The 485,269-nt window shown below is 43.1% G+C and overlaps 1 protein-coding gene across 4 annotated transcripts; it reads right to left on the reverse strand.

Moving 5' to 3' along the window:
* Window positions 1-41,959: 41,959 nt before the first annotated feature.
* LOC141147039 (sodium channel protein type 2 subunit alpha-like) lies at window positions 41,960-307,900 on the reverse strand. 4 transcript variants are annotated; one of them, XM_073634017.1, is made up of 27 exons: window positions 307,521-307,900; window positions 242,167-242,473; window positions 226,207-226,325; window positions 221,626-221,715; window positions 210,781-210,909; window positions 198,552-198,643; window positions 194,295-194,492; window positions 177,992-178,055; window positions 174,655-174,796; window positions 173,523-173,729; window positions 167,191-167,493; window positions 164,275-164,604; window positions 150,837-150,969; window positions 142,353-142,594; window positions 139,110-139,283; window positions 134,224-134,580; window positions 123,807-124,286; window positions 110,319-110,448; window positions 106,591-106,745; window positions 98,775-98,948; window positions 96,722-96,844; window positions 85,285-85,566; window positions 77,635-77,688; window positions 75,782-75,919; window positions 62,320-62,424; window positions 50,755-51,025; window positions 41,960-45,277 (listed from the first exon to the last, which is right to left on the reverse strand). In XM_073634017.1, the coding sequence occupies exons 2-27, from the start codon at window positions 242,419-242,421 to the stop codon at window positions 44,082-44,084; spliced, it is 5,943 nt and encodes a 1,980-aa protein (XP_073490118.1). In that variant the 5' UTR covers window positions 242,422-242,473; window positions 307,521-307,900; the 3' UTR covers window positions 41,960-44,081. The 4 variants fall into 4 exon arrangements, with proteins under 4 accessions (XP_073490118.1, XP_073490115.1, XP_073490116.1 ...); XM_073634014.1 differs by lacking the exons at window positions 221,626-221,715; window positions 226,207-226,325 and having other exon boundaries at window positions 307,521-307,899; XM_073634015.1 differs by lacking the exons at window positions 226,207-226,325; window positions 242,167-242,473; window positions 307,521-307,900 and having other exon boundaries at window positions 221,626-221,710.
* Window positions 307,901-485,269: the final 177,369 nt, after the last annotated feature.

Raw genomic sequence — 485,269 nt, forward strand, 5'->3', positions numbered from 1 at the left:
TCGTGATATGCAGTGTTGTTTTTGCGCCAAGCATATCTTTTGGAATTATGGCCAAAAAGTTAAATCTTGGTTTCAAACCAAACTTTATTTTGGGTTAATCAGAGGCACTTTAACCACTTCCCGCCCAAGGACGTCATATGACGTCCTGCATTTCAGTGGGAATAGCTGAATGATATTATTATAGACAGTAGGTCCGCGCTTACAGGTTATATTTGCAACTGCAACCCCCCTGTGTAAGTAGAGGGCACCAAAGTGTACCCTCAAAGAGTAAGTCTAAAAGAATATATATATACAGGGAGTGGCGCTGTGCATGAGGGGATAATTGCCGTATATAATTATCTATTGATAAATCATATTATGAGAACCAACACAAAGATGTGAAGAAGTATACATAAATATCCCGCATAGGGATCGGTAGATGCTAAAAAGAGAGTATAGATGCAGATGGTTGTTCAATATAGCCTGGATACCATAACCCAATGACCCTAATTATCTCTAATGGTGCTATATAATGTGCAAATAAGTGCCAAAGTGTCAAGTGCAGTCCAATAAAACATTCCAGCCCTTGCTGAAATAACCTACAAGTGATATGAAAAGGGGGTATCCACAACCCTCTAAGGTGCAGTGCTAAAAAATTAAGTGGCAAACAGTTTTGTAATGAGTAGATCTATATCTATAAGGGGTATCCACAACCCTCTAAAGTGCAGTGCTAAAAAATTAATTAATTAAATTAAATTAAATTGCAAACAAATTTATAAACAATTTTTAGATCTATATATATATATATATATATATATATGTAGGAAGTGATATTATAGGATTAGTAGTGATTAACAAATAAATTAATAATAGCACAATTAAATAGCAGCATGAGATCACATGTGAAAATGCAGAAAAAGGTAAAAATCCAGCAAATCGTTAGAAAGTTCATGTAAAGTCTTCCACCCGACAGCTTCCAGATTCTATAAAGATACAATCCCCCTGTTGTGATTCCACTCACCGGAACGCTATACCCCTGCAGGGGTATAAGCATAAAGATGTTTCCACTCCAGCCGGTCAGATCCGGATGTCGATCGAATCTTTGTGGTCACTCGTCTCTGATTGCCTAGTCCAGATCAGCCTCTCCAACAAAGCAGGGGGACGGGGGGGATGGATAATCCCCTAGTATGATCCTATCTCCAGCCGGACATCCGCTCCAATGGAATTATATGTAATAAAAAAGTTGTGTCCACATAGCGTAACTCTTTTTTTCAAAAAAAGTTTATTATGTAAAAAATACAATCCAATAAAGAGGAGTTACTCCAAGAAAAATAATAAGTTTAAAAAGAAAAAGAATGGAGGAGCATACAAGCTCGCTAGCTCCCTTTGCTGTCCCGGGACGCAGCGTAGTTCGCAACTACCGCTTGCGTTCCACCGGTCAGTTAGCAAGAACCACAGCGGCAGGAAGTGACGTTGTGCGTACCAAGATAGTCCTGCCTTACGCGTTTCGTCACACGGACGTCATCGGAGCGCCTCCGATGACGTCCGTGTGATGAAACGCGTAAGGCGGGACTATCTTGGTACGCACAACGTCACTTCCTGCCGCTGTGGTTCTTGCTAACTGACCGGTGGAACGCAAGCGGTAGTTGCGAACTACGCTGCGTCCCGGGACAGCAAAGGGAGCTAGCGAGCTTGTATGCTCCTCCATTCTTTTTCTTTTTAAACTTATTATTTTTCTTGGAGTAACTCCTCTTTATTGGATTGTATTTTTTACATAATAAACTTTTTTTGAAAAAAAGAGTTACGCTATGTGGACACAACTTTTTTATTACATATAATTCCATTGGAGCGGATGTCCGGCTGGAGATAGGATCGTACTAGGGGATTATCCATCCCCCCCGTCCCCCTGCTTTGTTGGAGAGGCTGATCTGGACTAGGCAATCAGAGACGAGTGACCACAAAGATTCGATCGACATCCGGATCTGACCGGCTGGAGTGGAAACATCTTTATGCTTATACCCCTGCAGGGGTATAGCGTTCCGGTGAGTGGAATCACAACAGGGGGATTGTATCTTTATAGAATCTGGAAGCTGTCGGGTAGAAGACTTTACATGAACTTTCTAACGATTTGCTGGATTTTTACCTTTTTCTGCATTTTCACATGTGATCTCATGCTGCTATTTAATTGTGCTATTATTAATTTATTTGTTAATCACTACTAATCCTATAATATCACTTCCTACATATATATATATATAGATCTAAAAATTGTTTATAAATTTGTTTGCAATTTAATTTAATTTAATTAATTAATTTTTTAGCACTGCACTTTAGAGGGTTGTGGATACCCCTTATAGATATAGATCTACTCATTACAAAACTGTTTGCCACTTAATTTTTTAGCACTGCACCTTAGAGGGTTGTGGATACCCCCTTTTCATACCACTTGTAGGTTATTTCAGCAAGGGCTGGAATGTTTTATTGGACTGCACTTGACACTTTGGCACTTATTTGCACATTATATAGCACCATTAGAGATAATTAGGGTCATTGGGTTATGGTATCCAGGCTATATTGAACAACCATCTGCATCTATACTCTCTTTTTAGCATCTACCGATCCCTATGCGGGATATTTATGTATACTTCTTCACATCTTTGTGTTGGTTCTCATAATATGATTTATCAATAGATAATTATATACGGCAATTATCCCCTCATGCACAGCGCCACTCCCTGTATATATAATATCTGAATGATGCCTGCAGCTACAGGCATCATTCAGATACCCTTGTTTTCAGCCGGCGATTCTGTGCACTACAAGAATGATCATAGCAGCAGTTCCGCCTCTTGATCGTCTTACAGGTGACGGGAGGGGACATCCCCCCCTCCGGCCGCCATCCGGTGCTTCTCTGGGTTCTCCCGTGCCATCGGGCACCCGGAAAAAGAATCGGCCACCGCCGGATGACGAGCATAGAGATTTCCGGTGACCAGATGATCATCTCTATGACCGTCGGAGGCCCGGGCACGATGTTATGATGTCACATCCGGGCCACAGTCGTAAACAAAGCCGCGATGGCGGCTGGTAAGCATGAGATCGTGGATTGTTTTCCCGATCTCATGCTTTCCAGCCTGGAGGAGAGATGTGGGGTCTTATTGACCCCGCAGCTCTCCATAAAGAGGACCTGTCACGGATGATTCCTATTACAAGGGATGTTTACATTCCTTGTAATAGAAATAAAAGTGATAAAAAAAAATGTTGTAAAAGAAAGTAAAAATAAAAAAATAAAGTAAAATAAAAAATAAAATAAAAAAAAGAATTATTTAAAACGCCCCTGTCCCCGGTAGCTCACGTTACAGCACGAGCAACAATTCTAGCACTAGACCTCCTCTGTAACTCTAAACATGTAACCTGTAAAAAATGTTAAAGCGTTGCCTATGGAGATTTTTAAGTACTGAAGTTTGGCGTCATTCCATGAGTGTGCGGCACTGCTAAAAAGGAAACTGCGCACAGCTTAATCTACCCATTGGGTCTCTTCATCCAGAATTTTCTCTTCTAAGTGAGCTGGTATGTAGGGGTACAAGTATCCATATTCCTCAGCCACTTTCTTTATGATAATTCGCTGCACCTTGGACAGCCTAGGCAGGGTCTTGGGATCCCCATATCCAAATAGAACCTGCGCGTCTGGGGCACGCCGAACCGGGTATCCCGCAACAGTATCAGGTTTGCAATCAGACTTGTTGCTTCTATCTGTTAAGTGGGAATCACTTTAGGGACCCACTGCTTCCAGTGACCCTCCTCAAAGGATTGAATAACACACACAGTTAGAGCAGTGTTAGCAGATAGTTCAATCTTAACACTTGTGTTAGGCCCTGGAGGAACCTCACCCTCTCCCAAATCGCACAACTGCTCCTCTTCACTTTCCCTCCCCTTTCCAGTCCACGACAAAGTGTCTGAGAACAGTTCAGATATCCCATCAGAGGGGTTATCTGAATCTGAAATGGTGCATTCTTCGGCTGGGAGATAGTGGCACTGGCTTTAACCGGCACAACCGTGTTGTCTCCCTTAATGGCCATAGATATCACCTCCCCTACAGGCACACTGATTTCACCCCTCGCAGGCTTACCCAACTCCGGCATTCTTTTCCTCTGTGACTCTGACATCAAAGTGAGCAGCTGGCCCTACCGCGGACTCGAGGAGTGACCAATGCGCTGGGTCCTGGGGCAGGAGGAGCAGCTTCCCACATGACTCGGGTGATGGCAGGTCATGATAGCGTTCAGAACGGATGGCCATAGCTCTCAGCACATGCAGCTCTGTTTGGTGGAGGGGAAGTGACCCCTGGAGTCTTCCCTGGATGTGGAGACACCACTATTTACATACACTGGTACACGGTACAATAGCCCTTCGGCGTCTACCTGCATTCAATATAGAGGAACTGGGAGTGAATTCTGGATGATCTAATGAAGACGGCAGAGGTGGTGAGATGTCAGTGATTTCCCATATGCCTTATGTAGGAAGTCCTTAGAAGCTATCATGCTGAAAAATCATAACGGTCCTGTTTCCTCTCACCTGCATGCATCTAAACCTCCAACTTCCCAACACCCTCTCTGTTGATAAACTTTCCTCTAAGAACTGCATTGTACCAGGGGGCACATCCCACGCATGGTTGCCATTAGCCTGATTGGACAGGCATTACCTATAGTCATAGCTCAAACGCCTTCAAGAGCATAGTTCTGTAGGACTGTAGGACATTTTTGGATGAACTATTTATCTAATTATCATCATTCCTGGGCAGTCCTGAAACATATGAGCCACTTTGGAGTGTTTGCACCCACACCTGTGGAAATTTACATTTACTATGGTTTATTAAGTTTCTTCTGAACTGTAGAGTGCCTAAATTCAATTGCATTTAGTCTATTTAGTATTTAAGACCATGTATAAGTGTGGCTGGTGGGCTGAATGAATGCAAGCGCAGCTGCGATCCTCCCCCAGACAACGTTGTCTTTTTAATCAATTTGTTTTGGAAGAATTTTTTACTGGAATTAATTGTTAATTTGTGGTTAATTTATTATGGTGCTTTTTCTACAATAAACATAATTTTATACAACCGTGGTGTTCCGCATATGTGACCTTCTTGGCTGGATCTTCCTTCCTCTTTGCACAGTTAATTTTGAACACAGCTACATCCCCAGTTATAAGAGGGTGTGCACACTTATGCAACCACATTATTTTATTTTTTTATTTTTACTTCCCCCCTAAAAGATTTCAGTTTGTTTTTCAATTGAGTTGTACAGTTTATACGGTCAGGTCCATAAATATTGGGACATCGACACAATTCTAATCTTTTTGGCTCTATACACCACCACAATGGATTTGAAATAAAACAAACAAGATGTGCTTTAACTGCAGACTTTCAGCTTTAATTTGAGGGTATTTACATCCAAATCAGGTGAACGGTGTAGGAATTAAAACAGTTTGTATATGTGCTTCCCACTTTTTAAGGGACCAAAAGTAATGGGACAGATTAACAATCATCCATCAAACTTTCGCTTTTTAATACTTGGTTGCAAATCCTTTGCAGTCAATTACAGCCTGAAGTCTGGAACGCATAGACATCACCAGGCGCTGGGTTTCATCCCTGGTGATGCTCTGCCAGGCCTGTACTGCAACTGTCTTCAGTTCCTGCTTGTTCTTGGGGCATTTTCCCTTCAGTTTTGTCTTCAGCAAGTGAAATGCATGCTCAATCGGATTCAGGTCGGGTGATTGACTTGACCATTGCATAACATTCCACTTCTTTCCCTTAAAAAACTCTTTGGTTGCTTTCGCAGTATACATCGGGTCATTGTCCATCTGCACTGTGAAGCGCCGTCCAATGAGTTCTGAAGCATTTTGCTGAATATGAGCAGATAATATTGCCCGAAACACTTCAGAATTCATCCTGCTGCTTTTGTCAGCAGTCACATCATCAATAACTACAAGAGAACCAGTTCCATTGGCAGCCATACATGCCCACGCCATGACACTACCACCACCATGCTTCACTGATGAGGTGGTATGCTTTGGATCATGAGCAGTTCCTTTCCTTCTCCATACTCTTCTCTATCTGTCCATAGGATGTTGTTCCAGAACTGTGAAGGCTTTTTAAGATGTTGTTTGGCAAACTCTAACCTGGCCTTCCTGTTTTTGAAGCTCACCAATGGTTTCATCTTGTGGTGAACCCTCTGTATTCACTCTGGTGAAGTCTTCCCTTGATTGTTGACTTTGACACACATACACCTACCTCCTGGAGAGTGTTCTTGATCTGGCCAACTGTTGTGAAGGGTGTTTTCTTCACCAGGGAAAGAATTCTTCGATCATCCACCACAGTTGTTTTCCGTGGTCTTCCAGGTCATTTGGTGCTGCTGAGCTCACCGGTGCATTCTTTCTTTTTAAGGATGTTCCAAACAGTTGATTTGGCCACACCTAATGTTTTTGCTATCTCTCTGATGAGTTTGTTTTGTTTTTTTTCAGCCTAATGATGGCTTGCTTCACTGATAGTGACAGCTCTTTGGATCTCATATTGAGTGTTGACAGCAACAGATTCCAAATGCAAATAGCACACTTGAAATGAACTCTGGACCATTTATCTGCTCCTTGTAAATGGGATAATGAGGGAATAACACACACCTAGCCATGGAACAGCTGAGCAGCCAATTGTCCCATTACTTTTGGTCCCTTAAAAAGTGGGTGGCACATATACAAACTGTTGTATTTCCTACTCCGTTGACCTGATTTGGATGTAAATACCCTCAAATTAAAGCTGAAAGTCTGCAGTTAAAGCAAATCTTGTTCGTTTCATTTCAAATCCATTGTGGTGGTGTATAGATCCAAAAAGATTAGAATTGTGTCCATGTCCCAATATTTATGGACCTGACTGTAGTAAATTATCCTGCTGGATTATGTGCTGGATTATTCCCTGGATTTTTGATAGAAGAGTGGTATCAGATTCCATTATCCGCCATCCAAGACTTTTATATGTGCCAATTCCCAAGAGAATTCAGGCCGTCTTGGATTCCAAAGGTGGTCCAGCACCATATTAGGTAACAATTTTGTTCTTTTACCATACTTGTTTCCAGAATTTTGTCCAAACCCTATACAGGTCCTTTCTCTTCTGCTTTCGTGGTGGTGGTGGGGGGGGGGGGCAGTTCCTACTCATGCACTGACACACACCCCAGGTGACAGGTCCATGACCGCCTGGGGTGAGAGAGAGTGAGCTGAATGATGCTGGCTGTCATTCAACCCAGAACACTGGTGACATTCAGTTTTTTCTAAAGCTCGAGTTCTGCTTTAAATATAGTAAAAAAATGTAATGACTAAACATATATCACAAACAACAACAAAAAAAAAATAGGTGAATTTGGGAAATAATGAGAAAATTCGACTTTTTATTGGCTGTTTTAGTATCTGGGTTATTCTTGTATCTGTGCAGTTTTGGTGGATGTACATGGTGTCTTGTTGCCTGAATGAGCGGACTAACTTAGCAGCTATTAGGAAGTACATGAAAGGAGAGTTCTGTATTCTGCATGGCAATATAAAAACAGTGCGTTTCCACGGAAACCTTCATTACGGCTTAAGTAAAAGGGGCATTTCTTTCAGTCTTTGAAACGTGTCTGAGGCACCATTAGATCACTTTGATACTTTGGAAATGTCACATCATGTCTCACAATTATTCTGTTATCCCACTGAAGCACAGACAGCCATCCTATTCCATGGCAGACAGACCAGACCAGCTCTTTCAGATGTAAAGAAGAACTCCAGATAAATGTCTACTTAACAAAACCCAAACTATAGGTGTACAGAAAAACATCCCTTCCTTTGTGAAAACAGATTCTGCTTTTCTGGTCTTAAGCCTAGTAAACACAATGAGTAAGTCTGATGAAAAATATCGATTTCGGAGCAATCATCCGATAATCTGATCGTTAGTACACAGCTTTCCAGAGCCGATCACGACAGTTAATGTGAAATTATTCGAAGGGACAAGCACACAAATATTTCTCATAAGATAACAGAAGAAATGATTTTCATTTATTCAGTACAGTATCCATCTGTAAAAAATCAAGCGACCAATACTGCGTATGCTCAGAAACAAAAGAATATATTACAATACAAAACATTACATCAGGGGGGAAGTTGTATTATGTCTTACAAGAATTTTCATAACTCTAGTAACTTATTTGTTTTCTATATGAGCCTAGCATGCAAAAAAAAAAAAGCAGACAATTACCTCCCACCCAACTCTGATGAGTCCCTTTTACTTCCATGAATAGCACCCCCTTCCCGAATTTCTTATTGATGTGATAATCTCGATCCATCCTAGAGGCACCTGGAGTTTCTCTCTCTTTGTTCCCCCCTCCCTTCCCTCTCTTACTTCTTCTGACATTTCTTCTTTCTCTCTCTCTTCCTGCTCTACTCTCCATTTGGTCTTTTTTTTTTTGGTAGCCATCTACCTGGACATCACCACCGCCTATCAGAATGTCCGCACGCCATCTCCCCCTCATCACTACACAGCGCAATTCTAACTCATCCAGTTCACTATTTTCATGTAACCTATGCACTCTTCGTTAGAGCAAGCTTACCAGTTTTCTGGTGTTGTGTTTCAACATTCGCCACATATTCTGTTTAATTATCTGTAGTATTTTGCATGGTGTATGCTCTTTGTTACCATTGTACTACCCATAGCCCTTGCATGGACCACAGTTTGACTGTATCATTTCTTTTCTTGATTAATAAAATATTTGAACAAGTAAAAAAAACGGGCGATCATTCGTCCAATATTTTTATCGCATTTACCAGGTTTCTGAAAGCCCTATAGAATACATCTACCATATCTGTGTGACCCCCCCCCTGCATGTTTCTCTATAAATGTGAATTTTCTTTCGTGTGCCACTTAATTATGCTGGGCGTAAAGGATGAATATGGTTTGCAGCATTGATAGCATAAAGAAATAAATCCTAGAGATACAAGAATATGTGACCAAGCCAGTGCACCCAAGAACTGCCAACTCACATGGGTACTTAAACACTGTTTATATTGTAGAAATTGAATAATCACAGAAATTAAGCAAGTTGACAGCAATGGCACTATATATTCTGCAGGTTAGATGCTTCTTCAGGCAGAAGAGAGTCATATTAATCAACAAGGCACTTTTCAAAAGTAATATACCAGTGCTTAGAGACCACAGAGTGCTGGAGGAAAGCTTCCCTTGGGGTATGATATTACTGGGTCACACTGTAATCCCAAAAGGTCCTTGCATATATCTGGGTACCACTGGGAGACTGTTTAGGAAAGACCACAGAAGAGACAACCTGTAAAGGAGAACCTACTCTTTCCCTCGTCAAGTACCTCTCCTTATCACTGCTCCTACTCTCTTCCTAACCAACAGAGCTCTGTCCGCAACCTTCTGCCACACTGCAGGCACACTGAATAATGCATTTATTATGAGATGGTGGCCCAAATCTTGTGGGATTTTAGCATCCAATAAAACATGCCTTCCTCCCCAAGATGGCCACTTGGAGCCCATAGCCGGGGGAAAAATTTGTCTTTAACTGTCTCCTACCAGCCTGAAGAAATGGCACGATGCCCCTTCATTTCAGCAGATATAATGTAGTCCAAAACCTTCCTACATGCTAGAATTTTGGTGGCTTTCCTCCCTAATGTGCCCAGAGAGAAACTTTCCATTTGCTGATAACTAATTAGTTGGGTTTTTGAGTTTGCCAATGGAACTCATTTGCACAGTTAATTATGCAAAACTATGCTGCTTTTCTTGGTCAATCTGGAGTTTTTCTTCAAAGTCTGACATCTTTTTTATTATTAGTTTTGGACTTGGAAGAGTTAACATTTCTCTTAATAGTACTGTATACGTTTGTCTATGACTCCATTAAAATGGAACCCAACTGTATCTGAACACCACAAACTGAAAATACCATTTAACCCCCCCCCCCCCAAGATTTATAGCCGTGGCTATCTTGCAGATGAATTATGTAGCACTTACTTCCTGGAATCCATCTGCTCTTAACTCAGGCATGCAAACAAGAGGCTGAGCTTAACTGGGAAAGCTCCTCCTCCAGATGAAATGAAAGAAAATAAAAAAATGACTAAAGACTCCTGGGATGTATTTTTATCTGTGTTCTTGTTAAAGAGATTTCCTATTACTATTGGTCCTGAAAGGAATTGAGGGGAAATTTCTCTTAACCCCTTGAGTACTAGCCTGTAAATATCTCACTCTTTCTTTTAGTGGTATTTATTAACCACTGGGGTATTTTTATTTTTTACTATATAAAGAAAAAAAAAAGAATTTTGAAAAACATAATGTTTTCCCTTACTTTCTGTTATAGAACAGTTATAGTCAAATAAAAATGCCAGGACAGTACAAACACCCCTAAAGTCACCCCTTTTTGAAAAGTAGATGCTTCAAGGGGAGTTTTTGACACAATTATTTGGAAATGACACATGCTGGTATTGAAGTGATAAAAACATGGAGCTTGGTAATGGTGCTCTAAATTCAGCACACCATTAATGTACAAGTCATACACAAAGGTGAAGGGGGGGGGGGGGGTGAAAGGGATAAGCCTAGTACACACAGGCCAAATATCAGGAGGCATCGGGCGGTTCAATAGAAACCGTCCGACATTCAGTCCATGTTTACAGCAGCCTGTCCAACTTCTGTCGAAGGGTCATGACTGAAAAATGGTCTGCCGATCGGCACTTCCAATGGCTGAAAGCGCTGACTGGAGTGTTCTGACAGGGGGGCCATCAGTAGCCACAGTAGCTCAGCGGGGGAGGTCACTGTACTAGTATCAGATTGTTAGTACAGCGGCTCCTGAGCTCTTCAGTTTTTTTTTCGTTGAGCCCTCTGGATTGAACAAAAACCCCCCAAAACACTAGTGTGTATTAAAAACCCCTTAGCGCCGACCGTATACACATATGCGGCCTCGGCTTGAAGGGGTTAAACCAAGGGGGGGATGCCTGCAGAGCGGGTGGTTGGCTTTTTAGTGATAACAACCGATGCGGCTAAAAGCCACTCTGCTGTTATCCTAAAGGAGCGAGAGGGGATATCCCCCCCTCCCTCCGCCTTCCGCCGCTCCTCCCGTCCCACCGGGAGACTCGATCCACGATCCGGTACTTCCGCCGGCTAGGCTGAGACTAGAACAAAGCCAGAAACGGCTTCATTCCAGTCTCCTATGTAAAAACATGGAAGCCAATTTTGGCAATCTGAATACTTTTAAGTGCAAAGGAGGGATTTGGGGTCCCCGTGTGCAAAGAAAATGCATACGTAAGTGGCGCCCGCATATGTAAACGGTGTTCAAATCACACATGTGAGGTATCGCTGTGATCGTCAGAGTGAGAGCAATAATTCTAGCAAAAGACCTCCTCTGTAACTCTAACTTGGTAACCGTTAAATTTTTTTTAAAGCGTCGCCTATGGAGTTATTTAGGTTCCATAGTTTGTCGCCATTCCCCGAGTGTGCGCAATTTGAAAGCATGGTATGTTACGTATCTATTTACTCAGCATAACATCATCTTTCACATTATACAAAAAGAATTAGGCTAAATTTACTGTTTAGTTTTTTTTTTAATTTGTGAAAGTGTCTTTCTTCCCCAAAAATTGCGTTTGAAAGATCGCTGCGCAAAAACCGTGTGCCATAAAATATTGCAATCATCGCCATTTTATTCTCCAGGGTCTCTGCTAAAACATATATATATATATATATATATATATATATATATATATACATATATATATATATACATATATATACATATATATATATATATATATATATATATATATATATATATATATATATATATATATATATATATATATATATATATATATATAATGTTTGGAAGTTCTTAGTAATTCTCTAGTAAAAAAATATGGATTTTAACTTGTAACCACTTAAAATTAAGTTATATCAGCTTGGTATATGTTTGTTTTCAAAGTGAACTCCAGAATGATAAGAGCGTTTAAAGGGTACCTGAAAGGACAGAAGTACAGAAGCTGGAAAACAACATGCTTATTCTACATCAATAACCCAATCAATGACAGCAGCTCCCAGACTTCCTCTTTACAGATTTTCTTTAAACTAGAGCTTCTGTACTGCTGGGAGGAAATGAGTTCCTTCCAGGTGGACAATATACAATGCAAGGATATTAGCACACTTAGCAAAGTTTGTTGCAGATCATATATCCCTGTTCTTAAAGAGGAACTGCAGTCTGCTCACATAATTTGTAATTAAAACATCTTTGTCATGCTGATCTTCCCTCCAACCACTTTGCATATTATTTTATATATACTGTGATTCTGTACTTGCCAAATATGCTGCAGAAATCTCCATCCGCGGAGTCTGGCTGCATCCATTTTAACTGTGGGCAGCTGAAGCTGCTGCCTGTTCACTTCCTGGATTTACACAGACACACAGAAGCACGCCTCCAGCTCTGCAGCTCTCATTGGCCCATTTATGAATCACCCCTCCCTCCCTTCCTGGCAAACCCTCACAAGAGTGAGAGAGAGAGCTGTGCATGATGTCATAAGCCTAGGCTTTTCACCAGACAAGAAACAGGAAGTGGTCTGTATAAGGTATTTACTGGCAGAAAAAAATGTTTTACTATCCAAAGTTAAAACCACAAGGGCAGAAGATTTAATAGATGGAAAGATGAAAAAATGACTGAAGGTCCACTTTAAGAAATTCTTGTTTTTCTCAATATTTCCTTTCTTATATTAACTGGAGGAGTGTATACGGTCCTGCCTTCACTGTTATCCATGTAACCTTATAAAATAGAACCATCTATAACCCTTTAGTAGTAACCATCTTTGTAGAGAATTTAAGCAAAATTGAAAATTCAGGTGCAGAGGATGTTTTTAATTGGACTTCCAGCTCTCTGCAGAATTATGGAAAAAGCAGTAAGCAAATCAGGTGGGCAGGGAAATAATATCTGGTTGTCTTCTATAAATTCTCCCAGTTTGATATACACATATTACACAATACAGAGGATTAACCCCTTAGGTTCCACAGTGAGTATAACAAGCATGATTTACTGAATATACAGAATGATTTTACAGTTGTGGGTTTAGTAACACTTGAATATATTTTAGTATGATTGTAGAGTCACCTTTAGAGTAATCAAAATGATATAGATTAAGAGCCTCCCTGGAAGGATACAAATTCAAAAAATTGTTTAGGTATGTGCTCATAATACATGGGTTGGAAAATGTAAATTGGCTACAGATTGTACAATCAAAATGTAACACGTATAGCCAGCTTTATTTATAACTGTTTCACCAAGTCAGGCCATATATTAAGCAATTTTCTTCCATTATAGGTAAAGAGAAAGAAAGTTGCTTGATTCCCCCATTAACACAGTCAGTGTTGATGGGGGAATCCCTCCCGTAGCTCAGTTGTGTTCTGCTGGCCGGGGAGCTGGTGGGAAGTATATAGCATATTTAAATAACACAGGCATTTCATGCTTTGCCTAAAAGCATTCTATAGATTGCCTAAGCTTTCTATAGAAGGTCTAATTTCACATATTGCCTGTAACATACACTAGTATTGGGACACCTGCCTTTACACGCACATGAACTTTAATGACATTCCAGTCTTAGTCTGTAGGGTTCAATATTGAGTTGGTCCACCCTTTGTAGCTATAACAGCTTCAAATCTTCTGGGAAGGTTGTCCACAAGGTTTAGGAGTGTGTCTATGGGAATGTTTGACCATTCTTCCAGAATTCTTCAAGAAGCACATTTGTGAGGTCAGGCACTGATGTTGGATGCAGTCTCCGCTCTAATTCATCCCAAAGGTGTTCTATCAAGCTGAGGTCAGGACTCTGTGCAGACCAGTCAAGTTCCTCCAAAACTCGCTCATCCAAGTCTTTATGGACCTTGCTTTGTGCACTGGATGTTGGAACTGGAAGGGATCATCCCCAAACTGTTTTCACAAAGTTGGGAGCATGAAATTGTCCAAAATGTCTTGTTATGCTGATGCCTTAAGAGTTCCCTTCACTGGAACTAAGGGGCCAAGCCCAACCCCTGAAAAACAACCCCACACCATAATCCCCCCCTCCACCAAATGATTTGGAGCAGTGCACAAAGCAAGGTCCATAAAGACATGGATAAGTGAGTTTGGGAAGGAGGAACTTGACAGGCCTGCACAGAATCCTGACCTCAACCCAATAGAACACCTGGATGAATTAGAGCAGAGACTGTGATCCAGGCCTTCTCGTCCAACATCAGTGCCTGACCTCACAAATGCACTTCTGGAAGAATGGTCAAACATTCCAATAGACACACTCCTAAAACTTGTGGACAGCCTTCCCAGAAGAGTTGAAGCTGTTATAGCTGCAAAGGGTGGGCCAACTCATTATTAAACCCTACGGACTAAGACTGGGATGCCAGTTTATGTGCGTATAAAGGCAGGCGTCCCAATACTTTTGGTAATATAGTATATCAACTGCAATTGTATTTATAGGAGTTTTTTGAGTTATACTTATTTAAAGTTGATCTCCTGCCAAAACTTTTTTTTTAAGTTGGATATGGTGAAGAGGGGGCATGTGAGCACAGTCAGTAACAAAAACCCTGTAAATGATTGCAGCACCATGGACAACATGGACCCCTTACTTGTGTTTCTTGAGTGCACTGTCCAAGGTGCTGGAATACATTTTGCTGTGGAAGAACTGCAATCAGGATAAAGTCAACACTACCTCATTTCGGGCAATTGGCACTTTATTTTAGTTAGTGAGTTGAAGCAGGCCCCTTTTACACTGGGGCGGTAGGGGGCGTCGGCGGTAAAACAGCGCTATATTTAGCGCTGTTTTACCGCGGTATTCGGCCGCTTGCGGTGCGGTTTTCACCCCCCGTTGGCGGCCGAAAAAGGGTTAAAACCCCTCGTATAGCGCGGCTATAGCCACAGTATTACCGCGGTATAGCCGCGCTGTCCCATTGATTTCAATGGCCAGGAGCGGTTTAGGAGCGGTGAATACACCGCTCCTTCATCGCTCCAAAGAAGCGGCTGACAGGAGATTTTTTCTTCTCCTGCCAGCGCACCGCTTCAGTGTGAAAGCCCTCGGGCTTTCACACTGAACAAACAGCGGAGGCTGTTTAGGGGCGGTTTGCAGGCGCTATTTTTAGCGCAATAACGCCTGCAAACCGCCCCAGTGTGAAAGGGGTCTAAGAGACTACAGTGTACATTCATTCATTTCCTATGCATATCACCAAAACAAACCCAAGTGTTCCACTAGGGGCAGAGTGTAGTGTATGTATAGGCATATTGTTGCAGCTGTGTCAGACAAGAAATGTTGCAGCTAACAACATTTAAATTAAATATAAAGATCTGTTATCTCAACAAAATGCATGTGTGGAAGAATGCCATTTAACAAACATTTTATTTTAATTATATGTTGGAAAAACAAGTAAATAAAATTGTGAAAATCACATCATAGACTGTTTTTTTTTTCCTTATAACAACATTGAGTCCCAGAGCGTTTTGTTTATTCTGGTAATGTCTTGGTTTCACACCCTATACTGGAACTTGGAGAGTGCAAAAACTGCAATGCAAAATCCGGTGCAGCTGTGCATGGTAGCCAATCGGCTTCTAACTTCAACTTGTTCAGTTATGCTTTAAAAAAAAAAAGCTGACTAGCTTCTATGCAGAGCTGCCCCAGATTTTGGACTTTCCAGTTTTAGTAAACCAACCATATAGGGTTTAATTTTAAGCAGATTTATTTTTTATTGTATGTGTATCAATGAGAATGAAATCTGAAAAAAATATATTTTCCTGTAATTCTTCCTGATACCATTTTATTTAATTTATACAGCCTAGAATTGGAAAACCAAAATATAACAGTCAAAGCCTGCTAATTAAAAGGTTATCACATAAGTTTGATTTTTATGTAACGTGACAAAATGGTAAAACGCAAAATGGGTTTGCACTTTAGAACAGTTTTGTTGCCTTTTGAATACAGTGTGACACATATGGTAAAAAAAAAAATAATTGGCTTGCGTAAACTGTTAACATGACATTCCCATAAGATCATGTCAGTTTGGTGAGGACACAAATTAGCATGATGGCAACTTATTACCAGATTTGCAATCACGGAAATTCCAAATTACATTGCAGTAACTTACAATAACCCACAACATTGGTGTCAGTGGGCAGAAAAATAACCCCCAGCATTGGTATCAGTGGATGGAATAATACCCTCCAGTATTGGAATCAGTGGACCTAATAAAAACCCCCAACGTCTGTGTTAGTGGATGCAAAAATATTAATCCCCAACCTTGGTGTCAGTGGATGCAATAATAACCAACAACATTGGTGTCAGTAGATGCAATACTAATCCCCAACATTGGTGCCAGTGGACCCACTAATAACCATCAGCAATGGTGCCAGTGGGGGGCAATAATAGCCCCCAGCACTGCTGTCAGTACTGTTTACACCCCCCCCCCCAACATTGGAGGTCCAGGGCAGTAAAATGTAATCCCTTCATGGGGGGGGGGGGGGGGCGAGGTGTTAACTTTCACCGCCATGACTACAAATGCAGGAGGGGGGATGTGGGGTTATAATTTCACTGCCATGACCACCAATGAAACGAGAAATAAAATTGAAGTGCCACACCTCCAGTTCCAGAGGTCCAGTTACAACTTTATTCCATTAAACGTCAGGGGTACACTCCAAAAAGTAGGCAACACATTGTGGGGGTGCAAGGGTGCAACCTTTATCAGGGCTTGACTGACTACAATGTGAACAAACTAGAAGTGAACTGGACCTACAATGGTATTTTTACAGTGTGAATTATAAGCACAGATAAGCACAGGCCTTTTCAGCTGCTAGTTAGGGATTGGGGAACTCCTTACTGTCTCCTTAGTTCCACTACTACCTCCATCTCTCACTGGTTCTGTTTCCACATATGTGGTAAATAGTACACATTGAGAGCATGGGTGTCCATAAAATTATGCCCCCCCCTGAAAAAAGTTCTGCGGACGCCCATGGGACCGAGCATAAGTTCGGGCCGAACTTTGGTTGTTTGGGTGTTCTGCAGAACACCGAACAATATGCGGTGTTCGGGGCAAATTCGAAAGCCACCGGAACACCATTAAAGTCTATGGGACATCAACATGAAAAATCAAAAATGTTCATTTTAACCGCATCAGATCCGGGCCATTGCCAAATGACGGCAACAGCGCGGATCTAAATTGCCGGGACTACGTCTATTGACGCGGCGCGCTCGGTGATCAGCGAGTCTATGAGACTCGCCTGATCACAGATCAGAGTAAGGGGTTGGTCCCGACCCCTTACCACATGATCAGCTGTCAGCCAATGACAGCTGATCATGTGATGTAAACAGAGCCGGTAATCGGCTATTTTTCCTCCTCGCGCTGACAGCGTGAGGAGGAAAAAAAAAACCCGATCACCGGCGGCCGTGATCGGGACATCAGTCCCGATCACGGCGCTCTTACAACACAAAGCAATAGGCAGCAGTGCTGCCTACAAGTGCCCACCAGAGTCACCCATCAGTGCCCACAGTGCCATCAATCAGCGCCACCCATCAGTGCCCACAGTGCCACCCATCAGTGCCCACAGTGCCACCCATCAGTGCCCACAGTGCCACCCATCAGTGCCACCCATCAGCACCCACATCAGTGCCACCCATCAGCACCCACATCAGTGCAACCTATCAGTGCCCATCAGTGTCACCTACCAGTGCCCATAAGTGCCAATCAGTGCCACCCATCAGTGCCCCCATCAGTGCCACCCATCAGTGCCCCCATCAGTGCCACCCATCAGTGCCCCCCATCAGTGGTACCTATTAGTGCCCATCCGTGCCACCTATCCGTGCCACCCATCCGTGCCACCCATCCGTGCCACCCATCCGTGCCGCCCATCCGTGGCCATCAGTGCCGCCTTATCTGTGCCCATCAGTACCGCCTTATCTGTCCCCATCAGTACCCGCCTTATCTGTCCCAATCAGTGCCGCCTTAACTGTGCCTATCAGTGCCGCCTTAACTGTGCCTATCAGTGCCGCCTTATCTGTGCCTATCCGTGCCCATCAGTGCCCACCAGTGCCGCCTCATCAGCGCATATCAATGAAGGAGAAAAATTACCTGTTTGCAAAATTTTATAACAAACTATTAAACATGATTTTTTTTTTTTTCAAAAATTTTTATCTTTTTTTGTTTGTTTAGCAAAAAATAAAAATCCCAGCTGTGATTAAATACCACCAAAAGAAAGCTCTATTTGTGGGAAAAAAATTATAAAAATTTCATTTGGGTACAGTGTTGTATGACCGCGCAATTGTCATTCAAAGTGCGACAGCGCTGAAAGCTCAAAATTGGTCTGGGCAGGGGGGGGGTTTAAGTGCCCAGTAAGCAAGTGGTTAAAGACTTATATACAAGTTATTGTCATAAAAAGTGTTTGGGGACCTGGGTCCTGCCCCAGGGGACATGTATCAATGCAAAAAAAGTTTTCAAAATGGCCATTTTTTCGGGAGCAGTGATTTTAATAATGTTTAAAGTGAAACAATAAAAGTGAAATATTCCTTTAAATTTCGTACCTGGGGGGTGTCTATAGTATACCTGTAAAGTGGCACATTTTTCCCATGTTTAGAACAGTCCCTGCACAAAATGGCATTTCTAAAGGAAAAAAAGTCATTTAAAACTACTCGCGGCTATAATGAATTGTCGGCCCCAGCAATAGAGATAGTCATTGAAAAAAATGGCATGGGATTTCCCCAGTCCATTATCAAGCCCTTTGGGTCTGGTATGAATATTAAGGTGAACCCCGAACCAAGATTTAAAAAAAAAAATTGGCTGTGGGTCCCCCCAAATTCCATACCAGGCCCTTCAGGTATATGGATTTTATGGGGAACCCCGCGCCAAAATTTTTAAAAAAAGGCGTGGGGGTCCCCCAAAAATTTATGCCAGACCCTTATCCGAGCATGCAACCTGGCAGGCCGCAGGAAAAGGTGGGGGACGAGAGAGCGCCCCCCCCTCCTGAACCATACCAGGCCACATGCCCTCAACATGGGGAGGGTGCTTTGGGGTAGCCCCCAAAGCACCTTGTCCTCATGTTGATGGGGACAAGGGCCTCATCCCCACAGCCCTTGCCCATTGGTTGTGGGGGTCTGCGGGTGGGGGGCTTATTGGAATCTGGAAGCCCCCTTTAACAAGGGGACCCCCAGATCCCGGCCTCCCCCCTGTGTGAAATGGTAACGGGGTACAAATGTACCCCTACCATTTCAGAAAAAAAGTGTCAAAATGGTACAAATGACAAGACATGGCTTGGGGCAAGTCCTTTATTAAAAAATAAAAAAATAAAAATGTCCTACGAAGTCCATTCATCTTCTCTCGCTCCACCGACGGACTGGAAAAAAAACAAAAAAAGACAAAGCCGCGACCAATCTGCCTCCATGGGAGGCACCCGCCATATGACGCTTCAGCGCTGATGACAGTTCTTTTATAACTTAGGGCGGGGCACGCAGTGACGTTCCCGGGTGACCCCACCCCCCTCTGGCTTTCCCGGGGCGTCAGAGGGGGGCAGGGCCCCCCCGGGCCACCCAGTTTACCTCTGGTCTTTCCCTAATCTCAATCAGGTTGTGCATCTCTCACTGTTGCCAGTAGGTATCACTGGTACCACAGGCCAGTATGAGCTAGTACAACTAGGTTAAGTTATATATATTTATTCTTCTTCCAGCCAGCCCAGTAGGAGGTTCTTGGCCACTGGTGCATTCTGGGAGATATATATTTGGGTGGGGCCATGTGCTCGCTCTCTTGCCTCAGGCTTTCCTGGCCTAGGGATGTGCTGCTAAAGTGAGCTCTGCATGTAGGCCCCTGAAGCCTGTCTGGGGCCTACTAATCCTGAGGTGGTCCTTAGGCTGTCTTACCGGTGTGGAAGAAATCAAGCCAAATTGAGAAGATCAAGGGGAGGACCCTTGATGGATAGAGCCAGGATGAAGGCTGGTCTCTCAGGAAGGCCTGGTGACTCATATGGAGGAAGTACCTACATCTAAATGTGCTTACAGTGGTAGGCTTAAAGGTTCTGACACTGATCTTGCTCTACAATCTGAAAACATGTTTGCAGGTTCTAGTACTATGAAGCTGTATTTTTTTATGGATCCAAGGAGTCTGTAAGTGACCTGCTGGTACCTGAGACCCCTAACCCTCTCTCCTACTACCTTCTTCCAAGTTCTACATTAAAGCTTTGAAAAGATCAAAAGTAACTGGCAATTAATTTCTGTTCAAAACCCCACATTATAGGCCATGGACTCGCTCCCTGCCTCTGGAGGTATTATCTTGCCCCTAGAAGACCCAGGGGGGCACTACAATACTTTCATCATCATGTTTACAGTGATCCTGTATTCCTGTGGAGTGTAGCAGTATCAGAAGTCTGAGAGCTGATCAATTCTACTGAACTTAGTGGAGCTTACCAGATGTCACTGTCAGCCATTATTAAATTACATAATTTTACCCAGTTCCCGATCGGCTCACGCCGATATATGGCGGCAGAATGGCCCCACTGCGCAAATCGCCGTACCCGTACGGCGCCTGTGCCTCCCGGATGGGGGTGCCCCGCGTGCCTGCGACAATCGGATTCATTACAGAACCGATTAATCTTCAGTTCCAGGCCAATGATTTCTGGCCTGGACCTGCTGATCGGCTCTGATGAATGAAATGCCTCCCCTGCCTGTGTAAGTGTAAACACAAGCAGGGGAAGTGATGTCATCTCCCCTCGTGGAACTCTTTTCAACTCCAGAGAGAGGAGAGAGGACATCTAACAGTGAGTTGCACAACACTACACTAACACCAGTACACATAGGCACACCCCGATCTCCCCCCCAGTTAACCCTTTCACTTCCTGTCACAGTGTCACCAAGTGCAGTGTTTAGATTTTTCACTGATCAGAGTACTGGCGTCATTTGTGACACTAATCAGTATTAGGGCAGTTAGTAGTAGGCCCAGGTAGCTTTAGGATACCCCCCCAAACCCCCACTAATAAAGGTTTAACCCCTTGATCACCCCCTTTCACCAATGATCACCGTATTAGTGTCACGGGTGACGCTGGTTAGTTTGTTTTTTATAGCGTCAGGGTACCCGCCGTATATTACCTAATAAAGGTTTAATCCCCTGATCACCCGGCTAGTGACATCAGTAAGGTTTTAGCGTCAGTTAGGGTCCGCCTCAGCCCCAGGCAGCGTCATTCGCCTCCCTTAGTAGTATAGTGTCTGAATTGATCAATATCTTTGATCTGATCAGATCATACTAGTTTCCCCAGTAGTTTAGGGTTCCCAAAAATGCAGCTTTGCGGGATCAGGCGAGATACCTGCTAGCACCTGCGTTTAGCCCCACTGCCCAGCCCACCCCACCCAAGTGCAGTATCAATCGATCACTGTCACTTTCAAAACACAACATACATAACTGCAGCGTTCGCAGAGTCAGGCCTGATCCCTGTGAATGCTAACAGTTTTTTTGGTAGCGATTGAAGCTGGCTCTGACAATCGGGTGCATTTTTTGCCTGTGAGTCGCACTAGTTGTACCAGTAAATTTAGAGGCCACAATCGAAGGTACACTAAAGAGGCCTACACATTTCTGAGCATGACAGATGAGAGTGAAGAGGAAGTTACCCTTCTGTCAGATTAAGGCTCAGAATACGATCCAGTAGATAGCAGCAACACCCTCACAGATAGCTCTGATGACGTCTATTGTGGACCAAAGCTATTTGTATGCTGGTCAATTCATCGCCGCTAATCCCCATATAACCCTTGCCAGAGAATAGAAACCTATTACGGTTTCCGATTTTAAGACCTTTCTGGGCCTATCCCTCCTCATGGGCATAGTTAAAAAAAGTGAGTTGCGGTCATATTGGTCCACTGACCCAATTCACCATATGTCCGTGTTCTCTGCTTGCATGACCAGGACATGATACGAGCAGTTCTTGCAGTTCACGCATTTTAATGACAACGAGCTCTGTCACCCTCGGGTTGACCCTGAATACGATCGGCTCCACAAAATTTGGCCCCTCGTAAACCACTTCAACCAACAGTTTGCAGCCTTGTTTACTCCTGATCAAGTTGTCTGCGTCGATGAGTCCCTGATTAAGTTTTCTGGCCACTTGTCAGTCAAACAGTATCTTCCCAGCAAGCGTGCCAGATATGGGGTCAAGATAAGCTCTGTGACAGGGCAACAGGCTATACATATATTTGTATGGTTTACAAGGGAAATGTTAGTCATGTGGAGACTAAGAGAACTGCCCAGACTACATAAGGAGCGCTGATAAGATTGTGTGGGACTTGTTGTCACCCTTATTTGAAAAGGGGTACCATTTTTATGTGGACAATTATTACACAAGCGTGACACTTTTTAGTCACTTGTTTGATCGTGGAGTTGGCGCAGTGCAGTCTAATTGGATGTATTGTTAGTACGGGATCCAGGGGCTCTCGGTGAGACAAAAGGAGGAAAATTTGGGACTTTAAATGAAGTGGTTGACTCGTGTAGGTGAATATGGTCAAGTTTTATTATTGAAGTATATAAATACATAGCAGTAGTATAATTCATATAAAAGAGTCAATGGATTAATGTTACCATATTTATACTTATGCATAACAGTAGTACCATCATGTTCATAAATGTATACAAGGTTAGCACATAGCAATGGTATGTAGCATGGTAAATTCACATATCAGCTGGCAGCATAGTTGGTAATTCAGTAGTATAAAGCACATAGCTACAGCCTCCGAGTCCAACGCATTTCTGTGTAAAAACACTTCTTCAGGGGCGGATGTTGTACGGTATCTATAAAAACATATAACGTAGAGTATAATAAAAATGGATCCTAATATTAAGGTAAGTACAACAGGATAAGACAATGTCATCAACCCTGAGTACTTACGTGCCATAGGTGGTGACAGTGTGTGGTGTAAGCAGAACCAGGGCCATAGAAGTGGTCCGTCCCAGGAGCTGAGGTGGTCACGTACCCCATGTACCCCATAACCAAGAGGGCGCACACGCAGAACCCCCCAAAAATGCAGACCTCTCATCTCCAAGGTATGTCCAGAATGGTGAAAAGGAGTGGAGGTTTTGATGTGACCTATAGGGGATGAGTAAAGTGACCATTAGTTGGTGAAAATGATGTGGGGATAGAGACCCATATAGAAGGGAGAGATATAGTGTACGAGAAAGGTGGTGGTATGAACTACCTCAAGTGTACTGTAATACACGAATATGCAGCCCCATAGAAAAAAGCCCAGAATTGCATGGTACAGTAGTACCATGCGATTCAGTTGCTGTGCATTTTATAAAGTAGTGCATGCACTACTCTTGGTGCAGTCCATCACGATTTCAACCCATTCAAAAGAATGGGCTGAAATCGCACTGCACCCGGATCGCATTTGAATCACAGAGGAATGCACAGCACGTTCGTGTGTGATTCATGGTGTAAACTGGCCCTAAAGGTAAATCTTTTCTGTTTTATATATTTATAAGGTGCCAGCACCTGAAGATTGCAGCTAGGATGGCTTGTGTTAGATTTTGCTTGTTTATTTAGCCCTTTCACACCTAATTTTATGTATCATTATTTCTATTTCTTTTATGTATTTTTGTTCATAACAAAGAAGAACATATCGTTCCTTCCTTCCGTATTACCGTGTAGAATCCTGCTGTAATAAGGGAGGAAGTTGATAAGAAGGAATAATATTGTGGGTAATAAAACAAAATAATAACAGCTTGCTTGATACAGAAATGTATTATCAAGAAATATCAGTATTCTGTCTAGTAACGCAATACAATACCTTGTGGCATTTGGATTACTGACAGCTAGCTGAGGCCTGTTTGAAACACTTGCTTTCCCTGAAGAAATAAAGCACTGTAAGATTAGAAATGCATAGCACACAATTATTGCTTCTTTCTTATTTAAAAAAAAAAACTGAATCTGCTGCAAACCTGGACAATCCAAACATCATTTGGAAGCAAAAATGCATTTTTAAAAATTTTTCTTGCACATTTGGGTATTCTTTGCAAGGTGAAACTTCGCCATGTTCACAAAGCCCTGGGGCAAATTACCTTGTAAAGTGAGCGGCCTATGTGCCTTTAGTAAACCAACCCCAATGGGTAAGGCAAACTTACTGTGCCTTTAAGATGGAAATAATAACCACACATAACCTGCCAATCATGCAAAGACACAGACAGTGGGGTTTATTTCAAACCAGATGATTTAGAGGTAATCCGCCCACCCCTATAATACCAACACTGTGCTCTTGGAAGGATCAGAACTGAATACCTAAAGCAGCCACTTGACATAAACAATGTGTGGACAGTATTTGATTCTCTGTTGGATCGACAGCCCCAAAACAGTGAAAAACAGTGAAAAAAAACAGTGAAAAAAATAGTGGAGCTAAAACTAATGAACTCCTGCACACAAAGAAAAAACCAAGTGTGTATAATATTAAGGAATATGGTAATATCAAGGTTAATGACACCTAATATTACGTGAACCACCAATAGTGAAAAACCCGACGGGTATATAAACAGTGATTGGTGCTCTGGTAAACTGTTGTGACAAGTGAACCAAAAAGAAATATTTAAAAATTCCTTAAAGTGAACAGCCAAAATATATGAATATATAACAAAAGTCTATAAGAAATCTCAAAAAGAATGTGTAAAATAGTCCGTGACGTGAAAAAAAGAGGTTCTGCTTTGTTATTCTTCCACCACACCTCCGTGTCCGTGACTCCACTCCCCTTTAAGAAATGCACTCACCAGCTCTCGTGTTCGGCTAAAATCGCCTTGAGCCACACAAAAGAGGGTGAATAATAACCTCCAAACTCCCACCGTTAGCATCCAGGGAAAAATTCCACAGCAAGAACAATCCAAGCAGTGTACACTTGGCACACCCCCTTCGCACGCCTATCACAACAGGGAATTAAATACTGTCCACACAGTGGGGTTTATTTACTGAAGGCAAATCCACTGAGAGGAAGCTCTGATGATTTTATCATCCAATCATGTGCAAGCAAAAATGTTCTTTTTTTGTTTTCCTTGAATTTCCCCCTCAGATCTACAGTGATTGCACTTCCAAGTGCACTTGCAGTGCACAGTTGATTTGCCTTTAGTAAATAAACCCCAACGTGAGGAATCTCATTTTGGTTTTAAAACATGAAATAAAATGTAAAAAAACAAACAAAAAAAAAAATCTTTTGTTCTTTCCACATGTCTTTTATGATTTTTGTTTTGTGTATTTTTAAAATTTTAGAGACCGTCTACAAGTCTTTTGTTCCCCTCGTTACTGTTGCATGGTAATATTATTTGGTTTTTAAGATTAACAAAATTATAATAAAATAAATAAATGATTCACAATCTACATAAAAGTTGCGCTGTGTTAACCAAAAAAATGAAAATCAATAAAGTGTTAACATTAACCAAATAGTGCCTATATTGTTCCATAAAGCTTAAATAAATGGCAACATGCTTCTTTAGGTATACATGTGATATAAAAGTATATATATTATAATATATGATGAACAATTGAGCACTTTTATATCACGTGTACCTAAGGCATCATTCTCACGAGGCGGATCCGATGCCTCGGAGTCCGCCTCTGTCCGCCAGCTCAGCAGATCTCTTCGTTGATCTCCGCTGAGCCGGTGGATGAAAGGTCCCTCTCTGCTGACTGAGTGGGGAGGGGCCTGTCGAGCACCGCTGCTTTCTATAGAGAGATCGGAAGAAAACGGACAGGATGTCCGTTTTCATCCGATCTCACCCGATCCGATCCACCAGGGACGGATGCGAACGTAGGGGCATCTGTCTGATTTTAGTGGATCGGACTGGGCCGGATGTCAGCGGACATGTCATCGCTGACATCCGTCGCTCCATAGACTAGCATGGAGCGCCCGTTCAGGTCCGCCGACAAAACTGACAGGTGGACCACAGTGTGAAAGGGGCCTAAAGGAGAATGTTGTCATTTATTTAGGCTTTATGGAACAATATATAACAATAATATATTTGGTTAATGTTAACACTTTATTGATTTTCATTATTCTGGTTTACACAGTGCTTCCTTTATCTAGATTGTGAATCAATTTGGATATGGTTAAGGATTTTTGCCATTGTTCGTTCCCGGTGGCAGCAGTGATTGTTATATTTTAAAATGACCACTAAGGTGCGTATATACACTCACACTCACTATATATTACCCAAAGGTGTTCTATCGGGTTGAGGTTAGGGTTGTGCAGGCCAGTCAAGTTCCTCTACTCCAAACTCGCTCATCCATGTCTTTATGGACCTTGCTTTGTGCACTGGTGTGCAGTCATGTTGAAACAGAAAGGAGTCATCCCCAAACTGTTCCCACAAAGTTGGGAGCATGAAATTGTCCAAAATGTCTTGGTGTGGTGACCCCTTAAGAGTTCCCGTCACTGGAACTAAGGGGCCAAGCCCAACCCCTGAAAAACAACCCCACACCATAATCCCCCCATCCACCAAATGATTTGGACCAGTGCACAAAGGAAGGTCCATAAAGACATGGATAAGTGAGTTTGGGGTGGAGGAGCTTGACTGGCCTGCACTGTCCTGACCTCAACTCGATAGAACACCTTTGGGATGCATTTGAGCACAGACTGTGAGCCAGGCCTTCTCATCCAACATCAGTGCTTGACCTCACAAATGCGCTTCTGGAAAAATGGTCAAAATGGTCAAAAACTCAGACACACTCCTAAACCTTGTGGACAGCCTTCCCAGAAGAGCTGAAGCTGTTATAGCTGCATAGGGTGGGCCAACTCAATATTGAACCCTACGGACAAGACTGGGATGTCATTAAAGTTCATGTGCATGTAAAGGCAGGTGTCCCAATACTAGTGTATGTTACAGGCAATATGTGAAATTAGACATTCTATAGAAAGCTTAGGCAATCTATAAAATGCTTTTAGACAAAGCATGAAATGCCTGTGTTATTTAAATATGCTATATACTTCCCACCAGCTCCCCGGCCAGCAGAACACAATTGAGCTACGGGAGGGATTCCCCCATCAACACTGACTGTGTTAATGGGGGAATCAAGCAACTTTCTTTCTCTTTACCTATAATGGAAGAAAATTGCTTAATATATGGCCTGACTTGGTGAAACAGTTATAAATAAAGCTGGCTATACATGTTACATTTTGATTGTACAATCTGTAGCCAATTTACATTTTCCAACCCATGTATTATGAGCACATACCTAAACAATTTTTTGAATTTGTATCCTTCCAGGGAGGCTCTCAATCTATATCATTTTGATTACTCTAAGCCTTGGTTCACACCAGAGGCGGCACGACTTGCAGGTCGCCTCACCGAGGCGACCTGCACACGACTGCCCGGGTGACTTGCAAAACGACTTCTGTATAGAAGTCTATGCAAGTCGCCCCAAGTCGCCCCCAAAGTCGTACAGGAACCTTTTTCTAAGTCGGAGCGACTTGCGTCGCTCCCCTTAGAACGGTTCCATTGTACTGAATGGGACGCTACTTGTCAGGCGACCTAGGTCGCCTGACAAGTCGTCCCAGTGTAAACCGAGGCTAAAGGTGACTCTACAATCATACTATAATATATTCAAGTGTTACTAAACCCACAACAGTAAAATCATTCTGTATATTCAGTAAAGCATGCTTGTTATACTCACTGTGGAACCTAAGGGGTTAATCCTCTGTATTGTGTAAAAAGGCTGTTTGATCCTGTATATATATATATTTTTTTAATTGCTCATTTGTGCTGTGTATGTGCTCTTCATTTTAGAACAAAATATGATAGTAAAATGGAAAAGGAAATAAATATACTGGATGTTTTCTAAACTCTCCTAGAAGCCTTCCTCATGGCAGCAGCGCTTTGGCAAAAAAAAACAAAAAAAAACCCTGACGCTTGTAAAAGTGCTTAACGCGTTTAGCTGTGCTTACCCACGTTTAGCGCTTGAGTTTTAATTCAATTCAGTAGCCAGAATAATTTATTTATTCTGCCCAATGAAAAAATAAATTAGCACTCAAATGTTTGGGCTAGAAAAAATGATTGTAAATGCGTTTATTTAGATGCATTTACAAGCATTTTTTCTATCTCAAACTTTGCTGCTCCTGGATGCACTATCAGTGGGGTTTTTTGTCCTTTAAACTCTCCTGCCACTAAACGCTACTAAAAGCCTATGTGTGCATGGACACATAGGATAACAAGGCGTTTAATGGCAAGGAAAAGAACGCTAGACAACCCTAGGAGCAGCTATAGAAATGTCAAATGTGCACGAGGCTTTAGATTCCAATTGCCTAAAAAAAAAAAAAAAAAAAAACTCGGGCGCATGCGCGGCAGCGTCCAATATGGCCGCTTAGACCGGGAGCTCCGCGCCACTCCAGCCTAACATCCCACACCGCGGCCGTCTGAGCCCTCGTTCCAGCTCGGCAACAACACCAGCCGACCGGGGACACCCCCTACTACCGCCCGATGTCCTCAGCCACTGCCAGAAGAAATTTAGCCCGCGAATTAGAATCAGCAGCGGCGCGCCCCGGCCAATCCAAGATGGCGGCCGCTACCTCACGAGGCACAGCACACACAGAGGAATCCATTGCGGACCAGGATCATGCCGATCCCCCTGCCTCACATCCACTGACAGACACAGTGAGTACTCCACCACAAGCGGCCCCCTCACCTGCATCCACTGAATCCCTATTGAGGAGAACACTGGGAGGATTAACCCACACACCACTGCAGCAGATGCCGCTCAGCCCAGACCCCTGGGATCAGGAAACATGGGACCCCTCTCTCACACCCACAGACTTCCCCTCCATGATGACAGCATTCTCTAAAATGCTGACCAGAGGCCTATCCCATAATGCAGCACAGATCACAGCCTCCAGCCATGCTGATCTGCAGCAAATAGGCTCAAGAATAGAGGTGATTGAACAGAAATCTGACCAAGCAGCCCTAAGAATCAATCAGAATACTGCCAGAATCCAGGAGCTCCAAGACCAACTAGAGGTGGCGACTTCTAAAATTGATGACCTCGAGAACAGGTCGAGACGCTACAATTTCAGAATACGAGGACTCCCAGAATCCGTTAAAGAAGTTCGTTCAGCGGTTCAGGAATTCATCAAAACTCTAATACCTGATATACCGGCGCACCGCCTGGAGCTTGACAGAGCCCACAGAGCGCTCCAACCTCCCCGTCCTGACGGCCTACCAAGGGACGTTATAGTGAAACCGCACTTCTATGCGGTCAAAGAGGAAGTGATGAAGCTATCCCGCTCGGCGGAGAAACTGGAGATGATGGGTCACCAGATCCAAATTTTGACGGATCTCTCCCCATACACGGTACAAAAGCGACGATCGCTGAAACCACTGCTTCAAGTCCTAGCTAGCAGAGATATCACTTACAGATGGGCTTTCCCGCTTCGCCTGAACTTTACATACCGCAACAAACCTTATAACTTCTCCTCCTTTTCTGAAGGTGAACGACTCTTCCTACATCTAGGCCTGATTACCCAGGAACTGCCGCCTCCCCAGATCCATAAAGGAGCGCAATCCTCTAAACGACCGCCGCCTGCTAGCCCGCTGTCCCAAGTGTGGCTGAAACAGCAACCTAAACGTTCACGAGAGTCCTTTCCACCATGAGCTGGCTTGACTACTATCAACATTTCTTCAATTTCCCGCTTCCCTTTGGAACTGTGTTCGTGGTCAACCTTCCGCTATTGGAATGACGCTATGATGCCATTGAGTTTACTTCGGGAATGGCCCCAAGTTCCACAAGGGAAGATTGTTCCATTCAACTGGCTTGTCCTACAACCCCCTGGATACCCGTGTTTCCTGGTTTCCTTTACATACAAGTTTTCTTGTTCTTTAATAAGGACTTTCTTCCTGGTGTTTTAAAAAAACTTTAAATGTATTAAATTTCCCCCCCCCCCTTTTTTTTTTTTTTGCCCCAGATGATCGGCTATACGGTCAATTGTGGGTGTCTCGTCCTCTCCCATAATTGGTAATGGTAGTCACCACAACACTATTGCTATCCATACCCACTGTGCTAAGGGGTGACGCGTATTGCTGAGTGGGAGGTGGGGGATAGACCATTCATACCTGAATACGCACCATTTTTACACTCACAGGGCTCAGACTTTCAGTCCCTTACACTGTTCTCGTTACCTATTAAGGTGGGGGTGACTGGAGTGGTCACCGTGCACCTCTGTCTGACGCCGATAGGTGAACTTCATTTGATTCCCCTGTCGGAGTCAGATCTCCACGTCCACTCTAGGACGTTTTGGATTTCCTCTGGGAAAAGGATGGGGCAGGGATGGGTCCCTCCCCAGGCCTAGTGGGACTGGGTTCGTATTGTACAATGTTTTTTCTAATACATCTTCTCTCTCTTCTTCTTTTTCTTATTCCATTTCTTGCTACGCTCTTCCCTCCCCATTCTTCCTTCCCCACCCCCCCTATCCTTCCTCGGTTACAGGATCTTGCTGGACTTCCTACCTTGAGATCGGATCGCAGTGGTAATCGGGGGGGCTCTCATCTGCCAGAGAGGACGTCAACAACGGGTAAGTTTATCTTCCACACAGCTTCAAACTTACAACTACACCATGACTGACGCCCAACCACTGAACCCGATCATCAGGATCTTCTCCCATAATGTGCAGGGACTCAACTCCCCAATAAAAAGACGCAAAATTATGCAACAGCTCCATACACTGCACGCGGATGTAGCGTTGCTTCAAGAGACACACTTCCCAGCTACCTACAATCCCTCATTCCTCCACAAAAACTTCACTCAATTCTACCTAGCAAACGCTGCCAACAAGACAAGAGGGGTTGCAGTATGTCTCTCGAACAAGGTTCAATTCTCTCTTACCAAAATAGTTAAAGATCCGGATGGCCGGTACATCCTAATTACTGGTACAATCAATGGGGAGACGTACACATTTGTGTCCTATTATGCCCCTAACACACACCAAGACAAATTTTTTGAAACTGTTCTTCAGACCCTGCAACCTCACTTTCTTGGCACAGTAGTTCTGGGTGGGGACTCTAACACACCTTTTGATCTCTCCTCAGACAAGTCCAACCCCCAGACTCCGAAAGCCAAGAGACCTCCTAAACGTAGACTACGGGTAGCGCAGACCATTCAATCTCATGGCTTGGTTGATATATGGAGGGAAATGAACCCCCGAACCAGGGACTACACACACTATTCCATCCCACACCGCACACACTCCAGGATAGACCACATCTTTGTTCTCTCACATACAATCCCAAGGGTGGAGGCCTCCAAAATACACGATACTTCGTTATCTGATCATTCCATGATGACCCTTACCCTCAGGGGTGGAGTCGGAGAGAGGGGGCCCTTCAAATGGCGCATCAATGAAGCTCTGTTGAGCAATCCGGCACATTGCTCACAACTAGACACAACACTAGCAGAATACTTTCAGGACAACGACACTGATTCGATCTCACCAGGCACTTTGTGGGAGGCGCATAAGGCAGTGATGAGAGGTAGACTCATCCAGCTTTCATCCCAAATTAGACGGGAAAGGAGAGCAGAAATACAACAGTTGACGGAAGACTTTCGTGCGCTCAGTAAACGCCATAAAAGCAACCCCACCCCGGACAGTTTGGCTAAACTTGACTCAGCTCGAATCAGACTAAATCTCTCCCTCACTACCTCAGCTGAGAAACATCTAAGATGGACAGGGGCTCGCTTTTATTACCAAAAAGACAGGATAGGCTCTAAACTAGCAGCTAAACTGAGCCCAAAAACGCGCGTCCTTGCCTACCCAAAAATTCGCACCAAGACAGGAAATTTAACCCAAAATCCAATGGGTGTCATGAACTCCTTCCACGACTTCTACTCGCACCTTTATAAGGCCCTACCTCAATCACACCCCAAGACAAGAACGGCATTTCTCCAAAATCTCAATTTGCCCCACCTAAAACGTACCCACCAAGAACTACTAGATAAACCTTTCTCCTCAGACGAAATAGTAGACGTGATAAAATCGTTAAAATTAGCCTCGGCTCCGGGACCTGATGGCTTCTCGGTCTGTTACTATAAAAAATTCGGAGTACGCCTGGCTCCCTACATGGCTCGCTTCTTCAACTCTCTCCGGGATGGAGCCCCCCTACCTAGTGATTCAAACACTGCTTTTATATCAGTTATACCCAAACCAGGGAAAGACACGAGCGAGGTGGGCAATTATCGCCCCATCTCGTTGATAAATAACGACCTTAAGATTATGACGAAAATCTTAGCAACGAGACTGTCCAGCTTCATGGCCGGGTACATACACAGGGATCAGGTGGGCTTCATCCCGGGGAGACAGGGACCGGACCAAATTCATAGGGCAGTGGACCTGATCTCCCTCCTACAATCCCAATGGGATGGGGGGCCACATCAGGAAGGCTTCCTGTTATCGTTAGATCTACAGAAGGCCTTCGACTCTGTGTCCTGGCCGTACCTATTTGATATTCTGGAACGATGGGGGTTTGGTGCTAAATTCCTTAGACTAATACACACCCTTTACTCTAACCCGACGGCACAAGTGCGTCTAATGGGGCACTACTCTGCGCCCTTTGAAATTAACAGAGGAACGAGGCAGGGATGTCCTCTATCTCCCTTGATCTTCGCGATATCGATAGAATCACTGGCCATAGCCATCAGAACAAACACGGATATAAAAGGAGTTAAATGCGGCCAAGAGGAACATAAGTGCGCCCTCTTTGCCGACGACATGCTATTGTTCCTAACGTCACCACTAATCTCCACCCCCAATGTGTTCCGACTACTTAGGGAGTTTGGGAATATTTCTGGTCTCCAGGTAAATGTAACCAAATCGATAGCCCTAAACATATCTGTACGACCACAATTAACAGACCAACTCAAACAACACTTTTCCTTCGCTTGGGCAGGAGACGCGATTCCCTATCTAGGAATCAAACTAACTAAAAGTATAGGCAGTCTCTATAATGCCAACTATCCCCATATGTTCAGCTCTCTTGAAGCAGACCTTAAAAGGTGGTCGAAGAGGGGACTATCCTGGCTCGGCAGACTAAATGCTGTGAAAATGACATTACTGCCCCGCTTACTATACCTCTTCCGCTCCCTCCCTATCCCTATTAAAAAATCCGCTCTGACCAAACTGCAATCCAAGATTGTCGGCTTCGTCTGGGGGGATCGAGGTCACCGGTTTGCAAAAGAGACTCTTCTCCGACTTAAAACCCAAGGCGGATTAGGACTCCCTAACCTATGGCTTTACTATCAAGCAGCCCAACTAGCTCAGTTTTCCATCATATATTCTAGGGGCCACAAACCTGACTGGGTCTCCATAGAAAGCAGGCAGTCCCACGTTACACGCTCGACTATTTAATCTGGAGACCGGCAAAACACAGACCAGTTATCCTAGCACCAACATTATCTCACTCCCTGACACTCTGTGATAAGATACATACACACACAAAACTGATATCTCCCCTGAGACCACTTGCTCATCTCTTCCACAATCCAGACTTTCCCCCAGGTATGAATATATACGCTGGTGGTTGAACAAGGGACTTTTCAGGATAGGACATTTCCTAACATCAAACGGTCCCATAACATTAGGGCATTGTCAGAGCAGGATGGACATGCCAACATCTGAACAGTTCAGACTTTCACAGATCAGGCACTTCCTGCATAGCCTTTGGTCTGACAAGTTGAGCCCTCCCAAAGCAACTGTATATGAACAATGGTGTTCCAACATTGGAGCTCAAAGAGGCGGAATCTCCATCATATACGCTTCTCTGGCAGATAGGGAGGACTCCCCGACATACGCTCGATCCTGGGAAGAAGATCTCGACATCCAGCTGGACCCCGCCCAATGGTTCCAGGCCTTCCGCAGATCAAGTAAGGGTATTTTAAACATCTCACTGATTGAAGCTAACATTAAAGTACTCACTAAATGGTACTATGTGCCAGCTCGGCTCTCCAAGATTTACCCAGATGCCTCCCCCCTCTGTTTTAGAGGATGCGGGCATGTTGGCACGATGCTCCATATATGGTGGACCTGTCCCCGTATAAGAAGTTTCTGGAACAAATTCCTCCATGTATTACGACAAGTTACAAAAACCCAAGTTCCTCAAGACCCCGCGTACATTCTCTTGAACTGCAGGGTGCACAATGCCTCTAAGAGCACTCAACAACTTATATTCTTTATGTGCTTGGGAGCTAAGATTACCTTAGCTAAAGCCTGGAAAAAAACAGCGGTTTCGCTGCTAGCTGCCAAACGAAAAATATCCTGGATCATGACACAGGAACAGATAGTAGCGAAGCTGATGGACACGGTCCAACGCTTTGAAAGGGTCTGGGAACCATGGGCATGCCATATCAAGATCCCGCTTTACCCGGGTCACCTACATACATGAAGGAATTTCCAGTAAGACCACTTCCCTCTCCCACTTCCCTCCTTCTTTTCTTTCCTACTACTCTCCCCCACTTTCTCTCTCACATATCTCTCATGGTGTATTACATCAGATTTGTTATCGGCATATCGTGGGCTTTACACCTCAATCTTCATAGAGCAATTTGTCACTCATAGTTTGTCCTGATAACTGGACTCTCGACTGTGATTGAACTACCCCAACTCGCATAGTCCTCTTCACCCCATTCGGGGGATTGCTGCGACTCGGAAGTCAGCCGGGACGGGCATCCCCTGGATGGGAGGGGGGGTCGCGGGTGGGATACATCATCGGGCTGGGGCCACGGGCTCTGTCACCCCACAGTGTGAACCCATAGGGGTGGGGTGATGGTCCCAGAGGCCCTGACGCGGTGAAATCCTAACTGAGCCTTTTACACAGGGACTATTCCACACAACGGATCTGATCGATCGACCCATATTCATATGCAATGGTTATAAAGGCCTAAATGAATACATAACACCTAGATTTTAAAAATCCCTAGAAACAGGGGATGCGCATTTATTCTCTAAACCAACTGCATGCCAACATGATTGTTGGGTCTAATGACTGCCTATAAGCCCATCTAGTTATATGACACAGTGTTGTTAATGTTAATTGTCTTATCTGTTTACAAGGGAAAGTATTGAAAATGAGAAGATTAACGTTATATTCTCGACTTATATTGGGTAATGAATCACATATTCAGATATACACACAAATGTATACCAAATACTATATACTCAATATTTAACCCCTTTATGTTCAATACTCTGAGTAGGCTATGTTGGCCTACAGGAGGATACTGTATCTGTATTGCTTTTGTTATTTATGTACTGAAAATCTCAATAAAAATATTGAAAAGAAAAAAAAAAAAAAACTCAAGTAACATCACAACATAATTAGTTTTCAGTAAGCAGTTTTACACATGCAAGTTAACAAAAATTGCAGTATTAAGGTGAAATGAATGGACAATTTTGGCATTATTGCCACAATATGTATGCACAAAATAATTGCATATTATGGCAAACTTACCTGTAAATTTTCAGTGTTCCAGCAATAACAGCTCCATGCTTGCTATTGCCTTTCTATTGATGCTTCACAATGATGTGCAGTGGAGCTGTAGAAATGTAGATTCTGATCCTAGTAAGAAGGCAATTTTTTTTTTTCTAGCACATACAATTTTTTTTTAACAAAAAGCTGTGCCTACTAGCATTTTTTATGAGTTTTTTTTTTTTTTTTTAATGAGTTTAGTTTCAGTTTATAAGTCTTTCAAAATAAATACTAAAATAATTAAAGGACTGTCTATCTTACAAATCTATAGGAGGTGAGCAGTTTCCCAGCAACCTCTGGATCAGGCCTTCACTAAGAGAGGTGGCACAGTGGTGTAGTGGGTAGCACTTTCACCTAGCAGTAAGAAGGGTTGCTGGTTCGAATCCCAACCAAGACACTACCTGCCTGGAGTTTGCATGTTCTCCCTGTGCCTGTGTGGGTTTCCTCCGGGTACTCCGGTTTCCTCCCACACTCCAAAGACATGCTGGTAGGTTAATTGGCTTCTGTCTAAATTGGCCCTAGTATGTATGAATCTGAGTTAGGGACCTTAGATTGTAAGCTCCTTGAGGGTAGGAACTGATGTGAATGTACAATGTATATGTAAAGTGCTGCGTAAATTGACAGCGCTATATAAGTACCTTAAATAAATAAATAAGAGAACCCCCACCCTGTGTACAATATAGATTCATGTACTGCCAGCAGAAAGTCTTTTTAAGACTATGAAAACAGCTTTTTTTTTTTTTTTTTTTAGAATTATATATTTTTTGCATTTACCGCAGTTGAGTCCTCCAACATGTGCACAACCTTCACTCGTTTTCTTTGTTACATTTAAGGTTACTGTATGGTATAGATCAGAAGAGGAGTCTTACATTTTTTCCAACAGATCCCTGTATATAATGCACCAAGATTCCGCACAGCTGGAAAGTAAGTCACACAAGCTCCATCTAGAGGCCATTTCTGCTAACAACAGCTTTACCTCTCTTGAAATAATATTACATTCAGATCTCTTCTAGATTACTAATAATTTTACATACCGGTTAGCACAAACAAAAATATTTTATAGCAGAGAGAACAATTCTGAGTTTTAAAGTGAAGAAGCCAATGAGATTTTGCCCTTCCAATATTTAGCATGTTTAGACCAGCAAAAGATGACTCTGTAATAGGTTCTAATGATTACTGCCCTTCAAATACTGCCTTACTGTAAAGAAAAGAGCTCTCTTGCATCCTGAAATAGACAAGCTCACATATAAAAGCTTTTCCTTTTGAGTAACTCCAAACAGATTTTTTGTTTCAGAAGCTAGCAATCTGTGTAAGGGATGTGTGCATGTTTAACCACTTACCTACTGGGCACTTAAACCCCCCTCCTGCCCAGACCAGATTTTCAGCTTTCAGCGCTGTCGCATTTTGAATGACAATTGCGCGGTCATCCACCACTGTACCCAAATTAATTTTTTATCACACAAATAGAGCTTTCTTTTGGTGATATTTAATCACAGCTGGGTTTTTATTTTTTGCTAAACAAACAAAAAAAGATGGAACATTTTGAAAAAAAAATAATAGTTTGTTATAAAATTTTGCAAACAGGTAATTTTTCTTCATTGATATGCGCTGATGAGGCGGCACTGGTGGGCACTAATAGGCTGCACTGATGGGCACTGATAGGCACAGATAAGGCGGTACCGATAAGGTGGCACTGATGGGCACAGATAAGGTGGCACTGATGGGCCTAGATAGGTGGCACTGATGGGCACTGATAAGATGGCACTGATGGGCCTAGATAGGTGGCACTGATGGGCACTGATAGGTATTACTGGTAGGTACCACTGATAGATGGCACTGATGGACACCGGTAGGTGACACTGATGGGCAGCACTGTTGATGAGGCACTGATTGGTGACACTGATAGGTGGCACTGTGGGCACTGATAGGTGGCGCTGGTTTGCACTGGTAGGCAGCGCCTGTGGGCACTGGTAGTTGGCACTGGCAGGTGGCACAGGTGGGCACAGATGAGCTGGCGGCAGCTCTCCTTGATCGGGACTGATGTCCCTCTGAGAGCCGCCAGTGATCTTTTTTTTTTCTCCTCGCTATCAGCGCGAGGAGAAAAAATAGCCGATTACCGGCTCTGTTTACATCACATGATCAGCTGTCATTGGCTGGCAGCTGATCACGTCGTAAGGGGTTGGGATCGACCCCTTACTCCGATCTGTGATCAGCCGAGTCTCATGGACTCGCTGATCACAGAGCGCGTCGTGCAGGGGCGCACAGGCCGCTCGGGCACAGGAGGACGTCTATTGACGTCCTCCCGGCAAAGTAAGTCCGCGCTGTAGCCATCATTCGGCTATAGCGTGGATCTGAAGGAGTTAAATAAAACCATCATAGAAAACTCCCTCCCTTATCTTCTTTGTCCTTACAGAGCTCAGATTATATGATCCCCACCTTAACCCCTTCACGCCTAAGGGTAAAACAAATCGAAATGCCTGAGCTCAATTTTGCAACTTTGACAAGTGTTAGTAAAACTGTACATATCATTACAACTACTTTGTGCATCCAGGTGGATTATGCCACATGCCTTTCAGGACAAATTAAAGTGGAGTTCCACCCAAAAGTGAAACTTCCGCTTTAAGGCCTCCTGACCCCCTGACATGCCACATTTAGCATGTCATTTTTTTTGGGGGGGGGGGTACCTAGTTTTGACAGGTACTCAGCTCTCACTTTCGCTTATAGTGCCACAGCGCTGAGCGGAAGTTCTCCTCTCCCCCTCCCTCCCTGAAATCTTCTGGGATATGGCATAGGTCCCAGAAGATTGCCCAGCCATTCAGAACTTGCAGCACGACTTGCGCATGCGCAGTGGGCACCTGGCTGTGAAGCCGCAAGTTCTCACAGCCGGGTGCCCACACTTGCAATGCTGGCACCGCGGAGAGGAGAAGGAGAGAAGCGAGGATTCGTGCTTCCACATCGCTGGACTGTGGGACGCGTGAGTGTCAGTTTATTAAGAGTCAGCAGCTACACTTTTTGTAGCTGTTGACTTTTAATAAACACAGAAATGGGTGGAACTCCGCTTTAAGCTTTATTTTGGTGGTAAATGGTAATAAATATCTTCTGATTTTTATTTATTTTGTATTATTATCAAAGGAAAACTGGCCCAAAATAATAATAAACTTTATTTTTTTTTAATTTAGCTGTATACTATAATTAATACTATAATTAATAATAATGAATTCATAATAATAATATATCAATTAGTAATAATTAATAATAATTAATTGATAATTAATTAATACTTAATAATACTATATTAATAATTTTACTACTACCATAACCTTCCACCAAAGAACAACCCAATTGAAATCCTCCTGATCCCGAAGGTCGCAGCGATACCACATATGTGGTACTTGATTTAGGTATTTTTTTTGTATTTTTTTATTTTATTATTCTTTTTTACACACTTTTGTTTTCTCTACAATTCTCCATTCATAGAGAAAGAAAACATGGGAGTGGGCTTCACAGTGACTGATCATTTTGATAGCTAATCAGAAGGTGCCTGGTAATAGTTCACCTTTAATTTTTTTTTGTGTAAAGGTCAACTATTATTTACTAATTATTTTTTACAGGCACCATCAATTTACGCAGTGCTTCATATTTACAGTATGTTGTTCATTCAAATCAGTCCCTACCTTCAAAGAGCTTACAATCTAAGGTCCATAACTCACATTTATACATACACATAATCCTTAGTTATGCACACACACATACAGTATCTCACAAAAGTGAGTACACCCCTCACATTTTTGTAAATATAGGTTGTTGCCAGCGGTTTAGACATTAACCACTTACAGACCGCCCTCTGTCATTATACGGCGGCACTTTGAAGTGGAATATCGTTGTTATGGCAGCAGCTAGCTGCCATAACCTCGGTATCCACTTCTTCAGCAGGCGATACATTTTCAGCTAAAAGTGGTCTCGGCAGCAGATTCGCCGCAAGATCACTTTTAACGGTGGCGGGAGAGGTCCCCCCCTCCCACCGCACTCCGGTGCCCTTCCGCAGCTTACCGGAGCCGCCGGCAGCAGTGGAGGCGATTGGATCCTTCTCCTCCCTGGGTATGGAGCTGAGTGAGGGGAAGATGGCACCCACCCAGCTCCATACCATTGCAGGGCGGAAGCGATGTCAAAACGTCACTTCCGTCCATAGCTCCTAAAGGGACTTTTTTTTTTTCAAACGATATTTTTAAAAATTTTTTATTGCATTTTAGTGTAAATATGAGGTCTTTTTGACCCCAGATCTCATATTAAAGAGGTGCTGTCATGTTTTTTCTTCTATTACAAGGGATGTTTACATTCCTTGTAATAGGAATAAAAGTGACAGTGTGAAAATAAAAAATAAAAAGTAAAATAAATAAGAAAAAAAAAATTTTAACGTGCCCTGTCCCGCCGAACTCGCGTGCAGAAGCGAACGCATACATGAGTAGCGCCCGCATATGAAAACGATGTTCAAACCACACATGTGAAGTATCACCACGATCGTTAGCCCTAGACCCCGTCTGTAACTCAAAACATGCAACCTGTAGAATTTTTTAACCATCGCCTATCGAGATTTTTAAGGCTATAAGTTTGTCGCTATTCCACGAGCGGGCGCAATTTTGAAGGGTGACATGTTGGGTATCAATTTACTTAGCAATACATCATCTTTCACAATTTAAAAAAAAAATTACCTAACTTTACTGTTGTCTTTTTTAATTTCTTCTTTTTGCTTTTTAATTTCCAAAAAAAGTGCGCTTTTAGGACCGCTGCGTAAATACGGTGTGACAGAAAGTATTGCAATGACCGCCATTTTATTCTCTAGGGTGTTAGAAAAAATTATATATAATGTTCGGGGGTTCTAAGTAATTTTCTAGCCAAAAAAAATGTAACTTGTAAACAACAAGTTTGAAAAATAGGCCCGGTCCTTAAGTTGTTAATGGCTGTGTGTTGCGTTATTTTGAGGGGACAGCAAATTTACACTGTTATGCCCCGTACACACGGTCGGATTTTCCGACGGAAAATGTGTGATAGGACCTTGTTGTCGGAAATTTCGACCGTGTGTAGGCTCCATCACACATTTTCCATCGGATTTTCCGACACACAAAGTTTGAGAGCTTGCTATAAAATTTTCCGACAACAAAATCCGCTTTCGGAATTTCCGTTCCTGTGTACACAAATCCGCCGCACAAAGTGCCACGCATGCTCAGAATAAATAAAGAGATGAAAGCTATTGGCTACTGCCCCGTTTATAGTCCCGACGTACGTGTTTTACGTCACCGCGTTCATAACAATCGGATTTTCCGACAACTTTGTGTGACCGTGTGTATGCAAGACAAGTTTGAGCCAACATCCGTCGGAAAAAATCCTAGGATTTTGTTGTCGGAATGTCCGATCAATGTCCGACCGTGTGTACGGGGCAGTATACAAGCTGTACACTCACTACTTTACATTGTAGCAAAGTGTCATTTCTTCAGTGTTGTCACATGAAAATATATAATAAAATATTTACAAAAATGTGAGGGGTGTACTCACTTTTGTGAGATACTGTATATATACATTATATTGTCAAAAGTATTGGGTCTTTACACGCACTTGAACATTATTGGCATCCCGGTCTTAGTCTGCAGGGTTCAATATTGAGTTGGGCCACCTATAACAGCTTCAACTCTTCTGGGAAGGTTGTCCACAAGGTTTAGGAGTGTGTCTATGGGAATGTTTGACCATTCGTCCAGAAGTGCATTTGTGAGCTCAGGCACAAGAAGTCTGCGCTCAAATTCATCAAAAAGGTGTTCTATCGGGTTGAGGTCAGGACCACCACCCCAAACTCACTGATCCACGTCTTTGTGCACTGGTCCAAATCATTTGGTGGAGGGGGGATTATGGTATGGTGTTGTTTTTCAGGGTTTGGGCCTGGCCCATTAGTTCCACTGAAGGGAACTCTTAAGGCATCAGCATACCAAGACATTTTGGACAATTTCATGCTTGGACAACTTTGTGGGAACAGTTTGGGGATGGCCCCTTTCTGTTCCAACATGACTGCGCACCAGTGCACAAAGCAAGGTCCATAAAGACATGGATGAGCGAGTTTGGGGTGAGGGAACTTGACTGGCCTGATCTCAGCCCAATAGAACACCTTTGCAAAGAATTAGAGCGGAGACTGCGAGCCAGGCCTTCTCGTCCAACATCCTGACCTCACAAATGCGCTTTCTGGAAGAATGTTCAAACATTCCCATAGACACACTCCTAAAACTTTTGGACAGCCTTCTCAGAAGAGTTGAAGCTGTTATAGCTGCAAAGGGTGGACCAACTCAATGTTGAACTCTACTGACTAAGACTGGAATGCTATTAAAGTTCCTGTGCGTGTAAAGGCAGGCGTCCCAATACTTTGACAATATAGCGTGTAAATATATATATTTATGAATAATATGTTGAACTTGAAGAAACCAGACCACATATATGTACCATGCCTTTATTTTCAACTTGTGATAATAACCAGATTGAATAGTGAAATAGCTGTGGTTATCAATACACAAACCCATTTTTTTTTTTTTTTTTTTTTACTTTTATAAACAAAAGGCAAAGAAATATATTTATACAGTATATATACTGTTTTATAAAGAGTATGTTGGAATATATTTCCTTATATTTGGCTATGCATCAGTTAGGATTCAGGCAAGTGTTACAAATGTATACTATCTTCAAGTGTACACCCTGATGTAATATAATGTCCTTATGACTCTTTTAAATTATGGCTTTCTACTATATGAAGATTCCCTGGACATTATACACAGTAGCATCAAGGCAAATATATACACACAACTGTAACAAGTTAAACTTCGAGAACAGCCCACTAGAGCTGGGTTGACTCAAAGTGAGTAAACATACATAGGTAAATTAACTGAAAATAAATTAATGAATAAAAATGCCAAAAAAATATAACCTTCAGAATAACATGTGATGCATTAGTTGGCTTAAAAATAAAGCTGGAGCAAACCTGGCTCCAGAAAATTTAAATATATATAAAAAAAGAAAGGTTCATGAGTTTAAGCTGTATTAAACAGCATATTTGCATTTGCAATAAGTCCCCCATGTTTTTGAAGGGAAAGGCGCTGCTATCTTGGCCTATTACATCATGCCCCACGGGCGGGCACATTCTGTCCATTACCTAGCACTGCTTTCAGTACAAGCCTCTACGTCAGCTGCATGGGGAGTCACACTGCTAAGCATCTTGGGAGGTAACGGGACAAGGAAGCCATGACACAACAAAGGAGTGTGGAGAGGGAGCACTTTAGGATGGAGTAGCCTATTGACTTTTCGGAAAGTCGAGATTTGCTTAAATCACATGTAGCTGTATCTCAGCTTAAAAGCAGCACTTTTCCATAGCAATTGGATTAAAGTTGTTTGCTTTATATATTCTTCGTAGATATGAAATTTTAAAACTATGGTTTAGTGACAGACGTACTTAAAAAAAATAGTTATTAAAATAAATAAATTAAGTATACATATTACATTAACATATTATCCAAAAGTGTAACCTTGACAATATGTTGGTGAATTATAAAACATGAATAAATATAAAAAAATAATTTTTTAAATATTCAATGAAAATTTTGTGATAGTAAAGTTGAAACAAAATAAATACATAAACCAAAAAAAAAATATTGTAAATAAATAAAAAGAAACAGTTCGGTTTTTTTTTTTTTTTTTTTTTTTTTATATACCGTCCTGGAAAAGCCTCTTTTGTGATATGCATCACATGATTTATGATATGTGTGCATTACATAGAATTTTCAAGAACTTAACAAAGACTTTAATTTAAAAAAAAAAAAAAAAATAAATAAAGAAAAAAATAAATAATAATAAAGTAAAAATTGAAAATAATATTATAGAAGCTGTAACCATCTCGTAGAATCTAGAAGCATCTCAAACACTTTGTGACATATTCAGTTTTTTTTTTCTATTTTTCCCTTTTCTTTATATAGAAGAGCACTTTACAGACGCATATCACTCGCTGAAGCTGAAAACCAGAACCATTTGTGACGTCAGAGGCACATAAACATTATTGAACAAATTATTAAAACTTCAGGATGTCTCCTGATCTCCTACAGTCATCAGAAGATTGCTAAAAAAAAAGTGTTCTGATGATGTTGAGTTGCTCGCAATCTGAATTCTTTCTTAAGTTCATTCCGTCACCATGTTTTTAAAGTCACTACAGAATTTCTCTATCCCACAGAATGCATCCATTGGTGATTATATGAATAAGTCACTGATAGAATGACTTAAAAAAAGCAGCAGTCATTGTGATTGTCCAGCAGATTATAGAGACACCTAATGTCAAGTGACCAGCTGTTTAACATACGGATCTTGCATCAGTTCATGAGTAGGTTAATCCAAGTAAAGAAGAACCCTAATAAAAAGCTCACTAACTTACTGAATTCATACAAAAGTTCATTTCTACATGGTTTTATAGGCACTAAACTTACATCATACATATAATAGACATTTTGGCATAGAACTCCAAGCAGAAACCCGTGGATCATATCAGCTGTCTAGATTTCATAAATGCTGCGTCTTGTGATCCCTAATATTTTTTGCATCCCTTTTTATCCCTACAAATGTCTTCTTTTTGTGACCGTTTTTTTTCATATTTTTCAGGTGTCTTTTCTATACTGTCATAGGAAGGCGGTGAGGTTGTTGAGGTGGACATGTCAGATTCGACTGTAGATGAGTTTTCATTATATTTATTTAAAGCACTTCTGTTGTTCTTAGCCCGAACACTAGCACGTTTATTTTTCTCTCTTTGGCCTTCTAGAGATGTCTGTGCTAGTTGTTTTTTTGAGTGGTAACGTCTGTAGCAACGTTGGATGGCAACGGCCGATATTTCTTCTTGTTTGCGCAGTAAGGTAGTTGTAATGGGCTCATAAGGAACCTTAGATGGATTTGATGCCATAAACCGTTCTTCCATTGGTAAACGCAGATTGTCCATGTCTTCTCCTTCGCCCAAGACTCGTTTGGTGAAAGCAAAGAGGATGTCAAGGCAATGAATTCTGTCCCCACTTACCATGGGGAGATCCATTGCAATCAGCTGGATGCGATTTGGTTTTGGTACTCTTAAAGGTGGTTCCAGGGCATCTGCAAAATCAAAGAGTTTACTGTATTCAATGAACTGTGATGCAGTTGAGTCAAACTTTTCCCAGACTTCATAGAACATCTCAAAGTCATCTTCTCCTAGTGGTTCTGCGCTCTCTTCAGTGGCAACACTAAAATTTTCCAGAATGACAGCAATGTACATGTTGACCACAATGAGAAAGGAAATTATGATGTAGCTAACAAAGAAGAAAATTCCTACTGATGGATTGCCACAATCACCTTTCACAGAACTTCCAGGATGCTCAAAGTTTGGGTTACAATCTGGTACTGCACTATTCAGAATTGGTGCTAACAGAAGATCCCATCCTGCTGAGGTCGTAATCATAAACAAGCAAATCATACTGTTACCAAAAGTTTCAAAATTAAACATGTCATCAATTCCACCTTCTTTCTTGACATAGGCGAAGTTGGACATTCCAAATATAGCATAAATGAACATCACTAAGAAGAGTAGAAGACCAATATTAAATAAGGCAGGAAGTGACATCATCAAAGCAAATAGCAGTGTACGAATTCCCTTAGCTCCTTTTATAAGTCGCAGGATTCTCCCAATCCTGGCAAGTCTTATAACTCTGAATAAGGTTGGAGATACAAAATATTTTTCTATGAGGTCTGCCAGAAACATACCTGTTAGGATGAAATGAAAAATAGATTAACTTATTGGGTTATAATCAAAAATAAATTTAAAGTTTATTCACTTTTTCACTACAGGGTGAGTTTGACAGTAAGGCTCTATGGTGGAGTCCACTTGGTAGTCCTACTAATGTAACTAATACCGTAACATGGGCTTTTTAGGCGAGATTGCTCATGTCTTAAAGGGCCCTTTTTCCTGGGTTGGACTGCATCAGTTTTTTCCAGTGATCTGGTAGCCCTAACTACCTCCCTATTCATTATTCAAATCGCTTAAACTGGTGATTGTTAGATAACTTGGATGTACTTTGGCACTTTGATATACTGTAGGTGTACTTTATCTGTCTGAAATAAGGTGATTTTTGGGGTGTTGGGAGACGAGTTGGGGGAGGGGGAGAGGGATAGACTAAGGGTATGTTATTGTTTTTTAGCAGAGATAGTTGATCTTTGTTATTTTAGACAGTGGTGCAGATACTATTGTTAGTGTATCAACATGAAATGTTAATGTCGACCCTGCGTGGCCTGTTGTATGGTGGCATTGTTTGTGTGGCCACTGATATTTTGTATAAGCACCTTGAAAATTTTCAACAAAAAGAATCTTCAAACAAACAAAAAAAAAGCTTTATTCACTTTCTTAATGTAAACATTTACAAATGGATGAAATCAGGCATGGTGTTTGATGAACAAAAAAAACTAATTGTTGGAGGGATGAGCGATATTTAGATATTTACAACACTCCACAAAGCTAATTAACTTCCAGTATAGAGCTGACGAAGTCACAAAAATGCAGTAATGGTGAAAAGAGCTGTAATGCCGCGTACACACGGTCGGACTTTTCGTCTACAAAAGTCCAACGGACGCTGACGGACTAAAGCTGGCTGGTAATCCGATCGTGTGTGGGCTTCTCCGGACTTTCAACGGACTTTTTCAGCCTCAAATCCGACGGACTTTAGATTTGAAACATGCTTCAAATCTTTCCGACGGACTCGAGTCCGGTCGAAAAATCCGCTCGTCTGTATGCTAGTCTGACGGACAAAAACCCACGCTAGGGCAGCTATTGGCTACTGGCTATCAACTTCCTTATTTTAGTCCGGTGTACGTCATCACGTAAGAATTCGACGGACTTTTGTGTGATCGTGTGTAGGCAAGTCTGTTCGTTAGAAAGTCCGCCGCAAGTCCGTCGAAAGTCCGTCGAAAGTCTGTCGGACAGGCTGTCGGACTTTTGTAGCTGAAAAGTCCGACCGTGTGTACGCCCCATTAGGTTTGTTAGGGGAAGTGCAGCTATAGCTACATAGTTTGTACCTATTACAGCATCTGTCCCTGTGGGGTTGTTTTACTAAGAGTTGAGAGTGCAAAATCTGATGCAGCTGTGCATAGCAACCAATCAGCTTCCAGGTTTAGTGTCAAAGCTTTATTGAACAAGCTGACGTTAGAAGCTGATTGGCTACCGTGCACAGCTGCACCAGATTTTGCACTCTAGTTTAACTGCTTGCCGACCAGCTGCCACAGTTATACTGCGGCAGAATGGCATGGGCAGGCGAATTGCTGTCATGATACGTCGCTCCTTTAGGCAGCCACTAGGGGCGCACCCGCAGCTCACCCCGGGAGCCGATTTGCAGTGCCCGGCGGTCTCAATGACTGCCGGGCTCCCGCGATCGCTCGTAACATGGCGAGAACCTGGGATCTCTGTGTGTGTAAACACAGAGATCCCGGTTCTCTGAGGGGAGAAGTGACAGATCATCTGTTCATACAAAGTATGGACAGCGATCTATCATCTCCCCTAGTCAGTCCCCCCTTCAGTTAGAACATATACTAGGGAATACAATTAACCCCTTGATCGCCCCCTAGTGTTAACCCCTTCACTGCCAGTGACATTTTTACAGTAATCAATGCATTTTTATAGCACTGATCACTGTATTAATGCCAATGGTCCCAAAAATGTGTCAAAATTGTCCGACGTGTCCGCCATAATGTCGCAGTCACGATAAAAATCGCAGATCGCCGCCATTACTAGTAAAAAAAATAATAACAATAAAAATGCTATAAATCTATCCCCTATTTTGTAGACACTATAACTTTTGTGCAAACCAATCAATATACACTTATTGCGACACAATATATATCAGCCTAAACTGATATTTCCTTTTATAAAAAAAATGGGGATATTTATTATAGCAAAAAGTACAAAATATTGTGTTTTTTTCAAAATTGTCGCTCTCTTTTTGTTTATAGCGCAAAAAATAAGAACCACAGAGATGATCAAATATCACCAAAAGAAAGCTCTATTTGTGGGAAAAAAAGGAACATCAATTTTGTTTGGGTACAGCGTCATGCGACCGCGCAATTGTCAGTTAAAGCGACGCAGTGCCGAATTGCAAAAAGTGCTCTGGTCAGGAAGGGGGTAAAATCTTCCGGGGCTGAAGCAGTTAAATAATCAACGCCTGTGTATCACAGCACAGCTGATTTCAGACAATACACAGATAAGATGTAGATCTTGTCTTTCCATTGGAAGTTAATGAGTTGGGGACTGTAAGGTCCATGGTACGTTGGCATACCAGGAATGCTGAGAAGTGCAGAGAAATGCTCACCTATTTCAATGTGTCCCTCCCTCACTGGCCAGATGAATGACATGTTACTTCCTTACCTGACAAACTCTGCAGAATTTCATGCCCAGAGACAGAGTGATGCCTCGCTCATTTGGCCAGCAAGAGATCAACATATTGAACAGAAGAGTTTCTCTCTGCCTTGTATAGCGATCCTGTCACTGGCGAGTTGTCGCTAGTGTGCCATGGCCCTGAAGCACTCCACAGCCCCATTCTGTCAGTAACTAGAAAAAGTTTAAAGTCAAAGCCTATCCTGGAACGTATGTCTAAAACTTCAGCATAAATGTAAAGGACACAGAATACCTTTGTTCCCCAGTACTGTCTTGGGAACATTATAGTTGTTGTGCATTGATGCTATCATAATAGCATGAAGCTAAAACATCTTCTATTATTGAGCCCTGGGGTAAATATAATCTTTACATTTTTTTCCAGTGTGCATGGGTATTTAGCAATTATGTTCAGCTAGTCTTGCCATTCAAGCATTTCTGCCAAATAGCAGAACCATGTCTTTTCTGTAGCCTCTCTGTAAATTAAATCAGCAATACAGACTACAGACTAATCAAGGACCCATCCCAGCTTCTGAATGGACTATGAAAAAGCAGAAGGTGATTCTTGTGTTTCTTCTCCTTGATTATAGTCTTATTCTGACAGCACTGTTCAAAGCAGTAAAGCCTAAGATGGATTAGCATGAGGCTGCTGTCAATATATATGCAGGCATCTATTTTGGTTCTATAAAATACATTTGAAGTATAGCTAAAGCCAAACTCAGACATGAAGCAACATACCTGGGGGAATCGTAGTGGAGAAGGATCTGGGGGTTTTGGTAAATCATAAGCTCAATAATAACATGCAATGCCAAGCTGCAGTTTCCAAAGCAAGCAAAGTCCTTTCTTGTAATAAGAGAGGTATGGACTCCAGAGAGAGAGACATATCATTTTGCCCCTGTACAAATCATTAGTAAGACCTCAACTGGAATATGCAGTTCAGTATTGGGCACTAGTTCTCAAAAAGGATATTGGGGGAACTGGAGAAAGTGCAGAGAAGGGAAACCAAACTGATAAGAGGCATGGAGGAGCTCAGCTATGAGGAAAGATTAGAGGAACCGAATGTATTCTCTCTTGAGAAGAGGAAATTAAGGGGGATATGATCAACATGTACAAATATATAAGGGGTCCATATAGTGATCTTGGTGTTGAGTTATTAATTTTACGGTCAGCACAGAGCATAAGGGAACACTCTTTACGCCTAGAGGAAAAGAGATTTCATCTCCAAATATGGAAAGGTTTCTTCATAGTGAGAGCTGTGAAAATGTGGAATAGATTCCCTTCAGAGGTGGTTCTGGCCAGCTCAGTAGATTGTTTTAAGAAAGGCCTGGATTCTTTCCCAAGTGTACATACTATAACTGGGTACAGGAAGGAATTTTTTTCCCTTAGCAAATTGGATAATGCTTTGCTGGGGTTTTTCGCCTTCCTCTGGATCAACTGTGGGTGTAGGATTGTGTATATGGGATTTTATGATATTATTTTTTATTTATTTTTATGGTTGAACTAGATGAACTTGTGTCTTTTTTTCAACCTCACTAACTATGTAACCTTACAGCACCATCTGCTGTTCTTTCTGCACAGACTGTCCTCCTTCCAATACACCAGCAATTTTTACTATTTTATTTATTTGAGGTACTTGTATAGCGCTGACAATTTACACAGTGCTCTACATATATATTGTACACTAACATCAGTCCCTGCCCTCCATCTAAGTTCCCTAACTCACATTCATACATACACATACTAGAGCCGATTAGGACAGGAGGCAGTTAAAGTGGTAGCGAAGGCGTTCTTTTTAAATTTATATCTACAGGTAAGCCTGTAGGTGCAGTGAATATCTTCAAAACCTGCGCCGTTTAGGAGATATTTGATTTAGCAGCGTCGGTGATGTTCCCGGCGCAAGCGCACTACTCTCTCAATGGAGGTTGAAGCCCTGTCATTGTTGATAGCGTGCCCCTGGAGGACTTAATTTTCAGGTAAGTCTTTCATACAGTGCTAGTATGTGATGCATACTAGCACATTATGACATACTAGCACATTATGACATTTTGCAGGGAAAAGTTTTTGCAGTTTACTACCGCTTTAACCTACCAGCATGTCTTTGGAGTGTAGGAAGAAACCCATGCACGCACAGGGAGAACATGACAACTATAGGTTTGATTCACAAAGCTTTACCCAAGGATAAGAAAATGTATTTACAGCCATTTGGCTTCAATTAATAAATCTCAATAGGCTTAATTCACAAAGCTTTACACAAGCCTAAGGCATAGCACCCAACTGTCCCTGATTTTGAGGGACTCTCCCTGATTTGGAACAAAGTTTCTCTGTCCCTCTTTCCTCCTCATTTTGGTCTGATATAGTTGTATATAAAATTCACTTTTAGTCTTTCAAAAAGTGTTTCACAGTGAAAAAACCTTTAATCCAATTTCTAAATTGCTGCATTTGTAAATTTCAAAAGCCAATATAAAAGGAATCATAGTGGAAAAAATAATCAATTGGGGGTATAATTGTCCTTTAAGGGGACGTGACAGGGTGTGTGTCCTATGCCAACATACTCTTGCTAATAGGTGTCCCTCATTACCATCTCAAAAAATTGGAAGGTATGCTAGGGCACTCCGTTTTCAGACATGTGACTATAATTTTCAAATCTCAATGGACTTAACTGGAAATAACGGTCGCATTTTTTTGAAAATAAATATCCTAATCTAGGTGTTTCTAGTCTTTTATTTTTCAGAGGCCTGCCTAACTTCATATCTAAGAAATGCAGCTAATGTATCCAAAATGTGTAAAGTAAACTCTGGTTATGATAAGAAGGTCAGTATCTTACCTACAATAGAAAGTATAACAACAACCAAATCAAATATATTCCATCCAATGGTGAAGTAGTATTGTCTCAGGGATATGAACTTTAGAAGGAATTCGCAAGTGAAGAGTATAATAAACACCACATTGATCCAATACAGTCTGTTCTCCATCTCTTTGCTTTGGTCGTCAGTTTCAATCATCATTGTGACCATATTAAGGAAAATGAGACACATAATGAAAATGTCAAAGGATTGTTTTGTGACAAAGTCAAATATCATTCCTTGGAAAAAATTCTGCGGAGACAAAAAATATTAATACTAGTTATATATAATCATTAAACTGTTTCCTAAATGCATATAATGTTTATGAGTATGGAAGGGTCTGTTTTTATTGCTATCTGAGGCCTTGTTGGGTAGATTACCTTCAACTTCGTGCTCTGGTGACCATTACATCACCATACAGAAAGGACAGGTAAACCTTCAAAGGGAGCACAGACAGCAATGTCACGCTGAGATATTTTTGTGCTATCTGTGAAATTTCTAGGCATCTGAATGTTAGCTTAATAATGTATCAACGTGAAATTATGGAATACGTGTAAAAAAGACTGGGATTTGATATCCAGTCCCTCACCTGGAGGTTCTTTCTTAGGAAATCATAGATTTAAAACAGCTTTTTCCTCCCCACAGGTTTTCCAGTGGTGGATAGACAATAAAATAACTTGGATAGTACATTTTTATAAACATTTTTACTATACATTTTTACTATAGTTCCCTTTCCACAAATTATTGCTAGGATTGATGAAATTATGATTATGGAAAAAAAAGTTATACACTAAACAACATAAAGAAATTATTCGATCTAAAATGGAATCCTTGGTTTCTTTATAGACTTTTAAATGGTAATTTGATTACAAATCCTGATTCTGAAGCATTGTGACTTATCTTTTTTTCCACTCAATTTGCACCTTATATGGTCATATTTCCTTTTCTTTTTTTCTTTTCTTTATTCTGTACCGTATTTTGTATAGTTAATGTTTTGATTCTTGAACTGAGAAGTAACAGGTAGACATATATTTTTGACATTTTACTTAAATTAATATATACAGTGTCTCACAAAAGTGAGTACACCCCTCACATTTTTGTAAATATTTTATTATATTTTTTCATGTGTTAACACTGAAGAAATGACACTTTGGGGGTTATTTACTAAAGGCAAATCCACTTTGCACTACAAGTGCAAACTGCAAGTGCAAAGTGCCTTGAAATTGCACTGAAAGTGCACTTGGAAGTGCAGTCACTGTAGATCTGAGGGGGACATGCAAGGAAAGTAAAAAACATGCTCAACTGCCACAACACATTCCACATGGAATGCAGGAAGGATTGCAAATATGGTGTTCTGAAAAAAATATATGTAAAAAAATGTGAAAAACATGTGAGAAAAATATAGAAGGTGGAGAAATGTGAAAAGTGAACCATTTGGGAGTCCCATCTTCCTCGCTGCCAGCCAGTGTTATAGCCAATTTGTGAGTATAGATTTCTTTCTCCCCATGAGGTCTTTCCTCCCCTTAAAGGGGTATGACATACTAATTAATATTACATATCTATTTGTATTTACAGCTTACTTCTGTACCCAACTCCTGATGAATGGCAGATAGCCATGAAACATGTCGAGTTTCCATGGGTTGCTCAGTCAAGCCTGGCTTACTACCTATTCACTGGCCCATATATATCTTTTATACGTTTAAAATTCATTGAGTAGTATGTAACCACTCATGTGTATGTGCATCTATCTTACAGCAGCTCTGTTGCATATGGGTCACCAATACCTGTTAAAAGGAAACACCTTGTATTATACTCTATTATTACTTACTATCTCTTATGTGCTGCCAAGTTGACATATATGTATCTATTACGTTTATGCCATGTGTATGTGCAGATATATGAAAATACTTTTTTTTTTATCTGTTTTATATTATTGTTACAAATAAATAATGTTTACCAACCACTCTACCTCCACAAGTCAATTGCCTCATTTAAAGTCCCACATCCCCCCTTTTTTGATTAGGTACCAATAACAAAATATGTCCATCAGTGTGCACCTTAACACATTCTCACCATCGGTGTGCACCTTAACAGATTGTGCCCCATATACCTTGAGGGCAGGAGAGAGCACACTTGGCTAGCTGCAGGGGGGCAGAAACTGCGAGATATACCTCGCATAAGAGCCAGGAGCTGGGAGCAGGGAGCTAAGAGCCCTGAGGAGCAGGGGGGCGGGGCACATGTGACATCACGCCCGGGCCTGGAGAGAGCGAGAGCCACGGTGAGGAGTAAGAGGCGGGGCGCACATACGCGGCATCATTGGTTGCTGGGAAACCTGTGGCCCCAGCAAACCAATGACTGGTACTACACTGGCGGCCTGGCGGTCTGGGCAGAAGCGCCCCTTGGGCTGTGCCTGGACAGCATGCCACCATTTAATGACGGCTGGCCTAGGCCATCTTTATGTAGAGCAACAATTCTTTTTTTCAGATCCTCAGAGAGTTCTTTGCCATGAGGTGCCATGTTGAACTTCCAGTGACCAATATGAGAGCGTGAGGGCGATAAAACCAAATTTAACACACCTGCTCCCCATTCACACCTGAGACCTTGTAACACTAACGAGTCACATGACACCAGGGAGGGAAAATGGCTAATTGGGCCCAATTTGGACATTTTCACTTAGGGGTGTACTCACTTTTGTTGCCAGCGGTTTAGACATTAATGGCTGTGTGTTGAGTTATTTTGAGGGGACAGCAAATTTACACTGTTATACAAGCTGTACACTCACTACTTTACATTGTAGCAAAGTGTAATTTCTTCAGTGTTGTCACATGAAAGGATATAATAAAATATTTACTAAAATGTGAGGGGTGTACTCACTTTTGTGAGATACTGTATATTGTAGTACTACAAATTGTATGTATATCTGTTGTTATATTTATGTATTACAACTGTTATCTCTCATGTTATTATGTAAAACGTTTTACAATAAAAAAATGTGTACACAAACAAAAAATGTATTAACGAGTTTCCTTCTATCTATGTTAAGGCAGATGAGTGAAGGTACAGAACAATATGCTCAAAGAGATGTTGGGAACTTTCAGAGAACTTGCATGTGTAGACAGATGAAGAAAAACTTCAAACAAGCTCAATAGCTCTGGCGAGACATCAAGGCTTCTCTTGATGGGCACCCAGCTGTAGATCAAATCATAGAAATACAAAAAGGCGTGCCAGACCAAAACTGTATGAAGGAGTCCAAGATAATTCTAATTGTCATATAAAAACAGAAAACCTGAAAAAATGTGCACTACTTGGATATGCTGGCGAGTATATAGTGATTCTGCTGATTTTCAAACTCTCCTCAATTAACTTCCAACCCTTATTTTCTTGTATGTATGGGCGCTTTAATTCTCAAATCCCCTAATTTCGAGGAGCAACCCCCAGAACCCTCTCAGTCTGGCCTTAACCATGTGAGTTTCCCTAGGTTATATGAGGGTCATTCTCACGACTCCCTCCCCCCCACCCCCCCTTTTTTTTCTTTTTCTTTTTGCTATAATAGTTGTTGTAAAGTTCTTTTGTATTATGTTAATATTTTATTTTCCAAGGCCTCTATGAGTCCTAAAAACACCACTAACCAGTTTAGCTGTTCAGTTTTTGTATCTGGCTTTCTATTCTCTTCTGGAGAATCCTCTATATGACCAAAGTTTGTGCTATCTACCTGTTTTACTGTATACCTTGATATCACATACTCAACATTTGTTACCCATCCTCTAAAATGATAAATAAAAATGTATTTGGCCATTAAAACAGCCAATGCGTTTTGGGGGCAACACCACACCCCTTAATCAGGGCTCAACACAGGATAAAACTTGGACAGACTCCAAGCTGAGCAACAACTCAGATATGTCGAGAGTTTACGACTGGCTCTAATATGGATCTGTGAGGTCCGTTTTCTGTGAGCAAGTTTTATCCTGTGTTGAGCCCTGATAAAGAGGGAGTGGTGTTGCCCTGAAACATGTTGGCTGTTTTTATATGACTTTTTTTTTTAACGAGAAAAAAATATATATTTTTATCTTTGACTCTTTTATCCGGGTTTTTCTCTATTTATATTATATGATAACAGATATGTGGGAGGTCTGCTACCCTGATTAACAAGCTAAGCTTCATGTTGAAAGAACTAGGATTAAACTAATAGAAGGCTGGGCAAATTTCTACTCAATCATAGTACATTAAGTTATATTGGGCATATATATATATATATATATATATATATATATATATATATATATATATATATATATATACACACATACACACACACACAGTGCCTTGAAAAAGTATTCATAACCCTTGAAATTTACCACATTTTTACTGTTACAACTAAAAACGTAAATGTATTTTATTGAGGTTTTTTTTTGATAGACCAACACAAAGTGGCACATAATTGTAAAGTGTAAGGAAGATTATAAATGGTCTTCAGAATTTTTTACAAATAAATATCTGAAAAGTGTGGCGTGCATTTGTATTCAGCCCCCTTTGCTCTGATACCCCTAACTAAAATCTAGTGGAATCAGTTGCCTTCAGAAGTCACCTAATTAGTAAATAGAGTCCACTTGTGTGTAATTGAATCTCAATAGAAATACAGCTTTTCTGTGAAGCCCTCAGAGGTTTTTTAGAGAACCTTAGTTAACAAACAGCAACATGAAAGCCAAGGAACACACCAGACAGGTCAGGGATAAAGTTGTGGAAACGTTTAAAGCAGGGTTAGATTATAAAAACATATCCCAAGTTTTGAACATCTCATGGAGCACTGTTCAATCCATCATCCAAAAATAAAAAGAGTATGGCACAACTGCAAACCTACCAAGACATGGCCCTCCACCTAAACTGACAGGCTGGGCATGGAGAGCATTAATCAGAGAAGCAGCCAAGAGGCTCATGGTAACTCTGGAGAAGCTGCAGAGATCTACAGCTCAGGTGGGAGAATCTGTTCACATGACAACTATTAGTCATGCACTCCACAAATCTGGCCTTTATGGGAGAGTGGTAAGAAGAAAGCCATTGTTGAAAGAAAGCCATTCGAAGTCCTGTTTGTGCTCTCGTCAGATGAGACCAAAATTGAACTTTTTGGCCTAAAAGCAAAACGCAATGTGTGACGTAAATCTAACATTGCACATAACCCTGAACACACCATCCCCACCGTGAAACATGGTGGTGGCAGCATGATGTTGGGGGACAGGGAAGTTGGTCAGTTGATGGAAAGATGGATGGAGCCAAATACAGGGCAATCTTAGAAGAAAACCTTTTAGAGTCTGCAAAAGACTTGAGAATAGGTTCACCTTCCAGCAGGACAAGGACCCTAAACATACAGCCAGAGCTACAATGGAATGGTTTAGATCAAAGTATATTCATGTGTTAGAATGGCCCAATCAAAGTCCAGACCTAAATCTAATTGAGAATCTGTTACTTGAAAATTGCTGTTTACAGACGCTCTCCATCCAATCTGACAGAGCTTGAGCTATTTTGCAAAGAAGAATGGGCAACAATGTCACTCTCTAGATGTGCAAAGCTGGTAGAGACATCCCCAAAAATACTTCTAGCTGTGATTGCAGCGAATGGTGGTTCTACAAAGTATTGACTCAGGGGGGCTGAATACAAATGCACGCCACACTTTTCACATATTTATTTGTAAAAAATTTTGAAAAACATTTATCATTTTCCTTCCACTTCACAATTATGTGTCACTTTATACTGGTCTATCACATAAAATCCCAATAAAATGCATATACATTTTTGGTTGTAACATGACAAAATGTGGAAAATTTCAAGGTGTATGAATACTTTTCAAACACTGTAAGCTATGAGATATAATATATAAGTTATAAGATGTAATTGTAAAAAAGATTACACGGTTCCAAATAAATACACAGCATTTTCATTCAACCTAACCATTTGAGAATACTGAGGGACAATGGAATGTATTTCCTCTTTTCAATTTCATAGATTTTGGCAAATCAAGAAAAGGATTTTGTATTTTCTCCAGAGCAGAAGCCAGTGTGAATTATTGCAATGCATGCAGCAGATTTCTTACAATACATTTTTATTAAAAATGTTCAGGTTTACATGGCTTTTTATGGTACAGTCACAGAATACATGGTAATAGAAATGCATTTCCTATATGGGAAGTGATCATGCCTTTGACTGCTATAGAACAAAGTAATAAAATTCGAGAAGCAGCCACTAATTGTGGCCCTTAGGGTGCAGATAGAAAATTATCAATTGCATAAACATAAAGCGCACAGATTTCTTTCTAAATAAACAAAGCTGTAATTTAAACAAACATGCAGATAATATTTCTAGTCACGGCCATGTCAAGAAAACAATGCAACAATGGAATTCTACCAATAAACTGTTGATTCAGCCCACAATAAAATGTGAATCCCAACCAAAGATTTACAGAGGCTGCTATTTCCCATATCTTACCAACTGGGGTTCCCAGAACTTAAAAATACAGAGTTTATAGGAAACATGGTGATTGTAACCAGTGGGATGAACTGGTGCACTACTGGACAATTCTAAGCAGATACTGTAGCTGTCAGATTTCAGTAATCTCTGACCCTGACACTCAAGATGACTTTTCAGAAAAAGTAAGTAAAGCCTCATAAGTTACGAATATGACCCAAGTAGCTATCAAGATTTAGTTTTCTGGGTTAGGTCTTTAAAGCTGAACTCTAAGCAGATATAAAAAACATATAATTCAGCTCTGTAATCATTAATACATCCTTAAATGTTTTTTTTAAACAAAGAAATTTAAGTATCTAACTTTGGTAAATTCCTCTTGCAGTCCCTGTATAACAAAGTTCAGACTAAGGGAGGCAGAAGTAGCAGAAGGAACCAATCAGTTGTGCTGCAGTGCAAGGAGCATGCTGGTAAGAGGAAAGAGCAGAGCTATGGCAGCCACGCTTGCTTTGATATATTTTTTTTATCTGCTTGACATGCAATTCGTTTAAAATGATTGAATTTGCAAGCAATTGAATAGCCATAACTCTCTTTCTGATCATATTAGACTAAATTTCTGTTTCAATAATTTTTCATTGTAGGTATATCAAAAATGTATACCAACACAAACGCACCTTGTCTGCCCACGCAGAGGCTGTGACTGGCAAAATAGAGAACATAAATGTACAGCATAAGCAAAGGAGGAAGGACCTCCTTCTCAAACAGGTATATCCAACTTAAACAAAACATATATGCATTTTGGGGGAAAACCACATTATTGACAAGGTGGTCAGGACCTTTATGTCAACAGCTCCTGGGCAGTCCTGATATTGATAGGCAGCTAAAGTAGGCTGGAAAATCCATCAAAAGGAGAAAACCAGAGCAGAGAGCACGACAGGGGAGAGAGGGAAGAGTAAAGAAGAAAGTAAAGTAGAAAAGAAAGTAGAAAAGAAATGAGAAGGGTAGAGACCCGGGGTCGCCTGAGACATCAGTTAGAGCCGACCCAAGCTTGTCAGGGGGAGATCAGGGAAGGCATACGCCAACCATGGTTCCCTGACCTTGAGAAACTTGGCGTGTGTATCGTGGAGAATACTAGACATTTGTTCATTTAGCATCATGACCATAAAACGATCCCTCACTCCCTGGGTTTTTTCCAGGCCTGGGCAATCATCCTTTTGGCTACTATGAACAAGTAAGATGCCAATTTTTGACGATGAGTGAATAGGCCCTATATGGGGCATTGCAACAAAGCAAATTTAGCCTCCTTCCGAGTATTTAAATGGAACAAGCAATACAGCAGACACTTGGGATCAAAAGCCCACCAGTCGAGGGCAGGCCCACCAGATATGTAGAGCATCCCCAGGATGGCCACACTCCCGGAAGTAGCGATCACTATAAGTCGGATTAGCATGGGCAATAGGGGCTGGAACCAAATACCACCGCAATAACACTTTATACGCTGCCTCTAAAGTGGCAGTATTAAACAAATTAGCAATCGAAGACCAGGCCTTGCTCCAATCCACCGAGTCGATCTCTGTATCCAGATCTCGCTCCCACTGAGCCACATAGGAAAGTGAGGTTAAAGATGATCGACCATTCAAAGACACATAAAGAGTAGAGATAAGACCCAAAGAACCTGGAGAGTGCTAGCAGATATGCTCAAAGGTGGTTTCCTGAAACGGATAAGAGAAAGCATGTCGGAGAGAAGCTTTCCAATGTTGAAGCTGAAAAGAATGGAAAAAAACATTCCCTGGGGAACATCGTAGGATTCACGAAAAGCACTCCAGGTCGGAGGGGACTGGGTAGTCAAAAAATAGCGTACATGGGTAAAACCATGCCAGATCCACAAAGCGAACGCCTGGGGCTGTTCCTGCCCAGGAGGAAATAGAGGGTTGTTGGTAATGGGTAACAAGGGCAGAAAGGGGGACATACGGGAGCTTGAGTAGCTCACTGAGTCCCATAGCTTCAGACTATGCTGCATTAATGGGCTCAAGGCCCCAGGACATATTTCCTGCGGAAGCCATACAAAAGCCTGTATAGAAAGTGGGGCACAATTAGGAAGCTCCAAGAACACCCACAATGGAACATTGGAGGAGGCATGGAGCAGAGTCAGTTGGGAGATTTGGAGATATCAGGAACCCCCAGGCCCCCCTGTAATCTATGTATAAAGAAAGTGGCCCTAGAAATTCTAGGGCATTTATTAGCCCAGATAAAGCGTAGATTCTGTTCTGGAGCAGGTGGGGGAACTCGCTTAGGTAGGGTATGGAAATAGTATAGAAGCTTAGGTAAGATCGTCAATTTTACCAAATTAATACGACCTACCCAAGGCAGGTGTGGGAACTGCCAAGACTGCATGAGAGCGGTCAGTGATCGAAGTAAGGGATAATAATTGGCAGCAAACAGAGAGGAATAAGTAGGGGTCAATTGGACTCCAAGATAGTTATTAGGCGAGGACACCCAGCTAAAAGAAAAGTGGGGTTGCAAGCACACGACCAGGTCGGGATCCAGAGAGACGTTTAAAGCTACAGATTTTTCCAGAATGATACGAAGGCCCGATATAGTGGAGAAGCGCGCCAGAAGGCGTAGCAGATTGGGAAGAGGCGTTAGGGGGTTGGTCAAGGTCAGGAGGGCATAGTCCACGAAGAGTCTCAATTTAAAGTTATGGCCTGCATAAGGAACTCCGGTCACATTTGGGTCTGCCCAAAGTGCAAGCGCCAGGGGTTCTAGTGCCAAGAGAAATAAGGCTGGGGATAAAGGACAGCCTTGTCTCATACCCTGTACAGAGAAAGGCACAGAAAACTACCCGGCATATTTGACCGAAGCTGTAGGAGTAGAATATAAGGCTTTGATCCAGGTCAGCATGGCTTCATCAAAGCCCCAACTGGAGAGTACAAATTGTAGGTATTCCCGGGACAAGGTGTCAAAAGCCTTGTAGATGTCCAAGGAAAGAAGGAAGCCAGGTATTTTCTGATGATGTAGAAGATCGATGAGGTGGACAACTTTACGGACATTGTCACTGGCCTGCCTTCCTGGGACAAAACCCACCTGATCCCTGTGTCTCAGTTGGCACATGTATTCATTGATGCACATGCTCAAAATCTTTCCTAAGATATTCAGATCCTTGTTCAGAAGGGAGATAGGCTGGAAGGCCTGAGGTTCACTCGCATCCTGTGACAACTTGGTGATCATCGAAACATGGGCCCTAAGGGCATCAGGTGAGGGCATCGATCCATGTTACAGAGCATTAAAGTAGTTGGCTAGGTAGGGAGTCAACAGCGTAGAGAGCGTCTTGTAATACAGGCCTGAAAACCCGTCTGAGCCTGGAACTTTAGAGGGTTTTAAGGATTTAATTGCTCGGAGAACTCCTCTGAGATATTAGCGTTAATGGCATCATAAGACCCTTCTGGAAGCTTAGAAAGGTTCAGTTCATGAAAGAACTGCTTGGCTTGATGTAGGGGAAATGGTCCTGGCTTAGCATAGAGTGTGGAAAGAAACTCAGAGAAGACAGATAAGATCTGTAGAGAAATGGAGGTAAGACCCCCCCCGTCTGCGCCCGAAGCCGAACTGGTCTATGCGGTTTTTCCACAGAGTTCAGTTTTTTGGCCAACATGGGACCAGGTTTATCAGCGCATGTATAGTACTTGTGTTTGGTCCACCGCAAAGCCTTTTCAGCTCGAGAGGCACAAAGGAGATCAAACTTAGTCACCAGGGTATCGCAAGCCCTCTTATGTGCTGCGGTGGGGTGTGCCTTCCAAAAGTACATCCAATGCCGCCAAGAGAGAATGAAGTTCAGTGATACGACATTCCCTGTCCCATTTACGTGAGGAAGCGAGCTGCATAATGTGGCCGCAAACTGTAGCCTTATGGGCCTCCCATAGGAACACAGCTGAAGTAACCGAGCCTACGTTGTCGGCAAAGTATGTTTGTATAGAAGACTGGATATGCTGACAGGTGGCTTGAGTAGTCAAAAGTGATTCATTAATCCACCAATGGAAGGGGCGTTTGGTGAGGCCCGAAAGGGAAAGAAGAGAGACCAAGGGGTCCTGGTCAGACCATGGTGAGGAAGGGATAGAGATCTTGCGAACCAGTGGAAGATTATGTATTTCCATAAAAACATGATCAATCCTACAAAAGCTGTCATGTGGGTTGGAATAGTACATAAAGTCACGGTCATTAGGATGGAGTTTCCTCCAGATGTCTATCAAACTGAAGGTTTGGAGAACTGTGCACACTTGAGCCTCATGCGCTAATGTTAGACTCAATTTCAATCAAATTTGATCAAAATGAGTTCAATATTGAGTTGACCCACCCTTTGCAGCTATAACAGCTTTAACTCTTCTGGGAAGACTGCCCATAAGGTTTAGGAGTGTGTCTGTGGGAATGTTTGACCATTCTTCCCGTAGCGTATTTGTGAGGTCAGGCATTGATATGGATGAGAAGGCCTGGCTTGCAGTCTCCGCACTAATTCATCCCAAAGGTGTTCTATCAGGTTCTGGTCAGGACTCTGTGCAGGCCAGTCAAGTTACTCCACCCCAAACTCGCTCATCCATGTCTTTATAGACTTTTTTTGCACTGGTGCGCAGTCATGTTGGAACAGGAAGGGGCCATCCCCAAACTGTTCCCACAAAGTTGGGAGCATGAAATTGTCCAAAATGTCTTGGTATGCTGATGCCTTAGACTGGGATGCCATTAAAGTTCATGTGCATGTAAAGGCAGGCGTCCCAATACTTTTGACAATATAGTGTACAGGTGCCATATTAGTGTATATCTTTTCATAAACCCATATCTGATTGATGAAAAGCCAAAATACTAATATCATTATATGAAATGAGGCATCTCTGTTGTCCCTCCAGACACAAATGTTACTGCTCCGTTTGCAGAAAGAAAATCAAAATTAATCGTCCTCATAAGTACACTGTATTTCCCTTGAAAGCTCACGGCTCTTACAGATTCAAAACCAGAACAGAAACTTAGCAGGATATTAAACCTGTATCAAGGCTGAGCATCGTTGAGAGATTTGGGGATTGTAACACTGATGAAGTTATTAAGCCTACCTTAGGTCGCGGGATTGGTTTTTGAGGCTTTTTGGACCCAAGTTTCTTCATTGCATTGTAATACTTTTTCTGTTCCTCTGTCATAAAGATATCTTGTCCTCCTAAGTGCAATATGGAACAGAAATAAATCATAATGCAGAAAAGCGCACAGACAAAATAGTTTAACTACTTAAGGACCGGAAGGATTTGCCCCCCTAATGACCAGGTCATTTTGTGCGATACGGCACTGCGACGCTTTAACTGACAATTGCGTGGCTGTGCGACGTTGTACCAAAACAAAATTTATCTCCTTTTTTTCCCCACAAATAGAGCTATCTTTTGGTGGAATTTTTTATCACCTCTGTGGTTTTTATTTTTTGCGCTAAAAAAAAAAAGAGCGACAATTTTGAAAAAAATATATATTTTTTTACTTTTTGCTATAATAAAGATCCCCCCAAAAAATGTCTTCATCAGTTTAGGTCAATTTGTATTCTACATATTTTTGGTAAAAAAAAAAAATTATTGATTGGTTAAAAAGTTATGGTGTCTACAAAATAGGGGATAGATTTATGGTATTTTTATTATTTATTTATTTTTTACTAGTAATGGCTGTAATCTGCAATTTTTAGCGGGCCTGTGACATTGCGGCAGACAGATCGGACACCTTTGACACTTTTTTGGGACCAGTGACATTTATACAGCGATCAGAGCTAAAAATAGCCACTGACTACTGTATAAATGTCACTGGCAGGGAAGGGGTTAACACTATGGGGCGATCAAGGGGTTAAGTGTTCCCTAGGGAGGTGTTCCTAACTGTGGGGGGGAGTGTACTGACTGGAGGAGGAGAAAGCTGTTCCTGATCACTAGGAATAGCAGATCTCTGTCTACTCCCCTGTCAGAACAGGGATCTGTTTGTTTCTGGCTGTCTGTGGAGCGGTCGCACCCTCCATCGTTCTTAAAGCGGCCGACGTGCACCTACGGCGATTCGCACAGCCGTGCCAACCTGCCGCAGTATAATGACGGCGGCTGGTCGGCAAGCAGTTAAAAACATTGTGCCTTTACATGCACATGAACGTTAATGGCACCCCAGTCTTAGTCAGTAGGGTTCAATATTGAGTTGGCCCACCCTTTGCAGCTATAAAAGCTTCAACTCTTCTGGGAAGGCTGTCCACAAGGTATAGGAGTGTGTCTATGGGAATGTTTGACCATTCTTCCAGAAGCGCATTTGTGAGTCCAGCCCCTGATGTGGACAAGAAGGCCTGGCTTGCACTCTAATCCATCCCAAAGGTGTCAGGAGATCACGACAGGCCAGTCACGTTCCTCCGCCCCAAACTCACTCGTCCATGTCTTTATGGACCTTACTTTGGGCACTATTCCAAATCATTTGGTGGAGGGGGGATTATGATGTGGGGTTGTTTTTCAGGGGTTGGACTTAGCCCCTGAGTTCCCATGAAGGGAACTTTTAAGGGGTCAGCATGCCAAGACATTTTGGACAATTTCCTGCTCCCAACTTTGTCTGAACAGTTTTTCGAATGGCCCCTTCCTGTTCCAACATAACTGCGCACCAGTGCACAAAGCAAGGTCCATAAAAACATGGATAAGCGAGTTTGGGGTGGAGGAACTTGACTGGCCCGCAGAGAGTCCTGACCTCAACCTGATAGAACACCTTTGGGATGAATTAGAAGGGAGACTGCAAGCCAGGCCTTTTTGTCCAATATCAGTGCCTGACCTCACAAATGCGCTTCTGGAAGAATGGGCAAACATTCCCATAGACACACTCCTAAACCTCGTGGACAGCCTTCCGAGAAGAGTTGAAGCTGTTATATTTGGGAATCTCTTAAAGATTATAAAAGACTATAGGTGGGCATGTTACCCTGAAGACGTCCACGCCACCTAGTGGACAAAACGCATCAGTGCGCTTGACACAGCATGCACCTGCTTCCATCTGCACCCGATGTTCACTCACCACGGATCCTCCCATTGGCTAGCCATGGCCGCATCAGCTATCTCACCCAGTGAAGGAGTCTGAGGGACCTGCAGTGGGGTTCATCACTGCCGTGACCTCCATTGGTCACCCATCCCCCCATTCCTCGGTGTCTGTTCGAGCCTTTGCCACCTTCCACACACTGCTCAACAGAGCAGGAGAAATTCATCCTGTATGAACCGAGGCTCACACCAAATCGCTTGAGGCTCTCAATTTCCGCCACCTTCAGCTCAGCGTCTCACAAGAACACTAAGCCAAGAGGAACACCTGAAGCAGGAAAAACTCAGCACATAGGACAGACGGTCTCTAGGTTCTCGCAGATATACCCTCAGTCAGCCAGGAGGTGAGTTCAGGACCTCATTGGTTTACATCCAGAGTTTCTCGCTGAACTAGCTCCGCCATTCGTGGGGAGTGGAAACCCTCTACCTGCCTAACTGTGAGTAGCACCGCTCCTACCTCCACAACTGAGACATATTCTGTCAAGGGCTCCAAGCGACCCAAACTCATGTAGAACTAGCGGGGGGGGGGGGCTGGGGGGGGGCAGGGGACAGCACAGTGGCATACACCGCTCACTTGCTTGTTCCCACAATCTACTTGCCATGCAATACCACCATTACCCATGAAGGAACAGTATCCTTAGACTATCGGCCCGCAAACCCCCAGTGAAGGAATATCCTGTATACATGCCATGTATTGCCATCATTCTTTCTAGATCCTAGGTAAATTGTGTGAACAGAAGTCTACAGTGTCTGTGTATAGCCATATCTGGGCTGACACCACTGAAGTTCCCTGTTACTCACTCTCACCAGATCCCAAGAAAACGTGATCACTTTATAATACTGTCATAACACCGGTTGATTCATACATGCTGTGTGCTGATGGACCCGGGTGTGTGTGTGTTTTAAGTGGCAATGTTGTCCTATTTTATTATTTTATATGTGTAGTCCTCTTTCTGTTTTTGTCTCTATTTTTGATACCAATAAAGCATAGTCTAATAACATAGGTTGAGACCGCTGTTTGCCCTGTTCCCCTCCCCCCTAAAAACTCCCATGAGTTCTTTCCCATTTTTGTCTTAGACATCTGATGTGGCCCGCGACCTCAAACCCATGGCAACCCACACAGTCTCTTTTGGGTGAATGCTGCTCTACCAAATGATTACCAGGCCGCCATAATCTCGACGGCTGTCATACACAAGCCACTATTGCAGCTGGCTCCCTGCTCTTCTCTTACTTTCATAACACAGAAAAAATTGAGTATTGTCTGTGATACTTTTTCTATTTGCACTAACATACAATTTTTCAGGACAAGCTTTCGGGGTATGTCCCCTTCTTTAAGGTCCAAGCAGTGTTGATTCATACATTTTTTAGCATAATGTTAAATAAAAAGGAAAAAAAGAAAAAACAATCTCTGAGGGAAAGGAGAAAAAAAAAGAAAAACAAACACATACAAATCATTGGTAATAAAGATAGCAGCAGAGTTAGTGAGATAATACAGAGGGAGAGCTATAGACTGGAGGGGGGGGGGGGGAATGCTAGTCACAGAAGGGGTCGTAAAACTTTATTATAATGGGTAAGGAAACCAATATCTAAATTCAGGCCATTAATGGCCATTCTATAGCTCTCCCTCTGTCTTATCTCACTAACTCTGCTGCTATCTTTATTACCATTGATTTGTATGTGTTTGTTTTTCTTTTTTTTTTTCTCCTTTCCCTCAGAGATTGTTAAAAAAAAAACATAAAAACATTCTGCTAAAAAATTTGTGAATCAGTACTGCTTGGACCTTGAAGAAGGGGACACACCCCGAAAGCTCTTCCATGAAAAATTGTATGTTAGTGCAAATTAAAAAGTATCATGGACAGTACTCAATTTCTCTGTCACAATTGCACTAATACAGCTGCAATCACATTTCATAGCACACAGACACGGGAAGAGGAGCCTTTAGCCAAGTGGATTACATCTAGTGGCATCGTTTTATCTTTGCATAACCATTTCCCGACCACGCACTGTAGCATTATTGCTACCGTGTGGGCCGGCTACGCAGAATTAGTCCCAGCACAAGCCAATCGGCATGTGCCGGGCCAATGATCGACTGCTGGTTCCCGCTGATCGGCAAGGAGATGGACAAGACAGAGCTCTGTCTATGTAAACAACACAGAGCTCTGTCCTGTCAGCTGGGAAGTGGTGTTTTTTGTTTTGAATAAAAAAACAGCACATCCCAAAGTAAAAGCAATTCCCAGTACACAAAGTAAACACTGGTTAGTCACACATTTAACCCTTTGATTGCCCTAGATGTTTAACCCCTTCCCAGCCAGTGTCATCAGTACAGTGACAGTGCATATCTTTAATACGAATCACTGTATTAGTGTCACTGGTTCCCACAAAGTGTCAGTGTCAGATTGCCCACCATACTATCACAGTCCCACCATAAGTGGCTGATCACCGCCATTACTAATATAAAATAAAATGCCAGTATATATACACCATAGTTTGCAGATGTTATAACTTTTGCTCAAACCAATCAATATACACTTATTGGGATTTTTTTTATTACCAGAAATATGTAGCAGAATACTTATTTGCCTAAATTTATGAAAACATTTGATTTTTTATAGTTTGTATTGCATATGTTTTATAGCAGAAAGAAAAATGTGGTCTTTTTTTATTTATAGCACAAATAATAAAAAAATAATAAAAAAATACAGAGGTGATCAAATACCACCAAAAGAAAGCTTTATTTGTGGGGAAAAAAAGCACATAAATGTAATTTATGTACAGTGTTGCATGACCGCGCAATTGTCAGTTAAAGTAGCGCAGTGCACTATAGCAAAAAATGGCCCGGTCATGAAGGGGGCAAATCTTCCTTGCTCTGTTTTTGGTTTAGATTGTCCACAGTCCTTGTTTTGGCAATTCAAAGGATGGTTGCAAAGGCGAATAGTGAAGGCTGCAACACTGGTTTGGAGCTTTTTTGTCTGGTCACACCTGAGCTCAAGAGTGGTATTAATGGTAATCTATTTAATAAAAAAAATATGATTAACCACTTGAACTCTGGAAGGTTTTACCCCCTTCATGACCAGGGTATTTTTTTTCTATTCAGCACTGTACTTAACTGAAAATTGTACACTCATGCAACACTGTACCCAAATTAAATATATATCATTTACATCATTTTTTCACACAAATAGAGCTTTCTTTTAGTGCAGTGTGGTCACCACTGGGTTTTTATTTTTTATTATATAATTAAAAAATACAGAACATTTTGAAAAAAAACCCTAATATTTTCAACTTTCCGTTACAAAACATATCGTATAAAAAAAAAAAACAAATTTCTTCTAAAATTTAGGACAAATTGTATTCTGCTACATGTATTTGGGAAAAAATCCAAATAAGTGTATATTAATTGGTTTGTGTAAAAGTTATAGCGTTGACAAACTATGGTATATAAATTTGAAAATTTATCAAACCTGATGTGCTGATGGCCTTTCTCATTTCCTGAGGCCCTAAATTGCCAGGACAGTACAAATGCCCCCCAAATGACCCCTTTTTGGAAAGTAGACACTCTGGGGTATTTATTAAGAGGCATGGCGAGTTTTGTGAAGTTGTATTTTTTTTGTCACAATTTTTTGGAAAATTAAGAAAATAAATAATTTTGTTTTTACATACTGTCACCAGTGCAGTACAGCATCATCATATATCTGACATGGCTGACAGTATGTAAAAAAAAAGATTTCTCAATTTTTACATTTTTTTTTTTACTTTTATAAAAAAAATAAAAATTCTTGTTTTACTATTTTTTTGACATTGTACTACTCTGAGGAGGTGATCATGGATTTTGTTTTTTACATTGTTATTGCTTATACAGTGAAGGTCACTGTACTAAAGCAATCGTTTTAGCTGTCATGAGTGTGTTAACCAGTTAACAGCTTGCTTTTGATTGTGATCTGTGATTGACTACAGCTAATCACATGGTACAAGTAGCCAGGTACTATGTGATTGTTATGGGCCAATCACAGGTCACAACAGTAAGCCAGCTGTTCATGAATGGAAAGTTGTTCATGCCAGGTTATTTACATTGTTATCATGTGATCGCTATGACCAATCATAAGTTACTGATTACCAGTAAATAATCACTGGACACAGCAGTCACAACCCGGATCAAGTAGAATGACATGCATGTGTGTGATTGTGTCTGCACATGCTGAGTTGGCAAGTGTTTAAACAGCAGGTAAACATTTAACTGGGATTGATCCCATGGAAAATGATGATTCTGATTGTTGTGTCTTGCCGAGAAAGTTCCCCTGGCGGATAAGGACCCCCCTGTACTGCGCAGGCACTGCGCTTGCGCAGTATGAATGACTTGAAGCCGCCGAAAATAGCCGAAGCTGAAAAACTTCAATCAGCTGTACACGGCGCCTGCGCCCTGGGTCCGGGTTCAAGCCCCACCATCCAAGTGGACCTAGAGGGAGAATAAAAAAGTGCCGAGCGCAGCGAGGCCGTGGACAGCTGATTTCTATTCTATTTGGCTTCGGCTATTTCCGCCGCCTCCTACTGCGCAAGCGCTGCGCCTGCGCAGTAGAGGGGGGTCCTTATCCGCCGAGAGGAACTTTCTCGGCAGAACAGTTGTTTGTGACCTTCATTATGCTATTCAAAATAAAAATGTAAAATTCTGAACCATTTCACTTCATTGTGGCCCACAACCAGTTACCAAATCACTTAAGTGACCCTCGCTCTTCAAACAGTTGAGCACCCCGGATCTAATTCAAATAATAAATAGACTTAATAAATAGAAAACCTCCATATACAGTATACTCATAGACTTTAACGATGTTCCGTGGCTTTCGAATTTGCTGCAAACACCGCATAACACCCACTTATGTTCGACTCGAACTTTGGGCTTGTCATTAATGAAAAGATATAATACAATATTTACAAAAATCTGAGGGGTGTACTCACTTTTGTGAGATACTGTATATGAATTTCTGTTAGCACCTGAGCGATGTAAATATTTTATTCTATCTTTTCATGTGACAACACTGAATAAATTACACTTTGCTACAATGTAAAGTAGTGAGTGTACAGCTTGTATAACAGTGTAAATTTGCTGTCCCCTCAAAATAACTCAACACACAGCCATTAATGTCTAAACTGCTGGCAACAAAAGTGAGTTCGCCCCTAAGTGAAAATGTCCAAATTGGGCCCAATTAGCCATTTTCCCTCCCCGGTGTCATGTGACTTGTTAGTGAAACAAGGTCTCAGGTGTGAATGGACAGCAGGTGTGTTAAATTTGGTGTTATTGCTCTCACTTTCTCATACTGGTCACTGGAAGTTCAACATGGCACCTCATGGCAAAGAACTCTCTGAGGATCTGAAAAAAAGAATTGTTGCACTACATATAGATGGCCTAGGCTATAAGAAGATTTCCAAGACCCTGAAACTGAGCTGCAGCACGGTTGAAGGGGTGGGGGGTCAGCCTGTCAGTGTTCAGACCATACGCCACACACTGCATCAGATTGGTCTGCATGGCTGTCGTCCCAGAAGGAAGCCTCTTCTAAAGATGATGCACAAGAAAGCCTGCAAACGGTTTACTGAAGACAAGCAGACTAAGGACCTGGATTACTGGAACCATGTCCTGTGGTCTGATGAGACCAAGATAAAATGATTTGGTTCAGATGGTGTCAAGCGTGTGTGGTGGCAACAAAGTGAGGAGTACAAAGACAAGTATGTCTTGCCTACAGTCAAGCATGGTGGTGGGAGTGTCATGGTCTGGGGCTGCATGCGTACTGCCAACACTGGATAGCTACATTTCGTTGAGGGAACCATGAATGCCAACATGTACTGTGACATACTGAAGCAGAGCATGATCCCTCTCTTCGGAGACAGGACCACAGGGCAGTATTCAAACATGATAATGACCCCAAACACACCTCCAAGACGACCACTGCCTTGCTAAAGAAGCTGAGGATAAAGGTGATGGACTGGCCAAGCAGGTCTCCAGACTTAAACCCTATTGAGCATCTGTGGGGCATCCTCAAATGGAAGGTGGAGAAGCTCAAGGTCTCTAACATCCACCATCTCCGTGATGTCATCATGGAGGAGTGGAAGAGGACTCCAGTGGCAACCTGTGAAGCTCTGGTGAAGTCCATGTCCAAGAGGGTTAAGGCAGTGCTGGAAAATAATGGTGGCCACACAAAATATTGACACTTTGGGCCCAATTTGGACATTTTCACTTCGGGTGTACTCACTTTTGTTGCCAGTGGTTTAGACATTAATGGCTGTGTGTTAAAGGGGTTGTAAAGGTAAAAATGTTTTCACCTTAATGCATTCTATGCATTAAGGTGAAAAAACTTTTGACAGTACCGCCGCCCCCAGCCCCCACGTTTTACTTACCTGACGCCTCGAATCTTCGCTGCTCGTGCTCGTCATCTTCATTGCAGCTCAGCCTGGTCGCTGATTGGCTGCAGTGGATGGATTGAAAGCAGCGCAGCCATTGGCAGCCATTGGCTCGCGCTGCTGTCAATCACATCCGATGACGCGGCGCGCCGGGGGGCGGGGCCGAGTGATACAGCGAGCCGGCTGTATCACGGGAGCGCGCCCGCAAGCACTCACCACCGTGCGAGGGAGCTCGCATGAAGGTGGTAAATGCTTGCGGGGAGGAGCTGAAACAGCCGCCGAGGGACCCCAGAAGACCAGGTTCGGGGCCACTCTGTGCAGAACGAGCTGCACAGTGAAGGTAAGTATAACATGTTTGTTATTTTAAAAAAAAAAAATAAATAACTTTACAACCCCTTTAAGTTATTTTGAGGGGACAGCAGATTTACACTGTTATACAAGCTGTACACTCACTACTTTACATTGTAGCAAAGTGTAATTTCTTCAGTGTTGTCACATGAAAAGATAGAATAAAATATTTACAAAAATGTGAGAGGTGTACTCACTTCTGTGAGATACTGTATATACATGTTGTATCATTTTTTTCCCACATCCATATTGGTATATTTGTTCACTTATGAATTGCTATATTTATACACAGTCACTTTATTGATTGTATATATATATATATACAGGTTCATATGATCACTATGGGCATATTTATTTGCACATATTAGCACTAGTATCACGTGTCGTTTGTCTAGAACCATTTTTGCAACATAATTTTTAATTTTAGTGCTGCACATATTTTTGTTTTTTATACTGTTATACTCTGCCAGGGTATTGTGCTAGCAGCTCATTTTACACATTTTGGAGGCCTTATACACATGAGCGGAATGTCCGACAGAAAAAGTCCAACGGGAGCTTTTCATCGTATATTCTGATCGTGTGTATGCCTCATCGGACTTTTTACGTCAAAAATTCTGATGGACCTAGAAATAGAACATGTTCTAAATATTTCCAACGGAACCAATTCCTATTGGGAAAACCGATCGTCTGTATGCTGTTCCGACATACAAAAAACGGCGCATGCTTTGAAGCAAGTACGAGACGGAAGCTGTTGGCTACTGGCTGTTGAACTTCCGTTTTCTGGTCCCGTCATACGTGTTGTACATCACCGCGTTCTGGACGGTCGGAATTTGATGTGACCATGTGTAGGCAAGACAGCTTGAGCGGAATTCCGTTGGAACTCCGTCGGAAAAACCTTCAGAGTTTATTTCGATGGAAAAAAACGGTTGTGTGTACAGGGCATTAGCTCATGAGTTTTTTCTAGTTATGGGTTTTTTTGAAGAAAAATATCTGCAGCTAAAAATAACATAAACCCAATGTAGCTGGGAGTAAACACCAAGGAGTCTATTTATAAAACATTTATGGTGCAAATGTCTCAGGCATTCACACAGCCATCATAAATAACCCTCTTATTGTATCTAATATGTGTATTTTCTATGATCTTACGCTCCATCTAGTGGCCATAATGCCATAATGTGGTATTTTCCTAAAATACTGCAATCAGAAAAATACTGCATTATGGCCACTAGATGGAGCTGATCATAGGAAATACACATATTAGACACATATTAGACACAATGCAGGGATTATTTGTGACAGCTTGACACATTATATAGTACATTTTGTAGCTGCAGATTTTATTTTTATGAACTTCAATGAGATCTGGCTGCTTGAAATAGGTTCAGTAGAAAATGTGATGAAATTCTTGCATAGCTGGTGTTTTACAATACACTAATACACTAATAATTCCCTCAAGTAAAGCTTATATCTTCAGCTCTCCTGTAGCACAGTGTACAGACTGCACCTGATGGCTGGATTTTTTAAATAATTTGCTTATCTTTGCTGACAGTAATGAATAATAAACCAGAGAGTTGCATTGCACAAAAGCTCAAGAGACACAGCTGTAAGGAAAATGACAGACTACTCTGCAGATGACTGGTGAAAACTCCCCACTACATGTCTTCACTGTGCACAGCTTCAATCAAATGGTACTGGAGGATATAATGGCTTAGCAACTTCAATACTGGGCACTTTAACCCTCTTTCTGCTCAGGCCAATTTTCAGCTTTCAGCGCTATCTCACTTTGAATGACAATTACACGGTCATGCAACACTGTACCCAAATTGTGTTTTTTAACATTTTTTTCACACAAATAGAGCTTTCTTTTAGTGGTATTTAATGACCACTGTTTTTTTTTTTTTATTCTTGCTAAATAAACAAAAAAAGACTGAAAAACTTGAAAAAAAAATGTTGTTTTCTTCATTTCTGTTACAAAATTTTGCAAATAAATAATCTTTCTTCATAAATTTAGGCCAAACTGTATTCTGCTCCATTTCTTTGGTGAAAAACAAAAAACAAATCAGTGTATATTTTTTAGCCTGTAGGAAAGTTATAGAGTCCACAAACTATGGTATATACAGTTGTGCTCAAAAGTTTGCATACCCTGGCAGAAATTGTGAAATTTTGGCATTTATATTGAAAATATGACTAATCATGCCAAAAAAACTTTTATTCAAGGACAGTGATCACATGAAGCCATTTATTTTCTCCTTTTAAAATCATAATGATAACAGAAATCACCCAAATGGCCCTGATCAAAAGTGTACATACCCTGGAATGTTTGGCCTTGGTACAGACACAGAAGGTGGCACACACAGGTTAAAATGGCTATTAAAGGTTAATTTCCCACATTTGTGGCTTTTTAAATCGCAATTAGTGTCTGTGTATAAATAGTCAATGAGTTTGTTAGCTCTCACATGGATGCACTAAGCAGGCTAGATACTAAGCTGTGGGAAGCAGAAAAGAACAGTCAAAAGACCTGCTTAACAAGGTAATGAAACTTTATAAAGATGGAAAAGGATATAAAAATATATCCAAAGCCTTGAATATGCCAGTCAGTACTGTTCAATCATTTAATAAGAAGTGGAAAATTTGGGGATCTCTTTATACCAAGCCAAGGTCAGGTAGATCAAGAAAGATTTCAGCCACAACTGCCACAGGAATTGTTTGGGATACAAAGAAAAACCCACAGTTAACCTCAGGAGAAATACAGGCAACTCTGGAAAAAGATGGTGTGGTTGTTTTTAAGGAGCACAATATGATGATAATTGAACAAAAAAGAGCTTCATGGTCAAGTTGCCAGAAAGAAGCCTTTACTGCACAAGTTCCACAAAAAAAGCCTGGTTACAATATACCCAACAACACCTTGACATGCCTCATTGGGCTTTTTGTGGCATTGGCGCAGTAAAAGCTTCCTTCTGGCAGCTCAACCATGCAGCTCTTTTTTTGTTCAAGTATCGTTGAATTGTGCTCCTTAAAAACAACCACACCGTCTTTTTGGAGAGCAGCCTGTATTTCTCCTGAGCTTACCTGTGGGTTTTTTTTTGTATCTTGGGCAATTCTTCTGCCAGTTGTGGCTGCAATCTTACTTGGTCTACCTGACCTTTGCTTGGTATCAAAAGAGACCCACATTTTCCACTTCTTAATAAGGAATTAAACAGTACTGATGGGCATATTCAAGGCTTTGGGTATCTTTTTATACATTTTCCATCTTTATAAAGTTCCATTACTTTGTTACGCAGGTCTTTTGACTGTTCTTTTCTACCTCCTCATGGCTCAGTGTCTAGCCTGCTTAGGGCATCCAAGTGAGAGCTAACAAACCGGCTCATCTCATTTCTTGAGGCCCGAAAAAAAACAAAACACCACAACAGTACAAATATCCCCCAAATTACCCCTTTTTAGAAAGTAGGCAGTCCAATGTAATTATTAAGAGGCACGGGGAGTTTTTTGAAATTGTAATTTTTTGTCACAATTTGGGAGAATTAAGAAATTTAAATTTGAAGAAATTTTTCTTTTTGTTTTTTACATACTGTCACCAGTGCAATACAGTGTCATCATATAACTGGTGTGGCAGTAATCAGGGACACTGACTAGTGATGGTATGGAAAAAATAAAAAAAATGTAATAATTTCTTTTGAAATTCTTAAAAATGTTTCCCTTTTTATTATTATTATTTTTTTTTTTTTTTTTACGATTTTGTTTTTAACATACTGTGACCAGAGCAATACAGTGTTACCACAGTAACACTGTACTACTCTGAGGAACTGGTCAGGTTTTGTTTTTCTTTTTACAGGTTATGATTGCTTATACCAGTGAATTTCACTTTTATAAGCAACCATTTTTACTGAATGAAATCGATGAATTCAGTGTTTACTAATGTGGATAGTTGTGATTGGCTATAGCTAATTACATGGTACAGATAGGCTGTGATTGACCCTATCTGTACCATGTGATCACTATGACCAATCACAGAGATCAACACATTAGTACACAATGGAGGGCATGAATGAAAGCCATCCATTGTGTACAATTGTCATGTGATCTGCTGTGATTGGCCACAGGAATCACATTTTACAGGCAGCGGCCATTACACTGATCAGTCATTCGCTGTGTCCACCAGGTGACGGATCGCGCCATGGCGCGACCCATGGCGCGCGCATGAGGCCCTTTCTGGGGCTATGTCATACGAGGTCCACCCCGAACAGCGAATGTCCCGCCTGGCCATCATATGTCTATTGGCCAGGAACTGGTTAAAGACCAACTCTACATTTTCTAGGTGTCTTCAGGCAGGTCACGTAATGCTGCAGGGTCCTTTGCTTTTTTGCCTCTTTTCTGGGCATGGAAATCCTCATCAATAGAGAGAGCAATGCTGATAAGATGACATTAGCACTGCTCTCTGTATTAGTACGCTCTAAATGAAGGGTACATGGTGATGTTCCTCAGGGGTGAGCCCTTGACACCCTATGCTCACAGTATGCCCTCATTATCATGGGTTGTGTGATACTAGGCATCATTTAACCCAGAAAACTGAGGGCAGTACTGTGGGAGACAGCCCCGAATTAAAAAGGAATATAGCAGTCTGAGCCGCTTCTTTAAAACTGCCTGTCGAACCATAAAAAAATTGGGCTTTACCTTACAAATTTGTCTCAAAGTATATGCACACATATAGTATAGACAGTATATCTTTCCTACCAGTCAACAATAGAAATTGACATGTGATACTTATCTTCTTTTTCTGCTGATTGAAGTTATCTATGATAACACCAATGAAGAGGTTCAAGGTGAAAAAGGACCCAAATATAATAAAGATAACAAAGTATATATACATGTAAAGATTGTCTTCATAATTGGGTTGTTGATCTGTCTATGTAAAAAGAAAAACAACAGATTAGTATAAAATAGTGGTTCCCTGTTTTCAACCTGTTCCTGTTCTCAAATCACACCAGGAGTGCATGTTTTACAACTAATCACAATTGAATTCAGATGGTAGCCATGCTACCTCTACAGATATCTACAAAGCAATTATATGAGGGTTCTTAAAAAAGTTTCCACACTGTTTTCAACTCTATTATATTTAAAAAGTGCAAAAACTTTTTGAAGACCCCTTGTATATGATTTAAAAGAACAAGCTCGTTGTGTGGCATACTACTGTAGTTTTGTTTTTCTGGTTGCACCTTTTGGAGGCTAAGTGCATAAAGTGGAGAAACACACACCACAAGGAGGAATTAAAGACATTTGGAGTTGTCCATTGAACCTTATATGACCCGTTTATGTGTTAGGATATTTTTCCCAGGAAGGATGAATATAGTATTACAATGCAGCACTTTATGTTTTGATTATATATAAAAATATATATCATATCTATCTATCTATCTATCTATCTATCTATCTATCTATCTATCTATCTATCTATCTATCTATCTATCTATCTATCTATCTATCTATCTATCTATCTATCTATCTATCTATCTATCTATCTATCTATCTTTAAATTTTTTCTGTGTGTTTTTTGGGTATATATATATAACACCTTACCGCCGAGCGTATGCAGATGTGCGTACTCAGCTTTCCGGGGTTATACCGGGATGATGCCCGCAGCTGCAGGCATTATCCCGGTACTGTTTTTAAGAGCTGGCGATCGGCTATCCAGTTATAGCAACTGATGCGGCTAAAAGCCGCTCGGCTGTTATACCGGAGGAGCGGGAGGGGACGCCCCCCCTCCCGCTGCTCTTACCGGGCCTCCCGTTCCATCGGGAGGCCCGATGACCGTCTGGGACGGACGGGAATGAAGCCGTGAGCAGCATACATTTTTAAAGCGTCCCGTCCCCGCGAGCTCGCGCAGCAAAGAAAACGAATACGGAAGTCGCGCCCGCATTTGTAAACGGTGTTCAAATCACACATGTGAGGTATCGCCACGATCGTCAGAGCGAGAGCAATAATTCTAGAACTAGACCTCCTCTGTATCTCTAACTTGGTAACCATAAAAAAAAAATTTAAAGCGGCGCCTATGGATATTTTTAGGTACCGTAGTTTGTTGCCATTCCATGAGTGCGTGCAATTATAAAGCGTGACATGTTTGGTATCTATTTACTCGGTGTAACATCATCTTTCACATTATACAAAAAAATTGGGGTAACTTTACTGTTTGTTTTTTTTTAAATTCATGAAAGTGTCCCTTTTCCCAAACAGTTGCGTTTAAAACACCGCTGCACAAATACCGTGTGACATAAAATATTGCAACAATCGCCATTTTATTCTCTAGATTCTCTGCTAAAAATATATATATAATATTTGGGGGCTCCAAGTAATTTTCTAGCAAAAAATATGGATTTTAACTTACTTAACGGACTTTAAAAATAGGCTTAGTCATGAAAGGGATAAAGGAGGAGATCAACTAGAAAAATGTGCCAGTGGAGGGTGTCATCCCTATAGTAAATATATTGCAACAAAAGGTACTTTTGTTGCAATATATGTTTTGATTATGAAGAACTTTTTATGGACGCTGATACATAAGCGCTGGAATTTACTGTATATACTCTTTGAAAATTAAAAGGTGAACAACTGTGAATTGATACTCACGCCTCTTGAATCAACAGCTGCATACATGATTGGTGTCCATCCCTTAAATGTAGCCTTTAAGAAAACAGATGCATATGTTACTTGTTAAAAGGTATTATGAATTCAATTCAAATCAGCAAATATTACAGAATCCAGACAGACAATAGGGGCAATTTGCAAGGCTAACTCAATAGAATAAGGATCCTTAGTTTCCAAAAAATGTCAGTTGTTTTTAGCTGTGTTCAATGAGATTTAAAAACTATAGCCACATGGCTCAAATGACGATCCCTACCCTTGTGTTAAAGCTATTGTTTAGAACCTATTGTTATTAAAGTTGGAAAATGTATTTAATGCGACGATGTATCACTTTTACTTGTATGTATGTAAAAGGGAAAAACCAAGCAAAGTTTTATCTGTCACTGTGTAGTATGCTATTGCTTAAAATGCTAGTTGCCTGGCTGTCTTTGGCTTCAATTTTTTGAAACACTAGCCTGGTTCAAGCACACAGTTTTTATGAAAATCAGAGTGAATTTAGAGCTCTTGATCTGTATGTTTTTTCTTGTTAGACACTCAAGAAGTATTTAAAAGATAAGTTTGGGATTTAGAAGAAAAAATGATACTCACCTACGTGAATGCAGCATCGATCTGATGCTACAGCTGTCCTCACCTGCTTTAAGACTGAAAACTGAGTGATCAAGGACCGCTGATTGCTCAGTTCTCAGCATTCAGTCATTCACCCACTTTCTGCTCTGGCCCCCCCCCCCCCCCCCACTCACTGGAGTGCTGAGCTGTAGAGGGGTGGCGGGACTGGCTCAGGCTTTCAGCAGCTCACTGGGAGGCTGAGCCTGCTACTAGTCCAGGCTTCTGGGCAGATACTGATCATATGGTTAGGAATTTTTCAGAGCCTGGATCGGCCCTGTGACATCAGCTGGCAGCAGTCTTCAGCTCGCTGTAGGCTGAAAACAGGTCATAAGAGTGCAAAACAAACTGCACTTCTGTAATCCATAGGAGAAGTATAGCCAAAATAGCTTTGGCTACACTTCCCCTTTAAGCTATGCAAGAGCTAAGCAACTAGCTATTTTAGAAGAAAACTAGCTATTTGCAAAGAAAGTCACCATATTCTCTCAGTACAGGTTTAGTTTAACCTAGCACATTTGTTTTAATTTCTATAACTGCCTTTAGATTAAACACCAGTTGTGTAGTGTGGGGGGCTAGCTTGCTGAATATAAAATCAATGTATTATTTAGGCAGATTCAACTTCATCATCTTTGGTAGATATAAATAAGATTGTATAATCAGATTAAAGTTGAATTCCAAGGAACTGCAACGCTCTCCATTGCAGTGGGGCTACCCTCATGCAGGAGTTAAAGGCTTGAACTGGTCTAAGGGATGTCAAAAAGCAATTTTACTTACCTGACTCTCTGCTCCCACAGGCTCCTCCAGGCTGTAATGCCCTGTACACACGACCGGTTTTAACGTCGGAATAAACTCCGAAGGTTTCTCCAACGGAACTCAGACGGAATTCCATTCAAGTGGTCTTGCCTACACACGGTCAAACCAAAGTCCGACCAAAGTCCGACCGTCCAGAACGAGGTGACGTACAGCACGTATGACGGAACTAGAAAAAGGAAGTTCAATAGCCAGTAGCCAATAGCTTCCGTCTCGTACTTGCTTTAGAGCATGCGTCGTTTTTGGTCCGTCGGAACAGCATACAGAGCAGTTTTCCCGATAGGAATTGGTTCCGACAGAAATATTTAGAACATGTTCCATTTCTAGGTCCATCAGAATTTTCGAAAAAAAAAAGTCTGATGAGGCATACACACGATCAGAATAGACAATGAAAAGTCGTACTTTTTCTGTCGGACATTCCGCTCGTGTGTACGCAGCTTAAGACTGTCTCCACAGACTCTTCTTCCCTATGCTCTCTTGGATGGATACTGTCCGACATTATCAAGCTCAGCGCAGAGCCCATAGTCCGGCACTGGACTTGAGCATGTCAAGGGACAGTCCACTGCCACAGCATAGAGAAGTAGAGGAGGGGCTGCCGGGGGAGTGGAGGTCTGGGTATGTAAAACCACCTTTGTGGCTCCCTGCCCTAAGCAAGCATTTAATCCTTGCAGTGTGGGGGTAGCCTCACTGCAAGGGAGGATTGTTCCTTTCCCTGGAGATGGGCTTTAAAATATGTGTGTCTGGCTTAGGCTACATTAAACCAGGCTGATTCAGGTTCTTCAGTTCACAGGACCCACAGATTACAATGCTCATGGCATCTGCCAAAGTTTATTTTATTTATATAGCACTGACAATTTACACAGCACTTTACCTACATACATATATACATTCAACAGTTTCTGCCTTCAAGGAGTTCCCAAACTCACATTTATACATAGTAGGGACAATTTAGACAGGAGCCATTTAACCTATTAGCATGTTTTTTGGAGTGTGGAAGGAAACTGGAGTACCTGAAGGAAACCAACAGAAGCACAAGGAGAACATGCAAACTCCTGGCAAGTAGTGTTGTGAATGGGATTTGAACTGATGACCTTAGTGCTACCAGGCAGAAGTGCTAATCACTACATCACTTTGCTGTGTTGCCAAATGTTGAAGTTTATGGCATGCAGGTAGGCACAATCCCCATATGAGCAAGATCAAGTATACACCACTTTACTGCAATATACCCGCAGTCTTGGATTCACTGCTACAATGAAATTATATTCTCTCTCTTCAGATTCCATGTAGTTGCAAGTCGATTATATACAGCTGCATTACTTTAATTAGTATTTGATTCATTAATGTGGATTTTAATTTATATGTTTCCTATGTTCATATAATAAAAGTATATTTTTGTACATTTTGTTTGGTCGTGCCTAAATAGTCCAAGCTCTTTTCTCTCCAATTTTCCATAATCTGAACGGGACACGGCACTGTGTATTTGAATAGTATCCACAGTACCACTTTGTGTTGATACAGTTATTATTTACAATCCCCAATGGTTCAACGGATCAGACAAGCTGTTCTGGGTAAGCTTTGTGTGTTCTTAGTCATGTAGGGCCAAGCATAAGTGCCTGTCTATCCAAGCCTTAGCTGTGCTGCAGAGGCTCAGGGTCAAAAAAGACACTGGACCTACAAAACCATCCTCTCGTGTGTCTTTACAAAATATAGAATACAATATAAAAATACTGTTTTATTGCCTTCTAATACCTTAGCTGAATAGTGAATGTATTATATAGATGCATATATATTCATTGTAAATAGATTTCATTTTCTATACTCTATATGATTGTTTAAGGTAAGCCCTTGCAACCCGATTTACTAGTAATTATTGCAAAGCCCAGTGATGGTGAACCTTGGCACCCCAGATGATTTGGAACTACATTTCCCATGATGCTGAACTACACTGCAGAGTACATGAGCATGATGGGAAATGTAGTTCCAAAACATCTGGGGTGCCAAGGTTCGCCATCACTGGCATAGCCCAACCCAAGGCATGCAGGTATGCTGAACTCTCTTCACCTGATACCTGTGAATTAGATTGATTCAAGCAACAACTAGGTGGTCTGTGGGTTTTAGCTTTCTTTAATGGTCTCTAGTGCATCCTTGCCACAATATGTAATAATAAAGAATTTTGGGTACATTTAACTAAATGGTATAGGTGGTATACCCTTATCATGTTTTATACTCTATGGAAATAAATAGACAAAAATATTTTGTAATTAAGGATATAACAACTGAGGTAAACATAACATCTACTAGGTATGCCAAGAAATTACAATGGAGACTCCTCATACCTAATGCTGAAACTTTTAAAGGGTATTTTTTATTCACCGTAAAATCCTTTTCTTAAATAGTTCTTTGGGGTTCAGAGTACATCTATAGGCATAAGCATGTCCCCTTAAAGGATGTTCACCAGTCAGAGATGGCTCTTCCCCTTGGAAGGCTTTGGTAGACAGAATCATATTTATTTATATGATATATTTATCATATTGTTCTAATGCTTTTGGCCTTTGCCAGTTTTGTTTGCATTGGGTTACAGATCATTCAGGTCATTAGATTATTCAGTACAGAACTCCTGATTTTTGTTATGTCCTCAATGAACATTTTAAGAAGACGGAATGTACAAAGTAATTTGTCCTTTCACCTTATGCATAATGGACCGGATGGTAATTTTGCATATCTGGGAAAGGGAAGCCCGATGACAAAAAAACAAAACAAGATGTACTCACTGCACTTGCGGAATGAACAGCGGAAGGGTCTTCATGAAGTGCCCTGCAGGGGGTATTTCTCACAGTAAACCTCTGGCTTTGGTGACCCAATGTGATTCTCTTGCAAGGCTAGAAGATTCAAAGGCTCCAAATAGAAGCAACAAATCTGACTAAGCTAAAACTATGCAGGGAGGTATAGTTTGTAAGGTGGAGTGCCCCTTGCTTATGTTTCTTTCCTCGTTGGGGCAGCACTTATACCCCAAGGCCTGCGGTGTCTCCGAATGAAGGTTTGGAGCAAATATTTTATTATTGTTATATGGTGTTTAAAAGTGGCGTCTGGGGGTATATTTTTTTTTGCGTGAAACCCCCCCCCCCCGGGTCAGTCGGTCGTCACCCCTGGATTCCCCTGTGTCTCCTCCTCGGCACCACGGCGGCCATGCGTCTCCTCCCTCCTCCTCGGCCAATGGGATCGCTTCTCGTTTCGGCCAATCGGGAACCGGGTCTCGTGACCCACTTCCAGATTGGCTGGGAGGAGAATCAGCATGACAATAGCGGATAGTGCTCTGCGCCCCGAGCTAACCCTTTTCTAAAGCCTATTAGAGCCTCAGGCTCCAATCACCTGCTTCGAAAAAATTAAAAATAAAAACCCCATTGGAATCCATGCATCCGGTGCCTCACATGTAGATTAGGGGGCTGGACGCATGGATAGGGGGGCAGTGCCCCTGCGCCCTGCATTATGGGCCGCCAATGGTGTTTAATATTTTTAACTCTGTTTTATAAATCAATGTTGTTTTATATACACAAGAATGTTATATACCATCTGCTTATGTATTTCTTTACATTATTGAGTTAGTTAATTCACAATGAACCATAAGCGGAGAATTAGCCCAAGGGTCCCAAAGCTATTTAGACTTCTACAAAGCTTTGAACAGGAGAATCTGGATGCCGCACACCGGATGAAGTTGAAAAAATGTCTTTATTATAAAAATTGGATCATCAAAAATACAAGACAATCTGGCAGAATGTACAGACTCAGCTGACGCGTTTCGCACTCCTGGTTGAGTGCTTACTCATAGCTATGAGTAAGCACTCAACCAGGAGTGTGAAACGTGTCAGCTAAGTCTGTACATTCTGCCAGATTGTCTTGTATTTTTGATGATCCAATTTTTATAATAAAGACATTTTTTCAACTTCATCCGGTGTGCGGCATCCAGATTCTCCCGTTCAAAGCTTTGCTCCTCCTTGCATTTAGCCAGCACCTGGGACTCTTCACCTCTGAACGATTCACATTAATTATACACCTGGGTTTGGATCTACCTGAGCGGTGAAACACTTTCTTTGTTTCGATAGACTTCTACAAAGCTTTGTACAAAGGTGATATAAAGGGAGACTTTGATTAACTGTAGCCAGGCTGGTATAATGGGCAAATTTTCTTTTAAGAGCAATTAGCTTAAGGCTCCATGCACACTGAAGCTCATAAACAGCTGTTTTTGGGAGTTTGGGTGTTTTTTTTAACAGCCCATAAACTCTCCTCTATGTTATCCTATGTGTCCATGCACACATGGAAGTTTTTGGATGTTTATCAGCAGTGGAGTTTATGGTCTGTTGTCTGAAAGCCCTAAAATCACTCAGAAATGTGTCTCCCCAGCGTTTAATGTTTTTGATCCATTGAAATAATAATAAAAATTTTTTTTTTTCCTTAAAAAAAAAAAAAACGCTAAAAAAGCCTAACGCGGAAAAACGCTAAGAAAACATTACTAAATGCTATTGAAAAAACATTAAAAAAACGTTGAAAGACTCACTGCAAAGCTACTGGCGTTTTTATAATGTTATTTTAACGTCCAGTGTGTATGGAGCCTTAAGGTGTAAAAATAAAATAGATGAACAAGCAGTCTGAAGCATTTATGGGGATATTCAGTCAAAGTGCTCATTTTTTAAGTAACTGGATACATTTTTCCTTTTTTTAGCTTTGTCCCTGGCCACCTCTCATATCAAGAAACCCTATAGTTGTGATTTACGTTTAAGGCCTCATGCACGCAGGGTGTTTGGCTCCTGTGGATAAGATTCTGTTGTTTTTTTTTGTGCTAATGGAAGGCACAGGCGCACTGTCCGTCCCTACTGTCAACAGCCTGTAAAACTCTATGACAGCCTGAAAGCTGCTGGGGCTGGAAAGGTGTGGATGATGCACTGAGCGGTACTAACATTAAGGGCTGATTTTGTTTTCTTTCTTTTTCCCTATATTTTTACCAGGTGATCCTGACAGTAACCCACTTCCTGTTGTAGGGTGACAACACTCACTCACCTAATATTTGGAGGATCAGCACTGTCATAACCACTTCAGCCTCTGTAACAAAGCGGTACATTGCGGGGGGGGGTTAAAGTGGTTTTCCCGGGATGATGCCTGCAGCAACAGGCATCATACTATTTGTTTGTTTGTTTTCTGAAAAAATGAGTATTTAGTCACTTTCTGTTTAGCCAGGATGTAAACAAGCCATTACTGGCTTGGGAAAGAATCGGATCAAACCGATCTTGGTTTCATCTAATGCCTTTAAGGGTAGAGGCGAGATCTGGGGTCTAATAGACCCCAGTTCTCCCAGTAAAGAGTACCTGTCACTGCCCATAATATCACAAGGGATGTTGTTCATCCCTTTTTAAAGAGACAGTGCAAAAAAATATATAAATAAATAAATGAAAAAAAATGTAAAGTTCCCCCGTGTTAGCGCACAAAGGTGAACGCACGCTTCGGTCCCGCATGCGCAAACAGCAATCGCACCACACATGTGAGGTATCACCACGGACATCAGAGCAAGAGCAATAATTCTAGCACCATATCGCCTGTGTAAATCTAAAGTGGTAACCTGTAAAGACTTTACAGCATCGCCTATGGATAATTTAATGTACCGTAGTTTGTCACCGATCCACAGATGTGTGCAATTTTAAAGCATGACCTGTTTGATGTCTGTTTATTTGGTGTAACACCATCTTTTATATATTAAACGCTGCACAAATACCACGTGACATGAAAAATTACAACGCCCACCATTTCATTCTCTAGGGCCTCTGCTTAAAAAATGATAGTGTTTGGGGGTTCTAAGTATTTTTCCAAAAAAAATGATAATTTTTACATACTGTAAGAAGTGTCAGAATAGGCCTAGAGCTAAAGTGGTTAATCCACAAAACACCTCCACTTCTACTCGTCCCCATAACACGGGGGGATGTTCTGTAGATGACAGAAAATAACGCTTTTTTAAGATTTCAGTGCAGCTAAGGCAGTTCACTCAGGAAGATACAAGCTCACTGGATTTCTGGAAGGATCAACAGGTTTTTTGGTGTTTTTTTGCTCCTATCGACCAGCCAGACAGTACAAAAATATTTTCAATGGTATATTTATCTGACCAAACGCAAAAATACGAAAAATACTTGTTAAGATTTACATACATTTTAACAACAAAACAAAAAGGATCAGACCTACCACTTGAAGTAAAGCAAGATATCCTGCTCCAACATTGTCAAAGTTCACTTTGACATTCCTCCAGCGGGCATCTTTAGTGGTGTTACTGATATGAAAGCAGTCACTGCGGTTGTCAACTTCAGTTATAGGGAACATGACACCGGATGTAGTATTATCACAGTAATAAAATTTACCCGCAAACAGATTCACTCCCATTATGCTAAATATCAGCCAGAATATAAGGCAGACCAGGAGCACATTCATGATGGAAGGTATGGCACCAATTAAAGCATTCACAACCACCTGAAAGATCAAGGAATGGTTAAAAAACATTATTGTATAAAACATAATATTAACAATGCAAAGAAAAAAGACTTTTCAATGTAAACTTTTCAAAGCTGCTCCTTATCCCAACCTCATACTAGATTTTGCACACACCAAAAAGATGCAAAGCCTTGCACAATCCTATCTCAGGTATTATTTGTGGACAAATATTTTCCTATGCAACGTTTAATGATTCCAATGAAAACACAACTGTATTTATTGATGTTTTTAGATTTGTCTGCCATTCTGATTGAAAGTGAGAGGACTGACAAACTTTAATAAACGATCTAAAATTTTCCAGTATTATCTAAAGCAGTAACCCTCTGCCTGCCTCTATGCAGCCCACAGGGCACTTATTCCTTTCAATGGCACCAAATATGAGGCAGAGGCACTATTCCTTTTACTAAAGCTAACAATTGGGCACTGTTCCTTTCAATGGTACCAATCATGGTGCACTTTTCCTTTTACTGGCTCAAACGGTGGAGTATTATTCCTCCTTCCACAGACCGTGTTATGCCCCGTACACACGGTCGTACTTTGTTCGGACATTCCGACAACAAAATCCTAGGATTTTTTCCGACGGATGTTGGCTCAAACTTGTTTTGCCTACACACGGTCGCACAAAGTTGTCGTAATTTCCGATCGCCAACAACCCGGTGACGTACACCACGTACGACGAGACTAGAAAAGGCCGGTTCAGAACCAAGCGCGGCACCCTTTGGGCTCCTTTTGCTAATCTCGTGTTAGTAAAAGTTTGGTGAGAGACGATTTGCGCTTTTTCAGACTCGTGGCTTTCAGATCGTTTTCTGCCGTTCAGTTTGTGCTTGTGGGTTTGTATCTGCTCTTCAGTGCGTGCAAACAAGTTCCGCGTGACTTTAAGTAGTCATTGTATTCTTGTTCGTTCGTTACTGGTTTTCAGGTCGCTCTTCACAGGCCTTGCTGTTCTTCAGTGCGTTCTGTTACGTTGTTCTGAGCAGCCGACCGTTTTCTAGCCATGTTTCGTATGCGTACTCCTCGTAGAGTTCGTGCTGTGCGGGTGCTTGGTGTTGGGGTCCTAACCTTGACACAAGTCCAGTCCGTGAACAGGGTGGGGAGGAGTTCATGGACCAAGAATTGGTTGCTTCAGCTTGACCAGTTCTCTCATATGCCTTTGCTCCGTGAGATCCGTGAGAATAATCCTGATGATTTCAGGAACTTTCTCAGGATGACGGACCCCGTGTTTCACCGTTTGTTGGCTTCGCTGACCCCCTATATCAGCAGGCAGGATACCTGCATGAGGCAAGCCATCACTCCGGAGCAGAGGTTGGTCGCTACCTTGCGGTATTTGGCCACAGGGAGAAGCCTACAGGACCTCAAGTTCTCAACAGGCATCTCCCCCCAGGCTCTGGGGATCATTATCCCAGAGACCTGTTCTGCCATCATACAGGTCCTGCAGAAGGAGTATATGAAGGTAAGATTTTTATCCTTTTATATCATATTTTATTGTCTTTAATGTTTGATAATATATTGTATTTCTTCCCTCATTCCCTAATTACCATGATTGTAATATGCTGTGAATGTCCCCTTTGTCCTCATGCATGCTGGATTGTTATGTAATTATTATGTTAGGTCCTTCATACATATTTGCCCTTCAATAACCTCTCCAGCATGGTGTCTCCTGCCCTATATTCACCTCATGTAGTCACTTAACAATGTATTTTATCAGACTCTATAGTAGTGCTTTACCCCAAACACCCCCTAAAATGTTTGGAAATGTTTTTTTGATTTAAATTCAGGCAGAGTGCCAGAGGCTTTTTTTTGTGGTGTCCCCCAATTTTTTTTAACCCTCCCTCCCCCAACTGCTAAGTCAGCTGATCCCAATTCTCTATCCTCAATCATCTATCTGCTGACTTTGCCAAACCCATACACACTATAACCATCTCTTTACTGGTCAGATGTATGGATGAATTCCCCAAAGCATGTAGTGCAAGGGCCTGCCTGTATACTTTCCAATGGTACTGTTTAAAGTTTTGTTATTCTATTATTCTCTTGATAGGTAATAGCAGAATGTCCAAATGTCCTCAAATGTGTACAGTGTGTATTTATATCTTTGTATTCTGACACTTCTTACCTGTCCAGTGGGCTGCCAATAGTGTAACTAAGGAGGGTCTGTTACAAGTAATACCCTGTATTTAGGCATTCATCTCTCAATGAAGTGAAGAGGGTTACCTGTCCAAGAGTCCCCCCCCCTATAATGTTAGAAAAGGCCCATGAGAGGGGGGGAGGGGGAATATGATAGGTGTACCTTATACTTTGGCCTTGTTAAATTCCCCTTAGTAAATGCTATCTGGAGGTTGCCCCATAATGTTTGTGTCTAATCTGCTTGCCATGTATCTTTGAAAAAATAGTAATGTTTATTGTTTTTTCCTCAACAGTTTCCTTCAACGCCACAGGAATGGCAGACTGTGGCCTCCCACTTTGCCCAGCGGTGGGACTTTCCTAACTGCGGAGGGGCAATTGATGGGAAACACGTCCACATCGTCCCACCACCCAACTCGGGGTCGTACTATTATAATTACAAAGGGTTTAATAGTATAGTGATGTTGGCGGTGGTGTCGGCTAATTACGAGTTCTTGTATGTGGACGTGGGGAAGAATGGCCGGATGTCCGATGGTGGAGTGATCGCCCAGACGGAGTTCTACAGGCGTCTCCAGAATGGCAGCTTGGACTTGCCACCTCCAGAGGACGATGTTGAAGGTCTCCCATTTGTGTTCGTTGCTGATGAAGCATTTGCGCTGGGGGACCACCTGATGCGGCCATTCCCGATGAGGACCCTCACCCCGGAACAGAGGGTTTTTAATTACCGGCTGGCCAGAGCCCGAAGAGTGGTGGAGAACACATTTGGAATCCTGGCCAGCCGGTTCCGATTATTTCTGACACCCATCCATATGGCAGAGTATAAACTGAACCATATAATACTTGCCTGCTGTGTTCTCCATAATTTTTTAAGAAAACATTCAGCCAACTATGCTGGCTCAGTTGGGCCTGAGGCCGGAATCCCTAATCCATCAACACTGACGGCGCTTGAAAGTGGCCGTCCTGGCTTGCCCTCCCTGAATGCCCGTGATGTCCGGTTACGCTACCTGGAGTTCTTTGCGGGTAGGGGGGCTATCAATATGCCAGACAATCTGTGACACCTTTTTCAAATAAAAAACAACCAAAAGAAATTCTTTGTGGACATTTACTGCTTGTGTTTGTTTTAGCTGACCCTTACAGAAATGTGTTGAGTGCAGAAAATGTCGTGATTGGGTAACCTTATAAAAAACAGTGTTGGCTGGTACTTCCTAAATGCCAAAACACATTTCACTACAAGTGCACTTGCAACTGCACTGAACCTGCACTTGTAGTGCAAAGTGTATTTGCCCTTAGGAAATAACCCCCATTTTTGCATAAAACAGCAATTACATCATCCCAAAAGTGTTGTAGTGTTGAGACAATAATCCACACATTCTTGAGTAAGGCACTTTTTTATACCTGCACAATCACATGTGCATTTCACAAAGGTTTTTAAAACAAACCAACATGTTTGTTGTATAACAATGTTTGCAGTAGCATTCTCAAAAATCGAAATATCCTTACAAAGTTCACATATGGTAAAACCTGAAGGCTATATCAGACATGAGTATTTAGGAACTGTGTTTGATATAGCGTTCAGATGGGGGGAAATCACCCCTGGAAAAGCCAAATTTGGAAGATGCACACCAATTTACGAATGTCAACATGTGCTATCTGCCATCAGGGGGAATCAAGGGACGTGTTTTGGGGGAGCAAGCCCTTCCTCAATGCGACTTTATAATTGAGGAAGGGGTTGCACCCCCAAAACGCGTCCATTGATCTCCCGTGATGGCAGATAGCACATGTTGGCACACTGTGTGCATCCTCCAAATTTGGCTTTTCTAAACATTGTAAAAATTTTCGTAAGATAAAACAGGTAATTTTGTGGGGTTTAATTTCGCCCCAAAACATCAATGATGTTATTATTTTTTTTAATAACATCAGTGATTTGTTGCTGGATGTTTTGCAATTGGAGATTACACCCCATGATCTCCCCGATGAGTATCTGGGCACTTTCAGATGTAAAGCGTTCTGGATCACGATCACCTAAAAAGAGATAAAGAACAAAAAAAAGGTCTCAAAAATCTGCCACCATCCATCTCTTTTACCTGAGCCTGTGGTCTCAGACACTCACCTGTTGTGGTGCCAATCTCCACCACGTCTTCTTCTTCCTCCTGCTCAGCTTCTTGGGTTGGTATTTCCCCTTCTTCCAGAGGTGGGGGGCTCTGGTCTCCTCAGATGAGGGGTGTCCGAGTCTTTTCTCCCCTATGTAGAACAAAAATGGTATAATTAGCACACAGATATTTGATGGCAGAACTAGAAATAGGAAACATTGCTTGGAAGTGGGGTACAATTGTCTATTTTAGCAGAGTTCCAAGATGTATCTTTTTTAGTGTCCTTTGTCAAGCTGCAATACTTTACCTGTTTGGTACAAGCTTCACAGATGGAGACCCCCCTATAGTATACACTGGAGCACCTGTGTGCCCCCCTAATAAAAATGGTGTTCATGTGTCCCACACTAGTGCTCCAGTGTCCAGATGTGAAAACAGCTGCTCACTGTCCTCTCCTTACACACAATCTAGTTGGCATTTCATTCTAGTAACAAACCCATCTACACAAACAAATATTTGGCATCCAAGTAGGCCCCCAAAAATGTGTGAAAATGCATATGGCCTAAACAATGGTGTTCTAGAGGCCGAAAGAAAAATGTTTGATACGAACGAATAATGGGCACATGAACATTAAAGTTGCCCTTTTTAAACGTTACAATTAATAAAAGCATATGGAGCAGAACGAACGTAATAAAGACAGAAAGAATATGAACACAGCACAACTACTTACTTTTTTGCAGCACTCTCCGGATCTTTCGGTACTGCTCTGGCTCTCTCAACTTCAGGTCCGACCACCGCTTCCTGAGCTGATCTTTAGATCTTCGTACCCCGAAATTCCTCTCAAGACTCCTGACCACTTTTGCCATGATCTTGGCCTTTCGGATGTTGGGGTTGGGGTAAGGCCCATATTTTCCATCATAGTCGGACTTCCCCATGATGTCGACCATCTCCAACATCTCCCCAAACGACATATTTGTGGCCTTAAAACGTCTCCTTCTGGATCGGGACGTGCCTGGATCCGGGCTTTCCTCCTCCTCCTCCTCGTTGCTAGAATTAGCATGCACCTGCTGTAACTCCGCCATCATGCTCTTCACCCACTGCGCCGAACGAAAAGGGGCGGGGAATAGACTAGAAAGAACCTCAGGGGCGGGCGGAGTTACACGCATGCGCAGTGTGTATAAAGCGTAACACGCGTGCGTATTACGTACGATCTGTGAGCGGAGGAAGGAGCATTGGACACGCCGATCGTAAGAACGAAGGTAAGAGACAAACTTGTGCCTATACTGCTTCTAGATTGAGGCCTATATTGTTACAAGATTAGGAGAGTTTTGTCTGACATTAGGCTTTGCCTTGTGTTGTGTCTTGCAGTGAACATGGATATCTTAATGAGAGATACTGACTTCATGTCAGTATTCATAGATATGCTAAGTGAGCTGCCCTGTCTGTGGGAGATTACCCACCCCCATTTCAAGAACCAAGCAAAGAGGAAGGCAGCACTGGAGCAATTGTGTGAAATTGTGAAGCAGGTGATCCCCACGGCAGACATCACTTATTTAAAGATTTTCATTGGTGGCCTGAGGAGCACATATCTGAGGGAGCGCAAGAAAGTCCTGGATTCACAGAGATCCGGAGCAGCAGATGACATCTATGTCCCCAGGATGTTGTACTATGACAGGCTGCACTTTCTGGCAGGCCAGACTGAACCCAGGCCATCCCTCTCCAGTCTATCTTCCACGCTTCCTTCCCCCCCGGCTGAGGCTTCTGACGCCCAACCTGGACCTTCCAGGCCATATGTGGAGGAGCCCAGATTGAGCCAGGTATAGCATTCCTCTAAATATTTCTGCTTGTCCAATCAATGATGTTAACTAGATGTTAGTTGGGAGTACTAATTTAGGATTGTGATTGATGATGCAAAAACTAAAACCATGTCCCTTTTTCATACACAGGGAAGTCTCAGCCAGGAGGTGGCCGGGCCAAGCCGGCTGGCTGATATCAAGGTCCCTCCACCCCCCCTGAAAACAGAAAGTGGCAGTAGGACGAGTACCCTAGAGGAGGCGGCTATAGCATTCTTTTGGAGGGCTACAGAGGTCCTGGGAGCACCCCACACCATGCAGGAGAACATTGCTGCATTCATAGCATATAAAATGCAGAGGATGGAGGAGGGCCAAAAAGCCATGTGTGAGGCCCTCATATCAGAGGCTCTGGAGAAAGGTATGAGGGGCCAAATTACACCTCACACACATCTTTGGGATGGTCCTCCTCCTCCTCCTGCAGGTCCTCCTCCTCCTCCTCCCTCTCCTCCAGGTCCTCCCAGTCCTCCTCCAGGTCCTCCCAGTCCTCCTCCTCCTCCTCCTCCAGGTCCTACTCCTCCTCCTGCCACATCTCCAACTGCACAGCCACAGCCCGGAAGGAAGCGTGGAAGGAAGACTAGACAGTGCTTGCCCTGGGTTCAGTCTGGTCGGCCAAAAAATGCAGCCTCTTGTGGTAAAACAGCCTGGGGACACAGATGTCATCTGCTGCTATCCGGATCTCTGCGAATTCTGGACCAGACTGCCCTCCCTTACATATGGACTCCTCAGGCCACCAATTTTGATGTTTAAGAATTGATGTCTGCCGTGGGGGTCCCAGGCTTCGCTAATTTCTCATGTTGAGCCAGTGTTGCCTTCCTCTTTGTTTGGTTCTGATCCCTTAATAAAGGATTTTTGTTTTGAATTATACTCTCCTATGTGTTTTACTTCAAAAATGACAGTTGGTTTGTGAGGATTCAGGTACATTTCAAATATACAATGTGAAATGAACAAGGGACACCAACAACAAACAATCTCCTGGAGATTAAATAATACAAGATATCAATGGTGTTGGGGTAACCTGACACACAAAACACACACAAAAATATTCTGGAGTAAAAATAAAAATAACATTGAACAAAGATCAGCCTTGGAAAAAATCCAAACATTAAAGAAAAAAAAGGCTGAAAAAAAAAAAAAAAATATAAAACTGTCAGATGTGACAACTAATAACAATATATTGAGGGAATCCCACTTAAAAAACACAAATAAAAGTTTGTGAGAAGTGTGTGTGAATATGAGCAGCAAAACTACTTAATTCTTGTCACATTATAAAGAAGAAGAGAGTGCGCTGTATTAAACCATTTTTAACATTGCAGCGTGACGAAAGTGCTGTATCCATTGCGAACGCTAAGTTTACCAGAACGAGCTGTCCCGTGTCGGAATTTCTTCTGAGCATGCGTGCCACTTTGTGCGTCGGAACAGGCCACACTCGGTCGGAATTGACGCGATCGGATTTTGTTGTCGGAAAATTTTATCTCCTGCTCTCCAACTTTGTGTGTCGGAAAATCCGATGGAAAATGTCGGATGGCGCCCACACACGGTCGGAATTTCCGACAACACGCTCCGATCGGACATTGTCCATCGGAAAATCCGACCGTGTGTACGGGGCATTAGGTCATTCTTCTACTCTCAAAAAGTACCAACTCTGGGGCATTCTTTACTACCACTTACACCAGAGCCTAAACCATTGTTTACTCCCATGGGTGCCAGGACATTTTCCACTCTCACTGGCTAAAGTTAGTCCCCCCTAAAGTCTGAAGAACATTAAAATGGCATTTTGTTTAAAGAGTTTGGGGTCCTCTAGTGGGAGGTCTGTGTTCTTTTTAACAGTGCCTTGAACAAGTATTCATACCCCTTTCCACATTTTGTCATGTTACAACCAAACACGTAAATGTATTTTATTGGGATGCTATGTGATAGACCAACACAAAGTGGCACATAATTGTGTCCTCTTGGATATGTCTCTACCAGCTTTGCACATCTAGAGAATGACATTTTTGCCCATTCTTCTTTGCAAAATAGCTCAAGCTCGGTCATATTGGATAGAGAGCGTCTGTGAACAGCAATTTTCAAGTCTTGCCACAGATTATCAATTGGATTTAGGTCTGGACTTTGACTGGGCCATTCTAACACATGAATATGCTTTGATCTAAACCATTCAATTGTAGCTCTGGCTGTATGTCTAGGGTCCTTGTCCTGCTGGAAGGTAAACCTCTGCCCCAGTCTTTTGCAGACTCTAACAGGTTTTCTTCTAAGATTGCCCTGTATTTGGCTCCATCCATCTTCCCATCAACTCTGACCAGCTTCCATGTCCCTCCTGAAGAAAAGTATCCCCACAACATGACGTGTTCAGGATGATGTGTAGTGTTAGTTTTCCGCCACACAAAGCGTTTGCTTTTAGGACATGAAGCGTAAGCCCACATGGCTTCTCACAAACTGCAAATGGAACATCTTATGGCTTTCTTTCAACAATGGCTTTCTTCTTGCCACTCTTCCATAACGGCCAGATTTGTTGAGTGCACGACTAATATCAGAGTAAAGGGGGCTGAATACAAATGCACGCTACATGCCAGCTGTGGTTTCCAAAGCGAGCAAAGTCCTTTCTTGTATTAAGAGTGGTATGGACTCCAGAGAGCGAGATATCATTTTGTCCCTGTTCAAATCATTAGTAAGACCTCATCTGGAATATGCAATTCAGTTTTGGGCATCAGTTCTCAAAAAGGGTATCGGGGAACAAGAGGAAGTGCAGACAAGGGCAACCAAACTGATAAAAGGCATGGAGGAGCTCAGCTATGAGGAAAAATTAGAGGAACTGAATGTATTCTCTCTTGGGAAGAGGAGATTAAAGGGGGATATGATCAACATGTACAAATACATAAGTGGTCCATATAGTGAACTTGGTGTTGAGTTATTCGCTTTAAGGTCATCACAGAGGACAAGGGGGCACTCTTTACAACTAGAGGAAAAATGATTTAATCTCCAAATACGGAGAGGTTTCTTCACAGTAAGAGCTGTGAAAATGTGGAATAGACTCCCTCCAGAGGTGGCTCTGTCCAGCTCAGTAGATTGCTTTAAAAAAGGCCTGGATTATTTCCCAAATGTACATAATATAACTGGGTACTGATATTTATAGGTAAAGTTGATCCAAAGAAAATCCGATTGCCTCTAGGGGGATCAGAAGGAATTTTTTCCCCCTGCTGTAGCAAATTGGAGCATGCTTTGCTGAGGTTTTTCACCTTTTTATGGATCAACTGTGAGTGAAGAATTGTCTATATGGGATTGTATTTTTTTTTTTTTGGTTGAACTAGATGGACTTGTGTCTTTTTTCAACCTAACTATGACTATGAATGACTTTTCAGATATTTATTTGTAAAAAAATGTGAAAACCATTTCCTTCCACTTCACAATTATGTGCCACTTTGTGTTGGTCTATCACATAAAATCCCAATAAAGTACATTTATGCTTTTGGCTGTAATATGACAAGGTGGAAAATTTCAAGGGGTATGAATACTTTTTTAAGCCACTGTATATTATTGATTGCTAATTTTTAAAGGGCAATTGCTATGATGGAAAAATGTGACCAGCCATTTCTGATCTCCGTTTGCGAATGATAGTTTCTTGACTGTCTCTAGTAACAGTACTTTTAGGCCTCATTCACATGGGTGTACCTAAAACGAGATACACAGGTGTTCCTTACATCCACATGGAGGCAGTCACATCTATGTCTATTGGGACAAAACAGCTGCATGGACACAGCCATTGGTCCCAATTTGACAGCTGTTTGGATGCGAATACATGTCCAGGACATGCACTTAGATTGTAAGCTCTAACGAGCAGGGCCCACTGATTAGATTGTAAGCTCTAACGAGCAGGGCCCTCTGATTAGATTGTAAGCTCTAATGAGCAGGGCCCTCTGATTCCTCTTGTATCAAATTGTATTGTAACTCTAATGCCTGCCTTTATTTTGTAAAGTGCTGCACACACTGTTGGCACTATATTAATTCTGTATAATAATAAAACAATATATATTAATGTACTTGCAAGGCTGTCAAATTGGAATCAGCGGCTGTGTCTGTGCAACTGCTGTGTTCTAATAGACATGAATGGGACTGCCTGCAAATGGATGCATGGTACACCTGAGCATCCCATGCGGGCATAGACAGCCCTTCACATGGGTGTACAGATAGGTATACCCATGTGAATGAGGCCTAGGTAACCAACACAGAACTAGCATGCGCCTGTGAAGTTAGGATACAGCTATAATTCATGGTCAGGGGTTCAGAAAACACTGAAGCCAATGGTTTGCAATAACGTTTAGGAGACAAGGAACTTCAGAAGGTCAGGTCGGGAATGTCAGCATATGCTTGTTTCTTTTAAAATGCATGTAAAGCATATAAAGGTCTCATTCACACAGGCATGAGATTATATGTATTTATATGTATTTAAAGGACATTTCTAAACTCATATAATTGAATGGTATAAATCACACTGAGTGTTTTCTTGGGTTCAGGTGCGTTCAGTTTGGTTGCATTAGGAAAAAACAGAAACCTGTGCATCTAGGGGCAGATTAGATACTCTGATCATGTCTAAATACATGAAAACACACATAAGCGCATGTAGACACATGTACTTTTTAGCTCCTTCCCGGGATGGGATGGATCGGCAATCATGTGACCATTGTGATTGACAGTGGTCAAATGACAGGGAGCCGGTCCCACCAGCTACTAATAGTTAGTCCGAGCCAAGAGCTGTCTTTGACAACTCGGCCTCTGTGCTGGGAGCATGCAGTGAGCATGGGTTATAACCCCTGTCAGTTTTTCTTTGCCCTCTGGTGATTTCATTTCCTGTCCCCTAACTTCCTGCAACTCTTGTGACAGAGACGCTTTAGTGACACAGACTAGTGGGGGGCATCGACAGCAAAAAAAAAACTGACAGGTGTCCTTATCCCTCGCCACTCTATTCGAAACTAAAAAACTGTTTTGCCTTTAGTTATACTTTTCGCTTTAATGCATTATTTAGAATCACATTAAAAAGGCATTGCAAATAATTCATTATGCAGTTTTTAAATGTAAACTCACCCTCATGCCTTCAAACCGTGACAGGGCCCTCAGGGGCCTCAGTGCTCGCAGTGTTCTAAGTGACTTTATAGCTCCTAATTCTGAGTACCCCAAGGCATTGGCTACTAGGCTCACCAAAGATATCTTAAAAAGAAAAAAAACAACAGTTATGTATTTTTCTAAATAAGGCCTCTTGCACACTGCAACTTGAAAATGCTCAACGCAGCTTATTTTTTTACTGAGCTAAAATACAGCCCATTAATTGTAATCTGCCTATGCATACAGGTGTGTAAACAAGCGCCATGTATTCTTTAGTAAAAAAAAAATAAAATAGAAAAATCTGCATTTTTGGTCAGTAATTTACGCCTCATGCGCGCAAATGAGGCGTAAATCACTTACCAAAAATGCAGATTTTTCTATTTTCTGCACGCACACAGATTTGTCCATTGACATTGTCAATCTAAGAACAAGCTTCAGCGCTTGCGCAAAAATGTGCGCACATTTGCGCAAAAAAATTGCGCAAGCGCATATGTGCGAAAAATGCGTTAAAAAAAAGTCTGAAAAAGTAGATGCTCAAACAGGAGTATCGTGTGCAAGAGGCCTTAGTGCAAACCTAATACATTGTGGTATATACATGAATGTATTATTTATTAATAAATAATAAGTAAATAGAGCACTTGTTCCACTTCTGGCTATATAAAATAATGCTATTGTATATTCTGCAATATATACTGCAAAATCAAGTTACTAACCATCCCGAAATTGCCTATCTGACCTCAGCCAAATATAACTTGGATAATAGAGTCCTAAATGCTGATTTAATTGAAAAAGACCTCATACAAAATTAAATTCAGATAAAAAATGCAGGCACCTAGAGATGTCATATCTCACATCTCAAGCAGCTGCCACTCCAACATGACCATCATGGCTGATTCTGGCTGGTTTTTATTTTGTTTTTTTGGTTGAATAATGATTTGATTTGTTATATTTTCTATATTTTTGAATGCATAGAATGCATTTTTTGGTTAAGTTCTATTGGCAGATAGCATGTCTAATTTTGTTTTCTTTTTTTAATGCACAATAAAAAAATAGTGGAGAATAATATTTGGCTATGTGTTTTACTTCAAATGACAGTTTGGGAATAGGCAGTTACATTTAAAAAAAATACAATGTAAAATTAACAAGGGACACCAACATAGTTGTATCTTTGATCTTAAAAACTACGGGATAACGATGTTGTGATAACTTGCCAAAAAAAACAAGCATAATAAAATTATTCTTGATATCACTAGAAAATAAAAGCCTTTGAAAATACGTTTGGCAGAACTCCAAATCAGTATCACCAGCAAAGCAGCTTCATTATTATCCCATTAAAGAAGAAGAGAATTGTGCTCTGCATTTTGAGATTTCATAATTTGCCACGTCACGAATGTTAATTCTCCATTACAAGCGCTACTTTACAAGACCGGCCGCTGCCGGCTCGTCCTTGATTCCGAGCATGCGTGTTTGTACTTTGGACTTTTGTGTGACAGACTTGTGTACACACGATAGGGAAAAACTGACAACAGACCACTGTCCGCCGAAAATTTACTAGCCTGCTATCCAACATTTGTCGGCGGAAAGTTGGACAACAATTGTCTCATTGAGTGTACTAACGGTCAGATTTTAGGCAAACAGTTTGTCATCACACAATTCCCGGCCGAAAATCCGATCGTGTGTACGAGGCTTAAATGTAGTAAAAATAAATCAGCACAAGGGACATTACTTACTATCAGTGTGATGTGTCCCTTGTGCAGCTGGCTTCAGCTTTAGTTGAAATCATCCTCCTCCAATCCCCCCTACCCTAGCAGCCATAATCCTCCGGTGCAGTGGGGGCTCAAAAGAGCTGAGAGACCTGTTATATGTGCTCATCAATAGTGCTGATTATGCTCACCCTTTCCACCCCACCTCCTCCACTCATAGAAGCTGTGTAGCTTCTGTGAATGAGAAGCCGGTCTGGCAAAGGCTGACCATTTCATTACAGCATTGTATTATTTTCTTAGCACAGTATTGTGGATCAGACAGGGATACGTACATCCACAATCAGGAAATCCAGCCAGCACCAGGCATTTGTGAAATATGTGACAAATCCATAGGCGACCCATTTCAAAAGCATTTCTGCTATAAAGATGTAGGTAAAAACTTTGTCAGCGTACTCCAACACGGTCTTCATAGTTTTATGCTTTTCAATATGAATATCCTCAAAAGCCTATAAAAATTGCAGTAAAAAAAAAAACAAAAAAAACACAACAAAAAGTTAGTTTTGCATATACAATATACAACTACACATTTTAAATTTGAACATAAATATTCAAAGGGGATTGCAAGAATATATACAAGTTCACCATTCGGTCCATAGACTAGATATTTGTTTAATTAAAACCACTGAATTAATTTAAACACTATTAATTACACCACATGAAAACAATCTTTACATTCAACTCCTTTAATCTGCTACAGGTGTTCTAATAGGGTGTTCCATCGGGTTGAGGTCAGGACTCTGCAGGCCAGTCAAGTTCCTCCACCACCCCAAAATTGCTCATCCATGTCTTTATTGACCTTGTTTTGTGCACTGATCCAAATCATTTGGTGGATGGGGGGATTATGGTGTAGGGTTATTTTTCAGGGGTTGGGATTGGCCCCTTAGTTCCAGGAAAAGGGAACTCTTAAGATATCAGCATACCAAGACATTTTGGACAATTTCATACTCCCAACTTTGTGGGAACAGTTTGAGGATGGCCCCTTCCTGTTCCAACATAGTGCACAAAGCAAAGTCCATAAAGACATGGATGAGCGCGTTTGGGGTGGATGAACTTGACTGACCTGCACCCGATAAAACACCTTTGGGATGACTTAGAGCAGAGACTGAGCCAAGCCTTCTTGTCCACATCAGTGCCTGACCTCACAAATGCGCTTCTGGAAGAATGGTCAAACATTCCCATAGACACACTCCTAAACCTTGTGGACAGTCTTCCTAGAAGAGTTGAAGCTGTTATAGCTGCAAAGGGTGGGCCAACTCAATATTGAACCCTACGGACTAAGACTGGGATGCCATTAAAGTTCATGTGCGTGTAAAGGCAGGCGTCACAATACTTTTGGTAATATAGTGTATGTGACCTATGATGCAATATCATGGATACATGATACTATACCGCAGGAATAGTGTTTATTATAACAAGGGATATGAAAACAATATAGCGGCAGTCTGAACTCTGATTCTTTCACTGAGCAGAGGTCATATAACAAAATGCCTTGGTGTTTAATTACACATGCACCGCTCTTGAGGAATTTAGTGTGATGAAATACATCAGAAGAGTTACTGCATAGTGATGTCACTATGTATGGAAATACACATAAATACGGTACCACTGTGGCAGTTCTGGATTTTGACCTTGGGGGGCCCGGGGCACTTTAAGTTGGGGGGCCCTCAACATTAACTTATTTGCAAAAAAAGTGATCCTAAATGAATGATAAACTGAATTTGTTCTAAAAAAATAAAGTTCCTGAAGTAGACAATTGTCAAGGTCAAGCAGAGAAGTGAGCTTTTCTCTCATGCTTCTCACTGTGATAAATTGATGCTAGTCATTAAATTCACTCCCACATGATGGGGTAGGGGCTGTAGTCTGGTCTTTTCCAACATTTTTCAAACTTTCCCTTGTCCCACCAACTTGTCTCTCAGAAACAAGGCAATAAATTCTGCAACACAGTCAAACAAACATCTTGAATAGTAGAATAATATGATAAGTTAAACTGTAAAATATCTGCCAGAAGCCCTTATCCCTTTCTTTGCCTCTGAAATCAGGCTTAACTGTTCCGTAATAATAAGGCCTCTTTCTCACGGGGCGGATCAGTGATGATCCGCCCCGTGAACATCCGCTGGCTCAGCGGGGATCTCTCCGCCGATCCCCGCTGAGCAGGAAGATGACAGGTCCATCGCTGCACGCTGTGCAGCGGCGGACCTGTCAGAGCGCCGCTCTCCCCTATGGGGGGATCGGATGACGACGGACCATAGTGTCCGTCGTCACCCGATCCGATCTGTCACCACTGACATTCGACGCTCCATAGGGATGAATGTATGTCCGTTTTTCATCCGAAAACGGAAGGATGAAAAACGGACATACGGATCGCCCGTGTGAAAGAGGCCTAAAACTAATTTTATAATTATTACATTTTTTTATAAAGGGGACACAGGGGTTTGCCCACTTGTCACCTCTTGCCATTCATAGAATTCCTTGGGGAACATTCAGAATCTGGTGCAGCTGTGTGGGGTAGAAGGAGAAGCACAGGCGCCTTCTAAGTGTAGCTTTGTTGCAAAGACTTATTACAAGTTAAAAATGAAACTACTCACGAGTGTAGTTAAAATCAGGCATGTACAGTGACTAAGCACTGTGTGGGGTAGGCTCCTTATCAGCGCTGTCCCTGAGGAACGTGGTCATTTGTTCAGTGGTGCAGGCAGTCGGCACCGATGGGTTTCGGCGCTTCCTGGTCCATGGAACGCACTGGTGAGCAGGAGACGACGTTCAAATAACAAATGGCCTGAAGAAGGAGCACATGCTCCGCAAACGCGTCGCCAATGCTGAGACATCCCAGCGTTCTATCCGGTAAGCGATGTCATCTCCTGCTCACCAGTGTCACGGACAATGAAGCACCAGATCCCACAAGCGCCAACTGCCTGCACCACTGAACAGATGACCATGTTCCTCAGGGACCCCCCAGACAGCGCTGATAAAGATACAAGACAGACAAGCAGCGCCAATCTAAGTGCAGCAATATTACTAACACATTTAATTGAATAGTATTGCACTCACTGAAAATAGGTGTCAGAAACCATGAAATCAGACCGAGACAGAAGTACAGTTAAATCACACTTGTTTAATAATAAAAGTAAAAAGGACAAACATGATCAAAACATAGCCAAAGTTCAGTAACCGGAATGGATAGTCAACCAAGCCAAAGTAGTGGAACAGCAAGCAGGATCTGGAGCCAGAAGAGATGTCAGCAAAGCCAGTCTTTAAACAGGAACGCAGGAGATAGTTTCTTGTGATGTGAAGGCAGAGCTCCTCTGGACCGGACGGCTTAAGTAGGCAGGACTGACGGGCAAGATCATCAACAGCTGAGTAACTGTGGAGACAGATGGGAGCTGGCAATTAGCCAACAGCTGAGCGGCCAGCTCAGATAAGGAAGGGCTGAACCCAGCCCTGACAACAGGATAAAAGCAGGCACATCTTTATGAGTAAAGATGGACATCAGGAATTCAGAGTAGTATCCAGGCACCTCTGTGGGGTCTTGCTCGGCGACGCCAGTGGTTTTCAGGAGCCGTGCTGCCTTCCCTGTGTCAGCTATACTCCCTGTGGTTATTATCCAGGCTATGGACTTCCTTTTTAAACCCATCATCCCCACCATGAGTCATCCCTAATTATATATCATTGTATTTATATACATATACTATCTTGACACCATAATTTTTTCATCATCCCAGATGACACAGCTCTGCCTGCTGGAACACCTTAGCGCAGGGTTTCTCAACCATGGAACCCTTGAGTTCCTCTAGAGGTTGCTAGGGGTCCCTGAGCAATAGCCAATTTCTGCCTCTCAGGTAAGTTCTCAAGGACACCATTGATCTTTTTAGTTATCTGTAAGGGGGTAATTCTTCCCAATAACCACAAGTGTAAGAAGCATTGTTCTCATTGACCATCACACTAATGTATGATGAGTTGTAGATTTTCCATTTTTAGCAGGGGTTCCCCAAGACCGGAGAATTATTTCCAGGGTTCCTCTGTGTTGAAAAGTTTGAGAAAGGCTGCCCTAGCGCAACAATTATTCAGTTTTTTCCCTTGTACTGATAAGGATCCTACCCCATGCAGTGCTTAGTTATTGTACATGCCTGATTTTAACTACACTTGTGAGTAATTTCATTTTTAACTTGCAATAAATATTTGCAACAAAGCTACACTTAGAAGGCACCTGTGCTTCTCCTTCTGTCTCTTCTAGAGCTACTTCTTGCTTCTACATGGAGCTGCCTCAGTGAGCTGCCCCTGGACCCTTATGGACTTCATCCACTAATGGACTTTGGTTCATGAGCCATTCTATTTATAGTTTGCCACATATGTATTGATTATGAACTGGTACCTTTTTATTTTAGACATTGTTTTGCAGAGCCAAGTGCCCATCTTGGGCCAATAATCATCCCTTTTCCTTGTGTATGGTAGCCAATCAGTTTATAACTTCAGCTTGTTGCTTTGACAATAAAACTTGGAAGCTGATTGGTTTATTTGAAGAGCTGCACCAGATTTTGCACTCTCCAGTTTTAGTAAATCAACTGCCTTGGTTTTTTTTTAATGAATGCAAAATGTAGTCTGATGACTTGAGGTGGAGAGTAGGGGCAGTGATATAACAGTGATTAACAGCATCTTCAGTGCTCCTTCAGATATCAGATATAGATAATTACATCTACTAAAGCTGGTCCAATGTAATGCATGCAAAAAATATAGTTCCTAAAGTTCAGCGTTAAATGTGTTTTTTTAAAGCAGCTAGTCTATATACTGCAATTATAATTCCCTGTGGAGTAGAAACTGAGAGTGGGAGGGTCAACAGTAAAAATGAGGTGTGATGCAGTGCACATGTGTCAGCAAGGAACATGCTGACAGGCTGAAAGAGCAGTGTGACCAGAGGGATGATCTCATCAGTCTGCTGCTGCTTCTTAACTGTCCAACTTTTCGAACAGTTTGGGGGGAAAGTGAGCTAGCTGTACTGCTCCAACTGTAGCACAGGAATTTAGGTCACTTACCTGCCTGCGTAGTCTGGAAGGACTGTGCATATACAGCGGGTAAAATAGGTATTGAAGACATCACCATTTTTCTTGGTAAATATATTTCTAAAGGTGCTATTGAGATGAAATATTCACCACATGTCGAGCCATGCAATTCATACATACAAAGAAACCAAAACAAATAAGTTCAGAAATCAAGTTATGTGTAATATAATGGAATGACACTGGGAAAAAGTATAGAAAACATGAAGAAAGGAATGTGCAAAAAGGCATGGAAAGTTAAGAGACCAGCTGAAATCTATCAGTAATTAGAAAGCAATCCTGCACCTCGTCAGTGCAAATTAATATCAGCTGGTTCAGTCTCAATTGATGGCATATAAAAAGGTGTTTCATTACCAAGGTGTCACAAAAGAAACATCTCATGATGGGTAAAAGCAAAGAGCTATCTTGTGACCTTTGCAAACCTTATTGTTGAAAAGCAAAATAAGTGTAGCGCTAAGGGAGGGGATAAAAAATGTGGCCTAAGAACTGACAGTTCAAAGTTCATATATTGACAAAAACATCCTTGGAGAAGAGATGGAAATATGGAGTCCTCTGGAGCAAATCTCTACTCCGGTATAAATCCTCTGTAGAGGGAGCCCGCATACCACCAATGATAATAAAGAGGCTTACCAGACTTGGTGGACCCAACAAGGCATACGCCAGGTGAGGTCAATCAGGCTTAAGTGGTGCTGGGCTGGAACAAGTGCAGAAGAGCAGGGATGGTGGAATGACTTCCACGTGACTGTATTCCTCCAACGTGGTCCGGCTCAAAGATCTTGTCACTCGAATCCGTGTTGGGATGGATGAAGGAAGAAAGGATGGGCCAAATAGTGTGAATCCGTATAAATGAAAATTTATTAAAATATAAAGCATACACTCACTTGGAAAGTGTCTAAAAAACAGCGCTGTGAAGAAGTGGCGACAGTGGGGTTTGGGTAGGACGGATTCGAGTGACAAGATCCTTGAGCCGGACCACGTTGGAGGAATACAGTCACGTGGAAGTCATTCCACCATCCCTGCTCTTCTGCACTTGTTCCAACCCAGCACCACTTAAGCCTGATTGACCTCACCTGGCGTATGCCTTGTTGGGTCCACCAAGTCTGGTAAGCCTCTTTATTATCACTGGTGGTATGCGAGCTCCCTCTACAGAGGATTTATACCGGAGATGAGATTTGCTCCAGAGGACTCCATATTTCCATCTCTTCTCCAAGGATGTTTTTGTCAACATATGAACTTTGAACTGTCAGTTCTTAGGCCACATTTTTTATCCCCTCCCTTAGCGCTACACTTATTTTGCTTTTTGTCTGTTTTCCACATTTGTTGGTTGTGTTAGCTGCTTTCCATTCCCCCCTTCAGGTAGCGCAGAATTATTGTATATAAACCTTATTGTTGCAAAACATACTTATGGCATTGGTTACAGAAGGATTTCTAAGCTTCTGAATGTTCCAGTGAGCACTGTTGGGGCCATAATCCAGAAGTGCAAAGAACATAATTTCACCATAAACAGGCCACAACCAGGTGCTCCTCGCAAGATTTCTGACAGAGGAGTGAAAATAATTAGTAGAAGAGTTGTCCAAGAGCCAAGGACCACTTGTGGAGAGCTTCAGAAAGATCTGGAGCAGGTACAATTGTTTCAAAGTAAACAAAACAATGCACTCAACTGCCATGGCCTGTATGTACGCTCACAACGCAAGACTCCATTGCTGAAGAAATGTTGAAGTTCATTTAAAGTTTGCTGCACAACATTTAGACAAGCCTGTGAAATACTGGGAGAATATAATCTGCTCAGATGAGACCAAAATTTAACTCCTTGGATGCTATAATACACACCATGTTTGGAGGTCAAATGACACTGCACATCACCCCAAAAACATCATACCAGCAGTGAAGTTTAGAGGTGGGAACATTATGGGGTGGGGCTGTTTTTGAGCACACGGTACTGGCAAATTCATATCATTAAAAGAAGGATGAATGGAAAAATGTACCAAGAAATTCCTGATAAAAATCTGCTGCCATCTACCAGGATGATGAAGATGAAATGAGGATGGACATTTCAGCCAGACAATGATCCCAAACACAAAGCCAAGGAAACTCTCAATTGGTTTCAAATAAAGAAAATAAAGCTGCTAGAATGGCCCAGCCAATCATCTGACTTGAATCCTATAGAAAATCTATGGCAAGAACTAAAGATCAGAGTTCATAGAGGAGGCCCACAGAGCCTTCAAGATTTGAAGACTGTTTGTGTGGAAAAATGGGACAAAATGAAACCTGAGCAATGCATATTCCTCCATACAAGAGGCATCTTGAAGCTGTCATTACCAACAAAGGATTTGATATCAAGCATTAAATACATTTCAGTTAGCGTGTTCAATACTTTTTCCCTGTGTCATTAAATTTTATTGCACATAACTTAATTTCTGAACGTATTTGTTTTTGTTTCTTTGTATGTATAGATTGCATGGGTTGTTACCGACATGTGGTGAAAATGTCATGTCAATAGCACCTTTAAAAATATATTTACCTAGAAAAATGTTGACGTGTTCAATACTTATTTTACCCACTATACCAAGACTGGATGGAAAGACATACAAACCCTTTGGCAAGTAAAACAGTTTCCATGTATGTATTCCAACTACGTATTAAGCTGTTTGCCTGGAGTTCGATTTTAGACACAATTTCAGCATACTATAATTTCTCTCCAATCTGTCTGATTGAATAAATCTTTCTATGTAGTGTATATATTAATCATTGAGCGTTTTATCTATCAACTATATACATTACTGATAGTGGCCCTGTCACACTCTCAGTGCTAGTTGTCAGTTGCGTAAACCAGAGTGACCAGTTCTAATGCCCCTTTCCCTCTAGCTAGACCTTTTCTGTATTGAATTGGTCTGCTAACTGTGCCCAGATGCTGGTAAAGGCTTACTGATGTGTAATTCCCTAACTATTCACCTCCATTTAAAAAAAACAACAGAACAAGAGAGAATTAAATAAGTCTGAATAGGTTGGCGTAGTGAAACACTGAGTGCGTTGTTCTCACCAAGGCCCCGCTGCTAAGAAGAATCATGAGGATTATAAATGATTCAAACCAGCTGTGTTCCACAATAAGGTAGCAGGTTTTCCTGAGGTTCCACCAGGTTTTTCCTCTCCCCTCTTCAATGTTGATCCGGCAGCATGCACATTTCTTCATGCAGCCTGGGGACAAAAGAAAAGGAGCTGGCAAGTAATCAATTAACACTGCTAACAAGGGTTTTTCCTGCCCCTATGAAGTCCACAACCTGAATAGAGCAGTTGCTGTAGTTTTTACAGGTCTTACATCTGTGCTCTGAAAGTATGTTAACAATGTCTCTAAAAATATTTCCAGCAGCTGTCTTTGAAGTTACATAAAGCAACTTTTCAATAAAAAAAAATCAGCATATAAATCAAAGCAATAAACGTATATCAAATCTCAGTCCAAACTATGAGCCCACCACTAGGATTATGAGAAATAGACACACCAGATAACATGGACCTTCTAGCTATGGCAAACACATTAAGGGTGTGAGAAAAAAAAGTTAGCTGGTTAGGCAAGTAGTAGAAAATCACATACTACTGCACATGTTCTGTAATGTTGAAGGCATTTCACCAAAAATCCAAGTGGCTACCTTCAGTTCAAATGAATGTCTTGTGCCAAGGCAAATGTTAATTGTCCAAGATAATGTTAGGTTTGAAGCCATTTGTATGATACCAATCCTACTTGAAAACCCTAATTATCCACATTATTTTGTGAAGAAAGGTTTCCAGTACTAGAAGGATACGTCTAGTTGAATGTGAATTATTTCTACTAGCTACACCATTAACTGGTCAGTACTGCCTGGTGAGCGTATTCCTTGCACGGAAATAGGTAGACCAATTATTCTCTATGACCAGCAGCTGCATACATAGTCATTCGGAGTCCTATTGCTCCCAGTATGATCAAAATGACAGACTACATAAAATCTGCATTGGAGGCTTGAGATGGCTCAAGTGAGCAAGGGTGTACAGGATTTTGTTATATAAAACAGTGCTATTATCTTTTAAAGGGCTGGTACCAGGACAGATAAGGAGACATTTGTGTTTGTTTTCACCTATAAGTCTCTTCAGGATCTTTAAAAGAGAAGTTCTTTATCTATCCAATGCTGCATCTGTCCCCGCCAGATCTACACTGAGAACTGTGCGATCAAACACCGCTAAACACTCAGTTCTCCCCTCTCTACTCTGAGCAGACAATTGGTGACTGTAAGTCACTCGCTGTCAGCTTTGCCCCTCCAACACTCACAGGAGCGCTGGACTGTGGAGGGGGCGGCTCGCTGAGAGGCTGCCGGTCATGGCATCTGGGTGGATCCCGACTGTAAAGTCACATCAGCCGACAGTGGTCTTCAGCCATTGTCGGCTGAAAACAGATCACAGGAGTGCAGATGCATAGGAAAAGTAGGGCCAAAAAAACTTTGGCCCCACTTTACCTTTAAATTATTTTGTATTAGGATTACTAGAACAGATGAAGCTGAAATACAAAGGAATAATGCAGGACAGTGACAGGTCCTACAGCAGGAAGATCTTTTCAATAGAGTCTCATGAAACATAAAATGTCAGCAGGCAACCCAGCAAAATCCCAACCGTTTAACTGACCTTTTGCAATATAGCTTTTGACCAAAGTGGAAAATGCAATAATAAAAGTTTTTTTTATTTATTTATTTTTATTGGGATTTTTTTTTTTTAATTTAAAGTCAATTTGAGGTCAGTGGTCTCTTTTTTTTATATTTATATTTTATTAATATTCAAAATACAAAATTATTATGTATGCAAAAAGATTATTACATCTCTTGATCAATAAAAAATAGAAATCAATGTTCCCTTTACCCTATCCCTCCACTCCCCCCCCCCCCCCTGCAAAGGCCGCCCCCTCCCATTCCTCCTCTCCTCCCAGATTTTAACACTTCCACATCCTTCTCCACATTCTCCACATATTTACTTGTATTTTTTTTTTTTTTAATTTCTATCCATTTTTTCTAGATTCCAACAAACGTTTCTGTCTGATCTTCCTCTTTACTACTCAAGTACTCATTATTATATATATATATATATATATATATATATATATATATATATATATATATATATATATATATATATATATATATATATATATATATATATATTCAATTCTTTTAAACCATTCCCTTATTGTAGGTCTTTCTGGGTCAAGCCTTTTTTTGATATTACTCCTTTAGCTGCGTTTAACAAAAAAGGAACTATTGCATTCTTATACTGTTTTATTGTTTTATTTGTACTGTGGAATAGACAACTCCACGGATTATCTGGTACCTCTGTTTCAGTAATCTCAACTATCTTTTGCCGCACCTCCTGCCAATATTTGTGTATCTTTGGGCATTACCACCATATGTGGGTCATAGTGCCCTTTGAATTACATAATCTCCAACACAATGGAGAATTCTCTGGTTAATATTTATGTGCTTTAGCCAGAGTGATGTACCATTTAGCCAGACATTTGTAGTTCATTTCTATGCTGAAAATACAGCTCTTAGTATTTTATTTAATTATTGCTCTGTTAACAATAATTCTTTCCTCATATTTTCCCCTTCCCCTAGTCCATTTATATACTTACATAGTTTTGATAATAATTGCTCTTTATACTTTTTATAATACCCTATCGTGAAGCCGTCTGGCCCTGGGCTCTTCCCTGTTGGTGTATTTTTTTAATGCTGAGTTTATTTCTTGTAATGTTACTGGTTCCCCTAATGCCGCGTACACACGATTGGACATTCTGACAACAAAATCCTGGAATTATTTCCGATGGATGTTGGCTCAAACTTGTCTTGCATACACACGGTCACACAAATGTTGTTGGAAATTCCGAACGTCAAGAACGCGGTGACGTACAACACGTACGACGAGCCGAGAAAAATTAAGTTCAATAGCCAGTGCGGCTCTTCTGCTTGATTCCGAGCATGCGTGGAATTTTGTGCGTCGGAATTGTGTACACACAATCGGAATTTCCGACAATGGATTTTGTTGTCGGAAAATTTGAGAACCAGCTCTCAAATTTTTGTTGTCGGAAATTCCGACAACAAATGTCCGATGGAGCCTACACACGGTCGGAATTTCCGACAACAAGCTCACATCGAAAATTTGTTGTCTGAAATTGCGAACGTGTGTACACGGCATAAGAGTTGTAATCTTTCCACGGATATTTTAGGTAAATTTGCTTCCTTTAAATAATCTTGTATTATTTGTATTTTTGTTTATTTTTAAACATTATTAAATCTTTCTTAATAAAAGGTTATGAATGCATCTTAACTAACATGTCTCTTTTGTGTCTGCTTCTCCCTACTACTCTTTTGTAATATTTACCTTTTCAGGTTCTGGTGAAGGTGACTGGATTGGAAGTTAAATATGTTTTTGTAGCATAATAATGTTAATATACATGGAAATTAAATTGGAATATTTGCTATATTGTTTTCATAAATAGATTTGAAAACGTAAACATACAATGAAACTACTTATAAAAAAAAAATCAAAGTATGTTTAACTGGGAGGGTCCACATGATGTCACATTGACACCTGAAACTTCAGTTTAAACATATTTTGTATTGTGCAAACTCCCAGTAAATGCACTGGTGAATAACACACTAGGCCTGGCTTGTCAGTAGCAGAACATGTTGGAAATTTTAGTATAAAGTATAAGTATAAAGCAGTAGCAGAAACATTGGTAATGGGAAGGGAACAAACCATCTGTGAAGCATGGCTCTGGTTCAAGTGTCTCCTCATAGACATAACCTAAGTAATGATCTTCTCCTTCCAATCCTGGTGGTCTGATGTCTATCGTGCTACCCTCTGAGGAACTGGAAAGTTTTACCTTCTGCAAAGAAGTCAAACAATGAAGTACAATTACTTATAAGGAGTTTGAATTACTAAAGCACCCATGTAACAACATGGTGCCAAGAACAATTAAGTGAATCAAAATCAACCAATCACATATCGAAGTTTCAGATAAATGACTAAACTGCTAAAACTGACATTTGATTGATCATTGCGGGTTAAAGTGCATCACTTTTCAGACTGATCATATGTTTAATCAGGAAGGTGGTTTCTGGTGTTAATTTGCAAGTGTGTCTAATGTGGGAAAAATAAAAATTGAAAGCCTCCAATATTAAAGTACAGAAGATTCAGAAGTATTAAACCAAAGCTGAATATGGACAACTGTTGATTTAAAAAAAATCTTTGTTAACTTAAAGTTGATGGCAATTTAGCAGTTCTGCCATTTGCCAGAAGCTGATGGCAGAACTGTCCGCAGTCCAGGCACATTCTAGTTGTAAATTCATTATGCAATAAGCAAAAAGCAATATTATCAAATAATTTTGTTAGCTACACATATGAAATGCTGTGTATTTCATGACAAGCTAACCTTTTTTGGCACTAAGTCAATGTAGTTTAATGACTTTTGCATTCTTTGCTTCAGATTAACAAATACATGCCAAATGTGTCATGTGATTTTCAAGACCGTATACCACCATAATGCAGGTGTACATTAACCCACCAATACCAATGCAGCTTTACTTTTACGCTCACTGAATCTTTTTGTACCCCATTCTGGATCTTTCCTTTTCCTTTTTATATTCTCCACATTAATGCAGGAACCACCAATGCTATGTTTTCCCAATAGGACTAGATCAGACTTTCCTACGCAATTAAGAAACTGGTTGAACATTTCAGCTGCTTTAATCTACCTAAAATGAAATAAAGTGCAATTATGTATACTGTGGAAAGATTGTGCTCATTGTAGTGGAACTGGCTGAATCACCTTGCTCCAAGTTTCTTCCTTTGGGGAGCATCATTGCGCATAGCTCCCAGATATTGGGGGAAAATCAATGGTTTTTATATTCTGAAATGTGCTAGGCATGAATGTGACCAAAAATGGTCATATGTGAACAAGTTTCTCTTAGATTAGGCCAGAAATTAAAGAAATGTATCTGTGCCACCCCCTGCAGCTGCTTATACTTACCTTTCTTTATCTCCCTCAATGATCTGATCAACCACAGGAGTAAATAGAGAAGAAGCCGTCCTATGACCTAATTGGAGCTTACATAGCTCCAATTCAGTCACATGCAAAAATGCTGGGTGCCTATGCAGTACCAATGTCGTGTCAAGGGTCACAAGATGAGTTATGATTCCCTATATCCGGGAGTATTGGATATCTCATGTCACTTAACGGGAGTGGCGGTGAGGTAACTATAAGCACCTTCAGAGGCTGGGATTATAAGTGGGCCCATGTCCCTGCACTGCAAGGGCATAGCACAGGTCTACTTTACTTATAGTCTGCCTAAAATAAAAGTGATCTAATTGAATATGGTTTATCACAAGCTTTTTAGACCTCTTTTCAAGTATAAGACAGAGTTGATTTTACCTTATACCCCCTGAAACAATGAGCCTATAATATCTACACAAAAGTTTTTTATGTATTTACAAAAAGTCACAGTTGTATATTTTAATTGACCTGGGGTGTGATACAGCTCTGCTGTTCTCCTTATATTAAATACAAATCTTAACTAGGAAACAGGTCTGTATCATACACTGTGGCAGCAAAAATTCTCTAGCAATTAATGACATGCCTGCAAAGCACAGAAGATAGTTAGAACATCATAGCCATTAATTTCATAAAAAATTACAAGGACAGGTGCAAAATGATAACATATTATGGAGGTGGAATCCCCCACTAAATGCTTAGATTTTAATCAGTGCAGATTATTGAAAAAAACCTATGAGCTTGAATTGGGTTTTCATCTTCAGATGACTTTAATATTCCTAGTTTGCCCTGGTTCTTTAGCAAAATTTTTCAAATGATGATTTTTTCTAATTTGCAAAAGTGTTTTTATGCTATAGAGTATGACACAAATTGTTCTGTAGAAACAGAAAAACTGTATAAAGTGTACATAACAGTGCATAACAGAGCTGTACCAGTTACGGGGTAACAGATCTACAAATTACGTACACCTACATTTGCGTTATCGCAAACACAAAGTATTTGTACAAGCTGAAGGTGAAAAACCCTTTAAGCACTGTCAGATATGGTCAACTTACCAGGCCAAAATGAACTCTTGACTATAACCAGTCAGGAGCTTCAGGCAACAAGGGTGGTCTAGTGATGTGACCTGTATCTCCTTTGACATAGCTTCCTCACTGGCCTCTGTTGCCTGAGCCTCCCTGCAGTACTTCAAGTCTTGATAATGATTGCAGTTCACCAAGGTTTTTTGTTTAGTTAGCAGATTATGGATGAGATGGGGAAAGCGTTATATTAGCAATACTGATATACCATAAGGTATGAACAATGAGAAAGCTTTTTTTTCATATTAGTCAATAATAAAGGTAGAATAACAGGCACAATATACCGTCATGGCCAAAAACATTGTTGCAATTGCAAATGTTTAGGCATTCTCATGTTTTTTTTCTTTTATTTGTATTGGTATGACACAAAAAGTGGAGAAACAAAAAGCCAAATCTGACACATTCAACGCAAAACTCCAAAAAATTACTAGATACAATTATTGGCATCTTCTCAAAATTGCAAAAATAATTGCATTCCAAGTTTGTGATGCTCCCGTAATTTGCAATTAAACTCACCTGTATCAATTAACAGGTGCTAACAATATAGCAATCACACCAGCAACCAGTTAAAGAGGTGAAAAATTGACTCAACCTTTCTGTTGGAGAAAAGAAAGAGCAACAAAGAATTGTCTGAGGATTTGAGAACAAAAATTGTGGAAAAGAATTGACAATCTCAAGGTTACAAGGCCATCTCCAGAGATTTTAATGTTCCTGTGTCCACTGTGCACAACATTGTCAAGAAGTTTAAAGCCCATGGCACTGTAACTAATCTCCCTGAATGTGGACAAATGAGAAAAACTGATCAAAGAGTTTGCCAAAACGTACCTGAGGAAGCCAAAATCCTTTTGGGAGAATGTACTGTGGACAGACAAAACAAAATTACAGCTTTTGATAAAGCCCACCATTTTACTGTTTTCAGAAAAAGAAATGAGGCCTTTAAAGAAAAGAATACAGTCACTAACGTCAGACATGGTGGAGGTTCACTGATATTTGGGGTTGCTTTGCTGCTTCAGACACTGGATGTCTTGACTATGTGCATGTCGTTATGAAATCTGAAGACTACCAAAGAATTCTGGGATGCAATGTAAGGCCAAGCGTCAGAAAGTTGGGTCTCCATCAGAGGTCATGGGTCTTACAGTTGGACAATGACCCAAAGCACACGACAAAAAGCACCCAGACATGGTTTAAGACAAAGCACTGGAGAGTACTGAACTGGCCAGCAATTAATCCAGATCTAAATCCCATAGAGCACCTGCGGAGAGCAGCAGTTGGGAAAAGGAACCCTTCCAATCTGAGAGACCTGGAGCAGTTGATGAAAGAAGAGCGGTCCACAATTCCAGTAGAGAGGTGTAAGAAACTCATTGATGGTTACAGGAAGCAATTGATTGTAGTTATTTTTTCCAAGGGTGTGCTACCAAATATTAAATTGATGGTGCCAATAATTTTGTTCAGTCCATTTTTGGAGTTTTGCGTGGAATGTGTAAGATTTGATTTTTTGTTTCTCCACTTTGTGTCATACCAATGCAAACAAAAAAAAAATAAACATGAGAATGCCTAAACATTCATAATTGCAACAGTTCTCGGGGCGAAGTGGTACATTATCTGACAGAAATGCATGGGTGCCAATATTTTTGGTCATGACTGTATATGTCTATATATATATATGTATATATATATACACATAAATATACAGTATGCCTGTATATCCTTTCTGTATCTATCTATTGATTCATACAGAAATTAATATTCACTAGAGAGCTGCTTCAGACAGAAAAACAGGTTCTGAAAACCCTCTTACTACTACTCTCACCGTTTTAACTGTATGCCCATAATTCTATGGCTTTGCCATCTTCCTCACTGTATCAGAAGCAAGTCCTGAAGACACCTACAAACCTTCTATAGTGCACATATTTCGCAGACACTTTCAGGAATTAAATTAATTGCACGTTTTAAGAAATACAATTTTAATTTTTTCAAAAATTCAGTACAGCCATATCATGCATCACAGTACCTTTGTTTGGAACTACAGAGTTCTGGCACTGATTCTGACTTGCTCTCCCTCTTGCCTATGTGCCTTTCTCTGTAGACTTGTACTAGGTGTGCATTGGTGGAATAGCTAAGTTAAATTCTGAATTCTAATGGGTGCGCAAAATTATTTTGTGTCAGGTGTGTACATAATGAAAATTCAGAAAAACTGTACTGGGCAGAGTTGGGAATCCCAGAGATGCTAATTGCAGGCCTCTGATTAGGTGTTCCCAGAAATGCAAGCTCTGTAGAATGGTAGGAACTAACAATTTGAAGTCAAACCGAAGTATTCAGATCTTCCAATAAGTACAAGCAAACCAAGTAAATACCTGATGACATCATGATTAAATGCAAGTAGGATACATGCATAATGTTTCAAATGACATAACTACTTAAACACAATTATTTTTGTTTAATTCAGCTGTAAATTAACTATTTGTAATTCCTGTATAATAGGGAAAATTTTAATTGATACATATTTTTGAAAAATGATGCATGAACTCTTTTGCATTTTCGCCTTCTGTTAAAATTGTAAACTCTGTTAAGTTAGTCTTCCTGCAGAGCACAGCATGCACATCATTTAAGTAAAGTGGCATCAGTGACCACCGAGTACATGCAGCCTGTATATAGCAGCATCAACTTGACAGTTGATGGAACGTATGATTGGTTAAAGCAACATGCTGCTCTTGTACATTTCAGCACCATGGAGAGTGGCAACTGCCCACCCTGTGTTGTGAACTTCTGAGACATTGCTGAATTCACAGAACAGGGCAGGTTTGCCAGTCTTGCATGATCATGCTATGGTCAAGTTAAACAGTTCAGCACTTGGGACAGCTGTGCAAAATTCTCATTGTGTAGCAATGGATGAGAAGGTTCATAACTGCGCTGCATGCAGACTGATATTCATTGGTAGCATAACCATATAGATTACGTGAGGGGACACCTTGCTGTGTCTTGTTAAAAATAAACACCAGAGCTGTATTCTTGACTCCTCCAACTTGTTTTTACCCCTGTGAGAAGTGAGAAGGGGAAGCAATAAAGGTCAAAATAGGCCATCTTTCTGCAGACTTGCATGCGCCTAGATTCAAAGGCAAAGGACAAATGAATGCAGTCATAATTTATATTTTTCAGTGAAGGCACAGAGCTACACAGGCTGCTTTTAGCTGTTCAATTCTTAAACCAAAATCTGTCCACAAATTTTAAATTGGAATTCCACAATCACTTATTAAAAGTTGCACTTCTTTGTTACAACTACATTGTTGAGTATTCTTGCAATACCTTAAAGTGTCACTAAACCCACATCATAAAAAATTATCAATAAATGGTGTATTACATGCTGTATATATTCACTCGGTCACTATGAGATTTGTTTTCTGCATTCTGCAAAAAACCTGGTAGATCTTGCTGCTCTCTATCTCCACCTTCTGTTCATGTCCCCAATTCAGCTAGGGATTTTGCAGATGGCATGGCAACTCTGCACATGCTCAGTTTTCAGTGAATTTCAATGTCGGGCATTTCCTCCCTATCACATCTAAGCAGCCCATGTGACTATAGAGTCACACATGTGGGCACATACACAGTGGTAAATGACAGACCACTCCCTCCCTCCTCCTTCATGTCCACTAACCATTTAAACACACGGGGGGGGGGATATTACATATAGATTGATGGAGGCTTCACCTCCCTCTTGATCTAAGACACAGGCTGGAGGGGAATGACACCGTCTGTGACTGGCAGAAATCCACCCACATCATGTTCTTTCCACTAAATAATAAAGATTTGATTTCAAGCATATATTTGTATGACAATTTAAAACTGTTTATGGATATTATTTATTTTGAATCTGTATTCCAAAGGCTGTTTTATTTATTTTGAACATGTGACCAGCACCAGAGGACTAGAAGCTCCTCCTGCTTATGTTTCCCTGCAGACAGGCTAGGGAAGATTTGGGTCATGTGACAGCTGTATATCGTTTAGGAAAAGGGTGCTTAGATTTTTTATTTTTATGAAAATAATTACAGTGCGATCATCCATATACAGAAATAGAAGGGACAATGTAAATTAAACAGTGTGTGTTTAGTATCACTTTAACTGTGCATAGTTAATGGCTAAACACAGGAAAACATGACTTTGTAGAGTAGACCAGCCATTCTCCAGATGTTCCTAGGGGTTTCTTGAGTAGTGGCATTGTTCCAGCACCAACCTCACAAAGCAGGGGCAGTAGTATGGGACCAGTGAAGACTCTCTGCTCATCTCTCGGGTAATAAACAATTTATATCAATTAGGTTTTAGCTGTTAGTAAGGAAATCCTTTCCCTACTGACCACCAATATAAAGGCGCACCACAGTTTGCACTTTGTCTATGTCTGTTCTGGCCACTACTTTTTTCAGCACCAAAAATAACTTACCGATATAAGCCAGGAAGGGGTGGTTACATTTTCTCTTGAACAGTTAAGAAAAACAAAATATGGCTTAGATAAGTAGATTCACAAGATACCCTGGAAATTAATTGAGTTCTATGAAGCAAATGTGGACACTTGTAAGGCAGTAGAATTTGAGGCAGAGGGGAGAAGGTACTTGCCTTTACTGCCTGTCTTGCAGTTTATTAGGTACACTAGACTGGGGAATTGTACTGCGAGGGTCCTACCACCTTCTCCCCATTTCAGAAATCAGATGGGCTACACGGTTTGATTTTTGTTGTTAAGTTTATTTGTATTTTGTACATATAAGGATACCATAGGTCTTTGAATGATACAGAACTTTCATATGTACTTCGACTGAAAAACTTAAACCAAACTTCACTCTCTCAATCAACATTGACTATTTGTAATTCTTATGCTGCTAGCATTAGTAAATACAGTGCATCCGGATAGTATTCACAGTGTTTCACTTTTTCCACATTTTGTTATGTTACAGCCTTATTTCAAATTGCATTAAATTCATTATTTTCCTCAAAATTCTACAAGCAATACCCCATAATGACAACATGAAAGAAGTTTGTTTGAAATCTTTGCAAATTTATTAAAAATAAAAAAGGAAAAAATCCCATGTACATAAGTACTCACAGCCTTAGCTCAAAACTTTGTTGAAGCACCTTTGGCATCATTTGCAGCCTCAAGTCTTTTTGAGTATGATGCTACAAACTTGGTACACCTATTTCTGAGCAGTTTCTCCCATTCTTCTTTGCAGGACCTCTTAAGCTCCATCAGGTTGGATGGGGAGCGTCAGTCCACAGCCATTTTCAGATTTCTCCAGAGATGTTCAATCGGGTTCAGGTCTGGGCTTTGGCTGGGCCACTGGGCGACTTAGGGTCATTGTCCTGTTGGAAGATTACCTTCGCCCCGTCTGAGGTCCAGAGCGCTCTGGAGCAGGTTTTTATCAAGGATGTCTCTGTACTGTGCTGCATTCATTTTTCCCTCACTCCTGACCAGTCTCCCAGTTCCTGCCGCTGAAAAACATTCCCACAGCATGATGCTGCCACCACCATGCTTCACTGTAGGGATGGTATTGACCAGGTGATGAGCGGTGCTTGGTTTCCTCCAAACATAACACTTGCCATTCAAGCCAAAGAGTTCAATCTTGTTTCATGAGACCAGAGAATTTTGTTTTTCATGCTCTGAGAGTCCTTCAGGTGCCTTTTGGCAAACTCAATATGCCTTTTACCGAGGAGTAGCTTTCATCTGGTCACTCTACCATACAGGTCTGATTGGTGGAATGCTGCAGAGATGGTTGTTCTTCTGGAAAGTTCTCCTCTCTCTAAAGAGAAACGCTGGAGCTCTGTCAGAGTGACCATCGTGTTCTTGGTCACCTCCCTGACTAAGGTCCTTTTCCCCCGATCGCTCAGTTTGGCCAGGCGACCTGCACTAGGAAGAGTCCTGGTGGTTCCAAACTTCTTCCATTTATGAATGATGGAGGCCACTGTGCTCATTGGGACCTTTAATGCTGCAGACATTTTTCTGTACCCCTCCCCAGATCTGTGCCTCCATACAATCCTGTCTCGGAGGTCTACAGACAATTCCTTGGTCTACATGGCTTGGTTTGTGCTCTGGCATGTGCTGTTGACTGTGGGACCTTATATAGACAGGTGTGTGCCTTTCCAAATCATGTCCAATCAACTGAATTTACCACAGGTGAACCCCAATCAAGTTGTAGAAGCATCTCAAGGATGATCAGTGGAAACAGGATGTACCTGAGCTCAATTTTGAGTGTCATGGAAAAGGCTGTGAATACTTATGTACAAGGGATTTTTTTGTTTTTTAATTTTAATACATTTGCAAAGATTTCAAAGAAACTTCTTTCATGTTGTCATTATGGGGTATCGTTTGTAGATCTTTGAGGAAAATAATGAATTTAATTCATTTTGGAATAAGGCTGTAACATAAAACGTGGAAAAAATGAATCGCTGTGAATACTTTCCAGATGCACTCTACCTATTCTTCTATGGCTAGGAATGTTGTGTATATGTGTATGGCAAATAAAAACCTATTAAAAGAGGCTTAGAAAGCCCTGCTGAAGAGATTGATTTGTGCAGCTGTTAAACAGTGTTTGAGGGTTTCCAAAGCTTTTTTATTAGTGTGCAGCATTTTATAAAAAAAATAAATAAAAAATAATGCTTGTGTAGGTTTGGCCATGCCGTGATAAATATTCATGAATTTACATTTCAAAGGTTACAGTCTTTTCCTATGATTCTGGCTGTGGCCACAACAGTTTGTACAACATCCATAAATAAAACCATGTTACTGAAAACCTTCTAATGTTACACTTTTGTAATTTCATGGTAATTTTGGAAGGTTTCTTTTTTTTTTTTTTTCTTTTAAACAAGAGTACCAGGAATTGAATTTGCTACTCCAACCAATCCAACCATTTTTTGAATTTGATCAAACAGACAATTACAATTGTAAATCAATCTAAACCACTACAATACAGATCACTACATACAGTATTTTTCTGCCATAATTAATCATTTCAGGGTCATAATCAGGAAACAGACATGATATTGCTTCAAGCTGTCCTTGCAATCAGAAGCTTCCAAAATTGTCATAAAACGAAAGTATATAGGAATTACAATTCCAGGTAGGCGCACAAATGTATTATTAGTAAGGAAATTCTGATTATTATTTCAATAGATTCAAAAGAACTGGAAAGAAAACTGTTAGTAATACATGAATCAAAGTTAAAGAATAAACTGCTACATGATAAAGTGTTATTATTATGCTTGTAACTATTGTTATTATTATTATTTTAGCTGCCTGTGGTCTGCAGATTTTAGAAACACATTGTGGCCTTTATATTATATCAAAGTGGAAAAAGCTGCTGGTTGGTGGAAAAAATGAAGGGTAATTTTTGATCAGTTGCCATGGAGTATTGTTCTTTGTTACTATTAAAAAGCTCAAAAAAAGATAGGGGCAGTGCCGATGAAGTAAAATTTTCAGAAACAGAAGTCAATTAAGGCTCAATTCACATCTATGCATGTTGCTTTTGAGCATTTCTGCAGTGCTTTTTGTGGTGCTTGCTGCGTTTTTGGACGCGCATTTTTACCGTGATTTTGCCGCGATTTGCATTTTGCACTTTTTTTTTTACACTGTATATAGCTAGTTGCTAAGGATGAAGCTGGCCGCCATGTCCCGCCATGTCCCGCCATGTCCTTAATAACCGATGCATCATCAGCTGTCAGTGGGCTTCCCCGCTGAATGTAAAAAAAAAGAATTGCCGGCTAAAAAAATCATGAAAAAAGATAGCATGGAGTCTCCACCCAGGTCCATACCATGCCCTTGGGTCTAGAATGGATTCCCCCCCACACCAAAATTAAAAAAAAAAAAATGGTGTGGGGGTCCCCCCCAAAATCCATACCAGACCCTTATCTGAGCATGCAGCCCAGCAGGCCAGGAAAGGGAGGGAACGAGCAAGCCCCCCCCTGAATCATACCAGGCCGCATGCCCTCAACATGGGGGGATAGGTGCTTTGGGGCAGGGGGAGCTCTGCACCCCCCCACCCAAAAGCACTATGCCCCCATGGGGACAAGGGCCTCTTCCCGACAACCCTTGCCCGGTGGTTGTTGGGGTCTGCAGGCGGGGAGCTTATCGGAAACTGGAAGCCCCTTTTAACAAGGGGGCTCCCAGATCCCAGCCTCCACCCTATGTGAATGAGTATGGGGTACATTGTACCCCTACCCATTCACCAAAAAAAAGTAGTGTAGTGTTAAAAAATACAGTAGACAGTTTTTGACAAGTGTTTTGTTAAAAATATCTTGATGGTCTGTGACGTCACAAGGGGTGGGGCCTCTGGATGATGTAATCCAATTTTCACGCCCCTATCGTTATCTAAGAAATGCTTGACATTGGAGCGGACAGATCAGCGGGACTCAGCATCGGAGGAGGGTCGTCAGCGGGAGCAGCGGCAGAGGAAGAAGAACACCAGACAAAGAAGACAGGAGAAAGAAGAAGAGCGGAAGAAGAAGCAGCGGGAGAAGGAGAAGACCAGAGGAGGAAGATCTGGGAGAAGACTGAGGAAGACCGGAGGAAGAAGCGGGGAAGAAGAAGATATTTTTAATAAAAGACTTGTCAAAAACGGTCTACTGCATTTTTTAACACTACACTACTTTTTTTTGGTGAACGGGTACTCATTCACATAGGGGGGAGGCTGGGATCTGGGGGCCCCCTTGTTAAAAGGGGCTTTCAGATTCCAATAAGCCCCCCGCCAGCAGACCCCAACAACCACCTGGCAGGGGTTGTTGGGAAGGAGCCCTTGTCCCCATTAACATGGGGCAAGGTGCTTTGGGGTGGGGGAGGCACAGAGCCCCCCTTCCCCAAAGCACCCATCCCCCCAGGGTCTGGTATGGATTTTGGAGGGACCCCCACCCCATTTTTAAAAAAAATTTTGGCATGGGGGGTCCCCTCCAAATCCATACTAGACCCAAGGGCCTGGTATGGACCTGGGGGGGACCCCACACTGTTTTTCTTCACAATTTTTTTTTTAGCCGCCAATACTTTTTTTTACATTCAGCGGGGAAGTCCACTGACAGCTGATGACTCATCGGTTGTTAAGGACATGGCAGCTGGCTTCCCGACCCCCTCCTTAGCAACCAGCTGTATACAGTGTAAAAAAAAAAAAAAAAAAGGTAAAATGCAAATCGCGGCAAAGTCACGTCAAAATGTCGGTAAAAATGAGGTACTTGCATCTTGGATGCAGGTCCATTGAAGTCTATTACATGCAAAAAGCTGCATTTTGCGGGAGATAAAATCCCCGACCCTTTCCAAAAACGCAGAGGAACCCATGTTAAAAAATTTCCCTGCATTAATGCAAAATGCTTAAAAAAACGCATTAGTGTGAATAGAGCCTTAGGCATCATTCACACTGGCAATGGTATATATGTGTTTATATGCATTTATAGAGCATATACACTATATTATGAAACGTATTGGGATGCCTGCCTTTACACACAGGTGAACTTTAACGGCAACCCAGTCTTAGGTCCATAGGGTTCAATATTGAGTTGGCCCACCCTTTGCAGCTTTAACAGCTTCAACCCTTTTGGGAAGGCTGTCCACAAGGTTTAGGAGTGTGTCTATGGGAATGTTTGATCATTCTTCCAGAAGCGCATTTTTGAGGTCAGGCACTGATGTGGACGAGAAGGCCTGGCTTGCAGTCTCCACTCTAATTCATCCCAAAGGTATTCTATCAGGTTGAGGTCAGGACTCTATGCAGACCAGTCAAGTGCCTCCACCCCAAACTCGCTCATCCATGACTTTATTGGACCTTGGTTTGTGTACTGGTCCAAATCGTTTGGTGGAGGGGGATTATGGTGTGGGGTTGTTTTTCAGGGGTTGGGGTTGGCCTCTTAATTCCAGTGAAGGGAACTCTTAAAGTGATTGTAAAGTTTCATTTTTTTTTTTTTAAATAACAAACAAATCATACTTACCTCCACTGCGCAGTTCGTTTTGCACAGAGTGGCTCCGATCCTCAACCTCTGGGGTCCCCCGGCAGTACTGGTAGCTCCTCCCTGCATTTTATAACCCCCTAGGAGAAGTCTAATCCCAGGGGGCTACCTTGTGGGCGCACTCCCGAGTCCAGCATTTGCATCCATAGACACCCCTGGCGCTCACGTCATTGGATTTGATTGACAGCAGCTGGAGCCAATGGCTGAGCTGCTATCAATCTATTCAATCAAAAGCCAAGACAACAAGCAGAGGGGAAGAGCGCTTCTTCAGTGTGGGTATTACAGGGCTCAGGTGAGTAAAATGGGGGGCTGGGGGCCGATCAGTGACAGTGAGCATAGGATGCATTAAGGTGAAAAAACACGAATGTTTACAACCCCTTTAAGGTGTCAGCATACCAAGACATTTTGGACAATTTCATGCTCCCATAGACACACGCCTAAACCTTGTGGGCAGAAGAGTATAATAATTTTAAATAGTATAATAATTTTAAATAGTATAATTAACACTTAGCACCTAAAGTAAAAAGGCGGAACTTAAGCAGATGGAAAGGTTTCTTTACAGTAAGAGCTGTTAACATGTGGAATAGACCACCACATGAGCTAGTTCTCTGTAGTTTGTTATTAGAAAGGCTGGATGTGTTTCTAAATGCACAGAATATAACTGGCTATTAATCCATCCGTAATAACACCACAAATTAATAAAATAAGGAATCAAGGAGTATCTAATTGCCTTAGAAGACCGGGAAAGAATTTTCTGCATTGCAGCATTGTTGGCTTTGATTTGTAACAATTTAATTGTTGTTCATTAATTCTATTTTGCTTCTTTTTAACAAACTGATAAACTTTAAATAGTACCCTTTAAATCTCAATGATGAGTACACCACACACTGGCAAAAGTATATGACACATTCTTATTTAATTTACTGTATAAAAACTGTAAAACATGCATTACCTATGGCAACCAGAGAAATTTCAGGCATTATTATTTAGATTCTTGCTAAAAATGAAAGTAATTAATAAATAGTTTTCGGTGACAAATCTACTTTTCTGTTCCTCAGTCTCCATGCTTTGTTAATTGTATTTTATTGATGAACTGGAAATAGATTATTAGGGAAGATGTAATGCATTTTTTGCATTAATTGTATTAATTCTTACCTCTTTACTCTCTTCAGGGTCAGATTCACTACTGAAATCTTCAGTGTTTGGGTTATCAAAGTCTGACTCTCCGGCTGCAATAGGCACTGCTACGGTGAGGCACTGTTGGTTACTAACAGCCATACAGTCCTTCTCATCACCTCCATACTTCTCCACACTGCTGCCTATCCCACTTGTTGTCCCACTTGCTTCTCGATGGTAATCGTGTACTTTGATATTCTGCACAACAATATTGCTGTAAACACCATTATCGCGTTTAATTCTCAGCTCTTCCAGCTGTTTTGTGTCATCCGCATCTTTTTTAGCTCTTAAAAACAATTTTTGGAAAAAATCTTGTAGGCATTTCCTAATGTAGGACATCCCCCTCTGGATCCTGCCCACTGCGATCTGGAGATTATTCATTTCACCATCATCATCCGTAGCTGAAAGATTGTCAGAGCTGAAAGAGCTTAGGAGTAAGGCCAAGAACAAATTCAGCACCTACAGTTCAAATAAAAACAGAGTTGAATGTAATATATAGAACAATTCGGAAGTAGGAATCTTAATCTCCACTTTTTTAGACCAAACTTTTTTTTCTGTTTTGGATAGAGAAGGGAAGAGTTAAAATTCCAGTCATTTTATTTTTTGCTGTCTATGTCCTTTGGCAAAGGTTTTCCAATGCCTCCTGTCCTGGAGAGTCAACAGGAAGGGAGATAACATTTCTATCATTTCTATAAACAGAGGCAATATTCACCCTTAGGCGAGGTTCTCACCTATGTGTTTTTTTTAGTGTGTATTGCATAAATGCAAAACAGTCTATTTAACATGGTTTCCTATGGGACACGTTCACATATATGCGTTTTTCAGTTGCTGCATTTTTGGAAAGGGTTACTGACTTTTTTCCCCGCAGCAGATTGCATTTTGCGTTTCATAGACTTTTATGGACCACACGAAAAACGCAAGTGTTGTGTTTTTTGATGTGTGTTTGCATGCGTTTTTTTGTTTTCCCTAATAGGAAAGGCTCTTTAACAAACAGTGGATAGCCAGTTGTTAAGGAGCGAGCGGCCCCAGTGTCCTTAACAACCGATGACTCATCAGCTGACAGTGGGACTCTCCACAGTGTCCTTAACAACCAATGACTCATCAGCTGACAGCGGGACTCTCCACAGTGTCCTTAACAACCGATGACTAATCAGCTGACAGCGGGACTCTCCACAGTGTCCTTAACAACCGATGACTCATCAGCTGACAGCGGGACTCTCCACCGACAGCTGAATGTAAACCAAAGAATGGCAACATTAAAACCCTTCAGGTCTGGTATGGAACCCCATGTCAAATCCATACCTATTCAAGCATGCAGCCTTGCAGTCTAGGAAAGAGGGGGGTGGGATGAGCGAGTGCCCCCCCCCCTACTGAATCATACCAGTCCACATGCCCTCACCATGGGGGGTGCTTTGGGGCAGGGGGCTCCGCCCTCCCCCCAAAGGACCTTGTCTCCATGTTGATGAGTACAAGGGCCTTTTCCACACAACCTTGGCCGGTAGTTGTGGGCTTGAGGGGGCTGATTTGTTAGAATCTGGGAGCCCTCTTTAACAAGGGGGTCCCCAGATCCCAGCCCCCCTCTATGTGAATGAGTATGAGTCAAAGGGGAATCCTGCTGACAGCTGATGAGTCATCAGTTGTTAAGGATGAGATTTGCGTCCGCTCCTTAACAACTGGCTATTCACAGTTTGTTAAGGAGCCTTTCCTATTAGAAAAGAAAACCCCAGCAAAAAGCATGAAAAACGCATGCAAAAAATGCATCAAAAATGTGTGTTAAAAAATGCAAAACGCTCCGTAAAAGTTGAATCAACCGCATGTGAACTTAGACTTTGACAGTAGTCACCAGAATAAGTGTCTTTCACCTCTTGTTGCAGTGACATCTGTACAATTTTGGATTCTCTAACACTTCCTGTCTCAGTAACAAGGTCACCAGGATAAAGGGAGAGTGTGAATCAATTCAGCAGAGACACAAAAATATATATATATATAAATTTACAGGGGTTCTAATCCTTCTCTATTCTATCCGAAACTAAAAAGAAAAGATTGGGCTATGCATACACTTTAAGTTGTAATAATAGTGCAGCCCTACCTCTCCTGTACAGCTGTGTTTGCTGTAATTTACTTATATTTTCATCCTGTTAGAACAGCAATGTTGGTCAGTAAGGCTCTACTGTAAAAGACATATCTCTTGCTTGAGCATATGTATAGCCATTTGTATAGCCATTTTTTCAGTTTTGAATAGAGCAGGGAAGGGTTAAAACCCCTGTCTGGTTATTTTTTGCTGCCTGTTTACTATTTCCTTTCACTTCTTGTCCCAGAAACACAAGCTCTTTTTTTTCTTTCTTTATGTTTTTTTTTACTAAATTTTCCAGCTCTAGGAGAAGGAGGTGGGCCTAGTGACGCGTCATCGGGAGGCACACTAGGTGAACCTAGAACAGCAGGCAGCCTCTTAAAGACGTCACACCAAAACATGGCAGTGAAGGAACGTAATGTATTGCATTTGGGTGCTGAAAATACGAATGCAAGTTACTCGCTAGGGGGAGAACCTCTGGGGGAATCTAGGATGGAAAAGGACCTGGGGGTCCTAGTAGATGGCATGCAATGCCAAGCTGTTGCAAGCAAAGCAAACAGAATATTGGCATGCATTAAAAAGGGAATTCACTCCAGAGATAAAACGATAATTCTCCCGCTCTACAAGACTCTGGTCCGGCCGCACCTGAAGTATGCCATCCAGTTCTGGGCACCAGTCCTCAAGAAGGATGTGTTGGAACCGGAGAAAGTCCAGAAAAGGGCAACAAAGCTAATAAAGAGACTGGAGGACCTCAGCTATGGGGAAAGACTACAAGCAAGCACTGAACTTATTCTCTCTGGAGAGGAGACGCTTGAGAGGGGAGATCATAGCGAATTACAAATACCATACTGGTAACCCTAGCATAGGGAAAAAACTTTTCAGTGAAAGGGAATTTAAAAGGACATGCGGCCATTCAATGAAATTGGAAGAGAAGTGGTTTAACCTCAAACTGCGTAGAAAGTTCTTTACCGCCAGAGCGGTAAGGTTGTGGAATTCTCTTCCACAAGCAGTAGTATCAGTTGGGAGCATTGATAGTTTAAAAAACTATTAGATGGGCACCTTCACGATCACAACATACAGGGATATACAATGTACTATTGACATAAACACAAGTACACTCACACACCACAGGTTGAACTGGATGGATTGGTGTTTTTTTTCAACCTTATTGACTATGTAAAAATGTGCAGAACTCTCCACCAGGGTTTAAAAAAAAAACATTTAGGAGAGGGTGAAAATCCACTTTAATATATGCTCACTTTCATGACTTCTCTAGAGCCTCTCCCATCCTCTGGAACTCCCTACCTCAATCCCTCTGGTTATTTCCTACTCTGTCCGCTTTTACCTTTTCTATCACTTGCCCTTGCCTTTTATAGTGTAAGCTTTCACGTGTAGGGTCCTTCTAACCCTTTTGTCTTGAATTGTTTTGTAAATGTGCTGCCTCTTTATTTTGTAAAATCATGAACAAGCTGTTGGAAATATAAAATCCTGTATAATAATAATAATTATCACAACCTTTAGCCTCATTAGAAGCAATTCTGCTTTTAACATTTTTTTATTTTTTTTATATGGCAGCTTTGAGATTATTTTGTTATTGGCACTAAGCCTGGGCAGGAGACAGAACGGCCTTACAGCCTGACACTAGTGCTCTGACATTTCTGAAAAGGCAGGAAGAAAATACAAGTAAACAAAATAATCAAGTAATCTCTGAAAGGTAAACTGCAATGTTACAACAATTTAGAAATTAAGATTTACGTTGTTTCAGAGGCCCATCAGTAATTATCTTTAAACCAACATCACTTCTATTCTCCATGAACAGAATAATTCTCTAAAGAAGACAGCATCAAACATCAACTCAAATATGGTAATCACAAATGCAACATCCTAGCATAAACAACATCAACGTCTGACCAAAGCTATAACAGAACAATAATCCAGGTTTTTGTTTAATTTCCACAGGTAATATGAATTTTACTGCATAAACCAGGGGTTGGCAACCTTTTGAGCACACCGGGTGCCACTCCTGTCAGCTTAAGAGCACGAAACCGAGGCTACAATTCACACAGACTCACCAAAATTGGACATTAGAAGATTGGAAAAAGGTTGCCTGGTCTGATGAGTCTCGATTTCAGCTGCAACATTCAGATTGTAGGGTCAGAATTTGATGTAAACAATATGAAAGCATGGATCCATCCACAGTTCAGGCTAATGGTGGTGTAATGGTGTGGGGGATATTTTCTTGGCACACTTTGGGCCCCTTAGTACCAAATGAGCATCCTTTAAACGCTATGGCCTACCTGAGTATTGTTGATGACCATGTCTATCCCTTTATGACTACAGTGTACCCATCTTCTGATGGCTACTTCCAGCAGGATAATGCACCATGTCACAAAGCTCAAATTATCTCACCACTGGTTTCTTGAACATGACAATTAGTTCACTGTACTCCAATGGCCTCCACATTAACCAGATCTCAATCCAAAAGAGCACCTTTGGGATATGGTGGAATGGGAGATTCGCATCTTAGATGTGCAGCCGACAAATCTGCAGCAACTGCGTGATGCTATCATGTCAATATGAACCAAAATCTCTGAGGAATGTTTCCAACACCTTGTTTAATGTATGTCACAAAGAATTGGGCAGTTCTGAAGGCAAAAGGGGGACCAACTCGGTGTTAGCAAGGTGTGCCTTGCTAACACCGTAAAGTAGCCGGTGAGTGTATATGTCAAAGCCTTAAAGAGGTTGTAAAAACAAAAAAAAAAACAAATCTGCAAGACAAAGGCATAATGAGCTAGTATGCATTGCTCCCACAGCCAACATATTTCACAGAGTTACTTCCGGGTTCGCTGTGATTGGCCGGAGCCGTGATGACGTCACTCCCGCAGGCCGTTCCTTCAGTGCGCATGCGCTGATGACGTCGGTGGCAGCGTATATAGTAAATATCTCCTAGACGGTGCAAGTTTAGGAGATATTTACAGTACCTACAGGTAAGCCTTACTATAGGCTTACCTGTAGGTGTAATTAAAGAGGAAGATTTTACTTCCTCTTTAATTACAAGTAGTAGTACAACAGGACATGGACAAAATGTGAATGGGCCCTTTTTATGATTCAAACAGCATATAACACAAAAGGAATTAGGGGGTGACAGAAGGAGGAATGCTTTCCTATCCCTTCCAGATTGTGTTGTGTGCACACTGATGGTAGCTAAAAAAATTGATTTTACTCTCCATAATTTAAAGCAGAACTAAACCCCCCATTATACTCACCTCCACCTTCCATCGATGTGACAGTTCTATCCCTTGTCAGCAACTATCAGGCACATGGGAGTCAGTCATTTTGGAACAGCCAAACTGCATATTCGCAGCTCAGTGTACATTGGGTAGAGAACTGTGAGCGCGTAGGTACATTTGTATTATTGCAGAAGACATAATGGGGTTTGATTTACTAAAACTGGAGAGTGCAAAATCTGGGGCAGCGCTACATAGAAACCAATCAGCTTTCAAGTTTTTTTTTTTTAAAGCTTAATTGAATAAGCTGAATTCAGAAGTTGATTGGCTACCATGCACAGCTGCTTCAGATTTTGCACTCTCCCGTTTTAGTAAATTAAGCCCATAGTGTGTCTCTTCTGCAATAGAAAGCTGCCTGCTCGCAGTTCTACAAAACTTAGGCTTAGTTCTGTTGGAAAAGCAGCAGCAATCTGCTTGCATACTGTGACTGTGTATATGCATAATAACTTTCTATCCAGCAGGTGGCAATGCAGTATGATAGTGTGTTATTCTATGGTAAAGTAATAACAGGATGTTCTGTCTATGTTAAGTGCATGTACTTGTATTGTCCTGTTTCCTGTATGACCTGCATAAAGATATCCTCCATGAAAGTAAAGCTATCCTGTGCATACAACAAGCTTCTCGTGCATGGTTTCAATACTCAGCTAATAGGTTATGGGCCCAGGCACCCAGGCACCTGAGAGGATACTCAGTGACTACAGAGATGTCTGTGAGTACTGTATGCAAGCTACTGAAAGATGGCAAGCAGTTCAGATGTGAAGTTTGCAATTGCAAAGCTGAACTATGCCAATTACCAGCTTTGGAAGTTTAAACTACAAATGTTTATAAGCAAGAATGACTTGTGGAAAGTGCTGAAGACAGACCCACAAACGGAGAGACGGAGGAATGGGATAGGAAGGATAAACAAGCAAAAGCGATTATAAGCTTACTAGTGGAAGATGACCAGCTTATCCACATAAGAACAGAGAAAATGGCCAAAGGTATGTGGACTTCATTACAAAAGCTGTGTTCAAGTCTAAACAGCAAACTGTTTTTGCTACAAAAGTTGTACAAGATGAGACTAGAAGAAGGCCAGCAAATGTGTGACCACATGAATGCTATGCTAGAGATCATAGAGCAGCTGCGTGCCATCTGAGAGGACATCAAAGATAATCATATTGTCGCCCTGCTCCTCTGCAGCCTTCCAGGGACATATACTGCTCTCATTAACGCTTTAGAGACCAGACTTGAGCAGGAGCTGACACTGATATATGTCAAAGGCAAATTAATCGGTGAATATGACAGTAGGGAAGAAAATACGCACCATGATGACAAAGTTCTTAAGATGTACAAAGCACAACAAAAAAAGTAGAGCCTGTTTTCACTGTAAAAAAGACCGGTCACTTAAAAAAGGACAGTTCTATCTGGAAAGCCGAGCAGCGAAAGCTAAAGCTATCCACAAAAGAAAGAGTCAAAGCAGCCACAAAGGAAACTGAAGACACATCATGGAGTGGCACCTTTAAAGTAGCACAGAGCAGCAAGCCACGCGGCAAGCCACGTGACAACCCACATGACTAGCAATGAGACCTTCTTCACAAACATTGTTTACAGTGTAAAAGACAAAGTTTCCTAGCAATTGGGAAAAGCATGACATCAGAAAGTAAAGGCCAGAGCTTCCTGAACTGCATTACACCACAAGGAGTATCCTTGAAAGAAAGTGCTGTATGTTCCAGAACTAGAAGGCAGTCTTCTGTCAGTGAAAAGTCTTGCAAACAACAGTCTCACAGTTAAGTTCCAGGGTGATGAATGCACAATTCACAAAAATAAGCAATTCCTCGCAAAAGGAAAACTGGATGATCATCTATACAGGCTCATCACCACAGACCAGCAAGCCAATATAGTCTTGAATGCCTACACAGCAAATGCATTCACTTATGGCACATGCGGCTGGGACACAGAAGCTATACAGGACATTATAAAGAGAGGCTTATCAGAAGATTTGTCAAAAATGCCTTACAAAGTGCTCATGAAATGCAAATGCTGTGTAGAAGCAAAAGCCACACGTGCTCCCCTTCCACAGGCATTTTAAAGAAAAACTACCCACCCCCTGCAGCTCGAACACAGTGATGTATGCGGTCAAATGAAAACTCCCACGTCAGGCAGGAACAGATATCTACTGACTTTCATTGATGATTATTCCAGTTACACAACCACTTATCTGATGAAACACACGAATGACGCAATAGAGAAACTTCAAGAGTTCGTTGCCATGTTTAGCAACAAATTTCAACGGAAACCAGGAATAATACACACTGACAATGGAGGAGAATACATAAGCAAAGAAGTGTATATATATACCGGTATATTATATATATATATATATATATATATATATATATATATATATATATATATATATACCTGTTTTGAACAAGAACGGGATTACAATCAGACCAAAGAACTTGGGAACATTAGCTACTATCTGGGAATCCAAATAGAGAGAGAAGAAGATGGAAGTTACCTTCACAACCAATCTCAGAAAATCTCCGAAATCTTGGAACAATTCCATATGCAAGATGCAAAGGAAGTGCAAACTCCTATGGGGCCAGGCTATCAAAAGAGCAACGAAACAGAAAACTTGCTACCCAACAATGACATGTATCGCAGAGCATTCGGTAAGCTGCTATATGTTGCCACTGTGACAAGACCAGACATAGCCGCATCGTGGGCATACTATGCAGGAAAGTCTCAGCTCCTTGTCAGCGTGACTGGAACGCAGTGAAGAGAGCAATGCAGTACCTCTAAGGAACAATTCACATGAAATTACGGTTACCAGCAACATCCAGTCCAAAACTGGTCGGATATGTGGATGCTGACTGGGCTGGGGACTGCACAGACCGCAAATCTACAAGTAGATTCAACTTCCAGTATAGGGTAGGAACCATAAGTTGGTCTAGTGGAAAGCAAACAACTGTTGCTCTATCTTCAACTGAAGCAGTGTACATTGCAGCAGCATACGCATGTCAAGAAGCGATATGGATTCATCAACTTTTTGTGGACATTGGGATAGACATGTCAAAACCAATTCCCATTTTTGAAGACAACCAGGGATGTATAAAGCTTACTCAATCAGAGAGGGTCAATCCTAGGACCAAACACCTTGACGTCAAGTATCACCTACTGAGGGACAATCAAGAGCAAGGTCTTTATTGAAGGAACGTCATCATTATTTCCAGAAGGGGCTGAATATAATTTGACAAAGCACATGCTGTTGCGAAGGGGTGTTGGAAAAGCAACAGCGATCTGCTTACAAAATGTGACTGTGTATATGCATTATACCTTTCTATCCAGCAGGTGGGACTGCAGTATGATAGTGTGTTATTCTATGGTAAAGTAATAACAGGATGTTCTGTCTATGTTTAGTGCATGTACTTGTATTGTCCTGTTTCCTGTAAGACATGCATAAAGAAATCCTCAATGAAAGTAAAGCTATTCTCTGCATACAATAAGCTTCTTGCGCATGATTTCAATACTCAGCTAATAAGTTCCACTTTAACCCCTTCGTGTCGACCGTATGCAAGTTTGTGTTCATGGCTTGAAGGGGTTAAACAGCTGCAAGTATCACCCTGGTACCGTTTTTTAGAGTCAGCGGTTGGCTTTTTAGTTATAACAGCCGATGCTAAAGGAGTGGGAGGGGACATCCCCCCTCCAGCCACCCCTTGCCACTCTTCCCGGGCCTCCTGTCCCACCGGGAGACCCGAGCCACCAGCTGCCAATGGTGTCAATTTTTTAAAAATTACAGTATTCAGAATCACCAATTTTGGTGATTTAAATACTTTTAAGTGCAAAATAAATAAGGAAAAAAATAATAATTTTAAAGCACCCCCGTCCCTGCATGCTCGCTCAGCAAAGAAAATGCATATACGTAAGTAGCGCCTGCAAACGTAAACGGTGTTCAAATCACAGATGTGAGGTATCGACGCAATCGTCATCATGAGAACAAAACTTCTAGCAAAAGTCCTCCCCTGTAACTCTAACCTGGTAAGCTTTAAATGTTTTTAAAGCATCGCTTATGGAAATTTTTAGGTACCGTAGTTTGTCATCATTCCACGACATGACATGTTAGGTATCTATTTACTCAGCGTAACATCATTTTTCATATTCTACAAAAAAATTGGGCTAAATTTACTGTTTTGTTTTTTTTTAAATTCATGAAAGTGTCTTTTTTCACAAAAAAATGTGAAAGACCGCTGCGCAAATACCGTGTGATATAAAATATTGCAACGATTGCCATTTTATTCTCTAGGATCTCTGCTAAAATATATATATATATATATATATATATATATATATATATATATATATATATATATATATATATATATATATATATATATATATATATATATATATATATAATGTTTGAGGGTTCTAAGTAATTTTCTAGCAAAACATATGGATTTTAACTTGAAAGCAACAAACGAAAGGGTTAATTGGCCTCTGGATAGCTATAATACCATAGGTTATAATTCTGATTAAATTGCATATTGTGAGAGTCTGTGTACAGACATGAGGGTAATTGCATTCTAATCAGGATTGGAGTCTGTGCAAGGGGTGAACATTGCCCTAGGCTTATGAAGCATGAGGGCTCATTAACACTGGTGCGGTAATGCTCATTGGTGCAATCATTCTTAATGGTACCTCCATGCTAAGTGCATTGCAATGCATTTTTTTTTTTGGGTTGTGATGTGCTGCTTCGCATTTGCTGCAAGCCTTTTTTTCTGTGTGTGTGTATTTTCAGCACATTCAAATGAATTTGCTGCCCTAAAGCAATGTTCAGTAATAGACAGCAAAATGCATGTTAACTTTTGCATGTTAACGTAATGCACCAATGTGCATAGCCCTAAGTGCTGGAAAGGCATTGAAAATGTTTTAATTAGTGACAAAAGATATAATGATTTAGCCAGAGAGACTGAAGAGACTGAAGAAATTAAGAGAGAAAGAAGATTAAAAGACCAATTAGAGAGAGAATCTAATATTTATAACGAAAATAACTTACCACTAGATTTCCAATTACCATCACTAACATGAACACCAATATGCACAAAGACTGCCCAGCCACCTCCATACAGTCCCACATAGTTTCGATCCACTCTCCACACAGTACTCGGAACACAATCAGGAAGGAATGGAAAAAGTCGTTCATGTGCCAGCGTGGAAGCTCACAGTCCTCTGAGATCTTACAGACACACTCCTTGTAGTTTTTGCCAAAAAGCTGCATGCCGACCACAGCAAAAATAAACACAATGATGGCCAACACCAAGGTCAGGTTTCCCAGAGCTCCCACAGAGTTACCAATGATCTTGATTAACTTGTTGAGTGTAGGCCATGATTTTGCCAACTTGAATACTCGGAGCTAGAATGATAAAAGATACAGTTTACTTTCTATTGGTTTAAATCAGGGGTGTCCAACCTTTTGACCTTCCTGGGCCACATTGGAAGAAGAGGAATTGTCTTGGGCCACACATAAAATACACTAACAATGGATAGCTGATGAGCAGGAAAAGTCGGGCAGATCTCAAGTTAACAATTACTGATATAGATAGTGCATCTGAGTAATAAAACGATTTTTTTGGTAATATTTTTTGTTAAAAAAAAAAGTAAAAGAGGGCAACATAAAACCAGTGCGATATTTGACACTGTTTTTGATAAACTAACACATCAATATCTGGTTGGATGGATGTAGTAGCAATTCTCAATGAATTCTCAAGGTGCTCCTCGGATATTTTGGTTCTAATTTTGCCCTTCGTGCTCTTCATCCTTGAAAACAGTTGGTCACAAATATAGGTGCTGCTCAAAACTGATGACACGAATAAGGCCTAATTGTGAAGAGTGGAAGATCTTTCTTTGGGAAGATAAAACTTTTAAAAGTCCAGTAAAGAAACACGGTCAAATTATTCTTCAGTCACGTTTTCGGTCAGTATAATCACATTTTTACAAAAAAATAAAAATAAAATAAATTAACATTTTTAACCACATCAGCTCTGGAAGGTTTAACCCCCTTCATGACCTGGCCATATTTTGCGATACGGCACTGCATGGTCATGCGACACTGTACCCAAATAAAATAAAATGTTCTTTTACCCACAAAAAGCTTTCTTTTGGTGGTGTTTTATCACCTTTGTGATTTTTATTTTTTGCACTATAAACATAAAAACACTGACAATTTTGAACAAAAAAAAAAAACTATATTTTTTACTTTCTAGTATAAAACACATCCAATAAAAAAAATGTACAAAATCAAATTTCTTCATCAATTTAGGCCAATATGTATTCTGCTACATATATTTGGTAAAAAACAAAACTAATGAGCGTATATTGATTGGTTTGTGCAAAAGTTATAGCCTCTACAAACTATGGGATACTTTTATGGTATTCGTATTTATTTATTTATTTTTTACTAGTAATGACAGCGATCAGTGACTTATAGCAAGACCGCGAGATTGCGGTGGACAAATCGGACACTAAGTGACACTTTTGTCACTTTTTTGGGAACCAGTGACACCAATACAGTGATCAGTGCTAAAATATATGCACTGTCACTGTACTAATGACACTGGCAGGGAAGGGGTTAACATGAGGGGCACTCAAAGAGTTAACTGTGTTCCTAAAATGTGCTTGGTTACTGTGTGGAGGGTGCTTGTACTATGGGAAGGCAGAGATTTGTGTTCCTGCTTTGCAAAAACATGGGATCACTACCTTCCCTACTAACAGAACAGCGATCTGCCTTGTTTACATAGGCAGACCGCCGTTCTGCTTGTTTCCTGAATGATCCACGGGCCCCAACGGACATCGAGTCCAATCACAGCGGGAATGGTTCGCCAGGCAGCGTGCGTGATTAACCAGTGCAGGAGAGCCGCCTTGCCACTGTATATATACAGTATACAGTCGGCAAGTGGTTAAAGTAAGTTTCTTATTTTATGTTGGACCGCATTCATAGCCATCTTGGGCAACAGGGTTGACACCCCTGGTTTAGGTACTTAAAAGAGCAATCTTATTCTATATAAACATTTCTGTAAAAATGGGAGGCTGTCACCAAAACAGATGAATAATCACTTTCCTGTAGGGAAATTCAGGGAAGCTGTCTTTGAAAACTGCATGTACATAGTGAGACACAATGAGAAGTGGGAATTAAAAAAGGACTAGACTAAGTTAAATTCAGCACCCAGTCAGTTCTATTGCAGATCCATTTTGAATTTTAATGAGCTAGGGGACAAGTGATTGTATTGACGACAGAAAAAGATAACCAGGTTTAGATGTATTTTCTTTTAGGCACATCGACTACCTGGCTCCTTTGATTTGTCCAGTAATTCAAAATGATGTCCTTGTCAATGCAACAACATGACCAAAATGTCATTTGGTCTGTTACCATCAAATTTACCCAAGCCACACAATATTGTTGAGCTTCGGGGGCCTGCTGTAGATAATTCTCAGCAGGTTAACATACGGAACAAAAATATTTAAACATATCAATGATTCCCTGTGTGTCCTAAACATCTCACCTATTTTGAATAATATACAGACCATAGTACTTAACCTACCTAAACCTTGAGACTTAGGGCTAATTCACACTGACAAACGGCAAATTGCAGAGCTGCCAGAGTCATTTGCTGCGTTGCCGACTGGTTAGGGGGCAGTGTGTTTTTTTGTTTTTTTTAAACAAACTTTATGTGAAGTGTACAAAAGTACACTTCATACACTGCAGTGTCGGGCAGCGCAATGCAGGCTGATTCGGGCCTCATTTTTTTGCAGCATGCTGCTGCGCAGCGCTAGGCTGCATTGCAGTGTGAATGGAACACATAGGAAACAATTGTTTCCTGTGTGTCCCTGTGGTGACAGATGTTTTATACTGTGGTGAAATGTCTGTCACCGCACATATTCTGAATTGGCCCTTAAAGAGCAGTTTCAGCCTGCATTAGAAAAATACTGTAGCTGCTGACTTTTAATACAAGGACACTTACCTGTCCAGGCATCCTGCAATGTCAAGACCCCTAGCCGATCCGCCCATCGGCTTCAGGTGCAGGCGCCCGCATCCTTACTAAGGGAAATAGGAAGTGAAGTCTTGTGGCTTCACAGCCTGTTTCTTACTGCACACTGTGCAAGTTGTGCTGCTCTTTCTGAATGGTCCCACTGTCTTCTGGGACCTGTGTGTCTCCCAGAAGGCACGGAGGGGGTGGGAGGAGGAGGGGCCAGAAATTTTGTAGATCAACGCATTGTTGTGCGGTGATCTTACCTGGAAGTGGTAGAGGGTACCTGGTTTTGACAGATATCCGCTCCTCCCTTCCCCCCCAAAAAGTGGCAAATGTGGCCGTGGAAGGGGGGAGCGTGTGAACAAGTGGAGCTTCCACTTTTGGGTGGAGCTCCTTTTTAACCTAACATTTAAAACTTAACCATAAAGCGGAACCAAACCCATCGATTTAACAGTTTAAAAAAACAGTTACATTCCTGATGTGCCAGGAATGTAACTAATACATTGGATGTGCTCTGAACCAAACTGTCAAACCATCAAATGGATGATGGCATAACTAATCAAATGTGCAGCATCATGGTAAAAAGAGGCCAAGATGCAACTTCCTTGGCTGAAAACGTAAGAAGGGTTTAGTTCAGCTTTAGGCCTAAATGAGTGCTCAATACTTAAACGAACCCATCATTAATTGTAACCCTTAATCTAACTCTCATGCTTAAAGTGGAGTTCCACCCACTTTTACAACTCTTCAGCATCCCTCACTAAACGGTGCACTGTAAACGAATTGGATATTTTTAAATTTTTTTTCTCAGCACCTACTGTTTATCTGCTGTATTCATTTTTCACTTCCTCCTCCCTGGCCGTGGCCCATCGCATCATTTCCTGTTTGCAATGCCTTCTGGGAAGGGGGGGCAACTTCCTCTGACACTGCCGTTGCTATGGAAACCTGACCTGAAACCTATTACACTGCTTGTGCTGCACTGAGCATGTGCGAGATCTGCAAGGATGAGATCCAGGAAGAAATACAGTCTGGCTTCAGATGCCCACACTTAAGATGGCCACAGCCTGCTGTAAGTTTATAAAATAACAAACTACTGCTATAAACTAACAAAACAGACCTTAGTTTACAGACTAACTTTACTAGAATACATTAAGCTTGTGTATAATAAGGGTATTTTTATTTAAAAAGTATAATTTTGGCCGGAACACCACTTTAAAGACTAACTTTTATGTATAGTTCCTCCCTGTTGGTATAACAAATACTCACCCTCCTCATGCCTCATCACTACTCTCTGCGCCCTCCTCTGCAGTCCTGTGCCAATCTTCCTCCAGGGTGAATGATGCCCGGCATCACTTCCTGTTAGCCCAGGGCACCAAAGACCTGACTCCTTGAGGTGAGCCATCAAGCTCCCCTAGGCTTGCAGAATGGTGCATAGAACAGCACCACATCATTATGTGAGGGACATTCTCTGCAGTATTCACAAGTCATAACCTGCCCACTGCAGATAATCATTTGCATCACTTGACCAGACTAAAGTCATCAGCTAAAAATATATATGTATAAAGAAGACAATAAAAAATACTAGAGGGGACTCCATGGAGGAGTGAAGACATTGGAGGGGGGCCAGAGAGCTGGAATTGGGCTTTATTTGGGTTTTACTGCAACAGAAAGCATTGCATTGTCAGTTAAAACAGGATGTAATGAGCTGAATGGATTTTTGGCTGATCATCAGGTATCTTTCTGTACTGGAAGCATTTTTAAGGGATAAAACAGCAGAATTTGCATGTATTGCAAAGATGTACTGCATATATTATCATTTGTTTTTTTTGCTCATGCATACACATTAAACCCTGTAGCTTCACTTACAAACTCACATATTATAGTATGCATACTTTCACATTTTGATAGTTTGATTTACCAGTCTAAAGGATCGTAGAACAGTGAATCCTCCTGTTGTTGAAAGCCCAAGTTCCATTAAACTAAGACTAACAATAATCCCATCAAAGATATTCCAGCCTTCCTGGAAATAATAGTACGGATGCAGTGCAATGAGCTTAAAAACCATTTCAGCTGTAAAAATTCCTGTAAAAACCTAGAAATACAAGAAAAACAGTCATGTTTATTGCTAAGTAAATCTAATATAGTTAGATAGATTCCTATATACATATTTTTCTTTATAGTACATTTCTACTTTTACTATACGTACAGAACACCCTGAGAGCCAAAAATACCCAGACACTATTGTGAAAAGTTCGACCAGAGCAATAACTCTCCAGTATGGACATTAATGTTTATTCTGATAATGCATGGTGTTCTTTAAAATAAAAAGGAAATGTCTTTTTACGGTCACTTTGCATTTTTGCCTACTAAAGTATTGATTAACCAAAGGCATCTATAGGCTGTTCACTTTGCAAAGGAATTTTCCCTTAGCTTTAAAAATTAGGTAAACATTTACTTTGCAAAGAATACCCAATCACATGCAAAGAAAAAAAAACAGTATTTTTTTGCTTACATGTAATTGGATGATGGAGATCAGCTTCACTAAGACCCCTTTCACACTGGAGCGGTTTTCAGGCGGTATTGCGCTAAAAATACCGCCTGAAAACCGCCCCTAAACAGCCTCCGCTGTTTGTTCAGTGTGAAAGCCCGAGTGCTTTCACACTGAAGCGGTGCGCAGGCAGGGCGGTGAAAAAAGTCCTGCAAACCGCTTTTTTGGAGCGGGGAAGGAGCGGTGTATTCACCGCTCCTTCCCCGCTCCTGCCCATTGAAATCAATGGGACAGCGCGGCTATACCGCGGCAATACCGCGGCTATAGCCGCGCTGTACGAGGGATTTTAACCCTTTTTCGGCCGCCAGCGGGGGTAAAACCGCACCGCTAGCGGCCGAATACCGCTGCAAGAACGACGGTACAGCAGCGCTAAAAATAGCGCTGTTGTACCGCCGACGCCCCCACCGCCCCAGTGTGAAAGGGGCCTAAGCATTCACTTAGTAAAATTCACTAAGTAAAATGAACTTAATTTTGCAAAGTGAACAAGTCTATTTGCCTTTAAAAAAAAACTGTCCCTTAGTAAGCAAAAATCTAAAGTGACCCCCAAATAGACATTTCATTCAATTTAAAGAGTACCATGGAATATCAGATTAAAAATTAATGCCTGTACTGATTACTGTGAAGTTGATTGAGGTATATGCCTTCATTGTACCACAACAAACTTAAGAATTAATCACTAAACATGAATATATAAATGTACTGTACCAACCACCGTTCTGTAATAAATTGCAAAACTGCAAAGCGCTAAATCATGTGGGGACATCCAGCTGCTATGTAGCCTTATGACAAGATACAATCAATACACAAATCTTGCTGGAACATGTAAACCTTTGACTAATTATACTGTAACACGAGAACTATTAGTACCAGTATTGCTCCAAAGGTGCTCTATAGGTAATCATCTAATTAAGGCAAAAAGTTCCAATCTACATTGGATCTGAGATGAATCAAACCCCCTACAATCAATGATGTCCCAATATTTATGGACCTGACTATATATATATATATATATATATATATATATCTATAGACACACATACACACACACACAGTATATACAAAATATTGTTTCCTGGAAATTTTATAGATACTTTTATAGGAACTCCTATCCTCATATTGATTATGATTAGTGGTTCCAAAGTGAGTTGTAAAAGTAGTGGTGGGGTGGTAAACTAGCATTCGTAATGGAGATATCACATGACTGTTGAACCTCCTTTTTATCGGCTCGCCGTACGTCTTGTACGTCACTACATTCGTAATTGTTGGCCAACATTTGTGTGACCGTGTGTATGCAAGACAAGTTGGAGCCAACAACCTTCAAACAAAATTCCACGGTTTTGTTGTCCGATCATGTGTACGGGGCATTATAGTCATTGTACAACAGTGCACAGACTTGGAAAATGGAGCAGCCCAAGGAGCCAATCAGCTGACCTGCAGTGCAAAGAACATGTTGACAGGAGGAAGGAACAGATTGACAGAGAGATGATCTCATCAGTCTGCTTGTTTTCCTTTCACTGTCTAGTAACAGACTGGTAAAAGGACCTTTAGGTCTTTCTGAACTGCAGCTGGGATAACTCAGGTCTCCTTCCCTGCCAGACAAGGCTTAGCTGTGCAATTCTCAGAACTGGATCAACAGAAATAAAAATGCTTTAGCAGGTAAAACAGTGCACATATACAGTATGTACCTCTATTTATCTGTGTATTTAGCTTGATGCCTGAAGATCAGCTTTTTGAGATCTTTTGGTACAATAAATGCATATTTTATACATATCTATTGGTAGCAGATTCCTCCTTTACTTGTTGCATATATTGGGGTAGTTTTAAAATATGACACTTTTAAAGGGCAGCTACACCTAGGGCTCATTCACACCATATGTGCATGAAAACTGATGGGAACTGATGGGAAACAACACAGATTTCACTTGCAGAGACATCAGTTTTACATCAGGTGTCATGCGCATTTCGGTGAGTTTTTTTATGCATGCTGACATCAGTTTTCATATGTGCCCTGTTCACATCAATGTTGATGTCATGTCAGCTTTTGTCCAATGCAAAAAACTGCATACACGTTGCAGATTTCCACGCAGAAAAAATCTGTACACGATACCAGTGTTTTGGCGTGAACAGGACACATAGAATTGTTTGTTTTTGTGCCCTTGCAGAACGCATGCAGAAAAACTGATGTCTCTGCACCATGGTGTGAATGAGGCCTAAATGTGTACTGTATTTTTAGTTATTTGTAGGCATTGCATAATTGAATTTCCCACCAACATCTTATATCTCCTAAGACTGCAATGAAGAGATTTACCTAGAGTTATTTATGCAGCCGATTTTCCACCTATTTAAGCCATTGAGGAACCTTTAGGGAACATAAGAGCATCATCTGCTTTTGTAAGGCCTGTGGCAGTTAGAAAGAATGGAATGGGAAATCATGGCAGAAGACAACCAGACTGCTACTCAACCTACTAGTGGCCATGCAAAGCTGAAATGTGACTCTTGAGTGATGCCTGCTTTTAAAATGCTGAGATAAGTATAAAGGTATCGCATTAAAGTATTCTGTAGTGAAATAATATCCTGTATCTTAAGAAATATTTAACAAGATTTTGAACCCACCAGATTTCCAACGAAAAGCACATTAATGAAGTCCTTGGTCATGTTGGCATGCTCCATAGCCATAAATATGGTGTTCAGCACAATGCAGATGGTAATAGCGAGGTCTACAAATGGATCCATCACAATCAACGTTACTATGTCTTTAATTTTCAGCCACAGGCCGCAGCAGTCCCAAATTAAAAAGCACCTAGCAAATTTGTACCAGCAAGGATTACATTTCTGTTGTCTCGATTCTTCCAGTTCTGGAAGAGAAGTAAAAAAACAAAAAAAACAAAAAACTAATTATATGTTTGCTGAATTTTTTTTTCTTATACTGCAATAACAACTTACCCTATATTACCAAAATAATGGGACACCTGCCTTTACACGCACATGAACTTTAATGGCATCCCTGTCTTAGTCCGTAGGGTTCAATATTGAATTGGCCCACCCTTTGCAGCTATAACAGCTTCAACTCTTCTGGGAAGGCTGTCCACAAGGTTTAGGATTGTGTCTATGGGAATGTTTAACCATTTTGGCACGCAGTCTCTGCTCTAAATCATCCCAAAGGTTCTGTTGGGTTGAGATCAGGACTCTGTGCAGGCTAGTCAAGTTCCTCCACCCCAAACTTGCTCATGTCTTTATGGACCTTGCTTTGTGCACTGGTCCAAATCATTTGGTGGAGGGGGGGTTATGGTGTGGGGTTGTTTTTCAGGGGTTGGGCTTGGCCCCTTAGTTTCAGTGCAGAGAACTCTTAAGGCATCAGGATACCAAGACATTTTGGACAGTTTCATGCTCCCAACTTTGTGGAAACAGTTTGAGGATGGCCCCTTCCTGTTCCAACATGACTGCGCACCAGTGCACAAAGCAAGATCCATAAAGACATGGATGAGTGAGTTTGGGGTGGAGGACTTTGATTGGGCCATTCTAACACATCAATATGCTTTGATCTAAAGTTCTAAACCATACCATTGTAGCTCTGGTTGTATGTTTAGGGTTGTTGTCCTGCTGGAAGGTGAACCATTTTTGAACAATTTGAAAACCATTTATCATTTTCCTTCTACTTCACAATTATGTGCCACTTTGTGTTGGTTTATAACATAAAATCCCAATAAAATACATTAACATTTTTGGTTGTAACATGACAAAATGTGGAAAATTTCAAGGGGTATGAATACTTTTCAAGGTACTGTAAGGGCTCATTTACACTTGCTTTGGCTTTAACGCACACTAAAGCTCCCACTGATGTGTTTTTGATGCTTTGGTGGTGCTTCAATGAAGCTTTGGTGGTGCTTCAGTGATGCTCTTTTGAAGCTTTGTTGAAGCGTGGCAGATGCTCCGTGTGTTGATATCTCACACCTGCAATTTCTCAAAAACAAAGCCTCTCAAAAGCTGCAGGTGCTTCAACCGAGCTTTGTCATAGACTTCTACTGAGGCTTTGAAGACATTTTGAAGCACCACTAAAGCTACATGGGGTATAGTTTTTTAAGCGAAGCTGAAGCAAAGCAAAGCAAACGATAGGTGTAAACAGGACTGTAAGCTGTCTGTAGCCGTTTTGATGCAAGTGTAAACTAGCACTAATAGTTATGTAATTTTACATACTGATTTTTACATTATGCCTGTAGTCGCACTTTTTTTTTCCTTAAGTGTGTTTTACTGCATTTTATGAACTTAGTAAACATAACAAGTTAGTCACAGGACATTGACATTTCCAAGAAAATACATGCAGAATTTATTCAGCTGAAGCACATACCGATCTATAACCTTGTTAGTGTAGTTGTAAAGAGGAGATTTGTAAGCTGTTGAATCTCTAGGTATTGTTGGCACAGAATGAGATTTGTGTTAGCTGGTGCAGACTATTAGACAATTCAACAAGTATGACATTGTACTGAAAAAGGTCTCTAAAGTAGGGAAACAAGCCCTGTAACCGTGAACCGTCTTTCTGCACTGTTGAAATGGAAATTGTATTTGTGGTTTTGATAATAAAAGCCATCTATTCTGTTTGAGGGCTGTTGTCAATAATTTTGAAATCTGCAAGGATGGTCAAGATGGTTGCTTACAACCTGGATGAGAAGAGCTAGGAATGATATAGTTTGATAACCTGCCATGTGTTCATCTGTGGTAGACAGATTCACCCAATCCCCCCAGAGTTTCTCAGACTTGGTCAGCCACTCTATAAGGCTCTATTCAGACGAATGCATTTTTTGATGCATTTTGCAGAAATGCAGGGAATTTTTTTAACATGGGTTCCTATGGAACATGTTCACATGAATGCATTTTTGTGCCTCTGCATTTTTGGGAAGGGTCGGGGACTTTTTTCCCGCAAAATGCAGCGTTTTGCATGCAATGGACTTCAATGGACCCGCATCCAAAACGCAAGTACCGTGTATTTTACCGCGATTTTGAGGCGATTTTGCCACGATTTGCGTTTTATTTTATTCTTTTTTTTACACTGTATAAAGCTGGTTGCTAAGGAGGGAGCCGTGAAGCTGGCCGCCACGTCCTTAACAACCGAAGAGTCATCAGCTGTCAGTGGGCTTCCCTGCTGAATGTAAGAAAAAAGAATTGCCGGCTAACAAAAAAATTGTAAAAAAAAAAAAAACAGCGTGGCCCCCCCCCCCCATGTCCATACCAGGCCCTTGGGTCTAGTATGGATTCGGAGGGAACCCCCCACCTCAAAATTTTTAAACAAAATGACGTGGGGGTCCCCTCCAAAATCCATACCAGACCCTTATCCCAGCATGCAGCCCAGCAGGCCAGGAAAGGGAGGGGACAAGCGAGCGCCCCTCCCTGAACCATACCAAGCCGCATGCCCTCAGCATGGGGGGATGGATGCTTTGGGGCAGGGGGGGCTCAGTGCCCCCCCACCCCAAAGCACCTTGCCCCCTTGTTGATGGGGACAAGGGCCTCTTTCCAACAACCCTTGCCCTGTGGTTGTCGGGGTCTGCGGGTGGGGGGCTTATCGGAATCTGGAATGAGTATGGAGTACATCTGTGAATGAGTATGGAGTACATGAAGAAGAACACCGGACAAAGAAGCGGGGAAGAAGATAGTTTTTGACAAGTCTTTTATTAAAAATGTCTACTGTATTTTTTACACTACTTTTTTTTTTTCGGTGAATGGGTAGGGGTACAATGTACCCCATACTCATTCACATGGGGGGGATTCCAGATTATGATATGCCCCCTGCCCGCAGACCCCGACAACCACCGGGCAAGGGTTGTCAGGAAGACCCCTGCCCCAAAGCACCCATCCCCCCATGTTGAGGGCATGCAGCCTGGTATGGTTCAAGAGGGGGGGGCGCTCGCTCGTCCCCTCCCTTTCCTGGCCTGCTGGGCTGCATGCTCGGATAATGGTCTGGTATGGATTTTGGGGGGACCCCCACGCCATTTTTTTAAAATATTGGCGTTGGGTGATCCCCTCCGAATCCATACTAGACCCAAGGGCCTGGTATGGACCTGGGGGGGAGCCCACGCTGCTTTTTTCACAATTTTTTTTTTAGCCGGCAATTGCTTTTTTTTACATTCAGCAGGGAAGCCCACTGACAGCTGATGACTCATCAGTTGTTAAGGACGCGGCGGCCGGCTTCCTGGCCCCCTCCTTAGCAACCAGCTATATACAGTGTAAAAAAAAAAAAAAAAAAACGCAAATCGCGGTAAAAATGCTTGTCCAAAAACAAGCACCACAAAAAGCACTGCAGAAATGCTCAAAAGCAACATGCATAGATGTGAATCGAGCCTAACTTCATAAGTTAACTTGTGAAATAGCAATGTTCTTTAGTTGCATTTTAAAGCTGCATTCACACCTGAGCGCCGTGTTTTTTAGCTTTTTTTAGGACATTTTTTCAAGCGTTTGTATGCACATTTTTGAGTGTTTGTGTACAGCAGTTTTAAAGTGTTTTTTGAGCTTTGCCATTTTTTTATTTAGCCAATAGAGAAAAATATCATCTGTTTCATCATTTGTTGCTATGTTTTTCAGCTTTTTCATCTGCTTTCATTAATTATTAATTTATTATTACTACTTTATTAATTGTTTTACTTTTTTTGTAGGGGCTTAAAGATTAGGGGTAAATGTATTTATTATTATTTATTTATTTATTTATTTTCATTGACAATAATCAATGAAATTGTGATTTCTTCCCAAACTGGTTGAAAAGCAAATAATCCCTGGTGTTGGGTAAATATCAAACAACTCTTAAAAGTGTATCTCATACGATAGCAACTGAAAATCAAATCAAATGGTCCCTAGTGCTACCTTACTGATAGTTTCAGATTTTTGTTTATATTGTGGTTTTTGCGCATTAGTCCCCATACATTCAACTATTTTTACCCACTTTTATACACTGAAATTCTATTTTCTTATATTTGCGACAATTTCTACAGAATTCTAGTGATAAATGAATCTGAATGCCAGAGACTTTTATTTATTTTGCACCTGGATATCACATCCAACATTAACCACTTCAGCCCGAGAAGATTTTACCCCCTTCCTGACCAGAGCACTTTTTGCGATTCGGCACTGCGTCGCTTTAACTGACAATTGCGCGGTCGTGTGACGTTGCACCCAAACAAAATTGACGTACTTTTTTTCCCACAAATAGAGCCTTCTTTTGGTGGTATTTGATCACCTCTGCGGTTTTTATTTTTTGCACTATAAACAAAAAAAGAGCGTCAATTTTGAAAAAAACGCATTATTTTTTACTATAATAAATATCCCCCAAAAATATATAAAAAAACGATTTTTTTCCTCAGTTTAGGCCAATATGTATTCTTCTACATATTTTTGGTAAAAAAAAAAAAAAAAATCGCAATAAGCTTATATATATTGGTTTGCGCAAAAGTTATAGCGTCTACAAAATAGGGGATAGTTTTATGGCATTTTTTTAAATTTTTTTATTTCATTAGTAATGGTGGCGATCTGCGATTTTTATTGGGACTGCGACATTATGGCGGACACATCGGACACTTTTGACACCATTGTTATTTATACAGCAATCAGTGCTATAAAAATGCACTGATTACTGTGTAAATGACACTGGCGGGGAAGGGCTTAACCACTGGGGGGCGATGAAGGGGTTAAGTGTGTCCTAGGGTATGAACTTAATACCACGTACACACGACCGGTTTTGCCGTCGGAATAAACCCTGAAGGTTTTTCCGATGGAGTTCCAACAGAATTCCGCTCAAGCTGTCTTGCCTACACACAGTCACACCAAAGTCCGACCGTCCAAAACGTGGTGACGTACAACACGTACGACGAGACTAGAAAACGGAAGTTCAATAGCCAGTAGCCAACAGCTTCCGTCTCGTACTTGCTTCAAAGCATGCGTCGATGAAAAGCTCCCATCGGACTCTTTCTGTTGGAAATTCCGCTTGTGTGTATGCGGCATGACTCGGGGGGGATGGGCTTCAAGTTACATGACAGCGATCACCGCTACCAATCACAGGGAGCGGTGATCTCTGTCATGACACAAGCCAGCACGGGGAAATGCCTTGTTTACATGCATTGTTGACAGGCACTTCCCCGTTCTGAGGCTCCGTGACATGATCGCCGGGAGACATCGAGTCCGCCGGTCCCAAGGGCACGGTCACGCTGTACGCAGCGGCGCGCGCGTGCCTGCTATGCCCGGCTCTTTAAGGGGACGTACAGGTACGCCCATTTGCCCACCGCTGCCATTGTGCCGACGTATATCGGCGTGCAGCAGTCGGCAAGTGGTTAATAAACGCAGACAGATTAATAAAGCTGAACTCCAGGCAGATGTAAAAAAAAAAAAGAATGCAGCTATCTGGGGAGAGTCTGTGAATTTGAGGTGGTATTATATTGCAATACTCTTTACAGCAGAGCTCAAACAGGAAAGAAAGGAGGAGCAAAAATGGGATCTAATTATGAATAGTGCATGTAAATGTGCTGACAAGGGACATACTTATTGGAGAGAGCAAAATGAGTAAAGGGTTGACCTCATCAGTTTGTGCCTGGACTGCCTATCAGCAGGTTGAGCAGAAGACATCACTGTATCCCTGAAATGTAAATAACAGGCTGTCAGACCAGCTGCTGGCAAGGCCTGTGCTTGTAATCGCTCTGGAAGAAATAACGTTATCAAGCCCTGCTGAAGGAGGCATCTTTGGACCCCCAAAATGTTTTGGCTACTCTTTGCATTCTCCCCCTAAAGTTTTTTGGAATAAAGTTGTATCCGGAACTCTTAGCAGCGGCGCAGAGCTTCAATTTCAATTTTTGTTACATTACTCTACAAGTCAATGGGATTGTTGTGATGCTCCTGGGTATAGAATCTGCCCAGGAACCAGATTATTTGCATCATCATCAGTACTTTGAAGTGGCAGTAAAGTCATTTTTTTGATCTTGTACCTATTAGGTAAGTCTTGAATAAGGCTTACCTGTAGGTACAGTGAATATCTCCTACACTTGCGGTGATTGGGAGATATTCACATTGGATGCAGCCGGTGATGTCAATGGTGCATGCGCTCTGAAGGTCCGTCATACCGTACCGAGCTCCGTGCTGTAGCTGAGGGCTCCCGCTGACACTGAAATCATTGTGCTCTCGGTAGGGTGCCCACGTGTCCCGGATTGCCCGGGACAATCCCGCAATTAGCAGGTCTGTCCTGGGTCCCGGGCACCTTCATTCCACATTTCACACTGTATTGTCCCGGAATGAGATTGACAGAGCGAGCAAACCCCGCCATAGCGCCGGCACTCGCTCCGCCTCCAGCTCCACCTGACACTCTGGCCATTGGTTGCTATAGCCGCCTGGTGGCTAGTAACCAGTGACCTCACAGCCGCGACTCACTCTGCCCATCATGCAAAGCGGAGGAGAAGTTAACTTTTTCCTCCTCCGCGCCGAACGCTCTCAACGTGACCTAGCCTCAGGTTGACGCACAGCTGTCACGGCCGACCACAGTTAACCCCACAGTAAGCAAACATTAATCCAGGCAGTACAGAACTGTAAGCCCTGCCTACATGCTGAAAGGAAGAGAGTGATCAGAGCCAATTGCTTATCAGTGCATGTCTGTTCCTTTATTGTCCAATCGGCAGTCTGTGAGCAGAGAGATGACTCCACTGTATTCCTTAACTGGAACAGAGAAGGCGGTGTCACCCACATGGCTGTATTATTTTACAGAGGTGTATGAAGGTAAGGGGACAGAATTTCAAATCCTTTCATAGGTAAGGCAGTAACTGTATGTGTATTTCAGCTGTGTGTGTAGCTGTTTGCTGGAGTTTAGTTTAAAGGCATTGTCCACCTTTGTCCACCCTGAGACTCTCTAGCACAAGTGGGAGAGGGGGTCAGTAGTTGGGGGGGTCTGCACTGAGGGAGGGGGGTCAGTACTGTGGGGGGTCTGTACATAGTAGGGGGGTCCATACTGAGGGAGGGGGGTCTGTACTTAGTGGGGGGGGTCCATACTGAGGGAGGGGGGTCTGTACTTAGTGGGGGGGGCTGTACTGAGGGAGGGGGGTCTGTACTTAGTGGGGGGGCTGTACTGAGGGAGGGGGGTCTATTCTTATTCGGGGGGGTCTAAAATGATGGAGGAGGGGGTCTGTATTTAGTGGGGGGGTCTATACTGAGGGAGGGGTCTATACTTCGTGAAGGGGGGTCCGTACTGAGGGAGGAGGATCTATACTTAGTGGAGAGGGGGGTCTGTACTAAGGGAGGGGGGGGTCTATTATTACAATTACAATGTAATAATAGAAATACATTTTAAGCATGGTGTTGGGATGATATAAGTGATGATATAAGCAGGAAGTTGGTGTTGGGATGATATAAGTGCTAAAACCAGCCATTCACCCGACAAATCACTCGCCGCCGAAATCCTGTCAACCCCTAGACTACATTAAACACAACAAATTGTCCCTGAATGGCAGTTTGGAAACGTGGTCACCCTAGCTCCCGGCCACTCATACAGCAGGAGCCCCCGAACCCAGGAGGAAGAAGGGGGGAAGATGGAAGCCCTGTCAGCGATGACAGCGCACCTCTAGAGGGCTTCGGTCTTAGGTAAGTGTTTCATAGGTGCTAGTTTGCAATGCATACTGGCATATTGTACTATTGCCTTGCAAGGGATTTTTTTTTTTCTTTTAGAAAGCCGCAGTTTACTACCGCTTTAGGACAGCAATATCAATAGGATATCTTAGTGTCCAGTGCTGGACAGAGTTGTGCAAAGTATGAGGTATCAACAGAACACCATTTTTTAACAAACCAAATCACAGGACATTTATTCATCATCAAAGTTTTGGAGCCACTTGGGGACCCTTCTTTAGGCTGCAATGTCCATATGATGCCAAAATGGTGAGAGAATGGGGGGAGAAATATCCTGCTGTTAGTTTTGCTAAAAATAAAAAAATAAAAATGATATGCTGGTAATACTTCGTTCCTTGGACTAGGCTTTTGACGGCACCGTCAGTCATTTCAAGCACCCTGGATCTTTTTAGGTCTAAAAGGCTGGAAGGAACGTTCAGCTTTAATCTGTGTATATGTAAATAGTTAATTTCAATGTCTTACCTTCCATTGTATTTGTTAAAATTGTAGCAATACTGAGAGCCCTTTGTCTGGCAGATGGGTCTTCCAGCAAGTCCATGGAAATTTTGTATGAACTTGGTCTTCTTCTGTTTACATCAGTCTCTGTGGTGGTGCCCTGGAAGTCAGAATGTAGCCTGTTATTCTACTGTCAATATATACACTATATTACCAAATGTATTGGGATGCCTGCCTTTACACGCACATGAACTTTGATGGCATCCCATCCCAGTCTTATTCTGTGGGGTTCAATATTGAATTGGATGACCCTTTGCAGCTATAACAGCTTCAACTCTTCTGGGGAGGCTGTCCACAATGTTTAGGAGTGTCTATGGGAATGTTTGACCATTCTTCCAGAAGTGCATTTTGTGAGGTCAGGCACTGATGTTGGATGACAGTCATCCTGATGTTGGATGACTGGCTCACAGTCTGTGCTCTAATTCATCACAAAGGTGTTCTATTGGGTTGAGGTCAGGACTCTGTGCAGGCCAGTCAAGTTCCTCCACACCAAACTCACTCATCCATGTCTTTATGGACCTTGCTTTGTGCACTAGTGGGCAGTCATGTTGGTACAGGAAGGGGCCATCCCCAAACTGTTCCCACAAAGTTGGGAGCATTTAATTGTCCAAAATGTCTTGGTATGCTGACACCTTCACTGGAACTAAGGGGCCAAGCCCAACCCCTAAAAAACAACCCCACACCATAATCCCCCCTCCACCAAATGATTTGGACCAGTGCACAAAGCAAGGTGTCCTGACCTCAACCCGATAGAACACCTTAGAGCGGAGACTGTGAGCCAGGCCTTCTCATCCACATTAGTGCCTGACCTCACAAATGCACTTCTGGAAGAATGGTCAAACATTCCCATAGACACACTCCTAAACCTTGTGGACAGCCTTCCCAGAAGAGTTGAAGCTGTTATAGCTGCAAAGGTTGGGCCAACTCCATATTGAGACCTACGGATGAAGACTGGGATGCCATTAAAGTTCACGTGTGTGTAAAGGCAGGCGTCCCAATACTTTGCTGTCCCCTCAAAATAACTCAACACACAGCCATTAGTGTCTAAACTGCTGGCAACAAAAGTGAGTTCACCTCTAAGTGAAAATGTCCAAGTTGGGCCCAATTAGCCATTTTCCCTCCCCAGTGTCATGTGACTCATTAGTGTTACAAGGTCTCAGGTGTGAATGGGGAGCAGGTGTGTTAAATGTTGTGTTATTGCTCTCACTCTCTCATACTGGTCACTGCAAGTTTAACATGGCGCCTCATGGCAAAGAACTCTCTAAGAGCCCTTTCACACCGGGCCGCCCATAGCGTCGGCGGTAAAACGCCGCTATTTTTAGCGGCGTTTTACCGTCGGATTAGCGGCACATATCGCTTTTACCCCCCACTAGCGGCCAAGAAAGGGTTAAAACCGCCCGCAATGCGCCGCAATAGCGGCGTTTTGCCGGCGGTATCCCAGCGCTGCCCCATTGATTTCAAGGATTTGAAGGAGTGGTAAACACACCGCTCCTCCACCGCTCCAAAGAAGCTGCTGGCAGGACTTTTCCTGATGTCCTGCCAGCACAGCGCTCCGGTGTGAAAGCCCTCAGGCTTTCACACTGCAGACAATGCTGCAGCTGTTTGAGGGCGGATTGCAGGCGCTATTTTTAACGCTATAGCACCTGCAAAACGCCCTCGGTGTGAAAGGGGTCTAAGGATCTGAAAAAAAAGAATTGTTGCTCTACATAAAGATGGCCTAGGCTATAAAGGAGACTGCCAGCACCCGGAAACTGAGCTGCAGTACGGTGGCCAAGACCATACATCAGTTTAACAGGACAGGTTCCACTCAGAACAGGCCTCGCAATGGTTGACCAAAGAAGTTGAGTGCACGTGCTCAGCGTCATATCCAGAGGTTGTCTTTGGGAAATAGGCATATGAGTGCTGCCAGCATTGCTGTAGAGGTTGAAGGGGTGGGGGGTCAGCCTGTCAGTGCTCAGACCATACGCCGCACACTGCATCAAATTGGTCTGCATGGCTGTCATCCCAGAAGGAAGCCTCTTCTAAAGAACAGTTTGCTGAAGACAAGCAGACTAAGGACATGGATTACTGGAACCAAGTCCTGTGGTCTGAAGAGACCAAGATAAACTTATTTGGTTCATAATATAGCGCCATTCCAGAACCGCCGCTTTCACGCGCCCGCAGGGGTGTGCAGCGCAGCAATCGTGGCCGCCCTGTGTTCCTAGTACATGGCGCGATTCCAATCTCGGTAAAGAGCCAATGACGCGGCTCTTTACCCATGTTGTCGGCTGTGTCCAATCACAGCCGGTCACATGTAAACAAGGAAGTGCCCTTTATCAGCCCTCCTCGGCTGACAGAGTGTGTGGCGAAGAGAGCCAATCAGCAGAATATCCTCGCAGGGGAGACCTGTACAGGTAATCAGGGCATTGATCATCAGTTCCCAAATTACAGTACAGCCCCAGCAGTGCCCATCAGTGACACCAATCAGTGCCCATCAATGACACCAATCAGTGCCCATCAGTGACACCAATAAGTGCCCATTAGTGATGCCAGTCAGTGCTGCCTTTCAGTGCCTGCTCATAAGTGCCACCCAGTTCTGCCCATCAGTGCCGCATATCCATGCTGCCTAACATTGACCACCAGTGCTGCCCATCGTGTCACCTATGAGTGCCACCTATCAGTGCCGCCTATGAGTGGCACCTATCAGTGCCTCCTCATCAGTGCCACCTAATCAGTGCCCTTTAGTGTCACCTCATTAGTGCTGCCTCATCAGTGCACATAAAATGAAGGGGAAAAATTACTTATTTACAAAATTTACTGACAGAAACTAAGAAAAAATTTTTTTTTTTCAAAATTTTCGGTCTTTTTTTTTTAAGCAAAAACTAAAAAACCCAGCAGTGATTAAATACCACCAAAAGAAATCTCTATTTGTGTGAAAAATTTCTATTGGGTGCCGTGTTGCATGACTGCGCAATTGTCATTCAAATTGTGACAGCGCTGAAAGCTGAAAATTGGCCTAGGAAGGAAGGGGGTAAAAGTACCCAGTAGGCAAGTGGTTAAGGATTGGTAAGCTGCAATATACTGTATACATTTTTTGTTTTCAGAGTTAAACCATTTAAAAAAAGATCTTAGACTAAAGTATCAGTCCATAAACCTTCCAATTAGTTGCAAAAAGCAGACTGAGCAATCCAGAGAAGTGCAGCTTCAGGTCATACAACATGGACCTAGAGAACCAATGGGTCCTGCTTGTGACAAATGATAGATGTGTTTATGCTGCCTTTATTGCGCCAGCCCCAGCCTTGCCTGCCTAATGCCCAAGTCTATAATAAATAAGGAAATGTACATCAACATTATGGTCAGGCCTTTTGTTCTCTGCAATAGTGATACTGTACTCCTTGTCCTCTATGCACCCCTGGCAGCTGCCCCCGCTGCCCTCCCCTTGTTAGACCCAATTCTATGGGATATTATTGCAGCTCTTATTCAAATATTCACATCAGTCATGCTTTACTGCGGTGATCTCCCACACAATATCGCCTTAGTACATCCACCGGAACTCCAATCTTGAAAGATCTTCACTATTGTAAACCTGCCACAATTACCGGTACATCACTCATAATTGCACTACGATTAAGTGGGCGGGTAATTTGGCGAAGGGGATTGTAAAAGCACCTCTGAATGTCACTTCACTCCCTGAACTGTACATTCCCCAGTGGTTCTGCTGAAATGACAACATGCCCACGCACACAACCTTAAAATAAGTCACTTATGGGTAGTTTGACGTCCGTGTCACCTGTAAATTCATAACGTGCGCTGTATGATTATTCCAAAACATTAGAAAAATCGAGTGACTTGCAAAACAGAGTGATACAATATGTGGCTATTATATGAAGAAACCTTAGACTGGGAACAACACATACATTCCATTCCATTGTCAGTTCATGCTGTGTATACATTATATATGTCAAAACATTGTGTTTGATAGCTGTAAATAACTGTAAGCATTTCCTCGGGGAACAGATTTCGTGTGAGTTGGTATCTTTCTACACTAATTAGTTAACTTGATTTAGAAATATAGACTTTATATAAAATCTATATTGTTTTAAGGTATATCTAAGGCCCCTTTCACACTGGGGCGGGAGGTGCATCTGCGGTAAAGCGCCGCTATTTTTAGCAGCGCTTTACCGTCGTTTTAGCGGCAGTATTCGGCCGCTAGCGGGGCGATTTCACCCCCTGCTAGCAGCCGAGAAAGGGACAAAAACCACCACAAAGCGCCTCTGTAGAGGCGCTTTGCCGGCGGTATAGCCGTGCTGCCCATTGATTTCAATTGCCAGGAGCGGTGAAGGAGTGGTATATACACCGCTCCTTCACCGCTCCAAAGATGCTGCTAGAAGGAGTTTTTTTCACGTCCTGCTAGCGCACCGTTCCAGTGTGAAAGCCCTCGGGGCTTTCACATTGAAGACAAAGCAGCGGCTCTTTCAGGGCGCTTTGCAGGCGCTATTTTTAGCGCTGTAGCGCCTGCAAAGCGCTCCAGTGTGAAAGGGGTCTAAACCCCAAAACAAAGATGTTATCATTTGCAGCTTGCCAGCCTTTGGATGTGATGGCAACATTTGTTATCTTAAAGCGGAGTTCCACCCAAAAGTGGAAAAGCTCCCCCCCCCCCCTCCGGTGCCACAGTTGGCACCTTTCAGGAGAGAGGATGGAACGGGTACCTGTTTTTGACACTTCCGGGAGACTGCGTCCCTCAGAAGTTTGGCCCCCCTCCTCCTTGCTCCAACGCCAGGCCAGTTAAAAAGCGCAGCGTGCTTCGCGCATGCGCAGTAGGGAACCAGCTGCGTAGCTGAAAGGCTTCACTGTCGGTTTCTCTTACCACGAATGGTGGCGGAGGCACCCGAGAACCGATCCGAAAATCGACTGGGTGCTGACATCGCGGGAACCCTGGACAGGTAAGTGTCCTAATATCAAAAGTCAGCAGCTACAATATTTGTAGAAAAACAAGAAGAGGGGAGCCTCTGAGTGTATAAGTAAAACACTTTAATGCCCCATACACACGAGCGGATTTTGCGTCGGAAAAAACTTGGATGGTTTTTCCAACGGAATTCCGCTCAAGCTTGGCTTGCATACATACGGTCACACAAAAGTTCTCTGAACTTTCGACCGTCAAGAACGCGGTGACGTACAACACTACAATGCACAGAGAAAATGAAGTTCAATGCTTCTGAGCATGCGTCGAATTGTTTCTGAGCATGTGTAGGAACTTTGCGCGTCGGAATTTGTACAGACGATCGGAATTTCCGATCGGAACTTTTTCCAACCGAAAGATAGAGAACCTGCTCTCAATCTTTTGCTGCCGGGAATTCCGCCAGCAAAAGTCCGATGGAGCATACACACGGTCGGAATTTCCGACCAAAAGCTCACATCTGACTTTTGCTGGGGGAATTTCCGATCGTGTGTACGGGGCATAATAGTGAATACAATATCAACTCTCATGGGAGAAGGTAAAGTTGAGCACATCTGTGGGCTGAATAACGTCCAGGAGCAGGATGAGTGACCAGGCCATGGTAATTCCGCATCTCGCTGGTAGTATGGAAGATATGGCAAACCACATCCGATTTCCTGAAAGGATGGGGGCAGTGAACTGTCAGAGCCTTATTTCTCAACACTGCTTCTACTGAAGTTCTCGCTTGTAACCGCTTGAGGTGGAAGGCGGCCATGCGGTGTGTAATCCAAAAGGAGGCTTGGAGTGCACGGGGCAGTGTGGCACAGGGCAATGACGTCACAAAAATGTGACACGTTTCTAAGCCTGCGCGCTGCATGTGTTGTGGCAGCCGCACTCGTTTTTCAAACTTAAGGGATGGGATGAGTGGACAGTCTGATATAGTGGAGCAGGGGGAGGGGTCAAATTAAATGCATTTGGCGATCGCTAAAAAGTGAATGTGCATCAATTTAAACCATAAGCATCGTAATGATAACGTACACAGGAAAGGGAGAAAGAATCATACATAATAAAAAGTGTCTGAAATAAATAGATGAAACGAGCAGACGATGGGAGTATAAGAAACGATAGCAGTAGGCAGTTGCACAATGCAAACTACATCTATAATTATGCATGTGCAATAAAAATATATACATGCAATGAAAATATATATAGGTTCGCAACATGGATAATGGGATTATTTGATAGTCTCAAAAAAGTATGTCCGATCGTGTGTACAGGGCATAACTGTGGGGGGAGGGGCTATGTGTGACATGACACTGATCACTGCTCCTGATTATAGGGAGCTGTGATCAGTGTCCTGTCACTATGCAGAATGGGGAGATGCTTGTTTACATCAGCATTTCCCCGTTCTTCCTCTCCGTGAGATGATCGCTGGTATCCCCACGAACATCGAATCCGCGGGACCTGCAGTTGGACTCACCGAACTTGCAGTGGGCGTGCGCACCCGCTATCTGGACCTCCCGAGATCACGTGCAGCTACGTGATTTCGCACAGCAGAGCCAACCTGCTGCAGTATAACTGCGGCGGCCCCCTTTTACATGGGCGCCTCCGATGACAGGTCCATCTCCACTCACTGTGCAGAGCAGACATGCTTATAGTCCCGCTCTCCTCTGTGGGGCAATCAGATGAAAAGGACCGTCTGTCCATTTCCCTCCGATGCCATCCGATCCGAACTGCCAGACGGATGGAAAATAGGACCACATTTCATCTGGATTTACGAGCAGGATTGGATTGGATAGCAGCGGATGTCAGCGATCAGACTTCAAGGTCCGATCAGGTCTGCCTGAAAAACTGACAGGACAGTCCGTGAGAAAGGGGCCTTAGGCTTTTGTTTCCTTAACCACTGGACCCTCAGAAGATTTACCCCTCTTCATGACCAAACCATTTTTAGCGATACGCCACTGCAATACTTTAACTGACAATTGTGCAGTCATGCAACACTGTACCCCAAAAGAAAAAAAAATTCCCCACAAATAGAGCTTTCTTTTGGTGGCATTTGATTACCTCTGCATTTTTTTATTTTTTGCATAATATAAGCAAAAAAAGACCATCAATTTAAAAAAAACACACAAAAAAAACCCAATAGTTTTTACTTTCTGCTATAAAACATAACCAATAAAAAAATGTAAAATAATCAAATTTCTTCATAAATTTAGGTCAATATGTATTCTGCGAAATATTTTTGGTAACAAAAATCCCAATAAGTGTATATTGATTGGTTTGCACAAAGGTTATAGCATCTACAAGCTATGGGATATACAGTATACTGGAATTTTTATTTTATTTAAATTTTTTTATAGTAATGGTGGCGATCAGCGGGACTGAGATATTGCGGTGGATATTCTGACACTAGGGGTTTTTTTTACTAAAGCTAGAGAGGGAAAATTTTGTCACAATTCTGCAGAGAAACCAATCAGCTTCCAGGTTTTATTGCTAAAGCTTAAAATGATTGTAAAGTCTCGTTAAAACAACAAACATGTTATACTTTCCTCCTATGTGCAGTTGGTTTTCCACAGGGCAGCCTGGATCATCCTCTTCTCGGGTCCTGCTGCTCCTAGCCCCTCCCTTCTATAGAGTGCCCCCACAGCAAGCAGCTTGCTATGGGGGCACCCGAGCCGAGCTGCAGCTCCGTGTGTCCATTCAAACACAGAGCTGTCATTAGCCCCCACCCCCTCTCTCTCCTGATTGGCTAACTGACTTTGATTGACAACCATGGGAGCCAATGGCACTGCTGCTGTGTCTCAGCCAATCAAGAGGGAGAGTCAGGGACGGCCGAGGGACCCTGCATCCACGCTAAGGAGATTCATCCTCTATATTGTTTCTGGTGATCACTGTTAAAATCCAAAATACTTTAGTTGTCACTAGAAGAGTAATGAGGATCTGTTCTGGTGGGAACTGTCTCATATGGGATTCAGGCTGGGTTCACACTATCTTCGCATGCGGCTCACAGCAGGGGTCCAGTGCATCCCCGTTCGCTGTTTCAGGTCTGATTTCAGCCTGAATTTTTGGCTGAATTTGGACCTGAAACGGACCAAAAGACGCACAGGGCTCCTTTGCAAATTCGCACCGGAGCCGCAGCGGAGATATGTGCTCCATAGAGAACCGGTCAAAATTTCCTGCTAATGTGTGTCCATTCAGACAAAGAGCCGTGGTTCGGCCCCACCACTCTCTCTCCTGATTGGCTAACTGACTTTGATTGACAACCGCGGGAGCCAATAGCACTGCTGCTGTGTCTCAGCCAATCAAGAGGGAGAGTCAGGGACGGCCGAGGGACTCGTGGACATCGCTGGACAGATGGGGCTCAGGTAAGTATTAGGGGGCTGAGGGGGCTGCTGCACACAGAAGGCGATTTATCTTATTGCATAGAATGCATTAAGATAAAGAACATTCTGACTTTACAACTTAATAAAATAAGCTGAGGTTAGATGCTGATTAGTTTCTCTGCAGATTTGTGACTAATTTTGCCCTATCTAGCTTCAGTAAATAAACCCCATACTGACACTTTTTGGGAGCCAGTGACACTAATATAGTGATCAGTGCTAAAAATATGCACTGTCACTGTCCTAATGATGGATGGATGACTGGATGGGAAATGGTTAAACAGCTAGGGCGATCAAAAGGTTAAATGTGTGCCTAGCCAGTGTTTATGTGTAGTGCTTTTACTAAGGGAAGCAATGGGAAAGAAAAGCCATCGTTTTCCCACTGATAGGCAGAGTTCTGACCTGTGAGTCTTCTAGAGCATTGGCGGGTGCCGGCGGTCATCTATTGGCCTGCACCCTCTGATCGGCATCTGCTGTGTATAATCACACAGCAGGGTCGCTGGTGGGGCCTACAAATGCCCCCTACACGGAAGTGCTGGATCACGTACCTACTACGTGATCCAGCCCAGAAGAGTCACCTTGCTGACGTACATCTATGTTATAAGGTTAGCAAGCGGTTAAAGCCCGTAAAATGAAAAATGTTCCCTTGTGGCGGGGCTGCCCTGGCACTGCTAGGGTTAAATGCTTGTTTAGGTCTAGAGTACGGGAAAAAAGCCTTTTTTTTTTTTTTTTTACCCGATCCTCCACAAACTCCTGCAGCCAGTATTATCCTCTACTGCCTTATGCTCTGGCAGTAGATTGTCCCTATGGACCCTGCATTTTACTTGATGGCGTCAGGAGACCTATGACTGCCAGCATAGACAAGCAGAGGCTGCGGGGACCAATCTAGCAGAGTAAAGTGAGCCTGCGGGAGTGGATTATCTGGCAAGTAAAGCCGTGTACACACGGGTGGACTTTTCAGCATCAAACGTCCGACGGTCTTTCCGACGGACTTTCGACAGAGTTATGACGGACTTTTGGACAACCAGACTTGCCCACACACGAACGGATTAAAGTCAGTTCGAAAGTCCATTGGTTTGAACGTGATGACGTACGAAGGGACTAGAATAAGGAAGTTGACAGCCAGTAGCCAATAGCTGCCCTTGCGTCCTTTTTTGTCTGTCGGACTAGCATACAGACGAACGGATTTTTCGACCGGACTCGAGTCCGTCGGAAAGATTTGAAACATGTTCCAAATCTAAAGTCCGTCTGATTTTCGACAGAAAAAGTCAGCTGAAGGTCCGATGAAGCCCACACACAGTCGGATAGTCCGACGGATTCGTTCCATTGGACCAGTGCGGTTGAAAAGTCCGCCCGTGTGTACACGGCATAAGATTGCATTTTCCAGTGCACTATACCTAAAAGAGCAATTAACCTTGCAGTGTATGGGGAAGATTTGTGTTTTCCCTGCGGTTCAGCTTTATTTTCATCTGGTGATCCTGCCAGTAACACACTTCCTTAGGTGACAATGTTTACTCACTGCACTGAAAAATAAAACTGGCTATTAACCTCTTGCCGACTGCATAATGCAAATATGCAGTGGCAAGGAAAGTGGAAAGTGGACTTTAAAAGTGCAGCCAAAAACACAGATAGAAAAATCAGTATAAGGGACATACCTTACAGTTAGTATGACGTGTCCCTTGTGCTGATTCTTCTTTTTTTCAGAGAAATTTTCCTCCGTCCTATCACAATGGTTACATAGAGAAGCCACGCCACCTCCCGGGTATTAAAGCCCACTCGAAGGGCTGTTGGGAGATGGCATTTCTGAACACTTTGTGGTTATTGTTTTTAGCATTCTTATTTGTGTTATTATTGTTGATCTAGGGAATATCTGATTGTCCCAGGCCCCTATCACACTGACGGACGACTCGGGTCCGCCTCTCAGTTTTTCAGGCAAACCTGATCGGATTATACATTGTTCTCTATGGAGCAGCAGAAGTCAGCGGACACCCGCCTGCATCCGATCCAATCCGGTCCTCTAAAAACAGATGGATGGGGATCGTTCCCCATTCGTCCGGCAGATCGGATCGGGTGACAGTGGAATAGAAACGGACTGGCGGCCTGTTTCTATAAGACCGCTGCATAGAAAACAGCGGTGCTGTGTCTGTGTCTGCTCTGCATGGTGGAGCGGACACGGACCTGTTATCCGATTGCTCAGCGGGGATCAGCGGACAGATCCTTCACTAAGCAGGCAGATCCGTCTAATGAAGTCCGCCGTGTCTGCAAGGGACCTTAGATTACATTTGCTCGGGTGTTTTGCTACATTGCGAATGCCAGTGACAGGAATCTATTGATTCCTGCTGCTGTGTTTGACAGCTGTGAGTGGCTAGCTGTGACCACAGAGCTTGTACACTTCAATGACAGGTTGTCGGCGGCCCCAGGTATTCGCATCAGTGGTCATAGGGTTTTATTTTTTTTATCTATTGATTTTTTTCTATTGGCTGAACTAGATAGACTTGTGTCTTTTTCAATCTGACAAACTACTGTATGTATCTATGAAGGATCAGCAATGTCACTCTAGGGCAGTAATGCCCCGTACACACGGTCGGACTTTGTTCGGACATTCCGACAACAAAATCCTAGGATTTTTTCCGACAGATGTTGGCTCAAACTTGTCTTGCATACACACGGTCACACAAAGTTGTCGGAAAATCCGATCGTTCTGAACGCGGTGACGTAAAACACGTACGTCGGGACTATAAACGGGGCAGTGGCCAATAGCTTTCATCTCTTTATTTATTCTGAGCATGCGTGGCACTTTGTCCGTCAGATTTGTGTACACACGATCGGAATTTCCGACAACGGATTTTGTTATCGGAAAATTTTATATCCTGCTCTCAAACTTTGTGTGTCGGAAAATCCGATGGAAAATGTCCGATGGAGCCCACACACGGTCGGAATTTCCGACAACACGCTCCGATCGGACATTTTCCATCGGAAAATCCGACCGTGTGTACGGGGCATAAGTGTGTCAAGACTGCAGCACATCTTCCTCCTATCTCATCCTTATAATATGTGGGCTTCTTTAGTTCATTAGAGGTGAACTAGACAGGGTTGACAACATTGTTTGAGATAACACTGCAGAGTGTATAGAACAGCTCTGGATTTCTGGCAGAATCAACAGGTATAACAAAACACTTTGTGGTCTATTTATAAATGTTTTCACACAAGAGTCACACATCTTTTCACTCAGAATTCACACATTTTTCAAATTGAATCCAATTAGAAAACCTTCTGACTTGGGTGAAAGTTGTGTAAATAATGTGTAAACACATTTATAAATAAACCCCTCTGAATATTTAACAGGCCAAAAGGGTGTGTAGTGGGGTTGCCACCAGTCTGGGATTCACCCAGACAGTCCGGGTTTTAAATCACGTGTCCAGTTTTCAGTCCGCTTGAAAACCGGACACATTATTCAGACCGGACTGTGGCTTCCTAAGATAGCTGGAGAGTGGATTGGGTGTTCTCCGTCCTCCAGCTTGCAGGGGGCGACAGAGAAGGCCGGCACAGCTCAGTCTCAGCGTGGCACTGCAGGGGAGTGAAGACAGTCTGTCTGGAGACTGGAGAGAAGAAAGAAGGGACTGCCTTGTTTGCAGTTTATGATTTGTGAGTAGAGGGGGAAGGCAAGGGGGTGACCACTCTGATGCGTGGAGGGACACCTGATGTAACAGGGGACTGTGATTTGTAGAGGGACACTTATAGGGGCACCTGATGTAAGAGGGACTTTGATGGGGCACCTGATGTAAGGGGGGGACTCTGATGGGGGCACCTAATGTAAGGGGGGACTCTGATGGGGGCACCTAATGTAAGGGGGGACTCTAATTGGGCACCTGATGTAAGGGGGACTCTAATGGGGCACCTGATGTAAGGGGGGGACTCTGATGGGGGCACCTAATGTAAGGGGGGACTCTGATGGGGGCACCTAATGTAAGGGGGGACTCTGATGGGGGCACCTAATGTAAGGGGGGACTCTGATGGGGGCACCTAATGTAAGGGGGGACTCTGATGGGGGCACCTAATGTAAGGGGGGACTCTGATGGGGGCACCTAATGTAAGGGGGGGGAATCTGATGGGGGCACCTGATGTAAGGGGGGGACTCTGATGGGGGCACCTGATGTAAGGGGGACTCTGAAAGGGTCCACCTGATGTAAAGGGGACTCTGACTCTTTACTTGAAACATGGATGTGATTAGCCTACGTTTATGTTATATTAGAGAGCAATTCGGACCTCCTTGAATTTGTATTAATTACTGCTGCCCTTGGTGGAGATTTTTGCATTGCAGGAATGTGAGCAGAATTGTGTGCATGCACAAAAACACACACAGCCCTTTTGCAGGTGTACAGTGGTGTCATTAAGTCTTAGACCCCTTTCACACTGGGGCGTTTTTCAGGCGTTTTTCAGGCACTTTAGCGTTAAAAAAAGCGCCTGTAAAGCGCCTGAAAGAAGCCTCATCTGCAATCCCAATGTGAAAGCCCGAGTGCTTTCACACTGGGGCGCTGCGCTGACAGGGCGTCAAAAAAAGTCCTGCAAGCAGCTACTTTGCTGCGCTTTCGTGTTTTTGCCACCGGGCTGGGTGCGCCAATGGCCCAGGCCCTTTCACACTGCCAGTGCCTGAAAAACGCCCCAGTGTGAAAGGGGTCATTAGCGGCGGTTTACCAGCGTTTTTCGGGCACTGGCAGTGTGAAAGGGCTCGGGCTTTCACATTGGGATTGCAGATGAGGATTCTTGCAGGCGCTTTACAGGAGTTTTTTTTAACGCTAAAGCGCCTGAAAAACACCTGAAAAACGCCCCATTGTGAAAGGGGTCTTAATGGCACAACCACACACCACACACCTTGCTTATGCGCTCATTCACCTGCAGCAAAATGTATGGTAAAAAAAAACTTGCGTTTTGGTGCAGCACAATTTTTAAAAAGGTTCTACAGGTTTTCTATTTATTTGTATTACAATTTGTTTTTCATTTGTTTTGTATACTACAAAATAAATTGCAATGCCACTAAAGTGTGTAGAGGTCCTCTAACCATCCATTTACCCAAAAGATGCCCATCCTCTTTAGGAAAAAAAAACATTACCTCAGGATAAATTCCAGCAGGAACACCGGACCCGCTGACCAAGGAGACCACTCCATTGCAGTCCACTGTACTGTGCATTTTACCATTCATAGGAAGTAAAGGCAGAATCCTAGATGATCGACTCGTCAAGCTGGCGTTGCTGTTACGCCGGTCTCCTTGTCTACCCGGCAGAGATACAGAATCCTTTTCATTATCTTCAAAAGTGCTATGTTCATCGTCAGCAAAATCATTCTCTGACCCCACATCCCTAGCGGGATCTCTGAAACTGAAAATGCTGACTCTGCTATTACGTCTAGGGGTTAACAGGGGGCCACGGACACTCAACTGTGACTGCAAAACCAAAAACAACGGAATTCGATTTAGAAGTGACAGGAAAGAAATGCATGACTAATATAATCTCAAATACAATGCTACACAGTACCTTACAACAAAGCAACACCTAAACAGGGGACCATTTATAAGCAGTGAATGTGACTTTCACCAAACACCCCTTTAAGTTTCTATAGGGACAAAACTTGATCTTCTTGTTTTGAATATCACAATGAAGGGTTAGAACTCCTGTCAGGTTTTATTTATAACTGTCTGCATCCCTGCTGAGGAGATTCATCATCTATATTGTTTCTGGTGATCACTGTTAAAATCCAAAATACTTTATTTGTCACTAGAAGAGTAATGAGGGGTACATTTTCCAAAGGGGATCTGTTCTGGTGGCAACAGTCTCATATGGGATTCAGGCTGGGTTCACACTATCTTCACATGCGGCTCACAGCAGGGGTCCGGTGCATCCCCTTTCACCGTTTCAGGTCCATTTTCAGCCCAAATTTTTGGCTGAATTTGGACCTGAAACGGACCAAAAGATGCACAGGGCTCCTTTGCAAATTCACACCGGAGCCGCAGCTGAGATATGTGCTCCATAGGGAACCTATGGAGCACATATAAGGCCTGATTCACACCAATGCATTTTTGTGCATTTTGCATTTTGCACTACAGAACGTGTTCTATAGGAAACCATGTTAAATGGACAGTGCAAATCTGCAAAATGCAAAAAGCACTAAAAATGTATAGGTGTGAATCAGGTCTAACTCATGTTCAAAGTGAAGGGAAATCTCCCCAACCTGTTATTTTTTACTTTCAGTCTCCCATTGAAGAGATTTCTTTTAATTCCCTGTCTTGTAGTGAAAGGAAGGGAGAGGAAACCTCTACAAAGTGAGATTTTCCTTCCCTTCCAGACCAATGAAGGTGGTTACCAAGACAAGGATGGTGATTCTCTCCAATTCTCTACACAGACAGCAGGAAAAACCTGAAAGGGTTCTAATTCCGAGGTCAGTGCCCTTTTTCACATTAATGTAAAACTGAAGGCAAAACTTGTTTTTGAACAGAGTGGAGAGGGATTAGAACTCCTGTCAGTTTTTATTGCTGTCGGTACCCCCGTTAAGGAGATTACCCTCTCTATTTGTACTGTTTACCATTATCATTGAAAGTGAAAGTAAAAGAAAATCACAAATTTTGGGTTTTCCCCAGAAACGTAATGGGGGGGGATATCTTCCAATGGGGACACTAGTTCTGGTGAACTGGGGGTCCCCAAGGAATTCCCTTAATTTGCAGGGACTTCCTCTCACTTCCTGTTTGGCCTTGGGACAGGAAGTGAAGGGAAATCTCCGCCATGGGACACAGATAGGTAAAAATAACAGGTTGGGGAGAGTTCCCTTCACTTTGAACATGAGTTAAATCCTCTATGAGACAGTTGCAACCAGAACAGGTCACCTTTGGAATATTTACTCCTATTCCTCTTCTAGTGACAACTAAAGCATTTATAACCCCTCACAGGAGTTATAACTCTCCCTTACTCTATCCAAAATGAAATAAACAGTTTTGCCTTTAGTTCGACTTTAAGTATCAATTTCATTACATTATAAAACTGGTGTGCCAGTGCCATAGACCTTAGATCTGCTCCAGTTCCTGCATCATGAGAAACGTTTTTTTTTTCCCGTGTCCACCGGGTCGGCGTGTGTGACTGAAGACATGAATGCATTGAAAATACAGCCACCTCACCTTATAGGGTTGCCATCTCATCCCTTTAAACCCGAACACATATTAATTACGCAGGTTCTGTGGCTGATTAAGGTGATAATTAAACTCACTTGGTGCCTTATCTGCATTAAATTAGCCTCAGAACCTGTGTAATTCATATGTGTTTGGGTTTAACGGGATGAGGTGGCAAGCCTATCGCCTTACCTACTCTATTGTCCCATCAGCCTATTCTACAGTCACACACGCCGATCCGGTAGCCATGGGACACGCATTGAGGCACACATACCACTTGGGCAGCATGTGTTGGTGTTTCTCAGACACCCAGTAAATGTGAGTAGTATTTTACTTCAATTGTTTGATAGAGAATTGTTTCTGGACATTTTCATTGCATGCACCATGACCCAAAATCGCATCCACTTATTGTGAGGAACCAAGAAGGAGAGAAAAGGAGTGGAGTACATTCCAAAGGAATTGATCTAAACTGCATTTTGGCTGCTTTATCAGCCGCATCGTTTTTTTTTTAAGAGTTCACTGCATCTGGGGTGTGGAGCGGACACCCACCACTGATTAATCAAGGCAGAACTAGCCTATTTATGCATGAATATATGTATATAGATCTGAGTATCCACCATACAATTGTATAAGGCTAGATTCTTATAGCCCATAGCTCGAGGTTTCTCACACCCCTATATTAGAACACACGCACTTTATATCGAGCGCCCTTTTTTACTGATATTTTTTGAGCAACAAACGGTGCATCACACCTTAATGGGGCAGCTGATATTTTCAATTGATGGTATTTACAAGGATTAATATCCTTTTAGATAGGAGGTAAAGAGCAGTGCCATCCACCGATTGAACTATTGCTGTAAAATAATATCTTACCTCTCTCGGGGATGACGCCTTCCTATAATACTCCAACTGATGGGCTTCCCTGTTAAAGTGATAGCCTTTCCTCTTTGCACTGTCTTCAGATGCAGATATACAATATTTCTCCTCATCCCTTTTCTCCTCTTCCTTAGCACACTGTTCTACATTTTCTCTTTGGGTCTTCCAGTTCTTCCTGTCTTTGGCACTCTTAGAACTTAGCTTTGATAATATAGAAGAGGTCTCTGAAGGGTCATCCATTTCACCTTCTTCACTTAGGACCTGGGACTCTCCCATTGTCTCAGCTCCTGCCGCTACAGCCTGCAGTGGTGTACAAAGTGTATTGATATGTTATAGTATTAGTATTAGTGGTAGCATTGAAGTAATTGTACAAGATATTTGAATCCCAAAATATTTAACAGTAGTTAAAGGGGTTGTAAAGGTAAAAATTTTTTCACCTTAATGCATTCTATGCATTAAGGTGAAAAAACTTCTGACAGAACCGCCGCCCCCAGGCCCCCCGTTTTACTTACCTGACGCCTCGAAAGTCAGCTTCGCGTTCCCGACATCTGTTCCTCCGCTCACCCTGGCCGCTGATTGGCTGCAGTGGATGGATTGAAAGCAGCGCAGCCATTGGCTCGCGCTGCTGTCAATCACATCCGATGACGCGACGCGCCGGGGGGCGGGGCCGAGTGATACAGCGAGCGGCTATAGCCGCCGGCTGTATCACGGGAGCGCGCCCGCAAGCACTCACCACCGTGCGAGGGAGCTCGCATTAAGGTGGTAAATGCTTGCGGGGAGGAGCTGAAACAGCCGCCGAGGGACCCCAGAAGACGAGGTTCGGGGCCACTCTGTGCAGAACGAGCTGCACAGTGAAGGTAAGTATAACATGTTTGTTATTTTAAAAAAAAAAAAAAAACACCTTTACAACCGCTTTAAGTTCTTAGATGGTAGGAAATGAAAGAGATCCTGTCAGCTTAAAAAACTGCAAATAAAATAAAAGAAAGGATATTTTACATGCCCAATTGCAGTGTTTCTATTTCCATAACTAGTTTTTTATTAATTTGCCTTTGAAATTTGCTAGAAAATTGCTAGTCAATTCCCTAGCACAACCCCCTCTTTCATTGTATGCCATAATCCCCTCCTCTTTGGAGAGTGTCTAATTACTGTAAACGATAAGGAACAGAGGGTGCACCAGCCTAGCGCATTACCTTTGCTACCATTTCTTGTAAAAAAGATTATGCATATATACTCACAATACTCACAAACAATGGTATCATTTGGGCATAACAAAGTCCAGAAAGTGCTCCGACTACCCTGGTTTGCTAGGCAAGTACCAAAGCTCAGAGGAAGAGTGGACACCCCTCAAAACACGTCAGTTTTTTTGGAAATTCATCACAATTTTAGAACTTGCCTATCAGACCAGAGTAGTCGGAGCACTTTCTGGACTTAGTTATGCCCAATTGATATCATTGTTTGTGAGTATATACAGGTGCATCTCATAAAATTAGAATATCACCAAAAAGTTAATTTATTTCAGTAATTCAATTCAAAAAGTGAAACTCATATATTTTATATAGATGGGTTACATACAGAGTGATGTATTTCAAGCATTTATTTCTTTTCATTTTGATGATTATGGCTTACAGCTAGTGAAAATCCAAAATTCGGTATCTCAGAAAATTAGAATCTTACATAAAACCAATAAAAAGTATTTTTAAGATAAAAAATGTTGGCTTACTAAAAATGATGTCCATGTACAGTAAAGTATGCACTCAATACTTGGTCAGAGCTCCTTTTGCATGAATTACTGTGGCGTGGCATGAAGGTGATCCGCCTGAGGCACTGCTGAGGTGTTCTTAAAGCCCGGGTTGCTTTGATAGTGGCCTCCAGCTCGTCTGCATTGTTGGGTCTGGTGTCTCTCATCTTCCTCTTGAGAATACCCAACAGATTCTCAATGGGGTTTAGGTCAGGCAAGTTTGCTGCCCAATCAAGCAAAGTGATACCATGATCATTAAACCAGATATTGGTACTTTTGGCAGTGTGGAAAGGTGCCAAGTCCTGCTGAAAAATGAAATCAGCATCTCCATAAAGCTGGTGAGCAGAGGGAAGTATGAAGTGCTCTAGAATTTCCAGGTAGGGGGCTGTGCTGACTTTGGACTTGATAAAACACAATGGACCTACACCAGCAAATTACATGGCTCCCCAAATCATCATGGACTGTGGAGAATTTTGCATTTCATTTGGAAATCAAGGTCCTGGTGTCTGGAAGAGTGGAGAGGCAAAGAATTCAAGTTGCATGAGGTCCAGTGTGAAGTTTCCACAGTCAGTGATGATTTGGGGTCTCTCAGACTGTCTTTGGCCGCATTTCTCAAGCGCAGGGGATTGGTTTTCTTTTAATGTCTAATTACTCTCTGTGTCCTCCACCCCTTCCTTCACCTCCTTATATAGCCTTTTATGTAGATGCTCAGCTGAGGGAGGAATGTAGGGAAAAATTACAGAGCGTCAACTGATTGACAGCTCTGAGTCTGCTTGGGCTGCTAATGTCACATCCAAAATATAGAAACAGCAAGTGCCAAACCAAAAGGTAAGAGTCCAAGATACCTTTATGTATTCATAATTTGATAAAACCAAAACAGCCAACATGTTTCGGGAGCAACAAAACTCCCTCTTTCTCAGGTCTTCGAATGTAATAAGTACACCAATGAATCAAGAAGACACGATAATCCAATGGATCTATATATGGTTTGGTATACATTCTCTTTTAGGGCTGGGTTTGTAATTATGTGCTCGGTGGCAGAGGAAAAGATCCATTTGGTTATAGTTTCTTCATTCAAATTCTTATTCCATTTTAAGCCCTGATGGAGGGGGAGTTTATGTTGCATGTTTTGCTTGATTGAATTATTAATAATTAAAGGCATCTTGGACTCTATCACTTTTTGGTTTGGCGCTCATTACTTCTATAGTTTGAGTTCAGGTACCAATCACCTATTTGTTTGAGAACTGCATTACTAGAGTCAGTAATATTTTTGGCTTTTCTTTTATTTAAATTGTTTGAACACGTAATGAAATCCCAGTGCCTCTTAAATTTATATCTCTGAAGTCACATCCAAGATGGCAGCACCCAGCAGCCGTCCCAGGGCTTTTGAATGTCTACATATTTTTTACTGGTAAATAACATACATAAATAATGTGGCCATATAATCCTATGGAAAGTTTTTTTTTAACGGTTTTAGAACATAACTAAAAAATATGCTTACAGTTACAAACTATGCTATTAATTTATGCTTTTATCCTATAAATATGTAATCTGCTAGTGTAGATAAATATAGTTTGGCTCCCCTGCAGGCATGGGAGCATGGGTAATTTTGTTTAGGGAGGCTGTGCAGTGCTTCAAAGGCTGTGGCTCTGTTACCTCCCCCTGGCTTCTGGAACTCTCTGGACAGTTCTGGAACTTATAGGGTGAAGTAACAGAGGCTGCAGCCTGAATATTTATGGAGTTTCCAACAATCCCTGGGGAGGCAAGGTCCAAAAGGTCTCCTCCCTTCTCCTCCTAGGCGTCCAATAGGAGGACCTGTCCTTTCGGCCAATCAGGAAGCAGGTCCTGAGGAGGATCAGTGTGACAATAGTGAATATTCTATTGTCACACAACTGGGTGGGCTCACCCTTTTTTGAAGCCTATTAGAGCCTCTGGCTCTAATCACCTGCTTCAAAAAAGGCACCCCCCCCTCATTGGAATCCATGCGTCCGGAACACTGCATATAGATTAGGGGGCTGGACACATGGATGGGGGAGGGGCGGCGCCCGTGCCCCCCGCCCGCCACTGCTTGTAGGGTATATCTACCTGGAGCTCAGCAGTTACCAAAACATGAAAAATTATTTTCTATGGAAAATGTTCTATCTGCAAAAACCTTGTGTGCAGAACCTTGTTCAGTTTTAAATACTTTTGGCACGGTATTTATACAGGTGTATTTTAATAATCCTTGATATAAAACAACAGATAAGTTCTGTATGCAGTGGCATTTTCTGTTCTGCTCTATAATTAATTATTCATTTGTAATGTACTTTGTGTTTCATAGTCGTATTTTGCTCTACCTGTAATGATTTTGTTGCCTGAGGATACAGTTACATGCCACTATTTCATGCTAATAGATTTATCCTTAGAGTATGTTTTTTCCAGCTGTGTGTATTTATCTTGTGATTTAATAAATCTTACCCTTTTAATATTTTGTGTTGATAAATTATACATGACATTGTTCTGAAAGACTGCCTATAAATTTCTAGAGGATCATCCTAACTAAAAATGGTTTTCTATTTGAAGCTTCAGTGCATCCGGGAATTATTCACAGCGCTTCACTTTTTCCACATTTTGTTACAGCCTTATTCCAAAATGGATTAAATTCATTATTTTCCTCAAAATTCTACAAACAACACCCCAAAATGACAACCTGAAAGAAGTTTATTGGAAATCTTTGCAAAATCACAGCCTTTGCTGTGTGTTTTCACTGATCATCCTGATGATCATCCTGATGATATTCTGAGCATGCGTGGCACTTTGTCCGTCGGATTTGTGTACACACGATCGGAATTTCCGACAACGGATTTTGTTGTCGGAAAATTTTATATCCTGCTCTCAAACTTTGTGTGTCGGAAAATCCGATGGAAAATGTGTGATGGAGCCTACACACGGTTGGAATTTCCGACAACAAGGTCCTATCACACATTTTCCGTTGGAAAATCGACCGTGTGTACGGGGCATAAGACTAGTCAGGATCGAGGGAAAGCTAAAAAAAGGTTTTGCCTATAGTGTTGCTTTAATAAATAAGATAAATGAAAATTCTTGTGAAATCTTCCAACTGCCCCTGCCCCTGAAATGTTTCTCCAACTTGATTGGAGTCCACCTGAGGTAAATTCAGTGGATTGGACATGATTTGGAAAGGCACACACCTGTCTATATAAGGTCAGCGCATGTTAGAGCACAAAGAAGGCCATGAAGTTCAAGGAATTGTCTGTAGACCTCCGCGACAGGATTGTATCGAGGCACAGATCTGGGGAAGGGTACAGAAACATTTCTCCCAATGAGCACAGTGGCCTCCATCATCCGTAAATGGAAGAAGGTTGGAACCACCAGGACTCTTCCTGGAGCGGTCCGCCTGGCCAAACTGAGCGATCAGGAGAGAAGGACCTTAGTCAGGGAGGTGACCATAAACCCTATGGTCACTCTGACAGAGATCCAGCGTTTCTCTGTGGAGAGAGGAGAACCTTCAAGAAGAACAACCATCTCTGCAGCACTTCACCAATCAGGCCTGTAGGTAGAGTGGCCAGACGGAAGCCACTCCTCAGTAAAAGGCACATGACAGCCTGCCTGGAGTTTGCCAAAAGGTACCTGAAGGACTCTCAGACCATCAGAAACAATATTCTCTGGTTTGATGAAACAAAGATTGAACTCTTTGGCCTAAATGGCAAGCTTCGTGTCTGGAGGAAACCAGGCACCACTCATCATCTGGCCAATACCATCTCTACAGTGAAGCATGGTGATGACAGCATCATGCTTTGGGGATGTTTTTCAGCGGCAGGAACTAAGACTAATGCCCCGTACACACGGTCGGACTTTGTTTGGACATTCCGACAACAAAATCCTAGGATTTTTTCCGACGGATGTTGGCTCAAACTTGTCTTGCATACACAAGGTCACACAAAGTTGTCAGAAAATCTGATCGTTCTAAACGCGGTGACGTAAAACACGTACGTCGGGACTATAAACGGGGCAGTGGCCAATAGCTTTCATCTCTTTATTTATTCTGAGCATGCGTGGCACTTTGTCCGTCGGATTTGTGTACACACGTTCGGAATTTCCGACAACGGATTTTGTTGTCGGAAAATTTTATATCCTGCTCTCAAACTTTGTGTGTCGGAAAATCCGATGGAAAATGTGTGATGGAGCCTACACACGGTTGGAATTTCCGACAACAAGGTCCTATCACACATTTTCCGTTGGAAAATCGACCGTGTGTACGGGGCAAAAGACTAGTCAGGATCGAGGGAAAGCTAAAAAAAGGTTTTGCCTATAGTGTTGCTTTAATAAATAAGATAAATGAAAATTCTTGTGAAATCTTCCAACTGCCCCTGCACCCCCTTAGGCCAGCCACATGTATTTAGATACAGACAGTCAGGCAAGGGAAATGAAAAGAAAGTTAAACGTTGTTCTTTGGTGATGCCCCCATTTGGTGCTGCAGGAAAAGAGTAAGAAAGACAATCCTGATTGAAACAGACCAAAATCGAAGGTATATGAAAATTAGACAATGAGATATACAGACAAGAAGAGACAAGGAGAGAAAGACTGATGTTACCTGAGCTTCTTCTTGTTGCTTTTTCAGCTGTTCCATCATCTTCTGAAACTCTGCAGCTTTCTGCTCTGCTTCTTCCAATGTTGCCTGATTCTGTTCTTCATAAGCCATAGCTACCACAGCCAGGATTAGATTGACCAGATAAAAGGAGCCCAAGAAGATCACCAGCACAAAGAAGATCATGTAGGTCTTACCATCAGCTCGAAGGGTCTAAGGGAAAAGCAAGATGAAGAAATGGGAGAGGGAGAAGAGGAGGAGAGGGAGAGGAGACTGCTCTTGTTAATTGAAAAATCTCTGAGCATTGATCACGTGTATGATCTATATGTAGATTATAATAACAAGCACTTCAGAAACTACATTATATGCAAACTTATTTTCTGTGTCTGACAGTGCGCCTATAACATCTACCCAGTATGCCAACATAATCTAATGCAGATTCCATCTTGTTTAAGGATATATTCTGTATGGTCACAGAATGGATAATTTAATGTTCTTTTTAACCTAAACATGAAGGGGTCACTGAAATGCATTGGCTCCTTATGTGCTTTAATATTCAGTGAGTAAATATTCAGAAATAATTGTGACTCCTGCTTCTGTAAACCTGCTGATTTCCCTTATCAATCGGTTGGAGTGCTCTCTACCCTCCCACAATTCTTAGCTCTATCCAAAAAAAAAACAAAAATAAAAAACGGCTTTAGCTCTTCCCTTTAAACATGGATGTAAACAATTGCCATTTATGAAGTCACTTTGAAAAACAGCCTGCTAGAATTTCTGGCTGTGGCCATCTTGAGTAAGGGCAGATGATTTATGTAGTATTTACTTCCTGGAATCCATCTGCCCTTAGCTCAGGCATGCAGGCAGGAGAGTGTGCTTGGCTGAAAAAAAAAAAAAAACTTCCCTCCTGAAGGCTCTTGGGATGTATGGCATAATTTGCCTAAGCCTGGAAATCAGGATGCAACTGAAAAAAATTAAAACAATTAAATATGGCATGCTTTCCTATCTATTTACTAATGCTAGCAGCATAAGGATTAAAAATAGTCTGATTGCGAGAGTGAAGTCCTGCTTTAATATTGGGGGAAAATGCAAGTGTTATTTACTTGCTGGCTATAGTCAGAGGGATACAACATTTACTTACTTTCATATACAGGTTTTCCCAGCAGTCCTGAGTCATCAGTCTAAACAGCGATAAAAATGCCCAACCAAAAGTGTCAAAGCTTGTGTATCCATAATCAGGATTTCTTCCCACCTTCACACAAGTGTACCCTTCTGGGCACTGACTGAGTAAAAGGAAAGCATAGATGAATTACTAATGCAATAATTGTTCTTTGAAAAAATAATTTTTCTTTTCCAAAGCTGTCCTCTCCTTTTGAAAAGGCTAGTTGCCTGGCTGTCATGCTGACCCTTTGGCTTTAATGGCTCCTGACATACCACAAGGCAATGTGTTTGTCTCTCTGCTGTCTTCTAGGTTGACCACATTGCATTGTGGAACTGTGAAGTTGAAGCCAGGATCACAGGCAGAGTGTACAAGGTGCACAGAAAACTGCTAAGATTTAATGAAATACTGCACTCTACTAAAAAAAAAGAAAAAAAAAGATGTAATTTTATATAAATGCTACACAAGCCATTTTGTACTTACATTATTAAAAATTATCTTTCCATTTCACTCTGCAGTCAGCTATAATTTTCTTAAATAGCTAAATGTCAAATGTGGCTTCCTTGTAATATGGTAAATTGAAGGCATTCTGTCCACCCTTTCTGTGCAGAAAATGTATTTCTTGCCTGTCTAAGATTTATCACAACTAAAGAGATGCACATAATTCTCTATTTCCTATTACAGCACTGGGATTTCTCAGGTAATGATAATTAGACAGACCCTCCCATTGCAGAAGCCAGTTTAAGAACAGTTATGATAAAGTAAAAATCAATATATTTAGAACACAGTAAGGTAAGATTCTGAAATTACATTTGATTTTAAACCTATGTTTATTAAATAAACACAAAAAAATAAAAATTAGCACAAGGGACAGCACTTACATTCAGGGTTGCCATCTATAAAAAAAAAAAAAAAAAAAAAAAAAAAGGCCTTCGACTGACTTTGCAACTGCACATGTGGTGTTCTGAAGCCAGGTCAAGATCAGGCAAGCTTGGCTGGGCTCAGGCATGGGGGCCGGCATGTGGTGATATCTTTGCGCCGTTTGGTGCCTTTTATAAATTAACACAGCAACAGCCTGAACTGGACGAAGAGGCGGGAGAGCTGCCACCCAGGGGCTGGCAGTCTCAGGGCAGGGGACTGTCTGACGGCTTATAGCACAGTCTGGAACTGAAGGAAGGAACTACATACTGCAGAGGAAAGGGCATGGCAGGCAGTGGTGACTGGCGAGATTTTAACCATCTCCTGTATCATCTTCTGTATCATGTCCACAGCCTCTAACCATCTCCTGTATCATCTTCTGTATCATGTCAACAGCCTTTAACCATCTCCTGTATCATCTTCCATATCATGTCCACAGCCTCTAACCACCTCCTGTATCCTGCCTGCAGCTGTTAACCATTTACTGTATTCTGACCGCACCCTTTAAACATCTCCTGTATCCTGCCCGTAGCCTCTAATTACCTCCTGTATCTTGCCCGCACCCTCTAACCATCTGCTGTAGCCTGCCTGCAGCCTCTAACCATCTCCTGTATCTTGCCCACACCCTCTAACCATCTGCTGTAGCCTGCCTGCAGCCTCTGACCATCTCCTGTATCCTGCCTGCAGGCACTAACCATTTGCTGTATCCTGCCCGCACCTTTTAATCATCTCCTGTATCCTGCCCGTAGCCTCTAACCATCTCCTGTATCTTGCACACACCCTCTAACCATCTCCTTTATCCTGCCTGCATCCTCCAACCATCTTCTGCATCCTCTCCGCAGCCTCTAACCATCTCCTGTATCATGTCCTTTTTTCAAGTTTCAGTAAAATATATGGCTTTGTCAGTACATTTCATGATTTTTGCCAGTAAAAAATTGGTACTGTTTGTAAATTTTGTTTGTCCTGTCAGTAAGTTTCACTTCGGGGGGGTTGGCAACACTGCTTACATTCAGTGTAAAGTGTCCCTTGTGCTGCTGCCTGCTGTTTTAAGCCAGACGTAGACGATTCGTATCTCAACCGGTTTAGCAGGACCTGGGTGAATTCGAACCATGTATGGGTAGGCTGAACGTACCCAAGTTGATCAATCAACCAATTTTGGTACAACCAGCCTGCTGGTTTTTACATGCTTTTATTACTTACCACCAAGGACAGCTTCTCTCACCCCCTACCGGGAGAACACAATAGCTCAGCGGGAGGGATTCCCCTGTCAACACTGTCTGTTGATGGGATAATTGAGTCTATGGCTAGCCTTTGTTAAAATCCAAAGTCTTCTAAACCCCCCCCCCCCCCCCCCCCAAACACACACCTCTGATAGCTGTAATCTATTGGTGCTGCAGGGGTTAATGCAAGTCAAAGAACCTGTCATAGGCAATCGTCAAAATTGCTATGTCGGTCATTTTTGCCTCTTCCTTCATTCATGTACTATAGCCTTCATCAATGAAGCGTGACTTACAAATACAGGAGGCAGACCTTTTATTCATCCGCTTGTCCTCCTTTAACAGACTGCTTCTTATTAATGGAAGTTAAAGTACAATTTCTATGAATGGAGGAGGTGGGTGGAAATGGCTGTACAATAGTAGGAGACTTATTATTTGTCTGTTCAGCACTGCACAACAAGATCTTCCAGAGACATATAACAACATATTTCAAGGACTATTAATAATAAAATTTCCTGCAAAGTAAAAGAAATTCCAGCAAGCAAATCTGCTAATATACAGTATAAAGCGCTTAACAATAGCATATTAGCACTTAATATTTTTATTTAACCATTAGTAAAACATATACAGTAGTATGAATTATTTTTCTTTATCCATTTGCTGCAACAAATAATCTGATCTCTATTTTTGCACCAGAGCACCATACAGACACATGAACAGTTATTTAGGATTATGAATATTTAAATTTCCTGCTGCCTGCACCACCAGGATTCTGCTCCAGTGACAAGAAATTTTCAAGTCTGCAGAGAAACTGACACATCCCAGAGTTTCAATTTCCTGTGTCCTCCAAAGAGCTCAGGGTTTTCACCTGTTGACCTCCATGCACAAAACACAGCAGAAAAAGAGATCACCAGGAGCAGGCATTGAGCGCTGCAGGGGATCCAGTAGACACTGCCTGAAGCATTGGTGTGTCTGTAGACCTCCCATGAAGACCTCTCATGGAAGGAGCGATGTTCTTTAGGTGTGAGCAGCAGGAAAGATGTGTGTTCTTTTAGAGGTTTTTTTATGATGCAATGACAAGTTTAAAGATAAAGGTCTGTGTGCAAAAAAATATTTTGATACATTTTCAATTCAACAAGCTCAATGATAATTCAATGATAAACTTGACTAATCATTCCTCTTACCCAGCATCTGAGCTGTTGCCACAAAGTACAGGATCCTTTTGACCTTCCATTTTATAAAACAAACCTGTTGGTGGAAAAGAAAAAGTTAAAGCAAAATACACAATGAACCTAAATATCAATGAAACAAAAAACAGATACATGTCAGACCTTAAATGTAATTGACTGAGACAAGATACCGGCACTTGCCTACAAAATTTCTATTTCATCTCATGCCCAAGAACACAATTACCGAATATTGTCTACTCTAGATGGTACCTCTGCACCACAATCCTACATACAATAAATCCTTCTATCCCTAACACATGTTGGAGATGTTTACAGGCCCCCAGCACTATGACCCACGTTTGGGGCACTTGTCTGCAGATCATCCCTTTTTGGGATAATATACTGCAACTGTATGACAAGCTTGTGGGCGATCGATTGCCCAATGAACCCTAAATTACTATGCCGTCTATGTTGCTAGGTTCCTATAAACTAGTGGACTCCAAACAGCTGCCTATGGGCCAAATGTGGCCCTTTGCTTGCCTTTATCTGGCTCTCGGGGCACTTTTCTTCCCACTAACACCAACAAGGGGGCACCATTCCTTCCACTGACACCAACAGTGGGGAACAACTCCTCCCACGGACACCAACAATGGGGCATTTTTCCTCCCATGACATCAGTGATGGGGCACTATTCCTCATTCTACTGACTACACTATGTAATTTTTTTTACTTCCAATGACGCAGGTACATTTTCTACTTCCACTGGCCACTCCGACCCCTTAAAGTCTAAGGCTCCACTCACACTTGTGCGACTTGTCATGGACATCAAAGTTGCATGACAAGTCATTCCCCATGTTTTCCAATGATACCCATTCGTATATGCGCAACATAAAGTTGCAGCAACTTCAAAGAAGTTCATGCACTACTTTGGTCCGACTTTTATGCAACTAAAAGGGCCATAGACTTCAATGTCAACCCTCAGAAGTTGCATGAAAGTCATACCTGAATGTTATACAATGCAACTTGTGTGCAACAGTCCATTATCACTGATCAAGGCCAAAGTCATATTCAAGTTGCACCCATCCCCTGCATCCTTGCCTTCCGTATGTATTCTCTACCTTTTCTCTTTACAATACCAAATATGCCCTCCTAGTTACTAAGGATGGCCTCTCCTATGAATAAATATAGATGTTTTCTGTTTTTGCTCATACTGTTAGGGAGTAATTTTCATAATCTTGTTACTCCTCTTTTACAATTGTACTTGCTATGCTGTTGGGTAACTGAAGGTAAGACAATATCCTGAGTTATTAGATACGGGCTGTATTACTGTACTTCCAAACCTCTGTGTTTGTTCTGATGTATTGAATACTCAAATGCATTGTACACAAAGTCTGCTTTTGTCCTGTATTGTTTGAAAATTCAATTAAAAAAAAGATCAAACATAAATGCCAGTCCCTTCTGTTCAGGGCTTCTCTTCACCTCCCTAAATTTCTCTTTTTTTCGTTATAACCCAACTACAGTTATAGCCCAACTCAAAACCTTTTTTTTTTACATTAATATATAGTAGAGAAGGGTTCGAACAGTACAAGAAATAGGAAATCTCTCCGCTTCCTGTCTATGTGATGAGTTTCATAACAGGAAATCCAGTGATTGAGGACACATTATATATAGTGGAGAAGGGTTAGAACCTCTGTCAGAATTTTGTGTGTTTTGTACAGGGTGGTGTGTGGTTAAGAAACAGCCAGACCAGAAATCCAAAAATGGCCTAAATCAGCATCTGAAAAAGATCCTTCTGACTACATATCGTCAAACTGTCCTTGGTGATGATCATTCAGCTTTTACAAAGTCCAGATTCTTTACTGATTTGTTTTTTTTAAGCTCTGAAAAATGTGGACCCTTTTAACCTCTGGCTTTATAGACTTTATACATGTGTAGCGCTACCCCCCAAGGGGCCACTGGAAATTTGCCCAGGTTCTTTCCCATTGGATTGCCTTACACCCAGGCACACAATCACAGTCACTCTTCTCCTCAAAAACCAGTCTAGGGGTGTTCTTTTTTTCTTGTTGCTTTTATTTTTGGAGTAACTGGGATGGTAACCCCCTTTCTGAAAAGCTAAAGCCGAAGTCCTTGTTTATAGCAAACTGTGGACTTGGTTTTGTAGTGGAATGATTTAAATTCAGACTTCCTTCTTTAACACAAGAGCAGAGTTCCTTCACATAGAATCATTTTGACTGAGCTCTTCAGAACACCAGCCAATGTCCCCTTTAGACAAACACCCAGCTGACTCTTTAGCAAAAGAGGGGTAGCAGCAGCCCAAAAGTCTCTCACAGCAGTCTGTACGTCCAAAATGTCCAGGGACAGTTGGTTACCTCCTTACAACTTCGAGCGAACACCTTTTCTCCAGTGATACCCGACTAGATCTTCAGCAGCCCCTTGGAAGTGTAGCAATATGGACTACAAGCATAAAGCACCCTACCTTCTATTGTTTTGGAGTTTTGACTGTCCCTCTAGTGATCCAGTGACATCATATCTGTGTGCCAAATAAAAGGATTGTGGAATGGATAGTCGTCCTGTCAGATAATTGCTTTGCACGATTATGTGCCAGGACTACATATCCCAGAAATCTTTGCTGCCAGCTGAAGATTGCTGGGAGTTGCTATAAAAGCAGCAGAAGCACGCAGGGAACTCTCTTCCTCCTGGGCCTGACGCAAGATGGACCTCTCTGTGCAACAGAGAGAGAGGTCGCGGCCTAGCACGCGGAGTATGACTTTCCAACCCGTGGCCTGAAGGGCCTAGCTCTGCCAGTCGTTGTCAGACATCCCTTCCATCACCACCCCGGTCGCCTGCCAGCCAGTGTGTGTGTCAAGCGCCACGTCTGGGAGATCGAGACGGCAGGTCCGCTGCACGAGTGTCGCTACACAAGTTCCTGTCCGGAAGACATTGGAGTGATCTGGTCATTGGTGAGAGGGCAAATAGCTCAACCTTTATCCATTCTTTGTCACAATCACATTGAGACACTTTGCACAGATATCTTTACCCTGAGGATACTTTACTGCATTATTTGAACACTGTGCTTAGACATCTTTAGCTTTCTCTACTATAAGGAATTTATTGTCCCATTACACCCAATCGGATTACAATTAATGAACTCCAACTAGCCGGTGAAGAACATCAGATCTGCAACATAGACTTTATTGCCATTATTTGTAGCAAGGCCCTTATAATATTCTTCCATAGACCCGCTCTCCCCGTTAGATGAGCGTTATAGGCTGGCCAGGTTCCATCTTTAATCGAGTGACAGTATAAGCAGTTAGCTGTACTATCTGTCATGGGGCAACTTTATTCCTAAAAGAAGTGTACATATGCTGTATGCAAAGTATTGTCACTGTAAAATATTGTTTGTGCATTTCAGAGGAATTCTTTTGCTGAGTTGGCGCTGTCGCCTAGAACTCAGCAGATTTATTACCTCCAATTTGTGATAACTTCCTCTTTCTTTGGTTCAAGTAAACTAATCATAGAACCTAAATACCTTGAGTTGTCTGATTATTGCTTTACAGTGACAGAAAGATGTCTGAACCCAGAGTGTCAGGTGGGATGGAAAGTTCACCTGGTCATGGCCGTGCAGATGAGCAGGTAATACTAAGCAATTCTCTAGGGGACCGTGCTACAGTAGCTTCAGCATTCAGGCTCTTAGATCACCTACCTGGCCTCACAAGCAGCAAGCACATGGCAGCATTGCCCTGGAAGGTAGCAGCCCTCAGGGATGGACTGATCCTCTGCAGGAAAATACCCAAAAGCTCAGTCTCTCAGAGTATTTCAGCAGACTCTCAGAAGCCTTAAGGGCCCTGCTCCAGGGGATTGGCCAGGGCTGCATAAATCTTCATACTACCATCTGCATAGCTCCACAGCTATGTTCCAGAGAATTCTACAGCTCTCTGGGAGCAATCATAACATAACAAATGTAGCCAAACTGGTTACAGTGAGGCAAACTAAATTAAATTTCCCTAACAAAAACACAGCTCCACTGAACACAGTAAGCCAGCACTAAATCTAACTATTCAAGCTTTTTATCTTTTGAATAATATTTTGCAATATATTTAGGATGTTGGCACACTCATACCTATCTGTATCCACAACGCCATCCTGTGGTGATGCATTTAAATTTAAACTAAATCTAACTAATCCTAGCACCTATCTAGGAGGGTGTCAGGAAAACGGCAATAGTTTACCGCTCATCTGAAAGAAACCTTAGGGGGATATAACCTCAATTCATGTCCAAGTGACAGGTGTCAGACAGAACAGGAAGTGAGGGGAAATTGTCAGGGCTGGGCTCAGGCCTTCCTTCTCAAAGCTGGCGGCTAATTGCCATCTCCTTTCTCTCCACAGTGACTCATTTGTTGATGATAACCTGCTCGTCAGTCCTGCCTACTTAAGCTGTCTAGCCCAGATGATCTCTGCCTTCACCTTGGTCACATCTCTAGAGACGCTCACCTGTGTTCCTGTTAAAGACTTGCTTGGCTGACATTCCTTCTGGCTCAAGATCCTGCTTGCTGTTTTACTATGCTCATCTCTGGCTCCCTGGAGTTTTGGCTTGTCTGACTATCCGTTCTGGTTCCTGAACTCTGGCTATGTTTTGACTACGTTTACTCCGTTTACCTTTATTATTATTATTATTATTATTATTATTATTATTATTAAACAAGTGTGATTTAACTGTACTTCTGTCTCTGTCTGATTCATGGTTTCTGAAACAAACAGCACATAAATCCTAAAAATGTAAAAAATTTAAATGGACAATCTACATGGAGTTTGCCGGTTATCCCAGTGTTTTTGTGGGACCAGACCTGTGGTAGGATAATTAGCTCCTGCCTAAATTGACCCTAGTATGTATGTATGATAGGAACCTTAAATTGTGAGCTCCTTAAAGTGTTACTAAACCCAGGAGCCTGCATTCACGATATCTGGTCTCCCACAATACACAGAATATGAAAATGCAATTATTTTTAGTAAATATAAACTGCTAAATACCTTTTCTCATCAGCAGAATATGGCAGACTTCTATCAGTGTCTGGTTAAAGCTTGTAGGAGGAGTTTTCATTCTCCTCTAACTGTACTCCTGAGGCTACAGGACCCCTGACCCTCTGTCTGGACAGTGCTGATTGGCCCTGTACTGATCACATGCACCCTCCCAAGAAAAAACAAACTAGCAATACACAGGAAAACTGAGCATGTGCAGAGTGACTCCAAAGGCTGTGTCTTATAAGGAGATGGATGGGGGACAGAGGAAGAGGGGAGGATCAGAGAAGACAGTGTCAAACAGCCTTTTTACACAATGAAGAGGATTAACCCCTTAGGTTCCACAGTGAGTATAACAAGCATGCTTTACTGCATATACAGACTGATTTTACTGTTGTGGGTTTAGCAACACTTTAAGGGCAGGGAGTGATATGAATGTGCAATATATAAAGCACTGCGTAAATGCTGGTAATAAATAACAATAATGCTACTCTAAGGCTACTTTAACGCTGAAAGCATTGGGCGTCGGTGGTAAAGCGTCACTACTTTTAGCGGCGCTTTTCAGATGCTAGCGCTCTGCTTTTAACCCCCACTAGTGGATGAAGAAAGGGTTAAAAGCGCCCATGTTGGGGTGCTGCAGGCACACCGCACCAGTGTGAAAAGTCACACTGAAATGAATGGGGAGGCAGTTTTTAGGTGTTAGAGGCTATTTCTAGTCCTAAAGCGCCTGAAAACTGCCTCGGTGTGAAAGCAGCCTGCAGGCAGAAATTAATAATAAAATGCGTGCAATAGACATATTTTTATTATATAAGTTGTTTAGAGAAGATTTGTAGTTATAAGGACCTATACATAAGGTGACCCGGAGAATCATCCGAGAAATGTGGCCTAAGCATAAAATTATCTAAATAGCTTTTAGATTTTTCAAATGCGTTGTGACATTTTTGAGCATGCATTTTAAAGTCCAGGTAATAAAAAGAAAAAAAAGCCAGGGCAAAAGCTTCCTGTTGTGTGAAGCAGAGATATTCCAAAATGGGTGGTGGCTCAGGGCTGGTTAAATCATGAGCTGGCTTTTCCTGGAAAATCCGATCAAGAGAATTCCTCCTCGTAGTTTTTAATCACCCCAGAAGGCCATCACAAAAATGTCATTGTCTCACAGCTGGATTCCCAAATTCCACAATTTGGCTTTGAATAGCCATAGGGTGTTTATTTAATCTAATATGACTATGATCTAATAATCTTGTATGGTAATTGAAATCATGGGCTTGCTGAGTTTAGCGCTTTAACGTCTGAAATCCTTTGTGTTTTCGATCACGGTTTTGTCTGTCTCACTCTCTCACACTGCGTCTCATCTGTTCTGTGTTTAAGGCTATTCAGGGGCTCTGCCCTCATCAGCCAGGGCTGGTGCATCTGTCGGAGTTAGTTTGTGCTGATTCGTAGCTGTGTCTGTTCCTGGGTTTGGGTAGTCCTTTGTGGGGTCAACTCACTATTATTTATCTCATGCGATACTAGTGTCACCAGACCTATTTGCATAAATTATCACATGCAATAATTTAAGAGGCAATTCATTAATAAAGAAAAAATATTAAATGTGGGATAAATAGCGACAAAGTTTCATTAACCAGTTGAAGACCAGGCATTTTCTGGCACTTTTTGACATGTGAAAATCCATTTGTTTTTTGTTTTTTACTAGAAAATTAGTTTGAACCCCCAAACAGTATATATATATTTTTTAAAAGCAGAGGTCCTAGAGAATAAATTGGTGGGTTTTTAAATTTTTTATGTCACACGGTATTTTCACAGCTGTTTTAGGGGAAAAAATACACTTTTTTTTCATTTTAATGCCAAAACACACAATAATTAACCCATTTTTTTGTAAAATATAAAAGATGATGTCACACTGAGTAAATAGATGCCAAACATGTTACGCTTTAAAATTGTGCATACGCCCGCACAACGGCGACAAACGTAAATTTTACTATCCAACGCTTTAAAAGCCTTTACAGGTTACCACGTTGGATGCACAGAGGAGTCCTAGGGCTAGAATTACTGCCTATGATCTGACATTCGTGGTGATACTTCAGGGACCGACGCACGCATTCTCCTTTGGGGCACTTTAATTTTTTTTATTATTCATTTATATATTATATATTATATATAATATATATATCCATATATATATATATATATATATATATATATATATATATATATATATATATATAGATATAGATATAGATATATATCTAGATATACAGTAGATATATAATTTTTTTTATATAATTTTTTTTTTTACACTGTTGCTTTAATTTTTATTTTATTTTTTCCTTTTAATCACTTTTAATGCTGTCCCAAGAAAGGTAAACATCCATTGGGACAGCAATAGGCACATGACAGGTACTCTTTACGAAGGGATCTGGGGTCTATAAGACCCCAGATCCCTCCTTTGCACTTGAAAGCATTCAAAGTGCCAAGATCAGCGTTTTTGAATACCTGAAATTTTCTGGCGCCTTTAAGTTTCCAGTAAACCGGGAGTAATGTCATGACGACGTTTCCGGGTTACCATATCCGAGACCCGATCGAAGCCGATTCCAGCTTTGTTCAGGACTCTGGCCAGCCACCGGACATGCCGGCTGGTCGCTCGGGTCTCCAGATGGAACGGTAGAGCCAGAGCGAGCGGCGGAAGGCAGTGGGAGGGGGGGTTTTAGCTATGGGCGCTTCCAGGTGTGGGACAGCGTGTGATTTACACGCTGTCCTGCACCCACAACAGCATGAACCTAGCCTTAGTATGTCTTCATGGATTTGGGTGCAGTGTTGCAGCCTGTGAAAAAAACGGAAATAACAAATAAAGAAAAATAAATTAGGTGCCAAATACTAGAAAATTTTAGGGGCTTGTTTATACTTGTGTTGAGCCACATTTTTACTGCCCCCCCCCAACCCATCTGCCTGTAAGTGCTTTTAAAGGGTCATTGTTTTTTACCCTCATACACCTTCAGTGCCTGCAGCTTCCCCAATACTTACCCGAGCCCGATCCAGTGATGGGCACGAGAGCAGAGCCTCTCCCGGGTCTCTCTCTCCTCTTGACTGAGACACAGCCAGTGAGGAGGGAGTGAGGGTGGGACTAAGCCATGCTCTGTGTGTCCCATAGACACAAAAAGGCGGCTTGCGAGCGGGCACGCAAACGTGCCCCTAGAGCAAGCAGCTTGCTATGGGGGCACTTGGCAGGGGGGGAGGGGCCAAAAGTGCCGTGGGGGACCCAAGAAGAGGAGAATTGGGGCTGCTCTGTGCAAAACCAGAGCATGTAAGTATGATGTGGTTTTTTTTACAGAATTTTAAAGTATAACTAAAGGCAGAGCTTTTTTTTTTAGTTTTGGATAAAATGGAGAGGGATTGGAACACCTGTCAGTTTTTATAGCTGTCTGTGTCCCCATTAGGGAGATCCACCCTCTCTATTTGTCCTGTTTACTATTATCATTGATAGTGAAAATAAAAGAAATTCCCAAATTTTGGGTTGTCCCCAGAAAAGTAATAAAGGGAAAATCTTCCAATGGTGACACTAGTTCTGGTGACCCGAGTGTCCCCAAGGGATTCCCTTAATTTGCAGTGATTTCCTCTCACTTCCTGTTTGGCTATGGGACAGGAAGTGAAGGAAAACCTCGATAATGGGGCACAGATGGTGAAAAAAAAAATCTGACAGAGGTTATAGCCCTCCCTTACTCTATCCAAATTGAAAAAAAAAAAGTTTTGTCTATAGTTCTACTTTAAGGGGAAAAAAAATCAAACAATTATAACCACATTAAGCTGCAAAAGGCAGTGGATAGGGGTGTTCACATGCCACAGCAAAAGTGATCCCCCCTGAGTATTGTCTGCTGAACATGACCCATTCAAGCGCATAGGGTTGCCCTGAAACCTCGCGCAATGCACATGGTTGGGGCCTGGTGGTGAGGCATTTACTGGGTTAAACCAGGCAGTGAGAAGGTGACTTATCGCCTCCTCGCTTCCTTGTCAAATGCCTCTGAAAAACAATCACTTTTTAGAGGAGCATCACCTTCTGCTGCTAGTGTAAACATAGTCTGAGTCATACATTAAATAAGGTATATTTTTTGGTACATCGATAATACATGGCATATTTAACTCTTAATGAGTTAAGCAGTCTGTCTTGTCCTGATCCCACCTGTGTAGGTAGCACTCTGTTCCTGTCTATATGTCTGCATTTGCCCAGCTAGGCAATCAGGAGTTCCATACTTGGAGTTTTCCTGTAGTAAAAGTACATCTAATTCTTCAACGGCTCTGGCTAAGACCCAATGTACCGGTCTCTGCCACTTTATATCAGTTGGACATACACTCCTGCATGTCTACCCTGACCCTGTACCTGCTTTTCTGTGTCTGCACTGTGCTCAGATCTCTGTTCCTGCTGTGCCCAGGATTTTCTCTTATCTGATCCTTTGACCCCAGGAGATTCTGAACCCCCTAGACATGACCAGCAGTTCTCTGTAACAAATTGGTCATTTCCATGTACGAAAAAAATCCCACACAGCTAGTTTCTGACAAATAAAGAACATATTTTCTAACCTGACAGGCAGTTATTGATGAGAGATGTCATCAGTGTGAGCAATTGTACAAGGATGGCCCGTTTAAAATGAGTGCATACTTATTCTACAACACTACAGCCCATGAGAGACCTTGGCCTACAGAAGCATGTTTGTCCATTTATCTAGCTACTTTCTTTAGCCTTGCATCAATTATGTTTTTTTTTTTTTAACAGGACAAGATCGATAGCCCCATTTTCAACCTGCAACCGTGAGGACAAAGGCATCTCTTTTCTTCCCGAGTAATCACCAGTGAACCTCCAAAATTCCATGGACATCTAGACATTGCAGTTACTATACAGCTTAAAGAATGTTGACACCCCTACACATTACCCTTAATACTACAGCATACAAAGACATTTTAGATAATTGTGTACTTCCAACATTGTAGCAACACTTTATGGAAAGCCCTTTTTTTTGTTCATTAGGACTATGCCCCCATGAGTAGAGCCATGTCCAGAAGAACATGGTTTAATGAGCTTGGTGTGCAGGAACTCAAGAAGCACATATACAGCCCTGACCTCAAAACTACTGAACACTTTTGGAGTGAACCCAAATGCTGTTGTCTAGTTAACATCAGTGCCTGGGCTCAAAAATTCCCTTTTTAGATTAATGGTCACAAATTTTCACAAACACACTTCAATATCTTATGGAAAGCATTTTCAGAAGAATGGAAGTGAGAAGAAAGGGGGTGGGGTGAGCATCAAGTTCATATAGGTACTGTATGATGATCAGGCGTTCACAAACTATTGACATATATTGTAGCTATGATACTGTCATCATTGTTCTCATGGTCATTTGACTATGCAAATCCATTCACTTTAAAGAGGAGGGGAGAGAATTTTTTTTACCCGTGATGAATAATTTTCAAGTAACTCATTAAATTCCTGAATAGTGAGTTTTTTGCATTTTGAGTGCTGATAAATTTTTTATGATATACACTCTCAATCAAAAATGCAGTGGATCATAACATACTGTATGAACAAACTTCATAAATGTGATTGTATTAATAATGCAAATCTACAGTGCCTCCTTGTGTGCTTTATCACATCAACGTGTTTAAATGGCATTTCATCATGTCCACTGTGCATCTTGATTTTTTTTAATACAGTATGCTACTGAAAGAGACTTTACAGGTCAGATAAGAAAAAACGCATATGAAATTAAAGTCAAACACAAAATGTGTTTCTGTAGATATTCTGTATTCACATTTACTGTATTGATGTGTCAAATGCAAAAAATAGAGCATGCTAAATTTAGCAAAAGGGGCAGTTCAATCTGAATAAAGTGCTCAAAATCTGAAGGTAGAGCCTCATAGAAACTGAAAGTACTGTCAATTTTAGTATGCCTAATTTAGTTCCTAATGTGTTTTGAGCAGCATATGTAAATATAGCCATAGCTCCCAACTGTCCCCGATTTTGAGGGACTGTCCCTTATGTAAAAGAAAGTACCTTTGTCCGTTCTTACCCATAATGTGTGCCTCATTCTGGTCTGATCTGTATAGTTGTATATAAAATGCACTATTTGTCTATTAAAAAGTGTTTTACAGTACTAAACCTTTCATCCAATTTCTAAATTGCTGCCTTTGTAAACGTAAAAGCCAATATAATGGAATAGTAGTGGTTAAAAAAAAAAAGAAGCAATTGTGGGTTTAACCAATATTTTTTTGTATAATTCTCCTTTTAAGGGGGTGTGGCAGGGTGTGTCCTATGCCTACATACTTTTGCTAATACGTGTCCCTCATTCTCATCTCAGAAAGTTGAGGGGGTATGCATAAGCCAAAGTAAGACTCTTCCTCTACATGTAGCATGAAATGAAATTCTGACCTCTCTTAATGGCTCTCAAATTGTTTTAATTGTGACTGAATAGGTCTTTAAAAATGTATCCAATTCCTTGAATTCCTCCTAAAAAAATAAAAATAAAACAGCACATCTTGGTATGTGAGTGAGCGTAAGCACTCATGTGCCTACAACCTCAAAAATGTACAGTATATCTGCTGTGTAAAATCTAAGGCTCTGCCGTCTGTGACTGTCAGTCTTGCCTTTCATCAGGTTTGGAGAGGTCACTACTGTGGTGCTCACAGTTAAGGAAGCAAAACTCTACTCGTCTACCAAGCAGGAACTCCCACACTGAGACCATGCAGAACAAGGCATATAAATCAATAGTGGTGAAAAGATCAACTGCAGGGAGACCACAGGCAATATTGGTGACTAGTCCTTTGCCCTATTCCCGACTTAGTTTGAACACAGCTTCCAGAGTTACAACCTCTTTAACAGACCACTGATGCCTCTATAAATGCGACCATTCATTGCCGACATATATTGTATATATCAGCCCCTGCAAAAGTATTTAGGTGAACCCAGCCTTTGTTCGTACAGATGAAAGCAACAGGATCACGTAACACTTTGCTGAAATTACCCAGTTCAAGAACAGGTGCATATTCATTAGTCACTTTAAAAATCTCAAAGTGTATGGGTGTTCTTAGGCAATGGGCAAATATGAACGATATGCTCTCAAATCACTTTTTTTGGTGCATCCCGTTGATCAAATTCTTGGTGGCCTACTTATTTTGCTGTGCTTAGTCTCATTTACAAAACAGCTTGAAAGATACAAAGCAGTCAATGTCTGGCCAAGGACTAGCAAATGACATGCCCTTAACAAATATGTCTGCTTAGGGCTGTGATTGTGCTGTAATCAGCTGGGAGCATGCAGTTTTTGTTTGTGTGTATGCTCTTGTTTTTTATGTGTGTATGTTTATTAGAATGCACACCATGGCTCAGTTGCAGAATGTCTGGTGGTCCTGGCATAGAGTGCACCGCTACAACGCGGGCTGATCGATGGCCTGTCTCGGGAGGAGACAAGCATGAACTAATGTACGTCATTTAGCTCAGTCTACAGATGAACAGCAATGAAACAATTTGTTTCCGAGCAGCATGGAGAGCACAGCATTGTACAGTGTAATCTAATAATGGCTACCAGTACAGCTTCGGGCTTGAAAGACATCGTAGATTAACATCACTCATCTATCTGGAACCAAAGTGCAATTTATTTGTTATAGGCTTATCTGCAAGGGAATTACTGGATATACAAATTGGCTATTTTTATTTTTTAACTCGATGGTCTCCATTCGCTAAAAAGCGAGACTGACCCACTTATATAGCAACAAAAGTGTGACATAAAATGTGTCAAGATCAGTAATACGTCCTCTTATAGGAGCTACTCTAGGGGCTTTGCAACGGTGCAAGGCTGCCAGCAGTTCAGACTTTGCCCTCTCTCGATTCTATCCAGTAATTGTTAACCCTTCTTTTATACCAGGGTTAACAGACGTGATATTTAAACAAGTTAAGCTTATCTAGGCATTTTTCGACTTCACAATTTCATGTCTGGTCGGAAGATAAAAGGTATATCAACCATACAAGCGCTGTTTTCACCACCCTTAGAGGACTGGCAGCAACAACAGCTTATCTTTTTTTACTACCCTGTCCCATCAAGGGATTAACATTTGCTCTAATACTTCCTTTGAGGATCTCTGTCTGGTCCCAGACCCCACATCCCATGTGGTCTCAGCTACTTACAAATTACTAAGCCGACCAGATTAATCTTTTGTACCTCCGTATCTACTTAAATGGGAAGGGAGTTCTCGGCGGAACAACGGGACCATATTAATTAACTTTGCTCACAATTCCTCCATTGCAAGCAAATACCAAGAGTTGGGCTATAAAATGCTCACCCTCACCCATTGGTATAGAGTCCCGGCCCAGTCGGGGAAGCTCTACCCAGAAGCAATGCACATTTTCTGGTGCTGCAAAGAGGAGGAAGGTACTGTCCTCTATGTCTTCTGGTCTTGTAGAAAGCTAGCCAACTATCGGTCTCAAGTCAGGGAGACTATCAAACATCTGATGGATTTCGACTTAGGGGAAGACCCAGCCAAGTACTTACTGCACCACTCTGACCTCTCAAGGAAATGCTAAAAAAATTGTTGAATGCTGCTCGGGAAATTCACTCAATGGAAAGCATCTTAGCATTGATAGCCTCGCTTTGAGGCAAAGAGGAGAAGTCGTAAATGGTTCTATTGGACCCTCTTCCCCTGGTCAAAGGAATATGCATTGATCGTGCACTCAGGGTATTGAGATTTCCCTTTACCCTCTCCCTTCTCAATCCCCCTCTCCCACCCCCCTTTTTTTCTTCCCCCCCACAATTCTCCTCGCTTGTTTCCTTTTGTCTATCTTTTTTTATGTGTTATTTTGTTAAAAAAATACAGATGGGATGAATACAGATGTATGCTCTGACCCTGAAGGTCAACTTTACACTCTATGGACAGGAAGGATCTCTGTTTTGTCTATTATGTTTTATTGCCTTTGAAATGGCTTATGTTGACCTCTATAATTGTTTTTGAGGCATTAATATCTGAATGTACATTTGTTAAATAAAGAGTGATAAATAAAAGATCAGTAATACTAAGGCAGAATATTACAGGAGCTTATGAGCCTGTCAACACTAGTTTTAAGCTAAAATGGGCCGGTGCCCATTTTTCCTGTCCGTTTTTTAACATTGTTGAAAGTGTACAAAGTTAAACTCCATTCAAGTCTCTGCACTGTAATGCATTGTGCTGTACGGTGACTTGCAGTGCCATTCGAAGTTCTTGGGGAGTGTTCATTGTAGGGTGAACAAGGCAAATAAAAAAACAAGTTTTCTATGTGCCCTTGCCGTTACTGGCATTGATCGCAAGCAGAAAAACGCCAGTTACTATACATATTCTGAATGGACCCTAATACTTAAAATGTAAAGCCAAAAAGTGTTGTGTTTTTTTTCCATTTTGAAAGGTTCTAGCCTTCCTGTACTCTACTAACTTAATTTCCTGTCTGGTAAAACATGGTCAGCAGGATAGGAAGTGAGGGGAAATCTGTGTCAGCGGGCTTTGAGCTTGTGAGATGGTATCAGTTTGAGATGCTTCTGAGTTCATTGACTGGTAGGTAATCTCCTTCTGATCTGCATTTGACCTGCATCTAGGTAAAAAAAGCCTGTTTACACAGGTCCTAACAGATTCTTGAATAGCAAACTGGAACCTGAACACGTTCTACCCTTCCCCACTCTATACAAAATTGTTTTGGCTGGACATACTTTTTAATTGTCTTTTTTTTCCTTGAAAAAATTGAGTTTTCTGTGGTTTCCTCACTTCCTGGCAAAATGTTGTCAGCGGGTAGTGAGGGTAACTTTCGCCAACTGGGATTTCACCCTTCTCCACTGGACATTCCCTTTAATGGTCTTTGTGTTCAATGGACTCATTGCATTTAAGATTTATAGCTCTTGGCAACTCCAGCAACAAACAAGGCTACCAGTTCCAACCAACTGCCATGGTTATTTTAAAGCCAAATGATGAGGTCAACCCCCCCCCCCCTTCCCATATACACACACTTCTTCATAAAGAAGGCTTCATAATGCAGGATATGACCTTGTAGCAACATTCACATACAAAACTATTGCATAAACAGGGGTCTCTCAAAATTAGTAACCTATAGGAACCATGACATGGCTTCTATAAAGTAGTACTTATGACCTATAAGACTAATACAGTGTATGTAAGGGCAACTTTTTTGGTTTTGGTAGAATGAGGAAGGGTTAGACCTTGTGTCGAGATGTTATTGCTTTCAATGCGCCAATAGGGAGACAGACCCCTCTATTTGTTCTGGTGACCACTGTTACAGAAAAAAATCTAACATCTTTTCCGGTGACAGCTTTATACAGGTAAGAAGAGAACTCGTTCTCGAGGGAACTTCTCTAACTTCCAGATGTACCTCCGGAACAGGAAATCTCTCCAATGGAACAGAGACAGCAGAAAAAAAAACTTGACAGGGTTTTAAGCCCTTCCCCACTCAAAGAGGAACTGTAGTCTGCTCACATAATTTGTAATAAAAACATCTTTGCCATTCAGAAGCTTCCCTCCAACCACTTTGCATATTATTTTATATATACTGTGATTCTATACTTGCCAAATATGCTGCAGAAAACTTCCTCCACTAAGTCTGGCTGCAGCCATTTTAACTGTGGGCAGCTGAAGCTGCTGCCTGTTCACTTCCTTGATTTACACAGAGGCACACCTCCAGCTCTACAGCTCTCATTGGCCCTCTTATGACTCACCCCCCCCCCCCCCCCCTTCCTTCCTGTCAACCTCTCACAAGAGTGAGAGAGCTGTGCATGATGTCATAAGCCTAGGCTAAGGACCAGACAAGAAAGAGGAAGTGGGCTGTATAAGGTATTTACTGGCAGAAAAAAAAATGTTTTACTGTCCAATGTTAAAACAACAAGAGCAGAAGATTTAATAGATGGAAAGTTGAAAAAATGACTGAAGAGCCGCTTTAACCCAAAACTAAAAAAAGGTTTTGACTTTACATACATTTTAAGGAGTTTCAACGGCTTCTCATTTTAAAACAACATTCTGCATCACTGTTAAAGGCCAGTAATCATAAAATACAACTTTTGTTCTTTAACATAAAATAGTACATGCACATGCAATAGAGCATAACACTCCTAAATCATTTCTTAGCCAGCCAGAGCTAGGCAGAAAAAAATGGGTGCACTTTATGGCACTTTTACCCTAACAACTTAAAGAGTCTGGAAGATTGTAAACTTTTAGTTGCTAATAGGGGGCTCCTCTTTCTCAGACTACCTAATGAATATTTTATGTATTGTGTTAAAACTTCAAGTTTCAAACTTACTTTCATCTTTTGCATATTCTTCAAGGCTTATATTAGGAGGTAACTCTGATGGCAGGTGCATGCATTTATTCCGTAGGTGTCCCATGAATAGCTGCAGTCCAATCAGCGCAAACACACTCAGACAAAACACTGTGAGAATCATCACATCTGAAAGCTTCTTAACCGACTGAATCAGGGCACCCACAATGGTCTTCAGGCCTAGAAAGGAAGCTCAAATAAGTCACGATCCTATGGAACACCCAGAAGTGATAGTTCAGTTTTTAGAAGATCCCGTGGTGCTAAATTACCCATTGGCATCTTTTATCTCTAAAGCTGAATGCACAATTACAATCTGATTGTATAATTAATGTAGAGAAGGTCCTCTCTGGTTGATTCACCCTACGTTCACACCTATGCATTTTTAGTGCGTTTTGCAGTTTGCAGAAACGCACTACAGTCCATTTAACATGGTTTCCTATGGTACTAGTTCACATCTATGCGTTTTGCCTTTTTGGAAAAGGTCAGGGTCTTTTTTCCTACGATTTGCGGCTAATAGACTTCAATGGAGCTGCAGCAGAAATGCAAGTGGTGCATCTTTGATGTGTTTTGTGTTTTTTATTTTACTACTGTATATAGCTGGTTGCTAAGCAAGGGGCCGGGAAGCTGACCTCCGTGTCCTTAGTAAACCAAAGAGTTATCAGCTTCAGTTATCAGGATCTGGGAGGTCTGATAAGCCCCCCACCCGCAGACCCTGACATCCACCGGGCAAGGGTTGTCAGGAAGAGGCCCTTGTCCTCATCCAAATTGGGGCAAGGTGCTTTGGGGTGGGGGGGCGCAGAGCCCCCCTGCCCCAAAGCACCCCCCCATGTTGAGGGCATGCGGCCTGGTATGGTTCAGGAGGGGGGGTGCTCGCTCGTCCCCTCCCTTTCCTGACCTGCCAGGCGGCATGCTCTGATAAGGATCTGGTATGGATTTTGGGTGGACACGACGCCATTTTTTATTTTGGTGTAGGGGTTCCCTCCGAGTCCATACTAGACACGAAGGGCCTGGTATGTACCTGGGAGGGGGGGGGGGGAACTCCCACGCCATTTTTTCCGCAAATTTTTTTGCCAGCAATTTTTTTTTTTAAATGAAGCTTTCAGCGCTGACAGCTGATGACTCATCAGTTAGGGACGCGGTGGCCCCCTCCTTAGAAACCAGCTTTATACAGTGTGTTTTACAGTGTGTTTAAAGAGAAAAAAAATGTAAAATGCAAAATGCATGAAAACTGCATGCAAAAATGCATGAAAAACGCTGGTTTAAAAACAAAAAATGCACTAAAAAACATGCCTGAAAAACGCATCAAATGCAGCCGCATAGGTGTGAACCTAGACTTACAGTATATTAAAAATATTGTTTAGGTAGGCTTTCAAGCTACGTAAATGAGATTGTACACAGGCAAACACAGCAGTTGCAGGAATACAACAAGGTGGACAGACAAAACCCACAAATTACCTTTAGGAAATATTGCCACCAGAAAACCAGGGGTTTTAACTATTTCCTACTTTACCAATACCAACAAAAATGGCTATATGTATATTTTAATATAAAGCAGACCTTTAGCTTACAACATCACATTTTGCAAAAATAATTGCAAGATATGATGTGAGGAGCTTTTACAAAAGGGTGTGCCTAGGGCAGTACAGCCCTGCTGTCATCCATGGGGGTTTAAAGAACAATACAGAATGTCATAATTATTAGATTCATTCAGGTGGCAGTCTGTTTGCGCTGAGTAGGTTTATGTGCAAATTTGTATTGTTTGAATGCAGAGTACCTTCAACCTTCAAGGCCTTATGCATACTGGGTGTTAAGCCCCAATGCATGCGAGCCGGGTGCCTTTGAGCAGGTATACAGTCCAGCCCCACTGCCGGCAACCTGTAGAGTTTCATGAGAAGCTGAAAGTTGCTGCCAATAAACAGTGCACCCAGTGGTACTAACAGTACATGCCCAAGGATGAATAGCTGGAACGCATGAAGTCTGCGCTGTCACTTCCCAAACGTTGGTACCACTTGGTGGATCATCCAGCCACAGCAGCTTTCAGACCCTCAGTGTTTTACAGGCTGCTGGCAGCAGGGCTGGACAGTGCACCTGTGCCTTCTATCTGCACAAAAATGTCAGGACCTCATGCACCAGGGAGAAATGCGTGGTGTGTTTAAGGCCCAAGTTGCTAGCCATAAGAAGTTGTAAGGTGGCCAAAAACGGGTCAAAATTGGGCCAGTACAGCAGGGACAAGCTAAAATTTGACCAGCATGTGGCCGTCCCTGTTTGACAAAAGTCAGAAAACAAGTTTATTTTTGTCAATAAGTGGCTGCAGCCACTGATCAGTGTATTCTGACAGCTGCATCCCACTGTCAGAATACAATGTCTTTGTTTGATGGCTGTAGGAATCTGAATAAAGGAAAACTACCAATCTATGGCCGGTTTAGGGCTTGTTCACACTAGCCTGTGCACACTGGTGTACGTTGTGTAGGGGCGGTGCAGTGCAGCATTACAATGTATCACACTGTTATCTTTTTTCTCTTTTTTTTTTTTGTACTTTATTGAAACATCACAAAATGACACTTCATTGAAAATGAACATGGTGTAAGTGAGCCCTTATTTCATTGTACTGCACTGCTTAAAAACCAACACACGACCTGCGCCTGTTGCTTCTATCTCTGCTGACTCACATATTTTGGTGATATCATAGTCCTCCTCAAGTCTTGTCACATTTCTTTAATTTATCAGAAGACAGTCAGGATGCTGGTTGTCTTTTAAAAAACGGTTTCACATAGGAGCTGTTCCTGACTCACCGGGTCATTTAACAAAAGACCTTCTAAATTATAGTTTAGAGTGAACTCGTTATTAGAGAAGTATGATGGTGGCCACTGTTCTCCCCCTCCCAAAAAATGCTAGTTTACTGGTTGTATCTGGCATCCATACTTTAGTCACAGACCCTAACCAAAATGAAATGTATTAGGAAACACTAATGCATCAGTATGACAGCCAGGTAACTAGAATTTTCAGAAGGCATGGTTAAGCAATGGCAGCCTTCACAAATCTCTCTCTAACGATGTTTTTTTTTTTTTTTATGTGCTCTAAACAAAAGTCAGTTCTTATTTCTAGAAAACAACAACGTCTACTATGAGAAGTAATGCTAACTATGAATAATTACATTACCCACATACAAAGAAAAATGTTTATTCACAAATAGCTACAGTATTTTACAGTATTTTACAAGCCGAGATCTATTAAGCCCACCAAAAAGCTACAGAATATGACAGAGTTTGGGATGACCATCAGGTAGTTGCTTAAAAAATGTCTAATATTAGATATTAATGCCATATAAGTGCCAGCAACTGATTAATACAGTACTAATCAGTGGTATTTCAGTTACAGGTCTGCCAGGCCTGAGAGTTACCTATCAAAGTCCTACTTCTTGGGGGCTCCAGTAGCGAAATCACCCCACTCCCCCCCCCCCCCCCCCCATTTTCAACAAATATGCCAACTATTGGATGGTCCCATTACAATGGTCCCATTACAATATAATTTAAAGCTGAACACCAGCATAAACAAATCTTGCCTAAATATAAATCTTGATGTGCTATGTGTGTTTCTTTCAGATCTGTGTAGTAATCCAGTGTGAACTTTGTCTCTGTGCAAGAGCTCCCTGCAATAGAGACCGGTCACTGCTGCTCTCTCTCCTTGTGCAGGTCTGGTCTTGTCTCCACCCCCTCCTGTAGTTTTAGCAGGCTGATGTTTCAAAAAAGGTAATTTATTTATGTATTTATTAAAAAAAAAAAAAATTAACTGAATTTTACTTGAATTTAGCTTCGGCATAATCCCCTACACTTAGGCAGGCCATACACAGAGCAAATTTCTATCCTGCAACCCTTGGCATTAAGCAAAACCTTAAGTAAGAGAAGGCTGATGGAAACCGTCATCCCCATCTGATGGAATCCATACTAGTTCCAAAGCAGTAACTGCAATTACAATGGATCAAAATAGGTTTAGGTTGATTGTCCTGGTACCAGTGTGTGGTCTGTTGGTCAGAGTAATGCAGCTGTCATCGCAGCCTTCTCATCCTGACCTCAACTTAGGGTTTTCTTTAGGAGAAATCAATTCTCTGAGAAATTCAGAAAAACTGCCTGGGTCCACAAACTCTGTCACATATTTGCAGAAAGGGAGTTCACACACAAGCACAAAGACGGACACAATGTGCACAAGGGGGTCCGACACCTAACACCAATGACTCCTTACCTGGAATTACAGAAATAGTTTTCAGAGCTCTTAATACTCTGAAAGTTCGCAGAGCTGAAACATTGCCTAGGTTTACAAATTCTGTTACATACCTGTAATATTAAAAATGATTTACAGTAAAATTATTTATTTTTCGGATTATCCCCTCTACAAGTAATTACATTCATCTTCTTTAGATAATAGAAAGGGAGGACCCCCACTATGCCAACATCCAATAGGTATACAGAAGGAATGAAAGAGTAAAACTCTCTAAAAAAAGGCAGACTTTGTGGGCATATCATGAGGCGATAATTATAAAAAATGTATCTTTATTACAAAAATGTTAAAATGACATATAACAATTAACAACACCCTATTGCTTGACAAGGTCAACAGATACCCAAAGAACAGACATGGAGGTATATATCCTTTCACTATGTAGATTATTATTATTATTATTATTATTATACAGGATTTATATAGCGCCATAAGTTTACATAGCGCTTTACAACTTGAGGGTAGACAGTACAAATACAATACACTTTAATACAGTAGTAATCAGAGGGCCCTGCTCCTTAGAGCTTAAAATCTAAGAGAGAAGGTCAAGAGATACAAGAGGTAATAACTGTGGGTGATGTGCTGATTGAGAAGATAAATGTACAGTTGTTAGGTGGGGGCCAGATAGGCTTCTCTGAAGAGATGAGTTTTCAGGGATCGTCTGAAAGTGGATAAAGTAGGAGAAAATCGGACGGATTGGGGTAGAGCATTCCAGAGGATGGGGGAGGCTCTGGAGAAGTCCTGAAGGCGAGCATGGGATGAGGTGACAAGGGAGTTTGAGAGCAGGAGGTCTTGGGAGGAGCGAAGAGAACGATTAGGTTGGTATTTTGTGACTAGGTTAGAGATGTAGCTGGGGGACAGGTTGTGGATGGCTTTGTAAGTTATAGTTAGTATCTTGAATTTAATTCGGTGACTGAGTGGCAGCCAATGGAGGGATTGGCAGAGGGGTGTAGCAGATGCTGAGCGGTTTGTGAGGTGGATGAGCCTGGCAGCAGCGTTCATGGTGGACTGAAGTGGGGATAGCCTATTTAGAGGTAAACCAATGAGGAGGGAGTTGCAGTAGTCGAGGCGGGAGATGACCAGGGAGTGGATTAGAAGCTTTGTGGTGACATTGGTTAGGAAGGGGCGTATCTTGGAGGTGTTGCGGAGATTGAGGCGGCAAGTTTTGGATAGTGATAGAATGTGGGGTCGAAAGGTTAGTTCAGAGTCGAGGATTACACCTAGGACCTTGGCGTGGGGAGATGGGTTGATAGTTGAGCCGTTGATATTGACAGAGAAATCAGGGGAAGTGGCACCTGAGGGAGGAAATATCATGAGCTCGGTTTTGGATAGGTTGAGTTTGAGGAAGTGATGTGACATCCAGGCTGATATGTCTGCTAGTAAGTTGGTAATGCGTGAGGAGACAGATGGAGAGAGCTGGGGGGTGGAGAGATAGATTTGGGTGTCATCAGCGTAGAGATGATATTTAAAGCCGTGGGAGGCAATCAACTGACCCAAGGAGGTGGTGTAGATTGAGAAAAGGAGAGGTCCAAGAACAGAACCTTGGGGGACCCAAACAGAGAAAGGAAGAGGAGAGGAGGAAGTAGAGTTGTAAGTGACACTGAAGGAGCGGTGGGATAGGTAGGATGAGAACCAGCGAAGAGTACAGTCACGGAGACCAAAGGAGTGGAGTTTTTTGAGGAGGAGGGGGTGGTCCACTGTGTCAAAGGCAGCAGAGAGATCCAGGAGAAGTAGTACGGAATAGTGTCCACTGGTTTTAGCCATTAGTAGGTCATTTGAGAGTTTAAGGAGAGCAGTTTCCGTGGAGTGTTGAGGGCGAAAACCGGACTGAAGGGGATTAAGAAGTTTATTTATGGTCAGATGGTCGCTTAGTCGGTTGTAAACCAGTCTTTCAAGAAGTTTGGAGGAGAAGGAGAGTAAGGAGATGGGACGTAAGTTGTTGAGAAAAGTCCAGGTAGATGAAAAGTCCATGACAGATGCAATAAACAGTATGTATATGTATATGTTCCACAATTCAATTTCGCATACTGGGTAGGTGCAGATATAAAATTATACAAAAAAGAGAAAATATAAGTATCTACAGTGTTAGACATTTGTATATGCACAAAAGTATTAAGCAATTATATATATATATATATATATATATATATATATATATATATATATATATATATATATATATATATATATATATGTATATGCATCTTAAAAGATGATGTACGTGAACAAATAAAACAAGAAAAACACCACATAAATGCTTGCCTGAATGGGGTGTCATCCTTTACCTGGTTTCAAGGCCTACCAGGCAAGCATATATTTCGTGTTTTGTTTGTTTTATTTGTTCACGTACATAATTTTTCAAGGTGCATATACATATATATATTTATCGGCGTATAACACGCACTTTTTTCCCCTTAAAATCAGGGGAAAGTCGCGGGTGCGTGTTATACGCCGATATCCTGCGATCCCGAGCTGTCAAAATTTCAAAATCGCCGACCGCGATTTGAAAATGGCGCCGCCGGCGCCGAAATACACAGAGCCGGTCCTCGGCTCTTTCCGGCGGCTCTCGTTTACTTTCGGTTTCACTCGTAGTCCCGAGCGGAGCTATCCGAACCTACTCGGATAGCTCCGCTCGGGACTACGAGTGGAGCCGAAAGTAAACGAGAGCCGCCGGAAAGAGCCGAGGACCGGCTCTGTGTATTTCGGCGCCGGCGGCGCCATTTTCAAATCGCGGTCGGCGATTTTGAAGCCCAGGAAGCAGGGACCGTTGATCGAAGGCTGCACTGGGGAAAGGCTGCACTGGGGAAGGCTGCACTGGGGAAGGCTGCACTGGGGAAGGCTGCACTGACAAGGCTGCACTGGGGAAGGCTGCACTGGGGAAGGCTGCACTGACATGGCTGCACTGACATGGCTGCACTGACAAGGCTGCACTGGGGAAGGCTGCACTGACAAGGCTGCACTGACATGGCTGCACTGACAAGGCTGCACTGGGGAAGGCTGCACTGACATGGCTGCACTGACAAGGCTGCACTGGGGAAGGCTGCACTGACATGGCTGCACTGGGGAAGGCTGCACTGACATGGCTGCACTGGGGAAGGCTGCACTGACATGGCTGCACTGGGGCAAGGCTGCACTGAGAAGGCTGCAATGATGGGCATTTAAATGTAAGTTTTTTTCCCTTCAACTTCCCTCCTAAAAGTTTTTTTTTCCTTAAAATTCCCTCCTAAATTGGGGTGCGTGTTATACGCCGATAAATACGGTAATTGCTTAATACTTTTGTGCATATATAAATGTCTAACACTGTAGATACTTATATTTTCTCTTTTTTGTATAATTTTTAGTTTTATATCAGCACCTACCCAGGACGTCCTGAGGAAGCCATTGAAATGTGAAACGCGTTGACAAGCAAGCATGGAGGAGCTTATGGACCTAACACCCTGAGATATATATACATATTGCTTGTTGCATCTATCATAGACTTTTCATCTACCTAGTGAAAGGATACATACCTCCATGTCTGTTCTATTGGGTATCTATTGACCTTGTCAGGTAATAGGGTGTTGTTGTTTCTTATATGTCATTTTAACATTTTTGTAATAAAGATACATTTGTTACAATTATCGTCTCATGATATGCCCACAAATTCTGCCATTTTTTTTTAGAGAGAGTTTTACTCTTTCAATCCTTCTATATTCTTTAGATAATAAGCTGCTTTATACTGAAGACTTATCAGCCAAGCAATTTTGTGTTGGAGCACCTGCTGAATTTTGCACTTCCTGTGGAGTAAATTTATCAAAACACAGGGTCATGTGCCTCTCCGGAACATATGCTCATTAAACATGTATAGAGTGCCTTCTGTTTAGTGGCAGAGCACAATGCTTGTAATATAAGTTCCTTATAGAAATAAGATGTGGACAGGCAAGATCTGAGCACCAAAATATGTTATTTAGGAAGGTTCTTTTCATAAATGTTTTAAACAGACCAATGTGTATGTTCATGGCTATGGATGGCTGAAGGGGAGCAGACAACTGACACAATTGGGGCAGCCTCTCATAGGAAACAATAGCAATCATGTCAAAAATTTGGTATTGGCCCTGGGCTTATGCAAGCACCATCAAATGCAAGGTCAACCAGCCACAGCTCAAGGAACCCTTAGCATCTTTGGAGAAAGCCTGATTAAGAATAGCTGCTCTAGATCAGTGTTACTCAACCTTTTTTTTAGTCAAGGCACCCTTCAAAATTTATGGATAATCCTGAGGCACCCTTTAAAAATTATGGACAGTCTCAGGGCACCCTTCTCTCCCTCACTCTACTAATGTGACCCCAGTGCTGATGGAGATGAACAGGGAAGAGTCAAACAAGGATGCTATGCAAGCGGCTGACATCCTCCTTATCAACTGATGATGCCATTGGTCGTTAAGATGTTGGCTGCTAGAAGGCTGTAATGGTGCACAATGAAAACCTGTGGCTTAGTGTAACTAAAAGGCATCCTTCATTCACACGCCCGCTTGTATACAATTTTTGGGCAATTTATAGGCATTTTGCCAAGGCACCCCTGAAGAAACCTCAGGGCACCCTGGTTGAAAAAGGCAGCTTTAGATAGCTTTAAGTCCTTCTGTCTCAGAGAACATCTGTAGCCAACTCTGGCAAAATGGTTTCATTGAAAAGTGATATCCTCAGCTAGGTTGGGGGGGGGGCTTTGCTTTTTTGTTATCTTTCCTTATCCTCACTGACCTATAGGTGACCACAGGCAAGTGTTTATATCTCCCAATCAACTGTTCTTCTTGGTTTCCGAAGCCTTAGGAATAATGTGTGTCTGTTAATTTTCACTACCTGATGGGTTAACATCACCTGTTTCAACAGTCCTTGCTAACTCCACCGGCAAGTGGAGCATGTTAGATTTTAGCACTTATGTTACTTTGTACAATGGTCGTCTACATTTGTATTTTGTACAAACATTCAACATATACCGGTTGTATGTTTATTACAGTATGTTACTTTTTCAATAACAACTAAGTGAACAAAAGTGATATCCTGCTAAAATCAACCTTTACAGCTGAAACTAAGGGGCAATCCAAATTTTATATCGCCCATATGTCCTTTTAGTGGCCAGACCACTGAGGTTTTCTGAAATCTTCACCCTGACTTGGCGACAGCACACTTTGCCACGCAGTTAAGGGGTCATTCCCTATTTCACCAGAAAAGGGGAAAAGGCTGGTGCTAGGTTACATGTAGAATCTCTAGTATCTTATCCTCGACCTGGTTGGCACAAAAGATGATTCATCAAAATAACAGGTTACACTTACAATCAATTCTTTAGTAGCCTGCTCTTTATGATTTTGGATTTGCAACTATTCAGCAAGGGTGCTGCTCACACAGTGCATGGTTTTTGACATGACAGTGGGTGCGAGGCGAAGAACTCCTGGTCACTGTTACGGGGGGAGCAAGCAGGTGCTGTATAGTAACATTTTACATGTTCCTCCCCAAATACTGGTGTAGCATGCAACTAAAAGTGAACTTAGCCTTTAAAGTGTGCAACCCTAATGAAATAGCTTGTGGTTTCTGACTGTCCCTCTAGGGGGCACACTTCCAACAAATTGTTAGCAGATTGGTCTCTGCTGTGTGGCAGAGCTTTGTTGATCTTACGATTGGATTGACAATAATAATTCTTTTGTAGGTAAACAACTCTCATGTATGTACAGTGGGGACGGAAAGTATTCAGACCCCCTTACATTTTTTTTTCACTCTTTGTTATATTGCAGCCATTTTCTAAAATCATTAAAGGTACATTTTCCTCATTAATGTACACACAGCACCCCATATTGACAGAAAAACAAAGAATTGTTGACATTTTTGCAGATTTATTAAAAAAGGAAAAAACTGAAATATCACATGGTTCTAAGTATTCAGACCCTTTGCTGTGACACTCATATATTTAACTCAGGTGCTGTCCATTTCTTCTGATCATCCTTGAGATGGTTCTACACCTTCATTTGAGTCCGGCTGTGTTTGATTATACTGATTGGACTTGATTAGGAAAGCCACAAACCTGTCTATATAAGACCTTACAGCTCACAGTGCATGTCAGAGCAAATGAGAATCATGAGGTCAAAGGAACTGCCTGAAGAGCTCAGAGACAAAATTGTGGCAAGGCACAGATCTGGCCAAGGTTACAAAAAAATTTCTGCTGCACTTAAGGTTCCTAAGAGCACAGTGACCTTCATAATCCTTAAATGGAAAACGTTTGGGACAACCAGAACTCTTCGTAGAGCTGGCCGTCCGGCCAAACTGAGCTACTGGGGGAGAAGAGCCTTGGTGAGAGAGGTAAAGAAGAACCCAAAGATCACTGTGGCTGAGCTCCAGAGATGCAGTCGGGAGATGGGAGAAAGTTGTAGAAAGTAAACCATCACTGCAGCCCTCCACCAGTCGGGGCTTTATGGCAGAGTGGCCCGACGGAAGCCTCTCCTCAGTGCAAGACACATGAAAGCCTGCATGGAGTTTGCTAAAAACACCTGAAGGACTCCAAGATGGTGAGAAATAAGATTCTCTGGTCTGATGAGACCAAGATAGAACTTTTTGGCCTTAATTCTAAGCGGTATGTGTGGAGAAAACCAGGCACTGCTCATCACTTGTTCAATACAGTCCCAACAGTGAAGCATGGTGGTGGCAGCATCATGCTGTGGGGGTGTTTTCAGCTGCAGGGACAAGACGACTGGTTGCAATCGAGGGAAAGATGTGATATTTCAGTTTTTCTTTTTTAATAAATCTGCAAACATGTGAACAATTCTGTGTTTTTCTGTCAATATGGGGTGCTGTGTGTACATTAATGAGGAAAAAAAATGAACTTAAATGATTTTAGCAAATGGCTGCAATATAACAACGAGTGAAAAATTTAAGGGGGTCTGAATACTTTCTGTCCCCACTGTATATGTAAATATGAAGCCTACACGGTATCTCAGACTTCTTAAATTTTTTTATACACACAATTTTTTATAAAGTTTTTTATAATGGATATAATTGTATATACATATTTCTTTTACATACATTTTTTTTCATTTTTAAATAAATATTTTTTCCAAATAATATATTTTTTCTATTTTTCCTGTTTATATTGATATTGTTTATTTTTCCTTCTAATTGTTTACAATCTCTGTTAACATTCCTCATATTGCCCGAGTGCACACTAATATTTTCTGCTCGGTCTTCTTTTAAATGACACCGATATTTTTCTCTCCACTTTCATGTTCTTAATGACATGCTGCTCAATCATATAGAATACATTGGTCTACAAAAACATGGCGTTGAAACCGGAAGTGACACATCGGACCATAGGGAGATGGCGTCCGGACCGAACGTGACGTCACGCACTCCAAAAACCGGCGCCGGGGCCGGAAATGACGCTGCATCTTTCATTTGCCCCCGAAAATGGGATTTCTGATATCCTGTGGAGGGCTACATATACAGGTTTGTTACATGCTGGTAATTAATTTCTCCTGATGATGCACGTGGCATGAAACAGACGTTGAGCTACACCTTACATGCCTGAGGTCCAGCCAACAATCTAGCTTAGTTTGCACTAAATGTAAGTTTTATTTACCCGCACGTATATTCTGTGAAACTGCACATGTGGACTATACAAGTTATATTGATACGCCTGAGGTCCAGCCGCCATTACCAAGTGGTTTGGCGGCATTAGATGTTGTGGATTCATACGTTGCATGTGTACGCACTTTATGTATGTGGATTGGATTGATTTTAGAGTGTTTTTTATCATTATACCAATATATACTGCACTATGAGTTTCCTTTCTCTGGTATGGGTGGCTCATTTTTTGGTGGATGAGAGCGATCTGTTCCCTTGATGTCCAAGTGGAGTACTTTTGTGGATCTCGTCCATTAAGAAGAGGATCAATCAATAATGAATGTGATTTGCTATTCTATATTTTAGACAGCAACGTGGTCTGGTGAGTTTGCACTCTTTACGTTTGGTGGAGGCAAAGACACTACGGTGGAGGATTCAATATAGTGGATCACTTTTGTTTATGTTTGAACTTTATTATGTGATGGACACTACAGCACATGTGGTTTAATTATTTTATTAGCGCTGTATTTTTCTTTATACCTGTATCAACATTGCTTGTGTGGATGAATGGATCTGAGAGTTCTTTTTTCATTCACCCTACTAGTTGAATGAAAAAACTCAGCTTGTATACCCATCTTATGATGAACTGCATCCTATCATATGCAGTCACTGTTTTGCAGCTCCATCCTATTGAGGCGACCACGGGTGTCACACTTGCTGAGCACAATAGCCGACGGTGGAGACTCATCCATCCATGCTGTTCAAGGATGAGGGAAGCAATTGATTTCTTCACACTCTCATTATTATCTCATCTGATATCACAACTTGGCAAACAAAAAGTTATTCTTGACAGCTGCCGCCTCTCTAGCGAGTGTAATCCCTTCCTCCCACCTGTTCCCGGAGTTTACAGTAATCACCTCTCCAGTGCTGATTGCAGCTACAGCGGAACTCAGGAAGACAGTCTGTTCAGTAAATAGGGAGTCACGTTACCATGGCTTCCCATTTTCTGTCATCCGACATCATGTACACATACGACTTATGCTGCATGGATTAAGTAATGTTTGTATCTGTGAGTGCCAGTTCATCAGTGCAAATGAAACCATTAAATGTAAAATAAATAAATAAATAATCGAAACCACTTTAGCCCCGGAAGGATTTACCCCCTTAATGACCAGGCCATTTTTTTGCGATACGGCACTGCATTACTGACAATTGCGCAATCGTGCGACGATGTACCCAAATAAAATTGATGTCCTTTTTTTGCCACAAATAGAGCTTTCTTTTGGTGGTATTTGATCACCTCTGCATTTTTTTATTTTTTGCGCTATAAACAAAAAAAGACAATTTGGCAAAAAAAAAAAAAAAAATTGTATTTACTGCTATAATACATATCCAAAATAACGTATCATTTCTCCATCAATTTAGGCCAATATGTATTCTTCTACATATTTTTGGTAAAAAAAAATCCCAATAAGCGTACAGTATATTGATTGGTTTGCGCAAAAGTTACAGCGAGGAAAGGGTTAACTGTGTTCCCTGCAAGTGTTTTCTACCTGTGTGGGGGAGGGGGGGGGGGGTGGACTGACTGGAAGAACACAGAGATTGCTGTTCCTGATTACTAGGAACAGAAGATCTCAGTGTACTTCTCTGTCAGAACGGGGACATACCTCCCAACATTTTGAGATGGGAATGAGGGACACCTACTAACAAACGTATGTATGCATAGGACACGCCCCCTGCCACACCCCCTTAAAGGAGAATTAACCAAAAAAAGGTATAATAAATAAATCCACAAAGACTTTCTTTTACCACTACAATTCCTTTATATTGGCTTTTAAAATGTACAAATGCAGCAATTTAGAAATTGGATCAAAGGTTTAGCACTGGGAAACATTTTTTGAAAGATAAAAAGTGCATTTTATATACAACTATATGGATCAGAGCAAAATGAGGGACAAATGAGGAGGAAAGAGGGACAGAGGGACATTGCTCCAAATCAGGGACAGTTGAGAGCTATGCGGGGATCTGCCTTGTTTACAAAGGCAGATCCCCGTTCTGCCTCTCTGTGGAACGATCGCGGGTGGCCGGCAGACATCGGGACCGCAGGACCCGCAGATTGGCTCCCCCACCGTGCAGCGGGCACGTGTGCCCACAGTATCTAGTGCACAAAACAACATACAGGTACATTGTTTTGCGCAATAGAGCCGCTCTGCCACCGTATATATGCAGTGGGCGGTCTTTAAGTAGTTAAAGTAGACCATTTCTGGGAGAAAATGTCGTACTGCTATTGCTGACCTCTCTTTCTGAATCTGCAACCTGGCCTTGGAACAAAACTACAGACCAGCAGTCAGGTGAGGTTGGAAGTCTTGATCTGCATACGTGTTCTAAGGCAGCCCGTAGAGATGTTTCTTTTTCTTTTTTTTTTTTTGTTTAACCAACGGGTTGTACAAATAAAAAAGACTCAAATGTGTGGATGGGGGAATCCTCCCCACTGAGCCTTTGTATTCTGACAGTGAGGAGACTTCCCCGCCCCCTGTCAGAATACACTGATCAGCTATTCAGGTTATATCCGGCAACACTGACCGAGTTCTAAGTTAAAAAAAAAACAAAAACTGACGGGTGTTATAATCTCTCTCCTCTTTATCCAAAACTGAAAAAAAAGTTTTGCCTTTAGTTATACACTATATTACCAAAAGTATTGGGACGCCTGCCTTTACACGCAGATGGCATCCCAGTCTTTTTTTTTGTTTATAGCGTAAAAGAAAAAAAAACGCAGAGGTGATCAAATACCACCAAAAGAAAGCTCTGTTTGTGGGGAAAAAAAAGGACGTCAATTTTGTTTGGGTACAGTGTCGCAAGACCACGCAATTGTCACTTAAAGCGACGCAGTGCCGTATCGCAAAAAATGGCCTGGTCATTAAGGGGGCAAATGCTTCCGGTCCTTAAGTGGTTAAACACAGTTTAGTATGCTTCAGTTGTGAATGAACACAGTGAGTGAGTGTGTTGACTGTGTTTATTTAGAAAAGGAAGGGGCCGGTAAATTATATATTTACTAGCCCCTTCCACTGCTCTCCATCCTGAAACATCCCCCGCAGTAGCCAGGGGAAGAGGAGGGAAGTCAGCAGCACTGTGGGGGCAGGGGCCCAATACGGGAGGAAGTCCGGGCAGTAGGGAGAATCGGCACCGCATATAGTGATTAGGGTATGCCCAGGCACACCTGGCAACCTTCCTGCGCACGCCTATGTATCTGTGCAGTCAGTACTGCATTTTATGGCTTTTCTATTCTTTTCAAAAAGTTCAGTTTACAACAGTGCATTTTACATGCACTTTTTACATATTTATCTGCAGTTAAAATCACACATTACTGTGTCTGAACACATGTGTGTGTCCATATGTGCATTTATTAAAAATTCTATGTGATTTGAGTATGGTAAAAATTAAAAAAAACTGAATTGAAATGCATGCTAAAGCAGAACTATTGTTAAATACACACATACACCCACCCTTTTTATTCTGCTACCCAAACAATCTACAAAACTAACAGTGGGCATAACTTGGCAGAAGAAGATGCTGCTTTTGGATTACAGTCATGCTGACCGCATGATACAACGCCTTGGTTGCAAGGAAAGAATCAGTCAGTCTGATCCTATCCTTGACCCGAGATCGTATAACTAAATTCTTGAGTATTAGGTCAAATGACTGGTTACCCAGCAATTGAAGAAAATGGTAAGGTAAGTATTTTAATCTTTTGGATACATGTTTATCATTAAAGCGGAACTACACTGCATCTAAGCACCGCAAACTAAAAATGATATTTAATTCTTATTTAGTATTCAACGCCATTTAACCCATCTGCCCGTGTCTCCATGCTTTATTTTGGTGAGAAATCACTTTGAAAAACACCCCCTAGCATTTCTGTCCGTGGCCATCTTGGGTAAGGGCAGATGACTTATGCAGCATTTATTCTCTGGAATCCATCTGCCCTTAACTCAGGCATGCAGGTAGGAGGGTATACTTAGCTGGGAAAACCCCTCATCCCCGCCTAAAGACTTCTGGGATGTATGACATCATTACCCTAGGCCTGGAAACCAGGACGTAACTGAAGGAATGTAAAAAAATAAAAATAATCAAGTAAATACGATATACTTTCCTGTCTATTTTCTAATGCTAGCAGCAAAAGAACTCCAAATAGTTAATGTTGATTAAGTTCCACTTACAGAGACTGCCAATGGTAGGTTACTATATTTTATTTTTTACATACAATGCTATGCGCTTGAATGGAGCTGGAGCAGCTATGAATAATATCCTGGTTGTGAACTTTCGACCAAGGTATCCTTGGAAACAACAAAAACCCAACCATCTTAAGCACATTAAAATACAGTTATAAAGAAAATAAATAAATAAATCCATTTTTATTATGTGTAGAAAAATCACCCTCTATCCTTTTGGCATGGAACCCAAGAATCTACGGGAATATTATTTTGTATGCATCTTCTGCGGGAGAGAAAACTGGTTCCAATGTAAATGATCCACTCAAACTTATGATGTGGTTATGACTAAGACTAAGTTATTAAATAAATGTTCAATTATGGACCACAAGAAGAAAACTTACGCAAGCAGGATGACACTGAAATCCAGCCAATTCCAAGGATCACGCAGGAAAGTAAACTTTTCTAAACAGAAGCCCCTTGCAAGAATTTTAATCAGCGATTCTAAAGTATAAATCCCAGTGAAGGTATATCTGAAAGACACAATTAAAGAGACCTTGTGGTGTATGAATTATTCATGGACAACAGACACAAAACAACAAGATTATTACACACTTTACTATATAAGACTAAGAAAAAAAAAAAACAGCAACAAATACATTTGAACTGAATTACAACAGTCTAGCCTGCTTTAAAATATTTGGGCTCCTTCTATAACAGGTAAAGTGCAATGATGATGTGCAGACTATGGTAATCCATACTATTCAACCACATCATACTGCAATAGTCTTATAGGTGAGAAGATGGTTTTTAATTGGTTATTTATCACTGCTTGAAACTTAATAAAGCTTGTTTAAAGCTAAACTCAAGGTAAACCGCTAAATGGTTGAACTATATAGTTGAAGCTAAATTCTGTGCAGTCAGCTTCTTAATCTAGTAATCATTAATCTAGTAAGCATCATTAATCCTAATGGCACATTGCATGCTCCTGCGCCAGGAATCGCATTGTACTTGCAGTTCCCGTGCAGGCTATGATTAAAAAAATGGAGCACGGACCTTCAAATGAATCGGCTGCCCTGCCCGCAACAAAATGCAGCTTGCAGAACTGCATCAGTGTGAATCAGGCCTTAAATTGTCTTCTAAGTTGTGGTTGTGGGTCAAGTCTGTCCAGTCTGTCCTTACCACTTGATCAGTTTTAGTGTTGTAACACAAAATTTGCAGCTTCAGGACAGCCTTAAGGCGGCCATAGATGGATCGAATTTCGGCTGGTTCAGCAGGGACAAATCCATTTATGGGCAGGCTGGTTGTACTAAAGTCAATCCATGGACTGACTTCGGTAAAACCAGTCTGTCAGGTTTCTGGCGTGTAATTACTGCCAGCAGCTATAATCATTGTGCTCTGTCAGCCAGGAAGGCTCCCCAAGCAACCCCCCCCCCCCATTTCCTCCCGCTGACAGAATACAATAATCCTGCGGGAGGCATTCCCCTTCAAAACTGATGGTGCTGATGGGGGAATCGAGTGATTTTCTTCCTGCAACTCGTGGTAGGAGGAAAGAAAATGTTAAGAATGTATGGCTTGCCTTACACATACTGTAGCTATCTCGTTCACACCATGTTTGTTGAGCTCAATGCAAGGTTGAAATGCTGTTATATTACACACTGCACTGCACTACAATCAGTGTTGCCAACCGCCCGTTAATTTACGGGCAGCCCGTAAAAAGCACCCCATTTTCGGGGCGCCCGTGAATGCCCGTTACGGGCAGCCGGTGCCCGTAAAAAATATGGCTGCGGGCCGGCCATGCAACTGCGCATGCGCCGTTCCGAAGCCTGCAGGACTCGGGAAATATCGTACGAGCTCGGCAGGCCGGCGCATGCGCAGTAATGTAATGATGCCGCCTGGCGCCATTTTTGAACAGAAGCCGCCGGCCGCCGCTCGTTCTTCAGTTCTCGGCGGTTCAGCGGGGGGGGGGAGCAGGAGGAGTCATGTTACCGGGCCCGGCCACGGCAGGACGTCAGTGAGTGAGTGACAGAAGTGAAAGCCTCTGACCATCTCCTGTGCTCGCAGCCTCTGCTCTGACCATCTCCTGTGCCCACAGCCTCTGCTCTGACCATCTCCTGTGCCCACAGCCTCTGCTCTGACCATCTCCTGTGCCCACAGCCTCTGCTCTGACCATCTCCTGTGCCCACAGCCTCTGCTCTGACCATCTCCTGTGCCCACAGCCTCTGCTCTGACCATCTCCTGTGCCCACAGCCTCTGCTCTGACCATCTCCTGTGCCCACAGCCTCTGCTCTGACCATCTCCTGTGCCCACAGCCTCTGACCATCTCCTGTGCTCGCAGCCTCTGACCATCTCCTGTGCCCGCAGCCTCTGACCATCTCCTGTGCCCGCAGCCTCTGACCATCTCCTGTGCCCGCAGCCTCTGACCATCTCCTGTGCCCACAGCCTTTGCTCTGACCATCTCCTGTGCCCACAGCCTTTGCTCTGACCATCTCCTGTGCCCGCAGCCTCTGACCATCTCCTGTGCCCGCAGCCTCTGACCATCTCCTGTGCCCGCAGCCTCTGACCATCTCCTGTGCCCGCAGCCTCTGACCATCTCCTGTGCCCGCAGCCTCTGACCATCTCCTGTGCCCACAGCCTTTGCTCTGACCATCTCCTGTGCCCACAGCCTTTGCTCTGACCATCTCCTGTGCCCGCAGCCTCTGACCATCTCCTGTGCCCGCAGCCTCTGACCATCTCCTGTGCCCGCAGCCTCTGACCATCTCCTGTGCCCGCAGTCTCTGACCATCTCCTGTGCCCACAGCCTCTGACCATCTCCTGTGCCCGCAGCCTCTGACCATCTCCTGTGCCCGCAGCCTCTGACCATCTCCTGTGCCCGCAGTCTCTGACCATCTCCTGTGCCCACAGCCTCTGACCATCTCCTGTGCCCGCAGTCTCTGACCATCTCCTGTGCCCACAGTCTCTGACCATCTCCTGTGCCCGCAGTCTCTGACCATCTCCTGTGCCCACAGCCTCTGACCATCTCCTGTGCCCGCAGTCTCTGACCATCTCCTGTGCCCGCAGTCTCTGACCATCTCCTGTGCCCGCAGTCTCTGACCATCTCCTGTGCCCGCAGTCTCTGACCATCTCCTGTGCCCGCAGTCTCTGACCATCTCCTGTGCCCGAAGTCTCTGACCATCTCCTGTGCCCGCAGTCTCTGACCATCTCCTGTGCCCGCAGTCTCTGACCATCTCCTGTGCCCGCAGTCTCTGACCATCTCCTGTGCCCGCAGCCTCTGACCATCTCCTGTGCCCGCAGCCTCTGACCATCTCCTGTGCCCACAGTCTCTGACCATCTCCTGTGCCCGCAGTCTCTGACCATCTCCTGTGCCCGCAGTCTCTGACCATCTCCTGTGCCCACAGCCTCTGACCATCTCCTGTGCCCGCAGTCTCTGACCATCTCCTGTGCCCACAGCCTCTGACCATCTCCTGCCCGCAGCCTCTGACCATCTCCTGTCCGCAGCCTCTGACTTATTCCTACATCATGTCTGCAGTCTCTGAGGGGGAGTCGGGAAAGGAGTCAAGAGTGGGAGCGCCGCCGGGATCATGGGGTCACGGGAGAAGTCAGACGTGTGTGGACTGTGGAGAGGAGACCATAGGAAAACCAGAACCACCAAGCTGGAGCCATCTGACTGAGCCCTGCACGGTGCACCTGAGAGGAGGTCAGTGACAGCACCGCCAGGCCAGTCTAGGGGGGTTGCTGATGTAAGGGGGAGTGAATACAATAATGTAAGGGGCACTGATATAAAGGTTTCCCCCTAAATTAGTAACTCCCCTTACCTTAGTGTATTCACTCTGCGGAAGGTGGTCTCTGGTCACCAGAGTGCCCACCACAGCAGAGTTCCTGGCATTCCCCTTTACATCAAAGTCTGCAGGATTGCCCCTTACAGTGCAAAGGGGAACTCAATCTGCAGACCCTGATGTAATTGGGAACTCTGATGTAAAGGGAACACAGTGGAATCTGATATAAGGTGGTCTCTGGTCACCAGAGCCTCCCCTTACATCAGAGTTCCCCCTTAGATCATGATCTGCAGCGTTCCCCTTTACATAAGAGTTCCCTTTCACTGTAAGGGGGATCCCTGCAGACTCTGATGTAAGGAGGGAACCTAGTGCTAGCTGGGTTATAGTAACCTGACCTTCATGTCAATGGAGAAATATGTTTTTTAACTTTTGTTTAGCTTAAACACATTGCTAATAGCACTAGCTATATGTTTATAGTTCAAATATGTATCCTTGTACTGTTTAGCACTGAAAATAGTAACTTTAGGTACTTTTTTGCAGCGCCAGTAAAAAATGCAGATCTGCCAGTAATTTTCATGATTTTTGCCAGTAAAAAAGTGGTGCCGTTTGTAAATTTTGTCATCCTGCCAGTAAATTTCACTTCAGGGGGTTGGCAACACTGACTACAATGTGGTGTGTTCCACAGAGTTAGATAAATCATCAATTTTGACACTCTAATAGTGCATTTCCTGAGACAAGCAACAGCAAGGGGAATGCAGAGGCTAACATTTCCCCCTCTCTCTGCATTCCTCTTGCTGTTGCTTGTCATGGGACATGCTGCTGCTATGAATCAACTGTCTCCTTCAAAGCAGTTGTTGGATCAGCCACAGCAGGAGGGGAGGGGGCAGATCAGATCTTATTACTATAGTTAGAAAGCACTGGAAACATTGGGCAAATTACCACATGTACTTTGTCCCATAGATAACACATCTTCTTTAAAGCAGTATTAAACCCAAAAGCAAGCATTTATTATACTGCATCTTACCAGTTCCTATATGTGGTGGCTGCATTAGTTTTCTTTTTTTAGGCTTACTTTCTTTTATTTTCACTTAATGATCCAGGCAGTAAGTTTGAACATACTGTCCTGCAGATGTAGCAAGTACAGGGTTGAGACAAACCAACTACTGCTGGCTCCTTTACTTAAAGGTTAAGTTCACCTTTTTTCCCCCAAATCCTAGCTCCCCTATATAAGAATATAACATTAATGTATTTCTTTTGCAAAAATAAAACAGCTTTTCATTTATTCTACACACGCTTACGTCACTCTCTTCAAGGCTGTTTAAAAACACATGTCCATTACTTCTGCCTTACTTCCTGGGCAGACTTTAGGTCATGACACAGGAAGCTGAAGGTAGATGATGCAGGGTGTGTGCTAATGAGATCAGCTGGTCAACTCCTTCCTGTGTCATGACCTAAAGTCTGACCAGGAAGTAAGGCAGAAGTAATGAAAAATTGTTTTTAAACAGCCATGAAGAGAGTGAGGTAAGCGTGTGTTCAATAAATGGAAAGCTGTTTTATTTATGCAAAATAAGTACAATAATGCTATATTGGTACACAGGAGAGCTGGGATTTAAATAAAATAAATACAATTAAAGTGAACAAGCCTTTAAAACTGTAAAACCTTTATCACACAAGGAAAAAACTGTTTGCTATAACTGCTTATAAAGTGTTAGCTGGAGCTCAGCTTCAATTTATTAGTGTATCTTAGGCTCCTTTCACACTTGTGCAACTTAGGATCTGACTTGTGAGACCCAAAGTCGCAGGACATGTAAAATTCAACGTATTTCAATGAGAGCCGTTCCAATTGACACTACTGAAGTCACTGCAATTTCAGAAAAGGTTCCTGCACTACTTTGATCCGACTTTAGCATGGCTTCAATACCAGAGAGTTTAAAAGTCTTATCAAAGTCACTTCAAAGTTGTATCGGACTCCAAAGTTGCACTGAAAATCATACAACTTTGGAGTTGGATAGTGTGATCCGAGCCTAAAGCCATGTACGCACTATTTTCAGCTCCGGTCGGATCCACAGTACTAACCATGCAAGGTTAGTCCAGCAATCTCCCCCGCTGAGCTGTTTGTGTTCTGAGAGGGGGACGGCCCCCTCCGCCAGAACACTCTGATCAGCGCTCTCTGCCATTGGCTGAGAGCGCTGATAGAGAGTTGGTCGGCTGCTGGTTTTCCAGAATGCACGTCCAACAGAAACCGAACAGCTGGCTTCTGTTGGAAAGAGCGACATACACACAGACCGAATGTTGGCCATTTTTCCCAATATTCGGCCCATGGCTTTAATCTGCTAGTAGTTTTAACACTCCCCTCCCCCCAGAATGCTGCTGTCCAAAAGTGCCCCCTTTGCTGCTTCATCCAAAGTGGTGGCACTTTATTGGAGAATGTGTGTTACTGGCCAGATCACCAGGTAAAAACTAAGGCTGCTTTTACCAAGCTGAAAATGCAACAAAAATGCAATCCCTTTAAAACCTATGGGAGTCTTCACACGACTGTGCTGCAGGTGCAGTACGCCTTGAAAAGTCCTGCATGCTGACGCCAGTCCTCATTGAAATAAATAGAAAATCCAACAAAAATGCTTCAAAAATACGCCTGCATTGCGTTTTTGAGTCACATGTTCAACTTTTAAAGGTGTATGCTGGCAATGGGCACCCATGCAGCCACCTCATCCAATAATTGGTAAGCTGCTATATATTATATTTTTGGGTTTTGGTTTAATACTGTTTTAAGGAATACAGTGGCGTTACCTCCCCACCTGCAGCTTGCTGACTGGACAGTGAAGGAGCAGCAACACAATGAAAAGATGACTCTGTTCTCTCCTCCCATCAGCAGGTTCTCTGTCAATTCATGTGCATGCAGCAGAACCTCCTAATGCTGCTCCTCCTCCCTTTCAGGTTGAATGATGCTTTGCAGGGAAGGACAAAGAATGATATGTAGAGAGATATGGGTACTGAATGCTAGTAGCATGTAAAAAAAAAAAGAAAAAAAAAGAAAAAAAAAATGGTTATCTTTTAAGGAATAAACAACTGCTCTAAATATTTTGTTTTTTTGTGTGTCTGGAGTTCAGCTTTAATCTTTAACATCTCTGGCCGACCAGTCGGAGTGACCCATATTTATGAAAGGCTTGGGGAGTCCCTCCATAGCCCTCACTCTGCAGTCTGCCTGATTTCTATATATATCACAGTCACAATTCTTTGGCATTCGGCCCACAGTTGTCATCTTCAGCTGTTGTAATTGCGAGTATAATTTCAATTTTGCTTCCTTTCTATAAGAGATGACTTATAAAGTACTCAAATAATGTATTGCTTTGGACAAAGATAATAATAATTCAGCCTGGACTAGAATTTCCAATGAGTTATTCCATAGTAAAGTTGCCCATCCAGTAAAGTTATAGCCACCAACAAAACTGTAATATATTTGAACAACCATCAAAAGATACAAGCAAATACACTATATTACCAAAAGTATTGGGACGCCCACCTTTACACGCGCATGAACTTTAATGGCATCCCGGTCTAATGCCCCGTACACATGAAAATGTTCGATGGGAGCTTGTTGTCGGAAATTCTGACCATGTGTATGCTCCATCAGACATTGTCCATCGGAATTTCCGTCACACAAAATTTGAGATCTGGATCTCAAATTTTCCGACAACAAAATCCGTTGTCGTAAATTCCAATCGTGTGTACACAATTCCGATGCACAAAGTTCCACGCATGCTCGGAATCAAGCAGAAGAGCCATACTGGCTATTGAACTTAATTTTTCTCGGCTCGTCGTACGTGTTGTACATCACCGCGTTCTTGGCGATCGGAAAGTCCGACAAGATTTGTGTGACCGTGTATATGCAAGACAAGTTTGAGCCAACATCCGTTGGAATAAATCCATGGATTTTGTTGTCGGAATGTCTGATCGTGTGTACGGGTGTTAGGGTGTAATATTGAGTTGGCCCACCCTTTGCAGCTATAACAGCTTCAACTCTTCTGGGAAGGCTGTCCACAAGGTTGAGGAGTGTGTCTATGGGAATGTTTGACCATTCTTCCAGAAGCACATTTGTGAGGTCAGGCACTAATGTTGAAAGAGAAAGACTGGCCTGCACAGAGTCCTCCTGACCTCAACCCGATAGAACACCTTTGGGATGAATTAGTGTCCCTATCAGTGCCTGACCTCACAAATGTGCTTCTGGAAGAATGGCCAAACATTCCCATAGACACACTCCTAAACCTTGTGAACAGCCTTCCCAGAAGAGTTGAAGCTGTTATAGCTGCAAAGGGTGGGCCAACTCAATATTGAACCTTACGCACTACGATTGGGATGCCATTAAAGTTTATGTGTGTGTAAAGGCAGGCATCCCAATACTTTTGGTAATATAGTGTATATTGTAGTCATTTTTTTAACTTACTAAGATCTGCCCAAGTCCTCAGTAGGCAAGAGACTCCGTTTGAAAATAGACAGACAATCAGAATAATTTGTTTTTGGCACATGAGTCATGACTGGGTAGATGAAGGGAGGGGACTAAGGCAAACCATAAATTAATCACTGGATCCCCCCATCAACACATTAGGTGTTGATGGGAGAACCCCTCCCGCAGAGCTGTTGTGTTCTGCCGGCAGGTAGCCTTCCCTGCTGGCAGAACACAATGGTAACTGATGGATTGACTTGGGTACAATCAGCCTGCCTATAGATGGTTTTCTTCTCGGCCGATCCCTGCTGAACTGGACGAGATTCAATCCATCTATGGCCAGCTTAAGTGAAGCCTGGAAACCCAGGTATTTTCAGGACCTTATCAGGGGGCTCAGATTGAATATACCGCCACTCTTTTGGTGTAGTTCCCTTAAGAACTACCTTTGCCTAATTCAGGCAAGCATTTGCACCAGTGTTGGTACCTTTGCCGATACGTGTGGCAAATTCAGGTAGTTCTTACTACTGCCACGTTAAGAATATGTCACTATGGGATCGACAGATTCCTAAAGAATTACCTCCAGTTCTCTGCTTAGGAAACTGGCAGTAATTAAGACCAACTCTGATCTGGTATAAATAAATACACCAGTATTCAGAGTGGGCTGTACCAGTGCTGGGAAGCCGTCATGTCTATGAGATCTGTATATCCGGCCTCATTTATATGGGAAAAAACTTATCATTGGGTGGGTGACCAATGGGTCTGCTCCACTTTTGAGTGACATTACACAGCAGTGGGTGGATTCAAAAGCTTTTATTGGACTAAATAGTGGCTATGGATCTGCCCACTGCAAGGCACTGCCAACCAAAAGTGGAGCAGACCTGATAGGAACTAGTCTCTTAGTTCCACCATCAGGCTCCGCCCACCCCTAGTATAAAACCAGGCGCAGTTGATGGGGAGATTCTTCTACCTGTCAAAATTCTTCTACCTTTCAAAAACGGAATGTTTTTGCAAAGAAAAATGGATTTTGTTAGACAGTTAAAATATAAACAACCCCTCCTAGAATTCTTCTTTAAGGGAATTATAAACGTTCCTACCAGCACCTTTTGTTTCTCACCTGCGTAAGATGTGCATTGATCATGTAGTTTCACGGTGTCATTTGTTGACCTGTATGCACAGCAGGGCATAGTAGAGTAAATCTTCACATTCCTGTGTCGGAAGATTCTGTTTGTGTTCAAACATGAGGCATGCCCCATGGCAATGCACAAGTTAATGCATGAACTCTGTCTGTAGTCTGAGAACTGACACTTCCTGTGAAGAAACTATATATCCCACAATCCCTGCGTCTCTTAGTCTAGTGCTGTGCAGGTGAGAACTTCACGGTTATTAGATCTGACATAGACACAAACAGGCAGAGCAATTAACAGAGCTCACCATGCAGTCTCATCACATGAGCACTCCAACATTTGTGATGCAACACAGAGGAAATGGCGAGGCATGGATTGGATTCTGTGTGACCCCGAATAAGAAGTTGCCTGCTCCTTTTCGAATAAGGACAAGCTAGGTGAATGAATACATTGACATAGGGGAATCGATCAGCCATGACACTACAAACTGCAGCCCACAACATGTGAGTCTATCATTACAGGGTAAGGCAAACAAATGACACAGAGAATATAACTACAATGATACCTAGTTAAACTACCAAAACATCTGAAAGTGTACCATGCCTTTAAACATACCCAACGAACATTATATTGCCAAAAATATCAGAATGCCTGCCTTTACACGCACATGAACTTTAATGGCATCCCAGTCTTAGTCCGTAGGGTTTAATATTGAGTTGGCTCACACTTTGCAGCTAAAACAGCTTCAACTCTTCTGGGAAGGCTGTCCACAAGGTTTAGGAGTGTGTTTATGGGAAGGTTTGACCATTCTTCCAGAAGTGCATTTGTGAGCTCAGGCATTAATGTTGGATGAGAAGGCCTGGCTAGCAGTCCCCGCTCTAAATCATTCCAAAGGTGTTCTATCGGGTTGAGGTCAGAACTCTGTGCAGGCCAGTCAATATATTGCCAAAAGTATTGGGCCACCCCTCCAAATTTTTTGGTGGAGGTGGGATTATGGTGTGGAGTCGTTTCTCAGGGGTTGGGCTTGGCCCCTTAGTTCCAGTGATCGATGATAGAAAAGAAAGAAAGGGCGCACCAGCTATGTGCATTATCGTTTGGATGTAAATTTATTAAAAGCGATGAAAAGAAACTACTCACAAACAGGATAGAAGATTTTGCAATGTAAAAAGTCATCGACTAACAGCATACAGTCTATGATGAACGGCGCTCTCCAGAGGTCACAAAGGGACTCACAGGGATCACTGCCAGCTGACGCGTTTCGAAGGGAACATCCCCTCTTCCTCAGAGCTCAGCAGTCCCTTTGTATACTGATGCCTTAAGAGTTCCCTTTACTGTCCCCTTAGTTCCAGTGAAGGGAACCCTTAAGGCATCAGCATACAAAGACATTTTGGACAATTTTATGCTCCCAACTTTGTGGGAACAGTTTGGGGATGGCCCCTTCCTGTTCCAACATGAATGCGCACCAGTGCACAAAGCAAGGCCTATAAAGACACGGATGAGCGAGTTTGGGGTGGAGGAACCTGACTGGCCTGAACAGAGTTCTGACCTCAACCCAATAGAACACCTTTGGGATGAATTAGAGTGGAGACTGCGAGCTAGGCCTTCTCATCCAAAATCAGTGCCTGACCTCACAAATGTGCTTCTGGAAAACATTCCCAAAGACAACCTCCTAAACCTTGTGGACAGCCTTCCCAGAAGAGTTGAAGCTGTTATAGGAAATGCAAAGGGTGGGCCAACTTAAATACTGAACTCTATGGACTAAGACCGGGATGCCAATAAAGTTCATGTGCGTGTAAAGGCGGGTGTCCCAATACTGTTGGAAATATAGTGTATATGAGATCTTCATGTAAGATCCTGCAAGACATTAGATTTCATAAAATATATCAAACTCATATGGATACTTACTCTACATTCTTTGCCCATTCCGGGGGATTACTCATGGTCATGAACACACAGTTGGTGAGGATAGTGAACATTATGAGCATGCTGAATAATGTATACCATTGTCAAGGAAGCTAAGCATTAATATAGTTTGTTATAAGAGTCACTAAGGTAAAATAAATATGACAAATGAATTGCTCTGGCACCGTTGTTATAATGTAATGTCATTTATTCATTACAGCACAAAAGGTTGCTACCCTACAGAGTTAAATATAAGCTTTGCTTATGCTTTTTTCCCTTCCGTATCCAGAATACATACAGGTGAAACAAAATCGCCTATTGAAAGAGAGAGAACAGCTTTTGTGGCAGACATTAAATCAAATAGTGACTCACAAAACAGTGAATAGGAGTAGCAATTGAGAGGAAGAAAGAAAACAAAATTTATGGAACCCCAGCAGACTAAATTGCATGACTCTCACAATGTGATTGCTGCTGTAAAAGGAAAAATATGGTGACTTTAAAATGACAGCTGCATATGTACCTTATATAGACATGCAAGTAAAAGGTGCAAAGTATGCATTGTAAAAACTTTCAATAAGGATTAAATTCTTACTTTTAAACTTTCAATAAGGTTTCTATAATAGTACTAACCTTTAAAAACTAACCAGCATAGCTCCAACCCATATCTTCTGAGCCGCATGTTGATGCTAATCTATCTTTGATATTGCTCTCTGCAGCATCCCGTTTTTGTTGTGAACTGTCGAATTATCATTTGTTGTAGGTATCGGTTTATGGGGCATCATTGCACTAGTTAATTATTATGCACCAGCAGTCTCCAAACTTTCCAAAGGAAAGGCCAGTTTACTGTCCTTTAGACTTTGGGTGGGAGGGGGTCTGATTGTGGCCAGTGGAAGTAGGAAATGCTCAAGCTCTCAGACTTGGTGGTTAGTGGAAGTAAAACAATTCCAATGCCTGTGGTCAGTAAGAGGAGGAATAATGCCCCATCATTGGTAATAATGGCAGGAATAGTGCCCCGTCATTGGTGTCAGTGGAAGAGTGGAAGGAATGATCCCTCATCATTGGCATCAGTGAAAGGAGTAGTGCCCCACTGTTGTGGTCAGTGGGAGTAATTATACCCCACTGTTGGTGTTGTTGGAAGGAATGGTGCCTCATTGGTGTCAGGGGGAGGAACAGTGCTTCATATTAATGTGAAGAATACTCCCCCAAGGGCTGGATAAAGTTAAGCCAAGGGCTGCATTTGGCCTATGGGCCACAGTTTGGAGACCACTGTTTTACACCATTGGCAATATGTTGTAAATGCTTCTATTTATACCTTTTATTTATAACACTGCCCAGACTATGCATCTCCAGATCCTGACAGAGGAGATAGAGGAGATGGTGCATTTCCCTTTCCCCACAATGTAAAGTCAAAAGGTGCCTATCAGCAGCACTGATCACTGCCATGTGGGGAAGCGTGCTTATAAATATGCAAATAGTGACTTTGAGAAGGTTACTCTTTGATGGCAGAAAATCATTAAAGTGGAATTCTGCCCGTTTTTTAGTTTATTAAAAGTCAGCAGCTACAAAAAGTGTAGCTGCTGACTTTTAATAAACAGACACTTACCTGTCCCACGGTCCAGCGATGTGGGCGCCCAGAGCCTCGCTCCTCTCCCCCTCCTCTCCATGGCATTGTCATAGCAACTGGGGGCACCCGGCCGTGACAGCTTATGGCTTCACAGCTGGGCGCACACTGCGCATACACGAGTTGCGTTGCCCTCTGCTATTGGCCAGGCAATCTTCTGGGACCTGTGACGTGTCCCATAAGATTGCTGGCAGGAAGGGGCCACCTAGGGCGAGAGGAGGAGAAAGGAAGAGGCCGGGAAGAGGAAGGAGAAAGTGGGACAGAAAGTCCCACTAAAAAGAAGGTACTAACTCCCTCCCCAAAAAAATGACATATCAAATGTGGCATGTAAGGGGGCGAGGAGTGCTTAAAGCGGAAGTTCCACTTTTGGATGGAACTCCGCTTTAATAAGGTATAAACTGACAGCTGCAGTGTCTTTATTTTTTTAGGATGTGGTCACAGGCTTTCTTTAAAGTCTAAAAGGAGGTGGATTAGAAAACCTGTTAGTTTTTATTGCTGTCTGTGCCCCCCCTTAAAAGGATTTACCTTATATATGTCCTGTTTGCCATTATCATTGAAAATGAAAGTCAAAGAAAATCCCAAATTTTGGGTTGTCCCCAAAAAGTAATAGAAGGGAAATCTTCCAATGGGGAAACTAGTTCTGGTGAGCTGGGGGTGCCCAAGAGATGCCCTTAATTAGCAGGGATTTCCTCTCACTTCCTGTTTGGCTATAGGACAGGAAGTGAAGGGAAATCTCCCCAATGGGATGGCAAAAATAAACCTTACAGGGGTTATAACCCTCCCTTACTCAATCCAAAATGTAAAAAAAAGCTTTGCCTATAGTTCTACTTTATGATTATCGCTAAGAGTTCAAATAAATTGGTGGAACAATTAGGGCATCTGTCAGATTATAATTGCTGCCTATGTTCCTGATCTATTATGCTGTGTAAACACTTGTCCGACGGAACGAATCCGTCGGACAATTTGACCGTGTGTGGGCTTCATCGGACCTGCAGCGGACTTTTTCGATTGAAAATCAGATGGACTTTAGATTTGGAACGTTTCAAATCTTTTCGACAGACTCGAGTCCGGTCCAAAAATCCGCTCGTCTGTATGCTAGTCCGACAGATGAAAACCTACGCTAGGGCAGCTATTGGCTACTGGCTATCAACTTCCTTATTTTAGTCCGGTCGTACGTCATCACGTACGAATCCGTCGCACTTTGGTGTGATCGTGTGTAGGCAAGTCCGTAGGTTCGAAAGTCCGTCAAAAGTCAGTTGGAAAGACCGTTGGACCTTTGATGCCGAAAAGTCCGCCCGTGTGTACACGGCATTAGTCCTGGATACTGTTAGCACTGAAAGTAAAAGTGAAAGAAAATCACAAATGTTGGGTTGTCACCAGAAAAGTAAAAGAGGAAAAATCTTCCAATGGTGACACTGATTCTGGAGATCCTGGTGGCAATCAGGGATTCCCACTCTTTGGAGGGATTTCCTATTGCTTCCTGTTTTGGCTATGGGGGAGGAAGTCAAGGGAAATCTCCAAAATGGGATAGAGATGGCAAAAAAACAAAAAGCAAAAAAGAGTTATAACCCACCGTTACTCTATCCAAAAAGGTTTTGCCTTTTTTTTCCAATTACAGGTAAACCTTCTGTAAATATGTAAAATATGGTGGGTGCCATAGCAGACATTCTTCTGAAAATGCTAGCTTCTGTTTGGTCACGCTGATCCAGTGCCTTTAATCCTTTCTGAGTCATAGATCCTAAAGATATGCAGATTTGGAGTTCTGACTTCACCTCCATATCAGTGGCACCCCTAATCCAAAATTTAAGCCAAATTCAAGCTCACACTTCATAATCGGTTACAGCAAACATTTTTTTCCTTTTGGCATAAAGGTTGTACATGATTAAAAGAAAGCTGATAATTTTAATCACCCCTGCTAATGTTACATGGTTTGTCTTCTAAACTGATACATTCTATTCGAGAGCTTGTGCTTTTGAAAAACAACAGACATGCTGGCTGGATCATTAGATATAAACAGAAGAAAGAAAGCCTAAAAAAGGAAATAAATACAGTACAAGCATCACATCTAAGAATAGGTAAGGTTCAATATAATAAATGTTTGCTTTTGGTACTAATACAGCCTTAATCATTGCAGTGCGGGTGCAGCCCCAGAGTTGGGCTTTAAGACCTGTCGGTGGACTTGACCACTTATTGGTTATAACTTGCATTTTGTGCGTTTATTTGGAAAATAAAGTAATCACTACAAGTTAAACTCTATGTGATACAATAGGTGAAACATGTACAAATGTTTTCTTCTATTCTTTCTATATGCTTCCACCGCCCCCCTTATTTTGCTCAAGGCCCTCCACCACCACCACCAAAGTTGCACCCAAGGCTACTACCATCCCCCTGGATTGTTCCAGTGCCCCCAGGGGGCAGTATTGCCCACTTTGGGGAGCACCGGTCTACATCATCCAATGGCCAGCTTCCTCCGTGGAACATGAGCATACAAATGAAACCATTCTTAAGGGAAAACAAGTAAAAAATGTCCCCTCCCTTGAACATGCATGTCTAAAGGGGAAATGTGTTCTTTCAATCTGGCTCACCTTGAACAGCCATACAGTGACTCAAAGGCACTGCAAAAGACCATGGGAGATTTCGTTTTGCGATCAGCAGGAATATGAAGTATCACCCCCTTACTTCCTGTTAAGAAGAGCTGAAACAGCAGTTGTAGTGACAGGGCTGGACTGGGTATATGGACACATTTTCAAAATAATGATAATAAACAATATTAACACAGATATTTAAGTCAGTGATTTATGCTCTTTAATACTGTAATTCTGAATGTTATAAATGTTACCTTACTACTCCTTTTAAGGCACAAGAGAACAATAAAAATAGGTGGTTCCAGTTACAATGACAAATCACTTCCCCAAAGTTCACCTTAAAGTAACTATTATACAAATGCATGTTATAAAGGATATGAGTGTACCAGTATTTTTATAGCTGCTTGACGCACAGGGTTGAAGGGGGTTAAAATGTACAAGGCAGATGTGGCACTGAAACGGAAGATTGCCTTCCCTCTATTCAATACTATAAAGGTCTGAAACAGAAAAAAGTAAAACACAAGCATTTCATTACAAATGCTGGTGGGTTGCATTTTTTTCATTGAACATGATTGTATAACATCCGGTTTTTAAATGGACTGTGTCTGGCACAAGTATAACTTAAGACTGTATCTGTATATTAAAGGCTAGTACAGGCAGTGATTTCGCTATATCACATTATTACTGTATTTGATCAATTTAAGTAAAAAAAAATATATATAGGTATCTAGTAGAAGGTTGTATTGATTTGCATTATCTCTTTGTACAACATCATAGTAGATGATAGCATTCTTTATCTTACTGATAAACATAATCAAAGCAATGATAACAAATTTCATTAAGGGTAAGGCAGAATGGGAGGATGCAGAAGCCGTGACAAAATCAGTATTTTGATTTTTTCAAGCATTTATAGGTAGCATTGTAATGATATTAAAATGGATGTATAGTCTTTTCACTACTTTTAATAAATAAACATGAAACGTGTCATTTAAATTGAAATACATCTTAAATCTTGTTTTTATGCAAATTTTTAAGGGTTCATTCACACTGGTGCATAGACCTCACCCTTACATCTGTGAAGAGGTGTACTGCTCTAATGCAAGTCTGTGAGTCATCTAACTCATTGAAAACGTGGTTTCCCTGAGTGATATCTAATCTCAACAGTTAAGAGACAAAGTAATTGCAATAAGCCACTCACAGCTTCCTCTTGTGGCTAATAAACACATCGATCTATTTAATGCAATAATAAAAACACAGAAACTTGAAATAATATGCTCATATCAAAATGACTTGAAAGTGAACCTGTGACAGGTTCTCTTGATAGCCACCTTTCTCTCCTGCTAATACTTACCTTCCCCATGCTACCATCATCCTATTTACCTGCCAGAGCCCTAAGTAAAAAGCTCTGTGTAAACTCTGTGTTTTCTTCCATCTTTGCACCCCCTCCAACCTCACCAACACCCCCTTTCCTCTCTTTGACTACAACCTCATAACTTTCACAAAGTCCTTGTCTCCAACCACCTGTCCCTCTAAGCAGAAAACAAAATCTCACTCCTCCTGTCTTGCCCTAACCTGGCCATGTCTGTCTACAACAGTTCACTTTCATCCACACTGGATTCTCTTGATCTTTTCACTACACGAAGTATCAGGCCCCAACCATATCAGGTCCCAACCTTTACAACCTTGGCAGACTAACGACACCAGAAATCTTAAGAGACATAGCCGCACACTGGAGCGATTGTGGCGTAAAACCAAATCTCAGCAAGCATTCACCATGTATAAATCTGCCTTCTTAAAATACAATTCCTCCCTCCATGCTGCCAAACAAGGCTATTTTGTCACACTCATTAATACTCTGTCCTCTAGTCCTCGTCGTCTCTTCTCTACTTTTAACTCTCTACTTTCTCCACCACCATCTCTACCCAGTAGCTCACTCACTGCTCACGAGATTGGCAATCACTTCAAAATCAAGATTGTTGCAATTTGTGGGTGCATCTCCACTGCACAGACATCTATCCCACTTAGCATACCCTGTACAAAACACTTTCTTCTTTTGACCTTGCTACTACCGAAGAGATCACTAAAGTTTTCTCAGAAGCCCGCCTTACCACCTGTCTGCTGGACCCTGTTACCTCACATCTACTACGGTCACCCTCTTCTTCTATCCTATGATCCCTCACTCACATCTTTAATCTCTCCCTCTCTACTGGCACCTTCCCCTCTCCTCTAAAATATGCACTGATTACCCCCATACTTTAAATGCCCTCACTGGACCCCACCAGCCTGAACAACTTAAGACCCATCTCCTTGCTGCCATTTGCATAAAAACTTTTAGAATGCTTAGTCTATAACCTTCTGTGCTCCTACCTCACTGACAACTTTCTTAACACCTTACAGTCCGGCTTTCGCTTACTACACACCATTGAAACTACCCTACTGAAACTCACTAATGCTCTACTAACTGCTAAAACCAATGGCCGCTACTCCATATTCATACTACTAGACCTCTATGCAGCCTTAGATACTGTTGACCATTCCCTCCTTCTCAAAAAACTTGACTCTCTTGGTCTTCAAGACTCTGCTTTCTCCTGGTTCTCCTCCTACCTATCACAGCGCTCCTTCAATGTTACCTATAACTCTGTTTCCTCTTCTCCACTTCCTCTTTCTGTAGGGATACCCCAAGGTTCTATCCTTGGACCCCTCCTCTTCTCCATTTACACCTCCCTTGATCAATTGATACTTCCAGTACCATCTCTATGCTGACAACACACAAATCTATCTCTCTGCTCCTCACTCCTTCAGTCTCCTCCCGCATTACTAACTTATTAACTGACATATCAGCATGGGTCTCTCACCATTTCCTCAAACTCAATCTTTCTAAAACTGAGCTCATAATTTTTCATCCGGTCGGTGCCCCCTCCCCTAACTTTTCCATTAAGATCAATAATACAACCATCAGCCCCCCCCCATGCCAGGGTGCTAAGTGTAATCCTGGACTCTGACTTGTCCTTTCAGCCTCAAATCCAATACTGTCCAAATCTTGCAGACTTCACCTTTTTAAACGTTAAACCACTAAACAACTTACTCACTCCCTTGTTATCTCTCGCCTTGACTATTCTAAATCCCTCCTCATTGGCCTACCTCTCCACAACCTGCTTTTCAGTCTATCATGAATATGGCTGCCAGACTCATCCACCTTACCAACAGTTCAGTGTTCGCCACCCCTATCTGCCAATCCCTTCACTGGCTTCCCATTGCCAAACAAATAAAATTCAAAACACTAATAATAACATACAAAGCCATTTACAACTCGGCCCCCAAGCTACATCACCAATCTTCTCTCCAAATATTACCCAAACCATCCTCTCCGCTCTTCCCAAGACCCCCTGCTCTCTAGCGCCCTTGTCTCCTTCTCCCATGCTAGTCTCCAGGACCTCTCTAGAGCCTCTCCCATTCTGTGTAACTCACTACCCCAATCTGTCCGGTTATCTCCTACTCTGTCCACTTTTAGGGGATCCTGAAAACTCATCTCTTTAGGGTAGCCTATCCTGCCTTCAGCTAATAACTGAATCTTCTACTTCCCTTAGTTTTATTTCACCAGCCCCTCCCTATTAGATCGTAAGCTAAGAGGAGCAGGGCCCCCTTTACCCTCTTGTATTGAATAATAATACAATGACCCACCATGCCATCATGTGACATTTCTCAGGGCTGTCCATTGGCCGTTCAGGCGCTGTGCACTGCACTGTGGTTGGAACTGGAAAAGATCAGGTGCTCCCTCATATCAGGAAGTAATGAGTATTTTACAGGCTCCAGCAGATAAATGGTGATGTAGGAACACTATAAAAGTAGGTATCAGTGGAAGGGCTATTAAGGGTACTTGTCACTATGATATGAATGAGCAATCTGCAATCATAATTTAAAATATGTGCTCACTGAAAATACAATATACTTTCCCATTAACTGTAGGACAAAGCAGAGCTATAATGACAATGGTCAAGAACACTGCACCTGCCACACTATTAGCTGGTCTCTGTTCTGTAGTACAAAGACTGAAATGCCTGTCTATAGCCTCTCCTTCAACAATCAGCAAAAATATATAACCATTCGAAAGTTTACACTTATGGCTTAGGGGGAGGCAGAAAAAAATTGGCAAAAAGGGGCGGTTTAGCTGCATTTTTACCCAATGGCTTCCCCAAAAGGGGAAGTTCCACTCTTCCTCCTCCCCACTTATCTGCCATATTTCAAACATATTTTTTTTTTGGGGGGGGGAGCATGTACCTAATTTGGACAGGTATCTGCACCCTCTTCTGTTCGGATTGCCTAGGAGATCCGAGCAGGAGTTCTCCTCCCACCTCCCTGCCCGTAGCCTTCTGGGACACATCACAGGTCCTAGAAGGCTACGGGACCATTCACAAAGTGCAGTGGGCAGCCGGCTGTACAGATCTAACTAGCGGGCATCGGGGACCCAAAGTCCGATGAAGAACCAGACCGGTTGGGGATGGTGCTGGATCCTTGGACAAGTGAGTACTTGCTTATCAAAAGTCAGCAGCTACAATTTTTGTAGAATGGACTAAAGACCCAACAGGGGTCACACTGCTTTGCTTCATGACCTGCTGTTAGGTATACCCTTTGACTCATGAGGCAGGCAGTGCTGCAAGTGAATCTGGCTACACAAAAATCACGTGCATTGCTTGTGGTTGCAGCATGGTGGCACAGGCTTTTAAAGTTTTGTTAGTTAAAAACTAGTCCTTGTTCTTTTGCACCAGTTAGGCTAGAGTGAGTTAAAATTTTGGCAAGACAAACTTCCCTGTCTCATTCCTAGGGGACGTTTAGTCTAATCCTAATAATGGTGTTCTAGTGCCACACCTTTGGCTAAGAAAGATCATGCTAAGTGCAAGAGTAATTCACTACAGACCTATGTTCATTTTTAAATGCCAAGTAAAGTCACCAACTGATGTAATACAGGTGATACTCAAAAAATTAGAATATCATGCAAAAGTTAATTTATTTCACTAATGCAACTTAAAAGGTGAAACTAATATATGAGATAGACTCATTACATGCAAAGCAAGATAGTTCAAGCCGTGATTTGTCATAAGTGTGATGATTATGGCTTACAGCTCATGAAAACCCCAAATCCACAATCTCAGAAAATTAGAATATTACACGCAATCAATAAACAAGGATTGTACATAGAACAATATTGGACCTCTTAAAAGTAAAGGCATGCATATGTACTGAGTACTTGGTTTGGGCTCCTTTTGCAGCAATTACTGCCTCAATGCGGCATGGCATGGAAGCTATCAGCCTGTGGCACTGCTGAGGTGTTATGGAAGACCAGATGCTTCAATAGCAGCCTTCAGCTCTTCTGCATTGTTCGGTCTCATGTCTCTCATGTTTTTCTTGGCAATGCCCCATAGATTCTCTATGGGGTTCAGGTCAGGTGAGTTTGCTGGCCAATCAAGCACAGTAATCCCACAGTCATTGAACCAGGGTTTGGTGCTTTTGGCAGTGTGGGCAGGTGCCAAGTCCTGCTGGAAAATGAAGTCAGCATCCCCATAGAGCTCGTCTATGGAAGGAAGCATGAAGTACTCCAAAAACTCCTGGTAGATGGCTGCGTTGACCCTGGACTTATTGAAGCACAGTGGACCAACACCAGCAGATGACTGGGCTTCCCAAATCAACACAGACTGTGGAAACTTCACACTGGACTTCAAGCATCTTGAAGTCTGTCTGTGTGCCTCTCCATTCTTCCTCCATACTCTGGGTCCTTGGTTTCCAAATGAGATGCAAAATTTGCTATTATCAGAAAAGAGGAATTTGGACCACTGAGCAACAGACCAGGTCTGTTTTTCTTTAGCCCAGGTAAGACGCTTCTGACGTTCTTTGTTGTTCAGGAGTGGCTTGACAAGAGGAATACGATATTTGAAGTCCATGTCCAGGATCCAGCTGTGTGTTGTGGCTCTTGATGCACTGACTCCAGCCTCAGTCCACTCCTTGTGAAAGTCCCCAACACTTTTAAATGGCCTTTTCCTGACAACCCTCTCCAGGCTGCGGTCATCCCTGCTGCTTGTGCACCTTTTTCTTCCACAATTCTCCCTTCTACATAACTTTCTATTCATGTGCTTTGATACAGCACTTTGGGAACATCTAACTTCTTTTGCAATTACCTGTTGAGGCTTTCCCTCCTTATGGAGGGTGTCAATGATGGTTTTCTGCACAACTGTCAGGTCAGCAGTGTTTCCCATGATTGTGATACCTACTGAACCAGACTGAGAGACCATTTCAAGGCTCAGGAACAGTTTGCAGATGTTATGGCTTAATTAGCTGATTAGAGTGGGACACTTTGAGCCTAGAATATTGCATCTTTTCACAATAATAGGATTTTTTAAAACAGCTTACCTGTAAAATCCTTTTCTTTCGAAGGACATCACGGGACACAGAGCCACAGTAATTACTGATGGGTTATATAGGTATCACTGGTGATTGGACACTGGCACACCCTATCAGGAAGTTCAACCCCCTATATAATCCCTCCCCCTTGCAGGGATACCTCAGTTTTGTAGCCAAGCAATATAGTGTATTAGAAGAGGGGCGGGACCTCTGTGTCCCGTGATGTCCTTCGAAAGAAAAGGATTTTACAGGTAAGCTGTTTTAAAAAATCCTATTTTCTTTCTCGAACATCACGGGACACAGAGCCACAGTAATTACTGATGGGATGTCCCAGAGCAATGCTACCTGAGGGGGGGGAACCACGACCAAGTAGGGTGCAATCAGACCTGAGGACCCTGTACCGCTGCCTGCAGCACACTACGCCCAAAGGCGATATCCTCATGCCTTCTCACATCCACCTGATAGAATCTGGTGAATGTATGAACTGAAGACCAGGTTGCGGCCTTGCAGATTTGAGCCATAGAGGCCTGGTGATGCACTGCCCAAGAAGCACCAATAGCCCTTGTGGAATGTGCCCTGATCTGAAACGGAGGAATCTTCTGTTTCAAACCGTAAGCTTGAATGATCAACTGTCGAATCCATTTAGAAATGGTAGCTTTTGACGCTGCCTGTCCTCTATTGGGACCCTCTGGCAGCACAAACAAAACATCCATCTTGCGGATCTGAGCAGTTGCCCCTAGATAGGCCTTAACTGCTCTTACTACATCCAACAAATGTAGAGATCTCTCTTCCGGGGAACAGGGATCTGGAAAAAAGGAAGGTAGAACAATGTCTTGGTTTAAATGAAAATCAGAAACCACCTTCGGTAAAAAACTAGGATGAGGGCGTAGTACCACTCTATCCTTGTGTATAATCAAATAAGGCTCCTTACAGGAAAGAGCTGCTAATTCTGATACTCTTCTAGCAGAAGAGATGGCCACCAGAAAAATTAATTTCCTTGTCAACAAGACCAAAGGAATCTGACTTATTGGTTCAAAAGGCCGTTTCTGTAACACAGCCAGGACCAAATTCAAGTCCCAGGGGTTTAGGGGCGCTTTAACCGGAGGATTAAGACGCATCACCCCCTGCATAAAGTTTCGGACCAAAGAATGCGAAGCAAGTGGCCGCTGAAATAATACTGATGAAGCAGAGACCTGGCCCTTGATGGTACTCAAGGCTAGCTTCATCTCTAATCCCATCTGTAGAAAATTAAGGATTCTACCTATGACATATTTCCTGGGATGCCAACCTCTGGATTCACACCAGGTTATATAAGCCTTCCAGACTCTATGATAAATCATCCTGGAAGCTGGCTTCCTTGCATTAATCAAGGTAGATATGACAGGACCTGAGAGCCCACGACTCTTCAGAACGTGGGTCTCAATAGCCAAACCGTCAAATTTAGCTTTTGTAAGGCAGGATGGAACACTGGACCTTGAGATAACAGGTCTGGGCGTTCCGGTAGTGTCCACGGGGAACCTACCGTCATCCTTACTATTTCTGCATACCAAGTCCTTCTGGGCCAAGCGGGGGGCCACCAGAAGTACCGACTTCCTTTCCTGCCTGATCCTGCGAAGGAGTCGTGGTAGTAGCAGAATAGGCGGGAATGCGTAAATCAGTGAGAACCGATGCCACGGAATCACCAACGCATCCGTCCCGCATGCAAGAGGATCTTTTGTCCTTGCCACAAATCTGTCTATCTTTTTGTTGAATCGGGATGCAAAGAGATCTACATCTGGAACCCCCCATCTTTGGCATATGGCCCAAAAGACGTCGGGATGCAGAGACCATTCCCCTGGAAGTAACTGCTGGCGACTTAGATAGTCCGCCTGCCAATTCTCTATTCCCGGGAGGAAAACTGTCGATATGCATGGCACATGCATCTCTGCCCAGACTAAGATCTGGTTCACCTCTTTTTGAGCAGCTCGGCTCCGGGTGCCTCCCTGATGATTGACATAAGCCACTGCTGTGGCATTGTCGGACTGGATCCTGACCGGACAACCCTGTAGCCTGATAGTCCAGGCCTTTAGAGCTAGATGTATCGCCCGGATCTCCAGAATGTTGATGGGTAAGGTCCTCTCTGTCTTGGACCATACCCCTTGGACCGCAGCCTGTTCCAGAACTGCTCCCCAACCTGACAGACTGGCATCTGTTGTTTCCACCGTCCAGGTAACCGGTAGAAAGGATTTCCCCTTCTGCAGGTTTTCGGGTATGAGCCACCAATTGAGGCTCTGACGCACCGCATGCGACAGGTGCATCGGAAAGTCTAATGCCTGAACCTTCTTGTTACAGGTCGACAGAATACTGTGTTGCAGCATTCTTGAGTGAAACTGAGCATAGGGAACTGCTTCGAATGAAGACACCATCTTCCCTAGTAGCCTCATACAAAGGCGGACTGAGGGACCCTTCTTGGTCCTTACTGTCAGAATCAGCTCTCTCAAAGCAGTGATCTTTGCCTGGGGTAGAAATATTTTCTCCTGGCTTGTATCTATAATCAGACCTAAATACTCCAGTCTTCTTACTGGTTTTAGGAAAGACTTTTCTAAGTTGAGGATCCAACCCAGGTGTTCTAGATACCTGACCGTGGTCCTCAAGTTTCCATTCAAAGAGGCTACCGACCGGTCTATCAAGAGCAGGTCGTCTAGGTATGCTATGACAGCTATACCCTGAGCCCTTAATCTGGCCAGAGGAGGAGCCAAGATCTTTGTGAACACTCGAGGTGCAGTGGCTATCCCGAAAGGCAGAGCCACAAACTGGAAATGGCGCCCTCCTACCTCGAAGCGCAGAAACTTCTGATGAGCAGGAAAAATGGGCACATGCAGATATGCATCTCTGATGTCTATTGATGCCAGAAATTCTCCTCCCTGCAGGGTGGGAACTACTGTTCGAATTGATTCCATGCGGAAGGATTGAATCCTTAGGAATCGGTTCAGATCCCTTAAGTCCAAAATGGGCCTGACATCCCCATTTGGCTTTTGGACCGTAAAAAGTTTGGAATAGAAGCCCAATCCCTGGTCCTTTGCGGGAACTATCATAATGACCTCCTGCAACAAAAGTCGCTCTAACGCTAGAAGGAGCGACTGCTTCTTCTCTGGGTCTCTGGGAACATTTGATCTGAGGAACCGAGGAGAAGGGAATTCCTGAAACTCCAGCTTGTACCCTAAGGTTACCGTGGAGATTACCCATCTGTCCTGGAAGTCCTCGTGCCAGAGCTCTGAGAACTGTCGCAGTCTTCCCCCCACTCAAGTGAGCGGGGGCGCCCCCTCATGCAGAGGTCTTAGTGTTTTGCCTAGTAGGCTTCTTTCCCCAGGACTTCTTTTGTCCCTGGGGTTGACTCTTGTCTCTGGACCCCGATGGAGGCGGCCGTCGAGACTGCCTGGAGGCTGAAGCCCCCGGCGCTGGGGAAAGAGTCCGTTTAAAAGAGGGACGCTTACTCTTCTTCTTGACAGGTAAGAGAGTGCTTTTCCCACAAGAGATTCTCTTGATATAGTTATCCAAGTCCTCTCCAAACAACCTTGCACCACGAAATGGAAACCCAGCCAGTAGCTTCTTACATGGTGCTTCGGCTGACCAATTTTTCAACCATAGGATTCTACGTATATGCACCAACCCCAGTGAAAGACGGGAGGTTTGCACGATAGAATCTCTAATGGCGTCAACCACAAAGCATAAGGCCGCTGGAAGGTTAGCAAACCCCTGGGCCTGCTGTTCAGGTAATACTTTGATGACCTGCTTAACATGGTCTCTTAAGTATTGACAGACTCCAATCGCTGCTACTGCAGGTTGGGCCACTGATCCTGCTAAGGAGAAAACATCCTTCAATAGGGATTCCATCCTTTTATCTACAGGATCCCTGAGCATCTGAGCATTGTCTACAGGACAAGTCAGGCTATTATTTACGGAGGAAATGGCGGCATCAATAGCCGGTATTCCCCACATTTTAATAAACTTTTCTTCCATCGGATAAAGTGTTGAAAACTTTCTCGGCGGAAAAAAACGTTTGTCTGGGTGATCCCACTCAGAATAAATGAGCTTTTCAAGTAAAGTATGAACAGGAAAAGCATGTGCTGCTTGGAAAGGTTTCAGTGACCCCAAAGCAGAAGAGGATTCTTTAGCAGTTTCAGGTATGGGCAACTTAAATGTGGAGCGGACCAATCCAGTGAGGATCTGCACTAAGACTTTCTCCTCTTGGGAAGTCACAGAGGGTCCCTCTCCACCTGATTCCCCCGAAGAGGAATCATCCGTCCCATCCCGATCCTCTGAAAGGGATTCATCTCCTTTATCCCAGAGCTCCTCTGTCTGAGGGTCTTGGGGAACAGAGGAAAGCCTAGTGCGTTTTCTTCCACTGAGTGAAGACGTAATCACGGCCATTAATCTTTCCTCTAGACCATTAATGGTTGAGGAAAAAACCTCTTGTGTAATATATACAGGGGCTGAAGTGCCAGAGGCAGGTGTAGCCCCTAACCCCGATGGCTCTCCCCGGCTAGCCGTCCCTGGCCCATCTTTAGAGGGGGAGGATGCTGCCGACAGGGGGCCCTCAGAACCTGAACGAGATCCCCTAGTGTCTCTGGTTCCTGGGGTGCTTGAACCTCTTCTACCCATAGTGCAAAGCAACAAGGTGTGAGGTATACAAATGAACACTGCCTGCTGAGCGATGTAGTCTGGCTAAAAGCCTTGCTACCCAATGCTCAGTCTGGTGTTACTTCAGTAAATGCTGCCTAGGAGAATGCCTGTGTCCCACCTTACATGCGACCGTCAGCTCTGTGTCTCTCAGAAGGCTGAGTGCACCTGTACAGAGTGCCTTTAATAGCCTGCAGCTGGCCTGAGTGGGAGTCTGAGCACTCTGTGCTGACGTCCCGCCCCCTCCTCTACCGCCCCCCCCCCTCGAGTTTTGAAAAAAACGAGCGCTTCCCGCACTGCCGACTCTCCTGTCATGCTTCTGGAGAAAGGCTGGGGATGGGGGGGGGGAGGGAGGCTGGTAACAAGATCTGCCTGAACGGCTATCTTCAGAGATGGTGGCCATTAGGCCGCAGAGCCCGGGTGGTATAACCACTTTCTAGACCCCTGTGGCCCCTCTCTAGCCTGGGGGGAACATTCAAACATGAGAAATCCCCCCTTCCACCTTACCTGTTTGCAGCCTGCTTGAGACGCTGGGACATAATCAGCGATTACAACACCTGAGACAGACAGTCAGCATGTGCAGGTTTGTGCTCTTGGCAGCCCCCCGGTGGTCACAATAGGCATAGCATGCATTTACCTTAAAGGAGAAAAGCCACTAGAACTCAAAAATTCTGTGGAATCTCCTCTTACCTTATCCAGCTGCAGGGTGCTGTTTACACAGACCCAATCTTCACCTCTCACGGTGGGCTCCGTTGAAAAAACCGTCAGAGACTGGGGCCCCCTACGAATAGGGGGATCCAACAGTTCTGGGACCGTAAAGCACCTTGCCAGAAATTAGGAAGTTTAAAGCCATTTTCTGATCTGCGGGGTCCAGCTCTCTAAAAAGAGAAGCATTACGGGTAAAACCTCGTTTCTTCGGACACGAGGCCCGGGTACCATTCAATTCGGCCATGAAAAGACACTTTGAATGGATCCGGTTCGCCTGGCTTGCCCCAGTATAGGATCTTAGGATATTCCCTTTGGAGCTCAGCACAGGACATCTTTACACGTCCATCACCTAAGACACTGGCGTAAAAAACTGAGGTATCCCTGCAAGGGGGAGGGATTATATAGGGGGTTGAACTTCCTGATAGGGTGTGCCAGTGTCCAATCACCAGTGATACCTATATAACCCATCAGTAATTACTGTGGCTCTGTGTCCCGTGATGTTCGAGAAAGAAATTCTAATTTTCTGAGATTGTGGATTTGGGGTTTTCATGAGCTGTAAGCCATATTCATAACAATTATGACAAATCACGGCTTGAACTATCTTGCTTTACATGTAATGAGTCTATCTCATATATTAGTTTCACCTTTTAAGTTGCATTAGTGAAATAAATGAACTTTTGCACGATATTTTAATTTTTCCAGTATCACCTGTATATCTTTGCCAGTGACTTTGCTAGCACAGTCTCTGTAGTACCAATGCTCTCAGCTAAACCCTTCTGCACATCTACCACTTAACACTCTCACCTTATCACCAAGGACACTCAATCTCCCTATATGCTTTTTTATTCAAAGCTGAACTTCAGGCAAACAGATGAATACACATATTAAATACATTTAAATAATCTGTTATTTGTGTTGTCTATTTAGTCCTAAGATTTACACAGTTCTGCCAAGAGAAACAGCGCTGTCCGGCAGAGCAGGAGATCTGTTCTCTGCTGCATTAAAGTAACACTCACAGATCTTGTCCCTCCCCCAACCTGTGACTGTACAGTGAAAGGAGAAGCAGCACACTGATAAGCTCATTACTCTGTCACTTTGCTCTCTCGTCCCCTTAGCATATTTCTTGTTGTGCATCTATGTAAAAAGCTGAATGAATTTGTGTCCTTTATACATGCTGGATTTCAGCTTCTATTGAGGGTACAGAGAATCTGGGAAAGACTTTCATAACTGGAGCATGTAAGCACACAACTCTTGCTGCCTAAGTCAATACTTTGCTTTGGAACATCGCCGTTAGACTCGGTTTACACTGCTGTGGTGTGAATTACATCTGATTTTTTCTGTGTGTAAAGTGCAATTCTAATACGAATTTTATGCAAATTGAAGTTTATGGAGCTGAATTCACTGCACCAGATCAAACTCACACATGACCCTTTTTTTTAGCCACATCAGCATTGCACCACATGTGAATGGTCTTAATTGAAAACAATTGGGTTGATTTACTAAAGGCAAATAGACTGTGCACTTTACAAAGTGCAGTTGCATTCTGCAAGTGAGCTTAGTAAATGAGCAGAAGCTCTGCTGACTTCAATCATGTGCAAGCAAAAATGCATTTTTATTTTCTTTGCACATGTTTGGGTATTCTTTGTAAATCTTTACCTCATTTAGTAAGCCCTGGAGCAACCACACTTGCTGATTGTAACTGCACGTTGCAAAGTGCACAGTCTACTTGCCTTTAGTAAATAAACCCAAATTTCAGATGACGTGCAAATTTATGTATTTGGAACTGATCATAATCACATCAGAATTCGCATAAGTGTGAACTGGGCTTTACTCAGAATCTTTTCTTGTTTTACTGATATTTACTTGACTTATAATACTAGGATTGTTTATAAATACGTTTATATGCAAAGACTTTAGTTATTATGATAGGAAAAACATGTGTGTAGCATCTGAACAGGAAAAAAGCCATTTTGTTGTCTCTAACACCAACAGACACAGCATACTGTGCTGAACAGCAATTCCGGCTCTGCAGACACAGAGGACAGTTGGAATTATACCTTCTCTACTGATAAATAATAAAACAGAGTCATTGTGGAGAGAGACCCTGATATCAGTGAAAGATAAAAGCCTGGTGGGGGGACCATTCCTATCAGATTACCCCCAGCATTCTTTACTTCCTTACTTAAAATTTTTACGACTTTCATATGGTACAATAAACCTGCTAGAGTCAGCTTAGCATATTTAACAATACCCAAAAATAAGGGGGGCGTTGGAATTTCAGGTATGCAGCGGTTTTACTGGGCCTGTCATATGACAGGCATAGTAGACTGGCAAACTCAGGCACAGTATAAAAGATAAGTTACACTAGAATGCGCTTTTACTCCCTATGTGTTAAATGCTGCCCCCTGGTTTTCCCCTCCAGATGCCTAGAGGAAGTTATAATCACATCTTTTAATAGGGTTAACATTCATACATTTTAGATGGCTTGCTCAAACTCTTCAATTTCGATGATTTTGGGCCCCATGACACCAATACGCAGCAACCCTGACTTTCTCCCAGACTACCCAGGGCCTTTTTTGAAAGACTGGAACATTTGATCTTGCCAAACGCTTCTTCAAAAATGGTACATTCAGAGATAGACTGAATATATCACTTAAGTCCCCTTTCGGATTCCCTCCTTACATACTTTTAGATCAGACACTTTTTGAAACTGCCCTCTAGATCATTGAATCGCAGGAAACTACTATACTCCTGTGCCTTTAAGGCTCTCTGCAGCCTCATCTCATATATACTGTATACATCTACACTATATTACCAAAAGTATTGAGACGCCTGCCTTTACACACACGAACTTTAATAGCACCCCAGTCTTAGTCCGTAGGGTGTAATATTGAGTTGGTCCACCCTTTGCAGCTATAACAGCTTCAACTCTTCTGGGAAGGCTGTCCACAAGGTTTTAGTTGTGTGTCTATGGGAATGTTTGACCATTCTTCCAGAAGCGCATTTGTGAAGTCAAGTACTGATGTTGGACTAGAAGGCCTGGCTTGCAGTCTCCACTCTAATTCATTCCAAAGGTATTGTCGGATTGAGGTCAGGACTCTGTGCAGGCCAGTGAAGTTCCTTCACCCCAAACTTGTTCATCCAAGTCTTTATGGACCTTGCTTTGTGCACTGGTCCAAATCATTTGTTGGAGGGGGGTGTTTTTCAGGGGTTGGGCTTAGCCCCTTAGTTCCAGTGAAGGGAATTCTTAAGGTGTCAGCATACCAAGACATTTTGGACAATTTCATGCTCCAACATTGTGGGAACAGTTTGGGGATGGCCCCTTCCTCTTCCAACATGACTGTGCACCAGTGCAGAAACAAGGTCCATAAAGACATGGATGAGCGAGTTTGGGGTGGAGGAACTTGACTGGCCTGCACAGGGTGAGCCAACTCAATATTGAACCCTACGGACTAAGACTGGGATGCCATTAAAGTTCATGTGTGTGTAAAGGCAGACGTCCCAATTCTTTTGATAATATAGTGTATCTTTTGGCACACAGTCCCATTAACTCAAGCGCAAAAAATGGGAATCAGAGCTAGGAGTACAAATTGCAGAGGACTGGGAGTAGATACATACTTCTAATCATAAGGCTTCCCTAAAAGTTAATGTTCAGGAAAATGGCTATAAACTTTGTACTCATTGGTACAGGACTCCCGCTTACCTGTATAGGTTCAACCCTTGTGTATCGAACTGATGTCTGTGCTCTTTACTTAGGGAAGGTAATCTGCTTTATATCTGGTGGGACTACCCCCAATTACAAACATATTGGTGGCAGGTTCACCCGATTGATAGAAATGTCACCACTTACATGCTTGAATTTTCCCCAGCCCAATATTTGCTGCACTACTCTTCCTTGCCAGGTGGGCAACACCAGAAGTATCTTGTGACCCATATGGTCAGTTGGAGGAACTGATTTACACCTCACAAGATAAACTTACAGACCTTATTACAATTTGGGCATGCTGGATTCATTTCACATCCATCCAGAGCTACACCACTATCATGTCCAGTTAAGGGTGGTTCTATTTGCAACTTCTAGCCTTTGTTCTTTAACTTGCCCTTAACAGAGTCCACTCAATTTATGAGTTTGGGGGGACAAACTATCAGGCAGGCTACCTTTTCTCAGCCTACCCAACTTACATATCCCTACCCCTTCCACTCTTTCCTGTCCCCCCCCCCCCCCCCACATTTTTTATCTATTCTATTTTCTTTACTTTCTTGTGCCTCTTTGGACTCTTACTTGCGTTACCCTACATGTGTATGTTCTTCAATAAAGTTTTCTTTGAACATGCTGGAATATGTACGTTACCCCTGTCTGCAACAGGGAGAGTGCTTTTGTTTTTGTACCTCTGGCTTGTATCAATTTTTGTTTAAACATTTAATTAAAATTGTTGTGGAACAAAAAAACTGGTGAAGGGGATTTCATTTGTTGACACTTATTTACCCTCACCTAAAACACCAGTTTTGGACACATTTGGTCTTTTCTTAGCCAGTGTTACTATCAATCTTCTAGCGCCAAACAATACATACTCTTACCTTCTGGTTAGCATAATATGGATCAATATCCTCCAGGGGTTCTGATACCATTCCTGGGGGGATGTCACCATATATAAAGGCCAGCTTTTTACCAGCTTCCAAGTCACTATTTGGTTTTGGACCATCTTCTTCACTTTCTTGTTTGGACTTGGTATTTTTCTCCTCTGAAATACGTTTCTCAATGGCTTTGAGAGATTCCCTGGTAAAAAGTCGAAAGCTGTCTGGCCCAGGTGGTACAATCCGTTGCTGCGCCATCTTTTCATCCTGTTCCGCTTATTCACCATTGAGCTTCATGCATAGCAAAACCCTGATCAAAAAAACATACAGATAATTTGTTACAAGAAACAAGATCATTATCCTACAAAGTATTATGCCGCGTACACACGGTCGGACTTTACGGCAGACTTTGCCCGGCGGACGGGATTTCGTCGGACAATTCGATCATGTGTGGGCTCCAGCGGACTTTGTTTTCTCAAAAGTTGGACGGACTTAGATTTGAAACATGTTTCAAATCTATCCGACGGACTCGAGTCCGGTCGAAAAGTCCACTCGCCTTATGCTAGTTCGACGGACAAAAAGCCACGCTAGGGCAGCTATTGGCTACTGGCTATCAACTTCCTTGTTTTAGTCCGGTGTACGTCATCACGTACAAATTCGATGGACTTTGGTGGATTGTGTGTAGGCAAGTCCGTTCATTCAGAAAGTCCGTCGTAAAGTCCGTCGAAAAGTCAGCCAGGCAAAGTCTGCCGTAAAGTCCGACCGTGTGTATGCGGCATTACAGTTTTATAGAATGTTACATAAGAATAGTTCCTATAAAAGTTACACAACAATGTTACTCTTGTATCATTCACATAAGATTTTTATATGATCGTTAAGCATTTACAGCCTTGCAATGCTGTATTTTGGCAATAAACTGTAGATAAAAATCATAAATGTTCTAAAATAGATTCTTAACCAGCTCTCCCCTAATTGCTAATTGCTTACCAAAGATGCTTTATCATTATATGTCACATTATGGATCAGTGGGGTTTTCAGAGGGGTACAGGGAAGGCGGAACATGTGCAAGCTCTGTCACCCATCCTTGAAAATCCACCAACACACTGGCCCACTATCACTAAGACCCCAAAGTCCAAAATTCCCTGATCTGGGCTGCCAACATTCACAAATTACTGGCTTGTGAAGAACCTTGCTCTTGACACCTCTGGTCAGTATACTTTACAGTCCAGCAGACTGTCATACAGGCTTCCACAGACCACACACAGTATTCTTTAGCAGTTACAGGTTAGCTAGACCAGACAGTACTACCTCTAGGGTTAGTATGGACACCCACTCACAGTCTCTTACCACCAACCACCACTAGAGGGAGATGTAGCTGACTGAACACTAATAACCTAATAGGACAATTCTGGAAAAACTACTTGTTTAAGTAGGGAGTCACTGGTGTCTCTTTACCGCCTGACCCAATGATATGTTTATTTCATAAAACTACATATAATATTCCCATTGTGCATGTTCCTGGAAAATGGAAAGAGGTAAGCGGGTGCTGTAGTAACTACCAGCTGTAGACTGGTAACATCATAAATCAAAACATATATCCCCAGTACATCATTGTTCTTCCAGGTAACATCCAAATGTTTGCTAACCACTTGGAGACCGGGCCATGTAGCTTTACTGCTACAGGGCGGCTGCTCTGTGCAGAATCACGTATATATACGTAATTCTGCATTTCTGGGTAGGGGGCACATGCGCGCCGTCGGTGCATTGCTGGGTTGTGACTAGGCACAGCACAAGCTGATCAGCAGGTGCCGGTCAATAGATGACCACAGTCACCCACTGATCATTGAGGAGGATGACAGGACAGAGCTCTGTCAATGTAAACAATACAGAGCTCTGTCCTGTCAGCTGGGATGATCCGGTTTTTGTTTCCATACAGAGCAGGGAATAAAAAACAGCACATCCCTTAGTAAAAGCACCTCACAGTACACACATAAACACTGGTTAGGCACACATTTAACCCTTTGATCGCCCTAGATGTTAACCCCTTCCCAGCCAGTGTCATTACAGTGACAGTGTATATTTTTAGCACTGATCACTGTATTAGTGTTACTGGTTCCCACAAAGTGGCAGTTAGCATCAGACTGTCTGCCCTACTATCACAGTCCCACTATAAGTCGCTGATTGTCCCCATTACTAGCAGTGGCGGCTGGTGCTCAATATTTTGGGGGGACAGCAAGGAGGCATGGGGGGGGCGTTACTCCCCCTCCCAGGAAACAGACATGAAGCCATCGATCAACAGCACCACCAACTACCTACCCCCCCCTGGCGGGAGACACGGGGGCTCCCCACGCAGGAGTCGGACACAAAGGTGGCGATCACCAGCACCACCAACCCCCCCAGCAGGAGACAGATGGATGGGAAGGTGGAGGGCCCCCCTCCTTCCTCCACTGTCTGGGTGTGGCTGCAGGTGAGTGGTCCATGGAGACCTCGCTCCGGGGCCGTTCCTTCTCCTCCCAGCCAAACAGGAAGTGGTTCCTGAGGCTCCCTGGCCAATCTGGTCTCAGGACCCGTGGCCGCTTCCTGATTGGCCAGGAGGAGAATCAGGATGACAATAGCGAATATTATTTCGCTATTGTCACACAAGTGGGTGGGCTTCTGCGCCCCAAGCCAACCCGTTTTTGAAGCCAACTAGAGCCACAAACTCTAATGGTGCTTAAAAAAAAAAAACATTGGAATCCATGCGTCCAGCGCCCTGCATGTAGATTAGGGGGCCGGATGCATGGATGGGGGGGTGGCGCCCCTGTGCCCCATATGGACGGGCAGCCACTGAATACTAGTATAAAAAAAAAAATTAATACAAATTCCACTAGATATACACCATAAAAAGGGAAGAATTGGAAGTTTAAATAAGGCATGTGACATGCATGTGTCACAATTGGTAAAAAAGATGCACAATGGCAACATTATTGATTCATAGGTATACAAATAAAACATGGCACGTTACAGAAATTAAAGATGTTAGTATGAGCTGATATGCATTCCTTAACATCAAATTGCTTTAAAATACATATTACAAGAAATTCCAAAAATTCATGTATGAGATCTAGATGTAGACGCATGATTGTGATATAGCTGCATCCAAAAATGTCAACGCATTTTGTGGAATATGCTCCACTTCCTCAGGACCGGATGCAGAATATATATATAAATTAGCTCACAGTTCAGAGTGTGGTACTGGAAGTTGAAGGTAGCTGAGAATATGTCTGTCCCGTGAGCTGTAGAAGCGTACCTTGCGGGTGTCCAAGGCACATACATGCCACACTCCAGGAGGGGAAAGATCTCCATGTAACAATTGAAAGTGATGCATATAGCATCTTTCTTGTGAACCCAATGGTGGTAACAATGAATCCAAGTGTGATCTACAGCATCCCCAGGAGGAAAACATGCTGTGTCCGCTGACATCCCAGAGGGTCTGGTCAGGTACACCTGAAAAACTAACAGGCGGCCCTGAATGGGTGGGGCCTAAAGACTAAAAACACAATAAATTCTGTTAAGATTCAGTTCATTTATCCAGTCGTGTGAAAAGGAAACGCTCTTTATTTGTTTAATTTGTACATGATTAGATAACCAAAGTTGATAGTCACAATTTATTGTGTGTATGTTCTCAAAACCTTTAGCATATCAGGCTCAATATGCCACTATTTAAGCACACTGAACAGTACCATACCAAAAAACATAGAGGGACACTGGGTGACCTTATAAAATTTAACAGCAACCACTGGCATTCAGGTATGATCTTACCTAATACAAGTTGAAAGTGGACTCCAGTTTGAAAAATGTTGTGTAATGCCGCGTACACACGAGCGGTCTTTACAGCAGACTTGGTCCGGCGTACTGGATTTCGTCGGACAATTCGATCGTGTGTGGGCTCCAGCGGGCTTTGTTTTATCAAAAGTTGGACGGACTTAGATTTGAAACATGTTTTAAATCAATCCGTCGAAATTGAGTCCGGACGAAAAGTCCGCTCGTCTGTATGCTAGTTCGACGGACAAAAAGCCACGCTAGGGCAGCTATTGGCTACTGGCTATGAACGTCCTTGTTTTAGTCCGGTCGTACGTCATCACGTACGAATTCGACGGACTATGGTGGATTGTGTGTAGGCAAGTCCGTTCATTCAGAAAGTCTGTCATAAAGTCCGTCGAAAAGTCCGCCGGGCAAAGTCTGCTGTAAAGTCCGCTCGTGTGTACGCGGCATTAGGGTTACAGGGGGATGTGAAGGCTGTAGCTTAATTCTTTACTGCCAGGCAAGCAAGGGTTTCATTGTACAGGTTAGAGAAGCATAGTTGTCATGTTTGTTTTAAGGTATACATTAGTCCTTTTAAGCCTAGTACACACTATGAGAAAATCTGAAGACCAATCCTTCGATTTTCCACAAAAGTGATGATATGGTCGGAATGGTATTAACTTGTACAAAAATTCTTGGCTGACAAAGGCAAACGTAGCTACGTATCAGTGTAGTAAGAGGAAGCGTAGGGTTGTTCTATGTCTCTGAGCTTGCACATTTTTTGCTTTTTGATTATTTCTGTACGATTACTGTACACATTAACCACTTCAGCCCCGGAAACACTTCAGCCCCAAGTTTTCCCCCTTAATGACCAGACCATTTTTTGCAATACGGCACTGCGTTGCTTTAACTGACAATTGAGCGGTCGTGTGACGTTTTACCCAAACAAAATTGACGTCCTTTTTTTTACCCACAAATAGAGCTTTCTTTTGGTGGTATTTGATCACATCTGCGTTTTTTATTTTTTGCGCTATAAACAAAAAAAGAGCGTCGATTTTGAAAAAAAAAAATTTTTTTTACTTTTTGCTATAATAAATATCCCCAAAATTTCTTCATCAGTTTAGGCCAATATGTATTCTTCTACATATTTTTCATAAAAAAGAATCACAATGAGTGTATATTGATTGGTTTGCGCAAAATTTATAGTGTCTACAAAATAGGGGATAGATTTATGGCATTTTAATTTTTTTACTAGTAATGGCGGTGATCTGCGATTTTTAGCGGGACTGCGACATTGCGGAGGACAGATCAGACACTTATGACACTTTTTTGGGACCATTGACATTTATACAGTGATCAGTGCTATAAAAATGCAGGGGGGGGGGATCAAGGGGTTAAATGTGTTCCCTGGGAGGTGTTTCTAACTGTGGGGGCATGGGATTGACTGGAGGAGGAGACACATTGTTGTTCCTAATTACTATGAACAGCAGATCTGTCTCTCCTCCCCTGTCAGAACGGGGATTTGTGTGTTGACATACACAGATCCCCGTTCTGGCTCTGGTGCCCGCATTTGCGGGTGGCCGGCGGACATCACGGCCGCCGGCCATGCACATCGGGTCCCCCGCAAGCAGCGGGCGCACGCACCTGCTATGCCTCTTAAAGGAGCCTAGGTACCAGTATGCCGATTTGCGAGAATGAGCTGACCTGCCGCCGTATAATGACTTGTCTGGTCAGCAAGTGGTTAAACGAAAATCGGACAGGTCTGGTATGGATTTTGGGGGGACCTCACGCCATTTTTTTAAATTTTGGTATGGGGGGTGTCCCCTCCAAATCCATACCAGAACAAAGGGCCTGGTATGGACTGGGGGGGGGGGGGGCCCACTCAGTTTTTTTTGTGAATTTTTTTAGCCGCCACTTTTTTTTTTGTATTCAGCTGTCAGTAGTCTCCTTAGCAACCAGCTATATACAGTTGATGTAAAGAAAAGGACACATATCACAAAAACGCAAATTGCGCCACAATCGTGGTAAAATTGCTGTAAAACTGTGGTTACAAAAACACAGAAAGCACAGCAAAAAGCACTGCAGAAATGCTCAAAAGCAACATGTATACATGTGAATCGAACCTTAGTGAGACACATCTGTGGATGAATGACCACAGGAGGCACAGCAGACAGCATTGTTTCCTGTCTACTTGCACTCGCTCCATTGTCAGCTGTACATCATTTATCTGATTCCTGTGATTGACAAAGGCGTACCACAGGTGCTTATAGTAATCCATCAGGGGGGCATGTGAGGGTAATAGGAACGATCTGAAGAAGGACCTTCAGAGCAGGATTACAATTTATTTTTTCAATGAAAACATTAACATGTTAATGCTTATATGGGACTTTAGTGACTGGATTTAGATTTACTTTAATCATCCCTACGGTCTGGACCAACTGCAACCCACATTATTAAGCCAACACTCATATTCTTCATTTCAATTACCTAGTTTGAGAAAGTTTGGGCTTGCTTGACTACCTCCTTCAACCCCGTGTAAGGACAGCAGCGGAAAGATGCCATTTATGTTCCATTAGTAAAATTGTTTAATGTAGACTTAGGGAAAAAAGTGGAGCCATTTCCATTGTATAAGGCTGCTAAATTACCGGGCACACCCTAATATCATTAATAAAAACACAATTAAGTGAATACCTCAATATAGTCATCATAAACCATTACTTTTACAATTAAACTGAACACATGGAGAAGTTCTGTAATGCACATGGGCTTCCTGGCACAATAGCTTTCGCTTTGCGCTCAAGCAACAAAAGATATTTTCTAATTGATATATTAATGCAAATTCTTAGGGTCCTTTCACACTGGGGCGGTTTGCAAGCGCTATTGCGCTAATAATAGCGCATGCAAACCGACCCGAAAGTGGCACTGCTTTAATTCTAGTGTGAAAGCCCAGAGGGCTTTCACACTGGAGCAGTGCGCTAGCAGAAAGGGAAAAAAAGTCCTGTTAGCAGCATCTTCGGAGCGGTGAAGAAGTGGAGTGTATACCGCTCCTTCACCGCTCCTGCCCATTGAAATCAATGGGATGGCGCGGCTATACCGCTGGCAAAGCGCCTCTGCAGAGGCGCTTTGCGGTGGTTTTAACCCTTTCTCGGCTGCTAGCAGGGGGGTAAAACCGCCCCGCTAGCGGCCGCATACCAACGGTAAAGCGCCGCTTACAATAGGGGTGCTTTACCGCCAACGCCGCCCCTGCCCCAGTGTGAAAGGGCCCTTAGAATGATTAACCTGATTTCAATTTCCTACACTTAACGTGCTGGAATTTGTCCAGGAAGTACATCTCTCTATCTAGGAGGTAAAACGATCCTTCTAGTTTATGGATTTACATAGTACATAGTTACATAGTTAGTAAGGTTGAATAAAGACACCAGTCCATCCAGTTCAACCTGAGTGAGTGTGGGTGTGTGTCTACAATTATCCCTATTTATTTAAGATACCCATATAGCGCCGTCAATTTACACAGCGCTCCACACATACATCACACACTCACATCGGTCCCTACCTCAAGGAGCCCACAATCCAAGGCCCCCAACTCACATTCATATACTAGGGCCAATTTTTTTTTTTGAACAGAAGCCAATTAACCTACCAGAATGTCTTTGGAGTTTGGAGTTGTACAACAAAACACCACATCTAGTTCCTCCTTAAAGGAGTTCTATATGTAGATTTTTGCAATAACTTCATGTATGTCATGACTGTTAAACCGTAAAGGTCCAACCTGGCAAGGTTTATGGTTTCATGTCATTGTTCACCCTATAAGCCTGTGTTGATGGTCTTGTGATCATGTAAGAACTGTTCTCTTGTTATACAAGTCAAAGGGCATACAAAAGTTTACAGTATGCATTAAAAAAAAAAAAAAAAAAGAACAGGGGCTTAATTTGCACACATTAAAGATACACGCATAAGCTGCAGAGCCACTTCACGGCACCCCAGTATTATCTGCAGTCCTAACTCTAAATTATGAGAGCTTCCATAGTTGAAACACATTCATTATAATGGATAGGCAGAGGGCAGGTGAGCCTGGAGGGAGCCCACCTCTCCCCCATAATGCATGTGCTTCTACTATGAAGGCTCCCAAAATTTAGAGTTAGGACTGCAGATAATACTGGGGTGCCGTGCTTCAAATGTGTGCAAACTAAACCTCTGTTTTTAATGCATACTGTTAGACAGGATAATTCGGTTTGTTGCAGGCTCATTGCTAAGTTGAGCTGGGAATTTTCATTGGTTTTGTTTACCATACTTCTGAGACCAACAGAGTTCATTGAACTCACAGTTGATTTCCTTCCGACCTGCACTTGACCTCCTAAACTGCATCAACTTTCTTGATCATAGTTCTGACATTTTGTGAACCTCCATAGTAGAAGCACATACATTATAGAGGAGGGGTGGGCTCCTTCCAGGCTCACCTTCCCTCTGCCTATCCATTGGCGTCCGCAGGTAGGAGCAAGGCGGGGCGAGTGCCCCCCCCTGGAATTGGCAAGGTTTATTAAATTCTAGGTATTGGAATTTCCTTTCAAATTTGGCTGTTAGTGAACGTAATGAATATGAATTTATCCAAAGTTACGAATTATCCAAAATAATGAATGCTGCATCTAAACAAATAGAAAATAACAAATTAATAATAAATAATAATAAAACATTTTTATTATTATTATTGTTATTTATTATTATTGATTCATTACATTCCATTCGTTTAGATACGGCATTTGTTATTTCGGATAATTTCTAACTTCGGATAAATTTTTATTCGTTACGTTCACGAACAGCCAAATTTGAAAGGAAATTCCAATACCTATAATTTAATAGTTTGTAACAGTTAAGTTATTTTTAGGTAGTTATTTCAGATTTTTGAATTTTCTATTTTTTTTATTTCAAATTTCGAATTTACGAATTTTTGATTTTATAAATATTCGGAAGAATACGTTAAACGGGCTTTCGTTAATTCGGATCTTTCCGAATTAACAAATTTGTCGAAATTCTTTGAAAACTAATTTGGAATGAAACGAATTGCACATGTCTATTTTTTTAGCCAGTTCCTGTTTACTTGCACTCGCTCCAGTGTCAGCTGTACATCATTTATCTGATTCCTGTAATTGACAAAGGCGTACCACAGGTGCTTATAGTAATCCAAAAGGGGGGCATGTGAGGGTAATAGGAACTATCTGAAGAAGGACCTTCAGAGCAGGATTACAATTCAATGAAAACATTAACATGTTAATGCTTATATGAGACTTTAGTGACTGGATTCAGATGTACTTTAATCATCCCTACAGTCTGGACCAACTGCAGCCCATATAATTAAGCCAACACTCATATTGTTAATTTCCATCTTCTTAGTTTGAGAAAGTTTGGGCTTGCTCGACTGCCTCCTTCAACTCCGTGTAAGGACAGCAGAGGGAAGATGCTATTTATGTTTCATTAATAAAATTGTTTAATATAGACTTAGTGGAGCCATTTCCATTGTATAAGGCTGCTAAATTACTGGGCACACCCTAATATCACTCATAAAAACACAATTAAGTGAATACCTCAATATAGTCATTATAAACCATTACTTTTACAAGTAAACTGAACACATGGAGACTTCCTGTAGTTCTGTAATGCACATGGACTTCCTCGCACAATAGCTTTCGCTTTGCACTCAAGCAACAAAGATATTTTCTAATTGATATATGAATGCAATTTCTTAGAACGATTAACCTGATTTCAATTTACTACACTTAACGTGCTGGAATTTGTCCAGGAAGTAGATCTCTCTATCTAGCAGAAGATAGGCAGGAGGTGAAACGATCCTTCTAGATTCTGGAGTTGTACAACAAAACACCACATCTAGTTCCGCCTTAAAGGACTTCTGTATGTAGATTTTTGCTATTACTTTATGTATGTCATGACTGTTAAATGGTAAAAGTCCAACCTGGCAAGGTTTAGGGTTTCATGTCATTGTTCACCCTATGAGCCTGTGTTGATGGTCTTTTGATCATGTAAGAACTGTTCTCTTGTTATACAAGTCAAAGGGCATGCAAAAGTTTAAAGAAGGTTGATGCAGTTTACCACCAACTGCAAGTTTAATGTACCTATCAATGAACTCTGTTGGTCTCAGAATTATGTCAAACAAAACCAATGAAAATTCCCAGCTCAAACTTACCAACCAGCCTGCAACCAACTACATTATCCTGTTTTACAGTATGCGTTAAAAAAACAGGGGCTTAGTTTCCACACATTAAAGATACATGCATAATCTGCAGAGCCACTTCACGGCTCCCCAGTATTATCTGCAGTCCTAACGCTAAATTATGAGAGCCTCCATAGTAGAAGCACATTCATTATAATGGATAGGCAGAGGGCAGGTGAGCCTGGAGGGAGCCCACCTCTCCCCCATAATGCATGTGCTTCTACTATGAAGGCTCCCAAAATTAAGAGTTAGGACTGCAGATAATACTGGGGGGCCATGCTTCAAATGTGTGCAAACTAAACCTCTGTTTTTAATGCATACTGTTAGGATAATTCGGTTTGTTGCAGGCTCATTGCTAAGTTGAGCTGGGAATTTTCATTGATTTTGTTTACCATACTTCTGAGATCAACAGAGTTCATTGAACTCGCAGTCAAAGAAGCAGATGTAGCGGGCACTGTCGAGCCCCCCCCCACCATATATGAAGCGGTGACTGGCAGCGGCGCTGTGATAGGGGAGAGCAGCGGGGTGCTGTCAAAATGTTTCCCCCTCCTTTCTCATGTCGGCAGCACGGGAGAAGAGAAGTTTCCTGCCTGCTCTTCTTCCCTTCCCATTGGCCACAGCAGAGGGTCAATCAGAAGAAGCTAGAGGGGCATCATGGGAAATGTAGTCCCGGAGATTAGTGGCTTAATTGTTCTCCACAGGGAGCAAGCTACAGCCCCCAGCATGCTGGGGGAAAAAAGAACCAGGAGTGAATGCTACATTGTAGCAGCTACAGGAGACATGAAAAAGAAAGAGAGGACTGTGATGGGGGAACTAATGGCCCCAGAACCACCAGAGAGAGCCACACTGTACTTGCACTACCAGAGAGAGCCACGCTGTGCCCACACCACCAGAGAGAGCCACGCTGCACCCGCACCATCAGAGAGAGCCACGCTATACCGCCACCATCAGAGAGAGCCACGTTGCACCTGCACCCCCAGAGAGAGCCACGTTGCACCCTCACCCCCAGAGAGAGCCACGTTGCACCCTCACCACCAGAGAGAGCCACGCTGTACCGCCACCACCAGAGAGAGTCACGGTGCACCCGCACCACCAGAGAGAGCCACGTTGCACCTGCACCCCCAGAGAGAGCCACGTTGCACCCGCACCACCAGAGAGAGCCACGCTGTACCGCCACCACCAGAGAGAGTCACAGTGCACCCGCACCACCAGAGAGAGCCACGTTGCACCCGCACCACCAGAGAGAGCCACGCTGCACCCTCACCACCAGAGAGAGCCACGCTGTACCACCACCACCAGAGAGAGACACGCTGCACCCGCACCCCCAGAGAGAGCCACGTTGCACCCGCACCACCAGAGAGAGCCACGCTGCACCCGCACCACCAGAGAGAGCCATGTTTTACCCGCACCACCGGAGAGAGCCACGCTGGCCAATACCATCCCTACAGTGAAGCATGGTGGTGGCAATATAATGCTGTGGCAAAGTTTTTCAGTGGCAGGAACTGGGAGACTAGTCAGGATAGAGGGAAAGATAAATGCAGCAATGTACAGAGACATCCCTGATGAAAACCTGCTCCAGAGCGCTCTGGACCTCAGACTGCGGAGAAGGTTCATCTTCCAACAGGAAACAACCCTAAGCAAACAGCCAAGGTAACAAAGGATTGACTATGGGACAACTCTGTGAATGTCCTTGAGTGGCCCAGCCAGAGCCCAGACTTGAACCCGATAGAACATTTCTTGAGAAATCTGAAAATGGCTATGCACTGATGCTCCCCATCCAACCTGATGGAGTTTGAGAGGTCCTGCAAAGAAGAATGGGAGAAACTACCCAAAAATAGGAGTGCCAAGCTTGTAGCATCGTACTCAAAAAGACTTGAGGCTGTATTTGTTGCCAAAGGTGCTTCAACAAAGTATTGAGCAAAGGCTGTGAATACTTTTGTACATATGATTTTTTTCGTTTTTTATTTTAATAAAGTTGCAAAGATTTCAAACAAAGTTCTTTCATGATGTCATATGGGGTATTGTTTGTAGAATTTTGAGGAAAATTATGAATTTAATCCACTTTGGAATAAGGCCATAACATACCAAAATGTGGAAAAAGTGAATCGCTGTGAATACTTTCATGCACTGTAGCTTGTTCGTAGAGCCTTAGATTTCTTCTAAAAGTCAACATATGTAATCAAAGAACTTTAATTTTTTCTTTTTTTTATTTAAATCACTGCAAGATGACCCAGACAAGATGTCGACCCCACTACACTTTATTTTTTTGGTCTTTAAAATTGTTTTGATCAATTTAGCTTTTTACATAATGTCTGTGGTTAAGGATTATGTTATTTTTATGCTACTGTTTTTTGCTTATTATAATAATAATAATTATATGTTTTACTAATCTAAAATGCAGCCCATTGTTTACAACATGCCTGTAGACACAGGCACGCAAACAATCGCTGCGTATTCTTGGGTTAAAAAAAAATAGAAAAATCTGCATTCCTGGACATTATTTTGCACCGGTAAGAGCGCATAAATATTAATGAATGTTCCCTAGGAATATATTGTGCGCACAAATGCGCGAATGCACATAAATATGCACAAATACGTGCAAAACAAATTATTGAAATTATGTCCGAAAAAGCAGATGCTTACATATCAGTACCGCAAGAGGCCTTATGGAGACAAAATGTACTGAAAAGAACAAAAAACGTTAAATATAAACTTTCTCCAACAAGCTTTAAAAGGTGCTAGAGGCTGGGACACTCCCAAAGTTTTATGAAAAGGAAAATCTGATTTTTGTTGATTATAAGTCTCTGATAGTATAAGATGTGGTCAGGAAGTTCCTTCTGGATTGTCTGGTTCCTGGACAATCTGTGATAAACATAACATTGTATTTTGCCAGGCATTTACCTTCAGTTTAGATTGAAACCTTAACAGGATGGCATTTCATTTGCTAAACTGTCATTTTTTTTCATAAAATACTTTATTTTCATTCTTTGAATCTTAGTGCAGAGATCTCCTCTTCCCTTTTTTAGTAGGTATGTGCACTGCCGAAAAATGTGTTAGTTTTCTTTTTATTTGTTTTTTTGGGGGGTTTTTTTCCGGGTCATTCGTTATGATCCCAATTCGTAAATTCGTAGATTAAAAAATTTGTAAATTCGAAAATCCAAAAATAAGAATGAAAATCCGAAAATTTAAAAGGATAACTAACTAATAATAACCAACTATTAAATTTTAGGTTTTGGAATTTCCTTTCAAATTTGTCTGTTAGTGAAAGTAATGAATACGAATGTATCCAAAGTTATGAATTATCCAAAATAACGAATGTCGCATCTAAACAAATAGAATGTAATGAATTAATAATAAATAATAATAAATTTTTTTATTATTATTATTGTTATTTATTATTTTTATTATTAATTCATTACATTCCATTCGTTTAGATACAGCATTTGTTATTTCGGATAATTCCTAACTTCGGATAAATATGTATTTGTTACCTTCACGAATAGCCAAATTTGAAAGGAAATTCCAATACCTAATAATTTAATAGTTCCTAACAGTTAAGTTATTTTTAGTTATTGTTTCAGATTTTCGGATTTTCACATTTCAAATTTCGAATTTTAAAATTTACAAATTTTCTAATTTACGAATATTTGAAAGAATTCGTTAAATGGGTTTTCGTTAATTTGGATATTTCCGAATTAACAAATTTGTCTAAATTAATTTAAAAACTAATTTGGAACGAAACAAATTGCACATGTCTATTTTGTAGCCAGTTCCTGTCTACAGCACTTGCACTCGCTCCAGTGTCAGCTGTACATCATTTATCTGATTCCTGTGATTGACAAAGGCGTACCACAGGTGCTTATAGTAATCCATCAGGGGGGCATGTGAGGGTAATAAGAACTATCTGAAGAAGGACCTTTAGAGCAGGATTACAATTTATTTTTTCAATGAAAACATTAACATGTTAATGCTTATATGGGACTTTAGTGACTGGATTTAGATGTATTTTAATCATCCCTATGGTCTGGACCAACTGCAGCCCAAATAATTAAGCCAACACTCATATTGATAATTTCCATCTTCTTAGTTTGAGAAAGTTTGGGCTTGCTTGACTGCCTCCTTCAACCCCGTGTAAGGACAGCAGAGGAAAGATGCCATTTATGTTCCATTAATAAAATTGTTTAATGTAGACTTAGAGAGAAAAGTGGAGCCATTTCCATTGTATAAGGCTGTTAAATTACTGGGCACACCCTAATATCACTCATAAAAACACAATTAAGTGAATACCTCAATATAGTCATTATAAACCATTACTTTTACAAGTAAACTGAACATATGGAGACTTCCTGTAGTTCTGTAATGCACATGGACTTCCTCGCACAATAGCTTTCGTTTTGCACTCAAGCAACAAAAGATATTTTCTAATTGATATATTGATGCAATTTCTTAGAACGATTAACCTGATTTCAATTTACTACACTTAACGTGCTGGAATTTGTCCAGGAAGTACATCTCTCTATCTAGCAGAAGATAGGCAGGAGGTAAAACGATCCTTCTAGATTCTGGAGTTGTACAACAAAACACCACATGTAGTTCCGCCTTAAAGGACTTCTGTATGTAGATTTTTGCAATTAGTTCATGTATGTCATGACTGTTAAATGGTAAAGGTCCAACCTGGCAAGGTTTATGGTTTCATATCATTGTTCACCCTATGAGCCTGTGTTGATGGTCTTGTCATCATATAAGAACTGTTCTCTTGTTATACAAGTCAAAGGCCATGCAAAAGTTTAAAGAAGTTTGATGCAATTTAGAAGGAAAACAACTGCGATTTTAATGTTCAATGAACTCTGTTGGTCTCAGAAGTATGTCAAACAAAACCAATGAAAATTCCCAGCTCAAACTTACCAACCAGCCTGCAACCAACCAAATTATCCTGTCTAACAGTATGAGTTAAAAAAAAAAAAAAAAACAGGGGCTTAGTTTGAACACATTAAAGATACATGCATAAGCTGCAGAGCCACCTCATGGCTCCCCAGTATTATCTGCAGTCCTAACTCTAAATTATGAGAGCCTCCATAGTAGAAGCACATTCATTATAATGGATAGGCAGAGGGCAGGTAAGCCTGGAGGGAGCCCACCTCTCCCCTACAATGCATGTGCTTCTACTATGAAGGCTCACAAAATTTAGAGTCAGGACTGCAGATAATACTGGGGTGCCGTGCTTCAAATGTGTGCAAACTAAACCTCTGTTTTTAATGCATAGTGTTAGACAGGATAATTTGGTTTGTTGCAGGCTCATTGCTAAGTTGAGCTGGAAATTTTCATTGGTTTTGTTTACCATTTCCTTCTGACCTGCACTTGACCTCCTAAACTGCATCAACTTTCTTCAAACTTTTGCATGCCCTTTGACTTGTATAAGATAGTTCTGACATTTTGTGAACCTCCATAGTAGAAGCACATACATTATAGAGGAGGGGTGGGCTCCCTCCAGGCTCACCTGCCCTCTGCCTATCTATGGGCATCCGTAGGTAGGTGCAAGGGGGGGCGAGTGCCCCCCCTGGAATTGGCAAGGTGTGCGGTCCCAGTGGCCTCACTATAGGGGTGGGGGGGGACCGCACCTGGTTGACACCATCAAGGAAGCAGATGTAGCGGGTGCTGTCAAGCCCCCCCCCACCATTTGTGAAGTGGTGACAGGCAACGGCGCTGTGATAGGGGAGAGCTGCGGGGCGCTGTCAGAATGTTTCCCCTCCTTTCTAGGGAGAAGAGAAAGTTTCCTCCCCTCTCTTCTTCCCTCCCCATTGGCCACAGCGGAGGGCCAATCAGAAGGATCTGGAGGGGCATCATGGGAAATGTAGTCCCGGAGATTAGTGGCTTAACTGTTCTCCATAGGGAAAGGGCTACAGCCCCCAGCATGCTGGGGGGAAAAGAGAACCTGGAAAATAAGCTGAGGGAGTGAATGCTACATTGTAACAGCTAGAGGAGACATGGAAAAAGAAAGTGAGGACTGTGCTGGGGGAACTAATTGCCCCAGAACCACCAGAGAGAGCCATGCTGCACCCACACCCCCAGGGAGAGCCACGCTGCACCCAAACCACCAGAGAGAGCCACGCTGCACCCGAACCACCAGAGAGAGCCACGCTGCACCCCCACCACCAGGGAGAGCCACACACCCGCTCCACCCGAGAAAAACTGAACCACAGCCAGGGTACAGACATGCTACTCTACTGACCAGAGTCACCCTGGGCAACCCAGAGTGAGTGAATGTCCAGCCGGAGGGATCACTGATGCTGTTTCGCTGGGTCTGGTAAGAGGGCCTGTCGGCCATTATCCATTACTTATCCTAGGGACTGAGCCATTAGAAACTGCCTAACCTGCTCTCCTCTAGCTGTAATACTGCCTGCAGGCTTTATTGACCGCTGAAACGCATGCCAATAAGCTCCAACGCTGAGTAGTTGGCTGAAAAATATGGGGGGGGGTGACACGTTTCATTGCTCCAGGTGACGCCAACCCTAGTGATGCCACTGTGCGGTCCTTGCAGGGTCGGCGGTGGCCACCACTGACTTTTTTCTGAGTCTGCTCTGCTCTTCCTCTCTCTGACAGTGACATTTGACTCACTGACACTGTCAGAGTCCCTCCCTCACCAACGAGGCAGGATGCTCTCCAGGATAAATCGGCTGGTTTCAGGCTGGTTGGTAAGTTGAGCTGTGAATTTTCCATGGCTTTGTTTGACACCCTTCCATGTGCTCCATGATGCAAAGGCCAGTTATAGATGTGGGCAGTGGCCATTTGTTTGTACTCAGAAGTATCTCAAACTGATTTCAAATGTAATTGGAATGCACCTGCAGGCTTTATTGACCGCTGAAACGCATGCCAATAAGCTCCAACGCTGAGTTGTTGCCTGAAAAATATGGGGGGGGGTGACACGTTTCATTGCTCCAGGTGACGCCAACCCTAGTGATGCCACTGTGCGGTCCTTGCAGGGTCGGCGGCGGCCACCACTGACTTTTTTCTGAGTCTGCTCTGCCTCTCTATGACAGTGACATTTGACTCACTGACACTGTCAGTGTCCCTCCCTCCCTCACCCCCCCCCCACCCCCACCCCCGAAGCAGCAGTTAAACAGAGGCATCTGTCGGCCCCATAAGCTGATACCTCTTTTATAGTTCCAGCTTCTGGCTGGAATTTCAGGCATGCTGTGCAGTGCTGTTGTTGATATCACTTCGCCTCCTGGTCTCTGAATCCTGGTAGCTGTGGGCCCGCAGGATTCACAGCAGCGCCGCAGGTCAGTGTCACTGGGCAGTGTGAGCACAATAGGAGGGAGACAGTACTAGCATTGTATGGCCACAATAGGCCTGGGGTTATATAAATGCAATAGGAGTTATATGAACACAATGGGAGTTATATGAACACAATAGAAGTTATATGGACTCAATAGCATCTTTATGCTATTGTGCCCATATAGCTGCTATTGTACCCACATAGCTGCTATTGTGCCACATGGGTGCTGTTGCGCCCATATAGCTCACCCCTCCCCTTCATGACATTGTCGAAAAGGGGCATAGCATGGGTGACCTTAAATTGATGCCCCCCCTGAAAAAAGTTCTGCGGAGACCCATGTGCCTATCCATTATAATGCATGTGCTTCTACAATGGAGGCTCTCAAAATTTAGCGTTAGGACTACAAAAAATACTGGGGTGCCGTGAAGTGGCTCTGCAGCTTACGCATGTATTTGTAAATGTGTGCAAACTAAACCCCTGTTTTTAACACATACAGTTAGGCAGGATAAATCGGCTGGTTTCAGGCTGGTTGGTAAGTTGAGCTGTGAATTTTCCATGGTTTTGTTTGACACCCTTCCATGTGCTCCATGAGGCAAAGGCCAGTTATAGATGTGGGCAGTGGCCATTTGTTTGTACTCAGAAGTATCTCAAACTGATTTCAAATGTAATTGGAATGCACCCTGGAAGCAAGCTGCATTTGCTCATTGTCTCAAACCCTAAGTCTTTTGACACAACTCTGTTAATCAACCTCCCCAGCTAAGAATGCTGGTTGGGGAGGTAATCTGTGTCTGGCATAACACGGATAGTAATTGATATGGGAGTTTCTGCCCCAAATGTGATAAAAAAAAATATATACCATTTATAAATTATTACACAATCCTTTTTGCTATTTAAAGCCTAACTTTGGGAAAATGTAAAATTATCCCTTGCAGTGGGACTGCACCCGCACTACAAAGGTAAATTGCTCTTTATGTATAGAAGAGAAGAAAAACACTTTTAATTACCAAATTCTCCGCTCCCACTGGGACTGCCCTTTGGCGTCAACATGGCCAGTTTCATCCTTTGGACCCTGCTTTGGTCTTGTTGACGTCAGGATCCTAGACTACTTCCACGGGAAAGTAGAAGCTGTGCTGACCGGTCTAGCTGAGCAAAGGAGTGGAGAACCAGGTAAGCAAATCTTTATTTTTTTGTTCTTCTAGACCTAAAGGAGTAAATAATGGCTGCGGTGCCAGCATAACCCCACTGCAAAGGATAATTTTTTTAATTGCCTAGAGCTGGACTTTCTTTTTTTATAATTAACGTTTTATTGAGAATTGTTCAAAACATAGACAGTCTACATAGCACTGTATTATTTAACATCCAATTAGTGTGTGAAGAGAGTGTACATTTTAGATCAACATTGTGGCACCATCCCAAAAAGCTACTAATGCAAAATGAAAAAGGAAAAGTGGGTCACCACATCTATTACAAGGTGTGGATGTCCCACTTACAAGGGGACTTTACATGTGCCTCACAATGGGAAACATAAAAAAAAAACAAATATTTATAAAACAATGCATTTATTGTACCATCCACTTTAAAGGAGAGCCAACTCTCATTAAAACCATGTAACAAATAGGTCAAGTTGCATCATACATTTGAAATAGATCATAGCAATATATAACAAGCATATAAAATCAACGCGTTTTACAGTATTTGCTTCCTCAGGATCCACGCTTGGAAATAGACAGCTAGTACATATAGGTACAAAATGTGTGTCAATTAGCCATAAATAAATGAAATACATATAGCATACATCAAAGTGGGGGATCCCCACACAAAAAAAACTACGAGCAAATGGAGGGGCATATATATATCTTATTCAACAAGAAAAAAAAGGAGATAAAAAATAAGATGTCATTAAACACATATCCCAAGTGTTGCACCAATAACCTCCAAACACTGCTCAAAAATATATCATATACCTAGTTGCATTTGGTATCTCTGGCACATACAATTGGCTGTTTGGTTCTGATATAGCTCTCCCGGTATACATTAAGTGTGGTGGAGTGGCATGGACAAATGCACAGTGAATTTAACTATCTGAGCAGTGTTTGGAGGGTTTTTTTTTTTAAAAACTTGCGTTTTATTAAGGTATTTCATCAGTACAACAGTACATCTTTCTGAGATGTGGATACAGTTTGATAACAGTTACACGGTACTTATAGGTAAGTTAGCTGTGGTGCAACAGCTTACGTTTCACAACTGAAGAGTTAACAACAATTTAACAATAGTGTGGGGCCTACAATGTGTAGGTCCACACACCAGTGATAGTAGCAATATGTTAGGGTTGTGTTGTGAGAGCAAGAAGTTAAGGTAGGGGTAAACATTTAGGGTGTGCTAACCAGGGGTTCCATCTGTTTAGAAATGTGGGGAGTAGCAAATGGGCCCTGGCATACATGAATTCAATGAAACATTGGTTGTTTAGTGACAGAATCACTTCTGCGAGTGAGAGGGGATCGGGAGATTTCCATTTTTTGGCAATTGTCAGCCTGGTAGCGATAAGGATGTGAGTTAAAATGGGGTGAGTGGCTGATGGCCAGGAGTCAAAGCATAGACCCAAAAGGACCATTTGCGAGGATAGTGAGATAGGAGTTGAAAGGATAGAGGAAAGAAAATTTGTGAGGGCAGACCAAAAGGGTTTCGGTTTGGGGCATGACCACCAGGTATGTAGAGTTGTGCCAGAGTGGCCACAGGTTCTCCAGCAGGTGTCGGTTGGGTAAATCTTTGCCAGTTTAGAAGGTGTAAGGTACCAGAGGATTTTTTTGTACCATTTCCCAGTGCGTGATACATCGGGAGAATTTCAGTGGTCTTCTGAGGGTGCTATGCCATTGCTGGTGAGTGTAGGTACACTCAAGAGGGTTCTCCCATTTCAGAATAGCACAGTAGTTTTGGTGTCTCCGGTATCGGGTTAGTGAGGAGCTTGTAGATATAGGAGATGCCTTTCAGACGGGGATGGTCTGTGTTGTAGAATTTTAGTAGGAGCTAGAAGTGATTTTTAGACCACCTTACCCGTGAGAGCACTGAGTGGATTCTGATGTACATGAAAAAGTCTCTGGATTGAATGCAGTAGTTCTTTTGTAGGTGCTGGAAGGGTAGGAGTAGGGAGTCGTGATAGAAATCTCCAATGGTATTAATGCCCTTATGTAGCCAGTTTGAGATTGGGATATCAGGTAGAATTGTTTGCAGAGCCTTGAGAGGTATGTCTTGTAGTAGTCGGTGGGGTATGCCTCCTGATTGTTGAAAGATTGCTCACCATATTTTGAGAGTTGCATTGACTGTAGTAAGATAGCTCTGCGTTTTGTGGTGGTGCAGGAGTAGTGCACTAAGGGTCAGTTTAGGCTGAGTTGCCATGACTGTTGCTTCTATTTGTATCCAAGGGTTTTGTAAATCTGCTTTCCACCAGTATTTGGTTTGATCCAGAATGGTTGCTTTAAAGTAGGCTGAAATATTAGGAGCTCCCAAACAACCAGTAGACGTTGGTGAACAAAGGGTAGATCTTTTAATTCTGGTGTGCTTCCCATTCCATATGAAAGAGGTCAGCATAGCTTGTAGTTTGTTAAGATGTGATTGTAAGAAGGGGATAGGTAAAGTTCGGAATATGTACAGTATATGAGGCAAGAGGTACTGTACATCTTAGTGAGCTCAATGCGTCTGACCCATGATGCTTGAACACTTCTTAAATCTTGTGCAGTTTTTTGCAGTTTGGTTACTAGATGTGAAAAATAAGGAAGAGTAGGCGGGAAGTAGGAGTAGTCAAGTAGGTACCTAAATAGGAGAGAGTAGAGTCTGGGGCCCATGAAAAAGAGGTGTGTTGATCAATGCTACGCTTGGTGTTAGGATCGATATTGGCTCCAATCATACAGGATTTGGAGTAATTGATTTTGTATAAAGATGGTTTGGTAAAAAGGTCCAGGGTATGAGGAAGATGGGGGAGAGATTGTGTGCGGTTGGTAATAGAGACGATCACATCGTCCGCATAAAGTCAGATTTTATGGTTGAGCTCAATGCCGGAAATAGCAGAGTTTGTACGAATTGAATGTGCTAGTGGTTCCATGATAAGAGTAAAAATTCATGAGGATAGGGGGCAGCCTTGATGAGTTCCATTAGTTATATGGAAGGGATCTGAGAGAATACCCAAATTTATGACTCTAGTGCTGGGTGAAGAATATAGAGCCAATATTGCTTTCAGTATAGGGCCAGAGAAGCCAAATTTCACTAACACTGCTTTTTTGGTAATTCCAATCTACTCTATTGAACACCTTCTCTGCATCTACAGAGATGAACAGAGAAGGTGTTCTGTGGTGTTCGACCCATTGCATCATGTCAATATACCAGCGGGTGACGTTGGATGCCTGCCTGCCATTGACAAATCCCACTTGGTCTGGATGGACCAAGTGAGGGGTGATATCAGAAATACGTGAAGCTAGGAGCTTAGCGTAGAGTTTTGTATCAGTATTTAGTAATGAGATGGGTCTATAGCTGGCTGGATTATCAGCTGGTTTGCCTGGTTTGGGAATTGTGGTAATGGTTGCTTCAAGGGCTACCGAAGGGATTGAGCCTGTGGAGAGCATATGATTGAATGGGTTACATAGATAAGGGGTTAGCAATGTTGAGAATTGTTTGTAATATTTATTGCTAATGCCATCAGGTCCAGGGGCTTTATGTAATGGGAGTGAGGCGATAGCTCTTTCAAGTTCAGAAATCGAGAAGGGTCTAGAGATGGTGTGTATTTGTTTGGGAGATGGAGGTGGCAGGTGTAAGTGATCTAGGAATTGTGCTATATCAGATGGTGTGGGAGAGGGGGCTTTACTGGTGAAGGCTAAGTTGTATAGGTTGGCATAGAATTGACTGAATCAGTTGGCTATGTCTTTGGGATTAGTGAGGCGAGTGTGGTTAGAGGATGTGAGGTATGAGATTTTGGTGTGCATAGAAATGTAGTTTTAACCTTTTTAGGGATAGGTCAAAGTTTGAGTGTAAGTGTTCGCTTAGAGTTCTTCTGATATTGTGTAGTTTGGTTTCTAGGAGTGGGGAGGGCTGGGCTTCGTGTGCAATTTCAAAAGAGCATATTTGTTCTAGTAATTTTGTGGTGGTAGCATTGCGTTCCTTTTTTTTCATGTGCCCCTAATTTAATGAGGAGACCCCTGAGACATGCCTTATGTGCATTCCAGCAGACAGTGGGGTTCAACACAGAATTGGCATTTAGCAAGAAATAGTTCTCAATTTCGGATGCTACATGTTTCTGGAGATAAGGGCGAGAGATAAGGGAGGTGTTAAGCCTCCACGTTTTCCTCAATTGTTTAGGGTGAGGAGGAAAGAGCTTAAGTAGATTTGGGGTGTGGTCAGACCATGTGATGGTATCAATTTTTGCGTCTTGTACTGTTTGGAGGGTATGTTTGTCCACCAGAAACATGTCTATCCTGGAATAACACTTTTGTGTATGCGAATAAAAGGTATAGTCCTTCTCAATGTCATGTAGGCATCTCCATGGATCATATAGATTTTCAGAAAGTAGAGATGAGAGAGCGGTGGATTGTCTCCTTATTGGGTTGGAGGAGTCAAGGATTGGGTCTACAATTTGATTAAAATCCCCACATATGAGTGGGGTGCTGTTGTAAGGGTGTTAGTTTCCCCATAACGGTTTTAAAGAACTGGCCTTGGCGAGCATTGGGGGCATATAGATTGACAATCGTTACTGTATGGTTGTTGATAGAGGCATGTAGTATGATATACCTGCCAAATATTTCTATCTCTGAGTGAATCAGCTGAAACGCTACTGTAGAGCGTATAGCTATGAGGACTCCGGCTTTTTTTTTTAGGGGAGTTGGCAAAAAGCAATGTGGAAATTGTTTATGAGAACAAGATGGAGGTTTGAGAGATGAGAGGTTGGTTTCTTGCATGCACATGAGATCTGCGTTAAGTTTCAGTGCTTCTTTCCATAGTAAGTGACGCTTAAAGGAGGAGCTGAGGCCTTTTACATTTTGGGAGGTAATGTTGAGAGCGACATGACTTTTTCTTTAACTGGGAAGAAATGAATACGTGCCAGCATGTCTCGCGGGACCGTTTCTGGTAGGTAATTTGGCTTTGCAATCCTGTGAGCGCGGTCTAGAGCAAGATCAGCTTGTGATAGTTGGGGAATAAGCTTGAGAAACAGTTGCTGAACGTAGTGCATGAAGTCTGGAGGTTTGATCGTCTCAGGGATGCCTCTGAACTTTATATTATTCCTCCTGGAGCGATCCTCGAGGTCGGTCACTTTAGCGTATAAAAATTGGATTTCTTGCGAGTGCTGGTGGTATGTCTCAGATGCTTCATGGTAGGCAGTGGTGTGTTCTGTAACTTGCCTCTCAAGTATATCTGTATGCTTCTCTATCTGATCCACTCTGGAGTGGAGGGAGGATAAGGATGAGTTGAGCTCATTGCGTAAGTCCTTTTGCAGGGACATTAGCATCAGTTTCAGGGTGTATTTTGAGGCAGGCTGGTCGCTGGCAGGTAGAGCAGCCAGGAATTCCTGTGTACTTTCACTTTCCTCAGGTTCATCCCAGTGCTTTTTTTTTGTACAGCGGTGCTTTGGAGGGTGCTGGGGACTGTGCTGCCCGCTTACCTCTATCAGCAGGTGAGTTTTGATGAGGTGAAAATTCGGGCTCAGTTCTGTCCATGTTTTCCTGAATACGTGCTGGACCTTGTGGTGCCTCTGTTGCTGGGACGGGAGGAGGGGATGCATGCCTTTGCCTGTGACTGTGCCTCTCTGTGTGTAGAAGTCTGTGAGGCGGCGTGACTTGTATGTGCAGCGGTATTTCTTCTTTGACATACCGCTGTGATCCTCAGAGTTCCAGCTCCCCTCCGTTGTAGGAGAGAGGGGAGAAATGCTGCTATGGCAGGCAGAGAGTTGCTTATTGTCCCAGGTCTGAGCGGAGCTTATGGGTTAAGTGGCCATCTTGCTCCGTGGCCAGCCACGCCCCGTGTTTGGAGGTTTTTGGTGCATCACTTGGGATATGTGTTTAATGAAGGCTCTTCACCCACATCCCTAAGTGTACATCCGTGTGAGATTAATGCATTGCACCCAACTCAGTTTGTCTGTGCATCAGCCTCACATGGATGTACAAGCAGGGATATGTATGAATATCTTTGCAGCCATCTGTCTGTCACTGATTTGAACAGGCTGGATGCATGCAGCTGCATGGGACACCTGCGCCTCCCAGGGGGGGGCACAGCCCTTTGCATGGGTGTACCAATCAGTGCACCAGCATTATTAAGTCCTTAGAAAAATAGACAAAAAATCATCAGGAAAATATTAGCTATTGGGAGAAGGAAAAGAAGTAGTTAATTAGAGCTGATTTAGGGTACATTTAAGGTTATTAAAGAGGAACTGCAGTCTGCTCACATAATTTGTAATAAAAACATATTTGCTATTCTTATGCTTCCCTCCAACCACTTTGCTTATTATTTTATATATACTGTGATTCTGTACTTGCCAAATATGCTGCATAAATCTCCCTCCACTAAGTCTGGCTGTATCCATTTTAACTGTGGACAGCTGAAGCTGCTGTCAGTTCACATTCTGGATTTACATAGACACACAGAGGCACACCTCCAGCCCTGCAGCTCTCATTGGCTTCTTATGACTCATCTACCCCTCCCTTCCTGGCAAACTCTCAGGAGAGTGAGAGAGAGAGAGAGAGAGAGAGAGAGCTGTGCATGATGTCATAAGCCTAGGCTTTTTACCAGACAAGAAACAGGAAGTGGGCTGTATAAGGTATTTACTGGCAGAAAAAAAAAAAAGTTTTACTATCCAAAGTTAAAACCACAAGGGCAGAAGATTTAATAGATGAAAAGATGAAAAAATGACTGAAGGTCCACTTTAAGGGGTTGAATATAAAAATAAATATTTAACAGATTTTTTTCTTTCTTGGTAGGTAGCTTAAATTGACAACATGCAGATCAAATCTCATCGCTTATATCTGCAGTTGAATAAAACAGAGAAAATATAAAAGTAACAACATTGCTTTGTGTCTCTCTATACTGGGTCTGAACAGTGTTTAAAGCAATGGGAGAGATTTACTAAAACTGGTGCACTCAAAATCTGGTGCAGCTGTGCATGTTAGCCAATCAGCTTCTAACTTCAGCTTGTTCAATTAAGCTTTGACAATAAAACCTGGCAGCTGATTGGTTTCTATGCAGATCTGCATCAGATTTTGGACTCTCTAGCTTTGGTAAATCTCCCCCAATGTGTCATAAGGTCTGTTTTTGGCAGAAGCAGCTGTAATGGCCCTTGTATTTACACAGCAACTCCTGGCTGTCATGTTGATAGCTGGAAATTTCCATAAAATATCTGGGAGGAGAGGCAGCGGGGCAGAAGGTCATGGCCAGGCCCGGACTGGGACAAATAAGCCCATACCAGGCACAGACTGACAACTCATGGGGCCCCCGGGACAATAGTAGATCACGGAGACCCCTGCGTCCCCCCCAACACTCAAGCCACAGCTATACAAACTCTACCTACATATTGCAGCTAAGCTGCATAGAGTGTACATTTAAATATTAACTGCAGCATAGCTTGCTGGAAGTTCCCGGCTTTTTTCCATAGAAGCTGTTTAACCACTTGACCTCTGGAAGACTTACCCCCATTCATGACCAGGCCATTCTTTGCGATATGGCACTGCGTTATTTTAACTGACAATTGCGCGGTAATGTAATGTAATGTAATGCTGTACCCAAATAAAATGTAGGTTCTTTTTTTCGCCACAAATAGAGCTTTCTTTTGGTGGTATTTGATCACCTCTGTGTTTTTTATATTTTTGGGGCTATAAACAAAGACTGACAATTTTGAAAACAAATATAAAAAATATTTTTTACTTTCTGCTATAAAACATATGTAAAAAATCAAAACTATGTATTCTGCTACATGTTTTTGGTAGAAAAAAATCCCAATAAGTGTATATTGATCAGTTTGCGTAAAAGTTATAGTGTCAACTAACTATGGGATATACACTGGAATTTTTATTTATTTTTACTAATAATAACGGCGATCAGTGACTGTGATAGTGCGGCAGACATTTGGACACTAGCTGACACTTTGTGGGAACCAGTGACACTAATACAGTGATCAGTGTTAAAAATATGCACTATAACTGTACTAATGACACTGGCTGGGAAGAGGTTAAACATCAGGGGCATTCAAAGGGTTAAATGTGTGCCTAGCCAGTGTTTGTGTGTACTGTGATTGGTGCTTTTATTAAGGGAAGTCATGGATTTTATTCCCTGCTTTGCAGGTAAAGAAAATCTATTATTTCCCCGCTGACAGGACAGAGCTCTGCTTTGTTTACACAGGCAGGGCTCTGTCCGGTGTAAATTCATGATGATTGGCAGGTGCACCAGCACCCGGTGATCACATCTGCTGTGTTTAGTCATAGCACTGCCGGTTCCTGGGCGGTGTGCACTCCCTATCCAGAAGTGTCAGATCACGTAGTACGTGATCTGGAGCAGGGGAGCCGCCTTGGTGACGTATATATCTATGTCTAGGAGGGAGCAAGAGATGGGGAGATGGGAAAGTAGGAGAGAGATGGAGGAAGGGGAGAGAGGGAGAGGGAGAGAGGAGGGTAAGACAGAGAGAGAGGGAGTGAGAAGGAGAGGGGGTCAGAGAGAGGGAGTGCAAGAGAAGGGGATTTAGGTAGGGGGAGGGAGAGAGGGGGGTAGTGAGAGAGGGGGAGGGGGGTGTAGGAAGAGGGGGAGAGAGAAGGAGAGGGGGAGGGGGTGTAGGAAGAGGGGGGTAGTAAGAGAAGGGGGAGAGGGGGAGTAGTGAGAGAGGGGGGAGAAGGAGAGGGGTGTAGGAAGAGGGGGGGTGAGAGAGGGGGGAGAGGGGGAGGAGAGGGGGGAGAGGGGTGTAGGAAGTGGGGGAGGGGTATAGTGAGAGAAGGGGGGGAGGGGAGGGGGCGTAAGATGTGTGGGGGTAGTGAGAGAGGGGGAAGAGGGGGAAGGGGGTATAGGAAGAGGGGGGTTAGTGAGAGAGGGGGAGAGGGGGATTGGGTGTAGGAAGAGGGGGGTAGTGAGAGAGGGGGGAAGTGGGGGGGTAGTGAGAGAAGGGGAGGGGGAGGGAGGAGAGGGGGTAGTGAGAGAGGGGGGAGAGGGGTGTAGGAAGAGGGGGGTTAGTGAGAGAGGGGGAGAGGGGGATTGGGTGTAGGAAGAGGGGGGTAGTGAGAGAGGGGGAGAGGGGGAGGGGGGAGAGGGGGAAGTGGGGGGGTAGTGAGAGAAGGGGAGGGGGAGAAGGAGAGGGGGTAGTGAGAGAGGGGGGAAGGAGAAGGAGAGAGGATAGTGAGAGAGGGGAGGTAGGGAGAGGGGGGCTTGAGAGAAAGAGGGTGGGTTGATCAGTACCAGGAGCCTGTTGACACCATCTATCCCGCAGCTGAATCCATCCTGCCCTGTCCACCCAGGAGCCTCTCATAGGTCCCCTTACTGGCCCTGGCCCTCGGGCACTCAGCCCAAAAGCCTGAATGGTCAGTTCGTCCCTGGGGGCGGGCCTTGCAGCTGTTACTGAGCAACCACGGCTGGCGCTGAATGGTGCTCGCTCGGCATTGCCTCACCCCCAGGAGTTGGAAGAAGATGACAGAAGGGAGAGGAGTGGAGGCATGGGATCGAATTTAGAACATGTGGCCCGGCTGCTAGGTGGCCCACTGGGCAAATGCCGGTATGCCCTATGACCAGTCCGGGCCTGGACACAGGGCATACTAGTTGTGCCCAGTGTTCTTGGGGCGTATGAGGCACACTGAATGTCCATAACTGAGTAAAAAATAGGAAAAAAGTTCAGCAAATATTAATGTGTTTGTCTAGAGCAGGGGTCCTTAAGACTTTGAAGGGGCCGGACTGTGGCCAGTGAGTAGAAAATGCCCTGGAGTCAGTGGGAGTAAACAATACTCCATCATTGGTATTAGTGGAAGAAATTGTGTCCAATTGTTGGTATAAGGGGAAGGAATAGAGCCCCATCATTGGTGTCAGTGGGAAGAATAGTGCCCTGCCATTGGTGTAAGTGGGAGGAATAGTCAATGCACATATTTGCCAGCACACCAAGGATCATCAAATATCGTTCAAAGCTTTTATTGCAGAAAGACCTCATCACAAAGGACCAATAAACTAATCCAGCTGCTCAAAGCGAGTAGGCGAGTCTGCAATCCAAATAAACAGCTTGTAGTACAGGGTGCACGGCCTGCCACTGCTGCAGGAATGTATGAATAAAACAAAGGATGGCCGCACTTCCATAAACGATGCAATTAGAGTTTTATTCAAGAGACAAATAAAAGCAAACAGCATACACTGGTGTACAGGCAGGGGGAAGCAAGGTGATGAGTTTCACACGACTAGCATGCTTTGTCAGAACCCAAAGGGCCAAGTGCAACATTATGGAGCTGTGCAGGACCCCTTCATCAGGCATGTGATGTCAGGTTAGTATCAGGGGGAGAAACAGTGCCCCATCATTGGTGTCAGTGGGAAGAATAGTGGTTGAGTTCAATGGTAGGAATAGTGCCTTTTTGTTGGTATCAGTGACATGAATTATGCCCAATTGCTGATGTCAGTGGAAGGAATAGTGCCCCAAGGGCCAGATAAAAGCAAGCAAAGGGCCATGTCTGGCCCCTGGGCCGCAGTATGTAGACCACTGGTCTAGAGGACCATTCTCAGCCTGACATCAGCATTTACTGTAGAGAAGAAATAGGCACTCAGTAAAAGACTTAGAGAATATGCCCAGGGTTCTAGGGAAAAGCAACACCAAGGGGTTCAGTAGAATTGTGGTCCATAGAAGTAATCCTTTCAGGATAGGAATATGGGAGCTGTCATTGATAACCTTTCAAGGTGTTCCCAATGGGGCTGTCATATTCATACTGCGTTCACTAATCCCTAACCTATGACCTAAGTTTAACTGTGTGTTGTGACATCTAGAATAATCATCTGGGTCAGTGACCTGATAGTGGTGACAACACTAGAGCTTGAATCTTCAAAAACAAGTTAGCAAAATTAGCTTTCCTATTTCAAGCCATTTTGTAAATTACAGTTATTAAATAAATGGTCCTTTTTCCTCTACAGACGCTATGATTTTCTAAAACTACCATAAATTTCTAACTTTGCAATTATGACAAGCTGGAAGTCTTGTCTCTTTTGCTCCTCATTTCCCTTTTCTTTCAGATTCCATCAAAGGGATGCCAAGAACACTCATTTTCTTATTAAAAACACTAAGCAAAAAACCGGTTGGTAGGAGTCAAAAGTCCACAAGTTATTCCTTTGAGCTCATAGATCACTCACCAATGTTGGTGTTGTCAATGTAACCAAACCATTCATGAAAAAAAGAGAGAAGAACTCCCTAGTAAGGAATGCCTAGGGAACATAAGGGTTACTATTGGTAACACAAGCCCCATAATAGAGCATGCATAGAAAATAAGTATAATTTTTTATTATCAAGCAGATCTAAAAACCAAATCACAATACTGCTGTCTAAGTAGATTAAATCTTCACAACAAAATTGAATATCTCATAGGCATTACAAGGGTGCATGGGTTAAGAGATATCACCAGCGTTACATGACGCCATCTTCAGCAAGCCCTGCTGCAGTTGGGACCGGGATCGAGTGCAACGATCGGGCAGCTGGCAGTTGCCCCGCCGTGTTGATGGATAGGGCGGCTCTGTCATTATATGAACTGACAGCTCAGGTTGGAACCGCTGTTAGTGCATCTAACTCCCCTGCTGTTCTATTGTGTTCTAACAGAGGGACGGCCCCCCAACCAGACCACCCCATTTAGCACTCTCAGCCATTGGCCGAGAGCGCTGACCGGTAGCCGTTTGGCAGACCTTTTCCAGGCATGAGCCTTGGACAGAAGCCGGCCGGGTTTTGTCAGACCAGGTGCCATACACACCGGCAGAATGTTGGCTGGTTTCTATTGAATCGGCCGATGCCGGCCAACATTCGGCTCCTGTGTACTAGGCTTTATTCTTCACTCCCTTGGCAGCCAGCGTTCCTCTTCTCTCTGATGCGCTAGGATGTGGACAGTCCCCTTCTGTCCCAAAAGTGAGACAAGTGAGACATCAGGGGTCTGTTTGGACCCTGGATATTTCACCAAAGCCCCTCCCCAATGGGGCTCCTAAAAATGTGTAAAAAATGTTAATTATTATAAAAAAAAACTTACATTGTAAAAAAGTAATAATAAAAAAATATATAAAAAATAATCTACTAACACCAATCTCTGCCCTACTGACACTGTCCACTCCTCTACTGACACTGTCCATTGCCCTACTGAATATATATATATATATATATATATATATATATATATATATATATATATATATATATATATAAATATATATACACACACACATATACAGTATGTACACGCATGTGTGTTTGAGCTTTGGGGGTGCAAACCCTAATGCAATAGGCTGCACACACCTATTGGCTGCCATGTGTTAAAAAAGCCATTTACCTAGAAGTGCTTCTTCCTTTTAGAGAAGCATATTGGCATCATTTTCACAATAATAATTCTTGGTGACCAAAACAATGAGTCTGCAGAAAAAGACTTGATCCATCTAATTATGTACCACGCAGAGATCTAGCTTGATATTTCCCATCGCTGTCATTTTGTAGCTAGTCTCCACCAGAAGTAAAACGGTTAAACTCTTGCCGATTTCCCCCAGTGTAAACAACTTCTGAGTGTCTCAAGAGACCATCCAACTAGACTACATCCAAAACAAAATAATTACGTTGGCTTAAGCAATTTAATGTACAATGTATATTAATACCTTTTTTTTTTTAAACACCATGTGCATTTTTTTGAAATGTATACTTTTTTCAATAATAATTTACATTTTTGTTTCTATAAACTGATATTTTCTATGCCTCATTTTTTATGTCTCCAAGCAATTGAATAAAATATATAATTTATTATGTCGGGAGTCAGTGTTGTCAGGGCAGATAACAAAAAAACAGGGATTCAACATACCATATACTTCAAGTTGCTAAAGGTTTTAAACGATATCCTTTGGCTGGTATGTATTTACAATGGCGCTCTGTGGTATATACAGTTTTGTATTACAGTATTGTAATTTGTGTTCATTGCCAATTAACTAGTAGTGGTAAAACATCTGCCATTTTCTGGTATCTTATGGCAAATTTAATTGTTATGATCAGTTTCATATATATTGACCTCTAATGTCACTAATACATATGATTATGATTATTATTAGAATTTGTACTCATTGATATAAAAAATGTCACGTTAAGGGTCTACATATACTATTTCAGGTGTTACCAGGGCTGTATCTATGGCATTGAGTGTTGCTGTTGACCATTGGCATAGTGTGGTGCCATGGTGTCCAACCTGCGGCTCGGTGGTACTTTCTGTGCGGCCCTTTGCAGCCCTTTGCAAGTAGTAAGCATTGGGGTATTGATTTGCAAAAGGGGCTGCAATACCAGTGACCCCTAATGCCCTGTACACACAACCGGTTTTGCCGTCTGAATAAACTCCGAAGGTTTCTCCGACGAAATTCCATTCAAGCGGTCTTGCCTACACACGGTCAAACCAAACTCCGACCAAAGTCTGACCGTCCAGAACGAGGTGACGTACAACACGTACGACCGGACTAGAAAAAGGACGTTCAATATCCAATAGCCGATAGCTTCCGTCTTGTACTTGCTTCGGAGCATGCATTGTTTTTGGTCCTTCGGAACAGCATACAGACGATCGGTTTTCCCGATAGGAATTGGTTCCGTCGAAAATATTTAGAACATGTTCCATTTCTAGGTCCGTCAGAATTTTCGAAAAAAAAATTCCGATGAGGCACAAACAATCGGAATAGACGATGAAAAGCTTCTGTCGGACATTCCGCTCGTGTGTACGCGACATAACAGTCTCACATAACATGATCCCTTCTCTAACTGTCCAATGGGTAATGTTTCTAGATGCCAAGATCACCTGAAGCATGTCTGCAGTCTCTGATCGTATACTGTAGTACAGGCCCAGACTGGGACAAAAAATAAGCCCGGGCATTTTAGACTGAGCAGCCAATTTTTCCATGGACAGGGGGGGGGTGGTGATGGGGTGGTGATGTCGGTCCTCCACTCTGTAATGTGCAGGAACACTGATATAAATATAAAGGGGACTGCACTGTAATGATTACAGTGCCCCTTTACAGTATATTACAGTGTCCCTACAATCATGCCCCCCCCCCCCTTTTACTCTCTACTCACTGTGCAGATCTCCAGCTCCTCCCGTCCCCTGCTTCCTTACATCAGCGTCCGCACAGAGCCCCCCACATCAGAGTCCACACAGAGGTGTCTTACATCAGAGTCCGCACAGAGTCCCCTACATCAGAGTCCGCACAGAGCCCCCTACATCAGAGTCCGCACAGAGCCCCCTACATCAGAGTCCGCACAGAGCCCCCTACATCAGAGTCCACACAGAGGTGTCTTACATCAGAGTCCACACAGAGGTGTCTTACATCAGAGTCCGCACAGAGCCCCCTACATCAGAGTCCGCACAGAGCCCCCTACATCAGAGTCCACACAGAGGTGTCTTACATCAGAGTCCGCACAGAGCCCCCTACATCAGAGTCCACACAGAGGTGTCTTACATCAGAGTCCACACAGAGGTGTCTTACATCAGAGTCCGCACAGAGCCCCCTTACATCAGATTTTGCACAGAGGTCCCTACATCAGAGTCCACACAGAGGTGTCTTACATCAGAGTCTGCACAGAGCCCCCTACATCAGAGTCCGCATAGAGCCCCCTTACTTCAGAGTCCACACAGAGGTGTCTTACATCAGAGTCCGCACAGAGGTGTCTTACATCAGAGTCCGCACAGAGGTGTCTTACATCAGAGTCCGCACAGAGCCCCCTTACATCAGAGTCTGCAAAGAGGTCCCTTACATCAGAGACGCTGCACTGAGCCCCTTTACATCAGAGTCCGCACAGAGCCCCTTACATCAGAGTCCGCACAGAGCCCCCTTACATCAGAGTCCGCACTGAGTCCCTTTACATCAGAGTCCGCACAGAGCCCCTTTACATCAGAGTCCGCACAGAGCCCCTTTACATCAGAGTCCGCACTGAGCCCCCCTTACATCAGAGTCCGCACTGAGCCCCCTTACATCAGAGTCCGCACTGAGCCCCCTTACATCAGACTCCGCACTGAGCCCCTTGACATCAGAGTCCGCACAGAGCCCCTTGACATCAGAGTCCGCACTGAGCCCCCCTTACATCAGAGTCCGCACTGAGCCCCCTTACATCAGACTCCACACTGAGCCCCTTTACATCAGAGTCCGCACAGAGCCCCCTTACATCAGAGTCCGCACTGAGTCCCTTTACATCAGAGTCCGCACAGAGCCCCTTTACATCAGAGTCCGCACTGAGCCCCTTTACATCAGAGTCTGCACAGAGCCCCTTTACATCAGAGTCTGCACAGAGCCCCTTTACATCAGAGTCTGCACAGAGCCCCTTTACATCAGAGTCCGCACAGAGCCCCTTTACATCAGAGTCCGCACAGAGCCCCCCTTACATCAGAGTCCGCACTGAGCCCCCTTACATCAGACTCCGCACTGAGCCCCTTTACATGAGAGTCCGAACAGAGCCCCTTTACATCAGAGTCCACACAGAGCCCCCTTACATCAGGGTCCACACAGAGCCCCCACTTACTGTAAGGGGGAGCTCTGTGGACTCTAATCTAAAGGGGAACACTGATTTAAGGGGGTCTCTGCTCACCAAAGCTCCCCTCTTGTATCAGAGTCCACAGAACACCCCTTAAATTCATTTTATATACACACTGGAAGGCAGGAGAGAGGGTGAGCTTACTCACCCAAGGATGAGGCTCAGGAGCAGGCTGTCTGCAGCTTTTAAATCTTCCTTCCTTCACATCTCCCTGGGGATGTGTGGGCGGGGCAGACACAGGGGGTGTGGGCAGAGTAGAGGGGCGGGAAGAGGAGAAGCAGTGGAACTGTCAGCATTGGCTGAGCTGTGTGTGAGAGAGACACACAACTCAGCCGCTCAGCCATTCAGCCGCTATTGTAGTTGCTCCGGAGCCTGGAGATGACACAGGCATGGCCGCATAGCGGTGGGTGAGCGGCGGCCGCGGCCTGTGTTATCCCTGTCCAGGCCGCGGGCGCCGCTTACCTCCCGCTGTGCGGCCTGATCATCAACAGGCCACGGAGTGGGTGGCCCCGGCCCACCGGGCAAATGCCCGGTCTGCCCTATGGCCAGTCCGGGCCTGCTGTAGTATGTCTGCAGGGCTGATTCTAGGATCACAGATGCCTGGGTGTAGAAATATTTCCCCCCCCACACATGGGCGTGGTCATCTTACCAACTCCTCCCCTTTACAAATGTTTCTATGGCAACGACTCAAACACAGAGATGCTCCCCTAAGAAGTCTTCGTTACCCTGGGATCCTCCCATGATCTTTTAACAATAAAGAAAATATAGGAAGAGCATACACTAATGAGACCTGGAGGGGAGTCTCTCTGATGCACACACAGAGGGCTTCTGTTAGAGAGTCTGTTAGAAAGACATGATACAAGAGATGGTCAGAGACTGCAGACATGATACAAGAGATGGTCAGAGACTGCAGACATGGTACAGGAGATGGTCAGAGACTGCAATCATAGTACAGGAGATGGTCAGAGACTGCAGACATGATACAAGAGATGGTCAGAGACTGCAGACATGGTACAGGAGATGGTCAGAGACTGCAGACATGATACAGGAGATGGTCGGAGACTGCAGACATAATACAGGAGATGGTCAGAGACTGCAGACATGATACAGGAAATGGTCAGAGACTGCAGACATGGTACAGGAGATGGTCAGAGACTGCAGACATGATACAAAAGACGGTCAGAGACTGCCATTATGGTACAGGAGATGGTCAGAGACTGCAGATATAATACAGGAGACAGTCATAGACTGCAGATATAACACAGGAGATGGTCAGAGAATGCAGACATGATACAAGAGATGATCAGAGACTGCAGACATACTTCAGGAGACAGTCAGAAACTGCAGACATACTACAGGAGACAGTCACAGACTGTGGACATACTACAGGAGATGGTCAGAGACTGCAGACATACTACAGGAGATGGTCAGAGACTGCAAACATACTACAGGAGATGGTCAGAGACTGCAGACATAGTACAGGAGATGGTCAGAGACTGCAGACATAGTACAGGAGATGGTCAGAGACTGCAGACATAGTACAGGAGATGGTCAGAGACTGCAGACATAGTACAGGAGATGGCCAGAAACTGCAGATATAATACAGGAGATGGTCAGAGACTGCAGATATAATACAGGAGATGGTCAGAGACTGCAGTTCCTGTGGACATTAGTAGATAATGGTCGATTGGCCCTCTCACCTGACCCAGCGATACAGCAATGGTTCCTCTGATCAGGAGTCAGCTCGCTCTGAATTGCCCGTGGCGACTCCGCTGGGTAGCACCCAGATCTGTATTCTGGCAATAACTCCATTACCTTCTCCGCCAGGGATGGCGCTAGGCTGTGTTGCTTTCCCTCTGGTGGCGCAGGGCAGCGGAGTTCTCTTTCTGATGGTGTTCTCTCAGCACTGTCCTCTCCCTCTGGAGTCCTGGGTGTACTTCCCTGAAAGCTTTCCCGGGCTCCGGGTTCTCTCTCTCTCTCACATTCAGCTGAGCATGTTGTGTGCGCTGCAGTTTCCGTGTTACAGTGGGGCTGCCAGTCCTCGGGACAACATGTCCCACAATCCTCTTCTCTGCTCCTTTTTCTATTCTATTCCTTCCCTGGCTGATATTAAGGCAGGGGAAGAAACATAGTGGGCGGCTGTGCTGGCAAGCGCTGCTCACTAGTACTTCAGCACGCGCGAGGAGGAGAGGGAGAGGGAGAGTTAGGAGGGAGAGGAAGGGGGGAAAGAAGAACTTGCAGCTGCAGTGATGTCACTAGGGTTGGTGTCACCAGATGTGGTGTCACCCCCCCTTCCACCAATTATAGTCGCTCCTCAGGACAGATCCCTCCACTAAGTATAGACTCCCCTCCATCAGTGCAGACCCCCCACTAAGTATAAAACCCTCCCTCAGTACAGACCTTCCTCAGTACAGACCCCCTCCATCATTATAGACCCCCCCAGGACAAACCACCCCCCTCCATTAATACAGACCCCCTCACCAGGACAAACCCCCCCTCCATTACTACAGACCCCCCCACCAGGACAAACCCCCCCTCCATTAGTACAGACCCCCCCAACAGGACAAACCCCCCTCCATTAGGGAACATAAAAACACCCGGCGGCAGCTGGAGAGGAGAGGACAGTGTGCAGCCACGCCGATCGGGTGGAGAGCAAATGACAGCAGGCAGGTCCTGAGTTAGGCATAGAAAGGAGAAGAACATGTGTCAAGCACGGACCCCCCCCCCCCCCGCAGCAACATCACTGCATGGCTGGTCTCTGTCCATACAAAGACCTGGTTGCTGCTCTCCTTCTCTGACAGGAGGAGGGAGGGGGGGCTTGAGCAGGAAACACAGCGGCGGTGGCAGAGAGAGCTGCCTCTGGACACAGACAAGGAGAGAAGAAGGAGGGAGGGGAGCACTCTGGCGCTTCAGTGCTCCTACCTCTCTGGCGCCTGGGTGCACTGCACCCCGCGCACCCGCCTAGGATCGGCCCTGTATGTCTGCAGTCTCTGATCATAAGTTGCAGTATGTTTGCAGTCTGTGATCATGCCCTGTAGTATGTTTGCAGTCTCTGATCATATACTGTAGTATGTATGCAGTCTCTGATCATATGCTGTAGTATGTCTGCAGTCTCTGATCATATACTGTAGTATTTCTGCAGTCTCTGATCATATGCTGTAGTACGTCGGCAGTCTCTGATAATGTCCTGTAGTATGTTTGCAGTTTCTGATCATATACTGTAGTATGTTTGCAGCTTCTGATCATGTCCTGTAGTATGTTTGCAGTCTCTGATAATGTCCTGTAGTATGTTTGCAGTCTGTGATCATATACTGTAGTATGTCTGCAGTCTCCGATCATATACCGTAGTATGTTTGCAGTCTCTGATCATGTCCTGTAGTATGTTTGCAGTCTCTGATCATATACTGTAGTATGTCTGGAGTTTCTGGCAGTCTTCTGTAGCAATACAGATATTGACTATTATATGCAGCCCTTTGGTGCTTGCAGAGAGTGCAGTTGAGGCTCCCTATACCTCAGAAGCTGACAACTGCTGGCGTAGTGTGTAGTAGCATGTATAAACATAATTCAGACATTGCGGGATACACAACAGTCATTGTATTTGGGGCTGAGATGTATTAATAACTGTCAATGGCTTCTAGTTCTGGGTGATTAATACTGAAACTCTGAATTAACCTAGAAGCATGTTAAACTGTCAAATTGATGTCATTGATACAAGCCCTAGAGGGTCCCAAATAGCAGAAACCTGACAGGGGTTCTGGTGCTTTCTGATTTAGGAAACAAAAATAAAAAATATGAGAAAAAAAATTGCTGCATATACACTTTTAACACGTATGTATTTTATAGATACATTAAAACCACAGTCAGATTTTAAAACGTTTCTGCTCTACTAAAAAAAAATCATTGCTCTCTGAATACCCATTGGGGAGATTTCCCATTATTCCTATATTGTCCCCGCTAACACTACAGGAAGTAAGGTGAAATTTTCCCAGTGGGGAAACAGTAATAAAAGGCTGACATAGGCTTTTCCTTCCTACTCTGTCTGTCTCACATATAAAAATAGAACAACTTTCCTTAAGATCCACTTTAAATTCTTGTCTTGCTGCGAACACCAGTATTTCACTTTACCAATTCCTGTGAAAGAAAAGCCCAGGTAAAGCCTAGTATAGTGATTAAGGAAGCACCAAATACTTCTGTGCAATTTTGTTTCTAAAATGTGAACATTTTCAAGATAGCAGGATATTTGATGATACGATTTGAATCAAACATTACAAATTAATGGCATTCGGCTGTGAACTTTAACAAGAACAAAATGTTCAGCTAATACTCTCATGTATTTTAAGCAAGTAACCCTGTTGATAGTAAATTACTGTATTTCTTAAGACTGGAATAGATTTTGAAGTTATGTTTTTTGCCTTAGGCTACTTTCACACTGCAGCGCCCGGGTGTAGCGCTAAACCGCTGCTCGTTTTTGCAGTGCTTTTTGGCCACTAGCGGGGCGCTTTTAACCCCCTGCTAGCTGCTGAAGAAGGGGTTAAAAGTGCCAATGTTGCAGCGCTTCCAAAGCGCTTTTCAGGGCGCTTTGGAAGTGCTGGCCATTCATTTCACACTCCCAAACCGCCCAAAGATGCTGCTTGCAGGACTTTTCCTAATGTCCTGAAAGCGCACCGCCCCAGTGTGAAAAGTTTCAGACGTTATTTAGAAGCTATTTCTAGCACTAAATCGCCTGAAAACCGCCACGGTGTGAAAGTAGCCTAATGAATTTCCCTTATGGGAACAGCTACATTTTACCTTATTCTGTATACTCTGTCTTTTGAAATGGCAGTGTTTTTAGACGGATTCATTATATTCTTTATGCTTACTTAGATTGTTTCCTTTGTTCCTTGATGCTGTTATATAATATAAAGGAGTAATATAAGTACACCACACCACTTGATTATACTGCTTAGCTGTTTGCTTAAAGCGGGATTCCGTCCAAAAAAAAAAAAAAAATATAAAGTCAGCAGCTACTAACACTGTAGCTGCTGACTTTAAATAAGTACTTACCAGTCCTGGGTGCCCGCGATGTCGGCCGCCCAAGGCCGACTCGTCCCTCGGCTCACGGGTCCCGGCACCGCCATCCTAAGTAAGGGAAACAGGCAGTGGAGCCTTGCGGCTTCACTGCCAGTTTCCTACTGCGCAAGAGCGAGCGGCGCGGCGCTCCATTCTGTGAATGGCCCCGTGGTGTTCTGGGAACACACACAGTTCCCAGAAGACAACGGGGCTGCTCACCGAGGAGCAGAACACACCGCGGAAGAGGAAGAGGCAGATTAGGAAGACTGCCTAGCAACAAGGGTTTAGGTAAGTTTAAAATTTTTTTTTTTTCAAATGTTCTTTTTAAATTTTTTTTTAGGATTTTTGGTGATTTTTTTTTTTTTTCAGGGTGGCCCTCCACTTTAAAGGAATACCTAATATAGAATAACATTATTTTTTTCCTTAAAGCATAAGTTCACCTTTGTTCACCTTTTTTTTTTTCTTCTAAATTAATGCTCCCCTGTGTACCAATATAGCATTTACTGTATGTACTTCTTTTGCCAAAATAAAACAGTTTTCTGTTTATTATATGCACACATACCTCACTGTCTTTATGGATGCTTCAAAACACTGCACGTCTGCCTTATTTCCTGGAGAGACTTCAGTTCATGTCACAGGAAGGAGTTAACCAGCTGATCTCATTAGCACACACCCTGCATCATCTACCCTCAGCTGGTCAACTCCTTCCTGTGTCATGACCTAAAGTCTGACCAGGAAGTAGGCAGAAGTAATTGAGTAGTGTTTTGAAACATCCATAAAGACAGCGAGGTAAGCGTGCGTATAATAAATGGAAAGCTGTTTTATTTTGGCAACAGAAGTACATTAATGCTATATTGGTATATAGGGGAGTTGGAAAAAAAGATGAACAAAGGTGATCTTAGCCTTTACTATTCAAATGTTGTCTCAGTGTGGTAGAGCGCCAAGAGGGGACCAGTCACTTACCAACCAATCAGTGCCTTTAAATTAACAAAGTATCTGCCCTTTGATAATAAGAGAGAGCTTTTATTAGCAATGTCTATTTAAAGTAATATAAGAGGACAGAACTTCTCTATATGCACATACACAGACACACACATACTGTATATATATATATATATATATATATATATATAGGCAAACCAGGATTTAACCTGGATCAAACAGACTTGTTTTGGGTATCCTCTGTAAATCTTATTAGCAAGTCAAGCTAACCAACCAACCAATCTTCTCTTTTTAGGGAGAAGTGTGATAGCTGTTAAGTAGTTCAAAGCTATGTCTGTGTGCCACCACTCCAAAACACCCCATGAAAATTTCCTTCATCCCGTGGTACAGCCAGGTGGCACTGCCCAGAGCCCACCTCCGCTCCACATTTCAAACAAGCCATAAGGATCAGGCTGCACACCGATGGCGTAAAGAAGATACAGTAAACTTAATGAGCATGTAGAAAGGACACATCAAGCAAGCACTGCAAACTTCCCACCTAAGGTCATGCTTCCAATGCATTTCACCCATTCCAGGGCTTAATCATAGGAAATAAATCACAGAGTATGATTAAGCCCTGGAATGGGTGAAACGCATCAGTGGCCTGGCCTTGGATTGAAGGTTTGTGGCGTGTGCTGGAATGTCCCTTCTACATGCTCATCAAACTTACTGGATCTTCTTTACGTCATTGGTGTGCAACCTGATCCGTTCAGCTTCTAAGTAAGCTTGCTTTCAATGTAGTCATTGTCATATATGTAGTTTTTATATTTTGTTGCTATTAAGATAACTATGTGTAATGACTTTTGGGTAATGTTGGAGAAAGTGGTGTAATATTTGCATTTTGGTAGTTTGATTTTCTGTTATTTTTTTCTGTTATTTTTCAATCTGCGTTATTTATTCTACACTATATTACCAACAGTATTGGGACGCCTGCCTTTACACACACATAAATTTTAATGGCATTCCAGTCTTCAATATTGAGTTGGCCCACCCTTTGCTGCTTTAACAGCTTCAACTTTTCTGGGAAGGCTGTCCACAAGGTTTAGAAGTGTGTCTATGGGTTTGACCATTCTTCCAGAAGCGCATCTGTGAGGTCAGGCATTAATGTTGGACGAGAAGGCCTGGCTTGCAATCTCCGCTCGAGTTCATCCCAAAGGTGTTCTATCGGATTGACGTCCGGACTCTGTGCAGGCCAGACTCGCTCCTTCATGTCTTTATGGACCTTACTTTGTGACTGATCCAAATCATTTGGTGGAGGGGGGATTATGGTGTTGGGTTGTTTTTGAGGGGTTGGGCTTGGCCCCTTAGTTCCAGTGAAGGGAACTGTTAAGGCATCAGGATGCCAAGATATTTTGGACAATTTCATGCTCCCAAATTTGTGGATTGCCCCTTCCTGTTCCAACATGACTGCGCACCAGGATGAATTAAAACAGAGACTGCGAGCCAGGCTTTCTCGTCCACATATGTGCCTGACCTCTCAAATGCGCTTGTGGACAGCCTTCCCAAAAAAGTTAAAGCTGTTATAGCTGCAAAGGGTGGGTCAACTCAATATGGAACCCTATGGACTAAGACAGGGATGCCATTAATGTTTATGAGAATGTAAAGGCAGGTGTTCCAATACTTTTGCTAATATAGTGTATGTCGTATTTTAATAGGATGGCATCGTTTATTACAGCATAGTATTAATTTAGTTTTATTTGGAATAATTTGCTGTTATTGGTAATTTTATTGGTGTTATTGTGTCTTGTTTTGATTTGTTTATATGATTATGTGGTGTCTTCATTGAATGTAACTGTACCTTAATAATTTTTCTTTGGGATTAATTTTATGCATAAAGGTAAAAAAACCTTCTGTGTGTTGCTCCCCTCACAGCCTCCCTAATACTCACCTAAGCCCCCTCTCGATCCAGGATGTGCATGAGAGACTCGGTTTTCCTGGGACTTCCTCTCCTCATTGGCTGAGACACAAGTGTGCTCCATTGGCTCCGACTGCTGTCAGTCGCAGTCAGTGAGCCAATGAGGAGAAAGCTGGGGCGGGGCCCAACCATGGCTCTATGTGTCTTATGGACACATAGAGCTGGGCTTGGGAGCGGCTCATACCAGCTGCTTGCTCTGGGGGCACTGGTCAAGGGGGATAAGCCAGGAGCGCCAGTGGGGGACCCGAGAAGGTGAGGATCGGGGCTGCTCTGTGCAAAACCACTGCACAGAGCAGGTAAGTATAACATGTTTGTAATTTTTCTTAAAAAACATCTGAACCATATGCAATACGGTACACTGTAGGGATAACCACACATTGTTCGGATAACTCTGGTTTTGTATACGTTTTATACTGTACTTATTCTTATATTCAAGATTGTATTCTTTTACTTTGTGAAAATTTTTAATAAAAACATTGAAACGAAAAAACATCCGAACCTTTAATGTCACTTTAATACAGTATTCTTAATCTGAATATATAGAGCAGTATGAGTGTTTCTAAAAATTAGAGCAGGAATCACACTGTATAGAAATGCCTTCATGCAAACGGGGCTTTCCCACGTATTTACTAATGTACGCAAACTAGAACCTCTGTTTTTACTAAGGTATTAGAAACAGATTTCTCTTGCTGAAAATTTTTGTATTTTATATATATATTGTTATATAAAGAAATGATGAAGTCACGTGGTTAGTGACGATACGCATGGGAGGAGTGAGGTGACGTCACGGATGAGCTATGAGAAGTAAGGGCAAGTCTTTTAATCAATTTGTGCCGGATCCCATATTGGAATGCTATTTTACAAGTGTTTATAATGTGAGTGCAATACATAGTTTTAATAAAATCTTTGGAGTTTTACATACTACACTATGGTAGTTTCTCTGTGATAATGAGCTCTGTCTAGAGACCACCAAAGGGATATCGATGAGGTTAACTGGATAAGGTGAGAGATGATACCAAACGATGTCTGAGTGGCAACCATCCTTTAGGACTGGTTCACACTGATGCGATGACCGACATTGCATGTGATTCGCACAGCACTGCTGTGCAGATCACATGCGATGTCTGTGCGATGCAAATTCAGCCATACAAACTGTTTTGCTGAATTTGCATCGCATTCGGACCAAACTCGTGCAGGACACTTTTTTGTCTGCACCAGAATCAAAATGCATGGGTGTTCACACCCAAGCGAACCTGATTTCTGTCCGAATTGACAGTTCACACTGTGATCTGTGAACCGATCTGGGGGTGTTATTAACTTTGTATTGACACCTGTAGCAGTTTGCAGAGGGCAGTGTGAACTGCCTGTGAGTCAGGTGCAATGTGGGAACCCGCACTGGATTTGCAGGGTTTCCTGCATCCTATTCACAATAGCAGGCGATTTTGATCGGCTCTTTATGGAGTCGGTTCACATATCTCCGCTGCGGTTCCAGTGCGAATTTGCACCGGAGCCCTGTGCATCTTTTGGTCCGTTTCAGGTCCGAATTCAGCCAAAAATTCAGGCTGAAATCGGACTTGAAATGGTGAACAGGGACGCACCGGACCCCTGCTGTGAGCCTCATTCGAACATAGTGTGAACCCAGCCTTAAAGTGGTTGTAAACCCGGGAAAAAAAAAACCCTGTAAGACAAAGGCATAATGAGCTAGTATGCATTGCATATTAGCTCATTATGAAATACTTACCTTAGATCAAAGCTGTCGCAGTGGCCCCGCACACCGCTGTGACCGGCAACATGTCTCCTGGAGTTAATTCCAGGTTCGCGGGCTCCAACGCTGTGATCGGCCGGAGCCACGATGATGTCACGCTGCTGAAGAAACGGCACGAGCGAGCATGCGCCGATGACGTCTTCAGTGCGCATGCGCCAATGACGTTGGCGCAAGCATATATGGTGAATATCTCCTAAACCGTGCAGGTTTAGAAGCTATTTACAGTACCTACAGTTAAGCCTTATTATATAAGTGGTGTAACAGGGTTTGCAACCACTTTAAGGAGTCTACACATCTGATTACCCCTGACATTGGGGCACAGCCGTTCTTAGACCTATATCTTGGGTCTAGGCAACAGGTACGGGCCACTCTTATATTTTCACTAGCTAGTGGAGCACTGGAGAAGATACAGCAAGCATTTACAGCGCTTGGATTTGGGTTTTTAACACCAGTAGAATATTGGATGTAGAATATCACAGGTGAAGGCTAATGGTGGAATTCACACCCATAAAAGAGACACAGCGAGTGGAATCTCTCTGTGTGAATCTTTCACTGATTGAACATTTTCCATACAATATTACCTAATAGTGTTGTTTGGAATTTTCAGCACTGGACATTTATTATAATTTATTTAGGATCACTGGATTTTATTGAAGTTTGTTATGAGTATTAGTACTTTATTTAAATTGTTCATTTCTTCTCACTTTTTGGATATACATAGTATTTTTCATTGCACACACTGGCATGTCACAGCAGCGCAGCACTCTTTTATATATTTATATATCTTTTTTACTATGCAATCATCTTGCATTGAGTCAAATCTAAACATACACAGAGCATATTCTCATTCTTATCCCCCGAAGCTATGACTTTGACATAAAACATTACCTGCTTACAGATCAGGTGTGTCATATCTTTAGAATGTTCACAACCAGCAATTTTTTTTTTCCTGCAGACTAATATTAGACATATTCAGATTCTAGTCTTCAAATGACTGCCAAGCTATATTAGGTTCCCTGTTGCAATCTGCTATGACTCCATGTACTGGGAGAAAACAAATCCCTGGAGTCTCATTGCAATACACAGAGAGTAGCCAGGTGCATGAGAATAAAAATTCAGGGCAGTGACAGACACCAGCTCTGGAGGCAAAGCCGTCTGATGTTTCTCAGACAGTCTTCACCCAAGCAAGTCCCTGAGGACAGAAATGTGTGCAGCTGTGTTCTGAACATTAGATAAGCCACTGAACATTTTTTTTCTCTCTCTTATTTTCAGTGTAAATGCTGTAGTGCTGGAAAAAAAAGAAAAAAAAAAACCTGTAATGGACCAATCCAAATCTGCAATTTTCCACCTACTCTCCCAGATGGTGGGTTGCCATCTTTGATAGCCTGTCCACTAAAACAAATTACTCACACAAGCTTTTCCCTGTTCCATTTGTCAGTATCATGGAAACGACAGCATGTGTTTAAAGCTTCGCCTGCTTCCAATTTCCAGAGAGCTATCCAACATCAACACAATACTCATAGGACTTCAAAGAAAACAGTGCCGTGGGCGGTGGGACAATATTGGGGAATGTTCCTAGTTTATATCCACATTTGTAAGCCCCTCCACACAACTCTCCTAGAAGGCTATTCATAAAAGTGAAATATAAATGGCTTCTCATTATACTGAATACTTTACCTTTAGGGCTCTTTTACACGGGGGATCCGTATGTCCGTTTTTCATCCTTCCGTTTTCAGATGAAAAACGGACATACATGTATCCCTATGGAGCGTCGGATGTCAGCGGTGATGTCAGCGATCCGAAAAGTGTAACGGAGGAAAACCCTACTTTTCCATCCGTTATCGGATTGGATCGGGTGACGACGGACTCTACGGTCCGTCATCACCCGATCCCACATAGGGGAGAGCGGCACTCTGACAGGTCCGTCGCTGCACAGTGTGCAGCGACGGACCTGTCATTTTCCTGCTCAGCGGGGATCGGCGGAGCGATCCCCGCTGAGCAAGTGGATATTCACGGGGCGGATCATCACTGATCCGCCCCGTGTGAAAGAGCCCTTAATTTTCGATTGTTAGCACTCATTTATAAGGTGCTGGAAGTGAATGCAGTGAGGCTCGGTTCACACTGCCACGACTTGAGATCCAACTTGTGAGACTCCAAGTCGTGTGACATGTGAAATCCCATGTTAGTCAATGAGAGCTGTCTTAATTAGCACTACTGAAGTTGTTCCGACTTTAGAAAAGGTTCCTGTACTACTTCAAAGTGACTTCTATTCGATTTGTGCCCATAGACTTTAAGCGCTTGCTGGCCAGCCGCCGTCATTTTACTGCGGCAGGTTGGCACGATCCCGTGAACCGTCGTAGCTATACGGATCGGGATAGCAGGCGCACGCGCCCGCTGCACAGCGGGGGTGCCGATGCTCTTCGCCGACGGTCACGATGACTGCCGGGCCACAAGCGATCATGAGCACGAGAGACAAAACACGGAAGTGTGTGTGTGTGTGTGTGTGTGTAAACACACAAATCCCTGTTCTATTCTGAGAGGAGTGACAGATCGTGTGTTCCTATTAGCTAGGAACCACAATCCGTCACTTCCTCTAGTCAGTCCCCTCCCCCTTAAGTTAGAAACACACACTAGGGAACACAGTTAACCCCTTGATCACCCCCTAGTGTTAACCCCTTCCTTGCCAGTGACATTTTTACAGTAATCAGTGCATTTTTATAGCACTGATCACTGTATGAATGCCAATGGTCCCAAAAATGTGTCAAAATTGTCCGATGCGTCCGCCATAATGTCCTGATAAAAATCGCCGCCATTGCTAGTAAAAAAAAATAAATAATAATAATAAAAATGCTATAAATCTATTCCCTATTTTGAAGATGCTATAACTTTTGCGCAAACCAATCAATATACGCTTATTGGGATTTTTTTTTTTTACCAAAAATATGTAGAAGAATACATATCGGCCTAAACTGAGAAAAAATTTGCTTTTTAAAAAGAAAAAATGGGGATATTTATTATAGCAAAAAGTACAAAATATTGTGTTTTTTTTCAAATTGTCATCCTTTTTTGTTTATAGCGCAAAAACTAAAAACCGCAGAGGCGATCAAATAACACCAAAAGAAAGCTCTATTTGTGGGGAAAAAAGGACGTCAATTTTGTTTGGGTGCAACGTTGCACGTCGCTCAAGTGTCAGTTAAAGCGACGCAGTGCCGAATCGCAAAAAATGGCCCGGTCATTCAGCAGCTAAATCTTCCAGGGCTGAAGGGGTTAATGGAAGTCGCCTCCAAGTCAGATCCTCTTCCTAATTGATGTGATTTGAATCTGACATTACAGGAAGATTACCCAGGAATTCCCTGAAGTTGCTTCAAAGTAGAGCTGCACGATTCTGGATAAAATAAGAATCACAATTTTTTTGCTCAGAATAAAGATCACGATTCTCTCACAATTCTCGGCGTAACATCATCTTTCACATTATACAAAAAAAAATTGGGCTAACTTTACTGTTTAGTTTTTTTTTTTAATTCATTGAAGTGTATTTTGTTCCAAAAAATTGCTTTTGAAAGACTGCTGCGCAAATACAGTGTGACACAAAATATTGCAACGACCGCCAATTTATTCTCTAGGGTATCTGCTAAAAAAATATATATAATGTTTGGGGGTTCTAAGTAATTTTCTAGCAAAAAATACGTATTTTAACTTATGAGCAACAAGTGTCAGAAAAAGGCTTAGTCTTAGTTAATCACTCGCCGACCGGCTCACGCCGATATACGCCGGCTAAGTGGCACGGGTGCGCAAAATCACATATGGGTACATTGGCTCTTTAAGAGCTGCCAGAGGATGCACGCACCTGCTGCACGGTGGGGGACCGGATGCGCGTGGCCGGCAGGCGCGATCGCCAGCGTGCACGAGCACCAGCACGGGGATTTGTGTGTGTAAACACACAAATCCCTGTGCTGTCAGAGGAGAGGAGACATGTCGTTTGTTCATAGTAAATAAGAACAATGATATGTCTCCTCTCTTACTCAGTCCTATCCCCATACAGTTAGAACACACTGAGGGAACACATTTAACCCCTTGATCGCCCCCTAGTGTTAACCCCTTCCATACCAGTGACATTTACACAGTAATCAGTGCATTTTTATAGCACTGATCGCTGTATAAATGTGAATGATGTCAAAAGTGTCCGATCTGTCCGCCGCAATCCCGATAAAAATTGCAGATCACTGCCATTACTAGTAAAAGAATAAAAATAATAAAAATGGCATAAATCTTTCCAATAGTTTGCAGACGCTATAACTTTTGTGCAAACCAATCAACATAAGCTTATTGCGATTTTTTTTTTAACCAAGAATATGTAGGAGAATATATATTGGCCTAAATTTATGAAGAAATTTGTTTTTTAGAAACATTTTTGGGGATATTTATTATAGCAAAAAGTAAAAAATATTGTTTTTTTTTTCAAAATTGTCGCTGTTTTTTTTGTTTATAGTGCAAAAAATAAAAACCGCAGAGGTGATCAAATACTACCAAAAGAAAGCCCTATTTGTGGGAAAAAAGGATGCAAATTTCGTTTGGGTACAGCATCTTTTTTTTTTTTTTTAAACTGTGAGCAGAGAACAGCTCTGCACTTGTTACATGAATCATGGAAATGCTGGATTAAGATTGTGAGGGGGGTTGAATCGAGATCTCGATTTTTAGTGATTAATTGTGCAGCTCTACTTTAAAGGCACTCAAATAATGCTCGTCACCTGGAAAAGTTGCACTGCAGGTCGTGGCAGTGTGAACCGAATGTGTAAGGGCTTTTTCACACCTGTGGTTGAGGGGCAGTAAAACCCCACAGCTGAGCTGCACTTTTACCGCAGAGGCAGCAGCCAGGGGGGTACACATGCAGCGGCTGTGATGTTCACTGATGCGGCAGAAATTATGTTGTCTGTTTCTTTCAGGGGGCATAGCGCCCGTCCTGCAAGAACCATTCAAGTGAATGGATAGTCCGGCTTTTAATGTATTAAAACAGGTGGTGAGGACTGCTTTCCAAACAGTCCGAATGTGGATCGCTCTTCAAAAAGCACCCCAATAGAAATATTGGAAATTACTTTTGAAATAACAATAACATGTTAATGTTTAGTGTCATTTCGTTTACATATACATAATAAATACAATAAATATATAATAATTTGAAATAATAGCTTCCTCAAAAATCTGGCTTTATGTTATCTTCATACAATCCCTTAAAGACCAAGACTCAAATTTCGGAACAGCCAGCAGTTTGAGCCAATTAAGGCCATATTGGAAAGTGCTATGAATTTTACATAGGTAACTTCCTTACAAGAGGGGCGGGGTTGGAGGAATTATTTTGTTCTATTGTTGCTGCAGCTCTGTTATCCAGGGATTAAGAAGGTGATCATGGAGGGAGCACAGTTAGGCTGGGTTCACACCAGTGCAAATTGGATGCGGGTTTCTCCACATCCAATTTGCATGTCAGGAGATTGTGACTGGCTCTCAATGGTGCCAGTGCACACATCTCCCAAGCTGCTTCGGTGCAAATTACAAAAATTAGAGCCGAAATCGGACCTGAAACGGTGAATGGAGACGCACCAGACCCCTGCTGTGAGCCGCTCTGTTCCTCAGTGTGAACCTAGCCTTACAGAGGCCAAGCCTTTTTCTGCATCATCCATTAATTAGCTGGCTACCATTTCGAATAGATGTGGGGAAGGGTGTTGAACTCTGCATTACAAAGACATTTGTAGCTACTACAATAAGATGGGATAGAAGAAAATGGGTGGCCTCTAAAAGTAATAACCATAGGAAACCCCTAATCCAGTAAGGTGGGATAGATATACTGTATGCGGGACAATAAACTGATATCCTGATTCCTGATATATTTTTCTGGAGTTATTTAAAAAATGAATCTGTTGTGTCCTCTGCATTAAGTTACCTAATCTTTTCTCAGCAACTCTATCAAGAGATTCTGATAGCTTCCGTTTAACCACTTGAGCTCTAGAAAGTTGTATCCCCTTCATGACTGGGCAATCTGACACTAACTGACACTGGTTAGGAACTGACTAACTGACACTGACAGTGATAATACTATACACTGTCACTCAGAGAGAGAGGAAAAGGTGCTACTACCCCAAGTTGTCCAAGAGTCCTCCTTAAGCTGTCGGGTGCAGGATAGGCAGACGCTCAGTGTAAACATCTGCTCTACCTATCTGTCTTTTATACATTAATAAATTTGGAGATATTTAGCATGTATGGAGTTACAGATCATCTTCGACTATACACTGCCACTGTACTAATGACACTGGCTGGGAAGGGGTTAACATCTTGGAATAATTAAGGGGTTAAGTGTTTGCCTAACAATGTTTACTATGTGTACTGTTTTTATTAGGCAATGTGGCGTTTTTTACTCCCTGTTAGTGTGTGTATTATGTGCTGCTTTTTACTAAAAATTTGATTTGTTTCTATTCCCTGCTTTGCAGGGAAAAGAAGCAAAGATTGTTCCCCCCTGTTTCCTCTGTACAGAGCCCTGTGTTACCCCGTACACACGGCCGGACTTTTCGACCAAACTTGTCCGATGGAACAAATCCGTCGGACAATTCGACCGTGTGTGGGCTTCATCGGACCTGCAGCGGACCTTTTCTGTCGAAAATGTGACGGACTTTAGATTTAGAACATGTTTCAAATCTTTCCGACGGACTCGAGTCCGGTCGAAAAATCTGTTTGTCTGTATGCTAGTCCGACGGACGAAAACCAACGCTTGGGCAGCTATTGGCTACTGGCTATGAACTTCCTTATTCTAGTCCGGTCGTACGTCATGACAGTCGAAACCATCGGACTTTGGTGTGATTGTGTGTAGACAAGTCCGATTCTACAGAAGTCCGTCGAAAAGTCCGTCGAAAGTCCGTCAAAGTCTGACGTGATTCAGTCCATCGAAAGTCCGGTCGTGTGTACACAGCATAATTTGTCAATACAGGTCTCTGGGCTGTGATTGGACACAGCCGATCAGTTGGTACCAGCCATGAATCATTTGCCAGGACCTGTACGGTTTAGGAGATATTCACTTTGCATGCAGCCGCTGACGTCAGCGGCACATGCACTGTGAATGCCCGGCTGAAGGTCTGGCAGATGCTGACGGACCTTACCGGGAAGAAGTCTCCCGCGCGCATGCACGGGAGTGATTTCATCGCGGCTCCGGCCACTCACAGCACCGGAGGCGGGAACCCGGAAAACGCACCGAGGGCAAAATGTCAGCTCCCTCAGCGTGGACCGACCTGCAATACGGGGACCTCGTTCTAAGGTATTTCATAATGAGGTAGTATGCGGTGCATACTACCTTGTTATGCCTTTGCCTTACAGGGTTTTTTTTTTTGTTTTTTTTGTTTTTCTGAGGGTATACAACCACTTTAAATGAAGCACGTAGGTGTAAAAGTTTGATTTTATTGGAAATTGATATGGTAGTATATAATGGTAATCATAAATAAACATATAATATCCAGTACAATTCATATAAATCAATGTACATACAATGAGGGCAGTTGGCCACATGATTGCAAACAATTGATATAACATAATACATATACTAACAAATATCAAGTAAAACATGTAATACATGAGAACACATATAATAGCTCTATGCATTCTGTGGATTTGTCCACTCCAGCATGCATGTGCGTTAGATGAGTAATGTAATATGATAGAGATAAATTCTATATGGTCTGACTTTGCATGATAGGAGTATGGCACTAAGAGCCAGAGATCCCCAAAGGGCATCAGCACCGGGAGCTGAGGTGGCGCGGACGGACTGAGGCCCAGCAAGGATGACATCCTGGGAGGGCAACCCCCAAGGTAGAAACAATCAAAAGTGACCGTGAGTGCTGGAACCATCAAAGGGTACTGAGACAAGTGCAAAGAACCCTAAAGTCCAGAGTGATATGTAGAGTGATCCAGTGTGAACAGATAAAACCACCATTGTGAAACAGCTTCCCAGGAAAGGGATTTAGATAGTGATGGAAGCAATCGACCTTACCGGGTCTCCGCCTCATTTAAAGTCCCAAGTGTTCTTTCTCTTTTTTCACTGTTGACAAAATGGTTAGATACAGCAGGAGTCAGCTGGGGGGGGGGCATACAAATATGTCGCTATGCCTGTAGGAGCTGCCCGTCAGTGTTGAGGCGTATGGGCACAGAACACTATGCATACATTATGGGCAAAGGAAAGTGTGGAAATATATGGGCACAGGGTACTATAGAGGGCACAGGACAGTAGGTAGATGTCTCCCACCCTAATCTTACCAAGCACCATTGGCCTCCTCACCCTTCCCATAACATCAGTGCCCCCTTCAGAGTACCAGTGTCCCTTCTCCATCCACAAAACAATAATGCCCCTCTCTCCCTCAACAACGCACTAGAGCCCCCCCCCCCCCCCCCCCCCGCAGAGTCATGGGTCCCCCCTTTCCCCCATTGTAGTTTAACCAGTTTTAATAAATCAGCCACCAAATCTTGAACAGGACCCATTCTCTACTTTGCTATTACTAGAATTTTTAACAGTTTTGGAAACTGCCATAGTTGAGACAGTCAGAGGGTCAGAGGTTGCCTGAAGTCTGACAGCTGCTGGCTTATCAACTACCTGACCTGGCACATTTGGGGCAGCAACAGTCCTTGATGCTCCATCTACAGCGTCAGGCTCAGATTCCTGCCTTAGCCCAACAGGTTGTATTTAAATCCCTGTATTTTAGCATGCATAAAAAATGGGAAATACTCCAGGGATAAAGCTATAATTCCACCACTTTATAAAACTCTGGGCCACATCTGAAGTATTCCGTCCAGTTCTGGTCACCAGTCCTCAGAAGGGATGTGCTGGAGCTGGAGAGACTGGAAGACCTCAAATTACGAGGAACGACTACAATCACTAAATGTATTCTCCCTGGAGAAGAGGCGCTTGAGAGGGGACATGATAGCGATTTACAAATACCTCAATGGTGATCCCACCATAGGAAAAAACGATTCAGTCTCAGGATGTGTAAGAGGACATGGGGCCACACAATGAGACTGGAGGAGAAGTGTTTAACCTTAGACTGCGCGGAAGGGGGTTTTCACTGTCAGGGCAATAAGGATGTGGAACTTGGTGGTGTCAGCGGGGAGTATGGAGTCAGGGCAATTGGTGGTGTCAGCGGGAAGTATGGATACTTCTAAAAGACTCTTGGACATGCATCTCAAATAACACAACATACACGGATATGGGAAATAATTATAGACACTGACACACATACACCTACATTGGTTGAACTGGATGGACTATTGTCTTTATTCAACCTTATCTACTATGTAACTATGTATTCTAATTAATAACAAGTGTCCTTTTTCTCGAGTCACGGTGTGTCCATGTGGCTCAAAGCTTAAATTTGAACAATAAACCCCGATCCCAATAAAATAGCTAAATAGATACTGCGAAATGTTAGATCTCTCTAGCAGGCATGCAATAAAATAATAAACCTTTATTAAGTTATAAGAAGCTATAAAACACATTATGTGTTTTAGTTGAAGACCTAATTGTAGCCATAAAACAAATGGGTGTAACTTAATTTTTATAACCAATGTTTATGTTAATGCAGCTGTATTTACTGCTTCATGAAAGAAATGCGCAGGCTGCCACTGTTGATCCCTTAGCTTATTGCCTGGTACACACGGTGAGATTATCGGATATATGATCTTAAGAGTTTTGGATATATGATCTCAAGAGTTTACTAAAGTAACGAAAATTCTTGTATGACAGAAAAAAAATTCAAAAGTGTTGAAATGTATTTGTATTGTATTTTCGAACAACAGCTCTACTGGTTAACCACTTCAGCCCCAGAAGGTTTAACCCCCTTCATGACCAGGCCATTTTTTGCAAAATGGTACTGCGTTACTTTAACTGACATGTGCGCGATCGTGCGACACTGTACCTCAATAATATTTATGTCCTTTTTAAAGAACTAAATAGAGCTTTCTTTTGGTGGTATTTGATCACCTCTGTGGTTTTTATTTTTTGCTCTAGAAACAAAAAAAATCGACAATTTTGAAAAAAAAAAAACAATATTTTTTACTTTCTGCTATAAAACACACCCAATAAAAAAAAGGTAAAAAATCAAATTTCCCTTTCAATTTACGCCAATGTGTATTTTACTACATATATTTGGTAAAAAAAAAATCCCAATAGGCATATAATGATTGGTTGCACAAAATATATAGCATCTACATCGCCTGTTCGCCCATTCGGCGAACACCCCAATTTGCGGGGCGCTCGGAGCCCAATCAGGGCACAGTGAATAGCTGGTTGTTAAGGAGTGGGCCAGGAAGCTGGCTCTGAGTCATCAGCTGTCAACGGGCTTGCCCACTAACAGCTGAATGAAACATTTCTTTTTTTTTAAATGGATTTTAAGAAGGACCCCAAAATGGTCTAGGCTCTACCCCAAAGTCCATACCAGACCCTTAGGTCTGAAATGGATTTTGAGGGGAACCCCACAGCAAATTTTTTTTAAAAATGGCATGGGGTCCCCCCAAACTCAATACCAGTCCGTTATCCAAGCATGCAGCCTGGCAGAAGAGCCACTGGCTTATCCCCCCTTCCTAAACCATACAAGGCCACACGCCCTCAACATGGGGGGTGATTTGGGACCGGGGGGCTCTGCACCCCCCCACCCCAAAGTACCTTGTCCCCATGTTGATGGAGACAAGGGCCTCTTCCCCACAACCCTGGGCTGTGGCTGTGGGGGCCTGAGGGCAGGGGGCTTATTGGAAACTGGAAGCCCCCTTTAACAAGGGGGTCCCCAGATCCTCCCCCACGTGAATGAGTATGGGATACATTGTATCCCTACCCATCCCCAAAAAAAAAAAAGGGTCAAAAAGAAATAAAAAACACAGACACAGTTTTTGACAATTCCTTTATTAAAAATAAAAAACAATGTCCCCCGATGTAGATCCATCACGACGCCTGCTGCCACTACCGGACCCGAAAAAAGAAAAAAAAGCTCCGCCCGCGATGAAGGTTAACTGCCGAATGCAGGCTCTTCCATTTGACAGTTCTTTTTTTATTTTTGACAGTTCTTATATAGGTAATGGGCAGGACCATCTGGCAATGTCACCTGGTGGCACCGCCCCCTCATTGACCCAGCATGCACCAAAGCAGCCTGTCAGACTGCATGCTCAGATAAGGGTCTGGTTTAGATTTGGGGGGGACCCCAATGCTTTTTTTTTTTTTTTAAATTTTGGTGTAGGGTTCCCCTTTAAAATCTATACCAGACCCAAAGGGCCTGGTATGGATTGGGGGGGAGGCTCTACGGGCTTTTTTTTTTAAACATTTTTCTATTGCCAATGGTATTGTATTGTCGGCAATTTAAACGTAATTTTTTTTTCTTTATAAATGTCAGTTTTGCTGCAGCATATTCTATATATGGTACAGATGTGCCACTTACAGGCAGACTAAGGGGACCCCAGGGAAAAGCAAAGAAAAAGTGTAGCGCTATACAACGTCCAACATGAACGACAATAGACCAGTCAATATGCAGTGAAAGGGATCAACCGTATCTAGGAAATGAACAATAAAAGTGGGTAGTCCTCATGAAAACATTTTAAACAGAAAATTCCGGCATCCCAAATGCAGACTAGCTCACTCCCACCGAGAGATGAAAAGGCTTACCGGATGATATGGACCCAAAGGGGCATACGCCAAGTTGGGTCGGATAAGGCTTGGGTGGTGAGTGGCTGTGCTTGGCTCAAATAAAGGATGTTCTCTCACGGATTACTGTATCCCTCCAAGTGGCACCCGAGTCCTGAAGGGTGTGGGCAATCTTGCGGATATGGATGGTCCTGCAGATCCTGGAAGGGTGGGGTAAATCCCTCAAGGCGACATTCCATGGACCCCAATGTCGCCATTTTCTCACAGCGCTGTTTTTTACTTTGGATTTACATGTGAGTGTACATCTATTTATTTTAAATAAAATGTTTGTTTTCGGATTTACACTATGTGGTCCTTCCTTTCTCTCCTCACCTATTAACACCATCTCCTGGTCCATGGAATGTCGCCTTGAGGGATTTACCCCACCCTTCCAGGATCTGCAGGACCATCCATATCCGCGAGATTGCCCACACCCTTCAGGACCCGGGTGCCACTTGGAGGGATACAGTAATCCGTGAGATAACATCCTTTTTTTGAGCCAAGCACAGCCACTCACCACCCAAGCCTTATCCGACCCAACTTGGCCTATGCCCCTTTGGGTCCATATCATCCGGTAAGCCTTTTCATCTCTCGGTGGGAGTGAGCTAGTCTGCATTTGGGATGCCGGAATTTTCTGTTTAAAATGTTTTCATGAGGACTACCCACTTTTATTGTTCATTTCCTAGATACGGTTGATCCCTTTCACTGCATATTGACTGGTCTATTGTCGTTCATGTTGGACATTGTATAGTGCTACACTTTTTCTTTGCTTTTCCCATTTTTACTTTGTTGGTCGTGTTAGCTGCTTTCGTTTCCTTTTCTCTTTGGGTAGCGCAGAATTATTTTGTATATATTGTAAGGGGACCCCAGGCACTATATTTAAAGGAATTTTTCATTTTTATTGTTTCACTTTAAGTATCATTAAAATCCTGCTCCTTTTATTTTTAAATGTTTGCATTGATTCATGTCCCCCAGGGCAGTACCCGGGCCCCATACCCTTTTTATGGCCAACAAGTACAGTTGAATGTGACTAGCTATCCAATCGTGTATGGTTCGATTTCATATAATAAAAGGTTAAATGTAGCTTTCTTAACATTATCACATTTTAAACCACTACCTTGCCATTTTGGCACACTGGAGTTATTTAAGGTTAATAAACATCGAACTAGAAAACTTTAACAGCTGAGTCCATGTTTTTTTTTTTATTTTAGCTGCAGGCATCATTCAGATATCCCCACACAAAGTCAAGGACGTCATATGATGGTGGGCGAGAAGTGGTTAAAACGCTTTTTTTTTTTAACACAAAGTTGTCCATTTATATAATATTTCTAACACATAGCATGTACATACCAAAAATGACACCCAAAATAGATTCTCCTACTCCTCCTGAGTAAGGCGATACCACATGTGAGACTTCCACAGCCTGGCCACATACAGAGGCCGAGTACAGCCGAGTATGGCTGAGCATGGCAGAGTATGGCCAAATATGGCTGAGCATGGCTGAGTATGGCAGAGTATGGCAGAGTATTGCAGGGTATTGCAGGGTATTGCAAAGTATTGCAGAGTATTGCAGAGTATTGCAGAGTATTGCAGGATATTGCGGGATAGTACTGAGTATTGCAGAGTATTGCATAGTATGGAGGGATGGCTGAGCATGGATGGATGGCTGGATGTGACTGCAATTGTCACAGAGCAGCGCTGTGGGCACTACAGATCCAGCCCACAGCACTGCTGCCATCCAAACTCTCCCCCTCTCCTCTCACACTGTACCGATTGGTACACAGAGGGGAGAGAGGAACTGGCGTCATGAAATGACGCCGGTTTGTTTACAAGTGATCGCTCCGTCATTTGACAGGGCGATCACGTGATAAAAAGCTGCTATCAGCGGCCATTTACCGTGATCCGTGATGCGCCAGGTCCCCCGGACCCGGCGGACACGGATGTTCCCGGGTGCGCGCCCCAAGGGGGCGTGTGAGAGCGGGATTCTGGGAGGACTTCACTATACGCCCTCCCAGAGTTATGCAACCACCCTGTAGCCGTCATTCGGCTATGGGCCGGTTGGCAAGTAGTGAACTGACTCAAGACACAGATGGTTTGGTGGACTTTGATGGTCGTTTATAAAAGGTTTGGTTTGAAAATGGCTGCCGCATATTCAAGTGGCCATGTGGCTGAGGGGGGAAGGGCGGCCATGCATTGCTGGGCTGGCCAATAGCATCAGTGATAGCATGGGGGAGTTATTTTGTTTTGAGATGAAAAGATCAAGCATGCAAGCAGCATTGTCTTGGTTCTGTGTATCTGTTGACCTTCCAACTTTCAGAGTGAAGTATTGTCTGTATTTGGGAACAAGAATGTATGTTTGAGCTATTGAGTTATTGAGTTATTTTGTGTTTTATGTAATTTTGGGATTTTTGAATGTGTTTGGTTGGATAGCCTGTGTTTTAGGCGTCCTATGGGTCCTAGTTGATGTAGCCTAAAATGTTTGTCTACAGTTAAGTGTTCATTTGGTGTCTCAATTGTGTAGTCAGCTTTTGTGGGAAGAAATTTTGGTTTTCTAGTGAAGATATTTTGGTTTGTGCTGGTTTTGGCGGGATCAGCGACTGCATTTCATGTGTTAATGGCACCATTTTGTCTTGGGCCGATTGTCGGCGGCCATTTTGTTGTAGTCCGGATTTCATCACTATGTGGTCGTGGTCCGATTGTCATTGGCCATTTTGTTGTAGTCCGTATTTCATCACCATGTGGTCGTGGTCCGATTTTCGATTGTTGCAACTGCCATTTTGTTTCTGCTGAGTTTTGAAACAAGCATGTGGACAAAGGGACTTGTGTTTGGAAGGACGATGGAAATCACTTTGGTTTTTAAATTTAATTCCAGTTGTTTTACAAAGTTTTATACTGTAATACAGTTTTGGGTAGAGAGTAAAACGGGAGGCATCCATGTTATTGTTGTAACATCTAGGTACAGAGAGAAGCCACATTGTTCTGTAGAGAAAGCGGGCATAAGTGTGCTGTGCAGTTTCGTCTAGCGACGCAGTGTACGGTGTATGGTCGTACAGCGAATATGCTCTCACTATGCCCTCTCGTTTCCTGCAATGTTTGACGCATGTCAAATAAGGAAGGTATATACAAAAATAAAGAGATAAAGCTGATGTTTATTCTGCTGATATTTTCTCTTCCCTGATTCCTTGTTACCCTCTTCATGAACCTGCACATTACTTTTTTAATACAATTATTTTAGACCCAGTGATGTTTTTACTGGGTCTCTGTGTTTCTCTGTGCAATGCAGGCAGATCATGGCTGGTGGTAGAGGTTGTATATAGCTTCTGAAACAGTACTTCACACTGCCTCAGCACTCTTCTCAAAAGCCCACAGGCCTGATGTAAGCAGTGGGCTGGTTCATGGGAGTAGGTATGTAAGTATCAGAAGGCCTTTGGATGGATGTCAGTCTAGAGCAGTCTTGACATGTGTCAAACACAAGGCCCACAAATCCGGCCCTCCAGGCCATTTCATGTGACCCTTGCATGTTAATTCACATTGTCTGAAAGATATAACCATCCCTTTGAGGGCAACATAATGCTGATGCGGCCCTAAAAGAAATGGAGTTTGACACTCTTGGACTAGAAAAAGAATGGGCAAGCCTAGGCAGACTACACTATACTGTCAAAAGTATTAGGACACCTGCCTTTACACACACACACATGAACTTTAATGGCACCCTAGTCTTAGTCCATAGGGTTCGATATTGAGTTGGCCCATGCTTTTCAGCTTTTAACAGCTTCAACTCTTCTGGGAAGGTTGTCCACAAGGTTTAGGAGTGTGTCTATGGGAATGTTTGACCATTCTTACAGAAACACATTTGTGAGGTCAGGCACTGATGTGGACGAGGCCTGGCTCACAGTCTCCTCTCTAATTCATCCCAAAGGTGTTCTATTGGGTTAAGCTCAGGACTCTGTGCAGGCCAGTCAAGTTCATCCACCCCAAACTCGCTCATCCATGTCTTTATGGATCTTGCTTTGTGCACTGGTCCAAATCATTTGGTAGAGGGGGGATTATGGTGTGGGGTTGTTCTTCAGGAGTTGGGCTTGGCCCCTTAGTTCCAGTGAAGGGAACGCCTAAGGTATCAGCATACCAAGACATTTTGGACAATTTCATGCTCCCAACTTTGTGGGAACAGTTTGGAGATGGCCCCTTCCTGTACCAACATGACTGTGCACCAGTGCACAAATCAAGGTCCATAAAGACACCGATGAGCGAGTTTGGGGTAGAGGAACTTGACTGGTCAGAACAGAGTCCTGACCTCAACCCGATAGAAGACCTTTGCGATGATTTAGAGAGGAGACTGTGAGCCAGGCCTTCTCGTCCAACATCAGTGCCTGACCTCACTGCTCACAAATGCGCTTCTGGAAGAATGGTCAAACATTCCCATAGACACACTCTTAAACCTTGTGGAAAGCCTTCCTGGAAGAGTTGAAGCTGTTATAGCTGCAAAGGGTGGGCCAACTCAATATTGAACCCTACGGACTAAGACTGGGATGACATTAAAGGTCATGTGCGTGTAAAGGCAGGTGTCCCAATACTTTTGATAATATATTATATATCTGCATACAGACCACCATAGGTAATTCCCACATGTGATGCTGAGCTTCCATCAAATAAAATTGAAATCCAGTGATTGAAAGGGGCAGAACAGAGACATCAACACTGAGTTAGATGATGTTGGATGTCCTCCAGCCAGGAAACGAGGGCAAGGAAAGGCTGGAGTTTAGCTTTAACGGAGCTTTTAACCCTTTCCCACTCTAGCCAAACCTTTAACTGTTGTCTACATTGGCCCTAGCATGAGTTTCCAGCCTGGAAGAAAACCATGGAAATCTGCTTCTCTAGCTTGCCAAAAAAAAAAAACCAACAGATAGTCACCATGAGACAACCATCCAAAGGTTTGACAGCACTAGACGAACAGAAATCACAAACATTCAAAGCAAAAAAAACAAAAAACGAATGAATAAATATTATGGTAAGTTAGCAGCTCAGACAATATTTAGAATTATGTTGATACAATGGACAGAAACATTTTCAGACTTGTCTTGCTTATAAAGCTCACATAAGTAAACAACCCATTGTCAAACTGGCGCCACCTTTTGCCAAACACGCGAGCTAACACAGAGCGATACGCCGTACAGAAAGGTCACAAAAATGATGTATATTTCATTTATTTATTACTATAACAATATTATATATTTAGTCTTGAATGCTGTTAGCAGCTCTTTCCTATGAGTGAACTTTTTTTGTTGGGCTTAGTATTTCTTTAAAGTGGAAGTAAACTCTCATGCATGAATTGTACTTATAGGTACGCCTATAATAAGGCTTACCTATAAGTACTGTAAATATCTCCGAAACGTGCGCCGTTTAGGAGATATTTACTGTACATGCAACCTGTGACGTCACCGGCGCATGCGCTCTGCAGGAACGGCGCCCCATGCTGTTCCTGCAGAGCCCTGTGCCGTAAACGGCGGCTCCTGTGCGGGAGTGATGTCATCACGGCTCAGGCCACTCACACAGCCAGAGTCCGCAAACCTGGAAGAAAGACCGGAAGAAGCCGTGTCAGCGGTGACAGCTCGCCACTGGAGGGTTTCATTCTAAGGTAAGTTTCACGTAATGTGCTAGTAAGCAATACATACTAGCACATTATAACTTTGCCTTGCAGGTTAAAAATAAATAAATAAATATAAAATCGCCGGTGGTTTACTACAACTTTAAAGCATATTATATAGCCCAAACTTTCTTCTAGTTTTGGATAGAGTGAGGAAAAGTTAGAACCCTGCGGGTTATTAACCTATTGGCGTCCGCATAATACATATGTGGCAGTTATAAAAGGATGGGCTTTAATGCCCACACATCGCACATATGCTTCACCGGGCAGACAATGTTTCTGTGCTGAGAGCATGCTCACTGTGCGCTCTGAGCAGTCATAGACAGCTCTTGATCCCAACTAAAGATCGATAACCAGTGGGACCAGCTTCCGATCATTATTTTATTTATTATTATTTTATTTCAGGTACTTATATAGCGCCGCCAATTTACGCAGTGCTTTACATATACATTGTACATTCACATCAGTCCCTACCCTCAAGGAGCTTACAATCTAAGGTCCCTAACTCACATTCATACATATTAGGGACAATTTAGACAGGATCCAATTAACCTATCAGCATGTCTTTGGAGCTTACAATCTAAGGTCCCTAACTCACATTCATACATACTAGGGACAATTTAGACAGGATCCAATTAACCTACCAGCATGTTTTTGGCGTGTGGGAGGAAACCGGAGTACCTGGAGGAAACCCACACAGGCACAGGGAGAACATGCAAACTCCAAGCAGGTAGTGTTGTGGTTGGGATTTGAACCAGCAACCCTTCTTACTGCTAGGCAAAAGTGCTACCCAGTACACCACTGTGCCACACAGCCAATCACAGTGGTCACATGAACATACATACAAAACCTTTTAAAATGGACGCCCGGATGGGCAAGAACAGATTAATGCTGTCTGTGTCCTCGCTGGGGAGATTCGCCCTCTCTGGTGACCAGGACATTATAAAGCTGATTTACTAAATGAGTCGAGGATCTTCCATTCACTTCAATCATGGATTCATCTTAAACACAGTTCCTGTTTATTAATTACAATTGAACAACTGGGTACAGCTACAATATATTGAGTGAAGATTCTCAACTCCTTTAGCAATTACATATTAGGGCTCATGCATATTGGCCATATTTGGATGCAGAGGGGTTGATTTACTAACACAAGAGAGTGCAAAATCTGGGGCAGCTCTGCATAGTAACCAATCAGCTTCTAACTTATGCCCCTTTCACAGGGAAGCCTCCGCTAAGCGGAATCCACTTGCTCAGTGGGGGATCTCTCTGCTGATGACAGTGGATGACAGGTCCATCTCCGCTATAAAGAGGGGACACAGACACAATCCTGCTCTCTTCTATGGGGCAATCGGATGTAAATGGACCGCCTGTCTGTTTCCATCGGATGCCATCCGATTCGATCTGATGCTCCGGACTAATGGGGAATAGGGCCACAATCCGTCTATTTCTGCTGGACAGGATGCAATCGTATGTCGGCGGGTGTCAGAGGACATGTGTCCGCTGACATCTACAGCTCCATAGCAGAGACTGGAGGGGTCAGATCAGGTCTGCCAACCTGGTGAACCTGATCGGACAGCCGGGGTGAAAGGGACCTTTGGCTTTTTCAATTAGGGTTTGACAAAAAAAAAAACTGGAAGCTGGTTTCTATGCAGAGCTGCTCCAGTTTTATTAAATCCATAGCGTCAGTTCTGGTATATTTGCACACCAGGGAGCCCACAGATGCTGCATACAGCTGCCTATAGGATCCAATAGCTGGAAGAAGCCATATATGTGTATATGCAAGTACCTGCATAAATAAACGTATATGTACCTGCGTACCACTCTGGACACAGGCATTTCAATCCACAGTTGTAGTTGTATAAGCAAATGTGTGTTTATGCAAGGACTTGTGTATACACACGTATATCTGCATACAGCGATTAACTTCTATAAGTGACAGTACACAGCACCTGTGGGCTCCCTGGTGGGGAAATACACTATAAACACAGGTATGGCCATGTGCTCGAGCATTTAAAATCCAAAGGTCCGGGGAATGACAAATTGTCCCCAGCACTGGAAGTGAGGCAAAATCTTCCAATGGGGAACCCTGTTCTGGTGACAACAGTCTAAGACTGGCCCTACATTATACAATTTCCTTTTACAATTTTCCTTTAGATTTACCAAAACCATATAATATGAGGTCAAACCTAAACACTTTCGGAAATTGAATAAGAAAATGGTATAATGTATGGCCAGCTTAAAGGGAAATAACCCCAATGGGGCGTTAACCCTTCTCTACCCTGTCCAAAACTAAATTAAAAATACTTGGCAACACATACACTTTGAATGTAGTTCTGTGAATATATAAAAGTATATGCTTATCCAGTAAAGAAAATCTGTTTTGAATTATCTGACTACAATAAGGTGAAATCTAGTTGCCCGATAATCTTTTTTTGCATTTTGCACACCACCAGTGCTCTTTGCACTGCCTTATAGCATGTCTAAACCCAAAGAACAAAAATTAATAGTATTGCAACTTACCAGCCTTTTTTTTTTTAACATATTTTATTGGATTTTCCAACATACAAAGTATCAAGAACAACGGTTACATAGATCCTGGGGGAAGTTCCCGAGGAGCATTAATAATAAACAAACATTATCAGTCTTTAGATGTGACAACTGCATTCAATTTCTTTTTTCACACGTTTACTCTTTATTTTCATCTAGTTATCCTACAATTAATATCCTTCCTTCCTAGGGTGACAACCGAACTAAGCATCGTTGTCACCCTTGGGCAGAGTGTGTTAGAACTCCATTACACTGTAGTGTCACGTAGCGTCACGTCTCTTATCTGTAACAAGGGGAGGTGTTTTGTAGTCCAAAGCAAGCAGGGAACAAAGCTGTAGTCCAAAGCTAGCAGGGAACAAAGCTGTAGTCCAAAGCTAGCAGAGAACAACGCTGTAGTCCAAAGCTAACAGAGAACAACGCTGTAGTCCAAAGCTAGCAGAGAACAACGCTGTAGTCCAAAGCTAGCAGAGAACAACGCTGTAGTCCAAAGCTAACAGAGAACAAAGCTGTAGTCCAAAGCTAACAGAGAACAAAGCTGTAGTCCAAGGCTAGCAGGGAACTGATAACTGATAACAGTCCAGAGGCAGAACTCACAAGATTTCTGGCTGGCTTTTGCACTTGTTGACGAGATATAACAAAATGCTTCCAATGGTATATTTAACAGACAAAAGGAAGCAAATAAAATAAATATAAATTGTTGGAGTTTACGTACACTTTAATGAACATGTTTATTTTGTTTTTTTTCTTTTGCGCATTTACAGCTATAATATTCAGTGACAAATATCACAGGCTGGCAATTTCAAATTAAGCGCAAAGCTTGCCATGCCACACCCTCCATCATGAAGACATTAAAAATATAGTAGGGAGACTTCCCTTCTTGATTAGGCTACTTGCAATCACCCAACCTTTACCTTAGTTAAAGAATACCTCCCAATCTGCATACATTACCATCGCTTTGCATGATTTCCCTGCAATTAACCTTTTTCTGCCGAGATCCCTCAACAAAGAAACGTGCTGAACACAATTAGAACATTAACAGATGGCAACGCCCAACCAAACTGGACTCTAGACAACCCCAGTTTTAGTCGAGTGACCTCTTTTGCATTCATTGTTCTGGAAATCAGGATGGAAACAGCACAATACAAAGCCGTAAATCAAAAAGGAAATCCTGCTATATAATCAAATGATTGCCTTTAGATTAAATATTCAGAGCCGATCGTTCCAACTCAACTTGGATGATGGAGCGACGGGGGGAAATATTTCAGATTTTTCTGTAGAAAACACATAATGTGTTGTCTGAAAAGGCCTTTTCTAAAGCCGGTAAAGAGGGAAAAAAATCCCTGAGGCCTATAGGATGTGTCTTTTTTTTTTCCCAGCAAAATAGCAACAGATCTAATAAACAGAGGCTTCCAATAAGAGGTCTGATGTGGATGTGTGATAAGCCTGCTGTATCGAGGGAAGCAGGCTTCTCTTCTCTCTTATGGGTGGCAGCAGATGAAGTATTAAATAAGGATATGATGATTGCTACAAGCATAATAAAAAAAATATAAAAAAATAAAAAGGATGGAGAACAAACAAAAAAACAAACAAAAAAACAAAAAAGCAATGCATTTGGCTAACTTGCAACAGATAGCTGAGAAATACAAAAGCGGAATTTTGGGTGAGGAAGCTGTGCAAATCAGATCATTCTAAATGACAATTGCAATGATTTTCAGACCATGTGTTGGAGGAGGTGGCAGCAGCAGAAAAGCCACAGTGATCTTACCTGATGAGGGGGAACTGAGATATTCTAGCACAGGGTAATGACAGCCAGGCGCTCAGCTCCCAGTGCTCTTCCCAAAGCCAAGCTGTCAGCTTAGAGGCACCAGGCTTGCTATATTCTTTTCCTGCTGCTTGACAAGCAGAACAGCCAGGTCTTCTTAATGTTCTCCATCCCTGGTACTGGTGCTCTCGCTCTCTTTTCTCTCTGTGCTCCGTAATGCATGAAACTGCAGAATAAATAAATATATAAAAACACATGCAACACCTTAATATGGCAGCTCCATCTGCTGGTAAAAGTATAATAAGGACACGAGGAGCAGACAGTACGCTGAGCGAAGTCTCGGAGGAATGGGTGTAGGAGATTTTGTTTAAAGGAGAACCTCGGGCGAAACGCAATTGAAGAATGGTGATGACTCCAGACCTGTTGCACCGGTTCTGCTTCGGAATGCAAATTTTGGTGGAAATGGTTGAACATAGGCAGCAACTTTCAAAAGCCTTTTATTATTATTATTATTATACAGGATTTATATAGTGCCAACAGTTTGTGCAGCGCTTTATAATATAGAGGGGGGGACAGTACAATTACAATACAGTTCAATACAGAATGGACAAGACGGCCCTAACCATTGAGCTTACAATCTAAAGGAGATAAAATTGCCAAGCATGCCAGTGAGGAAAAATGTGATGTATTTTAACCACTTCAATAAGGAGCACTTTCACCCCCTTCCTGCCCAGGCCAATTTTCAGCTTTCAGCGCTGTCACACTTTGAATGACAATTGCACGGTCATGCAACACTGTACCCAAATGACATTTTTATCATTTTCTTCACACAAATAAAGCTTTCTTTTGGTGGTATTTAATCACCACTGGGGTTTTTATTTTTAGCTTAAAAAACTAAAAAAGGTTGAAAATTCTGGGGAAAAAAAGTGTTTTTCTTTGTTTCTGTTATAAAATTTTGCAAATAAATCATCTTTCTTTATACACGTAGACCAGAATGTCTGTAGAAAAGTTATAGAGTCCACAAAGTATGGTAAACTGATTAAAGTGATATTAACCCTTTCATGACTAAGCCTATTTTTGAAATTTGGTGTTTACAAGTTAAAATCCGTATTTTTTGCTAGAAAATTACTTAGAACCCCCAAACATTATATATATATTTTTTAGCAGAGAATCTAGAGAATAAAATGGCGATTGTTGCAATATTTTTTATCACACGGTATTTGTGCAGCGGTGTTTTAAACGCAAATTTTTGGGAAAGTGACACTTTCATGAATTTTAAAAAATCCAAACAGTAAAGTTACCCCAATTTTTTTGTATAATGTGAAAGATGATGTTACGCCGAGTAAATAGATACCAAACATGTCACCCTTTATAATTGCACGCACTCGTGGAATGGCGACGAACTACGGTACCTTTGAATTTCCATAGGCGACGCTTTAAAAATGTTTTACGGTTACCAGGTTTCAGCTACAGAGGAGGTCTAGGGCTAGAATTATTGCTCTCGCACTGACGATCGCGGCGATACCTCACATGTGTGGTTTGAACACCGTTTACATATGTGGGCGCGACTTCCGTATGCGTTTTCTTCGCTGCGCGAGCTCGCGGGGACAGGGGCACTTTAAACATTTTTTTTTTTTATTTATTTTATTTATTTTTGTACTTTATAAATTGTGTTTAAATTTTTTTTTTTTTTTACTTTTATTGCTGTCACAAGCAATGTAAACATCCCTTGTGACAGTAATATGTGGTGACAGGTACTCTTTATGGAGGGATGGGGGTCTAAAAGACCCCCCCATCCCTCCTTTACACTTCAAAGTATTCAGATCGACGAAAACGGCGATTCTGAATACTGTGTACTTTTTTAAATTCGGCGCCATTGGCAGCCGAGTAAACGGGAAGTGACGTCATGACGTCGCTTCCGCGTTTACAACAAGAAGGCTGGAACGAAGCCGCTCGCAGCTTCGTTCCAGTCCGCCCCCAGCCGCCGAAGGCAGCCGAACAGACACCGGGCCTCCCGATCGCACGGGAGGCCCGGTAACAGCGGCGGGAGGCAGCGGGAGGGGGGGGGTCCCCTCCCGCTCCTCCGGTATAACAACCGATGCGGCTTTTAGCCGCATCGGTTGTTATACATGGGTAGCCGATCGCCCGCTGTAAACAACGGTACCGGGATGATGCCTGCAGCTGCGGGCATCATCCCGGTATAACCCCGGAAAGCCGAGTACGCATATCTGCGTACGGTCGGCGGGAAGGGGTTAAAGTCTATTTTTTAAATTTTTTTGCTTAAAAATAACAAACATGTTATACTTACCTGCTATGTGTAAAGGTTTTGCACAGAGCAGATCAGATCCTCCTCTTTTTGAGTCCTTTGCCGGCGTTCCTGGCCCTTTCATCCTGCCGAGTGCCCCCACAGCAAGCAGCTTGCTATGGGGGCACCCGATCTGAGTCGCTGCTCTGTGTGTCCATTCAGACACGGAGCAGCGGCTTGGCCCCGCCCCCTCTCTCTCCTCATTGGGTCATTGACTTTGATTGTCTCAGCCAATGAGGAGGGAGATGGAGCTCAGGTAATTATTATTAGGGGCTGAGAGGGTGTGCTGCACACAGAAGGTTTTGCATAGAATGCATTAATTAAGATAAAAAACCTTCTGACTTTAGAACCACTTTAATCCTGATGTACTGACAGCCTATCTTATTTCTTGAAGTCTAAAAACGCCAGGACAGTATAAATACCCCCCAAATGACCCCTTTTTGAAAAGTAGACAGTCCAAGGTATTTTGTAATAGGTGTGGTGAGTTTTTGAATGTCTTCTTTTTTTGTCACTATTTTTTTTATTTGTTTTTCCACAATTATTTTATTTTTTACATACTGTCACCAGTGCAGTACAGCGTCATCATAGAACTGGTAAGGCAATGTTCAGGGACACTGACTGGTGAAAGTATGTAAAAAAAATGTTTGTTTTTTTCACATTCTTAAAATATTTTTTTATTTTTTATTAAATTTATTTCCTTTTTTTCTACTTTTTTCTTTACATACTGCGACCAGAGCAATACAGTGTTACCTTGGTAACATTTTACTACTCTGGGGAAGTTTTACATATTATAATTGCTTATACCAATGAATTTCCCTGGCATAAGCAACCATTTTTACTGAATGAAATTTAATTATTCAGTGTTTACTATTGTGATAATCACATGGCACAGATGGGACAGATAGGCTGTGATTGGTTCTGTCTGTACCATGTGATCACTGTGACCAACCACAGTGAGCAAAACAAATGTACCAAATGAATGGAAGCCATGCGTTGTGTATGATCTGCTGTGATTGGTCACAGCGATCACATGGTACCGGCAGCGGGCCGGTACACTGATCTATCATCAGCTGTGTCCAATGGGTGACAGAACGGGCTGCAAGGCACGTTCTGGGGAGGAGGTCATATGATGTCCACCCAGAACGAGAGAGCTCCCCTCTGGCCTATAGACATATAACGGCTGGGTGGGAGCTCTCTCCTTCAGGGTGGCCATCATATGACCTCCTCACCAGAACGTGGGGTAAGCAGGTAAGCATGAGCACCCCTTAAAGGTGCATTCCAGTCATAACCTTGAGATAGACACAAGGGGGATGACTGCCTAAAGACAAATAGGTTCTGCACTTTGCAAGAAAAAATGATGGGTTTTTTATTGTGTGTTATTGGACAACTGAAATTTCACCACATTCACTAAACTATGAGGAACCCCAAGGAGTATATCCTACCTGTCCAGTACCTAAAGTGACACTAAACAATATCTTTAATCTCCAAAAATAACTCCATACACATCCACTACTTGATGGCCCAGTAATCTGCTTTTCATTAAATAGTTTCTTACTGTGTTTCTCTGCCTTCTTGTAACACCCTCTCTGAGCTCCCAAACCTCTCATTTTTCTCTTCACTTCCATTTGTTTGAAATGAGCTGTGCATGTTATAGTTGCAGTTATGTGCACTGCTCTATGCACACTAAACCTCCCATAGTCCATCTTGGAAGCAAACAAGAGAGGATGACTACATTCTACATACAGTGAGACCATGGAGAACAAATGTAGCCATCCTCTAACAGGAAAAACAGGAACAAATAGGGCACTGGATTAGGATTTTCTGAGGGTTACCGAAATTGTCACTGGGGACACTGGCTTCAGTTTGGCAGCACTCTACAAGACAGTTGAGAATCCACATACATACAATCCAATAAGAAAAAAAAAGTGGTTGGATGGATAAATCCTAAGAAGGCTGGTTGTCAACCAAAGCTGTTTTTGACCTCTGTTTTAAAATGCTGAAGTCCACCCTTGGAGGTGAGGGCACACCTGGAGAGCACGGTAGAGGTGGAATTGGTGAATACAATCTCACTGGAATATTGTTGACCACAGTGGAAATGTGATCTTTTTATACTTGCACCACATTTATGAGGGTGTCAGTCACTATGTATATTTTTTTGCACTAATTGTGTTTCTTCACTGTAAATATCAGTTATATAGATTTATATGTAGCGCCCTACCCCCGCAGGGGCGGCAATTTGTGTGTTATATCCGTAAATTATATTTACCACCTAGCCCATCGCAGCCCATAGAAATAGAAACGGTCCATATTATAGTTTTCTCTTGCTTTTATTGATACAACGTGAACTGGGATAGGAGAAGGAGTTTTCTGAGATGCTCTTATACTACTTTGTAATTTCTCTCTTTACCTGTTTCATGCAAAGACTTAGCACAATGTAGACTTCAAGAAATCACTCTCAATGATTTCTTCGTGGGGAAGACGGAAGTAGATTTACTAGAGAATATATGGTAACAAGTCACTCTGAATAACTACTTCACCTGCAGAACAATCTGTATCTCTATTTGCAATTGGAGCTTTACCGCTACCTTTTTACCACTACTTGCCATCTATATGGTAATTCCAAGTTGAGCTAAAGAAGAGATTACTCTGAATATTTCCTCCCGCCTGACTGATTGGAATCCCGGGGCATTGTTGAACCCAAAGTCACAGGCCATCACCACCTGTCTCACTGACTTGCGTACCAACATCCCTCAGCCTCTGGTAGTACCCTTTCCCTGGGCTTTCACTCACTTGATCGATAGTCCATGTTCCATTCACAAACAATCGACTGCCCAGATGTAGTCCACTTAGTTGCTACTTCTTCCATAAGTATTTCTCTGTACTTTCTCTCCAGTCTGGCACGCTCCCTTCCCCGTAGGGGCGTTCAGTGGCACCTGCGACTGCATACGGTCCGGTGTCATCAACTCTTCTGCAGGTCCCAGTCCCCCCTCCCTCCCTGAAGCGGGGGGACTGTGCTTGGCTTCCCGCAGGGGAACCTCTCCCTGAGGGCTCTCCCTTGCTGCAAACTAAAACTCCTCCTATCATGTGACCCCCAGCTTTTATGAGAGTCCCGCCTCCTTCCAAACAAATTAATGATTGGCCAAAACTCACCTACAAGCTGCCTGTCATTCAGATCCCAAGTCTAACCTCTCTCCCAAAAATCATTTCATTGGAAGCAAAAGGAGGCATCTCTGGGTCCAAGCACAGGTGGCCACACCCTGCACTATACTAATGCCGCGTACACACGGTCGGACTTTACAGCAGACTTTGCCCGGCGGACGGGATTTCGTCGGACAATTCGATCGTGTGTGGGCTCCAGCGGACTTTGTTTTCTCAAAAGTTGGACGGACTTAGATTTGAAACATGTTTTAAATCTTTCTGTCAAACTCGAGTACGGTCGAAAAGTCCGCTCGTCTGTATGCTAGTCCGACGGACAAAAAGCCACGCTAGGGCAGCTATTGGCTACTGGCTATGAACTTCCTTGTTTTAGTCCGATCGTACGTCATCACGTACGAATTCGACGGACTTTGGTGGATTGTGTGTAGGCAAGTCCGATCGTTCAAAAGTCTGTCATAAAGTCCGTCGAAAAGTCCGCCGGGCAAAGTCTGCCGTAAAGTCCGCTCGTGTGTACGCGGCATTACACTCCCAGTTCCCAAAATAAATAACCAGGTCTGATATAATAGCACAAGCCTGACTAAATTTTACCTGAAACTGTAAGCTAGAAGAAAGGTCACCTACATGAAAGTAGGTGCCCGCTTCATATAAGAGAGCGAGAAGTAGGAATTTATATGAAGCACACAGTAGCTATGTAAATAAATGTATCAGTTGCCATTTAAGTTTGTATTATTTATTGAATGTCTATTGGATTGTGGATCATTATGTAATTTATGTTGAATGTGATAAAAAGTTTATTGTTCAGAGGTTTCATGCCCAAAAATGTCCTATAAGAGATCATACAATATAAATAAACATAACTTCCCAGTCATTTGACTTCTTCATTTGCTACTGTGTGCTTCATATAAAGTCCCACTTCTCGCTCTCTTCTTATAAATCAATGACAGGGATGGAGGCAGGTACCCCTTTGGTTCTTGCTTCATATAAAGTCCCTAAACCCCTTTTTCTTTTTCAATAATCAGTTATATAGAGTTGAAGGATCACAAATAATGTCTGTTTTTCAAATGTTATGTTTACTACAGTGCTGTGAAAAAGTATTTGCCCTTTTCCTGATTTTTTTATTTATTTTGCATATTTGTCACACCTAAATGATTCAGATCATCAAACAAATTTTTATATTACACAAAGATAACCCAAGTAAATACAAAATGAAGTTTCACATAGGGCCTGCCTGGCCCTATGTGAAAAAGTAATTGCTCTCTAAACCTAATAACTGGTTGTGCCACGCTGCAATCAAGTGTTTGCGATATTAGCCAAAGAGTCTTTCACATCACTGTGGAGGAATTTTGTCCCAGAATTGTTTTACTTCAGCCACATTGGAGGGTTTTCCAGGATGAATTGCCTGTTTAACCACTTGCGGACAGCCCACCATAGATATACTGCGGCAGGGCAGCTGCTCTGCACCAGATCACATACCTAGTACGTTATCTGACACTTCTGGGTCTGGGGTGCCCATGCACGCCTCCAGCAACCTACTCCTGTTGTGATCGCACTCAGCGGGAGCCTATCGGCGGGTACCGCACACTCGATGTCCGCCACCACCCGCTGATTACACAGGACACAGGCAGAATGACAATCTGCCTATGTAAACAAGGTAGATTGTCATTTTGTCAGAAGGGAAGGCATTGATCCTGTGTTTCTACTAAGTAGCAATACTGATTTTTACCTTCCCCTAGTCAAAGGACCTCCCCCACTACACTAAAACACTGGCTAGGCACATATTTAACCCTTTGATACCCCCTGATGTTAACCTCTTCCCAGCAGTGTCATTAGTACCGTGACAGTGCATATTTTTTAGCAATGATCGCTGTATTAGTGTCACTGGTCCCCAAAAAGTGTCAAAGGTGCCAGTTAGTTTCCGATTTGTCCACAGCAATGTCACAGTCCCGGTATAAGTTGCTGATTGTCATCATTACTAGTGAAAAAGTAAAAGAAATAAGTAAAAATATCCCATAGTTTGTAGACGCTATAACTTTTGGGCAAACCAATCAATATACACTTACTGGGATTTTTATTTACCAGAATAGCAGAATACATTAGGGCTTAAACTGATGAAGAAATTTGATTTTTTTTTCCATTTTGTTATTGGGTATCCTTTATAGCAGAAAGTAAAAAAATGTGTTTTTTTTTCAAAATTGTCAATAGATTTTTGTTTATAGTGCAAAAAATAAAAAAAACACAGAGGTGATCAAATACCCCCAAAATAAATCTCTATTTGTGGGGGGAAAAGGACACAAATTTTATTTGGGTACAGGGTCGCACAACCGTGCAATTGTCAGTTAAAATAATACAGTGCCGTATCGCAAAAATGGCCTGGTCAGGAAGGAAGTAAAAGTGGTTAAGGTCATGCCACAGCATCTCAATCGAATTTAAGTCCAGACCACTCCAGGCCACTCCAAATCCTTCATTTTGTTTTTGTGAGCCATTCAGAGGTGGACTTGCTGGTGTGTTTCAGGTCATTGTCCTGCTTCATAACCCAAGTGCACTTGAGCTTGAGGTCACGAACTGATTCCCGGACATTTTCCTTCAGAATTTTCTGGTAGAGCGCAGAGTTCATGGTTCCATCAATTATGGAAAGTCTTCCAGGTACTGAAGCTGGAAAAGCAGCCCCAGACCATCACACTAGCACCACCATGTGTAACTGTTGGTATGATGTCCTTTTTATAAAATGTTGCGTTAGTTTTACGCCAGATGTAACGGGACACACACCTTCCAAAAAGTTCAACATTTGTCTCATCATTCAACAGAATATTTGCCCAAATGTCTTGCGGCCAGGCCCGGACTGGGACAAAAAATAGGCCCTGGCATTTTAGACTGAGCAGCCCGGGGGGGGGGGGGGGGCGCGGCGGCGCTTCGCGGCGGTTGATGATGGGATGTGGGGTTCCAGCACCTTGTACCTCTGGACCCCTTTACATTACACAGCACCTTGTACCTCTGGACCCCTTTACATTACACAGCACGTTGTACCTCTGGACCCCTTTACATTACACAGCACCTTGTACCTCTGGACCCCTTTACATTACACAGCCCCCCACAGCTCTGGACCCCTGTTTGTTACACAGACACCCCCCTAACAGTTCTGGACCCCCTGCATGTTACAGACCCCCTACAGTGCAGACCCCCTCCCTACAGTCCAGACCCCCTCCCTACAGTGCACACCCCCTCCCTACAGTGCAGACCCCCTCCCTACAGTCCAGACCCCCTCACTACAGTACAGACCCCCTCCCTACAGTGCACACCCCCTCCCTACAGTGCAGACCCCCTCCCTACAGTACAGACCCCCTCACTACAATGCAGACCCCCTCCCTACAGTGCACACCCCCTCCCTACAGTGCACACCCCCTCCCTACAGTGCAGACCCCCTCCCTACAGTACAGACCCCCTCCCTACAATGCAGACCCCCTCCCTACAGTGCAGACCCCCCCCCTGTACAATACAGACCCCCTCCCTACAGTGCAGACCCCCTCCCTACAATACAGACCCCCAGCCCCTACAATACAGAACCCCCCTACAATACAGAACCCCCCTACAATACAGAACCCCCCCTACAATATAGAACCCCCCTACAATACAGAACCTCCCCTACAATACAGAACCCCCCCCCCTACAATACAGAACCCCCCTACAATACAGAACCCCCCCTACAATATAGAACCCCCCTACAATACAGAACCCCCCCCTACAATACAGAACCCCCCTACAATACAGAACCCCCCCTTCAAACACACAATGTACCTCAGATCAGCGCGGGACTGCAGGTCGGGTCCCCTCCCCCTGTGTAAACATAAAGGAGGAGGGGGAGGCGGCTTCATTCTGCTCGGCTGTGTGAGACAGCTGAGCTGAGACTGATCAGAGCCATGGCCACCAGACCAGAGAGAAGGGGATCGTTACGGGTCCCAGCCCCCTGATGTGCCGACAGGTGCATGTCACGTGACTCAAGTGCGACCCCGAGGCTCGCACGCACCCACCCCCCACTAAACAGCACAACAGTGCACAAAGTGGCTGTCACTGGCGGCCCGCCCCCTACTTAGTACGTCACTAGCGGAACATCAGCGGTCAGTGTTAGAACACTGGTCCTGCCTGTCAGAACCCGCGGCCGACTTTGCATGTCCCAGACATGTGGCCCAGCTGCCCGGCGGCCCACCGGGCAAATGTCCGGTCTGCCCTATGGCCAGTCCGGGCCTGCTTGCGGCTAATCAAGATGTTTTTTTGCAAATGTGAGAGGAGCCTTTGTGTTCTTTTTGGTCAGCAGTGACTTTCGCCTTGGAACTCTCCCATGGATGCCATTTTTGCCCAGTCTCTTTATTATTGTTGAATCATAAACACTGATCTTAACTGGGGCAAGTGAGGCCTGCAGTTCTTTAGATGCTGTTCTGGGTTCTTTCATGATCTCCTGGATGAGTCGTCATTGTGCTCTTGTAGTAATTTTGGTCGGCAGACCACTCCTAGGAAGGTTCACCACTGTTTCAAGTTTTCTCTATTTGTAGATAATATCTCTTACCATGGTTTGCTAGTCCCAAAGCCTTAGAAATTACTTTGTAAACCTTTCCAAACTAATACATGTCAATGACTTTGTTTCTCATCAGTTCTTGAATTTCTTTAGATCGCGGCATGATGTATTGCTCGTTGATCTTTTTTAGATCTTTTCACGTGCTTCACTTTGTTAGACAGCTTCTATTTAAGTGATTTTTTGATTCAACAGGTCAGGCAGTAATCAGGCCTGGGTGTGGCAAGTGAAATTTAACTCAACTTTCCATAGTATCGCCTCCTCACTGCCTGCTTTAACCCCTAGAACCCCACACTTGCATGCCGCAACAGCAGGAGCTTGTAGAGTGGTCTCATTCACTTGAATAGATCACGTTCGGCAGGCACTATGCCCATCAAAAGCGACAGGGGTATAATTCCTTACTGCTTCTGTAGCTAAAGAAGGTATGGATTAAGGTGGGGAGGGTAAAAGAGCGGCTCAACATACGGGGTTTTACAGCCATCAGATTCTAGAGTGAACAAGCCCTTAAAGGGGTTGTAAAGGTTCAGGGTTTAAAAAAAAAAACATGTGCTATGCAGTTGGTTTTGCACAGAGTGGCCCGATCCTCCTCTTCTGGGGTCCCTCAGTGGTGCTCCTGGCTCCTCCTCTTCTCGAGTGCCCCGTCGGAAAATCGCTCTCCTTCGCGAACACCCGTGTGGGCGTGCTCCCGTGTCCTGCTATTGCGTCTATTGACACAGAAAGCAGGACTTGTCCCCGCCCCCCTGGTGTCCGCATCATTGGATTTGATTAATAGGCTGGAAAAATCCTCTGCACTGCAATTAGCTGAAGCAAAACTGTGTTTGAGTCAACTCCTGTGTCTTATTGCAGCGTTAAAGTGTTACCAAACACACAACAGTAAAATCAGTTTGTATACGCGGTAAAGCATGCTTGTTATACTCACTGTGGAACCTAAGGGGTAAGTAAAATGGCTTTTTGATCCTGTCTTCTCTGATCCTCCCCTTCTTCCACTCTCCCCAATCCATCTCCTGATAAGACAGATCCTTTGAAATCACTCTGCACATGCTCAGTTTGGTGTGTATTGCTAGAGAGTTTTCTCACAGGGCCAATCAACACTGTCCAGACAGAGGGTCAGGGGTTTCATGCAGTCTCATAGGACAGTCAGAGTAGAATGAAAACCTCCTACGAGCTTTAACCAGTCCCTGATAGAACTCACAATGCTGCTATATACTGTTGATGAGAAAAGGTTAGTTAGCAGTTTATATTTAATAAAATAATTGCATTTCCATGTTATAGTGAATGAAGGGTCCAGAGTTTTGTAACTTAAAGTGGTTGTGAAACCACTGTATCATAAACCTGCCATCCCCTCTGTTAACTAACATTATGTGTCCCAGTGTCTGTGCTGAAAAAAAAAATATGCAGATTTCTACCTTATATCAGAGTGTCCTGGAGCTCATGTGACTCCTCAGCTCTCTCCTCTCCCAGGCTGACAGCTATAGTGGGAGGGGTGGGGAACTCCCTCTGTAATAAGGTATAAATCAGCATTTATTTATTTTTCAACACAGACACTTGGACACATAATGTTAGCTAACAGAGGGGATGGTAGCTTTATAATACAGATATTATAGCAGCAGGATGGGAAGGGGTGAGGAGCAGAGTGGCACAGACTAGCTGACAGGCAGGGAGGTGAGGGGGGAGAAGCCAGCGGAGTCGTCGGCAGCGGCAATCGCGTCTGTCCCCTGGGCTGACATGGAGACGAGACACTGCAGGGCGGAAGGTCATAAGGTCACTACCGCCCATACCTCTTAAAGGCACATTTTTTCACTGTCATTTTTTCAAATGACAACATTTTTTTTTTTTTAATTGCATTTAAGTCAAAATATGAGATCTGAGGACCCCAGATCTCATATTTAAGAGGACCTGTCATGCTTTTTTCTATTACAAGGGATGTTTACATTCCTTGTAATAGGAATAAAAGTGACCCAAATTAAAAAAAAAAAAAAAAAAAAAACTGTGTAAAAATAAATAAAATCAAGTAAAATAAATATGAAAAAAAAAAAATTTTAAAACGCTCCGTCCCGACGAGCTCGCGCGCAGAAGCGAACGCATACGTGAGTAGCGCCCGCATATGAAAACGGTGGTCAAACCACACATGTGAGGTATCGCCGCGATCGGTAAAGTGAGAGCAATAATTCTAGCTTTTTGAGGGTAAAAGTTTGACGCCATTCCTCAAGCGGGCGCAATTTTGAAGCGTGACATGTTGGGTATCAATTTACTCGGCGTAACATTATCTTTCCCAATCTAAAAAAAAATTGGGCTAACTTTACTGTTGTCTTATTTTTTAATTCAAAAAAGTGATTTTTTTCCAAAAAAAGTGCGCTTGTAAGACCACTGCGCAAATACGGTGTGAAAAAAAGTATTGTAATGACTGCCATTTTATTCTCTAGGGTGTTAGAAAAAAAAACAATATATAACTGTTTTAAACATGTAAACACCAAAAGCTCAAAACGAGGCTGTTCTTTAAGTGGTTAAATAAGGGGCCAAATTACACAGCACAAGCACTGCACTGTTATACATGCTTTTGAACAAGATCATTTTTTTTTTTTTTTACAAACACTTTAACTACCTCAGACCTGGAAGGTTTTTCCCCCTTCATGACCAGGCCGTTTTTTTGCGATACGGCACTGCATTATTTTAACTGACAATTGCGTGGTTGTGTGACACTGTACCCAAATAACATTGATGTCCTTTTTTCCCCACAAATAGAGCTTTCTTTTGGTGGTATTTGATCACTTCTGCAGTTTTTATTTTTTGCGCTATAAACAAAAAAGAGCAACAATTTAAAAAAAAAAAAAAAAAAAAAATATTTTTTACTTTCTGCTATAAAACATATCCAATAAGAAAATATAAAAAAATCAAATATCTTCATCAATTTAGGCCAATATGTATTCTGCTACATATTTTTGGTAAAAAAAATATCAAAATAAGCGTATATTGATTGGTTTGCACAAAGTTATACAAACTATTTGGATAGATTTATGCCATTTTTTTTTTTTACTAGTAATGGCGGATATTACTGATTTTTAGCGGGACTGCAACATTGCGGTGGACAAATTGGACACCTAACTGACACTGTTGACACTTTTTTGGGGACCAGTGACAATACAGTGATCAGTGCTAAAAATATGCACTGTTATGCCCCGTACACACGGTCGGACATTGATCGGACATTCCGACAACAAAATCCTAGGATTTTTTCCGACGGATGTTGGCTCAAACTTGTCTTGCATACACACGTTCACACAAAGTTGTCGGAAAATCCGATCGTTCTGAACGCGGTGACGTAAAACACGTACGTTGGGACTATAAACGTGGCAGTAGCCAATAGCTTTCATCTCTTTATTTATTCTGAGCATGCGTGGCACTTTGTGCATCGGATTTGTGTACACACGATCGGAAATTCTGACAACGGATTTTGTTGTCGGAAAATTTTATAGCCTGCTCTCAAACTTTGTGTGTCGGAAAATCCGATGGAAAATGTGTGATGGAGCCCACGCACGGTCGGAATTTCCGACAACAAGGTCCTAGCACACATTTTCCATCGAAAAATCCGACCGTGTGTACGGGGCATTACTGTGCTAATGACACTGGCTGGGAAGGGGTTAGCACCAGGGGCAATCAAAGGATTAAGTGTGTCCATAGGGGGTGCTTTCTAACTGTGTGGGGGATGGACTGACTGGATGAAGACAGAGATCCGTGGTCTTGCTTAGCAGGAACACAAGATCTCCACCTTCTCCCCTGTCGTTTACATTGGCAGATCGCAGTTCTGCCTCTCTCAGGAAGCATCATGGGTGGCCGGCAGACATTGGGTACACCGGAAACGCTGATTGCTTCCCGCTCTGTCCAAGCAGCGCGCGATCGCACCTCTGGTGGTGCATGCGTGCCTCCCAGTGTCTATTGCTCAAAATGACGTACAGGTACATGATTTTGCGCAATAGAGCCGACCTGCTGCATTAAATATGCAGTAGGCAGTCTGCAAGTGGTTAAAGCAGATCTACACTGCATCTGAGCACAACAAGCCAAAAACACCATTTAATTCATTTTTTTATATTCAAATCCAACTCCCCCATGCATCCATGTCTCCATGCCTAATTTTGATGAGAAATCACTTTAAAAAACACCCCCTAGTATTTCTGGCTGTGGCCATTTTGAGTAAGGGTAAATGGTTCATGTAGCATTTACTTCCTGGAATCTATCTGCCCATAGCTCAAGCAATTCATGTAGTAGAGTGTGGTTAGCTAAGAAAACCCCTCCTCCTTTCCTCCCCTCGTAAAGACTCCTGGGATGTATGGCATCATTTGCCTAGGCCAGAAACCAGGAAGTAACTGAAGAAATGTGAAAAAAAACAAAAAACAAACGTTAAAACAAGTAAATATGATATACTTTCCTATCTATTTACTAATGCTAGCAGCATGAGGATTAAAAATAATCAATGTTGATTGGCAGATTAAAGTTCCACTTTAAGATGCCTGTGGAAGGTGCCAAATCAACAGGTAACCACACTGTACAGAGTCTAAGGAGGTATGCCAATGCATTAAGTGGCATTTGAAACAGAACCCCATCACTTTCTGTCCCTGCGACAATGGTCATCAGGACACCAGGAATGAATTCCCTTTCTAATACAGCTATTGAACTCTACCTATCAGCCATACATAATAAAGGTATTTTGTTTGTGTGGCTGGACTAAATGTTAGAGAATACAGACTATTCACTGATATTGCTGAGGCATGAGGCACAAAGTTCCTGCTGAAATTATAAGTTGAAAGTTGTTTGAATGGCATTCTCATTGTGAATGGATGATAGGAGAGTCTTAGTTCTCATCTTAGTGCCTTTGTTATCACTTGCAGGTGCCACCGGGATGATGAACAGAGCAAGGTTGAGGTATTGTCATTGTTGAAGTCTTCATTTATTAACATGGCAGGGACATACCTTGTTGTATTATACATTATGACCAGTCTGATAATTTATGAGTTATTTTGTTCTCCGGGAAACCCGTAGACTCAGCTCCTCTGTAATTATTATTGTGTTTATTTCTTTTGACATATGAATTACATTTTTGTTCCTACATTTCCTAAATTTGAACTATAGGCATATATTAAAAAAAACACAAAATATTGCAGCTATGTACGTTGTACTCATTATTACCCCATCAAATGTATTTTTAAATACAAGCAGTGTAAATATCTAGAATTGAGTTAGCATAAGCCTCTTGCTGTATGGAGCATTATACTATGCTTGTACCTCTCAGTTTGACGTGGTCCCACTCCTTTTATCATCTACAAGCATGTACAGGTGTATCTCAAAAATATATTTGTGACAGACCTAGCCAGAACAGAGGCTGTTGGAGAGGACTGTATGCAAGCCTGTTGCCTTTTGATTATGGGCCCTGGATTTACAATGGAACAATACTCTTTGTGAGGTGAATGAGAAATCCAGGCTGAACTGTACTAATCGGACTCAGTCGTGTATATATGTATATATTGTATGGGGACTCCTTACTGTAGATTTGTGTCCCTGAAGAGGGAGGGGGGGATTCCTCCAGCAGCCCCCTGCTGATAAGACTGATTCATTCTGTTGGGACACATCCTTTGAGGAGATGCTGGTGTCATCAACCTGTGTTTATGTTAATTGAATAAGCTGATGACATTGTCCTCTATACAATGTAGGAGACGGGACGACTCCTATTGGAGCTGCTATTGTGTTGATATAACTGTGTGAAGCTCGGTGACCACAAGTCTGGGCGAAAGGTCATGTCTCAGTCACCTAGGCTGTATAAAGGATTAGATAATTAGCTCATGTTAATTAAGTTACAGTTGTATTGTTAGAGGAGGTTCCAACGGCATATAAAGTCTTGTAACTTTGATTCTAAATAAAGTGAGTTCTTGGTAGCAACAAGCAAGTGTCGCCTTGTTTGTGCTCAGAGAGGTTGGGATATCTGTATACAGACTGGGAGGAAGTGGTATATGACGGAAGCACTCAAGCGGAGTGTGGGACGTTCCGTGACATTGTTGGCAAGCAGCGGGAAAGCTTCCTGAAGTCTGGGACATCCAAACCTCCAACTGGATCCAAGATCAGCATAGCAGACTTCAGTCACCCCAGCGGAGATATGGACCTGGCATCAGAATTCCCGGGGCTGCTGCGAATCATCCTTTCAACATACACCAGTACTGTGTCTGAGGATGAATACCTGGAGCTTAGGCAGCAAATTCGGGTGGAGCTCTGGATTGCAGCCCTCCGTCTCGCTGGTATAAAACAGGGCAAGTGCTTTCCAACCCAAGAGCAACGGGCCAGTGACCAACGGGCATTGCGGATGGCATTCCTGGGAGAGCAGCCCCAGGAGCAATGGGTGACTGAGTTGGACAGGTTGGTCCAGCAGGAGATAGAGCTGGACAATCGTTATCGGGCTCTGCAATGGCACGCAGAGGAGGGATATTTAGGGGAGACGACAGAATGCTCTCCAGAGGGATATGACTTTGGCGGCCCTGGATTGCTGTGGGAGAACCTTACAGATCTTTTTATGTTTGGCGATGAAGGGGAACCTGACCTTGAGGACCTGAGAGAATATAGAGAGTCTATGCTCGGCAGGGGTCTCAAAGCTCAAACCTGATCTGGACCATTTGCTAAGGAAGGAACAGCATCTGGAAAGGGCATACAGGAATTTGCTAGAACAAGTTCAGCAGCATGCCAGAGAATCGGCAGTGGAAAATCCGGAGATTGCCGTCCCCAAACCTGAAGTGCTGACAACAGGGCAGAGCTCTGCTAACCTATGCCCAGAAATGATAGCATCTTCTGGGTTCCATGGACAGGAGATGGTGAACCTCTATCCCCAGACATCAGTTGCAGAGACATGGGATTTGATAGACTTTTCTGCTGAGGAAAAACAACCTGATGAGCCTCCAGCAGAAGAGCTGCTATCAGGGCCAAAGTTCACTGTGTTCTGCCCAGCACCAACAGTGGCTTCGGCCTTCTTGAGAGAAGAGGTAGTCGGCCTTTCTCCCACAACACTGACAGGGACATGTGATTTTCTGCCAGCAGCATCTATGGAGTTAAAACAAACTTCTCCAGCTGAAGATCTGGTAACTGAACAGAGGGTCCAAGACCTCTGCCCCACACTTTTACCACTTCCAGAGACTGGGGATTTAATAGACGTTTCTGTAGAGGAGGAACCACCTGGCAAACCCCCAGCAGAAGTGCTGGCAACCGGACAGAGGGTCCAAGATCTCTGCCCCACACCTGCAGCAATTGTGGAGGCCCAAGGTGAGGAGGTGGCAGTCTATCGCGAGCTGCAGATCAGGATCCAAGGAGAGAATGCAGTCATCACCTCACAACTGCAGCTTGATCTGGTGTCGGTTGATGGGGCTTCAGTTCCCACCTGTATACCCCAGGGATGCTGGGCAGTCGGCCCAGATCCCCAACAGCAGGATGGAGTGAGGCCAGTCCCCCTGTCTTCTCTCCAGCGGCAGAAAGGATTCCAGGGAGAAGGGCCAGTCCGGGCCTCTCCCCAGTGGCAGATATGTTCTCTGAGAGAGGCAGAGGATGGCTGGGTGAGTAATACTCTGTTTGGAATAATTTGTTTGGGGTACTGTGTGGGTACAGGCAGTAGAGGACTGGAACTATGGACTAACTTCGGAGTCAACCCGTCTGGGGTCTCCTCCTGTGTTAGTCTCCTGCCGAAAGGGGAGAAATGTGACAGACCTAGCCAGAACAGAGGCTGTTGGAGAGGACTGTATGCAAGCCTGTTGCCTTTTGATTATGGGCCCTGGATTTACAATGGAATAATACTCTTTGTGAGGTGAATGAGAAATCCAGGCTGAACTGTTCTAATCGGACTCAGTCGTGTATATATGTATATATTGTATGGGGACTCCTTACTGTAGATTTGTGTCCCTGAAGAGGGAGGGGGGGTTCCTCCAGCAGCCCCCTGCTGATAAGACTGATTCATTCTGTTGGGACACATCCTTTGAGGAGATGCTGGTGTCATCAACCTGTGTTTATGTTAATTGAATGAGCTGATGACATTGTCCTCTATACAATGTAGGAGACGGGACGACTCCTATTGGAGCTGCTATTGTTTGATATAACTGTGTGAAGCTCGGTGACCACAAGTCTGTCACCTAGGCTGTATAAAGGATTAGATAATTAGCTCATGTTAATTAAGTTACAGTTGTATTGTTAGAGGAGGTTCCAACGGCATATAAAGTCTTGTAACTTTGATTCTAAATAAAGTGAGTTCTTGGTAGCAACAAGCAAGTGTCGCCTTGTTTGTGCTCAGAGAGGTTGGGATATCTGTATACAGACTGGGAGGAAGTGGTATATGACGGAAGCACTCAAGCAGAGTGTGGGACGTTCCGTGACAGTATTTATTTCAGTACTTCAATTCAAAAAGTGAAACTCTTATTTTATATAGATTCATTACACAAAGAGTGATATATTTCAAGCATTTCTTTCTTTTAATTTTGATGATTACGGCTTACAGCTAGTGAAAACCCAAAATTCAGTATCTCGGAAGATTAGAATATTACATAAGACCAATGAAAAACAGGATTTTTAATACAGAAATGTTGACTTACTGAAAAGTATGTCCATGTACAGTATAGTATGCACTAGGGGTGGTGAATATAATCGCAGCATCAATGCATCGCGGTTCAGACATTTGCGATTCTGCATCGATGCTGAGAGTCAGCCAAATCGATCTCTGATGACATCATCCGTCGCTCCGTGTGGTGCTCTGCCTCTCCTGGAGACACTGCCTGGTGGATAAAGCCCCCTCCCCTTCACTGAAGAAGAAAGTCAGCTGATGAGCTGACAGCCGGTAGAGTGAAGGGGGAGGAGCTTGAGGAGACCCAACGTCAGGAGAGGTTTCACTCGAGGCACCGGAAGAGAGGCTTCACTGGAGGCATGCCTCTACCCGATCTCATTCATCCCACCACCATGCCTCTGCCTGATCCCATCCATCCCACCACCATCCCTCTGCCTAATCCCATCCCCCCACCACCATGTCTCTGCCTGATCCCATCCATCCCACCACCTTGTCTCTGCCTGATCCCATCCATCCCACCCTCATGCCTCTGCCTAAATCCCATCCATCCCACCACCATGCCTCCGCCTGATCCCATCCATCCCACCACCATGCCTCCGCTTGATTCCATCCATCCCTCTGCCTGATCCCATCCATCCCCCCACCATGCCTCTGCCTGGTCCTATTCATCCCACCACCATGCCTTTGCCTGATCCCATCCATCCCACCACCTTGTCTCTGCCTGTGACACATACCTGGGAGGTGAGCCTGACGTGCAGAGGGAGACCTCTTGTACAGCTCTGGTTCCGGGATCACTGGAGTGGGAACAGTGACCCTCGGAGCACAGTGGGGTATGAGAGCCTGCAGGGTCTGCTTGGCTAAAGATGATGTCCGCTTGGCAGAGGCAGGTACAGGCTTGATTGCTGTGGATGCAGGAACTCTGGGAAGCAGCAGGCAGGTGCGCACAGATGCAGGACTGTAGCCAGGTGCGCACGGATGCAGGACTTTTAGGCAGGTGCACACAGATGCAGGACTGTAGGTAGGTGTGCACAGATGCAGGACTGTAGGCAGGTGCGCACAGATGCAGGATTATAGGCAAGTATGCACAGATGCAGGACTATAGGCAGGTGCACACGGATGCAGGACTGTAGGCAGGTGCACACAGATGCAGGACTGTAGTCAGGTGCGCACGGATGCAGGACTTGTAGGCAGGTGCACACAAATGCAGGACTGTAGGCAGGTGCACACAGATGCAGGACTATAGGCAGGTGCGCACAGATGCAGGATTATAGGCAGGTATGCACAGATGCAGGACTATAGGCAGGTGCACACGGATGCAGGACTGTAGGCAGGTGCACACAGATGCAGGACTGTAGGCAGGTGCGCACAAATGCAGGACAGCAGGCAGGAGCAGGGTCAGACAAGCCAGGTCACAACAGCGGATCAATCAGACAGAGGCAGCAGGCAGAGAATGGTCAAAGTTCAGGCAGGATTGGCAACAGGAGATCAGGTAAGCAGGAACACAGAGCAGGTCAAAGGCAATCCAAGGGGTCAGGACTGGAGACAGCACCGAGCTCAGGAAAGCCGGATAAACACTGGAGCAGATGCGGGTTCAGGATCGGGTTACAGGATGAGCTGCAGATCAGACAGCAAGGATGCATTCTGAAGAAGCCCCATTTAAAGATCACTGGGCGCCAAAGCAGCGTTATTGTACGCGCGTGCATGATCTGCACACACGCATGCGCAATGGCGCACGTCTATTCACCGCTGAATGCCCATGGACAGGAACACATCCTGATGGACCCGTGCGCCCGTGGCCAGTTGCACCACCATGCGCAGTACGTCCATGACAGCCTGATGCCATCCATTCCACCACCATCCCTCTGCCTGATCCTTTCCAATCCACCATCCCTCTGCCCCTGATCCCACCATCCCTCTGCCTGATCATATCCATGCCACCATCCCTCTGCCCCTGATCCCACCATCCCTCTGCCTGATCCTATTAATCCCACCATCCCTCTGCCACTAATCTCATCTATCCCACCATCCATCTGCCCCTGACCCTATCCATCCCACCATCCCTCTGCCTGATCCTACCCCTCCCACCATCCCTCTGTCACTGATCCAATCCATCCCACCATCCCTCTGCCCCTGATCCCACCATCCCTCTGCCACAGATCCCATCCATCCCACCATCCCTCTGCCACTGATCCCACCATCCCTCTGCCACTAATGCCATCCATCCCACCATCCCTCTGCCACTGAGCCCACCATCCCTCTGCCACTTATACCTTCCATCCCACCATCCCTCTGCCACTGATCCCCCCCACCATCATCCCTTTGCCCTGATCCCATCCATCCCACCATCCCTCTGCCCTGATCCCATCCATCCCACCACCATGCCTCTGCCTGATCCCATCCATCCCACCACCATGCCTCTGCCTGATCCCATCCTTCCCACCACCATCCCTCTGCCTGATCCTATCCATCCCACCATCCCTCTGCCCCTGATCCCACCATCCCTCTGCCTGATCCTATCTATCCCAACATTTCTCTGCCCCTGATCCCACCACTATCCCTCTGCCTGAACCTATCCATCCCAGCATCCTTCTGCCTGATCCTATCCATCCCACCATCCCTCTGCCTGATCCTGTGCATCCCACCATCCCTCTGCCCCTGATCCCTTTCATCCCACCATCCCTCTGCCACTGATCCCATCCATCCCACCATTCCTCTGCCACTGTCCCCATTCAACCCACCATCCCTCTGCCACTGATCCCATGCATCCCACCATCCCTCAGCCACTGATCCCACCATCCCTCTGCCACTGATCCCTTCCATCCACCATCCCTCTGCCACTGAACCCATCCCCCCACCACCATCCCTCTGTCCTGATCCCATCCATTCCACCATCCCTCCTCCACTAATCTTATCCATCCCACCATCCCTCTGCCCCTGCCTTATCCCATCCATCCCAATTCCCACCATACCACTGCCACTGATCCCATTCATCCCACCATCCCTCTGCCACTGATCCCATCCACCCCACCATCACTCTGCCCCGATCCCATCCATGCCACCATCCCTTCCTCTGCCTGATCCCATCCCCCCCACCACCATCCTTCTGCCTGATCCCATTCCCCCACCACCATCCCTCTATATATATAATATTTGGAGATTCTGAGTAATTTTCTAGCAAAAAAATGATGATTATTACATGTGGGAGAGAAGTGCCAGAATTGGCCTGGGTGGCAAGTGGTTAATTACCATAAGTATGTAATATACAAATAATTAATATATATTGTTTTTAAGGTAATTTACTATATTTTCAAAAACTGCACTCAGACAGGCAGCTTAATGGACAAATTACTGAAGTTTGAAGTTATAACTTCAAATCAGTAATTTCACAGTAAATAGATACATACATAAATAATAAATTATTATGTTATAACATATAGCTAATAATATATTATTTAGCTTGATTACAACAGTACCTTTTCAGCAGCAGCAGATTCTCATTCTTCTTAACTGTGTGAGGAAAAACATGGAATTATGGGTAATCCTTATACCCATAAACCCATGTTTTTTCCTTGTAGTTAAAGTGATTGTAAAGTCTTGTTTAAAAAAAAAAAACAAAAAAAATGTTATATTTACCTCTTCTGTGCAGTGGTTTTGCACAGAGTGGCCCGAATCTTCCTCTTCTCGGGTCCCTCTTCGCTGCTCCTGGCCCCTCCCTCCTATTGAGTGCCTGAACAGTCAGCAGCTTCCTATGGGGGCACTGGAGCCGAGTCACAGCTCCAAGTGTCCATTCAGACATGGAGCCATGACCCGGCCCCGCTTCTTCTCTTTCCTGATTGGCTGGCTGATTTTTTTTTTTATTAGCAGACAAAGGTGATTTATTGTTGTCATATAGGGTAAAGACAGCATACCAGTTGACATAGTACAGAACACTTCATGCTAAATAGACATATACATATACAGAAAATAGATGTATGGTGACCATGATATACAGTAACTAGTCAAATATCCATAATACAGTGCAGAGAGTAGGGTTACCAACAGGCACATGTCAGTCCCATACCCACAGTAACCATGATGAGCTAATCACAGTTGGACACCTAGGCAGAGGTCCAAGGGGTCCACACTTTATCATATTTCCACTGACAAGCCCTATTTATGTAAGTGATCCTGTACATATATGGAAAAACTACTTGTTATGAAAAAGTTAATGTACCTTTTTCCTATTACTAAATAAAAAGAACTGTTGTGGAGGCAGCATGGACTCTCGTGGTATGATATGAACTTATAGAACTCAGTTTACAAAAAATATAAATTTATTATACAAAACATACACATAATAAAAAAAAAAAAAAAAAAGAAATCCTTGAATAAGTAGATACTAGACACTGGATGTTACTAATAATGGAGAGTCCACTTATCTGACACAAATTGGAAGAAATTAGATGTATATAATGGTTCCGCACTGTTATACATGGAAACTGTTCTTCCAGTTGCACACCCTACATGTTTTGGGGTTACCCCCTTCTTCAGGAGTATATTAGGTCAGAAAATGATCTACAAGAAAGCATATGAATCAGATATACATTTTTAACATCAGAAGACATACATAACTGATAACCAACCTTCATAGTATATTGTCATGTATCTATATGTATGAGAGTAAAATCTAATATATAACCCCTTGGTACATCCCTCCACAACATTTAAGGATTAGACCCAACTGAAATGATTGATTAGGAGCAGGAAAAAACTTACCCACATAACCGGCACCAGAAATCTGGGCATCTCAAGGCCAAAATAGGCAATCTCCCGGGCGAGTGCAGGAACCAGGAAAAGTGAAGTAGCATAGTAAAACTGTTTCATAAAGAAAAAAAACGTATGTTTAAGTAGAGACTAATATTTGAAAAATTCATAAGGTGGAGATCTCACGACCATTAGGCCTCATGCACACGGACGTTTTTACAGCCGCTTTTTTGAGCGTTTTTTGCAGCTTAAAAAGGCCTGTCTATGTTAGTCTATGGCTTCATGCCCACCTAGGCATTTTTGAGCTGCAAATGGCATAGGCGTTTTTAAGCTGTAAAAAAAGCCCAGGACCAGTGGGTTCTGAGAGACGTTTTTCAGCTGTAAAAACGCTCTAACGTTGATAAACGCTCAAAAACGCTTAAGAACGTCATTCACCAACGTTTTTTAACGTTTTTGATCCATTGAAAAAAAAAAAAAAAAAGCTAAAAAACGCTAACGCAGAAATACGCTAAAGAACGCTAATAAACGCTAAAAAACGCTATTGAAAAAACGTTGAAAAAAGTTTTAAAAAATCACTGCAAAGATACTGGTGTTTTCATAACATTATTTTAACATCCTGTGTGCATGAGGCCTTATGATTCAAGTGATTAATTTCAAAAAGGGAAAATAATAGTGCAATCACGGTATTTCAACTAACGATACACACCTATGTAATCTTCACTAGGCAGAGCATACAATTAGGCGGAGAGAGTATATTATCCGGGTGGGTACTGAAATCAGGTACAGGTGGAAATAGTCCAGAGGACCATCTAGAGCCACATATGAATTCTATATAAAATATGAAATAAAAACATATATACAGGGAAAGAGTTGTTATTAAAGTGATTTAAACAACAGAGCAAGGAGGTGTTCCCAATGGGACTGATCAAAAAGGCACTCACCTATCTGAGAGATCTCAAAACATGATGTCAAGATAACATCACAGAGATTAGATGTACTCAATTAGTGTCCAAGCTTCAAAGAATATTCAGGTAAGGTATAACACAAGATTTCTGACAAGGACCAAATCCAGCAGTATCTATAAAGAAACATATCTTTTAATAGTAGTTCATACATGGACATGTCATAAAGATCACACCGACACACATAAGGTGACACATACCGATCACCATGCATGCTGCCACAGGGAGCGTCTAAAGCATTGGTTCCCATTATATACCATAAGGTACACCTGATTCCTATCCATTTAGACATCAGCAGCGTGCGCTAGGGCACCGCAAGATGATGTCAACGGATATGATTCTAGAGCGCGCATCTGCGAACGTGCGAATGGAGGCACATACGCATAACATGGACACGCACGGTACTGCACGGCAAACTGTCAGTGTAAAACACAGAAAGACAAAACGTTGGCCCATCCAAAAAGGTCTAATGTCTGCATGCGCCATCCATCTAGTGGATATAACACAAACATCAGAAGGATGGGGAATCACACACTTGCCCAAGAGATATAGACCCCCAAAGCACTGGAAAGTCGGCCATGAAAGGTGAGAGCTCCTATTCACAAGGATTCAATCCAATGTAAAGGGGTACCATTGAAGGAAAAAGAGGGGATGAAAATATATTAATCTAAAAATACAAAAAATATATATTCAGTTTAAATAATATTAACCATGTAGGTTCAATATCAAAGTGTCCAGATAACCTTCAAATTCTAACCCTACAGTATTGCAGTGTCCACAAATTCTGGGTACTATAAAACTGGACCAACCGAAAGAATGAAAAAGGAAATGGAGTCTTTCACTAAGGTATTCAAAAAGAATAGAGGAGAAAAGATGGATATATGTAGATATGGATCATATGGATATATGATGTTATATATAGAAAGCGACAGAGACAGAGCAGGGGTACTGAGGTCTTATAGGCAATCCTATGAGGTCAACACCTACAAAAAAGGTTTGTAGGAATTAACCTCATTAATCCCTGGGGGGTTAAGAGCAGAAAGCTTTTCTATCCAGTAAGTTTTGGCTCTCAAAATGGCATTGTCCCAGTCGTTACCCCTGGGATTAGGGGTGGCAACTTCCAAAACAAAAAAACAAGATCATTGAATTGTCGAATCTATGGTGTATGCCTATGTGTCTGGTGACTGGTGTCAAAATTTTACCTTCACCAAAGTAGTAGAGATGATCTCTCATCCTTAATCCAAGTTCAAGAATAGTTTTACCTATATAGAATGCATGACATTGACAAGTTTTCAAATAGATGACTCCACGGGTAGCACAGTCAGCATACTGTCTCGATTGAAGCCACTGGCCATTGGGTAGATAAATGCCGTTGCCCTCGCAAATCCATGGGCAGCGACTGCATCTACCACAAAGGTAAGTTCCCTTAGAAGAACGAGGTACTGTTTCCAGATTGGTTTGATAGTGGCTGCTAGTCAATGTGTGACGCAGTGAAGTTGCCCTTCTAAATACCAGTTCTGGGGTGGGTGGAACGTACGTATTTAGCCAAGGTATAAACTTTGGCTAAAAGATGACAATTATTAGAGATCAATGAACGTAAAGATCGTTCATGAGCAGAAAAACGAGTGATAAATTTCACTGTATTTATCACAGTTTTTGAGGTATTTTTAAAAAGTTCAGCTCTGGGTCTTATTCTAGCCTTATTGAAGGCTTTCCTCAATAAGGTTTTGGAATATCCCATCAGATAGTCTTGATCGTAGGAGACCAGAGCGACGAAAGAAATCTTCTTCAGATGAACAATTCTTGCGGAGACGCAGGTATTGTGCATATAGTATGCTTCTAATAAGGGGTGCAGGGTGAGAACTGTGGGCATGTAAAATAGTATTGCCTGAACTAGGCTTACGATATAGGTCAGTTGCAATATAACCATTTTCATCAATACAGATTAATAGGTCTAGAAAAGCGATTTCTGCAGCATTAAAAGTATATTTCAAATTGAAATCATTGATGTTAAGGGCGTCCAGAAAGCCCAGAAGTTCTTCTCTAGACCCTGTCCACACAATCAAGAGATCGTCAATGAACCGAATTGTACATTGGTCAAACAGGAAACAAATCTTTCATCAGAAAACAACCACCTCTCCCATCCACCCAGATATAAATTGGCATAAGCCGGGGCACAACAAGTGCCCATTGCCACTCCTTGCCTTTGTAGATAGGCTTGATTCATGAAAATAAAGTGATTTCTGGCAAGTATGAATCTAAGTAAATCCAAAATAAATACATTGTGAGACCAGGTGGTATGATCCTGCTCTCTTAGAAAGGACTGAATCACCCGGATGCCCCACTCGTGTGGAATACTTGAGTACAAAGCTTCTATATCCACAGCCACGGGCAGGGCATCCGGGGGAACATGAGTCCCCTCAATATGTCTCAGAAGGTCCTGCGTGTCCCGAATATACGATGGAAGGCAGGTGACATGTGGCATTAGAAATGAGCCCACATATCTACTGGCCTTTTCAGTTAAAGATACCTGGACGCTCCATTATTAGTAGCATCCAACGTCTAGTATCTACTTATTCAAGGCTTTTTATTATGTGTATTTTTGTATAATAAATTTATATTTTTTGTAAACTGACTTCTGTAAGTTCATATCATACCACGAGAGTCCATGCTGCCTCCACAACAGTTCTTTTTATCTGATCCTGTACATAGGCAGGGCCGCATCAATCTGTGCTTCCAAAGAGGAGAGGGACGGAGGAGAAGGTGCAATCCATTTCAGAAGAATCTCCTTCTTTGCATAGAATAAAAGGTAAGAAATTAACAATTTGAAATGATGAGAGCGTTGTGCATCCTCGTGAACCCCCAGCAGGGCCAGCTCGTGGAGTAGTGGAAGGGATAATTGTAGCCTCAAATTTATTTCACTGAAAACCGCCGACCAATAGGTCAATATGACTGGGCATTCCAAAACATATGGAAGAACGTACCCATGCGTTTTTGCATTTTACACCTAGGCAAGCAGCTAAGCGTGGTTTTGACCACTGGTTTGCACAGCAAAAGATTACAAGGCAATCTTACTCCGCTCTCAATTTTCATAGATACGGTGAAATGGGAGATATGCCCGCTGTGTGATTTTGAACTAGATTTCTCCCCATGTTTCGCAGATCACCAGAGAGCAGAATTTTTGCAAGGATCTTTTCCGATGCGCCTTGGTTGTCAAGGGTAGATATCCAGGGTTTGAAAGGAACAATGTGGTAGCTGGTTAGCTGATGATAGTGAAACCCCTGTGATGGCGTGAGGGAGTACTGTTTAGTCAGCTCCAAAAAGCGTCTAAAAGTACCTTGGGCAGGATTGAAGATTTTAGAGATGGTTGTATGGGAAGTTGGCTTGAGATGGGGAAGGGTAGACCCAGGAGTCTCCGTATTTCTCTCCAGGAAATAGCTGTGTCTCTAATCAAGAGGTTTAATTTCAGGGGCTGGGTAAGGGCATTTAGCCTGGAATGAAGGATAGCCTAGAGATTAAACAGGGACACAAGGGCGCCCTCCAGCATGTAGTTAGAGTAACGAGAATTTTTGGACAACCAATCGATACCATGTCTCATTAGGCAGGAAAGATTATAAAATCTAATATTGGGCAGGCCCGCTCCACCTTCACCCTTTGGGAGACAGAGTTTTTGAAGCGCAATGCGAGGTTTTCTGCAACGCCAAATGAACGCGAGCAGTGCAGTATGTATCTTTTGGACGTCGGTATGTTTAAGCAATAGAGGTAAGGTCTGTAATGGATACAATAGTCTAGCAAACTAGACCATTTTAAAGAGGTGGCATCTCCCAAATAGTGAAAGGGGCAGGTCTGCCCATGCTTCCAACGCCTGTACAATCTTGGCTATCACTAGGGGATATATCAAGCTATATAAAGAGGAGGGTTCACTGCCAAAGCGAACACCTAGGTAGATAATATGATGTTTTGCTACTATAAACGGGGATGAGCCCATCCAGATTCGAGCCAGCTGTGGGTTGAGAGACAAAATTTTGTTCTTGTCAAAATTAATTCGGAGCCCCGAACAAGCCCCGGAAGGTCGCAAACAGGTCTCGGAGGAGCGAAATATCTGAGAATGGGTTGGTTGAAAATAAAAGAAAGTCGTGGGCAAATAAAGCTAAACATAGGACTTGGTTGCCCACCGTGACACCACTGACCCCCTGACGGTGAATTTAGAAGTCTGGAGAATGCTTCGACGGTTATGTTGAAGAGAAAAGGGGACAGGGGGCAGCCTTGGCGAGTGCCTTTAGTAAGTGGTATGTCAGGGGACATGAAATTAGGAGTAATGATAGGGTCTTCTGAGTAGAGGGTGGTGTAGTACTTAATGATGATGGCACTAATCTCAGATGGCGCATTAGTAATATCTCCATTAGAGGAGCATAGAGCTCCAATATGGGTCGGCTGGTGGCGCCCCGAACATAACTTTGCTAAGAGCTTGCCTGCCTTATTGCCGTATCTATGAAAATTGAGAACGGAGTAAGATTGCCTAGTAATCTCTAGCTGTGCAGACTAGTGGTCAAAACCACGCTTAGCTGCTTGCTGTGCAAGCATGGTGGCTACAGTACAGTTTAATGCTAAGGCACGGTGCACCAGGCGTAGGGAGTCACTGACCTTCAAATTTTCCAGGTCTTCCACTTTGTCCTGGAGTTCCTTTTGGATTGAGGAGAGCCTGGCTACAGCAGCAGATGTTGCAGCAGCTTTGACTCCCATGGAGGAGATCCGCTCCTCTGCCTGGTCAATTCTCAGGGTTTGCAGTTGCTGCTCCTTATGCCAGAAAAAATGTTTTTAAATTCGAGTCTAATGCCCTGTACACACGATAGGATTTTCCGAAAACAAATGTTCGATGGGAGCTTGTTGTCGGAAATTCCGACCGTGTGTGGGCTCCATCGGACATTTTCCGTCGGAATTTCCGACAAAAAAAAATTTGAGATCTGGATCTCAAATTTTCCCACAACAAAATCCGTTGTCGGAAATTCCGATCCAGTGTACACAATTCCGACGCACAAAGTTCCATGCGCTCGGAATCAAGAAGAAGAGCCGCACTGGCTATTGAACTTCATTTTTCTCGGCTTGTCGTACATGTTGTACGTCACCGCGTTCTTGACGTTCGGAATTTCTGACAAGATTTGTGTGGCCGTTGGTATGCTAGATAAGTTTGAGCCAACATCCGTCGGAAAAAAAACATGGATTTTGTTGTCGGAAAATCCTATCGTGTGTACAGGGCATAAGAGGTTCTAACAATACACCACCACCCTATAATGACAATAGAAGAAACCAAATGAAACTGGGAGTTTTAGGGTGCGAAATGAATTACTTTAAGAAACAATAACAATTTCATCAATTTTATTTAAACAAAGCATGGTTAAAAAGTTCAAATTAAAACCAACACATAAAAGGTAGATGGTCAAGATACAAAACAACAAGATACAAAATCATGGCTTCTTCCGGAGCTTTTGTAAGACTCTATGTGCAAAATCACCCGAAACTGAGACAGAAACTCCAGGGGACCATCAAGGCCTCAGTGTGCCATAGAGGGAGCATATTCCTTCAAAAACAGACCCTGTTTAAATAGAGAATCAAGAGAATAGGAATTGGGACTAGATCATCCAGATATTTGTTTTCTTCATCCAAGATGAACAATTTCCCTCTTGGGGATCAGAAAGGTAACATCTAGTCAGTAAAAATTCTGACATAAGATCCCTATTGCATAGAAGGTCCTATGAGCCTTTAGGGGTCTGACAGGGCGAACAGCCACAGCTATTTGAAATATTTGAAGTAGACACGTGAAGCGACGCTATTATTGATCCCTATTCTCTTGATTCTCTATTTAAACAGGGTCTGTTTTGAAGGGATTTGCTCCCTCTATGGCACACTAATACTCCGCTGATTTGCCGGCAAGGCCTTGATGGTCCCCTGGAGTTTCTGTCTCTGTTTCGGGTGATTTTGCACACAGGGTCCTACAAAAGCTCTGGAAGAAGCCATGATTATGGCGAAACATGTAGAGGCTGCCCACTTTTGTATCTTGACCATCTACCTTTATGTGTTGATTTTAAATTGAACTTTTTAACCATGCTTTGTTTAAATACAATTGATGAAATTGTTATTGTTTCTTAAAGTAATTAATTTTGGACCCTAAAACTCCCATTTTCGCTTTTTGTTTACTCCTTATGCAGGAGCTCTAGCCTTTTAAGGACGGCATGATCTACAGCCTCAGTGACCATGGGAGAGGAGCACTACCGCAGCCTGGGCTATGCTGGCAGGAGAGGCAGGGTCCGTTTGTGGGAGTGTGGAGGGCTCCTGAGAGAGAGTGGGTGTCTGTGCTTTATTTACAGCAGAAGATAAAGCATCGGGCACCACGTTGTCTGCAGCCTGGGCTGTGTCCCCTGATAGCGGGGAGGGGAGCTGGCGGGCAGTACGGGCCGCGGATCACTCCACAAATCAGTCCATAGTGATTCCCCAGGCAAGAGGGAGGTAGAAGGAGGGGGAACCTCGGAGCTGTCAGGCTTAGCAGCAGGGTTTTGGAGGAGCGCGGTGGGAGCTGTAGTCTCCTAGCTTCTCTCCATGCGGCGCCGCAACCAGAAGTTGGTAGCATTTGCCTTTTAGATACATGCCCCCTTCTATGACACTTCAGTGAGAGGCATGCCTCCACTGCAGCATTTTTATTGGACAGCTTGTTCCAAAGGTGCTTTACCATTGGTCCAAGTCTCCAAGCTATCTATTGAGCTCAGTGCCTCTGAGTCTGCTGCAAACAGAGTGTGCCAGCTTGTATTTAAACTGGTCGCTCAGTATGTAGCTTCTGACAGGCTGCGCATGGAGCCCGTATCTCCAGAAACATAGCCCCAGATTTTGACCAGTGGTGGGGTAGGTCTTCAGCTACCTACCCCCAGGCATGTACTGGCCATCGGGACTACCGGGAGTTTCCCGGTGGGCCGATGGCTCAGTGGGCCGGTCAGGCGCAGTCCTGGAGATGCTCCTCACTGATAGGAATGATCGCTATTTCATTCCTAGTACCAAGCCAACACTTGCTGGAGTGAGGATTAAACTTTCTGCTCCCTCTAACCTGCAGGAGGAGATAGACAGCCGGCAGACTTTCCTTCCTCTCTCCCCTTATCACATGACTGGAGAGAGGAAGAGAAGCTGCCTTCATTCTGGAGAGCTGTGAGTACACTTGGGATGGGGAGAAGAGGGGTGACACCTGATGTAAGAGGACGCTGATCGGGACCACTCTAATGTAATGGGGTGCTGATGGGGACCACTCTGACCACTCTGATGTAAGGGGGTGCTGATGTGGACCACGCTGGTGTGAAGGGGGGTGCTGATGGGGACACTCAAAATTAAATTGGTCCGATCTGGATGAAGTCCAGGGCCAAATTTTTGTCCCAGTCCAGCCCTGCCTACCCCCCAAGGTTGCCGAGCTACAACCCTTTTTTTTTATGTTTCTGCCTCCCCTGACTGCACATCCCTGGTATAAGGCAACTTACAATAGTAAAGATTTCCCCTCTAAATTAAGAAAATATTGTCTCTATGGTTGGAGAACTCAGATACTGCAACCTTCATCTTAGGTGTAGGAAATGAACAATGACAACTACTCATTCCCCCTGTCGAACTACATACTCCATACTTGTTATCTCTACACGGGACCTATCCTCAGCTGTTGGGTTGTTATGTACTGTACTTTCATTAACTCTCATTGTGTTTGTATAATAATCCTGAGCTGAAAGTGTACAGCTGACTTTCACTGGCCTCAGTTATTTGCTTTTATCCTTTTACCTTTATTTGTGACAATAAGTTGATTGTTTGCATTTAGTGGAGTGGATCACAAATGTATTGTTAGTTACTGTCAATGGGTTACTATGCACTGTTTTTGCTTTCAGGTTTTGTTTTGTTCTTTTATATCTAAAGCTCAATAAAGGAGAATAAAAAAAAGAAACAGGGAAAAGCAGAGTGACAGAGAGATGAGCTTGTCACTGAGCTGCTTCTCCTTTTCTCTGTCTAATCACAGGCTGGAGTGGGTCCAGGACAACCTGGGCTCAGAAGACTTAGGTTGAATGATGCTGACCATCAGACTGAGACTGGACATCTGTTGGTAGAGAAGAAAAACTGCAAGGGACAGCCTTAAGACGGCCATAGACGGTTCGAATCTCAGCTGGTCCAGAAGGGACCAGCCAAGATTTGAACCATGTATGGAGGCTGAATGCAGGCTGAATGTACCCAAGTTGATTGATCGATCAACTTGGGTACAACCAGCCTTTCGGATTTGACATGCAATTATTGCTGGCGGCTATTATAAACACTAGCAGTAATCACTGTGTTCTCCCGGCAGGGACGGCTCCCCCCACCGGGAGAACACAATGGCTCCGCTAGAGGGATTCCCCTATCAACACTGACTGTGTTCATAGAGGAATCAAGCAATCTTCTTCCCTCCAACCCATGGTTGCAAGAAAGAAAACTGCTCCATCTATGGCTGGCTTTAGATAGCAGCTAAGTGTTGAAACAAGAACTGCCTTTTTGTTTCATCTTTTAATAGACCTTTATATTTAATGTTGTTATTTTTGACCAACTTAAATTGTAGAAGCCTAATTATTAAAGGGCACCTGTCAAGCTGGTTATCTTACACACCTCTGCTGTTCCACACATACAGTGAATTACCACTAGTCAGGCATTCTCCTCCAGTGGATTGGAGCCTTGGCTGTGCAGGGGAACAAACTTCTCTTAAATTAATTTCTAAACTTGTGATTTTTAATTCATATTAACTACAATAGAATTTATGCATGAAGACCTTATAAAAGAAGAGATAAACATCTGGAATTTTTCTGCACAGATAAAAGTGAAGTATTAACTGTAATTTATGAAGCGCCCTACTCCCGTAGGAGCGGCTAAAAGTTAGTTCTAGCTTGAAGCGCTTTCCATTACCCTTTTTTTTTTCAACCAGGTATGACACACAGACAATCATTGAACGGTTAAACTATGTACATCTTTATTGCGGTTTCCATGTGAAATGCTGCACTGCACTGGAAAGTCACTCTGAATAACTTCCAGTGTTTAAAGTGATGAAGATACACAACATTGAATCCAGAATAAACGAAACCCCCGTGAAGCTTCTATCTGGCATGGATTCTCATAAAGTAATGCATCTTTCCTTCCTCCTGTTAGCCACCACTTCCTGACTGTACAGTCCTTTTGATTCTAACTCCATGAACTATACTCTGAATAAAGTTCAGGAGATGACTCTCGGATTCCTCCAGGGTATTAGTTCTCTAAGACCCAGCTCTGTTCTCCTGAACCCGCACACTAATCCCTACAAAGTCCCTCAGAAGAACTGTTCCCCTGGGTTACACTCACATGTGTTGCCGAGTGATCATCCATGCCGCACACAGAAGATCCTCTCCCAGTCCTGGTGTGTCAGTAATGGCAACCTTTAGAATGATTTCCTGCAGTCTCTCTTTCATCTGCATATCTTGCTTTCCTTCTCCTCCGCAGGGGAAAAGCACTAAAGCTGTACCAGTATACGCATCCTCCATCTGGATCTCTCCAACTCCCATGAGCATAATAGCCCAGAAAGCATGCCCCTTTCCCCTGAAGGGGAGAGCACCCACGGATCCTCCTGAATCCTACATCTTCCAAAAAAAAAAACGAACTCCAGGAACATGTGACCAAGCCTTAAATAGAAGTCCCGCCTCCGCCCAAACAAATTAATGATTGGTCCAGAGGGGTCTTCCAGATCTGCCTGTCACTCTAAACTTGTATTCCTATTATCTTCCAGGCCAAACCCTAGAAAATAGAGGAAACTGTCCAAGCAGAGTGCAAAGGGGTCACACCCTCCTCTACTCTAGTAAAACTCCCATGCAAATCAAACCCACCAGTTTTACACCGCAGGATGAAACACTGGCAATTTTGGCCTATTTCTACACCTAACTCACTATTATAGCACTCACCTAAACAGGTGGGCGCTACATTTAAAAAAACTCCAATACAGCATGAAATAATTGTTTCTAAAACACTTAAGGAAAAAAAAAATTCAATGAAAATAATCATACATTTCTACTCATTAAACCAAGGACCCAGCATTCACTATATCTGGTTTCCCACAGTACACAGAACATTGGAAACGCAATAATTTTAGTGAATATAAACTGCTAAATACCTTTTCTCGTCAGCAGTATATAGCAGTCTTGTGACTTCTATCAGTGCCTGGTTAAAGCTTGCAGGAGGAGTTTTCATACTGCACTGGCTGTCCTATCAGGATACAGGACGCCTAACCCTCTGTCTGGACAGTGCTAACTGGCACTGTGCTGATCACATGAGCTCTCCCAAGAAAATAAAACTCTCTAGCATACACACCAAACTGAGCATGTGCAGCCTGACCCCTGACAGTAACTCTGTCTTATCTGAACAGAAGGGGAGGATCAGAGAAGAAAGGATCAAACAGCCTTTTTACATAATGCAGAGTATTAACCTCTTAGGTTCCACAGTGAGTATAACAAGTATGCTTTACTGCATATACAGAATGATTTTACTGTTGTGGGTTTAGTAACATTTTAAAGATGAGAGCCCCTAATATTTAGGCGCCGTTTAAGGCCCAGCTTTACCAAAATGAATATCCTGCAAACATAATAAAGGGACTTTTATAGGCTACCTTGGGATACACAAGAAAAGTTTATATAAAAAAATATATTTGTATCATTCAAAAGTATAAAAACATATGCGGCTAGAGTATGAAACATAGCACATAGGTTTAGCATATAGTCACATGCCAATGATAACACCAGGGCACCTAAATTATGTTTGCAGGGTATTAATTTTGGTAATTCTCGGGATGATGGCTACAGTTTGACACCAAAAATGGTATCAGATTCAAAGCCCAGGTTTGTGATACTTTTTTTTTATGATGATAATGATGATGATGATGATAAATCTATAAGCAGTGGTTACCTTCAGAAAACCACATGTCAAAAGAATCAGCAGATCCAAATATATAGTCAGCTAAATTTCAAAAGTAAAAGTTATGCTTTATCAAGCTTTCTCCAGTTTCTTGACTTATAACTTTCCCAAAATAAATATCACACATTGGAACACTTTTTTACAAATGCACAATAAAATTATATTGTGATATTTTCCACAGAATTCATTAATTAAGAAAAGACAAATTCCATTGCTTGAGGCCAAAGAACACTCCAAAAATAATGAGTGTTCTTTGACATTTTCATCTACAGTACAATTCTTATCGTATATATCGGGTTTTTCCGCAGGGCTTGATTAAATGCAGAATGCCACCAAGGACACTTATTTTTTATTATTTATGGAGTTCTAAAAAGACATTAGCCAATATTAATACAGTATCTGCATGTTTTGTGCACCAATGTAGAGAGTTATTTATTAAAATAGTGCACAGGGCAATGATGCTGTGAAAAGTGCAGTAATCTATAGAAACAAATCAGTGTTTCATTGTCCATTATACAATAAGATTTACCTACTTGCATATTTCTCCTTGTTCCTTGCACTGTTTTACTGGCTAAGGCCGGCCACCTTCAGTTCGAATCAGGATTTCAGCAGCAACCGGCCGAGATTCGAACCATTAATGGGCAGGCTAAATGTACCAAGTTGATGGATTGGTCAACTTGGGTACAACCAGCCTGCTGGATTTGCTTCAGATTATCGCAAGCGGCTTCTATAGCCGCTAGCAATATTCACTGTCTTCTCCTGGCGGGGACGGCTTCCCCCTGCCCGCCACCGCCAGGAGAAGACAATTGCTCGGCAGGAGAGATTCCCCAGGTCAACACTGTTTGTGTTGATGGGGGAATTGTGCAAATGTATTTAATTTGCAATATCTATGGGCTGCCTACGTTCAGTAATGCTGATCTAGTACTGTAGGACTTACCAGGCATGTAATATCTCCATAATCCCCAAAAGTTGCCTCCACACCAGTCATTCCTCCAGGGCCTTGAGAATGCTCACACCACTAGGCCTGGCAACCCAAATGTAATAGTTTATGTTTATTTTATTCTTCTTACAAAAAGGCAAAAAATGCAGACATTTGAAAATTTTAGTATTTCAGATAGAACAAAAAGAGTCCAAAGCTCCGTTTTTTATCGACACCTGTCTCCTTCTTAAAAAGTTTCTCCTTACTTCCTTTGTAGTCAATGGGACAAAAACAGTGGGACTACAGACAACCATAACAACCTGACAGGGCCTATCCCTCCCTTACTTAGGCCTAGATAGAGTGGAGAAGGGTTTGATCCTCTGATGATTTATGACTAAAATTGGATACACATTATCCAACTTTTCTGTTTCAGTTTCTATTAGATTTACCTTCAACTATGTAGTGCAAGGGTCTATCTGACTGCATAAACTTTGAAAGTGTTGAGGTTTGACCTCATATTTCATGGTTTTGGTAAACCTAAAGGAAAGTTATACAAGAAAATTGTATAAAAGTTGTATAGTGTGTAGCTAGCTTTACACACAAAGGGATGCTGGGTGGTATGATTACCCTACATCAGTGGTTCTCAGCTCTTGTCCTCAGGACCCACTAATGCCAGCCATACACAGTTCGAATTTCGAAAGAATTTTCTTTCGAAAATCGTATTAAAGAATTTTCGTATGAATTTCGCACCATGAGTGGGCTGCAGCAACAGCCGATTTTCGTGCTGCAATCAAATTTGAGGAATCAGACATGTTGGAAATTTTTAGAAAAACAAACGATTTTCTAATCAAAGATGGGAGAATCGTGCGAGAAATGTAATAAGAAAAGAAAATTTATGGAGAGAAAAGAGGATTCCCAGCCACGAAAATTCTTTTCTGTAGCAACAGGAGGTGAAATTGAAGGCTTGGTCGGCCGAATTTCGAAAATCAATGGTGGCACCATCGGATCACAAAAACTTTCTGATTTTGAAAAGAAAATTTGTTCGAAATTCAATCATGTATGGCCTGCTTTACAGGCCAGTTTTTAGGATTACCTTTGGGAGAGGCAGACTAGAATACTGCAATCACTTAGCAGCAAATGATATCACCTGTTATGTATTTCAGTTATCTTGCAAACCTGGCCTGTTAGTGGGTCCTGAGGACAGTTGAGAACCACTGCCCTACATCGAAGAACCCCCATCTGGTTTTAGAACCACCTCCTGTACCCTCACCTTAGCATCAAGCTTCATGCTGGACCTAACTGGAGCAGGAGGTGGGTTGGTAAACAACAAAACCGCAAGACATTTCCCATCCTTTGGGTGGATATTAAACCTGCACTGAGATGCACCTTTCTTGCTAGTGGATAAGGATTGCTGCAGTTTATGTTTTATATTTCCTCTTTGCACTGTGTTATCAAATAAATTTAATTAAGTGAGGCTTATTATTTGAATTGTTTAATTAAAACCTCTTACATGTAACATATGGGGGCAGAAACATATGTCCATGAATACAGAAAATCAACTTTTAAATGGGAACAAAACTACATATTGTTATTCAGAACTCTGTTAAAACAATGACAGACGGAACAATGAAAGCTAGAGCCAGGATTATCCCATGTATATTTATTTCATGCTGTTACTTTATGGCTTGTATTTTAATACCGAAAGGCTGAACATACTTAAGCCATCCATCCACAGATGTCCTAAACAGTAACAAAGACAATTTACAAGGATATTTGGGCACCCATATGAAGATAGATGGCCCACTAAACTAGATCCTTGAAGCACATACAACTTAGTTTGCATTAAAGAAGAAGGTGAATGGAAGGCTGAATTTAATACCAGTGGAAGTCACTACAAGACCCTAGTAATTCCTTTTGGCCTCTATAACGCCCCTCCTATCTTCCAGCACTTTAACAACAAAACTGAGTTCTTTATGAATGTGTTGTCATCTCCATGTATTGTATACTAATTTTCTCATGGACCTGCCCACACAAAGAAGCCTTTCTCAAGCTAAAAAAAAAAAGAAAAGACTATATCTACGACTCATAATACATTAGTGTGATGGTCAGTGGGAAAAGGGCTCCTTACACTTGTGGTCATTGGGAACAATTACCCCCTTACAAGTGGCTAAAAATTATCAACAGTGTCAGTGGGAACTCATCTGAGAGGCAGAAATTGCTCATTGCTCAAGGAATGCCTAGCAACCTCAGAAGGAACCCTAGGATTCCATGGAACCCTGGTAGAGAAACCCTGCTCTAGAGAGTCAAGAAAAAGCTGTACCCTTAGCAGCTCTGGACTCTTGCTTCTGGAAATGCCTCTCTATCTCTTTAGACATCTACAGTTTTCTTTGACTGATGAACAAACTGAGAAGATCAATCAATTCTGGAAACAACGCCTTCCTTCATGCTCTACTGTTTGCCTATAAAAATGTTGGGCTGCCATCTTGGTTTAGGCAGAATTTGTTCATAAATACCATCTTAAAGCTGGCACCAAGGAGTTTACAGTCTTAATTGAATTTCTTCATTGAACTAATTTGGTCCCAAGTTCTAAAACAACTCCAGCACTCTGAACTCTAACTGCCTCTGATGGCATTTAGTAAAAACAAATTCTGATTATGTTTTCATTAAAAGAAGGACTTTTATGCAGAGAGGGGGTCGTTTAGTAAAAACAATAGATCTGTCTTTTATCATTTAAAAACATTTTTTGTTCTACAGGCAAGTGACTTGCATGGGCTTAGATGATGTTGTCAGTATGCTGCCAGCAAGAGGAAGCATTTCCACAGTCTCCTCTCCTCCAGTAAACAGACTGCAGGATTGTTACTATAGTATGCAGAAAGTCACAAGGTGAGATGCTGAAGCAGGTGCAGTTCTGTGTCAAACATTTGTAAGCACTGCACAGGCTGGATTTAGATGATTGTTGTGTTATTTCTAAGCCAACATCTCAAACCTGGAGGTAGATTCTATCCCTGGAAAACTTAACTGTCTGAATAAAGATGGTTCTATGCTTCTGAAGAGAAAAGAAGATAAATGTATTGTTAGGGGATGTATTGTGATCTCTGTTAGGAGGTAATAAATACCTAAGTCCACTATGTGAGTAATGCTAGCAACTTTTTAGGCCTAGTTATTTATCATGGCTGTGCAATCGCAGCAGTTGAAAGACAATGTGCAAGATCAGACAGGCCTTTGTGCTGTTATGTCGCGTACACACGATCGGAATTTCGGCCCGCAAAAGACCGATAAGAGTTTCTCATTGGAAAATGCGACCGTGTGTATGCTCCATCGGCCGAATTCCAGCCAGCAAAAGATTGAGAGCATGCTCTTAATTTTTCGGTCGGGAAAAGTTCCTATCCGGAAATGCGATCGTCTGTGGCAATTCCAACGCGCAAAATCCCTACACATGCTCGGAAACAATTTGACGCATGCTCGGAAGCATTGAACTTCATTTTCTCGGCTCGTCGTAGTGTTGTACGTCACCGCGTTCTTGACGGTCGTAATTTCAGCAAACTTTTGTGTGACCGTGTGTATGCAAGGCAAACTTGAGCGGAATCCTGTCGAAAAAGCCATCATATCTTTTTCCGACGAGAAAACCATTCGTGTGCATACGGCATTAGGTTTGTAGTTGGGTGATGTTCTAAAGACTCCGTGGTGCCTGAAGCTACTGCTGGCTGTTGGCCTTTGAGGGGAAACTGTTTAGGACCCTGTTCTTTTGACATTATGTGTGTCTCTCTCCTCATCCCAGCAAAGGATACCACAAACAACTGGCTGGGTGCACAAATGTTTTTATCATTCTCATATTATTTTTAAAAATCTAGATTTATTGCTCATATAAGCTAGTCAGGTTTTCATTCATATGTTTAACCACTTCAGCCCCGGATGGATTTGCCCCCTTAATGACCAGGCCATTTTTTGCGATACGGCACTGCGTCGATTTAACTGACAATTGCGCGGTCATGCAACATTGTACCCAAACAAAATTGAATTCCCTTTTTACCCACAAATAGAGCTTTCTTTTGGTGGTATTTGATCACCTCTGCGGTTTTTATTTTTTGCGCTATAAACAAAAAAAACCCAACAATTTTGAAAAAAATTTGAAAAAATTTAACTTTCTGCTATAATACATATCCGAAAAAAATATATAAAAAAACAAATTTATTCATCAGTATATATATATATATATATATATATATATATATATATATATATATATATATATATAAATCCTTCTACATATTTCTGGTAAAAAAAATAGCAATAGGCATATATTGATTGGTTTGCACATGCAAGTTATCGCGTCTACAAACTACGGGATAGATTTAGGGGCTGCAACATTGCGGCAAACAAATCTGACCCCGAATTACACTTTTTGGGGACCAGTGACATTATTACATTGATCAGTACTATAAAAATGCACTGATCAATGTAAAAATGTCACTGGCAGGGAAGGGGTTAACACTAGGGGGAGCGATAAAGGGGTTAAAGTGGTGTTCCGGCCGAAATGATACTTTTTAAATAAAAATACCCCTATAATACACAAGCTTAATGTATTCTAGTAAAGTTAGTCTGTAAACTAAGGTCTGTTTTGTTAGTTTATAGCAGTAGTTTGTTATTTTATAAACTTACAGCAGGCCGTGGCCATCTTAAGTGTGGGCATCTGAAGCCAGACTGTATTTCTTCCTGGATCTCATCCTTGCAGATCTCGCACATGCTCAGTACAGCACAAGCAGTGTAATAGGTTTCAGGTCAGGTTTCCATAGCAACGGCAGTGTCAGAGGAAGTTGCCGCCCCTTCCCAGAAGGCATTACAAACAGGAAATGATGCGATGGGCCACGGCCGGGGAGGAGGAAGTGAAAAATTAATACAGCAGATATACAGTAGGTGCTGAGAAAATTTTTTTTTAAAATATCCAATTCGTTTACAGTGCACAGTTTAGTGAGGGATGCTGAAGAGTTGTAAAAGTGGGTGGAACGCCACCTTAAGTGTGTCCCCTCAGCGTGTTCTAACTGTAGGGGGGATTGGCTTACTGGAACATGACAGAGATCACTGCTCCCAATCACTGGGAACAGTAGATCTCTGTGATGTCATCTAGCAGAACGGGGAATCGCCTTGTTTACATAGGCAGTTCCCTGTTCTGCCTCTCCTCAATGCGATCGCGCCTGCTATTATACTCCTATCACGGACCAATGTACAGGTACGTTGGTTCGTGCAGGAGAGCTGACCTGCCACAGTATATCTGCGTGAGCTGGTCGGCTAGTGGTTAAAGCATATCTAAACCCGAAAACAAAAATTTACTATATTGCATGTTACCAATCCATAGATGAAGTGCCTGCATTTGTTTTTTTCATTATTGCCCAACTTTATTTTTACTACGTAATCCCGCGAATGACACACTTCTTGTCTTAGGGTGGCTACGCTCACTCCTCCACTGTCTCTATAGAGGGAGCCATAGTTCCCACCCAGGCTGTAATTTTAACATGTCTGCCTTTGTTCATCTCTATTGTATGGGTGATTACTGGGATTGGTAGGGTTTTGCAAGAAAGGTATAATTAATTATGCTGTCTGTTGCACTCACAGAAGGTGACAAAGACACTGCATTCCTGGCAAGATCAACAGGTATTGCTGGAAAATGTTTTCAGCCTGAAATATAAAATGCAGCTACCACATCTAAGAACTTGTAATCTAAAAAAATAAATGTTTGGTGTGGAATCTAGTTATCTTTTAATATTTAACTGTTCCAACTTCCTCTAGAATTGCCTTTTATTTTATGCTGCTTTCTCGGTGAGTCTGAGTTACTGTTAACGATGTGTAAAGAGTAAAGATACACAGATCCTTAAATGGTTATTTTTCAGCAGTTCCTACCACCCACATTGCAGAGTGTGGGAAGTGACAAACTGATATGCATTAACAAATATACATTGAGCACGGCACAACTTTCTAAAATGCAGCCAGTATTTCTATTTCATGTTATTATTTTGACAATATTTTATAATAAAAAAAGATATCTTAACATGTACCTGATACAAGATTTTAGAAGTTGAGAAGGATGAAAAAACATGAACTGCAGACAAACAGCAAAATACAGCATTGAAATACATATATGGGGACTTAACGGATGTGTAATTAATTCCATGCATACATATAAAAATAAAATGTTCAACACAACGTAAATTTGAAAGGATCTGGAGAAAAATGGATTGTTGTATCATGTTCTAATTTCAATTTAAATCTTTAATAACTAGTGGATATGCTATTAACCGGGGATGAGGGCCTATATACCATCTGCTCTGGAGTATTTTTGATCATTTTTGTATTTTCAAATCATTTTGTATATTTATGAACATTTTTGAATATCTTTATCTGTGAATATCTTGGGAAAATCTAGACGATGATGCAGGGGTGGGCAACCCCCGGCACTGGTGCCGCAAGCGGCACACAAAGCCTCTTTTGCCGCCACTCGACTTCCTCCCCATCAGCAGAGCAGTGCAGGGAAGTCAGTGAGACACTAATGCATTCCAATTTCAGAATCCCCCACACTGCACCTGCACTTAGGGGGAGGCTCTGTACCCCAACACATTGTAAAAGATGGGAAACATTACTGTAGCTGCGATCATCAGCTTTTGTGATGGGGAAGAGATTGGGTGCAGTTCTGCTAGGGAGGGAGGGGGTCCCTGTTTCCAGGAGGAGGAGGAATGTTGTTGGCCACTGCTAAAGCCAATCACAGTCCTGCTATCCCCACCCACCATCTGGAGGAAGATGACTCCCTTGGTTGCCACTACCATTCTCAGAAAGAAGGGATTTCACTGTGATTGAGAAAACCACAATCAGGTGACAGTTTGTGGAATTACTGTTGAGCTTCTGGGGACTTTGTTGAAATTATTCCTGTACCTTTGTGTCCCTTTAAGCCACAGCCAGTATTCAGCGCAATAAAAATCACACCTAACTTTTCCTGTGACGCACAGCGCCGCATTTTTTCTCAGCTGTGGGGGCCCAACTATACACAGGCCCATTGCTTTCAGAAAATGCCCCTGACTTCATCATTGCGCATCCATTTCAGATGCTTGTATGTGACATCAAATAAATTGCATACATCATATACATTCCATACATCACATACATCACATACATCCCATACATCACATACAAGCACGTGGGCTGGATGCGAGAGGTGGATCAGCAGGATGAGTGTGCCAGGATAGGTGGACGTGTCTCATCTCTGCTTCCTTTCACCACTCTGCATATCACACATATCATAGATGAGAAGAGGGTACAGCGGTGGAGCAGATGAGCAGAAGGGTACAGCGGTGGGGAAAATGAGCAGGAGGGGTTCAGAGGTGGGAGAGATGTGCAGGGAGGTACAGTGGTGGCAGAGATGAGAAGGGGGTTCAGTAGTGAGACAGATGAGCAGGGGGGTTTAGTGTTGGGGCAGATGAGAAGGGGGTTCAGTGGTGGGACAGAAAAGCAGGGGGGTAGAGCAGTGGGGGAGATGTGAAAGGAGATGTATTGGTGGGACAGATGACCAGGGGGTTTTTCAGTAGTGAGACAGAAAAGCATGGGGGGTACGGCGGTGGAGCAGATGTGCAGGGAGGTACAGTGGTAGGGCAGATGAGCAGGGGGATTTAGTGTTGGGGCAGATGAGAAGGGGGAAGTGGTTGGACAGAAAAGCAGGGGGTAGAGCAGTGGGGCAGATGTGAAAGGAGGTGTATTGGTGGGACAAATGAGCAGGGGGTTACAGTGGTGGGGCAGGAGAGCAGGGGGAACAGAGGTGGGGCAGAGGAGCAGGGGGTTACAAAGGTGAGACAGATGTGTAGGAGGTACATTGGTGGGGCAGATAAGAAAGCGGGTTACAGTGGTGGGGCAGATGAGCAGATAAGTTCAGTGTTAGGACAGATGAGAAGATGGTTCAGTGGTGAGACAGAAGAGCATGGCGGTACGGCAGTGGAGCAGATGTGCAGAGAGGTACAGTGGTGGAGCAGATGTGCAGGGAGGTACAGTGGCGGGGCAGATGAGAAAGGGGGAACATTGGTGGGGCAGATGAGCGTGGGGTTACAGTGGTTGGACAGAAGAGAAGGGTGGTACAGTGGTGGGACAGAAGAGCAGGGTGGTACAGTGGTGGGGCAGATGTGCAAGGGGTTACAGTGGTGGGGCAGATGAGCATGGTGGTACAGTGGTGGAGCAGATGTGCAGGGGGGTACAGTGGTGGGGCAGATGTGCAGGGGGGTACAGTGGTGGGGCAGATGAGCAGGGTAGTACAGTGGTGGGGCAGATGAGCAGGGTAGTACAGTGGTGGGGCAGATGTGCAGGGTAGTACAGTGGTGGGGCAGATGTGCAGGGTGTTACAGTGGTGGGGCAGATGTGCAGGGTAGTACAGTGGTGGGGCTGATGTGCAGGGGGTTACAGTGGTGGGGCAGATGTGCAGGGTAGTACAGTGGTGGGGCAGATGTGCAGGGTGTTACAGTGGTGGGGCAGATGTGCAGGGTAGTACAATGGCGGGGCAGATGTGCAGGGTGTTACAGTGGTGGGGCAGATGTGCAGGGTAGTACAGTGGTGGGGCTGATGTGCAGGGGGTTACAGTGGTGGGGCAGATGAGCAGGGGGGACAGTGATCTGAGGTGTGAAAGGTGCATGAATTGGGGCTGATCTGAGTGCAGGATGTTAATTTCTCACTACTAAAGTTGTTTACAGCATTTACTTTATAAAAAATCCTTTTCATGATTGAGAGTGTGAAGTTGACTTTTTGTTATAAAATCGGCATGCTCAATTTCTATTATTTTTATGCCACCCATTACCAAACTTATTTTCGCACTTGATGACTAGCAATGTAAGGCAATATAAGGCACGGTGCTACATACTGACCAACACACTCTGTACGTTTAGTGTGCTTAAAGCATTATTAAATCCAAAAGCGAACATATTCCGTATTATATTGCAGCTTACCAGTTCCTAAATGTGATGGATGCATTTGTTTTCTTTTTTAGGCTTTGTTTTCTTTATTTTCACATGGTGATCTGGCCAGTAAGTCTGTTTTTCAAAAGAAGCTCTTTTGCAGTTACAAAGATAAGACACACCATGTAACACTGGCAGGGGCGCTTACAATGATCAGATTTTATTTATGCAAAACCTTTATCCCAAAAGGAAAAACAGTCTGCTATAACTGCTTTTAATGTATTAGCTGAAGTTTGGCTTCAATTTGCTGGTGTATTCAAATCTGCTAGTACATTTAACACTCCCTTCCCTCCCGATTGACAATTCTGCTGTCCAAATGTGCTCCTGTGCTTATTCATCCATACTACAAGAGTTGTGTTATGGGCCAGGTCACCAGGTAAAAACAGAGGGACAAAGCCTAAAAAAGAAAACGAATGCAGCCACCACATCTAATGATTGGGAAGCAGCAATATACAGTGCATCCGGAAAGTATTTACAGCGCTTCACTTTTTCCAAATGTTGTTATTAGGGATGAGCTTCGTGTTCGAGTCGAACCCATGTTCGACTCGAACATCGGCTGTTCGATCGTTCGCCGAATTGCGAACGTTATGGGCCGTTCGCGCTAAATTCGTGTGGCGCGTCACGGCCCATAATTCACTGCGGCATCGCAGTGCATTGCTGGCTGATGATTGGCCAAGCATGCACTATGACCCGCATGCTTGGCCAATCACAGCGCTGTCAGTAGAGAGAGCTGTAATTGGCCAAAGCCAGGGTGGCTTTGGCCAATTACGGCTCAGGGCATTTAGTACACACCCCACACTATATAAGGCCGCCTGCACGGCGGCCCTGTGTAGTGTGTGTTCCGGTGTGCTGAGAGATAGAGAGAGAGAGAGACAGTGTCATTTGATTTGAGTTAGATAGATTAGGCAGAACAGTCAGTCAGTTAGCTGCACTTACAGTGTATTGTGTATATATATGCATCCCAGGTGTTGCATATATATATATACACTGTATTCAGTTTAGCTAGATCCGTTCCTGTTATCTTCTATCTAGACTATTTACATTTAATGCAGTGCGTCCTGCTCACAGTGTTCAGCTAGATCCGTTCCTGTTATCTTCTAGACTATTTACATTTAGTGCAGTGCGTCCTGCTCACAGTGTTCAGCTAGATCCGTTCCTGCTATTTACATTTAGTGCAGTGCGTCCTGCTCACAGTGTTCAGCTAGATCCGTTCCTGTTAAATTCCTACTGACCGGCAGGCTTGTCTGGTTACAGTATATAAAGCTACCTGAAGAAAATTACAGGTGTTCTATTTGATCCTATTAGTACCACGGTCAGGCAGCTAGACTATTTACATTTAGTACAGTGCGTCCTGCTCACAGTGTTCAGCTAGATCCGTTCCTGTTATCTTCCTACTGACAGGCAGGCTTGTCTGGTTACAGTATATAAAGCTACCTGAAGAAAATTACAGGTGTTCTATTTGATCCTATTAGTACCACGGTCAGGCAGCTAGACTATTTACATTTAGTACAGTGCGTCCTGCTCACAGTGTACAGCTAGATCCGTTCCTGTTATCTTCCTACTGACAGGCAGGCTTGTCTGGTTACAGTATATAAAGCTACCTGAAGAAAATTACAGGTGTTCTATTTGATCCTATTAGTACCACGGTCAGGCAGCTAGACTATTTACATTTAGTACAGTGCGTCCTGCTCACAGTGTACAGCTAGATCCGTTCCTGTTATCTTCCTACTGACAGGCAGGCTTGTCTGGTTACAGTATATAAAGCTACCTGAAGAAAATTACAGGTGTTCTATTTGATCCTATTAGTACCACGGTCAGGCAGCTAGACTATTTACATTTAGTACAGTGCGTCCTGCTCACAGTGTTCAGCTAGATCCGTTCCTGTTATCTTCCTACTGACAGGCAGGCTTGTCTGGTTACAGTATATAAAGCTACTTGAAGAAAATTACAGGTGTTCTATCCCAGCTTAGTGCAGCTACAGGCCATTAGTATGTCTGGAAGGCCAAGAAGGAGAGGCAGACAGTCACAAGCCAATAAGAGAGGGCAAGCAGGCTCTGTGTCTAGTGCTGGTCGTGGAGACGGTGCATCCTCATCAGCACGTGGCCATGGGACACGCTTGGCCTTTTTTTCGGCAGCTGGCCATGTTGAGCCGCAACATGCGGAAGACTTGGTCGAGTGGATGACCAAGCCGTCCTCATCCTCCTCATCCTCTCTCACCCATGCCCAGGGTGCTTTGTCTGGCAAAGCAGCGGCCTCTTCCTTCAGCTCAATGTCATCAGTGACTCCTTCCCTAGCTCCACCATGTCCTCATGAGGATTCCCTCGAACTGTTTGACCACAGTGTTGGGTACATGCTCCAGGAGGATGCCCAGCGTTTGGAAGGCTCTGATGACGATACTGAGCTCGATGAAGGCAGTAACATGAGCGCGGACAGAGGGGGTGCCCAAGAAGGACAGCAATCTGGCAGTCATGCTCCCCCTGCTGCAGCATACTGCCAGGTTTGCTCCAGTGATGAGGAGGGAGGGGATGATGAGGTCACTGACTCAACGTGGGTGCCTGATAGGAGAGAGGAGGAGGAGGAGGAGGAGGAGGAGGAGGAGGAGGAGGAGGCGGCAGCACATCACCAACGAGGCAGGATGCCCTCCAGGGGCCAGCCTAAGGGCAACACATTGACTGCATCACACCCCAAAGCTCCACATGTGCAGGGCGCTGCAGTCTCTGCGCGTTATTCAAAAAGTTCTTTGGTGTGGGCCTTTTTTGAGACGAGTGCATCAGATCGCACCGCTGCTATTTGCAACATATGTCTCAAGCGTATCTCGCGTGGCCAAAATATCTCCCGCTTGGGTACCACATGCTTGACCAGACATATGTTGACCTGCCATGCAGTTCGTTGGCAAGCGTATCTAAAAGACCCACACCAAAGAACAAAGAGGATCTCTCCTTGCTCCTCATCAGCTGAGATTTCCAACCCCACTAGACCTTCAGTCCTCTCTGAGACCTGCAGTGAGAGGAATGAAGGTGTAGAATTAGGTGTGTCACAGCCAAGTACTTGTGGGCAATCTGCTTTTGGTACACCGACGTCAGATTGTACCAGGCAAATTTCCCTGCCCCAGCTGCTGCACCGCCGAAAGAAGTTTGCTCCCAGCCATCCACATGCCCAGCGGTTGAATGCTAGCTTGGCAAAATTGCTAGCACTTCAACTGCTGCCTTTTCAGTTGGTAGACTCTGCCCCCTTCCGTGAGTTTGTGGAATGTGCGGTTCCTCAGTGGCAGGTACCCAAACGCCACTTTTTCTCACGGAAGGCGATTCCGGCTCTCTACCGGCATGTGGAAGGCAATGTCCATGCCTCGCTGGACAGGGCGGTCAGCGGTAAGGTGCATATTACCGCTGACTCATGGTCCAGCAGGCATGGACAGGGACGTTACCTAAGTTTCACGGCGCATTGGGTGACTCTGCTGGCAGCTGGGAAGGATGCAGGACAAGGTGCAGTAGTGTTGGAGGTTGTTCTGCCACCACGCCTCCAAAATGCTGATTGTGACACACCTCTCTCCTCCACCCCCTCCTCTTCTTCTTCCTCCATGGCCTCTTCCTCGGAACCAGCGGTGCTCCGTAGGCGTTCAAGGGGCTACGCAAGTACGCAGGCCAAAAGATGCCATGCGGTGCTTGAGCTGGTGTGCTTGGGGGACAGGAGCCACACTGGGGCAGAGGTTCTGTCAGCTCTGCAGGGGCAGGTTCAGAGGTGGTTGACGCCACGCCAACTTAAGGCAGGAATGGTGGTTTGCGACAATGGCACCAACCTCCTCTCTGCCCTCCGACAGGGACAAATGACCCATGTGCCCTGTTTGGCTCACGTCCTTAACTTGGTGGTGCAGCGGTTCTTGGGCAGGTACCCGGGCTTACAGGATGTCCTGAGGCAGGCCAGGAAAGTCTGTGTGCATTTCCGCCGGTCATATAATGCCAGTGCTCGGCTGACGGACCTCCAAAAGGAGTTTAACCTGCCCAAGAACCGCCTAATCTGTGACATGCCCACCAGGTGGAACTCAACGTTGGCCATGCTGCAGCGGCTGCACACGCAGCAGAGGGCCATCAATGAGTACCTGTGCGACTATGGCACCAGGACAGGGTCAGGGGAGCTTGGTTTTTTTTCCCCACGCCAGTGGGCCATGATCAGGGATGCATGCACTGTCCTGTCACCATTCGAGGAGGCCACGAGGATGGTGAGCAGTGACAGTGCATGCATCAGTGACACTGTCCCCCTTGTCCACCTGTTGGAGCACACGCTGCGTGGAATAATGGACAGGGCACTTGAGGCAGAACAGAGGCAGGAAGAGGAGGACTTCCTTAGCTCTCAAGGCCCCCTTTATCCAGACAGTGTTCCTGCGTGCCCGCCGATCACACAGGAAGAGGACGAGGAGGAAGAGGAGGAGGAGGAAGATTGTGTCAGTATGGAGGTGGAGCCTGGCACTCAGCATCAGCAGCAGTCTTTAAGGGATCAGTCCCAAGAAACACATGGACTTGTACGTGGCTGGGAGGAGGTGGCTGCGGACCATGTCGTTCTTAGTGACCCAGAGGACTCCGGACCGAATGCCTCAGCAAACCTACGCTGCATGGCCTCCCTGATCCTGCAAAGCCTGCGTAAGGATCCTCGTATTCGTGGTATCAAGGAGAAGGACCAATACTGGCTGGCAACCCTCCTTGATCCACGTTACAAGGGTAAGGTTGCGGACCTTATCTTGCCATCGCAGAGGGAGCAGAGGATGAAACATCTTCGGGAGGCCTTGCAGAAAGGTCTGTGCAACGCGTTCCCAGAGACTGGGAGGTTACAAACTCCTGTTTCTGGACAACGTGTTGCTGAGGCTTCGGTCAGTCAAAGAAGGAGCGGTGGAGAAGGTGGCCGTCTGACCGATGCGTTCAGACAATTTTTTGGTCCGCAGCCCCAAGGTATGATCGGTTCCAGCAACCATCGCCAGCGTCTGTTTTACATGGTGCAGGAATACCTAGGGGCAAGATCAGACTTGGACACCTTTCCCACCGAAAATCCTCTGGGTTACTGGGTCTTGAGGATGGATCACTGGCCAGAGCTTGCACAGTATGCAATTGAGCTACTGGCCTGTCCTGCATCCAGCGTTCTTTCGGAACGCACATTCAGTGCTGCTGGAGGCGTGGTAACCGATCACAGGGTGCGTCTGTCCACCGACTCGGTCGATCGGCTGACCTTCATAAAAATGAATGAGTCTTGGATCACCACCAGCTACCAAGCACCTGATGCTGATGTAACCGAATAATTTTTTTTGAAATCTCAGATCCCTTCAAAGACTGCCTATGCTGATGCTGAGTGACTATCCCTGAGTAATTATCCTCTTCCTCCTCAATCATCACGCTGATAGCTTGTAAGAACATTTTTGGTTCTGGGCGCCACCACCAGTGCCTAAGGCACAATTTTTCAGCCCCTGTTTAACAGGGGCGTGTAATTACAATTTTTGATGTAATACTTTGCAGCAGGGCTCGTTCCTGCATTCCAACTAGAGTGTCTGTGAGGGGTTGCAGTGTTGTGGCACCAGCACCAGTGCCTAGGGCCCAATTTTTCTGCCCCTGTCTAACAGGGGCGTGTAATTACAATTTTTGATGCAATACTTTGCAGCAGGGCTCGTTCCTGCGTTCCAACTAGAGTGTCTGTGAGGGGTTGCAGTGTTGTGGCACCAGCACCAGTGCCTAAGGCCCAATTTTTCTGCCCCTGTCTAACAGGGGCGTGTAATTACAATTTTTGATGCAATACTTTGCAGCAGGGCTCGTTCCTGCGTTCCAACTAGAGTGTCTGTGAGGGGTTGCAGTGTTGTGGCACCAGCACCAGTGCCTAAGGCCCAATTTTTCTGCCCCTGTCTAACAGGGGCGTGTAATTACAATTTTTGAAGCAATAATTTGCAGCAGGGCTCGTTCCTGCGTTCCAACTAGAGTGTCTGTGAGGGGTTGCAGTGTTGTGGCACCAGCACCAGTGCCTAAGGCCTAATTTTTCAGCTCCTGTTCAACAGGGGCATGTAATTACAATTCTTGATCTAATATTTCACAGCAGGGCCCTGTGAGGGCTTACAGTGTTGTGGCCACAGCAACACCTAAGGCCCAAATTTCTGCTGAGTATATAGGGCAGGACCCTACTTTCAAACATCTAACTTACAAACGACTCCTACTTGCAAACGGAAGGAGACAACAGGAAGTGAGATGAAATCTACCCCTAGGAAGGGAAATTCTCTCCTGTAAGAGTTAATATGGGAAAACAATTTCTCCTTTCCACTGATGCTTTCCAATCCTTGTTCCACAAAAAAACCCAAATTTTCAAAAAACATTTTTCATTGGGACAAAAAAGTGAGGTGAAATCTTCTGAAGAGGAGGAAAGACAGCAAAACAAATGTCACAGGGGTGATAACCCTTCCCTATGTTTTCCAAAAAGCTTAGAAAAGATTTTTTGGCTGGAGCTAAACACGTTAAAAATGTTCAAAATTACAAACAGATTCTACTTAACAACAAACCTACAGTCCCTGTCTTGTTTGCACCGCCTGTATACTGCTGTTCAGAGTATATAGGGCCTGGTGGCCCCACACCTTTCCTTATTTTAATTTGGGTGCGGGGTTCCCCTTAATATCCATACAAGACCCAAAGGGCCTGGTAATGGACTGGGGGGTACCCATGCCGTTTGTCTCACTGATTTTCATCCATATTGCCATGACCCGACATGACATTAAACCCGCAAGCAGTTTTAAATGAGATTTTTTCCTTTAAAAATGACATTTGGTGCAGGGACTGTTCTAAACATGGGAAACACGCGTCACTTTACAGGCATACTATAGACACCCCCCAGGTACGATATTTAAAGGAATATTTCACTTTTTTTTTTTTACTTTAAGCATCATTAAAATCACTGCTCCCGAAAAAACGGCCGTTTTTAAAAGTTTTTTTTGCATTGATACATGTCCCCTGGGGTAGGACCCGGGTCCCCAAACCCTTTTTAGGACAATACCATGCAAATTAGCCTTTAAAATGAGCACTTTTGATTTCGAACGTTCGAGTCCCATAGACGTCAATGGGGTTCTAACGTTCGTGCGAACTTTCGGTCCGTTCGCGGGTTCTGGTGCGAACCGAACCGGGGGGTGTTCGGCTCATCCCTAGTTGTTATATTACAGCCTTTATCCAAAATGGATTAAATTAATTATTTTCCTAAAAATTCTACAAACAATACCCCACAATGACAACTTGAAAGAAGTTTGTTTGAAACCTTTGCAATTTTATTAAAAATAAAAGAATCGCATGTACATAAGTATTTACAGCCTTTGCCATGGCACTCAAAATTGAGCTCAGGTACAACCTGTTTCCACTGATCATCCTTGAGATGTTTCTACAACTTGATTGGAGTCCACCTGTGGTACATTCAGTTGATTGGACATGATTTGGAAAAGCACACACCTGTCTATATAAGTTCCCACAGTTAACAGTGCATGTCAGAGCACAAACCAAGCCAAAAAGTCCAAGGAATTGTCTGTAGACCTCCGAGGCAGGATTGTATCAAGGCACAGATCTGGGGAAGGGTACAGAAAAATGTCTGCAGCATTGATGGTCCCATTGAGCACAGTGGTCTCCATCATCTGTAAATGGAAGAAGTTTGGAACCACAAGGACTCTTCCTAGAGTGGGCCGTCTGGCCAAACTGAGCGATCAGGCGAGAAGGGCCTTAGTCAGGGAGGTGACCAAGAGCCCGATGGTCACTCTGACAGAGCTCCAGGATTTCTCTGTGGAGAGAGGAGAACCTTCCAGAAGAACAACCATCTCTTTAGCACTCCACCAATCAGGCCTGTATAGTAGAGTGGCCAGACAGAAGCCACTCCTTAGTAAAAGGGACATGACAGCACGACTGGAGTTTGCCAAAAGGTACCTGAAGGACTCTCAGACCATAAGAAACAAAATTCTCTGGTCTGATGAAACAAAGATTGAACTCTTTGGCCTGAATGGCAAGTGTCATGTCAGGAGGAAACCAGGCTTCGCTCATCGCCTGGCCTCCACTAACTCTACAGTGAAGCATTATGCTGTGGGGATGTTTTTCAGTGGCAGGAACTGGGAGACTAGTCAGGATCGAGGGAAAGATGAATGCAGCAATGTACAGAGACATCCTTGATGAAAACCTGCTCCAAAGTGCTCTGGACCACAGACTGGGGCGAAGGATTATCTTCCAACAGGACAACGACCCTAAGCACACAGCCAAGATAACAAAGGAGTGGCTATGGGACAACTGTAAATGTCCTTGAGTGGCCCAGCCAGAGCCGAGACTTGAACCCGATTGAACATCTCTGGAGAGATCTGAAAATGGCTGTGCACAGACGCTCCCCAACCTAATGGAGCTTGAGAGGTCCTGCAAAGAAGAATGGGAGAAACTGCCCAAAATAGGTGTGCCAAGTTTGTAGCATCATACTCAAAAAGACTTGAGGCTGTAATTGGTGCCAAAGGTGCTTCAACAAAGTATTGAGCAAAGGCTGGAACTACTTATGTATATATTTTTTCGTTTTTTATTTTTAATAATTTTGCAAAGATTTCAAACAAACTTCTTTCATGTTGTCATTATGGGGTATTGTTTGTAGAATTTTTGAGGAAAAGAATGAATTTAATCCATTTTGGAATAAGGCTGTAACATAACAAAATGTGGAAAAAGTGAAGCGCTGTGAATACTTTCTGGATGCACTGTATTAGTTTTGGTTTGGGGTTTATTATCTCTTTAAAAGGGGCTGCAGCCTGTTCTCCTATTACACTGTGAATAGTTTCTTTATACCATTGCATCTTTCATTTTCATATTTCTCAATATGGTATATTGTCTCACATGATTCAGGGTCAGGGACATTGCCCGCCCACAATGCTCACAGCAGCAGCAGCAAAAAAAATACCCACAGGAATCAAATCATTCAACAGCTCTAGAAATAGTAAATTCAGTGTTTTATAAGAATTTTTTTAGGTTTTATTGCACTGGTAAGATTTATTTACTGCATGCACTATTCTTTCTGGTTGTATTATCTTCTGGTTAAACTATATGTATGTAGAAGTAATTTCACAAAGAAAAAAAAAAAAGGCTCCAGGGTTTTCACTAGTGTCTAACGTGTTTTAATGTATAGGAGGTGTTAATGAGTGCAGAAAATGGAGCCATTCAAGGTTGAGACTAAATGTTATATAAGAAACAAAAAAGATTCATTAAACAAAAGTATGAGCTAAAATTGCATGCTAAGAATAACCATATGTAACCTCCTTGTTTGCCAATGTATGTTTACAAACACCCGGGCATTGAAGGGGTTAAAGCAAGCTCGCGGCTGCCTAGGCTGCCTTAGCTGCAAGCTTTTTATCGATTTGTAACAGCAGGTAAAAAGTGATCCCCAAGCACTTTTATGTGGCTCTAAAGGTGCGTACCTTCCCTGCCAGTGGCGCCCGGGGTGGTCCTTGGACTCTCCTGTTCCGTCAAGGAACCCGGGACCATAGTAAACTGCTGGAGCATTCAATTCCCCAATCCCCTCTGCGACTAACGAACCCGGACATGACATGTGTTACGTCACTTCCGGGATCACAGCTGTCATTCTCCCAGCACTGTAGCCAAGGATGCAGCTAATCAAGCTCAATCTTTTCTTGATTAGCTGCAGTGAAGGGCATGGGAGTCTAATGGACTGTCACCTGCCCATGCTATCACATAAGGAACTTGAGAAATAAAGTTAAATAACAAAACAAAAAAAGTTAAAAAATAAATTATAATAAAACAAAAAAAAAAAAATTTTTTAAATATAAACGCATCGCCGTCGCCCCCTTACACACTCCAATGCAAACGCGCAGTGTAGGGCATGCACATGTATAAAAAACATAAATTGTGCCATACAGGCAAGATATCGCTGCGACCTTCATTCATGGTTAACTCTAAACTGATAATGTATAAACCAGCGGTTGTGTGGTTGTCAACTTATGAGCTAAAGGGGGCCTGAAATGCAGCCCCTGACATAAACACAGGGCCACACATAATGTTCAATTCATCCGCTTGACCTCCAAAAGATTCCCCCCCCCCTTCATGATCAGGCCATTTTTTTTTTTTTTTTGCTTTTTTGCACTGCGTTACTTTAACTCACAATTGCCTGGTCATGCAACGCTGTACACAATTAAAATGTATAGAATTGTTTTCCCACAAATAGAGCTTTCTTTTGGTGGTATTTAATCACCTCTGGGTTTTTAATTGTTGCGCCATAAAGGAAGGGAAAGGAAAAATGACAGAAAATGTTGAAAAACCAACAATATTTTTTACTTTCTGCTATAAAACATCACAATTCTTCATAAATTTAGGCTAATATGTATTCTGCTACATATTTGTGTTACAAAAAATCCCAATAAGCGTATATTGATTGGTTTACGTGAACGTTATGGTGTCTACAAACTGTGGTATATATACTAAATTGTATGTACAGTATATATGAATTTGTATTTATTTATTTTTTTAATACTAGTAATGGCGGTGATCAGCAACAGCAACTTATAACGGGACTGTGATAGTAATGCGGGCAGTCTGACACTAAATGGCACTTTGTGGGAACCAGTGACACTAATATAGTGATCATTCCTTAAAATATGAACTGTCACTGTACTAATGACAGTGGCTGGGAAGGGGTTAACATAGAGGGCGATCAAAGCGTTAAATGTGTGCCTAACCAGTGTTTATGTGTGTACTGTGTGTTGCTTTTACTAAGGGATGTAATGGTTTTATTCCCTGCTTTGCAGAGAAACAAAAACCGCCATATTCCCAATGACAGGACAGAGCTCTGTATTGCTTACATTAGCAAAGCTCTGTCCTGTCTTCCTCCTTGCCGATCAGCGAGTGCCGGTGGTCATCCATTGGCCGGCACCCGCTGATCGGCTTGTGCTGTGTCTATTCACAGCTATGTCTAATCACGTGCCCTCTACCCGGAAGTACCGCATCACATACTAGGTATGCCCCGTATATGCCCCGTAGGTATGCCCCCGTATAGCGGCATTATGCAGTCAGCAAGTGGATTTGCAATGATGGAGAAGACTGTCAGAAACTGCAGACCTATTAGAGGAAATGAGGGTCAGGGAGTGTGGACAGGATACATTTTTGGATGACAACAGAAGACAATACACATACCTCCCAACTTTTTGAGATGGAAATGAGGGACACCTATCAGCAAAAGTATGCAGGCATAGGACACACCCCTTGCCACGCCCTTTTAAAGGAGAATTGTACAAAAAAAACAATATTGATTAAACCCACAATTGATTTTTTTTTACCACTATTATTACTTTATATTGACTTTTGGAATTTACAAATGCAGTAATTTAGAAATTAGATGAAAGGTTTAGCACTGGGAAATACTTTTTGATAGATAAAAAGTGCATTTTATATACATCTATATGGATCAGACCAAAATGAGGCACAGATGAGGGGGGAAGAGTGACAGAGGGACATTGCTCCAAATTAGGGACAGTCCCTCGAAATCAGGGACAGTTGGGAGCTATGCAATACGAAACTGGGAACATGTTACACAAGGCTAGTAAAGATCAATGCTATTACCCTAATCAATGCCCCTACTACAAACTGCTAAGGTCTGAGGGCTGCAAATCAAATACCAAAGGGCCGCAGGTTGGGCACCAGGGGTGTAAAGACTTTTGAAATGTTTCCTGTGGGGAATTTTGGCAACCATAGTTTTTCATGATTTAGTGGGAGCACGCAATTTTAAGGCTTGACATGTTTTGATATCCATTTACTCACTGCAACCCCATCTTTTACAGTTTACTGAAAATTTGGGTATATTAATTTGTTTGTGTGCCATAAATTCATTTCAGCATATTTTTTTCCTGAAAATATACCTTTGATAAATAGCAGCTGTCGTGTGACATAAGAATTTGCAACTGCTACTATTTAATTCTCCAGGGTCCCTGCTTTCAAAAAATGTATAATTGTTTAGGGGTTTAAAGTAATTTCTAGCAAAAAATGCAGATTTTAATGTATGTGCAAATTTAAGAAATGTCCCCAGTAAATAAGTGGTTAAGTAGGGGAAAACGTGAAACGTTTTGATGAGCACTTATAGAATGAAAAAAAAAAAAACCATAATTAAAATAACACAAGCAGCTCAGTGAACTGAGGCCATGGTCACTCTTTATTTGGTAATTACAATTAATTTTATTGCTTTAAGTGTGTTTTATAAGATTCAGGTTACATGGCATTGTTCAGCACTGTCATAGTATGAAGACTGAATAATAAGTTTATATACTGCCATCAAGTGGTCATATGCAGTAATAGCTTATTTATTAAAAGGACAGAATAATTTTTTGCCAACTGGATTTTTACTTTTTTATTTATAGTTTTTATAAACGGACAATTAATCAATTTTCCTTTGTTAATTTATTTTTTCCTTTCTTTCAGAGCAGCTGCCTGCAAAGAAAATTATGTCTAACTAACACCAAACTGCATACCACCCAACTTTCTGAGATGGGAATGAGGGACACCTGTTAGCAAAAGTATGTAGGCATAGGACACACCCTCTGCCACGCCCTCTTAAAGTATAAATATTTAAAAAAAAATGATTTGTTAAATCCACAAGTGCTTTTTTACCACTACTATTTCTTTATATTGGCTTTTGGAATTTACGAATGCAAACATTTAGAAATTGGACAAAAGATTTAGCACTGGGTAACACTTTGGGCACTTTCACACTGATCCGCTGCAAAGACCGCATTTGCGGTGCAGTTTTTCAGCCTCGGTTTGCACTAGATGCGGTGCAAATTACCCTCAAATTTGCTGCGGATTGTGCACCACATAAAAATCGCAACCCGTCTATGCGAACCAATTGCGGAGTGCATATTAATCGACCCCCCGACATCGGTTTGCAAAACGCAGTGTGATTTGCAGAATCAGATTGCATGCGATCCGATCCTGTGCAGACAAAAAAAGGGCTGCATGAGTTTGGTGCGAATGCGGTGTGGTTTGAGCCATACAGATCCATGGCTCAAATTGCACCCCAGAGACACCACATGAAATTCGTACAGGAATGTGCTGCGATTCCTGTGCGAATTACATGCGGTGTCCCACACCATGGGCGCGTTTTTTTATTGCTTTCAATGGGAAGGTGCATTTTTTTTTTGCTCCCCAAACATGCTCCAAAGATGCTGCAAGCAGGATTTTTTTCACTGCAACAGGAGCACACCGCCACAGTGTGAACGCATTCATTGATTTTAACCACTTCAGTCCTGGAAGGTTTTACCCCCTTAATGACCAGGCCATTTTTGCGATACGGCACTGTAGTGCTTTAACTAACAATTGCGCGGTCGTGCGACGCTGTACCCAAACAAAATCTCCTTTCTTTTCCACAAATAGAGCTTTCTTTCAGTGGTATTTGATCACCTCTGCGGTTTTTATTTTTTGCACTATAAACAAAAAAAAAGCAATATTTTTTACTTTCTGCTATAATACATATCCAAAAAAAAAAAATTAAAAAAAAATTTATTTATTCATCAGTTTAGGCCAATATGTATTCTGCTACATATTTTTGGTAAAAAAAAAAAAATCTCAATAAGCGTATATTGATTGGTTTGCACAAAAGTTATCATGTCTACAATATAGGGGATAGATTTATGGACTTTTATTTTCTTTCATGTTTTTACTGGTAATGGCGGCGATCTGCAATTTTTAGTGGGACTGTGACCTTGCGGCGGACAAATCTGACCCCAATTGACACTTTTTGGGAACCAGTGACATTATTACATTGATCAGTGCTATAAAAATGCACTGATAAATGTATAAATGACACTGGCAGGGAAGGGGTTAACAGTAGGGGTGATCAAGGGGTTAATTGTATTCCCTGGGTGTGTTCTAACTATATGGGGGATGGGCTTACTGGAACACCACAGAGATCGCTGTTCCCGATCACTGGGAACAGCAGATCTCCATGATGTCCCCTGACAGAACGGGGATCTGCCTTATTTACGTAGGCAGATCCCTGTTCTGCCTCTGTGTACCGTAGGTTGCCGGTGGACATCGAGTCCATGGGACCCGTGGGTGCGCTCCCACAGTTTAACATGCACGGACCGACGTGAGGGTACGTTATGGTTGCCACCTCATCCCTTTAAACCCGAACACATATTAATTACACAGGTTCTGTGGCTGATTAAGGTGATAATTAAACTCACTTGGTGCCTTATCTGCATTTAAGTAGCCTCAGAACCTGTGTAATTTAAAGGTGTCCGGGTTTAAAGGGATGAGATGGCAACTCTAGGGTACGTCAGTTTGCGCAGGAGAGCTGACCTGCCGCAGTATACATACTGTAGCTGGTCGGCAAGTGGTTAAAAGGGAAACTTTTTTTGAGCTTTTCATGCATTTTTTTTAAATGCAAAAGTGCTTGAAAAATGCCTCAGTGTGAAAGGGCCCTTTTTGATAGATAAGTAGTGCATTTTATATACAATTATATAGATCAGACCAAAATGAGGGACAAATGAGGAGGAAAAAGCGAGTAAAGGGACTTTGTTTCAAATCAATCCCTCGAAAACAGGGAGAGTTGGAGGATGTGAACTGTGAGAAGAGACTAGGGGTGTCCTATTAAACACCATGCCACCCTAGCTTTCTCTGTGCTTTAGCACTAAACCAGCCTATGGTGCATTTGACATAACATAGGCAAGCTATGGAAGAATGAAGAGATATCAAAAACTTTGACTAACAAGTTCTTCAAAAGAGTGCTCCGTTGTAAATGACCTTACCGTAAACAGTCTAATGCCGCGTACACACGAGCGGACTTCTCGTCGGACTGAACTCCGAAGGACTTTTCAACGGAGTTCCGACGAAACGAACTTGTCTACACACGATCACACCAAAGTCCGATGACATATGACCGGACTAGAAAAGGAAGTTCATAGCCAGTAGCCAATAGCTGCCCTTGCGTCGTTTTCGGTCTGTCGGACTAGCATACTGACAAACGTTTTTTTTGACAGGAATCGAGTCCATGGGAAAGATTTGAAACATGTTCTATTTCTAAGGTCCGTCAGATTTTTTGACAGAAAAGGTCAGATGAAGCCCACACACGATCGGAATGTCCGACGGATTCGTTCCGTCTGACCTTTTCTGCCAGAAAGTCCGCTCGTGTGTACGCGGCATAAGAGAGCAATTGAGCAATACACGACTGTGAGTCTATTTTTGTTACCTAAAATTGAGCTTTCATGCATTTCAAGCTCTCAACTCTCAATGATGCACTGTGAGCAGGCAGACATTTCAATGCAGAAGAGGCATGCAATGTCTGTTCTACAAGAAAACATAATTACTTGCCGGCTCACATTGATCCCAGACATCCCAACCTGCAAAAACTCATTTCAGAGAGGTGGCACTCAGCCCCCCCCCCCCCCCCCCCCCACACACACCCCTCCAATTTAACAAAACTAGAGGATGATCAAATAAAGTCACACAGCCAGTCACACAGCCAGTCACACATTCACACAGCCAGTCACTCATTTACACAGCCAGTCACACAGCCAGTCACACATTCACACAGCCAGTTACACAGCCAGTCACACATTCACACAGCTAGTCACACATTCACACAGCCAGTCACACATTCACACAGCCAGTCACACAGCCAGTCACACATTCACACAGCCAGTCACACATTCACACAGCTAGTCACACAGCCAGTCACACATTCACACAGCCAGTCACACAGCCAGTCACTCATTCACACAGCCAGTCACACATTCACACAGCTAGTCACACAGTCACACAGCCAGTCACACATTCACACAGCTAGTCACACATTCACACATCTAGTCACACATTCACACAGCCAGTCACACAGTCACACAGCCAGTCACACATTCACACAGCCAGTCACACAGTCACACAGCCAGTCACACATTCACACAGCCAGTCACACATTCACACAGCTAGTCACACATTCACACATCTAGTCACACATTCACACAGCCAGTCACACAGTCACACAGCCAGTCACACATTCACACAGCCAGTCACACATTCACACAGCTAGTCACACATTCACACAGCCAGTCACACATTCACACAGCTAGGCACACATTCACACAGCCAGTCACACAGCCAGTCACACATTCACACAGCCAGTTACACAGCCAGTCACACATTCACACAGCCAGTCACACATTCACACAGCCAGTCACACAGTCACACAGCCAGTCACACATTCACACAGCCAGTCACACATTCACACAGCCAGTTACACAGCCAGTCACACATTCACACAGCTAGTCACACAGCCAGTCACACAGTCACACAGCCAGTCACACATTCACGCAGCCAATCACAGATTCACACAGCCAGTCACACATTCACACAGCCAGTCACACATTCACACAGCCAGTCATACATTCATACAACCAGCCACACAGCCAGTCACACATTCACACAGCCAGTCACACATTCACACACACCCCACCAATTTAACAAAACTAGAGGATGATCAAATAAAGTCACACAGCCAGTCACACATTCACACAGCCAGTCACACATTCACACAGCCAGTCACACAGTCAAACAGCCAGTCACACATTCACACAGCTAGTCACACATTCACACAGCCAGTCACACATTCACACAGCTAGTCACACATTCACACAGCCAGTCACACAGCCAGTCACACAGCCAGTCACACATTCACACAGCCAGTTACACAGCCAGTCACACATTCACACAGCCAGTCACACATTCACACAGCCAGTCACACAGCCAGTCACACATTCACACAGCCAGTCACACAGCCAGTCACACATTCACACAGCTAGTCACACATTCACACAGCCAGTCACACAGCCAGTCACACATTCACACAGCCAATCACAGATTCACACAGCCAGTCACACATTCACACAGCCAGTCACACAGCCAGTCACACATTCACACAGCCAGTTACACAGCCAGTCACACATTCACACAGCTAGTCACACATTCACACAGCCAGTCACACATTCACACAGCCAGTCACACAGCCAGTCACACAGCCAGTCACACATTCACACAGCCAGTCACACATTCACACAGCTAGTCACACAGCCAGTCACACATTCACACAGCCAGTCACACAGCCAGTCACTCATTCACACAGCCAGTCACACATTCACACAGCTAGTCACACATTCACACAGCCAGTCACACAGTCACACATTCACACAGCTAGTCACACATTCACACAGCCAGTCACACAGTCACACAGCCAGTCACACATTCACACAGCTAGTCACACATTCACACATCTAGTCACACATTCACACAGCCAGTCACACAGTCACACAGCCAGTCACACATTCACACAGCCAGTCACACAGTCACACAGCCAGTCACACATTCACACAGCCAGCCACACATTCACACAGCCAGTCACACATTCACACATCTAGTCACACATTCACACAGCCAGTCACACAGTCACACAGCCAGTCACACATTCACACAGCCAGTCACACATTCACACAGCTAGTCACACATTCACACAGCCAGTCACACATTCACACAGCTAGGCACACATTCACACAGCCAGTCACACAGCCAGTCACACAGCCAGTCACACATTCACACAGCCAGTTACACAGCCAGTCACACATTCACACAGCCAGTCACACAGTCACACAGCCAGTCACACATTCACACAGCCAGTCACACATTCACACAGCCAGTTACACAGCCAGTCACACATTCACACAGCTAGTCACACATACACACAGCCAGTCACACAGCCAGTCACACAGTCACACAGCCAGTCACACATTCACGCAGCCAATCACAGATTCACACAGCCAGTCACACATTCACACAGCCAGTCACACATTCACACAGCCAGTCATACATTCATACAACCAGTCACACAGCCAGTCACACATTCACACAGCCAGTCACACATTCACACACACCCCACCAATTTAACAAAACTAGAGGATGATCAAATAAAGTCACACAGCCAGTCACACATTCACACAGCCAGTCACACATTCACACAGCCAGTCACACAGTCAAACAGCCAGTCACACATTCACACAGCTAGTCACACATTCACACAGCCAGTCACACATTCACACAGCTAGTCACACATTCACACAGCCAGTCACACAGCCAGTCACACAGCCAGTCACACATTCACACAGCCAGTTACACAGCCAGTCACACATTCACACAGCCAGTCACACAGCCAGTCACACATTCACACAGCCAGTCACACAGCCAGTCACACATTCACACAGCTAGTCACACATTCACACAGCCAGTCACACAGTCACACAGCCAGTCACACATTCACACAGCCAATCACAGATTCACACAGCCAGTCACACATTCACACAGCCAGTCACACAGCCAGTCACACATTCACACAGCCAGTCACACAGACAGTCACACATTCACACAGCCATTCACACAGCCAGTCACACATTCACACAGCCAGTCACACAGCCAGTCACACAGCCAGTCACACATTCACACAGCCAGTTACACAGCCAGTCACACATTCACACAGCTAGTCACACATTCACACAGCCAGTCACACAGCCAGTCACACATTCACACAGCCAGTCACACAGCCAGTCACACATTCACACAGCCAGTTACACAGCCAGTCACACATTCACACAGCTAGTCACACATTCACACAGCCAGTCACACAGCCAGTCACACATTCACACAGCCAGTCACACAGCCAATCACACATTCACACAGCCAGTTACACAGCCAGTCACACATTTACACAGCTAGTCACACATTCACACAGCCAGTCACACAGTCACACAGCCAAGTCACACAGCCAGTCACACATTCACACAGCCAGTCACACATTCACACAGCCAATCACAGATTCACACAGCCAGTCACACATTCACACAGCCAGTCACACAGCCAGTCACACATTCACACAGCCAGTCATACATTCATACAGCCAGTCACACAGCCAGTCACACATTCACACAGCCAGTCACACATTCACACAGCCAGTCACACATTCACACAGCCAGTCACTCATTCACACAGCCAGTCACACAGTCACACATTCACACAGCCAGTCACACATTCACACAGCCAGTCACTCATTCACACAGCCAGTCACACAGTCACACAGCCAGTCACACAGCCAGTCACACATTCACACAGCCAGTCACACATTCACACAGCCAGTCATACATTCATACAGCCAGTCACACATTCACACAGCCAGTCACACATTCACACAGCCAGTCACACAGTCACACATTCACACAGCCAGTCACACATTCACACAGCCAGTCACTCATTCACACAGCCAGTCACACAGTTACACATTCACACAGCTAGTCACACATTCACACAGCCAGTCACACAGTCACACAGCCAGTCACACATTCACACAGCTAGTCACACATTCACACAGCCAGTCACACAGTCACACAGCCAGTCACACATTCACACAGCCAGTCACACAGTCACACAGCCAGTCACACATTCACACAGCCAGTCACACATTCACACAGCTAGTCACACATTCACACAGCCAGTCACACATTCACACAGCCAGTCACACAGCCAGTCACACATTCACACAGCCAGTTACACAGCCAGTCACACATTCACACAGCTAGTCACACATTCACACAGCCAGTCACACAGCCAGTCACACATTCACACAGCCAGTCACACAGCCAGTCACACAGCCAGTCACACAGCCAGTCACACATTCACACAGCCAGTTACACAGCCAGTCACACATTCACACAGCTAGTCACACATTCACACAGCCAGTCACACAGTCAGTCACACAGTCACACAGCCAAGTCACACAGCCAGTCACACATTCACACAGCCAGTCACACATTCACACAGCCAATCACAGATTCACACAGCCAGTCACACATTCACACAGCCAGTCACACAGCCAGTCACACATTCACACAGCCAGTCACACAGCCAGTCACACAGCCAGTCACACAGCCAGTCACACATTCACACAGCCAGTTACACAGCCAGTCACACATTCACACAGCTAGTCACACATTCACACAGCCAGTCACACAGTCAGTCACACAGTCACACAGCCAAGTCACACAGCCAGTCACACATTCACACAGCCAGTCACACATTCACACAGCCAATCACAGATTCACACAGCCAGTCACACATTCACACAGCCAATCACAGATTCACACAGCCAGTCACACATTCACACAGCCAGTCACACAGCCAGTCACACAGCCAGTCACACATTCACACAGCCAGTCACACAGCCAGTCACACAGCCAGTCACACATTCACACAGCCAGTTACACAGCCAGTCACACATTCACACAGCCAGTCACACAGTCACACAGCCAGTCACACAGCCAGTCACACAGCCAAGTCACACAGCCAGTCACACATTCACACAGCCAATCACACATTCACACAGCCAGTCATACAGCCAGTCACACAGCCAGTCACACATTCACACAGCCAGTCACACATTCACACAGCCAGTCACATACACACACACACACACACACCCCACCAATTTAACAAAACTAGAGGATGATCAAATAAAGTCACACAGCCAGTCACACATTCACACAGCCAGTCACACATTCACACAGCCAGTCACTCATTCACACAGCCAGTCACACATTCACACAGCCAGTCACACATTCACACAGCCAGTCACACAGCCAGTCACACATTCACACAGCCAGTCACATATTCACACAGCCAAGTCACACAGCCAGTCACACATTCACACAGCCAGTCACACATTCACACATCCAGTCACACATTCACACAGCCAGTCATACAGCCAGTCACACAGCCAGTCATACAGCCAGTCACACAGCCAGTCACACATTCACACAGCCAGTCACACATTCACACAGCCAGTCACTCATTCACACAGCCAGTCACACAGCCAGTCACACAGCCAGTCACACAGCCAGTCACACATTCACACAGCCAGTCACATATTCAACCAGCCAAGTCACACAGCCAGTCACACATTCACACAGCCAGGCACACACATTCACACAGCCAGTCACACATAGGGTGACCACGCGTCCCGGATTGCCCAGGAAAGTCCAGCATCTTGGTGGTCTGTCCCAGGCACCTTCATTCCGGGACAATACCGTGTCCCGGGAATGAAATTGACACGGCCGATGCAGCCTTTCACGATTCTGTGGCCATGTTTGTCAGTCTCCTCTTCTGGCTCTCCCGCCCCACCAACGATTTCATCCTATCAGCACATCCTATTTCATCCTATCATCACAGAGCAAGGGGGCGGGAGGAGCTGGAGATCTGCACAGACAACGGGATTGGCGGAGTCTTTTCATAACAGCTCCTCCCGCCCCCTGCTCTGCTCTGCTGATAGGCAGGGTCATCTTTGCCCTCAAGGTAGTGGAGGGTGATTGGTTGGAGGAAGGGGGTTGGCAGTCGGGTAGTAGTAAAGTGGATGGAGGTGTAGGTCGGGGATAGTGGTGCTGGCTCCCTGTCAGATGTGTAGTGTACGGCGGATCCCGGTGATCCGTGCTCTGGCACTGCTGACTGAAATGGGGGCAGGGCACTGCCTGTGTCTGTGTCCCCAACTCCCTCCTGTGCATCCCAGTCCTCAAGGGCAAGGCTGCAATGGACACTGGGGAAGGCTGCACTGACAAGGCTGCACTGACATGGCTGCACTGGCAAGGCTGCACTGGGGAAGGCTGCACTGGGGAAGGCTGCACTGACAAGGCTGCACTGACAAGGCTGCACTGACAAGGCTGCACTGGCAAGGCTGCACTGAGAAGGCTGCAATGATGGGCATTTAAATGTAAGTTTTTTTCCCTTCAACTTCCCTCCTAAAAGTTTTTTTTTTTTCCCTAAAATTCCCTCCTAAATTGGGGTGCGTGTTATACGCCGATAAATACGGTATGTATTTTTCACTTTTATATACATCCAATAAAAAAATGTAAAAAATTAATTTTTTTTTTTTTTTTTCTATTTAGGTTAATATGTATTCTGCTACATATTTTTGATTAAAAAAAATCCCAATAAGTGTATATTGATTTTGGTTCACAAAATTTATAGCGTCTACAAATATGGGATAATTTTTTTTTTTTTTACTTGTAATGGCGCTGATCTGCGTGACTGCAACATTGCGGCAGAAAAATCAGACACTAAGTGACACTTCTGACACTTTTTGGGGACCAGTGACACCAATACAGTGATCAGTGCTAAAAATATGCACTGTCACTGTACTAATGACACTGGCAGGGAAGGGGATAACAGCACAGGCAATCAAAGGGTTACCTGTGTGCCTAGCTGGTGTTTTTTTCTTACTGTGGGGGAGGTGCTTGTACTAGGGGAAGGCATAGATCCATGTCATAACATTTTGTTATGTTACAGCCTTATTCCAAAATAGACTAAATGTATTATTTTCCTCAAAATTCTACAAACAATCCCCCATAATGACAACGTGAGAGAAGTTTGCTTGAAATCTTTGAAAATTTATTAACTACATACGGACCAGCCGCCCTCGTTATACGTCGCTATTTTGACAGTAAATACCGTTGTTATGGCAACAGCTAGCTGCCATACCTCCAGTATTTTTAAAAATGGTGGACTATCTTCTATCAGATAAAAGTGGTCTCAGCGGCGGATTCACCAAGAGATCACGTTTAACGGTGGCAGGAAAGGCCCCCCCCCCTCCTGCCATGCTCCTGTCATCTCAGCCGTCACCTGAGCCGTCGGTAGCGGCAGAGCCAATCGGTTCCTGTCCCCTCACTGCCTGCATGCCGAGTGAGGGGAAGATGGCCCCCGCGTGGCTCCATAGCATTGGAGGGCCATGTCAAATGTCACTTCTACCCAATACTCTTAAAGGGGAAATTTTTTAACATTTTTCAAATGACATTTCATTTTTATTTTTTTTTATTGTATTTTAGTTTAAATATGAGATCTGTGGTCTTTTTTACCCCAGATCTCATATTTAAGAGGTCCTGTCATTCTTTTTTTTCTATTACAAGGGATGTTTACACACAAGAAAGACTGCACACAGTTTGCTGAAGACAATCAGACTAAGGACATGGATTACTGGAACCATGCCCTGTGGTCTGATGAGACCAAGATAAACTTATTTGGTTCAGATGGTGTCAAGTGTGTGTGGCGGCAACCAGGTGAGGAGTACAAAGACAAGTGTATGTTGTCTACAGTCAAGCATGGTGGTGGGAGTGTCATGGTCTGGGGCTGCATGAGTGCTGCCAGTACTGGGGAGCTACAATTCATTGAGGGAACCATGAATGCCAACATGTACTGTGACATGGTAATATTAATTGGATTCATATCAGCGCTCTAGTAAATTCTTTTTTATTATGTACTGTGACATACTGAAGCTGAGCATGATTCCCTCCCTTCAGAGACTGGGCCGCAGGGCAGTATTCCAACATGATAACGACCCCAAACACACCTCCAAGACAACCACTGCCTTGCTAAAGAAGATGAGGGTAAAGGTGATGGACTGGCCAAGCTTGTCTCCAGACCTAAACCCTATTGAGCATCTGTGGGGCATCTTCAAATGGAAGGTGGAGTAGCGCAAGGTCTCTATAATCCACCAGCTCCCATTTGTCGTCATGAAGGAGTGGAAGAGGACTCCAGTGGTAACCTGTGAAGCTCTGGTGAACTCTATGGGCAAGAGGGTTAAGGCAGTTCCGGGCAAATAATGGTGGCCACAGAAAATATTGACACTTTGGGCCCAATTTGGACATTTTCACTTAGGGGTGTAATCACTTTTGTTGCCAGCGGTTTAGACATCAATGGCTGTGTGTTGAGTTATTTTGAGGGGACAGCAAATTTACACTGTTAAACAAGCTGTACACTCACTACTTTACATTGTAGCAAAGTGTCATTACTTCAGTGTTGTCACACGAAAAGATAGAATAAAATATTTACAAAAATGTGAGGGGTCTACTCACTTTTGTGAGATACTGTATATATTGGCGTGTGCTGAGGTCTGCAGCATTGAAGGATTTTTGTATTTGAAACTTTAATGTAGATCTAGACAGTTGAGGGGTGTGTGGTGTTCTGCCATTCACTATACCCATTCAGTGTTTACCAGTGACACCGATAACACCAGAAGAAGGGTGAGGACCAGAGAAGAAGGATGAGAACCAAAGAAAGGAGAGGAACAGAGGGCAGGGACCAGAGAAGAAGGGCAGGGACCAGAGAAGAAGGGCAGGGACCAGAGAAGAAGGGCAGGGACCAGAGAAGAAGGGCAGGGACCAGAGAAGTGGGTCAAGGACCAGAGAAGAAGGTCACGGATCAGAGAAGAAGGGCACGGATCAGAGAAGAAGGGGCACAGATCAAATGAGAAGGGCACGGACCATAGAAGAAGGACATGGGATCATAGAAGGTCTCACCACTGAGCTGGGATGGCAGCTGCCACGCAGGCTGGACCTCCTGGACCACATACTGCCCCACACCACCACTCTTCAGGAGGTCTCTGAAGGCCAGAGGGACGATGAACTGCACAGACATGATGGAACCTGCAAAGGAATGGAAGGAAAATGTTACATTGCTCTACGAAGACATTCTTCACTTCAACAATGTACACTCCCCTTTCCTTCACTCACCCCCTCCAGTGTGTAGCTGAATGTAACAATATTGTCCCGTGATTAGGGTGCCATTGAAAGTAACGGGATCACAAGCATGTCCCGTGTTTTCCGGCAATTTGGGAATTGCAGTAATTCCGCCCGCGATCCAGAAGCCCTAGGTGTGAGCAGGCTAACACACACCTCAAAAACATACCGGCCTCCAACCTCCCCTCATAGCCAGTCCAACACATACCTCAAAAACATACAGTCCTCCAACCTCCTCTTATAGCCGGTCCAACACATGCCTCAAAAGCCTACTGGCCTCCAAACTTCACAACATAATCTATTACTTAATGTAGATCGACAATACATCAATCAAACATAATCACCTGTAAAAAAGTTCCTGAGATGTTGGTGGTAAACAGCCTGCTAGACCCGTGGGCAACCGAACCAAGTCTTCCAAAAGCTGCCTCATATCCAAGAGTTGCCAAATGTAGACATTAAGCTTTAAGGTTAATCAAAAATATCACATTCTAAAGGGAAAGATAGTACAAGGGGTAGAGGGGAATATGGAAGATGGAGAGAGGGAGGATAAGAGAGGGTGGGAAGGAAAGTTGGAGGAAAGAAGGGTGGTGAGGGTTGGGGGGAACCCTCACACCCCTTTATTTCCCCCAACCTCCCCGTCCCCTTTGTTTTCCTCCATCTCTCCCTCTTCCATACCCCCCTCCCCCTTGTTCTACCTTTCCCTTTAGAATGTAATATTTTGTAGGTATGTAGGAACCTGTGTTGGTACAGCCGTACCTGGTCCCTCAGACTTTTTGTTGAGTCTTCTAGGAATAGCCAATTGTTCTGCATGTCCAAATATATTGATAGTGATTCAGAAGCTGCAGAAAGGGAAATCGAGTGCTACTAGGAAGTCCCTCCAGTTACTGGAGTGGCAGCCGCCACCAGTGTAGGGACCTGTGTTGGTACAGCTGTACCTGGTCCCTGGGAGGGTTCCTCAGACTTTTTGTTGAGTCTTCTTCTAGGAACAGCCAATTGTCTTGTTTGTCCAACTACATTGATAGTTGGTGATTCAGAAGCTCCAAAAATGAAAATGGAGGGCTGATGAAAGGACCCTCCAGTTACTGGAATGGCAGCCACCACCAGTGTAGGAACCTGTGTTGTTACAGCCGTACCTGGTCCTTGGGAGGGTTTCTCAGACTTTTTGTTGAGTCTTCTTCTAGGAACAGCCAATTGTCTTGTCTGTCCAGCTACATTAATAGTTGGCGATTCAGAAGCTCCAAAAACGAAAATGGAGGGCTAATGGGAAGACCTTCCGGTTACTGGAGTGGCAGTCGCCACCAGTGTAGGAACCTGTGTTGGTACAGCCGTACCTGGTCCCTGGGAGGGTTTCTCAGACTTTTTGTTGAGTCTTCTTCTAGGAAAAGCCAATTGTCTTGTTTTTCCAAATGTAGACATTAAGCTTTAAGGTTAATCAAAAATATCACATTCTAAAGGGAAAGGTACAACAAGGAGGAGGGGGAGTGAGGGGGCAAGGGAGGTTGGAGAAAGAAGGGGGATGAGGGTTGGGGGGAAACCCCACACCCCTTCCTTTCCCCCAACCCCTCTTCCTCTCTTTTCCTCCCTCTCTCCCTCTTCCATACCCCCCCTCCCCTTGTTTTTCCATTCCCTTTAGAATTTGATATACTTGATTAACCTTAAAGCTTAACCTTAAAACTTCTACAGAAGCTGCAGAAAGGGAAATAGAGGAATGATGGGAAGTCCATCCGGTTACTGGAGTGGCAGCCGCCACCAGTGTAGGAACCTGTGTTGGTACAGCCGTACCTGGTCTCTGGGAGGGTTCCTGTGACTTTTTGTTGAGTCTTCTTCTAGGAACAGCCAATTGTCTCATCTGTCCAGCTACATTGATAGTTGGTAATTCATAATCTCCAAAAATGAAAACGGGGGGCTGATGGGAGGACCCTCCAGTTACTGGAGTGGCATCCGCCACCAGTGTAGGGACCTGTGTTGGTACAGCTGTACCTGGTCCCTGGGAGGGTTCCTCAGACTTTTTGTTGAGTCTTCTTCTAGGAACAGCTAATTGTTTTGTTTGTCCAGCTACACTGGTGATTCAGAAGCTCCAAAAACAAAAATGGAGGCCTCGTGGGAGGACCCTCTGGTTACTGGAGTGGCAGCCACCACCAGTGTAGGGACCTGTGTTGGTACAGCTGTACCTGGTCCCTGGGAGGGTTCCTCAGACTTTTTGTTGAGTCTTCTTCTAGGAAAAAGCCAATTGTCTTCTTTGTCCAACTACTTTGATAGTTGGTGATTCAGAAGCTGCAGAAAGGGAAGTAGAGGGCTGATGGGAAGACCCTCCGGTTGTTGAAGTGGCAGCTGCCATCAGTGTAGTTGGTGATTCAGAAGCTCCAAAAATGAACATTACATTCTGGAGGGGTCTCATTATAAACATCTGTTATGGAAATGATTAAGAGCTCCAATCGAGCCCAAGGTTATCTGCTGCTGTCTCTAATTGAAAAGTGTGGATATGCATGCATATAAAAGTAAACACTCTGAGACACGCTCAGCTCCGTTACTTCTTACACTTCTGATTTATTCAAGGCGGTGCTAATGTTTTATACACACAAATACGTCATTGCTATGTTAGTCTAATAGGTACATCTCATTGGTTAAGATAGAAAAGAAGATGGAGAATCTTCATAACGAGGTTTGGCTGTCCTTGGTTTTATCTTCAGTTCCGCGTTCTTCTGATGTGTGAGATGTAGGGGGTACCCGCCATTTTGAGAAAATATAGGAACAGAGCAAATCTGTATACTTATATAATGAGTAAGGAGAAAAATATGTATGCACATAAGAAAATAGACATTTTCAGATTATTATTATTATTATTATTATTATTATTTACATCACATTCCTTCACAATCCCCCCTAAAATGACTATTTTCTCTTTTCTGTCCCTAATACTAAAGGTCCCACTTTGGCCTGGCCCTTCTCCTCAGCAACTCTTTTAGGCTGTATATAGAATTGGGCAGCAACTGTTCACTTCCCTCCTCGATACAGCTGGAGAGGTGCAGTCAGGCGCTATCTATCCCTAAAACCCCATAGGATTGTGAGGTTTTGGACAAGAAGTGACTGTAGGGGAGTGAAGGGTTTGTCATCTTCCATCATAAGGAGGTCCTCTTCTTCTTGGTGGAGAAATGTAGGTATGCTATTGTCTACAGCCTTGCTCATTAACTTTTTTTCAAAAGGTAGAATACAGCATACAATCAGGGCTAAAAGAACCAGGATTATTAATACCCTTACCCGTATCTGGACGAGCACCTTCTGCCACCCACTCATCCAGCTAAAATATTGGTCCCATGGGTTTGTGATACCTGAGTTCTTCTTCAACTCCAATGACAGATCTTCTAATTTCTTTATAGCTAAAGTAACCTTACCATTTGGGCCAGTATTATCAGAAATGTATGGACAACAGGTTCCCGTTTTTTCCTATGATTTTACAAAACACCTCCTTTCCCAGCTAGCACCATGTCTAAGGCCATCCGGTCCTGGAATGTCATGTAGGAAGTGGGGGCTAACTGGTCAGCAATTCCCTGGAGGGCATCTTTAGAGTAATTTACAAATCTCTGTTGGTTATAATATGTGTAGTGTCAGGTCACCTAGAGGCTGGGTGACAGATGCACACCGTTGGGATCAGGAGTGCACCGCAAGGTAGTGGACCATATGGCTGACTGCTGCGGATTGTACCCTGGGAGGTTCAGGAAGCAGGTCTACTGGATCACTGACACAGATCCCACTGGGAGCTAGAGCATTCCCCAGGGCGCGGAGTCTAAGAGCCAGCAGGTGTTCACCAGAGCCTCTAGTGGTGAGGATGGACTGCGCTGCAGTCTGGCTCCAGGTCGCGGCCCCCAGAGTCTCACAGCTCACGCTCATGGTAGACTACAGGAGAAGAGGAAGGAGGCAGCAGGCTGGAACACCAGGGTCACAGGCAAACAGGGATGGTCGGGAACAGGCCAAAGTCGGTAACAGGAATCAGATGTGGGAAACACAGCAAGTACACATAGAGGCTAACACACAATGGTTGATCAGCACTGCTGGCTTGCATTGCACAGGTTAATATAGGGTTCCCTGATAGGGCCTGGGGTGGGGCCATGCTTAGAGGAGAGGTTACAAAACCAGTCAGGTGAGGGTCAGCTGGTCTCTAGAGATGAACACATGGAGACAGGTATGCTGATCGACAAACTCTATTGCATAACCATGACATGTAGTTAATCCAATCTACATTCTTGCTGACAGTTGTTATGGGGATCAAAGACTCAAAACCAGCTTTTACCTGATCCCTGGCTTTAAACTCATCAGGCACCCCCCTTGTAACCCTTATGACATCTATGTATACATGAGGGTCAAAGCTTCCGGAGAGAGCTGCTCGCTTCCTCCTCTGACTGTGTGCTGGGTTAGTGTATGTATCAGGGGTATCTTTGGTTAGGATATGGGGGTGCATAATGACCTTTGCAAGGGCACATTCACTGGTCCAGATTCCCTCTAGATCAAACAGAAAAAGGATATGCAGCACCCGAAAACACGCTCTCCTGCAGTGATAAGCGTGCATTCAGGTGTTCTTCTTGGCCAACTTGATTGAGGTGGCTGTGGTCAGCAAAACTTGGAATGGACCATCATAACTTGGCTCAAGGATCTCCAGACAGTAGTTGGTGTGTTCCTGTATCTAATTCAGGATCTGAAATGGAAGAAAACATCTGGACATGCATTCAGGTTAATTCTCGTGATAATGTGGTTACATAATTAGTCAACACATCAGACTGCAACTGTAACTGTTGTGGAAAGTAACAACCAAGTCTGGGAGCTGAACCAAACAAAATTTCAAAAGGGGATAGGGCATGTTTCCCCCGGGGGTGTGTCTGACACTGAACAGGGCAATGGGCAAACTGTCTGGCCAACTCATGTTAGTCTCTTGGGCCATCTTTAACATCCTGTTTTTAGTGTCCCATTCATCCTTTCTACCTTCCCGCTACTTTGAGGGTGGTATGGGATGTGTAGTGCCAACTGAACCCCCAGTGCTGCCCAAATCTCTTTTGTAAGGGTTGCTGTTAAGGCTGGTCCCTGATCTCTCAATATCACCTCTGGGACCCCAAATCTACATACTATCTCACTCAGTAGTTTCTTAGCTGTGGTCCTGGCAGTCATGACCACTTCCACTAGGGCGTTTTCAAATCTGCCACTTCTTGGCACTTGAGAATGATCAATTTGCATCCTCTGGAATGGGGTATAGGGCTTTTGCCAGGTGCTTCTTCTGTGTTTTTTTCTGTGCTTCTTCTGTGCATCCTGGGTTACATTTGGTGCAGATAATGCATGATCTGCAGAAGTTGTCGGTCAGTGGAGTAACTCTTGGTGCAACACTTGTTGATAAGAGAGTTCATAAAAGTCTTTGTCAAGTGGGCAGCTCCATGTGCTCATTGCACCACGGCTGGGTACATACTCCTGGGTAGACAAGGCTTCTTGTTGCACTCGAATAGTCCATTTCTGAGAGTTGCTCCTCTCCGTTTCCAGCTTTCCTTCTTATCTGGACTTGTTGTTTCCTGTAGTTCTTTTAGATAAACTCTGTCCACTGGGAAAGTCTATAAGGTAAGCACGGGGTGGTCTTCTTCTACCACCCTGCTGTCCACTTCCCGTGGACCACCAGCTGTCTGTTTGGCAGCTGAACTGGCTAGATGTTTGCCTCAAGCTTCCTTTTGAGTTCATTTTGTCGTGTGCTTTACTCAAAATAGTCACTTGGGTTGGGAGAAGCAAGGCATCAATTTTTCACAGGTGTTCCTGCAGCCGTCAGGAATCCTCTGTCCTAGATAACACCATAATCATGGGCAATGCTGAAAGCATATCTTGAGTCCATATGAATGTTGGCTCTTTTTCCCTCTGCCCATTTACGTGTTGTAGTAAGTGCTTACAGCTCTGCCTCCTGTGCAGACATCACCGGTGGTAAGGCTTCAGCTTGTAGAACAGTGTTTTCAGTGGTGACCGCGTGTCCTGTGTGGTCATGGGGTGACAAGTCAAGACTCTACTCCTCCTCCTCCTTTCCCCCCTCGAGAAGTGGAAGAAGGGTGGTAGGGTTCAGTGTTTGACAACTTAATAGAGTAATGCTGTCCAGTAGGAGGGAAACACAGGAGTCTCAAGTGTCTGGTAGTGGACAAGTGTTTCGGCTGGATCTTGGTTGAATATGGCAACAACGTCATGGGGAGTAAGCAGAATGAGGCAGTGTCCGAGGACCAAGTTCAAAGTTTTGTCAAGCAAGGCTTGTGTAGCAAAGCCAGCTCGCAGACACAATAGGCCTCCTCTTGCTACCACATCCAGCCGACAGGAATAATATCCTATGGGGCGTAGGCTGATGCCGTGTGATTGGGTGAGTACACCTGCAGCATGTCCCAGACGTTCGGATACAAAGAGCTTGAGCGTTTTGTCGTAGTCTGGGAGCCCTAGCGCCTGAGATGGCACATTTGAGGGCCTCAAACTTAGATATTTCTTCAGGAGACATCTGGAAGGGTCTGATTGCAGAGCATCAGTAGGAAGGCTTCTGGAATCCATGCTCTGCACTAGGAAATTAGTCCAAGGAAGGCATGAAGGGATTTCTGACCTTGTGGCAGTGGGATATCAGAGATTACTTGCACCCTGTCTTCAGTGGGGTGTCTTGTCCCATGGGACAAACAGTGTCCAAGGAAAATGACAGCACCACTGCAATTTGGGCTTTGAGACTTTGCACCCCTGGTTGGCAAGATAGCACAACAGGCTTTCTGAGGTGACTTCAACAGGGGGTAAGTCAGCTACACAAAGGAGAAGGTCATCAACATGTTGGAAGAGAATCACTTCCGGGTGTTCCTCTTGTCATGTGTCAAGGATGATAGCCATAGCCTTTGCAAACTGGCTTTTAAAGTTCTGTGCCCCTTGCGGCACAACTATTTAGGTATGTTGCCGTTTCTTTCCGTGGATGAATGCGAAAAAGTACCAGCAGGAGGGGTGAGGGTGGACACTGAAGAAAACGTTTGTAAGGTCCACCTCTGTGCAGTCAAAGGCATCCACAGCAGGTACCTGGTTCTTCTTTAGGGGTTCTCTTCTTGGGGTTATTGTGGTTTCCGGGGAAATGAAGCGCCCTCTTTTAGCTTGACTGAAACTGGTGGCACCTTTAAGTGACCGTTGTCTTCCGGTCCTGTGGACCATAGGCACACAGGGATTCTGTCAAGTACTTCCTGCAGTATTGAACTTGAAGTTTTTGCTTCATGAAGTGTCATCAGGAGAGGCAAAAAAACACAAAGCAGATGAGTCTTCTAAACATAGGGGAGTATGTAACTTCATCCCCCCTTCAGGCGTGTCCTGATTGAGGCCTGTAGTCTGGACAACACATCAGCTCCTAGTAGATTCAAGGGACATGTAGAGGACACCACAAATCTGGCAAGCAAATTAGGAAGTGGACTGGAGCGGGGCACCCCATCCATTCCTACGCAGGAAACATCAATAGTGGAAAGGAAAGAATTATTAGGCAGGTTCACCGCCCTTAACACACTTTTGGCTGCACCCCTGTCAATGAGGAAAGTGGTAGGTTTTTCGTCTGGGACATCTTGGGGCTCTGCATTCTTTTCTAAAGTGACCCCGTTTCCCACAGTTGTAACAGGTGATCCTTTCCCTGGTATTGGGCAGTGGTGGTGGACTAGTGTAGGCGGGATCTTCGTCATGGGTTACCATGAGGGGCGTTGGTTTTTTACCTTTTTGATTTTCTATACCTCTGGTCACCAACAATAAATCAGACATTTTCATTGAATGGTATTCAGGGCGGGCCACCATCAGGCCTTTTCTGATATCCTCTCTGAGCCCTGAAACAAAAGCAGTTGATAACATGTGTGTGTGCCTTTTATGAGTCTAGCATGATACTTCTTTACAGACTCCCCTTTATCTTGAGTAATATCTTGGATTGTGGTGGTCTGATCCGTCAACTTCTCCTTTGCCCAGTCGAGGAGTTGTGCACAGAACTCCACGCCTGAGGTGTAGGAAGTGGCACTTGTCAGGCAGGCATCATTGAAGGCCATCTGCATGACTGGCCAAAAGACATATCCTGCTTTGATTTGGCATAGGCTGATCAAGTCTCTCCAGGCAGTTTCTTGTATCTGCACTATCCTGTGGTAGAAGGGAATTGGCTGCTTCTCTGGGTCAGGTAGACTTGTCACTAAGGCCGCTGCTTGTGATAGAGTAAAAGCGACATACATCACTGGTGCCCCTTCTGGTAACCGATACTGTTGTTGGGGCGGGGGCTGACAAGAGGCACTGTTCCTTATGGTTGCCAGCATGTGTTTGAGATCCTCTCGGAACTGTGAGTCCGGAGCCGGATTGGGGGTTAAATCAGTAGGTGGCCTTGCTGCCTGTTGTTGGGCTTCCCACTCAGACGCTTTTTCATCATTAACATATCTGGCCTGGGAATGTGATGCTTCCGTATTGGGGAAGACAGATGTGTGGTATGAACCATCCTGGTTTAAAACAGGGAGGGCTGGGTACAGGCTGTTTAAGCTTACTGGGTGTACCAAGATGGCCGCCGGCAGGAAGTGCACTGGGCTAGGTAGAAAGTGAAGGCATGGGTGCACTAAGATGGCCACCGGGCTGAGTTGTCACAGTGGGTTGTGCTTGGGTGGTGAGAAAGGAGTGGTTGTTAGACGGAGGACAGTGTTGTCCCTCCCCTCCTTTTGTTTCAAATTCCAACATAGCGTGGTAATTTCACATACTGTATCCCCAACTCTGTGATACACATACATAATACAATCGCCATCTTTCTTAACTTCCTTTATCCAATTTTCTTTATCACACAGGATTTTTCTCCCTGTTTCTTTAGCAACATAACTTTCACCACTTCTTTCAACTTTGTTAACTATTTCAACATCTTATCTCCTCTTCACTATCACATTCTTTTCTCTCTCTGTTTCTCGGCTAACGGCTTGAGAGGAGAATACGTACAACCAAGGGGTTAATATTCTTTCTCAGTGTTCTTTATCAACAAATTCCTTGGGTGGGGGCACATAAGACTGCGCTCCTCCCTGTAATGTACGGTTAATCTCAGAACAAGAACAAACACATCAGGGGTAATGGGGAGCTACGGCCTGCGACCCAACAGATCACCCGGGTAGCCCCCCCTCCGACCTTAACCAGTCCCCACCCCAACCCCTCTCGTGTATAGCAAACAATAAACCACAAATACACTCAGGACAGGACATTACACCTGCCACTCTCTGAACCGTAAAGCCTCAGCAGGCTAAGATAACCACAAGGGCAGACCACCCTGCAAAAATAAACCCGTTTATAGACGTCTATTACAGCTCTACACCAAGAGGCCGACAACTCGTCTTGGGGTGAGACATCTGTAACACTTTCAGACTGCAAAGCCAGCAGCTGAGATACCCCAAAGGTTCATTAAAACCCAGAGTAACCCGTCTATAAAGGTTTGCTACAAGGGAAAAAATCTCATTCCAGAGGCCGACAGCTCATGTGGAGATGAGATCACACATTCACACATGTAGCACTTTTAGACTGCTAAGTTTCGTAGCCCAAAGAATGGCAGACAGTGAACAAAAAAAATACAGTCAGCAGAAACCCATTGGCAGGTTCGTTAAAACAACCTCAGGCGAGGAGTTACCTGCCTCTAAGACATACCTCAGCATACCGACAGAATCCAGCGGTCAACTGAAAGATAAGAAAGTCGTACAGTGGTAAGAATATAAAGAAGACTTACCGGTACTGTTAGGGCTGCGCAAACCCCACTCTTATCAATCAATTAACGCCCGAATGCTTATCGCGGTATGGCTTCGACTGTAGCCTGAGGTCCCGGGTTTCGGCACCATCTGTTATGGAAATGATTAAGAGCTCCAATCGAGCCCAAGGTTATCTGCTGCTGTCTCTAATTGAAAAGTGTGGATATGCATGCATATAAAAGTAAACACTCTGAGACACGCTCAGCTCCGTTACTTCTTACACTTCTGATTTATTCAAGGCGGTGCTAATGTTTTATACACACAAATACGTCATTGCTATGTTAGTCTAATAGGTACATCTCATTGGTTAAGATAGAAAAGAAGAAGGAGAATCTTCATAACGAGGTTTGGCTGTCCTTGGTTTTATCGTCAGTTCCGCGTTCTTCTTATGTGTGGGATGTAGGGGGTACCCGCCATTTTGAGAAAATATAGGAACAGAGCAAATCTGTATACTTATATAATGAGTAAGGAGAAAAATATGTATGCACATAAGAAAATAGACATTTTCAGATTATTATTATTATTATTATTTACATCACATTCCTTCACACATCACATTCTGGAGGAGACTCATTGTGAACATCACATTCTGGAGAAGACTCATTGTTAATGTCACATTCGGGAGGAGTCTCATTGTGAATGTCACATTCTGCCAGAATCTCAGTGGTAATGCCACAATCTGCCCAAGTATCAACAGAATCGTTGCATGCTGGAGGAGTCTCGATGTGAATGACACGTGGTTGATTTAAATTTTTTTTTAACATTTTGATTATTTTCTTTCCCAACAGAGCTGCACCCTGCTCATTTAAGTGCAATCCATCCTTGCTGTAGAGCAATTAACCAATTGAAAAGTCAGTCTAGGTCTCTATGAAGCCAAACCTCTCCTTCCTGCACCAGTTCTTCAGCCACTTGGTAAGTTCCCTAAGCTCCTGCTGCCTCCTTGGTGTGGCTCCAGGTATAGGCAGTATTTCTGAAAATGCTGCCTTGGAGGTCATTTTCTTCAATATAGCCCCTAAGTCCCTGAAATAATTTTGTAGGGCACTCTATTTTCTTCTAATGTTGTCGTTGGTTCCAATATGTACCATGACAGCTGGGTCTTCCCCAGCCCCATCCAACAACCCATCCATCCGATCTGCATTGTCTCGAACTCGTGCGACTGGGAAACAATATACTGTTCATTGATCGCAGTCATTCTGACAGATTGCCCTCTAATAACAGAATCCCCTACCACCAGGATCAGCCTATCCTTTTCTTTAAGCTTGCCCTCATCTTCATGGGAGGAGATATTCAAATGGCTGCCCTGGTATTTTGATGGGTTCTCAACATGAACATCACATTGTGCTGCAGTCTGAACAAGAATGCGACGTTCAGGTGGTGTCTCAATGTGAATGTCACATGCTGGTGGAGTCTCTGTGTGAACATCACATTCTGGTGGAGTCTCCGTGTGAACTACACATGCTGGTGGAGTATCCGTGTGAACGTCACGTGCTGGTGGAGTCTCTGTGTGAACTACACATGCTGGTGGTGTCTCCGTGTGAACGACACATGCTGGTGGTGTCTCCATGTGAACACCACATGCTGGTTGTGTCTCCGTGTGAACGTCACATGCTGGTGGAGACTCCTTGTGAACGTCACATGCTGGTGGAGTCTCAATGTAGCTTTCATATTCTGTCTCACTCACTGGGGTAGTCCTGCCTTGTGAGCTGTGTCTGCAGTAAATACCACATACATCTGCAATAAAAAAGAAGAATCAGATTTAGCACCTTCACCTACATTTTATATATATATATATATATATATATATATATATTTGTATACAACATCAAATTATGGAGAGAAAAGTTCAAAATTCCAGTGCAAAGAACAATAAATAATCCCAACATGACAGGGACACAGGGATGACTAATGTTGGTCTTCAATTAAAAACTTTGGTTGCCTGGCAGTTATGCCGACCCACTAAAATTAATTGAGTAAAAAAGGGGATTGATTCTTCACTTTCGGGTGCGGTGGAGTAATCTGCAGTGCTTTCTTATTATTAAACACCCAGCCTCTTTTATTGTAATCCCTTGAATTGTTGCAGTGGACTGATATAGAAGAAGCTGGCCCTGGAACCGCTGCATTGCAGATTACTCTGCCGCACCCCAAAGTGAAGAAATGGGGTGACCCCTCATCATTGTTTGTGGCAATCCCTATACATGTGTACATATGGAGGGGTGGCCCCTCATCAATGGTCGAGGCAATCCCTATACATGTGTACATATGGGGGGTGACCCCTGATTAATGAGAAAGAAGGATCCAATGAAAGAGTTTCAGTTATCTTGTATCTAGTAATAGTTTTCAAAGAATTTTAGAACAGAAGGGGATTTTAATGGTGCCAAACACACACACACACACACAAAATATTTTGTTATAAAAACATCTTTATTGGAGTCCAAAGTTTTAAAAGAAATGGGGGACAATGATGTCCACATTTCATAAAAACAATTCAGTGCACATATACAATATACACATAAAGTAGCTACTGTAACCAGCGTGATGCTTGTTGCTCGACATGTTTCACTTTTCAGCTTCTGAAAAAAAAAATTGGCATTAACAAGTATTAATAAGTATGCATGACTATACATAAACATTTCTGTTATCAAAGTAAATGTGTATCAAAAATATATAACAGCATAAATAATATATTCAATGAATATCCATGAGGGTCTGAGCACTATACAGAGGGGCACACAACATGAACACAAAACTCACCATGTACAGTTGCAATAAAAAGTATGTGAACCCTTTGGAATGATATGGATTTCTGCACAAATTGGTCATAAAATGTGATTTGATTTTCATCTAAGTCACAACAATAGACAATCACAGTCTGCTTAAACACACAAAGAATTAAATGTTACCATGTTTTTATTGAACACACCATGCCAATTTTTTTTTGCATTATTGTTGGTATTTTTTATTTTAACAGGCATCACACTGGTTACAGTAGCTACTTTATGTGTATATTTTACATGTGCACTGAATTGTTTTTATGAAATGTGGATAACATTCATTGTCCCCCCCCCCCCCCCATTTCTTTTAAAACTTTGGACTCCAATAAAGATGTCTTTTGAAAAAAATATATTTTTGTGTGTTTTGGCACCATTAAAGAAGATCCTGTTCCTTTAATGCCTGTTATAGAGCACAGTGCTTGTGCTGTGTATGAAATAGCTGGCTGATCCTACCAGTTTCTACCCTCCCCTCTCTGTGCTGACTCCCATTTATCAGGGCTGCAGAGTCCTGACACCAGATTCCTGACAGAGGCTTCTTACCACGTGATCATCGTGTGAACCAGGAAGTGCCGCTAAACATCATTCCTCGGTTTGCACTGACACCGAGAGCTAATCGTCGTCTCTCCCTGTCAGAGGGGGGGGGGTCTGTGCTGATAATCAGTACATTGATTATCAGTGCAGCCCCCATGAGAGGTGCCCATCAGATGTGCCAATCAGTGCCCAACAGCTGCCAGCAGTGCCCCCTCAAAGTCTCTCAGTGCCCACCACAGTGTCAATCAGAACTTGTCAGTACATCATTATCAGTGCTGCCCATCAATGCCATCTATTAGTGTCCATTAGTGCCATCTGTCACAGCCCCTCAGCGCCGCTTGTCAGTGCCCATCAGTACCACCTGTCAGTGCCCATCAGTGCCACCTTTTAATGCCCATCAGTGCCGCCTATCAGTGCCCATCAGTGCTGCATATCAGTGCCGCCCATCAGTGCTGCATATCAGTGCCTCCTCATCAGTGCCACCTTATCAGTGCTAACTCATCAGTGCCCATCAGTGCCGCCTCATCAGTGCCTCCTCATCAGCACCCATCAGTGAAGGAGAAAACTAAATTTTCTGACAAACTAAGAAAAACTTTTTTTTTTTTTTCAAAAATTTGGGTCTTTTTTAGTTTGTTTAGCAAAAAATAAAAACCCCAGAGGTGATCAAATACCACCAAAAGAAAGCTCTATTTGTGGGGAGAAAATGATAAAAATGTAGTTTGTGTACAGTGTTGTATGATCGCGCAATTGTCATTCAAACTGCTACAGCGCTGAAAGCTGAAAATTGTCCTGGGCAGGAAGGGGGGGGAGTGTCTGGTATTGACGTGGTTAATCTTCAACTGCCATAATGCTGCACATGTGATCCGTTATGACACCAGCCATTGGATGGTTTGACAGTTTGGTTGAGAGCACAACCAATGTGACAGCATTCTGGGCATGCCAGAAATAGAAATTTTTTGAAACCGTTAAATTGATTGGTTTACTTCAGCTTTAATACAGGTAGAAACCGTTTATTTTTAAATAACACACAGGCACTAGGATGCAGCTTTTTATCTGACAGAGGGGATGATATAAAGATCAGATAGTGGCTTAACAACCACTTTAATATCACCTTCTGTTCTAAAATTCTTTGAAAACAAATAATTTTGGGATGAAGGTGCCTTTGATTCAGTGTTGCCCACCGTCAGTATTTTTACTGGCAGCCAGTAAAAAAACAGGCAATTGTCTCCTGCCAGTAAAAGTAAAAGGTTGCCAGTAAAAAATATGGTTCTGACACTCGGCTTGGTCTGGAGTTGGCTGAGACCATCCCAGTGCCTGCTACAGTGTGATCTGGCAGCTCTGGCAGAGGCGGTGCCTAAGCATGTCGTGTGATGTCATGGTGCAATGGAGCCAAGCAGAGCGGCCAGAGCCTCATGTGTGGGTCTGCGATATTGGAGCAAGGCAAGCTGGGACCAGAACCGTCAGTGCTGTTTAGACTGGAGTGGACTGCAGGGAGCGCTTGGCTTGGAGAGAGACTGTCTCTGTGACTCGGGAGAGGACGTGTTGTGTCAGTGAGGTGTCATCATCATCTGTGCTGCTGCACACCGCTGTCATTGTCACTGTGAGAGTCAGTTTTATGTGTGTGCACCGCCCATTCTAATTTCCTGCCCTCCTGAGTCCTGTCCCTGAGCTACTTACTTACTATATGGAAAATAAAATAAGAAATATGTTTTTTGCCTTATCTATTTTAAATCATATTGCTAATTGCATATTGTATTTGTAAATTTTGGGTGTTGTGTCAGTAAATTTCAATCTGGTAGGTTGGCAACACTGCTTTGATGCATGAGTGTAGGTGACATATCCAGAGTACGTTTTGTATCTATCACTATCCATATTACTTACCAATCTCGGTGTTTGTATCCCGGTGATGTCCATTGGCTTTACAGCTGGAACTGAAACATCCAACAATGGCTCTGAAACAGCCGTGCACAAATGCTCTGGTTCTCTTCATTTTGCGGGGCTTTTTTGGGGTATCTGCAGGCTGGTCACCGATACCTCCTACCATAGCTCCTTCGCTGGGTTTCTCTATGGTGTTTTTCAGAGAAAGAAGCTGATTACATTTAAATCAGTTCATTATTAAGAATAAAGAAACACGTTTTAAATGTACAATAGAAATCGCAATGAAATTGAATTGAATTCAATCAAATCCAATAAAATCGCAAGAAAAATCTCAGGAGAGATAAGAAACACGTCTTCACTGTCAGTGAACACTCAGCTTCTGCTCCCTGCCTTCCCTGCAGCTGTCTATATTGGCTCAGTGGATGACATCATAGGCAGAGTTTTTTTTTTTTTTTTTGAACTCTCATGATGACTCAGCAAAAAAATTAACGGATGCATTTTCTTAACCACTTGACCACTGGGCACTTAAACCCCCTTAATAACCAGACCAATTTTCAGCTTTCGGTGCTCTCACATTTTGAATGACAATTACTCAGTCATGCAACACTGTACCTATATGAAATTTTTGTCCTTTTTTTTCACACAAATAGAGCTTTCTTTTGGTGGTATTTAATCACTGCTGGATTCTTTATTTTTTGCGCTATAAAAGAAAAAAAGACCGAAAATTCTGTAAAAAAAAAAAATGCATTTTTCTTCGTTTCTGTTATAAAATTTTACAAATTAGTAATTTTTCTTCATATATTTTGTCCAAAATTTATACCGCTACATATCTTTGGTAAAAATAACCCAAATTGGTGGATATTATTTGGTCTTTGTGAAAGTTATAGAGTCCAAAAGCTAGGTGATGATATCTGAAAATTAATCACACCTTCTTGAGACCCTAACATGTCAGAAAAGTACAAATACCCCCAAATGACCCCTTTTTGGAAAGAAGATATTCCAAGGTATTTAGAAAGATGCATGATGAGTTTTTTGAAGTTGTAATTTTTTCCCACAATTCTTTGCAAAATCAAGATTTTTTTTTCTTTTTTTTTTTTTTTTCACAAAATTGTCATATTAGCAGGTTATTTCTCACACACAGCATATGCATACCACAAATTACACCCCAAAACACATTCTGCTATTACTCCCGAGTATGGCGATACCACATGTGTGAGACTTTTACACAGCGTGGCCACATACAGAGACCCAACATGCACGGAGCACCTTCAGGCGTTCTGGAGTGCCCAGGCCAATTCTGACATTTCTCTCCTACATGTAAAAATCATCATTTATTTGTAAGAAAATTACATAGAACCCCAAAACATTATATGTTTTTTTTTAACAAAGACCCTACAGAATACAATGGCGGTTGTTGAAACTTTTTATCTCACACGGTATTTGCGCAGCAATTTTTTAAACGCTTTTTTTTGGAAAAAAAACAGTTTTGTGCTTAAAAAAACCCCAAAACAGTAAAGTTAGCCCAATGTTTTTGCATAATGTGAAAGAGGAAGTTATGCCGAGTAAATTGATACCTAACATGTCACCCTTCAAAATTGCACACACTCATGGAATGGCGTCAAACTTCGCTACTTAAAATTCCCCATAGGCGATGCTTTAAAATTTTTTACTGGTTACATGATTTGAGTTACAGAGGAGGTCTAGGGCCAAAATTATTGCTCTCGATCTACCGGTCGCAGCGATACCTCACATGTGTGGTTTGAACACCATTTTAATATGTGGGCGGGACTTACGTAAACGTTCGCTTCTGCATGTGAGCACACGGGGACACGGGAAATTTTTTTTTTTTCCTTGTTCATTTTACTTTATTTATATTAGTTTGACGCTTTTGTTCAAAAAATACATTTTTTGATCACTTTTATTCCTATTACAAGGAATGTAAACATCCTTGTAATAGGAATGTGGCACGACAGGTCCTCTTTACAGTGAGATATGCGGTCAATAAGACCCCACATCTCACCTCTAGGCTGGGAAGCTTGAAATAAAGAAATAAAAAAAAAGATACTGGCTTTGATCGTAGCGGTGAGTCGGTAAAAGCACCGGAGGGCGGCGGGAGGGGGGGACATATACAGAGGCATATACAAAGGCTGTACATATACAGAGGCCAAGTACAGCCGAGTATGGCTGAGTATGGCTGGGTATGGCTGAGCATGGCTGGGCATGGCTGGGTATGGCAAAGTATGGCTGGCTATCACCGAATATTGCAGAATATGGCTGGGTATAGCAGAGTATGGCTGGGTATGGCTGGGTATGGCTGGGTATGGCAGAGTATGGCTGGGTATGGCAGAGTATTGCAGGGTATTGCAGGGCATTGCAGGGCATTGCAGGGCATTGCAGAGTATTGCTGGGTATTGTGGGGTATTGCAGAGTATGGCAGGGTATTGCAGAGTATGGCAGAGTATTGCAAGGTATTGCAGAGTATTTCAGAGTATTTCAGAGTATTTCAGAGTACTGCTGGGTATTGCGGGGTATTGCAGGGTATTGCAGAATATTGCACAGGGAATTGCAGAGTATTGCACAGGGAATTGCAGAGTAGTGCAGGGTAATGCTGAGCATGGATGGATGGCTGAGCATGGATGGATGGATCCATGGCTGTGACTGCACATGTCACTGAGCAGCGCTGTGGGCACTACACATCCAGCCCACAGCGCTGCTGCCATCCGATCCCTCCCCCTCTGTACCGATCGGTACAGAGAGGGGAGAGAGGAACCGGCGTCATGACATGACACCGGTTTGTTTACATGTGATCGCTCCGTCATTTGGGAATGGACCCGGCGGTCACGGATGTTCCCGTGTGCGCGCCCCAGGGGGCACGCGGGAGCTGTTTTCTGGGATCACGTCAGAGTACGTGATCCCAGAGTTATCCAACCGCCCTGAAGCCATCATTTGGCTATGGGCCAGTTGGTAACTGGTTAAAGGAGCCACATCCTTATTTGTGAACTTTGTGAATTCCGCCTGTAGGATCCGTATACGGATCTCATAGGGATACGGCTCCTGGAAAAACATGTTATTGTGAATGAGATTTAACCCTTTCACTACCAAACTATATTGTTCATTTATTTCAAAGCTTTAACTGCGAAACCAAGTAAACCCCCCCTCCCCCTACACACATATTAACCCTTTCACCGCAAAATAATTTTTTCCCCATTTCTCCCCCATATGTTAAATTATACTGCAAAATCATATTTTCTCCCATTTTTAACCCTTTAACTGCCAAGTCAAATGTTTTTCCTTTCATTTATGAACCATTTCACTGCCAAACCATATTTTTTCATTTTTTTTACCTTTCTTTGGAAAAACAAAGATTTTTTTAAGTTTTTGTTTTTTGAAACTTTTTTAGCGCCAAACCAAATTCTTTTCTTTTTTTTAACCCTCCCCGTTTTTAACCCTTTCACTACCAAACCAATAGGTTTTTTCTCCAATTTCTCCCCCATATGTTAAAGTATAACTAAAGGAAATCCTGTTTGTTAGTGTTGGATGGAGTGGAGAGGGATTATAACCCCTGTCAGGTTTTTATTGCGGTCTGTGCCCTCTTTAGGGAGATTCATTCTCTTCAACTGCCAAATAATTTTTTTTCTTTCAGTTTTTAACCCTTTCACTACCAAATTATATTGTTCATTTGTTTCAACCCTTTAAAGTGGAGCTCCACCCACTTTTTGAAGTCCTCGGCATCCCAAGCCGCTGTGTGTGCTGAAAACGATTTGGCATATCTTTTTTTTTTTTTTTTAAACTCACTGTTATAATGAAGATTGAAATCTTCATTTCCTCCTCTGGGCCAAGCACTTCATTTCCTGGTCTGCAATGCCTCCTGGGAGATGTTTGTCATCAATCCCAGGAGGCAATAGGCATTGCTGGGCCATAGAATCGCGTTATTTCAAAACCAGAAATGATGCGATGCAAGGCAGCGGCCAGTGCCATTGTTAAAAAGGGTAACCAGGCTTTTGTTGCCATGGTTACCAAAGCGTCTTATACATAGTGATGGGCGGTGGGGGAGGGGCTGGAACATCTTAGCTCTGATTACATACAGAGGGCAATTTTGATTGGGGCAATTTTGATGGGGGCAAATTTAATGGGGCGGTATGATGGGGGCAATTTTGATGGGGCGGTATGATGGGGCAATTTTGATGGGGCAGTTTTGACGGGGCAATTTAGATGGGGCAATTTTAATGGGGCAGTTTTGATGGGGGCAGTTTTAATGGGGCAGTTTTGATGGGGCAATTTTGATGGGGGCAGTTTTAATGGGGCAATTTTGATGGGGCAGTCAATTTTGATGGGGCGGTATGATGGGGCAATATGAAGGGGGCAATTTTGATGGGGCAATATGATGAGGGCAATTTTGATGGGGGCCGTTTTGATGGGACAGTATGATGGGGCAATTTTTATGGGGCAATTTTGATAGCGCAGTATGATGGGGCAATTTTGATGGGGGCAATTTTGATGGGGCAGTATGATAGGATAGTTTTGATGGGGCAATATGATGGGGCAATTTTGATGGGGCAGTATGATGGGGGCAATTTTGATAGGGCAGTTTTGATGGGGCAATTTTGATGGGGGCAGTTTTGATGGGGCAATTTTGATGCGGCAGTTTGATGGGGGCAATTTTGAGGGGGCGGTATAATGGGGCAATTTTTATGGGGGCAATTTTGATGGATAAAAAACCTATAAACCATGCGCTTACTCCAAAAAAGTCATAGATGTAAGCAGCTAACACAACAAATAGAAAATTTGTAATAAATCATATATAACCAAGTGTAGCGCTAAAAAATGAGAAAGAAAATATTGCTATACCACATATAATAGCAAAATGAATTGTGAAAAGATAGTGTTTTGTATACTTTGTGAACATTCATACATATAGAACCCTTATGTTATAAAGCCTTAGGGTCACCAAAAGTGATAACAGGATGTAAAAATGGCAATAAAGTCCAAAACTGAATGTGCAGATACGGTGAACATAAATTTTGCAATGGTGATAAATTCCAAAACATATACTCGTGAGAGATTTCTGTATGTAATCCAACATGCCCCAGACGAAGTCTTGTATGACGAAACGCGTCGGGAGGACTCCACTGCCGCCATTTTACTTGCAAGCGCTTTTTATTCTGAAATGTAAGTGTTTTTCCTTTTAATAAATTTTTTATGGTTTACGGAATTACGCTATGAGCCCCTTCTTCATTACATGTGGGTAATGTCCGTTGGTGTCCGAGCTTCCATATGAAGAAGACCTCTTTGGGATAGCAACGTTACAACTTCACCATTCACCAGCCCTTGGTTCCCTACCTTCATTGCCATTGAGCAATCCAAGTCTGTTTGACCCATATAGCGTATGCTAGGTGGGTCCCAACTTTCTGGTAAGCCTCCAGTCATCCTAGGTGGCGGTTTCGCACAAGGGTCTGTCAGCACATGTTGGATTACATACAGAAATCTCTCACGAGTATATGTTTTGGAATTTATCACCATTGCAAAATTTATGTTCACCGTATCTGCACATTCAGTTTTGGACTTTATTGCCATTTTTACATCCTGTTATCACTTTTGGTGACCCTAAGGCTTTATAACATAAGTGTTCTATATGTATGAATGTTCACAAAGTATACAAAACACTATCTTTTCACAATTCATTTTGCTATTATATGTGGTATAGCAATATTTTCTTTCTCATTTTTTAGCGCTACACTTGGTTATATATGGCAATTTTGATGGGCCAGTATGATGGGGCAATTTTGATGGGCCAGTATGATGGGGGCAATATGATGGGGGCAATATGATGGGGGCAATTTTGATGGGGCAGTATGATGGGGCAATTTCGATGGGGGCAAATTTGATGGGGGCAATTTTGTTGGGGCAGTATGATGGGGCAATTTATGATGGGGGCACTATGATGGGGCAATTTTGACAGGGGCAACTTGATGGGGGCAATTTTGATGGGGGGAATTTGATGGTGGCAGTATGATGGTGCAGTTTTGATGGGGGCAATTTTGATGGTGGCAGTATGATGGTGCAGTTTTGATGGGGGCAATTTTGATTGGGCAGTATGATGGGGGCAATTTTGATGGTGGCAGTATGATGGTGCAGTTTTGATGGGGGCAATTTTGATGGTGGCAGTATGATGGTGCAGTTTTGATGGGGGCAATTTTGATTGGGCAGTATGATGGGGGCAATTTTGATGGTGGCAGTATGATGGGGCAGTTTTGATGGGGACAATTTTGATAGGGCAGTATGATGTGGGCAATTTGATAGGGCAACTTGATGGGGGCAGTATGATTGTGCAGTTTTGATGGGGCAATTTTGATGGGGGCAGTATGATTGGGCAATTTTGATGGGGCAGTATGATGAGCCAATTTTGATGGGGGCAGTTTTGATGGGGCACTTTTGATGGGGGGAATTTTGATGGGGCAATTTTAATGGGGCAGTTTTGATGGGGCAATATGATGGGACAATTTTGATGGGGGCAGTATGATGGGGCAATTTTGATGGGCAGTATGATGGGGGAATTTTGATGGGGGCAGTTTTGATGGGGCAATTTTGATGGGGCAGTATGATGGGGCAATTTTGATGGGGCAATTTTGATGGGGGCAGTATGGTGGGGCAATTTTGATGGGGGAAATTTTGATGGGGCAGTATGATGGGGGCAATTTTGTTGGGGCAGTATGATGGGGCAGTTTTTATGGGGGCAGTTTTAATGGGGGCAGTATGATGGGGCAATTTTGATGGGGGCACTATGATAGGGCAATTTTGACAGGGGCAATGTTGATGGGGCAGTTTTGATGGAGTCAATTTTGATGGTGGCAGTATGATGGTGCAGTTTTTAAGGGGGCAATTTTGATGGTGGCAGTATGATGGGGCAGTTTTGATGGGGCAGTATGATGGGGCAATTTGATGGGGCAACTTGATGGGGGCAGTATGATTGTGCAGTTTTGATGGGACAATTTTGATGGGGGCAGGATGATGGGGCAATTTTGATGGGGCAATTTGATGGGGGCAGTATGATGGGGCAATTTGATGGGGGCAGTATGATGGGGAAATTTTGATGGGGGCAGTTTTGATGGGGCAATTTTGATGGGGCAATTTTGATGGGGCAATTTTGATGGGCAGTATGATGGGGGCAATTTTGATGGGGCAATTTTGATGGGGCAGTATGATGGGGCAATTTTGATGGGGGCAGTATGGTGGGGCAATTTTGATGGAGGAAATTTTGATGGGGCAGTATGATGGGGCAATTTTAATAGGGGAAGTTTTGATGGAGACAATTTTGATGGAGCAATTTTGATGGGGGCAGTACGATGAGGCATTTTTATGGGGGCGGTATGATGAGGCAATTTGATGGGGGCAGTATGATGGGGCAATTTTGATGGGGATAAATTTGATGAGGCAATTTTGATGGGGGCAATTTTATGGGGCAGTTTGGAGGGGGGGCAATTTTGATGGTGGCAGTATGATGAGGCAGTTTTGATGGGGGCAATTTTGATGGGGGCAATTTTGATGGGGGCAGTATGATGGGGGCAGTTTTGATGGGGGCATTTTGATGGGGCAATTTTGATGGTGGCAGTATGATGGGGCAATTTTGATGTAGGCAGTATGATGGGGCAATTATGATGGGGCAATTTTGATGGGGGCAATTTGATGGGGCAGTTTTGATGGGGGCAATTTTGATGGTGGCAGTATGATGGGGCAGTTTTGATGGGGCAATATTGATGATGGCAGTATGATGGGGCAATTTTATGGGGGTAATTTGATGGGGCAGTATGATTGTGCAGTTTTGATGGCGCAATTTTGATAGGGGCAATATGGGGCAGCGCCTGCAAAAGGTAATTACTTTTTTAAAAGATGCTAAGGCCCCTTTCACACTGGGGCGGGAGGAGCGTCAGCGGTCCGCTATTAGCACCGCTTTACCGTTGTTTTAGCGGCGGTATTCGGCCATTAGCGGGGCGGTTTTACCCCCGCTAGCGGCTGAGAAAGGGTTAAAAACCACCACAAAGCGCCTCTGCAGAGACGCTTTGCCGGCGGTATATCCGCGCTGCCCCATTGATTTCAATGGCCAGGAGCAGTGAAGGAGCGGTGTATACACTGCTCCTTCACCGCTCCGAAGATGCTGCTAGCAGGACTTTTTTTCCCGTCATGCTAGCGCAACCACTCCAGTGTGAAAGCCCTTGGGCTTTCCCACTAGAGACACAGCAGCGGCAGTTTCAGGTCGGTTTGCAGGCGCTATTTTTAGCGCAATAGCTCCTGCAAACCGCCCCAGTGTGAAAGGGCTCTAATTATAAATGATATCCCTTGTCTCTGTGCATATATATATATATACACATAACAATGTGTATATATATATATATATATATATATATATATATATATATATATATATATATATATATAAAATCTGCACAGAAACAAGGGATATCATTTACAATTAGCATCTTTTAAAAAGTAATTACCTTTTGCAAGAGCTTTTTATATTTCTAGATTTATAATCTTCCTGTTTCCTGGAGGGGGAGGAGAGGTTTCCATACAGTGGGGACGGAAAGTATTCAGACCCCCTTACATTTTACACTCTTTGTTATATTGCAGCCATTTGCTAAAATCATTTAAGTTCATTTTTTTTCCTCATTAATGTATACACAGCACCCCATATTGACAGAAAAACACAGAATTGTTGACATGTTTGCAGATTTATTAAAAAAGAAAAACTGAAATATCACATGGTCCTAAGTATTCAGACCCTTTGCTGTGACACTCATATATTTAACTCAGGTGCTGTCCATTTCTTCTGATCATCCTTGAGATGGTTCTATACCTTCATTTGAGTCCAGTTGTGTTTGATTATACTGACTGGACTTAATTAGGAAAGCCACACACCTGTCTATATAAGACCTTACAGCTCACAGTGCATGCATAGTTGCCAACAGTCCCGATTTTGGGACCCTCATCCCGATCGGAGGCTGCCCCGAATCAGGATTTTCGGGAAAATTGGGAATGTTTGTTTTTTAATTCTTTAGCAGCTGGCTCCAGCAAAATGGCCGCCGGCGCCACCGCTAGATCTTCCCCCTTGTGTTCAGTTAAGAGAGGAAGGGGGCTCGATCCGTGCAGCCAATGAATCGGCTTCTTAAGCTGCACGGATCGACCCCTCCCCTCTCCAATGAACACACGGCGCCGGTGTCTATCAGCGCCTGCGCAGTACGGAGCGCACACTATCCACCGGCTGCTCCTGGAGTTCCTGCCTGGACGTGTGCTGGGGGGCATAATGTGCTGGCTTCTCCTCATAGACTGCAGCTCCGCTCGATGGATGTCACAGGGGGGGCTGATCTGGATGTCACGGGGGGCTGATCTGGATGTCACGGGGGGCTGGTCTGGATGTCACAGGGGGAGCTGGTCTGGATGTCATAGGGGGAGGTCTGGATGTCACGGGGGGGCTGGCCTGAATGTCACAGGGGGGGCTGGTCTGGATGTCACAGGGGGGCTGGCCTGAATGTCACAGGGGGGCTGGCCTGGATGTCACAGGGGGGGCTAGTCTGGATGTCACAGGGGGGGCTTGCCTGAATGTCACAGGGGGGGGCTGGTCTGGATGTCACGGGGGGCTGGCCTGAATGTCACACAGGGGGCTGGCCTGAATGTCACACGGGGGGCTGGCCTGAATGTCACACGGGGGGCTGGCCTGAATGTCACACGGGGGGCTGGCCTGGATGTCACAGGGGGGCTGGTCTGAATGTCACAGGGGGGCTGGTCTGGATGTCACAGGGGGCGCTGGTCTGGATGTCACGGGGGGGCCGTATAGTCTGGGTGTTACAGGGAGAGGGACCATATAGTCTGGATGTCACGGGGGCACCAGATGTAAGGAGCACTGATGGGGACACAGATGTAAAGAGGACTCTGCTGATGGGGACTCAGATGTGAGGAAGGCTCCGCTGGGGACACCTGATGTAAGGGGGGCTCCGCTGGGGAAACCTGATGTAAGGGGGGGCTCCGCTGGGGACATCTGATGTAAGGGGGGCTCCGCTGGGGACATCTGATGTAAGGGGGCTCTACTGGGGACATCTGATCGCGCACCACATTTTTACATTTTCCCTATGTCACGCCCATAAACGCATGCCCCGCCCCCTGATTATAACATAACAGGACTCCACCTACAGCCAAAAAAGTGTCCCTAAAATTTTTTTTACAATGTTGGCATCTATGTGCATGTCAGAGCAAATGAGAATCATGAGGTCAAAGGAACTGCCTGAAGAGCTCAGAGACAGAATTGTGACAAGGCACAGATCTGGCCAAGGTTACAAAAAATGTCTGCTGCACTTAAGGTTCCTAAGAGCACAGTGGCCTCCATAATCCCTAAATGGAAGACGTTTGGGATGACCAGAACCCTTCCTAGAGCTGGCAGTCCGGCCAAACTGAGCTATCAGGGGAGAAGAGCCTTGGTGAGAGACGTAAAGGAGAACCCAAAGATCACTGTGGCTGAGTTCCAGAGATGCAGTCGGGAGATGGGAGAAAGTTGTAGAAAGTCAACCATCACTGCAGCCCTCCACCAGTCGGGGCTTTATGGCAGAGTGGCCCGACGGAAGCCTCTCCATATGAGAGCCCGCATGGAGTTTGCTAAAAAAAAACACCTGAAGGACTCCAAGATGGTGAGAAATAAGATTCTCTGGTCTGATGAGACCAAGATAGAACTTTTTGGCCTTAATTCTAAGCAGTATGTGTGGAGAAAACCAGAGACTGCTCATCACCTGGCCAATACAGGCCCAACAGTGAAGCATGGTGTGGTGGCAGCATCATGCTGTGGGGGTGTTTTTCAGCTGCAGGGAGAGGACAACTGGTTACAATCGAGGAAAAGATGAATGCGGCCAAGTACAGGGATATCCTGGACGAAAACCTTCTCCAGAGTGCTCAGGACCTCAGACTGGGCCGAAGGTTTACCTTCCAACAAGACAATGACCCTAAGCACACAGTTAAAATAACGAAGGAGTGGCTTCACATCAACTCCGTGACTTATGTTCACCAATGCCAGGAGCATGGCAAACAAGATGGGTGAACTAGAGATACTGTTGTACAAGGAGGATTTGGATTTTGTGGGAATTTCAGAGACCTGATTCAACAGCTCTCATGATTGGCTGGCAAACATTCAAGGGTATACCCTATACCACAAGGATAGAGAGGGTAAAAAAGGGGGAGGGGTATGCCTATATATCAAGAATAATGTACAAGCGAATGTGAGAGATGACATCACTGAGGGAGCTAGAGAGGAGGTGGAATCCTTATGGGTAGAGCTCCAAAGGGATGAAGCTAAGGGGAAAATAATACTGGGAGTATGCTATAGGCCCCCTAACCTGAGGGAGGAAGTGGAGACGGATCTCCTATCACAAATTGGATTAGCAGCAAGGATGGGAAGTGTTATCATAATAGGGGATTTTAATTATCCAGACATAGACTGGGCGGAGGGAACTGCGCATTCATTTAAGGCTCGCCAGTTCCTTAATGTCTTGCAGGACAATTTTATGGGTCAGATGGTAGACGCACCAACTAGAAATTACTGGATCTACTGATTACCAACAATACAGACCTGATCACGGATGTGGAAATACGGGGCAATTTAGGTAACAGCGATCACAGGACAATTAGTTTCAGTATAAATCACACAAATAGGAAACATAAAGGGAACACAAAGACACTGAATTTCAAAAGAGCCAACTTCCCTAAACTACAAACCTTGCTAAAAGGCATAAATTGGGATAAAATATTAGGAACAAAGAATACGGAGGAGGGATGGGTTTGCTTTAAGAGCATATTAAATAAGGGCATTAGCCAATGTATCCCATTGGGTAATAAATTTAAAAGAGCGAACAAAAATCCTGGATGGCTTAACTCCAATGTAAAAATGCATATAAAAGCAAAGGAGAAGGCCTTCAAAAAATACAAGGTTGAGGGATCATCCTCAGCATTCAGACTTTATAAAGAATGCAACAAGAAATGTAAGGGTGCAATTAGAACGGCTAAGATAGAACATGAAAGACACATAGCGGAGGAGAGCAAAAAAAATCCCAAGAAATTCTTTAAGTATGTAAACAGTAAAAAAGGAGGACAGACCATATTGGCCCCATAAAGAATGAGGAAGGACAGCTGATTACAAAGGATGGGGAGATGGCGAAGGTATTGAATTTATTCTTCTCCTCAGTCTTCATGAGTGAATCGGGGGGCTTCAGTAACCAAAACTGCAGTGTTTATCCTCATGACACAACACAGGAAGCACCTCCATGGTTAACAGAGGACAGAATTAAAATTAGACTAGAGAAACTTAACATTAATAAATCACCGGGACCAGATGGCTTGCATCCGAGGGTACTTAGGGAACTCAGTCAAGTGATTGCCAGACCGTTGTTCCTAATTTTTAGAGACAGTCTACTGACTGGAATGGTACCAGCTGATTGGAGAAAAGCCAATGTAGCACCAATATTTAAAAAGGGCCCAAAATACATCCCTGGAAATTACAAACCAGTTAGCCTAACATCAATAGTATGTAAACTCTTGGAGGGGATGATAAGGGACTATATACAAGATTTTAGTAATAAGAATGATATCATTAGCAGTAATCAGCATGGATTCATGAAGAATCGTTCTTGCCAAACCAATCTATTAACCTTCTGGAGGTGAGTTGCCATCTAGATAAAGGAAGGCCCGTAGACGTGGTGTATCTGGATTTTGCAAAAGCATTTGACACAGTTCCCCATAAACGTTTACTGTACAAAATAAGGTCCGTTGGCATGGACCATAGGGTGAGTACATGGATTGAAAACTGGCTACAAGGGCGAGTTCAGAGGTTGGGAAGTACTCAGAATGGTCAGGGGTGGGTAGTGGGGTTCCCCAGGGTTCTGTGCTGGGACCAATCCTATTTAATTTGTTTATAAACGACCTGGAGGATGGGATAAACAGTTCAACCTCTGTATTTGCAGACGATACTAAGCTAAGCAGGGCAATAACTTCTCCGCAGGATGTGGAAACCTTGCAAAAAGACCTGAACAAATTAATGGGGTGGGCGACTACATGGCAAATGAGGCTCAATGTAGAAAAATGTAAAATAATGCGTTTGGGTGGCAAAAATATGAATGCAATCTATACACTGGGGGGAGAACCTCTGGGGGAATCTAGGATGGAAAAGGACCTGGGGGTCCTAGTGGATGATGGGCTCAGCAATGGCATGCAATGCCAAGCTGCTGCTAATAAAGCAAACAGAATATTGGCATGCATTAAAAGGGGGATCAACGCAAGAGATAAAACGATAATTCTCCCACTCTACAAGACTCTGGTCCGGCCGCACCTGGAGTATGCTGTCCAGTTCTGGGCACCAGTCCTCAGGAAGGATGTACTGGAAATGGAGCGAGTACAATGAAGGGCAACAAAGCTAATAAAGGGTCTGGAGGATCTTAGTTATGAGGAAAGGTTGCGAGCACTGAACTTATTCTCTCTGGAGAAGAGACGCTTGAGAGGGGATATGATTTCAATTTACAAATACTGTACTGGTGACCCCACAATAGGGATAAAACTTTTTCGCAGAAGAGAGTTTAATAAGACTCGTGGCCACTCATTACAATTAGAAGAAAAGAGGTTTAACCTTAAACTACGTAGAGGGTTCTTTACTGTAAGAGCGGCAAGGATGTGGAATTCCCTTCCACAGGCGGTGGTCTCAGCGGGGAGCATTGATAGCTTCAAGAAACTATTAGATAATCACCTGAATGACCGCAACATACAGGGATATACAATGTAATACTGACACATAATCACACACATAGGTTGGACTTGATGGACTTGTGTCTTTTTTCAACCTCACCTACTATGTAACTATGTTCTTGAATGGCCCAGCCAGAGCTCTGACTTAAACCCAATTGAGCATCTCTGGAGAGACCTAAAAATGGCTGCCCACCAACGTTTACCATCCAACCTGACAGAACTGGAGAGGATCTGCAAGAATGAATGGCAGAGGATCCCCAAATCTAGGTGTGAAAAACTTGTTGCATCTTTCCCAAAAAGACTCATGGCTGTATTAGATCAAAAGGGTGCTTCTACTAAATACTGAGCAAAGGGTCTGAATACTTAGGACCATGTGATATTTCAGTTTTTACTTTTTTAATAAATCTGCAAACATGTCAACAATTCTGTGTTTTTCTGTCAATATGGGGTGCTGTGTGTACATTAATGAGGAAAAAAAATGAACTTAAATGATTTTAGCAAATGGCTGCAATATAACAAAGAGTGAAAAATTTAAGGGGGTCTGAATACTTTCCGTCCCCACTGTAGCTAAGGGGTGGCAACTTCCTCTGACACTGCAGTTGCTATAGAAATCCGACCTACAACCTAGTACACTGCGGGTGCTGCTCTGAGCATGTGCGAGATCTGGAGGTGCATGCTGGGTAACCAGCATGCATGGAATACAGGAAGAGATACAGTCTGGCTTCAGATGCCCACACATGAGATGGCCGCGGCCTGCTGGGACTTACAAAAGTAAGAAATCAATGGTGGAAAAATACAAAACGGACCGTAGTTTACAGCATACCTTTATCAGAATACATTAAGCATGAGGATTATAGGGGGATTTTTATCTAAAAAGTAAAATTTCGGCCAGAACATCGCTTTAAAGTGTAACTAAAGGAAATCCTGTTTATTGTTGGTGTTGGATGGAGTGGAGAGGGATTAGAACCCCTGTCAGGTTTTTATTGCTGTCTGCGCCCCCTTTAGGGAGATTCATTCGCTTCAACTGCCAAATCAATTTTTTTTTCTTTCAGTTTTTAACCTTTTCACTACCAAACTATATTGTTCATTTGTTTCAACACTTTAACTGTCAAACCAAGTAAACCCTCCCCTCCCCCTACATGAACACATTTTAACCCTTTCACTGCCAAATCATTTTTTTTCCATTTCTCCCTCATATGTTATATTATAAATAAAGGAAAATATTTTTATTGTTAGTGTTGGATGGAGTGGAGAGGGATTGGAACCCCTGTCGGGTTTTTATTGCTGTCTGCGCCCCCTTTAGGGAGATTCATTCTCTCTATTTAACATTATCAACAAAAGTGAAAGAAAATTCCAGATTTTGAGTTGTCACGGAACAGGAATTAGAGGGGAAATCTTCCAATGGGGACACTAGTTCTGGTGACACCTGGGGATGATGTCACTTTGGGGGGATTTCTCTCACTTCTTTTTTTGTCTATGGGAAAGGAAGTGAAGGGAAATCCCCCCCAATGGGGACACAGATGGCAAATAAAATCTGCCAGGGGTTATAGTCCCCCCTTACTCTATTGTAAATGAAAAAAAAATGTTTGCCTTTATTTCTATTTTATCTTTTATCTGGTATGCGGGGGATGGTGGGGACTCGGTATAAGAGAAGGTGCAGCACATTACACATGGAGCTATGGGGGGGGGGGGGGGGTGAGCGCTCAGATTTGAACCCTTTCACTGTTGGAGATTTTTGCTGATTTCTGCTCTCCCAGCATTCCATAGCTTGTGAAATGATGAAGGTTCCAGTCACACCTCTGACATACACCTGGATGACAAACACCCAACAAGCATAGCGCCCCCCATTGATTTCAGTGCGTTGCCCTATGCCCCACAAGCGTGACAAAGTAGCTCATGACGCATTCCGCTTTGTTTTATTTCCCACGCATTTTGCCACATTTGTTGTATTGGGGTCTCACGTTTGGGGGTACATTTACAATAAATGTCACTACAAGCGTGAGGCTCATATTTTTGCATGTGCATTTCTGTGTTCATTACCGGAACAGGCAGATGTGACTGGAGACTGATATGGTGGAAAGTTGTCACCGCGGCATGCCGTGTTCTGCCATATTTCCATTTTGTATCAGTGACCACCATACAAAAACTTTTTTGTAGAAGCTGGCAGACATGTGTAAAGTGCGCATGTTTTCTTTGGATGGAAATGTTGGAGGAAAGTTCTTTCTCTCCTTTACTCCTGAGTATGAATAGCTGTAAAATGTGCTGTGAATGTGAGCAGACAGGGAATGTCTATGGCTCTGATCAATGAATACTGGACCTTCCTAAGATGAGTCCCCGCAAACCACAAACCTTCCCAAAGCTGCAGAAGGAAGGAAAATCTGGGGGAGAGGGGTACATTTTCTTAGAGGGTGCTCCCCACAATTTCTGGGTTATGGGGGGTCTCACTGTTGCTATGGAGATAAAGGGTCTAGCTGTGTAATTGGTGTCTCCACAGAGGGCCTTACAAGCCCAGAGGACCCCTGCCACCAACAGACCTGTCCAGGGGATTGGCAGGAAACCTGCAGGTATCGGCAACGGAGAAGAGGAGTCTGCAGAGCCAATCCAACAGGTAGGCCATGTGATAATGATCAGTCAGTACAGGAGACATTGCAGCTGTGCTCCGTAATCTATTTCCATCCTGTATATTGTACAGTCACACCAGCCCCTGCCCCCAAGGAGCTTACAATCTAAGCTCCCTAATTCACATTCATACACATACTAGGACCAGTGTACCTCCCAGTATGTCTTTGTAGTGTGGGAGGAAACCGGAGTACCCAGAGGAAACCCACGCAGGCGCAGGGGGAACATGCAAACACCAGGCAGGTGGTGCTGTGGTTGGGAATTGAACCGACGACCCCAGTGCTGCCACTTAATTCCTCTAACTTGTGGTGGGACTGCAGCTTCTTGTTGTATGTTTCTGTACAATGTAACAGCTCCTATGCTGCACTGCATGTGGATTAAGCTGGACTCATAGGAACATCTTAGTCTTCCAAAGACAAGCAGTTACTCATTGGGCCATTTTATATTTAAATATCATTTTATTAAAAAGTCAAAAGAGAGAAATGAGAGTGAAAAGAGAATAGTTTGTATAGAGAGGGAAGATGATGGGAAGAACGGCGGGGCTGGGGGAACTACTTGGAGGATATTAACCGCTTGCCTACCAGCCGCCGTCATTATACTGCGGCAGGTCTGCACGATCCCGCAAACTGTCATAGCTATACGTCGGCTCGCGGGATCGGGATAGCAGGCACCCGCTGCACTGCGGGGGCTGCCGATGCTCGTGGCCGACAGGCGCGATTACCGCCGGCCACGAGCGATTGCGGGCACAAGAGGCAGAACAGGGACGTGTGTGTGTAAACACACAAATCCTTGTTCTGTTCTATGAGGAGTGTCAGATTTTGAGTTCCTAATAGCTAGGAACCGTGATCTGTCATCCCCTCTAGGTCAGTCCCCTCCCCCTACAGTTAGAAACACACACAGGGAACACAGTTAACCCCTCGATCGCCCCCTAGTGTTAACCTCTTCCCTGCCAGTGACATTTTTACAGTAATCAGTGCATTTTTATAGCACTGATCGCTGTATAAATGCCAATGGTCCCAAAAATGTTTCAAAAGTGTGCGCCATAATGTCACAGTCCCGATAAAAATCGCAGATCGCCGCCATTACTAGTATAAAAAATAATAATAATAAAAATGCTATAAATCTATCCCCTATTTTGTAGACGCTATAACTTTTGCGCAAACCAAACAATATATACTTATTACAATTTTTTTTTACCAAAAATATTTAGAAGACTATATATCGGCCGAAACAGAGAAAAAATTTGCTTTTTTTAAAAAATGGGGATGTTTATTAAAGCAAAAAGTACAAAATATTGGGTGTTATTTACGAAAGGCAAATCCACTTTGCATTGCAAGTGCACTTGAAAGTACACTCACTCTAAATCTAAGGGTTAGATCTAAAATGAGTGGAAGCTCTGCTGATTTTATCATCGAATCATGTGCAAGCTAAAATGCTGTTTTTTATTTTCCTTGCATGTGCCCCTCGGATCTACAATGACTTTACTTCCAAGTGCACTTGCAGTGCAAAGTGGATTTGCCTTTAGTAAATAACCCCCTTCGTGTTTTTTTCAAAATTGCCGCTCTTTTTTTGTTTATAGCACAAAAAATAAAAACCGCAGAGGTGATCAAATAGCACCAAAAGAAAGCTCTATTTGTGGGAAAAAAAGGACGTCAATTTTGTTTGGGTGCAGCGTCGCACAACCGCGCAATTGTCAGTTAAAGCGACACAGTGCCGAATCGCAAAAAATGGCCCGGTCATTCAGCAGCCAAATCTTCCGGTGCTGAAGTGGTTAATGGATAGAAATCTGCTGATGGAGCTGGTGCCCATCTGGGCACTGGAATGTGGAAGCATATAGATTGTGGGAGGAGCTTCTAAAGGAGATTTATGAATAAAAGTGCTTTTTGGGTGATTGGTGGAAATCCATTGAGGGGAGAATATATCTATTGGATGAAGAAATTCTGATTTGGTGTTTTTTAGTGATAGAATAACGTGTGATTAGCCCAGAGGTCATCAGGGTTCTGGGGGGAGGGGCATTAGCACCATCACTGGCGGGGGAGCACTTTTTATATTGAATTTTAAGGATAAAAGCACGGGGGATGGGATGATGTTTGATAAATACAATAACACAGAATTTTGTGGATGAACATTTTCAAGGACTGTTTTTTGGCTTTTTTCTTTTTTTTTTTTTTTTTTTTTTACATATACAACAAATCTGGATTTGATTACATGAAGTAATGCACAGTGTTGTATCCCATGTTTTATCTTCATGTGTCTTTCACAAATGTGGATATTTAGGGTTTATTGTATGGTGGGCAATGATATGGAAATGACACAACTAGATATTGTTGGTAATATAGATCAGCAGTTAGTACTAGTGAAGATCCGCGCAGACTTTATTTTGCTTTTTTTATTAATATATTTATGCCGTCTATTTTACAGCTCAGGTTTGCAAACAAACCGGTTGCTATGACAACAGTGTTTACCTTTCTTGCTGATATCTCATGTAGAGGACCCCTATATTTCCTTCTAAATCAAACAACCATGTTGTCATAGCAACCAGTTTGTTTACTTGTTTACAAACCTAAAAAAAAAAAGTTTGTCAGCTAAAAGGTAAACAAGGTTGTTATCTTAGCAACCAGTTTGTTTACTTGTTTACAAATCTGAGCTGTATAACAGACAGCGGGAGGATAAGACCCTCCACAGAACTCTTCCCCCAACCCATAGTACCCTGCATCCCTCTACAGAACCCTGCAGCCCTCACTATACACCCTCACTATTGGCTGGCAAGTGACACTGCATCTGGTGGCACTGGCAGGCTGTGGGTGTCAAGTGGCACACTGCATTTGGTGGCAGGCTATAGGTATAAGTGGCAAGCGACAAACTGCATCGGATGGCAAGTGACACACTGCATCTGGCAGCAGACGATGGTGGCAAGTGACAAGCTGCATCTGGGGGCAGGCGATGGTGGCATGTTGTGTCTGGTGGCAAGTGACAAGCTTAGGATTCCCACTGATTCTAAATTATGGTGAGTTGAACTATTTCATTATATATTACAGATAATGTAGTATTAGAAACAATGTAATTTGATCATCCTGACACCATATGGTGTCAGAGATGATTTAAGTGCTAACATCAGCCATTCACCCGACAAATCACCCGCCGCCAAATTCCATGTCAACCCAGAGACTACATTCCCCCCCCCCTTCCACAAAACCGGTCCCCCATACAAAAAAGGTTGGGGACCACTGTTCTAAAGTGACATCTCTTCCTCCTAACGTTCTATGATAGAGATAGCCACGCAGGAGGGAAATGAGTGACAGATTCCATATCCGGCGAGGGTTTTGAAATCATAATTTTTTGGGAAGGGGGGGTGTCCCTGAATGGCAGTTTAAAAATGGGGTCATCCTAGTCACACAGCCAGTCACTAATTCACACAGCCAGTCACACATTCACACAGCCAGTTATACATTCACACAACCAGTCACACAGCCAGTCACACATTCACACAGCCAGTCACACATTCACATAGCCATTCACACAGCCAGTCACACAGCCAGTTACACAGACAGTCACACATTCACACAGCCAGTCATACATTCACACAGCCAGTCACAGATTCCCACAGCCAGTCACACAGCCAGTCACACAGCCAGTCACACATTCACACAGCCAGTCACACAGCCAGTCACACATTCACACAGCCAGTCACACAGCGAGTCACACAGCCAGTCACACATTCACACAGCCAGTCACACATTCACACAGCCAGTCACACAGCCAGTCACACATTCACACAACCAGTCACATAGTCACACAGCCAGTCACATAGTCACACAGCCAGTCACATAGTCACACAGCCAGTCACAAATTCACACAGCCAGTCACACATTCACACAGCCAGTCGCACATTCACACAGCCAGTTATACATTCACACAGCCAGTCACACAGCCAGTCACACATTCACACAGCCAGTCACACAGCCAGTCATACATTCACACAGCCAGTCACATAGTCACACAGCCAGTCACAAATTCACACAGCCAGTCACACATTCACACAGCCAGTCGCACATTCACACAGCCAGTTATACATTCACACAGCCAGTCACACAGCCAATCACACATTCACACAGCCAGTCACACATTCACACAGCCAGTCACACATTCACACAGCCAGTCACACAGCCAGTCACGCATTCACAAAGCCAGTCACACAGCCCAATCCTGCAACCCAGGAACTGTTTAATATGTACTGTCACCGCGCCGGGTAACCGCACCCATGGATTACAAATACATCCAGCGTTCTGCTATTACTGGACGCCCCTACCTGGATTACAAATATGTCCAGTGTACTGCTAATGCTGAACTTTTGCTTCAAATTCCTGCTTGTTACAGTAAAGAGTGCCTGGAACTGTCTACTGTTGCCTGGGGTGATTGGGGTAAGCCTGCGGGTGGGACTGTGCTAAGAATGTTCCTTTCAGTGAGACAGGGGTTACAAACTTTATTGTTGCTACCGGCAACCACCGGGAAAGTCAGCGGTCATCTACTCCCTGTTGCTCGGGCACAGTGGTGCCAAGCGACATGCCTGGACAAGTCCTGCTGGTCTCAGCATGCCTGCAAACTTCAGTTCGTCTAACAAGGGGTTACAGCAGCACGCCAGAGGAGGGGCCTGCCTATCAGTTTCCTAGACGCCAGCCTGTCTGGAAGGGTGGGGGCGGTGCCATACCCTAGAAGAGACTTAGCATTCCCTGCTAGCAGACACCACGAGGCAGAGGAGCAAGATGGCAGAGGGTGGTCATGGATACCCAGTGCTGACCTTGTTGCCTGACATGCAGGAATGGAGACTCGTTGACACTGGTGTTCGATTGGAGCACTGCGGGGGATTCACCCTTTGGGTGATCGATGGGATGGAGCGATTATGCCTGTTGTGCCCAGAGTGCCAGATACCAACCGCGGTGGTCAGTGCCTGGATCCAGCCAGTCATTGTGGCAAACCGCTCACCCGGCTTGCATCCAGCCAACAGGAGCCACAGTACTACAATGTGGACCTGCATTCAGGACTGTGTCTCGTGCAGCCATGGATATTCCCAGAAGGCCAGAGCGGGCCTGAAATCACCACCGAAATGCGGGGTAGAGTCTGTGCCTGGTGACTCCCCTGCGAAGACAACTGACATAGAAGAAGAGGAGTCTGCGGTGGCTTGCGGCCTGTTCGAGGACCTGGTAACTGTAAGTACTGCCGTGCATGAGCCAGATGTCCCTGAAAGGCCAGCTGCTACTATGCCCCTTGCTATCCCCGACTGGAAAGAGCCAGTGTTGGAGGGAAGTCCGCCCTCAGGTGAGCTGGAAGGGGAATGCAGGGGGCAGGGCCATAAATTGGGGATCCCCCAGACTACTAGCAGAGTTTGGGTCCCTGGAGAGGTTAGCAGAGTGGACTTCTCCTGACAGCAGCTCGGAGGAGGAATGGGAGACAGGAGGTTCCCACGTCCTGGAAGTACTGTCCAAAGGTAGGAGAGGAGCCAGACTTTGTTGGGGAACCTGAAGAAGCTGCAGGACCCCAGTAGCAGACAACTGTTTATCTGAAGACCCTCCACCACCCAGACCAGAGTGCCCACTTATAGGCAATGGGTGAAGAGGTCCCCTGATGCCTGTGTCCTGCCTGGAGAAGGGAACCCTAGAGAGCTGCCCAGGTTTTCCAGATTCCAGCGGGAAATTCAAAGGAGAGTTGCTCTGGAGTGGGTTCCAGATTATCCCTAAGTCACTCCCGAGATCTTGGACGTCATAGAGAGCTCTAGGAATGAGTGGGAAGACAATTTGATCTGGGGGTTTCTGCACATTCCCAGGCTTCTATGGGTGCCCGAGTGTGAGAAGACTTGGACTCAGTTTTTGGATATTCAGAAGGAATGAAGGCTGGGGAGGTTTATATACAAGGACAGAGTGATGGTAGTGAAGGTGGAGCGGCCTGCAAGGAGTCACTCTGTCTCCATCAGAGAGGAAGGGGGAGGCAGTAGGAGATTGCCTGGCCCACACTTCTATGTGTGAGGGGACTGTTGGAGAGTACAGCCTGCCATAGGAGCTGCCACATGGACTGTCAGGAAGTAGCGGAATGTGTCCTTCTTCCCTGATTTTGCATGAACAGACAGGCCTGCCACCCTGGGTGCCCAATGGATGAACCTTTTATGTTGCAAGGACACTAAGGGTGAGGTCTGTTCTTTGAACTAACTCTTAAGGAGCCTGTTTGCCCAGGAAGGAGCCCCTCCCATCAGGAACTCCAAAAAGAAATATTGCTTCTTCATATTATGCCTTTTCTTCCTTTAATGCTCTGTCGGCAGGCTATAACCCCTCCTGACAGAACTACAGGTAAAAATGTGGTTTGGAGTGATTCATGTATTTGTTGCTGTTGTTATTTCTGTCAGCAGGTTTATAACCCCCTCCTGACAAAAATGTTGTAAAGTGTATAGTTAGCTGGTAGGATAGGATGTTTGTTGTGTTGTTTTACAGGACTGCTTTTGGATGGGACAGCTGTCTATCTATCTTCGGCTGGAGCGGAGGATCCTGCGGGCAGTGGGTTTCCCCTGAGGGGGAGATGCTCTGGTCCTATGTATGTGTATAATTGTTATAGTGGTAGAGACTTGTAATTAGGAATGTCATGTACTGTATATGCTGTAAATACTGGACAGAATAATCTTTATATTTTTGATATGTATTTATTTGTATGTGTGTATATATATATATATATATATATATATATATAATATATATATATATATATATAAAACCAAGTTTTTCTTTTCCCTCTCAATTTATCTCATGGGATGCCCTTGCTCCTGGGTCCAGGAGCCATTTTTCCAAATGTTCCCAGCCAAGGGACTGGCTGGATTTTGGTGGGGGGTGAGTGTAGCACCCTCTAGGTAGGTAGGTGCTAGAGTGAGGATTTTTGGTTAGGATTAGGTAAATTTAGACAGGCCTGTTTGTTTTGATTTGGTCTGGGCTGGGAGTGGCTCAGAGTAACAGCTGTTGACTCACAGGCAGCATCACTGAGACCTCCCTCTTCTTTCCAGAAGATTCTGGAAGAAGGAGAATGGTGGCGCTGCCTGGGGTATTCTAAAGAGCCCCGACCAATTCCCAACCTGGATTGGCAGGGGGCAAGCCTCCTTAAATACCCAGGGTCAGCCCAGCGGGGGAGAAGTTGTCGAGTGGAAGAGCTGGAGTGAGAGTGTGTGGAGGCTGTCGGGGCCTTTGGGGGAGCTCCGGAGTCTGGGGGGGTGATATCGTGCCTGGGCTCGGGTGCAGTTGGAATCAACTTGAAGAACACGTGCAGAGGTCCTGGACCGGAGGCACAAGAGAGAGCAAAAAGAGAACAGCAGAAGAGAACACTGCTCAGAGACTCCTGGGAGGGCTGGTGAGTGAGGCACACCTGAAAGGACTGGGGAAGCACACCTGAAAGGACTGGGAGCTTGCAGTCTGAGATGGGTGCAGAACCAAAAGAGTGGACTGTGGGAAATGGGGCAGTGGAGAGAGGCAGCTGCAGCCAGGAGGGCTGGCAGGGCATGAAGATGGGTTACTGGGCTCAGCAGCCTCGTGTAGGACAGCTAGCAGCAGAGATTTTTTATTTTGCTACACTATAGGGGCCCGGCGGTCTCTGCCTGCAAAGGGCAATTGATAAAGGTCTGACTGAGCCAATGCCAGGCCTAACCACTTTGTGCGAGCTATTCCTGGAAGATTAGAGAGGAAGCGACAAAGTTCTCTGACTGTTCCAAGTCTCTGAGTGACTGAGAAGTGAATGCTGGCCTGGGCAAAGTGACAGGTGAACCACAACATCCAGTGCCTCCTACGGGGGCACCGCTACACCCTGCTGTGCAAATATACAAACTATGGTGCAAAATATCTAAGTGCAAACAAATTTTGTGCAAAATAAATGCAAAAACAATCTATATAATATATAGTGTCCCACAATGTGAACAAAATTCCAAAATATAAAAAAATGTTAAAAGAAAAAAAGTGAAATTTCGTTTGATGCGATGACTCTCCAAGCCAATCCACAAAATCACCAAGTGCTTCCACCACAGCGTGAGTCCTTCACCAACTCACTAGGTCAAACTCACAGAATGAATCAGCTGGTAATAAACCAGCAAGTGAGCTCAGTATCTCCCAGCGTTTCTTCAACGTATTCGTCAGAGTCTCATCACGCCATTTGATATAAACTGAGTTAGAGGAAAGAAGAGGGGAGGCACTGCCGCTCCATGAGGACGTCATTGGACGAAACATGCGTAGAGTGGGGCAGGGATGCTGACGATATCGTGTGTAGTGGTCGGAGCCCATGTTACGTGATGACTCCTTTGAGCTGAGCGTGTTATCCCTAGTGCCGGGTAGGCACTTGGAGCATGTGAGTGCAATATTATTTATTTTAATAAAGCCTGCTGAAACTTTTTTACACTATGGGAAGCCTCCCCTCTTCTTTCCTCTTACTCACTCTATATTAAATGGCGTGATGAAAATCTGATTGACGAATACATTGAAGAAACGCTGGGAGATACTGAGCTCACTTGCTGGTTTATAATCTTACCAGCTGATTCATTCGGTGAGTTTGACCTAGTGAGATTGGTAAAGGACTCACGGTGTGGTGGAAGCACTTGGTGATTTTTCTGGATTGGCTTGGAGAGTCATCGTATTAAACAAACATTTCACTTTTTCTTTCAACTTTTTTTATATTTTGGAATTTTGTTCACATTGTGGGACACTATATGATTATTGGTGTATGTCATGATTTTTAAAAAAAAGGCACTTGAGTATTTTTTGCACCAGAAATAATTCTTATACAAATTGTTTTTGCATTTATTTTGTACAAAATTCACTTAGATATTTAAATGCACTTAGATATTTTGCACCTTAATTTGTATATTTGCACAGTAGGGTATATAACCACTAATAAGATTATTTGTTTGTATTTATATTACATCACCAACTACATCAGCTACATCACCAACCTCATCTGCAGATATCGCCCTAATCGTCCCCTCCGCTCCTTCCAGGACCTCCTGCTCTCCAGCTCCCTTGTTACCTTCTCTCATGCTAGCCTTCAGGACTTCTCTAGAGCCTCTCCCATCCTTTGGAACTCCCTGCCCCAGTACATCCGATCAGCCCCTAACCTGTCCACCTTTAGGAGATCCCTGAAAACACACTTATTCAGGGAAGCCTATCCCACACCCATCTAACAACTGTCCCCGAGCCACCCACCATCTAATCATTCCATGCATCTATTACCTTTTGTACCACCACCCCCTCCCTTTAGAATGTAAGCTCTATGAGCAGGGCCCTCCTGTCCCTTCTGTATTGAACTGTACTGTAATTGTGCTGCCCCCCCCTCTACATTGTAAAGCGCTGCGTAAACTGTTGGTGCTATATAAATCGTGTATAATAATAATAATAATAGTAATAATAATAATATTATAACCATACTCTGTAGGGTGTTAAGGGCTTGCGCTAATCTCTCTCTTACCCACCGAATTACTTTTTATTACTATTTTTATTTTTGACCATATAAACAAAAGAAAATATCTACGAAATCTGGAATTTCATAAACGCCACTAAGGTCAAAGGTTACCATCAACACTTACACCTCTTGGAAACAGATGATAAAAAGACCCTCATTCTCCAGGTTTGATCTCCCAAATTCACCAAACCCACTTATCAATTGTTATTATACTCCTAATAGATAATAGGTTTCATGTTCTGTTTCAAATGCTGCTTTATGCATTGACATATGTCCTTAGACCCAGCCTGTCCAGAAGGTATGGTCACCTGCTGACAGGCAGTTCAGCTCTTCAGTAAGACACAGAAGTTGAATCCAACACAATATTACTTTAGCTAATTGCAGAACAGAGGATGTTTTTCCAGTCCTTTGAAGTGTAAGGCCACAATGACTTTCCGAAGCCTTGTCTCTGTGAATAACTAACACTGACTAAGGGAACATGGAAGAAGTTGGGGGGTCTAGCTAGAACTAAACCAACCAGCTAACTAAATCATATTAGTAAACAAGTTGTAGTGGCCCAAAACCACCACTAGATGTCAGTATACTACAGAAAAAATGATGACCTCATGCAGTTCAATACAGGCCATAAAATATACATGAAGATGGGCAGAACATTTCAGACTAACTAAAAAATATTGGACATATACTGTACATGGTCATCTACAGCTCCAATTTCCATGAATATAGTTGTATTAGAAAATGATAACAAGATATTGTTCAGATGGTATAAGCAGCTAGGAGCATACAACCATGCTCAATGACTTAGGGTATTTTGGGTGTTAAATTGAACCAACTGGACAGAACTGTGCTCTGGCACGGTTTGCACTCACACTGCAGCAAACCGTACCGGATCATAAATGAACTACTTCCAGGACCACCCGTTCCAAGTGGTCCCAGGTGCGGTTCGATTAACGGGTCTCGGGACCAGTTAAGAGTGCTAGTGTGAGTGCACCCTTCAATGACCCCACCCTTTGCGTTTTGCCACTTCTAGACTTCCTCAGGTACACTCCTGCCTCACAGAGAAATGCTGCAGGAAACTGAGATATATCATTACAAGGTTCCGCTTCTGCAACATTTAGGATCTGCCCACTGCTGCTTTTTAAACAACAAAAGTGCAACAAAAACTGATCAGCGTGAAAGGGCCCTTACTGTTCAAATTAAAAAGACAATAAAATATTTGTAAGTGTAGCGGTACCCTTGTAGGGGCTGCTAAGTGATGTGGCCCACCTGTCACCCTGCCCGGCCCGCCATTCACTTCCCAGACACTCCAAGACAATGAACAGTCCCTTGCTTTGTTTTTTAGTTATTTTTTTAAAGGAATTTAACTTAACCCATTTAACTAAGGGGTATGGGAAATATGAGATGCCCAGTAGAATAACAGCAAAACTGCTATGAACAACTATATACATTCTTTGTACACTCCTTCAGACTCCTCTTGCACAACTCCTGCTTGCAGACTATTGCTCTCTCTCTCTCTCTAGGATCAGGATTGTACCCCTACCCATTCACCCAAAAAAAAAAAATGTCAAAAATAAAACACAGTACACAGGTTTGTAAAGTAATTTATTAAGAGCTCCTGCGTCTCTTCCGATTTCTTCTACCCTCTCTGGCTCTTCTGCCTCCTCCGCTGACGTCTTCTGCCTCTGTCGGTACTTCTCCCCTCGCTGGGTCTTCTCCACTCTCCGCTGATGTCTTTTAGCCCTCTCCGGTTCTTCTCCCTCTGTCCGCTGTCTTCTGCCTCTGCTGGGTCTTTTCTGCTGTCTTCTCGCTCTTTTGCTGGGTCTTCTACGCTGTCTTCTCCCTCTGTTCTTCTTCCGATGTTGAATCAATGCTCTCTCCCGCTCTAATGCTGGGTGCGTGGTGTGCCACTACTTATATTTGCATGGGGCGGGGTCACTGAGTGATGCCATCCAGGGGCCCCGCCCCTTATGATGTCACCGTCCCCCTTCATGCCCCGGGCGGTGACGTCATCCAATTCCCACAAACTTAGGCACTTTGACAAAATATTATCAAAAAGAAAGCTCCTCCCCCGGCTGCTTTACTCGTACCTGCAATTTAAACATTTTCTTTTATCCAATCTTCTCTACTTTTTGCGGAGCATCCCACACCTATTGAACAGGTTTGAAGTCAAGGCCCCACCAACTAAAATGAATCTCTTCTATCTATGAATTTACTCAAACATCTGGAGTTCACCACCTTTTTATGGCAAAATCGGAGTCTGCTCTCCAACGTCCATTTCCCCTGTACACTCGGATAAAATATGGCCCGCGAAAACATCCACGTGTGTTACATAAAGAATCTGACTATAAAATCCTAATGTTTTGGTATAGAACCCCTGAGGTTCTACATGTACTCAATCAAAGGGGGAGGTGGTTGATGACACCATATTTGAAGAGCCTCCATCCCAGATATACAACGAAGGAAAGAACATAGGTTGGGGGTACTTTAAATGAGGCCAATCATAATAAACAATAAATATACACATATAATAGTAATTTTATTCCATGATAATAAAATACTGTATAGTACACAATATACAAAACATGATGCAATTGGGTAAGCACATTTCATTAAGCTGAGTCATATTGACTAATTCATCATAGTACTATAGGACTATGCAAGTAATAAATAACATTTCATAGATAAAACCAAGCACCAAACTTAATAACAGCAAGGCAATCCAAAAAAATCCCCAAAAAATTTTCTAAGCATCCTATAACTCTACATGTTTCGTGGATTGGTCTCCACTTCTTCAGGAGTAGATGCAGGAAGAGGGAGTCTAGAATTAAAACAAACAAAAATAGTTTATATATGTGGTGGGCATATTCCAGAAAGGGTATTAGAGAGGTAAATACCCCAATTCTTACACACCAGCTCAATAAAGAAGCAAGGGAAATTCCGGCTGCCCTATACATGAGGGGAGCGTCAGATAGCATCTGCCATGGGGGGGGCTGAAGCGGCGAAACCCAGGAGGTTCCCAAAAGGGGGGCTGAACAGCGGACCAAGCATCTACGTCCAAAAGGGTCCCTATGGAATGGGTGGGAGATAAAATAATAACCATAAAATAATTCATAATATACGCCACAGGTATAACTTTAGCCGTGAGATATAATCGCAAAGGGGAAGTATAAGAGTATAACCCCAATGCCAGGAACAAAACCCATACAGACAAAAAAAACCAGGGATAATCCCACAGATCTTACATGTCTAAATCCGTGGTTGAAGTGGTGATGAACCAAGCCCACCATTGAAAAGGAAAGGGAAGTGTGATTTTGAAAATACGCCACTCATATCCCAGATAGGATACACAAACCGGGGCCACCGCCAACACCATGTGCGCACCACTCATGCTGAAGAGGGAAAGTATCAGCTAGCTGCCATAGCCCCGGTATCCTCTTCTTCAGCGGGCAGTCCGCTTTCAGATAAATGTGGTCTCTGTGGCGGATTAGCCGCTAGATCACTTTTATCGGCGGCGGGAGAGGGCCCCCCTCCCGCTGCGCTATGGTTCCCTCTGCTGCTTACCGGAGCTGCCGGCAGAGGCGGAGGCAATCGGATCCTGTCTCCTCTGTGGTGTGGAGCTGAGTGAGGGGAAGATGACCCCCACCCGGCTCCATACCATTGCAGGGTGGAAGGGACGTCAAAACGTCACTTCCGCTCATAGCTCTTAAAGGGACATTTTTTATTTTTTATTTTCAAACGACATTTTTTTTTATTGCATTTTAGTGTAAATATAAGATCTGAGGTCTTTTTGACCCCAGATCTCATATTTAAGAGGTGCTGTCATGCTTTTTTTCTATTATGCCCCGTACACACGGTCGGACTTTGTTCGGACATTCCGACAACGAAATCCTAGGATTTTTTCCGACGGATGTTGGCTCAAACTTGTTTTGCATACACACGGTCACACAAAGTTGTCGGAAAATTTGATCGTTTTAAACGCGGTGACGTAAAACATGTACGTCGGGACTATAAACGGGGCAGTGGCCAATAGCTTTCATCTCTTTATTTATTCTAAGCATGCGTGGCACTTTGTCCGTTGGATTTGTGTACACACGATCGGAATTTCCGACAACGGATTTTGTTGTCGGAAAATTTTATCTCCTGCTCTCCAACTTTGTGTGTCGGAAAATCCGATGGAAAATGTCCGATGGAGCCCACACACGGTCGGAATTTCCGACAACACGCTCCGATCGGACATTTTCCATCGGAAAATCCGACCGTGTGTACGGGGCATTACAAGGGATGTTCACATTCCTGGTAATAGGAATAAAAGTGACACATTTTTTTTTTTAAAGAACAGTGTAAAAATTAAAAAAAAAAGGTAAAATAAATAAGAAAAAAAATGTTTTAATGCGCCCTGTCCCGCCGAGCTCGCATGCAGAAGCGAACGCATATGAAAATGGTGTTCAAACCACACATGTGAGGTATCACTGCGATTGTTAGAGCGAAAGCAATAATTCTAGCCCTAGACCTCCTTTTTAACTCAAAATATGCAACCTGTAGAATTTTTTAAATGTCGCCTATGGAGATTTTTAAGGGAAAAGTTTGTCGCCATTCCAAGAACGGGTGCAATTTTTTAGCGTGACATGTTGGGTATCAATTTACTCAGCGTAACATCATCTTTCACAATATAAAAAAAAATGGGCTAACTTTACTGTTGTCTTATTTTTTAATTAAAATAAGTAAGACCGCTGTGCAAAAAGTATTGCAACGACCGCCATTTTATTTTCTAGGGTGTTAGTTTGGGGGTTCTAAGTAATTTTCTAGCAAACAAAAATGATTTTAACTTGAAAACAACAAGTTTGAAAAATAGGCCCGGTCCTTAACCGCTTGCCGACCGCCGCACACAGATGTATGTCGGCAGAATGGCACAGGCAGGCGAATGGGCGTACCTGTACGTCCCTTTAAATTTGCCGCCTATTGGAAACATGCCCGCGGGTCCTGGGAACTGGATGTTCGCCAGCGGCCAGCAATTGCAGTGTGGAGAGGTAGAATGGGGAGATGCCTATTTAAACAAGGCATTTCCCTGTTCTGCCTAGTGACATGACAGGGAGTTACTGCTTTTCATGAGTGATCGCTGTTCATGTCAGTGGAAGGCCAACCCCCCTACAATTAGAATCACTCCCTAGGACATACTTAACCCCTTGATCACCCCCTAGTGTTTAACCCCTTTCCTGCCATTGTCATTTACACAGTAATCAGTGCATTTTTATAGCACTAATCGCTGTATAAATGACAATGGTCCCAAAACAGTGTCAAAAGTGTCCGATGTGTCCGCCATAATGTCACAGTCATGATAAAATTCACAGATCGCCGCCATTACTAATAAAAAATAAATTAATAAGAAAAATGCTATAAATCTATCCCCTATTTTTTAGACGCTATAACTTTTGCGCAAACCAATCAATATATGCTTATTGTGATTTTTTTTACCAAAAATACATAGAAGAATACATATCGGTCTAAACTGTCTATAATTGATCTATAATAAGTCTATAATTTTAATGGTAGGTTTATGTTGACAGTGAGAGACAGAATAACAACAACAAAAATCCAGAAAAATGCATTTCAAAAAAGTTATAAATTGATTTGCATTTTAATGAGTGAAATAAGTATTTGACCCCTTCGCAAAACATGACTTAGTACTTCGTGGCAAAACCCTTGTTGGCAATCACAGAGATCCGAAATTTCTTGTAGTTGGTCACCAGATTTTCACACATCTCAGGAGGGATTTTGTCCCACTCCTCTTTGCAGATCCTCTCCAAGTCATTAAGGTTTCCAGGGTGACATATGGTAACTTGAACCTTCAGCTCCCTCCACATATTTTCTATGGAATTAAGGTCTGGAGACTGGCTAGGCCACTCCAGGACCTTAATGTGCTTCTTCTTTAGCCACTCCTTTGTTGCCTTGGCCGTGTGTTTTGGGTCATTGTAATGCTGGAAGACCCATCCACAGCTCATTTTCAATGCCCTGGCTGAGGGAAGGAGGTTCTCACCCAAGATTTGATGGTACATGGCCCCGTCCATGGTCCCTTTGATGCGGTGAAGTTATCCTGTCCCCTTAGCAAAAAAACACCCCCAAAGCAGATTGTTTCCATTTCCATGTTTGACGGTGGGGATGGTGTTCTTGGGGTCATAGGCAGCATGCCTCCTCCTCCAAACACGGCGAGTTGAGTTGATGCCAAAGAGCTTGATTTCGGTCTCATCTGACCACAACACTTTCACCCAGTTCTCCTCTGAATCGTTCAGATGTTCATTAGCAAGCTTTAGACAGGCCTGTACATTCTTGAGCAGGGGGACCTTGCGGGCACTGCAGGATTTCAGTCCTTCATGGTGTAGTGTGTTACCAATTGTTTTCTTGGTGACTATGGTCCCAGCTGCCTTGAGATCATTGACAAGATTCTCCTGTGTAGTTATGGCCTTATTCCTCACCGTTCCCATGATCTTTGAAATTCCACAAGGTGAAATCTTGCATGGAGCCTCAGACAGAGGGAAATTGACAGTTATTTTGTATTTCTTCCATTTGTGAATAATCGCACCAACTGTTGTCACCCCCTCACCAAGCCGCTTGGCAGTGGTCTTGTAGCCGATTCCAGCCTTGTGTAGGTCTACAATCTTGTCCCTGACATCCTTGGGCAGCTCCTTGGTCTTGGCCATGGTGGAAAGATTGGAATCTGATTGATTGCTTCTGTGGACAGGTGTCTTTTATACGGTGCCTTGAAAAAGTATTCATACCCCTTAACATGTTCCAGATTTTGTCATGTTACAACTAAAAACGTAAATGTATTTTATTGGGATTTTATGTGATAGACCAACATATAGTGGCAGATAATTGTGAAGTGGAAGGAAAATGATAAATCTTTTTCAATTTTTTTTTTTACAAATAAATATCTGAAAAGTGTGGCGTTCATTTGTATTTGGCCCCCTTTACTCTGATACCCCTAACTAAAATCTAGTGGAACCAATTGCCTTCAGAAGTCACCTAATTAGTAAATAGAGTCCACCTATGTGTAATTTTATCTCAGTATAAATACATAAATACAGCTGTTCTTTGAAGCCCTCATAGGTTTGTTAGAGAACCTTAGTGAACAAACAGCATCATGAAGGCCGTTGTGGAGAAGTTTAAAGCAAGGTTAGGTTATAAAAAATATCCCAAGCTTTGAACATCTCACAGAGCACTGTTCAATCCATCATCCGAAAATGAAAAGAGTATGGCACAACTGCAAACCTACCAAGACATGACCACCCACCTAAACTGACAGACCGGGCAAGGAGAGCATTAATCAGAGAAACAGCCAAGAGGCCCATAGTAAGTCTGAAGGAGCTGCAAAGATCCACACCTCAGGTGGGAGAATCTGTCCACATGACAACTATTAGTTGTGCACTCCACAAATCTGGCCATTATGGAAGAGTGGCAAGAAGAAAGCCATTGTTGAAAGAAAGACATAAGTTGTCCTGTTTGCAGTTTGTGAGAAGGAATGGTGGGGGACACAGCAAACATGTGGAAGAAGGTGCTCTGGTCAGATGAGACCAAAATTGAACTCTGTGGCCTAAAAGCAAAATGCCATGTATGGCAGAAAACTAACACATCACGCTGAACACACCATCCCCACTTAGAAACATGATGGTGGCAGCATAATGTTGTGGGGATGCTTTTCTTCAGCAGGGACAGGGAAGCTGGTCGGAGTTGATGGAAAGATGGATGAAGCCAAATACAGGGCAATCTTAGAATAAATATTAAAGTCTGCAAAAGACTTAAGACTGAGGCGGAGGTTCACCTTCCAGCAGGACAACGGCCCTAAACATACAGCCAAAGCTACAATGGAATGGTTTAGATGAAAGCATATTCATGTTAGAATGGCCTAGTCAAAGTCCAGACCTAAATTCAATTGAGAATCAGTGGCAAGACTTGAAAATTACTGTTCACAGACGCTCTCAATCCAATCTGACAGAGCTTGAGCTATTTTGCAAGGAAGAATGGGCAAAAATGTCACTCTCTAGATGTGCAAAGCTGGTAGAGACATCCCCAAAAAGACTTCCAGCTGTAATTGCAGCGAAAGCTGGTTCCACAAAATATTGACTGGGGGGGCTGGGGTATGAATACTTTTTTAAAGCACTGTACAGGTAACAAGCTGAGATCAGGAGCACTCCCTTTAAAGGGTGCTCCTAATCTCAGCTCGTTTCCTGTATAGAAGACACATGAGAGCCAGAAATCTTGCTGCTTGATAGGGGATTAAATATTTAATTCACTCATTAAAATGCAAATAAATTTAAAACTTTTTTGAAATATGTTTTTCCGTATATTTTTGTTGTTATTCTGTCTCTCACTGTTAAAATAAACCTACCATTAAAATTATACACTGATAATTTTTTTGTCAGTGAGCAAACGTACAAAATCAGCAGGGGATCAAATACTTTTTTCCCTCACTGTAGATGTTAAAGCCTAACTGCAGCCAAACTCAAAAACAGAAAAATCAGAACAAGGAACATGATTATTATATTATTATTAGTAAGATGTGTTTTTTATGCTGATTCCTCTTCTGCAAGTAGAAATCTTTCTCCATCCTGACCATTCACCCCTGCCCCTGCTGCCATAATTTTTTGGTGCATTAATACAACTAAGGGGCTATAACAGCCTTTCATTAGGAGAGCTCAACTATACCCACCCTTTCCACCTAGCTCCTCCATTCATGGAAGCCGAACTAAGAATGAAAGATGGGAGGATGATTGATAGCTCCTCCCCCTCCATTCGGAGATTTATTACCATTGTCTCCCTGGGTGACAGGACAGTGGAGAATTTCTACTAATAGAAGAGATATCAGCCCAAGGGACACATCCTACTCACTCTAAGTTATGTCACTTAACCACTTGCCGACCAGGTCATAGCCGAATGACGTCTACAGCGTGGTCGTATAACTCTGGGAGGGCGTACTATATCTTCCTCCCAGAATCGCGCTCCCGCTCCCCTTGGGGCACGCACCCGGGAATGTCCGTGACCGTCAGGCCTCCCAGACCCAGCGTGTCACGGATTGGGGTAAAGGGCCAATGACAGTGGCCCTTTACCACCTGACCACTCCGTCCAATGAGTGGTAAAGTGTCCCATTTGGCTCCTCCCCTCTCCTCACACCGATCGGTACAGTGTTTGAGGAGAGGAGGGAGCCGGGTGCAGCAGTACAGTGGGCTGGATCTGAAGTGCCCACAGCTCTGATCTTTGCCCATTCCTGGCTCATCCATGCTCCATCCTTGGCTCACCCATCCACATTCATGCTCCATCCCTGGCTCATCCATCCACATTCATGTTCATCCTTGCTCTATCCCTGGCTCATCCATCCACATTCATGCTCCATCCCTGGCTCATCCATCCATCCCTGGCTCTTCCATCCACATTTATGCTCATCCATGCTCCATCCTTGGCTCATCCATCCTATTTAATCCTCATTCATGCTCCATCCCTAGCTCATCCATCCTCATTTATGCTCCATCCTTGGCTCATCCATCCACATTCATGCTCCATCCATGGCTCATGCATCCACATTCATGCTCCATCCCTGGCTCATTCATCCACATTCATGCTCATCCATGCTCCATCCCTGGCTCATCCATCCACATTCATGCTCCATCCCTGGCTCATCCATCCACATTCATGCTCCATCCCTGGCTCATCCATCCACATTCATGCTCATCCATGTTCCATCCCTGGCTCATCCATGGCTCATCTGTGCCACATCAGTGCTCATCCGTGCCACATCAGTGCTCATCCGTGCCACATCAGTTCTCATCTGTGCCACATCAGTGCTCATGCATGCCACATCAGTGATCATCCATGCCACATCAGTGATCATCCATGTCATATCCATGCCACATCAGTGCTCATCCGTGCCACATCAGTGATCATCCATGCCACATTAGTGATCATCCGTGCCACATCCATGCCATATCAGTGCTCATCCGTGCCACATCCATGCCACATCAGTGCTCATCCATGCCACATCAGTGCTCATCCATGCCACATCAGTGCTCATCCATGCCACATCACTTCTCATCAGTGCCACATCCATGCCACATCTGTGCTCATCCATGCCACATCAGTTCTCATCTGTGCCACATCCATGCCACTACAGTGCTCATCAGTGTCTCACAAAAGTGTAATAGGTAGTCAAAGTAGTTTTGTGACTTATGTCCCTAGAACACATGTGTTTCCATTGTCCTGGTGCTCCAGGACCTTCAAAAGTGTAAGAGGTAGGCTGAGAGGAGGCTGCGCAGCCACTCTGGTCCCTTTGTCGCGGCCACCGCCCGCAGTTGAGCCAGGATCTTGTCTATGTTGGCCATGTTTTTTGTCACACCCCATCAGCGTGGAAACTGCTTACTTGTCACCGGCCCTTCCACTGATACAAGGGAGACCTGCCTCCCCCTTAAATAAATGAAATCCCTCCCTATCCTGCTGTTCCCAGCCAATCATATCTATCCCCTTTCTCATGACACCTTTCTTTCTTTTTTAACTCCATGTTTGCTTGCCCTTCTCGCCCTGTCATGCCGGCCCTTCACTATTTGTCATTTTATTTCTCTTGCTCCGGGCCTCTTTATTCATGCTCCATCCTGGCTGATCCATCCTCATTCATGCTCATCCATGCTCCATCTCTGGCTCATCCATGCTCCATCCCTGGCTCATCCATCCACATTCATGCTCCATCCCTGGCTCATCCATCCTCATTCATGCTCCATCCCTGGCTCATCCATCCTTATTCATGCTCCATCCCTGGCTCATCCATCTTCATCCATGCTCCATCCCTGGTTCATCCATCCTCATTCATGCTCATCCATGCTCCATTCTGGCTCATCCATCTTCAACCACGCTCCAGCCCTGGCTCATCCATCCTCATCCATGTTCCATCACTGGCTCATCCATCCTTATTCATGCTCATCCATGCTCCATCCCTGGCTCATTCATCCTTATTCATGCTCATCCATGCTCCATCCCTGGCTCATCCATGCTCCATCCCTGGCTCATCCATCCTCATCCATGCTCCATCACTGGCTCATCCATCCTTATTCATGTTCATCCATGCTTCATCCCTGGCTCATCCATCCTCATCCATGCTCCATCCCTGGCTCATCCATCCATCTATCCCTGGCTCTTCCATCCACATTCATGGTCATCCATGCTCCATCCCTAGCTCATCCATGTTCCAACCCTGACTCATCCATCCTCATTCATGCTCCATCCCTGGATCATCCATCTTCATTCATGCTCCATCCCTGGCTCATCCATCCACATTAATGCTTCATCCCTGGCTCATCCATCCACATTCATGCTCCATCCCTAGCTCATCCATCCACGTTCATGCTCCATCCCTGGCTCATCCATCCTCATCCATGTTCCATCCCTGACTCATCCATCCTCATTCATGCTCCATCCCTGGCTCATCCATCCTCATTCATGCTCCATCCCTGACTCATCCATCCACATTCATGCTCAATCCCTGGCTCATCCATCCACATTCATGCTCCATCCCTGGCTCATCCATCCACATTCATGCTCATCCATGTTCCATCCCTGGCTCATCCATGTTCATCCATTGCTCATCCATGCTCATCAATGGCTCATCTGTGCCACATCAGTGATCATCCGTGCCATATCCATGCCACATCAGTGCTCATCCGTGCCACATCAGTGCTCATCCGTACCACATCAGTGCTCATCCGTACCACATCAGTGATCATCCGTGCCACATCAGTGATCATCCATGCCACATCCATGCCACATCAGTTCTCATTTGTGCCACATCAGTGCTCATCCATGCCACATCACTTCTCATCAGTGCCACATCCATGCCACATCTGTGCTCATCCATGCCACACCAGTTCTCATCTGTGCCACATCCATGCCACTACAGTTCCCATCAGTGTCTCACAAAAGTGTAATAGGTAGTCAAATTAGTTTTGAGATTGTCCCTAGATCACCTGTGTTTCCATTGTCCTTCTGCTCCAGGACCTTCAAACATGTAAGAGGTAGTCTAGAAATTATATGTGTAATTTATGTCCCTAGAACACCTGATGGTGCTCCTTGCATGTTGGGCCTCTGTATGTGGCCAGGCTGTGTAAAAGTCTCACACATGTGGTATCGCCATACTCAGGAGGAGTAGCGGAATGAATTTTGGGGTGTAATTGCAAGTATGCATATGCTGTGCTGTATGTGAGAAATAACATGTTAATATGACAATTTTGTGGGGAAAAAAAAGAAAAAAACTCATAATGCCTCTTACTAAATACATTGGACTGTCTGCCTTCTAAAAGGGTGTCATTTGGGGGGTATTTGTACTGTCCTGGCTTGTTAGGGTCTCAAGAAATAAGGTAAGCCTTCAGTACATCAGATGTGATCAATTTCCAATGATTGGCACCATAGCTTGTAGACTCTCTAACTTTCACACAGACCAAGTAATATGCACTGATTTGGGTTATTTTTACCAAAGATATGCAGCAGTATAAATTTTGGCCAAAATTTATGAAGAAAAATTACTAATTTGCAAAATTTTATAGCAGAAATTTTTCAGTCTTTTTTCATTTATAGCGCAAAAAATAAAAAAACAGAGGTGATCAAATACCACCAAAGGAAGCTCTATATCTGTGGAAAAAAAGGACAAAAATGTCATATGGATAAAGTGGTGCAAGACTGAGTAATTTTTATTCAAAATCTGGGAGCACTGAAAGCTGATAATTAGTCTGGTTAGGAAGGAGGTTTAAGTGCCCAGTGGGCAAGTGGTTAAAAAAAAGGCATGGGATTCCCTCCAAAAATATATACCAGACTCTTATATTTGATGAGGGTCTGGTAAGGATGTGGAGGGGGATCCTACGCAAAAAAAAAAAAAAACTCCCAAACTTCAAAGACCAAATGGATTTTAAGGGGGAGGGGGGATTACGCAGAAAAAAAAAGCAAAAAAAAAGCATGGGGTCCCCCAAAAATCCACATCAGACCCTTATACAAGAATGCAGCCTAGGGGCCAGGAAAGGTTGGTGGTGAGAGTGCACTATCCTCTCCTGAATCATATTAGGCTACATGCCCTATTTCCCTGGCAATGCACCCTTTGGCAAGGAGCTCTTCCAACAATCCTTGTGAGAATCTGCAGGTGGAATTTGAAAGCTCCCTTTAAAAATAAGAGTCCCCCAGATACCGCCACCCCCTAAGTGGGTAAGATGATACATAGTAACCTTTTCAACCTTCTACAGGACCTGGGCAATTGGGGTGCCTTGGGCAATTTCAGAAGGGCTGGATATGCAAAATATCATGCTAAGTCAGTTTCCAGATCATAATCAGTGTCAGACCTCCTATTCTCTTGCAGCCACCCCTCCTGCCCATCCCTTGTCCCGGCCCTGTATACAGGCATGGTAAATGTTTGGGTGACAGTAAAAAAACCTAGAAAACTTTCGGTGACATTAGACTACATTCTCCTTTTCATGAACTAATACAGCAATGAAAACCAGAAAACTGAATTATATATTCCTTTAGAACGCAATCAACTGTGTAATTACTAACTGTAAAAATGTTGATTTAAACATTATGGAATGATCTATAGGCTGACTGGTCCTAGAGAATGGTGGCCAAGATGTACAGACATACTTAGAAGGAAATTAGGAGAGTAAAAAGCTTGTCCTGGGACTGGACTGTTTTAACAAGCAAGGATAATGTGTGCATTATACATCATTAGCAAGACGAGTGCTTTCAATCACCTGGGAGAGCTTAGTCCAATTGCCATAGCTAAAGTAGGTGCATTACTTATTATCAGATGTATTGTCTGCTTTTCCATCTTCTTGACACTATAGGCATCCCTTTGTGTCCGGTCCTTAAAGCAAATAAACAGTATATGTTAGTTATGTTATTACCATAATGGTAAGTAATCTAGTGATGACATCTGAATGATATTTTACAACTTCATAAATAAAGTCCTTCTGTACTTGGGATTTAATAATAGAACACAAGAAGACTTTAAAGTATATCGCTCATATCTATAATCCTGCCATACCAGTCCTAAAGCTAGGAATGCACATACAGTACCTTTGGGAACTCTGAACCCCAAACAGCTCTTACATATACAAATGCCTGAACTTCCTAGCAGTGTGGGAAAACTAGTCCATCCCCACCCACCATCCCCACCTCACCCTCAAATCTCCTGCCTTCCATAGCTTCCTAGTGGGGCCAGATTTTGACAGGAGGCCTGGATGACCGAGGTTAGGGAGATGAGAGTGAGGAGGCTAGCTTACAGTTCCTGGGTGCTGGAAAAATATCTATCTGTGAGGTCTTTTATGCAGTCAACAGATGAAGCTTTTGGTTATTTTCCCTCTTCCTGTATGTTTCCATCCAAGTTTTCAGTCAGACACAGCAAGCCAGAAGGCCACTAGTTTCTGCTATGCTATCTTTGCAGTGCTCTGGGGATCCTTTTTAATGCACCAACTGTTTATTTGCAAAATAAAAATTGTAAACATATAATAAAAAATATATCAAACATCAACTGAAAAACTTTTAAAGATAAATAAAACTGAGTCCAAACCATTATAGATTGTCTTTAAAAAGTCTTCCATTTTATTATTAAACCTGAAATGCAGAAGAATCTAATTTATAAAGTTGTTAATTATTGTTTAAATGTCATTGCCTGATCACTTCCTATACAATAACGGAACTTGTGTGTACTGTTTATTTGCATTAAGGACCGGACACTTAGGAGATGGAAATGCAGACAATACATCTGATAATAAGTAATGCACCTACAGAACTTTAGCTATGGCACTTGGGCTGAGCTTTCCCTGGTGACTGAAAGCACTCGTCTTGCTAATGATGTATAATGCACACATTACCCCTGCTTGTTAAAACAATCCAATCTCAGGACAGGCTTTTTATTTTTTATTTGCATATCAGATCATCTGAAGGTTCAAGGCCCCTGGGATTCTGGAAGAGGCATCTAAAGGTATGTGTAGGTACTGTTTGGTATTTTAGTCCTGGGGCCATTTATTGAGGATTATAGTACTAAGAAGCTTACTCTAATATGAGTGCAATGTGTAGTAACATAGCATCAGTTAGATTTCACATACAGTACAGTTCTCTACAGTAAACTAAAATCTGACTGAATTAGCATGGCCATAAAAGGGAATCTTTTGTGACATTAAAAGATAAGTTCAGTACTTAAACCCCCCCCCAATGCCCCTCCCTAGCCCCCTAAATAAACTAAGTTTAAGCAACAGTTTAAGCACCTGTCAGCACTGAGAAGACCCTCCATACTAAAGGAGAGCCAGGAATGTACACGGCAGGTGCCGGCAGGGGCCAGTACAGATGCGGATGGAGACAAAGAGGTGCAGGCACTAGAAAAGAGTAGATGGGTGACAGTCAGGAAGGGTAGAGGGGAAAGTGCCAGGGAGTCCAATCCTGGGCTGGAACGTCCCAATAAGTACGCCCCGTTGAGTGACATTGGTGAAACCAGTCAGGGACCAGCACTGCGGGACTCCCCTAGCTGCCAGGGAAAGAACTCCTCCAGTGAGAGTGGGGGGGGAGCAAAGGGAATGGATAGACAGATTCTGGTGGTAGGGGACTCAATTCTTAGAAGGACAGATAGGGCAATCTGTGACAAAGACCTGAAGCGCCGAACTGTATGCCGTCTACCAGGCGCTCGGGTTCGGCACATCACGGATCTGGTGTACAGATTACTGGGAAGGGCTGGGGAAGACCCCGCTGTCATGGTGCACATTGGCACCAATGACAAAGTCAGAGGAAGATGGAATGTCCTAAAGAAAAATTTTAGGGACTTAGGAGCTAAATTGAGGAAAAGGACCTCCAAGGTAGTATTCTCAGAAATACTACCAGTACCTCGAGCCACACCAGAAAGACAAGGGAGATTAGGGAAGTAAACAAGTGGCTGAGAAGCTGGTGTAGTAAGGAGGGGTTTGAGTTCTTGGAGAACTGGGCCAACTTCTCAGTGGGTCACCAGCTCTATAGAAGTGACAGACTGCACCTAAATGAGGAGGGTGCAGATCTGCTAGGAGTGAAGATGGACAAAAAGTTAGAGGGGCTTTTAAACTAGGCGACGAGGGGGGGTCCAGAGGTAGAGATAGTCAGTGCAGAACATATTCCAGAGGGTAGTATTGGGGGCATTAGAGATAGGTTGACTAAAGCACATAAACCCGAGGTAAGTATAGTAACAAGTCCTATTTTTAACCTCGGAACACCCAATAAGAAGACAGTATGCGACCGGTCTAAACTACATGGTATGTTCACCAATGCCAGGAGCCTGGTGGACAAGATGGGAGAACTAGAGATACTGTTGTACGAGGAGGATTTGGATTTTGTGGGAATTTCAGAGACTTGGTTCAACAGCTCTCATGATTGTCTGGCAACCATTCAAGGGTATTCCCTTTATCGCAGGGATAGAGAGGGTAAAAAAGGGGGAGGGGTATGCCTGTATATCAAGAATAATGTACAAGTGAATGTGAGACATGACATCACTAAGAGAGCAAGGGAGGAGGTGGAATCCCTATGGGTAGAGCTCCAAAGGGATGAAACTAAGGGGAAAGTAATACTGGGAGTATGCTATAGGCCCCCTAACCTGAGGGAGGAGGGAGAGACGGACCTCCAATCACAATTTGGATTAGTGGCAAGGATGGGAAGTGTCATCATAATGGGGGATTTTAATTATCCAGACATAGACTGGGCGGAGGGAACCGCACATTCGTCTTTTAGCCTAGGCCATCTCCATCGTAGAGCAACAATTCTTTTTTTCAGATCCTCGGAGAGTTCTTTGCCATTAGGTGCCATGTTGAACTTCCAGTGATCAGTATGAGAGAGTGAGAGTGATAACACCAAGTTTAACACACCTGCTCCCCATTCACACTTGAGTCACATGACCCCGGGGAGGGAAAATGACTAATTGGGCCCAATTTGGACATTTTCACTTAGGAGTGTACTCCCTTTTGTTGCCAGTGGTTTAGACATTAATGGCTGTGTGTTGAGTTATTTTGAGGGGACAGCAAATTTACACTGTTATACAAGCTGTACACTCACTACTTTACATTGTAGCAAAGTGTCATTTCTTCAGTGTTGTCACTTGAAAAGATATAATAAAATATTTTCAAAAATGTGAGGGGTGTTCTCACTTTTGTAAGATACTGTATATATACTGTGTAAATAGTATTTATTTATTTATTTATTTTTTTTGCAAGCATTATTGTGCTGACACTTTCTGTTAGTGAGTTTTGTATGATTATTATGTATGAAGTGACATGGTATAAGGTAATTTAAGGGCTATTTAAAGTTTATTGGGGTTAGAAGTGCACTTAATATGTATGAACGTACCCGGCAGGTGTCGGCAGGGGCCAGCACAGAGGCAGGTGGAGACAAAGAGGTGCAGGCACTAGAAAAGAGTAGACGGGTGACAGTCAGGAAGAGTAGAGGGGAAAGTGCCAGGGAGGCCAACCTTGGACTGGAACGTCCCAATAAGTATGCCCCGTTTAGTGACATTGGTGAAAGCAGTCAGGAACCAGCACTGCTGGAGCTGAGGGACTCCCCTAGCTGCCAGGGAAAGAACTCCTCCAGTGAGAGTGGGGGGGAAACAAAGGGAATGGATAGACAGATTCTGGGTGGTAGGGGACTCAATTCATAGAAGGACAGATAAGGCAATCTGTGACAAAGACCTGAAGTGCCGAACTGTATGCCATCTACCGGGAACCGCACATTCGTCTAAGGCTCGCCAGTTCTTGCAGGACAATTTCATGCGTCAGATGGTAGACGCACCAACTAGAAACAAAGCATTACTAGACCTATTGGTTACCAACAATACAGACCTGATCACGGATGTGGAAATACGGGGCAATTTAGAAAGCAGCGATCACAGTTCAATTAGCTTCAGTAAAAATCACACAAATAGGAAACATAAGGGGAATACAAAAAAACTGAATTTCAAAAGAGCCAACTTCCCTAAATTACGAACCTTGCTAGAAGATATTAATTGGCATAAAATCTTAGGAACAAAGAACACAAAGGAGAGATGGGTTTGCTTTAAGAGCATATTAAATAAGGGCATTAGGAAATGTGTATTGGGAAATAAGTTTATAAGAGTGAATAAAAGTCCTGGGTGGCTTAACTCCAATGTAAAAGTGCATATAAAAGCAAAGGAGAAGCCCTTCAAAAAATACAAGGCTGAGGGATCATCATCAGCATTCAAACTTTACAAAGAATGTAACAAGAAATGTAAGGGTGCAATAGGGGCGGCTAAGATAGAACACAAAAGACACATAGCGGAGGAGTGCAAAAAAAATCCCAAGAAATTCTTTAAGTATATAAACAGTAAAAGAGGGGGGACAGACCATATTGGCCCCATAACCCCCCTGGCGGTATGATTATTTCAGATTTTTGCGTCTCAAAGCGGTACAATTATTTTGCATAGAAATTTGGCGTTTTATATTGTAGGCCTGTAATTCTTAGCAATAACACACTTATATCTGTCCACCAGGAGTCTAGTAGATATCCCGGGTATGATAAAGTTTGAAACACAAAATCATAAATTATAATATAATAAATAAATATAAATAATAAAAATAATAATATAATAATAAAATAAATTTCCCCACGATTCACTATCGCTCAATTCTGCAAGTGTTCTAATTTACTATCACTGTTTTCTAGCTGGTCTAAAACCACTTTTGAAATAAAAGGACACTTTTTGGTTGCTATGGATAATCTCCAGTTTCCAGGCAGAAAGAACAGTATATATCATATAAAACTGCATGCAGGGCATTGGACAAAGCACTGGGGACAAAAGGGATGTGAAATGATTTCATACAGTAATGTAATCTGTAAGATTACAGTGTACTACATGTGCTATGAATTTTCACTTTTTTGAATTTGCCGCCAGGCTCCACCCCCGTGCGTCGCCACGCTCGCAGGGAACGGAGCCCGGCACACAGAACATCGGGGCAGAGGACAGAGCCCACGGACACAGCGGGGGGACATCGCAGAATCCTGGGGACAAGGTAAGTAACCTCTTCCAGGATCCTGCAATGCAATCCCGAGTGTGACTCGGGGTTACCGCTAATGGTGCTGAAATTTAACCCCGAGCCACACTCGGGAAAACCGCCAGGGAGGTTAAAGAATGAGGAAGGGAATCTGGTTACAAAGGATGGTGAGATGGTGAAGGTATTGAATTTATTCTTCTCCTCAGTCTTCACAAGGGAGTCGGGGGGTTCAGTAACCAAAACTGCAGTGTTTATCCTCATGACACGTCACAGGAAGCACCATCCGACCGATCCTATTCAATTTGTTCATAAATGACCTGGAGGATGGGAAAAACAGCACAATCTCTGTATTTGCAGACGATACTAAGCTAAGCAGGGCAATAACTTCTCCGCAGGATGTGGTAACCTTGCAAGTAGATCTGAACAAATTAATGGGGTGGGTAACTGCATGGCAAATTAGGTTTAATGTGGAAAAATGTAAAATAATGCATTTGGGTGGCAAAAACATGAATGCAATCTACTCACTGAGGGGAGAACCTCTGGGGAATCAAGGATGGAAAAGGACCTGGGGGTCCTAGTAGATGGCAATGGCAAGCTGCTGCAAACAAAGCAATCGGAATATTGGCATGCATTAAAAAGGGGATTTACTCAAGGGATAAAGCGATCATTCTCCCACTCTACAAGGCTCTGGTCCGGCCGCACCTGGAGTATGCTGTCCAGTCCTGGCTGGGCACCAGTCCTCAGATAGGATGTACTGGAAATGGAGCGAGTCCAGAGAAGGGCAACAAAACTAATAAAGGGACTGGAGGACATTAGTTATGAAGAAAGGTTACGAGCAATGAACTTTTTCTCTCTGGAGAAGAGATGGTTGAGAGGGGATATGATTTCAATTTACAAATACCATACTGGTGACCCCACAATAGGGATAAAACTTTTCCATGAAAGGGAGTTTAATAAGACACGTGGCCACTCATTAAAATTAGAAGAAAAGAGGTTTAACCTTAAACTGCATAGAGGGTTCTTTATTGTAAGAGCGGCAAGGATATGGAATTCCCTTCCACAGGCGGTGGTTTCAGCAGGGAGCATTGATAGTTTAAAAAAACTATTAGATAAGCACTTGAACAACCACAACATACAGGGATATACAATGTAATACTGACATATAATCACACACATAGGTTGGACTTGATGGACTTTTTTCAACCTCACCTGATATGTAACTATGTAACATCCTCCAAGCCCCCCCCCCCCCAACTCCCTGCCGGTACTTACTTAAACCAAGAACAGGAGCCCCCATGTCATCTATATTACTGTGTGAGAACTAGTTTGCTCTACAAGAAAATTACACATATATATCTTCTGCAAACACCTCCAGTGTATATGTTCAATGTGAAAAATCAATAGCACAGCATTAATTAATTTTTCATCTACATATTAGCCTTTTAAAAAATCTAATGCCGGACTGCCCATGCCCCTGTGCTAACTTCTCTTAGACTTGAATAGAATGTTAAACCATACATATTAAATGCACTGCTAACCCCAATAAACTTTAAATAGCCCTTAAATTACCGTACAGTCCCTGACAAAAGTCTTGTCGCTTCTTTATTTTGTAGAAACTCCTGCTATTAACCTGACTTTTAATTAATCAATTGGTGTTAGAAATAGCTCATATGAAAAGCTAAAGCCCTCCCAAATGATGTTTAATGCACTGAAATAAATTAGTTTCACTGAAAAAAGATTTATCATTTAATCAAGACAGACAGGTCAAATTTTGGCAAGACAAAAGTTTTGTCGCCTATACAGAAATTGAACAACTTTACTGAAAATCCAAAAATATGTCAGCAAATTAAGTAGTGGTGCTGTAGATCCAAATTTAATATCTTGTATGACTTCCATGAGTTTGAAGGACAGCATCCATGCGGTTTGCAAGGATTCATACAATTTATTGATGAAGTCATCAGGAATAGCAAAGTCTTGCATGCCTACCAGAGTTCATCAATATTCTTTGGTTTCTTCTTCCATGCTTCATCTTTCATCCTACACCACATATGCTCAATGATGTTCATGTCTGGTGACTGGGCTGGCCAATCCTGGAGCATCTTGATCTTCTTTGCCTTAAGGAACTTTGATGTGGAGATGGAAGTATGCGATGGAGCACCATCCTGCTGCAAAATTTGGCCTTTTTTATGGTTGGGAATATAAGAGGTAGCTAAGATTTCTTGGTATTTTAGACTATTGATGTTGCCTTCCACCCTGCAGATCCCTCGCACACCCCCATACTGGATGTAACCGCAGACCATGATTTTGCCTCCACCAAACTTCACTGTTTTCTGGGTAAATCTCGGCTCCATGTGGGTTCCAGTAGGTCTCCTGCAATATTTGCGGCGACTGTGGTGTAATTCAACAGAAGATTCATCTGAAAAATCCACCTTCTGCCACTTTTCCAGAGTCCATCATTTTAGCAGGCTGTGGCCCTTGGCAAATGCCACACGGTTTTTCAATTGTATTTTGTTTAGTGCTGGTTATGGGCACTGATTCGACCATGGAGGCCATTTCGAGACAGAATCCGACAAACTGTTCTGGTTGACACAGGGACTTCAGGTGACCAGGTCTCGTGGAGCTCTGCTGCAGTGGAAAATGGGCTGGCCTTGGATTTTCGAGCCAACAAACGGTCCTCTCGAGCAGTTGTCTTGTGGGGTCGGCCTGACCTGGCCTTGTCCAAAATGTCTCCAGTCTCTTCAAATCTTTTTTTTATCCTCTGAACTTGACGCTGAGACACATTGAAGGTGTCTGCCACATCAGCAGTTGATCTGGTCTTCAGCCTCTTGATAATCAACACTTTAGTCTCCTGGTGAATCTTAGGCATGTTTGCAGAGGTCTAGTTGCAGTTGAGAAGGTCTAGTGTACTGGTGTTCTTTTTATAGACACCTGAGACCTAATTGATCCATTATTAGTCACAGGTGAACAAGGCGACAACACTTATGTCTTGGCAAAAATTGACTCAATGGGCTTTACCAAGCTGTGAATATTAGAATACTTTTTGTCAGTTTCGTTTTGCACTGAAACATTGTTACAAAAGCTGTTGGGATTAAAATGACCCATTTCTTGTAACAAAATCTTGATTAGAAATATATTTTAGCGGCACTTCAGGTCAATTTGTACACAAGCGACAAGACTTTTGTCAGGGACTGTATACCATGTCACTTCATACATAATAATCATACAAAACTCACTAACAGAAAATGTCAGCACAATACTGCTTGCAAAAATAAATAAATAAATACTACTTATACAGTTTTTACAGTATCTTACAAAAGTGAGAACACTCCTCACATTTTTGAAAATATTTTATTACATCTTTTCATGTGAAAACACTGAAGAAATGACACTTTGTAAAGTAGTGAGTGTACAGCTTGTATAACAGTGTAAATTTTCTGTCCCCTCAAAATAACTCAACACACAGCCATTAATATCTAAACCGCTGGCAACAAAAGTGAGTACACCCCTAAGTGAAAATGTCCAAATTGGGCCCAATTAGCCATTTTCCCTCTCCGGGGTCATGTGACTCAGGTGTGAATGGGGAGCAGGTGTGTTAAATTTGGTGTTATCGCTCTCACTCTATCATACTGGTCACTGGAAGTTCAACATGGCACCTCGTGGCAAAGAACTCTCTGAGGATATGGAAAAAAGAATTGCTCTACAATAGAGATGGCCTAGGCTAGAAGAAGATTGCCAATACCCTGAAACTGAACTGCAGCACAGTGGCCATGACCATACAGCTGTTTAATAGGACCACTTCCACTCAGAACAGGCCTCACCATGGTCGACCAAAGAAGTTGAGTGCATGTGCTCAGTGTCATATCCAGAGGTTGTCTTTGGGAAACAGAAGTATAAGTGCTGCCAGCATTGCTGCAGAGGTTGAAGGGGTCAGTCCGTCAGTGCTCAGACCGTACGCCGCACACTGCATCAAATTGGCCTGTATGGCTGTCGTCCCAGAAGGAAGCCTCTTCTAAAGATGATGCACGAGAAAGCCCGCAAACAGTTTGCTGAAGACAAGCAGACTAAGAACATGGATTACTGGAACCATGTCCTGTGGTCTGAAGAGACCAAGAAAAACATATTTGGTTCAGACGGTGTCAAGCATGTGTGGCGGCAAGCAGGTGAGGAGTACAAAGACAAGTGTGTCTTGCCTACAGTCAAGCATGGTGGTGGGAGTGTCATGGTCTGGTCATGGTCTGCATGAGTGCTTCCGGCACTGGGCAGCTACAGTTCATTGAGGGAACCATGAATGCCAACATGTACTGTGACATACTGAAGCAGAGCATGATCCCCTCCCTTCGGAGACTGGGCCACAGGGCAGTATTTCAACATAACGACCCCAAACACACCTCCAAGACGACCACTGCCTTGCTAAAGAAGCTGAGGGTAAAGGTGATGGACCGGCCAAGCATGTCTCCAGACCTAAACCCTATTGAGCATCTGTGGGGTATCCTTAAATGGAAGGTGGACGAGCGCAAGGTCTCTAACATCCACCAGTTCCGTGATGTCATCATGGAAGAGTGGAAGAGGACTCCACTGGCAACCTGTGAAGCTCTGGTGAACTCAAGAGGATTAAGGCAGTGCTGGAAAATAATGGTGGCCACACAAAATATTGACACTTTGGGCCCAATTCGGACATATTCACTTAGGGGTGTACTCACTTTTGTTGCCAGCAGTTTAGACATTGAGGCTGGGTTCACACTAGTGTGAATTGGATGCAGGTTTCCCGCATCCAATTCACACAGCAGGAGATTGTGACCGGCTCTCTATGGAGCCGGTTCACATGTCTCTGCAGTGGCTCCGATGTATATACATATAGATAGATAGATATATATATATATATATATATATATATATATAGATATATAGATATATATCTAGATATATCTATATATCTATATATCTATATATCTATATATATAGATATATAGATATATATATATATATATATATATATATATATATATATATATATATATATATAAAGATCTATGTATGTACAGTGGGGACGGAAAGTATTCAGACCCCCTTAAATTTTTCACTCTTTGTTATATTGCAGCCATTTGCTAAAATCATTTAAGTTCATTTTTTTCCTCATTAATGTACACACTGCACCCCATATTGACAGAAAAACACAGAATTGTTGAAATTTTTGCAGATTTATTAAAAAAGAAAAACTGAAATATCACATGGTCCTAAGTATTCAGACCCTTTGCTGTGACACTCATATATTTAACTCAGGTGCTATCCATTTCTTCTGATCATCCTTGAGATGGTTCTACACCTTCATTTGAGTCCAGCTGTGTTTGATTATACTGATTGGACTTGATTAGGAAAGCCACACACCTGTCTATATAAGACCTTACAGCTCACAGTGCATGTCAGAGCAAATGAGAATCATGAGGTCAAATGAACTGCCTGAAGAGCTCAGAGACAGAATTGTGGCAAGGCACAGATCTGGCCAAGGTTACAAAAAAATTCTGCTGCACTTAAGGTTCCTAAGAGCACAGTGGCCTCCATAATCCTTAAATGGAAGACGTTTGGGACGACCAGAACCCTTCCTAGAGCTGGCCGTCCGGCCAAACTGAGCTATCGGGGGAGAAGAGCCTTGGTGAGAGAGGTAGAGAAGAACCCAAAGATCACTGTGGCTGAGCTCCAGAGATGCAGTCGAGAGATGGGAGAAAGTTGTAGAAAGTCAACCTTTACTGCAGCATTCCACCAGTAGGGGCTTTATGGCAGAGTGGCCCGATGGAAGCCTCTCCTCAGTGCAAGACACATGAAAGTTTGCATGGAGTTTGCTAAAAAAACACCTGGACTCCAAGATGGTGAGAAATAAGATTCTTTGGTCTGATGAGACCAAGCTAGAACTTTTTGGCCTTAATTCTAAGCGGTATGTGTGGAGAAAACCAGGCACTGCTCATCACCTGTCCAATACAGTCCCAACAGTGAAGCATGGTGGTGGCAGCATCATGCTGTGGGGGTGTTTTTCAGCTGCAGGGACAGGATGGTTGCCATTAAGGTAAAGATGAATGCAGCCAAGTACAGGGACATCCTGGACGAAAACCTTCTCCAGAGTGCTCAGGACCTCAGACTGGGCCAAAGGTTTACCTTCCAACAAGACAATGACCCTAAGCACACAGCTAAAATAACGAAGGAGTGGCTTCACTCATTAAAATTAGAAGAAAAGAGGTTTAACCTTAAACTGCATAGAGGGTTCTTTACTGTAAGAGCGGCAAGGATGTGGAATTCCCTTCCACAGGCGGTGGTTTCAGCGGGGAGCATTGATAGTTTCAAAAAACTATTAGATAAGCACTTGAACAACCACAACATACAGGGATATACAATGTAATACTGACATATAATCACACACACATAGGTTGGACTTGATGGACTTTTTTCAACCTCACCTGATATGTAACTATGTAACACCCTCCAAGCCCCCCCCAACTCCCTGCCGGTACTTACTTAAACCAAGAACAGGAGCCCCCATGTCATCTATATTACTGTGTGAGAACTAGTTTGCTCTACAAGAAAATTACACATATATATCTTCTGCAAACACCTCCAGTGTATATGTTCAATGTGAAAAATCAATAGCACAGCATTAATTATTTTTCATCTACATATTAGCCTTTTAAAAAATCTAATGCCGGACTGCCCATGCCCCTGTGATAACTTATCTTAGACTTGAATAGGATGTTAAACCATACATATTAAATGCACTGCTAACCCCAATAAACTTTAAATAGTCCTTAAATTACCGTATACCATGTCACTTCATACATAATAATCATACAAAACTCACTAACAGAAAGTGTCAGCACAATACTGTTTGCAAAAATAAATAAATACTATTTATACAGTACATACAGTATCTTACAAAAGTGAGTACACCCCTCACATTTTTGAAAATATTTTATTATATCTTTTCATGTGACTACACTGAAGAAATGACACTTTGAGTGTACAGCTTGTATAACAGTGTAAATTTGCTGTCCCCTCAAAATAACTCAACACACAGCCATTAATATCTAAACCGCTGGCAACAAAAGTGAGTACACCCCTAAGTGAAAATGTCCAAATTGGGCCCAATTAGACATTTTCCCTCCCCGGGGTCATGTGACTCAGGTGTGAATGGGGAGCAGGTGTGTTAAATTTGGTGTTATCGCTCTCACATGTTCAAATTAAAATAAAAAAAAGCCTTTGGAATACAGAGTAAAAACAAATAATTAATATCAATAAACTGTTTTAAATTGTCATACAAATATATATTTGAAATCAAATCTTTATTATTTTTTGGCAATAACATGGTGTGGGTGGATTTCTGCCAGTCATAGCCCCTCCACGCCCCTCCACGCCCCTCCACGCCCCTCCACCCTGTGTTTTAGAATAAGAGGGAGGTGAAGCCCCCATCAATCTACATGTAATATCCTGCCCCCATTGTGTTAGCTGGCGATGGAGGAGGTGGGAGAGAGCTGTCATTTACCCCTGTGTATACGCCCACATGTGTGACTCTATAGTCACATGGGCTGCTCAGATGTGATAGGGAGGAAATGCTCAGCACAGAAACTCACTGAAAACTGAGCATGTGCAGAGTTGCAACCACAACTGCAAAATCCCTAGCTGAATTTGGGACATGAAAAGAAGATGGAGATAGACAACAGCAGGATCAACCAGTTTTTTTGCAGAATACAGAAAACAAATCTCATAGTGACTGAGTGAGTATGAACAGTATGTAATACAACATTTTTTTATAGATTTTTTGTACTGTGGGTTTAATAATACTTTAAGTAATGACACAAAAAAAGTCAACACTGGTCAATTTATAAAAATAATAATTGGATAAATGTTACAAGTATTTGTCCAGTCTTCGCAAATTCTGACTGTATTTTGCCTAAGGGCCAGTTCACACCCCAGTGCATTTTTTTTCCTGCATCAAAAACGCATGGAAAGTAGGTTATATGGTTTTCAATAGCATAGTTCATACCAGTGCGTTCCAGTTCCAGTGTGTTCCAAAAAAAAAGAAGAACATACTGCATTTTTCCTGCACTGGACTGTTCTGGAACACTGTAAAACGCATCAAAAACGCACTGAACGCACTGGAACACACATGTCCTTATTTAGGGCACTTTCACACTGGCAGTGCCCGGGCGTCGGCCGCAAAGTATTTTTTTTGGCGCTTTACCGTCATTTTTGCAGCACTTTTCAGCCGCTAGCGGGGCGCTTTTCACCCCCGCTAACGATCGAAAAAGGGTTAAAAGCGCTCACAAAGTGCCCGCTTTGGCGGCACTGCCCATTGATTTCAATGGGCAGAGGCAATTTAGAAGAGGTGCATACACCTCAAAGATGCTGCTTGCAGGACTTTTTTAAGAGTCCTGCCAGCACACCTCTCCAGTGTAAAATCCCTCGGGCTTTCACATTGAAGTGAAAGGAGAGGTGCTTTACAGGCGCTTTGCAGGTGCTATTTTTAGCGCTATAGTGCCTGTAAAGCGTCTCAGTGTGAAAGGGGTCTTAAGGTTAAGAAAAAAGAGGGGAGGAAAAATGAGGAAAAATGCACTGGACTGCATCAAAAACACATCAAATCATACTGGAATGCATCAAAAACACGTCAAAAATACGCATGCAGAAAAGCACCTGAAACGCATCCGGACTGCGTTTCTATGGTGTGAACTGGCCCTGACTGTTTGTAAATGGCGTCTGATAGAATGAGAACACATACCCAGCTGCTAAATCTATTAAGCTGACTATGGGCTTTCAGGTGGATGTGATGAGCGAATGGACCTTTGCTAATCTCCCTCTATTCCATTCACCAACTCTACTATGCCGGTTCTGGGCCTGCAGCCACCAATCACTTCCACAATCCATTATAGATCATACCATCACCCTGCCCGACTGCCCCCACCATGTATTCTGGGCTCCACTGTCCCACTTGTGGACCCAGAATGATAATGATGGGGGTCAACAGGTGTTATGCCCCGTACACACGGTCAGATTTTCCGATAGAAAAAGTGCGATCGGATTGTGTTGTCGGAAATTCCGATCGTGTGTGGGCTCCATCTAACTTTTTCCGTCGGAATTTCCGACACACAAAGTTTGAGAGCAGGCTATAAAATTTTTCCGACAACAAAATCCGATCTGTTAAATTCCGATTGTGTGTACACAAATCCGGCGCACAAAGTGCCACGCATGCTCAGAATAAATTAAGAGACTAAAGCTATTGGCTACTGCCCCGTTTATAGTCCCGATGTACGTGTGTTACGTCACCGCGTTCAGAACTTTGTGTGACTGTGTGTATGCAAGACAAGTTTGAGCCAACATGCGTCGGAAAAAATCCATTGATTTTGTTGTCGGAATGTCCGATCAATGTCCGACCGTGTGTACAGGGCATAACAGTGGGAAATCAGCAAACAAGGATGGAACACATGGAAGCGACATGTTTCTATCACTTATGGGTTTAGTGCTGTCATTCCCTGGCTGCTGTGGCTATGCAAGCAGCTAATAATGCACAGATAAAGGAGTGCAGAGAAGACATCAGAGGTCTAATAGAAGCTTGATGTCTCAATAAAGAAAAAAAATATTATTATTATTATTATTATTATTATTACAGTGTGCTGTCACATAGGGGGTTATTATCCCCTTAGGCCTGATTCACACCTATGCATTTTTAGTGCTTTTTGCATTTTGCAGATTTGCACTACAGTCCATTTAACATGGTTTCCTATGGAACACGTTCTGTAGTGCAAATCTGCAAAATGCAAACAGCACTAAAAATGCATAGGTGTGAATCAGGCCTTATGTAATAGTAATAAAGTTAGGTGAAAAAAAAAGTGTAAAAAAAAAAAAATGGTAAAAAAACTAAAACAAAGTAAATATAATAAATAAAAAAATAGCAAAAAGTTCCCCCCACCTACTTGCACATAAGAACAAAAAGGCATGTTGTGGGCAGGGGCGGATCCAGAGCCTAGTCTCGGGAGGGGCTCTTCCAGAAATATACATTTTTTTTTGCGGACAATTTATCGGGGAAATGGCTGTTGTTGGTGCTTTAATCATCCCAGCACCATGGTTTGGTGACATTGGTGTCATGCAGATTGGTGTCAGGATGATTGAAGCGCATTATTTCTATTATTACATTGTAATATAAAATGAAATCATTCAACTCACCATAATGCGGAATCAGTGAGAACCCCGAGCGTGTCAACTGCCACCGTCGCCTGCCACATGTTGCGGATTGTCACTTGCTACATCAGCTGCCACTAGATGCGGATTGTCACTTGCCACACCTTGTGGATTGTGACTTGCCACGTCATCTGCCACTGGATGCAGATTGTCACTTGCCACGTCATATGCCACACATTGCGGATTGTCACTTGCCACGTCAATTGCCACTAGATGCGGATTGTCACTTGTCACGTCATATGCCACACATTGCGGATTGTCACTTGCCATGTCATCTGCCACTAGATGCGGATTGTCACTTGCCACGTCATATGCCACACATTGCGGATTGTCACTTGCCACGTCACTTGCCACGTCATATGCCACACATTGCGGATTGTCACTTGCCACGTCATCTGCCACCAGATGTGGATTGTCATGTGCCAGGTAGGGTGGTGTTTTGCTTGTTTCTTGTTTCCTTGTCCCAGAGACAGGCAGCAGAGAGATAATGTAATCTCCCTGCTGCCCATGGTACCTGCACAGTGAGGTTAATGCAGAGATGTGGGGGCGGTGAGAGATGATGTCATCTCTGCTCCCCTGCCCGTCGGCTCGCTGATTGGCCGGCCACCCCCACACACCTAGCCTGCTCAGCCTCGGTCTCACCAGCCCATCCAAACACGGAGCCGCCCGGCCAATCCGCTCTCTCTCCTGCCTGCCTGCCCGCCCTCACACGGAGCTGCCCAACACTCCCGCGGAGCCGCCCGCTCTCTTATCTGCCCGTGGTGGAGCCGCCCGCTCTCGGAGCCACTCGCAGCGGAGGCAGAGCCACCCGCAGAGCTCACCTGCACGGCCTGCAACAGATTTCTCGGGGGTGGCAATTGCCCCGTTGCCCCCCCCGGATCCCCCAAAGGATTTTGCCACACATGTGAGGTATTGTTAGAGTAAGAGCAATCATTCAAGGTCATCATTATTAATGTATAACTCTAAACTCTAAAAAGGCTTTTAAAAAATTGATTATGGACAATTATTTGCACTGACGTTTGGCGCAATTTTGCTGATGCGCGCAGTTTTAAGGCTTGATATATTTTGGTTTCAATTCACTCGTCACAATCTTATCTTTTATATTTTACCAAAATGTGGGTAATATATATTGTGTTTGAGTGCATTAAAGTTAACTTTAGTGCATTTTTATTGAAAATTAGCATTCTATAAACAGGTGTGCTAATATCACCTAACATAAAAATATGCAACTAGCACCATTTTATTTTTCAGGGTCTTTGCTTTCAGGAAAAATGTAATATGTGGAGGGGGGTTTAAATAATATTCAGGCCTAAAATGTGCATTTTCAAATGTGTGCGAAAAACGTAAAAAAAAAAAAAAAAAATTTGTGCTCAAGCCCAGCCACTGTCTCTGTCCTCAGTGGATAGATTGATAGCAGCGGGAGCCATTAGCTCCTGCTGCTGTCAATCAAATCCAGTGACACGGAAGCGGGGGGGTGGGGCCAAGTCCTGTTTTCTGTGTCAGTGGACGCAGCAGCGGGACTCGGGAGCACCCATTGAAAGTGGCTCTCCGTGGGGGCACCCGATGAAGGGGAGGAGCTAGGAGCGCCAGCAGGGCACCCCAGAAGAGGAGGATCAGCTTCTCTGTGCAAAACCCTTGCACAGGGCAGATAAGAATAACATGTGTGTTATTTTTATAACGTGCCGACCAGCTGCCGCAGTTGTACTGCGGCAGGTTGTCATGGCTGCGCGAATCGCCGTCATTGTACGTCGGCCACTTTACGCTTTAAGAAGCCTTAGGGGGCGTGCGCCCTCGGCACGATGCCAGAGCCAATGCGCATGGCCTACAGCCGTGATCGCTCCACAGAGAGTCAGAACGGGGATCTGTGTATGTGACAGATCCCCGTTCTGACAGGGGAGTAGAGCTAGTGATCAGGAACAGCGATCTCTCTCCTTCTCTAGTCAGTACACCCCCCCGTTAGAAACACCTCCCTAAGGAACACTTAACCCCTTGATCGCCCCCTAGTGTTAACCCCTTCCCTGACAGTGACATTTATACAGTAATCAGTGGCTATTATTAGCTCTGATCGCTGTATAAATGTCAATGGTCCCAAAAAAGTGTCAAAAGTGTCCGATCTGTCCGCCACAATGTTGCAGCCCCGCTAAAAATCGCAGATCACGCCATTACTAGTAAAAAATAATAATAAAAATGCCATAAATATATCCCATATTTTGTAGATGCTATAACTTTTGTGCAAACCAATCAATATATGCTTATTGCGACTTTTTTTTTACCAAAAGTATGTAGAAAAATAAATATTGGTCTAAACTGATGAAGAAATTTTTTTATTAGTTTTGTTTTTTTGGGGAGATATTTATTATAGCAAAAGTAAAAAATATTGTTTTATTTTTTCAAAATTGTTGGTCTTTTTTTGTTTAAAGCGCAAAAAATAAAAACCACGGAGGTGATCAAATACCGCCAAAAGAAAGCTCTATTTGTGGGAAAAAAAGCACAAAAATTTTGTTTGTGTACAACGTCGCATGACCACGCAATTGTCAGTCAAAGCGACCCAGTGCCGTAACGCAAAAAATGGCCTGGTCAGGAAGTGGGTAAATCCTTCCGGTTTGTAAGTGGTTAATATGTTGATTTCCTATGCCCATCAGCTCGCTCTAGTGGCCATAACATGGTATTTTCCTGATTGAGTTATTTTGTACTGCGGCAGGTTGTCATGGCTGCGCGAATCGCCGTCATTGTACGTCGGCCACTTTACGCTTTAAGAAGCCTTAGGGGGCGCGCGCCCTCGGCACGACGCCAGAGCCAATGCGCATGGCCGACAGCCGCGATCGCTCCACAGAGAGTCAGAACGGAGAGTAGAGCTAGTGATCAGGAACAGCGATCTCTCTCCTTCTCCAGTCAGTACCCCTTCCCTGCCAGTGACATTTATACAGTAATCAGTGGCTATTATTAGCTCTGATCGCTGTATAAATGTCAATGGTCCCAAAAAAGTGTCAAAAGTGTCCGATCTGTCCACCACAATGTTGCAGCCCTGCTTTTTTCAAAATTGTTGGTCTTTTTTTGTTTAAAGCGCAAAAAATAAAAACCACAGAGGTGATCAAATACCGCCAAAAGAAAGCTCTATTTGTGGGAAAAAAAGCACATAAATTTTGTTTGTGTACAACGTCGCATGACCACGCAATTGTCAGTTAAAGCGACCCAGTGCCGTAACACAAAAAATGGCCTGGTCAGAAAGTGGGTAAATCCTTACGGTCTGTAAGTGGTTAATATGTTGATTTCCTATGCCCATCAGCTCTCTCTAGTGGCCATAACATGGTTTTTTCCTGATTGAGGTATTTTGGGGGAAAAAAACGCATTCAGCCACTAGATGGATATGACGATCATAGAGAATCAACATGGTCAGAATTTGTGATGGAGGGGCGGGGGGGGGGGGAACTGCTCGTTTTATAAAAAAAACCCTATGTAAGGTTTATGATTAGCATATAGGTCCTACTTATGAATAAAATAACAGGACCTAGACATCGCAAAGACAGGATACTACTAGAACACTCTATGGTTACATAACACATATTATTTTGATATCACTAGAGGGCATACACGGAACATATCGTTTTTGTGTATAATTTACGGGGTCACTGAAGGATACAGCCTGTGTGCTTAGCAGGTCATATAAACCAAGCACATAAAGTCCAATAATAATCAGATATGCAGTCAAACCAATACACATTTTTAAGTTACAACAGTGCAATAAATTAAATATTAACAATAATATTTTGTATATTAACTACATAAGAGCTCGAAGAAAGTGCAATGGATACATCCTATGCATATATTGGCTGCAAAACCCAATATGCATAGATTGCTGGCAAATTAGTGCAGGGACCACTTGGTGGAGTTAGCAGTATACAGTATATAGCTCACCGGGGAGGTTTCCTGTCTTTTCCTGTCTCTGTGACGGCTGCCACTAGACCATTAAGTGAGAAACATCTTTAATGATTCTTGCATTAAATCTCTTGTCAGTTTCTAATTGACATCACACTTGATGTTTCCTGGTCCTTTTATGTTCCCATACAACATATATCCACAAGACCAGAGCCTGCGCATTAGAAGAGCCCCCTATATATCCCTTGTGTAGGGTCTACAAGTATCCATTGTTTGGAGGAAGAAATGGTTTTGTACATAAAGTAATATCATAAATGAAAATGAAATTTGCAGTGACAAGCAGAAATAATTAAGATCAGGCATGCAAAGAACGTGCTCAATTTCCAGCACAAACATCTGTTTGTAGTTTCTGTCTATCTACACCCTAGTCAAGCTGTCTTCCTAGTCAAGTAACATATTGTATACTGTACTGCAATTGCTTACTCTGATTTCAGTGCACACTGTGAGCTTCTCAGAGTGTGCATTAGAAGATTCAGCTACTCACATAGAGCCCACCTCATTTCCTAGCTGGAGAACATCCAGCTCTTACCTTCCCAGCCTCTTTGTTCCTAGTAGGGTTGCCACCTGTCAGGGATTCACCCGGACAGTCTGGGTTTTGAATCACGTGTCCGGGCTTCAGTCCACCAGAAACACGGACACATTATTCAGACAGGAATGTGGCCTGATAGGAGGGTGAGGGGGGACTATGTTTGCCGCTTTACTATTCTCTTTGGAGTGGCCAAAGGTGTCCTAGGTCTGTTACAATTATATACAATTATATAGTGTATACTAAAAAAAAAAAAGCGTGTTTGGCTTGAAGAAAAAGTGGCAACCTAGTCCCTAGCCTGTCCCTTTCATTCATGGGTTTCAGTTCTTCCTATCATGGAGGATCAGCATTTTATGCAGGTGTTACCTAGGGCAGTCTGCAGAGGCGTAACTAGAACCTTTAGGGCCTCGGTGCAAGAAACCATAAAGGGCCCCCCTGACCGATGGGGCCCTTTCCATTGGTCCCAGGGTCCTTCGCTCCTGTTGCAGGGCTCTTTATAAGCTCTGGTTCACACTGCTGCAACTTACCATGTGACTTGTGACACATAAAGTCGCATGACAAGTTAATAAACATTCATTTCAATGGGTGCCATCTTGATCCATGTGACTAAAGTCGCAGCAACAAAAATAAATGTTACAAAAAAGGTTCCTGCACTACTTTTCTGCAACTTTGAGTGCCATGGACTGCAATGTTAAATCATCTAGCAAGTCGCAAGGAAGTTGCAGGGAAATTGCAAGCAAGTGGCACAACTTTGGGGTTGCAGCAGTGTGAACTAAGCGACAGTAGGACCCTTTCACATGTTCTGCCCCCTTACATCATTGTATTCACTCCCCCCTTACATTAGTGACCCCCCCTCAGACTGGCCTGGCGGCGCTGTCACTGACCTCCTCTCAGGTGCACCGTGCAGGGCTCAGTCTGTCGGCTCCAGCTTGGTGGCTCTGGTTTTATTTATAGTCACCTCTCCACAGTCCACACACTTTTGACTACTCCCATGACCCCCATCCCGGCGGCACTCCCACTCTTGTCTCCTCTCCAGACTCCCCCCCCAGAGACTGCAGACATGATAAAAGTCAAGAGATGGTCAGAGACTGTGGACGTAATACAAGAGATAGTCAGATTGCAGACACTGTACAGGAGATGGTCAGAGATTGCGGACATGATACAAGAGATGGTCAAAGACTGCAGACATGATACAAGAGATGGTCAGAGACTGCAGACATGATACAAGAGATGGTCAGAGACTGCAGACATGATACAAGAGATGGTCAGAGACTGCAGACATGATACAAGAGATGGTCAGAGACTGCAGACATGATACAAGAGATGGTCAGAGACTGCAGACATCATACAATGCAACCTCACCAGTGCCCATCTGCAGCCTCACTGTGCCATCAACGCAGAGTCACTGTGCCAATCTGCAGCCTCGCATACTAGCACATAATGCCATTGTCTTACAGGTGTGTTTTTTTGTTTATTCTGCAGCGGTTTACTATTGCTTTAACATCTTCTCCTGCCTTGTGTTGCTTTGATATTGTGATTTTTGTACTGCTGGACAGATGCTTGAACATACCACAGACTGTGGAGATAAACATGTTTGTTAGACCCTTAATACTAAATAATATAATATAATATAGTGCCAAACTGTGCCCCCCACCCCCAAAAGATGTATGAACATTTTGTGTTAGCAAACCCCCCTCAAAAGAAAATCCCCCTCACAGCACAAACCTTTGCCCCCCCCCACTCCTCCTAGCACAAATCCTCTACTCCTCAAATCCCCCTTCCCTGAGAGCACCCCCCATGCCAAATTCCACCTCCCAGCACAAATCCCCCCCCCAAAATACCCCATTCATCCGTACTAACACAAATCCCCCCGAAAAAATTTGAGGTCAGGACTCTGTGCAGGCCAGCCAAGTTCCTCCACTCCAAACTCGCTTATCCATGTCTTTATGGACCTTGCTTTGTGCACTGGTGCGCAGTCATGTTGGAACAGGAAGGGGCCATCCCCAAACTGTTCCCACAAAGTTGGTAGTATGAAACTGTCCAAATTTTCTTGGTATGCGGACGCCTTAAGAGTTCCCTTCACTGGAACCAAGGGGACAAGCCCAACCCCTGAAAAACAACCCCACACTATAATCCCCCCTCCACCAAATGATTTGGACCGGTGCACAAAGCAAGGACCATAAAGACATGGATGAGCGAGTTTGGGGTGAAGGAACTTGAGTGGCCTGCACAGAGTTCTGACCTCAACCCAATAGAACTCCTTTGGGGTGAATTAGAGCGGAGACTGTGAGCCAGGCTTTCTCGTCCAACATCAGTTCCGACCTAACAAATGTGATTCTGGAAAAATGGTCAAACATTCCCATAGACACACTCCTAAACCTCGTGGACAGCCTTCCCAGAAGAGTTGAAGCTGTTAGAGCTGCAAAGAGTGGGCCAACTCAATATTGAACCCTATGGACTAAGACTGGGATGCCATTAAAGTTCATGTAGGTGTAAAGGCAGGTGTCCCAATACTTTAGGTAATATAGTGTATGTTCTCAACCACATCAGCCCCGGAAGGATTTGCCCCCTTCCTGACCAGGCCATTTTTTGCGATTTGGCACTGTGTTGCTTTAACTGACAATTGCGCAGTCGTGTGACATGGCACCCAAACAAAATGTATGTAATTTTTTCCCCACAAATAGAGCTTTCTTTTGGTGGTATTTGATCACCTCTGCGTTTTTTTATTTTTATTTGCCTGCTGTCACATCTTAAAGGAGCAACGTACAGCTACGGCGATTTGCCAAGCCAACCTGCCGCAGTATAGCTGCGGCGGCTGGTCGGCTAGTGGTTAACCGCGTGCTGACCATATAACATAGATATACATAGATATACGGCGACAAGGTGAATCTGCTGCGCTAGATCACATACTTAGTGTGTGATCTGGCACTTCCGGGTAGTGACTTTACACAGCAGATGGCGATCAGCAGGTGCCGATCAATAGATTACCACCGGCACCCGACGATCGTTCGCAACACACACAGGACAGGGCTCTGCCAATGTAAACAAGGAAGAGCTCTGTCCTGTCAGCGGGGAAGTAATGGATTTACTTTCCCCACAAAGCAGGGAATGAAATCAATTACTTCCCCTAGTAAAAGCACCACACACAGTATACATAAATACCAGCTAGGCATATATGTTATGCACTGTACACACGACCAGTTTTGCCGTCAGAATAAACTCTGAAGGTTTCTCTGACAGAACTCTGACGGAATTCCGCTCAAGCGGTCTTGCCTACACACGGTCACGCCAAAGTCCGACCGTCTAGAACACGGTGACGTACAACATGTACGATGGGACTAGAAAAAGGAAGTTCAATAGCCAGTAGCCAATAGCTTCCGTCTCGTACTTACTTCAGAGCATGCGTTATTTTTCGTCCGTCGGAACACCATACAGACGATCGGTTTTCCCGATAGGAATTGGTTCCGTCGGAAATATTTAGAACATGTTCTATTTCTTGGTCTGTCAGAATTTTCAAAAAAAAAAAGTCCGATGAGACACACACACAATCGGAATATACGATGAAAAGCTTCCGTCTGACTTTTTCTGTCGGACATTCCGCTCGTGTGTAAGCGGCTTAACCCTTTCATTGCTCCTGATGTTTAACCCTTTCCCAGCCAGTGTCATTAGTACAGTGTCAGTGAATATTATTAGCAATGATCACTGTATTAGTGTCACTGGTTACTTAGAAAGTGTCTGTGTCAGAATGTCCACCACAATATCGCAGTCCCGCTATAAGTCGCTAATCGCCGCCATTACTAGTAAAAAATAAATAGAGATTCTAAGCTATAACAAGCAGGGCCCTCTGGTTCCTCCTGCATTGAATTGTATTGTAACTGTACTGTCTGCCCTCATGTTATAAAGCACTGTGCAAACTGTTGGCGCTATATTAATCCTGTATAATAATATAATAAATAAATACAAATATTCCATAGTTTGTAAACACTATAACTTTTGCGCAAACCAATCAATATATGCTTGTTTGTATCTTTTTAAACAAAAAGATGCAGCAGAATACATATTGATCTAAATTTATAAAGAAATTAGATTTTTTTTTCTATTTTTTTATTGGATATGTTTTATAGCAGAAAGTAAAAAATATTTTTTTTCAAAATCGTCTGTCTTTTTTTTTTTTTTTTCGTTAATAACGCATAACATAAAAAACGCAGAGGCAATCAAATGCCTTCAAAAGAAAGCGCTATTTGTGGGGGAAAAAAGGGAATACATTTTATTTGGGTATAGCGTCGCACAAGTAACACAGTGCCGTATCGCAAAAAATGGCCTGGTCTGGTAAATCTTCTGGAGGTCAAGTGGTTTAACAAGCAAGTGCTCTGGTATAACTGGCATGATGATTCATATAAATGTATATTTCTTTATAATTTCTTCAAACAGTATACCATGCCGGAGAAGCCCCAATGTGTTTCAAATAATTTCTCACAAAATCTTTGTTGGGGGCAGAGAAGAAATATCTTCAATACATCACCATCAACCCTAAAGCAGAGTCTATTAAAATGAATGCTGTTATCCCAGGTTTGTGTTCACCAAAAGAAGGTCCACAGTACCCACCAACAAAGCCCACAAGGAACCACAGGGAATATCTGCAGTCAGCTAATGAAGACAACCACCCATGGAAAATATCATGAGTAGTGAGCAGTTAAGTGGATGTTCGTACTATATAAATGTACATACATTCTAACAGACTAATCCACAGGCAAATATGAGACAAATGGGCAAGCGTTTCATGTGCCTTTCATGTGCGTTTCAGCCTCAAAGGGCCCATTGTCCATTGTCCATTTGTCTCATATATGCCTGAAGATTGCTGGAGAATTTATGTACATTCATATAGTATGAACACGGGATGGATGAAAAACAGACAAATGGTCCTCATGTGTGAAAGGGGTCTCCAACTTCTATTATATCTGTAGCCTCTCAACCCTAATAACAGTCTCAGCCCCCTCTGGCAAACCTGGTAATAGTGTAAGTGCAATGCCCAATGAGAAACACACACATGTTATGATAAAACACAGAAATTGTCTTTACTGCAATATTTCTGTGGAAGAATAACAGGCAGTAACAATATATATTCAAGTAAGCAACTAGAGAGCAATAACTGAGATTTAAGAGCAATAGAGCTCTCAATCCTATATTCAAGCTGCTTTCAGGGAATTCCAAACCCGAGAATGTCCCCAAGAGCAGAGGCACACTTGAATTATAAATAAAGCACAATATGACTTTAAATTGGATTGTTACCTTTACTCACGTTGGCTCTATGAGTCCAGGCAGGAGGAGAGCAGAGGAAAGACTCCCTTAGTGTCAGGCCTCTCTTCTGTCCCCTGACACCACAGTCCCAACTTTAAACACTTTATTTAAATCAACATGCAATGGCTTAACCTCCTAGATAAGCTGTCCCACACACACCCACTGCATATACAGAGCCCTGAATATATGTGTGCGGATCCGTATGGCACTAGTAGCTTCAGTCCTTTTGAAGAAAAGATAAAACTTTGTGTCTTCAGCTAGCCACTTTTGTTGGTGCACCTAAACTCCTGGATAGCAGAGCTAAACAACGCAACTGGCCCGTATTATCAAGGGACGCAGACAGGATCTTTCTCAGCAAGGTGAAAGGACAACGATGTCTGTATACAGTGTCCCCAGAAATGGATGGCCTTTTCCTTTATCCCTGTGGCACTACAAGTGTCAGCAAGATGACTACCAGCAATGATGTCTGTAGGCAGTGTTCAATTACCTCCTTCTGTGGTGCAGTGTCCCTGTTTCCTGCAAATGGGTAAAAGCCCTCTCACCAAATCCTGAGATCAAGGAACAGGCAGGCTCTCCTGGCGACCTGACTGGTCACCTCACACTAGAACGCTTCACCGTCCGTGCAGATGCGCCTGGATGTGCACCTGAGATCCCCCTCTCTCGGGCTGGATGTCCCACCTGGCAGCAGAAGCCTAAATTGCGCAGGGGAGATCACCTGAGAGACAGCATCTCTCCCTCAGGTCTGATCTCTTCCTCCGCCTCGTGCTGACTGAATTCTCCTCCAGGAATCAAAATGGAGTCTCTCCTTTCCTGCCAGCAGAGCATGCTGGGATTTGTAGTTCTGCCTCTTTAAAAGTCAGTGAGGCCGCTCTGTGCTGAGACTTCATATTCCAGAGTCCTTTGCAGCTGCGTCTTGCAGCTTAGTACAGTCCCTTTGATTTGTTGCTGTAACTGTATCTTTAATTGGCTCCTCTCCTGCCAATAGGAGCACATGGGAGGCTGCAGAGTGAACAGCTCTGTGTGAATCAGTGAGGAGAGGGAGGGGGGTGAAAAACCCATGGAGTCACTGACAGGCAGCTCTCTCCCACTCTTCCAGGATGGAAAGCCTGTGTACATCACAGTGGCCAGCTTGGCGGGGTCGCGGGTGACAGAGTGAGGCACCCGCTACATATCCTGCAGGTGTGGTGCACTTTCTGAAAGCACCAAATCTGCAGGATATAATAGAAGTCTATAGCTAAGCTCAAGGAGAACCCGCAGGCAAGCTGAAAGTTCACTCCGGTGTGGGCAAACCGCAGCACATTAGTGTGAAATCAGCCCTATACTATTATGCCCGGTGTATTGCTTCACAATGACCTGAAGATCTCTTCTTTCCTGCTGCTGGCACCACTCTGGAGACCACTAGTAGGGATAAGAGATGGAGTGCAGTTGTAATCACTCCGCATGGGCCAGGAGCCAACACTACAGAGGAGGCATCGGCTTATGCGGCTCTTGCTTCCTACTACAGCTCCAACTTTATAAGTAGTCCCTCTGCATTGCACTCTGATGCTCTGGAATGGGGAGTCAGCAAGCCCTGACCCAGGGGCGGATCCAGGGGGAGGGAAACAGGGCAATTGCTCCCCCCGAGAAAATATAACAGACTCCGAGGCCGAGTGCGTCCTGGCTAACCAGAGCTGCGGTCGGGACAACTCGCAGCCATTCTAAGCATGAATTACTGCTAAGGAAACCTCGGGACTGCACTCTCCGCCCCCTGTACCTCCCCCCAGCAGTTTTTCAGCCTCTCTCCTGCAGGCTGCTGCTTGAATGGGAAGGATGGGAATGTGCCTTTTCCCTCGAGATCACACTCGTCTGGAAGAGGGAGGTGTGAGCAGCTGAGCAGAGGGAGCCGAGTGACTGTTCCTGGAGGTGAGCTCTGCTAGCACTACATTGTGGATTCATTTACAGGCACCTCTGTGCTGAGTTACTGCAGCTTAGCATAGAGGTGCTGTTAGCTGACAAATGAGATCTTCTTCATCTTCTTTTCATGTAGACCAGTGAGAAATTGAACTCATTAAAGGATTATGACTGCCCCCTGGTGTATGCCCTCCTGATTCCTCCCAGTGTATGCCCTCCTGATCCCCCCCAATGTATGCCCTCATGATCTCCCCAGTGTATGCCCTCCCAATCCCCCCCAGTGTATGCCCTCCTGATCCCCCCCAGTGTATGCCCTCCTGATCCCCCCCAGTGTATGCCCTCCAGATCCTCCCAGTGTATGCCCTCCAGATCCCCCCAGTGTATGCCCTCCCGATCCCCCCCAGTGTATGCCCTTCCAAACCCCCCCTCAGTGTATGCCCTCCCAATTCCCCCCAGTGTATGCCCTCCCGATCCCCCCCCAGTGTATGCCCTCCCAATCCCCCCCAGTGTATGCCCTCCTGATCCCCCCCAGTGTATGCCCTTCCGATCCCCCCAGTGTATGCCCTTCCAATTCCCCCCAGTGTATGCCCTTCCGATCCCCCCCAGTGTATGCCCTTCTGATCCCCCCCAGTGTATGCCTTTCTTATCCCCCTTAGTGTATGTTCTTCTGATTCCCCCCCAGTGTATGTCCTCCCGACCACCCCCAGTGTATCCCCTTCCGATCTCCCCCAGTGTATGCCCTTCCGATCCCCCCAGTGTATGCCCTTCCGATCCCCCCAGTGTATGCCCTTCCAATCCCCCTCAGTGTATGCCCTTCCGATCCCCCCCAGTGTATGCCCTTCCAATCCCCCCCAGTGTATGCCCTTCCGATCCCCCCCAGTGTATGTCCTCCCGACCTCCCCCAGTGTATCCCCTTCCGATCCCCCCCGAGGTATGCCCTTCTGATCCCCCCCAGTGTATGCTCTCCCGATACCCCCCCCCGATTCCGCCCCCCCAGTGTGTGCCGTTTTGAGCCCCCCTGGTGACACATAATCCTTTGCTCTTCTGATCCCTGTACACTGTCCTACATTCTAATGACCTCTGTACACTGCTCTTCATCCCACTGATCCCTGTCCTCTGCCCTGCTGACCCCCTGTTCTCTGCCCTACTGACCTCTGTACACTACCCTACATACTACTGACCTCTGTACACTGCCCTACCTACTACTGACCTCTGTACACTCCCCTACCTACTACTGACCTCTGTACACTCCCCTACCTACTACTGACCTCTGTACACTACCCTACATACTACTGACCTCTGTACACTGTACACTGTATTATACATTAAATTCAGTTCCGTAAGCAACACCTTATTTTCTGGCAGTGCCCCCCCAAGACGAGACTCTGGATCTGCCCCTGCCCTGACCACGATCTACCAGTCACCTGGCCACGATCTACTGGTTGCTGACCCCCAATGTAGACCTATTCGTTTTGTTTGATTACTTCCATTCTGGCCTTTATTATTTACTATGGATATCATTAATGGTAAGAACATCATCCCGTTCTTTAGTTAAAGTGTTACTAAACCCTGGACTCTGCATTCACTATATCTGGTCTCTCACAGTACACAGAACATTGAAATGCAATCGTTTTAGTAAATATACTGTAAACCGCTAAATACCTTTTCTCATCAGCAGTTTGATCAGTCTTGTGCCTTTTATTAGTGTCTGGTTAAAGGTTGTAGGAGGAGTTTTCATTCTACTCTGACTGTCCAATGAGGCTGCAGGACCCCTTACCCTCTGTCTGAACAGTGCTGATTGGCCCTGTGCTGATCACATGCACTCTCCTAAGAAAAAAAAAAAGCTCTCTAGCAATACACACCAAACCGAGCATGTGCAGTCTGTTCCCTAGACTCTGTTCTATTATGGGGATCAAACAGCCTTTTTACACAATGCAGAGGATTAACCCCTTAGGTTCCACAGTGAACATGCACTACATTATGCTGTGGTAACCTAATTGTGTGTTGCGGCTCACTGCGATAAAGCAGCCCTTTAATTTTGAATGGTCCCCAGCATAGTAGAAATCACTCTTATATTTTTTACCACAATGCATGATGTGCATGGCGGTGAAAAAATAGTGAGTTGTGGTTGGCTGTACTGCCAGTGTGTTGTGTATGTCCAGGGGAGTGCAACGCACATACACAACATACATACATTCTGCAACGCACATACACAACATGTTGCAGGGAGCTGCTATACAGTGTGTGGTACAGTATGGATTACTGCAGTGCACCATGTGTGAACCAGTCCTGAAAAAAGCAAATCAGTATATAGGCATAGTGCTACTACTCTTGCTTCTATATATTGAATTACATTGATGGAGTGTCATTGGGGGATGGGGTCTAGGATCAGAGAAGCTAATCCAAACAGACACTGCAATGGATGTGAACAGTCCATATTTCCTTATAATTTTTTTTGTATGGAACCATTGAATTCAAAAGTTATATTGCCAAATATTTATATTGCAAAATATATTTTTATTTCAATGTTGTTAAACTATTAGGACTCGTTCACACCAGAACACTGTTCGGGAAACCTGCGTTTCGTGTACGTTTCCGCACCGTGTTCAAAACACACTGGACATGCGATCTGGTGCAGGCGTCAATGTAATCCTAACAACATCCAAACTGCAGATTGCAAACACAGTGTGTTTGCCTGCACCGGATCACATAGTACCGCAATAACATGCGACCCAGATGCAGCGCATTTTTAAAAGTAGTGCATGCACTACTTTTGGTGCAACACAGTGCGATTTCAGCCTATTGCATCAGACTGGATTGCACAGGTATCGTTGCGAACTGGCACTTAAAGCGGAGCTCCACCGACAAGGGGAAGCTCTGCTTGTCTGCCACCTCCCCCCTCCGCACCTTTTGGAAGGGAGGGGGGAGCTGTTACCTGGTTTTGCTAGGTACCCGCTCCTACTTCTTGCTCCGTTTGCCAAGCGAACTGAGCCAGAAATTTGCCCCCTCCTTCCCCCCACAACCCTCTGGGACACTTTGCAGATCCGAGAAGACTGCGGCCCATTCACAAAGTGCAGAGAGCTTCGCGCATGCGCAGTAGGAAACCGGCAAGTCGCAAGGCTTCACTGCTGGTTTCCCCTAGTCAGGATAGCTGACTGAAGAATCGCCTCAGGTGCTTGATGCCTGGGCTAGACATGTCCATAACGAAAAAATGTGTTTAGTTTTGTTTAGATTCATTAATCTAGTTATTTAGTTTAGTTAAATTTGGTTGATTCGTTGAATTCGTATTCGGGATTTGTATTTGAAATTCGTTTTATGTCTTTTTCAAATTTTCTTTGAATCTACCTTTTTTTTTTTGATTTGAAATGTTGAAATCAATACATTTTAAATCGGCCAAATCGAAAACTTTCGATTTTTTTTTTTCGATTTAAATGTTGCAAAGTGAACAAACAAAAGAAAAATCTTCATCAAATGATTACAATGACTCTTTAAATCACCTTTGGCTTAACTAAAACAGCATTATTTCGAAATGGTAACTGGTGTTTAGGCAAAAATTTAGTTTACCAGATAGTAAATGTTCTCATTACTTGTTAGAAGATCCACTGATCCCTCTCTAATTCTGGAGTTGCTGCACCTTTTCTCTTCTGCCACTGGGTGGCACTGTCTGCTGGTGACATTAGATCGATAAGGGCATAGCAAGGTCAGTGAATGGATGGGGTGTCTCAGCCAATTGGCAGGGGTTTCTTTAGTTCCTTGGCTTGCTGGGAGAACCTATTTATTTGGTTGGAGTCAGGTGATCGGTGTTCTGTGCCACCCGGGTTGCTAGGCCAGAAGCCTACGACCTATCCCGGGGACACCTGGCTGCTAGGCTGCCTGAGGCCTATCCAGGAGCAGGAGAAGCAGTGTAGGGTTGGTCTGCAGGATTGGAGTCCAACCAAGTTACAGAGATTCAGCCGGATGGGGGAACCAGTCGTGGTCGGAGGTAGAGGGGAGGCAGTCACCACTAAGGGACCATCCACCTTATTACCAGGGACCACTTTGAGTAAGCTTGAAGAGGTACCAGCCAGGGACAGGGAAGAAATGGTAAATCTTCATCAAGTGCCAAGCCAGAGACCCAGTGGGTTAGCTGGGGGTGACGCTTGAGGAGTATACAGCAGGTCAGCTGTGGAAGAGCTCAGTGGATCCAGCGGGTGGCAAGACTGGGAACCCAGTGAGTGAAGACCTACAGTGAGATAAGAGAAGAACCGTACTGTGCTGCCAAGTTCTATGTGTGAAGATCTTTGGAAACTGTTAAAAGCTTAGTTGCCATAGGAGACAGCGGTCCTCTCAATACTGAAGCTGTATCCGGCTGGAGGCTTTTGAACTGTATAGCTGCCTGCCTATTGTGTCTCGGAGTCTGCTAATTGTCATTGCATCTAAGGGTGTCCTGGCCCTAACTCCCTCTCCCACAGTTCTTGTTAAGCGACAATAAATCTCTTTATTCACATTCAAAAAGTGACTGGCACCCATCATTTCATCTTGTATTACACCCACCATACCTGGTAACCCACTCTACGAAGACGGATGTCAGCTCTCCCTGACTCTGGAGGTCACCATCAGGCTCTAGAGGTCCGGGAGGTCGCTACAGTACTCTAATAACACACACAGACTTTGATTTCAGAAACATGTTTACAGTTCGAATTCGACTGGAATTTGATGTACAATTTGAATCATATTTCAACTTGAATTTTGGAAATTTGGACGAATTTTGTTTAGTTATTCGGAATATTCGGTAAACTTTGTTTATACTGTAATTCAGGTATTTGTAAATATTCGAATCTCCGAATAATGAAAAATTTGTCAGAATAATTATTCGAAATAAACCGATCATGTCTAGCCTGGACAGGTGTAATGGAAATTTGTAAGTTCTGTATATAATTGTATTGTATTTTGTATGTATTGCACACTGCCTTCACTGTGCACACAGCACTAATAATGTTTTTAGTAAATGTTTACATTCTTTCGAGTCCTGATTAGAATTAGCCTGCCTATGTAACGCCCCTTGTTACCATAAATGTACAATTGTAATATTAATGTGATACCTACGTAATCATGTGCATAAAAACCTTCAATTGCGTCATAATAAAGCAGAACAGTTATTTGGAAAGATGCTGAGCGTATCTTTTGTGTCTGTTCCCTACTGCAGTAGTTATTATTAATTTGGAACCACTAATCAATATGAGGATAGGAGTTGCCTATCATCAATTTAACCAAGTCAGCATGGCGAGCTTTGCCTTAGGAGGGGATTCCAGGTGACCCTGAGTATCCGAAACGAGGAGCTTGAGACGATCCGGGGATTTCTGATAATCAGGCGGCTGAGGTAAGCCTTTTGCTTACATTTGAGTTATCAGACTTCCTTGATCGGTAAGGCATTTTCGAGACAAAGGGTACCTATTTTATTCCCCTTAATCGAACTGTATTGATTGGTGGTTATATGTTATGTTGTCCCTGTCTATTGTCCATCGGAGTGTTATAGATAAGAAAGGGAAGAATAGTACTGTTCACAGGTATATGTAGTACATCTGCTAGATAAAGTAGTTTAGAGGCAAGAGGGTATAGGCATATGTAGAGAAGACTGGCCAGTCATTATGGGCATTGAATTAATTAAGGGAATGAAGGGTAAGAGACCCTCAAAAATGCCCAGCGCAAGAGGAGCGCTATATATGAACTGAAGGTGCGGTTCCGCCTATACTGAGCCCCTAGATTAATGGTTAAAGTGTACAGGGATCCACATTGGGTAACTGGGTTACCAAGGTCCACAGGGACTAAGAATCATGCAGAGTAAACAGCTAGAGAAACAGCTATCTATGTGAGCAGGATGGATGAAGGGTGACATTAACACTAGACAGAAAGGGACATTTTCATGTTAAGTTGTGGGATGAATTTGGGGTCAGGCACTATAACTATTAGAGTCAGAAACAGAGAAATGAGAGGTAAAGCAGAATACTTTATACGTTGGCAGAGAGGGAAGATGGGATGAGCACTCTGGCTGCCCGTCTGATCATAGAATCATAGAAGCTAGATATAAAAGATATCTGAACAAAATAAGGAAAGCAGAATTTAGGCAGGGAAATATTAATGAGAGTTAAAAGAAATTGAGAGAATGATATGCATGTGTTGTGTACAAATGGGAAAAATGTAAGCGATTTTAGAGAGATATTGGTGTGTGTGCGAATGCTGGGACCTTTAGTTCTATCCCTTGTGTGTGTCATGTACGCAGATGTGACCCCCTCCTTTGCGCTCTCATGAAAGAAATGTGGCTGGGATGAGAGGTCAGTGATAAGCTGGAAGGACACCATGCCAATTTCTGTTTTTTAGACAAAACATTTATAACAAAATGTGCCGGGTTAACGAATCTAATGGTAAACAATGTGATCACAATTATTTTGAATCTGTTTTCCAAACATGGTAAAATGAAGGTTACATTTAACCGTGTATTACACAAATTGAATATCCTTTGATAGTGGAAACAGTGCATTTAAAAAAGGGAAATTAAGTAAAATTAAGTAATAATGAGTAATAATAAATAAAAGTTAAATATAACAGACCCATCACATCAAGTCCACACACCCTGTTAGGATAGATGCCACCTGCAGCCAGTTGTTTTATAGTTTTTGATGCTTTCTGGTCCATCATACAGATTGTTGGTCCTTTTGTTTTTATTTATTTTTATTTTTGAAATCCAAAGCAGAATATGTGGATTGTGAAATGATGTGCCCCTTTTTCTTGTAAGTACAGTGGTATAAGCAGAAGAATAGTTTTGGATTTATGGACATCTCTCCATGACCGCAGGGTATTGTTATCATTTATTATATTATTGCCAGGAAAAAGTTGTCTTTTGAAACATGAGACTGGAGTTCTTACACAAACAGTGTGATAGAAAACAAGCCATTGTAATATATTTATGTAGCTGGACCCAGTAATAAATGGTTCACCCTGATATATCAGAGCTGCAGCTTTTATGCAAAGGTGCTATTAGACAAAGTTAGATATTGTTTTGGTCAAACATTTAATTTTTAATGGTCCGCCATTCTGTGCAGCAAATATACAGCTATGAAAGGTTTAAAATATGAGTTTGTTTATGTACAAATCTAACAATGAAAAATGTGTACATTTATTCAAAAGAAAGGAAAAGACACGTGTTAAATTGATGGTGTAGGAATCAGCTGCTGTGAGCCCAGTGTGGGACACACTCCCTGAAGACCCAGATATTACATTTTTTGTAGATTTGAGTATGCAGTTTATCACCCAGAAGGATACTCTGTATTCAAAGTCATTGGATCCTTTTTCCCCAGCTCAAGAAGCAGAGCTCCATGTTTTAGCAAAGCCTGTGAGCTACAAAAAGAGTGTATATTTATATAGATAGTCAAGATATAGAGAGCTTTTGGTTCCATTTGAAGGGCCAGAAGTTTGTTTTTACTTCAGCAGGTAAACCAATCAAGCATGCCAAGTTAATTTGATTGGCTGTTTTCAGCCTTCCAGGTTCTTGCTGAGGTAGCCATATTAACTTTCACACATGGAAGCAGACCAGGTGACTAAGGATGCTGCATTTACAGCCCCGGACACTTGATGGGTCTGTGCAACTCACAGATTCCACCCTAGTTCTGGCCCAGTATAGCTGGGATTAATAATTCAACTTTAAGGACCCCAGAACGAGAAGAACAAGTGGTCCACAGGGGGCAACTTCTTATGAAACAGGACTTTGGAAAAGGTGATCATTTATGTCTGCCAGCCACTCTTTTCCCTCCAGCTTGACACATGGACCGTGTCATCAGTCACAAGTAGTTATGGCTGCCTTAGTAAATGAGCGTGGGATAGAGCCAGGGTTCACCACAGTTGTTTTACTAACATACCACTTCTTGTTTTACCTGTTACCAAAGGTGTTACCAAAAGCTGAACATCCCTTCCAGAGATTACAAAAAAGATATATCCAGATGCCCAAGTCAGGATCTTACAAGTATGCATTTTGTCTGTATGGACATGTTTTCTGGATGTCCAGTGGCAAATGCTACTGCAAAGGCCACAGTAAAAAGTGTTATCAGAAGTAGTTTGTAAGTACAGAGTGCCAGAAAGTACAGAGAGTAACAGAGGAAATCAGTTTTATAGGAGAGTCTATACTAGAAGTTTTGAGGTTTTATTTTTACACCCCCTACTGTCTACAATATAGCGGACAAAGTAAAGTAAGAAACTAGAAAAATTTTGCCTGAATGTTTTCTTATATTTTATCAAGCCTCTAAGGGGGATGTTGGACTCTCCCTATGGGATTTGGTTTGGGAGTGTGTTACTCACTTGCTTATATTTTGTCTCAGCAGCTGAAGTCCTCCATTCGGATCTCACGGAGAATGTTGATGATTTTTTAAGGTTTTTTACAAACTCATTTATGTGTTTTCTCCCCAATTCCAGATCCTAAAAGTTTGGAAGGATCTAAAACTAAAGCCAGGTGACTTTTGGATTGTTAAGAGACATTTATATATAAGGAAATGTTTGGAGACTCAATACAGCATCTAGTTCATGTACAGTTTTTGCAAAACTTGAAGGAAAAGTCACCTGGATCCACACCAGACACTGCAAAAATGACTTAATTAAATAAATCTCTGTGTTTGATTTGTTTCCCTCTTGTCATCACAGTCTAGGGTACTTTTTGATTCAATTACTTTAATTGTAAGGGAAAGGTGATAGCAGGTGTAAAGGTGATAGCAGGTATGGTTAGTGATCAAAATATTGATCAAAAGAGGGGAGACTGTAATGGAAATTTGTAAGTTCTGTATATAATTGTATTGTATTTTGTATGTATTGCACACTGCCCTCACTGTGCACACAGCACTAATAATGTTTTCAGTAAATGTTTACATTCTTTCGAGTCCTGATTAGAATTAGCCTGCCTATGTAACGCCCCTTGTTACCATAAATGTACAATTGTAATATTAATGTGATACCTACATAATCATGTGCATAAAAACCTTCAATTGCGTCATAATAAAGCAGAACAGTTATTTGGAAAGATGCTGAGCGTATCTTTTGTGTCTGTTCCCTACTGCAGTAGTTATTATTAATTTGGAACCACTAATCAATATGAGGATAGGAGTTGCCTATCATCAATTTAACCAAGTCACAGGTAAGCGCCCTAATTCTAAAAGTCAGCAGCTACAGTATTTGTAGCTACTGACTTTTCATTTATTTTTTTGGAGGGGGGGGGAGCCTGGAACTCCTCTTTAAGCAGATTTAGGGTAATATCAAGTGTTTTGTATATAAATATTCTCACAAGAAGAAAGTAAAGCTTAGATAGTAAAAAAAAAATACTTAAAGCAGTAGTAAATCCTCATAAAAAACAAAACAAAAAAAAAAACAAAAACCTTCCGAACCCCGTGCATTGAAATGTCATAATCGCATACTAGCACTTTATTTAAGACTAATGACCCGTACACACGGTCGGACTTTGTTCGGACATTCCAACAACAAAATCCTAAGATTTTTTCCGACGGATGTTGGCTCAAACTTGTCTTGCATACACACGGTCACACAAAGTTGTCGGAAAATCCGATCGTTCTAAACGCGGTGACGTAAAACACGTACGTCGGGACTATAAACGGGGCAGTGGCCAATAGCTTTCATCTCTTTATTTATTCTGAGCATGCGTGGCACTTTGTCCGTCGGATTTGTGTACACACGATCGGAATTTCCGACAACGGATTTTGTTGTCGGAAAATTTTATAGCCTGCTCTCAAACTTTGTGTGTCGGAAAATCCGATGGAATATGTGTGATGGAGCCTACACACGGTCGGAATTTCCGACAACAAGGTCCTATCACACATTTTCCGTCGGAAAATCCGACCGTGTGTACGGGGCATTACTTGTAAAACGAAGCCCTCCAGCGGTGCGCTGTCATCACTGACAGGGGTTTTATCTTCACCCAGTCTTCCTTCCGGGTTCACGGGCTCCAGCCGTTTGAATGGCTGAGTTATGATGATGTCATTCACGTGCATACGCAAGGGAGTCATGGTCGCGGAACAGCTCTCCCAATGAACGGCATGCCGTCCACTGAGAGCTCAGTAGCATGTGTTGGTGATGTCACTGGCTGCTAGCTATTGGAATATCCTCTAAATGGTGCACGTTTAGGAGATATTGATCTTACCCACAGGTACGTTTTTTTATAAGCTTACCTGTCGGTAAAAGTGGCAGAACGGGACTTTACTACCACTTAAGGCTGGGTTCACACTATTGAGAATGGGATGTGGATTTCCAATCTTAATCCCAGCACTCTTACCTATAAGTAAGCTACAGTATTCAACAACATGGGTAGTATTGGTAGCTGGAGGCACTATGGGAACATCATCCCCAGAAACTGAGGTGGCGATAACTTCGGCAACACATCGGTGAACAGAGAACAAGAAGTGAGCATCAATAGTGATTTTGTCACCAATAAGTAACTGTGGTTGTAATAAGTGCTGAGTAAAGGCCCATAGGGCTTCGGTGGGAAACTTGTAAATAAAGTATATCAGCAAAGTGACTACACAATCAATAATTGGTGGAAGAAATTTAAACCATTATCAAAGGGAAGAAAGACAAATACCGCGTACACACGAGCGGAATTTCTGACAGAAAGAGTCCGATGGGAGCTTTTCATCGTATATTCCGACCGTGTGTATGCCCCATCGGACTTTTTCTGTCAAAAATTCAGACGGACTTAGATAGAGAACATGTTCTATATTTTACCGACGGAACAAATTACTATTGGAAAAACCGTTCGTCTGTATGCTGTTCCGACGCACCAAAAACGACGCATGCTCTAAAGCAAGTACGAGACGGAAGCTGTTGGCTACTGGCTATTGATCTTCTGTTTTCTAGTCCCGTCGTACGCGTTGTACGTCTTCGCATTCTGGACGGTCGGAATTTGGTGTGACCGTGTGTATGCAAGATAGCTTGAGCGGAATTCTGTCGGAACTCCATCGTAAAAACCTTCAGAGTTTATTCCGACGGCAAAACCGGTCATGTGTACAGGGCATAAGAACAGATCTTGAGTGTAAAGTGAAAACAGGTGAGTGGCTCACCATAGAATTGGTGGTAAGATCAAAGATAACACCTAAGAACCATAGATCAATAGAAAACCATATACAGTGGGGCAAAAAAGTATTTAGTCAGCCACCAATTGTGCAAGTTCTCCCACTTAAAAAGACGAGAGAGGCCTGTAATTGTGATCATAGGTATACCTCAACTATGAGAGACAAAATGTGGAAACAAATCCAGACAATCACATTGTCTGATTTTTGAAAGAATTTATTTGCAAATTATGGAGGAAAATAAGTATTAGGTCATTATCAATACTTTGCTATATATCCTTTGTTGGCAATGACAGAGGTCAAACGTTTTCTGTAAGTCTTCACAAGGTTGTCACACACTGTTGCTGGTATGTTGGCCCATTCCTGCATGCAGATCTCCTCTAGAGCAGTGATGTTTTGGGGCTGTCGCTGGGCAACACGGACTTTCAACTCCCGCCAAAGGTTTTCTAGGGGGTTGAGATCTGGAGACTGGCTAGGCCACTCCAGGACCTTGAAATGCTTCTTACGAAGCCACTCCTTTGTTGCCCGGGCAGTGTGTTTGGGATCATTGTCATGAAAGACCCAGCCACGTTTCATCTTCAATGCCCTTGATGATGGGAGGAGGTTTGCACTCAAAATCTCAGGATACGTGGCCCCATTCATTCTTTCATGTACACAGATCAGTCATCCTATTCCCTTTGCAGAGAAACAGCCCCAAAGCATGATGTTGCCACCCCCATGCTTCACAGTAGGTATGGTGTTCTTTGGTTGTGATTGTCTGGGTTTGTTTCCACATTTTGTCTCTCATAGTTGAGGTATACCTATGATGACAATTACAGGCCTCTCTCATCTTTTTAAGTGGGAGAATTTGCACAATTGGTGGCTGACTAAATACTTTTTTGCCCCACTGTATCACCCTTAGTATGAAGTAGAAAGCATAGTCCAGAGATGTGCATAGTGTCATCAAGGTGCAAGGATCAGGCTGAGCATGTGCTCCTTAGGGGTGTGGAATATATACCTGCCCCATCGCCACAGGACCCCACCAACGTCACACTGCGCACTAATGGTAAGGCGGAGCCAGTATTCGAAACCCAGCATTGGACACCACAACCTCCCTTAATTAGCGTTCATTAAATAGTTCCCATAATGCCTCCAGCTACCAATACTACCCATGTTGTTGAATACTGTAGCTTACTTATAGGTAAGAGTGCTAGGATTAAGATGTTGTTCCCCCTCTGCCTGTTATTTTAGTTACTATACTAGTTGGCATTTTATATTTCATTACAGACATACCTATATCGCAATTGCTCCTAATGAGTGGAAGTTACCCACGAAATGTGCGTAGAGCTTTCCATCGATGTATTGTTACAGCTACTATGTGTCTACTATGAGACTACCTTAAAGAATTTTAAATCAATTTTACATTATCATGTGTGCAATCAATCATGTCTATATGCAAGTTTGGGCTACATTTAATATATTTTTAATATATACCATGCAGTGTTGCCAACCTACCAGATTGAAACTTACTGACACGACACCCAAAATTGACTGGCAAAGCCAAATTTTTACTGGCACTTCCAAAAGTTACAAAATTACAGTTTTAAATGCAAATTTCAGTATTTATGCTTCAAACAAGTACAATATGCAATTAGCAATGTGGTTCAAGGTAGATATTAAGGCAAAAATCATATTTCTTCTTTTATTTTCGATATAGTAACTAAGTAGCTCAGGGACAGGATTCAGGAGGGCAAGCAATTAGAATGGGCGGAACACACACGAAACTGACTCACAGTGACAATGACAGCAGTGTGCAGCAGCACAGATGATGATGACACGACACGTCCCCTCCTGAGTCTCAATGACAGTCTCTCCCCACACCAGGTGGTCCCTTCAGCCCACTCCAGTCTAAACAGCACTGACAGTGCAACTCCCGACTTGCCTTGCTTCCGTCCTGCAGACTCGCACTCGAGGCTCCGGCCGCTCTGTTTGGCTCACTTGCACTATGACATCACACAAAATGCTCAGGCACCGCTTCTGCCACACCCGCCCCCCGCCCGTACCACCCGAACACACTGTAGCAGGCACTGGGATAGTCTTGACTGGCTCTGTGCGTTACAGCTATAGTTTTTTTACTGGCAACCTTTTCCTGTCACTGGCACTTACTGGCAGGAGAAAAGAGCCCATTTTTTACTGGCTGCCAGTAAAAATACTGACGGTTGGCGAAACTGATACCATGTACTATGTAGGAGTGAGCACGGTGAGCGGTGAGCACATGCACTCAACTTCTTTGGTCGACCATGGCGAGGCCTGTTCTGAGTGGAACCTGTCCTGTCTAACTGCTGTATGGTCTTGGCCACCGTGCTGCAGCTCAGTTTCAGGGTCTTGGCAATCTTCTTATAGCCTAGTCCATCTTTATGTAGAGCAACAATTTTTTTTTTCAGATCCTCAGAGAGTTCTTTGCCATGAGGTGCCATGTTGAACTTCCAGTGACCAGTATGAGAGAGTGAGAGCGATAACACCAAATTTAACACACTTGCTCCCCATTCACACCTGAGACCTTGTAACACTAACAAGTCACATGACACCGGGGAGGGAAAATGGCTAATTTGGGCATTTTCACTTAGGGGTGAATTCACTTTTTTTGCCAGCGGTTTAGTCATTAATGGCTGTGTGTTGAGTTATTTTGAGGGGACAGCAAATTTACACTGTTATACAAGCTGTACACTCACTACTTTACATTGTAGCAAAGTGTCATTTCTTCAGTGTTGTCACATGAAAAGATGTAATAAAATATTTACTAAAATGTGAGGGGTGTACTCATTTTTGTGAGATACTGTATATGTATTTATTTTATGTTATATATTGTATATATGTATTTATTGTCCCACATGCATCCATGTGCACCATTAAATAATACATATTAATTGATACATTTGGTTCTGGTGGTGTGCTTCACACAAAGTCCCAACATTCCCCCATTTCCCTTCCCCCCTCTTCGTCTTCAGAAGATCAATTCAAATTACATTATAAATATCAAAAAACTGGTTACAGGTCCCAATAAATCTTTATTGAACATCAAGTGTGTATTTTTTGTGCATTATTATGGTGTAGGCGGAGTCAAAGATGATTGACACCAGCTTGAATTTTGTTCAAACAGCATCTGCATCCAAGGCTCTTTTTTTACTTTACAGGTATTGGCAATTACATCTGATACATTTAATACTGAGTTATATTAAAACAAAGCATTTTTGTGAGTTTCTTAGTGAATGTCATCCATCAGTTCATTATATCCCGTCCCCGTAGTGTTTAACAAAAGGAGGACACGAAGGAAGAGGGAGGGAGGGGAGTGTCATTTACCACTGTGTATATGCCCACATGGGTGACTCTAAAGTCATGTGGGTTGCACACATATGAAAAAGGAGGAAATTAAGACCTTAGAAGGCAAATAAAATTGAGCATGCTCTGTAGAGGACACAAGCTGGTCTACATAACCTAATGCTGCAATGGTGACATAGAGTATATTGGAGGGACAGCTGAAGGTTCATTATGGCAAGCATTACCGTAAGTGCACAGCCTTTTCTTTAACGTGGTACTCAGGTCAAAAATAATTTTTCCTAAATCAAATAAAAATTTTCTAACTCGCTGCATTTGATTTATTTTTATTTTTATTTTTTTCTTCTTTGTTTTTTTTTTTTTTTCAATTGTCCCCTGGACTTGCCACTATACTCCCATTCTCTCTGTGCCTTCTGTGTCAATGAGACCAATGGAGTCCTGTGTGAGTCCCAACAAGGTGCGTGCTCCTGCTCTGTACTACAACTTTACATGCAAGTGTTCAGAGCGGGACACTGTCAGTCATTGCTGTGGAGGAGGAGAAGGAGAGGCGTGGCTTTTGTTCTATGTCCCTCGTTGGTGGCACAGGGTGTTTATACCCATGCGATCTGATTCTAGAAAACGCATTGCATTCTGCGACCTGCTTTTGAGGTGTCATTAACTTTTAATTGACACCTGCAGCAGATTGCATGAATACAGTGTGATTGCTATGCAGTGCGTCGAGGGAAAGCGGTGATTCCTGTGCGTTTCCAACATCACATCAGTGTGAACCAAGCCTTAAAGTGGTTCTAAAGGCAAACTTTCTTTTTACGTTAATTCATTCTCTGCATTAAAGTAAAAAATGTTTCAAGTCAACTCCCTCCCCCCTTAAATACTTACCTGAGCCCTCTCCCGATCCAGCATTGTGCCCATCTCCTCTCTCCCCTCTTCTCACAGGGGGCTTAGCAGCAGTGGGAGCCATCAAACCTGTGAGCAGAGATCAGGGGCGGGGCGAGCTGCACTGTGTGTATGTCAATGGAGGCACACAGCCCAGCTTGGGAGCAAGCCCGCAGATGTGCCCCCATTGTGAGCTATGGGGGCAAACTCAGAAGAGGAGCCTGGAGTACCGGCGGGGACAACAGAAGAGGAGGATCTGGGCTGCTCTGTGCAATACCATCCCACAGAGCAGGTAAGTATAACATGTTTGTAAAGGTACTTTTTAAAATTAAAATAACAAACACTTTAATACCACTTTAACACTGCATAGAAGAGGAGAATGTGGGTTATGCTATGTGAATGAGAACATGTCACAAATATAAAGACGTTGTTATCCCAATATGACAGCAAATGTGAAAATACACTTGTTCTTTAACCCGAGAGGGCGCATTAAAGAAAATCTGTCACTTAAAAAAATCTATGAAAAAAAACAGCCTGCAAAAGAAGCTTCTTAAAGTGTATGCAGGCCGTTTTTAAGGCGGGGCAAAAGGGTTGTCATCTGCCTCATACTTGGAAACTATCCCAGTTTAAATTCCCTTGTTCCTTGAGGTTTTAGTCCCATGCTGTGTCCTGATATCTCAGTGTGAAGTTCTGTTACTAATGCTGCCCAGCTCTGCCTTATTGTTGTGTACAGATGACTCACCTGCAGACCCTGTGTTTATATGTAAATACCGACATTGATATGTAAATAGTGACGCACCGGCAGGATTCATATGTATATCATGCCACCCTGAGGTCATATCCACCATCACCTATACAGAATACTACTGACTGGGGAGGTGAAGGGGCATGCTTGAAAGACCTGCATTCAACTGTGGTCATTAAGCCTAACATCAGCCTGTTCTGCAAAGGAAAGCAAATTAGTGGGGTGGGGGGAGGGTAGTGTGGGATGTACAGAGGTAGGCAGAGAAGGAATTACAGTTTGGGGTGCACAGGTGAGCAAGGAGGGGATGTACGGAGGTAAGTAAGGTGGGTGCAAAGATGGGCAGAGGAGGCAGGTAGAGTTAAAGGGGAGGGGGAGTGGAGAGGATGGGGGAGGTTTGGGGTGCAGAGGTTAGCATGGGTTTAAGGATGCAAAGGTGTATTGACAGGGTGGATAAAAATGTAGGTCATGTGTAGGGCAGCCCATTCATTTCAATGGGCTGCTCTAAGCGCTAGAAATGCGGAAGAAACTCCCAAACCCTTTTCCAAAATCACACAGTGCCACAGCACATGTCAGCAGATGCGTGAAGGTGTCATTAACAATGAATGGCACTGCTGTGTATCTGCTAAAGGGCAGCATGTTTCTGTGGTGTCAGGAAAGCGATTTCGCATGCTTTCCCAAAACACATAAATGTGAACGCAGGCTAAATGTCTCAGTTACATTGGTGGTCAGTGTAAATCTTCTCCTTACATTGGGGCTTGGTGTAGAATCCTCTCATTCACACTAGTGGCCAGTGTGAATGCCCCCCTTACATTGTTGGTCAGTGTAAATCCCTCCTTACATTGGTGGTTATTGTGAATGCTTCTATTACATTAGTGGTCAGTGTAAACCCCTATTACATTGGTGGCCAATGTTGAAACTCCTCTTTATATTGGTAGTCAGTATAAAAAAAATCAGCATTGCCATTGATCACACCCTCCCCTCCCCCCAGCACTGCCACTGAGCCCAGGAGTCCTAGGGTCCCTAGGAGTTTAATGTCTATTAATGCCCCTCCCCCAATGAGCAGTATTGATGTACAGTAATCTCAAGCAACCAAACAAGCAGAAATTATGTACTGTAACCTCTAGCAACCAGTCAGTGAGTGGTAATGATACACTGTAACCGCTGGCAACCAAATGCAATCGCTGTCTGATCTGATTCAGTCTGATTTTGAGTCTTGCTGCTTTTTATTATATGTCCCAAAGCAGGTGGAGAGCGAAACTGCATGGGGGAGGGGGGGGGGGCAATTTTTTTTTTGCCCACGGTCCAATCAATATTAAAGACAGCCCTGAGTGCATGTACACATTTATGAGTATGAATTCATGTTGACATTTAGCAGCTCTTCTTTGAACATGCCATGAAAATTTAATTACCAAAAAGGTATTTTAAATACCTTTTTGCCTTTGTTTTTTTTTGGTGGTCATTTGACAGCTCTATCCCCTCTTCCTCCCTGAGCTCTGAGGGGTGGCAGAGTTTCCTACTAACAATCCACGGGATCCCAGCCAGGAGCCAGTGTCAGGTTCAGCAGGTCTCTACAGGCACTACAGGATGTGTGTTGGCAAAGCGTCCTGTAGATCCATTGTGATAAAGGAATGGGTGGTGTAGAGGGAAAGCTGACTATTGGACATACAGGCACACTGAGTCTTGGCAGGGCATCCCATAACCCCAACAGCAAGTCCAGATATACAAGCTGACCATGCCAGTACAAATCTGTATCCATGCTTGGCATGGTCAGATTGAAAGAGGAAACAAGGGGGACTGGCAGGATTACCAGGTGCTTTCAAGAAATGAACAATGAAAAACATAATAGGCTACATTTTGGTAAAACTGAATTAATCCACAAATACACACACTATATTGTCAAAAGTATTGTGACACCTGCCTTTGCACACACATAGCTCTCAACTGTCCCCGATTTTGAGGGACTGTCCCTCTTTCCTCCTCATCTGTCTCTCATTTTGGTCTGATCTATATAATTGTGTATAAAATGCACTTTTTATATTTCACAAAGTGTTTCTCAGTGCTAAACCTTTCATCCATATTCTAAATTTGTAAATTGTAAATTTTTGCTGCATTTGTACATTTTAAAAGCCAATATAAAGCAATAGTAGTGGTAAAAAAAGCCCTTAATTAACCTTTTTTTTTTTTTTTTTTGGTTAGTTCTCATTTAAGGAGGTGTGGCAGGGGGCGTGTCCTTTGCCTACATACATTTGCTAGTAGGTGTCCCTCATTCCCATCTCAAAATGTTGGGAGGTATGCCCATGAACTTTAATGGCATCCCAGTCTTAGTCCATAGGGTTCAACATTGAGTTGGCCCACCCTTTGCAGCTATAACAGCTTCAACTCTTCTGGGAAAGCTGTCCACAAGCCACCTGGAACAGGAAACCCAAAACAGCAACCATGGCACCAGCTTAAATTGGAAGATAGACCACTTGAAGACAGGCCTATTCTGACACTTTTTGTTTGCAGCAACCCTAGAGAATAAAATTGTGATTGTTGCAATTTTGTATGCCACATGGTATTTGCAAAAAAAAAAAAATGAGCGAGTTTGGGGTGGATGAACTTGACTAGCCTGCACAGAGTCCTGACCTCAACCTGATAGAACACCTTTGGGGTGAATCTGAATGGAGACTGAGAGCCAGACCTTCTCATCCAACATCAGTGCCTGACCTCACAAATGTGCTTCTGAAAGAATGGTCAAACATTTGCATAGACACACTCCTAAACCTTGTAGACAGACTTCCCAGAAGAGTTGAGTTTTCACCACAAACATTATAGCGAGAGTATTAATTCTAGCGCTAGCCTTTGTAACTCTAAACTGGTAACTTGTAAAATAAAAAAATTTAAGCGTCACCTATGGAGATTTTTAAGTATCATAGTTTGTTGCCATTCCAGGAGCGTGTGCAATTTTAAAGAGTGACATGTTAGGTATCTATTTACTTGGTGTAACATATTTTATATTTTATCACAATGTTGGATTATATATTGTATTTTTTTTGTAAATACCATGTGGCATACAAAATTGCAACAATCACGATTTTATTCTCTAGGGCTGCTGCAAAAAAGTGTCAGAATAGGCCTGTCTTCAAGTGGTCTATCTTCCAATTTAGGCTGGTGCCATGGCTGCTGTTTTGGGGTTCCTGTTCCAGGGTGGCTGCTTTCTCTTGCATGATCCTATGAAGCCGCCCTTGCTTACAGGGACTAGAGCTGTGTCTCCCAACAATGTGTACACCAGTAGAAACATACAGCCCTGTAGCCCAGGATGAGAAGGCGCCCCTTGCTCCTCCCTCCTCCTCTATGTCCTCTGTTATAGAATACATTACCCCAACATTTCATATTCCTGATATGTGCCTGCTGTACGATATACTTGTGTTAAAAAGTATCCTATTCTCTTTGTACTTCTTCCTTTCTGTGAAATACTTTGTGACCCCATCAGTCCCCCTGCTTTCAAATTGCAGACTGACCACATTATGCACAAAAGCACATGCATCCCAATGTGGCCAGTTTTCTGGCTATGCTGGGATCACAGCCTGCCTGTCTGTCCACCAATAATTAGCCTTATGTTGATACATCCCCTGCACAGCAATTGCCAGGGAAGATCAGTGTATTGCTGTTTCTCCACCCCCACCTCTCCAGCCTCTTATGCAGCTGAGTACGGAGACTAAGTGATCACTTAGAAGTTCAGCCTAAAACTAACTAACTCTAAATCTACTGGCAGCCACATTCTTAGACTAATCTATCTAACCCTGGAAAGTAAAAATCGCTATACATACCTTTTCACCAGCCACTCCACTGTCAGTGGTGGCGTCTCGCTGTAGACATGTGCAGAAGAGGCAGCCGACAACGAAATCCCCATAGTAAGTCTATGGGTGACGCCACTTCCCAGCCATTTCCCAGTCGCTGTCACTGTCTCTTCCGCACAGCATCCACCGCTGAAGACGGAACCGGATCGGCTGCAGAAAATTTATGTATAGTGATTTTTGCTTTACAGGGTTAGAAAGATTACACTTATGCCCAGTACACACGGTCAGATTTTCCGACGGAAAATGTGTGATAAGACCTTGTTGTCGGAAATTCCGACTGTGTGTAGGCTCCATCACACATTTTCCATCGGATTTTCCGACACACAAAGTTTGAGAGCTTGCTATAAAATTTTCCGACAGCAAAATCCGTTGTCGGAAATTCCGATCGTGTGTACACAAATCCGACGGACAAAGTGCCACGCATGCTCAGAATAAATAAAGAGATGAAAGCTATTGGCCGCTGCCCGTTTATAGTCCCGACGTACGTGTTTTACGTCACCGCGTTTAGAACGATCGGATTTTCCGACAACTTTGTGTGACCGTGTGTATGCAAGACAAGTTTGAGCCAACATCCGTCTGAAAAAATCCTAGGATTTTGTTGTCGGAATGTCCGAACAAAGTCCGACCGTGTGTACGGGGCATAAGAATGTGGCTGCCAGTAGATTTAGAGTTAGTTAGTTTTAGGTAGGGATGGGCCGAACCCCCCCTAACCCCCCCGGGCACCAGAACATGCGAACAGACAAAAAGTTCTAGTGAACATGAGAAACCTTTTAAAGTCTATGGGACACAAACATGAAAAATCAAGTGTTGCTATAAAGTTATTGCCATAAAAAGTGTATGGGGACCGGGGACTGCCCTAGGGGACATGTATCAAGGCAAAAAAACGTTTTTAAAACAACCGTTTTTTCAGGAGCAGTGATTTTTATAATGCTTAAGGTGGAACAATAAAAATGAAATATTTCTTTAACCACTTCCCATCCGGCCTATAGCAGATTGACGGCCGGGCGGTGGTTCCGTTATCCTGATTGGGCGTCATATGACGTCCAGCAGGATAACAGGCCGCTGCGCGCCCGCGGGGGCACGCATCGCGTCGATCGGTGGAGCGGTGTGTCAGCCTGACACACTGCTACACCGATCTTGGTGTAGCTCTTTACCAATCACGGCTGATCACGATGTCAATAGGAAGAGCCGTTGATCGGCTTTTCCTCGCTCACGTCTGATAGACGGGAGTAGAGGAGAGCCGATCGGTGGCTCTCCTGACAGGGGGGGTCTGCGCTGATTGTTTATCAGCACAGCCCCCCCTCAAATGACCACACTGGACCACCAGGGACGCCACTAGGACCACCAGGGAAGGGGGCAACATGTGGATGGCCAGGTATGTACCCCATGGCCATCCACATGTGCCCAATCTGTGCCAATCAATGCCCACAAATGGGCACTGATTGGCACCATTTTATTTCAGTTCTGCCCAGCAATGCCACCAATCAGTGTAATCAGTGCCACCAATCAGTTTCATCAGTGCCTCCTGTCAGTGCCCATCGGTGCCACCTGTCAGTGCCCACCTATCAGTGCCCATCAGTGCCCATCCGTGCCACCTATCAGTGCCACCCATGAGTACCCATCAGTGCCACCCATAAGTACCAATCAATGCCACCTACGAGTGCCCATCAGTGCCACCTATGAGTGCCCATCGGTGCCATCTATGAGTGCCCATCAGTGCCGCATACTAGTGCCACCTATCAGTGCCCATCAGTGCCGCCTATCAGTGCCCATCATCAGTGCCCGTCAGTGCCACCTCATTGGTGCCACCTCATCGGTGCCCATCAGTGCCGCCGCATCAGTGCCCGTCAGTGCAGCCATATCAGTGCCCGTCATTGAAGAAGAAAACGTACTTATTTACAAACAATTTTAACAGAAACAAAGAAAAACTTGTTGTTTTTTCAAAATTTTCAGTCTTTTTTTATTTTTTGCGCAAAAAATAAAAACCGCAGAGGTGATCAAATACCACCAAAAAAAAAGCTCTATTTGTGGGAACAAAATGATAAAAAATTTGTTTGGGTACAGTGTAGCATGACCGCGCAATTGTCATTCAAATTGCAACAGAGCTGAAAGCTGAAAATTGGCCTGGGCGGGAAAGTGTCTAAGTGCCTGGTATTGAAGTGGTTAAATATCCTGCCTGGAGGGTCCCCTTAGTCTACCTGTAAAGTGGCGCATCTGTGTGATGTGTGAAACAGTTACGCAGCAAAATTACATTTCTAGAGGAAAAAATCCTGTGGTCCCCCCCAGTCCTTGACAGGCCCTTGGGGTCTAGTATGGTCTCGGCAATATAGATAAAACTCATTGAAAAAAAGAGCATGGGATCCCCCCCAGTCCATTACCAGGCCCTTTGGGTCTGGTTTGAATATTAAGGGGAACCCGAGCCAAAATGTTTTTAAAAATTGCGTGGGGTCCCCCTAAAATCCATACCAGGCCCTTCGGGTCTGATATGGAAATTAAGGGGAAACCTGCGCCAGTTTTTTTAAAAAAATGACATAGGGGCCCCCCAAAATCCATACCAGCCCTTCAGGTCTGGTATGGATTTTAAGGGGAACCCTGCGCAAAATTTTTTAAAAAATGGCGTAGGGGTCCCCCCAAAATCCATACCAGACCCTTATCCGAGCACGCAACTTGGCAGGCCGCAGGAAAAGAGGGGGGGAATAGAGAGAGTGCCCCACCCCCTTCTGAACCGTACCAGGCCACATGCCCTCAACATGGGGAGGGTGCTTTGGGTTAGCCCCCCAAAATACCTTGTCCCCATGTTGATGGGGACAAGGGCCTCATCCCCACAATCCTTGCCCAGTGGATGTGGGTGTCTGTGGACGGGGGCCTTATCGAAATCTGAAAGCCCCCTTTAACGAGGGGACCCCCAGATCCCGGCCTCCCCCCTGTGTGAATTGGTAACGGGGTACAAGTCCCCCTACCAATTCACAAAAAAGTCTCAAAATGTGAAATAAGACAAGACACAGCTTGGGACAAGTCCTTTACTAAAAAATAAAAAAATTAAAATGTCCCACGATGTCCATTCATCTTCTTCTATTACGCCGCCAGACGGACCGAAAAAGAAAATAAAATCCGCAACCGATCAGCCTCCATGGGAGGCTCCCGCCGCATGACGCTTCTTCACTTGTGACAGTTCTTATATAACTGAGGGCGGGGCCACCCGGTGATGCAACCGGGTGACTCTGCCCCCTCTGACGCCACAGGGACTTCCCCCATGGCTTCCCCGTGGCGTCAGAGGGGGCGGGGCCACCCAGTTACAGTACATCAAAAGACTGCTTTGTGAAAGTCTAAGCAAGTCCCAAATCCAGTTACAGTATGATGCGCAAGCCTCAAAAATAATAAAAAACACATCATGTGCCTCCCCTGACTGAGCCGAATCCATCTTCATTTGTATCTCACACGCTTCCCCTCCCAGACACTGCAGATCAGAGTTGGAGGGTTGGCAACAGAGCCAGTGTGGTCAATCCAGAGAGCAGTGGGCAGGGCTAGGTGTGACCAGACACTGATTGACAAGCTAAAGCATGGGTGCCCAACCTGTGGCCCTCCAGCTGATGTGAATGTCCCATGAGGCATTGCAAGGCTGACAGTTACAAGCATTAGAGTCACTAGATAAAGCTGATAATTGTAGGAACTAAATACTTATTTACTGTGATCACCAATTCCATCTAGTGGTCATAAGGGGCTATTTTCCTGATTCACACAGAATGAATGGTCATGCAGTTCACAGGATGAATAGCTCTGTGATTTTTTTTTTTTTTCATAAATACACCTCCAAGAGTTAAGTCTTAGGCCCCTTCCACACGAGGCAGATCCACTCAGCGGAGTCCGCCAGCTCAGTGGGAGATCTTAGGGGTGTACTCACTTTTGTTGCCAGCGGTTTAGACATTAATGGCTGTGTGTTGAGTTATTTTGAGGGGACAGCAAATTTACACTGTTATACAAGCTGTACACTCACTACTTTACATTGTAGCAAAGTGTCATTTCTTCAGTGTTGTCACATGAAAAGAAAGAAAGTGGTCAGATTTTATATCAGCTTGACCATGGTTTCCATCTGACTGCTTTAAATGTATAAAAAAAAAAAAAAAAAGCATCAAGGATTGATCTGTTTTTTCAATTCAGCCAAACATGGAATACAACGTTGATCTGAACAAACATATTGCTCTAGGTGTGGCCAGCATTATTAGACAATACGGGGTCTATTTAATGTATAAAGCACCTCAGTACCTGCACCACCATCATAAATATTCCCTGTAAGGCATGGGTGCTCAACCTGTGGCCCTCCAGCTGCTGCAGAACTACCCATCATGCCTCTGCCTTTGGGAGTCATGCTTATAACTGTCAACCTTGCAATGCCTCATGGGACTTGTAGTTCGCAACAGCTGGAGACCACAGGTTGAGCACCCATGCTGTAAGGTGTCTAATAAGTTTATTTCCTATGATCGCCAGCTTCATCTGGTGGTCATAGTGTGGTATTTTCCTGATTGAGTTAATTCAGAAAAATACTGAATTATGGCCACCAGATGGAGCTGATGATCATAACAAATAGACATATATAAGACAGAGTGTGCATTTTGTCCATTTGTTGGAGGAGATTCACAGCACCTTTGGCTAATATACTTTACTGCGGTGGTGGCCACGGAAGACTCATTGATGTTTTTTGGACATTGATATACATAATCTTTGAACACTGCTGTCATTTCTAAGTTTATTTGAGACTTTATACTTTATTATTTGTGCACTTTGTTTAATTTTCTAGCACTTGGTTTTCATGTATTTATTAATATATTAAGAGCTGCAATTTATGTTTGATTTTCTTATGAGGGCAGAAGTGTATTGACCCTTATTGCAAGCAGCTGAAATTTTTATCATTATTATTTTAGCACTGACAAAATATGTTTGTTTTATACTCTGGATAAAGGAGCACAGAAGGCACAGCAGACAGCAGCATTGTCAGTCGGGGGGGGGGGGGGGGGGGTTACATGTATTAGCAGATTTAAATACACTAAAAAACTGAAGCCAAACCCCAGCTAATACTTTATAAGGCTCCATGCACACCAGCATTTTTTGAAAGCTCCTAGAAGCTGTTATTAGCATTTTTGTTCTGCTCCTAGAAGCTAAATGGTGTTATCCCATGTATCCATGCACACTACTTTAGGATATTAGCATTTTTTGAGCTTCAGCATAACATTTTTTTTGTAGAGTTTTTGGAGTGTTTTTCCAGCAGACAAAAATGCTAAACACTCCTAAATGCTCCTAACTGCTTCTAAATGCTACTAAAATGCTCCTATCAGCTTTTTTTGAGCTTTTTTTTGTTTTGTTTTGTTTCTTCGTGTACTGCAAAAACTCTAATAGAATGGTAATGCTCCGAAAAGCTTCTAAGGATCCATGTACACTAGCATTTTATTAAAAGCTATTAGCATTTTTTTTTATGCTCCTAGAAGCTAAATAGTGTTGTCCTATGTGTCCATGCACTCTACTTTAGGCTATTAGCGTTTTTTGAGCTTCAGCATCTAGAAGCAATAAAGAAAAATGTTTTTGCAGAGTTTTTTGGAGCATTTTTCCAGCAGAAAAAAAAATGCTGAATGCTCCTAAATGCTCCTAAATGTTCCTAACTGCTTTTTTCTTCATGTACTGCAAAAACATTAATAGAATGCTAATGCTCCTAAAAGCTACTAAAATGCTACTAGAAGCTGGCACAAAAACGCCATTATCAGCGTTTTTCATCCAACATTTTTTTCTAGCTTTTTTGAGCTTATGAAAAATGCTAGTGTGCATGGCACTGAAAAATAAAATCTGATCCTTGTAAGAACCCCAGTCCGTGGTAAATGGTTTGTCTCATCCATGTAAACTGATACATTTTGCTGGAGAGCTTGTGCATTTGAAAAACTTACTGACTGGATCACCAGATAAAAATATAAGAAACGAAGCCTAAAAAAAGAAATTGAATGCAGCCACCACATCTAAAAATTGGTAAACTGACGGGAAAAGATAAGAATGACGGGCAAAGATAAACTGAACCCACTTGGAGGAAGTAGCCATAGGCTGATGATTGACATTGGCAGAGTTTAAGATGTTGTGTAGAGTGTATTTATGTTGCTACTAGGTTTCCCTTGTCATATGTTATGTTATTATAGTCAGAGAGGTGCAAGGTTTATTTGTTTTGTGTGTTTTCCTACTTTATGATACTTCATGGATTAACTTGATATATTATTTGTTTATGTGTTTCACAATAAGAATATTATTTGTTTATATATATTACAACAAAAATATCTTATAGATTAATCTGATATATTTTGATTGAATGTATTACAAAAAAAAAAAATATTTGATATAAAAAATAATTGGTAAACTGCAATATAATGACTATTTGCTTTTGGGTTTAG

This window comes from Aquarana catesbeiana, linkage group LG06 (genome assembly GCF_042186555.1).
Source record: "Aquarana catesbeiana isolate 2022-GZ linkage group LG06, ASM4218655v1, whole genome shotgun sequence".
NCBI lineage: Eukaryota > Metazoa > Chordata > Amphibia > Anura > Ranidae > Aquarana > Aquarana catesbeiana.

Coding starts and splice junctions, on each gene's coding strand:
- LOC141147039 (XM_073634017.1), bottom strand. CDS start 242,421: ATGGCGCAGCAACGGATTGTACCACCTGGGCCAGACAGCTTTCGACTT. Junction 194,493..198,551: donor AACTATTTCTGTAATTCCAG/GTAAGGAGTCAT, acceptor CTTCCTTTCTAG/GCCTGAAGACCATTGTGGGT. Junction 178,056..194,294: donor AGAATATGCAAAAGATGAAA/GTAAGTTTGAAA, acceptor TTCCACCAACAG/GTTTGTTTTATAAAATGGAA.